The following is a 472,839-nucleotide window of genomic DNA, read 5'->3' on the forward strand; positions in this document are numbered from 1 at the left end:
AGAAGGTGTTGGGAGGAGGCCATGGGGAAGTAGCCCAGGGAGTTGTAGCTGTCACACAGCTGTTTCAGGAGGCACTCTAGACAGCTGCCTTCCACAGGGTCCTGGGCTGGAACCCGGAGTAGAGAGCGGGCCTGGGTTCCCCCCAAACCTCCCAACTCCTGGTCAGACACAGGAGGAGTTGACTTGGACTGTGGGTTCACGAAAACAGCCAAACTGAGGGCTGCCGTGAATCTCTGAGGCAAGCAAATCCACCAATAAGCGCAAGACCCACCAAGGTAGAGGAGGAACTTTGTCACACTATTTATAATTGAGTACTTTCAAAGTATTTGAAAAGAGGTTAAATGGAAACAGCCTTCTTAAAGCAAACTGAGTGCATGTACAATACAAGCAGATGAAAGAAAGTTTGGAGGGTTTATTAAATTTAAGCAACATGGCAAAGAAACAGTTGCTGCATAACAAGAAAGAAGAGTTTCACCATCTTAAATAGGCACAGAGTTAAATTTAGTTGAACTCGGAACTTCTGGCTGAGTAGCACTTATTAAAGGTCTTATCAGTTGGATCAGTGCTACATACCATTATCATTTTTTCAACTGTGTATCTTGTTTATACCTCAAGCTTTATTTTCTTTGCGTGACTATTTAAAAAAATCTTTTTAGATTAACTGGTTTTTTTCTGCAAAAAGAAAATGACAACAGCTAAAATGTAATATAACATCTGAAATGAAGAACTGGTATTAAAATGGAAATATGTCTTTTGACACCTTCACTGCTCAAAGCCCTTAAGTATTGCTGGTCAGGAGTTATTTATTCACCATGATCTGACTAACCTGCCGATGAATGGATTAAAGTAAAGATGGCTTGCAGATAGCCACATCTGCTTTCACATCCCTCAGTGTAAGGTCCTACAGTGTGTTCTAATGAGAGAAAGAATATGTTTATGACAGATAATGGATAATTAGTCTGTATATTAATCTCAACCTGGCAGTGGACGATGCCACTAATGGGTTGGCATTGACTGTGCTGCCTTCACGGCTTGCCTTGGTGAATCATATGTTGTGTCTCCATGCTCCAATTCTCATTGCAGCCTCCACTAGCTCCATTTTAACTCATGACTTCTGTGCTGACTTAGCTATGGTGGGCAAGGTTTCCTATGCCAAAACTATAGTAGCTGCTCCCATGAGCTACTCACTTGGTTCTGTGGTTTAGCACATCCACTTAGATGGCTACCTGAGACATGTTTGAGGCTGTATATTAGAATCTACACGATGCTGCTGGTGAGAGCTGCATGTGCTCTGACACCCAGGACTGCTGAGTCGTCCTTTGTGGAACGAATGTGAGGTACTCCCTCAATCATTTATTAGTAAGTCTAGCAAATCATTATTCATTGCACTAACTTGATTTTTATTTGGTATTTCTTTATCTTCATACAGAGTAAGCAACTCACAAACAAGTATCTCTTTAGAGACCATTCTGCTCCCAGAGTGTATTCTAGCAATTTCAAGAGAAATCTATTTAAGCATTAGTGACCTATTTGGGGGATTTTACAGTTAGGTAATGATCAGGTAGAGGAGTTAAAAGGTCAAGGCAAAGCCATAGGAAGTTAAATGTACTAGACTATCATTACTTAAATAACACACTCCAATGAATAGATCATTAGTGATAATATAAACTTTTCTTAATGAAAAATTAAAGGATTTACTCTTTTAATGTTGATTAGTTTGAAAGCATAATAGGGAATGTTTAGCAATTTTAGCAAATCTGCAGGCCAGATTCTCAATAATGCGATAATACAAAGATGATAATGCTTCATAAATCAAGTAAGTCGATAGTAACAGCGTTCTATTGTCAAAATACATCCTTCCAATTTAAAGCTAATATTTCCAAGACCTTTTGTTAAACCACAGCAATATTTTTATGGATTGGGATAGTTCATAAAGTGCTAGTGGTCATGTATTAGAATAATAATAGTAATTAATAGCATTTTACATTTCTATAACAGCTTTCATTCTAAAGGATCCCTGAAAGCTTTACTAACTATATATACAGGAATCTTTCAACCACCACTGAAATGTATTTAACCAGGGAATGAAATAGGACAGGTATTTAAGAGCACAGAGTAACAGTACATGACAGTTTGGGACAGGAAGCAAAGAAAAATGCCTTAATCCCTTGAAATTATACATGGAATTAAAGTAGATGGAATGTATTTATCCAAATAGGAATTTGTCCTGGAAATCAGGATCTGCACAACAAATCTTGAGAAAAGCATGACTGGAGTCTTTAATGACAGCAAGTGGTCACTATTATTGTGTTATTTTTATTTATCAATGCATGTATTTGTGTTGCAGTAATGCCTAGAGGCCTCAACCAAGATCAGGGCTCCACTATGATGTACATCCACACTGTAAAACTGCCCTTGCCTTTAAGACTTTGCAATGTACATACAAGGGTAAAAGAAATAAAGTATTGTTGTTTTGTTTTACAAATGGGGAACTGAGGCATAGAGAAATTAAATGTTCAATACCTTTGTATTACATATAATCCAAAAGAGAGATTAATATTAACGATAATATTTTAATAAAGGAAAATCAGAAAACTACTATTAAAATATTCACATATAACTGGTACAGTGGCAATAATCCGTAGAAGGATTTGGGAAACTCAGATTCAGGAAGGTGATAATATAAGGTATTCGTGTAAATAAATAGATGAATAATACTTACCTGCCTAATAGATCTGTTGTGAGAATTAAATAGTCAATATTTATACATTGTCTGAGAATGAAAGTCACTATGTAAATTTTAATTATTATTGTTATGTCACCCATGACTCAAAAATATTATTTTCAATCATAGTGAATGAGGGGGTCCTTTGGGCACTACACAATGCAAATAATAACTAGGAAGGATTAACTAAAACCTACAGAGATGAAAGAGAACCGCGGGAGTTGGGAGGGTTGGTAAGGACAATGCTTCGCTATTAAGGTAAAATATGGGGCCAGATACTCAGCTGGTGTAATTTGGCCTAGCTCAACTAAAGTCAATGGAACTAGGTTTATTTACATCAAGCCAAGATACGGTCTCTAAGCTACAATAGAGGGAGAATCCATTGAAAACCAAGTCTCTAATCCTTACAATGAGTTCTTCCCTAAACCCGCATGAAGTTATTGCTGAGATCCCTTTTTCCCACATAAGTGGTGACTGGGCCATCTTTACCTTCAGTCATTCCATAAGTTTTACAACATTTACAAAGATATATATTCACTTTCTAGAATGTGATCAGAGCAAACACCACAGGTCCTCTAAAGGTAAGTTCCAGTTTTCTCTCAACAAGTAAACATACCACATTCTTTGAAAGTCCTCATGCAGGAGAAAATAATCTAGAAAACACATTTCCTTCTGACAGTTTTTCTCAGCTCATTTGATCTCTTATCTTGGCCTATGACTTGTGTTACTTCCCCTACCTCCCTATAGTTTTCTTTACATCTGGAACTTAGGCAATTCTTCTTTAACTTCTGCCCTCATATGACAGCAAAGCAAACACAAAATTACAAGAAGCTGGGAAACTGTCTGATGTTCCTTTGTCAATATCATGAACTTTATTTTAGTGCTTGTGAAAGGTGGCAGATTGAGAGTTCTGTAGACTTCCAATCATCCATAGAAAAAGTAAAGCTGAGGCACTAGCAGGACAAATTTCTTGCCACTACTCCACCAGTGTGCTTTCACCTAGACATAAAGATACCACCTCTGCAGATCTACAAATGAAAAGTACTATTTAAATGTTACATTTTATTATTAAAGGGTTAGTTGATTTAAGCCTTGATTCAGCAAAGCACTTAAGCACATAAGTGCTTTACTGAATAGAAATGGATTCATCCATTAACTTTAAACATGTACTTAAATGTTCTGCTGAATTAGCACTTTAGACTTCATGCTAAATCAGTCATAGGCATCTCTGTTAAGTCTCAGAGTAACAGCTGTGTTAGTCTGTATGCGTGAAAAGAACAGGAGTACTTGTGGCACCTTAGAGACTAACAAATTTATTTGATCATAAGCTTTCGTGGGCTACAGCCCACTTCATTGCATGCATAGAATGGAACATATAGTAAGAAAATATAGATATATACTGAGAACATGAAAAGGTGGAGTAAGAGGTTAATTAGCCTTATCAAGTGTCTCATTGGGGAACTTGGCCAGCTCTGTTGGCAAAGGGCAGTCTCCCACTCAACCCAGGCCAGGCAGAGTTATCTCAGCCCCCTCCATCAAGCAGGGCTGGCCCCATTCCCCCATCTCCATGAGGAGAGCAATGCAGAAGGACAGTGCACCAGATGGAAGATCATACCTGAGTTCCCGTATGAATCCCAGCCAGCCCTATCCAGAGTTAGACCACCTGATTGGTGTACAATTTGGGAGCAAATGTCCACCTATAACTTTGGTCAAAATGAGGTCATAGAGTTTAAGGCCAGAAGAGACTACCAGATCAACTAGTCTGACCTTCTGTATATCAGAGGCCACCAACAGTTACCCCTGCATTGAGCCCAGTAACCTGGATTAGACTGAAGTATTGCAGCCCGGAGGAGACTAAACTATGGTGTGCAACATGCAGAGAACAGGAAGGACTCAGGAGCACCAATGCCTAAGGCCCCTGCAATGGCAGGGGATTGATTTCATGAGCTATATCCAGATGATCCTAGTAAGCAACCCATGAGGAAGAGACTGGCAAAACAAACAAAGGGCACTGCTAATCTGCTTTTAGTGAATATTCCTTCCCGACCCCACATATGGCAACCAGTTAGACACTGAGCATGTGAGCAAAATCCACCTGCCAAGCATCTAAGAAAGATAATTCTCTGTATTGCCTGAAGAGCACCGGCCCATTCCATCTGGTGTCCCCTCTACAGACACTACCATCTCTGATGCATCTGATGAAGGAAACCAAAAAATCCCATAACATTTTGAGAGGAAAAGTTTCCTTCCTTCCCCCCAAAGGTGATTGTCCGAAGCCCTGAAGCATGAGATTTAGGAACGTAAGACATAGGACCAGAAGGAACACCTTGGACCACCAAGCCAAGTGCCCCTGCCACTGAAGGTAACCTTGTCATACAATCCAACTCGTTCTCCAGGGGGCATATTCTATGGAGCTGTGCAAGAATCACAGGAACAGCTTTGTCCCATTCCCAATCTCGAAAGCATGGAAATGCCAGGACAAGAATGAAGCCATACATCTACTCCATATTGAAGCCATACAAACTGCTCCACATTGTATTTATAGCCTCAGAGAACTGGGAACAAACTGAGAGGGGTTCCATCTGACAAACATCTAAGTAAATTCCTAAAGGAGGCTTATCTTCACATTCCCATTGTACCATTCCTCCATCTTTCATCCGGGTGGCAGTTTTGTCTCCTCCCAACATTAAAAATTGCCATCTGATCTGACCAGAGGTTCCCAGGGTCTTTTCCGTGATCATGGTAATTTTCGTATTGGCTTTACATCACTTTAACTCTCCTGGGCAATTTTTGTGATCACCACTCCTTAGAGAGAAAAAGCTGAAAAGAACACATAACACTGACAGACCCTGGTCATTAGCGGGATCGAACCTGGGGCCTCTGTAGCTAAATGCATAAGCCTCTGTTGCGTTAACTAAAAGCCACAGGGCTCTTAGCCAAGGCTGTAGCACGCTCATCAATCGCTAGCTGGGCTAGGTGCCACTAGAGGGGGACAGAGCGCCACTCCAAGCTGGCCTGGGTTACAAACACAAGAGTGATACAGTTTCTAGAACCGTTGGGATTCACGCTGCACACAGACACATGGCGGCAGGAAAGTCAATCACAGGGAAGTCAATGTTATCAGTACAAGATCCCATCTCAGCAGAATGTTAACAGAAGCTGAAGAGAGCCTTAAAGCAAAATAAGTGGTACCACAGAAACAAAAATCCAGTCCTTATTGGAGCTTATTGGAAATATTGATCTCATCCACAGGCATGCCTCAGTGAATCAGAGTTCTTATAAGGCAACATCTACACTACACACCCTAGTGTACGTGGAGTTACACAGAGAAGTGAAAAGCAGGCTGTGTCTATACTGCAGTGGGTAGCTACACGTGTCAGTGAAAGGCTCTGGCAGGGGGACAGACCACAGGAAAAGCTTCAGCAGCTCCCTACTGCTGGAGCCTTCCCCTGAGGTAGTGAAGAGCTTCTGCAACAGGATGCTGGCAGCCTTTCCCTGCTGCTAGAGTCTTTCCTTGTGGCGGTGTAGGACTCCAGTAATGGGGAGCTGGCAGCCTTTCCCCACTGTCAGAGTCTTTCCTATGGCAGAGCTTTTCCCCACTACCGCCCCACTGCCAGAGCCTTTTCCTGCTGGGAGAGTCTTCTCTTGCAGAGGGGAAGGCTCCAGCATCAGGAAGGCAGTGGGACACTACAGTGCTAAAAAGAGCAGTGTAGATCAGGAGGCACTGCTTGGGTGAGTAAAGAGCATATAGGGTATGTACTCACATTCATACTCACACCCTTCAGGTGTGGCTTCACTCACCCAAGCCATGCCTCACTGGCAATGCGCCTATTTATGCCTGTGCTGGGGGGCTCTGTGTGTATGTAGTGTAGACATAGCCTAAAACCTATTCAGTAACTTCTGTTACCCCCTCCACGCAGAGCTCAAGGTCCAATTGTGAAGCCTTCCCTCAACTGGTGAGTGCAGAGAACCAGACTTTTGAAGGGATCTACCCATTATAAATCAAGTAGCATGATTCTTGTGTCTGATGCCAGCTGAGAATAATGCAGGGGGCTCATTCAAGCCCCAGGTCAATCCAAGGAATGGCTACCAGGAAGAGACACAGCAGAGCATCCACTAGCTGAAATGCAATGATTCACTGAAGTGGCAAAGCACTGTTCCTTCCATTGATAGCAGACTATTCTAATCATAACAATCAATGTGTCTGATGGGGATTTCATCACTGAACTAGGAAACACACAGTCAGCTCTCTCCCAAAGGGAGAAATCAACTTCTGTCCTGGGCTGAGCAAGTTTCTATCTCCCGAATTGGCAGGGAGACTAACACCAATACATAGAGATCAGAACTTGGATAAAGCAGAGTGGAACCTGCACTCAGAAATAACCTCACACATTTTATGTCCAGTTGGTGGGCTGGTGCTTTTAACTTCTTTGCATCAGGAAACAGCTATAAAGTGCCCTGTGGCCTCTGCATGTCTCAGGACCTGGGAGTGAGGTGGGGAATAACCTCTCACAAAGAAGGGCAATGTCTCTGATATATGCCTTCCCACCCTCATGTCTTCCCTCAGGACCATACAAAAGACAAGAGGGAAAGAGGCCTTCTGTACTGAGATTGGTTAGGCAGCTGCATAGCCATTCATACATAAATTCACCAAATTATGCACATTGATCAACCAATCTTTACCAATGCAGGATTTTTTATTTCATTTTATTTTTATTTTTTTGGCAGACAGCTTCACCATGCCTTAGGGGACAGGGGCAGATGAAGGATATATAATATCTCTTTTTGGAGCTCCATATTTAAAAAATGCTCTTACTTCCCATCCCCAGAGGCACACTGCTATGAAAATCCCATTGTAACAGATCTGTGGGCCTTAACATGATGACAAACAGGAATATTTATCTGTGCTTATCTGAACATTTCATTTTTTCAAGTAATAAGTTGCACCAATCCAGCCCATCCTGAACACAAATAGATTACCCAGAATAGGGATGGAAATTGATATCCAAAGATCTGGGTTTGGAATGAGGGAGAATTTCACATATCCTGCAGTAGAAGAAATTGTTGTGCATTTTCCTCAATGTATATTTAACAAAATCTGTCATTTAGGAAAGATTTGAATGATCATGGCTGTGGATGTTATCTCATCTGAAGGGAGTAGGGCATGCGGCTGCTGCTGGTGACTGACAGGTCTGGTTCTGCCCTCAAGCCAGCTGAAATACCCATTGTAACAGATCAGTGGGACTTACTACTTGAAGAAAAAATATTTTCAGGTAAGCACAGGTAAATTTTCTTGTTATTTATACCTCAGAGGTCAATGTTTAAAAGTACAGAATCTGCAGATAAGGATACTGGACAATCTTGCTGTCTTGTCTTGCCTCTATATTTCCCAAGGGACTGCCAAGTGTTATTTCCTCTTTGGTGTTGTCATTGTCTATTGCCTTGTACATGATATATATTTCAATTGACAATAACATACATTCCAGTCATACTGAAACTGCATTTTATTGCCAGTGTGGATGGTAGTCATAACTTGAGGATGTGTCAGTTAGTTGCTGGAGTATGAATAATTGATATTGAAAGAAATTCCTTTTTATAGTTCTTATTCATTAGAGAGAAGGCAATCAGGGAACATCATTTTCCTGTTGTTTGCCTTCAGGTATGATTGGACAGTCTGTGTGTGATTCAGAAGGGGAAATAATCATTTTTATACATGCAGCATGTGGTTAGGTTCTAAGTGAGTGAAGACTTGAACTCATAAATGTAATTGGGTATGACAAAATATTCAGTTTTGCCCATGGAAATATCAAATACAAGGTTAGCAGTGAAAATGTGTCAGCAGCATTGTGTGCTAAAATGAGTCAGCAAGTCTCAGCTGACAGCCTTTTCGTCTGTGTGTTAGAACATCAAGGGATCGGGGCCTGAACCAGAACTTGGGCTCGTACACCAGGCTGACATTTCAGTAAAAAACCTATAGGAGTTATTGTACCATTTAAAGTCTCATTCTTGAATGAGATGTCTTCCTTTCCCAGGTTCTGGAGGCTGTTCAGATGGAAGATAAAAAACACATGACAGTTTTCTAAGCACCAATATGGGAAGTGCCACATTGAATCCTCTTTTTATCTACATAATATTTGCAGTACAGGCAACAGCTGGGCCCCTCAAGTGAACCTCCTAAGCCACATTCTTGAGCTATAATCTTTTAGGGTGAAAGAGTGGTTTATTCTCCAAGCCCATTTAATCCTGGGCTTCTGCGGAGACTAATTATGATGGTGATTAATGTCTGTCATAGAGAATAGCTCAACCTTGGGGGATGCAGGGTGATAACCCCACCCTAAGCTTGTCACTGGATAGAAATCTCATAACCCTGTGCACACTGCAGGTATGTAGTCAGACCCAGCAGGAGTTACAAATCAGTTGGGTTTGCTGGCAGGTGTCCTTCATTAGCTTGTCAATTAACCCAGCAAGCTATAGCATAGGTTGAGCTGTGCTCAAGTGAACCTCACAGACACGTCCAAGACAAGAAAAAGGCAGAACTCTATGCTAAAAATATATAAATAACTAAAATAAACCGAGGGGAATGTATATGTTTAGTTGGAGTGTTTCACTGATTTCTACTATTTGTTTATAGTGACATAAAGACCTGACCTGTGGCCCTGGGTTAGGAATCTGTTTTTGTCCTTGTTTCTGTTGAATACTGAATAAATGTAAATGGTTGATGAGGGGCAGGGGAAACTGCCATTTAGTTTAACCATAACCCAGTGAGACCAGTGTCTGTTTTATGGCAAGGAAGTTTGGTCCCATTCCATACCTGAGTTCTTAGACACCAAGATAAGAGGCCCCTTAAGCTTTAGTCTTTATTGCTAAAAATTTTGTTTTTACCAGGGGGTAATTAATGCATGTTAGCTACCCACTGTAAAATCCTAGTGCAGGCATGGCAATGTAGTTTTATTATGAGTTTAGGCTCGATGAGGTCATCCATGCGTAGGGTATATAGTGTTGACCTCTCAGCTACCTTGCAGTAAAAACTAGAGGTGTCTTCTCTCCACTAGGGTTTTACAGTAAGATAACTATTGTGTTGGTTATCTTGCTTTTAAAAAAAAAAACCCACCTTTTTGGCAGTTAAGACACAGACTTAGAAATAATTAAGATTACATATGGTCACATATCCATGGGATTCATTTAATATAGGCCATTGAACAACTATTAGCTGCTAATAACTTTCAATCACTATGATCTTAGGCCCAGATTCCCTGCCATAGTCCCAGCTCCTTTCGGGTTACTGAGTAATGTGGCTAGAATCACAGCTGGCCAGTTAAGAGCTTCCCAAGCAGGGTGGAATTCTCAGATGGCATCAACCCAGCAGAGCTGGCTTTTGTTCCAGACACACTCTCTCACACACACACACACACCCTGGGGGAGGCAATGCCTCAGGAACATGTCAAGCCACAGTGAGTAGGGCTTGAGCACAACTCTACTACACCAGTTCACTAGTGGATGGGATACATACAATGTTGAGGTGGTGGTGTTTTGTAAAGGTGGGGGGTTTTTTTTGAGTAATTGTGACCACGTAGCAAGGTTTACATATCATCCCAACTATCTCTAGTCGACGGCAAGTCCAATGCAGATGTGATATGCTGGCTTCTTCCTCAAAAACTGCTTGAAACTGCATGTTAAATATACTGGAGGTGGCAGCTAGTTTTGGCAATTATGTTTGTATGTCTATATTTGAATTTCATACTTCAATGCACTCTCTCTTTACCCTGAGAGCTGCCTGTATACATCAGTGAAGCCACTTTGGCCCCAACTCTTCTTACTCACACAGGTAGGCCCATTGGCTTATTGGGATTACTTATGGGAGTAAGGTGAGCAGCATTTAGCCCATTGTTTGCCTTATTAAGATGTCTTTGTGAATGTCCTGACATGTGAACCCAATGCAAGATAACTGGATCATCCACAGAAATATTCTTTTGTGGTATTGTATCAAGGCAAGCAGAAGAAAGTATCAAACAGCTGACAGGGTGATGGATGAGACATTACAAAGAGAGCCTGACATGCTTTCCTTATCACTGAGCAGCCTGTTTGGTGGTGGGCTAGCACAAACTGCTACAATCCCCAGAGAAATGACAGCAGATACAAGCTTACTACACTGTAAAATGGTCCCTGCGCAGATTTCCTCTGTGACCTTAGGCAAGTCTCTTTGGATCAGATTTTTAAAGATATTTCAAAAAAAGAAAAGGAGTACTTGTGGCACCTTAAAGACTAACAAATGTATTAGAGCATAAGCTTTCGTGAGCTACAGCTCACTTCATCGGATGCATTTGGTGGAAAAAACAGAGGAGAGATTTATATACACACACACAGAGAACATGAAACAATGGGTTTATCATACACACTGTAAGGAGAGTGATCACTTAAGATAAGCCATCACCAACAGCGGGGGGGGGGGGAGGGGGAAGGAGGAAAACCTTTCATGGTGACAAGCAGGTAGGCTAATTCCAGCAGTTAACAAGAATATCAGAGGAACAGTGGGGGGTGGGGTGGGAGGGAGAAATACCATGGGGAAATAGAAAAGGAGTACTTGTGGCACCTTAAAGACTAACAAATTTATTAGAGCATAAGCTTTCGTGAGCTACAGCTCACTTCATCGGATGCATTTGGTGGAAAAAACAGAGGAGAGATTTATATACACACACACAGAGAACATGAAACAATGGGTTTATCATACACACTGTAAGGAGAGTGATCACTTAAGATAAGCCATCACCAACAGCAGGGGGGGGAAGGAGGAAAACCTTTCATGGTGACAAGCAGGTAGGCTAATTCCAGCAGTTAACAAGAATATCAGAGGAACAGTGGGGAGTGGGGTGGGAGGGAGAAATACCATGGGGAAATAGTTTTACTTTGTGTAATGACTCATCCATTCCCAGTCTCTATTCAAGCCTAAGTTAATTGTATCCAGTTTGCAAATTAATTCCAATTCAGCAGTCTCTCGTTGGAGTCTGTTTTTGAAGCTTTTTTGTTGAAGTATAGCCACTCTTAGGTCTGTGATCGAGTGACCAGAGAGATTGAAGTGTTCTCCAACTGGTTTTTGAATGTTATAATTCTTGACGTCTGATTTGTGTCCATTCATTCTTTTACGTAGAGACTGTCCAGTTTGGCCAATGTACATGGCAGAGGGGCATTGCTGGCACATGATGGCATATATCACATTGGTAGATGCGCAGGTGAACGAGCCTCTGATAGTGTGGCTGATGTGATTAGGCCCTATGATGGTATCCCCTGAATAGATATGTGGACAGAGTTGGCAACGGGCTTTGTTGCAAGGATAGGTTCCTGGGTTAGTGGTTCTGTTGTGTGGTGTGTGGTTGCTGGTGAGTATTTGCTTCAGATTGGGGGGCTGTCTGTAAGCAAGGACTGGTCTGTCTCCCAAGATCTGAGAGAGCGATGGCTCGTCCTTCAGGATAGGTTGTAGATCCTTGATGATGCGTTGGAGGGGTTTTAGTTGGGGGCTGAAGGTGATGGCTAGTGGCGTTCTGTTGTTTTCTTTGTTGGGCCTGTCCTGTAGTAGGTGACTTCTGGGTACTCTTCTGGCTCTGTCAATCTGTTTCTTCACTTCAGCAGGTGGGTACTGTAGTTGTAGGAATGCATGATAGAGATCTTGTAGGTGTTTGTCTCTGTCTGAGGGGTTGGAGCAAATGCGGTTATATCGTAGCGCTTGGCTGTAGACAATGGATCGAGTGGTATGATCTGGATGAAAGCTAGAGGCATGTAGGTAGGAATAGCGGTCAGTAGGTTTCCGACATAGGGTGGTGTTTATGTGACCATCGCTTATTAGCACCCTAGTGTCCAGAAAGTGGATCTCTTGTGTGGACTGGTCCAGGCTGAGGTTGATGGTGGGATGGAAATTGTTGAAATCATGGTGGAATTCCTCAAGAGCTTCTTTTCCATGGGTCCAGATGATGAAGATGTCATCAATGTAGCGCAAGTAGAGTAGGGGCATTAGGGAACGAGAGCTGAGGAAGCGTTGTTCTAAGTCAGCCATAAAAATGTTGGCATACTGTGGGGCCATGCGGGTACCCATCGCAGTGCCGCTGATTTGAAGGTATACATTGTCACCAAATGTGAAATAGTTATGGGTCAGGACAAAGTCACAAAGTTCTGCCACCAGGTTAGCCGTGACAGTATCGGGGATACTGTTCCTGACGGCTTGTAGTCCATCTTTGTGTGGAATGTTGGTGTAGAGGGCTTCTACATCCATAGTGGCTAGGATGGTGTTTTTAGGAAGATCACCAATGGACTGTAGTTTCCTCAGGAAATCGGTGGTGTCTCGAAGATAGCTGGGAGTGCTGGTAACGAAGGGCCTGAGGAGGGAGTCTACATAGCCAGACAATCCTGCTGTCAGGGTGCCAATGCCTGAGATGATGGGGCGTCCAGGATTTCCAGGTTTATGGATCTTGGGTAGCAGATAGAATACCCCAGGTCCTGGCTCCAGGGGTGTGTCTGTGCGGATTTGTTCTTGTGCTTTTTCAGGGAGTTTCTTGAGCAAATGTTGTAGTTTCTTTTGGTAACTCTCAGTGGGATCAGAGGGTAATGGCTTGTAGAAAGTGGTGTTGGAGAGCTGCCTAGTAGCCTCTTGTTCATACTCTGACCTATTCATGATGACGACAGCACCTCCTTTGTCAGCCTTTTTGATTATGATGTCAGAGTTGTTTCTGAGGCTGTGGATGGCACTGTGTTCTGCATGGCTGAGGTTATGGGGTAAGCGATGCTGCTTTTCCACAATTTCAGCTCGTGCACGTCGGCGGAAGCAGTCTATGTAGAAATCCAGGCTGCTGTTTCGACCTTCAGGAGGAGTCCACCTAGAATCCTTCTTTTTGTAGTGTTGGCAGGAAGGTCTCTGTGGGTTAATATGTTGGTCAGAGGTGTGTTGGAAATATTCCTTGAGTCTGAGACGTCGAAAATAGGATTCTAGGTCACCACAGAACTGTATCATGTTCGTGGGGGTGAAGGGGCAAAAGGAGAGGCCCCGAGATAGGACAGATTCTTCCGCTGGGCTAAGAGTATAGTTGGATAGATTAACAATATTGCTGGGTGGGTTACGGGAACCATTGTTGTGGCCCCTTGTGGCATATAGTAGTTTAGATAGCTTAGTGACCTTTTTCTTTTGTAGAGAATCAAAGTGTGTTTTGTAAATGGCTTGTCTAGTTTTTGTAAAGTCCAGCCACGAGGAAGTTTGTGTGGAAGGTTGGTTCTTTATGAGAGTATCCAGTTTTGAGAGCTCATTCTTAATCTTTCCCTGTTTGCTGTAGAGGATGTTGATCAGGTGGTTCCGCAGTTTCCTTGAGAGTGTGTGGCACAAGCTGTCAGCATAGTCTGTGTGGTATGTAGATTGTAATGGATTTTTTACCTTCAGTCCTTTCGGTATGATGTCCATCTGTTTGCATTTGGAGAGGAAGATGATGTCTGTCTGTATCTGTGCGAGTTTTTTCATGAAGTTGACAGATTTCCACTCTATACGGCTAAATTCAGTGCCTTGCATAATCACAGGTTTCAGAGTAGCAGCCGTGTTAGTCTGTATTCGCAAAAAGAAAAGGAGTACTTGTGGCACCTTAAAGACTAACAAATGTATTAGAGCATAAGCTTTCATGTTCTCTGTGTGTGTGTATATAAATCTCTCCTCTGTTTTTTCCACCAAATGCATCCGATGAAGTGAGCTGTAGCTCACGAAAGCTTATGCTCTAATACATTTGTTAGTCTTTAAGGTGCCACAAGTACTCCTTTTCTTTTTGCGAATACAGACTAACACGGCTGCTACTCTGAAACCTGTGATTATGCAAGGCACTGAATTTAGCCGTATAGAGTGGAAATCTGTCAACTTCATGAAAAAACTCGCACAGATACAGACAGACATCATCTTCCTCTCCAAATGCAAACAGATGGACATCATACCGAAAGGACTGAAGGTAAAAAATCCATTACAATCTACATACCACACAGACTATGCTGACAGCTTGTGCCACACACTCTCAAGGAAACTGCGGAACCACCTGATCAACATCCTCTACAGCAAACAGGGAAAGATTAAGAATGAGCTCTCAAAACTGGATACTCTCATAAAGAACCAACCTTCCACACAAACTTCCTCGTGGCTGGACTTTACAAAAACTAGACAAGCCATTTACAAAACACACTTTGATTCTCTACAAAAGAAAAAGGTCACTAAGCTATCTAAACTACTATATGCCACAAGGGGCCACAACAATGGTTCCCGTAACCCACCCAGCAATATTGTTAATCTATCCAACTATACTCTTAGCCCAGCGGAAGAATCTGTCCTATCTCGGGGCCTCTCCTTTTGCCCCTCCACCCCCACGAACATGATACAGTTCTGTGGTGACCTAGAATCCTATTTTCGACGTCTCAGACTCAAGGAATATTTCCAACACACCTCTGACCAACATATTAACCCACAGAGACCTTCCTGCCAACACTACAAAAAGAAGGATTCTAGGTGGACTCCTCCTGAAGGTCGAAACAGCAGCCTGGATTTCTACATAGACTGCTTCCGCCGACGTGCACGAGCTGAAATTGTGGAAAAGCAGCATCGCTTACCCCATAACCTCAGCCATGCAGAACACAGTGCCATCCACAGCCTCAGAAACAACTCTGACATCATAATCAAAAAGGCTGACAAAGGAGGTGCTGTCGTCATCATGAATAGGTCAGAGTATGAACAAGAGGCTACTAGGCAGCTCTCCAACACCACTTTCTACAAGCCATTACCCTCTGATCCCACTGAGAGTTACCAAAAGAAACTACAACATTTGCTCAAGAAACTCCCTGAAAAAGCACAAGAACAAATCCGCACAGACACACCCCTGGAGCCAGGACCTGGGGTATTCTATCTGCTACCCAAGATCCATAAACCTGGAAATCCTGGACGCCCCATCATCTCAGGCATTGGCACCCTGACAGCAGGATTGTCTGGCTATGTAGACTCCCTCCTCAGGCCCTTCGTTACCAGCACTCCCAGCTATCTTCGAGACACCACCGATTTCCTGAGGAAACTACAGTCCATTGGTGATCTTCCTAAAAACACCATCCTAGCCACTATGGATGTAGAAGCCCTCTACACCAACATTCCACACAAAGATGGACTACAAGCCGTCAGGAACAGTATCCCCGATAATGTCACGGCTAACCTGGTGGCAGAACTTTGTGACTTTGTCCTGACCCATAACTATTTCACATTTGGTGACAATGTATACCTTCAAATCAGCGGCACTGCGATGGGTACCCGCATGGCCCCACAGTATGCCAACATTTTTATGGCTGACTTAGAACAACGCTTCCTCAGCTCTCGTTCCCTAATGCCCCTACTCTACTTGCGCTACATTGATGACATCTTCATCATCTGGACCCATGGAAAAGAAGCTCTTGAGGAATTCCACCATGATTTCAACAATTTCCATCCCACCATCAACCTCAGCCTGGACCAGTCCACACAAGAGATCCACTTCCTGGACACTAGGGTGCTAATAAGCGATGGTCACATAAACACCACCCTATATCGGAAACCTACTGACCGCTATTCCTACCTACATGCCTCTAGCTTTCATCCAGATCATACCACTCGATCCATTGTCTACAGCCAAGCGCTACGATATAACCGCATTTGCTCCAACCCCTCAGACAGAGACAAACACCTACAAGATCTCTATCATGCATTCCTACAACTACAGTACCCACCTGCTGAAGTGAAGAAACAGATTGACAGAGCCAGAAGAGTACCCAGAAGTCACCTACTACAGGACAGGCCCAACAAAGAAAACAACAGAACGCCACTAGCCATCACCTTCAGCCCCCAACTAAAACCCCTCCAACGCATCATCAAGGATCTACAACCTATCCTGAAGGACGAGCCATCGCTCTCTCAGATCTTGGGAGACAGACCAGTCCTTGCTTACAGACAGCCCCCCAATCTGAAGCAAATACTCACCAGCAACCACACACCACACAACAGAACCACTAACCCAGGAACCTATCCTTGCAACAAAGCCCGTTGCCAACTCTGTCCACATATCTATTCAGGGGATACCATCATAGGGCCTAATCACATCAGCCACACTATCAGAGGCTCGTTCACCTGCGCATCTACCAATGTGATATATGCCATCATGTGCCAGCAATGCCCCTCTGCCATGTACATTGGCCAAACTGGACAGTCTCTACGTAAAAGAATGAATGGACACAAATCAGACGTCAAGAATTATAACATTCAAAAACCAGTTGGAGAACACTTCAATCTCTCTGGTCACTCGATCACAGACCTAAGAGTGGCTATACTTCAACAAAAAAGCTTCAAAAACAGACTCCAACGAGAGACTGCTGAATTGGAATTAATTTGCAAACTGGATACAATTAACTTAGGCTTGAATAGAGACTGGGAATGGATGAGTCATTACACAAAGTAAAACTATTTCCCCATGGTATTTCTCCCTCCCACCCCACTCCCCACTGTTCCTCTGATATTCTTGTTAACTGCTGGAATTAGCCTACCTGCTTGTCACCATGAAAGGTTTTCCTCCTTCCCCCCCCCCCCCGCTGTTGGTGATGGCTTATCTTAAGTGATCACTCTCCTTACAGTGTGTATGATAAACCCATTGTTTCATGTTCTCTGTGTGTGTGTATATAAATCTCTCCTCTGTTTTTTCCACCAAATGCATCCGATGAAGTGAGCTGTAGCTCACGAAAGCTTATGCTCTAATACATTTGTTAGTCTTTAAGGTGCCACAAGTACTCCTTTTCTTTTTGCGAATACAGACTAACACGGCTGCTACTCTGAAACCAAAGATATTTCAGTGTTTGATTCCTATTGATTTCAATGGGCTGAATGGAGGGGTGGCCAGGCCAAACCTGAATGGTGCTGCGAACCCATGCAATACCCTAAGTGGGGAGCCAGTACTAGCCCCACAAGACGGGACCCACTGCTGCTAGGTGAGTGCTGGGCAGGCTCACTCTCCAGCCCACCGCCAGTCACTAGTGACCCATTGTCCCCTTACACACACACACACACATGCACACACACACACACATGCCCATTTCGAAATCTGGCTCTGCCACTTGCGGGTACCTGATGAAAGACTGAGCACGGAATGCCCCTAGGCTGGGTTGCTCTCCTAGAGGGAGCGCATTGGGAAAATGTATTTGGTTAATGGAGATGGGGTCAATAGGAAAGGTATCTATATCATGGAGGGGAAGCTAGTCAAGACTGAATGTCTCAAGTTGGGTTGGGTTGGGCATCGGGAACACTATGAGGTAAGTGCATGGGAACTGGTCTCTAGATTAGGAGCAGTGAGAAATTGGTTTGCTGGGGGGAGAACAAGTTTCACACTCCCACAGCTTGTACCCCAATATTTCCTGTGAGAGGCCAGTTTATCTCACTGATGAGGCAGAGAAGGGTTATATAAACTTCTCTTTTTTCAATTTTTGTTTTACTGGCCAAACTATAAATTGCTGCCACCGACTTTCAGGAGCTGTTGATTTATTTGTTGCACAAACTAGCAATAAAACCTCTGACTAAAGACTAACAGCTCATAGACCCAATCTATTGTATGTTCCCAAGTTATCTCTGACTGTACCTAATTTTTTTTCAAATAGAAGAGACCCCCCTTAGCTGTTCATCTCAATCCTTATTATAGGGCGTTATCAGTAACCCTTCTGCCCACAAAAATGAATATTCTTTTCCATACATAAAACCCTATTAATGCTCATGGGCGGCAAGGAGGCAGGCAACTCATCACCTCCATTTAACTCAATTCAGGAGTGGGTGTGAAAAGCTCATTCTGAAAGGCCTTTCTCCTACATAAGCTTGCTACCTACATAGAGGGGGGAGGGAATCAATAGCAGCCTTTCCCTAAATATCTCTTCTGCAGCAGATCTCAATGGTACATGTCACTTCATGTGCATCTTATAATACTTTGGTACCAGTATTAAATCATGTAAAACGGCTACTTAGTTAAATTATCCCCTAGATAAAATTGGGTGGAAAAGGGAAAAAAATAGGCAAAAATGTGATATACTGCAGTTGTATTATTATTGCTCTTTGAATTTTCTGTCATAGTTGTGCAATATACGGTCCTCTGCAAAAAGATTTATGATGAACTGAAAATGAGTCTTCACTAGAGCTAGTTGATTTATTCCTAGCATACAATTTATTGAGTGGCTTCAAGCCTTTTCCTGTCTGTGATTTGTGCACAGGCATTTATTATTATTGTGCCATATCTCACTAGGCCAGATTGTACCCAGCTGCTCAGTATGGGAGGAGATGCCCTGCTTCTTGCACCCCTGGTGGACAGTTGTGGTCACTGGGCTCGTTGGAGAGTAGAGAATGCTCCCTTTGATGTAAGAGAGCCCCAGGGGTTACACATCATGGGAGACAAGAGAGTTGCTTGCAAACTGTTCACTACAAGTATTGCTTTAAGTATTTGAGTTTTGTGACTGGTCTCCTATGTCACATGGTAGTATTTCTGATTCCTGGTTGGATGGCTTATCCAATCTTTTTCTCCTAAAAACAAATTTTGTTTAGTCATTTAGTCATCAAGTTTTGTTTTATGATGAAACCAGTTTCAGCAATGGGTCCAACGTTCATTTTCCAAGCATGCTCCTGTGATTGATTGGTTGATTTTCATTTCAATGTTCATGGAAAAGTGAATAAAGTGGGAACACAGCTGAAGCAAATATCTATTTAGAGGATTTTAAAATGTTCAAGAACTTTCCTTACTTGTAGCTCAGCTCTATTTTTCCCATGACTTCAAACTGGGCTCACTAAAGCCATTATCCTGCTCAGACTATGCACATCTGTAATTTTACGCACAGTGGGAAACTGAGCATGAAGCTGTCAGCCCTCAGGAAACTCCAGCTTGTACAGAACCCTGCAGCAGATCTCAGCAACACAGGCCACCATGAGCACAGCATATTTGCCTTACGATCTCTGTTGCTGGCTTCCCATAAAATATGGAGTCAAGTTCAAGGTCTCCAATATAAATGCAGAGCAGTGGTTCCCAAACTTGTTCTGCCGCTTGTGCAGGGAAAGCCCCTGGAGGACCGGGCCAGTTTATTTACCTGCTGCATCTGCAGGTTTGGCCGATCGTGGCTCCCAGTGGCTGCAGTTCTCTGCTCCAGGCCAATGGGAGTGGCTGGAAGCGGTGGCCAGTACGTCCCTCAGCCCGTGCCACTTCCTGCAGCCCCCATTGGCCTGGAGCAGCGAACCGCGGCCACTGGGAGCCACGATCAGCTGAACCTGTAGACACGGCAGGTAAACAAACCGGCCTGGCCTGTCAGGGGCTTTCCCTGCACAAGCGGCAGAACAAGTTTTGGAACCACTGACGCAGAGCAATGTGTACATTTAAAACAAATAAACAAACAAACTCCAGACCTTACCAAAAGAAAACACTATATTACACATACTATTCTTCCTCTGGGGAGGGGGGTCAGAGAGAGAGGGAACGCACATGGCCGATGTTGGTCACTTTATGCACTAGTGGAAGGAGCTTAGATACTACTGTGTTGAGGAAGGTATAAGAATTTATACAGCACAGAATATTGGGAAGTTCCATTGAAGTCAGTGGGACTACTCACAGTGTATAATGTCAAGCACATGCATATGTGTTTGCTGAATTAGGGCCTCAAAATGGTCAAAGAACATTTGAACCGTTTGTTTGATGAAAGTTGTGATTTTTTTTGCATAAATTCTTTGAATTTTGTCATTCACCTATCTCTAGTATTTACAGCTTTACCCTTTTTTGTGTGCAATTTCTCGGATCTTTTTACAGATTAAAAAGCTTTGAAAATAAGCAATTGATTTGTTTTGGGTACCATGAATTCTTATTATAATTTCAAGTCTAATTTTTGCTGTAGAGCAGAGTAGGGATGGAATGGTTAATATCTCCTAGTTTTGAGGAAGCCTATGGAGAATAAAAACAAGGAAACTTAATAATGCATCCATAATAATCATAATGCCAATCGATGTTTTCCCTTGGGCCTGCCATAATAAGTCATATGCAGCCTTAATGCAGACAGTCATAACTGAAGATTGCCTACTAGTTCTACCTTATGCAACATAATTTCTTTATTCAGAAGCTATGCTCTATGTTCTGAGCTATGATTCAGGAGAACCTTAATCTGACATGATTTCTTTTTTTCTGTCTCCCTTATAAGTAATACTGCAGTTGCAAATGTTGGACTGACTCTCTTTATTGAAAATAGTGTATTATAAAATGATTGTCTTGTCAGAGAAAATGTTATCTATAGCTGTTATTAACTATTTTAATCTGGTTTCAGAGTAGCAGCCGTGTTAGTCTGTATTGGCAAAAAGAAAAGGAGTACTTGTGGCACCTTAGAGACTAACACATTTATTTGAGCATAAGCTTTCGTGAGCTACAGCTCACTTCATCGGATGCATTTGGTGGAAAATACAGAGGGGAGATTTATATACACACACACAGAGAACATGGAACAATGGATTTTATCATACACACTGTAAGGAGACTGATCACTTAAGATGAATACATTGGTACAGAGGAACAAGCCTCTGATACTGTGGCTGATGTGATTAGGCCCTATGATGGTGTCCCCTGAATAGATATGTGGACAGAGTTGGCGACGGGCTTTGTTGCAAGGATAGGTTCCTGGGTTAGTGGTTCTGTTGTGTGGTGTGTGGTTGCTGGTGAGTATTTGCTTCAGGTTGGGGGGGGCTCGTTCACCTGCGCATCCACCAATGTGATATATGCCATCATGTGCCAGCAATGCCCCTCTGCCATGTACATTGGTCAAACTGGACAGTCTCTGCGTAAAAGAATAAATGGACACAAATCAGACGTCAAGAATTATAACATTCAAAAACCAGTTGGAGAACACTTCAATCTCTCCGGTCACACGATTACAGACCTGAGAGTGGCTATCTTTCAACAAAAAAACTTAAAAAACAGACTCCAATGAGAGACTGCTGAATTGGAATTAATTTGCAAACTGGATACAATTAACTTAGGCTTGAATAGAGACTGGGAATGGATGAGTCATTACACAAAGTAAAACTTTCCCCGTGTTATTTCTCCCCCCCCACCCCACCCCCACCCCCCACTGTTCCTCAATTGTTCTTGTTAACTGCTGGATATAGCCTACCTTGCTTGTCACCATGAAAGGTTTTCCTCCTTCCCCCCCCCCTGCTGCTGGTGATGGCTCATCTTAAGTGATCATTCTCCTTACGGTGTGTATGATAAAATCCATTGTTTCATGTTTTCTGTGTGTGTATATAAATCTCCCCTCTGTATTTTCCACCAAATGCATCCGATGAAGTGAGCTGTAGCTCACGAAAGCTTATGCTCAAATAAATTTGTTAGTCTCTAAGGTGCCACAAGTACTCCTTTTATTTTAATCTGGTATTTTCATTCTATAACAGTAGTATTGTTTTGGAAGAGAATAGTTAAGTGTGTGTGATTTATTTTTGTTTTTATTGCAAGAGCAAACTTGCTAATTAAAAGCAGGGACAGGGTATAAAAAAATGTTTAAATAATAATTTTTAGCACTCCAGATCTGAAGCTCTCAAAGTGCTTCACCAAGCTTGGTAACTGTTAATAACCCTTTGTGTTTTATAGGTGGGAAAACTGAGGGACAGAGGTTAAGGCCCACATTTGTCAGAAGTGACCACTGACTTTTGGGTGCCCAACTGGAGGTACTCCTGGCCTGACTTTCAGAAGCACTGAGCACCTGAAACTCGGCACCTCAGGAAAAAAAAATCAGGCCAAAGGTGCCTTAAGTTGGATAGCTAATTCCCTGAGGCACCCAAAATCAGTGGCCACTTCTAAAACCTTTTTGTCTAGGTTCCTGGGCAAGGCTTGCAGCTTTTATAGGTGGTGAGCCAGTGATTTGATCAATATCTAAGCTATTTACATTGTTTTCAAAACACTAGGCATCGTTTTTCCTTCTCCATTGTCCTGTTTTCCTCTCCCTCTTCCCCTAAGGGCAAGGGTCAAAGCAGATGTTGCTCCCTCATACAGTGTCCCTAGTCATTCCTAATCAAACCTAAACTATAGCCGTAATAAACGAAACGTGAAAAGTCATCCAAAATATCATGTTTAGTTATAGAACAAGTGACATTCTCAATCACTCAAAATGGAGAACAGTTGTCAGATTTTTGCTCAGTCAAATGTGATGATATTATAAGAGCGTCTCTCCTCAGTTTCTTGCTGTCCCCTCCTCTGCCTCACTGCCTTATTAATCCATCCTCATTTTAATTTCCAAATATTTAACTCCTAACAGGATATAGCACAGGTTTGGGTTTTTCGTAAGAGTGGGTGGGTGAGATTCTGTGGCCTGCGCTGTGCAGGAGGTCGGACTAGATGATCAGAATGGTCCCTTCTGACCTTAGTATCTATGAATCTATGACTCATAGACTTTAAGGCCAGAAGGGGCCATTCTGATCATCTAGTCTGACCACCTGCAGGTAACAGGCCACTCACCCACTCACTCCTGTAATAGACACACAACCTCTGGATGATTTAAAGACTTCATGTTACAGAGAAGCCACCATTTATTCTAGTTTAAACCTGCAAGTGACCAGTGCCCCATGCTGTAGAGGAAGGTGAAAAATCCTCAGGGTGTCTGCCAACCTGACCTGGGGGAGAATTCCTTTCCAACATCAAATATGGTGATCAGTTGAACCCTGAGCACGTGGGCAAGACCCATCAGCCAGACATCTGTGAAAGAATTCTCCGCAGTAACTTAGTGTCCCATCTCCAGCCATTGGAGATATTTGTTATTATCAGTCCCAAATGGGCCACATACCAATGCAGGCAATCTTATCATACCATCCTCTCCATAAATGTATCAAGCTCAGTCTTGAAGCCAGTTAGGTTTTTTGCCCCACTGCTCTTCTTGGAAGGGTGTTCCAGAACCTCACTCCTCTGATGGCTAGAATCCTTTCTATAATTTCAAGCCTAAACTTATTGATGGCCAGTTTATATCCTTGATTCAATTCCCAGCTCTGCTACAGTTTTCAGATGTGACCTGTGCTATTGATTAAGTTCTCCAGGAAATGTAGAGATGCCACACTTCTTGGAAACTTTAGATGCAGTTTTTGGTTTCCTGGGACATTTTCTGCTGAGGAGTAGAAACAAAGAAGTGCAAGACAGGGCAGTCATAGGCTGCAGCTATCCAAAGCCGTTAAACTGGAGAAATTGTCTGAAGTAAATAAACAAAATTCAATAAGGACAAATCCAAAGTACTTCACTTAGGAAGGACCAATCATTTGCACACATACAAAATGGGAAATGAGTGCCTAGGAAGGAGTACTGCGGAAAGGGATCTGGGGGTCATAGTGGACCCCAAGCTAAATAAGAGTCAACAGTGTAACGCTGTTGCAAAAAAGCCAAACATCATTCTGGGATGTATTAGCAGGAGTGTTATAAAGCAAGACACGAGAAATAATTCTTCCACTCGTCTCCATGCTGATTACGCCTCAAATGGAGTATCCTGTCCAGTTCTGGGCCCCACATTTCAGGAAGGATGTGGACAAATTGGAGAAGTCCAGAGAAGAGTGACAAAAATGATTAAAGGTCTAGAAAACATGACCTATGAGGGAAGACTGAAAAAATTGGGTTTGTTTAGTCTGGAAAAAAGAAGACTGAGAGGGGACATGATAACAGTTTTCAAGTATGTAAAAGGTGGTTACAAGGAGGAAGAAGAAAAATTGTTTTTCTTAATCTCTGAGGATAGGACAAGAAGCCATGGGCTTAAATTGCAGCAAGGGAGGTTTAGATTGGACATTAGGAAAAACTTCCTGTCAGGGTGGTTAAGCACTGAATAAATTGCCTAGGGAGGTTGTGGAATCTCCATCATTGGAGATTTTTAAGAGCAGGTTAGACAAACACCTGTCAGGGATCATCTAGATAATACTTAGTCCTGCCATGAGTGCAGGGGACTGGACTAGATGACCTTTCAAGGTCCCCTCCAGTTCAATGATTCTATGATTCTGTGATTTAGGCTCAGTCTCTGTATGGGCCAACTTCCTCTCTGATGTTACTTCATTACAAAAGGAGTTACCCACTGTTTTAGCCCAATGACAGAATTTCATTTTCATCCCAAATGCGTTACCTTGCATTTGCTCACACTTTCTACATTAATATGTGTGCACATTCAGACTCGTCTCCTGATACATTTTTCAGTAGGTTCTGTCAGACTAGGCATTATAAATGCCAGTGTCATAGACTTAGCATCTCAGACGTTTTAGGGTTAAAATGCCAGTCAAGTTGTATACAAAGATACATATTTTTAACAAAATATGGTACAAATCAGTTAAGCCTTTAAGAGAGGCATTTCAAGTAGGTCCAAATTTGTCATCTTCATGGTTAATCTTTAAAGATTTTATTTTGACCAATAGTTTTTCTCCTTCCTTCTACTCTTTTTCTTCACTGTAATCTTTCTTTTTAATTTTTTTCCTCAAGAATCAAATTGAATTTATAATCCCAATATAAGAAGACCAAAAAGTAGAGCAGGGCAAATAATTTGTAACAAAACTGTTTTATTGGCTACATAGAGCAGATGATTTGGAACCACTCTATAATAATTTATGAATATTGTGTGTTAGTTTGGTTATTGAGATGCTTGCTGTATGCATATATTAGGTTAAATCAACTAGGTGCCTGGACAAACAGGCAGGAATGAAAAAGAATGGCTCAAAATAAGTCACTTCTCTGCAAACACTTGAGAGTTGTTAAGGCAAAATGCCAGATCTAAATGCTTTTGCCATTCCGGTTCAATCTCCTGCTGAGCCTACAAACTAGTAATGACCTGAAGGGTCACAGCTGGGGAACACAGAAGAACACAAGATCCCTGAAAGGATTAAAATGAACCTTCTCTTATGAGAAGCAGGGTAGTTTTTTGGGGAAAATCAGAATGAAACACAAGCACCCACTGAATGAAACATATGCCTACCTCAGTTACCATCATGGGATGGTAAGCCTTTAGCTAAGGTAAACATTTGTGGACTTTTTTTAAAATCCTTTTTCTCTAAATGCTTTGTTATATCTGTTAAAATAAACAATTCTCTGGTTTTTGAGAAGACTGTCTGTTCATTATATTCACCACAGGTCACAGATTTCCAAAGAGAAGAACTTCAGGTTCTGAACACAGCTGGACCTGCAAGGTAACCACTGTTGACCTGTGCCCTGTGATACAGCACCCTGTGTAAGGGGGAGAGAAGTGCACAGTTCCACACATAAGAGATAACGAGGCCTGTCACACTCGGAGAGACCAGCATGTGGACAGAAATACAGCTAACCCAGTAACCTCCATGACGCATAAGTCACATGGTGCTTGGATACATGGATTCTAAGAGCATAACTCTTAGAATCTTGTTTCCAGAATGTATGCTCCCAGTTATGAATTTGAAGTTATGGAAAGCAAATAAAATTGGCATGTGACCTGTCAAAGCAAAATTCTAAAACATTTGAATGAATATTCATGTGAATTTTTGTCAGTATTTATTCAGCTCTGCTAAAGAAACTTGTTCTGACTTCCTCATTTTCCTTGTTGAAAGAAATAGGTTTCAGTAAGGGCAGCTTGTGAGACTGGGATCTGTGATGTTTGTGTCAGTCTTTTGAATTCTAATTAAATTTTGAAGAGAAAAAGGAAACTTGATAGACAATTACATTTACTGTAGACTAATGTTGTTCAGTTTATTTGAAGAAAAATGTTCTAAGACAGCTGAGAAACTGTACTTAACTTTGAAAACCACCACTGAGTACTCCCTGGCCAACTACTCTTTGTTTTATCCTCAACAGTGAAAAATTCAGGTTTCAGAGTAGCAGCCGTGTTAGTCTGTATCTGCAAAAAGAAAAGGAGTACTTTTGGCACCTTAGAGACTAACAAATTTATTTGAGCATAAGTTTTCGTGAGCTATAGCTCACTTCATCGGATGCATCCAATGAAGTGAGCTGTAGCTCACAAAAGCTTATGCTCATATAAATTTATTAGTCTCTAAGGTGCCACAAGTCCTCCTTTTCTATTTAGTGGAAAATTAACACTACTAAAACATCAGATTTATTGCAATAACAACTAAAGATCTTACATTAATGTTCTCTCAGACATTGCAATATGACTCCTGGCTTTTGAGGGTCAATATCTTTGTTGTTTCAAACCAGCTTAGATACTAATTGGTAGGTGGCCAGCAGGCAGGTTTATCCTGAATATTGTACAAAATTGGTTAATCTGTGCTATATTTAGACAGTGGCAGCAGCTAGATTTTTCACATACTGATTTTTCAGACTCTACTAGCTTTTTGAAACAGGCATCTTTTCTTCTCTTCATACTAATTGATTCCAAAGCAGTATCTAGTCAAATTACACAAATGCACCTCCAGTGATTATTTCTACCATGGCCAGAGCAAATTAAAGAGTTACCAGTTCTTCCTCTTCCAAGAGGACAGAAGTACTTGGTGCTTTGTTGGAGTCTTCTGCCTATTCTTCCTGTATGCTCCAGACCCTCCTGTACTCCCTCAAATGAAGATTAGCAGCATTCAATAAATAAATACCACTAAAAACCTTCTAGTTACTTGAAACGCTAGTGCAACAAACTGTACAAAAAGGAATAGTTGTGTCTTGGGAAAATCTTTCTGTGCCCCATTTCAGGGTTTCTCAAACTTCATTATTGCGACCCCCTTCTGACAACAAAAATTACTTCACGACCCCCAGGAGCAGGGACCAAAGCCTGAGCTTCACTGCTCTGGGCAAGGGGGCCAAAGCTGAAGCTTAAGAGCTTCAGCCCCAGGCAGGGGGCCTGCCACCCTGAGCCCTGAAGCTCAAACTTCAGCCCTGGGCCCCAGCAAGTCTAAGCCAGCCCTGGTGACCGCATGCAAAGGGGGTCGTGACCCACTTTGGGATCCTGACCCACAATTTGAGAACTGCTGCCCTATTCCACTTCTTGGGCTTATTTCTTCATTCACTTCAACCAGTGAAAGTCAAGAATAACTCTACCGAGGTTAACAGAGCTACACTTAGGTAAGTAAGATGAGACTCAGGCTTCCCATAGTCCCACTAAACTTCATCCCTCTCTGCTGCTGCTTTATTTTTTCTTTTGCCCTACGCTTAATTTGATGAGTCAGATCCTAGGCCGATATAGCAATTAGCATCTGCTGAATGAGGATCTGCTCTCATCCCTCTTTCTGAGGTTGGGGCAGCCTCCCACTCAGCAAGCTAGAAGCCCAGTTTGTCTCCTTTTTCATATCTCTGCTACAAACCAACCTGTTCCATGACATCAGCCTGTACTAGTCTTCACACACAGCTCCACTATCCACCTCTTGTGTTAATCGTACTATTTCCTTCTAGACTAATTTCTGGTGAGATTGTACCTTATTTTCTGTCCTCACTGTATTTTTACTACTGTTCAGTGCTTTGTGCATCTAAAATGTAATATAAAAATAAAACCCTGAAATTCTGTTGAATTGGCTATTATGAATGCACAGGAGCTACTGTTCGTAACATTTGCTTAATGATTAACAGATTAAATCTTCTTCTGACAATATGATTAATACCACTGCTGCCAATGAAAGGGCCTCTTGTAACGGTTCATCTGCCTTTTGGTTATAAGCCCTGAAAGTCCATTTTTTACCCAGTTATTTAATCTCTTCACTATTTCAAATTGCGTCAGGCTGAACTTTGGAATATGACTCATCAATCTTTCTTAAAGAGAAGGTCGCCTCTCAGGAGGACAGAGGAGCACCATGGCTTTTGACTTTGTTACAATAAGAAAAGTAGACAATGAGAGACTAATTCATACTAAGACAGGGACAAAAGTCTGGACTCAGACTTCTCTACTTAATCCATTACTGCTTTGGATCTAGAAAATATAGGTATCATTAGAACAATGCATAGGCTGGCAGGCTGGCTTCTTGTAGTTTTTGATTTCTGTGTGAGATGCCTCTTATAGAATTAACATGTCTGAATTATTTTCACATAAACAAAATTTAAATCTGAGATTCTTGTAAACTGTAAAAAATGTCACCTGAAAAGGAAACAAATGTCTTGGGTGACTGCTATTCTGTACTGTAAATTAAAACAAAAGAAAAGCAAATGCCTCTCCAGAAAGCTCAGATTCCCATTCTCATGATGGTACAGATAGAGGACACAGAACACTTCAGTAGTACCTAAGGAAATTTAAACAACAAGGAGTCTGGTGACACCTTAAAGACTAACAGATTTATTTGGGCATAAGCTTTTGTGGGTAAAAATCTCATTTCTCCAGATGCATGGAGTGAAAATTACAGATGCAGGCATTATTATACTTACACATGAAGAGAAGGGAGTTACCTCAGAAGTGGAGAACCAGTGTTGACAGGGCCAATTCAATCAGGGTGGATGTAGTCCACTCCCAATAATTGATGACGAGGTGTCAATTCCAGGAGAGGGAAAGTTGCTTTTGTAGTGAGCCAGCCACTCCCAGTCCCTATTCAAGCCCAGATTAATGGTATTAAATTTGGAAATGAATTTTAGTTCTGCAATTTCGCTTTGAAGTCTGTTTCTGAAGTTTTTTTGTTCAAGTATAGCTTCTTTTAAATCTGTTATAGAATGTCCAGGAAGATTGAAGTGTTCTCCTACTGGCTTTTGTATATTACCATTCCTGATATCTGATTTGTGTCCATTTATTCTTTTACATAGAGACTGTCCGGTGTGCCATGGTTGAGCTTTGTGACTTTGTCCTCACCCACAACCATTTCAGATTTGGGGACAACATATACCTTCAAGTCAACAACACTGCTATGGGTACATTTTTATGGCTGACTTAGAACAATGCTTTTTCAGCTCTCATCCCCCAGCACCCCTCCTCTACTTGCGCTACATGATGACATCTTCATCATATGGACTCAAGGGAAGGAGACCCTTGAAGAATTCCACCTGGATTTCAACAATTTCCACCCCACCATCAGCCTCAGCCTGGACCAGTCCACACATGAGATCCACTTCCTGGACACTACAGTGCAAATAAATGACGGTCACATAAACACCATCCTATACAGGAAACCTACTGACTTCTATACTTACCTACATGCCTCCAGCTTCCATCAGGACACATCAGATGATCCATTATCTACAGCCAAGACCTAAGATACAACTGAATTTGCTCCAATCCCTCAGACAGAGACAAACACCTACAAGAATGATCAGAATGGTCCCTTCTGACCTTAGTATCTATAAGATCTTTATCAAGCATTCTTAAAACTACAATACCCACTTGGGGAAGTGAGGAAACAGACTGACAGAGTGAGACAGGTACCCAGAAGTCACCTACTACAGGACAGACCCAACAAGGAAAATAACAGAACACCACTGGCCATCACATACAGTCCCCAGCTAAAACCTCTCCAGCATATCATCAACGATCTACAACCAATCCTGGAAAACGATCCCTCACTCTCACAGACCTTGGGAGGCAGGCCAGTCCTCACTTACAGACAGCCCCCCAACCTGAAGCAAATACTCAAAAGCAACTACACACCACACCACAGAAACACTAACCCAGGAACCAATCCCTGTAACAAACCTCATTGTCTGCTGTGTCCCCATATCTACTCTAGCGACAACATCAGAGGACCCAACAACATCAGCCATACCATCAGGGATTCATTCACCTGCATATCTACTAATATGATATATGCCATCATGTGCCAGTAATACCCCTCTGCCATGTACATTGGCCAAACCAGACAGTCTCTATGTAAAAGAATATATGGACACAAATCGGACATCAGGAATGGCAACATACAAAAGCCAGTAGGAGAACACTTCTATCTTCCTTGACATTCTATAACAGATTTAAAAGTAGCCATATTTGAACAAAAAAACTTCAGAAACAGACTTCAAAGCTCTGATTGAATTGTCCCTGTCAACACTGGTTCTTCACTTGTGAGGTAACTCCCTTCTCTTCATGTGTCAGTACAATAATGCCTGCATCTGTAATTTTCACTCCATGCATCTGAAGATGTGGGCTTTTTACTCATGAAAGCTTATGCCCAAATAAATCCATTAGTCTTTAAGGTGCCACCGGACTCCTTATTTTTTTTGTGGATACAAACTAACATGGCTACCCCCGATAAGGAAATTAAATATTTCTATTTTCTTCCCTACACACTGATTCAGTAAACCCCTTCTCAGAAGCTAATCATGTTAAGTGCTTTATCTTATATTAGATGTGATAGTGGGTAGTCCCATCTAGGTCTAACAGCTGATTCATTCTCATACATCAGCTAATGATCAAAGGGTTAATTTAAATTCAGAATATAAATGTGAAATACCTCAATTTCAACACCAATTTTTTTTTAGTAAATGATATTGTAGACAGTACAGCCCCTTTTGAACCCAAAAGAGGGACCATTACCATGAGAGCTCTCCGTGTCCCAACTTCTCTAATAAAGGAAGTCAATATATTCCTCAGGATTGAGAAGCCAGGAGGAGGAGGAGTTTCTTCAGTTATTCAAAAGCCAGAGGCAGGGATATTGTATGTTGCACAAGAGGTTCTGAAATAAAGATGCTCTGATCTATATATCAGTTTGGTCATTCTCATGTCATCCTAATGGCCAGCTTTTGTGCTGGGATCATATTCTCAATTATCAAAAGAATCAATCAATATGGACCACACACTGAAGAATCTTTCTGGGCTTTAGCTACTGTTACAGTTACTACAAGTAAGGGAGGAAAGCATCTTTGGAATCATTAAATACCTTTCATGTTGATAGAAAAAGTAATTGCAGAAAGGCTCTTCAGAAGTCGTTAAAATAGCCATAGATATTTTTGAATCAGACACTTGTGTTACAAGAAGATATTTCAGAGAAGCGAGCTGGAGCCACTTTAATGCACATACTCATCAAATAAGCCCACAGTTTGTTTGATAGATATCCAGCTTTGCAAACCTAATGCCAATGAGATCAAATACCTGATAGCCTGAAATTTGATCAAGAGAGACATTCTATGTGGACAAGTATTTAAATAGGCTTATCTAGTGAAGAAATAAATCAATGTTTTGCAAACTCCACTCAAAAGTCCACATCCTATTTGTCAGATTCAGTCATAGACAGTATTTAAGTTCGTGTTTGCCACATACTAGATATGGGCTCAAAATTGAAAATTCTGGATACTCATCTAAATTTTGAACAGTGCAAAGTCAAAGTTCGGTGCATGCTGAGAATTCAAGGTTTTGATTCACCCCATTATATAGATGGGTGCCATTTGCAAAATTTGAATCCAGACCCCTGGAGTGAAATCTTGACCCTATTGTAGTTAATATGTTTTACCATTGTCTTCAATGAGGTTAGAATTTTACCTCAGATTTTGGTTTGAGGGAGTGTCCATCTCTAATGTATGTAGGTTTTGCATCTAATCAGGATCTTTTCATCTGATCACTAGGGAGCATCTCCCAAATCTGAAAGCTAACATACTAGGAGTGCCCAATGCCAGATGGCATACTGTTATGATATTTACCCAGAATGTAGCATATACTGTATCACTGGAAAACTAATACCCCACTGATCATTAACATTCTTGCATGATATGCATATAGTAACCCCACAAAGAACTTTACAGATGTGCTGGAAATATGTGACTAAAAGGTACTTAAACTAGACGTGTAAGAGGGAATTGATAAACGGGTTTTCTCCAGACAAAGGAAAGAGGACAACATCTCAAACAAGGTGTGGCCAAATTCTATGGGCTAATCATTTGCATCAGAGGTTGTTGCAGGAAGAGATCATTTGCACTGTAAAAACCACCAGCAGGGGAGGAGCCAGCTTGGTGTCTACACCAATCCATGGAAAGGAACTTTATCTGGGGACACCCTTCAGAAGCATGCATTTCAAAGATTAACTGGACTATAAAGAGAGGAGGAGAGAACCCTTAAGTTATCCTTCACCTGAGGAGTCAAGGTAACTGAGCACTTTGAGCTCTGTGAGCTCTTAGCCAGAGAGTCTGGTCAGCTGTTTTCCCTCTAAGTTATGCACCTGTACAGCCACACAACAGTCCATCAAGTGCTGTGCACTCTATTATTACAGCTGCACACCTCCTCCTCAGCGACTTGTGTTCAGTGCCCCTCTCTCCACTGCTCTGCTGCCAGGCTGCTCCTGCCCTCTGCCTTGGAGCCACCCCTGGTCAGCTGCTTCCAGGAGCCTCCTGCTTGCTGTGCAGAGAGGAGGGAGTGCTGATGTCAGGTGTCCCCCTCCTCCAACCTCTCCCCCCTCCCATGTACCCATCTCTGCAGAGCAGTGGGCAGGAGCAGGGACAGGGCTCAGGAGTGAGATGGAACTGCTGGCAGCTGTTGCTGTGTTTGAACAAGTCTTCAGACTGGTGAGTGCTGCTCTGCTTAAAGTGACAGTGCACGGTCTCCTATACACTTCCCCAAAACACACACACTCTCTCACTGTCTCTGTTTCTCACCCATACATACACTCTGCCTGTCTATCTCTCTCTCGCTCTCATATACATACATACACACACACACACACACACTGTCTCTTTCACTCTCACCTCCCAACACATATTTTGGTGGTGTGGTTGTTGTTACTTCTTGGTACTTCCTGCAATGCACATATGTTCTCTGTAATTTTATTCTTTCAGAGTGCTGTTATTTTAGTTTTTTGACTGGTCTGTCCATTTCATAATCTTATTTCTCTCTTCTACTTAAATTTAATGCTTTGACTAGTGAGTTCTAAAATGTCTAACCTGTCCTGACTGGAGTAATTATCATTATTACTTTTATTATCATATTGTGCTTTGTCATTCATTATTTAAAGTGGTACAATCAAATAATAGTATCCTTCCAGAATGTAACTTTAGCCTGTACTAACCTTAGAAGTGCCAGTTTAAAAAACATTAGTTAAATAAATAACTTTAGACACTGTGCAGATGAAAGTTGCTTATTTTCAAATTGTATTTTTAGTTATATCTGTAAAATAACTTAACATTTGCATGAAAATAAATGCAGTATATCTAGGTTTTTTGTTTCAACTGGTGGTGCACATCTGCACGTTACTTCAATATTACTGGCGCACATAGCAAAATTCATTCCGCACATGGATTAAAAAAATTAGAGGGAACATTGCCGTCAGCCATGCTGGAAAAAAGACTTGGGCAGAGCTAGTTTGTTAATTCAGGTTTTAGTCTTAGAAGTGTATTTTTACTTTTGTTTGCTTGTAACCCTTTCTATCATCACTCCTTATACTTGGCATCACTTAAACCTTTGACTTTTTGTTTAATAAACTTGTTTTACCTTTACTACAAACCAGTTCAGTGCTTTGATTAAAATAGAGTGTTTGCTAACCCCAGTTAAGGTAATAAGCTACTGAGTGCTGATTCTCTGAGGGAGGAGAGAACTTCATAACCTCCGTGTGTGCTCATAAGAGGGCTGGACACTGAGAGAGACACCTCTGAAGAACATGTGAGCTGGGTTCATTGATTGTTGCCTGCGGGGCAAGGTTTGGATGGGCAGCATCCTGAAGAGTTTGCTGGCAGAGCGGACAAGTTGGTATGTGAGGGAGCTGACACATAGCTTAGCAGCAGCAAAACTCCCAACTGCTGGGGCGAAGAGGGGTAACACAGTAACTCACAATTCTGGGAACTCCAGCAGATTGTCAAACATTATCCACTAACACTGAAAATAGAATTTGGTTACAAGTATTCATCTTAAAATCATAGAACCACAGGGTTAGAAGGGACCACAAAAGTCTTGCTCAGTTCCTGCATTTTTTTTTGTCAGGTCATTATCATCTTAACACCTTAAAATTATAAGAGGGCCGCAAATGGACTACCCCAGCAGTCAGTGACCCTTATGCCATTAAAGAAAAAAAATTAAGAGCTACATCTCTCAAGTTGCTTAAGCTACATTGATGACAAGGGAAGATTGAGACTATTAAACTGATCGTATATATCAGCTAGATAACTATCAGCATTCTCTCACTGAAGCATTTTGCAGGTGGCAGAAAGTTTCCTATGTATAAAAAACAGAGTGATCCCAGAGGGAGGTGGTGCCCCTTTGCTTTTTAGGGACTGGGTGTGTTTGCTTTGTTTATTTTCTTTGTTTATTTCTTTCTTTATTTTCTTCTCCAGGTCATGGGATAGATGAATGTTAAGCATATTGAACCTTGAGTTAAAGTATTTCTCAGATTCAACAATGTGCCCAGGATGGTCTAGGATTTGGTGTTTGTCTAATTATCTTATACTCTTTCTGCTGGTCCCACTCACTAATAAAGAGGACGGGATTCATCCAACAACAACACCTCACCTCAGTTGAGCTTTTCAAGCTGACCTCGGGACTAGAGATTCTGCCAGCCTGAGGAAGTAGCAACAACTTTGACCTGAAGTTGACAACAATCATTACCATCTAAGTGCTGTTAGGTTTTTGTTATTGTTTAGTTTTTTTTCTACCTTCTGACTCTGTTCTGTTGGGGAAATGACTTGATAAACCATCAGCTTTGGTTAGCACTTTTCTTAAAGTGATGAAAGTGTTAAGAAAGGAAAATCTAGTTAGAATTTTTACCTGGTTGTTTAAATAAATATAGAAGGTTTACATTGTGTGTGGGATTAAGAAGCTAAACCTTAAACCATGGCAGAAAATCCGAAATATTTTAGCATTAGTTCTTAGCACTAACTACTACAGGAATCTAAGTAACATCTAATGTATCCATATTATGTATGTACACGTGTAGAGATAGGAATTTTCAGTATATTGGTCATGAGGCAAAGTCTACTAAAATTCTGCAAGAATTCCATAGAGTTGAAGCCAATCTAGCCTCAGTATTTTTTTATTTGTTAGGACTTAGGCAAGTTTCTGCTTCAGGAAGCCAGAAAATTTTTGCTAAGTCTGGCTCGGTGTTGGCAATAGTTGTATTAGTAGATATCCTACTAAACAAAACTTGTTTTTCAAATTCTCTGCTATATATAAACTTTGTATGCATTAAACCTTTGCTGTTGCTTAATTAGATACACCAGTAGATTCCCCGGAGTATACAGCCAACAGTTTCTTTAGCTTGATACCTGTAGTTACTTGTGTCTCTTGGCATTTCATTCTTTTTTGTTAGGAGAAAATCTCCTCAGCATTGAAGTGAGTCACTGCTCAACTTACCTTTGACCACCTATCAAAGCCTAAATGTGGTATACAGTGTGTGGTGCAGGCCCCAAATTAAAAGGAGAGAGAAAATTATTCATGTATTAAAATGCTGTGGAATTCATTCATTTGGCATCATTAACTTTCTATAACCTCAGTTTTATGATTTTGCATTTCTAATGTAAATTATTGTCAAACATGAAAGTGAAGGGACACTGGAGTAAAGTGAAATGTAGATAATTTTGGAGTTTAAATGAGTATTGTCTCTCAAAATGTGGCACAGTTGAGAAGTATTCTTTGCATTGCTTTTTCATTTTTTTCTTGTTTTGCTTAATATCTTTGCAAAAAAAAAAGTGACAAAACTGTGGCAATCCTTATAGAAATCTTCTAAAGAACCCCTGTAACAGACACTGCCTGCTAATGGGAGCTGGGTGTACACGTCTGTGAGGAATAGATGCCTTAATCATCACCAACTTCTGCCTTATGGTTCTCTGAAGTGGTCTGTAATTCAGCCCTCTGTCTGTTAATCACATTTTATGTTTGATATAATTTCTTAATTATCCCACAAAATATGTGAGAAAACTGCTCATCTGTCTAGGGAGTGGAGATTAAAATTAAAACTGTCACAATTTTCTTCTACATTTTGTGGGTGTCAGCTTAACAACTAATATGGAGCAGACAAATATCAACAGAGATGTCAGCAAAACCAGTCATGACAACTGCTGGAATAGTAATTATTTACTTTTTTCTGTGAAAGTGTTTTCTCAGTCTGTCTGCAGGTAATAACAAATCCGTTTAAATACATTTTGAGTTCATTGCCTGACATTGACTCTGGAACGTTTAATCTCTCAATACTAAATGGTGTTTATGTTTTAAGAAGTAAGGGTGAAAAAAAATCCTATTTCCTTTAACATCAATGTTGAGGGAAACAGTGAGACCTCCCATGCATTTGTCCTTTTTGGGGTCAGTAAGACGCTCCTGTAGAAATTCAGACTTTGAATATGCTAAGAATCTGGTTATTACACGTAGGTTGTGGCACTGATTGTTTCGTTATTTATTTATCTTGTTTTGTTCACATATATTAACATTTTGCAGGTCATAGCCTGTTAATTCAAGATGAGGAGCAGATGATATTTTCCCTCCCTAGTTCAGCAGAACAGCTGTTGCATGGCAAGACTCTCTGGTTAATAAAATAAATAAATAGAAATAGGGTGATACATATAGCAGTAATTCAACCAGGAGCACTAACAAGAAATTACCCAGGCTGGTATCCATGGATTAATTGACACTGACCATCACAGATGTGCTTTCCAATTAGTCTTTGGTCAATAAGTCAATTGAATTTATTATTAGTCAATTGAATTTATTAGTCAATTAGTCAATTTCTCATCAAAATAGAAATAATAACCTAATTATAAAGACTAATTAGGGCAAATACATTATAGGTACTAGCTAGTCTTAATATAATTTACCATACAATAATCCAAACTTGTCATTGCAAAATGTCTCTAAAGTAGAGAGGAGGTGTGTGACTGCAGGGCATTTTAAGGCTATTTTATCCATGGCAACCACTCAGTTATGCTATGTCTGGAATAGCATTCAGGTATGTTTTAAATGTCTTTTGGAATCCATGAATTTTGGACATGGTTTATGTCAATGCAGGGTAAATCTTCCAGAGATTTCAAACACATACTTATCCAGTAAACCGATTTTCCTAACCGTAGTGTGGGTGGAATTGAGAGAATAGATATTAAACTGGTAATTCCTGAAAATGTGCAGGGGCAAAGAATATCTTATTAATGTTCATGTACTATGGGAGCCTGAAAATGCACATATATATGGTTGACATTGAGATGACTGTGAAGAGGGGGAAAACAGTCCACATGGAAGATGTTCTGGTTTATTGAAGCACTGTTTATACTCAATGGTTCCAGCAAGACAACGGTCCAAACTTCACTTCGTGTCACAGGTATAAATCCACAGTATCACCACTGAATTTGGCCCATTGTTGGGCTAGAATCAGCAACTGTCTTGAGAAGCCATTGGACTTTTTAAAATGCCACCTGCTTTGAGATGTCATCTGACCTGCTGGCTTTAATTTGTGCTGAGCCAATACAGCTGTCAGGTGCTTGTTGAGCTGCCTGGACTACTGCTGTTGTTGCTTTGGGATGCCTTCTGGGCTACCACTGCTGTTACTTAAAGGCAGCCTGTAAAGGTGGTCCCTGTTGTCTTTGCTTTTCCATTACTCTATTATTGTACTGCCATGGAGGTGGACAATGCTCCAGGCGTTATATTTCAGCCCTGCTAGACTGGCAGATCGCTGGTGATCACACTGTTGACCCTGGGTGGAGAATGGGTAGCTGTACTCCTGATGGAGAAGGGCATGGGTCTGAGGTATGCACTGGCCCTACAGGCTTATAGTGGTTTGCCTTGTTCTAATGCCCAGTGCTGTTGGGACAGAATTTTTTAATAGGGATACTAACTACATCTGATGCTCTTGATATATGGCTGCTCCAATGGAAAAAGCACCTACATATACTGTGGCTGAATTCCATCCATAGAGTAGAATTTAAGGGCTCCTAGTTTTTCTTGTTGGTGATGGTTTATAGTTTATCTGTAATATGCTGCATTCAACATGAATAGTGTAGAATTCAATGTGACTGGGTTTTCATTAATTTAAACTTGAGAGTGGCTTTTTTCCCAGTCATGGGTTAAAGAACTTTGCCATGTGTTTTAGTTTTCAGCCTTGTCATTAAGAGCCAACATATAAGGGATGGCTACTCCCTAAAGATAAAGCTGATATCAGTGTATTGAAGAAATGTGTTTCCTGAAATGCTTCCTCATCATGTCTAATTTTGAAACCAGAAAGGAAACACTCTGACATGCAGATATGAATGACTGTTCTGGGTAATCTAAATCTCCTGAGCAGATGCCCAAATTCAGCAAAGAACTTGAACATGTCTTTAAGTCCCATTTACTTCAATGGCACTTAAGCACATGCTTAAAGTTAAGTGTATAATCAAGTGCTTTGTTGAATTGGGGGTCTTGAGATATTTCACTTGATAGTTTCTCCCTTTTCCCTAGCCACTGAGGTTCCTGCAACTAAACTAGATGTCTACAGTCCCTGTGAAAACAAGCTTTGGGGAGGTGGAAATATTGAATTGAAGCTATTGTTACATCTTGAGGAAAATTTGGAGTTGAAAGTTTAGGGAGCAAATTCTAACCCTTTAATGGGAGTATTTATCAAAGGAAATGTCATATTACATTGAAAAGTAGAAATTACTGCAAATAATCTCAAAAGATTAAATCTCAAAGTATTAAATTTATGCAAAAGGAGGCAAGGAGGTGATCCTGGTACCAGTTTACTTGCCGTACTGGAATCTTTCCTTTGAGAGAATTTAATCTATCAGTGCAGATAACTGAAATCTTCAGAGTGCTATTCAAATCTGTGTTCTCTAAAATACCACCAAAATAGGCTTTTGCGTGCTCTTGTCATAATGTTTACCTTGTTTTGAGATAAAGACTGCATTATGTTCAATATCTGAAAACATCATGATTGTATGTCCTTTTAACAGGGAAAACCAAAATACACAACTTTTCTGATTTAGACCAAACAATACAGGCTCAGAAGAAAAGAATTACTAACATCTATATTTACTTAGGAATTAATTATACTGTTTTATTTGCTGCCAAATTTCAAATGATTAGTGATGGGGAGAGGAGGAAATATTGTTCTCTACTATAGTACTTGATTTTGAATGAGCAGAATCTAAAAGTCCTGCAGAAAGTGATAAACAAAATGTAGAGTATATGATGCTCATTATGATATATTGTTGAAATCTATAATCCCAGATTTTGAATAAATGATAGATTGGATTTTCAGAAATGATAAAGATTGCTAATTACTTGTTAATTTGCCTCTTTTTTTCACGACATGCCAATGTGTAACTTTATAACTAAAGTAATCTTTCTGCTCAATCTATTTTAACCCATTTGTTGTTTGTCGTGTTTATATGGTGTGTAACATATCCTCCCCATCAGTAGTACCTTTTTGATCTTATTCGGATGGACTCACTTTGTAATTAAAGGGGGCTGTATACTGGGAGGTGATTCTATGACTTTTTCTTAGGTATTGTAACCCTGTTCCACCCATCAGCTCTTAGATCGATACTCTGTAAATAGATAGGGGTATGCGTGTAATGCATATATTTTAAAATTGATAAGTCTTTTTAAAGTTTATTTGGACTGAATTAATATGTCTTTAAAATATACCGTAAAATATACTATAGGTCAAACCATGTTGCAGATCTTTTGGAGCTACATGTCTAGCTGGGGTCCACAGTCATACAGATCCATTCATGTCCTGCAGCTGAGAAGGGGTGGCAGAGCCTTCCCAAAAGTGGTTGGGTGAGGGCCCCCCACCCCATGCCCAAGGCCCCACTCTCACACCTCCTCTTCCCCCCAAGGCCCCATCCCCACCCTGCCCCTTCCCCCCTAAGGCCCCTCTTCTTCCCCTCAAGGCCTAGCCCTACCCCCAGAGGGGAAGTAGTCCCCTACCTGTGTCCCCACCCCCGGCCTCCTATCCAGGGCAGGTGAAGGGACCCAGGCTCCCCACAGCTGTCCGCACACCCCTTACCCAAGGGATCGGCAACGTTTGGCAAGCGGCTCGCCAAGGTAAGCACAGCATCCTGGGCTGGGTCAGACCTACTCCCAGATTTCTCCCAAGGCTGCAGGAAGCTCTGCAAACTCTCCCCACCCCCACTTCCTGCACCCATTGCTCCTTAGGTGCAGGAGGAGGGATCACTGTACGGGGAGCTGCGCCCCCATCTACCCCCTGTATCCAGACCCCCTCATACCCAGACTCTCCTGCCGAGCCTCAAATCTCCCCCCCACACCCAGAACCTGCCCTGCTGAGCCCCACACCCCATACACCTGGATCACCCTGGCGAGTCACTTGTACCCAGAGCCCCACCAGCTGCACCTGGATCCCCACCCCAGTGAGCTCCACTCCCTCAGCATCTGGACCCCCCACTGAACCCCCCACCCCAAACCCTCCACCCCCACTGAGCTCCAACCACCTTCACTGGAGCCCCTGAAGAGTCCAATATCCTTGTACTCAGAACCCCCCCCCAACAAATCTCTGTGCATCCAGATCTGCCCCCACACCCAGATCCCCCAATGAACTGCCCGCACCCAGATTGCCCCACACAGAACACTCTCAACCCACACCTGGATCCCCACACACTAAGCCCCTCCATGCTTGGATCCTGGAGGGCTGAGCCTGCACCAGGCACAGAGGAGCAAGGCCCTGGGGTGTTTCTGGAACAGGCCCAGTCCTTGCACTGTGTCAGGGTTGGGTGTGGCCTCACTGCTGAGTACATGTCCTGGGGATGGGTGGTGGGGAGGCTGCAGAATGATCTCCCACCTCTGTGCAACCACTGGCCTGTGCTCCCCAATGCCATGCTAGAGCCTCCACATTTATTTGACAAATAAAATTTGCAGAATTTTGCAGAATTTTTAAATATAGTGCGCAGAATTTTTTTTTTTTGGTTCAGAATTTTTAGGCGCAGAATTTTTAATTTTTTGGTGCAGAATGCCCTGAGGAGTATGCTACACACTGGAGGTAGTTTAATTATGTCAATGGGAGAGTTGTTTTCTGTCAGCATAGAGTGACTACACAGGAGATCTTATAGTGGCACAGCTGCATTGGTACAGCTGTGACACTGTAAGCTCTCTAGTGTAGACATGGCCTAAAATGTCTCTGGGGGCAGGCAGGAGCTAGAGGAGCTGAGAAACGATGATGAGTATGTCTACACCCTACACTGCAATGTAAGACCAGAATTAATAAAACTCAAGTAGCTGACCCTGGTTTAGAGAACCCAGGGATTGAGCCTCAACATTGATTGTTAATCTCACGTTGAGAATTTTCTAACATGGGTTTGAACCTGGGGCTCTGACGTCTGCACTGCAGCACACAGACCTGAGTCAAACTAACCATAGCCCAGCCTCCCTAGCACCCTTCCAAAATGTTGCTGCTCTAGTCCTTTGACCATGGTGCACTGTGGGTAAACTTGACTGTCCACCCTGCATGTTACAGGAAGTTGAAACAGCACACCAGCACAGCCTGACGAGCAGTTTTTTTAGCCTGTGTGCTCCCAGCTACTGGAGCCAGCACCACAGATGAAGAGCCTTTTGAAGACCTTCTCTTGCTTGCGCTTCCACTGCTGTGCCAGGAGACAGGCAGAGCTTTCGTGAGGCCCTAATGGACATTTTGGCAGTGTTTTCTGACCCACCAAATGGCAGAGCTTATGATGGAGGAAGAAGAGGGGGAGTACCCCAGCATGGCAGAGTCAAAATGACTGATGCTGCTCATGACTCGTGGTAGAGCCGCTGATGCCCCCTGCATAGACTGATGCTTCCTGCGTCACATTGTCATGCAGGCCTAGGACCCAGCAGTGGGTCCAGAACTTTCACATGAAGAAAGCTACATTTCTGGAACTTTGTGAGAAGCTTGTTCCGACCCACATGAGGGCAGCCTTTGCCAGTCCAGAAACAGGTTGCTATAACTGTCTGGAAGCTGGCTACCCAAGACTGCTACAGGTCTGTTGCCAACCAACTGGTGTTGCAAAGTTGACTGTGGGTAAAGTGGTGGCACATGTTTCTGAGCCTACCAGACATGTGGTTTACCCAAGGTGGAAGCATACTAGCTATTCCTAAAGTAATTGATGGCTTTGAGACAATGGGGTTTCCAACCGGTGCTGGGGCCATTGATGGGACTCATGCCCATAGTTTGCCCTCCTCAAAGAGTACATGAGTACATAAACCCCAAATGCTACATTGTTATGCAGTCCCTCATGGATCACAGAGGGCAATTTATGTATGTCGGTGTGGATTTCACTGGGAAAGTTCATGATGCCTGTGGTTTTTGCCAATCGGGAATCTGTATTCATGGACAGGCTGGCCCCTCCCCTCCTCGCTCCCCCCCCGACACTATGATAAAGAGAGTTACTGTCCCCACCGTTATTCTGAGAGACACTGCATACCCCCTTTTGCCTTGTCTTATGAAACCTTACCCTGATTTCAGAGCCCCTAGCAAAAGGTGCAGAATGGTTGTTGAATGTGCTTTTGGCAGTTTGAAATCCTGTTGCAGATGTCTATAGACCTGTTTGGATTCCAGTGTCATCAATGCTGCCCACAATACTGGGGCTTGCTGTGCTCTTCACAACCTTTGTGAAGCCAGAGGTAGGCTATTTCCCCGTGAATGGACCTATGACAGCGAGGGGCTGCTGAATTGGTCCCCTCAGCCAGAAAGTGCAGCTAGCACTGCTGGAGCCGGATGCACCCGGGCAACAGAAGTCAGGGAGGCTCTGTGCTCTCACATTATGGATGTTCATGGCCAATGGAGGAGGGGGAATAGTACCTCTATGAATGTATTTGTGAGCAGTGGAGATGGGGTTCATTAATTTCGGGGGGAGATGTTCAGTGCTTGGGGAGGATCGGGGCCTTGATTACCATGTAATGTACTTGTGAATGACATGACCAGGAACAACAGAACCTTCCAAAAAAAGTGCAAGAACAAGTGCAAACAGTGAAATCAGGTACAAGACAGAAACCCCCTACCATTGCATATCCCCTGACCCTTTTCCCTTCTTTCCCTGCTTGCCATGCACTTGGCACTGGGAGGGGAGGGATTGGTTTGAGCAGTGGTTTGAGCATTGAGCTAAACCCAGGGTTGTGAGTGCAATGCTTGAGGGGGGCATTTAGGGATCTAGGGCAAAAATCTGTCAGGGATGGTACTTGGTCCTGCTGTGAAGGCAGGGGACTGGACTCGATGACCTTTCAAGGTCCCTTCCAGTTCTATGAGATAGGTATATTTCCATATTTAAAAAAAAAAAGTGGGGTGAAGACAGCCACAGGGGAGGAGGTCAATATTAAGAGATTCATGGGAAAAGGTTGTCCAGTCCAGCAACTCATGGGGCCTAATTGCATGGGGCACCCAGCCGTTGACTTTTCCACAGTTTCTGGACTACATCACAAGGTACCATGCAGGGGACTCAAGCTCTGGTGTGGGTGATGTAGCAGGAGCTAATACCCTTGCGGCCATTAGTGATGTCAGGTACTCAAACAGTTATTTCTGCTCAGCTCTGTCCTCCTCCCTTAGTCACCGTTCCTGTTCCAGGAACTACAATGCAAATGTCTGCTCCTGTTGTGAGACCCTGTCCCCAAGCTGTGCAGCCAGCCTCTGCCTTTCCTCTTGCCTCTCACCATGCCGTTCCCCTAGCTGTAAGTCCCTCTCTCTGTGGTACTGGGCCTGTTTGTTGGCCCTCTCCGGAACTTCAACCATAAGTTCATCATGGAAATGCTTCCTCTTGAAATAGTATGTCAGCCCAGGCTTCTGCTGAAGTTTGGGCAAGCTGTGGAGGTACTGCAGCTAGTAGAGGTTGAGAAGCCTAGAACAAGACAAGACACAGAGGGTTATTGTCTCAAATAGCTCAGTGCAGGAGCACAGAAAAAATCCTTGTGGAATTTCAAGGACATAAAATGTTACTTTTCCAAAGTGAACTTCAGTGTATTGTCAGAGAGATGCTTTAGACCACAGAAGCTCCCTGGACACAGCCTGGTTAATCACAGTGAAAGAAGTGCAGAGACAGTGGTAAGTTAAAATTCAAAGTTGTCTTTTGTTTTCTAAAAATAGCAGAACTACTATGTTCTAAAACATTGCAGTGGATGTGCTACAGAAGCTTTTTCTATCACGTCAGGCCTTCCACATTTTGGAGGCCATAACTGTACTTGTGGTGCCCTATTGGAAAAGGGAAATGTTATTCCAAACTGCTGATGGGAAACCTGCAGTGTAAGCAGCCGAAGTAGTCAAATATAAGTGATCGAACAGCACATCTCTGAGTGGAGTGGGCTGGTCAGCTTCCCAAGTGGCCCTGGAAAATACATCCTTCCCTGAAGTGTGACTACCTATCTAGAGTTCCTGCTTCAGGAAAATGTTGCAGCTTTCAGCACCCAGGACTGGGTTAGAATTCATGAGGGACTCAGCGGGATGATGCAGTAGAACAGACTAAGCCAGTGGTGGACAACCTGGAACATGCCGGCCACCACTTTCCGCAGCTCCCATTGGCTGGGAACAGAGAACCACAGCCACTGGGAGCTGCGGGGATGGTCAACCATACCTGCGGATGGTCAACTGCGTCCGGCAACCAGATTACCCTGATGGGCCGCACATCATTCGACTAAGCCATATGGAAGCTGGCTGCAGGCAAACACGCAGAACTCCACAACCTTCCTCCTCCCCAGAAGGTTCTGGACAGAATTTCAAATCCCATTCAAATTTGGCACATATGATTTTGTCTGTTTGTTGGGGTGTACTCCCCACACTGGTTCTGAGAGGGCTGAATTAGGCCAGGTGGGCCCAATCAGCCAATTAAGCAGCAAATGAGGGAGACATAAGATGTGTGGAGGGAGCTAATTAGGAGCAAGCTCACCTGTGGAGAAACAGAAGGGGGTTTTTATAGAGCCCTGTAGCTGAGAGCAGTGAGGACTTGCAGGGAAGTAGTTTGCAGTAGGGCTTTTGGAGAAGGGATGTGTGTTTGGAGACTACAGAAGCAAGTAGCCTACAACTACTACCTAGGAGGAGGAACTGGGAGGCTGGCAAAACCAGAGAGAGAAAGGAGCCAGACAGGAAAGCCTCAGGAAAAGTAGCAGCAAGGTTCAGAAGGGGAAAGACCTTGACTGTTGATTAGAGGGTCTCTGAACTGGAATGTGGAGTAGAGAGTGGGCCCAGGTTTACCTAGAAGCTATTGGGGAAGTGGCACTGGCTCGGCAGGGAATGAGAAGACTGTCTGAGCCTGTTCCAACGAAAGGACTTTGTTATCCCAGAAAGGGAAACTGCATGGTGACCTGGCCAGATGGTTAAGTCATGAAGCCTCAGCAGCTCCTGGAGTGAGAGATGGGGTGCAAACTCAGGAAGGGGCATTGGTTCACAGAGTTAATCTCCCAGAGTGGCCAGGAGGAGGTGCCATCTAGTGGTGAGTAGAGCACCTTGTGACAATCACCTATGGTGAATAGATAATATGAATTAGTGGGGAGGGGGGAGCCAAAACACACTACAGTTGACCCAGGCCAAAAGAGCCCAACACATCTGACTGCTAATGCTGTTTAGTAAAATTAAATGTTTTGTTTTTTCAGTTCTAAAGGTGAACATAGAACTATTTGGGGCAAGTGTTTAGCCTCCAGCCCAATCATGTGAATATTTTTATACTGTTATTTTATACCTACAAATTATGTCACCAATCCTGAAAGACATAAGCATGTGAGTAGCGCCACTGAAGTAAATTGCAGGATCAGGGCCTATGGATGCAATTGCAGTCATATTTGGAGCCTATGCCTCACAGCTAGAAGTGATCAGAAACTTTTCACTGATAGTTTCTATTAGCATTTCAATATAATATGGAAGGTTTTCATGACATTTATGGTGACATTTTTCTCCTGACTAGCTAGTCACAGCTTCAAGTGTAACCCTTAGGAAACTAGCTAATACCCAAAGGGTGTTATCTGGGGACTGAGTAACTTCCATAGTTTAAGGGAGGTCACTGTGGCATGATAGGGGCCCACTTGGAATGGTGAGGAGAAGTTTGTCTCATAACATAACTCATTCTTCCTGTGAGTAACATCCATTGTTTTCCTACCATATTCTGCCTTATTCTGTTGCTGGTTCTTGATGACTACATTATAGCAGGAACAAGCATGGTTCAGCAGTTGAAACCAGGGATGAGGAAAAAAAACCCTTGGAATACAGAGCAGTACAGAACCAGGAGTATGGTGAGCTGGGGGGGAAAGCTTGAGGCTTTTTTTCCACTGGGGTACCTACCATTTTTGTCACTCTGCAAGTGGCTACACTCTGCAAGGAGAGGCAGCGCTAGGCTAAGGAGTGAGAGGTAACAAGAGAAGGTGAGGAAGCTGATTAGCTTCAAGGTGTATTTGACCCAGGTTATTTAACTTAGCCTTCCATTAATTTAAAAAAAAATTGGAATAGGGATAGAGAGAAACTTAAATTCCAGACAGAGCTGACATTTAATAGAACATTTAGGAGTGAGGGTCAGGGATACAGCAATGGGCTGGGAAACACCATCTTTAGCAGTGGTCTCGCTATATCTTCTCATTTTGGTGAGTTTGTGTGTGTGTAGTTTGTTTCTTTCACGCTGAGCGGTAGTGTTCAAGCCTGAGGAGGCAAATTTTGCCCTTTCCAGGCACAGTTGCTGGTTCAGATGCCTACATTCAATATGAAGGCACTCGGGTACATGGGACGATCCTATTTTAATAAATGTTCATTTCTAATGAAAAGTAATTACAGAATAGGAAGCAGTTTATTGATTAGCTAAACACTTTTGCAATATAGTTATTGTTCTGGGGACTCATTCTCACGGAGACAAAGTTCACTGAAAAAAGGAAATCTGTACTTTTTTGCAAAGGTTGGTTATTCATTCTTCTAAAATTATTTATCCTAATCCCAGAACAGAAACCTAATCGATTCAGAAGGAAGGTAACTTATGCTGAAACTTTGTGAAGTCCTGGAATGCATCAGAGACATTATTTGATAATGGAATAATACTTCAAGGATATTTTCAAGTTAGAGCAAGAACTAAATGGCAAGTGGTGAATTTTCTTTTCTTCCCACAGATAACAATGTTTTCATGGAATGGTATCCAGTATATCTTACTGCAGGAAGGAAGCAGACTGTTCTACAAATCTATTATAGCCCAATTACTGAAAAACATAAGAGGCATTTTGATCGCTGTAGAGTAATTTTCTCAAGTCACCTGCAAAACTTTTCAACTTTGTTCACTTTTTTCCAGCTTATGAGACTTATGATCCATGACAATCCATTTCTACTTTTTTTTTTGTCATAACCACAGTTTTCATGTTTTGTTTTTTTTTTTTTAAATTAAGGATAGTGGCTACCCTCTCCCTCTCGGGGGGGGGGGGGGACATTTTTAAAAAAAAAAAAAAAGTGGGCTGTTTTGTTATTGGGACATAACATATGCTTTTGAGCTTTTAGAGGGCCATTGAAAAAAGTTTTGCAAATCCTTGTTGTGAGGGTTCCTTCAGCTGTGGACTCTTACTGGGAAATCAAAACAGGTGATATTGGCCTCAACTGGATCTTTGGCACTATATTCAGCCATGTGAAGAGACACTTCCCCCATAATGTGGTACACCAAAGCCAAAATAACATTCAAAAGCAAAGCCCAGTGAAACATTTGCTTCATGAATTTTGATTCTTTCCCCTTTTTGCCCATGGAGCATACATGAGTAAAATGCATTTATTCAGAGATTTAATTCTTAGAATGCATTCACTTTATTTTATTCTATGGATTGAATACAAATGGTTCACTGCAAGTGACTATTACTCAGTGTTCTAAATTTAAGTAGTGTGCATTAGGGCAGGTGTACACTTGAAACTTGCTGTGTGTTTTGGGTATCCACATGTAATGTATGTCTACATAGCCCATGGCTGGCCTGTGTCAGATGATGTGAGCAAGATGTAGGTTTTTAGTTACAGTGCAGACATACCCTAAGCGATCCACGGCACAAGCAGTGCATAAATACCACATTGTTATCCCACAATTAGGTTATTCTTTTCTCTCGTTATTGTGGTCATGCAGCACAGCAGTGTTTCAAAACAAGCGCTCAGCATTCTGGTCAGACATCACATGGATCATTTCTTTATTGCATTGCAAATTGTGAGACACCTACCAGAAGGCAATGGAATTCTGGGACTTGAGGATAAACTAAACTCCCCTTGATGTCTTTCATCCCATCATTCATCTGATTTTTACAAGCCAGCATGATTTTCAAAGTGCTCTGACAGCATGGAGGAAACATTGGCAAGCATTGTAATCAATACAAATAGGCCATTGGAAGCATATCTAAACAGAACCAGGGTAATAAGAGCACCTGAGGAGGGAGAGGCTGAACTTGAGCAGACACATCTCCAAGATCTCTTTCTAGAGTGGCTTCACTCCCAGAGCACCACTTTTGAGCTCAGCCAACTAGCACTGACTGGTGGGACAGGATAGGGATGATCAGCACTGGTGAAGAACTTCAGGATGTCAAAAGCCACTTTCCTAGAAATCTGTGTAGAATTCTTGGCAGAACTACAGCAGCAGAACACCAGCATGTGTTGGTGCATGGAGAGGCATGTGGTCATCACCAATTGGAAGTTCACCACCTCCAATTGCCTCAAGTCAGTAGCCAATCCGTTTGGTGTTGGTAGAGCAACCATCAGGGCTGTTGCCATGGAGGTGTGCCATTATCGAAAAGGTACTGCTCCTCTGGATCATAAGGTGTGACAATTGACAAGAGGTTATTAATGGTTTTGCCCGGCTGCACTGAGGCCATTGAAAGGGCCTGTGCGCCTATTCTTTGCCCCCAATACCAGGCCTCAGAGTTCATCCACAGAAAGGGTCTCCACGGTGCTGCAAGGCCTGGCTGCTCACTGTCAATCAGTGTTTGCATGGGATGATCTGGAAATGTCCAGGATGTCTTGGATCTTTAGAAACTCTAGACTGTTTTAGAACTAGAAATAGAACTTTGGCTCCCATGCATTCTATGGACACAGATGGTGTTGCCATCCATGCTACCATTCTGGGGGACCCTGCATACTATCTGCATCCATGGCTTATGAAGCCTTTTCCTCGATAATAGGATGGGAGAATGGAACTGTTCGATTATACCTTGACTAGTGCTAGAATGACAGGGGAATATGCATTTGGGAGACTGAAAGGCAGAAGAAAGAATCTGGTGTCGAGGCTGGAGACTGACTAAAAGTATTTGCCTTTTATAGCTGTTTGCAGTGTTTTGCACAATCCTGGTGAAATCAAAGGGGAGAGCCTTTCAGATAGATGGGGGGAGGAGAAGGCTGGTTGACCTGCTGAATGTTTTGAAAAGCCAGAGAAGATTTCTCTAAGAAATGTTACAACTACTCAGGGCAGAGCCGTAGCGGTTCCCTGTCCACTGCAGCAGCATGGGGAGCCACTAGGTAACTCCCCTGCCACTACCGGGACTGTGTGGGGCATACCCCTTGCTGCCGGCAGCTAAGAGCTTGAGGACACTGCTGCCTCAGGCAGTGGGAATACCTCACAGCTCCCTGTCACTGCAGGAGGCTGTGAAACCCTGCAGCTCCCAGCCACTAGGGGATTAAGTCCCGGAGGTCTTTGGAAGTCACGGATTCTGTGAGTTCTGTAACCTCTGACTAAATCATAGTCTTAATTATGATTACTGCACACACATTGTGTGTGCAATGGTGCAAAGCTTTTATCATGCTTCATGTGGGGATTCTAACATGGTGCATGTATGAATCTTGTAGTGTATGTGCAGGTGGCATTTTCATGGGTTTTTTAATGGATTTGTGTACAGGACATGCATTTTCATGAATTGTTTAATGATTGTTGCATAAATTAATGCATGGAGATTGACACTCGTGAACTGTTCTAGTTGTATGACTGAAGACCTTTTCAATGAATTTTTAATAAATACACCAATTTAAACAGTGTGAGTAAAATACTATTAAATATACCTAACAAAGTGAATTAAACTCATCAAAACCCTAATAAACTTATGAAATATAGTGTGCAGTCAATTTTGGGCTTTTAAAGTCACAATTTTTTGTATGTAGGTTGCTCAGAATTGCTCTCTGCATCTTGGGATGTCAGTAGAAAGGCCTTCCCCTCAAGTTAAGGGGATCTCCCATTGTCTCTCCATTTGTTGTCCTGTGGCAAAGATTGCCTAGAAAATGACCTGTTTCTGGGCATTGTTGTAGTGAATGGTGTGTGTCCCAGTATCGGGGTAGAGGGTTGCAGGGGATTTGTAGACTGATGTAGTCCTTAACTAGAAAGCCACTGTGTTCTCTACGAGTGGTGTTTGCCTCTCCATCAACAGCTGTGTATGTGAGGACCTAGCCAGTTCCACATACTTTTCTCTCCTCGGTTGTTCTTTGGGAACACTTCTCTCCACTTCGTCTTTTTAGCCCTCTCTTGGGATGTTGATGAGTTCTTTGAACATGTCATCTCTTGAGCTCCTATTCCTCCAGTGTAGATTGGACAGACGTTCACGCAATGTTAGTACTCCTGTTTTATCACCACAGCATGTTAGTTGCTATTGGTGGGGAGGAGGGGAGAAAATGGACAATTAGTTTAATGTAGACAGTGATGTGATGTTGCTTTTTCCTCAAATGTGGAATTCCATTCCCATAGGCTCTTCCCAGTATTGGTTGAGCTGGTCATAGATTCTAAGACCGGAAGGGACCATTGCAATCATCTAGTCCAGTGGTTTTCAAACTGCAGGTCACAACCCAGTACTGGGTTGCGGAATGTAAGGCACTGGGTCATGGTGACTGTGGTCAGCATCGCCAACTGGGCTGTTAAAAGTCCTGCACCCCAATCCCACCCCAGAGCCTGGACACCCAGCCCAGAGCCCTGGCCCCCTCCTGAACCTCAACCCCCTCATCCTTGGCCCTACCCTGCAGCCCTCACCCCTGCACCCCAACCCTCTGCCTGAGCCCCTCCCACACCCCAGAACCCTAATCTCCAGATCCTTTGGGTCACAAGCATCAACAATTTTCTTCAACTGAGCCAGAAAAAAAAATTGAAAACCACTGATCTAGTCTGACCTCCTGAAGAAGATCAGACTAGAACAGACAGGCCATAGAATATCCCCATGCAATTCCTGGAGCATGTCTGTTAGAAAATCTTGACTGAAAAACTATCAGTAATGGAGAATACTCCTCAGCCCTTGGTGCTTTTTCCAATGGTTAATTCCTTTCACCGTTAAATATGTATGCCTTATTTCCAGTCTGAATTTGTCTAATTTTGACTTTCAGCCATTAGATCATGTTATACCTTTCTCTGCTAGATTGAAAAGCCCATTACGAAATATTTGTTTCCCATATAGGTACTAGTAGACTAATCAAGTCACTAGTTAACCTTCTCTTTGTTAGACTCGAGGATCTCAATCTATTTAGCCTATCACTATAAGGCATATTATCTCATTTTTTCATTCATATTCTTGGCTCTTCTCTGAACCCTTTCCAATGTATCACCATCCTTCTTGAATTGTTGGCACCAGAACTGGTCACAGTATTCCAGCAGCAGTTGCACTCATGCTAAATACAGAGATAAAATAACCTCAAGATTCCGCTGTATGCATTCCCAGGATCACATTAGCTCTTTTGTCCACAGCATCACACTGGGAGCTGTTGTTCATCCCCTACAACCCCCAAATCTTTTTCAGAGTCCTTCCTTCCCAGAGTAGAGTCCCCCAACTTGTAAATATGACCTACAGTCTCTGTTTCTAGAAGGCTAAATGCAAATGTATAAATATTAAAACACACATTGTTCACTTTCACACAGTTTACCATGTGATCCAGATGCTCTGAATCAGTGACCTGTCATCTTCATTATCTACTACTCCCCCAGTGTTTATCTTCAGACTTTATCAGTGATGATTGTTTTGTTCTTCCAGATCATTGATAAAGATGTTAAATAGTGTAGGGCCAAGAAACTAGCCCTGCAGGACACCACTGGAAACAAAATGACAAGGTGTTTTCACAGCCTCTCATAAGTATAGGACTCCTGTGGTGTGGGGTGGGGGGTGGACTGGTGGTGGCTGTTTTGCCAGCTTTGGGAAAAGGTTAGTAAACGAAAGTAGGTTGTGGGTGGTGGGGACCTATTTAAGGATTGTGCAGTAGAGGCAGTTTAGTAATTGCACCTCTGCAGGTTGCTAGTGTGGGGGAGAGGGGTTGGTGGCTGGAAGGGGTGAGGGAGAGGCAAAAAGAGGCTAATAATTGTCTGTGCACTTCAGGAGTATGTTCTCCTGAAGCATGTCCATTGTCCCCAAAAAGCAGAGAAGGATTCTATTCACAGACGCTGCAGAAAATATGCCACGTTTTGCCAGGATGGTGCCCACAAAAATGGTGTGAGAATAGAAAAAAACCACAAGCTATGTGGGCAGTGCCAAGAAATCTGTGTTGCCATGCAGTCTCCATGCTAAATTAGAGCACTATGTTTGACTTAAATTTTTCTTTTGTTATTTGCTATGAATAAGCGTATAGTTTTCTGCAAAACGTACAGAATTCTGCAGTTGCCCAGAGGGAGGTGAGATACTTAGTGCCTTATAACTTTTTAAAATATTTGTGCAGCATGACTTTGCTGATTTTCCTTATTACCTCACATGGTATAAAAGCTGAAGTCATCAATGAAACTGTGGAACAATGCTAATCAATGAGACATGGTAATACCAGAATACAAAAATATATAAGAATGACCGAGTAGAACATAAGATCAGCCATATTTGGGCAGACCAAAGGTCCATCTAGCCCAGTATCCTGTCTTCTGACAGTGGCCAATGTCAGGTGCTGAATGAACAGAACAGGTAATCCTCAAGTGATTCATCCCCTGTCACCCATTTCCATCTTCTGGTAAACAGAGGCTAGGGACATCAACCCTGTCCATCCTGCTTAATAGCCATTCATGGACCTATCCTCCATGAACGTATCTAGTTCCTTTTTGAAGCCTTAGTCTTGGCTTTCAGAACATTCTCTGGCCAGGAATTCCACAGGTTGACTGTGTTCTGTGAAGAAATACATCCTTTTGTTTGTTTTAAACCTGCTGTCTATTTATTTCCTTTGGTGTCCCCTAGTTCTTGTATTATGAGAAGGAGTAAATAACCCTTCCTCATTTACTTTCTCCACCCCAGTTATGATTTTATAGACCTCTGTCATACCCTCCCCCCACCAATAGTCTCTTATTCAAGCTGAAAAGTCGCAGTCTTATTAATCTCATATGGAAGCTGTTCCATATCCCTAATTTATTTTTGTTGCCCTTTTCTGTACCTTTTCCAATTCCAGGTTTCAGAGTAGCAGCCGTGTTAGTCTGTATTCGCAAAAAGAAAAGGAGTACTTGTGGCACCTTAGAGACTCGCTAAGGTGCCACAAGTACTCCTTTTCTTTTTTCCAATTCCAATATCTCTTTTTGGAGATGGGGTGACCAGATCTGCACACAGTATTCAAGATGTGGGCATATCATGGATTTATATAGAGGAAATATATTTTCTGTCTTACCATCTATCCTTTTCTTAATGATTGCCAACATTCTGTTCACTTTTTTGACTGACGCTGCACATTGAGTGGATGTTTACAGAGAATTATCCACAATGACTCAAAGATCTTTCTTGAGTGGTAACAGCTAATTTAGACCCCATCATTGTATGTGTATGGTTGGGATTGTTTTCATTATCAACATTGAATTTCATCTACCATTTTGTTGCCCGATCACAGAGTTTTGTGAGATCCCTTTGAAATTCTTTACAGTTGGCTTTGGATTTAACTATCTTGAGTAGTTTTGTATCATCTGCAATTTTTTTCTAGATCACTTATGAATATGTTGAATAGTATTGGTCGCAGTACAGACCTCTGGGGGACACCACTATTTACCTCTCTCCATTCTGAAAACTGACCATTTATTCTTACCCTTTATCTCCTATCTTTTAAGCAGCTACTGATCCACAAGAGGACCTTCTCTCTTATCCCATGACAGCTTACTTTGCTTAAGAGCCTTTGGTGAGGGTCCCTGTCAAAGGCTTTCTGAAAATCTAAGTACGCTATATCCACTGGATCACTTTTGTCCACATGCTTGTTGACCCCTCAAAAAATTTTAGTAGATCAGTGAGGCTGATTTCCCTTTACAAAAAACATGTTGCCTCTTTCCCAACAAATCGTGTTCATCTGTGTCCGATAATTCTGTTCTTTATTGTAGTTTCAACCAATTTGCCCAGTACTGAAGTTGGGTTTAGTGTCCTGTAATTACCAGGATAGCCTCTGGAGCTTTTTTAAAAATTGGCATCACATTAATTATCCTCGAGTCATAGAATATCAGGGTTGGAAGGGTCCTCAGGAGGTCATCTAGTCCAACCCTCTGCTCAAAGCAGGACCAATCCCCGACTAAATCATCTGATATAGAAGTTGATTTAAATTATATAGTTCTGCAATTGAACATTTGAGTTCCTTCAGAACTCTTGGGTGAATACCATCTGGTCCTGGTGACTTATTATTGCTTAGTTTATCAATTTGTTCCAAAACCACCTCTATTGACCCCTCAATCTGGGACAGTTCCTCAGATTTGTCACCCAAAAAGAATGGCTCAGATTTGGGAATATCACTCACATCCTCAACTGTGAAGACAGATGCAAGATTTCATTTATCCACAATGGCCTTATCTTCTTTGAGTGCTCCTTTAGCATCTCAATCTGGAATTAAGCCCACTTACTCCAGGAATGAACTTAAAAGTATATTTGTAGCCTTTCCAGCTCAGGAATAAAGGAGACAAAGTACTGAAATCATGAAAGCATAACAAGGGCTATAAAGAACAATTTTATTAAAGCTAGCTCCATACTCTGAGGCTGTTTAATAACTTGTTTCAGTCTTCTGCAAACCCCCTTTTCTCCTTCAATAGCTTTGATTCAATTCTGGGAAATTAATATAACTCTCCTATAATGTAACAGATAAAACAAGGGACAAGGGATTAATGTCAGTGAGCTATAAATATTTCATTTCTTAAGTCTCAGAAAACTTTTATATCTTGGCTTTAATTCAGTCTATTGATCTTTTGTGGTGTTTCTTGTGAGTTTATGAAAAGATTTTATTGTGATTTAATCTATGGTGTGATCAATGAATGTAGTTTACCTCAGCTGACTGGGTCTGAAAACAGCATTGGCCTAGTTTGAGTCTTTGAGAAGTGCTTCCTGTTTTTAATGTTTTAAGCTACTTGTGCAGTTTTAGAACCAGGTAAAAGATGCAACTGACAGCAGTATTTGACCAATTTGAGACTTTACTTGATGATTCAAAACAAAGAACCCAAACCAAGCAGTTTGCTTACCTACTGTCCAAGCCTGCACCCCTAAAGTCAATGACCAATCTCCTACTGAAATCAACAGGAACAGGGTTCTTGGGTCCAAATCCTCAAAGTTGTTTAAGAGCCTAACTGTTTCAGTGGGAGTTAGACAGGTGGCAAAGTACCTTTGAGGAACTTGGGGCCCAGTATCTTTACTGGCATCTTTAACCAGTGAAGTAAAAAATGTCCAGGCAGCACAAATATTGCTAAAGAAGTGAAGGGAAAAAAAACCTTCAAAAAAGCTTTCCGGGACAGTGCCTAGCATATGGGGGAGGAGGTATGTGAAAGCTCCTTAGTCTCAGTGCATTACTACTCATTTATCTGGGGTAAGTGTTTTTCAGCTCAAACTCTGCATTAAAGACAAAATTGGTCATTATAGATGACATGCTCTGTTTTGTTTATGGTTGTGTATTCTCTTCAGTCTTCAGCTGAAATAGTGTTCCTAGCAACTTGCAAATTAGCCTGTCATTTTTAAACATTGCATTTCCAACTCTGTAGATATAGCCCTGTAACTATTCTCCTTATGGCACTAATTCAGCAAGGTACTTAAGCCCCTGAGTAGTCCCTTTGAAACCACTGGACCTACTCCACATGCTTAAAATTAGGCATGTGTTCAATTATTTGCCAGTATGCTTAGCTAGAGATGGGTGATATGAGTTGATGGGTTGTACTCATTCTAAACATTATTAGAATTTAGAAACCTCAAATTTGATGATTACCTTCCTTTATTATGAACCTTTAAAATTAGTCTCTGCATCTGAATAATGGCACTAGAATTTCAGTACCATTTTATAAAACCTTTAGATTCCTATAAATACATCAGAGAAATCTGTCTTGTGTCTTAGAAACTAAACTTATCGAGGTCCTACACATTAGGAGTAATTCCCAAAACATACCTTTATCTAGCATGTATGTTGCACTATTTTGAATGAATTGGCAAACCTACAGCATGGCCAATGGGGTAGTGTCCTTCTGTTTTCAAGGAAAACGAGACGGTGAGAACCACCTTTTTGAAGAGACCTGGAAAATTAAGGTGACAATAATACTTTGTACACCTTTTGTACCAGAATTCCACATCATTTCTAGGCACGTTGAAAATCACTGGAATCCACAAACCCTGCATTAGGCACCTAGTCTCCATATAAAATATGCTTGGAGAAAGAGGCTTCTGAGAATATGATCCACAAAACCCAGCATGTTAGGCCAATAGGAGATGTTGATGAGATTTTGTGCCTTAAACCCCACCTTTCTCTGACTTAGGCACCTCCCTGTAGCCCAGTCTTAGGTGCTTATCTCCTCTTGGGATCCACAGCTGGGAACCCTCTCAAAGTCTGGCACCTAAGCCAGCTCTTATGGGAATGGCAGCAGTACACACTCAACTTCATACAAAATGGCTGGTGACAGCAGTGGCAGCCTCCCTCATAATTGTCACTCCAGCTGTTAGGGTACTCACCCAAAATGTGAAATTCTAATTCAATTCTCCCTCTGCCTGATAAGGATGTGAACGAGGATTTCTTACCCTCTCAGATGACTGCTCTAACCACTGGACTAAAGAATAATTCTCATTCTTTATCTGGCCCAATTAATACTTAATTATTTAATACAAAGTGGAATAGCTTCAAGAGATTGAGGGAAATATATCCCAGTGGTCAGGGCCTTCTCATGAGAGGTCTATACAAATTCCTTCTCCATACCAGCAGAGGAGGGATATTGTACTAGTGAGTACTATGATCACTGGGCTAAAGTTTAGAAGGAAGGCTAACTTTGCCTCCTGCCCTCCCTGGCTATTTTGTGTGGAGTTAGGACGGTTCAGAGCACACCTACAGATCAGGTCATGCTGATAAGAGAGGCAGGGCAACCCCTATTTTCTGCTGTGAGGGCCACACGGGGGCTTAAGCATGAGATAAGCAGCAGTGCGCATGCTCTGAGGCAGAAACTCATGATACAGTTCTGCCGTGACCTGGAACCCTACTTTCGCTGTCTCTGACTCAAGGAATATTTTTGTGTCACCACTGAACAGTACACTAACCCACAGAAACCCTCCTACCAACGCTACAAGAAGGATTATGCATGTCCTCCTGACAGTCAAAATAACAGACTGGACTTCTGCATAGAGTGCTTCCGCCAACATGCATGAGCTGAAATTGTGGAAAAGCAGCATCACTTGCCCCATAACCTCAGCTGTGCAGAACAAAACATCATCCACAGCCTCAGAAACAACTCTGACATAATCAAAAGGGTACCCAGAAGTCACCTACTACAAGACAGGCCCAACAAAGAAAGTAACAGAAGGACACTAGCCGTCACCTACAGCACCCAACTAAAAGCTCTCCAGCGCATCAAGGATCTGCAACCTATCCTGAAGAATGATCCCTTGCTTTCACAGACCTTGGGAGACAGGCCAGCCCTTACAGAGAGCCCCCCAACCTGAAGCAAATATTCATCAACAACTACACACCACACAACAAAAACACCAACCCAGGAACCAAACCCTGCAACAAACCCCAGTGCCAACTCTGTCCATATATCTATTCAAAAGACACTATCATAGGACCTAACCACATCAGTCACACCACCAGGGGCTTGTTCACCTGCACATCTATCAATGTGATATAGGCCATCATGTGCAAGCAATGCCCCTCTGCCATGTACATTGGGCAAACCGGACAGTCTCTACGCAAAAGAATAAATGGACACAAATCGGACATAAGGAATTATAACTTTTAAAAAGCAGTAGGAGAACACTTCAATCTCCCTGGTCACCCAATAACAGGCCTAAAAGTGGCAATTCTTCAACAAAAAGCTTCAAAAACAGACTCTAATGTGAAACTGTGGTACTGGAATTAACTTGCAAACTGGACACCATCAAATTAGCCCTGAATAAAGACTGGGAGTGGTTGGGTCATTACAAAACCTAATTTCCCCCATACTAACTTCCCCCTACTGTTACTCACACCTTCTTTTCAACTGTTTGAAGTTAGCCACTCTCATTACCACTACAAAAGTGATTTTTTTTTTTCCTCCCTTGGTATCCTACTATTAATTTAATTGTCTGGTTAGACCTCCCACTTGGTAAGGCAACTCCCATCTTTTCATGTGCTGTGAATTTATACCTGCTACTGTATTTTCCACTCCATGCATCTGATGAAGTGGGTTCTAGCCCATAAAAGCTTATGCCCAAATAAATTTGTTAGTCTCTAAGGTGCCACAGGGACTCGTTCTTGTTGTAATCAAAAAGGCTGACAAAGAAGTTGCTGTCGTCATCATGAATAGGTTGAAGTATGAATGAGAGGCTGCTAAGCAACTCTGACACACATTCTACAGGCCATTACCCTGTGATCCCACTGAGGGTACCAAAAGTAACTGCACCATCTGCTCAAGAAACTCCCTGAAGAAGCGCAGGAACAAATCCACATAGACGTATCCCCTAAAGCCCCAACCAGGGGTATTCTATCTGCTATCCAAGATCCATAAACCTGGGAATCCTGGATGCCCCATCATCTCAGGCATTGGTACCCTGACATCAGGCTATGTAGACACACTCCTCAGGCCCTACACTACCAGCACTCACAGCTATCTTCAAGACACCACTGACTTCCTGAAGAAACTACAATCCATTGGTGGTCTTCCAGAAAACACCATCCTGGCCACTATGGATGTAGAAGCCCTCTACACCAACATTCCACACAAAGATGGACTACAAGCAGTCAGGAACAGTATCCCCGATACTGTCACGGCAAACCTGGTGGCTGAACTTTGACTTTGTCCTTACCCACAACTATTTCAGATTTGGGGACAATTTATACCTTCAAATCAGCAGCACTGCTATGGTACCTGCATGGCCCCACAGTATGCCAACATTTTTATGGCTGACTTAGAACAACGCTTCCTCACCTCTTATCCTCTAGCACCCTTGCACTACTTGTGCTACGCTGATGACATCATCATCTGGGCCCATGGGAAGGAGGCCCTTGAGGAATTCCATCAGGATTTGAACAATGTCCACCCCACTATCAACCTCAGCCTATACCAGTCCACACAAGAGATCCACTTCCTGGACACTACAGTGCAAATAAGTGATGGTCATATAACACCACCCTATACCGGAAACCTACTGACCGCTATACTTTCATCCAGACCACATCAGACGATCCATCATCTACAGCCAAGACCTAAGATACAGCTGCATTTGCTCCAACCCCTCAGACAGAGACAAACACCTACAAGATCTCTATCATGCATTCCTACAACTACAATACCCACCTGCTGAAGTGAAGAAACAGATTGACAGAGCCAGAAGAGTACCCAGAAGTCACCTACTATAGGACAGGCCCAACAAAGAAAATAACAGAACACCACTAGCCATCACCTACAGCCCCCAACTAAATCCTCACTTACAGCCAGCCCCCCAGCCTGAAGCAAATATTCACCAGCAACTACACACCACACCACAGAAACACTAACCCAGGAACCAATCCCTGCAACAAACCCCATTGTCAACTCTGTCCATATCTATTCAAGGGACACCATCATAGGACCTAACCACATCAGCCACACCATTAGGGGCTCATTCACCTGCACATCTACCAAGATATGTGCCAGCAATGCCCCTCTGCCACATATATTGGGCAAACCAGACAGTCTCAATGCAAAAGAAAAAATGGATACAAATCTGACATCAATCTCCCTACCATTTTTGAATGTTACAATTCTTGAAGTGCTCTCCTAACACTCAATACCAGACTTAAAAGTGACCATTCTTCAACCCAAAAAAACCCTTCAAAAACGGACTCCAATGTGAAACTGCAGAACTGGAGACCATCAAATTAGACCTGAATAAAGACTGAGAGTGGCTGGGTCACTATGAAAAAATTTTCCCTCTGATAATCACCCCTTTTCGTCAACTATTAGGGTGGATGTGGCCCATTCCCAACTGAATTTGCCTTGTTAGCACTGACCCCCCCCCCCCCCACTTGGTAAGGCAACTCCCATCTTTTCATGTGCTGCATATTAATACCTGCTTACTGTATTTTTCACTCTATGCATCTGATGAAGTGAGTTATGGCCCATGAAAGCTTATGCCCAAATAAATTTGTTAGCCTCTAAGGTGCCACAAGGACTCCTTGTTTTATGTGCCTAGGTGATTCTTACAGCAAAAATGTAGGTGCCAAGTGAATTTAGGCACCTACATGTTAGGCAGTAGCTGAACAGGAGTTTTGTGGAACACAGAGGTGCCTGTTTCTGGGATTTAGGCACCTAGATCTGGGGTTTAAATGTCTAAGTCCCTTTGTGGACCTGGGTTCAAAATTTGTGCAAAACATGATAGAACAATAAAAAATAAGGAATAAGAACTTGCCACAGGATGAGATACCTTTTTAAGGGAGGTGGACCCATCTGGTCCTAATTACCTGCCTTCCCACTGATGGATTTGTATTGGTTTTAATGATATTCATAACCATTTCTTTATGAAGATAAAGACAACATAAACAGGGCAGGACAGAAAGGAACTCTAGCCCAGCTATGTACAGCCTAAGCTCAAAACACAAAGATTGAAAAAAGCAAAAACATTCATCCTGGTGTCATAGGCTGGGTTGTCCCCACCAGTGACTGACTAGCTGACAACCAGATGATGGTTCTGAGGCCAAAGATCAGGTGACTGAGGATTAGTTGAGCTGCAAGCAACCAGCTAAAAAGCCAGCAAGTAGTTCAGGTAGGGGGCAGATATATAGGCAGTAGGAAGGCATTTGGGGCAAATACCTAGAAGGGGACTTTCGACACCAGACCTGACTGGAGATAGCTGCTGCTTTGGCATAGACAGAAGTCTAATGAGGAAGAGGCTTTAGGAGGGATCAGACAGCAGGGTGTGGTTTCTCTCTCTTGATTGGTTTGGTTTTGAAACACAGGCCCACCCCTGAAGAAAAGGAATGAAATTCTGCTGCTGTTGGGAGCTCTGTCATGCAAGGGTTTTACTTGGGCAATGAAAGGGACCTGGCAATGGGAATTGGAATGATTCTGCCTTGTGGTTGTGGCCCATGTATGAACAGTGGGACAAGTGACCGTGGAGTCTGTGACCCTGCAATGTGGCTAGAGTGATGAATGACCCATAAGGAGCACTTCCAGTCCATGCATTGCATTGTTCTCTCGCATCTGTCATAGCTCTTGCATTTACAGTATGGGCAATGATGCATCTGTGCAGCATCCAGCTCCCTTATGCCTGTCATGGCTAGGGTAGTAAGGGCGGCCCCTGCCATTCTCAGATTTTCCAAGAGTTGGTCAACCCAGGGTTCCCCCCTCACCGTGATGCCACCTCTTGTCTGGCAATTCCCAGCAAGCCAACCTAAGCCTGCTGCCACAGAAGTCACCACTTCTTCTTAATGTCCTTGGGTCCCCTCCCTGGGCAACAACTGTCTCTGAGCTGCTCCCAGAGCCTTTTCTAAACAGCCGAACTCATCTCTGCAGTTCAGGCACTCATCAGGACATCTGCATGGGTGACCATGAACCCATTTATGGCTGACACTCAGCAGGTATAAAATTGGCTCTGCGCTGCCCATGCCCTCCTGGGTGCCCACTGGCTGCTCCCTCTCTCCAAGACAGTGCATGCCATGGTGATGGCCAAACTGAATCCATATTGCTGCTTTTTATCAGCTGTTCAAAATGGACACTTCCCTGTGACCTCATAGCCATATTGTGAGTGGGGACTGGGAAGGAGTTGTGGACAGAAAGACATGTCTATCAGGTAGCCACCTCAGTCCAGCTCCCTTCAGGTTTGGACAGATCCCTCTGACCCATGTGCCTTTCCAGCATGGGCTGGCCTTCATCATCCATCTCTGAGGTGAGGGGTTGGCTGCAAGCCCACCTAAGCTCAGGCCTATTGCATGGCTGCTGCTGGCAGGGTTTCCAGTTCTCCGCTAGGCTGCCCATGCCGGGCAGGGCAGGAGAGGTGGAGGATGGGGACAGTAGGAAAGCCCAGGAGTTTCAAAACAAAGGAACAGCTGTTGTGGATGCCGGGGAGCCTGCACCCGGACACAGATCCATGTCTCCCCACTTCTACTTTCCTCCTCCGCTGTGTGGTCCTCAAGGAGCACAGTGGTCCAGTCCTCAGGGGTCCTCAGACTATCTAATGGCATAAGATTTTTCCTGGGTGTCACCCCTGCTACTGGCAGAGCAGCTCTTCTGCCTCCCCTCTTTTGTGTCTCAGGTAGTGGTGAGTTGTCCTTGCAGGGCCTGGCCTCTTTTTTGATCTGTGGGAGGCAGTGCTGGGGGCGAGAGAGGGCTACAGGCACCCATGCATACTTCTGGAGGATGAGATCTTCCAGGATTAAAACCAGCCCCGGGAGAAGGTAAGTCCTGTCCCAGTTCCCAGAATAGGAAACTGCCCCCTTTCATGCATGTGTGAGGTCAGGCAATATGAGCTAGTGCATAAACCCAGGGGGTGTTTCCATCTGTTAGATTTCCGATATTCTCTAGAATATGACGTCAGGAGACTTCTTGGAGGATTTTCCTTGGGTTGGGTGTAGTGGGTCACTGAGCCTATGGTAGAGGGATCTAGCATTTGTATGTGACAGCCTGGCTCAGTTTCCCTCTCCCTTTGGCGACTCTGCCCAGCATCCTCAGTATGTGAGATCATATGTCCCTCCGCTGTTGTTACAGATGGGGGAGGGGGGGCAAGAGGGATCTTAAACTCACCATACAGTGTGTCCTCTGTGTAAAGAATCCAGGTGTCAGCTGAGCTGTGTGCCTGCTGTCCTGTGTAGAAGGCTTGGCAAGGGCAGAGGTGCACTTCTGCATCTCCCATTCAGTAGCTTAGGTGGCTGTCTGCCTAGTTGGTTGACTTGGTGGGTCATGTACTTGGATCCCCATTCATTATATAGAGGACCTTGGTTCCCTAACTGTGCTTGGTGGACAGTAATGTTCTTGTAATTGTCAAGATGCCTAAAAGTTAGGTACTAATGCTGAGCGCAACATCAATGTCTCTTCATGGATTCCAGGGTATGTGCTAAAAGAAATCCCTGTTGATCATTTCTTCTGGGCAGAGATCTTATCTTCCTGGTCATTAAAGAAAACTGTTCTGATAGTGTTGGATGCTATTTGGGGTTTAAAAAAAAAGCAGCCAAAGAGTTTTAGTTTATAAGATTAAATGTTTGTTTTTTATTGGCTGGATCACTCTATAATACAAACTCGCCCACGTGAATTCTGGAGTAAAGGGTGCAAGAAAGCTCAAGAGACTGATATGATTCCTTTAAGACAGTTGGATGGAGGGAAGCTTAACTAATAACAAAAATATTCTTTCTGGAACATTATGTCTGATAGCAGCATTTATGCTTACTATAAACTCAAATGTTCACTGATTGTGATGACTGAAAATTGAAAAAAGAAAATGAGGACTTGTGGCACCTTAGACTAACAAATGTATTTGAGCATAAGCTTTAGTTACATACAGCTCACTTCATCGGATGCATGCAGTGGAATAAATGTGTTAATCTCTAAAGTGCTACAAGTCCTCCTTTTTCTTTTTGCGAATACAGACTAACACGACTGCTACTCTGAAACCTGAAAATTGAAAGTAGATTATGCCCCTACTATGGAGTCACCAAGCTCTACAGTATTTGCTCAAGTAATAATGTTCAATCTAACTTCCTGCAATTGAACAACAAAACTGTCTCATTTTCTGAAGCCTTGATATTTTTTGGCAAGAGGAATGTAGTGGAGAGAAGGTGTGATCTTGAGAGTTCACAGGAGGCCTGTACTTCATTTGTAACGACAGAGGTGCTGGGGCTCAAGAAACTAGGTGCCAGGAGTCAGGCAATTTTTTCTTTCATAACTGATGCAGCAAGCCCAGAGATGCCGGGGCTCTTAACTGCCACTAAAGGTGCCAGGGTTCAGCCCTGGCACAAATTAAGCACTGCAGGAGGCCCAGATTAAAGAAAAGAGGGGAAAGTCTCTGGATGAAATCCTGGCTACATTGAAGTTATTGGGAGCTTTGCCATTGGCTTCATTGAAGCCAGCATTTTACCTTTTACCTGCAGGTTTTATGTTCAACCAAAAAAATCTTTAGCCACCCTCTCTAATGCAGTTAATCTGTTGTCAAACAAAACATAAGAACAGCTTTTCTGTCTACAGAGTTGCCTGTTGCAAAACATTTTTAAAATACTTTTTAAAAATTGGGGGGATTTTGATCAGTCTGCTACAGAGCTCCCCATTATGGCTTCTGGTCAGGAAACCCTCAGTCACTCGATCTCCTAATAGTAATCTGTCTTCTTAAGGGTCTTATTCCACCTAGACTAGCTATGGCTGATGATTTACCTCAGGGAGTTACTCCCATCTGGGATTTGGACAACATTTTTGGAATCTAATCCCCAAAGCACCATGCTGCTCTCTGACTATCTAATGCAGCATGGGAGGTGTCTCATTCAAAGACCACCAGTGAGTTTGAGAGGTACAGGGCTGCAGAACAAAAAAAAAAAAAATACACTACTATGAGGCATATAGGTAATCTGAGGTGAGATGTAAAAGTTGCTGACTGACAACAAGGCAAAGAATAAGGAGTTGTAAGAGAAAAAAGAAGCAATAAACAGTAAAGTGAACCTATAAGAAATAAAGATTTGTCTACACGCACACTGCAACCAAAAGAGCTAAAATAATTTTAATTATTTTAAACATTTAATTTTTGTGTGTGTGCACATGTGCTAGTATCTGCGTGGCACTATTATTTTGGAATAAGAGTGCCCATGTTTAATTTAACTAAAGTTTGTTTTACTGACCTGAAATTAAATTGAATTTGGGTGCCCTTGTTCCCAAATAAGAACTAAAGAAAGAACTAAATGTGAATTAAAACCAATTTTGTTATTTTTGGTTTGAGTTTCTGTAGACAAACCCTAGATATTTACAAAGCACAAAACATGAAAAATGATTTGAAGCAGGGAAGCACTAAGACTCGAAATATGTCTCTAGTTCTCATTTGTATTATAGATAAAGTTTACAGATGCACGTCTTATCTTCAACATGCAGTCTATTCTTCCCTCCCTCTCAATTACTTTCCTTTTCCTTTACTTGAGGTTCTCAAACATAATCCCTTATTCTGCACTCCAGTTACATCCTAAGTGTTTTTTAGAAGCTAATGGGTTAATTAATATTTATGAATGAGGCTGATGTTTGCTTTTAGAAAGATAAACTATCAACATTAACACAAGTGACTATTTTAATGTAAACATAAGTATGGGTTTCCAATTATTTTCTGTTTCCCTTTGTTTGTTCACTTGTTGCTTTATCTAATGGCTTAACAGGAACAAATACTCTGCAAATAACAATTTCATTTTACCTTAGCATACCTATAAATTTCATATTAATATACTTCTTTTCATTGATTTGAACGATACCGCTACTTTGGCATATATCCCTTACCCAGCTCCTTCCCAGACTCCCTGCTGCTGATCTGGACCTGATTCAGCATATGACACATGATGTGCTGGTGTCGCTGCACTGCTGGGTCTGTTGCCACTCCCTTCCCACCTGTTCAGGAGAGTTATGTAGCTACTCTATGGACAATCCTACCCATTATCTGCCCTACCGGGTAGCCAGTATAAGAGAGCAAGGAGATACCTTATGCCCCTAATTCCCTTTCACTGGCACACAAACTGGATATAATCTGACCCTATAAGTGTAAGTTAATGTATTTTTAAATTATTTAATGTGTACTACACAACATACCAGAAATGTACTATGACTGACTTAATCCTGGAACCTTAACATTTAAGGTCAACCTTCCTTGTGATTTTTTGTGATTTCTTGTTTGTTTTTTATTGTGCAACCCTTAATCATATCGTTGAACACTCACACAGGTAGTCCTATTGACCTCTCTCTCTGTACAGGCTCACTCACTTGGAGGCATCATGTCTGCTTTTGCCTTAAGAAGGTACAATGAGCCTACCCACTATTGTTCAGCCATTACCTCTTCTACTGTATGCTGGTTTAAGAAAGCCATAATTGTTTTTAGGGTGAACCCTACAAACACCATCAGGCATAGCACAGACTGCTCTGGAGCTCCTCTTCACAGTCAATACTGTGCTTGACAATAAGGGCTGGATCTACAAAAGGGATTTGGGCTTAGCATTTTAACACCTAATTTTAGGTGTCCTGCCACCCATGGAATCTTCATCCCCTCATTAGGCACCCAGGCTCCCTATACAATGCATGGGGACAGCTAAGCACCTAAGAATGGGATTCATAAAAACATGCATGCTAAGAAGGGAGCCCACTAAACCAGCCAGTAGGAAATGCTCTGGGTAGGGGTGGAGCTGAAGCCCCACTCTTGAAAAGGAGTTTGGTGCCTACCTCCACTCAGGATTCTTGGCTGTGAACTATCTCCTGGAGTTAGATGCCCAGGCTCTTTCATACAAAAAACTGAGGCGGGATTGGGGCCCCACCCATGCTTATAACCCATAGCCTGATGTTTAGAGCACCCAGCTGGGTTGTGGGAGACCTGGTTTCAAATTCCCACTCTGCTGGATTTGGAGTTGGGAACTTGAACCTCTGGTCCCCATATCCCACTTGAGTGTTCTGGCCACTGTGCTATGGCTCGCTTGATTGCTCCTGTTGAAGCTGTTCTTTCTATAAAACATTTACATAGTCATCAGAGCAGGACCCGGAAGCTAATGCTCCTAAGTGAGTGCCCTAACCAATGGGCCATAGAATCATTCGAATTGTCTCTGGCCTGGATTCAGCTCTGAATCCAGCAGAGTGGGCACTTGAACACGTCTCATAAAACCCAGGTAAGTGCTCTACCCATTGGCCTATTGCAAATATTGGGGGCATCTGTAGAGCAGTAAAAAATGGAGTGGGTAAAACTAAACTCCTTATTCCTCAAATGAGAAGTGGGTGAACTCTGTTTACCCTAGACTACGCTGCTGCACCTCTGTCAATGCCACGTTTTGTGCGAGGCCTGAGAAGCTCTGAGCACACCTACCAAATCAGACCACACAAGTGAGATAGGTGGGGAGATATCCTAATTTTAGAATCCCTCTGGGGCTTAGACACCAAGCAGCTCGGTATATTCAGGATTTAAGTGACTTTGCACATGCTCACAAGCAGAAATATAGGTGCCATGGGGACTTTTCTGGGGGAAATTTAGGAGCTTAAAGTCCCTACAAGGTTAGGCAGCATGTGAGATGGGGTTTTGATGAGCTAAATTTTGCACTTAAATCTCTTTTGTGGATCTAGCCCTAAACATTTGCAGGATCAGTCCTTATTTGGGAATATACCTGTCTTTAAACAATTCTTTCGCAGTTTGTAATCTTTGGGGGAAGGGGATGGAGGTTCCATTTGGGTACTATCAAATTTGTATCAATGCTTTGAACAGCCCCTATATTTTGTTTTTCTTACAAAATATATGTAGACTGAGAGTATGCCTAATAATTAGACCTGGGTTTTTTTTTTAGAGGTGTGATTTCTAAAACTGCAGCATGTAGATTCTATCCATGACCTTCTCCCAGAGTGACTATCTTCCCACACTCCTGAAAAATCATGAGCCTCCTTTGCTCTTACAGTGCTTGGATGCCTTGTGCTTTTTAGCCTTTTTAAAATACAATACTTAATTTCTCTCATCAGTTGTATTTAATGAGCCTATTCATCTCTGGTGTGACTCAATTGACCTTAATGAAGTTGCACCAGGGATGTTTGTTCCAATGACTTTCAGGGTGTATACTGTCTTCTCCGTTCTGCCCATGCCCTCTTAATCTAATTTTTAATTGTTTTTTTTTTACGCTGCATCTGTTGAAGTTGCAATATTCCTATTTTGCCTAAATGCTAGGGTGATAAATGCAATAGAAATGTATAAAGGGGTGTTTTCCTTTGTCCTATAGGGACAGTGTCTTCATGACATGTTTGCAAGAGTAACCTGGTACAATAGGGCCCTGACTGGGACCTGTAGGTAATAATGGAATGTAAATCTTCTGAATAAGACTCTTCCCAGATTTCATCAAAATAATCCTGATTGCATCCTAAGAATCAATTAGATGTTTTACTTTCTATGTTATGTCTATGAATTTAGCATTGGTGAAGGGATATACGTTGCCAGTCTAGTGGTGAAAACCTCTGTTTGTCCGTAGAATACTTTAGTGCAGCCATGCAGTATATATTTCTTTCTACACAGGGTTACATTCTGTCTGAGAAAATAGAGCTGAAAGTGCCTGAAGTCTTAGTGGAATTATTTCTAGGGATCAGAATGTAGCTCATTCTTTGTGCCCATTTAGTTCTTGGCTTCAACAGCACCAGTGCTAACCTTCTCAATTTAATGCCACTTGTGTTTGAGAGTGGATTGCAATAGGGACACCTGTCCATTGTGAAATGCACCGAGAATAACTATTTGTCACACATGCTACAAAAATTAACTATCTTTTCCTGGGAGTGGAGGTGTGAGCATTCATTCACTATTCTTTTAACCCTGTAACAGGAAGCCAGGCAAGAGGGGACTGTGGAAGAATTGAGGTGGAAGAATTGAGGTGGAAGGAGGGGGAGAGAGAGAGAGAGAGAGAGAGGTTTTAGGGACTATATGGTTTTCATTATTTTTAAGAAAGTGCCTCATTCAGTGTTGGGGTGGGGGAAGTGACATTCTGTGACCATTGTTGCATCACCGGTAGGGAGGAGCTGAAAAGAGTAAATTAATTCATGAACTTCATAAAGTTTACAAGCAAAAGGAATGAATTCAAGTCACTCGTCAATTCACTGATGAGAAATTATGAAGAATGTCAAATGTTAACTTTTTTTGTTCTTGTATATTGTCTTTTGTCTTCTCTAGAAGGAAAAGACCCACGCTAGCTCAACAGCTAACTTAAAATTAGTTTCATTCATTGAAACCTCTTTTCACAGGTATTGAATAGCTCAGGGTGAGAGCCAAAGGAGGTGTGGCCCTTGTAAATAAACCTGTACGTGCTGCTAGGCTGGAGTTCAAAACTACTACCTCCTACATAGGCACAAGGGTTCAAATTTTTAGTCTAGGAGCATAGGTGCTGGAACTAGTGGTGTGGGATGAGGGGGTGCCACACCTCCTGTCTTGAAGTGGTTTCTATTATATACAGGGTTTACAGTTTGGTTCAATGGCTCTCCGTACTCCCACTATAAAAATTGCTCCAGCACTGCTGTCTAGGAGTTAGATATGTGTCTCAATCTTTAAGATGGCTTTGAAAATTTTAGCCAGGATACTTATTCCAGCAAGTCATTCTTAGCATTCTTCAGAATGCGACTTGTAACCGAGAGAGAATGTGGTGTTATATGCAGCTATTTTGTATCTGTCCACCTAGTGGCTCATCTTTGAGGCTGGCAATGGAATGTAAAAAGAAAAGGAGTACTTGTGGCACCTTAGAGACTAACAAATTTATTAGAGCATAAGCTTTTGTGAGCTACGGCTCACTTCATCGGATGCATTTGAAGTGAGCTGTAGCTCACGAAAGCTTATGCTCTAATAAATTTGTTAGTCTCTAAGGTGCCACAAGTACTCCTTTTCTTTTTGCGAATACAGACTAACACGGCTGCTGCTCTGAAAAATGGAATGTAGTATGTTCAGATGCAAACCCTAGCACATAGATGCTGGGTAATGATGTGTTTAGAAAGGCAGGCTCAAGAATACTGCAAATATCAATTGCTTCCTCCATTTTCAAAGCTTTATTCTGGGCTCTAGAAGTAAAATTCCAACCTACAGTATATCTGAGTCATGCAGTGAAAGCTTCATGCAGTTCTTTGAGAATGTACGAGCTATGTGACAGTATGTGGCCAAAAAATACAATTTTAAAACTCACAATATTGGTTCACGCTTAGTTGTTTTATCCACATGAAAAGGAAGTTTTCAGTCATATCTCTCTGGGACAGATTCCCAGCTGGTGTAAATCAGCTAATTGCATCATCTGAGGATCTGGCTCTCTCTTCTCCCACCTTTAACTAGAAATAAGAATTATAAGCATATGCCTCAGTTTACATCAGCCATCTCACTTCCTGCACCTAACGAACTACTGTCAGTAGCCCTAAAATTACTTCTCGTCCTGTGAGACTGGCATTGTAGGAGCTGTGCTTCCCTATCCTACGTCTTTGCTTATTTACCCAAGTATTTCTTGCAAAACTTTTTTTTTTTTTTTTTTTGGTCAGCTTTTCAATGCACTGAGGGCTATGGACTATATATGAGAGATGTATGTGGCTATTTGTGAAGCTGGCAAGACATACAGATTTCAGCATCTCAAACAATATTGCAATATGAATAAACAGATGATTGCCAAATGCCTACCACACCTGCAAAGGAAAGACTATAGGACACACAATATTACTCGTTATGGACCATATGAGGATGCTGAAAATGTTTCATGTACTTGTACTTGGCAGTGGGATTCCTTCTGCTTCCGGAATATCATTTGGCCTGATGCACAGTTGGTTAACAAGGGCTTATAGGGCTTACTTGCCCCACTAAAGTCAAGGGGAATCATCTGAATAAAATTTCAAAATGAGGGGGTGGAATAGAGCTGGCTTCCCTGGAGAGGAACAGCAAGGTTTAGGATGATGTAAATTTGGCAATGCTACTTTGCCATAGATTTTAGCTTGCCTCTGGCAGAGGCATCCCATAAAAATGGGCGATCTTATAGGGAGCGATATGGCATTTGAGGGGAAAAATGAAATTTGAACAGAAGAAATGTCTCCTGGATACTCTCGGAGATTGCTATCTTCTCTTATACCTCTTCAGTGGCTAGAGACTGAGAATAGCAGTGCAAACTTCACACGCTGTCCTGCCAATATGCCTTTATCCTGACCTGGGCTGGAATGACAACTTCTGGGAATGATGAGGTAGTTCAGTCTCTATACCCATTCAGTCTGTTAGTTATTGTTACATCTGATAAGTATCAAAGTATTTTGAAATTCTGAGTGATTCTTATATTGAAATTAAAATAATTAAACAAAGATGAATGTTTCATGAAAACTTTCACAAACTACTTTCCATTTTTCAACCACTTCTAGTTGTAACTTTGCGCCTTAGATTTTTAAAATGTCAATACCATAGTCTCAGTATTTAAAAGTGAATGGTCTCTTGGAGTTGAACATAATGTAGGCTGATATAATACTATTTTAATGGCATAACCTTTGATAATTTGCATTCACATTTTGCATCCTTTGATGCAAAAAAAGTTGGAACAAAATGTAAGGGTCAATTGAACAAGCAGGCAAGGATTGGAGGGATGATGAGGGTTAAGATGTGTGGGCAGGCTATATTATAGTTATTGTTTAATTGAGAAAACAATGTAGAGAATACAATGTGTTTTATGGTTTGAATAGCTATTCATTCCCTCTACATACTATTACCATTACAAACCTATGTAGGTTAAATTAAAATAAAGCCTGGAGGCTTAACTGAAACTTAATTTTTATAGCTGCATGTTAATTAAATTGTATATTTTATCTCTAGTAATAAAATATAACTCATCACAGTTAAGCCAGTTTTACAGTTTTAAGTTCTGAAACATCTCCAGCATCATTATTCTGAGTTATTTGGTATTTGAGCCATAATATCCATTAGAGAATGTGTTTGGTCTTTGAACTTTCATTTGCAGCTAGGTAACTATCCATCTATTGTGTGAGTGGTGTAGTAAATAAGTAAGTAAAATATTCTCATGCTCTAGAATGAGATGAATGTGCATAACTGCAAATTCAAAGGAAAATTCTCCTATTAAAAGAAGATGCTTCTGTCCCTAATAGAACATTCAAGTTTGCATGGTAATTTATTTTTCTTTCTGTCTGTCTTAACAAAAAGTCTAAAAAGCTCTGAAACAATTGTATTATAAAAATGTTTGCTACATATACTGAAGGACATGCAAAGATTCCCAGTTGACCTTGGAGAAAAGAGTGAAGGACATTATGTAATTTTGCATCATGTAAAAGAAAACCTTAATTTTAACTGCAGATGTTCCTGTGGTTCTTATTTCTAGCATTTGATGTGACCATAAATAATCTTGCATGCCTTCCCACTTTATATCACACAATATAAATATTTTATCAATGGTGTAACTCTACATAAGACCTGATCTCCATTATTCACATACTTTAAGGTTATAGATTTTTGCACATCAAACTAAATCTGTCTGGTATTTTTCACACACTGAAATTAGTAAACTTGATCTAATATCTTAGACGTGTTAATAACCTATTGGACTAAGATGCATCAAAATATGGATGTACTTGTGATTAACTCAGTCTTTCCTGGTTGCCCTCAGAGTACAATAGCTTTAGTGGCTTTTGAACCATTCATCATTGCCTGTCCTACTCCAGTTAGTAAATGACTGAGTTCAATCCAGCTGCCCTTTTAATCAATGGAGAGTCAATGGGAGTTTGCTTTAATTTGGGAAATGTCAGAACTCTAAACCCACCTATTGAAATATTTTAAATGGGGTCATGGATGGGAAAAGAAAGGGATAGGAAGTTGCATGGATCAGCTGCAGAGCCCTGGAAGTAGGAGCTGTGCAAAACACTTTATGCAGAATCAGATGCACTTGTGACTTGCCTGGATCTGACTTTGTAGAGTTGGGAATGTTGTGTAAATTGTTCATATAACTCCTTTCACTCACTTTTTTTTCCCTCAGGGATTGGATGCTTTTTGTGCATCTTCTGACAGAAAAAATTGTGTGGATTTTTTTTCTCTGTATCTGAGCACTAGGGATTTTTAAACAATCACTTCCAGGAACCTACAGGAGTGATGTATCTGTGCAAGTTTCCTGGGAGCTAGTGGAAAATGCAAGAACCACTGTGGGAAGGAGGGTTACTTATTGTCCCCATGAAGACCATCCTGGACTGATGATAGTAGTGGCCAATGCTCATCAGAGGGGAAAGCAGATCATCAACCATACAAACCACTAGTTCTTCCTCCCAAAATGCAATGCTAGGTATGAGTGAAAGGGGTTGTTGGCATCTTTCTGGTGGCAAAGTATTTGTATTGAGCTGGGGGGCCACAGTTCTGGCTTCCATAGTTTCAGGTGGTAGTTTGGATAAGCATCCATAATTTGGAATTGAACTTTGATGCATTTGAGGTTTATATATAGTTCTATGCTATCTAGGCTAGTTTACTGCATATGTATACAAAGCTTTCGTGACCATTCTAGAAGCTTGATTATTATGTATGCCTCATCACTGGATGGCACTACTGGTTATTTTTGCTTTGGGTTAGTGAAAAGGTAACCTTTCATAATGTTTTTAAGATTATGAAGTCATAGTCCAGCATAGCCCTCAGCTGAATCTAAACTGTTGGTTTTATTTATTAACAAGCAATACTTTACACCAGGAGTCTCAAACTCAATTTACATTAGGGCCAATGCCAGTCCTCAGTTCCTCCCAGCGGGCCAATAATGTCACTGAAGATGGTGTTCAGAAAAGAAAACGTTTATATTGTATTTTTTATTTCAAATTTCTTAGAAATAATAACTCTCATACAACTTTATACAATTCTTCGCCTGGCAGAGTGTTTTTAGTGTTTGCCAGACACCTGGCAACGCTTCAGTTCTGTCAGTTTGTTGATGTTTGGCCTCAGTGACTGAGCGGTTGAAGCCTTCAGGATGGCAGCAAGGTGGGCATCAGAGTTGTGTTGGGTATTTTGACTTGTTTATAGTCATGGAAAAAAGTGATGCTTCCTTCTTGGCTGACTCCGCCCGGCGACTAGTGATGGTATCTCTTGTCCCTCTCCCCCAGCCAATGGGAGCTGTGGGGGGACGGTGCCTGCCACAGACGTTGCCGGCAGCGTGTCTACATGTGTGTCCTCCACGGCCTGAAGTGGGGAGGTTCTCAGGCTGCAGATGGCCCGCAGGCCGGGACTTTGAGACCCCCTGCTTTTTATATATATATACACCCCCCCCAAGAGAAATATGTTATATATCAGTGACAGGAGATTACAAGTCATTTAGTTATGTTGACGTTCATTCTTAGACTATAAAGTCTCTTCAGGGCAAAGACCTGTTCTAATATGTGCATAATGTCCTCTTGAGTACATTCTGGGCCAAAAAATTAATTCTGTGCACAATATTTTAAAATTCTGCAAATTTTATTTGTCAAATAAATGTGGAGACTCCAGCATGGCATTGGGGAGACAAGCCTTTGGCTGCACAGAGATGGGAGATCACTGTGCAGCTACCCTCCAGGGCTCGGACTCAGCAGTGAGGCTGCACCCAACCCTGACACAGCACAAGGACGTGCCAGCCCCAGAAACACCCCAGGGCCCTGCTTCTCTGTGCCAGGTGCACCAGATATGGGCAGGCAGGCTCAGCAAGGCAGGATCCAAATGTGGAGGGGCTTAGTGTGGGGGGGATCCAGGTGTGGGTAGAGAGGGTTCTGTGTGGGTCAGTCTGGGTGTGGGTGGCTCAGTCGGGGATCCAGGTGTGGGGGGATCTGGATGCACAGGGGCTTGTTGGGGGGGTTCTGAGTGCAATGGTAATGGGACTCTGCAGAGGGGGCTAGGTGAAGGTGGTTGGAGCTCAGTGGGGGGGGGAGGTTGGGTGTTGGGGGAATAAGCTTGGCAGGGGTCTGGGTGGGGGGATCAGTATAGGGGTCCAGATGCTGGGGTAGTGGTACTCAGTGGGGTATGGATCCATGTGCAGCTGGTTGGGACTCTGTAAGGTGGGGATCTGAGTGTGGGTGGCTCATAGGGGTAGTCCAGGTGCAGGGGGAGTGGGGCTTGTCAGGGTGGGTTCTAGATGCAGGGGGGAGGTTTGGCAGGGGAGGTCTGGATGCATGGGGATTTGGCAAATGGGGTAGCAGCTCCCTGTACAGTGATTCCCTCCCCCTGCAGCTGAGCAGTGATGGGCACAGGAAGTGGGGTGGGGAATGTTTGCAGACCTTCCGACAGCCAGGGGAGAAATCTGGGGGTGGGTCGGACATGGCCCAGATGCCGTGCAGGGGAAGAAGTCCTGTCCTGCCCAGCCAGGAGTAGCAGCTGAGCCCAGCACAGGGTAGAAGCTACCAGACTGGTCTTCCCCAGTCCCGCCCCTTGCACCACAGTAATTTAACGCTCTGCTGGCTGCCCTGGGCACCCAAAACATACTGCTTGGGAGGGTCACATGACAGTTTTTGTGGCTGCCCTTTGCTTCCCCATCAAAGTCCTTTTTCTGTGGGGGAAGCAAAGAAATTTGCAGGGGACATACATTCTGCTCATGCGCAGTGGCACAGAATTCCCCCAGGAGTAATAATGGAACCCTGAATCTGATTAAGGCCTTTGGGTGTTATGGTGGCAGAAGTATACAATAAAAATTAATAAAATATTGCATGCTCATTTACTGAGTCATATTGCTTCTGGGATTTGTATGTTTTTGTGGTTTCTTTCCCTCCTCAGAGAAAGAAGGCAAGAATTATTTAAAGGATAAATTTTTGTTACTTCCATTTAGGATTCACAAATGAGCAGGGAGAGAAATATGAATAGAACTAGCTCAGCTGGATGGGTGAGGAATGTTAGCTCCCGTCCTTCAGTGCATACTTAAAGCATGTATTCAATGCAGCACTTCATTACCTGTAAGAGAGAAGGTCAGGCTCAGTAATGATTTGGCAACACATTTACAATAGTGAAAAAGGCCTTCCAGTCTGGTCTTCAACTAGGATCCTATCTAAAGTTTCTGTTACTGATCCTGACTGAATTTACTATTTTATTATCCTTTGTCAATCAACACGCCTGTGAACTTACTCTCTGAGACCCTGGCAGGGGGCCAATTTTAGTGTTGCTGAAGATGCTGTTTTCTGTGTGCAGGTCTGTTTCATCTAAACTCTGTCTGTTATTTCAATCCTCCTGCTGCTTTTGTTTGTCTTTCTCTGTATCCTGCCTACCTTCTGTCTTACACATCCATATCCCTCCTGTCTAATGCAGGTAAAAATGCTGGCAGTCAATTTGTCTAATTGTGACCATAGGTGCCAACTTTTCCCAGTGCCAGTGGGAGCTCGTGCCCCTCCGCCCCAACTCCACCCCGTCCCGCTCTTGACCCGCCACCATTCCAACCCCTTCCCCCAAAGTCCCCGCCCCAACTCCGCCCCTCCCTGCTCCTATTGGACTCCTCTCCCAAATCTCTGCCCCGGCCCCACCTCTTCCCCAAGTGCGCCGCGTTCCCTCTCCTCCCCCAAAGGAAAAGTCAAGGTGAATTTAGTGTTCAAGAAAGATGCTAGATTGACAGCTCTGAAGGTCCTCTCTCCCCAGAGCAGGTACAAAGTAAGTACTTGTACTGCAAGTTTTCCCACAATACCATGCCAATGTGCCTCAACCCTGAGCTAGAATGACAACCTTGAAGGGCGAGAGGATATTTCAGTTTCCATACCATTCAAATCTCAATTTCTCCTTTCCTCCTCTCACCACCTGTCTTTATCCTCCACTTATCATCCATACCATTGTTTCTCTCTCCTCTGTTCTTCCCACATTTTCTCTATCCTCATTTTCTCTATCCTCACCATTGGTACACCTTTTCCCTTTGTCTCAACTCCAGAGTCTGTCCTTATTTCTCTGTTCCCTTCTGCCTTCCTCAATCTGTTCCTTGCTCTTATTCCATTTCACTCTATCCCCTTCCATCTCTTTTTGCCATTCAGAGGGCCAGACTATAATTCTGTCACAGGGAAAAGTGCACGTCCTATCTTTAGTATCAGTCATTTTGTCCTTGGTTGCCACAAGCAAGAAGACAGCGTTTCCAATACGCTCCTCTCCAAGTTGCAAAAGCAAGCTTTAAGAAAATGATGCAAAAAGAAGCCTTGATTCATCACACTTTGACTAACTCTTCAAGTCCAAGACTTCTCCAAGTTACTTAGAAAATAGTATCTTATAGTTACTTTTAAAATACTTGTTTCCTGCAAAAATGATTTCCTCCATTATTTATTGCCTTTCCTAGCCCATTTTAATCTTTCCCCGACCCCAACAGGGATAAGATGATGAAATCAGCTTTTGGTAGTTTTTTTTTCTAAAGCATAGATTAATATTGCCCTCTGTTTACTAAACCTTCTGTCCTTGTACAGTGCAGAAAATCAATAGGCGCCTCCCAAAGGACTGCAGTGCCGGTCCAGCACCTGACAGTGTAAAATGAACCCTCACCATGCATGCATCTTGTGTAGACTCCACGTGCTGAATAATGCCTTTTGTAAATAAAAACAAAAAATCTGAGATTGAAATCTGTAGATGCTCACTTTGTGTATGGGACTCGCTATGCTTTGAAGTCAGCCATTTATTATCATTCTAATACTGGCACAACCTATAAAACATTTATCTTCTCTGGAATACAGTGACAGGTGCAGTATGTCCATTTTTAAAGTGATTTGGTCTTAACTCGAGCATTCAAAGAGGTACACTCAACTGCAAAGTCCTGCAGCACTGGCTGTGCTGTCCCACAAACTCAAACACAGGAGTTCCAAATGCGAGAGAGCTAGGCCCTCAGCTTGCAAGGTTCTTCATGTCCTCAACTTCTGTTCATCACCATGGGAGCTGAGAAGGCTTGACACCTAGAGATTGGTGCTCAGCTCTAATACTACTAAGGTACCCACAAAGAAAAGAAAAATGACTGGTGCTTATTAAAGCTAGTCTGGTAAATTATATTGACAAATATCTTTTCTCAGGAGAGGAGTATGAATTCTGTAAGTGAATTGCAAATTTTTCATACATTTCATTGATAAATGATCAACAGTGTTATGGCCTGATTCAACGTGGGACTGAAGTACATGAGCAGTCTCATTGAGATCAATGGAACTATTCCCATGTTCAAAGTTAAGTATATGCTTGTGACTAGTTCCATTGATCTCAATGAGACTACTCAAGTGCTTTAAAATTAGGCACTTGCTTAAGTCCCTTGCTGAATTAGGCCCGTAGCTGTGAGGTAACATTCTTCAGTCATCTGTCTCTTCTATTTAACTGCATTCCTCTTTCTCACATGGTTGATTGGGTTTACACTTTAACCTGTTAGCAAGCAGTCATAAATGTCTACACAAATCTGAGGATGTCAATAGTAAATGCCAGCAACGGCAAAACAAAACCTCTCCATTAAATTTTGGGCTGGGGTGTTCATTTTTATTGACAAAACCCTACTCTATTCATCAATCACATTTGTCCACTTTGAGATTTTTTTTTTACTTTGTTTTTACCAGCACTGCAAGATGTGATTTATATCCAAATGACTGTAGGTGGTTATCTAGAAAGCAAGAAAGCTAGTAAAGGATGTCTTTGGAAATGGAATACTTAATATCTTTTAGCTCATTTCTATTCTTTTTGCTCATTTCTGTTCTTCAACTCACCTCAGCATTTGCTTAAATGTGAACTTACTCTATCCATAACTAAAAAAAAATTGCTTTAGACCACAATATCTCAGTAACTGTAAGATAATATCTTCAGTTTGCTATGCCAGCAAAAAAATGTCTAGGCCTACAAGACTGCCAAGGTTCATAAAATTCCTTTGCGTCATTACCAATTTATTGGCATAAATCTACCATAACTCACTTTGATGTTTACTGGTTTTGCCTCAACTTCACGTCAATGTTAACTTTCTTAGCTTTAACTCTCTCCCGTATGTTTTGATATGATGCAGGGCAGTTTGGATGCTCTTTTTAAAGAGGAGATTGTCTTCAAATGTGGTGGTACAGGAAAGAGAGGCTGTGTTCAGACTGATAGTTTTCTAAAGTGAGCTTAATGTGGACTTGAGCCAAAGAAAGTATGCACCAATGTTTCCTTATGTGACACACTGAAGTTTTAAATTTCATTATTTCATCTAACCTCCCCCCCCCCCCCAAAACACACAACCTTTGGTCTGAATCCACTGCTATGATGAAGCCAAGCTCTGTGCATCACAAAATGCAATCTGTCACTTCCCATAACGATATAGTGTAACAGCATGACTTCATTTCTAGCACAATTTGCTGGTTGAACATTTTGGCGGACATCTGCATGATACTAGAGCAGCCAAACTTCCACCCTTAACGGTAAGAGATTTGTGTTGTGGCGCTAACTATGGATAAGGTTCCTGATCATCTAGTAATGGGGAGTCAATGGAAGTTTTGCTTAAGAAAGAACTGATCAAAGACTCCAGGTGTGACGTTACACCCCATATTCTTCATAGAAAGATTAATATGAATATGGCATAACTAAGATATGTTTTATGCAAAATGTGTCGTGAGGTATCATTGAAAAGATTCTGATCTGCTGACTGTGTTTATCCAATTTGTATACATGTATCATTTCTGTATCTGAGGTTAGGAATATTGACTTTGTTACAATTACAACTGTGTGTGTATGGGGGGGAAACACCCCAAACACTAGGCTATTAGCCTGAATGAGCCATTTAGTATCTTCAAAGTTCTATTCTTCTTAATCTCCCACTGTCCTGAGGAGCTTCCTGGGATGTTGCTTTGATACTGCAGGGTCATCTGACATCATCTGGTACGGAGTACAACCTTGGACACCGCTGGTTTTTTTTTCCACTGGAAACAAAGGATTCCCGCCTTATGTAAATTCTATTTAAGGCTGGTAAGTAAGGCAATTTGGACTCTTCTCCATTGCCTCCCTGTCCAAGAAGATCCCTAAAAACACCTGAAGGGTTAGATGGGGCTTAGTACAGTCGTAAAGAGAAATAACTGGAACTCTAAGCTACAGAAACTCTGCAACCTGCCTAAAACAACATTTAGGGTGAGAAATTACACTTTTGTAACCTATTTCTTGAGTGTATTAAGCTTAGTTTGCGTGTTTTATTTTATTTGCTCAGTAATCTTTGTTCTGTTTGCTATCCCTTATCACTTACATTTACCTTTTGTAGTTAATAAACTTATTTCTTTATTTCAAAACCCAGTTTGTGCAATTCATATTGGGGGGAGGGGAAAGCTGTGCATATCTCTCTCCACAATGAGGGAGAGGGCAAATTTTTATGAGCTTGTGCTGTGCAGATATTTCTATACAGCGTAAGACAATATTCTGGGTTTATACCCCAAAGGAGATGCACATGTGAGAGCTAGGAGAATGGCCAGCAAAGTCCTCCCACACAGAGCTGATTTCAGTCTGTCTGCAGCTAGGTGTGGCCTTACCTGTGGGGTGTGTGTGTGTGTGTGTGTGTGTGTGTGCTGGAGAAGACTTAAGAGCCTAGCACACCAAGCGTAGGGTGGGAAAACCCAGGCTGGTAGAAAGGATGGGCTCAGTGAGACCCCAGTACATTAGGTAGCCCCACAAGAGGGGGAGCTAAACTATCACACCAGGTTTGGCCCCAGACTTGTATAGAAATGATGCTCATAATAATAAATTATATTTGTGAGCTGTAACCTGTGAAGAGGTTTATATAGCACAGGCAGCCAGACAACTGTGGTTTGTGCATTCCTGTACAGTGATGCCAGAGTTCCTAAATATATTATTGACACAGCGGAAATGGACAAAGAGTTAACTCTTCTGTTCTGTTCTATTCTTGTGCCACCTTCATCACACTAATATCTGAGCATCTTCCAGAAGTTAAGCACATCACTTAGTCCACATCTATCACATGTGGTTCATTCTTTCTCTCATCCTCTTCTTAGCGGGGGAATTGTGTGAGGAGTAAGGAGAATTGATGGGGACAATTTTTAAAATGTATATGCGACTCTGCTTGTATGAGAGAAGGCAAAGTGAGAGAAGCGGGTCCTGCCCTTGGAACAGAAAGGAGTGAGGTTTGTGAATGCCTTTAGTTCCTCAGACTGGCCTCTGAGAAAATTGTCCTGCACAGCAGAGCTTAACACTTATCATCAAAAGTGGCATTGTGCCTGAGGACCAGAGTTGCCCACCATGATCCTCATGCTTGACCATAGGTGATCTTTAAGATATGCTGGGCCCAGGCCATTGATTGCCTTGAAGCTAACAGTGAAGTCCTTGAACTTGACTAGTTGTTCTATGGGAAATCTCAAAGCACAAAGTAGATCTCAAAGCACAGATCTAATGTGTTGCAGTAGCCCATGTTGCTGAGACCACCTACCATGTTCTGTACTAACTGAAGTTCCCTAAGAGCTGATGGTTTCATGCCATGGTATATCACATTACTGTAGGTAACTTTGAGAGGCATATGGAAGGTATGGATAGGTTGTGTACTATTTTTAAGATAGATAATGGTTATCAGACTTGGTAAAGGAGATAAACAAGCAATTCTTTCAACTAACCCCTTTTCCTTCCAAATATTCTTCTGTTAGCTGATTTTATGTGGTACAATGAAGCATGTTCTTGTCATGTCATGTATCCTGGGATTCTCCTTCAGGGGGAAACCAAAGTTTCCACCAGTGAGCTGGTCAGGGAAAGCGCATGACCTGTGCATCTTTAAGAACATGAAACTGTTCAGAAAGCTGCAAACAGGGACTTTTTTTTTTGCGCTGACTGGCAAATTACCCTTGAGAATGTTGACATGCCAGTAATAATCTTGGAAGACACAGCTTATACCATACTCCCATGAAACCATACACTGGGCACTTCAACAGCACCAACAAGTGTTTCAACTATAGCCCCAGCAGGTGCAGAATGACAGTTGAATGTGTATGCCTTTGGTCATTTGAATGGTTGCTGGTGTTTACTTACAAGATTGGACATCCTTGAGAAATATCCCAATGGTTATAGCTGTCTGCTGTGTCCTGCATAATGTCTGTGACGCAAAGGGGGAAAATTTTAAACGAGGGTGGAGGTAGAGTAGCTATCTGCTGAATTTGAACAGCTAAATACAAGGGTTATTAGAGCTCAATGCACTGCTATAAGGCTCAGCGAGGCTTTGAAAGAATATTTTAATAGTGAGGCAGAGTAACGTGTATTGCTATAGAGTGTTTTATCTGGCCTTGCTCTCTTGCAGCCTAGTATGATTCTTTTAGTAATTGCTCTGCATGCAGGTCTATATTAGATTGTCCATGCACCTATTAATATTGTCACAGAACAAATAACATCATTCACAGACAAAGTGAAGTAACAGGAAATTGGTGGGTGTCAGACCTGATCAGCACTAGACAGCATATGTTGTGAACTAATAAAGATGAATGTTGTTCCCAAAAATAGAATTTTATTCTGTAACATGAACCAGGCAATTAAAAAAATTAAAACTTAATAAATTAACGGAATAAAACTTATGAAGGGGAAAGAACATTTTATTTCAGGTACACGTACACAAACCATGGCTTTCACAGGTCAGTGTATGTGAAGCTGTGAATGTCTGTCTTGTCCCCCCCCCCCCAGATGGAGTGGTAAGGGTAGTGCACTGACGCCTGATTCCATGTGGAATGTTGATGGGGGAGTATAGGGAAGTCCTAATATTGAGTTCTCTATAGCCTGCAGAGGGAGGCAAGCACAGGAACGTTGAACCTGCAGTTCTACCAGAGTCTGCAGCACCTGTGTGCTGTCTGAGAAGCACGAGCACCTTCTGCTGCACACACCTTTCTTCTCTCCACTCTTTCTCCATGCTGTCTGCAGGGTGATCCTGAAGGCCCTGTGCTCGTTCTCTGATGCAGCACTGGTTTGCAGGATCTTCTGGAACATGTCATCTGAGTCCTCTTCTTTCTCTTCCTTATTCGGCTCAGGTGTTCTGCAGGTATGGAGGGAGAGACCATGAAGGCCACAATGGCAGCAGCTGCAGATACAACACACAGAGGTACCATTTGTCAGTGTATTCACAATGGAAATCAAAACATAAGATACTGAACTCACTTCCCCTCTTCCTCAAAAGTTGTAATTTCTGCATTCTCACTTCTGCTTGGGGTTGATAGAACACGGCACCAGTCACAGCACCAGCCAGGGTGAGTATGGCCCTCGGAGGCGGGGGGAAATGGACGAGGAATAGCTGTGGCATGATTATAGTTGTATAGGGCAATGGGACTGAATACGGGCACTGTTTTCCATCAATACTGGTGATTTTAGAGGTGGTGGTAACAGAGGCAAAGAGAACATAGCTGCTGCAGGTGTCCCGATGCTGCCCAGGCCTTTATGCTGCTAGGCTGTGTTTTGCAATGGTTCCTGCTGAAGTAATCACCGACTGGCATGGGAAACTGTCCTACCATGGTGAATGTAATAAGGCTCCTATCCCAAGAAACCATCAGCAGAGGATTGCAGAATGCCTTCATGTAAGTTGTATCGAGATCTCTATGGAGGATTCATGTTCCAGTACCTCTTCTAGAACAATCTCCGCATGCCTCTTCTTCACATTGCCTATGGGAGTAGTCTTCAGAGATGGAACAGAATTACTGTAAAACTTGGGAGGAATTTGTTTCACTGAATGTGAATCAGCAGCATTCATTTTAATGGGCTTTGCTATCACAGATGTTTCTTGCGCCATAGATGTCTTCACTACAGCTATGATAGGTGGCATCCCTGGGGACCATTTTCCAATATATGAACATATTTTTGAAGGTAAAGTTAGACATGTAGGCACATACCATCACCCATTGATTGAAGTAAACATTGCCCCTCCAGGACAGACTTAGAGTTAAAGGTATCAGAAATTCAGAACGCAGGTTGCACTTGCCACAAAAAAGCCACATGTATTTTACATTAGGCTATTTTGGGGGGAAGGCCACACTTGCTACCACCAGTTCAGCTACAGCAGTTGTGGCAACAGAGTATTAGTGTAGACAAAATGTCAGAAGCTGCCAGCATTTTTACCATCATAACACTCAGACCCACTCTGAGCAGGCTTAGACAACAGGAACAGAAGTTCTGGCAGCTCCGAGAGCCTTGCCTACAATGCAGAGGAAGCTGTTGGAGCTCTGCAACAGGCCTGAGATGGCTCTTTGGAGGCTTCTGAAATCCACCCACCTATCAGCAAGACTCAGTCCTCCTAGCCCCTACCCTGCTGAGTCAAAATACAACACAAATTAGGGTCTTCAGATTCTAACAAGTCTTTTAAGCTTGTCAGAGGTCAGGAGAGACCAATGATGTATGCTAAACTTGTTTGGGGGAGGGAAAATGGCAAAGAACTGCAGATCTTCTATAAACGAGTAATGTCGTCGTCAGCTCCTGTATTTTTTTGTAATCACACTGCAATTTTCTGCAGCAAAAGGATTTGAAAATTGTTTGAATCAAATTTGCACATGTCTCACTTATCCCCCTTCTAAAAACTGACATCAAAGCTTTCTGGTCCAGAATAGACACACAAAGGTATGATGTCAGTAGGTGATCTCATGGGTTCACCGCCCATTGAAGGAGTTGTGGAAAGCCCCACATACAGTAGAATCACCTTGGATCCATTGCATGAAAACTGCAAGTGGGACACTGAACACTGGCTTGCAGTGGGATTAGGCTCAGCTGTTGCTATGCATGGGCCACCTCAGGTTGGGGTTAGGATGCAGACTGAGGAAAGCGACGGACAGGGCATCTGCTGTTAGCATAGATTCAGTGGCCACAAATCCCCATATATGAGAGGGATTGTGGCTGGCATTCCACTTCAGGAGCTGCAGTAAACAGCCTCAGTAGGGCTCCACAACTGCCCCATATGCTGCATGCAGGATGGGTATGGATTCTGCTCTCCCAGTACAAGCAGAGTCCCCCGTTCACTCAGGCTTTGGGCAGGGATGGGGGCATGAACTTCACCCATAAGCATGAAGAACTCACGATGACAGAAGTACTAACATTTATAGATCATCACCCTCCTACACACCTTGTTTTAAATATCCAGCTTAAAAAAGGATTAAAAGCTGCTTCAAAATTGGTGCATTTAATGATACAGCTGGTCTTACAGCAGTGGGGAATTATGAGTGCTGTGCAAGATATTTGAAAGATCATTCCACTCTCAAAGCATCAGCATTGAAAAAACACAGTAGTGAATAGCAGATTCTGACACCAAACTGGAGCCTAATCAATAGAAATCCATCTGAAGAGCTAACTAGTTGTGATAACTTTCTTTGAACCATTGCATCATACATTACATCAACTGAAATAAGGCTAAACTAATATCCAGTAATAGCTTGCTTAAGTCCCATTTTCAAAAGTGATTCAGGCCCTAAGACGCCTTAGGCTACGTCTACACTTAAAATACTCCAGTGACACAGCTGCAGAGCTGTAGCTATGCCGCTGTAGTGTGTCAGTGTAGATGCTCACTACTGGCATGGGAGGGGTTCTCCTGCCACTGTAGTTAATCCACCTCCCCAAAAGGTAGTAGCAAGGTTGACTGAAGAATTCTTCTGTCAACCTAGGGCTAATCTACACTAGAAGAGTTACATCAGCGAAGCTGCACTAATGCAGTTGTGCTGATGTGGTGCATCTGGTGAAGATGCTCTATGCCGAAGGGACAGAGCTCTCCCATCAGCATAATAAATCCACCTCTTAAAGAGGTGGTAGCTATGTGGGTAGGAGAAGCTCTCCCGCGGACATAGCACTTTCCACACTAGCGCTTATGTTGATGTAACTTACATCGCTCAGAGGGGTGGCTTATTCACACTCCTGAGTGATATTAAGTTATACCAAAGTTTAGCAGTGTAGACCCAGGTGGAAATTCTTATGGTAGAGACACTAAAAAAGGGTGATCATGTCATACATTATAAACAGGCAAAAGTTTCTATCATCATAAATACACAGCATATACAAGGTATGTAGTGCCTATAAAACTAAACACACTGAAAAGAATAAATAGAAATCAATATTTTAATTTGGACATGGGGATGTTCAACCTCCATAATCTCAAATAAAAGTGCATTGAAGGAAATTGAGCAGATAGATATATTTAGCAGTATTTGGCCTGATTTACTGTGTTAGGAGGATCATTTGATTTCTTACACCTTTTATATGGAATGTTATCTAACGGAAGGTATATTGTAATGCAGTTCTTACTATCAAATGATGAAATTGTGTAGTTGCATACTTTCTGATCTCTGCTTCCTCCACCTACTCTTTATTAGCACAATAATATATAAAAGCTAGTGCTTTTTATGTAGCGTGTGGTAAAACTAGGCAAATATCTAGATGAGTTGATGTAACCCCTGGAAGACCTCTGCATACTTTTGATTCAAATAATAATTTTCAAACCCTTTTGCTGCAGAAAATTGCAGTGTGACTACAAAAAAAATACAGGAGCTGAGGACGACATTACTCTTGTTTATAGCGTGATCTGCAGTTCGCCATTTTCTCTTCTGTCATTAACACTTTCATTCACTGTGAAGATCCTGCAAGCAGTGATTTATAGACTGGTCACTGAACTTTTTGTCTCTAATATTTCTAACACTTAATAAAACATGGTTACAGTTCTTCACTTAGATGGACTCGGAAATATCCCCAAGAAGTTACATTCTCTACTTACCACTGTGTATTCATTACCCTGTCTGTTGCTCTTGTGGTGTTATTCAGCTGCATCTGATTTTAGTCTTTCATCAGTTATTTCAGTATTGCTGTGAGCCTCAGTAAAAAGAAGCCATATGGAAATGTCTGGTTGCATATTGTCAGTCACCTTACCTGTGTAGCTGTATAATGTTCTACACTTCATGGCACCACTCCACAACTGAAGAATATCTGTAAATTGTCTAGGAGGATTTTGGTAAGTAATACTAACTGCCACTGGTCTTTGTCCCCACACAGTGGTAAGAGGTGAACAAGGGGAACTTGAAGGTTGGTCAGTGCTACTTCTAATCTTTGCTTTTCAATTCAGAAAGAGCTAAATTTAAGATAGTACAAAACAAAATACCTGCCATTGTATAGCTGCATGAGAAAAGGTCTGACTTTTCTGGGGACTTTTCCATTAACTTGACCAGCATGAAATAGAACTACATTAAAAGTTTATATCAGAGCTCAGCAAGGGTGGATGAATATTGCACAGGTTTCTTTTTTTTTTTTGTCAAGCCATTATCCCCTTCCATCCTGCACTTTTTCCTTTAAAAAGTAACCTGGTTCTTTATCTCGGTGATCGTGGGTAGGCAGTTTAGCAGTCTTTGTGGCATGTCACGCTGCCCTATATATCTATCCAGTGAGAAGCAGTACTCTTAATGTCAAATGAAAATAGTTCCATCTCTTTCTATTCTATTTATGTCATGAATTTCAGAGTTTGAAGTATCACACTTGAAGGGAGAGAAATATTAAACTCTAGCAAATTCTGATTAGAACAACTTTTCTTATGGAAAACAGGTCTAGGATTAACAAGGCTGATTATGTGGATTTTATACAGTAGCTGAGTGTACACTGATATCCAGTGGAGGTGGGTGACATCTGAAGACAAGAAGATAAAACTGACATACGGAGATGGATGATACTTTGTGATATCATTCTTCAATCAACAGACATTGTGAGAAGTGGAACATCTTAAAAATATCCACTAAGTTTGGAGATAAGATGAATTTCACTGTATTTTAATACACAAACTAAGTGACCACCTAAAGAACTAGCAACAACTGGATGCCTCTCAGAGCTGTTTACTAACTTTGAGTCAAGCAAAATTGTACTGGAACCTTGCGGATTTGCAACAGTGGACTTTTAAGTAGTGTGGGCTTCTCTGTGTGCTTTGACCTTTGACCTTTCAACAGCCAACGATTTGAAGAAATGAACACCTTAACAAAGGTGTTTGGCCCAGATCTGCTTATTATGTCTTTGGTTTCTTTCGGGATTGTTTTTAAATGTTTTGGCTAAACTTGATACTTATTAAAGTGAGACACTGGCAGTACTAGTTAAAAATGATAGACGTACACGAGCACAGATGTGGTGAAGAACTTCAGTATTTCCTCCGAGTAATTTTTTCTTGTTTAGTTCAAATAATCCTTTCCCTTATCAACAGACTATTAACTAACCAATCCGTATAAAATTTTAAAAGCTACACTAAATAAGTGATTAGCATTGTCATAGCAGGCCTTTTCAGGCTGATAAAGACTGATCAGGATAGTTAAGTGCTCTTCTTGTGGTGATAAAAGAATGCTATGGAGGGTCTTATCACTATTATAAGCTAAGACATTAAAGAATTTTATTTCTATTTTTCAATTCTGGGAACTCAGTGACTATGCGCTGCCATTGTTGCAATGGAGATATTGTGTTTCTCCAAGTCCATTAGTGAGGGAGGCAGAAAACAGTGACATGTTTCTTTCCCCAGGAAGACTTTCTTTGCTTCATGGTGAAAGGAACTGACTTGGGGAGGGGCTGGTAGTGGCTTGCTCCCAATTCTTATGACTTTTAGCCAGGACAGTGGCTACCCAATGCCATCTCTAAAGCCAAAATCACTAAGAGGTAGACTAATGGTGCTTTGTTCCCCTCTACAGAGGCAAAAGGTCTCCCAGTGAGGACACTGCTACTTTTCTCCTTCGCGGATGGTGCAGAAAGCAGTTTGTTTACATTTTGTTAAAATATGCAAGATTGGAACTATACCTTGACCACTCAGAACACTGCATGTAAATTCTCAGCATTCTTCCAGGTTGAAAATAATGTTGACTACAATCATCCTTGTTCGTCTATTGATCTTTATGCGAAACTCCCAATGATCTTCTTAAGAGTTTTGTGTGCAGACCTAAATACTAAATGACCTTTAAATTGTGGGATAAATTTCTGAAGTAGTACTGGAGAGATGCTCTGTGCAACAAACATCTTATTATGTAATTGCATTGAATGTGTGTTTAATTTTCTCCCGCTATGAAAAACAACTTCTCTGTGGTCATGCATGATAGATTGTCTGATATGTCTCAATCAGCACAGAGAACTTGAAGTAAATGTATTAATAATTAGTATTTATATCACATTTAGTGTGTTCAAAGCAATATACAAATTCCAGTTAATGACTGGTACTATTCTTTCTACATAAAATAATTTTTTTGCACATTTGAGCTCTCTCCTTACTTTGGGCCCCTCCGTCTTATTTCACACAACTTATTTGGTGGTCTGATCCACACTTGTGCATTCAATTACCATCTCTGTGCTGTTGAATCACAAATTTCCTTACCAATTCATTTAGTTCTGACACTGATATCTCCTCCTGGATGTCTGGCTGTTCGGTCGAGCATGACATGGCCTAATCTTTCCTCCCAGACCATCTTTACATCTGACCTTTACCCCTGTTACATCATTGACAATGCCACCATACCTGTGACCCAGCCCTTTGCCTGGCAGTAATCTTTTTGTCCCTTCTCTCTGTAGCCCATGTATCCAAGCTTTATCCAAATTCTACCATTTTTTTTTCTCCATGTTTTCAAAAGCAATTTATTTCTCTTTATCTCTACAATTAAAACTCTTGTCGAGGCCCTTCTAATCTCCCATCTTGGTGGTTATACCATCCTTCTCTCTGGCCTCTTTGACACCCACTTTACCTTTCTCTGGTCAGCATCAGTTGCTTCCAAAGCTATCTTCCTCATCCCTTGATGCATCTCCCCCCACATCAAACCCTTTCACTTGTTCCCTCTCCTCTGCCATGTAATAGTCAAGCCTCTTGACTTTGCCTTCAAGACTCAGCATAAATCTGCCTATCCTTACTTAACTATCCTTGTCTCTGTTCACAATGCCCTCTCTGTCACTGTTGCTCCAGTCAGTGCTGATAGCCTCGTCTGCTGGTTAGTCAGATTCTTAGACAGATATTTCCTTTGTGTGTCCTTACATGTCAGTCCCTGTGCTTGGAATGTCCTATCTGAGCTTATCTCCAGGCCATCATCTTCTCCACATTCAAATCCCTCCTAAAAATCTACTTCTGCTAAGACATTGAATGAAATCTGATTATTATGGCTAGGCTGTGGGGACCTGGGAACAGGAAATATATTATCTTTTTTTTTTTTCTCCAAAAGTAAAATACATTGTGTTACCAAGCATTATATTACCGTAGGCAATTACCATTATGAGCACTTTACTAATATATTGCCCATCATCTCTGTTTCTCTATTTTATTATTTGTTTAAACACCTCAAGCCTACTTTTTATGTGTGGAAAGTGCCTCGCACATTTACACTTCCAAATATATAAGTACGCAGTGGATACTACCATAAATAAATTACTAATAATTTCAACAGAGGTTCTGACTGTCTTGGCTCTTGTTACTTTCCTTTCAGACCTATCAAATTATTAACTAATGATGTATTGATTTGAAGCTTAAGTGGACCCTCTCAGCTGTAACAACATGAATTGTCAGTGTTTCTAAATGTACATAATTTATCCTGTTTCCCTGTGCTGAATTAATTTCAGGAGGTGCAGTTTTTCACAGTGCACTGTAACTAACAGCAGAATGAATGCCAGTTAAAAACTAACAATTAATTGGCATCACAACTTAAATCACCGAGACGCTGTCTCTCCAGAATTAAAAACAATCATAGGATGCCCTCAGGCATTTTGCTTTGTCTTTTGGTTGGTTGGTTGCTGGGTTGGTTTTGTTGTTAGTAGGGATGCCTCTCTACTTACACCATATAATCTTCTTGACTTTCTCTGTGTCTGTGTCAGTCTGGGTCATGAGGGAGAGAAAGAGTTGGGTAAGCACCATTCTAGATGAGGCTGACATGCTGAAGCAAGTTTGGATGGAGCAACTAGAGGATACGATAGAGCTTTTATCAATCTCTTTGATGAAAGGTAGGCAATGGATACATTTAATTCCAGTTTTACAGATCCTACATGTTTCAGAAATATTCCCTCCACTTAAAATGGGGAATAGAGCTGGAACTGGTAATACCTCTAAGACAGGTTTCAGAGTAGCAGCTGTGTTAGTCTGTATTCGCAAAAAAGAAAAGGAGTACTTGTAGCACCTTAGAGACTAACACATTTATTTGAGCATAAGCTTTCGTGAGCTACAGCTCACTTCATCGGAGTCCACCAAATGCATCTGATGAAGTGAGCTGTAGCTCACGAAAGCTTATGCTCAAATAAATTTGTTAGTCTCTAAGGTGCCACAAGTACTCCTTTTCTTTTTTACCTCTAAGACAGGAATGGACACTTGCACCCTCCATTAGCTACAAGAATTGCAACCTGGGACCTGCTTAGAGTCTCAACTGCTTTTATATGACCAAATGGCAGCAATAACCAAGAAAGCTTCTTCCTCCCACCCCCATCTGTATCTGATAAGATTCCTTGTGACCTTTCATTTCAAACAGGAACCATGTAATTCATGTCTCTGTCATCTCTAGATCATTCTACTTCAATGCATTCTATTTGGGACTACACCTTAAATCCATTCAGAAACTGAAACAGGTTTTTCAGCCTCTTTGTTAGGTGGAGTACTGTATCTTGCTGTGAACATATTCAGAAGCAGCTGGCCATTAAGGCCGGTGAGGTTAAATCCCACCTATAACACCTCAGCTATAGATACTGTGATGTCTGCAGCGTGGCTGATGTTTGTCAGGTCCAGAACCAAAAACTGCCACTGAGTGAATCTTAGTGAAGCTGGAGCTATTCCAGCACTCCTCCCAAGAGTTTATGCAGCACATGAACTTCAAGCCGCAGAGGGAGCAGGCAGAAAAGGAAGGAATACTTGCCTCTGAGATATGCTCCCTGCAACCACAGTCCTTCCCAGATATCTTTGTTCTTCATTCAGGCCCAGCAACAGCATGGTGGTTGTATTGGGGTTCTGAGCCTGGGTAGGCAAATCAAGTTAAGTGAGAAGGAAGGGAAGGAGTGAGAGGGTTGGGTACAATCAAGATGGATTTCTGAGCTGTGAGAGAGGAATGTTGGAACCAGAAGGGTTCTTAGCTGTCTGGGAAGGGGGGTAGCCTGAGCCTGCCGGTGGGAGCTTCTGAACTCAGGAGGAAGGGATGCAGAGCCTTATGTGGTCGGGGGGAAGGAAGTGGAGGCCTGAGCCTGGGAAGGCATTCATGTGGGAGGAAGCTGGATTGGAAAGAGGGAGCTAAGGAGCATTGGGGGAGGGAGAGTCTGTGCAAGGAGATATACAAGGAGTTGACGTGGTTGTGTGTGGATGGAGAGAGAGAATGAGTGAATGTGGGTGGAAGGGAGTGAAGTGCTGAATGGGGGGGGGGAGGTGTTATAGTGTGGATGATGGTGTGGGTGGATGAATGAATTGAGGAGGGAATAAGAGAGAGAATGTGACTGACTGGAAGAAAACAGTAAGGGTGTCAAGAGGGGATTATTGGAGTCTCTCAGTTTTCTCCTACCTGGCCCTTTTCTTTAAAATGCCCCAGTTTTTTAAATTGTGTAGAGGGAAGAGGAAGTTGCTTTTCTTTCCATCCCTTGTCACCCACGTCCCTCATCCACATTAACAACCTATTCCATCACATGTGCACACCCACCATAAGGTCTCAGGTTTTCCCTAGGAAAATCTTGCCATTTTACAGAGGAAAGGTAGGGGTTGGAGAGGCAGAAGCTGAGGGTATGGCCCCTGGGGACCCTTCTTGGGAATACCAGTTGAACTGGCTACCTTTTGGAATTTAAGGTGCTGATTTTGACCTGTAAAGCCCTAAACAACTTAAAATCTGCCAACTTCTGAGACTAACATTCTCCCTGTGCAATACTGGATTAGATTCATAGAATATCAGGGTCGGAAGGGACCTTAGGAGCTCATCTAATCCAATCCCCCTGTTCAAATCAGGACCAATCCCCGATTTTTGCCTCAGATCTCTAAATGGCCCCCTCAAAGATTGAACTCACAACCGTGGGTTTAGCAGACCAATGCTCAAACCACTGAGCTATCCCTCCCCACAAAAAGGATCCCCTTCAATTTAAAAGGAGGCAGCTAAGAGGGGACTCTGTGAGAGCCCATTCACTTGGAATTTACTTCCTGCACACTACCTCCCTGTTAAATTTGAAATAATCCAAATTTGTTGACTTTCCAGGCATGCTGCAAAGCCAATCTATTTGCATGGGCATTTGGGGAAGGCTAAGTTGTGTAGCGTTTTGAACAAGCAAGCTGAAGGGCAGTTTTCTGGCTGAGTGCTGTTTTGTGGTTGGTGGGATCTGCAGCTGTTTTGTTTTTATTTACATTAGTACAGATTGTGGCTGGGACTTTCAAAGAAGCCTAAAGCAATTAGGCACCCAATTTCTATTGAAATACAATGGTATCTGGGTGCCTAATGCCTTTTTACCTTTGAACATCCCAGCCTGTGTTTTTCAATCAGGTTGCCTCAAGCTTCTGATAGGCACTTCTAAGACATAACTCTAAAAGAAATAAAATAACTGCATTCATTTTTTTCTCTATATTCTGTATAGAAGCATTACCCGCTTCAGCTGAGTTCACTCAGATCCTTAAACATTTTTAATGTGTACCTCATTCCAGCTTCTTCTTTTTTTTTTCCCAATGAAGTGGTAAGTAAAGAGCCAAGACTCTGATCCAACAGCTGATTCTACAAACAGACTCCAGGGCTCAGACAGAGCCCCATTGCCTTCACTCTGTGTGGATGCAGGGATCGAGCTGCATAGAATCACTTGTAGGATTGTGACCAGAATCTGGGTCCAAGTCAATATAGAATCACCATGATTCGGCTCAGAATTCTTAATAAATCCTAGCACAATTCCTTTCTTTTATCACTGCCCCTCCCCCCCAAAAAAAGGAATTAAGGAGGAATTAGGCATCATATCTCAGGACATTAAAAACACATGCCACAAAGACAATATAAGATAGCTGGCATATTTGTATAAGTACAAATACACATATGACTTAAACATTCTCAGCAACTTATTCTAACTGTTTAAAAATAATTACTACTCCCAAAGATTCTGCATGGTGGAGAAGAGTAGCCTGCAACATCTAAGTATGTATTAATGAGTACATTACTTGTATTCTTAGCTTGTTGATACCTGAGATGGGAGGAAACGGAGCACTAGACTGTCTTTCAGTTGCAGTATTTTATTGACACAGAGATCAGTCAGCACAAGGCCTAAAACATGCAGGGAGACTCATTGCATGCAGTGAAAAGAGTGCAGTGAATGGTAGATACATTCTGCAGGGCACATTTGCATTCTGTAAGAAATGGGTAAACAAAATCACGGATGGCAAATCAGAGTCAAACAAAGCAGAAGACACATTCTGAATATCTCTTCTTTGAGATTGCATCAGCAACAATGGCCTCTACAACTCAATATGTGCAACTGGGATAGGCATGCAATAATGTTGTATTTGCATGGCATGTAGCAGTGTGCATACAAAACCACATCCTAATAACTAAGGACTTATTCTTGTACACTTCCTTATTTATCTCATCTGTATACCTTGCCTCTCTTCGAATTTAGGATTGTGTTCTCCTTATTCACTCATCTCTATCACTTTTACTGTCTACATGCTTCAGCAGATACCATGTTATCCTAACTCGGTGTTATGCAGAAGAGAGATCATTCACATATAAGCAGGTCACTATGGCTACTGGTTACCTATTATGTAAAGCAAGTCTGGGAGCCAAATATTAACGCACCCTGCAGAATTCAGGCAAATATAATCTCTTATATGGTACCTCTACCCTCAGTGAAGTCATCCCCACCCCTGGTTGCTGCTCACATTGCAAACTTCCCTGGGTTTGATCAGGTACAGTTCTCTTTTTTCTGTTTTGGAGTAAGTTTTATAGCATCTATTATCTTTGCTCATGAGGTGACTCCAAAGAGCTCATAGACCACAAGGTCAGAAGGGACCATGATGATCAACCAATATATCCAGATGTTTCTCCTCCTCTGTCACTTCCAACTGATACATCCCCAGTTTATAGCAAAAAGTCTTGTTGTTTAGTCCCTAAATGCATGAACTTGCACTTTGCACTATTACCTTTGATCCCATTTCTATGACTCCTATTTATAAAGTCATCCAGATCTTCTTGTATGATATTCCAGTTCTCCTCTGTATTGGCAATACCTCCCAACTTTGTGTCATCCACAAATTTTATTAGCACACTCCCACTTTTTGTGTGAAGGTCAGTAATAAAAATGTTAAATAAAATTAGTCCCAAGACCAATCCCTGAAGAACTCCACTAGTAACCTCCCTCCAGCCTGACAGTTCTCCTTTCTGTATGACCCGTTGTAGTCTCCCCTTTAACCAGTTCCTTATCCACCTTTCAATTCTCATATTAATCCCCATCTTCTCCAATTTAATTAACTAATTTCCCATGTGGAACTATAATAAAATGTCTTATTGAAATCCAGGTAGATTAAATCTATTGAATTTCCTTTGTATAAAAAAATCAGTTATCTTCTCAAAGAAGATCGGGTTGGTCTGGCGCGATCGATCTTTTGTAAAATCATATTGTATTTTATCCTGAGTACTGTTCACCTCTATGTTCTTAACTACTTTCTCTTTCAAATTTTTTTCCAAAACCTTGCATACAATTGAGGTCAAACTAACAGGACTGCAGTTTCCTGGATCACTTCCCCCTGCTTTCTTAAAAATAGGAACTATATGAGCAATTCTCCAGTCATAGGGTACAACCCCCCCGTTTACAGATTCATTAAAAATCCTTGCTATTAGGCTTGCAATTTCATGTGCCGGTTCCTTTAATATTCTTGGATGTAGATTATCTGGTTCCCCTACTTCCACACCTTCCTGTCCCCTACCCCAATTAGGCCCATTAAGCTGTTTGAGTTTGACTTCCATTTTATATATGGTAATTTCTACCTCCATATTCTTGTTCCCATTAGCCACTCTGGCACTACCCCTGCACTTTCTGACCTCCAAGACACTGTGTTTCTGAAAGGTAGTTACACAGTGGCAAGTAGATTAATTTATAATCATAACAGTTAAAGATCCAGCATAAATTGTATGGAATTTCAAATACAATGAATTCTGTGCTGTTAAGAAATTCTGTTGGAAGGTCTGAAATGTACTTAGAAATTTTCCCCTACATTTTTGGACCTGTGGAGAAATACTAATACAGGCTGGGACTTTCAATGAGCCTAAGGGAGTTAGGCATCCAAATCCTATTTAAATTCAATGGGATTTGGGAATTTATCTCCCTTAAATTCATTTGAAAATACTAGCTTAGTACTTAAATAGAGCATTTGTGTTAAGTGAATTACAAAGGAGGATGGGCATTATAATTCCCAGTGGAGAAAATGAGGCACACCAAAGTTAAGTGACTGTAAGGTAAGACAATGAGTCAGTGGCAGAGTCTGGACCAGAACCCAGGTCTCCTGACTTGGAGCCCTCTACTCAGCCTGAGAACAACTGAAGTCATTTCAATGAAGGTATTGGCAACATCTGCCCTATGCTTAAAGTTGACTGAAGAAGCATCTATAATGTGAATAAAATATAGTTGGGAATGGGGCTAATAGTAGCATGAGGGATAATTTTATAACAGGGGAGAGAATAAGTCACCATGATTTGCAACTGACGGTATATCAGTCAGCAAATATAAGGAAATGTTATGCACACTGCACTATTAAAGGGACCCAGCTGAAGACATCTGGAAGTACTTTAATCAAATCTATGCACAAGAGGTCTTTCTGCCTTCAAAATTCATGTATGACTCCTGCTATTATAATTCTCTGTGAGATTTTGGCAATCATCGAGGGAGAAATAGGCCTCACTGACAGTCTACAGTCTGATATTAAAACAATAGAATATTTTAAGTGTTGAGCCACTATAGTATATTTTCTAACAACCACCTTGCCTTCCTTCAGCTGTTGTTTTGTATTTTCTTTTTTCTGGGGAGCGGGAGTGGATATTTAACAATCACTTCTGTCTCCTAAGGCTGAAATAGCCTAAATCTGTTCAACTTCTGGGCACAAAGCAAAGCCTATCTGTTTTTATTTTGTTTTGTACCTGGCATTTTGTGGGAGTGAAGGTGTAGAGGGGGTAGAATGACATATTGGGTTACTTGTTTACTATTGGCTATATATGGATTTTGTTAGAGAGTGAAGCCAATTAGGATATTTTAATATACTGTACAGTATTTGTATATGATTTTAAATAATGGCAAGGCTCTGAGCTTTTTGGATAAGGGCCTTTTGTTATCTTAGAAAGTTCAATGAAAAAATGCATTTAATATTTGTTTTGTTGGGGAGGGTTGTCTATATGCAACAATATTTACATCTTAATATATTATATATTTTTACTGTAAATCCATGCCACTCAGAAAGACAATGCCCACTGTTTCAAAACAGTCAAACTATGAAGCATGGCATGTAAATAGTATATCTACAACCTGCTGGGAAAATAAAGGTGGCTAAGAAAGCAAAGCAAATTTAGCAAAATCACTTCTGAACATGTTCAGTAGTCATCTGCAAAGAATTAAGGTGCCACAAGTACTCCTTTTCTTTTTTCATTTAATCACAGCCTACTACGGCCCTTTCCACTTTGTGGTATCACCTGTGCACATTCTCCCTTGCTCAGTTGCTCAACTTTTAGTCTCTTAGCTATTGTGATGTGATAATTTCACTAGTTCCCCAGTTATCGTAGAGTTTTCTAGACTAGACCGAACCTGAATATCTATTCTAAAAAACAAATGGAGGAGAAAAAAAATCTTTCAGGCCCTCTTTATATACCACGAAGAAGAAGGAAAAAATGTGACCAATTTTTTTTCCCCTTTGCAGGTCATCTGCAAATTTTGTAGCACCTATAAACTAGTAGTACTAAATGGGCCCTCAGTTGCTATTGCCTTTCAATATTGCTAACTTTATATTTCCTTATACTATATTATAAACTAACATTGCTGGATTGAACAGGTGTGGACTGGCTGTAAATGTGAATACTACACATGTGTCATGCTTACAGGTCTAGCTGCATCTTTGATTCCTCTCTGAGTGCATCTCCTCAGGTGTTAGGGCCCTATATCAATATCCTTCTCAGGATAGAATCCTGTGTAAGCTCAAACACTTGTCTCTCTCACCAACAGAAGCTGGTCCAATAAAAGATATTACTTCACCCACCTTGTCTCTCTAATATCCTGGGACTGACATGGCTACAATCACTCTGCAAACAATGACTTACTATATGCATGTGTTGGTATATATGTTAGATGTAGCTGTTGGACACTGCAGAACTGTGTAGGATCTTATCTACTATCTACCTGCCAGAGATCACTGAAATCAGCAAGTGTGATCAGAGCAAATCCCAAAAGCCCAGTCCCTCCACGTAGTGCCTGCTCCATAGGCACCGACTTCTACTGGCACCGGTGGGTGCTCGACCCCCCCCCCCACCTCTGGCCCAACCCTGACTCCACCCAGCCCCGCCCCTTTCCCAGCTCCTTACCCAAAGTCCCCACCCCAACTCCGCCCCTCCCTGCCCCTATTCTGACTTCTTCTCCACATCCCAACCCTGACCCCGCCTCTTCCCCGCCTCCTCCCCTGAGCGTGCCATGTTCCCGCTCCTCTCCCCTCCGTCCCGGAGCTTGCTGCAGCTGTTTAGTGGCAGCAAGTGCTGGGTGGTAGGCAGAGGAGAAGGGACGTGGCGCACTCAGGGGAGGAGGCGGAGGAGGAGGTGAGGTGAGGCGGGGCGGGGAGCTTGGCTGCCAGTGGGTGCAGAGCATCCACTAATTTTTCCCCATGGGTGCTCCAGCCCTGGAGCATCCATGGAGTCGGTGCCTATGCCCTGCTCATTAGTTTGCTTGAGAAGGTTCATATTTGTTTGAGGCTAAACTGCCTTCTAAATATATGTGCTTGAATCTGAAATAAACCTGTGGAGTTAATATATTTTATTATTGTATCTATCCACTTTATAGAATGCTCCAGTTAAACCGGGGGGGGGGCAAACTTTTTGGCCTGAGGGCCGCATTGGGTTTCAGAAATTGTATGGAGGGCTGGTTAGGAGACGCTGTGCCTCCCTAAACAGCCAGGCATGGCCCAGCCCCTGCCCCCTGCTATCTGACCCCCCGCTGCTTCTTGCCCACTGACGGCCCTCCCAGGACCCCTGCCCCATCCACCCTCGCTGTTCTCTGTCCCGACTGCCCCCGGACCCCCCACTGCCCCATCCAACCCCCCTTCTCCTTCCTGACTGTCCCCTGGGGACCCCTGCTCCATCCAACCACCTCTTCTCCCTAACCACCCCCAGACCCCCCACCCCTAACTGCCCCCCACCACCCCATTCCAACCCCCCCTCCTTTCTGACCCCCCCAGAACCTCCACCCCGACTGCCTCCTGCTGCCCCATTCAACTCCTCCTCTCATTCCTGACTGCCCCCCTGGGACTCCTGCCCATTCACCCCCCCCGCTCGCTGCCCCTGGAATCCCCGCCCCTGACTGCCTCCCACCACCCCATCCAACTCCTCCTCTCCTTCCTGACTGCCCCCCACCCCAGGACTTCTGCCCCATCCAACCCCCTGTTCCCCACTCTCTGACCACCCCCCAAACTCTCCTGCCCTCTATCCAACCTGCCTTCCCCACTCCCTGCCCTCTTACTGCACTGCCTGGAGCACCGGTGGCTGGCGGCGTGGCTGCACCAGGACAGGCACCTGTGCTACCCGGCTGGAGCCAGCCACGCACTACACAGCACAGAGCACCGGGTCAGGCAGGGCTCTGCAGCTGCACTGCCCCAGGAGCTTGCCGCCCTGCTGCCCAGAGCATTGGGCCAGTGGTGCAGTGAACTGAGGCTGCAGAGGAGGGGGGACAGTAGGGGAAGGGCCGGGGGCTAACCTCCCGGGCCAGGAGCTCAAAGACTGGACAGAGTGGTCCCGCAGGCCGGATGTGGCCTGTGGGCTGTAGTTTGCCCACCTCTGAGTTAAACTCATGTGGCATATATCTGGAGGGGTGGGATGGGAGGGTGTGTGTTGTTTGGCTTGTGTAAAATAATTAATTGATAAGCAAATAATAGCTGAACCTAATGTAGCTAATCTAATACTTGTTTATCAAGATGAGAATAGAGTGTATAATATCTCCCAGAGTAAAATACAGGGACCATGTTCCATAGTTTGGAGCATAGGTACTAACGCTCATTCCTGGCTAAATTACCCCATCTTGTAGTATGGCCCAGGAAGGTGGAAAATGCCATGAGGGTCCTCTTGCAAAATCTCTGATTGTTCAATCAGTAGGTGGGCTTTGCTCTTCTAAAGGCCCACCCACAAATCTTATGGATTCACATGAATCCAAGACCAGCCACTGAGAGGCCCTGTGTCTGTGCACCAGCTCTGTGGCTCTGGCCTTGATCTTTGATAAAGATGAGGCTCTGGCAGCAGAGCTTCAGCTTTATCTCAAAAGGGGATAGATACCAACTTCAGTGTAGAAACAGCAGAAAGGACACTACAGCCCCAGGATCTATTAACATCTTTTCCATGTACTCCATTACAGGAGGTAGGGACAAATTATGTGGCTCCCTTCATTTGGCCTGGCCATTTCTCCCTCATATGTGGACTTTGGACCCATGGACTGGACTCCGGGGGGGGGGGGGCAGAGGAGAGTGGACATGGTTGCAGAGGCAGCTCCAGTCTGTGAGAAAGTGGAGATATGCAGGCAGAAGTTCTGGTATGGATTTGGGGAAGCATGGTCACACCCAGAGATTTTAAATAGCAATTTAAACAAGCTGAAACCATTGACAATTGTTAAACCCACATACCCTACGTTATGTCATACAGGGAGATCCCCAGTATTGATGGTTTACAACAATAAGAAAACTCTTGAAATGAACATGAAATTTGATAAAGATCATGATTGCACAAAACATTTGCTTCTAAATTTGAAAAACACAAAAACTATTTTTTGTAGGCTTTGAGGATAGGGGGTTTATTAAAAATAGGATTACTTTTGAATCGAAGTTAATATATTTTGGGACAGATCACTTGGTATTTTTGAAACTGTATGTGGATGAAGATAACTGTTCACAAGAAAATATGCTATTTTTCTAACTTTCACACATTTCAGTGTGAATCTATGATAAAGTTTATCCATTTAGGCTTCCTTGCAGATTTATTATAAACACGTTATATTATACAATATTAATTCTGTTGAGGCCGCAAGAAAATAGTTTTTCGTCATGTATGGGTCTTGGGCCCCAATCCTGCAAGCACTTACACCTGTACCTAGTTTTACTCATGTGAGTAGTCCCATAAATTCAAGCACAGATGCTGCAATTAGTAGTAAGCAATGGTGCCCCTTTATGGGCACAGCTATCCACCTACAAGGTATCAGTTGTAGAATTTTGGCCTTGCTCTTGTGTTTGCAGGACTGCAGTCTCGGGAATTGAACCTACGCTTACCTACAGGATCTAGCACCCTGATAAGGTCATTAGATCATGGTATAACTTATCAATGTTTAAAGAGACTAGTTTAATATGACTGCTAGCCAGTTTGTAAAAAAATTAATGAAGAGCAAAATTTCTACAAATAATCTGCAATTAACTTGTGAATGTGTATCAGAGTAGCAGCCCGGTTAGTCTGTATTCGCAAAAAAAGAAAAGGAGTACTTGTGGCACCTTAGAGACTAACAAATTTATTTGAGCATAAGCTTTCTTGAGCTACAGCTCACTTCATTGGATGCATTCGATGAAGTGAGCTGTAGCTCACGAAAGCTTAGGCTCAAATAAATTTGTTAGTCTCTAAGGTGTCACAAGTCCTCCTTTTCTTTTTTGTGAATGTGTATTTCTGGAGACTTCACAAACATTTTGGGGGTTATCTCTGCACCTATATTAAAACAGGGATGACTGATCAGTCAACAAAGTACTCCTAGGCATATGGGCATTCTGTAAAAGATATCAGCAAAAACTGCTGCAGGCAGAGAATTACAATAGCTTTCGGAGCAAGGAAAATATCAGTGATCCCAGAGCGATTAAAAAGATGTTCTAGTTACAAAGCAGGAATACAAATCCAGCATCAGTTTAATGCCTGAACTCTTGGTCCTGGGAGATGGGCTCCAGGACATCGAGAACGGCTGCCTCTCCGACATGAGCTTGGAAGCAGCTAGCAAAATGTGTCTTTTATCTGGACTGAATTTCGTGAAAATGATGCGTTGCGCCTCTCTGGCTGGGGCGCAAGCGGCGGGTCTGGCAGCAGTCTCACCGGAGGTGCCTCCAGTGCCTACGTTTTGCAACAGAAAGGCAGTTTGCCGTCCCTAAAAATAGCTCCCGCCTGCCTCGTGCGGGACATGCAGCAGGGGAGCGGGCCTGCCAGCGCTCTGGCGCACAGAGGCACCGCTCCCCTCCAGCTGGGGGAACGCAGATCGGGCGTGCACGGGGCTGTGCGGCGGCGAGCCTGGGCGGGCAGGGAGGCGGCGTGGGCCCGGCGCCGGCCGGCTGCGCTTCCCCCGCGCCGCCGCTAGGGGTCTCCCCGGGGCGTGTGCGCGGCTCTGGGTGGGCTGGGATATCAGCTGACTCGCGCGCTCGCCGGAGCTCGGCTGCTGCTGCCGCAGCTCACTCCGATCCCCCAGCAGCGGCGGCGGCGGCGGCGGGCAGCGGACGCGCGGATTTACAGCCGGAGCCCCGCCACCTCGCTGGTCCCCCGTCCCCCCCCCCCCCCTCCGAGGCGATGCTGCCCCCTTTAGCGCTCCTCCTGCTGGCCTGCTCCTGCACGGCCCGGGCTGCCGAGGTAAGGGGCGGGCGGGCGGGGGGCTGCCCACTCTCTTCCCTCCTGCTCGGCTTCCCGGAGCCTTTGTCTGGGGAGAGCCCAGAGCCGCCCCTGTCGCCGGATGGCTCGGCCACATCCAGGCGCCGCCAAGGTGGGCGAAGGGACCCGTGCCTGTCTCCCGAAAGGAGGGGCCGGGCTCCCCCAGCCCCCTCCGTGGCCAGGCTGCCTCCCACCGCTGAACAATGGGCTCCTCCGGCTGAGCAGTGCAGGGAACCCAACCCCCCCCCCATAAATAAATAAAGGGGGGAAGGAAGCTGCGAAGTGCCGCGCACCGACCGCAGCCCCTGCGCGCCTCCGGCTCGCTGCTGGGTTTCATTGTGTGCGAGCTCCCCGCCCCGGGGGTGCGGAGACCTCGCCGGGGGGGGGGGGCGGAGGCAACAGTCGTGCCCCCCCCCTGGGGCGGGGATGCCCCGCGGCGCACGGACGCCTGGGGAGCTTGGAGCAACGCCCGCTGCCTTGTTCCTGGCTAACTTCAGCGGTGCTGCCCCCTGGGCCGGGGGCAGGAGAGACCTCCCCCCTCGCGGGGCGCAGCCCCTCGGCCTGGGCTCCCCCCCCCCGCTGCGGGGCAGGCGATGAGCAGCGGGGAGCGAGCGTCCCTCGCAGGGCAGGTCCCCGGGGAGGCGCCTGCCGCTGGAGCCCGCGCGCTGCGGCGGAGCCCGGGGCGGGACACAAAGAGGTGGCGCCTCCGCCGGCCGGAGCGGCACCTTCCCCGGCCTCTGCGGGCCGGATCCCCGCGGAGAGGCGGCTTTGCTCCCGGGCGCGAGCGGGGGGCGGGGGTTTCCTGCCCCCGGGCTCTGCTCAGGTGGGCTGGGCGCGAGGGCCGTCCTCTGGGTTGGGCGGGGAGGAGGCGCCTTCTCCCGGCTTTGCGAGGGGCCGGAGCCGGGCTGCGGCGGGTTTCTCTCGGCCGGGCGGGTACAGGGCGAGCGCAGATTCAGAGCGGGAAGATGGCGCCTCTGCAGTGCAGCAAAGACAGGCTGTCATGCCAGCTGCGGCCTGGAGCAACCCTCCCGCCGCTAGGTGTTTAACAGTGCTCCCTTCCGTTCGTGCCCCTGCCCAGCGGTGCTGCGAGCAACACGGCCCTGCCTGCGAGCAGGAAAAATAGCCAGCACAATGTTGGGGGGCCGCCACTCAGTCCCCGTTAAAACTAATACCCGCCTGTACGCTCCCTTCTTAATTGTTGCCCTGTAATTCCGCGGAGGGGAGGGTTCCCTGGGGGAAAACATCCCAGCCCCATGCACAGGTTAGGACAGCTTTGCTGTTGTGCTGAGCTTTTGTAGATGCTCGAGGGTCCCGTCCCCCCCGTTAAGGGAACTGTGGATGGGTAGAAAGAAGAATTAAATATGTCCTAGCGCCTTTGGAATTGAGGAGGCTCTGAAAAGAGAGAAGGAATCATAACTTAATTTCTTAAATTGGGTCCATCGTATACACAGTGAATCTTAGTGGGCAACAAATGCAAGTGCAGCCTGGTTGCTCCCCTTCATACAAAATCAGGACAGATAGTCACCTTCTGATCTTGTTCTGTTCTTGTTTTCCAAATCTTTCCTTCAAAGGCACAGGTTCTCCCTCTCTGAATAAAGCGATTAACGCCTTGCTAGGAAGGAGGAATTTAAAGAATGGGAGTGTAAGTGAGCTGTAGCTCACGAAAGCTTATGCTCAAATAAATGTGTTAGTCTCTAAGGTGCCACAGGTACTCCTTTTCTTTTTGAGAATACAGACTAACACGGCTGCTACTCTTAAAAACAAACAGCAAGCTCAGTATAAACAGCTAAGCAAAAACCTATAAAGAAAAGGAGTACTTGTGGCACCTTAGAGACTAACACATTTATTAGAGCATAAGCTTTCATGAGCTACAGCTCACTTCATCGGATGCATTTGGTGGAAAAAACAGAGGGGAGATTGATATACACACACAGAGAACATGAAACAATGGGTTTATCAGACACACTGTAAGGAGAGTGATCACTTAAGATAAGCCAAATGCATCCGATGAAGTGAGCTGTAGCTCACGAAAGCTTATGCTCTAATAAATTTGTCTGTCTCTAAGGTGCCACAAGTACTCCTTTTCTTTTTGCGAATACAGACTAACACGGCTGCTACTCAAAAACCTATAGACTGCCATTCAGCAATGAACCACAAATCTTTATTTCCCAGGGGGGCCCTTCAGAATATCTTACTCTAGATAGATGAGATGAGGCAGGAACACATTTTTTTAAAACTTCTCCTGAAATAGTTAATAAGAAAATACATAGAACTCAAACGTTAAAATCGTTCCATGAGTTTAAAATTAAGAGGCTTTAGATTCAGGGTCTGTTCTCATAAACGCTTCCTGTGGAGTGGAGTGCTTACAACTGAGAGTGATCTGAGGGTATCTTGCAGGATTAATTTTTAAATGGTTTGGGTTCTGTCAACTTGATTCAACCCAGTATTATTTTAAATATGAATGAATCAAATCTCCACCTAGATGCTATTAGCTGAAAACTAAAATAAGGTTACATGTAGAGACAAAACAGGAGGTCGAAAAAGAGGGTAGATTTTTTACGTCTTTATTTTGCTGCAATACTGTCTTGGGTTCTGATCCTGCAAACAGTTATGCCTGTGAATAATTCTACATGAAGACGGCGAGTTAGTCCCGCTTACATGTATAAGTGCTTGTGGAATCAGGGTCTTGGATTTTTTTATCAGTTTTGTGTTTCTATGGGAAAGATTAATTGTGTCCAGTTTTAGGGGCCCTTCCCTCACCCATCCTTATAGTGCTCTCTGCTGAAGAGCGATATTCTGCATTTTCAGAATATTTGCTCCTATCTGAGAGTTTGCTGCTTGCTTTAGAGTCTTTTAAAATCTTCCTTCTAGGAATAGAAGTTTTTCTCCAGCCGTTTAAAATTGCTTTGGAATTCAGAAAGTAGCAGAAATTCCTGCAGTTGTTTAAGAAATCCTCCTTATCCCATGTTTTTGGGGTGGGGTGGGTGACCGGAAATTAGAAGTTAGGATAAGGATGAGAAATTGTTTGAAATGGTACATGGAGGAGAATACTAAGGCTTCTTGAAACATTTAAAAAAAAATGCATTCCTTATTACTAGTGCACTGACCTTATACTTGTTTAAGTAACTTTCTTGTTTTCATCCCATGTGATTGACTTTTGTTGAAGAATGGAAGATCCACTAAGCAAAAATTGTCATGAGTATGAACAAGCGATACATATAGTTAGAAAGCCATTTTTGCTTCTAATTATCGTGTTCTTGAATTGATATTTTCTATTTTATCTGTTTCCACTAATTGTGTTAATTTACTGAAATCGGACAATCAGGCACAATTAAGTTGTCTTCCTGATATTTCTTACTGAACAATCTCATTTTATTAGCTGAGATTTTCTCTTTTAATTAGAGTATTAGTGGAAATATCAAGATTTCTGTCAGCTGTTTTGAATGCTCTAGTTGTTCCAATGTTGTTTACAAGTGAGGTGGTTCTAGCATGTTAATAATACTAAAATTAAGATGTCTAAACAGGTTGTACTTTAATTCATTTGGTATGTTAGCCCTTAGAAAGTTATTGCAGTTAATGAAAATACAAAACATTTATTACCGAACAACATTCTTGACATAGTGACTTGTAGAATTTTCTCCCTGGACCGCTTATTTACTTTAAGGAAGAAGAGAGGTTTCAGAGTAGCAGCCGTGTTAGTCTGTATTCGCAAAAAGAAAAGGAGTACTTGTGGCACAAGTACTTTCGTGAGCTACAGCTTATGCTCAAATAAATTTGTTAGTCTCTAAGGTGCCACAAGTACTCCTTTTTCTTTTTAAGGAAGAAGATAGCTGTTGGGATTTTTTTTGTTAATGGTTTGTGTTTTTTAAAAAAAGAAACTCCAAAAAACCCAACCTGTTTAAAGGAAGGACATCAATTTGAAATCTAGACGGCAATTAAAACAAAACAAACATCTAAATTAGTTGCTTTACCTGCTCCTGTATCCCCTGAAACCAAAGTTTATAGTTAACAAACCTTTTGAAATTTCCTAGAAAACCAACAAACAAAAAACGTAAAGTACTTTTCTGTTACTGTCTGAGACCTACCTCAACAAGAGAAAATGATTATGCAGGGGAAACAGTGGAAATTGGTTCTACACATGATGCTGGCCATTCAAATAGTAAAAGATAACTTGTTCTCTACTCTCATTATAGTAATGTTACTAAGCAATGGGTAAAGTATATTCACACAAATATTCTTTTATGAGACAAAGAGGGTAAGGTCACTTTTTGTAGTTCACAAGCTTGTTTCTTTCACCAACAGAAGTTGGTCCAGTAAGAGATACTACTTTGCCCATCGTATCTCTCTTATTGTATCCTGGGACCAACACAGCTACAGCATCACTACAAACTACTTTTAAGAAACACACTTTCTGGAGAAAGATTATAAATTACTTCATGTTTCATAAAACAAACCAAAAGAGAGTAGAAATACAAAGTGAGATGTCAAGAATTTGAAGCAAATTCTTTGCCAGAGGCTGCTTGTGCAGTAGATCAGATGATCTTTCTTTATTCTATGCTGGCTGGCCAGCGTTTTGTGCAAGCTTTATGCCAGAGTGATACAGACTCTCATAGCATGGCTTTGTGAAGGTTTATACTGTTTGATCTTTGCATTTGTGTTTGTTAAATATTTAGTTGTGAAAGATAAACATGGGGTATATTTAGTTTGTGTGTAAGATCTTTGAAGGAGAACAAACATTTTTCCTTCTATCAGTTGTCTTCTTAGAGTATGAAGCTCCACAAAATAGTTTCATAACTTAGCAAATGTGTATAACTGATTAATTGGCAACTTCATTTTTATTGACTGATTTGTTTTCAAACATCTCTGTGAAATAATGCCCACAAGCTGTTGGTTGCAGATAGCTGGTCGACAGAACATTTGAATCACATCTAAGTTGCAGTACGTTTCAAAGGGTTGGTTTGGCTTTTTTAAGAGTTATCTTTACACTGAAATTATGTTTGTTGCTCATTTACCTACTCAATCGGTTATTTCTCCCCTTATATGATCTTACTGTAAAATTCAGAATTCCCTAATTTGCAAAACATAAGGTTACTTGCATGCATTCTTCCTGGAGATTTTTAATTCTTTACTGTTTTTCACTCCAATCCTGCTCCCCTCTCTCTCTCTCTCTCTCTCAAAACAAAACCAATCAAGAGAACAACAGCAACAAAAATTGGAATAACATTCTCCCAGTTAACATTTGAAAAATTGCTAGCACTGCATATGGGTTTTTACTAAATATTTATTAGTTAATAAGTATTTTGTTAAGTAAATTGTAAAAACATACAATGAATAGGAATAATTCTACTCGTATCAGTAGTCTATAATTGGGTTTATGTATGGTAATATGTTCATCTAGTGTGCTGTCTGTCATGCTTTTAACACTTAAGTCTGCAACTGTGTTGTTGGAGTTAAATTCTTGGGATTTTGGAGAAATCCTCTGCTATAAGAAGATTACAAGTGAAGCAAATTAAAGAATTTGTTACTGTGTTACTTTCTTTTAGCTTGGTTAGCTTTTAGAACATGTTCTTATATGATATGAGTTCACAAATTGCTGCCAATCTGAACAATGTCAACATCTGGAGAGAAAAACAAAAAATGAGAACCTAAAGCAATATTGCGTGAAAGAACCTTTTAATGGAAAAGTCAACAATGTTCTCTTATTGTTAAGTAAAAGAATATAATCAGAGTTGTATGATTCTACAATCCCAGAATTTGTGGAGGAATCTACCTTTTCCCCATACTTTGCTTCAAACTTGTTTAAATTTTAAACTTTCAAGGTTTTTAAAAATATATTTTCTAGTAGTTTGGTGGCAGTACCAAAGACGTAGAGAACTTGAACTAGCTGTGCTGATTGAGAGTTTTCAGACAGCCTGAAATAATAGCTCAATGAAGTGAACAACCCCTTACATCTTAATGTGCTGTTGATTCTGAAACCTGTGGATAGCAATTTAAGCATCAGTATTGCTAACAACTTCATTTCTGCTAGTTTAGCAAAAACATCCAGCCTAGCATCCTTATCCCATGATCCTGAACAGCTTCCGCCTTCGCTTGGTTCCAAAAAGCTCCAGTGGCATCATGTCCAGTTTCTAAAACCTCTTTCCTTTCCCCTGAGCATTTCTATGAAGTGGCTGTATTGTCAATATACAAATCTGCAATGTAAGAAAAGCGTAAACTAAATTGAAATGATAGTCCCTGCCACAGACAGCTCACAGATCAAATCTGTAGCATTCGATTAGAGAGTGGGCTGGAATTAAAAACGTATCTCTTTTGTATAAAATGTGGTCACTTCGACACTGCAGTTGTCTAAAGAATATACAGTAGAGGACACTCTGTTTTTAAAAGGTGGTAAATTCAAATCTAGTAAAAGGAAATATGTTTCCACGATTCATTGTTAAACTCTGGAACTTATTGACACGATAAAGGCCAAAGTCTTAAGAGGATTCAGAAAAGAATTATCCATTCACATGGATAACAAGAATATCCAGTTGTTAAATTAAAGTACTGAAGAGAAGTAATCCCTTTTGAAGGGACATAAATCTTCAAGTCTTGGAGCATGAGTCTCTAACTATTGGGGCTTATAAGTAAACTTAGTTTCTTGGAATTTTACAAACATGGGGCAACAGAATTATGGCCTGTAGGACTCAAGTTAAGTTTGGGGAATGTAGTTGTTCCTGGTTAAGAAACTCGCTAGCAGAAGAAGAGTTCTCTCTAGCTTGAGAGTTTATACCTTCCACCAACAAAAGTTGGTCCAATAAAAGATATTACCTCACCTACCTTGTCTCTCACTAGTATGACTATCCTTTTTTTTTTCTCCTGAGCATTTTCTCCTCTTCCATTTTCAGAAATTAGAATTAGAAGTTGGCTCAGCAACTGAATAAAGATGAGCAAGAGAAATAGGCCAACCACTGGGAATTATTTCAAAGCTCTGTGGTTACATCATCTGTGTTCCTGAAGCACATTTGCTGTTACCTTTTCAGTTGAATGGGAAACTGGAGAGGGCTGGTGCTGGAGAAGAGAGAGACTGCTTTATTCTAAAAAATAATATTAAAGAATCACAAACCTTGTAATTAAAACCTAGCCCAAGAGCATAGGCTAACCAAAGAACTCTTTTATTTTTCTCAAAAAGAAAAGGAGTACTTGTGGCACCTTAGTGACTAACAAATTTATTAGAGCATAAGCTTTCATGAGTGCTCTAATAAATTGTTTCTCTAAGGTGCCACAAGTACTCCTTTTCTTTTTGCGAATACAGACTAACATGGCTGCTACTCTGAAACCTGTCATTTTATTTTTCTGATTCTCTTTCACTTCCAGACTTGCTCTTGTTCTCAGATGCCATGGCATAGCTTTGAGACAGAAACTTTGTGGTTGATTGTGTGTTTACGGCAACAGCAAACTTCAATTATTTTTAAACTTCAGTTATAAATACCTTTTATATAACTCAGATACTACACTAAGCCTGAAATGTGGAACATTATGATAATGCAATTGCTTATTATCATATGTCTTTGCATGAATAAAAGAGATCTTGCCAAAAAAGATCCACTTGCTCCTTTCTTTTCTTAAATGGCAAAATGATTCAGTAATAATATTAGTTGTTAAAGATTTGTTAGTTTATATTTTAATCTCTTAAATTCACTTTAAATCTTAGAAAATAGTATGCTCCGGAAAGCTGCTCACACACTTTCTTTCTCTCTCTCTCAAATAAGCATACATTTATGCACAGAAATACAGCATTGTTTTCGGGGAAAGTAAACTACAGAAAAGAAATGCAGGAATAATTTGGAATGGAAAAAGAAACCTCCAATCATAATGACCGTATGTTAAGTCAGTGAGGATAAAGAAGTCAGTGGTTGTAAGATGACTCATAGTCAGGAATTAAAGAAAAACAAACCAGAATAGTTATAGGTATTATAAATGAACATGAAGTAATTTTAGTCCAGATTATGGATAAATAGTAATTGACTTAAAATATGAGATGTGAGTTAGTCCACAAAGGTTTGCAATATTTCTTAATACGTTTCATCAAGATCAGTAATAACATGCTATCCTAATACTAGATAGTTTTGAGTGTCATTTTCTGCAATTTTGCAGTTCCACTACATGTGGTGTCCCCTCCCCCACCTTTTTTAATCCAGAGCTGGTTAAAATTGCTTTTTAATGTCAGTATTTTCAATTTTCTTTAGTGTTTTGGAGCATCCACTGAGACCTTCTGATAACTTTTTCAGCTGTCTGGGCCATTGCACTATTATCCTTGAAGGGATGGTGTTTATAAAACTGTATATTGTTATCAGTAACAGACAATTAAAACTGAGAATTTTAGGTCTCCAGTTTACTTGTTATTGTTTGTTATGTCAACTCTTGGAGTTCTATCACAAGTTACTTGATCTTTCTTAAAAGTCCCAACTCCTGGGGTCATGTGATTATGTGAGATTCTCAGATTTAATTAAAAAGAGAGAGTTTCTGACCCTTGTGAGAAAAGCCTGAAAATCTGAAGCCTAAATGCTCAAAAAACCTGAAGGCATATAAAGGACCCAGTATGTATTTTTTTTTTTTTTAAAAAATGTCCTGCCTTTTTAGCCACTCTCTCAGTTTAGATAGCGAAAATCATTGGCTTGTTAATATTCAAGACTTGCAGGCAATGTTTGTTTTAACAAAACAGCTGTTTTCACTATAAAGTAATAGATTTATTTTCCCCAGAATTGTTTTGTGCTTTTAAATTGATGATCTTCCTTTCAAAATCTGGTCAGAAAGATGTCACAGCTCTTAACTGTTTTATAAAACTGTCTTAGACTAGTTATAATTAAGAGGATCTCCTTGCCATTTGAACCTACATTAAAACAAAGTTTTGCATAGGAATTGTCATATTGGATCAGACCAGAGATCATATTTTTAGGAGTTGCCGATATTGGACGCTTCACAGGAGAGTGTTAGAATGCTTATAAGTCATGCTATAGATGGAATGGTAAGGTTCTTCTATTGATCCATGCTGTTAGCAAGTGTTGGAACCATGCAGAAAGTGGCTGACTGATTCCTGCTGACTCACTGTAGCAGACATGATTCATTAACTCCACTCTGATTATAAAGAAGGTTGAAGTGAAGGAAAAGGGAGCTAAAGTCTGGGATGGAAGTATGTGCAAGGAAATATGTATGTGCTAGGAATAGCCAAGTTTGGGGGAATAACTTAGGCAGAGATACAAGGTGGAGCAATTTAAACCAAGGCAATTTACTGTGATGATTTAATGGATTTTGATATATTTTTTTAAAATAATGGATTTAAATGAGTCTGAGGCTAAAACTAATTTGAAAATTTGTGCTATTTTAGATTAACATTTATAACGATTATAAATATCACTTGGTAGGGTATACGTTTGAATTTTATAAATTGGCTATTGGCAAGGACAGACTATTCACAGTTAAGGCACTGAGCTTGCAAACACAAAAAGAATCGGGTGTGTAACTTCAATCACATGAATAGTCCTGTTGACTTCAAATTGTGTTTAAAATTAAGCATGTGCATAAATGTTCTCACCATGAAGGGCTAAAATTATATTTTTATTAAAAGCTTTTTTTCATAGAATAAAATCTGCCACTTGCAAACGAATTTATTTTTAACAATGAGAAGTCCAGATTCTATTTAAAAAACAAACAAACGTTTAAAACAGCTGTTACGCACAGGCCAAATATAAAACAAGACCTGAAATGTTAGACTCCTTAAACCCATATTTAGGGCATGTCTTCACTGGCAATGTTAAAGCATTTCTGCGGCAGCACTTTAATGTGGCTTGTGTAGTCGTGCTCTAAAAAACCCACCTCCACAAGGGGTATAGCTCCCAGCGCTGGTGCACTGTCTACTCTGGCACTTTACAGTGCTAAAACTTGCAGCGTTCAGGGGGATGTTATTTTCCCCACCCCTTCGCGAGAAAGTTGCAGTGCAATGTAGTAAAGTAAAGTGCAATGTAGGCAAGCCCAAAGTCACTTAAAGGTGGGATTTTCAGAGCCATCTGGCTTATAAGCACAAGCCCTACTGACTTCAAGCTGCAAGATTTGATGGGAGAATTGCTTGGTCCGGGCATTTCAGATTTATTGCCTTGTTGAAGTTCAATTTATCACAAGGTAGTGTTGATTGCAAATACAGCTCAGGATATTTGATGGTGATTTTGGTGTTTTGAATTTGTGGTGTTCTCTCAGTAAAGATACTAATGAAGCCTTGAACATTGCTTTTTCAGCATAGATGAGCATCTTATGTTTGAAAGTTCTTGATAGAAACAAATCTCTTATATGAAATCTGAAATTCTGCTAATTAAGGAAACAACTACAAAGCACTTTAGCAATTTAAGACTATAAAATGGGAAGCGAATCAAGAATTAGCAACATCTAAATAAAAAATAGAAATCATTTTTATACACTGATGAGGTATGTATTTGTTTTGAGTTGGAGATGAAACCAGACCCCAGGAAGAGGGTAAGTTTGTACTATATCCAGTGCCTGTGAGATTCTTTGCTGTACAGATTGGGAACTCCATCTGCTTACATCTCTTCATCTTAGGTCCATGCAGTCAGTGGTTGGCTTGTCTCTTTGAGCGTTCCTGAGAAGAATGGTTTTTTTTTTTTTTTTTGAAAATCAGTTTTTCTTTGTTTGCTGTGTTGTAGCTGTGTTGGTCCCAGGATTTTGGAGAGACAAGGTTGGTGAAGTAATATCTTTATTGATCCAACTTTGTTCTTTTTAAATAGTTTCCTTGAGTTGTTTAGATAGCTGTTGCTCTCCTGGTAAGAATATTTTGAATATATATGTTTGAATATATATATGTTGAGCTATGTATCCAAGTGGCTGCATCTGCCAAAAAATATATATATATATATATTAAGCTGAATGCTGATCATTAAGAAATATATCATATAGCTCAGAGAAGATGTTCAGGTATTTTCTTTAAGAACAATGGAGACTCATTCAAATGGTCATCTTACATTTTGGGAGTGTTACTTTTTAACCAAAATTCAGGCTAGATATTAAAGCTGAATTTCTTGAACTGTTAGTGACAAATTCCATTAAAGCAAAGTATTTAGTATTCAAGGAATGTTTTGTGTTAGGAATCATAAAGAAGTTAGCACGTAGGTTGCGAAGACCCTGTGTTACCTTTTCTTACACTAGTCCAGCTCCCATCGACTGATATAGGAATTAAGCCTGTGTTGTCAAGAGCCAAAATTGCCCCTTAGGTCTTATGAAAACTGAATTGATTGTCAGTTCCAGCATTTTAGTGGCCTGTCCATCATGATGACTACTGTATTATTTTGTTCATAACTATTGGACTTCTGACAAACTGGCTGTCTGGAGTTTCTATAAAAAAAAAAAGTTTTCATGCCCTTTGTAAAGTTTACACAAGCCTAAGGCATTTCTTCAGTTTGTAATATAGCATAAGGGGAAAGCTATATTTTTGATGGCTTGTTATGAATCTGTACATAGATATAATGTTCTGAATCATTTTAGCTATTCTTGGATATTACCCACATCTATAGTCCGATACAATCAAATAAATCTAATCTTATACAATCTCAACAATATATGTTGCAGACTTTGCACTTGAACAGTTGTTCAAGCCAAATATTGCCTGACTGCACATATTTATATGAGAAAACATGACTGGCAACATAGAGGATGAAAGTGTTGGTCATAGAGTAGGTAGTTCGGATTTCAATTTTTTTTTCGGACTTTAGCCACTTTGTGTATTAAATATCATCTATCACGTTGAATAGGACTTTTGCCATAATATATGCCATGAAATCAATAATTAGAATGGACTTATGTTCAATGGCATTAAAGTTGAGTGTCACATTTGAAGTACATATTCTGGAATATTTTTGGCTTCTGCTAAGTGATTTACTATAACTGTTTCTCTGAAATATTTTATAAATGGGTTTAAATTAATTTAGTTTTGAAATGTAGTATTAGATATATTTAGTGAATTAATAAATTAAAATTGGGGTCCCTTTAAGAATAATTTGTGTAAGTCCAGTGTTTCACACTGTCTAATAAGCCTTAATGAATATTTCTGAGCATGCTGTATATGTTCCTTATTTAGCCAAAACATTTAAATATATGCTTAAATCCATCCCTATTCAGGAGACTCAATGAGATTTAAGATAGTTCTTAAGTGTTTTTTTGGATAGAGTGGCTTTTTTAAAATTGGGGCCTATCTGCCTATAAATTTCCATTGGTGTAGAAAAGTACTAATTTTAAGGCATGTATTTAAGCTTCTACCTCTTTTTGTGACATCAAAAGGCAAAAATTATAAAAAGATATATCCTTACCAGTAGTCCATCCAACAGTGCCAACACCTATCACTGGGACTAGGAATTGATTCTAACAGTGGTCCAAAGAATGTCCTGAGACACACCTCATGCAGTGCTTTGAATTGTTTCGACAATTGAGTGGTGTCAGCCATACTGTGTTTGACCCAAAGCATTCCTAATGTTTACTGTATGGTCCATAAACTGTCTTGTCACCCTTAATACTGGATTTGTCCTCAGGCAAGTGCTCTCTTTAGCTGGCCTAGGTTGGTATTCAACCACTATATCTAGATTGAAGAGTTTGAATCCTCTCTTTAGTAAAGATTTTAGGTCTACGGCCTCTGCACCTTCTGGCAAAGCTACCACTCTTGCACTAGCTGCCTTCACTTGCCTCTCCAAGTAAGCTACAGTATACCTAATTGAATGACTGTTCTTAATTATGCTGGCAGCCAAATCCTTGGTATAGTTAAAGGTGACTTGCAAAGGGGGAGAAAAATTAAGTTTGTGGCCTTTTATGCTCGCTTATGATGTACTATGACAGCTTGAAAGGTTTGTTCAAATTTTAATCTGAAAAAACGTTATTGTGATTGGTAAACTGGTGAAATTATGATATCACAAGACAAGAGTGCAAGGTGAGAAGAAGGCATTTAGTCACCTTTAAATCACATGTTGGGTTTTTTTTTTTAAATACACATCCTTAAGTGCAATGACTAATAAAGGTTTTGGACAGAGAACATCTTTGTTTAAGGTTTGCCCTTCAATTCAGGTCTGAGAAGCTTATACTATAGGCTTCCTCCGGCAAAAGTTGGCAAGGTTAGATGTCATTATTGACATTTCTGAATTAAAAATATGAGCAAGAAAACAAAACAGTCTTCAGACAACAGCTTTCCTGGCCTCCTTTAAGGACTCAAAACCAGTTTTGAAAATTCCGTTATAGCGTACCTTTAGCATTTCAGCTCTCCATTGTCAAAGTTGCTCTGTGCTTAGCTCTTCACCCGCCTCTCTAAATTTGCTAAAACTACAAGGTGAATTTATTGGATTTTGAATTCAGTAGCTTATGTTGCTTTTGCCACCTTATTTGGGCATCAAAAATGAAATTATTTTCTGGTGTAAGAACAAGATAGAGGCTATTGGCCTATGGCTCACCTGCCCAACTTTGGTTTAAAAATAATTGGCTTGAGGTATTGCTTTTTCCTCATTTCTCTCTCTGCATTAGCCAAAGTTAGGGGATGACTTAAAACAAATATTTAAAGTACTGCAGAACTAGTCTAGGAGTATGAGTATAGTTTCATTTTGTTGTCAAAGTTCTGCTTGTTTCTTTCAAGAAACATTTGTTTGTAGCATCAGCTGATCTGCAAATCAAAATGGATAGAGCCCTTTTTGATGTCTTTAATAAAGTAAATACTAATGGAAATTGCGTGATCATGGGAGACTTTAACTTCCCAGATATAGACTGGAGGACCAGTGCTAGTAATAATAATAGGGCTCAGATTTTCCTAGATGCGATAGCTGATGGATTCCTTCAACAAGTAGTTGCTGAACCGACTAGAGGGGATGCCATTTTAGATTTAATTTTGGTGAGTAGCGAGGACCTCATAGAAGAAATGGTTGTAGGGGACAATCTTGGCTCAAGTGATCATGAGCTAATTCAGTTCAAACTAAATGGAAGGATTAACAAAAATAAATCTGCAACTAGGGTTTTTGATTTCAAAAGGGCTGACTTTCAAAAATTAAGGCAATTAGTTAGGGAAGTGGATTGGACTGAAGAACTTATGGATCTAAAGGCAGTTGAGGCCTGGGATTACTTTAAATCAAAACTGCAGAAGCTATCGGAAGCCTGTATCCCAAGAAAGGGGAAAAAATTCATAGGAAGGAGTTCTAGACCAAGCTGGATGAGCAAGCATCTTAGAGAGGTGATTATGAAGAAGCAGAAAGCATACAGGGAGTGGAAGATGGGAGGGATCAGCAAGGAAACCTACCTAATTGAGGTCAGAAGATGTAGGGATAAAGTCAGAGAGCTAAAAGTCGAGTAGAGTTGGACCTTGCAAAGGGAATTAAAACCAATAGTAAAAGGTTCTAGCCATATAAATAAGAAGAAAACTAAGAAGGAAGAAGTGGGCCGCTTAACACTGAGGATGGAGCGGAGGTTAAAGATAATCTAGGCATGGCCCAATATCTAAACAAATACTTTGCCTCAGTCTTTAATAAGGCTAAAGAGGATCTTGGGGATAATGGTAGCATGACAAATGGGAAGGAGATATAGAGGTAGATATTACCATATCAGAGGTAGAAGCGAAACTGAAACAGCTTAATGGGACTAAATCGGGGGGCCCAGATAATCTTCATCCAAGAATATTAAAGGAATTGGCACCTGAAATTGCAAGCCCATTAGCAAGAATTTTTAATGAATCTGTAAACTCAGGAATAGTACCGAATGATTGGAGAATTGCTAATATAGTTCCTATTTTTAAGAAAGGAAAAAAAAGTGAACCAGGTAACTACAGGCCAGTTAGTTTGACATCTGTAGTATGCAAGGTCCTGGAAAAAATTTTGAAGGAGAAATTAGTTAAGGACATTGAAGTCAATGGTAAATGGGACAAAATACAACAAGGTTTTACAAAAGGTAGATCGTGCCAAACCAACCTAATCTCCTTTTTTGAAAAAGTAACAGATTTTTTAGATAAAGGAAATGCAGTGGATCTAATTTACCTAGATTTCAGTAAGGCATTTGATACCGTGCCACATGGGGAATTATTAGTTAAATTGGAGAAGATGGGGATCAATATGAACATCAGAAGGTGGATAAGGAATTGGTTAAAGGGGAGACTGCAACGGGTCCTACTGAAAGGCGAACTGTCAGGTTGGAGGGAGGTTACCAGTGGAGTTCCTCAGGGATCGGTTTTGGGACCAATCTTATTTAATCTTTTTGTTACTGACCTTGGCACAAAAAGTGGGAGTGTGCTAATAAAGTTTGCAGATGATACAAAGCTGGGAGGTATTGCCAATTCGGAGAAGGATCGGGATATTATACAGGAGGATCTGGATGACCTTGTAAACTGGAGTAATAGTAATAGGATGAAATTTAATAGTGAGAAGTGTAAGGTTATGCATTTAGGGATTAATAACAAGAATTTTAGTTATAAGCTGGGGACGCATCAATTAGAAGTAACGGAAGAGGAGAAGGACCTTGGAGTATTGGTTGATCATAGGATGACTATGAGCTGCCAATGTGATATGGCTGTGAAAAAAGCTAATGCGGTTTTGGGATGCATCAGGAGAGGCATTTCCAGTAGGGATAAGGAGGTTTTAGTACCGTTATACAAGGCACTGGTGAGACCTCACCTAGAATACTGTGTGCAGTTCTGGTCTCCCATGTTTAAAAAGGATGAATTCAAACTGGAGCAGGTACAGAGAAGGGCTACTAGGATGATCCGAGGAATGGAAAACTTGTCTTATGAAAGGAGACTTAAGGAGCTTGGCTTGTTTAGCCTAACTAAAAGAAGGTTGAGGGGATATGATTGCTCTCTATAAATATCAGAGGGATAAATATAGGAGAGGGAGAGGAATTATTTAAGCTCAGCACCAATGTGGACACAAGAACAAATGGGTATAAACTGGCCACCAGGAAGTTTAGACTTGAAATCAGACGAAGGTTTTTAACCATCGAGGAGTGAAGTTTTGGAATAACCTTCCAAGGGAAGCAGTGGGGCAAAAGATCTATCTGGTTTTAAGATTCTACTCGATAAGTTTATGGAGGAGATGGTATGATGGGATAATGGGATTTTGGTAAGTAACTGATCTTTAAATATTCAGGGTAAATAGGCCAAATCCCCTGAGATGGGATATTAGATGGATGGGATCTGAGTTACTATAGAAAATTCTTTCCTGGGTATCTGGCTGGTGAATCTTGCCCATATGCTCAGGGTTTAGCTGATTGCCATATTTGGGGTCGGGAAGGAATTTTCCTCCAGGGCAGATTGGAGAGGCCCTGGAGGTTTTTCGCCTTCCTCTGTAGCATGGGGCATGGTTGACTGGAGGGAGGCTTCTCTGCTCCTTGAAGTTTTGAACCATGATTTGAGGACTTCAATAGCTCAGACATGGGTGAGGTTTTTCATAGGAGTGGTGGGTGACATTCTGTGGCCTGCGCTGTGCAGGAGGTCGGACTAGATGATCAGAGTAGTCCCTTCTGACCTTAGTATCTATGAATCTATGAAAGATGCAGTGCGTTATTAGGAGTTCTAAAACATTAGTTTAGCACCTAGCGTCCAGTTGAATTGAAATTCAGTACTCCTGGTCCAACATAAATGTCCATGTATGAGTGATGGAACCTGGGGGGTTAAAGGGGCCTTGGCCACTACACTTAAAAAAGTGGAAGGGCTATGCCCACCCACTTTTTAACATGGGTATAGTTTGGAAGATAGGGGGCCACATTGCCCCCCCACTGCAAGCCTTGGCATGCAGGGACTTTGCTTCGCGTCAGGGAGCTTATGATGAGCTCCCCTTCTGTGAAGCGCATCCTCTTCCCTGGGGGGGGAGGGGGCGTGGCTATGAGCCTTAGTGCCTCCCCTCGTCATGAGACCTGGCCCGTCTAAGTTGCCTCGCCCCTGCTCCTCCTCCTTCCCTCTTCTCCCCCCCTCCCCATACCCTGACCAGGCCAGAAGTATGAGCCAGCCAGGGAGCCTGGGCCACTGTGGGGAGACCTGGGACATGTCCAGGACTCCTCACAGCAGCCCAGGCTCCCTGGGCGGCTTTTACCATAGTCTGGCTTCTGGCCTGGTGGCGGGTGTGTGTGTGGGGGCTTTGGGCAGGAAGAAGAGGAGCAGGAGCGGGGTCTCGTGCTGCCCCCCACTTCTACTGAGGACACTGGAACGCTGAAACCATCTTTATCTTTATACCTTTATGTTCTGACTACTGTATATATTTTTTTTTTTAAAGCAAAAGAAACATAAAGTAAGTTTTAGGCCTGCATTTCCTTCAGAAGTCTGATACATTTTTTAAAAAGCAAGCCAATGTTTGTCTTAACTTGTTCCTGAAGCTGCACAGACCGATTCACCATTAGTTCACATTTGTTATTTTTAAAGTAAAGGTTGCTAATAATACCCAGATTGGAATACAGGACATGACATTAATTGGGTGTTCAGTCTGGAGCTGCTGCTAAGCATGCAGGCTGCAGTTCATCACAAGAAATTATATGATAAGCAAACAGCTTGTACAAAGACAGGTAAGAAAAGGGGATTATATGAGATATATTTCCCCCCCCCCCTTTTTTTTAAAAGAATGTAATGGTGAGTCTTTTTTCAAAAGCAACACAGGATTAGTGTTTGTTTGCAGAACACTGTAAATATGTAGTTCTACAGCTTGTATTGTTTTGGTTAGGTGTTAAAAATGCTTATAATAATTGCTGAAGATTCAGGATTTACCATAGGCTGCTGAGATTGAGTAATTTCTTGCTTTGAGTGTGAAGAGTGTTCCAATTCACTTCTGAAAAAATGAATTTTTATTCAGAGATGGCTAAAATATTAATATTAATACAGGAGAACTTGACAATGGAAATAACAGGAATGCTTTTAAGGTAGGGGTTACACCATGCCTCTTACACGTTAGTAAGTGACATTTATAATTCTGCAGTTGATTTCCCTACCAACATTTTAATGTTACATTCCTGACCAAAATGACCGGAGTATTAAGAGGCTATCTTTATTCATATATTTAATCTGTTTTATAATCACAGATACAGATTTTGCATTTAGTATTGTGTACCTGAAGGATCATCAAGACTCTGACCAGGTCTACACCAAAAAGTTAAGTCAATCCGGCTACGTTGTTCAGGGGTGTAAAAAAAAAAAATCACATCTCTGAGCAGTGTGATTAAGGTGAGCTAACCCCTGGTGTAGAGAGGGCAAGAGAATTTTTCTGTTGACCTTGCTACTGCCTCTTTGGGAGGTGGATTAACTACAGTGATAGGAGAGCCCCTCGTGTCACTGAAGAGAGTGGTTACATTGAAGTGTTACAGTGGTGCAGCTGCACCTGTGTTGCTGTAGTGGTTTAAATGTGGATATAGCCTCAGTTGGGTTTCTATGCTGAAATTGTAGGCGTTTGCAGTTTGTTTTCAGATGTCTTTTAAGGCATAATGTTAGAACACATGCAAACATTTTCACTATTTCTCCTGCAAGGGTAGGACTGGTATGTTTTGCAGCCCTTTTGCACTGGGTTTTCTCCTCTCCTAGATGTAAACTAAGTCACTATCTGAGGTTTCTATCATGGAAGGAGAGTGATTGATAAGCCCCTTTGTGAATGGGCAGAGTCTCTACTCTGCTTTCAGCACACTTGTTCTCACACACTGCGTTAGCATCTAAAACTCTCAGTCCCCTCTCCCTCAAGTTTGTGTGAGTAATTCTTCATTCTTAACTGGAAAACAGACACTAAATCAGAGCCTGAGATTTCTCCTTTGCTGGCTCTCACTAGGATTTTTCCTGGTGAGCACTCCTGCATCAGCTCGGTCTCTCTCTTGCCCTAAACTCTCTGGCTAGTGTTAAGCTAGTAGAACTCTCCAGGGTTGGAGCTAACGAGACCGACCTGATCTAGTTTCTAGGATGTCCAGGTATGGTTCCCGTGCAAAGTTCTGGAGCAGGGGTTCTCAAACTGGGGGGTTGGGACCCCTCAGGGGGTCTCAAGGTTATTTCACGGGGGTCTTGAGCTGTCAGCCTCCACCCGAAACCCCGCTTTGCCTCCAGCATTTATAATGGTGTTAAATATATAAAAATGGGTTTTTAAATTATAAGGGGGATCGCACTCACAGGCTTGCTAAGTGAAAGGGGTCACCAGTACAAAAGTTTGAGAACTACTGTGTCTGGGCCTTTATATCCTGTCACATCTACTCCTTGCTCTGCTCTAAGAGTTCTCCTTTTGTACTAGGAAACTAAGCAAGGAGTAGTGGAGCTCCCTGTGAGGTTGCACTCAATATGCTTTATGAAAATATGCTTATGAACGTGAATATGATGTAACTGGAATATGCTTTATGCAAAAGGTCTTTTGTAGGGTATCATTACAAAACTTATAATCTACTGAGTATGTTCATCATATTTGCTTGCATGTATTATTTCTATGTCTGGAGTTAGGAGAATAAGATACAAACTTGTATTACTGATGTAAACATATTAAGTGGAAGCCATTAAGGGTGCTTCAGAATCAATGAACTGTGAATGGTGCTGTTTACTTGCAAACCTTCCTGTGTACATGTCGGCAAGCCCAGGAAGAATGGAGGCTGGGGTCTCGCAGGGCATGTGACCATGTCACCTGATAATGAACTCCATCTTAAATCTGGTACTTTTCCATTTAAGAGGAGGGGTGGGGACCCAGAGAGACAAAAGTTTCCCGTGTGCCAAAGCTATAAAAGGGGGTGGAGCAGGACAAAGGAGGTGAGTCATGAGAAAACCCCTAGTTACCACCTGAGATGTCTGCTGGGACTAACAAAGACTGTACCAGGGGAAATAATTGGGCCCAGACTAGGAAGGAGTCTAGTCTGTAAAAGAAGCTTATTGGAACATCTGAGGGTGAAGTATTACCTGTAATCAGTTTCTTAATGTATTAGGCTTAGACTAGCGTGTTTTTGCTTTATTTTGTTTGGTGACTTACTTTGTTCTTCTGTTATTACTTGAAACCACTTAAATTCTACTTTTTATACTTAATAAAATCACTTTTGTTTATTAGTGAACCCAGAGTAAGTGATTAATATCTGGGGGAGAAAACAACTGTGCATATCTCTTATCAGTGACATAGAGGGTTGACAATTTATGAATTTACCCTGTATAAGCTTTATACAGAGTAAAATGGATTTATTTGGGGTTTGGATCCCATTGGGAGCTGGGTGTCTGGGTGCTGGAGATAGGTAACCTGCTGAGCAGTTGTAGTTAGTCTGCAGTTTTGGGGGTTGGACCAGACCTGGGTCTGTGTTATAGCAGGCTAGAGTGTCTGGCTCAACAAGGCAGGTTCTGGAATCCCAAGCTGGCAGGAAAACGGGCTCAGAGGTAATCTCAGCACATCAGGAGACAGTCCCAAGGGGATCTCTGTGACCGAACACATCACACTCCCACCTCGAAGATGAATTTCTACACATGTTGATTTCTAGCAGTGCCACATTCACCACATTCTAACAAGAAAAACGTTAGTGCCTCTTAAGTTAGGTGACTTAGATTACTTTCAGTCACCTTCCTTGTAACTAATTACCGCAGCACAGTGAGTTTTTGAATTGGGCGTATTGTCAAGAGAATTTTGCTAATACATATCCAGTAAAGATAGTGCAGCTATTGACTCCAAGCCAAAAAGGTAAGCTACGTTCCACTTTCTCATAAAGTTTCTCAGTCTACCTTCTGTCAAAATTCTCAGGAAGGAAGAAAAAGCTGGCACAATCTAGATAGCAGAAAAGCATTAGAATTGCACCAAGTGGATTAAGATCTGTAGAAATGCGTCTGTATCATACCAGCTTTTTGCAGGGGCGATAAAGCAAACAAAGGACAGCATAGAAAGATTGATAAAATAATTCATAGCCAAACTCTACAAAGATTTAGACTAATTCCTTCATTTGATCTGCAAGCACATTCCTCAGAGGCACAGCCATCTCCTGTGCTGAAAATGGATCAGCCTCACCAGAGGAAGTGTGTAGCACAGCCATATGATCTAGTTGACTTAGCTCCATGAAGCATCATTATGTGATTACAAATGGTTGCCATTCTACGGTTAAAGAAGTGGTACACAGAAAACAGAAGTATCTGCCTGCTAGTGTTGAGATAGCTGCCATTTTGAGTTTCAGTTCAGAAGCAAAAAATAGCGAGTGGCTGTTCTTTCCCTCCTGTCCATTTTTCCTTGATCTGAAATAAACCATCCTGACTGAAAAACATGTGCAAGAGATTGTTGTTTTCCTAAAGTTAATCACTATACTTCAGTGGATGCAGCTTTTAGGTGGATGGTGCCTCCTGTTTTCCCAGACTAGAAGTTTGAGAATTTTTAAATGAACAGGGAGGAAACTTGAATTTATATGTGTAGAATATACCTCAGTTGTTCCTAAAAATCTTTTATAGCAAAAATTGATGCCTAAAATTAGATTTCCAAGTCCTGTATTCAGGTATCTGCATGAGTGGCCTGATTTTTAAAAAATGCTGAGCACTGGGAGCTGGTATTGAAGTTGGAGGGAAATACTAAGTGGGTGGTGCTTTTGGAAATCAGGCCACTTACTCAAGTGCCGACATCTTGGGGAAAAAATGTATCTTGGCCATAGGACTGTTTTTTTTTTTCCTCCATGTTTTTTCTCTCCTTTTTTGGAGATGGCATCATTACCTGCCAGTGAGAACTGCCAGTATTTTCCGAGGAGACAAAAATTTGACTTGCTTGTGCTTTTGCTTCTTCTAGAACTTGACAAGTCTATCTCGGCATGGAGAGGGATGGAGACTGGAGGGTGGAAACGGGAGAGAAAATCTAGAATTCTTTGAAGTACAATTCCAGTCAAATCCGAGGCATATAGGATCTGAAATAGTACCCTTGATCATTGTTCCAGTTTGTGTGTGTGTGTAACCACATTAAGCAATACTTAATTTAGCTCTAAAAACCATTATCTAAGGGAAGAATGAAAGGAGCATGGCTCATTTGTATCTCTGAAATTGCCTTTGCCTGCACAAGCTGGAGGCATAAGCCTAGGGCTGACAGGCGTACGGTATTACCTGACCAAAAATAGCACTTAAGTTACATTTCCCACCTCCTCCAAAGCTCTCTTATTTCTACTCTTAAACCATGCTTGTTGATATTTAACGGTTTCTTGCTTGTACTACCTTTCGTTCAGGTTCAGGGGGAATTTTATGATGAAGAATGTGGCACAAGTGCTAGAGTCTAATAGTTGTACATATGCCTTAAGCATCAGTCATCAATAGGAGTGTGGAAATGTGCTTTTTTTTTTTTTTCTGCCCGTCTCTGTTAGCTTGGTGATGTGAGCATATTTAGTGGTAGCTTCATGGCATTTAGCAATAATGTATCATAAGATCAGATGGAGAATTTTTATGGTTGTTTTTGTTTTGTTTGTATGTACAATACTGAAAGCTCCCGTTCTTAATATAATGTAAACAAAAGCAACACTAGAAAACTAAAAATATTCCTTAAGTGGAGACTAAGCATCCCATTTTTAATATTTTTGTAAAATGTTCAAATATTGAAAGTTTCAGAGAACTTTTCTGTGCTACACATTCTCCCACTGGTAGCTCTGATGCTGTTACATTGTTTTTATTTACTGTTTCTTTGTGATCTTGTGTGTGTGTGTGTGTGTGTGTGTGTGTGTGTGTGTACACACTGATGGCTCCTATGGGCAGGTATAGAGTAGGTGGCAATACCTATATCTTTAATTGAACAAATTGTGACTTCTACCTGCAGCTGCTGCTGTAAATTGGCTGTAAATGCAACATGATATGTCAGTTTCACTAACCCACTTCAGATGTCATGCTTGAATTGTTTGTGTGTCCATGATTCTTGGTCACATCTTCATTAGAAACTTGTGGGTTTTTGTTTCTTTTTAAGGTCCACTGAATTTATGGTCCTGTATTTTGGAAAGCTGATTAAGGGTTGACAACCACACAAACAAGATGCAAGGTTATTGCTAAGCCATATGTGGTATTCTCGTCCTCAAGATGTCTTGCAAATTTTAGTCTCTAGGGAATGTTATTTTTTACTCTCCTAGGAAGAATGCCTTGCAGTAGATGTTTTCTAAATACAAAATTTTATATGCTTTATATTTTACTCTTCATGTGGTGACTTTCTTCCTATAGTAAAACTTGCTATGTACAAACTGAAATCTCTCTTCACCTTCCCGTTATGAATTTATTTTCTTCGTTTGCTTAATACTTAAAATAATTAAAGAATATAGCTTTCATAAAGTTTAATTTAATTTAGAAGATTGACTATTTTAGTGAATAATTCATTCCACTTTATCTATTTTAGGAAGAATTTTTTTAAACCTATGTGAGTCCATGTTTTATCGTATTTTGAACAAACTTTTTTGTAATCAGAAAGTTCTTGAATATGGATAGAGCAGAATTGTTCTGTACAAATTGTACTATTAAGTGACAAGTTGTGAAATAATACCAACAAAATTCACAGCCTCCCTGGAGAGTTTTGGCAGAAGTACAAGAATAACCAAGTTATCAGTTCCAAAGGGAGAGATCTTATGGTAGTGGTTGCACGTAAGTAATCATCTAGAAGATTGTCCTTCTGTCTTGAGACAGCTGATAAGGGAAATAACTAGCCCCAATTTGTTGTTTATTGGTAAATTCATTAGCGTGTTCATATTAGATTGCAGGTAGTAAAATATAAATTTGTTACCCATATTCTCTAGGACAAAGATAAGTCTTTCTCTGTAAAGATGAAATGCTATTTTAAACAACTGATCATTAAAGCGTGAATCAAGTTAGTGGGTACTGTGCAGGTATTAGTGGGAAATTTTGATAACGTAATAAAAGTAAATGATTATAAGTAATCAGAGCTGGATAAAATTTTGAAAAGTGGTGGGGGTGAGAAATACTTCGTCCTGTTGTCAGTATAATATTTCTAGAGTTGGAACACTGTCCAAAAAAGGAGAGGTGTGTGGTTTAATTTAATCTTCCTGGATATTTGTGGGAAGTGTGTGTGTGTGTGTGTGTGTGTACATAATTTTGATTGCATTCACTAATACATTTCTCCATAGCTGCTGCAGGCTTCTGCAGGAGAAGTTCTTGTTTTACAGAGAGGTAGCAAACCACTGAGACTGAGAGCGGTGCTGGTATAATGGACTCTTCTGAATGTCAAGAGCCTAGAAACCACTTAGACTTTTACAGTTCCAGTCCTGATGAATAGCAGCAACAGCCCATGTTCCTGATTGGTGGGGTTCTCACAGAGAGGAAGTGATATTTTAATAGTAAAGCAAATAGACTCTGCAGTCCTATTTTTTTTGAAGGGTTTTAATCTCATTACTTTCAAATATTCTAAAGATTATTCAATCCTGACTAAATTGCTACATTTTTGATTGGTAATTGAGGGGAGGTTCATGAGACTACTCGTAAAACCAAGCACACTGATATCCTTCAGTGGGGAGTAAATCAAAATAGTATTTGCTCTTCTTAGAGGTAAACTTCATGACTATTTGCTGTTGGGAATTGGGCTGCTGATTTTAAGCAAAACTAAGTAATCTGAAAGCAACTTCTCATCTGGTGATTGTGCCTCTATCATAAAGTTCCACAAAGCAAATTCCAACAATGTGGGAGGAATAGTGTAATACTGCGAAGATGTTACAGGAACATGCTTTGTGCTATAGAGGTGTGTATGGATACTAGTATGTAAATATATTATGAAATTGGTCTGTACACCAGTTATTTTGAAGAACACTGTGTGGTCTGGTGTGAGTTTGAATTGTGATGAAAGATCCAGAAAATCTTACTGGTATTTGTTGACCACAGAGGAAACATGACTTAATGGTTGGAATCATGAATTTAAACATTTCCAGTAGTCTAAGATGCTTGTTAGTTATGTAGTATTTTATATTTCAATAAATCATGCAAACATTAATCGTTCATGCAGTTTTAGCACTTGGGAATTACTGAGAGGTAATACCCCAAATTTTATAGATGGATAAAGTGAGACGGACAGTTTCCGTGGCTTGTACCAAGCCATATAGAGCTGTTGGCAGAGCTGGGTTTATATAGCTCAGGAGTTCTGCCTCCTAATCTCCTGTGCTCATTTCACTAGACTACACTGTCACTCAAGAAATGAAGAAGCATTCTGTCCAGCCATCAACGAGCAAATTCGTGTTCTTAGGGTAATAATGTGATCACAGACTTATTAACTTCAAACGTACAAAGTAAAAGCCACTTTATTAGCTCAGAAGCTAACAAGGAAAAGCTCTGCTATTCCTAATACCTTTCTCTCACCCCTACTCTCACCTTGAGTAATTTTATTTAAAACAGGATATAAGAGGAAATTGCCCTTAGCACCCAAATGAATTGAAAAATTGCTGTGAATAAGCTATCATTAAGATAATTAAACACAGTGCTAGAATAGCCTAAACATCAATGCCTCGTGTGAAAGAAAGACTTCTTTGTGTGAAACTTCACTTTTTTAATACATGGGAATGCTACAAGTTCAGGACACTTCTTAAATGGTAAAATTCTTGAAGTTTCTTCTAGTCAAACATCTTACACTATGAAATTGCTATCAGTCGTTCTGCTTTTTCTGCCATTAAAAAAATCCATGTAGCTGAAGTTAAAGAACTGACAAATTACCTATGTAGAATGCTGTGAGGCAATAGCCGTTCTCCACCTATGTAGCAGTACAGCATATTTGATTTCATTGTAAGGAAGACAAACAGTTTAATCACAGCTTCTTTCCTTACATATAAATTCTTTTTGAACAGTTATTTCACAAGGCTCCAGTACATAATTCTTTACATCCCTTTTTGTTTCCTGTTGTACATGAAGAGGTCTGGAATTTGTTTAAAAAAAAAAACTTTTAATTCTTGTCTATCCCAGGGAATTTCAGCCTGCACCAATGTTCCCGATACAGGGAGTTGCTAGTGTAGATGGCATTTCAGACCCGGCAGCCATTTCAGTGGTCTGAGCAAGGTTACGTTTTTGTGTAGTGGGAAGGGAGAATGGACTTGTTTTAAAAACTCTCTAGTGTCAACAGAGACTTGTTTAATCAATTCATGGGTGGCATTCATACTACTAATTCCCATAGGTATTAATAAGAGCAACAGAAGAGCATCTGAATAGCTCTCCTTAGGGTTACCTTTGTACATTGCTGTATACTGCTGGAGGAGAGGGTAATGATAAGGAAACTAGTTAAGATAAAATAACCAGACTCTAACTGAACTAATTCTTTTTTGAAGGTACACTCAGGCATGAGAGATGGAAGAAACCTAATTAGGTCTCCAAGTTCATCTCCTTGTCATAGCAGAATTGTTTTTTACGATACATTTCTGACGTGTGTTCCAGTTTGACTTAATGCTCCATGAGACCATTCCAGAGACATGTCATGACATTCCCTGTCATGAAACCTGGCATATGACTGTGTTCCCTCTTGAGTTTTTTACATCCCATCACCTCTATATGAATCCATGTACCAGCCTTGAATAATTCCTCTCTGTTCTGGGGAGGAATAGACCGATTCTCATGTCAGATTCCAAATACTCAGTCTTTGATTTAATGTCTCTGCACTTGGTGGCGCATGCTAGGACCCAAATTGCTGCCATACTGAGAGAGGTTTTTCCCAAAGCATTTCTGGCCCAAATGGAAGTGGGATGTGCTAGAAATTTTAAAGGAGTGCATGCTCTTATGAGGCTTTCACTCAGTTTTCCCAGCTCTGAACAAGGTTAGCTAAGTCTTCAGACATTTGAATGTTTATCCAAACCTTTTTGAGGTTCACCCTCCACTGTAATAGATTTATTGCTGATCTTTCTCCTCCTTGCTTCGCTTATTCTCACTACAGTATAAATCTTAACTACTTGTATGGGCCAGATGAAATATAGTGACAGCCTGACAAGGCAGTTTTATACAGAATGTTTCATTATGTTGTCTTCCCCAGTGCCCTGCTCTGAATGCTGTGCTGTGTGTGCCAACAGTTCAGGCTAGGAAGCTTACAGATTTCTCTTAATCAACTTGGCCTGTATGTGACCAGATCAAATGTTGGTCTGTGTGCGCTCATTACACTCGCATCCTGTGGCTTGTTCCAAATGTTTTGATGTCTATTTAACATGGATGAGTTCAGCAGCTGCTCTTTTCCCTTAGTTTATAATGGAAAATTTGATTGTGGCATTTTTTCACGTAGAAATATTTTCCTCTGGTATTTAGATATGAGCTTCAATTATATTTGTTTTGTTAAAAATAACCCCTTAATAATCTTATACTAGTGTAGCTCTGTCTTTTTCAGCCTGTAAATAATTTTGTGTACTGAAGGGAATTGTCACTGGAACAATTATGTATACCTGTGCAGGTAGGTACCCTATGCAAGATGGCAAAAAAATAAAAATTAAAAAAAAAATCCAGTTTCTTTTATTTCTCAGTGGGTGGCTGAGAAGTGTGATCATTAAAATAAAATGTTAGTGCTGGTCCATGAAAGTTGTGTCCTCTTTTACCCAAAAATAAAAAAAATTGCCATTTGAAAATGTCAATTGAAGTTATACCTAATTTGGACAAATTCTTTTGCTGCTTTGACAGGCTGCATTTTCTCTATGGATCTAAGAAAATAAATTTAGCTTGTATACTAAAGCCTCATGAATAACCTGGTAAAATATCCAAAATATTTTCTATGCATATTTTTAATAAATCTTAAAAATGTTTTTGTTAAAATATACAAAATAATTTTATTGATAACTTATTCAGGTGATGATACCAGGTGCATGTATAAGCTTAAACAAGAGATCCAAGAACTTGGGGAGGGACACATTTTTAAATTTGACAAGTTCTGTCTCTTGTTAGATGAGGGTATGAATTAGCTCTGAAAGACTGTAATAATGTTGGAAATGTAATATTAAGCTCTTTAACTTTAGAGTAGCAGATAAACCTGGATTTTGCTTTGGAGACATGTCTTCAGAGTTAATTACTGAGATTGGCAGTTGGCAGTCCATATTATTTTAGCACTTGCATTTTTTTGATGTTTTTAAAACTTGGCAGGCATTGAAATTCATATTAACTTTGTTGTTGCCTTGCATCAGTATGTTTGTTTATACCAAACCTTTGTCAAAATAAAACTCAATCCTTCAAGTAGATCAGTAGTAAATATTGTGTATAATGTTTTAATCTTAATTGCACTCTGCATCCTAGCTAGCAGGATTTTCTTGCTAATTCTAGCTGTAAAGCAAACCAAATGGAAGAGAGCGGAGCAGCTTTAGATGTCTGTGTACTCACTATTCCTTGAATTCTCTGTGGCTTTCAAACTTTAATCAATATGTAATGAAACAGAAGTCAAATTAGTGAGATATGTAAAGAAATGGAGGGTTTTGTTACACATTTGCTTAGCAGTAGTGCCTCTAGCTAAGTATATTGCTAACACAATTATTAGTAGCAGTTTACATTGCTACTCTTCTGGAGTCCTTTCAGTCTTTTGTCAGAAAGCCAAGACTGTAAAGAGGCTAAGAGTCTGAATGGCTTCCTTCTGGAAACAAATGGACTTATTGTTATGGACGGTATTTTGTTACAGTTAGTCCCTTTTTGATAATCAAGAGAGAAGAAACAGGGTATTGTCGTAAAATGGCTTCATTGTATATCCGTATAAGCTGCTGCTTTGTAGAGGAAGATTGGGAGACTGTCTTATGTTACCTTTAAACACACACAAACACTTGTTATATGAAAACAGCGAACTAAAGAAATTTAAAAGGCAGGTTCAAAACACGTTATGTTTGATATAAAAGCCGCTTGAATAAACTGCTATTAAATGGACCTAAATCACGTTACGATTTTTTTGGGGGGGGGGGAATTTTTTGTTTGTTTGTTTTTGGAGGGGAGCTAGATTCTTGCAAATTTAAACACTTACTTTGTTTTATTTCTTTGTATTAGGGTTGGTTCCTAGAGGCCTGAGCATTGTTTTGGTCATCACAGTACGGCCATAAAGAAGTATTTGTTTTGGTAGAATGTGGAGTAGGAATCAGATTTTTGAACTGTTCTGTGGTTTTTTTTATGGTGATAAAATGATTTTTTATGTCTGTTTGTTTATATATTAGTTTGCCTATTTAAACATCAGATAATTTTTCATAAACTTTTAATAGGTTTGTCTGAATTGTTTGTTTCTCAGTAAGCTGTTAATCCATGTCAGTTTTTTCTAATAGGCTTAATTTGTGAACATCATTAAGGGAAAATGATCCCACTTATGTAATATTAGAGTAATAAGAAATGTAAATGATTTTATTATTCGGCTGTCTGGTAAAGGCTTCTCCTATTGTGCACTTTCAAGGAGTGAAGCTGAGTAGAATAATGCTAATAATGATTAGGTTTGTAGGAATCTTCCTGTGATCCTAGAATGCTTCTGTGCACTATGACAGCTGTTGCAGACTAGACAGATAGAGCCACCATACGGGAAACACAGAGGGAGAGCAATGTCTTGCTTAAGGTTCACTGCCTATAGGTGCTTTCCTTACACATCTCTTTATTCAGGCATTCAGATATTGTCATTTTGCACGTTGTTAAATGACATTTTGCGAGCACTTTGGCATTGTCTTAAGTTTACTCAATTTCTTTAATTTAAAAACAATGTGAATTTAAGGTTAGGGGATTAGACCAATGGACATATTGGTATTGCAAGAGGATATGAATGCTACGAGATAAGCCCAGTGGACTAGAAGGAGTTCTGACGAATTGGCTTCTCCTAACATGGCAGTGACTGACTCTGAAGGCTGTCCTGTTCTTATCTGGCCAAATGACTGCTATGAAGAAAGCTCCTGAGGACAGATAGACTAATGCAGAGAAAGGAGGACTAGTTCCATTGCTTCTCATAGACTTTAGGGCCAGAAGGGATCATCATGATTATCTAGTCTGACTACCTGCACATTACAGGCCACAGAACCTCACCCACTCACTCCTGTAATAGACCCCTAATCTGTGGCTGAGTCACTGAAGTCCTCAAATCATGATTTAACGAGTGCAAGTTACAGAGAATTTACCATTTACACTAGTTTAAACCTGCAAGTGACCTATGCCCCATGCTGCAGAGGAAGGCAGTCTCCCCACCCCCAGGATCTCTGTCAGTCTAATCCTGGGGGAAAATTCCTTTCTGATCCCAAATATGGCGATAAATTAGACCCTGAGCATGTGGACGAGATCCAGTAACCAGACACCTGGGAAAGAATTCTCTGTAGTAAGTCAGAGCCCTCCTTATCTAGCGTCCCATCACCGGCTTCCCTCATTGATTAGAGGGAAGAGGGAATCCAACTGGTCAGTCCAAATTCACTTATGTTCCCCTATTTTTTTGCTTCCTGTTCCAACTGAAGCTTTTTTCGTCATATTCAATAATATTCAGTAGTATTTCAGAGACAAAGCCTAAGATTTTGAGCCCTCAAATTTGATCTAAGTTCTCTGACTGCTGATTGTCTCTTGTCTTCTAACCTTAACTCCTTAATCAATGTGAACGAAAACCAAGAAATTGAGAGGGAGTTAGAGGAGAAGCACAAATGTTTTCTTCTTTCTCTTTGTTGCGGCACTTTTGCAGCACATAACCAGGCTATTGTCATAACTTCCCTGAATCCCCTTAGTGAATTGTATTTATATCCAGTTAATCCTCTATGTTTCTGAGGCTTCCACAGTGCTATTGTAAAATAAACTATCAAGGTGCTCTCCAGAGCACCCAAGATTTAGTCAGGGGTTTAGTCAGTACAAGTTGTGGACAGGTCATGGGCCTGTGAATTTTTGTTTACTGCCTGTGACCTGTCCATTACTTTTTCTAAAAATACCCATGACTAAATCTTAGCCTTACTGATGGTTTATAATCTGTGTTGCCAACTTTCGCCATTTCTTCCTGAGTTGTGTGATTTTTGGATGAGTCTGGAGCCAATCTGGTGGTAGTGTGAGAAGCTCCTGTCTTCATGCAGAATTTCAGCTGTACCTGGGGAAACCTTCCTCCTCCCCGCCCCCGCTTTGCCTGCCTCCTGGGGCAGAGAAGCCATTCCAGAGCCAATGCCATTCTCAGGCAAGGGAAGGAAGGAGGAGAGGAGACTCCAGTAGCTCAGAGCAGCTCTGCTCCCTCCTCCTCCTCCTCCTGTGAGCAACGGGAGGGCTCTGCTGTACCACCAAGCCTAGGAAGGGTCAGAGGGGGGTGAAGAGCCACTGGAGCTGCAGGAGGAGCAGAAGTGTGACTGGAGGAGGGCTGGTTGGAGAACAGAATGAATTCCTGAGCAGGGGGCGGGCAGATGTGAGGGCGAGAGCTCCTTCAATGGGGAACTGTCTCCCCCACCCCTGGTGGGCATGTGTTCCAAAATCAAGACACAATATAACCTTAAACAATCATCATTTTAGGACAATCTCATGACTTTTTGGGGGAGTGAGGTGTGATTTATGAACCTTTGGTGTTGGCCATACTGCCGTCTAGTTTGTGGAATGTCATTGAAGCTATAGGAAATAAGATACCTTGCACTCTGAAGAAAATATTATGAAAATGGCAGTCATCATAGCGTAGATATGTGTTATACATGTCTTACATTCAAAATCATTCATCTTCTTCTAGTGGTGCGAAGCTACATTAACAAATTCTTCTATATATCTGTATTTCCAGGCAAAAGTGTCAAATCACAGTGCTTTGTATTAAAGATAAAAGGGACACTTACTAGGAGAGCTGTTGGACTGTACAGCATTCAGGCATGCTGGTGTTCTAGCAAATTTCTTGCCTGTTCTTCTAGGGCTGCTAATTAAAAACTTTAACTTAAACCCATTTAAATCAGGAATGTTGATTGGAACAGTAGATGCTGATGAGGTTTGACAAGCCCACTTTGAAAGCAAGAACATGCTATCTACTAAATCTCAAAAGGTGCAAATGAAATAATGGAAGTAATATGATTATGAACCTAATATCTTCAAACTGCAGGTGGTTAGCTGCCATGGCCGCATACACAAACATACACTGTGATCTCAGTGGGGATTGAATCCCAGACATGTAGCACCGCAAACCCAATTCTGCTAGTCAAGCTGAAGAAGAATTTCCTTATCTGTGAGAAAGGTAAATAGGTGTTTGGTTTTTGGGGCCAGCCAGTATGAGGAGGAGTTGTGATCAGATGGGCAAAGCCACTTGAATACGTATTCCTGCTGTTCTATAAACTCTTCCCTGAATCTGAGCACAGGAGATGAAATCCCAGCAAGGGTGTCATTTTTTAATGATCGGTGGCTGCCAGTACTTTTCTCCACGGTAGATATGATTTAAATTGGGAAACCTTTAAATAATCAATTTTAATTGTGTTTTGCATTATGATGTTTTTCCTAAAGAAGGGTTGATTATTGTTAGTTGGTAAATATTTAAACTTCTTGATTTGCAGCTAAACATAGCCTATGCAATAAATTTAGTGCACTTCGTTAACCAGGAGGATACACTATATCTATACACATTTATTTAGGCCACTTTATATCTTAATTTTCATTTATTCAGATTCTTAATTTTTCTATTTTTATGTTAGAAAATGGTGAATGATAAATATTTTTATTTGCGACTTGTCAGCCTTTATTTGGATGGAAACTGGAATTGAAAAGTGCGCAAAATCATTGTTTTAATTTTTTTATTAAATTAAACTACATTTAAATCTTAAATATAAGAAAAAAAGATTTTGAAAAATCTTTTGCATTTAAGACTAACTAATTTATTAAACAAAGGAAGTATGATCTGTAGTTAGTGAATTGAACTGACTGTTTTTGGTCACCCAAGGTCCTTCAAGGTTTTAGAGCTAGTAGATCTCAGCCTCTCTCACCTGATTTTTATTAGTAGATAGGAAGAGGAAAACAAGCTTTTCTGCTTCAATTCATAATTAGTTTCTTAAATTTCAGTGAACTGGTCTTTGAATTGAACTAGATGAATAAACTAAAAGGAAGAAAATACTGTATTCTCTCTGCACCATCAGAAAAGGCTGTTGCTGTCAAAAGCTGGTTTAGCACTTCAACAGACTCTGATTCCAGGTATTTAGCCAGTGACTTCCACCATTTCAGTGGTTTGGCTTTCTTTAAAATTTTGTAGGCAACATGTACTCCTTGAATATTATTTTTAGTATTTAATATAAATGATTTAAATAGATTTTAAGAAGTTTAGGCCTTAACATACATTATCAGTTTCAAATTTAACTTAAGAGGTTTATTTTTTTTCTAAATATTCTTTTTTTTTTTTTTTTTTTTTAAATCTTCTCTCTTTTATCCATCCTGCTTTGATTAGCTAGGGGATAAATCTGGCACTTCCATTACCAGAATATAAGCCCCTACCAGGTGAGATTGTGATGTCATTCCATGGTCGTATATATACAGACACCTTGGTTTAAACTGTGAAAAGTCCTCCTGTTGGTGACGATGGTGTCTTTGTTACTCCTGGGGGAATTCTGCGCCCAAAAAAAATTAAAAATTCTTTGTATAATATTTTAAAATTCTACAACAAAATGCTGCATATTTTATTTGTCAACAGTATATAATTACATCAGTTTCAATTATTTTGTAATTTGTTTCAAAATACCTAACAACTATGTCTGTAACAATACAGACAGACACACAAAAAATCCCCCGGCAGTAGACAACTCAGTTCCTGTTTCACTGCCCCCACAGCCCAGCAGGGGGCCAGAGACCCACACCCTCTCCCCTCAGAATCCAGCTTTGTCCCCCCGCCCCAGCCCAGACACTCACACCCCCTCCCCACCAGAGTCCAGGATCCAGAAGGAGAAACAGCCTGATGCTGTGTCCTAGGCTTGAGTGGAGTTTTCTGTACCCTGCCTCCTTTCTTCAGGGTGTGCTGAGAACTGCAGCAGCTGGGAACCCTCCAGCTTCCCCCGACCCCCCGCAGTGTCTTCTGTTTGCAAGCTGGGCTCTGCTGGGTCCATCAGCCCTGCAGCCCATTTCTGTGGGAGGAAAAGAAAATTGTGCACATTAATTTCTGTGAAAATTCTGCACTGCACAGTGGCATAGAATTCCCCCAGGAGTAGTTTGTGTAGGTAGCTCTGGCTTGTTACTTTAGCATCTTGGATTGTCTTTGATTGGGCTGTACCCCTGTCATATATGACACCTTGCAAAAAGGCATTTTTTATTGCTGTTCCCACTCATGTACAGAAATAGAATAAACGGAAGGGTTTGGTTAGTGAACCTGTTATTAAACTAGTTGCTATGTTAGTTATAGTGTGACTGAGGAAATGAAATACAGTTCCATGCTTTCATTTAGCTATTCTAAGCTTTGGAGGTAAGTGTATTGGGAGTGAAGTTCTTCCTTGTATGGTAGTTCTTGCATGAAATTGTTTTTAACACTAATCTGAGCAGATCTGGACCAAGAAGAGAATCTTATCTTATTTTATTTCTCTCCCCTCATTCTTTCACTACTTCCAGAAATAACATCTGTTTATTGCTGTCACTGTAAATTCTTATTCTGCTCAAGAGCCAGTGCAGAGGCTCAATTTGTTAGTGCTTGAAATATCTAATTGTATGATGTAAGTGGGCTTATGGTGCTCCAGTGTATTCAAGATCAGTTGCTTTTAACTGGTTTTTATTAAATAGCAAGATTTCAAGTTTATTTTTAAACAGGGCTAAATGAGTTTGGACAATGCATGTCTCCACAATCAAAGAGTGATCTGAAATGGAGATAAAACCAGTGGTGTGTATGTATATATGTGAAAGAGTCATTGTTTTTATAGACTTCATAATCAGATCAAGATCTTGTGACTTGGCCACTTCTGAAATCTTGCAAAACAAATGATTAAATAAAACCTGTTGTTCTGATTATAAAATTATAAGGATTGATTCTGAGGCATTTAAAAACAACCCCTCCCCGCCAACACTTAACCATTCTACCATGGAATGTGGGAAAAAGCATGTACTGTAAACTATTCAGGAGACATTACTTTGAAGAAATGCCAAGTTTGTGGATAGCATACATGAGGATGGTGCGTGTGTGGAAGCTAGATTTAGAACTAGTGGGAAAGACAAACTATTCTTTAAACAAACATGAAAACATGTTTTGGAAAAAGAGACTTCCTCAGTATGTCCTACTCTTTGTATGATTATTTGTGCAATAGATGTTTGCCAATACTAAGAGAGATACAGGGGAAAAAAATCCCCATATGGTAATTTACCAGTATTTAATGGTTTCTTAAACCTTGGATTAGCTCATTGTTGTATGTTGCTTCTGAAACACATGTTGCTTATTGTGCTGTGACACAACAGGAGTGACTCTCTTCACTTTTCAAGTAACCTTTTCTTATGTTAATGCAACTTCAGATAATTGAATGATGTCTTTATGCATTACTTTGACTTTCTTTCCCTTTCATATTATTTGAAAACACATTTTTTTAATGTAAAAGTCCACATTTTCAAATGAGTTCACCCAGAGTTTTGCAAATGCCCATCTTAGGCACTCCAGATTTCCTGATGTGTGCACATGAGGAAGTCTGTGTACTTATTAAAGTCTGTGTGTCAGAATGTTTGCCTGACTAAATTAGAAGTCCAACTTAAACCCAGGCTAAACATTATAAAATACACTTTAAATTTAGATCAACCAAAAGAAACTTTATAGTAAGTGTTTTATATCATGACTGCCATGCTCAGGATTTGTATAAAATATTAGTGTTAGATTTATTAATCATTGTAAAGTGTCTTGTTTTTTTTATTCTTGTGTCTAGCTCTCTCACTTTGAGTGAAGAAGTAAAATCTCGTTGGTTTTTCAAGTAGCCACAGTAATATAATACTTTTTTCTTCTCAATATGGTGGTAATGTTACCTTAACAGGAAAATTTATAATAAATGCTAGCATTACATTAAATTGGTAGCACCTTATATGCAGAAATCAATTTTTTTTTTTTTAAGATCACTATGCTAGGGTTCTCTTAAATGGCCAATCCACAACATAGTCAACAATTATTAACCAACCTTTATTCCTGGCGAAAGGAAGGTGTGATTCACAAGTGCTGATAAGAGAGAACACTTCATTTCTCTGCCCTAGTCACTGGCTAATGGGTCGGTTACAAAAGGTTCTGTCATCTGATGGTATATTTTCCACTGACTCCAGTAGCCTCTCTTAGGCTTGGCTTTATTGAAAGATTGTTGCAGGTTTCACACATGTATTGTGAGTTTTCTTGCCCTCTAATTGAAGTGGCCTGGCTTCAATCTCTAACAAAGAGCAACAAGTAACTTTTGTAGTGCAGATGACTCTTTGGTCCCGCTCCTCACACAAGCACAATATTCATAAAAATATATATATAGACCATGTAAGAAACTGTTAGTTATGGGAAGAACAGGACCTACAGAAATTGGGGATTGGTCCTGCTTTGAGCAGGAGGTTGGACTAGATGACCTCCTGAGGTCCCTTCCAACTCTGATATTTTATGATTCTATAGTCATGTGGATGTGACAGTCTCCATCTTGGCTAACACCAGGGATTCAGCTGAAACCCTCCAAAACTGAAAGCCATGAGGGTACACCTTGAGCTAAGAAGCCATGCTGTCAAGCTGTGAACTTTAACTGACTTCTGTTCTTACTGGATTGGGCTTAATTGGGGCCATGTAACTTGCACTGACCCGTGGGTTACACTGGTTTTATCACTGTCTTGTTTTAAACACGTCATCCAGCTTCATGATGGAAATCTATAGTAGTGTATCGAAAGGTGAGTTAAGAGATTTGAACATTAAAAACTTTCTAAAAATATCTTTCATTTTAAATGTACTGTGATTGCAGCCTTCATATTGGCTTGTCACACACAGTTATTTTAACCTTACTGAAGCTGTGTGGTATACACCCTGTATCATTGCTTATAATACTGTAAATCAGCTATTTACTTGTGCATCTTGGGCTGGGCTATGTCTAAGGGTATGCCTTCACTGCAGAGAGAGCCTGAGTGATTGGCATCCGGGAGTGAGCAGCTACACTGCAAAGCCATGCCTGAGTTACTGGGTCCTCGTTGGTGCTGCATATCCCTGTGTGTGTGTCACTAAGACTTCTTGGGGCACATCTCATGGTTCTTGGTGCTGCAGTAAGCTGAGCTGCCCCTTGATGATTCTTTCCCAGTGAATTGAGGGAGAATTTGTTTCTCCTGGGCAAAAAAGAAAAGGAGTACTTGTGGCACCTTAGAGACTAACAAATTTATTTGAGCATAAGCTTTTGTGAGCTACAGCTCACTTCATCGGATGCAAGCTCACGAAAGCTTATGCTCAAATAAATTTGTTAGTCTCTAAGGTGCCACAAGTCTTCCTTTTCTTTTTTGCGAATACAGACTAGCACGGCTGCTACTCTGAAACCTGTTTCTCCTGGGCGCACAGGGAGAAATACGGGAAGTCCTTGGAGGACTAACCACAGTTGAGTGGTTTAGTCTATATCCTCACTACAAAGTGGGCAGGTTACCAGCCCAAGTGAAAGCTGAACCTGGGTTCTAACCCATACCCCCAACTGGGCCAGCTAGCCCGGGTTGAAAGCACCACTTACCTCAGATGAGAGGTTTGTGTGTGAGAATGGGAGTGGGGGTTAGGGTTCACACCTGAGTAAAAGGCTGGCCTAACAATGCAGGGAAGACGTACCTTAATAAAGGGGTTCTCAAACTTCATTGCACTGTGACACCACCCCCCTTCTGACCAAAAAAAAAAAAAAATTACTATACAACCCTAGGAAGGGGGACCGAAGCCTGAGTCTGCCCGAGCCCTGTTGGCCTGGGGAGAAGGAAGGGGAAAGCTTGAAGCCCAATTCCCGCCTCCCCGGGCTGAAGCCCTTGCTCTTTGACCTGGGGTGTTAGGGCTTGGGCTTTGGGCTCGGGCTTTGGGCCCCAGCAAGTCTAACATCAGCCCCTATTAAAATGGGGTCATGACCCACTGAGGGGGCGGTGAAGGTGGCATTAAGTCACCTTTGCACCCTCTTAGTTTTGGGCTTCTTTGGGGGCCGGATCAGCCCTGGGATAATTTAAGGAGGGTTGCCTTTGTTATTCCTGCCTGTCTCTGCCTGCCAATGGCTAGAAGCCCCACCCAGAATTTTTGCAGCACTGCATGCTGCAGCCCTGTCCCTCCTTTCTTTCCTGCCCCTTGCCTTGTTTCTGCCATGCCCCATATGCCAGGGACGTGAGAGAGACTTCTGAAGTCAGTTTGTGGCTTTTTCCCTCATTTCCTTTGCTGATGGAAATCTCCCTTGGCTGGGGGCTTTATGCCATTCACCCCTATTGTATGCACAAGGCAGAAATTGTGAATCTCAGCCCTTATTATTCAATACACAACATTAGGCAAGAGTAAATCAATTAGAATGTGTGGTGTTGTATGTCCTAGCAGTACTAGTTCTGTTTCTTTCACCATAACTGGTGCTGAAACACAACTATCTAAACAAGTATGAAAGACTCCAAATCCTGGGTTTGAAGATGTTTTTAAAAAAAAAAAAAAAAAAAAAGCACACCAATCACTTGAGAGTAAATCACTGTCAGTTAAAGGGACATCCTGGGAATAAGGTGTTTTGAATGTTGGGTAGGTTGTGATCCAAGCGGTTCAGCAACCAGTTTACACAAGACTTTTTATCACATATTATCTAGAGCATAGTTCATGAGCTCTCTAAGAAAAGGGTTTGGGGGGAGGTAGGTCTATGACAATGTGGCCCTACTCTTCGGTTGGAGTCCCTAGGCACTACAGCGGTAGAAACAATGCATAATAAACAATCTTCTATTTTCAGGGCACACTGTCTGAAATGCGCATTGGCACCCGCAATACCTATTTTTCTATCCTCTCATAATTAATAATTAGAAATGAGGTTGCTGAACTCCCATTGTGAGACATCATTAGTGTTCTGTGGGATTCTGCACAAAGGAACTTCAGTCACCGTAACCAAGTAGAGATTTCTTCCCTCGGTGATAGCAGAACATGTGAGTGCTTTCACAATAACTGGTTCAAATTAAATCAATAAAACTGAAAAATGTGAGGTGGGGGAGGAGGAAACTGCTTCCTGTTTATGAGTTTGGCAACAGAATGCTACAGCTGATGAGTTTCACAGAGACGAGCTGTGATATTACTCATTCAGGCTACTTTGAACATGTAAATCCCCATAAACAACCACTTGGAGGTATTTAAAAAAAGAGATTTACAGTGTATCGCTCCAAAATAATTACATAAACTGAAAATTGAATTTTCATTACGAGAGAAAACTAATGATCTTTTTCACTTGATTGTCTACACCAGATTTAGTGCACTTGCAGGTAATAATGAACCTGCACTTACTTGCCCATTGTCGTGTCTTTCCATATAGGACCAGTCCTCTTGCATTGGAGAATTATAATGTTAAATGTTAACCTATTCATTAGTTTCTTCACATCTGATAATATTTGAGAGTGATATTTTTCACTTTACAGCATCTTAAGGATCTGAAAGCATTCTAAAATCCATTTTAACCTTTTCTTCATAAAATCTTGTTAAACTCAATCTTTGAAAATTTCTTGGTAGGTCCTCTCGTAAGTTATAACATTATTTACATTCCTCCCAAGCCATTCAATCACATTAGTGTGGGTGTGTTCCTTTTCCACTGTTGTCAGAAGAGGGGGGAACCACCAATTTAACACAGTGGGGTATAGCTAACCAGGGCCCTAGGGTTCCTGTCACTCCAGAAAAGAGATTTCTCTGAATTTTTTTGTTCCCTGACTTACCTCATACAATAGTAACTTTCTTTTCCCCTATACGCCACTCTAAATAAGAAATCTTTGTGCAAACAGCTGTTTACTGTAGGAGCTGTATGTGCTCTCCTAGGAAAGCAAAAGTTCTAAGATATCTCTTGTAAATTGTCCTGGGTTCCAAAGAAATCCACATTGTCCTTAGCTAATAATAGACTTGAAATGGATTAATATGCTTGTCAAGTGTCAGTAATTCTGGGCGGGATCCCAGTACTTCATTCAAATCAGTATTTATAAACTTAATGCCTACATCAACTATTCCTCAGAGATTGTGCAATTTTACCTGGAATTGACAGGATTTCAGTATAGAATTACATTAGGGTTATACCTGGCCCGTGTAGCATTGAAATTATTTGGGAGCAGGGACTGTTTGTTTTTGTTTTTTAAACATGTATGTGCATTGGGCCTAGCATAATGGGGCCTCAATACCTAATTTGGGTTTCTGGACCTGTACCACAATATAAATAATAACAGTTGTGGCAGTCCTTTGTAAGCAAAAGGACATAGATGGTGAGTATCATTTGACCTGACTGATTTAACCAGTCATTTAAAGAGAACATCCAGAGTTGTATGCAATACTTTTGGGGGCATCGGGAATGGTAGTGGAGGAGAGAAACTCCTGGAGCTGATTTATGTAAAGACTATTGCAGTCACCCAGAAGAAGGGTGAGGTTTTCCTATTAGATGCTGAGATTGTGAAATGGAAACAGTCTGGATTGCATCCTGTTACGTGACAGTTCCTTGTCCAATTTATCTGAATTGATGATCTCATGACAACATGACCAAACCCAGGGTAGAACTTTTGTCAGAAGACTTAACAGTCCTATATCCCCAGCCTTCTGCCTCATTTAAGTGTGATTTTTCTAGGGGCCAATGTGCAGAAATACTCTGAAAGGAAGTGCTGTCATGAAGCAATGAGTGTTTTACTTGTCAAAGTCTAGCCTGCTAGCATTGAGGGCTTCTGTATGCGTCATCTTGGTATGAGGAAGAGCATTGAGTAAGACACATTTTATCCCCAGAGACTGGATCTCTATATGGCAATGTTGGCTCTGTACGAGAAGAATTATCAAAACAACTACTTGCTGTTCAAAATAGTTTTCCTAGCTAGTGTCAAAGGGCAAGGTAATACAGAAGTACAAACCTCTCTTTAGTTGGGATCAGCTGGAGCTCGTCTCCAATAGGGCATTTTTTGGCCTGGGGTAAAATTACCCACTCTAGGCAGGTGCCGAGATCTTTCAAGAAACTGCTCTTACTTGGATCTCAATCAGTTACAGTTATCTGTGTGAGGATCACTGTGAGCTACTATGTGTTGTGCCACTTCTTTTATGCTCTTGGATGCATAATCTAGTTCAGTGGTTCTCAAAGCCGGTCTGCCGCTTGTTCAGGGAAAGCCCCTACTGGGGCCGGACCGGTTTGTTCACCTGCCGTGTCCGCAGGTTTGGCTGATTGTGGCTCCCACTGGCAATCGGGGCTGCGGGAAGCGGTGCAGGCCAAGGGATGTGCTGGCCGCGCTTCCCGCAGCCCCCATTGGCCTGGAGCGGTGAACCACGGCCAATAGGAGCCGTGATTGGCCAAACTTGCAGACGCGGCAGGTAAACAAACTGGTCCGGCCCACCAGGGGCTTTCCTGAACAAGCAGCAGATCAGCTTTCAGAACCACTGATCTAGTTGCTCTTGTATCGGTTATGCGAGCAATGGTGTTAATAGCTCTCTGAAATCGGGTAAAGTGAAAGGGCAGCAATGTCCTAATTTCTTTCCCAAGGTGGTGGTGGTGGCCATTCATACCATTTACACTCTTTGACCCAAGTGGTTAGCCAAATTTTGGGTGTTACAGGTTGTTCCATTAGGAGGAGAAACTGACGGTAGTATTTTCTTTGATACAATTTTGTTTATTTATAGAGATTATACATGAAGTTCTGTGTCCCTGAACACAAGGAACTGTGCAGGGAACTGTTTGTTTGCTTGTGTTCTCAGCCTGCTTTTCCAGACAGTACACTGTACCTAAAAGCTCACCTTAACTTTCTCTCAGGACCACATCACTATTACTTCTGTTGTTCTCTACTCAGCTTCCTCCTTACTTTTGTGTCTCTGTTCTGACCTATACACACAGTCTCTCACTCAATAAATACCCAGCAAAGACCCTGCCCACATAGCTCAAATTCCTGAATGGCCTTGGTTTTGCCTTAGTTTTGGCTGGACACATGGACCTGTGTTTGGGGTGGAGGACGCTTAACAGTTTGAGTCACCTGATTACAATGGTTTCTTTACATGTATTCTGAATGTGAGGTGGCTATTACGCCGGACTTGTAACAGAAAGGTTTAACCCAATTGATCACAGTACTAAATTGTGTATTCTTCCTATTTTTTATCATTAATCCTAGGGCTTGCAAGGAGGATGTAGCACTGTCTCATTATCATCATGGTCTTCAAAACATTCATCATGACACAGGCCGTGTCTTCACTAGGAGAAAAATTGTGTTCTTAATTTGAGTTAACTGAGGTGGAAAGCAAGTCAATTAGTAGCTTTCACATGAGCTAGCAGGTTGAGTTGAAGAGTATGGGGGAGATTAGTTTATGTGAAAACTACTACCTTATCTCCACCAGGATTTTACAGTGAGAGCATTGATTATTTCACTGTAGAAAAACACCACCTTTTTTCAAGTGAAGATACAGCCTTTCTGTTGCTCTTCAGAGGTTCAAACAGAAGCAATTGCAAAATGTATCTCTTAGGTATTTAAAAAAATACTATTGTCCCCTTCTTAATTAAGATGTCTCTCTCTCCATGAACTGTAACTGCTTTATGAGCCAAAAACAGGAAATCTTCTGTGGAGGAACTGTGTGAAGCAGATGTGTGAAACTATCAAAAAATACCACATGCTGGATACAGGTTTGGGATACTGGGCCTGGACATCTGCCACCCCTTAAACACTTCTTTCTAGACATTATTGCCCCTGCCTTGTCCTGTTAACTGGGATGTTTCCTCTAAGACAGTGGTTTTCAACCTGTGGCCCATGGACCCCTGGGGGTCCACAGACTATGTCTAAGAGGTCTGCGAAAGGCGACTATGAAAATGAAATTTTAGATCCCATAAAAGGCAGTCTATTTTTCTGATCATTCAAAGTATGTGAATACCCTCACCTACAAGTCAAAACCCAGAAGTGTTATCGTTACCGTAGAAGCCCACAGTTTAGCTCCCTTTCTCGCATTGTGTCAAATGCCGTGCTGAGCATGTGCAACATTTATAGTTGAATTCTGTTCAGGCAATTTTCAGTCTAAAGCTTCTATGGTAGGGGGTCCATGGGGTGAATTTCGAAAGGGGTCTGCACCTCCATTTGAAATTTTGTAGGGGTCCACAAATGAAAAAAAGTTGAAAACCACTGCTTTAAGATTTTTGTCAGGTAGATGATTAGTGCTTACTGTGTCCCTTATGGGTGGATCTTGTATTCCTCCTGCTTTCCTTCCCTTTTGTAGTGCCTGCTGGAGATTGGTACTCACATTTCATCAGTGTACATTGTGAGCAACCAGGCCACAGAAAAGATACACTTCTTATGTTTTCTCCAGCTAAATTATTTCAATCACGCTGCTCTTCAGTTTAATCTTGGTTAGGGGTTTTTCTCCAAATGTCGAGGTGGTTATGCTGCTCAGAATTGAAGTACAAGTTCTGGAAATTCTTACTTGACCTGGTGAAAAAGAGGATGGCTTAAGCCAGTTTTGTTCCAAAACAAACAAACTCACTGAACTCCTATTTATTAGTTCTTTTATATGACTGTCATTTTGGTCTCCATTGGAGTGACTGAGGTCACACAAAAAATTAGTAAAGTTATTTTCACATTAGATTTTAAAACAATATGGATCAGAATTGTTCTCCAAGTCATGGGTTGAGATTTGATACGGAGCCATTGAAATGTGTAGCTATTTGACGACCTGTGTGAAATGAGTTGGTCTCAGTCCACTTTCTTATGAACAGAAATAACATCACATGACAGAACTAACCAACACAACTGGAACTGTTACTAGCAGACATGCGAAGATTTAATGGACCTATAGACCAATCCATTTTGCAACAGGCAATGTTCTTTTAAAATAGAGTTGAAACTTCCCCTGGGTTGAGGTGATTGTGCGGGGAATTTTGTACTGCTACTGTCTATGGACACCTGTTATCTTATTTTGGGATTTTCTAATGCTAATGATCTGAGGACTAATTCATATTTTCTTTTTTCTTAAATATTTGCTGGAGTTCAGGATTTGTCAGAAGTGCTGTAATACACTATAATTACAACTTAAAATACAGTATTTAGGGTCATGAGCAAATTAATTCTTACAAATTTGGAAGGAAAAACCTTTTAGCATGTAATTTTTATAAGAACCAAACTGAAGAATTTGAAATGTTTTTGTGTTTGTAATTCAGAAATGCTTACTGAAACATGATATTTAGGCAGAGTACTTGTCAATATTTGTCTGGGCATTTCATTTAGAAAATTACCCATTGTGTATGCATAGAATCATTATTTAATAAAACATATTAATGGATTTTTGTATATAGAGGCCGTACGTTTGCAAGAGCTCCATTGACAAGAAGTTGTAATAGCTTTATTGATAAGATACTGAAATATATATGTTGTAAAACAGGATAATATGTATTATCATGGTATAGTAATACAATTGAATAGGAAACAAAATGGAATGCTGTGAATGTATTTTAGGTACAGAACAAACATGGTTTAGTTTAAACTTTGTAAACTTGCTGTTTTTTTTGTTTAAACATGACTTAATATTTAAGATTTTTTGGGGCAAAGACATGTTACTCTGTGTTAATGAGTGTTCTGTTTCATTCTTATCTTTCATTACTCAAGAGAGCTTCCAGTTATGTGGGGTTTTTTTCAGTTGTTGGAAAGGGTAAATATTGGGATGTTTGTAGACCTGCAAATATTGCTTCTAGCTCATGCATTATGGGATTTTATTTTGTCACCATTCAGTCACATTCATTCTCTGCCCTTTTTTCCTGAGGCTGTGATATACTGCAAGGATGAGTCAATCTTCTTGAACGAGAAATAGCGCTTAGAATCACATTGGTTGAAATTTGATATGTAAAACAAATGTGATTTAAAAAAAAATACAGAATGCTTGTTACTTATATGGGACTAAGATGCAAAAGGCTCTTGGGACAAATGCTTCTAAGTAAAGATAAACATATATGAAACCTTGTTCTTGAAAAGGAGGACTTGTGGCACCTTAGAGACTAACAAATTTATTTGAGCATAAGCTTTCGTGAGCTACAGCTCACTTCATCGGATGCATAAATTTGTTAGTCTCTAAGGTGCCACAAGTCCTCCTTTTCTTTTTGCAAATACAGACTAACATGGCTGCTACTCTGAAATTTGTTCTTGAAGTAAGTTTTGGTGTTGATCTAATTGAATAGGCTGCCGGATGACCTTTAAAACTATCCTTTTTTGTTGTTTTTAATATGGAATATTTATTGAACCTTTTTGTGAGCAAAGAAACGCTTTCTTTGTAAATAAGGACAAATTTAGTTTTCTCTGTCTTTGTGTTTATCTCATTTGTTTTAATAAAACCTAATAGTTTAGTATTCGCTGCAGTCATGTTCTCACTAAGAAAATCCCACTGCAAGATTAATGAAAGTAGATTTTAAGGCCAGAAGGAGCCATTACTGTCATCTGGTCTGGTCTTCTGCATAACACAGGCTTTAGAATTTTTGCTAATTGTTTCCTGCGCTCGAGGGAATTCTTTCATACAAAATGTTACATGGGGTTGGATACAATTCCATTCTCTGTAGCACCCCACTAAACATCTTATTTTCTGCAGGTGCAGGTGTAACTCACTTAGGTACCTTAAACTGTTCTTGATGAGGACAAATATCTTTGAAAAATATTGGTTAAAAATAATAAGGATGTTGTGCCTGACGTGCCTAGGACATATGGAAATAAGGTTCTACTCCAATACAGTTTGGTTTATCTTCCATAGTAAAGATGGAAAAGATGGTCAAGCTGATCCCATACAAAGTTACTTAGACAAATATTTAGTGCATTTGTGAACATGCAGCCTGTTCACTTTTGTACACAAAGGAAGCTCTCTGCAGAATCCTAGATTATTGGTTGAATGTGTAAATGCCTAAATAAGGAAATGTAGTGGCTTCCTGCATGGAATTTCTCATCTCCTATGCACTTGAACTAAACTCTTCACCATAACTTTTGATTAGTATGTTTTTTCAAATTGATTTACAAAATAGATTGTCAAGCACCTGTCAGACAAAATATGTGTCGGTCTGTAACTGATGATGTGCTCTCCAACTGTCAGTTGCCAGAGGTTTAAATTTAGTGCAGTACTGTGGGGAGCCTTTTCATTTTTGTTTTGGAGAGACTTCCTCAGTATAACTGACTTGCATAGTAATGCCTCTTATTTTATACTTAAATTGTAAACTCGTATGGCCACGGAGCCTTGTGTTTCCAGGGTGCCTGGTCTGTGGGTGAGGCTCTGAGGTGCTATTGCAATACAAATAATAAATAACAAAAGCATGAAGGGGATGGAAGGAGTGGGAGAATAAATGAATATTGATAGCTAATAGATTGTGAAAGAGCATGTTCTTCTTTGAGTAGCGTCCCTATGGGTGCTCCACTGTTGGTGTGTCTGCGTCCCTGCGCTGCTGATAGGAGAACTTGGGTAGCAGTGTCCATTCAGCCCATGCATTCGCTGCCCCGTGCTCTTCCATGAGGCTAACCAGCGTGCACGGGCGAATCCTCCTCAGTTCCTTCTCTACCACAGAATCATTGACAAGAACTCTGAAGGAGAGGGGAGGAGGGTGAGTCTTGGAGCACCCGTACAGGGACATGTCTCAAAGAACCACCAATACTGCTTCCACTTCTGCTCTTAAAACTTTGGAATAATCGCTCCTTAAACTCTGATTATTTTCTAATAGCATAGTGATCTCTTGTTTATTTCTGTTTGGTAACTGAGATCTGTTGCTGTTGTATACAAATCACATCATTTCTGAAATAGTGCATGAGATTAATTGGTAACATTTTTGCCTGAAAAGTAGGTTTCTCTAACATAGGGATGGCAACCTTTGGCACGTGGCACACCAGGGAAAGCTGCTGGTGGGCCAGGCTGGTTTGTTTACCTGCAACGTCTGCAGGTTTGGCTGATCGCAGCTCCCACTGCCTGCGGTTCACTATGCCAGGGCAATGGGGGCTGTGGGAAGCAGTGCAGGCCGAGAGATGTGCTGGCCACCCCTTCCCGCAGCTCTTATTGGCCTGGAGCGGTGAACCGCAGCCAGTGGGAGCTGCGATTGGCCGAACCTGCAGACGCTGCAGGTAAACAAACGGGCCCAGCCTGCCAGCGGCTTTCCCTAGCAGGACGCGTGCCAAAGGTTGCTGATCCCTGCTAACCTATGTTCACTAACCTGCATTTCATTAGCAAACACAATCTCCTATTTTACAGTGGTGTAGTAATAGTGGATCTTTCATTATGTTTAAGTTCTGATAGTGATCTCCTTTGTAAAGTGCTTCAAGATCTACTGATGAAAAGCACTATGTAAGAGCTAGATTTTTTTATTGTGTATTATTACATCTATTGAAGACCGTGGCAGTTTCCAAAAAAGGCCACATGCCAACATTATATATTACTATGACGAACTAAAAAGTGTGAGACTCATCACTAGTGTAATAGTAGATTTTTCTAGTAACAGATTACTCTGATGCTCAGTAATATTGTGCAGAACCACATCTAGTTGTATATTTTGTTTTACCGTGATGGATTCAAGGAATTTAGAATAACTTGGAAAACTACTGCAAAATTTTACATTCCTTTTTCTCACAATATTGCTATGGATGGGAAATATTTAAAAAGTCCAGACCTTTTTGTGGTAAAGAGTTTAACAATTAGCCTCTGGGTAATTCATTTTAATATTAGTCAAAATCTGCCTTAACACGAATGACTCTATCATGCTGCAACTTGTGTTGGACTTACATGTGTGCTTTGAAATTAATCCAAATAACTCTGTATGTCTCTTAAGCCTAGCACTGACAGATAAGTTCCCTTTTGGCTTATTCATGTCTGGTATTTGTTGGCTAAAAGAAATTGAATCTCATTTTAGACAGGTTGACATTTGTGTAGCAAAAATAATGACTCAAAAAGAATCTTACTGAAGAACTTTTTCTTGGGGCAGGTAGTGAATCCTCACCCAGCCACACATTGAATAATGTTAATGATTAAAGCAAGGGAAAGTCAGGAATTCTAATTTTCTATAAAACATTAATATGCTGTGTGGCACTAAGGAAATGTCATGCCCCATGGGTCTTGAACCCAGGTCCATGAGGGTCCTGGCAGTCATCACATTCTAATCATCCATCCTCCCAGCTCACAGACAGCTGGGCTCCCGGAAGCCCAAGTGGGGCACAAGCCCTGCCCCTGAGTGCTCCAAGGTTCTTGATGGGGCCACAGCCCCTATTTATGCCTGAGGAGGAAACTGAAAGTTGTCCTTGCCATGGGATGCCAGTCTGATATTTACCTATCCCTGCCTTCTGATCCTGACCTTCTGGTATCCTGACTTGGTCTGACTCCTGGTAACAGATTCGTTATCCCTTCCCTCTGATTTGTGTCTTGATTTTGATCTCTTGGCGTTCCAACCCAGCCTGATTCCTGGTACTTGGGGCTCGTGGATGAATTTAATTTCCCAAGCTTGTCTTTTGAAGGTGTTGTGCAGTTTTCCTTTGACAATGAGGACTGAGAAGTCCGATGTGGAGCGATGGTTTTGTGAAAAGTGTTTGCTATGGGTTCTATCGTGTTTTTTCAATCTTTTATAATTTTTCTGTGTGAGTTCATTTGACAGTGTAGTGATTATCTAGTTTCACCCATTTAGTAGTTTTTGGGGTATGTGATGCACTGGATGAGGTACACCACATGTTGTGATAGGCAGGTGTAGCACCCATGGACCCTGAAAGGTGTGTTATGGGGATGTATTGATCATCGTAGCAGTGAAGATATGTTTACATGTTTTGCATCTGTTGTTCTGGAAGGGTCCGGTGGTGCTTTGATTTGGTGTGTCCTTGTTTGTGGGCAGCTTGCTTCTGATGACGAGCTTGGTGAGATTGTGGGGGTTGTTCGAAGGCCAGAAGAAGGGGTTTGGGAAAGATTTCTTTCAGGAGGTTGTCCCCATCAAGTATGGATTGTAATTGTTCGATTATGCAGCATGTGGGTTCCGGGGTGGGGTGATAGGTATGTGGTTAGTATGCAGTCAGTTTTGTTTTGTCCATGTGTTTTTTCTCCCCCTGCTCCCCATATTTGGAACAGGTTCTCTTGGGGTATTTGGGTGCCTTGTTCCATGCTGTGATCTGCTTCTCTGGTGGAGTGTCCTTGTTTGGTGAAGGCAGTTGTAAATCTGTTAAGGAGAGTTTTCCAGACTTTCCCCTCTGGGCAGTGTAATCCCATGGAAAGGGAAGCATGAGGGGAACCCAAACATAAAATCTCTGAAATAGAAGTGAATTTTATAATTGAATTCTCTGCAGAATAACTGTAATGAGAAGCAAACTACATTGTAAAATTACTAGGTTATATTAGTCTTCTCATATGTGTTCCCTTTCAGATATATTGTGTCTTAGTCTCAGTAAAAGCTGAGGGTAGTATTGCTTATATATCTTGAGAATGAGGTAGCTGGTTCGCTCTGTGGGGTGATCCCCTCAGCGATGATCCTGACTTTTTGATGATTAAGCCAACTATGATATGTTCCTTTCTTCTCTCTTCCTCAGTACAAGAGGAATCTTTTTGTGTTTAATGTCTAGTTCAGTCAACCCCTTGAAATTGTCTGTACCTCAGCATTCAATGAGATTGTGGTTTTGTTGTTGAAAGTTTTATACTTCGCTTTTTTTCTCTCAAAGACGCAGGAATTATTCCAGTTCAAGTATCTTACTAAAAACCTAGTTAATGCTTTGGTGTATGCTTATTAATCATTACAGTATACACGCCATGTTATGAAGCTCGATAATTTTGACATAGGCTGTCTGAGGAAACTGATGAGGATAAGATGGCAAAACAAGGTTCCAGACAGTGAGGTTCTCATTTGGGCAGGTATTCCGAGCATCCATACTTGGTTGATGAAATCACTGATGAGATGTTCAGGTCATGTCACCAGAATGTCAGATGGGCAACTGCCAAAGAAGATCTCTTATGGTGAGCTAAAGGAGGGAAAGCGCTATCAGGGAGGCCAAAAGAAATGTTTCAGACTCCCTCAAGTTATCCTTGAGGCATTTCAACACTGACCCACAGTTTTGGGAAAATCTCACTCATGATCGTTCTACCTGGCGATGTCCATCCATACTGGAGCTACAGTCTATAAGCAGAGGAGAACTACTGAGAGCAGGAGTGCCAGCAGTGTAAATCTCAGAACAGCAGCATGTCTGCTGCTAATGAAGTAACCCATAGTGGCATCTCTTGTTCAGTATGCTACAGATCATTCAAAGCTCAAATTGGCCTGATCAGCCATTCACGTGATCACAGAAACCAAACCAATCAGTGATATCATGGTCATCTTTGAACTTGAAGGATGAACAACAGCAACAACTGTAGATCCAATCCTGATAAGGATATAGGTGTGTGTTTTTAAGGTAATCTGGGTCCTGATTAAAAAAATTTTTAAGGCAACACTGTGTTAACCACTATTGTCACATTTTGGTGTCGTGTGTCCTAGAGTGCATCTTTTATTAAGTTCTCAGCTGTCCTTTTTGTTTTCCCTGGGAGTTGCTGCCTGCTAAGTGTCTGAACATCTAGCCCTTTTGGGGGCTTTGGTGGAAGCTGTGCTCTTCTGACAATGAGGTTCCAATTGTGGTTGCTGAGCATTTTGGAAAATGTGTCCCTAAAATTTTTTTCATTGAGATTTGATATAAACTGAATTCATATCAGAGGACTTCCATAGATACAGGTGGTATCTGTTAGACTATTTAGAGAATAGAGTGCCGGCCATGTTTTACACAGTTTTGTTCATATCTTTTTATCAGGACCCATATTACCTAAAATCATACCCCTCTGTCCTTGCGTTGATTGGACCCAATATCTACAGTAATGATGTCAGTGGGAGCTGAGGGGCACTAAGCTCTTCTGAAAATCTGGCTTGAGTTTGAGAGAGACTATTCGGTAGTCTTTACTTTTCATGTACTGGATATAGCGGCTAGTGCTAGGTGACACTGTTGTTTTAGTGTGGCCAACTGATTTGATGGAAGTACTTTGTACCAGAATATGTTATATTCTGCATACAGGCATATTTGAATGTGTTGTGGTGTCAAACTAGATGACTCGCAGTTCATTATCTGAGCTGTAGAAGGGAGTGTCAAACTAGATGACTCGCAGTTCATTATCTGAGCTGTAGAAGGGAGTATGTGGTGTATATGTATAGGGGTAGCAAAAATATCATTTCAGTCATTTTTGGATTAAGTTGAAATACATTTTGTGTTCTTAATTTTAATTCTTCTGATAAATTACATTTTATGACACACACAACAAAGAAATTCTGTTTTTTATTAACCTCAAGTGTTCATGTAAAATTGATTATTTTATGTTGGGTGCTGCCACTATTGTTCTGCAAACAACCTTATAATGGACAAAATATTTCAAAGGAAAGTAGTTGTTCTACTGCTGGAAGTAAATTTAAAAGTAGGAGAATTCCTTGTGTTTCATTGGTTAAGGTAATGTACTGTAAGTAAAGTCATAACACTGAGTTCCTTAAGTATCCAAGTATGAGTTTCCTCAGGCCCTGCTGACTTTAATACATCTGACTTCTCTAAATATTCTTGTGACATTCTATACCTTGGGAGAGTGTTTTGTAACCTGCATATTCCTCATCTGTGTATATATAATTGTGATATTACCTTACAAGGCATGCTTTATATGAATCAGGGGAAAGGTTATGATCTGCTGAAAGTCATTTCTCTATCCATATATGTATGTCATTAATGCATATGAAGTTATGAGAATTGTGTTGAATGGTTGTCACTAAAACATGCTGTAAGTTGGGGAATCAGCCAGATATTAGCTCCCCAGAGGCAACAGCAAGGACAGTAACAAACGTCCGGGTGGGGTGTCAAACAACCCATCAACAGCCATTGTCCACCAAGGGAGTTACAATTCAGTGACTCAACCTGCATGAGGCCACACCACGGGAATTACTCAGCCTTGCCTGGAGACTCAGCAATGCTCACCAGACATGCCTGGACTTGTGTTCCCCAAGCACATGGGACTGAGGGTATAAAACAGAACACAGGGGCCACATGCTTGGCCTTTCTCCTGCCGCTACCTATGCTGCAAGCAACAAGGAGATTGAGAAGACTTGAGACTCCAACAGAGGAGACTGGCCCAGGTTTCAGTAGTGAAATCTGTGTACTATGAACTGCAGTATCCATTGGGGTGAGAAAAACTGCTTAATCTAGATGTTGCCCAGTCTAATAGGGTTGAGAGTTTAGACTGAATGCTTATATTTTCTTTTCTTTTGGTAACTAACTTTGACTTTTTGCCTATCACTTATAGTCACTTAAAATCTATCTTTTGTAGCCAATAAACTTCTTTTACTGTTTATCTTTTACCAGTGAGTTTGTAAGAAGTTTGTGGCAAAACTGGTCAGGTTTGCAAAAGCTGGTGTATATCCACTTTCCGGTGATGAGGTAGTGAACCAATTAATAAATCTGCATTGCTCGTCTTGAGAAGTGCAAGATGGTATATTCCTGAGGTGCAAGGCTGAGAGCTGGGGGGATTTGCTTGGTGCCTTTCCCTGTGTGATTCATTAGTGGCTCTGGGAGCATTCATACAGTCTAGCTGGGTGTGGGGCTCCACATGCTGTTGTGCTGAATAACAGCGCCTGGAGGGGTTTGCTGCTTGTCACTAGCAAAGCACTGAGAGAGACAGCCCAGGCTGGAGAGTTAAGGGGGTACAGTGGTCCCACAGTCCCAGGCTGCATCCTGGGGAACCTGTCACAATTCTTTAGCCTGTTCTTTCCGTATTCTGGCTTGTGTTCCTTCACCCTTGTTAATATTAATTGTGTTAAACATCTAGTCACAATTAACTGTTTTAGTGAACACTGAAGCAAAATGGGCATTAAACACCTCAGTCTTGTTGTCATCTATTATTAGCTCTCCTTTCCCTCTCAGTAGTGAACCTACACTTTCCTCTGTCTTTCTCTTGCTCCTCATATATTTATAGAACCTATTCTTATTGCCTTTTATGTTCCTTGCCAGGTGTAACTCATTTCGTGCCTTTGCTTTTCTAATTTTATTTCTGTGTCCTCGCATCTTTTGTACTCCTCCTTAGCAATTTGTCCATGTTTCCATTTTTTGTAGGATTCATTTTCATTTTCAGGTCATGAAAGAGCTTCAGATGCTGCTTTTCCTTCATGTCAGGATAGTTTGCTATTGTGCTTTTAATATTGTCTCTTTGAGAAACTGCCAGCTCTTCTGAACTCCTTTTTCCCCTTGGATTTGCTTCTCATGCAACCCTACCTACTAGTTTTTTGAGTTTGTTAAAGTCTTCTTTTTTGAAGTCCACTGTTCTTATTATCATCTTCTGACTCCTTCCTTTCCTTAGAATCATGAGGTCATTTCACAATCACTTTCACCCAAATTGCCTTACATCTTCAGATTCACAACCAATTTGTCCCTGCTAGTCAAAATCAAGTGTAAAATGTTCATCTCCATGGTTATGTCCTTCATCTTCTGAAACAAGAAGTTATTCCCAATTCCAAGTTATTCCCATTCCGTTCCAAGAACTTATTGAACATTTTGGAATAAGTCAGTCTGGAGGTGACCAGTGTATGTCTCACTGAGGCCAGAACTTCATCGGGGGTAAGCGGCAAAGTTTCCTAACAGGTAGTGTGGTCTGCCTTTTGCTTTGTTCTTTATGAACATATGGAAAGAGAACTGTGTAAAATGTATTACATGTGTACAGATTAAACAAATCATAACTAGGTCAATTCAATCTGTTTTCTCTGGAATGCTTGTCAGTGAAGGTTGTTTCACTGCAAAATTTCAGCTTCCCCCTCAGTCACTTCGGAGTGAGTTGTTCAAAGAAAAACTATGCTGCCTTTTTGTTTTGTTTTGTAGTGGGCAAAGTGAGTTCCTCTCCCTCTCTTTTCATAGTCCAAAATGGCTGTTTGCATACCCTTGCCAAAAACTGTTCACTTTCAAACAGAGACTACATTTGTAAAATTGAGTCCAAATGATGACAAGTTTTACAAGTTTTATATATTGCTGATAACAATGCTTAGTTGTAGCCAACACTGCTGCTCCTGCACTAACAATAACAACAAGATACTGGACCCTGATTCCAAATTGTTCATGTTCAGCTTAGCGAACTTTTACTCTCATACAACTTTTTAAATCTCTCGTCTGTCCCTGGAAAGAGTCTCCTGACTTTTGGCAGGCAGCCAGCCTTGTAATTTGTAAAAGAAGACGTCCAGAAACAGTAATTCAATATTCTCTATCTAATCCTTTTTACTGCTGTAATCTACAAGAGGACTCTTTTTTTTTTTTTTTTCTTCCATTACTTGCCCATATATTAGAGGGGGAGAGGCGGGGAGTTTAAATTGCATCCCTTTTTTTTCACAATTATTCTTTATATGCTTTAAAACGTTGTTTGGCATAACCAGAGTCAACCAGATTTTTATAGTCCAAATTTGACTTGATTTAAAATGAAGTCACATTTGCTCATTGTGAAGCTGGTGACCATGGTCTATGTGATTATGTATGTGGCCACTTAGAGTGGCACTTGACTGGATTGAACCATGAACCCCCTCTACTTTAAAGGTGGTCTTTGTTTATGTGCCAGAGATTATATATTGTTCAGACTATTAAGTGTTTAACACTACTCCCTTTCAGAAAGAATATGACCGCTTGGCTTCTATTGGTGGGCCAATGTGGAAAATCTAAGTCTTAAATCTTTTAATGGTTACCATTTTCTGGGTAATCTTTATCTTCTTCAGTTTCTAAATCTGAACATTTAAAAAACAAAACAAAAATCTATCCCTGAGCAATCACATCTGGGAAGATATGGTTTCTTTAGTTTTAAAATGAAGCAATCTGCATCAAATCTCTGATTTTTTTAATAGACAGAAAACTCTTAAACTTCAGTCTGAAGGCAGTCTGTGTGCATAATATTGGAAGGATGGCATAACACCGTAGGAATGGAAACTTATCCTCTGCAATATTCAGTCCTCTCCAGACCTATAATTTCAGGAAAGGGTTTAAGAACTTGCACTGAATACTGTGTAGTGGGTTCTGAAGGGTAAAAAGCTGCAGTGGCACAGCTGAACCAGTGCTGCTGGAGCGCTTCAGTGAAGATGCTACTATGCCAATGGGAGAGCTTCTCCCACCTGTGTAGTTAGTCCACCTCTCCCAAAAGCGGTAGCTATGTTGATGGGAGAAGCTGTCTAATTGACATAGCGCTGTCAACAGCAGGGGTTAGGTTGGTATAACTGCGTTGCTCAGGATGTGGATTTTTCCCACCCCTGAGCGACGTAGTTATCATAACATAAGGCTGTAGTGTCGACCTGGTCTTAGCAATGAGAGGCTGAAAGAGAGAACTTTAATCAAGTACTGTAGTTATTCACATCAAAATGAATGCATTCCTCTTATATCAAATGTAAACATGGAGCTGAATGTTGAATGTACTCTCCTTGTCGATAGCAGCTAATTAGAAACTGTGATATGAAAAGATCTGGTTTAAAGCTTATTTGCACAATAGAGGCAACCCTTTGAAGGATGTAGTGTTTGTAGGATCCGTTTCTGGAGTGGCAATGTTTGAGACAGCATTTGCAAAGTCTGCTAAAACTTGCTTTCGCCTGTTGTGGCTTTTTGTAGTTATGTTGATAGTCACAGCTATCTGGTGTTAAATTCTATAGCTTTGATTTCTCAATGAATACTTCTTGAGGTAGATACCTTCAATTACATAGGCTTTTTTGTATTCAGTTAAAGTAATGGCAAATTTACTGGATTTAGGAGTGGGGAATCAAACTCTTGTTATACTTACTGGTCATGCTAGAGCTGAGCAAATAGCTGTTTTTTGTGTGTATTTGTGTTTTGTTTTGGTGGCAGAACTGAAAAATCTGAAGAAAAATATTCAATTTGTTTTGAATTGAAACTAATTTTTTTTAAATTTTTTTTGTTTTTCCTTTCAGTGAGAGTTGAACAAAGTGTTTTGAATGTTGATTGAAATGACATTTGAAAACGAAGTGTGGATTAAGAATAGACACTTCTGAAATTCTTTTTTTTTTTTTTTAATTTTTGCTAGGATTATTTGCCAAATTTGACCCAAATTTGTGAATAGTTTTTGGTGCCCTCCAAAATGTTTTTTGACTAATTTACTATTTTCAGAAAAAATTTCACCCAGCTCTAGCTCTCACATGTTATCCTTAATCCACTGGTTTAGTGTGTTTGATACAGCTGTGCCCTCTCGCTAAAATATATGGCAGTAGTTGACCAACACTTTGAAGAAAATTGTTTGCATCAATCCTTTCTGTATTTCTTATAAACCTTAGCTGTGGGAGGGGAAAAGCTATACAGCCATTTTACAGAACTATTCTAGTCACAGACAACTTTGCATTAAAACCAAGTTTTTATTTCAAGTTGATCTCTCTTTGTAAAGTTTAGTAGGAAATATTGATTTTTGTATCTTGTTTTTAAGTTTAATTATGCTATTTTGAGATTGAAGAAATGTTCTCTGGAGTCCCCGTCTCTTCTCCCCCTCCCCCCCCAAAACCCTCTCCCCTCCAAAACAAAATATCCCAAAACAAAACACACCGTCCAAAAAAACCCCGCCTTGAGCTTGGGGTCAAGTGCCTTATTAAATAATTAAACTCTAAAGCTCTAAGCACCAAAAAGCTCTTTATAGCTGTTTCTTGTAAAACCAGGCATTCATTATTTTGATATGACTTACATTTAGGGTAGTTTGTGTTCTCAAATTTTAACTTTGACTTTGTCATGGAGGAAAGTTAGAAGAGCCTATCTTGGTAAAAAAGATGATGGCCAAGATCATTTTTAAAACAAGGCAGGGGTTACACTAAAGCTAGGTTCCTAAGCCCCTATTTATTTTAGGCAACCATTTTTTAAAAATTGTGGTCTATATACTATGCAGCAATGATTAGTCACTAGTGGATTTCTATAGTATTACAGTGAAGACTAACATAGCTATTATAATAGTGTGAATCCCTCCCACCCTAATTTGAGTAATTGTTGCATAATTGTATGCAAGAAGTCGGGCAAATAAAGTACATAACATCCCTTCTGGATTCTGTTTAAAGTGAATAGAATAATGTACAATTACTACCTGATGAATATGTTTGGTATTAGTATTTCTATATAAGTAATAAACTAGATTGCTGCTGTTAAAATGGTAATTGGTATTGTATGAGTTCATCCGTGGAAAACTAATCTGTCTGAAAGCCTTCATGATCAGTAGCGGGGAGGCTGGCACCACAGGCAAATTTTAGGAACTCACAGTGTAGCTTTATTTTAAGATGCTCAACATTACCAGTTAGAAATTGCATCTCTGTACAGGTGCAGTACTTTAGAGTTGCTTATATAATTACGTATTTAAGTACAGAAGAGGCTTCTTGGCAAGATACAGGCTTCTCATTAATGTGAATGAAACCAATAAATCATTGGATACAATGAAAATTAGCATACATAGAATTCTTCTTACAAATGTGCTTATTTTAACTTGACCTTTATTTGAAGGATCAATGCCTAATGGAACGCTTGAGGTAGATTATTATTGATTACTTGTTTGTATTTGAGCAGCACCTAGAGAGCCCGATCAGGATCTCAGGACCTGATTGTACTAGATGCTGTATAAACACACACATTTTTTGACTTAAAATACCAGCACTCAGTTTCCTAGTTCTCTGCTGTAGTGCATGCAGTGTTTAGAAATGGATGATAAGGAAGATGTCTTTAATCGTAAAAATAGGTTCTTGTGAATTTTTTTTTCAACTTTGCTAATAATGACTAACTGAATACGTGGTATTAACAAAACTTATTTGTAAGTTTTAGAGTAGCAGCCGGTTAGTCCGTATTCGCAAAAAGAAAAGGAGTACTTGTGGCACCTTAGAGACTAACAAATTTATTGAGCATAAGCTTTGTGAGTCACGAAAGCTTATACTCAAATAAATTTGTTAGTCTCTAAGGTGCCACAAGTACTCCTTTCTATTGTAAGTTGTATCTGTTACCTTTTGAAAAGACCCACTTGTGTTTGGTTAACCTCTTATTATTATCTCCATATTTATTTTATTCAAATCCCCCAAATGGTAACCATACATTATAAAATCTACTTGATCCTGATACAAGACTATTGTTTTTTCCGTTGAAAAAAGTATTTTATTTCTCCATGACACCGATGTTGGGGGATCTGTTCTTTATTTACTGGAGTCACCATTATAGTGATAGTGATCTTAATAATAATATTTCAGTAAATTTGGTGCTTCCAATCCCACTTCCAGAGTGGATCTGTAGAGTCTTCTTTTATAAGTTGTGAGAACTTTTTGCCCCCTACAAATGTAATAAAATTCTTGTCTGAATTTCTTCTAGAGTTCTTTTTAGTATCCATATTGTTACAGTCTGAAATAGAAAGTTAATTTTTGGCAATCATAAGCTAATTGATTGTTATGACTGGAATATGGCCTAGCCAAGCCAACTGTAGTTGTTTCCAGTCCAACAAATTGATTTTTAATTTTGAAATAATGGAAGGAAACTTAATTTCATATAGCTATTTGAGGTTATAAGAAATATTACTCCTATGTGGTTTTTTTTGTTTAGACTGCACAAACTCAAATGCAACTTGCAGCTGTTTAATCATCGATTCCTCCAGCCGTATATTTAGTGTTTCAGATGTAGTATAACTTATAGCCTGATATATCACCAAATTCATTAATTTCTTTAAGAATGTAAGTCATAGATTGTACTGGATCGGTAACTATTAGTATCGCAACATCAACATACAGTACACTCTTACGTTCCATTTTATTAATTTTAACCCATTATGCTATTATCTGATGTATTTTTTGTACCACAGATTTAATAAAGAAGGCAAACATCTAGGGGGATAGAGGTCAACCTTGTCTGTTTCCTCTTAGTAGTTGAAATTTTTGGAGTGTGGCCCCATTAACTTTTATCCTTTTTGTCTTATGTTATCCAAGTCTTCATATTGCCTCCCAAACCCATCTCCAATAGCAGTGTTTTTAGGAAAGGCCCTCTGCTTTTTCAAAGACCTTTTTGACATCTAAGATCTAAGTATTAGGTCTTTTTTTAGTCTCTGTTTTATGAATTACTCCTGTGAGACATTGAATGTGATCACTCAGTTATCTGTCACGTATGAAAACTGTTCGATCAGTGTATACTAACGGAGGAAGGACTGTTGCTATTCTTCTGGCAAGAGTCTTTGAAAATGTTTGTCTACGTTAAGAAGCAAGATTGGCTTCTACGAGGCCAGTTTTTAAAACTTTTTATTTCTTTTTAAATATGAGAAGTAGAGGAATAGTAATATTTAAATTTTTAATTACAAAACTCACTAAATGTGACTAGGGCAATCAGTATTTTGAAAAAGACAATGTATGTAGCTATGCCTAACTAGAATTGAAGTTATTAGGAATCCCAGTGGTTAAGAGAGGCACAATAGAATGGTGCACAAGTAAATTTTTAGCAGAATAAAATGAATTTACAAATTAATTCCATTGAATAGTTGACTTATCCAAGTGCTGTGCACTTAAGGTAACTTGGTGATACCAGTGGGTTCAATTATTTTATTGAGAAAACCTCAATAAATAAATAATTCTGTTTACTACCAGTAGATAAATCAGCACAATACAGAAAAGGTTAATACTTCACCTGATCTGGAGAACAGGCTTGCAGCTTACATTTGTACACTGTTCCAAAATCATGAGCTAAATTTTGTCCATATTTATACCTCACTTGGTTTAGAACCAGTAGAATAGTTCACAGATTTCATTGTATTACCACAAACTTTTTCTCCCTTTTCTTATATAGTTTTCTACATATTTTAAAGAGCGCACAGACATCTATACGCTTCCTTGCACTGACCAATGCTCCTCAACCTTATTCAGGAGATACCACCAGTAAGGCTGAGAGAGGAAATGCAGTCCCATTCAATCTTTCCACATGACTGAGATTGTAAGAGCCAAATGGAAGCTTTCATGAGGTAGCTTTTCTGACTCCATAGATATTTCTGAATCTCTCCTGACCCTCTGTCAGATGCTAACTATTTTTGGTCGCTACCAGCATGGGTACAGGTTAAATAATGACCTAGATCACAGAAAACTCACTTGCTTGTCACAAAATTAGCAATATTAAGATTTATATTACTTTGTTGGTTTAATGGGATTTTTTTTTTTACGGTTCCAAAATAGAAAGGAAATGCAATCTTTAAAAAAAAAAAAAAAAAAAAAACTACCTGTCCAATAAACATTAATGCTCTGTAGAAGATTTGCCTATAGTATACACCCTTCACTGTATATTTTTGTGAGCTATTTTAACCCACAGAAAGTTCGTAGAGTAAAAAACAGCCACAGTTCAGACCTTTTAGAGCTGTGGTTTTGAGCAGAACTCGCATTGTAAATCTGCTAAAATAAATTTGGTGGAAGGAGGAAGACTATGAATTGTCTTCCTGAGCATATGTAATTAAGGTGATTTTATGTATTGATGTACTTTTGTTTAGACTTGCAAATTAAATAGCCTACCGGTTGGGGTCATCAGGGCACATTACTAAAGTTAATAGAATTTAGTACGTTGCTTTTTGCAGGTAACTTTTTTTAATTCTAAATGTTTTTCAGTGCGGATTTATACAGGCCAGAAAAAAAAATCGAATAAAATAACAAAACTGTAATTCTTTGTTACTTAATCTTTTATTCCTTTGTATTATGTTCTCTCTAAATTCTGATGGTGGAAGAAGGATGCATATGAATTTGAAAGAGCACAGTATGGCGCCACAGAAAATCCTTTTATTTACTTGACAGAAAAGAGAAAATGAAATCCCTTCTGCTTTTTTAAAGGTTAAAGAAAATGACAGTTGGAAAGAATTGTGTTGCTTTGTAAAATAGGGAAATGGGAATCTGAACAGAGACCTATTTAAATGCTTTTGGAGATTATGATCTTAGTAAGCGTTCAGACACTAGTATGGACGAGTTTTGTTTACAAATACAAATTTTTGTTTATCCTTCAGCTAATTATTTGACACTTCATCTACATTGTGAAGCTGTAGGAGAGGCTTCGTATTTAATACTGTAACGGGTTCCTGTAGGAGCCCAATCTTAATCCCGCCTCTAAACATCACAATGTTTCATGATAGGTAAGCACTAGAGCCAAGATAGAAATTCTCTACCAATTTTTAAATGAATTGGACAAGAGCTTTGCGAATTATGACACCCTAAAAAAGTGTTTTCATCAGCACTCAGAAAAATCTAACTTTGTTGCTACTTTTGTAACAGAAATCAGGAAAGAAGTGGTGGTGGGAGGAGGGGAGAGCATCTCATTTACTGGATTCCCTAGCTATGATCTAGTCCGCAGGACCAAAGCTGAGTTGAGTTAGTCAAATTTAAAGAAATGAATACAAATTGAATTAGTAGTGTTACAATGGCGTGCTGACTGGTAGCTATGTTTAGCTTGCCTGGAACTCACCAGTGCAAGTCAGGGGGCAGCAGGAGTTGGCTGAGGAAGTTCTTCACTCCCCAGAAAAGCAGAATGTGGGGAATGCCCCTTTAGTATCCTACCTGTGTATCCCCTGCTCTCATTCAGTCAGTCCTCTTCCCCTTGTGGACCCACTGAAGTTTGTAGCTAGAAAGTCTTATCCTGCAGGCCTTTAGGAGATCTGTGAGGCATCTGAAGAGAGCCTGGGGATGGGGGGAGGAGATGGAGGGAATTCCTCCTCTGAAATTTCTGAAGCCCACAGAAAGTGAGAACCCTGAGTGAGCCTCCCACATTGGGCCCCCCGCCCCACAGAGCCTAAGGCTCCTCTGTTTCCCCACCCCCCCGTGTTTAGTTGAAACACCAACTAAATCATCCCAGCCAGGGCTTTGATAGCCTGGAGTTTCTCTTTCTATCACATGTGTACAGCTTTGTGGGCAAAAAGTGGAAGTCTTGACCTTTTACCATTGGGTGTAAGAGGCTAGCTTTAGAGCAGTTAATTTACGGGAAAGGTAAGTTTATGGCTGAACTTCCTCAGCAGGAAGGAGCTAAATAGGGAAATTAATTTAAAACCATAAGGCATCTTATTTAATGGGTCAGAGATGCTGACTTGTGAACTCTTTTGAATGAAGAGTTAGATGAGACACTGAGGATTTGATTTTTCTGGAAGCAGCTGCTATGCTGAATAAATGATCTGAACTAAAACATAAGGTAAGATATTTGCATGCAGTCAGTTGTTAATTCAGAATTCAGCATAGTTAGCATACTAAAAAGAAGATTACACTAGGTATATTCACATGTTAATGGTCACTTATTAGGCATGTGAGAGAGAGCATGAACAGCAAACAGGATGTTAACTAGAAGGAAGTAAAGAGAAAAATGTAGGGTTTTGATTGGTCTTACTGAACAGGAATAAACTGGAATTCAAAGTTGGTGTGCTAGATTGTTCTTAATGGAGATTTCACTTGCTCTGTGGGTCCAATTTCCCCCATCTTAAACCAAACAGTAGTATGGAACACAATGGAGGCAGTATTTTTACCAGTCTGTTAGAACTAGTGAATCCTAATTTTATTTAAATTGGAAAGCTCTTTGGTGCTCACATTACTGTTACCTTTAATTGGTAATGAGTAAGGTCCTATTTGAATCATGGGATGATTGTCAAATAATTGTGACTGAGTTGCAGACAAGACATGGAAAATCACAGAAAAGTAATAATGGACCTTTATTATTTGCGGTAATTTGGAAGAGCTGACAGTTGGAGCCCCTGCCACTGGCCCCCCGGGGCTAACAGCAAGAGCTCCTGCTGTCAAAATTGCAGGGGAAGTCTAATATTGCAGGATCAACTATTTCCGCAATATTGTAAATTCAGTAGGGCCTTAGTAATGAGGTGTGCCATTTTACTCCAGTGCAACAGAATCTGATTTGAAGCAGAATGTTTAATTTGAAGTCTTCAGAATTTTCTTGAATTCAGGTTTAGGGCATCAGTAGAAAGGTTAATGGGGAAATCTTGGTGACAGGTTTTCATTTGATATTTTAATGTATATGTGCTGCTTATTATGTATTAAAAGCACTAACAAAACCATAGAGTCAAAAGAAGTAAATGTAAACTAAGGAGAAAGTTCTGTTTAAGTATACCAGCACTACTGCTAATTAAAATAAATGATTTTTACTTTGAAGTATATATATAATAAATAAATTCCTTCATTAAATTCAGTTTTCTTACTTTGCAGTGCATTTTTTAACAATCAAGTGCCTGAAGGAAACTGCAAACTGAAATGTCACAAGAACGTAGTGCAGCAAATAGCATGATGCCGCTGCCATTGTGATTTCCGTGGCTGCTAATCTAAGAATTGGCATCCCCTTTCGCTCAAATTGTAGCTGAGGCTATACCCTTCCATTTTCTAAAGATCCATTTATAAGTCCAATTCCAGCCACTCACCTGCAAAAAAAATCTTTCCAGGACCTCCAGCAGAGAGATGTGAGGAGTTGATATGTTTTTAATATTAGAATTAGGGTTGTCAATTAATAGCAGTTAACTCACACGGTTAACTCAAAAAATTAATCACAATTAATTGTACTGTTAAACAATAGAATACCAATTGAAATTTATTAAATATTTTTGGATGTTTTTCTACATTTTCAAATATATTGATTTCTATTACAACACAGAATACAAAGTGTACAGTTCACTTATATTTTTAATTGCACTGTAAAAATGACAAAAGAAATAGCATTTTTCAATTCACCTAATACAAGTATTGTAGTGCAGTCTCTTTATTATAAAGGTGTAATTTACAAATGTGATTTTGTTTTGTTACATAACTGCACTCAAAAGCAAAACAATGTAAAACTTTAGAGCCTACAAGTCCATGCAGTCCTACTTCTTGTTCCGCCATTTGCTAAGACAACAAGTTTGTTTATATTTACAGGAGATAATGCTGCCCGTAAAGTAGAAATGCAAAGTAAGGCTGAGGAAGTTTTGAAATTTTTTTGTGTGTGTGTGTGGATTCATTGAACAGTTTTGCCAAAATCTGTGCTAAGCTTAACCTAGTGGCTTTCACACAGCATGTTTTGCTACTAATATTCTGGACACGCTGAATGAAGACAGTCGTGGTTTGCGATAACAGAAACAAGGTAATGCCATTGATTAGAAGGATAGACAAAGGATTTTGTGAAGTGAAGCAAACTGCACTTGTGCTAGAACAAAACACAGTTGTAAATTATCATAGTTACACATAAAACTAGAGAAATAATTATGTTAATACAATTCTTATTTCTTATTTTATAGTCCAAAACATGGGTCACTCCATACTGTAGTTGTAATTATGGGAAATGCAACTGGCTTGTCACTTTTCAACCTCTGTCTCTCCCAATATCTTTTATATCAGTGTTTATCAAAGTTTTGAAAGCTGAGTCTCCTTCAGGAAATTTTACTGCAGTCTTGAAAAATTTTTAAAGACCTGAAGAAGAGCTCTGAGTAAGCTCTAAAGCATGTCTCGCTCACCAACAGAAGTTGGTTCAAGGCCATCTTCCTTGTCTCTAATAACCTGGGACCAGCATGACTACAACACCACTTCAGACAAGGTTTTACTATGAGTTTTAAATTGAAGAAGGTCACCAGAAAATTCAAGAGCAAGGGAATTCTCCTACAAACTGGATGATCCATATGAAATGAAGACTAATTTTTTACAAATTTATATCATAGAAATTTTATGACAGAATGTAGAAACTAAAAGAGATTCCATTTCCTATATCTATTATAAAATAATAAACAACTGTAATGCCATAGACTGGATATGCATACATGCCAAACAGAAATAGAAAAGTGTGTGTGTGCGTGCGTGTGTGTAAAATATAAAATGTTACCTCTCCTCTTCCCTCTCCCCCTGCATTTCTCAGTTGTGCTATGGAAGTAGTCAGACTTATGGAATCCAGCAGTAAGTCCATTTTCTTTTTAAGAGAGAAATATGCAGTGGGTAATTAGAGGATTTTGTAATAATGTGGGTTACATGTTACCCACTTGGACTTGATTAGTAAAACTAGACCCCTGTTCATGAATTCTAATGTTTCAAGGATCACAGACGAGTAGGGCCGTACCAAATTTCCTGGCCATAGGATTTTAAAAAATTGTAAATTTAATGATTTCTGTTATTTCAATCTGAAATTTCACGGTGTTTGTAGTTATAGGGATTCTGACCCAAAGAGGAGTTGCGGGGGTTCTCAGGGTTATTGTAGGGGAGGTTTGTGGTACTGCTACCCTTACTTCTATGCTGCTGCTGCTGGTGGCGGTACTGCCTTCAGAGCTGGGCAGCTGGAGAGTGGGGGCTGCTGGCCAGGAGCTCGGCTTTGAAGGCTGCGCTGCTGCTGGCAGCAGCGCAGAAGTAAGGATGGCCTGGTATGTTGTTGTTACCCTTACTTTTGCACTGCTGCCTACGGAACTGGGCCTCAGTCAGCTGCTGTCACTCCGGCTGCCCACCTCTGAAGGCAGCAGCGCCGAAGTAAGGGTGGCATGGTATGGTATTGCCACCCTTACTTCTGTGCTGCTGCTGGTGGAGCGCTGCCTTCAGAGCTGGGCACTTGACTAACAGCTGCTGCTGTCCGGCCGACCAGCTCTGGAGGCAACACAGAAGTAAGGGTGGCAATACCCCACTGTAACTCCCTTTTGGGCCAGGACCTCCAATTTGAGAAACGCTAGTCTCCCCCGTGAAATCGGTATAGTATAGATGTAAAAGCGCACAAGATCAGGGGAGAAGACCAGATCTCACAGTCCGTGACGCTTTTTCATGGCCGTGAATTAGGTAGGGCCCTACAGATGAGTATATCAAATGTGACATATCTGTAACGTAAATACTGAGGCAACTATTTGTAGTTCTCCCGTGAAGAAGCCTGTGTAAAATAATCCTCCAGGTTTTCAAAGAAAATACATTTTAGTACTTTCTTCCTAAAGATTTGATACAATTTCCTTTAATCACTGATTTTTAGTAGAGATAAATAAAAATCATTCCATAGTTGGCATGGTGTATGAACTTTTATCATTTACAGAGAATCCCAGCCTTCCCAATCAACTCTTCTTGACAGATTTAGTTTTTGTTAAAATTACTCCATCTCATAAATGTGCATTAGGGAAGTTCATGATTGTTTTAGTGCCCTTATGAAGCATCATGCTTTTTTCATTTGTCTGACAAACTTGAAATTTAATATGCAGGCACATCTTTCACCTTGTCTTTGGCTTGTGGTGGGTAGGATTATTTTTACTGGCTAATCAAATTACTAAAACAAGTCATGAACATATTCTGCTTTCCGTATCTTGAACTGGCATGGCTAATTAACTCTTGACTACAATACATATGCAGTTAACACAGACATTATCAGTGTTGCTGAACTGTTCAGATCATAATCCTGAATATTTCAGATGTATAATTTTCAAAGTTAAACTCTGCTTTAACCTTAAGGAAGGGATGGATTTGTTTATTACAGTGGTTTCTGGCTGGCTAAGGGCTTGTCTAGAAGGAGCTGGCAGAGTACACTAAAGGGGTATGATATGTAAAGTGCTGTAATGTGTAGAGCTCTAATTGCACTGTGGAAAACCTGCTGGTGCTCTCTAAACAGTATTTAGCTCATGCTAACGACATGCACAGACTGGGTAGCTTTTAGAGTGCACCAACAGGGTCGTATCTGGGCTGGTAGAGTGCAGCTCCTTAGAGTGCTTTACAAATCACAACCGCTGGTGCGCTTTACAGTGCAATGTAGACAAGACCTAAGAGATGCTACTGAGCCTTTAAATTAACTTTTATGTTCTAAATATTTGGATCTGAAATAACATACTTGACCATTTCAGATCTTTGATTAAGAAACTACGTTAAACTGAGGTGGTTACCATCCATTTGCTTCCTGGTACCTTATTAACTACAAGCCTCTCATCTTTACTAGTAATTAGCAAATAGGTTTATCCTTTTGACTTTTCAATTTGATTTCAGTAAAATTTGCAGTTATACCATGAAAGCCTTTACAGGTAGCTGTTTTTCAACCAGACCGAGATTTCCTGTAGAACATGAATGGAAAACCCTTCCCTTTAAAATCGCATCCTCTAGTCTCTTAATCCAAGACTTTCTCATCTTCATCTTTTTTTTATATATGCTATGATATTCTTTTGTTTAGAACTAACTCTGCAGATAATACTATGGTGGTAACTTCTTGAAATGAAAGAAGTCTCTGGCTTTTACAGTGTTTTATACTGAAGGCTGGTATTCACTATGGGGAGATTGACACTGCTGCAATCAATGCAGAAGGGATCGATTTAGGGGGTCTAGTGAAGACACTAAATTGACAGCAAAGCGCTCTACAGTACTCCAGCTCTCCGAAAAGAGTAAGGGAAGTCAACCGGAGAGCGCCTCCTGTCAACACAGCATAATGAAGACATCAAGGTAATTCAACCTAAGCTACGTCGACTCCAGCTATGACAGGTTTCAGAGTAGCAGCCGTGTTAGTCTGTTCACATAGCTGGAGGAGCATAACTTAGGTCGACTTACCCCCATAGTGAAGACAAGCCCTAAGATGATGATCAAGAAGACTTTGAAATAATATTTTGTGTGTCTGTATGCGTGTGTGTGTGTGTGTGGTGGTGGAAGGAGGACGTGTGTGAAGTCTGTGGTTGGCTTTAGTAGTGTTAAGGAGATGTCTGCCGACTTGCTGACTTTTGAACAGAGACAATGATTGAGTGATGAAATGATCAAATCCTGGTTTTTTAACAGTTAAATTCTAGGATTGTACCCTTCTGAAGTATTCTCCTTCATTCCAGCCCCAAAATGATCATGTCATCTTTTAGGTTTTACAACTGTTTTTTTTTTTTTTCTCCTTTGAGAACATTAGAGTGAAAATACATTTTAGTATGCAGCCACTGGTGATTCATATTTTGTTAGATTCCAAGGCCAGAGGGACTATTGTGATCATCTAATGCAGTGGTTCTCACATTTTTTTTCGCGGACCACTTGAAAATTGCTGAGGCTTTCGGTGGACCACTTAATGATCTTTTCAAATGTTGTTTGTACCGTTAACTAACTGTTGTAACGTGCTTTGGATAAAAGCGCTATATAAAAAAACCCTTAATAATAATTACCTTTTTTTGTTCTACAAATAAAAGCACACAACTCGTATTTTAATATCAGTAGTCTTACCTTTCTAATGCGATCGATGTGCCTTCTCTCCCCTGCTGCGGCGGCCTCTGAGCTGGGGGCTGGGAAGGAGAGGAGGTCTCTCCCCTGCCATAGCAGCCACAGAGCTGAGGCTGAGAAAGAGGGCCATCTCTCCCCAACAGCTGCAGCTCTGGAGCTGGGGAAAGTTGTCTATTTATCTGGCCGTCGCAGCCCTGCACGTCCCAAATTCCCCCCCCACCCTCTCTCCTCACCCCACTGCTCTCTCCCACCAACCCCCTATTCTTCACATGGCCACCACCTCACCTTACATGTGCATCTTTTCCAGGGTCCTGGCTCCACTAATTAGGTGGGTGGCCCTTCATTCTCTTGTGTGCGGCCACCCAGGTGCACACCTTAGAGGGAACTATCCGTGGACCACCTGAATGAAGCTCACGGACCACTGGTCATCCATGGACTACGTTTTTGAGAATCTCTGATCTAGTCTGAGCTCCAGTATAACACACGCCATAGAACTTCCCCACAATAATTCCTAGAGCAGATCTTTTAGAAAAACATCCAAACTTGATTTAAAAATTATAAGTGATGAGAATCCACTGTGACTCCTGATAATTTGTTCCAATGGTTACTTACCCCTACCATTAAAAATGTGTACCTTATTTCCATTTTGTTTGTCTATCTTTGACTTCCAGCCATTGGATCGTATTACATCTTTCTCTGCTCGATTGAATAGCCCATTATTAAGTATTTGTTCCCCACTGAGAGATTTGTACTCAAATCACCCTTTAACCTTCTCTTTGTTAAGATAATTAGAGTGAGCTCCTTGAGTCTGTCACTGTAAGGCATATGTTCTAATGCCGTCACCATTTTCGTAGCTCTTTGAACCCTCTCCAATTTATCAACATCCTTCTTGAATTGTGGGCATCTGAACCGGACTTAGTCTTTCAGCTGTGGTCTCACCAGTGTCAAACACAGAGGTAAAATAACCTCACTCTTCCTACTTGAGATTCCCCTGTTTTATGCATCTCAGGGTCACGTTAGCTCTTTTGGCCACAGCGTCACTTTGGGAACTCATATTCAGCTGACTGTCCACCACAGTCTCCAAATCTTTTTCTGAGACATTCTTTCCCAGAATAGAGTCCTCTATTCTGTAGATATGGCCTACGTTCTTTGTGCCTAGATACATACATTTCCACTTAGTTGTATTAAAATGCATATTGTTTGCTTGTGCTCTGTTTACCAAATGATGTAGATCGCTCTGAATCAGTGACCTGTCCTTTTCATTATTTAACCACTCCTCCAATTTTTGTCTTATCTGCAAATTTGTCAGTAATGATTTTATGTTGTCTTAGGTTTCATAGTAGCAGCCGTGTTAGTCTGTATTCCCAAAAAGAAAAGGAGTACTTGTGGCACCTTAGAGACTAACAAATTTATTAGAGCATAAGCTTTCGTGAGCTACTGCTCACTTCATCGGATGCATTTGGTGGATGAAGTGAGCTGTAGCTCACGAAAGCTTATGCTCTAATAAATTTGTTAGTCTCTAAGGTGCCACAAGTACTCCTTTTCTTTTTATGTTGTCTTAAAGATCATTGATCAATATGTAAAATTGTGTAAGGCCCAAAAGCAACCCTGTGGGACCCCACTGGAAACGCACCTATTCAGTATGATACCCTGAGTAGAAAGTACATTTTGAGACCTATCAGTTTAGCCAGTTTTTAATCTATTTATTTAATTGTGGCCTTGTTAATTTAATATCATTCTAGTTTTTAATCAAAATGTCGTATGTGTAACCAGTCAAATGCCTTATTCATGTCTAAGAACATTAATCAGCACTATTACCTTTATCAACCAAACTGTGTTGTCACAACTAGAAAAATATCAAAGTTGAGTTTTACAAGATCTATTTTCATAAACCCATGTTGAGTTGCTTAATTATGTTACTCTCCTTTAATAATCAAGGCCCATATTAGCTCCTCCATGTCTTGTCAGGGATCGCTATCAGGCTAACAGACCTGTAATTACTCTGGTCATCCCGTTTACCTTTTTTAAAAATTGGAACGTTAGCTTTCTTGCAATTTTCTGGATCTTACCAAGTGCCCCAAGACTTATTGAAAATCAGCATTAATGCTCCAATGAGCTACTCAGCCAGCTCTTTTAAAAACTCTTGGATGCAAGTTATCAGGTTGTTGCGTCACTTTCATTTTACTGCTGCTTAAAAAGTTTTTGCCTTACCATGGCACTTTGCTGGCAAGGAAAGGTAATCTATTAATAGGGACCTAAATAACAGGAAAGTGAAATACACAAGATACTGATCAATTTCAGTGATGTTCAGAAATTGTTGTACACACTGAAGGCAGCATGGTCTAGCAAATAGCACACTAATCTGGGACTTGGAACCCCTAGGTTCTATTCTTTTCTCTGCCACTCACCTACTGGGAGATCTCTCTGTGACTCAGTTCCCCATCTGTAAAATGGGATGAATGATACTGAATTCCTTTGTAAAACACTTTGAAGATCGAGTAATGAAAAGCACTATGTGAGAGCTAGGTATTGTTGTTTGTTAACTTTTGGGGCCTCAGTTATAAGAATCTTGTCAATTCACCCTGCTTGGATAAACTATGTGAAACACAAAAACACCAAAGTGATTGGAGGGAGACTCAAAATGGTAAGGGGATGCAGTGGTGGGGAGAGTATTTGGAAATCTCTTCCTTCTTCCTAAAGCAAAAAGTTGGATCATAAAAGCTACTACTGTAGCACTTTAGAGCAGTTTTCCCAACCTTGTTCGGAGCTGCTTGTTAGGGAAAGCTCCTGGCAGGCTGGCCCGGTTTGTTACCTGCCGCGTCCGCAGCTTCTGCCGATCGCAGCTCCACTGGCTGCGGTTTGCTTGCATCCAGGCCAATGGAGCTGCGGGAAGCAAGCAGCTGGTACGTCCCTCAGCCCGTGCCGCTTCCCGCAGTCCCCCTTTGCCTGCAGCGGCGAACCGCAGCCAGTGGGAGCTGCAATTGGGCCGAACCGGTGGACACGGCAGGTAAAAAACCAGCCGGACCGTCAGGGGCTTTCCCTGCATCTACACTGGCTTAGAGGATCACATAGGTCTGTTTTCCTAACAGCCAGGTTTTTTTACTTTCCTGTACTGCTCCACAGAATAGAAATGACCATGTGATGCAAGTTATACCTTTTTATGTGAATGCAAGTGAGCTTGAGGGCAATGAAAACCTCCATTTGTATTTGTATATGAAAAACTTGGTTGCCTGAATCATAGCAACTGCAATATCATGAGTACATGAGTCTACCCCTAAATGTGAGGGCTGCGTGGGGGTGGGGGGCGAGAATCATGCATGCCTGATAGTGCAAATGTCTGATGTGATTCATAGATATTAAGGTCAGAAGGGACCATTTTGATCATCTAGTCTGACTTCCTGCATAATGCAGGCCACAGAATCTCACCCACCCACTCCTACGGTAAACCTCTCACCTATGTGATGTGATGGAAAGGACAGTGTGAGGGGCAGAAGGAAGGCTATCTTTGGCTTTTGCTACCGTGCTGGCCCAGAACTTTCATGGGAGATCTTTCTTCCATTTTGGGCTCAACCACTTGGTGTGTCTGGTTAATTTTTCAACCTCCTAATATTTAGAGTGCTGCTCAACACAGATGCTTAGATCCATCCGTATTCCTGCTGGAAGGTAATACCCTCTGATGCTGATGTTCAACATCTGTTTCCATTGCATTCTTGCCAGAGTTTGCTTTCAGTTAGTACATTGTGGTTAATGTATCTGCTGATTCTTTCATTTCAGACAACTGATTTATCTCCTGTCACATGGTTTCACTGCACAATCAGCATCTTGAGGGTGATTTCAGCTTTGAAGAAGTTCAATATTCAGTTACTTAAGGAGACAAGTTCTAGACAGAAGGATGTTTATAGAACATATGGCAGTCTCTGAAAGCACCGGTTTATAAGGCATTTAGAAATTCTTGGGGGTTCAAATGATATCTGAATGTAAGATGCATATATATAAATGGCCAAACAGAAACTTTCAGATTTTAAAGTTTTATGTAAATAGCCTATTAATATAATAATGACATTCATTACAGGAAAAATCATTTAAAAATGAGGGAATTTCTAAATAAAGCTCCACAGACCATCTTAAGTGTGCCCCAGTGAATTGTTATGGTATAACAACTTAAGGTTTTTGTTGTGGGTGTTTGTGTGTGTATCAAATAGAGGTCTACACATTACACATGTGACTCCCTTCAGCAATTACACAGGTATTTGGGGGGGTGGGTGTTATTAATTGTTGTTCGTCGTTTGTACTCTATTAACACCTAGATGCTTCAAGTAGATGGGGGGGGCCCATGGTACCATGCATTGTAAAGACATATTGGGCTTGCCCACAATAGGATAAAAAATGTATTTTTAAAATGTGTTAGGTAACACAGTTTTAAGTGTCTTGTGTAGTCCAGGTAAACTGTATTTTAGAAACTTCGGTGGGGAGTTGGGGTTCACATTGTATCGTACCAGCTAACACACATTTAAAATACGCCTTATCCTGTCTACAGAAGTGTTTAAAAAGTGTTAATTTAAATAGAGCTGGTTGAAAATTTCAGGTTGTTTTTGGGTTTTTTTAAATGAAAAAGGGGCCAAAGTTTTATGAAAACTTTCCCCATTTTTGATGAGCTGAAGTTAAAACATTGTGTTAACTACATATGTCTTTTATCCTAGTCTAGACAAGCTTATAGTGAATGTCAATGCCTGCCCCAAAGAGTTTTCAATTTAAAACCTCTCATGTCTTGAGTTTGTGTGTTGAATTACTCAAGAGATTTTTGTTTTAATCTCCCAAATCTCTGTGCATAGATTAGCAGAAATTGTTGATTCCAGTTCATTTGAACTGTTACCCACCTTGGATTGAAATTTCAATAATTAATAACAATGTTCTCCTCCTATTCCAGGTGCCTACTGATGGAAATGCTGGCTTGTTGGCAGAGCCCCAAATTGCCATGTTTTGTGGCAAACTCAATATGCATATGAATGTTCAGAATGGAAAATGGGAATCTGACCCCTCAGGGACCAAGACCTGCATTGGAACAAAAGAAGGAATTCTGCAGTATTGCCAGGAAGTAAGTTCCTAGTTTAACAGATAATTTAATGGTTTTTTTTCAGACACGTAAATAGAACTTTTGCTTAAGGGTTGAATCCACTAGGATCTTACTCTTCTCTCTTCCATTGCCTTGCCCTTTCATCCAGTTTTCATCTCTCCAAAGCCTGTCAACCCTGCTCCAAGCAGTGGCTGAAGAGGCTATTTGAGAGTAATGTAAGTCAATCCTCCTCCTGTTGCTAAGTGCATTCTCTGTTCAATGAACTAATTGTTTGCAAAGCTCTTTGAAGATTAAAATGCAGAAGAAGTGCTGTTTGTTAATATTAATATCTGAGTTCCTGCTAGGCATGTTTTGAGGGATTGAGTTCTGATAACCTTAATGACGTTGGAGCACTCCACAAATATACATCAGGTCAACCCACAGCTATTGATTTCTGTGGCACAATGAATCATTTGAGGATTTTTAGTAGAAAGCTTGCACTGCAAATGAGGTCACAACAATGATTTGGTGTATGAGAGCAGAAAACTTATTGTCCACTTGCTCAAGTCCTGTGAACAGATTGTGTATCTAATTTTGTTTTGTCCCCATGCTGTGATAATATGATAACCTTGCACCAGTGTGTGACAAGTGGAAGAGAAAATGTGGTTTCATGTCATGAAAGAAAAGATCACAGCTTGAGCTGTTGTTTTAATCCCTCTGCCTTCTCATCCAGACTTCCTTTTTTTAAACACAGGCCACTGCCTTCCAAAAAGAAAATATTTCAGAGCTGCTGTCTTACCCCCTAAATGTCACTCTCATTCTTGCAAAAATCCCTCTCTAAAAGCAAAATATTTCAGTATTGAATTGTCTTCAGTGCCCTGATCCATATCTACCGAACCAGTCAGGTGTCCTTTCTACTCCTTGCAGTGATTTTTCTTGGCATGTATTTTTTTTTATTCTGGCTTTTGGGTCACATATATAATTCTGCAAGGTGTTTTGGGTTTGGGATGTTTTTTTCTTGCAAATGTAATGCCATGGCAACAACGTTGATTTTTCTCTCTTAGTGCTCTCTTCTGTACCAAAATCAGTATTAAAATGATTCATGAAATTTGTTTAGATAACCTAACTATCCTCTATCAAGGCACCATGAATGATTTGGCTTTGAAAAGCATGAGCTTCGTATCTGTATTTTCAAAAGGCATCTTGTAGTCTTTTGTTGGCTTCCTTGGGACGTGTATATATCCAGTTTCTATATATAATGAAACTAGGAAAAGAAATTTAAAAAAACGAAAAAGGAAACAAAAGTCAGACAATGGAACTACATCAGATATTGCCCATTGGGATAAAAGTCAGTGGAAGTATTAAGACTTAAAAAAAAAAAATTAAAAAAAAAACCATAACTTTTTTAAAGCAGATAACAGAAGTAATACAATTAGGAAATTTCAAGGCATAACCCTGTAGTGGCCTGATGTTCTAGTTACCCATGCTAAAAGAGCTAATGAAAGGATTAAAAATAAAAAAATGGAAAGTGTAAGATAATAGGAATGAAAATAAACTGAATTTTGATGTCCAGCATGATAAAATATGTCCAAGGAAACTTTTAATTTAAAAACAACTGGAAGACAAACTTAAAGGGGGAAAAAATTATCCAGAAATGCATATTTCTCCTGGAGAACAGAATTACTCCAGACAGTAATGGATAACAAAATGTAGCCTTGTGCTTAGTGTCTGGAGAAACAGGGGGCCACGCTATACTGTATGTTTCAGAATCCTGTGTGTATTACTTGCTACACCTATCACATGCCCTATAAGAGGTAAATTTAAATCCAGAGTGCCCTCATGGCTAGCATTCTGGTCCCAGGGACTAGGTAATTGGACTGTAAGAACTCGGCTCTCAGGAGTAGTGGGGATACCAACTAGAAAATTTGCATCCTGAATGTGTGTGTAGAGATCCCATGGCAGAGCAGTGCCTGGACCCTGTTCAGACTCTGGAGGCTTAATTAAGTGTTTGGATCCTCTAACAGCAGTCTGGTGAGTGTCTAAAAGTGCGGGTTCAACTAGTTCTAAGACAAGGCCATACATTAAACACCAGGCTTCTGTTGGATACTAAGTAACACTTCAGTACTTTAATTTCTAGATCGTATTTCATGTCTATGACACTGTCCAAACTTGCCTGTGAATGTTTTGGGAGGGTATCCTATCATGACCAGGAGTAGGCTGAATTGGAAGCGGTTTCTCTGCTGAGAATCTCAATTGTGGGTGGGGGAAGAGAAAGGTAAAGTGACTTGCCCAGGTTGTTGCAGCAGATCAGTAGGTTAGCCAAGAATAGAACCCTGGTCTCCTTAGCTCCAGACTGGTGTCTTATCCCGGGACTATGTTACCTCCTATCCTAATCCCAAATCCCCTCTAGCTCCAGCAGTGGTAGACTGGTTATGGGAGGCAGCTGGTGGTTCCCTTGCCTCATATGAGCATGGTGATGGTAGGGATAATAAATGCTGACACTTGAGAAAATAGTGGAGGGGAATATAAGCCTTGCCTTCTTCAAAAGTGGGGCAAGTTAGGCTTTCCATTTGCCTCCGAGAAGTCATCTGCTGGCTGTTCCACCCCGTTCCACTTCTTTCCTTATAAAGTGGCAGACTATTACTTGGTAGTGGAGGAAGGATGAGCAAGGGAGAAGGAAAAGCACCAGGCCGAGTCACTGAGATACTGTCCATGACCTAGATGTGCAACAGAGAGGAAGGTTTCATATAGCTCCTGCTACCTCAGTGTTGTATACTACCCTGGTAGCTGACAGGTGCATGGGTGCAAATCTTGGAGTGGGAGGCCAACGTATTCTTTACAATTTTAGAGCTGGTCCAAAGTTTTAAATACTTTTTAATTAAAGTGTAGCTACTTTTTTAAAAAAAAAATCTTGACAAATATAATGAAAATTTTTTAAAAAATAATGAAATTTATCACCTGTTCTCAACATTTTTATTAAAACAATTGAGCAAATGATTATAGTTGATAAAATGGAAACTAACAGTTTACTAGAAAACCAACTCAGTCTAGTGAAAAGAGAAATGGGAAGCTCAGATAAAAAGAATTGATATAACAGAGAAATCTGAAGAGACGTGATAGTAAATATAGAAATGTAAGCTAGACTCACTGTTCATCTCCTGTCTAGAAGCCTTTATTTCCTGACACTCCAATGTTCATTGTTTCCCTGAGGAGGAGACTTATAGGTGAGATTCTCTTTCTTTTGTCCCTTTTTCCTTCTGCTGATTAAATAGCAAGGCACTACTGCAAATCAGACATGGGAACTGGCACACTTTCAGTTTTCCTGTTAGCAGGGAAGCAATAAAGCATCAAGGCTGAGATGTGGTACATTTTACATATGAACTGTGCTCCAACTAATAATATCATCTCCGTTCAGAGTCCTTTTGCCAAATGAAACCTTCTCCTTTTTTCTCTCTGTTGCCCATGCTTCTCTCCTACCTAATGAACTGATGCACTTTTGTGGTGTGTCTTCCACCAGTGTAGATGGAGATTAATTCTATCTTCTTTGTCAATCACACTGGTGGTAACCAGTCTTGGATATACTGTTTGTGGTCAGTTCCATCTTCTCTTGGCATACAGGCAGCTTCCCCAGATGTTCTCCTGCCTCATTATGAGTAGCTGATCCTGGTACCTCTCTGCTGAGGCACCATCTTTCTTCCAGGTCTCAAGAGAGATTTGGAGTGACATAATGCAGATGAGGGCAAAGGAAATTTCCTATGGAAAAAGCTGTCCCTCAGGTGCTGCTCCCCTGAAGTCTTCAGAAGCAGGTCTGTTCTGCCCATGCTCCCTCTTCCTTTCTGCTCATGCTGTGATCTTGCTGTGGTAGCTCCATGCCAGGCCCAAGCATGAATGTGAGTGGCTAAAATCTAGATGAACACGCTCTACTAAAGTAGGTCACCAAAGGTTCAGTGGAACAGCTTACAAGTCCTTCTAGATACCCAAGAAGGTGACTTACAAAGAGAACCTCGGTGTCAGGCAGGAGTTTGCAAGATACATGTTGAAGTAGGGCTCCCTCCTCTCCTTGTCTCCTCATCTAGGAGTGGCAGCTGGGATCAAGGGGGCCTGTGTGCCTTCCTATTTTCCTTCATAAAGGAATCTTTGATTTCTCCTCCAAAAGAACTTCTCAAAAGCTCTCCCCCTCCTCAGCGAGTGGCTTCTTGGCCCCATCTTTCATTGTCTTCTCTGACCCAGGAGCAGGAAAAAAAATCTCATCCTTCATTTCCCTCCTGTTAGATACGGAGTGCCCTGGAGAGGGTGAGTTAGTGGGTTGGTCCAGATAAGAGTATGTCTTGGGTCCCTTCTGCTACCTATTTTCTATTCTTGACACAACTCGAGGGAGGATCACCCCAGAACAATGTTACTGTGTTCTCCCACATAACAAAATCTCTTCTCTCTCAGGTAGAACAGAGTCTTCAAGGATGAGATGGGGAGATAGCTGATTTTGCCTAGGAGGCAACTAGTGATCTGTTTGTTGGGCAGATGGGGACAATGAGCTGTGCCTGTCCTTTCTCAGTACCCACCTTGCCCAAAACCTCTTCAGGCTCTGCAGCTGTACTCCAGCATCCATAGTTTCTAGCTGTGCAATCCAAAAATGGGCTGGGGGCTTCCCATTTTAATCTCCCAGACCTCCCTCTGAAGACTGATTTTGTTCTTTCATGACCATCTGGATGGGAAGGTGGAAGGGGCTGTTAATTGCCCATTTGAACTGCGGAACACTCAGCTTGCTCCTTGCCTCCTACACCTCTTAAGCAACCGTCTAGTAGTTCACAGGACCAAGAAGACACAGCTGCCTGTATTTCCATACGAAGGAACCACTTGGAACGCCACATGGCTGTCAGTGAAAGAAGATGTGTGGGCAGGAAGCATCTTAAAAACCCCCAAAGGACTCAAGAATAGAGAGGACACTGGGGAAGGGAATTGCATTCAGGGGTGTGTTTGTTTTCTCCATAGATTTGTAATTCTGGTATGCTTTTTAAGAGTAAAGTAAGGTGTGGTTACACGTGTGTTTTAAGAAATTTCTTTGTGAGCCTTGTGTACTTTGTTTAAACAGAATCTCGAGTGCCCATGAGGGTCGACCTCTAGAGAGGGCTTGCCTTAATTACGAGGGGGGCTGGAAAGGTCAGCACTGGTGTCAGGGATGAAAGAAGTTGGACTTGCAGGGTCCTACATCCCAAGGAAGGGGTCTCAGACAGGGAATCTGAAACCTGAAGCTTGCCTGAAAGGCCAGAATGAGAGAGAGTATAGATTGCTAACACTGTGCAGAACCAGGTGGCTTGAGCGCCTGTGGGATCGCAAGACTGGTAATCCTCTACTAGAGGAGACTCAGCAAGGGTTGTAACCAGATGCCCTAAGTTTGGCGGGGGGTGCATCATGGCAGGAATGACAGTTTGGTTGACTTTGGCATCTAACATAAAGGTGGCAGGAGGGAAAAGGGTGAGGGTTGCAGAGGCAGAAAGAGGAATTAAAACAACAAGGAAGTGTACACCTCTTTCTAAATATGTTGATTTTTCTGTCTTATCTTTTTAGAGTGTGAGCTTTTAGGGACCGTTGGGGTTGTTTTATATTTGGGCAGCACTTACAGTTCGGTAACACCTTAAACGTGCTAATTCCTATTTATGAGGAAATGGAAGATGCTTGGATGATAAGTAAAGTCAATTAAACTGTGTGTGTTAATTTTTCTATGTCATTTCAACACAGAACTACAGTACATTGTGCAGGTTTGAGAGTGGAGAGAGATGTCGTTCTCTCATCTCTTTTGGGGCAGTGTAGCATAACCACATTTCTTTGAGAGTTAGCAGAGGAAGCTGGTTTCAGAGTAGCAGCCGTGTTAGTCTGTATTCGCAAAAAGAAAAGGAGTACTTGTGGCACCTTAGAGACTAACAAATTTATTAGAGCATAAGCTTTCGTGAGCTACGGCTCACTTCATCGGATGCATTTGGAGAAAGCTGGTTACTCTTCCCGTATCAATGATTTATTGCAAAGTTTTTAATTTTCTTGCATCTTAGTGGAATGAGACACATTTGCAGAAGTGTAAATAATCAGTTACATCTGTTATCAGTAAACAATTTATCTACTACAAATAATTTCCTCACTGCCATATAACAGCACCCTTATTGGGTATGGGCTTCATCTGCAGTTAATCTGCAATCAGAGTGCTATAAGCAGTAGAACTGTACTGTATCAAAATGAATTAATGTAAGATGGATGGTAATACCTGTACAAGTGCCAGAATAGTTAATGTTGTGGACATAGAAACTGCCATATTAGATTGGCTGTTAGTTCCTCTAGTTCTGTCTCTGACACCATGTAGGACCAGTAGCTTCATAGGAATGCTCAAAAAAATCCTGCAGTAGATAGTTATGGAATAACCTGTCCACAGGTTAAGCTTCTTCCTAAACTCCATTAATTAAAGTTTTGGCTTGAAGCATGAAGAGACAGCTGCTCCTTCATTGTGGAGTCAATTTAATGTCCCCATGTACAGATGCTGAAGATGGCAGCTGCCAGAACCTCTGAACTGGCAAATTGTTTTGTTGAAGAAGCTATGTTTTAATACTCATGTTCAAAGCTAGTTGGCTGCAATCTTGAAAGTGTTTTAGGACTTTGAGAATCCTTGCAAAATTCTGCCTTTAGGAAGATATGTATATATTCACAAAGGGAGAGTTAATTTTGAGTGGGTTCTGTTCCTATGAAAAAGGATTTACTAGAAAAAGGATCCAGGCAGAACATTCATTTTACTTTACTAACAATATTGAAAATAGCCTCTGTGTGCTGCATCTTATTTCCAGTAATTGCAATACATTATAAATATAGCTCATAGGACTGAATTAATTTTGCTTTTTGTACTGAACTTGTTCATACTGTATTGTAAAGATGACATGCAGGGATGGTAACAGATAAATCCAGTTTTCAGAGTAGCAGCAATGTTAGTCTGTATTTGCAAAAAAAGAAAAGGAGTACTTGTGGCACCTTAGAGACTAACAAATTTATTTGAGCATAAGCTTTCGTGAGCTACAGCTCACTTCATCGGATGCATTTGGTGGAAATACAATGGGGAGATTTATATACACACACAGAGAACATAAACCAATGGATTTTATCATATACACTGTAAGGAGAGTGATCACTTAAGATGAGCTATTACCAGCAGGAAGGACTAATAGTTCTTACTTGAAGAATGATGAGCCATTAACTGACATCTGTAGTCTTTAGGCTAGTATACATATCCAATCACTCACACAGAAACAGTGCTTCCATACCACCTTTTCCTTTGGTAAGGAACTAAAAGGATCATCAAACGTTTGCTCACCCTTCCCCTTGCTATTTATCTACCATACCGAGGTAATCCTGCTGTGCTCATCGCTGTGGTAGCTAACATCTTCCAAAATTATATAAATGAATATTAGTGGCCTCTTCGTTGTCCTCTCTTTTACACTCCCTATCCAGGGACAGATAGAAGTTGTATTCAAAATAGCCATTCAGTTAAGAGGCAGCAGACATTCTTTTTTTGCTAAGTGTGAAACTGTGCACGTTTAAAGGAGGCAAAACTATACCTCAGATTTTTGCTGAGGAAAGCCACAATCAACTGGAAAGTTAAGAGTAAACCTCTCATCCCTAGGTTTTTGGTAATGCCAAACGTCCATTTTAACAAATACCAATTTTAAAGACACATAACGTGTGAATTATTCCACAGGATATGCATAGTGCTTTTAAATTTTGGAGTTTCGCATCTTAACAATCTCTTTGCATTTAAGGTTGATCTTAATCATTCTGTATATAACTTACAGTAGAAAAGTGTGCATCTTTTGTCCCTATATAGTCGCTGGTTCACACAGGAAGTTAATCAATCTGCTGCAGCTGCTAGTAAGGGGACATAGGCTATGCCTACACTATAAGCGCTAAAGGTGCACAGCTGTAGTTGTAATGTGCACACTTGCTAACGTGACAGAAGTTTTTCCTGTCACTGTAGTAAATCCATCCCCTCAAGAGGCAGTAGGTAGGTTGATGGAAGAATTCTTCTGTTGACCTAGCAGTGTCTATACCAGGGCTTAGGTCACAGCTGTGAGCGATGTAGTTAGGTTGACCTAAGTTTTAGAGGTAGATCAGGCCTGAATCCTTTAGTTCAAGCAGTTGAAGCTTATTCTTTCAGTTTTGAAGGTCTTGGGTTCAAACTCTGATCTGGTGATATATTTATCCTAAGGCAACGAAGAGACAATACCTTAGAAACCTTACTGCTTTAACAGTACTATTCTAAACTAAGTCACACTCTTCTAGCCCAAAGGAACCTCAACATGTTCATGTTTCAGTGTGTGGTAACCCATAATTTATACAGTTTCCAAACTGAGCAACTGACATAGCTCAGAAGGTACATTCAAAAAAAATCTTTGCTTTTTAAATAATAGCAGAACACTTTTGTGTTTGCTTTTCACATGCTTTCAATATTCCAACACTGTATTTCTCATTATAACTGTTTTGACAATTGATGTAAGGGACTCATTTATGCAGAAGGTTAGACCGGAGATGATCACTGTAGTCCCTTCTGGACATAAAAATCTCTGGTACGCTTTCTGGAGGAGTAGTCGCTAGTGTTTATAGCCAATTAAACTGAATGTATGATTGTGTCCCCAGTGGAATTGGTAGGGCTGGGAAATGACAGAACACACACAAGAACTGGGAGCAGTGAAGGTTCCGACTCTTTTGGGTAAGCACAGCTGGCAGGAAGAACTGAGCAGAGAGAAATAATGTAATACCTAGTGCTGTGTGCTAAGGAAAGTGGGATTGAAATGTACTCTGATACTCAATGATCACCACTATTTCAAACTGAAAGGCCGCTTTTATTGAAGTGTTATTGACTGTATTTTCTCCAGAGAGCGATTGTTACTGAAATAAACACAAATATTTTTCCAAGGATAAGTGTTGGATTGATCTTCTAAATTCATCTCCATTTGTCTCAGAAGTAGAGAGACATAAAGTACCTGACTTATGTTTTTAAATGTTTGTTGGGTATATAGGAAGACTGAAACTTTCACTAATGCTCTGCTCATTGGGTGAAATAAAGGCATTGTGGAGGAATCAGACCTGTAATTTCTCTGTTGGAAATGTTAAAACTCAGCCATTTGAAATTCTTTCAAAGGCAGTCCTAGTGCATGAGAGGAACAAAGGACTAAAACAAAAATATTTTTTTAAAGAAACAAGAGCTGTGCATTTGCACATCTTTTGGCAGTTCAATCAAATGGATTCTAGTTCTGGACAGTTAAGAAACACAATATAGTATTCTAACAGGGCTGACCTAAGTGCTGCATGTAGTGGTTAGAGTCCTATAAAAGACTGTTCATCAGTATCTTCCTTTGATGTACAAGGCCTAACTATGTTTAGAGGAGATGTTCCCTAGTACATAGATGAATAAGTTATGGGACTCATAACTTTAGGATACACTCGTATGCAGTTGGAAGTCTGAAGAGAGTTTATTGTATTAGTTCCTATGGCTGGGCATCTCTAGAGGCAAAAAAACGGGAATTCTGAAAGCATGAGCTACACTGAAAACTAGAAATTGGGATGCGGGATACATATTAGACAGGCCAAGTCAATATAATGATCTTGTTTAGGAACTTCAGTTCTCACAATGCTGTGCCTAGCTTATTGGAGTACTGCAGACTTCTTCTGCGAGTGGAGAGCTCACCATGTTACAATGCCTAGGAAACAAATCTGGACTTCTCCCCACAAAGTCATCTTTCCTGAGACAATAGGGCCAGAAGAGACCAATTGGATTAATCCTAACATGATCCTCTGCATTTTGCAAGATTATGCATTTAGAGTTTTACATCCTTATCCTCCAGGCATTTTACTTAATGACATTATTCCCGTTAATACATTTAATTTAACCTCCTCTTGAACATTTGTAGTGATTGTGCTTTGACCACCTCCTATTTTGTTGTTTTCCTATTGAATGTCCAGCCTAAACTTTTCTCTCCCTCAGACTATTTGGTATTTTGTCCTAAATTCTTCTGGGACAATGAATAATCCCCCTCCATTTAGATTGCTACTTGAAAGATATTTATAGTGTGGATCATGTTCTCTCTCCCCCAGTCATCTTTCTTAGTCTACATAAGTGCTATTTTCTCAAGTTATTCTCATCATATCTCTTATCTTACAACCCTTATACCACTTTTATTGCTTTATTAATTTTCCTCTATCCTGAACTGAGTACCATGATGGTTGGGTGGCATTATTACCTTTTCTGGTTTATATGGGATCTTACCAAATACATTAGTCATTGGACCAAATGGATCGTGGGACTTAATGAGTAACCAATGACTCACTGAATAAAACAAGCAAAAGATCAAAAGAATTACAACTCTTTACTGGAAGAGAATATTTATCATACATTAACTGCCAATGAAGTATGGTTCTGTGTGTCTATGCCTCGCTGTATGCCAGTTGAGGCTCAAGTGTCCTTTAAGATTTATATCACTTTAACTCCACTTGCTAGTGACACATACCAAACTAAATATGAGTTTCCCTCTTTGTATGGTGCGAACATGGCTGAGAGTTCAGAGTGCACAACTAGGAATCTGAAGGACCTGGGTTCCATTCCCATCACAGTGATCATGGGCAACTCATTTAACTGCTCCATCTTGGTGTCTCGCTCGGTAAAAATGGGGGGAATGATTGACCTTTGTTAATTTTAAAGTGCTTTTTGATCTATTTGATGAAAGACCAAAACCTGATCCATGAAGCAAAGGTCTAATAAAACCTTGCCTGTGAGAAGCATGTAAAAGTTGGGGACAATTTTTCCCTGTCTTTCTTTCCACCATCCCGGAAAATGTACACCAACCCTGGCAAATAGGGCCTGCAGCTAATACTGCAGACTATAGGGAGAAGTTACAGACACAATCAAGTGCTTCCCTTTCAAGCAATTTTGAGGGAGAAAGGTTGTAGAGACATGCTAACTGCATTCTCTGAACTCTTGTGAACCAAACCAGCACCATGCTCTGCAGCCTTCAGGAAGCTGTGAAATTCCTTTGAGCAGGTTTGGTGATGCTTGTCCTCACTTTGTGGCAGAAATGGTGTTTTTGCTGTGTTTTGGACACTCCACACAATGGCACAGGTTGGAATATATTTGTATAAGAAGATTCCAGGATTATCACCTGACTGTGTGTCATTTTGAAGCCTGGAGTGTCTATGGAGTCAGTGTGAAGTGATGGAAACAGCTGAAAGCAAGGCTGAAAGCACTTTCTGTTCAGAATATCACCAGTTTCAGTCATCACTGGAATTCCCAATCTGTTGTAGTCCAATTTTTAAATTCTCAGCCATTTGACTTTATGAATTATACCTGTGTGGTGTACAGATACAGTAAGGCATGTATCTGTTATGCCAAGAGTGCTTGACCATTCTGATATCAGAGATGACTCAACCAATCTTTACCCTTACTCTGCAACTAATTTGAATGCAACAGTTTCATTGGTTGTATGAGGGAGACTGCACAGACTGTGGATTGCTTGGCCCAACTGCCACAGTTCTTCAAAGCCACCCACGCAACAACACAGTCAGCACATTCAATAAACCCAAACACACATGGCCCCTCACGATAACAAACCTCCCTCATTCACCACCCCCACAAATCAACACAAGATCTTTCAGCACAACACATATATTCGCCCACCCTCAATCAGACATGCTATAAAACCATAAGGTTGAGCAGCAAAGCTGTGGGTCATCACTAATAATAAATACATTGTAAATAATGTTCAAAATAACAAACTTGGATCTTTCTAGTCTCTGTCCTGACTGGAATGGATCCTGCTGCATTGTCACAATTCCAGTAATCCTTTCATTTAATTTCATTATTCATTTTTTTTTTTCGTATCCAGAACTACATACTGTATTTCTCTTATTGGGGTCTTTTTTTCTTCCTTGGAGGATTTTACATCCCCATCTTCTGTGTCAAGATGACATGTAGATGGACGATTAGAAATGAGGCCTTCCACATACTAATATTACAAGCAGAAGAGTTATATTGGTCACATTAGTGGAAGGTCAAGAAAAGCTCCATAAATTGTAGCACTGCCTCTGTTGCATTATCACCTTTCCTTTTCAGGAGGGGAGAAGTTAATGTCCTTGCTGCTCTACCCTTTTCCCAGCTTCTTAGCTCTTGTGAGGGAGTGTACATCTGTAATATGCTAGATGATGTGTACGGTCATACCTCCCTCTAGTGACTGGCATCAGTAAGGGTACTGACAGCTTAGTTAATCTGGAAGGTTTCAGAGTAGTAGCCGTGTTAGTCTGTATTGGCAAAAAGAAAAGGAGTACTTGTGGCACCTTAGAGACTAACAAATTTATTAGAGCATAAGCTTTCGTGAGCTACAGCTCACTTCATCGGATGCATTCGGTGGAAAATACAGTGGGGAGATTTATATACACACACAGAGAACATGAAACAATGGGTTTTATCATACACACTGTAAGGAGAGTGATCACTTAAGATGAGCTATTACCAGCGGGGGGGAGGGGGAGGAAAACCTTTTGTGGTGATAATCAAGGTGGGCCATTTCCAGCAGTTAACAAGAACGTCTGAGGAACAGTGGGGGTGGGGTGGGGGGGAGAAATAACATGGGGAAATAGTTTTACTTTGTGTAATGACTCATCCATTCCCAGTCTCTAGTCAAGCCTAAATTAATTGTATCCAGTTTGCAAATTAATTCCAATTCAGCAGTCTCTCGTTGGAGTCTGTTTTTGAAGTTTTTTTGTTGAAGGATAGCCACTCTTAGGTCTGTAATCGAGTGACCGGAGAGATTGAAGTGTACGGTCAAACAGATCTGTGAGAGAGGCAGATATGCATCTTGAGAGGTTATGCCTGACAGGAGGTATTAGGAATGAAGAAGAAAGAAAATATTGGGGGGGTTGAGGAGAGAGAGGCAACCTCTGTCAGATGTTCATTAAGCCTAGTACAAAATTACAGAGGGTGAGTGGGATTTAGATATAGTGCTAAGCATCCTTCCCCTCTCCACCCAGCTCCCAAGCTGTTAGGAAGATGGAGCGTGTTGGGTTTTTTACCAGAGCAGAGCCACTGGTCCCTCTGGGATTGGGAGGGAAAGGACTTCTGTCTTTCCTGTTGGCCTGACAGTCAGATGCCAAACTTTCTAACTGGTAGAGTTGGGTAGATTTTCAAGCCATTTCATTGTGTATTGTTCCCACTTGGTTTTATACCATCATTTTGTAATCTGTGCCATGACAGTTTCATCTTGTTGGCATTTATCCAGTTTCTTAAGTAGCTCTATATTGAATGCCTTCCTGAAATCCAGATGCACTATATCTTTGTCCCCTTTATCTTTATAGTCAAGAATTACATTGATGATCTTCTAACATATATTTTAATAAACCTGGCAATATTCTTTTCGATATATTTGTATTTATACCATCATTGTGCTAATTTATGTACCCAGAGATGTCAGAATATGTGCCCAAATAATTTTCTTCTTTTTCTGTCTGCTGTTAAAATAGGTTTCATGTTTCCTTCTTTTTAAAGTCTGAGGTAAAATTCTAGCCCGCTGGAATTTTTGCTGTTGGTTTTAATGAGGCCAGGTTTTCGCATATGGAGTATGTTTCTTTGCTCGTGACATACTGAAGATTCTTGTTAGAGATTCTTCCTTCAGTTCTTCTAAAACTCTTGGCCGCTGTTAGTGCCACTGCTCTGTTTCCAGTTAGTTCGTCACCGTGGCTCCAAAATTATTGTTATAAAGCATGGAATGGTATTGGCCTTCGAATGAATTTTGTCTAGAAAAAAATAATTAGTTTCCCTTCCCTGAGCTAAAATGGATAAGGACTTTAATATGCGCTTCTCTAGATGTACCAGATACTGTGACAAATACCGCACACTGTTAAAATTTAGCTTTTTTCTTTTGCAGACCTTGACAATTGTTGCCTGTATTGACATTTATATAGCAAATGTGTTCTGCAAGAAAAGGTTCAGTAAAAATAGCAATGGTGTGACAGTGAAAATAGCTTAAAACCACATACTTGTTCTGGGCCAGAAGAAAAAGTCTCAAAAGAATCTCTTTTAAATCTCAAAAGAATTAACTCTGATTGTCAAGAAATACAAAGAAATATAAATTGTAATACTGTTTTCTTGCCATCAGTTTCTGTCTTTCAATAAATCTCCTCTTGGTCAGGAAGGAATAGACCCCATTTTTGTCCTCTCCTGAATCTCTGACAACTTAACACTACTGAAGATGCTCAATCTGTTTTTCTTAAGGAGTGCACTGTGGTGTTAAAATTGTATTATAGTCTCAATGTATCATCTAGTGAAATGAAACTTGATTTAATCATTTTGGTTCACATCCTGGGTCATATCACCAGACTTTCAGTAAGACACACAATTAATCATTTACAGCGCCAGATGACTTTCTTCATTCACTGCATGCTTCTGTCTTTTAAACATCTTTGATTGCAGAGAGTAAGAGTAAAGTGATCAGTAAATGGCCCGTTTACCCTGACATGAGAGTGCAAGTTGTTTATCAGGTTTCCCAGCTTTCTAAACTAGACTTGAGAGGTAAGGTAATATCTTTTATTGGCCCCACTTCTATTAGTGGAAGGGATAAGCTTTCAAGCTACACACATTTCTTCTGGTCTGGGGGAAGAAATCAGAGTGTCTGAGTTAAACACAAGTTGGGACAGGTGGTTAAGCATAAGGGGTAACATGTTGTAGGAGGTCACAGAGATGAGTGTGCTGTAAGGATTAGATGGTCATGCAAAAGGGGTTAGAAATGGGCCATTAAGGGTTAGCAGGCAGTTGTATGTTACAGATTGTTGTACTGATCCATGAAACCAGTGTCCCTGTTTAGTTCATGGTTTTTAGTGTCTAGCAGCATTATGAATTTAAGTTCCTAGGCTCACCTTTTGAAGGTGTTATGTAGGTTTTCTTTGAGGACGAGTATTGAAAGATCAATTCTGGAGTGATCGTTTTGTGAAAAAAGTGTTCACCCATGGGTGATATGGTATTTTTGTCTTCTATAATTTTTCTGTGCGAGTTCATTTGAGAGTGTAGTGATTGTCTGGTTTCATCCACATAATTGTTGTCCCGGCATTCGATGCACTGTATAAGGAACAGCACTAGGAGTTGGTGTGTCCTGGTGTGTGGGCAGCTTGCTTCTGCTGATGAGCTCGGGGTGAGGCTAGGGGTTATTTGAAGGCTAGAAGAGGGGGTTCAAAATGATTTGAGGATGTGGTCTCCTACAAGCCTTCGTTGTAATTGTTTGATACCCCCATATGAGTTCCAGTGTGGGATGGTAGATGACAACTAGGGGTGTGGGGCCAGTGGGTTTTTTTTCTTCCTGTTTTGAAGTAGGATCTGTTGGTGTTTTTTGGAGGCCCTTTCCACAATGTGCTCTACTGCTTTGTTGGAGTGTCCTTATTTAGGGAAGAGAGTTATAAATGTGTATCCTGGACACACTCTCTTTGGAACAAATTCTGTGGTATTTGAGTACCTGGCAGATAACAACAGATTATGTGGGCGTGTTTGGGGTGGTTGCTGGATCTATGAAAATAAGTAGGGTGATCTTGGGTTTCTTGCATATAGTTTTGGTTCCCATCATTAAATTCCTATATAAATTGTGTATGTTGGGTGGTCTTTTAGTTCTTTATAGTAGATGGTGTCAGAGAGTTCTCTGTTGTTCTCTCTGGTGTAATCATTGCAGTTAAGGATTATGATAAACCGCCCTTTGTCTGCAATAAACTATACTTCTCAGGTGGGTGGGGAATCTGTAGTATCTGGCTGGTGAATCTTGCCTATATGCTCAGGGTTTAGCTGATCGCCATATTTGGGATCGGGAAGGAATTTTCCTCCAGTGCAGAGGAAGAGGCCCTGGAGGTTTTTTGCCTTCGTCTGTAGCATGGGGCATGGGCCACTTGATGGAGGAGTCTCTGCTCCTTGGAGCCTTTAAACCACGATTTGAGGACTTCAGTAGCTCATACGTAGGTGAGGTTTTTCACAGGAGTGGCCTGCGTTGTGCAGGAGGTCGGACTAGATGATCAGAATGGTTCCTTCTGACCTTAGTATCTATGAATCATTCTCTTGGTATTGTATCAAGAGCTATTATTGCTAATTATCCTACTGTGTTTTGACTTAAGATGAATTTTCAACAATTGCAAATACCGTTTTGGTTTTGATTAATTTAAAAAAAAAAAAAAAAGTACAAAGCACTGCAATTAGCATATTTTTGTCCAGCTTGCCACTCACCCACAGATTCGTCTGGCCCATCTAAGATAAAGGGTAAGTTTACTCTGCTTTAGAAGTGTGTCTACTAAGGAAACAAATGACATTCATGCCTCAAATCTGAGACCCGTCTGCTCCTAGGTGGAGGTGTGGCTAGGCGCATCTGCATGCTGCCTCTGCCTGTAGATGCTGCCCCCACAGCTCTCATTGGCCACGTTTCCTGGCCAATAGGAGCTGCAGAGCCAGCATTCGGGGCAGGGCTGGGACAGAGCGCAGAACCACTTGCTGTGCCTCCACCTAGGAGCAGCCGGGACACATTGTTGCTTGTGGGGAGCCCCTTGAGGTGAGCGCCCCCTGGATCTGGCACACCGCACCCTCTCTTGTGCCCTATTCCTCTGCCCTGAGCCCCGTCCCACACCCAAACTCCCTCCCTCTTAGTTAACCAACATTTTTTTCACTTACCGGCACCCCCCATTCCTCCAACATGCTGGATAAAAAAGCTTTTACTGTATTATCTGTAGTTAGTGAATTGAACTGATTGCTTCTGGTCACCATATCCTTCAAGATTTGAGAACTAGCAGATCTCGTCCTTTCACTCCCTTTTTATTCATAGATTGGAAGAAGAAAACAAGCTTTCCTGCTTTTTAAACTCCATGTCATTTCTAAACTTTGAATGAACGAGTCATTGAACTGAACTATTTTTGAATAAACTGAAATGAAGAAATTATTCTCTCTGCACTTGCAGAAGAGGCTACTACTGTCAAAAACTGGTTTAGCACTTAAACTCTGGTTCCAGGTGCTTTTAGCCAGTGACTTCCTCCAGTTCAGTGGTTTGACTTCCTTTGCATATGTCTACATGATAGGCTCCCCTGTGCAGAGCTTCTATCTAAGCTAGCTTGGATCCAACTAGCACAGGTAACAACAGTGATGAAGACCGCACAGGTTTCTGTGCAGATAGCATAAACCCGGCATGGACCCTGGGTATGTACTCAGCCCACTAACCAGCCCTGAAGTCCGTGCTAGGCTGTCTTTGCTGCTGCTGTTACCTGGACTAGCTGGATTCAGGCTAGCTTGGGTAGGCTAGCCCATGCACAGCTTTTCCTATGTAGACATACCCTTAAATAGTGGCAGCAAACATGTACTGCTTGAATTATATTTCTTTATTTTATTTTAATTATTTTAATAGATTATAGCATGTTTAGGTCTTAATTTAGGTTGTCATAATGTCTAATCTTTTTAAATAGGTTTATTTTTTAAAAGAAAAATGTGTTTAATTTAAATAAAAACCCCAGTGTAAAGTCTGATTTATGTTTTTTTAAAAATCATTAATTTTATGAACCCTTAATATAATCCTGCAGATAAGATTATTTAAAGCTTTGAACTGACTTTTTTCTTTCTAAAGGTCCTAACAGAAGGACACACTCACTTCTGCACACAATCCTATATGACCATAAATAATTATTGATTCCAGTATCTGCTGAAACAATATATGTTTCTATTAGATTTTCAGCTTGGAAAAAATTTTCATCAAGGAATCCATGACTGAAAAGGCTGACTTTGATATCTTTTTTCCAGTGAAATTCTGTAAATTTAGTTATTGCTGGGGGAGAAAGGGAATCAGAAATACAGGTTTTAATAAGAAGCATCCAAATATGGTATACTATTCTGAACATGAAACATAAAAGTATATTGGCAAATTATCATTTTTGCCATAGGTTTTAACTTCCCCTTTGATCTTCGGGAAGTCTCAGGTTTTATGGTGCATGCAAACTAAGTATGATCTAATTCTGTTAGTGACTTCATTTTTAAAGATGGGATTGCCTTTAATCTCTCTTGGTGAATGTACTGGGATGTGACGTGATTAAACTGAAGAATGCACATGCCCGTGTTTTTCATTTCTTTCCCTTTTTGAAAGGTGATAAAGGCTTTCCACTATTATTCAAGCGGCTGATTTGTCAAATACTATTGCAAAAAACAATTGATATTTGAGAGCAACTGAAGATAAACATTAATGTTTCTGATGTTTTTTGAGTTAGCACACTGCTTTTGTTAAAATTATATTTGAAGTAATTACTTTATAACTCTCTTACTAGTCCTTCCTACGTAGGGTGTTCTTTGTTGGGACTTTTGTAAAGAGCTGTTTGAATGAGATGCACCAAGAGCTTATTTTGTTGTGTGGAAAATGTGACTGTTTTGCGATATTGTGTATTAATTGGTTGCTTGAAGCAAACTGTTTCATTAGGGAATTGTCACACGGGGAGGGGAGAGGAAAGAAATCATAGCAAACTTTAAATGTTAGTAGAATTCTGAGTACATGTTATCATAGCCCCTTAAAGTATTCCCTGCTCCTGTTTCCTTGTCTCGAAAAAATCTTAGGTTGTACATCATCCTAAAGTTTATTTCTTCCTACCTGTAGCAGGAGAAGAGGGAGAAACTGAAGATCTTTCGAACATCAATTCTGCTGTGCAGGAGGCTCTATCCGAAGCAACTGTTCTTTCTCCATAGACAAAATAGTGCTTCCCAAATTAGAATTGAACAACTGTTCATATGAGGTGTGGCACTGCACATCAGACCTGTCCTGTGCTCTCTGCACTGGCGTCTCATAGAATATTGAGTCGAATTCAAGGTCTCGGTCCTTATCTTTGAAGTATTCAATTGTATGGCCTAGGATATATATATATAATACCACCTAAAGCACAAGGATGAAGTCCATCAGACTTAATTTTTACATGTCTTCAGCTGTAACGCAGAGTCCCAACCTTAAATTCTAGGGCCCTAACCCAGTGGTGGGCTACCTGCAGCCTGCACGCAGCCCATCAGGGTAATCCGCAGGCGGGCTTCAAGACAGTGTTTACATTGATTGTCTGCAGGCATGGCCTCCCACAGCTCGCAGTGGCTGCGGTTTGCTGTTCCCTGCCAATGGGAGCTGCAGGAGGTGGCGGCCAGCACGTCCCTGTGGCCCGCGCCGCTTCCCACAGCTCCCATTGGCTGGGAACGGTGAACCACGGCCACTGGGAGCTGTGTGCAGCCATGCCTGTGGACAGTCAATGTAAAAACTGTCTTGCGGTCCATCAGGGTAATCTGCTGGTGGGCTGCATGCGGCCCGGGGACTGCAAGTTGCCCACCACTAACTTAACCCCTTTTGTACTTGATAATCAGCTTTAAAGACTTGGATAATGGACCTTTCTCTGTGTATGCAATATTGTAATGTAGACTGTGGTAGCTGACAAAGTGCATGTAACACAGTCTAACTAGGGAAATAGACTAAGCCAGATGGACTGGCTGTGTTAACAAAATAGCAAAGGAAAATTTACTGTGTAGTCATGGATTTTCACGCATGAAGACGCACATCAAAAGATAGATAGCAGGATTATAGTATGATTAATGAAAGCACAAAGAGAACTGCCATAACCCAGGGTCTTGCAATCACCAAGGGTCTGAAATAAATATAAATTTACAATCTGCAAATGTTGATACCCAACAGATATATTTAATGTGGAGTATTTATTAAAAGCTCTTTGATGATGTTCTGGGGTTAAAAAGAACGGGAAGACATCATCATTCCAAGCTTTACTGAATTTCGAATTGACGTATATGGAAGCCTTTAGCAGTAGTATACATTTAACTCCTGGTTAGTGAGAGACAGGATTTGCAGATCCTGCATTAATAAAAATCACATAAGCACTTAACGGCAATGGGAATTTTTGGCTGTCCATTTGCTTGAATTAAGACGTGCAATTAAGTGAACAATACACATATTTTAAGGCTGATGCCTGAAACGTCATGTTAAAAGATAAATTTATGAAGTAATGAACAAGAAACTACACTGATTGGTCACTCACTCCAGGAAGTTTAAAATGTAGTCTTGGAAAGGAATATAAGTAGGGTTATGTACTTTCTTGTTGTATGTTGTGGCAAGCACACCTGAAATGATTTATTTAAAAAAAAAAAGGCTTATTTTTGTTTAATATTAAGAAATTCAGATTTCCTCTACGTTTGAACTAGTGAAAAGACTACACAGCCAAGTATTAGTAGTTGCAGCAATTGAAAGGGAAAGTGATTTTACATCATGGTTTTAAAACTTTTTTTTTAAATTATTTATTAGTAAATATAATAAATTGATACAAAAACATTTTTATAATTCTAACTTTACAATTCCACAAAGAATAGGTTTGGTGTACATACAAGTTCTGATATATAAAATGGCCTTCAGAAATTTGTATTCTGTTTTTTTAAACAGTGATTTATTGTTTAACTTCAGTAAATAACGTTTGGAAAAGGATATCTTTGTTAAAGGTGTGAGACCTGATTATATAAATCTTCTGAGATATCTAGTACGTTCTCCAGCAAAACCAGGGAAGATCAGAATTGGGATTCCTGATGTGTAATGAGGAATTGAAAGCCATTTGCTTAGGTATTATCCACATGGAGACTTAGTGAGGGGCAAGCCGGAGTATAAATTTACACCTCACTAGCCTTCTGCACACTAATGTGGATCAAAGGGAACAATATCCAGGTCAACACAGACTTTTAGCATGCAGCATGTTAGTGTGCTCTAGATTTACACCAATGGTTGTTGAGCCCTTAGAAACCTCGTAAAGCACCAAAACCAGGCACAAGTCATTTAAAAACAAATTATTTTTTAGAAGGGTGTGTACATGTGTGTGAGTGATTGTGGGGTAAGGGGAGGGAGGTGGGGGGAGAACTCGTGTACACATTTGTATTGTAGGTACTGAATCCTCCAAACTAGAGCTGTTCAAAAGTTTGAAATTACAAAAAGATGAAAAACTTAAAATCATGTGTCCCCCCAATTTCTGGTTGAAATGTCTCCAATTTTGAAGAATTTTTTAAATTTAAAAAAGAGGGAACTTTGCAAAGTTTTCTTCCTGTGTTTTCATGTCCAACTTGCTCTTCTCCAAATAACCCTGACTAATGTAATTTCAGTATTTTGGTAAGACTTTCCTACAAATTTATTATTCAAGGGCTGAAATTTAGCTATAATTAGCTATCTTTTTTGATGTATAGTCAGCACCTGCTAATACTTCAGTTTTTTAGTCTGCCAGTGTTGAATATTCTTGATATCAAAACTAGTCTCTCTGGAGTCTTTAATTGATTAAAGCTTTTTTTAAAAAAAACATATTTGTAATAAAAGTTTGAATCCTTGAGACATTGGGTTAGTCAGTCAGAACAATTGATAACACAACCATCATTCAGAGCCTCTTAATGTTCAGAACAAAGATTGTTTCTTTCACTGATTGAAATGATACTACTACTTACAATAGACCATCTCCAAATTGAGCTTGATGGCAATATTCAATATTTTTAAAAAGAAGAGATTAGACTCAAAATTACAGAGAAAGTTGCTATGATGGGTCTTGGGCTATACCTGTAGAGAAATGCTAGACCTGCAAGTAGTCTTTTCGGAAAACTTTTTGCTGGTCCATTAGTGTGAGAGCTGCTGTAAAGAAACATACTAGCTCAAAGCCTTATGACCAAAAAATTAACGGACCATAAAATGTCTTCTTTTAAATATGTACTTTCTAAAGATTTAAAGTTATGGCCTATGTGATCTAGATTTGTGAATATAAATCAAGTGTGGATGTTGGTAGACTTCTAAAAACTTATACAGATAGCTACAACTTATCAGTGGATGGCATGAGAGAATGGTAAATTCAGTGAGTGTGTCTGTGGAATATTAAATGCTCACCTCTGAACATTTGAGGGAAAATGGTTGAGAAGCAGAGTCTTACAGTTTAAGGCCAGAAGGGACCACCAGATCATCCAGTCTGACCTCCTGTATATCACAGACCACCTCACTACCCAGTCACTTTGCAACCTAGAACAGAATTTGAAAGAGGGAGGGTATAAATATTGTCACTTAACATTGTAAACCAATGTAAGAGGGATAAGGATTGGGAAGGATCTTAGGAAATAAGTGGTGTTATATTATTCCCAAAAGCCTAATCAGACTATGAAGATGGAAGATGGTCTTAAAATGTTTGCATGAATCTCTTGCAGGGACATGGACTATGAAAAGTTAATATGTCAATTTCCATATACCTTTCTAAGTGAGAGCTAACTTGGAGTCATTAATTTTTATGATCTGTAATCTTAGGTTTGGTGATATTGTTTAGAAAATCCTAAAGAAATTACATTTACAAAAAACTATCTCGGCAGAATGTTACGGTTGAACAAACTTTTTGATGAGTCATAATCTTTTAAACTCTAAAGAAGTGTATTAAATATTACATTGTACATCCCTAACTTCCCTTTCCTACCCATACATCAAACAAACTCCCTAATGATATGCTTTGGGAGTGCCAGAAAAAGCCATATTACCTTACATCATCTCCTCTCTTATGCATGCTGCAAGGCCCAAGTTTGCTCTTGCTGGCTCTGACTTAGCTTATTTATAAATAAGCTAATAGACATTAATTGCTATCAAGGATGTATGTTGTGTGTGTTTTGTCTTTTACATTTTATCGACAAAATGTCAAGATAAGGGAGTGATTTAAATGCCACTATACATTTTTTTTTTTTTTTTTGTCTTATGTGGCATGGATGGCTTAGGATGTTAAGGGGACACATCTTGATCTATTAAACAGGAACAACGGACAAGACACACAATCCCAGTGAGTCCCCATGATGGAATTTCAAAAGAAGTAAAGGGCAAGATGAGCAAACAAAGAGAACCACTCTCCACCCCCAATGGTGCCTCGAAATTAAGGTTATACATGTAGTGCCTCTGGGTAGGCAGTAATTGACTATATAGAGCTCTCAATCTAGCACTTCTTTGGAGCACTGAATTCATTTACTGTTTTTAAATAGAACGTGTAACCTTAATGTTCACATTCAACCTGAGTCAATTATAAAAACAGTCTCCAGCCCTCCACCCCTCCATCAATTTCTCCTTTTCTCTCTCTCTCCCATTACTAATTGAAACGGAAGACAGGATAACTATGTGGGGAGAACTGTGAAACTGACTGCACAAAGTGCAATGAAAAGTACTAAGTAAACAAGCTAGAAGAATGATTAAGGCAAAAATATTTTTCTTTCTATTCTATTAACCTTAGATGGAGCTTATAACAGTTGGTGAAACTTTTTCATAGAGGAATGTGAATATTTTTTAAGATGACTGTGTGCCTTTACAGTATCTGATAGGATGGAAAATACTAGATATGTTGTATTCCAATTCAGCTAAAAGATAAATGCTATTGTAGCAATCTCAGGGTAATTACACCAGAAATCATGCATTTTACAGACCAATCCCAAGAACTTAATCTCTACATTTTAAATGCAAGTTACTATAACTTCAGCAAATAAGTAGCAGATTTGAATATCTTCTGCAGATATATTTTAGGTGTCTTTGTCCCTCATGTTTAACTTTTCATAGGTAAAAATAGCAAAGCTAATCAATATATTCAGTTAGGATATCTCTTTTGTTGCATGTTTCCTAGATCTTACTCTATTTCTTTAATTTAGTATTAAGCCATGTTCGATGCATGCTGTAGTGCATTTTGAATTACTTGGAGCACAATCACCTTTTCAAAGTTTAAGCATATGATACTATATTACTGTTTTATATTTTTGAAGTTAAACCTTGAAGTGAGTTTCATTTAAAAAATGAAATCACAGCTGTATTTGTCTCTTGGGATATGCAAAAAGCTGAATCTAGGTTCTTAGATTAGCAATTACCCTTTGGTTAGTTCCGTAGTAAACTCAAGAATGCATAAATTAATTAATTATGAAAAAATGAGTTCCCAGGCCTGTTAGTTTGTGACAGCTCACACAAGGCCCTGAGAGAACACTGACATAAAGTAGGTCATTTCATAAAGTGATGAAACTTGGAACAGCTGAATAGAGAAAACAAGTAATGTTTTAAAAGGCATTTCCATAGAATGTATGCTACCATTTAGAAATATAATGCTGTGATCTAATTAATAACCATAACTGTAGCTCATTCATATACACACCTGTCCCATTCTGTCAGAAAGATGCAATTAGAGATTTTGTAGCTGAAACTTGTGAAACTGACTCAGTAGCTATACGATCATTTTAAATATGAAATCTAGTTTACTAATACCGAGGAGCTCTCAAACATGCTGTCATTAGTCAGGACAACCAAACTATAATCCCACATGGCTTGAGTGTTTCCCCAGAATTAATTCTCAGACAGATTGCTAGTTTTGTGTTAAAAAGCTTGTTCTATCCTTAGGCATACATTTCTGGGGAAAGACACACAAAGAGGGGACAAAAAATAACGAAGCCTGGCATACTCTTGCAATCTGTGTCAAAAGATTGTGACATTTCATCTTCTTCTTTATGAGACCAACCATACATGAGGGTCAAGTGTTTTAATTGCTATAAAGAGGACCTTAAAAGAAACATACAGTCCTCCTAAGGCTACCTAAGAAGTACAGCAGCTGCCACAGCACAAGCAGCTGAAATCTCTGTTACAGTCTCCTGGCCCTGCAAGGAGTACTGTAGCAAAGGCAGCTTTGTTTAAGCATCCTCCTTGGCACATGTTAGTACAGAGGCAGAACAGGCTGTGATATAGGGCAGCACAAGATTTCAATGACTGTGTGAGGTGAGAGTGGTTGCTAGTTGTGAAAGAAAAGATACCTTCTACTGTGCGAAAAACAAAAGATCCCTTAAAAGCACTGCTGCTTGTTGCCCTATGCCTAAGGCTATGATTTTGTCATGCATATTTTTAGTAAAAGTCATGGACAGGTCTCGGGCAATGAACAAAAATTTATGGAAACCGTGACCTGTCCTTGACTTTTACTAAAAACATCTCTGACCAAATGAGGAGGGAAGAGGGTCCAGCACCCTGTCCTGCTGCATGAAGTGTCAGGGAGCTGCAGCCCCTCGCTCCTGCCCCAGTGGCTGGAAGCTGTGGAGGTCTGCCCAGTGGCCGGGATCTGGGGAGGGGGAATCCTCCCCCCCCCCCGCCCCACTGCTGCAGAGGCAGCTGTGAGGGGGTTATTCCCTCTGCCACCAGCGGAGGTGGCTGTGGAGCTGGAGGGTACTCTTCCCTGGCTGCCTGAGAGGGCTAGGGAGCTGCAGGGTGGGGGAGAGGGGGCAACTGGGAGCTGTGGGGGTCCCCCACTGCCGCAGCAGCTGGGCTGCTGCGGGGCCCCAATGCCACGGAGGAATCCAGAAGGAATCCATGAAGGAAGGAATCCATGACCTCCGTGACATACTCATACCCTTTCCTATGATACCAAAGGAAACCCCTACTTGCTGCTGAAAAGAGAGTTAATTTACTAGCTTTGAGAGAATTAAATATGCTGTTTTTAAATTGTAGTTTAAAATGTTCATCCATCTCATTGCTTTAGTATTTCATCATGTTTCTGTGATACACAGGATCAATGCAGCAGTTCAGTCAATGCCTGTGCAAGCAGGCTAAAGGGTTCTAAGGATTTGCCAGGAAAGAAGAAGAGTACGAACTCTGTTGCTTTTATCCCTACCTGATTATCAGTGTGGATCTCTTGATGGGTCTAAGCATTTATTGAAACAGAACCTTGCCTGCAAGGTTTGGAATATGTTTCTGTTGAAGAAGTTGCTGCATCTATGTACAGAGGAAGAGAAGAGCTGCTGAATTTGAACAAACATATTGAGTGTAGGCAGGTTTACAGGAGGTGATGCATATAGTCATGTTTAGAATGCAGTCTTGGCACAAGAGAAGTTGAGCGTCAGCTGTAATTGCACTGCATAGATGCAGAGGCCTGGTGTCTGCATGTCTCTTAAGAGGTAAACCAAATTTGACGTGAGGGAGCTGACATTTTGTTTTGTTTTCTTATTGGTAATTTTTTGGTATGTTTAGGTTGCTACCTTCAGCGTCTTGTTCTTTTAGTGCCAGATCTCCTCTGCTCTGACAATGAATAGCGGAGAATATAGCCAAGTATTTGGTTTGGAAACTGTTTCTGAACTTGCTCTGGTGCCTATGTTATCCATGTTCCCCATCACCTTCCCTGTCCAACTGGGATATATTTTGCAGAGAACACACAAAGAATGACACATAACATTGGGATTCTGCTGTCACATAGACATTTTTACATGGGTTGTTTCTATTTTTGGGGAGGATGTGGAGGGTAGCTAATGAAGTGTAGGGCTAACATGGAGTTACAATGGTGCTGTAGAGAAGAGGGGGATTAAGGAGGAACTGATTGTTGAAATAAGCAAAGGGGGGATTTTCTATTTGACTTTGAAATGGAGAATGTTGCCTGTTTTTTGACTCCTCTCACAAGGTGGTGGTATTCTGCAGAGTTGGTGTCAATACCTACTTCCTTACCAGTTGATTGGATTAATCTCTTGTTGAATCTGGCCAATCGCTTGTTGAATCTTTTCACTGACACTGCAGAATTGTGGGATTTAGGGACTACACAGTGTGAGCTTTAGCAGCATGAGTAGAAAGGTGAGGGACAGCATTGTGTGATATCAATTAGTGCTGTTATTGCTTGGAAAGCAGTTGGTATTAACCAACAGATGTTTCTGGGTTTATTTTTCTCTTACTGTTTGGAAAGAAGTTGGTATTACACAAACAGATGTTTCTAGGTTCATTTTTGGTGGGAGTGGTTAAACTGTTTTTTGTTCAGATAGGAGGAGGATGAGGCAAATCATCTCTTCATATGCAGGTCAGTCCTAGCCTGCTGTCTTTTCAGGGACCAATAGAAAATGACATTGAAGAACTGAATTTTGAGGATAATAGGGATGGCTAATCGGGTGTAGGGAATATAACTGCATAATCAGTAAATATCTCTACTAACTTTGCTTTCACCTTCATTTGCTTCTGCACATGGGGGGGTGTGTTTGGGGGGGGGAAGAGAGAGAGAGAGAGAGAGAGGTTTGAGGAAAAGGGTGTTGCCTTTGGATAGGTATAATATAGAACAGTTGAACTGGAATAGATTTGACAGAAAATCAAATGCTGTAATGTTGACTCATGTAGAAGTGTAGTGAACTGGGAAAGTGAGACCTCTCGCTCCATTTGCCTGACATGCACTTCATAGGAGAGTGGAAGCAGTATCTTTTATGGAACCCTTGCAAAAATAATCACGCCCCCCCCAACACACAAAATTGGATACTTTTGCAAAAACATAAAACCATAGTGTTAGCTGTTCTGAGCTGAGAACAATCCCTTTTCACTCTCCATTGAGAAGAATGAAATACCCATTCATATTTTTTACCGCAGACAGGTGAACACAAAAGAGCAGCATGCACCCTATATATCTCTTTGGTGAGGGGTAAAAGGCTACAGAGGGTATGTTTGGTGGTTTTGCTTCTTTCATTTCCTATCTGTCTCTTATGCAGATACTCCTTTTGTAAGACACTGAAAATGCTCTTCAGAGATTTTTAGGGCTAGAAGAGACCATTATGATCATCACGTTCTGTATAATATAGGCTCCTTTAAGCATCACTTTGTGCATTCTGTTTTACTGAACACTTTTTAAAAAACATGTATAGCCTCTGTTCTTTTTCTGTTTACAAATTTAGTCCTGAGAGACTTCCAGATGTCCACCTGCCCAGTATCCACGTTTTCTTTAGGCTAGGCAAGACATCCCTATGATCCTAAAAGAGGTGATGTGCTACTGTTTTTCTCTGCCTTCCCCCAGATGATGATTAATGCTATTGGATTATTTGTGTTAAGGTAGAACTCTAGAGCCCTGATAAAGATCAGAGTCCCAATGCAACAAGTGTACCAAACAACAGGAGAGTTGAAGGGAGGGAGAATGAGGGAAATGGTAGTAAGTTGGTTACACAGATGAATAGTATGCCCAAATTAAAGTCTCTGAATCATGTGAACGTGTGGTTCCCTCCCACCCTCCATTTATAGATAGTGTCCACTTTCTGCAGCTGTCATTTGACCTAGCTGTGAGTAGGGGGCCAATTTCATGTAGGCATCATGGCATTTAGACATTAAGAACACATACTTCATGAGTCTGAACTGAGGCTTAAATCTTGCTGCAGGGATGTAAAATTCTTACCCCTCAAGACTCTCTAGAAATATGTGAAAAGGAGCTGTAAAAGAGGGCAATATTGGTTGACATATTTTGATCTCCCGACACCACCCAATGGCTTGAATTCACATACAATTGACCATGTTGCAAGTGTCTTGGCACTTCTTAGCCTGTTTTTAGTGTTTAGCTCAGGTTTGGCTGGGCCAGTGCAATCTGTGGTTAGGACCAGATGCCACAAGCATTGCAGGTGTGCTAGTTCCTCTGGGGCATCTATCTCCATCCTTCAATGCCCAAGAGTCCCTGCTCCCAGCAACAGTGGTGCTTTAAGAATCCCAGAATGGTGATGTGTGTGGGAACATCAAAACAGCTGTTAGAAGCTGTTTCTGCTGGGTAGCCACGCTAAACTATTTCAGAGAAAAGGGATGCAATATCCCTACAAAGGTTTCCTCGGTGTTACTGTATTTCAAAGGTCTAGCTACTCTGTCTGGAAGGAAAATGACTTATTTTTCCTTTTCACCTTGTTGAGTCATCAGCTCTGCCTTCTGGCAACCTTGATAAAAGAATTTTTTGAACTCTTAAAATCTGGTTGAAGGAACAAAAACTTCCTATCAACTTCTAATGTGGCATAGGGGAAACCTGTGATTGAAGATATTTTCCATTTTCAGAACATAGTTATAATCTTTTTCAGAAATCCTCACTCTAAATCTTCAAGAACACTATTTTCCATAATCAATTATACAACAGCCACTTTCCTGAAGATTGAATGTACGGATTCCTTTGAAATGTGCTCCTAAAATGTTGTCTGCCAGATATTTCATTTAGATGATCAAAAGACTTTCCTGACTCTGTTTGAAGCTTGAGGATATATTTTTACCTATTGTATGTATGTCCATTAAAGTTTCCACAGCTCTTTTAAAATCAGTTCTTCTAAGACTTCAGCGAATATTTTGTGGGAATTAATGCAACCGTGGCATTTCAATAAATGGCATATTAAAAAGTATGAAACAGTTAAGCTGAAAAATTTTTTTTTATTTATCCACAGAGAACAAAGATTTCAAATGTGGCTACCTTGCCACAAAATTTGGTGGTCTCAGTTTTGGGGCCATGGCTTCTTTTGTCAAACAAATTAAAATTTCGTTGCTTGATGTGATTTCCTCTGCATTCTCCTTGTTCTGTCTTGGACTGTTGTGCCAAGGCTTTCCAGGCTTATGCTTTTTTCAGTGCGTCTGTCCTTCACTTGGTTTTGTGTGTTTGGTTTTGTCCTTGTTGTAATGTAAATAAAGATGCCACTGCCGCCACCAGCACCTGGAGGACAACAACCTGGGGACTGAGTCAGATCTGAGACATCAAGATACTAGGAAAAAATCTCTTCTCAGATTTGAGATGTGATTGATCATACAAAATAACACCAGTCCTGGACTAGTGCTACCTCCTGCTGTTGATGAGTATGTGTTGTGACTGTCCACTTTTTGTTCCTCTACAGACTGTCTGCTTTTGTTCTCTCCGTCTGTAGAGAATAGAGAATTTTTATAATTTTGTAATACAGTTGATTTTAGCAAACCCAAACAGAATCAGATCCCCCATTTTGCCAGGCCCTGCCCTGAATAATTTGATATAATTTAAAACCAGACCTAGCAAGTGGGATGCAGCAGACTTTTGGAAGAAACATGGGAGGATGGATGAGGGGAAGCAGTAAGAAGAACATACAGTTACTCATGACTGTCATTCAGAGTTGGGTAGACCCAATCTCTCGCTTTGCTGCTCAGCATAGACTTCTGATTAGAGCACAACAGACAGCCCATTCAAATTGAGATGGGAAATACATAGGGTTTTTCCCCTCAAGTATTTCAGCCTAAATTGAGAGTTGATTAGGTGTGTTCATTTAGTGTGTTCATTTTGTGTATTCATTTTAAACAGCTCAAGTTTGCCTATTGCCAAATGTTCAAGCCAAATGGTGTAGGTGCAGGCTAGTTTCATCTAGTCTGGTACCTCCATGAAATGCCTGTCTTCTGTAGTCCAAGGTAAAGGTTATCCAGGCATTATAGCAGCACCATGACTATATCTTTATTCTTCTAGCTATGAGCTTTAGTCCCATTTAACTATCTGTATTTTTCATCAGCAAAATAGCTCTTAATTATTCCATCATGGTAAAACACCTTTTAAATTTATTTTTAAGTATCAGGGTCTTCATTCTGGATGTACAGAAAAACCTACTTCAGTTCTTCAAACTGAGAGAGATAAAAATGATTAGACATAAAGTATTTTTATTCAAAGTACAAATATGCTTACAGTGCATATTATCTATCTCAGGTGAACTAAACTGTATACATTAGGGCTGTACATTAATTACATCAAGCAATTAAAAAAATTAATCACAATTAATTTCACTGTTAATAATGGAATGCCATTTATTTAAATATTTTGGATGTTTTCTACATTTTCAAATATATTGATCAATTATTATTATTATTGTAATTGATCAATTACAGCACAGAATACAAAGTGTACAGTGCTCACTTTCTGTTTATTTTTGAATACAAATATTTACACTAAAAAAACAAAAGAAATTGTATATTTCAATTCACCTAATACATGTACTGTAGTGTAATCTCTTTATCATGAAAGTTGAACTTACAAATGTGGAATTAGGTACAAAAAATAACTACATTCAAAAATAAAACAATATAAAACTTTAGAGCCTACAAGTCCACTCAGTCCTACTTCAGCCAGTTGCTCAGACAAACAAGTTTGGTTATATTTGCAGGAGGTAGTAATGCCCGCTTCTTGTTTACAATGTCACCTGAAAATGAGAACAGGCATTCACCTACCACTATTGTAACCGGCGTCACAAGATATTTGCTTGCCAGATGTGCTAAAAATTCATATGTCCCTTCATGCTTCAATCACCATTCCAGAGGATATGCATCCATGCTGATGACAGGTTCGCTCGATAATGATCCAAAGGAGAATGGACTGATGCATGTTCATTTTCATCATCTGAGTCAGATGCCACCAGCAGAAAGTTGTTTGTTGGTTTGTTTTGTTTTTTGTGGTTCAGGTGCTGTAGTTTCTGCATTGGAAAGTTGCTCTTTTAAGACTTCCGAAAGCATACTCCACACCTCATCTCTCTCAGATTTTGGACGGCACTTCAGATTCTTAAACCTTGGCTCGAGTGCTGTAGCTATTTTTAGAAATCTCACATTGGTACCTTTGCATTTTGTAACATCTGCTGTGACAGTGTTGTAAATCAAACAACGTGCTGGGTCATCATGTGAGACTGCTAAAACATGAAATATATGGCAGAATGTGGGTAAAACAGAGCAGGGTATATACAGTTCTCCCCCAAAGAATTCATTCACAAATTGAATTATCGCACTTTTTTTTTTTTAACGATCATCATCAGCATGGAAGCATGTCTTCCGAAATGGTGGCTGAAGCATGAAGCGGCATATGAATATTTAGCATATCAGGCACTTAAATACCTTGCAATGCCGGCTACAAGTGTGCCATGCGAATGCCTGTTTTCACTATCAGGTGACATTTTAAATAAGAAGCAGGCAGCAGTATCTCCTGTAAACCTAAACAAACATGTTTGTCTTAGCAATTGGCTGCACAAGAAATAGGACTGAGTGGACTTGTAGGCTCTGAAGTTTTACATTGTTTTGTTTTTGAGTACAGTTATGTAACAAAAAAAACTACATTTGTAAGTTTACACTTTCACAGTAGAGATGGCACTACAGTACTTGTATGAGGTGAATTAAAAAATACTGTTTTGTTTATAATTTTTACAGTGCAAATATTTGTAATAAAAATAATATAAAGTGAGCACTGTACACTTTGTATTCTATGTTGGAATAGAAATCAATACAATTGAAAATGTAGAAAAACATCCAAAATATTTAATAAGTTGCAATTGGTAGTCTGTTTAACAGTGCAGTTAATCACGATTATTTTTTTCAATCACAGTTAATTTTTTTGAGTTAATCACGAGTTAACTGTGATTACTCGACAGCCCTAATATTAATATATAGTTTGATTCACTAGTACAGAATAGTTTTTGTTTAAATGTTTACAGACAAATACCAGTCAACTCAAAAATTTTCATGGAATAGTTGAGTTGAACATATAAATATTATAAACCTCTTGGGGAAACAACAAACATCGTGATGCAAGAAATGATATAATGAACAAGCAGAGGCTGCTGTATTAAAAACATACAGGGCTGGGCTATTTGATGAAGGAAATACAGTGCTTTATTTTGGAATTCACAGAAGATATCAGAAACAACTACTTGTCTAAAATAATATTTTACAGTCTTTTGCTTGAACCTTATACAGAGCACAATGAATTATGTCAGTACATGTGATTAGTAGTGAAGAATCCTTCTAGCAATCTCTAATAGATTTTAGTGTGATTGTAATTAGGACATGTCATCTTTGTAGATGTAGTTCTGTTAGGTTCACAGATTTTAAGGCCATCAGGTACCATTGTGATCATTTAATCTGACCTCTTGTACCACACAGGCCATGGGAATTCCCTGAATTAATTCGTGCTTGAGGTCCAATAGCTGTAGTTGAACTACAGCATATCTCTTAGAAAAACATCCAATCTTGATTTAAAAATTTCCACTGTTGGAGTATCCACCACAATCCTTGTTAAGTTTTTCCAGTGGTTAATTACTCTCACTGTCAAAAATTTGCACCTGAGAGTAGCACCTCAGAGTTACGAACACCTCAGGAATGGAGGTTGTTCGCAACTCTGAACAAAACGTTATGATGGTTCTTTCAAAAGTTTACAACTGAAGATTGAGTTAATACTGCTTTGAAACTTTACTATGCAGAAGAATAATGCTGCTTTCCCTTTATTATTTTTTTTAAAGTTTACGTTTAACACAGTACTGTACTGTATTTGTATTTATATATTTATTTTTGGCGCTGCTGCTGCCTGATTGTGTACTTCCAGTTCCAAATGAGGTGTGTAGTTAACTAGTCAGTTCATAACTCTGGTGTTCATAACTCTGAGGTTTACTGTATTTCCAATCTGAATTTGCTTGGGTTTGTCTTCACTATGGGCTAAATCACTGCTGCTATGATCGGTGCAGCAGGCATAGATTTAGCTGGTCTAATGAAGATGCAGTAAGTCGATGGGAGAATTCGCAATGAGAGGCGGAAGCTATGTTGAGGGAGAGTGTCTCCTGTTGACATAGCGCAGTGTAGACACTGCTGTAAGTCAATGTAAGTTACATCAACTGAAGTTACCTAACTTAACTAGCATAACTGAAATCGACTTATAGGGTTAGTGTCGACAAGGCCTTAGTTTCGACTTTGAACCACTAGATCTTGGTACACTTTTTTCTCTGGTAGATTGAAGAGTCTATCAAATTTCCGTTCCCCATCTAGGTACTAACAGACTGCAATCATGCCTTAATCTTCTCTTTGCTAAGCTAAATAGATTGAGCTCCTGGAGGCATAGTTTATCATTCTCATAGCTTTTTTCTGAACCCTCTCCAAGTCATCAATATCTTTCTTGAATTGTGGATATTAGAACTGAACTCAGTATTCCAGCAGTAGTATTTCCAATGCCAAATATAGAGATAATATAACCTCTCTACTCCTGCTCAATATGTCCATATTTATACATCCAAGGATTGCATTAGCCCTTTTGAACCAAAGCATTGCCTTGGGTGCGTTCATGTTCAGCTACTTATCCACTATGACCTTTCCAGTCTCTTTCAGAGTCACTGCTTCCCAGAGTAGAGTCCTCCATCCTGTAAGTGTGGCCTGATTTTTTGTTCCTAGATGTAGAACTTTATATTAGGCTGTATTGAAATGCATATTGTTTGCTTGCCTCCAGTTTACCAAGTGATCCAGATAGTTCTGTATCCATGACCCATCCTTTTCATTATTTAGCCACCTTGTGTCATCGGCAAACTTTCGGTGATGATTTTGTTTTCTTCCACATTGATTAAAAAAAATGAATACATACTATGCTATGAAGTGCCACAAATTTGATTAGGGTAATGTAGCACAAATAGGTGAACAAGAGATAGGGGAGAAATCATGCTTACAATAGTCCTGTAAGTAATACAGATTTTTGGTTTAAAAAAAAAATTTTGGTTTTCAGGAAAAAAAAAAATTTTGCAAATCAAATATTTTTATCAAAAACAGTTCACAAAAAAACAAAAATTTTCCAGTTTCAGTATTTTGTTAAAAAAACTGGAAGTTTTTATAGGGAAATTTAGGAGAAAAATCCTTTTAAATGTGTTTTCTTATAAACTTCCCCCTGAATAGTTCTGCTGAAACCACTGAGAATTACTTGTGTGGCATGTGCAGGATTTGTTCCTGTGTACAAAACAGGCATGCATTTATTTGTTTTATGCTGGCCCCAATTGTTTGAAATCTATGCAATTATTCTCAGCAATAACGTTAAACACAAGCATAAGTTTTTGCCGGATTGGGGCCTATATGATCAAATGTCACCAGGGCTTATATTATTTACAGCTAAATTTAACTGGATACAAATTGCATTAAATAGAATGAAATTTTTAAAATAAACATACGTTTCCTGGCAGATTTCGTTAGCCTCAGAGGCTCACTGTGACCCTCCACAAAACCCTTCTTTCTCTAGAGACAAGGGTCACAGTCTACTGAGCCATTTTCATCAGAAGCCAGCGAGGGAGGTGAGGAGAAGTTACCCTTCCTTGCACAATCTCTATTGTCTCCCAATCTCGGTGATTAATCAGGGGGCAAAGGTGGCCGGGGGGAGCCCGGGCCCACCCTCTATTCTGGGCTCCAGCCCAGGGACCCTAATAGTATCAGCTATGGTAGCTGACCTTTTAGAAATATGACATGTACAATTCCCTGGGCTACTTACCGCGCCGCAGCCCTCATTTCCTCAAGCTCCACTTCACCCTTGCCTCAGGGCCTCCTTCCTTGTGCCTGATATGGTGTGTACTACTCAGCCTCTCCAACAGCGCAACTTCCTCACACAGCTCCTGACATGCACACCCACCTGACTGACTGGGAGGCTTTTAACTAGTTTCAGCCAGCCCCTGATTGGCTTCAGGTGTCCCAATCAACCTAGCCTTCTCCCTGCCTTCTGGAAAGTTCTTATTTGGCCCCAGGTGTCTTAATTGACCTGGAGCAGTTTCCATTTCCCTTAACCTGGTACCAGGGATTTGTTTCGCCTGGAGCTAATATATCTATCTCCCACTACTTTTCTATAGCCATCTGGCCTTACCCCGTCACAATATATAAAGATTAAAAAAACCTTATACATGGACTGTTTAGAGTTCGTCACCTTTTGATTGCCTAAATGTCTTTTTTATATTTTTGCTTAACTTTTATTCTTAGTGTATTTAAATATTGTTTTGCTGTACAGTAATTCAGAGAATTGAGAGTATTTATGCAGAAGAGAGAGCTCTAATTTTCTAAAAAGTTAATAATTTTGACCATCTAGAAGTAACTGGCTCCTCAGGGATACCACAAATAAACATGAATATGATTTTCCTCTGGCCCTGAGTAGATCCCACTTCAATTCAGATCAAATATCTCATGTAAGTCAAGTTATGGGAGCTGTTGCTTCAGTAAGTTCGTGTTACCAGTATTTGATTAATTAGTGAAATCAAAGTCTAATTTTGGTTGTGCAAGTAGGCAAGGCTTCGTTTATGTGAGCTGTCAAAAGAAATTAGGAATCTAGTAACTAATGTAAAATACAACAGAAGACTTTTTTGTATTGGTGCTTTTATGTGGCTAAATAGTATGTGTCAAAAGCAGACTAGTCCATGGTATTTGGTTCAGTAAAAAGTATGTTGCCAACAACTTAAACATGCCATATCCGTGCTGAAACTAGTTCAAATGTTTTTCCTCTTATTCATGAGGTCCATGGATCCATGACTCTGGGTACTCTGCTCTATGCAGCCTTGGAGGCAGATCCTACTGTCAGTCAGAGACAGGGGAGGGGAGGCTCCAGTTCTAAGAAACTGTCAGCTTTCATCTGCCTCTCCAGCTGCAGGCAGACAACAGCTCCTCTCTGCTGCAGAGCAAATTTGAAGAAGGCTTAAAATCTCCAGGCTGTCAGGGTCTGCCTTTATTGGCAGAGAGGATTCCCTTTCTCCTTAGCCTCCGGGACTGTCTGTACCCTGCTCATCAGAGCGCTGTGTGGCAGAGCCAGCTAAGGCTACATCTGCACTGTGAGCTAGGGGTGTGATTCCCAGCTCATATATACATACTCATGCTAGCTCTCATGTGAGCTGCGGTAGCATGGGTAGCAGTGGCACATGCTAATGGCCCAGAGTACATACCCACGAGGTTTGGGTGGGTTTGTACTCAGTGTGGCTAGCGCAGTGCTGCTGCTGCCTATGCTACTGCAGCTACTACTATTTTTAATGTGCTAGCTCAGATGAGAGCTAGCACGAGTGTGTTTACACAAGCTGGGAATCACACCCCTAGCTTATAGTGTCAGTGTAGCCTAAGAGAGGGAAAGCCAGTGCTCAGGCATGGACAGGGTTTCCAGCAGCCTGCCTCCCCAAGCAGGAGAGCTTCCAGGGAGCATTGGCAGTACCTTAGCAGCAAAATTCCCTAGGCCTGGTACATGCTATGGCAGCAGCTCCAGGAGTAGCAAGTGATGGCTCCCTACTCACACCTAACTCCCTCATACATACGGGGTAAGTGTAGGTTGAAGCACAATATCAAAGGGTCAGGGAAACTTCCCACCTTGCCAATGGAGCCTTGGCTCACAATCACGACTGTTGGCTGTGAAGCATCTGCCCAGCCCCTCTCCTGTATTTCTTCAGTGTCAGGGAGCCAGTGACAGGGATCCAGAGATGGAACAAGGAGGGAAGCCTGGTAAGGGGCCATTGGGCCCATCCCCTCCCTCCACTGTACAGCCAGCCCCCTTTCGGCCCTGCAATGATCCAGTGCTACATCCTACCAGTAATGTCAGCCCAGCACTGTTTCTCAGTGCAGCAAACAGGCCAAGGACTCGCCTTTGAATGTCCATATTTGGAGCCTTGTTCCCCTGGGGTGGAGGTGACTATCTCCAGGCAAGGTCCAGGGATTTCCCTTAAAGCAAGGGATGCAGGGGAGCCCCCTTCTGGAGCCATTCCAGCAGAAATCTCCAGTCTGAACCTCCTCTTTTTCAGGGCCAGAAACCTGATCAAAAGAATAACCAACCACATGGTTCTCTCCCCCAGCCCTCCTGCACTGCCATTCTGAAATTCCTCTCTCCTGAGCAGGAAGATCCAAGGGAGGCATAAGAAAAGAAGTCCCAACATAACAAAAAAATAAAAGCTCTCAGCTCCCTTCATTTTCTGAAGAGTCTGATTCAAGGGATTCCCCTTGGAGGTGCTCAAAAAGGCACAGAGTGAAATCTGTTTCCCTCAAGCTGCATAAAACTGCAGAGTACAGCAGGGCAGATATCCACAGCACCCAGTTCCCCTGCTCATCTTCGTGGAGTGCAGCATGGGGGATAATCCATCAGCACCTATGTCCTGTGGTTACCTTCATGGAGTGCAGCATGTGAAATCAATGCTGGAAAGACCAGGCCACAGACAAGTGTTGTTTCCTCTCGACATGCATACACAATCTCACAAAAGAAATTCTCTGTGCTTAGAGGAGGAAACAGACAGTCCAAATCATAGCTAAAGACTCACATAATAACATATTTTTAAAAAGAGAGAAAACCCAAAAAATAGATTTTAAGGCAAAAGAGTACTAAGCATTCTGCAGATGCCTTAGACAACTTGTAGCTATACTCCTCATAAATCCTGTGAGTGTGTAATAGCATGATAAGGATTTTTCTGCCACACCTAAAAGACTCTGAAAGTATTGGGACTGTCCTCAGCTGCCACTGTGGGTCGCCATACAATAACTATTGAGCTGTCATTCCCAATTCTCCTAATCCCCCACCCCGGTTACTTTCAGATGCAATGCTAGCATGGATGAACAGTATTGTGAGAATGGTCTCTTTCAGCCTGTAAATAAATAAATTTTTGTGTGGCCTAAGGAATTCTGCCTAAGGAAGAGTTAGGGTATGCAGACTACCCATCTCATCCTAGATCTATGAATTAGAACAACTGAACCTGTCTCACCCCTTCAGACAAAACAAGGCCACAGAGCAGCTCTTGACATTATCTCAACAGATCCATGAAGAAATCAGAATTCAAGATGGAGATCTTGTAATTCACACTAGCTGCCATGAACAAAGGGACTGCAGGACATCAGTAGATTTGAAGGACACCTATCTTCATATTCTAATTTGACAGTCTCATAGTTGTGTCTTAAGCTGTGCTTTGAGAGCCCAATGTTACCCATACAAGGCCTTTCCCTTTATCAACAGCACTGCAAGAGTTTATGGAAATGCTGGCAGTGTTAGTAGCAACTCAGGAAGGAGTCTGTGTCTACTGTATTTTGGTGACTTCCGTATCCAAGCCTCATCCACAGTCAGTCGTAGATTGTTCCACCAAAGCAGTAACTATGCTGCGGAGCCACAGTTTTGTGAAAGAGTTGTTTAAAAGTCTCAATGTATTCCCAGTGTCATGTTCTCTACCCAGCATCTTATTGCAAGAAAGTCAGGAGAAGCTAAGAAGTCTTATCAAAACAGTCAACCTGTTCGTGCACTTCTTTCTTCTGGTTTCAGTGGTCTCCCATGTGGATAGTCTTATGCCTTGACAGTTTTGTCAGCACAAGACAAGAACTCAGGGCAGTCCAATATGATCTCAAGGCTTTGCTTCTGTATTTGCCTCATACTGATCATGACTGACAACACTTCAGCCATGTCATACATGAGAAGAAAAAGGGGACCATGGTTTACAGTTTTTTCAAAGAGAAGCTGACCTCCTGATGACTTGGGCAAAGGAGACACTGCAGACAAGTCGCTCCCTTCACATCAAAGGGAAAATTGAATGTTGCGGCTAACTAGTTCAGCAGGCAAAAGTTAGATCATCCAGAATGGGAACTACACCCAGTGGTGTTTCATTCCTGATAAAAGATGGATCTGTTTGCCTCCCACCTGAATTACAAAGTGTCAGTCTCCTCCTCTTGCTGGTGGAATCACAAAGCCAAGGCGACCAAGCCTGATGCAAAGATGGACAGAAAGGACTTTTCTATGCCTCCCTTCCCTTCCCTTTACACATGAGGATGCTACGAAAGATCAGAGGAGAAGCAGCACTGGTAGTTCTGGAAGCCCTGTTCTAGTCAGGAGTCCTTGGTTCTCTGAGCTCCTTGACATTGTACAAAGACCTCCCATCAACTGTCTGTCCAGAAGGAGTATGATGATACAAGGGCCAATTATGCATCAGAAACCAGACAATATGAGCCTAGCTGCCTGGTTCTTGACTAGAGCCTCTTAAGCCAAGTTTATTCAGAGAGGTAATATCCGCAATTTTAGTTACCAGAAATAAATCTACTCGCTCAGTGTATTCAGGGGCCTGGTTGAATTTTAACAAGGGTCTCAACCCCCACATGTGTTTCAGTACCACAGAGTCTCAAATTTCTTTAAGGTAGACTCAGGCTATGCCTGACATCTTTTTTTAAGGAGAGCAGCATCTCTTCTATATCCTCCTTTAAAGCATCAAGTTCTTTTATGTGATCTTACCTAGTTCTAATTGCCATTACAGGTCCTTCATTTGAACTAGTCATGAAGGTGCCTCATTACTTCCTAATAATTAAAGTGGTGTTTTTGATAGTAATCTTGTCTGTTCTCAGGATGTCTGAGTTGTGAGCTCTTTTCCTGGAACTGCATTATTGCATGTTTCGTAAAGCCAAAGTGGTAGTCAGAACTGATCATACTAAAAGATTAACTGCAGACTCCATAAAGCACAGGAGATTGTTCTTCCATCCTCCTGTCCAGTTCCATTGTGCTGCAAAGAGAAATTGTGGCATACTTTGGATGTCTGCAGAGCTCTCCAAGTATATATTTACCACACAGCTCAGGTCAGAAAGACGCATGCTTTGTGCTTTATTATGCAGTGTCAAAGGGAAAGAAGGCTTCAAAATCCGCCGCTTCCAGGTGTCCAAGTTATTTTATCTCAGAAGCACACAAATTAAAAACTAACTCAATCTTCCGGAATCGAAGCTCACTCCGTTTGAACTGTGGCAACTTCATGGGCAGAAAGATCATATGCCTCACACAAGAAAATCACACAAGAAGCTCTACGATATAACCGCATTTGCTCCAACCCCTCAGACAGAGACAAGATCTCTATCATGCATTCCTACAACTACAATACCCACCTGCTGAAGTGAAGAAACAGATTGACAGAGCCAGAAGCGTACCCAGAAGTCACCTACTACAGGACAGGCCCAACAAAGAAAATAACAGAACGCCACTAGCCATCACCTTCAGCCCTCAACTAAAACCTCTCCAACGCATCATCAAGGATCTACAACCTATCCTGAAGGACGACCCATCACTCTCACAGATCTTGGGAGACAGGCCAGTCCTTGCTTACAGACAGCCCCCCAATCTGAAGCAAATACTCACCAGCAACCACACACCACACAACAGAACCACTAACCCAGGAACCTATCCTTGCAACAAAGCCTGTTGCCAACTCTGTCCACATATCTATTCAGGGGATACCATCATAGGGCCTAATCACATCAGCCACACTATCAGAGGCTCGTTCACCTGCGCATCTACCAATGTGATATATGCCATCATGTGCCAGCAATGCCCCTCTGCCATGTACATTGGTGAAACTGGACAGTCTCTACGTAAAAGAATGAATGGACACAAATCAGACCTCAAGAATTATAACATTCAAAAACCAGTTGGAGAACACTTCAATCTCTCTGGTCACTCGATTACAGACCTAAGAGTGGCTATCCTTCAACAAAAAAGCTTCAAAAACAGACTCAATGAGAGACTGCTGAATTGGAATTAATTTGCAAACTGGATACAATTAATTTAGGCTTGAATAGAGACTGGGAATGGATGAGTCATTACACAAAGTAAAACTATTTCCCCATGGTATTTCTCCCCCCCACCCCACCCCCCACTGTTCCTCTGATATTCTTGTTAACTGCTGGAATTAGCCTACCTTGCTTGTCACAATGAAAGGTTTTCCTCCTTTCCCCCCCTGCTGCTGGTGATGGCTTATCTTAAGTGATCACTCTCCTTACAGTGTGTATGATAAACCCATTGTTTCATGTTCTCTGTGTGTGTGTATATAAATCTCTCCTCTGTTTTTTCCACCAAATGCATCTGATGAAGTGAGCTGTAGCTCACGAAAGCTTATGCTCTAATAAATTTGTTAGTCTCTAAGGTGCCACAAGTACTCCTTTTCTTTTTACAAGAAAATCTGTAAAGCAGCTACCTGATTATCTGTTCGTACCACCTTCAAATTCTACAAGCTGGACATCAAGCATCTGGCGCTGCCTTTAGTAGGTGGGTGCTCCTTGGTATAGTATCCCAGTAACTCTTAATAAAGGGTTATCCTCTTTTGCATCTGTAAATAACTCTAAATAGTTTTTGCCTCGAGTGGATGCTGGTATAAAAATCCTGATGTCCTGGATCTGTGGACCTCATTATGAATAAGAATAGGAAAATTTATCGAGGGCTCACCTGGAAATTTCCTTTCTTGGAGTAATGCGGTCCACAGATCTAACCCACCTGAATGGGCTGTCAGTTGGGAAAAGATATTGAATTCTTAATTAGCACTTAAAGTTTTTTGTTAGATGAATACCTTGCTCTGCAGGAAGATTATTCTATTTAATCTTACTAAAGTTTCAGGTTTCAGAGTAGCAGCTGTGTTAGTCTGTATTCGCAAAAAGAAAAGAAAAACCACCCAGTTTAGATACTTCCTAGGAAAAACTAAGCACTCTATCAATAAGGAAACTTAAGTAAAAAGAAAAAGAGTACTTGTGGCACCTTAGAGACTAACAAATTTATTTGAGCATAAGCTTTCGTGAGCTACAGCTCACTTCATCGGATGCATTTGGTGGAAAAAACAGAGGGGAGATTGATATATACACACACAGAGAACATGAAACAATGGGTTTATCATACACACTGTAAGGAGAGTGATCACTTAAGATAAGCCATCACCAGCAGCGGGGGGGGGGGGGGAAAGGAGGAAAACCTTTCATGGTGACAAGCAAGGTAGGCTATTTCCAGCAGTTAACAAGAATATCTGAGGAACAGTGTTCAAGGATAGGTTCCTGGGTTGGTGGTTCTGTTGTGTGGTGTGTGGTTGCTGGTGAGTATTTGCTTCAGATTGGGGGGCTGTCTGTAAGCAAGGACTGGCCTGTCTCCCAAGATCTGTGAGAGTGATGGGTCGTCCTTCAGGATAGGTTGAAAAAACTCGTACAGATACAGACAGACATCATCTTCCTCTCCAAATGCAAACAGATGGACATCATACCAAAAGGACTGAAGGTAAAAAATCCATCACAATCTACATACCACCCAGACTATGCTGACAGCTTGTGCCGCACACTCTCAAAGAAACTGCGGAACCACATGATCAACATCCTCTACAGCAAACAGGGAAAGATTAAGAATGAGCTCTCAAAACTGGATACTCTCATAAAGAAGAAAAGGAGTACTTGTGGCACCTTAGAGACTAAAAAATTTATTAGAGCATAAGCTTTCGTGAGCTACAGCTCACTTCATCGGATGCATCCGATGAAGTGAGCTGTAGCTCACGAAAGCTTATGCTCTAATAAATTTGTTAGTCTCTAAGGTGCCACAAGTACTCCTTTTCTTTTTGCGAATACAGACTAACACGGCTGCTACTCTGAAACCTGTCTCATAAAGAACCAACCTTCCACACAAACTTCCTCGTGACTGGACTTTACAAAAACTAGACAAACCATTTACAACACACACTTTGCTTCTCTACAAAAGAAAAAGGACACTAAGCTATCTGAACTACTACATGCCACAAGGGGCCACAACAGTGGTTCCCGTAACCCACCCAGCAATATTGTTAATCTATCCAACTATACTCTTAGCCCAGCAGAAGAATCTGTCCTATCTCAGGGCCTCTCCTTTTGCCCCTCCACCCCCACGAATATGATACAGTTCTGTGGTTACCTAGAATCCTATTTTCGATGTCTCCGACTCAAGGAATATTTCCAATACGCCTCTGACCAACATATTAACCCACAGAGACCTTCCTACCAACACTACAAAAAGGAGGATTCCTCCTGAAGGTCGAAACAGCAGCCTGGACTTCTACATAGAGTGCTTCCGCCGACGTGCACGAGCTGAAATTGTGGAAAAGCAGCATCGCTTGCCCCATAACCTCAGCCATGCAGAACACAATGCCATCCACAGCCTCAGAAATAACTCTGACATCATAATCAAAAAGGCTGACAAAGGAGGTGCTGTCGTCATCATGAATAGGTCGGAGTATGAACAAGAGGCTACTAGGCAGCTCTCCAACACCACTTTCTACAAGCCATTACCCTCTGATCCCACTGAGAGTTACCAAAAGAAACTACAGCATTTGCTCAGGAAACTCCCTGAAAAAGCACAAGAACAAATCCGCACAGACACACCCCTAGAACCCCAACCTGGGGTATTCTATCTGCTACCCAAGATCCATAAAGGTGGAAATCCTGGATGCCCCATCATCTCAGGCATTGGCACCCTGACAGCAGGATTGTCTGGCTATGTAGACTCCCTCCTCAGGTCCTACGTTACCAGCACTCCCAGCTATCTTCGAGACACCACTGACTTCCTGAGGAAACTACAGTCCATTGGTGATCTTCCTAAAAACACCATCCTAGCCACTATGGATGTAGAAGCGCTCTACACCAACATTCCACACAAAGATGGGCTACAAGCCGTCAGGAACAGTATCCCCGATTAATGTCACGGCTAACCTGGTGGCTGAACTTTGTGACTTTGTCCTCACCCATAACTATTTCACATTTGGGGACAATGTATACCTTCAAATCAGCGGCACTGCGATGGGTGCCCGCATGGCCCCACAGTATGCCAACATTTTTATGGCTGACTTAGAACAACGCTTCCTCAGCTCTCGTCTCCTAATGCCCCTACTCTACTTGCGCTACATTGATGACATCTTCATCATCTGGACCCATGGAAAAGAAGCCCTTGAGGAATTCCACCATGATTTCAACAATTTCCATCCCACCATCAACCTCTGCCTGGACCAGTCCACACAAGAGATCCACTTCCTGGACACTACGGTACTAATAAGCGATGGTCACATAAACACCACCCTATATCGGAAAGCTACTGACCGCTATTCCTACCTACATGCCAGTAGCTTTCATCCAGATCATACCACACGATCCATTGTCTACAGCCAAGCTCTACGATATAACCGCATTTGCTCCAACCCCTCAGACAGAGACAAACACCTACAAGATCTCGATCATGCATTCCTACAACTACAATACCCACCTGGTGAAGTGAAGAAACAGATTGACAGAGCCAGAAGAGTACCCAGAAGTCACCTACTACAGGACAGGCCCAACAAAGAAAATAACAGAACGCCACTAGCCATCACCTTCAGCCCCCACCTAAAACCTCTCCAACGCATCATCAAGGATCTACAACCTATCCTGAAGGACGACCCATCACTCTCACAGATCTTGGGAGACAGGCCAGTCCTTGCTTACAGACAGCCCCCCAATCTGAAGCAAATACTCACCAGCAACCGCACACCACACAACAGAACCACCAACCCAGGAACCTATCCTTGCAACAAAGCCCGTTGCCAACTGTGTCCACATATCTATTCAGGGGACACCATCATAGGGCCTAATCGCATCAGCCACACTATCAGAGGCTCGTTCACCTGCGCATTTACCAATGTTATATATGCCATCATGTGCCAGCAATGCCCCTCTGCCATGTACATTGGTGAAACTGGACAGTCTCTACTTAAAGGAATGAATGGACACAAATCAGATGTCAAGAATTATAACATTCAAAAACCAGTTGGAGAACACTTCAATCTCTCTGGTCACTCGATTACAGACCTAAGAGTGGCTATCTTCAACAAAAAAGCTTCAAAAACAGACTCCAACGAGAGACTGCTGAATTGGAATTAATTTGCAAACTGGATACAATTAACTTAGGCTTGAATAGAGACTGGGAATGGATGAGTCATTACACAAAGTAAAACTATTTCCCCATGGTATTTCTCCTCCCCCCCCCCACCGTTCCTCAGATATTCTTGTTAACTGCTGGAAATAGCCTACCTTGCTTGTCACCATGAAAGGTTTTCCTGCTTTCCCCCCCCCTGCTGCTGGTGATGGCTTATCTTAAGTGATCACTCTCCTTACAGTGTGTATGATAAACCCATTGTTTCATGTTCTTTGTGTGTGTATATCAATCTCCCCTCTGTTTTTTCCACCAAATGCATCTGATGAAGTGAGCTGTAGCTCACGAAAGCTTATGCTCGAATAAATTTGTTAGTCTCTAAGGTGCCACAAGTACTCCTTTTCTTTTTACTTAAGTTTCCTTATTGATAGAGTGCTTAGTTTTTCCTAGGAAGTATCTGAACTGGGTGGTTGGCGCCGCACCTTGCCTGCTTCTGATTGACTGACAGGTTTGGTTTGCCTCCAAGGCTTGCATAGAGTAGAATACCCAGTGTCATGGGTCTGTGGACCTCCATTTATTTCACTGAAGGAAATTTTCAGGTAAAACATGGATAAATTATCCTATTTTGCCTTAATCTTTGTCTTGCTACTACTGTTTTAACAAGACCTAAGATCAATAGTTAATTTTAATCATCAGGAAGGCACCTTAGCATGTGATTAACTTTAACCAGGTGCTTAAGTGTTGTCCTGAATAGGAAAGATTTTCTGAATTGGAGTCCTGAAGTCTGCATATACTTTTCAGGATCTTTCTTTCTTTCTCTTCCAACAAAAACACTTTAAAACTTGATATTTTGTACAGGTTAGATTTTTTTTTAAATGTACTTACGTACAGTAATTGTATTTCCATTATGGGTTTGACGTATTCAGTGAACTATGTCAGAAAAATTCTGCAGTGAGAACATTTCAGTGACATTGCATCATATCTCAGTTTTATGACCCAAGGTATTGTTAATGACGGCATCTGAAATTCAGTTTAAGGTGTCTATATTTGGAGTGGTAAACTTTTTGTCCTCTCAAATATTGCCTGTAGTCTACACAGCGAACCAAATCCTTCTGTTCCTCTCCCATGGCTCCCGAAACAGCCTGTGTGCTTTTGGGTAGTGGTGTTTACACAGCAGTGGCAGCTTGAAACTTAACAGCTTCATGGAATCCTAATTAATTCATTTTGGTACTGCTGTGACAGAGAACAGGAACATAAGCATGATTGCATACTTACCTGTCAGGAAAGGGAATGAGGAGCATTTAAAGGGAAGAGACACCAGGTTTCAGGGGGTGAAAAGTTTTTATTTCGTTCATAATATTGTCAACTTGATTAAAATTCAGTAGTTGCACACTTAAGGAGAATAGAGCAGAAGATTCTGTTGGATTCACTTTATGCAGATGTTTAATGACTGAATATGGAAATTTGGGGCATTTACAATGTAAATAGTGAATACTTAAATATATCTGCTACAGAACAGACACAAATAAGTGGAACAGAGCAAGTCCATGGTCTCACAAATACAGAAATATTGGTAGTAAACTCCACAGCAACCTTATCCGTATAGACTCATATTCTTTGGATTTCTTGCTTTGCCTCAAATAATGGTCCTAGAAGCTAGAGTCAAAAATCCCAAATTCTGTCGCTTTTACTATTCAGAGAAATATATCTGATCCAATGTAAAAGAGAAACTGTTCCATATAACATTGGAAGTACAGTAGTTTAGTCATGGAGATAATACGATATCATGGATTTTTTTCTCTTCCCTTTCTGTAGTAGTAATTAATGCAATGCCATGTGATATATCAGATGGTATTCACCCTGTCAGTTATGAACATTCAGCATAACCTGCTAATCTTTCAGCCTTGAATAACTCTCTCCTTCCATAATTGATCATTTTCCATAGCAAGAGAACATAATTGTCCTGAGCTTACATGTAACAAATTATTTAAATGTAATTTATAATGTGTTTTAAACATACAGTCCAAGGTGTGGCTGTACGGTATTTCAATTACAATCGCCTTCAATTGACCATTAGGAGAGAACTGCCCATTCCCATAATCGTATGTTTGATGTTTATACTGCATCCTACCCCTCCCCTCCATTATACATGTACTACCCCTATGCTGCCTGAATTCAAGTAGTGTTAATCTCAGAGCAGCATAAAAGAGCACAAAAATGTATTGCTACTTATCATTGCCATTTAAATGTTATGCTTTTAAATTTCAACTTTAATTAAAGATACAGTCCTGACTTTGCTGCACCCACTTGTTTCATTTTATCTTAATTAGATTGTAAACTCTTTGGAAGGGATCATCTTTTACTCTGTTTGTACAGTACTGACCAGGATGGGGCCTTTCTCTTGATCGGGTCTCTGCGTGCTACCAGAATGCAAGTTAATAAAAATGATAATTTAACTTAATTATAATCAAGTGTCTTTAAAACTCCACCTGTTATGCAAAGGGTTTCCTACTCCGCAAGGTATATTCCATTCAACAACACTGAGTTCCCAACTACAGAAAAAAACAAACAAAAACCTCCCTTTATGGAAGGCAGAATTCTAAGGCTCCAGAACTGTATGCTCTTTCAAGTATCTTAATGCACAGCAGTTACAATGAGTTGAGGATAGCTTGGAATAGTTGATGAGATGAGAAATAAAGGCAAGTTAGTACCACAGTAAGTTCCATGTGAGGACCTGGTTGACGGATTACTGATTGTAGGCAGCATTAGAGATGAGTTCTCACTTTCTTTCAAAAGAAGGGATGAAGAAACTAGATTATTGGGAGGTGAGAAGACTGTTCCATATAGCTGGTTAGCAGCAAAGAATTGACCCCTGACAAGGGAGAGCAGACAGGGCCAGAAATGAGAGAGGAAGAGTGTATGTAGGATTGAGGGAGAAATGAGATCGCAGATGGGGATGGATTGGGATCATGGCAATGATTGTAACTGAGTAGTTCCTTTCAGGGCTGGAACGACATGACTGTCAGCGCATGTGTGGGTGCAGTAGTATACTGCAGTGTTTGGAACAGACTGGATTTTGAGATGAGCAATTTAGGAGAGTCAGAAAGAAGGGAACAGCAATAATCTAAGCATGCAAATGAATAGCTGATTCAGCAAACTGTCAGTGTGGAGGCAGATGAGGGCTGTATTGGGAAAGTGATAGCTGACATTCAGAAATAGACTTTCTGAATGCAACAATGTTAGGGGAAAGGCGGGCTCTGAGTTTAGGATGAGTCCATGGTTTGACTTGGGAAAAGAGGGGAAGTTCAGTCTTGAGAGGAGATCGATGGACTGGTCATGCAGTAGGGGATACTGTAGCTAAATAAAAAGATGTCCCTTTTGATGACACTCAGCTGAGGAAAATTAAGACGAACAGGGAATATGTTCAGTTCAGATGGACATGAAGTTGAGGGGGAGGAGAGGAGAGTCATGTAAGGTTTTAAAAGAGACAGTTGGGTGTCACCACATTCACAATCATAGTTGATAATTACTGGTTATTGTTTTCTTAAATGAATATAGTTTCTACTTGGGTGAATCATATAACAATATAAATTCATTGTATGAAATGGAACTGATGAATGATAGTTACATAATATACAACAGATAGGGGAAGGCGTGATATTGAACATCACTCTGATGTCGGTGTCAACACTATTTAATAACGCAGTAAATATGCCTTTGATTGATTACATTTGTTCTCTTTGTATTTTAAACATTAGGTTTATCCTGAATTGCAAATTACCAACGTTGTGGAAGCCAACCAGCCTGTGACAATCCAAAACTGGTGCAAGAGGGGACGGAAGCAGTGCAAGAGTCACCCTCACATTGTGGTTCCCTACAGGTGCTTGGGTGAGTTGTGTAGATTTTTAAATCTGCAGTTCTGTTTTCTCTCCATTTATCTATTCATTTAAAACTCTCTCCTCATTGGGAAATGGGGACGACTATGTAATATTTTCACATCTTCATATTTCTCCTGGCAAATATTGTCCATTTCAACAGTCCTTTAGACCAGGGGTTCTCACCCTTTTTCTTACTGAGGCCTCCTTCAACATGCTAAAAAACTCCAGGGCCCAGTGGGACTTGGGGCTCTGTGCCTGGGGGTGGGGGAGAAGGGGAGAAGCCTTAGGCATAGGCATAGTTTGACTTCTGTTCCTGCATGGCTCCCTGTTTCAGCGGGGGGGCTCCCCACTCCAGCCCTGGGCAGCTCCCGGCTTTGGGGGGTGTCCAGCTTCAGCCCCCCGCTGCTTCCAGCTTCGGGGGGGGAGGTGCCAGCTTCAGCCTCGCGGGGGGCACCAGGGCTCTTGGCTTTAACTTCATAGGGGGCACTGAGGCATCGGGTTGAAGCCGCGGGGCCCTGTTAACCCCCTGAAAGGGCTTGGCGTCCGTGGACCCCCAGTTGAGAACCACTGCTTAGACAATTGGGATATATGGGGCTATATATAGATAGATACATACTTACTTGGAGATACGGTTCTTTCCTTACAAATGTATCCATCTTCTGATTTGATGTACTTGTATGATTTTTCCTGTATATCTATACAGGTTATAGCTTTATTTCTTTAGTGCTAGATTTTGAACCACTGACGCTGATAATGTTTTATCATGGGGAGCAAGAGAAAGGTCATACATGCTTAGACTTTAAGATTCTAGAGTCCTGTGTTCCTTTACCCACCAGTAAATCAGAGCTCCAACATTTCCACAAGATTCTTTTTCCTTTCTGTGACCTTCCTGCATTGAAACAGCATATTGGCTGGAAGTGATGCTGAGATAAGTGATCACTATGAATAAGTTTTTTTTACAAAAGAGGGATAGGGAGAAACAAATCCATGCTGATTTTTGGGGCATCCGGTTCTAATTTTTCAGAAATTCCTCACATTTCCTGCTGTAAAATAAAAAGGGTTTGAAATAATATCAGGTTAACTATCATGTTAAGGACTATGGTAATTTGGGTTGAGTTTCTTCTAAGCTACATACAACTTCCAGTTGAAGTTTGCCTTTGTATAAAGACAGTGCAGCTAAAAACTAGTGTATGAACCTTAATCTCCTCAAAAGCAACTATGAGCAACTGAAGTTTGACCAATTGTTCAATGAAGGGAATGATGGCAGAAGGACTGTAGTCCTGCAATCCTTTGTTTTTTGTGTCAGGAGGTGGAAGAGGAACTGTAGGTGGAACTTCACTATTTCTTCCTGATGTCCAGGTAGTGACCCTACTGATCAATGTCAAAATAAGGATTTTGGCATCATAGTATGTAACTGTTCACTCATTCCTTGTCTGGAAACCTACTCTTCCTATGTGGTGCCGATTTGGGGGAGGGCAAGGGCGAGTTTTGTTCTGGTTGACCAGGGTTTAGCTGAAGATATTTTTACACTTTAAACTGCAGTCGTGCTTTTCAGACCAAAGGAGTATAGAGTAATTTTAACTATAGCCCCTACCACAAATAACACTGGCTCTGATTAAGGAGTATGGAGCTGGGAGCCAGAAAAATTTGTGAAACAATAGTTAGGAGCCATGCAAAATGATGGGATCTAAATTAGCTGGTGCCGCTCAAGAAAGAGATCTTGGAGTTATCATGGATACTTTATTGAAAACATTTGCTTAATGTGCAGCAGCAGTCCAAAACGCTAACAATGTTAGGAACCATTAGGAAAAAAGAGAGATAATGAGACAGAAAATATCATAATGCCACTACTTAAATCCATGATACCCCCACACCTTGAATACAGCATATCGTTCTGGTCTTCCAATCTCAAAAAAGAAAGAAAGAAAGATATATTAGAATTGGAAAAGGTACAGAGAAGGGCAATAAAAATGATTAGGGGTATGGAACAGTTTTCATAGGAGGAAAGATTTAAAAGACTGGGACTGTTCAGCTTAGAAAAGAGAAACTAAGAATGTGAGAGAGAGGTCTATAAAATCAAGAATGGTGTGGAAAAAGCAAATAAGGAAGTGTTTATTTAACACAGTCAACCTGTGGAACTAGTTGCCAGAGGATGTTGTGAAGGCCAAAAGTATAACTGGGTTCAAAAAAGAATTAGATAAGTTCCTGGAGGATAGGTCCATCAATGGCCATTATCCAAGATGGTCAGGGATCCAGCCCCATGCTCGGGGTGTCCCTAAACTTCTGATTGCGAGAAGCTGGGACTGGACGACGGGGTGCATCACTCAATAATTCCCCTGTTCTGTTCATTCCCTCTGAAGCATCTGGCCCCAGCCACTGTCGGAAGACAGGATCCTGCGCTGGATGGACCATTGGTCCTATGCAATATGGCCACCCTTATGTTTTGATATTTTTCTATGTGTTTGAACAGTGCCTTCCATTGTTACAATAAATAAATTTTGGGTGGTAAAGGAAACATCTTGGCTTTAGTCCCAGCTTTTGGATCCTGTTTTTTTTCCTCTGCGGTTTCCGTTTTTCAGAGATGAAACATGTAAATTAAGAGAATAGGCTGTTTAATTCTAATTAAGAATATGTTCAGTTCTTCTTTGAGTCCTTGTTCATGTCCATTCCATTGTACGTGTGTGTGTGCTCGCCACATGCACCGGTGCTGGAAGTTTTTCCTTCAGTGGTATCCATAGGGGACTGGTTCTGGTGCCCTCTGGAGTGGCATGAGTATACGCCAATATAAGGGGTTGCTGCCTGGTCCCCCCTCCCTCAGTTCCTTCTTACTGCCAATGATTGTGCTGGAACATCTCCTTGCCTCGGCAAGCTTTCCTTCTCAACTGTGCCTAGTTGAGAATTCTCTTGTGTATAGTTCTTAGAAAGTTTGTGTAGTGTATTAGTTCCCTTAGTGTATAAGTTAGAAATAGTTAACCCCCTGCGGGACTTAGTCTAAGGATGGGCTTTAAGCCTTGTGACCCCTGGGCTTTAAGCCTTGTGATCTCTGCAGAAAACATATGCCAGTCAGTAATCCCCATCAAAGCTGTCTAAAGTGTTTGGGGAAGATCTACCTGAGCGAAAAGTGTCACATTTGTAAGATTTCAGAGTAGCAGCCATGTTAGTCTGTATTCGCAAAAAGAAAAGGAGTACTTGTGGCACCTTAGAGACTAACAAATTTATTAGAGCATAAGCTTTCGTGAGCTACAGCTCACTTCATCGGATGCATTTGGTGGAAAAAAACTTTTTTTTTTTCTCATGAAAAGCTTATGCTCTAATAAATTTGTTAGTCTCTAAGGTGCCACAAGTACATTTGTAAGAGTTTCAAGCCGCGAACCGAAAAGGAGCGGGACATTTGGCTAAGACTGCTCCTTATGTTGTCGGCCCTTGCACCACAGCTTTGATGCGGATCACACGGCCAACACCGGTCAGAGGCTAAAAAGCAGAGCAAGGCCGGGAGAGGGTGTTCTCCTACGTCCCATAAAGGGAAAAATTTAACCTGATGAAGAAAAACGAGGGGGAACTAAGACCCATGCAAGGCCACTCTTCCCCTCTAGACAGTGGCCAGGCTTCAGCACCTGTTGAGCTGTCGAGCTCCCTTTGTGACCTGCCTGCCACCTCGGGAAGTGGCAGAGGCATTCGGAAATGGCAGTGCCATCCACGCCAAAGGCCTTTCAGGCCACTAAGGACATATGGTCTCTTCCGGTGCCGCCCAAGCCAGCCAATGACATGCCCCGTTCAGGCAGTGAACCCGCTTTTGGACCTTTCCAGCAGTCCCCATCGGTGCGGCACCTTTCCCCGACACAGGGGGTGCCCCACCAGCGCTCCCCAGAGCAGTGCCACCGGCTTACCTGTCAGAGTTCCTAGCGTCGTTCTCCAGACTCTAGACAGCGTTCCCCGGGATCCTGGTGTCGTTCGCTGGCTCTCTGGCGCAGAACTGTGGATATGCGTGGCCAGTCCTTGGAGTCCCAGCACCAGTCCTTGGAGCGGTGGGGTCCATCTCCAAGCTTGCAGCACCATTCCGGAGAGTCCAGATGCCGGTCCCCAGAGTCCTGTCACTGGTTTACAGTTTGCCAGTACCGATCCCTGTGGGCAAGGACATTGATCCTCTTGCTCCCAATCCATGGAGTGGCACCGCTCTCAAAGTGTGAGGCGTTGATTGCCAATATACCATCACCGATCCTCTGAACGATGATGCCAGTCACCGGAGGCATGGCACTGGGAGACTTCATCCCAGTACAGGTCACTGGTGGAGACCCACGGAGTGGGCAGACGGTATTGCGGTAGACAGGCAGCATCGGTACTGTCCTGGTCCCCCAGACCAGTCTCTCCCTCCTTAAACTAAGTGAGTGAGGAGGAAGATCTATCAGCAGGCCAGGGCCACCCACTGGGGGCACTGACATTCCTATCGGGACCACCAGTGGCTGCATGGCCCCAGGGTCAATAGCCGGCTCCCTGGCAGCTATGGAACCCTTGAGGGTTTCCCCAACCATCGCAGGGGCACTGATCGGTCTTAGGGGCCTCTGAGAAACGGTCAGCAACAATCTCTCGCCCACCCCCAGACTGGGAAGCAGAGTCAGACCAATGTCCCCAGAGTCAGCCAGCCCTGGCTGGGGCTCCTCTGTCAGAGGGCCACGGAGTTGGCAGACCTGTTGTTACCCGCCTCCTCATTCTCTTCACTTGATGAGGTGAAAGAGGGACCTTCATACATGGTCCCTCAGGATGATATAAAAGCCCACCAGGAGCTTTTTAAGAGGGTGGCTTTGAACTTGGGCTTAGAGGCCGAGGATTTGGCAGAACCCTCCAACTCCCTATTTGGGGTTCTAAGCGCAGCAGCCCCCTCCAGGGTGGCATTACCCATCCACGGAGGAGTGGCAAAGCTGATCAAAGCCCTGTGGCAAACTCCTTCTTCCTCTCCTCCCGCTTGGAAATGGGGGGCAGGGAAATATTACAGTATCTCCCTGCTAAGGGATTTGAATATCTATATACACACACACCACCCCTAGCTCACTGGTGGTATCGGCAGCCAATGAGTGCGATAGGCAGGGCCAACCAGTATTGACCCCTAAGAATAAAGAGGCGAAAAGGCTCAATCTCTTTGGCAGAAAAAATTATTCTATGGCCAACCTCCAGTTAAGAGTGGCCAACCATCAGGCCCTACTTGGCTACTATGATTTTAACATTTGGCAGTCCATGGCCAAGTTCTGACCATGATCCAAAGTGCCTCGAAGTTCAGGGAACTTGAAATCCGAGGATTTGGTTTCAGCTCTTCTTAAAATCCTGCACTACATGAAGTTGCATATGTTCTGTGTGCTCTGTGTCAGGCTGCAAAGTTATACTTTAGCAACTGAGTACAGATACTACTGTATAATGTAAACAGTCACTGTATGACTTTCTGTTTTGGATCACTTTATCCTGACTTACAACCATGTTGTCTTAGTTGAGTTCAGGTTAAAAATAAACTGATTTTTTTTAAAAAAAATCACTTTCTAAGGAAATGAATTTTCTCTAAAAGCTATTAGTGTAATTTTAAAAAGTTAAATCAACTTTCTATATGTACATTGGGTATCTTGTGCATCCGCTGCTCTGCCTGGCTGCATGTGTGTCAGCTGCTAAAAATGCAGCATCAGCATTGTGACCATTCTGTACTGTTATCTAAGACCCTGGTCCTTCAATGAGCTGCACATACACAGACCCCTGAAGAGAGAGAGAGAGAGACCCACTGAAGCCATTGGGACTCCAGACAGCTACAGGAGTCTGCCTGTAAGAATTCATTGCTGGATAGTACCCTAAATATATCCAGAGAAAACAATACTTTGAACAGAAGCTTTAAATGCTCCCACTTAAGGATCTGTTAAAACGTACACCATCATAACATACTAAAGTGGTTCTTCAAGAACTATTGTATAGACTTTTTATTTTATTTTCAGTAAGAGAGACACTTGGAGTACACTGAGTCAGTGCGTAGTCTATTTTCGTTTGGGATTTATTTCTCCATGGGTTGAGAAACATTGTTTGAGTGGCAGAAATATGTTTGCTTTCATGACAAAACATCTTCACTATTCATTTGCATGCCTGTCTTTTAGTTACGAACTTCTGGGATATGAGGATGAAGCAAATCACTTTAGCACTTGGCTGCGTCCTTAGCCTCATTCATGTGAAACTATACTATATTGCAGTTATGCAGATTGCTTGTAGCAAAGTGTTCTAATAATATTGATCAAATTGATTAGATTACGTAGTTCATATTTCCTTTCCTTGAGTTCATGTGACTAAAAGAAATAAACAATAAATAATTAAAATGCAATCAAAGTCCATTATCTGAGAAAGCTACACATGTGACTACTTAAATTTTTGCCATGGGGGAAATAAGATTTAACCTGATGAAGAAAAATGTTATCACTTTTGCTTACATTCAGATGTGAAGCAACGCCTTTGTGCTGGGTTTCCCACAGTGTTTTTAAAATTGCATCACACAAATTTGAGTGGTCTCATGCAACAAATGCATTTCACTTTCAAGAATCTAATTTTATCATGTGTCTAGTGTGTGTGTGCCTTCTTGGGTTCATGGGATTATTTTAGGCATTTCAGGTTGTGGAGAAAGGGAAGCTTTTAATTAAAGGAAAGATTGTCAGGATCCAGTGAGTGAAGTTTTACTTGTCTTAGCAAAATATTGTCTTCTGTTTTCTTCTCATTGTTGGATAATGTGTTTCAGAGCCTCTTAATTATTAAAGTTCAGAGCTTCTCTATTTACACTATGCAGCAGAAATATGGGTTTACATTTAGATAGCCAAAAAACATTCTGAGATTTTTTTAGATCTGTTCTTTAATAAGGACCTGGCTGCTGCTGCTGTTTGTATAATACAGAAGTAATATCCATCATGGATCTTTAAGAGATTAAAGGGATAAATTATCCTGTATAAGAGAAAAAGAGGGCTGTTCGAGTAGCAGTGTCAGGAGGCACAATGCCTCCTTTGTGCTTGGTGGAGGATAGTGACCAGCACGAGTTGCTAGAGTGACTGATGATGATGATGGGTGTAGCCAGTGCTTTTCCAGAACTCTCCTAGCATCACTTACCGGTACAAGTGCCACCCCCAGACATGAAACCCCTTCATGGATTTTAATGTCAGAAGGCAACATTATAATCACCTAGCCTGATCTGCATAACACAGGCCAAAAATTTTCATTCAGTGATTCTTGCACCAAGTCCATAACTTCTCGTTGAGTTAAATATCTCTTTTTAAAAATAATATCCAGGATGAAATTTTGACCCTCTTGGAGTAAAGGGCAAAACTCCCTGTTGACTTAAATAGGGACCAGGGTTTTCACCCTGAAAGCAGTGAGTACTACAGGTAATTCGAGGTCTTGCACTTTCCAGTACCTGTAATCAGATTATGCAAATTATAGCTGCCTTTTGTGTTTACACACTAAGTGGAAAGGGGTAGCAGTCTTTCTTGCACCCTCTTCTCCTTCTCTACAGGGTCAGGCATATTTTGTCCCCCTAAACTGACTGCATATCAGATCCCTGGATAAAAATGCTCATGTCTCTATTTTCTATATGTATAGAAGAAATTTTATTTACCAGTAATGAAGTATAGAATGGCCACTCATTATGTACCACAGCCTTGGGGAGAATGGGAAGAGCTAAAGACCAAGTTATATGAAAACTAAATTTGCATGAGAAAGTGTAGAGAATCACCTTATATTATTTGTAAATGGATGGATTCTGACAGTGTGCGCTTTTAACTTTGATTGCTGTATTCAAATAACCTTTTTTTGAAATACCAGTATGTACTGCAAGATCACCCGTTTCTAACAGACAGCAGAAAAGTACACATTTTACTTTAGGATGTCCAATAGCTTATTCATATGTAAACAAATTAGATTACATAGTAAATATTCTTCTACTGTTCAGCATTGCAGAAAAAAGCCTGACTTCAGATTTGATTTTTGTTTAACAAAAATTGCTTTGGTAGTAAATATTTATTAATTTGCCATTCTTATTTCTATGGTTTTTTTTAAATAATTAATTGTGACCCCAAAAAGCGCATCATATTTAATTAAAGCTTTTATGTACGTGCTCATAAAATTGTAAGGCATGTGCTTGATGATGCATTTAAACATAGATGTACAGAATATACTGAACTCTTGTGGTTTATTTTGTCACCCATTTGCAAATTTAAGTTTTTTAAATACACAGAATATGTAAAGTCTACACAATTTTATGTCACTGTTTAAGCTTCCATTTTATTTTTCTTTGTTAGCTCAATTTCCACCCAAAAAACACTCCACCCCCATCCACTCACACCCACACATAAGCCTCCCTTCCAAACAGTTAGATGTATTTACAGTAGGGTCATCTACTTGATCAGTCAGACTAGATTAACTAAGCTATATAGTTCTTCTAACTTGCTTCAGTCTCCACTCAGCTGTGTGATTGATGCGGACAAACCTCATGCTGCTTTGTTTTCCTTAAATAAAGAATACACTAAGCTTCAACCTACCCATCTATACAATGTTTAGGTTTTCCTACAAGACTGGTTGACAGGAGCGAAGAGGAGAGGAGAAGAAAGGGATGGCAATTTGAATATTTTAGTGAGGATGCTAAGAATAGAAATGCCCCAGATTCTGTGAAAGATGCTACCATTCGTTACAGTAGTTTTGTGAAAGGAACCCTTTCACTATATTATTTTCTTCATAAAGGGGAGTATTCCTGCCTGATGCTGATATTAACATTTTTGCTAAGCTATTGGCAGACATATTAAAAACAGTTCTGCCTGAATAAACCAGACACAGCTTTTTTGTAAAATGTGCAAACCTTACACTGAAAATAAGGTCTCCTTAGATTAGTCTGGGGGAATTCTATGCCAAAAATTTAAAAATTCTGTGTACAATATATTAAATTTCTGCAAAATTCTGCATATTTTATTTGTTAAAATAACACAGTATAATCACTCCAGTTTCAGTTATTTTGGTAATTAATTTCAAAATACCCATCAACAAGTATGTCAATAATACATACAAAAACAAAAAAGATTCTACTCCTAGGAGTAGAGAGTTAAAGAAGCCCCTATGGCAACCCAGTTCCAGTTGAGGGATGCTGGATGGGGCTGCATGGGCCCCCTAGAGCCCAGACACCTGCACTCCTTTCCTCGCCGAGCCCAGCCACCTGCACCCCCTCCCCCCAGAGCCCAGCTACGGGGCACCACGTAACCCAAACACCTGAAGCCCCAGATGCTTTACTCCCCACAACTTCTTTACTGTCCCGCCAGGGGACATGGTATGGTGCAGCCCTGCCCTTCCTCACCCTTAGCCAGAGCTGGATCTCCCGGGCGTACTCCTGTCCCTGGGAGAATGAAGACCAAACCAGGCAGCCAAAGCATGCAGAGCCTCCATCCTTGCCGGGCTGGGCACTCCCCTCACTGTGAGCCAGTGGCTCCTAGTGACGGCCAGCAGCTCTGCAGCTCCAATTTGTCAGGGAGTGTGGAATTCTGCACAAATTCTGCATTGTGCAATGGCACAGAATTCTTCCAGGAGTATTACATTTAGGAGTCTCTTGCTTCAGCAGTGTCTTTTGAAACTATCTTCGTATGCCAAATGTTAAAAATGTTTCAGTTCTGAGGGATCTTTTCCTGACTCTCAATCCAGAACTGCACTGATTGACTCATTGGATTGGATATTTTTCCAGCACCTTGCAACCAGTTTCCAATATCTGTGTTCTCTCTACTGAATCATTTGCAATGAGCTTTTATGGCTTCAGTTCAGCAAGTATGTGCTTAGGTGCATTCCTGTTCAGCAAAATACTTAAGCACATGCTTTAATCACGTGCTTAAAGCTAAGCATGTGTTTACATACTTTGCTGAAGTGTTGTGTGTAGCCTCTGTCGGAGAGAAATAAATGGTAATTGACAGGTAAATGTACATTCATGTATGATTTAGAATAAATAGAAACTTTATTAAATGTGTATATAATGGAAATACAAAGGAGGAAAAAGAGATGTATATGGGATTTATAGTTGGTATGTAAATGAGTGTGATGATACACATGCCTCTTTTGATACCGAGTCAGCTGGTATCTGTAGTAAGATTTACATCACCGCCAAATATTGCAAAACAAGTCACAACCCACAAAACATTCAGATATCTTGATCCCAGTAGTTGTGAAAATGTGCCGTGAGATACTAAAAGAAATCCTCCAAGTAAATGTTGAAAACTGGATGTAGTCCATAGTTATGGCATTGAAATTTGAAAGGGAAAGGATATAATTTATATGCTTGAAGAATAATTGATTAGAGGCTTTCATGGATGTATGGGAATCCAGTTAATGATTTTTTTAACTAAATTGGATTATGTCAATATGAATTGCGTAATTATAAGTTTGTGTTGTAGTTTATAGACACACAGCTTATTCAAATATATAAAAGCTATGTGATGATAACTTAAATCTGTTAGTAGGACCAATATTTAGTTGGGATGAATTCTTCCAGTGCCTCAGAATGACTTTCATAGAAATTCTAATTACCATGTCTGAAGGTTTTTGTAAAAAGAAAAGGAGTACTTGTGGCACCTTAGAGACTAACAAATTTATTAGAGCATAAGCTTTCGTGAGCTACAGCTCACTTCATCGAATGCATCCGATGAAGTGAGCTGTAGCTCACGAAAGCTTATGGTCTAATAAATTTGTTAGTCTCTAAGGTGCCACAAGTACTCCTTTTCTTTTTGCGAATATAGACTAACACGGCTGCTACTCTGAAACCTGAAGGTTTTTGTGTGTGCTTGCTTTTCTACAGTCCTCAATGTAGATATTACTTACTTACAACTCTCCCTCCCCCAAACCTATATTAAGAGAACGTTAAGGTTGCAAAGTCCAGTGCTCAAAATTAAGAAATGCCAGTATTTGAGTAGCAGCCGTGTTAGTCTGTATCCACAAAAAGAAAAGGAGTACTTGTGGCACCTTATAGACTAACAAATTTATTAGAGCATAAGCTTTTGTGAGCTACAGCTCACTTCATCGGATGCATACCGATGAAGTGAGCTGTAGCTCACAAAAACTTATGCTCTAATTAATAAATTTTAGTCTCTAAGGTGCCACAAGTACTCCTTTGCTTTTTGAGAATTGAGAATGTCTGTGTAAACTTCATTTGGCCCCGTCATACATATATATTATGATCACATACTATTTTTCCGTGTCCTTCGTCAGATGTGTTTTCCATAATGCATAATTATAATGTCAGAGGGCTTTTTCTTGCACAGTGTGCCAAAAAAAAATTTCACCCATTTCCACTTCAGGTGGAATCATGAGGTTTTTTTATTCAGGCTTTAATTTCCCTTTTCCACTGAAAAATAGTTTGGAATCCTCCTCATGTTCCTAAAGTTAATACTTTTGCTGCTGTATTCCCTGTGACGGGCAAACTCATTATTACAACGGCCCCCTCTGAAGGAATGGCTACATCCTTCAGGAGCAAATAACCTTTTTCCCCCCATTGTTTCTGCCCTATGTAGTCTTTGACATTGGTGCAGCTAAAAATTATATCACATCTTTTCTTGTGCTGATTTTGAAATCATTATCTTACAATCAAGACAAAAAGCACTTCCACCGTTCTTCCTGTGCATGAAATCCTATATTACAATTCATTAAAAAAACAAAATAAAAATCGGAGCCAGAATGGTAATACTTCTTGCAGAGAAAATTAACAAGTAGATGGAAGCTATGGTAATCACTTCATTACACCCAAAATCATGGATAGATTCATACCAGTATTTCATAGTTGTGCAGAAAATGATGAAGTGCTGATTCATAGTCATCACCAGTAAACAACTCGAACAACATATTGTAATGTTCAGTGGGGTGTGCTTAAGAACTGGAGTTTTGAAAGCTCAAGAAAAATTATTGTTTAGGAGCAATAGATGGAATTTAAGTCTGAGCCTCTTGTTCACAATTGAATGCTATTAAGATTGTATTTCTATAGGCTTGTAGGAAGACTTGTATGTTACTCTCTATTTTTAAAGCTGTGGCATGTGAATAGAAATGTGCTTTCCTCTATTAAATCTAGCCGTGAAATAAGAGTTTTTGTTTGTTTAACTTTGGGACTATTTAACATTTAACTATTTATTATTTGATCACCACTGAAAGAGAGTATCATTTGGAGTTTGTATGTGGGAGGGAAACAGAAAATGAACTCTCTTTTTTTTGGGGGGTGGGGTATGAGTGTCAGGGCCAGGCTTTGGGCAGCTGGCTTGCCCTAGTCAGCTGCTAAGTTGTGATCTGAAGACGAACAGTGGGGTCAGGAGGGAGCTGGATCAGAATGCCAGAAAGTCAGGTTGGGCACCAAGTTGTAGGCAGCAGGAGATAGCAGGGTTGGAGTCAAACCATGTCAGGATACCAGGAAGTCGGGCACCAGGTTATAGACAGCAATTGAATAGCAAAGTCAAGGACAAACTTGGGTCAGAAACCAGAGTTTGAGGTCTGTCACAAGCAGGGTCTGGAGAAGAAGCAGGCAATCTATGGTGTTGCTCAGACTGTTCCTCAGATGGCTTCCTTGTTTAAATACTGGCATCAGCCAATCAGTGGACTGTGAGGGAGCGCCATTTAGGCCTTGCTGGGTGGTACTTTTTGTCAAGGCTAGCTTCACAGGGTCCTCCTGGGGGACCTCAGGCTATGCCTCAAGTGGCGATGCCACTTGACATCAGCAGCCCAGAACCCCTATGGTCCCAGATTCTAATCCTGCAAGTTCTTACATCGAGGTTCGTTCATTAAGATGCAGAAGTTGCAGGTTTGATCCCTACTGCCCAGGACCCACCCAGGGGTGTCAGTGTTACACATCAAATAATTGATTGCTCACTTCCTTGCGCAGGGAGCCCGTTATGTTTACTTCTCCAATGTGTCTAAGCCTCATTGGTGTAAATTTAAAAATTCATGTGCTTTCCAGACCTGGGATTCTTCCATGCAGCAATACTTCCATCCACTTACCAGGCTGACTTTTCACTTAGAATACATTTAATCTCCAACCAATACTTACAGTAAAATGGTGTTTAATTTACCATATTTGAGATCAAACGTAAACAAAAAACCTAGTGCCTAATACAGCCCACACTATATATTGGTTTTTCATTTTCAAAGAACTGTACACGCACAAACTAACTAATCTTTCCATTGCCTCTTTAAGGTACGTAGACAAAGATATCCCTGTCTGTAAAATGGTGGTAATAGTGCAGAGAGATCGCCGCCTTCAAAGTACACAGTATCATGATATTGTTGTTTTGACCTTGACCATGCACAGAAACATGATGTCCTGAATTTCACCCTTGGCACATAAAAGAGAACAGGAGATTTCCTTTCTTGTGTGAGCATGTACCCAAGTAGATTTAGGGCCTTACCTTTTCAGTGGACAGTAGTTTTTTGCAATGCTTGTTTCCAAGAAGTCATCTGTCCTCCTGCAATCACATTGCCAAGTTAACTCTGTGTATGTAAGAGAGAGCCCAGTTAATTTTCTGTATGGAAAGGGATTTCTTATTAAGCCCATGTTGCCCTTCATGAAAAAGGTCTTATAAAACCAGTACTTAGTGATGTGACAGCACAAAGTGACAGAATTTATTTGTTGTCTGGATGAACTGCCCATAACTAGCAAAGACAGACATAGCAGTACTGCCTGGTTGTTCCCTACAGAAGTAATGGAAGGCATTCAGCTATAAAACACATTCAACTTTTGTGATCAGCAAGTCCTGTCGTTGAAAGCACCAGAACAACAGGAAGGTATGGAGCTATGTCCAATATGATAAACTAGGAAGTATTCCAGTTACACAAAATGACACATCTTATAATGCAACTATTCTAGGCTGATTTCCATAAAACTGTATTATGATGGCACCTGCCATCTCACCACTGAACTGATCGCTATGCTCTGAATTTGTCCCTAGGGAAACTTACAGCACTTCACGATTATATAAACAAGATCTTTGCAGGAGGAATATGTTGACATTTGAAGGTTAAACCTGTTACAACACTTCTCCCCTTATTTTCTTTTTCCTTCTTTCTCCCCCTCCCATTTTAGGCACAAAACCAATTCTATTTGAAGGAAGAAATTGTTTTGGGTTTTTAAATAACTGTTAGTACAAGCTTTCTCATGGAAAAAGTAGTGTAAAATAAAACATCTGTGTATCAGGAGACATTTTGTGTTCAACATAGTGTTTGGATTTTATTTTTTGTATGTTTTTAATTCTTACTCCCAATAAATTTACAGAATGAATAATATAAATTGAAAATTGTATGTCCTGAATTCCCTGTGGTGCTGCTTTGCACTTTCCTAAGGCTCAGGGGTGATGCCAGCCTCTACCCAGTAGCTGGCTGAGGTGAGCCTTAGTTTCTCCCCCACCACCATGAGGCCGTGCATGTGTCCTGCTTTTGCTTTTGAAAAGATTGTCACCTTATAGCAGCTGCATGTAATATAGAAGTGCTGATCTTTGAATCACTGTAAATACAAGCTTTCATGTGAAATAGATATTCCAAAAAAAAAAGTGTTGGCTTTATTTTCTCTTGTAAATGTTGGTCTCGTGACAAAGAAAGGAGAACTTTAACTTGTGTGCTTTTTCATTTTCACTGTAAGCCAAAATTTTCTGAACCATGATTTTTTTCAATGAAATTTTTCATCAGAAATTAAAATAAACCCTGCAAAGAATTTTGACAGATATTTTAAACTTCTCCCCACATCTCACATGTTTTCCACCAGCAACAGAGCGGGCTGCAATTATATAAAGTGCAAAACTTTTTTAAAAAAAGTTTAACCCCCTCAACTGTAGCTATAACTCTTAGGCTGAAATGTACATCAAATTAGTGTTATCACCTGTTTATCCCTTTGGGATAATGACAGTGGAACTTCCTTACTTACTTACACTAGTTACGGACAGAAGAAGAAAAATGTTAGTTTACAGTACTCATTTCAAAAAATTAGTTGTGCTGTTGATGGCAAATTGGTTGTTGGGTGTTGCATCTTTTTAAGATGTCATATTTATGCTGTACATGACAATACTAACTAACCTATGTAGTAAAAATCAGTATCTTCATACCTTGGAGATTTTTTTTCAATTCAGATCAAACATAAAATTAATCTTTCCGCATGTGTTAATGAATGTGAGCTTGGTATCACATTTACATTTCAGTTTTATTTTGCTATAGAGTTAAAATGGAACAGACTTTAAATTCTTGGACTTGTTTACAGACCTCCAAGCTTATTTATAATAAATAATGGTTTAAACTTCTTAGTTGGGAGGAAAACCTCTATGATTTAGAAGTCTTTTCTAATGACTGACCTAAGGGACAAAATTATGGTATAAATCAGTGGTACTCTGAACTCAGTGGTTCAGGAGCCAAATTAACAATCAGCATTACCCAAAAGAGCCACAGTAGTATGAATTCATTGTTTCATTTACTCTTTATATATATCATTGTTTCATTTACACTCTCTCTCTCAAAATAGTAAACTAAACAATATATACGTTCCCACAGCAAAATGACTGATCAACTACATTTGGTTAATAACATAGTAAAAGCATCCTGATTGGTTAATAACTAAATCACACCGTGTTTTCATATCACGTGCTACAAAGAGTAGCAGGAGACATACTAAGGAGCCCCTTGCAATTCGCGAGCCTCAGTCTGAGTATCACTGGTATAAAATAAAATTTGCTCAAGGAAAATAGGTGGACCTAGAAGATTTAAAGCTAAGATTAATGTAAACTATTTCAATTTTGATTAACACCTTAAAATATGCAGAAACAAATTGTCTGCTTAATCTGCTCAAGTTTTATGGTTTACTTTGCTCAAGTATTTTTTCATTGTGTGTCTGATTATTTATTTATTTATTTATTCACTGAATTATGTGTACAGGTCTGGGCTTCTAGGTCTAGTCCTTTACTCATTGTGGAACTCCTGAGTTGACAATTCAAAAATAGTTCCTGGGTGGGTGGTTGGATGGACGGATATATATGTGTATATATATATATATATGTATATGTGCAGACACACGGCAGCAAAAATTATTTGGTAATGGTTGAAGATGAAGATTTCTGGGGACCATTCCCTTCTTACACTAATATCTTGCATGATATAGTAGTTCCTGTAGGGTCTAACATTAAATTAGTTCTTGCTGTGCAAAATATTTAAATCTAGCCTAATTGTGATTAGATCATTGTATTTAGGTCAAAAGAAAATTGAGTCATACCAATTTATTAAGAGTTTATCTGGGCAAATTAATCTGACCTATTCAATAATGACAGGTTTTTTTTGGGACGAGGGGCAGTTTCTATGCAGAAGGTGGAAAAATAGATCAAGTCAAATATATGAATAGCGCATACTTTTTGTCTGTTGTCTGATCTTGCATTCTTTGCAGGAAATATTTTTTTCTTTCACTTTAATGGTTCAATATGTTTTTTTTAAAATAGTTCTTACATATATTTTCTCTTTATAATGAAATGGAGTCTTCAAGCTACCACTTACAGTGACTTATTTTATACTACAGAAGAACACAAACTCCCTACCTACCAAAATACCTGCCATAGAATCTCTACCTCAGTTTCATATGTCCCATAACCACAAGCCAGTGCTGGGGTTCTCAGTACTGATTTCAAGTCCCCCTGTACATTAGCTTTTGCAGTAGGTTCACCTAGTTATAGTTAATATGTAAAAGGTAGTGTTTTAAAAGAAAAGCTTTATTTTCCTGTTTTAAATTTGAGACGATTAGAGCAAATCTAAAAAGCATATGTGATTCATTGTCACCCCCGGGGTGCAGTCCCGGAGCTGTGGAAACCGCAGCGCCCCTCTCTGACACACAGCTGGGTTGGGGACACAGCCAGCCTCACCCAGACCCTGTTATCACCCAGTACTCACCCAGACTGGGTTACTTGAATGCCAACAGCAGACACCAACCACTTTCCCAGCTCCCCAGGCACCCTTCATCTCCCTTCCCCCCCCGCCCCTGAGTATAAACCCAAAATTATACTGTCTTGCACTGCACAGGGATCTGTACAATGTAAGCACATTAATAAGTTCGCTCCTCCCTCAATGTGGAGAGGAATATGCACCATATTCTTGTGTTAAATCAAGCTGAGATTTTCCCCCAACACTTTCAAATTCACATTGAGTTAGATTAACACATAAACAAGTTTATTAACTACAAAAAGATAGATTTTAAGTGATTATAAATGTTAGCAAACGGATCAAAGCAGATTACCTAGTAAATAAACAAAATCGCAAACTAAGCCTAAACTACTAGAAAGATAGGATATGAATTGCAAATTCTTACCCTGGCTGATGATACAAGCAGGCTTGCAGATTTTTAAGGGCCAAGCTACATTTGCTTTGCAGTTTGGGATCCCCACCCCAGTTGCCAGTCCCTTTTTTCAGAGCTTCTCTCAGGTGTTGAGTTGTGGGGGAGTGAAGAACAACAGATGATGTCACTCCCTGCCTTTATATAGCTTTAGTGTATGGTGGGAACCCTTTGTTCCAAACTCAGTTCCCAGCCCAGGTCGTGGAAAAATACAGGTACCCAAAATGGAGTCCAGAGTCCTGGGGGCTGTTCACATGCCCTGGCAGCCATTATTTACAGACTGGAGGAAGTGTCCACAGGGAGACTCACCAGGTGGGGGATAAGCTTCTCCTAAGGTCTATTGTTTTCCCTAATGGTCCATTACCCTGAATGGGCCTGTGGAAGTAGATAAAGGGAATTTGGATGCAGGCCTGAAATGAGTAGGAGTCAGGCTAACTCTAGCTTTAATAACGCGAGATTTGTAGAAGTGGGGATAGTGCGAAGCGAGTGGAAAACAACTATGAAAGAGGCTGTTGTGACCTTTCATTAGATAAGAATAGAATGCAGTCTATAAGAGAAATGGTAAGAAAAATAAGATATCTTGAAGGAATATGTATAAACAATATGCAGTTGTTGCTTATTATTGTTTGTAATAAAGGTATAAATACTTGCTCAAATTGTTTATCTGGGAGAGACCTGCCTAGGTGGGGGAAACCCTGTGTCCTAGTGCACTCCCTCCCTCTGTGCAATTGCTTGAGGTAATAAAGTGTATCTGATTTGCTGCACCCAACCTGAGAGTGAGAACCATGTTTTCCTCCGACAGGTCCTTCACAACCAATTATTTAGACTGGAAGCATCTTGCCTAGGAGGTGTCATCCGGGTGCGACAACATGTGAAATACAGATACAGAGTCAATATTCATAACTTCAGCTACAAAAATGATACATGCCTACAAACAGGATAATCGTGTTCAGCAAATCCTAACTTTTCCAATGACACCATCATCTTGTGAAAAATGCATCATAATCATGCCATAATAATATAAATAGTACCACTGTGAAGAATATGGGGTGCTGTGTCACCGCATGTTTCCTGTCTTCTACATGATTTTTTTTACACAGGCAAACCTTTACACGGCAGCCGAATTAAGGATGTCACTTAAGCAAATGAACTTCATTATGCTTGCCACTCACTTATTAACTCTTAATTACCAGTTTGTCACAGTGTTCATGTTCTGCTCTTACTGAAATCAATTAGAGTTTTGTTACTGATTTCATCTGAAACAAGAGCTGGTCTTTGACAGGGGCTTTAGAAAAATCACTCTTAAAAGGTGACCAACAAGTGGCCATGCAGTGCCCTTGTCTGTCTGAATTAGGCTTGTGGAGAATTGTAAAATTGAGTATTTCAATGCAGGCATTATATGGAAGCCTGGATTTTGTGCTTTCCCAAACTCAAGTGCCACATGCATATGACGTGTCATTTTCTTTTAGTAATACGGTATCTTTTATACTGAAATGTGCATCTAAAAATGGCTACTCAGTTCATAGCGCCATACACCATTAAAAGCTAATACAGTCTTTGGCTGTTACTCTTGGATAACTATTTTGTTCAGTAGCTTATGCTGATTGAGATCGCCCACAATTTAAAAGACATGGTATGTTGCATAGAGAGGGGGGAGACTGGCGGGAGGCCACCAATTCCAGTGGGGCAGCAACACAACAATATCTTCAGAGATTTGGAAAGAACCAACACTTGCTAGGGGGCAGCAGAATGTACTACACCCTGCCTACCTGGAGCACTTGCACTGTTGCATGGGAAGGGATGATGAATGGACATGCAGGTATTATGGTGATGCAGTATTTTGTTTGTTAGGGCACCTGGTCAGTTGGTTAATGGTAGCTAGTTAGCCGGCTGGAATGCTGGGTTTGATGTTCCAGAGGTTTACAGTGTAATACGTACTTTCAAATGCTGGTTCTAAAATCTTCATTCTTGACCCTCATTCGTTCAATTAATTCATTACCATGTCACTTCTCATATTGTCGGCTTCACCAGGCTGTGTATAATTCCGTTAAACTTACTGTTTTGTTCTGCGTCCGAATACTACACAGACTATCTTTGCCAGTCTGTCTGTCTGAATTGGTTATCTTCTTTTTGTGATGGATCAGACTCATTGCCATTTGTTTCAACTGTGCAGTAGAGCATGCCCCAGGCAGACTCTCCTTTATAGTGGCTGGGTATGCTGTGGCACTGTACCTGAGAGAAAGGGAGATTCTTTCTTGTAGTTTCAGTGCTGGCACTCAGACAGAATGGAGAAGGAGGAAACAACCCTGGCTGAAACACAGAGAGGTGAGGAGTGCGGGGAGAAGGGATAGAGGCAGGAACTTGGGGACAAGATCGGTGGTGGCAGGGTGAGTGGGGAGGTTTGGTTTAGTGCAGAGGTGACCAAACTATGGCCTGCTTGGGGAGTCACAGCCTTCCCTACCCGGCCCTCCATATAGTTTTGCAACCCCGATGTGGCCCTTGGGCCAAAAAGTTTGCCCACCCCTGGTTTAGTGAGATATCGGCACAAACGAACTCTGTGGCAGTGGTTGGGTTAGTAACCAGTTTTTCACGGTGACATTCAACTACCTTAATAGCTAGATGCTCTTTTCTTTTCCTGCAATCTCCTGACTCGTTCATCGAACAGGGCGAATGAGAGGATGCCTGTTGGCTGTAGGACCCCTGCCTCACTTGTTGCTGACGTGGGAAGAGGTGTAGTGAATGAGGAGGGGGACTTCAGAAAGAAAAACCTTAGTTCTGACATTTCCTAATTCTGGAGTGGTTGACGTTGCAACCAGATTTGCATGTCTCATGTATCATGTTTGAGAGGCCACATCTTGATTTGTGGTGCAGCATTTTTTCACCACTACAAGAAAATATGATTATCACAACAGTTATGCCCTGGAGAGTCTAAACTAAATGGAAGGTTTTCAAGTAGCCTTGCTCTGATGACCTGGAACATGAGGTTGGGGTAATGGACATTGTTAATAAGTGAGAGGGAGAAAGGAGGGCATTTAATCCCGGGTCAGATATAAGATGCAGTTTTTCTTTAAAGAAGGGGGGAAAAAAACCTAGAAAAGCAAATGTATTTAAAGCCTGAATGAACCCCGGTTAGATGCTCCAGTGCTTTAAAATGACTTTTAACTGATGCATCTGTAAAAGTGCCAGACCTTGTAATGAAGCATATATAAATGGTTTTGCATCTAAACAAATGCACTCTCTATTTGCGTGGTGTGTAAAATCTGAATGACACTTGCATTCTGTCTGAAAAGAGAGAACAGACGTTTTCATTATAAAATGTAGTCAAGCAGAAAAGTAGCAAAGTGAGCTGAAATTCTCTTTACAGCTATGATTGAAGCATTACTTGGAGGAAAAAAAGGGCCAAGGTTTGAGAATAGCCCAGTTTTATACAGTTATGTAACAGGATATTTTATGACTAGAAAGGATTGTTGGACACTTTTTTTTTTTTTTTTGGCAGCATCCCTTGAGTACACAAGGCTTAAAGCTCACTTGCACCCATTGTAGACTAAGTGAGCTATTGGTGGTTTTATACCACTTCATTAGTTTTTGTTTATCTTTTCTGTCTTAAGTACACATTATACACTTTCTATAGTTCATTATTTCATTGAGGCAGATGTTGCCCCTTTGATTATGCATTAAAATTTATCACATTTTTATTTTTAGACCTTTGTCTCCATAATTTAGTTTCAGATGTTGGGGCTTCTCAAAAAGATGAACAATCATTATTTATTTACAGAAGAACACAGAGCGCTGGGTCAAAATTGGGTTGTGTTGTGCTAGACCCTCTACTGACATAGAGGCAGACATAATCCTTGCCCCAAAGAGTTTATAATCTGTTTCCTTTTACTTCCTGAGGGTGTAACTCACCTTATCTCTTGTGTGTCCCATGCACAGACCAAGCTATGCTCATGCATCTTGTACCATCATAGGATGCATGGAAAATGGTACTGTTTAATGTCTGTGATTTGCAAAATTATGTTGGAGGAATCTAGTGATTAAGAACGACAATACAATTAGAGTCAGCATTTAAGGTAAATCAATTTTATATCCAATCAAGAGAAATTTGTTAATTGAAGCCTATAATTTTCTGTACTCTTGACACTGTGGACCAACCTCGCTCCTTGTGTAAGTTTTTTGACTTTAGGGGAGTTACACAAAGGGTGAATTTGGTCATATGTGAATGATAAAATGTTAAAAAAAACCTCATTCTTCTTGGATTTTTATTTAAATATAACTTTATAAAAATGTCCTTTATCTCTTCAGACTTTTACTATAGCAGGGGCAGGGAGTATGTCTTAATCCTTTTTTATAAGGTACTGTGTAAACTTATGTCCTTTCCTGATGCCAGAGCATTTCTCCCTACCAGCATTGCCCTGAGTTAGTGGTCCAACAGCTGTTCTTTGTAGTGCAGCTTTCAGGAATCCAAAGTGCAGTGAACAGCATAGTATTCAACCTCAGAAGATGTAACCCATACCTTTATTTAGATGGTAGCATACTGCTAATTCAGCCACTGATAAACAGGTGAAACGTAGTTCTAAAGTGTACCAACCTGCATCATCTTCAGTGCTTAAACTAAGAAAGCCTCTGTGGGTTAGGGATGTGATTAGTGAAAATCACACCTCTGTAGTCCAGTTCTTTGCCTCTCAGTTGTAGAAGTGCCATTGTTGCCTTGCTTGATTTGGCCAATGATGAGTCTTAAGAAAAAGACGAATTGATTATCAATTACACAATGGGAAATGACTGCCTAGGAAGAAGTTCTGCAGAAAAGGATCTGGGGGTTATAGTGAATCACAAACTAAATATGCGTCAACAATGGTATACTGTAGCAAAAAAAGTGGACACCATTCTGAGGTGTATTTGCAGGAGTGTTGTAAGCAAAACACAAGAAGTAATTCTTCCGCTTTACTCAGCACTGATAAGACCTCTGCTGAAATATTGTGTCCAGTTCTGGGCACCACACTTCAGGAAGGATGTGGACAAATTGGAAAAAGGCCACAGGAGAGTAACAAAAATGCTTTAAAGTCTAAAAAATTAGGAAAGATTGGAAAAAATGGGTTTGTTTTGTTTGGAGATAAGACTCGGGAGGACATGATGATAGTGTTCAAGCACGTAAAAGTTGTTATAAAGAGGAGAGGGTGATAAATTGTCCACTGAGGACAGGACAAAGTAATGAATAGGTCAGACAAACACCTGTTAGGGATGGTCAAAATAATCCTTAGTCCTTCCCAGGGTCGGCTCTAGGTTGTTGCCATCCCAAGCAAAGAAATGTTTGGCTGTCCCCCACCCCAGCCCTGGGCTCTCACTTCTCCCCACCAGTGCCCTCCCTACCCGCACCCCTGCCGCCCCAGCCCCACCAGTGCTGACTCCGCCCGCTCCCCCTTCACCTCCAGCCGGTCTGGCGCTGGCAGGATCGGGGTAAGCAGCGGGGCTCCCAGGCCGTGCTTAAGGCCAGGGTGCTGCCAGGACCTGGGAGGGCAGAGCTGGGGGACAGCTAGGGCAGGGCAGCCCCAGAGGGAGCGGAGCCCTGGAGAGCGGGACGCGGGACCCACATTGCAGCACCCCGTCCTCTATGGCCCTGCTGCTGCTTCTAGCCACCCTACTGCAGTCCCTGGGTGGCTCGGACCGCTTTGCCCAGCCCCGGCTGCGGCGCTTGGGTGTGCAGGTACAAGGAAGGAGGCCCTAATACCTTATATCCCTGTGGGTTTTCTGTTGTTGTTGTGAATAAGTTGCAATCATTATGGTGTGGCACACTGGGTTGATAAAATCCATTCTCCCCCAGAAATTTGCTGACTTTGGCTTTTAATGACTTAAAATCACTAACATCGAATACAGGAGAAAAAATCAGTTGGACTACAAATATTGGAATACAAGTCATTGGCAAATGGAGGCACACACCTTGAAGTGTGATATTGAAAAACTTTCCCTGTTAGTTAATTTTAAAGCAGATTTTTTTTAAGTAATAAGTAATTCTCAAGAGCCAGCACATAGTCAGTAGCCAGCACGTTTCCTTGCCTATAATAAACATAATTACTTCACTATGACTCATTTAACCATTATTTCAACACGTAACCACTGGACCATTTTGGTTCATTCATTTAAAATGTGAGTACTTTAATTTTCTTGGATGTTGCTAGAAGCAAGTATGGTTCAGGGAGCAGATAAACACATGCCACTTGAATCATGTAATCTTCTTTGAGTGCTGGTCCCTATTTGTATTCCACTGTGGGTACACATGCACTTCATGCACCAGAGCTGGAGAATTTTGAAAGCCGTGTCTGTTGGTCCGCACATGCTTCCTTGTCATCTTTTTGCCCCGACTGAGGATATAAAGGTTGGAATGGGTGACCACCTCTCCAGTTCCTTCTCACCATCACATAGTCTGGGCCACAACCTCTAATGTCCAGAGCTTCATCTTTATTCCTTTATCTACACACACGCACACACACTCATATATATATCTATATTGTGACAGGGCAAGGCCAGATGGCTGTGGGAGATAGATATATTAGCTCCAGGCTTAACAAATCCCTGGTACCAGGATAAGTGAAATGTCAGCTGCTTCAGGTCAATTAAGACACCTGGGGCCAATTAAGAACTTTCCAGAAGGCAGGGAGAAGGCTAAGTTGATTGGGACACCTGAAGCCAATCAGGGGCTGGCTGAAACTAGTTAAAAGCCTCCCAGTCAGTCAGGTGGGTGTGCATGTCAGGAGCTGTGGGAAGAAGTTGTGCGGTTGGAGAGGTTGAGTAGTACACGCCATATCAGGTACAAGGAAGGAGGCCCTGAGGTAAGGGTGAAGTGGAGCTTGAGGAAGTGAGGGCTGCTGTGGGGGAAGTAGCTCAAGGAATTGTACATGTCAGGTTTCTAAAAGGTCAGCTACCATAGCTGATACTATTAGGGTCCCTGGGCTGGAGCCCGGAATAGAGGATGGGCCCGGGCTCCCCCCCCCCCAACCTTTGCCCCTGATTAATCACTGAGACTGGGAGACAACAGAGACTGTGCAAGGAAGGATAACTTCTCCTCACCTCCCTCGCTGGCTTATGATGAAAATGGTTCAGTAGACTGTGACCCTTGTCCCTAGAGAAAGAATGGTTACGTGGAGGGTCACAGTGAGCCTCTGAGGCTAGTGAAATCCTCCAGGAAGTGCGGGACCCACGGAGGCAAGGACAGAGCTTTGTCACAATATATATATGAAATGTATCTGTAAATAGATTTTAGAAGATGGTAGGATTTAGAGTTTTATATAATAGTTTTAAATTTTTTATAGTTGGTTAGCCTCCCTGACCTGGGTATCCCCCCAGACCCTGTTTCAGGTACAGTACTATGCTTAACACTCTTCAAAATTTGTGCCTGCGCTACTTCTCAGTCAATGACAACCATCAGTACTGCTTGTACTGCCTTGGAGAAGCTCACATCGCAGCAAAGTGTAGAATATGCCAATCGTTCCTAAGAGGGATGGAAACTTTACCTCAGAAAGCATCCAATGGAAAAGGCGATGAGGCCGCAGTTGGACTTTGGAAATGATGCAACTCATCTCCTACTTGAGGGGGAGCATAAACTCCATCTCCACCCCGACGCAGATTTAGCCTTCATCAGGGCATCCTTAAATTCAATCACAGCAAGGCCTTACCTGCCAATGAATAGATTCCAGGCACTGAACGATCTCATAGAGTAAATCATAAGAAACCCATGAGCACTTCTCAAGATTTGTCTTTTTCCTGGCTCATATGGTTCCATGCACTTACATCACACCATGCGTCAAGCTCCATCTCGGTTGCCTGCAAGCATGGCTTCAAAGAGTATATTCACCAAACCAGCAGTCCATGAGCACCATGGTAGCTATTTTGCCAAAGTACTATCATCTCTGATGTGGTAGAAGAATCTTCACCATGTATGCGTGGGGATTCCCTTCCTTGCTACCCCATCGGATAGGACAGCTGTTACAATCACTTCCCTGTTGGACAGGGAAACTCACATGGGCAACAATACAGTGCAGGGCACCTGGACATTTCAAGAGTCCAGAATACTGTCCAGTATTTTGGAATTGCAAGCAGTTCAAAGGGTTTGCAAAGCCTTTCTCCTTTTATTCAGGATTGCAGTGCCCTCATGATGTCAGACAATATCATAACCATCTTTTACATCAACAAACAGGGAGGAAGGAGATGCATCTCACAGTGTGCAGAAGCAATCTGTGGAACCAGTAATCACCTCATTCTATCAGCAGACTACCTTCTAGAGAGCCAGAATGTACCAACGGACATTTTGCTGTTGACCACAAAACCAATCAAAAAGGTTTCCTAGACTATTCGTTGCCATAGCAGAAAGAGTTTGGAGTCAAGCTATATCCTCCCAAAGAATCTCTAAGTGGATCTCAGGCTGTATTTTGCTCTGCTATCAGCAAACACTAACTTGATGATATCAGCTGTCTGATCTTCCTCCCCCATCTCATGGGGTAAGGGCCCATTCCACAAGTGCTCAAGCAACATCTATTGCATTGCTTCAAGAAGTATCTCTACTTGATATCAGCAAAGCAGCTTGCATGGAGTTCCGTCCACATGTTTGCGAGGCATTAAGATTTAGTTCAGCTCTCCTCTGCTGAGGCATCCTTTGGAATGGTTGTCCTTCGTTTGGCTCTGTCATCTTCATCCTTGCACCCCTTCTCCTACTTGGTTATTGCTTGTCAGTCACCTATAGTGAAATACATATAGGGACCAGCACTGAAAGAAGAAATTAATCACCTTTATACTTGGAAGTTCTTTGAGATATTCGGTCTCTATCTGTATTCCACTTCCTGCACTCCTTCCCCTCTGCTTCAGTTTAACTTTTGGATTCTCAGTAAGGAAGGAACTGGAGAGGCAAGTGCACTGCCTCACCCTTTATCACCTTAGTCAGAGGCACAAGAGGCCGAGGGTGCATGTACAGACCAACAGACACTGCTTTCAAAATTCTCCAGCTCTAGGCACATGGTGTGCAGGTGTACCCACATTGGAATGCAGATGGGGTGACGCACCTCAAAGAATCTCCAGATACCAAGGTAGGTAACTACTTCTTCCTACTGTCCAGACACATCCATACAATAGAGTACGTCAGTTCTCTGACAGATTCCTGCTTGTTATTTTGTCCAGTATCTCCACCTTTGTAATTTAAAAAAAAAACACAACAACCTGCAATGCCAGAATTGCTACAGAATTACAATGATTGCAGTGCAATATATCATGTTGATCATCATATTTCCCCCATAATTGTAAACACCAGCACTGTAGACATTTATTCCCGGGTGTGTTTTTCAACACTTTTTAATTGTACAGCAGGTAGATCCCTCCTGACTAATTAAAGTATAGTGCTCAAGAGAGAGGTAGTGATCACACATTAACTTGATATACAGAGCTGACAATCGGATGATCTCAGTGTCTTATGATGATGTTTCAGAGTACCATTAACCTTCACCTGCTGGTGAAACTGGCTTAAGCTGAAAAGGGACTAAAATACTAATTTTTTTTTAAAAGCTACACAATAACAATGCCCTGGTAATCCTGTCATTTACTAAAATACTTTAGAATGATTTGGAATGGTGATTTGGTGTCAAATTTGTTCTGGGTGTAAAGAATGTAAACATGTTCAAATATTTTTCAGATTCATGTTTTAATGTTTGTCAGATAGCAAGCAAACACTAACTTAATGGTAAAGGCCATTGAAGTCTTCGGTCCTGGAGATGTTGTATTAGGAACATAGGAATTGCCACACTGGGTTAGACCAGAGAGTATCCCGACTCTCTGAAAGGGGCTGGTACCACATTCTTCATTAGAAAGTTAAAAAATCCTTATAGTGGGAAATTATCGAGTAATCTGTCTGTCAGGGAAACTTTCTTGCTAGCCTCTATTAGTTGGAGGTTGACTTATTCACTGTTAAGTTTTAAAAACAAAAATTCGGAGACTGAAATCATGAGTGAAATAAAAACTTCATATTGTTTTCTTCCAGTTGGTGAGTTCGTGAGTGATGCCCTTCTGGTGCCAGATAAGTGCAAGTTCCTCCACCAGGAAAGGATGGATATATGTGAAACTCACCTGCACTGGCACACTGTTGCTAAAGAGGTACAGTGTATAATTTATCTTGAAATTTCTAGTCATCTTTCTTTCAATTTGTATCACTTTCTTGGGAATGCATCTAATTACAACAGTGTTATAGAGCAAATGGTGAGGACACATTGTATTTGTAAATATTTATTGATGGGTGGTGAATTGGTGCTTTTAATGAGGAGAAAAACAGGAAAAGTTCTGTTAAGTTTATTTTGTTTCATAAGCAGTATTATTTTGTAACTTGATGTGTCATGTAGAGTTGACGTTTGAATTTTCATATTGTTGTTTTATACCATATTCTCACATTTGAACACTCTTCTGATTTTTTTTATGCAAATTCCAGTGTTTGTGCATTGTTTCTCCCTAGTGGGGAGGCTTAAGGCATCAGACTCTGGTCCTGTGTTGTCTTCTTATGGTTGTGTCAAGTAATTCAAAGGGGGAATCATGAGGATGGTACTGCTAGCATATAAAGAAACTCTTTTTACCTTTTTAAATTGTTGCATTCCCATCACCAGCTTCTTCTCCCCAGCTTTTAGCTTCCCTTGTAGCACATACCTATAGTTACATTCTTTCATTAAAAGCTGCTGTGTTATCAAGTTGACTTAACATTGCTCTTCCGTTGGAGAACTACATCTGTAATGTCACTACTCTGTGCTTGGAAAATAAGAACATCTAACTCACTTCCCATAAACTTTTGTCCCACATGGTACATGGCAATATTAAGCTGCATAATTAACAGTTTTCGAATATGGCTAGAAGGTACCATACTGTACGAGGAATCAAACCTCAATGTATCAAGTGTTTTAGGTGTTGATCTCCTCTTCAATAGCACTGTTACATAGGCAGGGCAAACTACCACTCTGTCTCCCGTGATTATTTGTGCACAGCAAAAGCAAGCCCTCAAAGGAGTTCTAGGTAAGAGGATGTAGAATTTGTCAGGTGTATGTGAGGGGATGAAATCTTTTGGCAAGGAGAAGAATTGAGGAGAAGGAAAAGCTTGTTGCCTAAAATAACTAGACTGTGGGTTGGGTGCCCATATTCCCACACTGAATGAATTTATCAGTCACAATAGTTGAGAGGTCAATTAACAAGCTAACTCTAATTTTCTGAGGCTGTACACAGACTTTGATTATTTTCTTAACATCTATGCCAACTTTTCCTTGGCCAGCTCACTGTGTAACAATGTTGTCACTGTTCTCTTTATTTTTGTAGTCCTGTAGTGAAAAGAGTATGAATCTGCATGATTACGGTATGCTGCTGCCCTGTGGAATTGACAAGTTCCGTGGTGTGGAGTTTGTTTGCTGTCCATTAGCAGATGAAAGTGACAATGTTGATTCAGCTGACGCTGAGGAAGATGATTCGGATGTCTGGTGGGGAGGTGCGGATGCAGATTATGCAGATGGAAGGTAAGAGTGGTGTTTCCCCTTCCTGGTTTACTGAAAATTGTCAGAAGTTTGTCTGGAAAGACTAAAAGTTAGTAGCAGAGTTTTTGATATGAGTAAACTTGATGGATCTCCACATTGTTTGAAACATTTGAAGTCACCCAAAATGTCTGGGTTTTAATAGATTTTTGATTTTTATAGAACCCTAAGGCTTATAACATTTTTTTTTTAAATGCAATGAAAAATATCTTGTTGGGCTGTAAACATTCCCTTGCAGTATTTGAACCCAACACTATATTATGCCTGCATATGACAACCAAAAATTGAAACAGGCTGCCTGGGATGCTTACTTTCATTGGCAAGCTGAGTGAACTACAAAAAATGCACACCCAACCCAATTAGTGATAAGTGAGGTGTTTTAAAACCCCCTTTTTAGTTTTACTAACATAGGTGTTAGTGGCACAGTAAGAAGACTTTCAAGCTGGCAGCGTTCCTTTTAATTATGCATTGAAAGGTATTTTCAAAAATCTATTTAAATGGCCACACATTGACAAGATGTATTCTTCTTTACTAGACACTGCCTGTGCTACAGTTGCAACTATGTTAGGAAAGTCACTTTGCAAGACAATCGTGCAGTGACGGTGTTTCAACATGGACTGGCTTTGCCTGTGTACATGGGGAAAGAACATGGCTCTACCTTGGTTCCTTTAACAATTTAGCATCATCTAAACATACAAAAGGGGTGCTGGATTAAGCTTGGCGTATGATCATACTGTAACTGGGTATCCCAGGTTGATACGGCCTTTTTCATGGTAGCCTACTAACTGCATTAGGGTTATACAGGTGTAAGTGAGAACTGAGTACAGTTCTATTCAAATCTTAAATCTCTGGTGAATGAATTTTAAAATACTATGAAAATTACTCTCCTTTACTAAACTAAAATCCAGGGTCATTATTCTGTATTTGACCAAACATCACAGCATGCTAGATTAAGTCAGGAAGTGCAAAGTTCAGATGTTAGTAGTGTCAATTTTTAGAAAGGGGAAACCAAATCCAGATCTCAGAAATTGGCTGATGAATCCCTTTGCATTTAATTTCATCTTCTGCATTTATTTCACAGCACCTTAGAACCAGGATGAGCCTGGCAGATTGGAGGGAGTTCAGAGAAAAACAACGAAAATGATTAGGGACAGGATGGATACATTTATATGGCAAGATTAAAAATGCTAAATGTATATAGTTTGCCTTAGCAATGACTAAAATGGGAACATTAGCCTAAGTGTTTAGGGATATAAAGATGAAGGATGGAGATAAATGACTCACTAGGAGCAATGGGCTAATATGGGCAATTGAATGACATTAGGACAAGGAAAAATTAGACTGACTGTCAGGGAAATCTTTAACAAGGAGATGTATTCAATGTAGACATGTCTTTTGGGGAAGGAGTAGAAGCCATATCATGGTGAACGCTTAACACTAGGTTGGACAACGCACTAAAAAAAGCAGGGAATAGTTCTTTAATGGCAAGGGCATGATTAGATGAATGACATTAAGGTCTTTTCTCTGATTCTTTGTCACAAAAGACTAATATCAAGGCCCCTGCTTTTGGCCCCATGTAGGGAGGGAGACATTTTCAGTCTTGGAGTATTTGATTTTTCTTGATGAGTACAAAGTGTAGCAATAGAACTACTTTCAAGGAGGTTTATAGGTCAGATCCAACAGCATCATAATGTAATTTCTGTGTATTTGGTTTATGCATTGCTGATTGGGTTTCAAGTGGTTGAAAATGTGGGATAAGAATGAAAAATGTTTGCAACCCTCAAATTAATTTTTTCCTATATAAAGAGGGAGAAATTTGCAAAAATGAAATATTCTCCCTTAATATGTCTGGTCAAAGATGTCTAAAAATATGAAATAAAAATGTTCTCATAATGGTGCATGTTACAGCAATTAACAGCAATTATGAGGGATGTATATAAAGCAGTCTGAATTATCCATTTGTTTCAATTGTTCATGTTTGTCACTGGGGAAGCAAACATTATCTACTCAAAAGCAATTCAAGTTCTAAATTGAGCAGGTCAAGGATGACTTCAGAAAACTAATATCCTATTAGAGCATCAACTGGAGTTACGTTTGAATCCAATTCTGAAATTCCCAGTGAATAGTAAAACCTTTTTTCATCTAGAAATACCTACAGCAAATCTGGAAAGGCTTTCATGAAGTAGTTGAACTTTAATTAAGATGAAGAGCTCAACAATTTCCAGTTCTTATAAACTAATTCATTAGTTTCATTTGCTAGCTCTTCAGTCCTCAAGCTGCATCCAGTCCATCCTCTGCCTTGAAGCCAAAAATATACTCATGAAAATGATTGAGTCCTTTTGCATCAAAATTAGAGATTCCTTGATATCAAGTTTCAAAAATAGGTTTTCCCACTTTGAACATGAGTAAGTTTAAATGTTGTATGTTTGATAGAATAACAAACATGAATCATATAATATATTATGCTACAGTATCTGACTACGAATATTTGACGTTAGAAATTATGATCAAATTTTGGATTTCTGTATCTTTGTTTTAAGATCAATAGGGAGGAATGCTGATATTGCTTGCTCTACCACTAAACTAATGTTTTTATATCACTAAAGCAGTTTTCTTTGTTTGGAATATTTACTTAGCTCCATGTAGTTTCACCATAAGTCAGTAACCTTACATTTAGTGTTCCTTTCATCATGAAGCCTTCCAAAAAGCTTAAAATATCTTCCTGTATGTGTTGTGACAAAGCTCTGTCCTTGCCTCTGTGGGTCCCGCATTTCCTGGCGGATTTCACTAGCCTCAGAGGCTCATAGTGACCCTCTACGTAACCCTCCTTTCTCTAGAGACAAGGGTCACAGTCTACTGAGCCATTTTCATCATAAGCCAGTGAGGGAGGTGAGGAGAAGTTATCCTTCCTTGCACAGTCTCTGTTGTCTCCCAGTCTCAGTGATTAAACAGGGGGCAAAGGTGGGGGGGGAACCCAGGCCCATCCTCTACTCCGGGCTCCAACCCAGGACCCTAATAGTATCAGCTATGGTAGCTGACCTTTTAGAAACCTGACATGTACAATTCCCTGGGCTACTTGCCCGACAGCAGCCCTCACTTCCTCAACCTCCATTTCACCCTTACCTCAGGGCCTCCTTCCTTGTACCTGATATGGCGTGTACTACTCAGCCTCTCCAACCGCGCAACCTCTTCCCACAGCTCCTGACATGCACACCCACCTGACTGACTGGGAGGCTTTTAACTAGTTTCAGCCAGCCCCTGATTGGCTTCAGGTGTCCCAATCAACTTAGCCTTCTCCCTGCCTTCTGGAAAGTTCTTAATTGGCCCCAGGTGTCTTAATTGACCTGGAGCAGCTTCCATTTCCCTTAACCTGGTACCAGGGATTTCTTTAGCCTGGAGCGAATCTCTCTCTCTCTCTCTCCCCCACGACTCTTCCATAGCCTTCTAGCTTGGAGGAAGGCGGGAAGTCGCTACTCCTGCTGCTAGGCCCTAAGCTCTCGCTCCTGCTCCAGCTGCTCCCATGGCTCGGTCAGCCACCCCCCATTCTCTGCTACCTGGTTGCTGGACCTCCCCACTCTCGGGTGCTGCTACTGCTGCAACTGCAGCCCCGGGGGGAGGGGGGCTGCTAGCCCACTCCTCAGAGAGGAGGAGTGAGGGACCCCAGCCACTGCTGTTGTGGACACCACCACCCATCACCACCACCTGAGAGGGATCCTTTCTGCCTGCCTGGACTACCACCTGGAGTTCCTGGAGCTGCTGCTGCTGCAGAGGCCGCTGCCTGGAGCTGCTGAAGCCCGAGGAGGAGAAGAAGAGGATCATCTGCCAGTGGGGCAGCACCTAGAGACTTTGCAGACCACCGTGGAGGGGGCCCTAAGACTGAGTAATTTTCAAACTGTGCTCTTTTGGTGGGGGTCTTGACTGTGTTTCCAGGGACACGGGGTGTGGTGTGGAGCTGCCCCCCAATCCATCTATGTGTCCTCCCAACCCCCACCACTACTGCCACCACCGCTGCCCCCTGCACCACCCCCACTGGCTGTATACCATCTGCCTCAGCTCCTGCCTCTGGACTCAGCTGCTTGTTTGGCTTACCACGCCCTATTTCCACCCTTTGGGCCAGAAGCAGCAGCCAGCTAAAAAAGACTTGTGCAAGTGCACATGGGCACATGTCGTCCCCCCCCCCCCCCCGGAGTGCCTACCCCCCAGCTTTGCCCTTTACTACCTGTCCCATTTGCCACTTGCTTTGCCTCCTCTTTTGCCCCAGTCCCCCTTACTAGCTTCAGTTTGTTTGCTTGTCCCGCCCATTTCCCTCTGCAGCCTTTGTTTGTTTGCCCTGCCCCAGCCTCTGCAGCTTGCCCCTTGGTTTCCCTGCCCTAACTCCAGACCGCTTAGCCCCTCGCTCTGTGTGCCCATGCCCCCTTCCCATGCGCGTGTGCAATTCCCCATTTCAGTTACAACCCTCTTCACTGCACCCCCAATGTTGTATCCCCCCCTCCCCTAGTGCACCAAGAGGAGCCAGAATTCCACCTTGTGTCGGTGACTGACCCCAACCCCTGATTGCCCCCTGTCCAGCCCACCCCTTTTGGCGCCCTCCTCCCCTGCCTGCAGCCTAGCGGGGAGGAGTGGTCGACCTGCTTCCCCTCTCTCCTTCTCCTTTTGGTGTCCCCCCTTTCCTCCTTGCTCATGATGGCGGGGGATGAGACGGGTGGGACCCCTCCAGCAGCCCGAGCTCCCGCTCCCCCGCCTACCCCTCCGTCACCCCCCCAAGCTTCTACCTCCGCTGCCGAACCATCTGCCACCGCCCCCGCTGGGGCACCAGCAGCGACGGGCACCAGGGTGACCACTGCTGCCACGTCTCTCACCCCCTCAGATTTGGGGGGAGTCCCCCCAGCCGGCGGGAAGGGCCAGGGGAAGAAGAAGGCGGGGAAGGGCCCTGCTAAAAAGACCAGGCCCTCCATGGCAGGGACTGCCCCCAATGCCCCGGCCCCATCTCCAGCCGGGGCGCCCCTCCCCGCTGTTCCCTCCACCAGCTCTGCAGGTGTCCCTCTCCTGGCCCCCAGAGCATATGCCCAGATGGCGACAGCCCCCCGGCCTACCGCTACATCATTTCTCCAGCCCACCTCCTCCGCTACCATCTATAGCGGCTGGGGCCCCTTTCCCACCATGACCAGGAAGCACGGCGTCCGTTGCCTCCTGGTGCCTGCCTCGCCCCACGTGGAGACGTATGTGCGGGCGTTGGCGAGGGTGGTGGGGCCCATGGCCATTGTGGCGGCCTCCAAAATATATGGCAAGGTCATCGTCTTATTAGCATCGGAGGCCGCCGCCCAGGAGGCGGTGGAGAAGGGCTTAGCAGTTGGGGGCGTGTTCGTCCCCTTAGAGCCGCTAGAGGACCTGGGCGTCCGCCTGGTCCTGACCTCCGTCCCTCCCTTTCTCCCCAATGCCGCCCTGTTACCCGCCCTTTCTACCTTGGGGAAGCCCATCTCTATCATCAGCCCTGTCCCGTTGGGCTGCAAAGACCCCGCCCTCCGTCACGTCCTCTCGTTCCGCCGGCAAGTGCAGTTTCAACTGCCGCCGGCGGCACGTGACGGAGAGGTGCTGGAGGGGTCCTTCCTAGTCCCCTGCCAGGGGGCCCATTACCGGGTGCATTATTGCACGGGGGAGGCCCGGTGCTACCTCTGCCGGGCGATGGGGCACGTCCGGAGGGACTGCCCCTTAGCCCGGTAAGGAGGGGCATCCGGGATCCCCGAGCCCCGGCAGGGCACCGGCCCCGTCATCGCCGAAACCCCTGGCTGCCCGGCGCCCGAAACCACCCCTCCTCCTTTCCATTCCACCATTGCTCCCGCTCAGGCCCAAGGGGCACCTCCCCAACTATGCCCAGACGAGCAGGAGAGCCCCGCCCCCGCTGCTTGCAATCTGGCGAGGCCTGTGGAGGAGGGTGCGGCAGGGACACTGCCGGGCATGGGAGAGGGCCCGCCCCAAGGGGAATCTTCCCTCCCTTGTGCTGCCGCACCGTTACCCCCTCGAGTCCCTGAACCATCGCCTCTGCCCCCTGACACAACCCCTGCTAGCCAGCCCCCAGATGATGCCATGGAGGGCTGGGCCCTAGTCCAGGGGAAGCGGGGCAAGCGGAAGGCTCGAGCTCCGCTTCTACATCTGACGCCGAGGCCCCCCGGAAGACCAGGAAGGGGGGCACCGATGCCGAGCCTTCCGCTCTACCCACGGGTGTGTTCCATCCACCAGAGCCGGCTGGGGAAGACGTGGCAGCACTGGAAGGCAGTATCTCCCCTCCGCGGGAGTCCCTCCTCTCCAAGACCCCCGAGGCACCATCTGAAACCCCAGTGTGCCCCGAGTAACCGTCGCGTCAGGTGCCGGCACGGAGAATCCCGGGGTAGCGGAAAACAATTTCCCGTCTATATATGAGGAGATCGAGGCCCTGGGTCTGACTCCGGTTACCCAGGGGGAGGACAATCCTATGCCAGCGGGCCTCGATCTGGGCGACTTCACTCCAGCCCCCCTTTTCCCATGTTCCCTCCCCCTAACCGTTGCTTCTGCTCCCACCTCCGAGGAGCCCCTGGACTCCTCCATCAACCCGGCTGCAGAGGGCACCCCGCTGAGAGCCGCCGAGCTAGTTGAGGAACGCGGCTGGAACCTGAGCCACCAGGGGCATGCCTAGCTGGTTAGGAGCATTCGACCTCCTTCCCGGGAGAGGACCCTAGAGAAAAAGTCCACCTCCTGATGCTGTGGCTGCCAAATCCACCAGAGAGCTTGCGCCCAGCATCAGTGAGAGCCCTCTCCCGACCCTCACCTCTACCCCTGCCCCTGCCCTTATTCCGCCCACCTCCCGAGATATTATTGCCACCCCTGGACTGTCTCCTTCTCCTTTCCAACAGATGACTCCCAGGGAGTGGCCTTTGTGTTTACCCGTCCCGACCCAACAGGGGCTGCTATCCTCCCTCCGCCGCCCCCTATCGCCCCAGCATTCAGGTCAACCCATCAAGAGCCCCGTCGGGGGTCCGCACCGTCTGCCCGTCTCGGTGGGCCACAGGGCTGTACCAAAGGCCCCGTCGGGGAGTAACCAGACCATAACCCCAGCCCCCCATGCGCTGTGAGAGGAGTTGCGGGAGTTTCTAGAAGACGTCCGTGGCTCCTGCAACAAAGTCCAGCTTGCCTTCCAGCGATGGGGGGACTTTTTAATCAAATCCTCCGGGCCGCAAGGGCCCTCATGGGGGAGAGTAAAAGGACTGGGAGGCAGGGCGCCGCGGCCTACCAGCGGGTCTGCCACTTCTGTGACTCCTTACTCACCTACAGGGTGGGTCACGGACTGCTGCGCGGCCCGCCGGGAGCCGCAAGCGTCCCTACTGGCGAGGATCCCCCCCAGCCCTCCTCATGGCACCCTTTACCATCGCAACATTGAACACCCGTGGCTGTACGATGGATCTCCGCAGGTCCCAGGTGCTCTCCTTCCTTCGGGAGGGGAGGTACTCTGTGGTGTTCCTGCAGGAGACCCATACGGATCCGACCGCCGAAGACAGCTGGCGGCTGGACTGGGGGGACAGGGTCTACTTTAGCCACCTCACAGTTCGTACGGCTGGAGTGGCGACCCTGTTCTCCCCTGACCTATGGCCCGAGGTGCTGGGGGTCACCGAGGCTGTGCCGGGTCGCCTGCTGCACCTCCGGGTCCGCATGGAGGGGCTCGTAGTCAACCTCGTCAACATCTATGCCCCAGCAGCGAGCCCGGAGCGGCTGCAATTCTATCAGCAGGCGTCCGCCTTCCTCGGCACCTTGGATCTTCATGAGTGCCTGGTCCTGGGAGGAGACTTTAACATCACCCTTGAGGAGCTGGACCGCTCGGGGACCGAGCAGAGCCCGGCCGCCGTTGCCGTCCTCCAGGAGATAGTCAAACACCACTCTCTGGTGGACGTCTGGCGCGACCACCACCCGGATGACACTTCCACGTTCACCTTTGTCCAGGTGGAGGCCCGTCGGTTGCGCCACTCCCAGTTGGACCGCATTTATTTATCACGCTTTCATCTTTCACGAGCCCACTCCTCCAGCATCCGGCTGGCCCCATTTTCTGACCATCATATAGCCACCGTGACAGCCTCCCTCTGCGCGGAGAGGCCGGGGCCGGCCTATTGGCATTTTAACAACAGCTTGCTGGAGGATGCGGGCTTCGTGGCGTCCTTCCGGGAGTTCTGGCTGGCCTGGCGAGGGCAGCGGCGTGCCTTTCCCTTGGCGCAGCGGTGGTGGGACTTAGGGAAGTTGCGTGCCCGGCTCTTCTGCCGTGACTAGACCCGGGGCGCCAGCCGATGGAGGGATGCGGCGATAGAGCAGTTGGAACGGGAGGTCTTAGAGCTGGAGAGGCGTCTGGCCGCCAGCCCCGAGGATCCACCCCTCTGCGGAACGTGCCGGGAGAAGCGGGAGGAGTTCCGGACTCTCGAGGATCATAGGGCCCAGGGTGCCTTTGTTCGATCCCGCATCCGTCTCCTTCGGGAGATGGATTGCGGCTCCCGCTTCTTCTACGCCCTGGAGAAAAAGAGGGGGGCAGATGACAAACATGTCATCTCCCTTCTTGCAGAAGATGGCACCCCCCTCACAGATCCGGTGGAGATGTGCGGGAGGGCGAGAGCCTTCTACGCAAGCCTTTTCTCCACAGATCTAACTGATCCTAATGCTTGCAGAGTACTCTTGGAGGAGCTCCCGACAGTCAACGCGGGCGACCGAGACCGGCTAGAGCTGCCTCTCACTCTGGCCGAGTTCTCGGAAGCCCTCCGTCGCATGCCCACCAATAAATGTCCGGGCATGGACTGGCTGACCGTGGAGTTGTACCGCGTGTTCTGGGACTTTCTCGGCCCAGAACCTAGTCACCGTCTGGGCTGAGTCTTTGCAGAGTGGGGTCCACCCTCTTTCCTGCAGGCGAGCCGTGCTCGCCTTATTGCCGAAGAAGGGGAGACTTCCGCGATTCATGGAATTGGCGTCCCGTCTCACTCCTCAGCACGGACTACAAAGTCGTGGCAAAAGCAATCTCGCTCTGGCTAGGGTCTGTGCTGGCGGACGTGGTCCACCCGGACCAGACCTACACCGTCCTGGGCCGCACCATCTTTGACAACCTGTATCTGGTTCGGGACCTTTTGGAACTCAGGTGTAGGGATAGTACGTCGTTCGTTCTCCTGTCCTTAGATCAGGAGAAGGCGTTCGACAGGGTGGATCACGGGTATCTTCTGAGCACTCTGCAAGCGTTTGGCTTCGGACCGCAGTTGGTGGGTTTTCTCCGGGCGTTGTACGCCTCTCAGAGTGTCTGGTCAGGCTCAACTGGACCCTGACCGAACCGGTCAGCTTCGGGCGAGGAGTACGGCAAGGGTACCCCTTCTCGGGCCAGCTGTATGCTCTGGCGATCGAGCCCTTCCTCTGTCTCCTCCGAAGGAGGTTGACAGGGTTGGTGCTGCAGGAGCCGGAGCTGCGGCTGGTCCTGTCGGCGTACGCTGATGACGTGCTCCAGGACCCGGGCGACTTGGCGCGGGTAGAGGCTTGCCAGGCCATCTATTCGGCAGCCTCCTCCGCGCGGGTCAACTGGGTCAAGAGCTCTGGCTTGGTGGTAGGGGACTGGTGGCAGGCGAGCTCCCTCCCACCCACTCTTCAGGCCATCTGGTGGAGCACGGGTCCACTGCTCTATCTCGGCATTTACCTTTCTGCCACGCATCCCTCTCTGCCGGAGAACTGGCTGAATTTAGAGGGCGGGGTGACAGAGCGGCTCCAGTAATGGACAGGACTACTCCGGTGTCTCTCCCTGTGAGGGAGAGCGCTGGTGCTTAATCAACTAGTCCTGTCCATACTCTGGTACCGGCTCAACACCCTGGTCCCGGCCCCGGGTTTCCTGGCCAACCTCCGGACATGGATTCTGGAGTTCTTTTGGTCAGGACTGCACTGGGTCCCTGCAGGGGTTCTCCATCTACCTCTAGAGGAAGGAGGGCAGGGCCTGAAGTGTCTGCTTACTCAGGTCCATGTCTTCCGCCTCCAGGCCCTGCAAAGCCTCCTTTATGGTGCAGGTAGTCCGGCATGGAGCATACTGGCGCACGCCTTCCTGTGCCACTTCCGAGGGCTCCGATACGACCGGCAGCTCCTTTATCTCCATCTGAGAGGTCTTCTGCGATACCTCTCTGGGGTGCCGGTCTTCTACCAAGACCTCCTCCGGACCTGGAAACTCTTTTCAACGACAGGTCCGTGGCGGCCACCGAGGGAGCAGATCTCCTCGCGGAGCCCCTGCTACACAACCCCGAGCTCTGTGTGCAAGTGGCGGAGTCCCGCTCGGTGCGCCAGAGGTTGGTCCTGGCGGATGTCACAAGAGTCAGAGACCTCTTGGACTATGACCGAGGAGACTGGCTGGATCACCTGACGCTCGCTCAGCGCATGGGTCTCTCCAGACCTTGTACTCCCCGGCGCATACTTCAGGAGGTGAATGCCCCTTTGCCGCCCGCTGCTCAGGTTTATCTCAACCGGGTCCTGCACAAGGGCACGCCCCACCCACCCACTACCCCAGGCCCGCCGGACCTTTTAATTGGACCCCTGCCCCGTGGACCCAACCGACCCCCTCACCTCTTCACTGGAAGCCGGCTGCACAAGATGCAGCCGGTCTGCTTTCAAACTGCACCAAGAAAACATCTATACACGCTCGTGTTCCACACCCTTCACGCCCTCACCCTCGTGTCCTGCCCCGATACAAAATGGTGGGATCTCCTGCCACCTTTGGAGGGTGAGGAGCCCTGGTGGGCCAGTCTATATTCCACCTTAGTCCGAAGGCCCACCGGGGATGTCAGTTGGCGGCTCCTTCACGGAGCCGTTAGCATGGGCGTGTACTTGGCGCAGTTCACTTCAATCCCAGACACCTGCCCCTTTTGCGGCGTGAAGGAAACCCTGGCACATATATACGTGGAGTGTGCCAGTCTGCAGCCCCTATTCCGGCTCATCCCCAATATTTTATTACGCTTTTGGTTGCACTTTTCCCCTCATCTTCTTATCTATGTACTCCCTGTCCGTGGCCCCACAAAGTCACGGGATCTCCTGGTCAGCCTTCTCCTGGCCCTAGCTAAAATGGCCATCAATAAAACCAGAGTGAGGAGGTTGGCCGATGGAGTCTCCTGTGACTGTGGGACCTATTTTCTATCCTCGGTCAGTTCATGTATCTGGGCAGAGTTCCTCTGGGCGGCGTCCTCTGTCTCCCTTGACGCCTTTGAGAAGCAGTGGGCGCTGTCTGGGGTCCTTCGTTTGACCCTTTGACCACACTCCTGTCCCTGTTGTTTCATTAGTTGTCCCCCAAAATTAATTGGAATCTAGATGCTGTGGATCCCCCTTCTAGGCTGGGGGGGATCCTTTAGCAGTGGACGGGCTTCGCCCATCCACTTCCCAGATCCCAAAAGGACTACACTTCCATAGCCATCTGGCCTTGCCCCGTCACAATGTATATTATTTGATACTGTATTAAAAAGTACAGAAGGTGCTGATAACTCCTGCATTAATTAAGCTTCTGTTTCTATTCCTCTTTTTTCAATAGCTTTTAATTTGATAAAACAAAGTCTTCTTGGAGACACCCCAAAGGAGACGTTCTTTCTGGGGGAGGTGGTAAAGCTTTATCAAAATCAGTTGAGTTATGTGTTATTTTCCCCATAACTGGTGATGAAAAAACAACTGAAGTAGGAACCTTCAGACGTGGCTTTTGTAGCTTTTTCAGCAATCAGATTAAGAGGAAAGACAAGTTCAGTTTTGGAGACAGCAAATTTTAGACAGCAGAGCAGGAGGGTGCAAACTTTTTGGCCCGAGGGCCACATCGGGGTTTTGAAACTGTACGGAGGGCCAGGTAGGGAAGGTTGTACCTCTCCAAACAGCCTGGCCCCTGCCCCCATCCGCCCCTCCTGCTTCCCACCCCCTGACTGCTCCCTTCAGAACCCCCAAACCATCCAACTCCCTCTGCTCCTTGTCCCCTGACCACCCCCTCCTTGGACCCCCGCCTCTAACTGCCTCCCAGGATCCTACCCCCTTATTAACCCCCCCGCTCCCTGTTCCCTGACTGCCCCCCCCAGCCTCTGTCCACACCCCCACCCTCTGACAGGCCCCCCCGGGACTCCACTCCCAACCCTCCCTGTTCCCCATCCCCTGACTGCCCTCCCAGAACCTCCACCCCATCCAACCGCTCCCTGACTGCCCCCGCCCCCTTACCATATTGTTCAGAGGAGCAAGAGCTCGAAGCCCCACTGCGCAGCTGGAGCTAGAGTGGACCAGAGCACTGGCAGCGTGGCAACATGGTTGCGGCGGGGGGGGCGGAAACAGCAAGGGAGGGACTGGGGGCTGGCCTCCCCGGCAACAAGCTCAGGGGCTGGGCAGGGTGATCCTGCAGGCTGGATGTGGCCCGTGGGCCATAGTTTTCCCACCTCTGCAGCAGAGCAAGCTCAACTAAGAAGAGCAAGAAGACAGATAATGAGAGGTAAAATTTGCAAGTAATCCACATAAAAGTGAAGGTGGAAACCTTAGTGGAAGTGCAGGTGGAGAAGAGGAAAGGAGCAATGACAGAACGTCGAGGAATGTCTACCAGGCAGAGAAAGGAGGATAAGAATTCAATAAAAGGGTTTTAATTTAATTATTGTACATTTCAATTTAAAATAAACAGCTAATCTGTATTTGTTTTATTGTAAAGTGCCTAGGGTATTTTGGTATCTCTGCTCTATAGGCTTTACAATCAGAGGGCTTGTCTACACTACCCGCTGGATCAGCAGGCAGCGATCGATCCAGCAGGGGTTGATCGACAGCCGAGCGCTCTCCCGTCGACTCCGGAACTCCACGAGAATGAGGAGTGCAAGCGAGGAGTAGACAGGAGAGCGTCAGCTGTCGACTTACCGCAGTAAGTAGATCTAAGTATGTCGACTTCAGCTACACTATTCACCAAGCTGAAGTTGCGTGTCTTAGATTGACCCCATGCGATGTATAGACAAGCCCTAAATAGTAAGACTGAAAATGTAAAGAGAAACAAATGCACAGAGAGGTAAGGTGACTTGCTCAAGGTCACACAACAGGTTAGTTACACAGCTGAGAATTGAACCTAGGTTTCCTGAATCCCAATCTAGTACCCTGTCCACTAGAACCTGGCTTTTTGGGAGAAGAATTTATTTGAAATCGTGCAGCTGTAACAGAAGACTGTGTTTTTTTTTTCTTTTATTACTTTTAATTTTTGTATTGACTTTTACTTTCATTTCTCTCAATTATAATTTAGTTAGTTAGCTTTGTGTCTCCTTTGTGCAATGATCTTGTCAAGAGCTGGAGTTTATAGCATACTTGGACTGAATTTTTTCTTAGCCTTTCAAGAAAAATAGAGTGAATGTAATTTAGTGACCCATACCGATGTCGATAAATTTGTATTCCTATTTGTAGTAGATTATCTGAGTCTTTTAAACTGACTGTCACACACACAATGCAGCATTAGTTTCTAGTGACAGCTTTTAACATCTTCATTGCACTGTAAGGAATTTGCCTTTGGAATAGGATTTCAGAGATATAATAAAGAAAGAAGTGCAGTCCTTGAACCTGCAGTAATTATTAGTGAAATTGCTTTATCATGCACTTAGCTGTCATTTACTGTGAAACATTTCTGTTCATACAAAGATAAGTAAAGTTAGATTTTATTTTAAACATACTTCATTATTTTATGCTATGACTTTAGCATCAGTCTAATTTAAGAATTCTTTAGCAAGTGTGTTGCAGTTGTATTATTTTGATATTTTTGTGCAGTGCTTTTGCAAAAGTGCAAAACCGCTGATTAGATTTATTGCAAAGTGAATTTTGTATTTAAATAATGCAGACTAACTGAATATTTAAATAATTATAATGTGTTTTTCTGTATTCTTTTTTATTAAATGCTGATCAATCTTGTCTTGTGTTTTTAGCCCTATTGTGCAAATAGGAGCTGTTAGCAGGTTTTATGAGATCTGACTCTTCTTTAATTTTCATGCAGTAGCTAGCTATGTCGATAATGTTATCAAATACTCCTCCTTAGAACCTAGTCCAGACCCACTCTCTGGACAGATCCATGTCTTTTGTGAGTGACTGAACTTCTAGATCCCAATGTTTCTGAGTCCTGGATAGTGATTGGTCACTGTCCCTACCTCTGGATCTCAAAGGCACGCTCCCAGGGCTCACCCTTTGTATGAGACCCTTCCTGGACATTGGAACCCTGCAGTCCAGCTGCCCTAGACTCCAAAACCAGTCCCTCGGCCCTTTTCGGGACCCTCCAGTTGTTTAGACATATTCCCCTCAGAGTCCACCCGCTGTGGGAGCTCTGGTTCCTAATTAAACCCTTGAGGGACAATGTGGCAGAAAAGCAAGGTCTTAACAAAGGAATTTTTTTTTAACTCTATATAAGCTCTTTACTCTTGTAAGCGCTTTGAGAGTTACAGATCTGTGAAAAACAACAAACACAGTCACCCTTATTCTGATCTCACCCCTTCTCTGAGTCCTAGGTTTGGTCAGTGTCCTTAGACTAGGCTGAGTTTCTCCTCCTCCTCTTTCTCCTGCCTTTTTTCTGGTATGTGCCAATGGGCGCGTCTGGCTTAATGAAGCCACCCCCTTTTGCTCATGTGCTTCTGCTGAAGGAGTTACAGGCTCGATTCCCCTCCCCATCTCCGGGTTTCTGTGTAGAGAGTAATTCAAACTCATTGGCCCTACCAGTAGACAACCCGTTTCTCCAGAAGGAGGAGAGTCACTCAGCACTGATTCAGATAGTCTTTCCACTTGGTGCCAAGCCCCTGTTACAAAAAAAAAGATGTTCTAATCCATAAACAAGATTGCAAGAAGGGATGGTCATAATCCAAAGTGAAAGTCACAGTACAAAAGTGGAGTTCCTGAAACAGAATGGGGTTCACAAAACAAAATGGAGTTCACAGTTTGAAACAGATGAATCCCCACTTTGCCACATTCCTAGCTGCTCTCACTGTTCACAGGCTGCTTCCTACCTGTCACGGTGCTTTAATTCTTCTGCTGCTGAATTGATGCTGCGCCTGCTGTGTGCATTGTGTTTGTTTGGATGTACTTTGTATGTTCCACTGCGGGTGGGTTTTATCTGGACTGGTCATCAGTGGTGGTTGATGGTTCCTCATCAGTTGTACCTGGTTTTGCATTTTTTTTTCTTTTTTTGGTATAGTCTACTTGGACAGCAAGTCCCCAGTGTGCCTTGTTCAGGTGTCTATTATGTGCTGCTTACATAACAGGCTTTTCTTGTTTTACCCCCTCCATTGATTACTTGTGGTTGAAGGAAAAAACCCGATTCTTATGTATATTTATGCTGCAAAAGTATTTGAAGCCTACATAAAATGTAAGTTGGCAGTGAGGCAGTGCACATGCAAATAACACTGAGATTTTTAGTGCTGGTTCTGGATGGAGGAGTGGGTGGGGCCGCTGCACAGGATCCCCAGACCTGCTGCATCTTCCTTGCTGCCGCCTCTCTCCTTGCCTGGCTCCTGTGTGAGAGCCAGGGCACAGGTGAGTAGGGTAGCTCAGCCAGCTTCCCAAGGGAATAGGGGAGGCACCACAGCACATTATAACACTCCCCATGCTGGAAGTGGGCATTGCAGAGCCAAGGTTACCTCATTATCTCACAGGGATGCTTTGCTCCTGCACTGTGTGCTGCCGCCGGGGTGCGGGAGCCCTGAAGGGAGGTGCCTGGCAGTGCTAAGGCAGATAAGAGGGTGGGGAGGGGGCTCCCTAAGTACACCCTTGCAAGCCAAACCTGACAGGACCCGACTACAAGGGTCACATTGGGTATGAAAACAACTTGGTGGTCTCAGGCTCAGGTCAGGTTTGGATTGGCTGTGATCTAGTCAGTTCCGGTTGGGATATAAAATTAGGGCTAACCAGATTCTACTAAGCAGGACAGTGCGTCTTGTCAAAATCCCCATTCAGTGTGTATTTTGGATCCATCATTGCTTCAGAATTTGTAAATATTTTACCGTTGCTGGCCTGTACGGCTGACGAAAAGGTTGCAACCTTTATTCTCAAATGTGGCACTGGTAACAGTCATCCACAGCTTCACTCCCTCCACCTACCCTACCCTAATGAACTTTACCCTTGAAGACTGCCTCAGAGGCAAGCAGTGAAACAGCTGCCCTCCTTCTGCACAGCTGCATTGCTCTGGGTTGACTCTGTCCGCTTCCGGGTGCAACTCAAGAATGGTGCAGTTCAGAATGGTGGACTGTATTCTGTTATAGAGGCTCCACTTCATACTGAAACTTTCATTTTAGAGTGTGAGCATGCAGTGTTCCAGCTTTTTTGTGGATTACAGCATCCTTTTTGTATCAGGCGTTTGAAAGACTGACTGAAAAGCAAGGACAGAGCCTTGAAAGATGGGGCAATCAATGTGGAATGACTCTCCCCATCTGCAACAATGGGCGTTCTACTGGTAGGGCTTTGAATTACTTTGTACACAGAAGCTTTTGTGAATATCTTACAAGCCTTGACTGTTCTTGTATCCAGAGCTTAGCTACCTCCCACCTTGTATCTCCAGATGGCAGCTAAGATATGGATGTCCTTGCTAGGACTGATCTTTTCTAGGATCAGCAATAGAGTTTTTAACTGAAGGCCTTCTTTAGAATTTTATCAATCTAGATATGAGAGACACAGGGTGGGTGAGGTTATATCTTTTATTGGACCTACTCAGGGGTAGTCAATAGGTGGACCGTGGGCCAAATCTGGACTGCCAGATGCTTTTGAATGGACCATAAAATCTATTTTTTTTACTTATTATTATCATCATTGGGGGTGGGAGGCAGCGCTATTATTTCCTCTGGAGTCTAGACCTTGACCAAGAAATTTGGACCTGACAAAAAATAATTGACCACCCTGGCTTTGTTAGTGAAAGAGGCAACAGTGAAGCTATTACCTCATCCACCTTGTCTCTCTCATATCCTGGGACCATTTTAAAAAGGTACATTTTTGTTGTATTATGCATTTTTATTGAAATTGTTCATATAGTTTGAATCACCGAGAGAAACGGCACTCTGTGGCAGTGTGGTGAAAGCCACTGGGCAGCACCAAAATTAGTCTTAAAAGATAGCACTCAAAGCTGTAAAGAGCAATGAACTTAGAACCCCAGAAAACTGTTCCATATTGAAATGAATTTTTGAGGGGTAATAAACATATTTTCTTTCTCATGTCTGTTTAGTTTTATATATAATATGTACAGGTAAACCTCAATTATCTAATTAGCTTGTAAGACATCCATAACTTGGTAAATCTGCATTTTGGAAAAGTTACATTCCAAGCGGGAGGAGAATGGTTTAGTGTTGTGTTTTTTGTTTTGTTTTGGTTGGGGTTTTTTTATGTTTGTTTTTTGGGTGGGAAAAGGGAAATAAGTGTTTGAATTTCAGATAACAGGGTTTCAGACAATCCCAAGTTCATAGCTTTTTGAGGTTTTGTGACAAATCATAGTTATGAGAATTATACTAGAAATAGAGATGAAACATCATACTCATGTATGTTATTGAAAGTGTATTCGGTCTTTTTTAACATCCATGTTCTTTAGATGCACAATTTCCCAAGGAAGATCTGTGCTCTATATGTTTTATAATACATATCTGTATAAACATTTTTTAAGATTAAAACACTGGACTTTAACTTTTTTTTTTTTTTTTTTAGCTGTGGTACCTATGGCTGTTAAATCTATTGTATTAATTACGGACATCATAATATTCCTGCATATGTTTTGCATCTCTTGGAATAATACGTTACACATTTTAGATTAAAAACTTACTTGATGAAAATTTTAAATAGTAGAATTTGTTAATTTCTTGTATTTGTCTCCTTGCAAGTTGCAATATTTAGATTTGAAGACATTTTTGGTGCATAATAGTTTTAATAACTAATCTTTCTTTTCATGGAAGCTATTGAAATAAACAAAGCACAGAAAGCTTTGGGGCATGTGAGCATTAGAGAGTCCAGAAAGACAAATATAATGTTGAATCTCTGCAAATTGATGAGTAGAGGAAGAATGGAACTGATGAAGCAGCTTATTGTTTTGAGAGGTAATTGCTATAGTACTGCAGAGGCAATTCCAAGCACCATTTGAGTATAAAATGTTAGCTCTAGTGATGGACGAGCTCTTGTGCAGAAACAATTAATCTAATCTGGGAAACGATGAATAGGAAGTAGCTGAGCTTTCTTGATTCCTTGAAGGCTGAGTTTGTCAACCATGAGATCTCCTATTTGACTTCAGTGAACTTTCAGCATCTTGCAGGAGGTTAATACTACACTTCTGCATTTAACTGACCAAAGTTAACTTGGATGGAAGGGTTATGACATTATGACTTAAAGAACCAGAGCTATATATTGCAAAACATGATGTAGGCCTTAAATAATAACTGACTCGGGATGAAAGCTTTATGATAAGTTAAGGTTATAAACTATCATTACAAAGTTGTAATTATGCAAACTATTGGAATTTTGTAACTATATATACTACTTACAGTATCTGAAAAAGAAATTTGGACATGAAAAATTCACAGTTGAGTTTCCACAAACAGCTTCTGACTCTGTATCCCTGCCCCCATCCCATCCACCTACCTTATTATGTGGTATCAGATTTATATAAGGATATTATTGTCTGACTCAACAGTGGTGACAGAGGCAATGTTGTTTCAGTACTGAACTGGCTGTTTATGGAGGCATAACAAGTGAGACTTTTTTTTTGTGCATAGAAAGCTGAAGCAGATGAGAATCTTCATTCTGCTTGACAGCCATCTTCAGGGTGTGACAAGGGAGATGAGAGGTTGGAGTTATGCACTTTTGGCCTTGTTGATTTTTTCCAGTATGAACTAGAGCCGAAAATTGTCTCTCTCCAAGAGATGTTTTCAGTAGTTTTGAATTGTTTACATCTTTACTAGATTCGTGGTCCGATCCTTAAGGGTTTGTGGTCCCTAATGGAAATGTGGAAGTAGTATTGTGGTTAGGTGACTGGTGATGTGAGATAAAATAATTTAATTCCCAGTCTTTCAAATTTCTTTCATAACAACACCATTATAATGTTTTATTCTAAAGGTTATCTGTTTATAACATTAACTTCTTCATCTTAATGGAGCCTTGTCTGGAGATTTTCTGAATTTCTTTAGAAAGTATTTTAAACTTCGATATGGGAAAAATAGTAGATTGTTTTGTTTCTTTCTGTTAAAGGATATAAATTGTTATAATTGTAAAGGTGGTCTAAAGATGGTACATGATGGTGTGTGAAATACAATGCAATGTACTAGATCAATCGTATGTTCTGCCAAACGAATCTATAATCTCCTTCAACCCAAGTTGTTTAGCTAACATAGTTTTACAACGTACTCATGAACTCCATTGGATCCTGATAAAGCAGTCCAAAATTCTAAAATCTGCACTGAATAATCCTTATAGTCTTTTTGATGGTAAGTGAAGCTTTTCTTAAAATTTACCACCACTGGACCATCACCAGGGGCCAGCAAGGGAGAGCTTTGTTGTAGACAAAGCGCTGGTGGCTACCTGCATTCTTACCCCTGTGCCTTTTCAATTTCCCTTGAGCAGGGTTAGATCACATGGTAGTAGAAATACCAGTGACTAGCGCTCCCACTATTGGCTGCCCTTAGCAGAGCTGATTGATGCTGATGAAATTGTGGGAAACTTAAATAAAAGCTCTGTGTAGATGCAGACTGTAACTCTCCCATTATATATGTTAATTGAAGAGGATGGTTCTGTTGATGTGGTATGAGTCAGAACTAATGACCTTAGATTAGCACTCTGTTGTACAGCACTGAAAAAGCTCCCCCTGCCCCAAAAAAAATTAACTGCCCCTTTTTATGGTAGTAGAAAACAAATTAAAAAGCTCTCCTGGGAAAAAAAGGAATTACACTGGCAATTCTGTTCTTTATTCACCCTAGTGCATTATGAGAAATGCATACTTACGGCAGAATAATACTGAAGTACAGATAATGCGAAAGGTGATCACATAATACATTAGACAGGGGAGGGTGATTCATAATTCAGTTGACCTTAACACATTGCAGTGTCAAGGGCGATATAGTTTGCTTTTCCCATTGACATAAGTGGGATTTGGATCAGTCCATCACTTTAACATATAAACTCTCAAAATTTCAGTCCTGCTTGGAAATATGTCACTTAATCCTTTGAGGACTTGGACAAGTATCAGAGTAAAAGAATTGCTTTTAGATACAAGCAATATAAAAAGACACTTGCAAATTAATTTTCCCAAAAGTTACTCCTAGCAAATAGGAGAGACAGAGGTATATGATTGAAAATGTTGTATCCATAGTCAATAAAATACCAAATTGGGGCTACTCATGCGTACTGAGGGTTGTGGCAAAACCACTTATCTTCCTATTTGAGGTTCATCATTATGTCACAATAGCCACCATTTAACTTTATAATTGCACCCATTATTGGTTTTGTTATAGGCAGCACAACCAGCAACATCTGTAATTAAGGTTCCGCAACATTGTTGATTTATAAAACTGTTTTTGATTGCCTATAACTTAATAGAAGCTCTACTCATTTAGGCTGAAATTTTCCATACTTGGTGTCTGCTCCAGGCTGAACTTTTTGGAAAACTTCAGCAAAAACAGATCAGCTATTTTGCAGAATAGGTTTAGAGGAAAAGGTGCTTTCCCCATGTTAAAAATTCTTACAACCGTTTGGTTGAAAAGCTCTAGTGCTTCTGTGCTTGGGAGCAGACACAGGGACTATGGTCGGTAGGCTACCCTGGGGCTAGGGATGTGCCTTAGACATACAAAACTGCCCAGATTTGACCAATTTACAACACTTTGGAAAAATCTCAATTCACGCTTCCTCAGTAGAGACTAGTTAGAATTTGGCAGCTAAATTCTCAGAAGAATCTGTCCACAATGAGCATCCTTCAGCCCAGAGGTGAGGAGGCTGAGAAGGACTTTTCATGCAGTTACTGCTAGAGGCCCTGTGACACCAGGCACCAGAACACAAAATAAAGAGACATTATCTTCTGTGCTCTCAACAGACCCCTTGCTTGCACCTGGGCAGCCAAGAGGAGGAGGAGGAGGAAGTAGCCTTACAGAAATGCAGATGGAGAGGGCTTGTAGAGTAGACTGGTACAACAGGCCATTGGAATAGGAAAAGGACAAGTAGGTAACAGTTTTAAAATGAATTAACTCTTCCTAGGAATCATAAACGGGCAATTGGGATGGGGAGCCAAGGAAAACTGATGGAAAACTGGAACCAGAGGATGTGGGGAGACTGGAACTGGGACAAAGACAGGCTGAATAAGCCCAGAAACAGAAGGGATCAGGCTTGTGGGGAGTTGGGCATAAAGGTTTGAAACCAGCGGAGAAGACTTAGGACCTGGAACAGAATCAAGGCTCTTGAGTCTCAAGATTCCTCTGCTGCTAGCGAATAGCTGTGAAACCCATTGGCAAAATATGTGCCACATCTCCCGCTAGTGGCTGGCTGTACTAACGCTTTCAGTTATTGTTAGCTCCAGTGACAGAGGCCTGTGCTGTGAACCTAAACTTTCTGATCCTTCCAATGAGCCATGTGGGAGTTGATGCTGTTTCCACATGATGGGCTTTGTTTTTTTTTTGTTTGTTTGTTTTTGTTTTGTTTTTTTAGTTTGTTTCTTTAAAAACTCAGGAAATTACATGCAAAATATTACATTCAAAGAATGTTGAAGTTGCAAAGCAAACACCCAAAGGCTAGAAAATGCCAGACAGTTGCCTATGTGTATGCATTATGATATAGTCCTTAGCTGCATGATCAAATGATATTTTTCCCACAAGATCCCTGCCTCATTTGCTTCAAAATTTGGAAGGGGTGTTTAGTGAACAAGGTTGGAGGGCGGGGCGGGGCGGGAGGAAGAAGAAGAGGAGTGTTGCAAGAAGATTGAAGGGATGTTCTCAAGGTTTAGGCAACTGCATGTCACCCAGGAGGATTGGATTCTATCCCTGTCTCTGGCACTGAGACCCTGTGTGATGCTGGGCAAGTCACCTAAACCAAACTTTTCACAGGTGGTCACTAATCAAGTAGTCATCATTTTCTGCGTGCACAATTTGAGACACCTGGGGTTTGATTTGAAGAGTTGAGCACTTTCAACTGCAACTAAAGTCATTGGGAGCTGTGATCTGAACAAATAAAATGCTATGTTCTCTGAAAACTCATCATAAGCTTCTAAAACTGAACACCCAAAATTAATGGATACTCTTTATATTGTGTGTCTGCCTTTTCTACGGGTTCACATATCAGATTTGTTTAGAATTCTATACTAAAAAACACAATTGAGTTTTAGGGACTGCAAATATAACAACACAATGTTGTGAATTCACATGGCAAAATGAATTGCTCTTATATAGTTAAACAGAGCTGGATCTTGGATGTGTACAAGTAAATTGTTTCTATAGTGCTTTTCCCTGCGCCTTCTTAAATTGGCTTTCCTTTGTTCGTTCCAGTACTGTTTGTTTATTCAGAACCCTACAATCAGAAACCATAGAAGCCTTACTTTCAGCATTCTTAGGGAAAATGTCAGTGGGTGTCCAAGACTAGGGGTCTCTCAACCTGGATGTCACAAACAGGTGACAGAGGGTCATGACCACCCTGCTCTCCCTGTGTTGCTAAATGGATGGGTTGTCCCAGTGTGGGAAGAAGGTCACAGTATGTAATAGGTGAGACCCATTACCCAAGACACACTATAGCGTTGCAAACACCTTAGCTTGCCTTGTGCTTAAACAAGAGGGTCTATTGTGGTTGTGATTCAGACACGCTTGTTTGTCCCACCTGAGTACCAAAGTGAATTAAACTAAACTGAATAAAGGCCACTTTTATTCTGAATAACATCATCCACACTAGGATTTAATGGTATTTAATTAATCCACTTCAAATTCACACCTTTTTTCAATTTGGATTAATTTTCCAGGATGCTCCTGTGTAGACAAAGCCCTTAGTTCCAATGGCTTATGATTTTGTCTCATATCTTCATATGTGTTTGAACAGCGCCTAGCACATAATGGGAGCTACCAGGATACAAATAATAATAGTATGTGAGTTTGAGTAAGTTGATTATTATCAGTCATTGATGTCATTTTCTGATGATGATAATTACTCATTATGATCTGGGGTGTGTAAGTGTTTAAGAAAGTATCACTTAGTGCTGAAAGCATATGGCCATCAGCTTCATTCATCTGTTTGAACCCACCTCAGTCATTTTACAGAATTCCAGTGCAGCATAAAACATGCACACCCAAGACATTAATCAGTTGGCACAATCTGGTATGGTTAATAAAGGGCCTTTCCCCTTTCAGTGCATGGAGAGGGGCTTCATACTGGTGGCATCCTGCTATGCTAGCAGCAGAACATAATCCATATTTATTTCTTGTTACTGTTTCATTTTCAGTATATGCATTAAATCTCACTGCATTGCTCTCCAGAGTACCAGGTTCTTACTTTTTGAGAGGGGGCTTCCTGGTCACACTTCCACGAGGTTCTGAATAAGCTGTTTGATTTCTCATCTAGTAGGTGTTTCATTGCTGACTCAACAAAATCTGTTGATTCTTTCAGTGATGACAAGGTGGTAGAAGAGCAGCCAGAGGAAGAGGAGGAAGTAACAGACGTGGAGGACGAAGATGTCGATGATGATGATGATGATGGTGATGAGGCTGAAGAAGAGGCAGAGGAACAGTATGAAGAGGCCACGGAAGGAACTACCAGCATTGCTACCACAACCACCACTACTACCGAATCGGTAGAAGAGGTTGTTAGAGGTAAATTAATGTTTGTTTAGTTTGCGGTCTGCGGAATTGATCTTACTGGTGTGTATTTGCCCTTTACTACTAAAAATGTTCCAAACAGCAAAATATCCTAAGTTGCTACATCATTATGCTTTGTCTTTATATGATTTGCAAGTTTTTTCCCTTTTATATCTAATCTTAGGATACATAGATAGTGATTGTCACATATTTCATTGAGATTATTTTCACAAACAGCGTAGTAAACTACATGAGAAGAAACAGTGTTATATGCTGGTAAAGCAATTAGTGTGAAAGAAAAGGGAATGTTGATATCAAGTGGAAAACGTGTGTTAGAAAGCACTATTAGGTAGGACATTGTCTTACATTAACATTTTCTGGTTAGCTATTTTATTCAGATTCTTGGATTTTTTTACACCCAGCATCTCTCAGTAGTAAGCAAATAATGAAATTTTAAAAATCCTGTAGTTGGCCTAGTGTATAGGTTACAGATTAAAATAATTATAAACAAAATTATAATATATGGTGGTTGTCTATGGGGGGGGAAGAAACAAATAACATAAATGAGGTAAAATAGATTTTAAAATATGCTCCATTTGTATACTCTTCTATATGGTGTCATTAAAGCAATTTAAATTTTTAATAAATTTGAATATTAGCCTACCCATAGGCAATTTGACAATCCAAATCATGGTAGAATTTTTATTTCTGTTCCTCTTCCCTTTTACAATTTATTCTTTAAAGGAGCTCTTCCTAGAAATCTATATGGTGTAATATTTATATAATCTAGTTATTGGTTTTCTATATTGTTTGTCCCCCTGGTAGCATTGTACTTATCAAATGTCTTTATGATATTCTTCTACCTCCTAAGAAACGAGACACAGGTAAAAGTCAGGAGAAAACATAAAATGAGCTAAGTTCCTATGAGTTAAAATGAAAGGAGTTTCAACTTAAAACATTCAGAGACAAAATGACCATGAAATGGCTGTAGTAGAACTAACGCAGACATTTCAGTCCTGGTTCCCTTAGTCCATACCTGCTGCTATTGGAATTGAGGGACACAGACCCTTGCAACTTAAAAATGTACACAAACCCACACAGACCTTCCTATCCTTCCTTGTGGCAGGGTTGTTCTGCCCTGTTGGCTGATGTTTATGTTGTTTGGTGGTAGGGAGGACAGCACAGGATCGATCTTAGCTATGATTTTAATTCCATGATGAAATATGGATATAAATGAATGGAATTAAGTAGCTAACCTGCAAAGTGTACTCTTCCTTTATTAACATTTCCTGTCCTTCCTCATTTTTTTCTCCCTGTTTCAGGTGAGTGCTATGATCAAATTAATTGATGTTTGAGTAAAATGATTTGCAAGGGCTTCCTTCTTAGGCAGAAAAAGCTCTTATTTATCCAAACTCTGTCTCTTGAGTCTTTGATTCAGTCACTAGAGAACTAGTAAAAAAAGAAAAGGAGTACTTGTGGCACCTTAGAGACTAACAAATGTATTAGTTTGCTGTAGCTCATGAAAGCTTATGCTCAAATAAATTTTAGTCTCAAAGGTGCCACAAGTACTCCTTTTCTTTTTTCGCGGATACAGACTAACGCAGCTGCTATTCTGAAACCTGTAATTATGGAGAACCAGTGTGAGATGAAAGTAAAAATCCCAGTTTAAATCTTTAAACTGCTTAACTGTATTTCCATATGTGAGCTCTTACTGCCCAGGGATGAAACACCCTATCCTCACTGGTAAATTAATATTAAAAAAGATACACTTCAATTTAATGGGATTTGAGATGAGTGGAAATGAGAACAAATTAGGTACAGTATGTCTTTTACTGAAGCTGAAATTTCAAAGAGGTTAAGATGTTCAGTCTTCAGGCAACTAGGATGTTTAATGTGAAAGTAAACTACAAAAAAGGTGAAGCAACGCATTGAATTTATATAAAAATAGACTGCCACATATAAACATCGACATTTAATGGTGCTGGTTTTAAGAGCCTAAAGATAATCATCTTTAGTTTTTGCATGTAAAATTGGTAAATTGCATGCGTCATGAAGGCAAGATTTTGACTGCAGACAAGTCTAGTGTAATCAGCTCAATGCCAGATTCCCTGTGCAGCAATCTTGAGGCACGTCAGCCCATCTGACCTTCAGTATCTTCATCTCTCTTTAAGTATGAGGCCTCTCTTGATGGGACTGTTACTTGTACCAATTATTTGCATGGTGTTGGTGCTGTAGATGGCTACCCCTGGTTATTTTGTTGAGATGACTAAACTTTCATCGTCAGATTGTGCCACAGCTGCTTCTGCAGCGCTGATGACAGAGTTGTCCTCCTGGAGCAAAATGCTAATAGACTGGTCTGCAGACCAATAACTGGTGGTCTGCAGAGAACTGGCTTTTCTCATGGTATAGGTTCATCTCCTTGTTCCCAGTGGTAAAATGCATTGAAAGAAGCTAAAAATACATTAGGAAATTAAGCAGTTACTGTAAGATGTTGACGGTTGACACAGGGATGTTATGCTGTCACACATGGGAGGAGAGTTGATCTCCATGACTGCAAATAAGGGAGGGTCTGTGAGACTTTCTCTATTAAGATGTGGTTCACGCTAACGTTTGAGAACCTTGTAGAGAGGGCTTCTTTGCCATGGGTGGCTGACTAGCTTTAATCCATTTGGATTACAAGTAAAACTAAGGTCACTTTTCCAGAGGGTTAGGGCAATGAAGTTTATACCATGTATTTACTTCTGGGGGAAATCTGCACCAAAAAATTCTGTGACAAATAATAAAAAACTGTGCACACAATATTTTAAAATTCTGCATATCTTATTTGTCAAAATAACACAATATAATAACACCAGTTTCAGGGTTTTTTGGTAATTTATTTCAAAATACCTGTCAGTATGTTTGTCTGTAACAATACAGGGCAGGCTGGAAAGCGGCTTCTGCCCCCTCCCTATATGCAGCTGGCTGCTCCAGCCCTGAGCCGGCTTCCCTGTCTTCTGGTGCCCTAGCAGCCCTGGTAGGCGAAAGGTGTAATTGCAGCATCTCCCTGGCAGAATGTATTATTCTGCGGGGTGGGAGTGGGGGGGATCTGCAGGGGACATGAATTCTGCACGTATGCCATGGTGCAGAATTTTCACAGGAGTAAATACTGTCCCTGCTGATTGCACATACAATTTTTTCCTCATACTTGCTGGAGGCATAATCGTTATTAGATCCATGAGCATTAAAGAATGTGGTCAGAAGTTCTTCATATTTTATAGGCGTTATCTTTCGTATGTGAAATCAGTGGAAGCTTGTTTTCTTCTCAAACCATAAATTAAACTCTTCTGATAATGGGTGATGCGAAGCCCAGCCAAGTAAATGGACTGACTCCCATTAATGCCAATGGGCATTGGATCAAACCATAAATAAATAAAGCATGTACGGAAACTGAAGCTATATGATGGAAGACATTCATGCTGTTGGCTGTAGTTTCAACATGTGATGCTGTTTCTTATTCCTAAACATGTTTTAACTAGTAGTGACCAAAATACCCATAGCAAAACAGCTCACAACTATATTTCCAACAATCAGGAGCAGAACAATTTTAGACTTTTCTGGAAAATGCCAGAGAGCATGAAAGTTCTCTTGAGCCAATGGCTCATCGAGCTGACATAGTCAAGGTATGTCAGTTTCCTAGCCAGCCAGCAGTACACAAGGGAGTGATGTGGCCAGCATGATGTCCGCCGGCCTATGACTGCCCAAACGCAATGGATCAGGTATCCATTTTGCATCTGGGTGAACTAGAAGTGGCCTTTCAGGGAGAAATTGAGTAAGAATCAAACCCATGGCCATCAGGATTGTCATCAGATGCCTAAACCACTCAGCCACTGCACCTTGACAGATGGCAACCTGTTATTCCATGTCCTGTGGCAAACGTTTTTTAAAGCTGTTGTGTTTTTTAGCAGTTTTTTCTTTATTAAAGAGACTATAGAAAGGATGGATTTGGTGAATTCCTTTCCATTATCCTAGCACAATACTTAGCAATATGCGTATGCCTTTGTCTGACAAGGGCATTTATGCTGTAAGTTTTCAGATAGATTGAACACAGGAATCAGGAGTCCAGGATTCTGTATATCTGTGTGCCACTAACTGGTTATCAGTTTGTAAGTCTGACCGAGGAAGCTGTGTACCTTGACTGGTGGGCTTGAGGTTACGGGCTCTAGGGAACCCAGAAGCCAGCCCTTCTCAGTTCTCTGTTACCCACCCCCATCTGCTGGGAGGTGTTATTCCCGAATTTGTATTCTTAAAGCTACGTGACTGATTTCTGCAGAGTGCAGGAGTGCAGGCACTTCACCCAACCTACATACCAAACAAGGGAAGTCACTTTGAAGACCAGTCAGAACTAGCAGATCAGCTATGGTTCGGCTGAGATCACTGCCTTAATAAACTATAAATTGTTTCAGAACCAGAAAATGATACTGAGATATCGAGATCCCAGAGAGGTTTTGCTAGGATTAACTGAATCATGACGAAACTCTGTTCTCCCATGATGTGTAATTGTTTGTGATTCCATTTCTCCTTCAGCATGGTTGTTGGTAAGCAACATTGTTCCTCTCTTAACTTACATCAAAGAAAAAGCAATTAGATCTTGTTTTTAGTTTAATGCTTCCTGTCAACATATCGGTTAATTAGAGCTTATTTAAAGGCAAGCAGCAGGTTCAACGTAGCAACCTGATGAACATTTGGCAGCTTGCACACATACCATTCAGCAGATGTGGGAGATTCAGCAAAGGCTTGACCACCTGGTTTCCGTAGTCATGCCAGTTAGCAATGATTCACCATCCCTTAATTCAAACAGATTTGTTTAAATATTTAGGAAAGAATTGAAGTGGTGCTGCTTGATGTGGCATTTTGAATGTGTTTCTAACCTGCAGTTGCACATGGGAATCTCTGAGCCAACTTTCTAGCAAAAGAGAAGTGACATGCATTAAGGATGGCAGATGTTAGCCTTATTACTTTACTGTATCTTGTTTGCTATTCCCTGAAACATTTCATTGGATTCTTTAAATCCATTCAGTGACAGTTACTACCTATTACAAGGCAAGTTATTTAGCTTATTACCGGGAAGTGCTGGTGCTATCTATTGCAGGCTTTGATATAGTATAAGAGTATTAATGCCTTGTTCAAAATTAGTTCTGCTTTAGCCCACACTGACTTAATTGCTTTTCCTCCTTTTCTTCTGTGAAAGGTTATTATCTTGGTTTAAGCGTCAGAACATTTTATGTTTTTCTTCACCTAATTTAGGGTGAATTTGATTGGTCGCCTGATTGGGTAAAAGAGTTTGAAAGGGGATAATAGATGCTCATATTGCATTTTAAGAAAATACCTAGACATTTGTACAATAGTGTCCAATGTTATAACTATCTTTCTGTCCATTGACAAAACGCATGTGTGATTTTTTTCCTTACTCTTATGAATGTTAATATGCTTAGTCTAGCCTCGGTTATAGAGAACCATGTATTGGTATATTTTGATTAGTACAACTATGAATTTAATTGGATGTTTTGATTTAAAATTCAGTTGTCTCTCCATAAAAGGATATCTTTAAGTTGTCTTATATCAAATGAAACCTTTTTCACTGTTAATCAGAGCTGCTGAATCGTAAAAGAACATGTTTTTTAATTAAAATTCTGGGCCAAGAACAAACATATTGCAATACTTTATAGAGCAGTTCTGCTGTTTTACATAAGGATGAAAATTTCATTATGATCTATGCTATACTTATTGAATTCTGTCCTCTGCTCATCTGATTCGTCAACAGAAAATATCATTTTAATGTACTGAAACTGTAATGATCTAAAGCTTTGGTTTTATTTACTAATCTGTTTAATATTATCCTACATTATCATCATCTGTGGGGATAAGTCTTTTGGATGAGTGAAATGCATTTCTGTGTTAACCTTCTCAATCAATATGTCTGCTATGTTAGTAAAATCATAGTGTTACGGGAAAGCTGCATCTCTTCTAAAACATACATAAAATGTGAAATTTCATTGATTTAGTCTTACATTCAAGCTGTCTTTTCTTTGTCACTTGACATCTTGATTCTGAGCGAAGTCACTCTTCGCACAAATAAAATGAAAATATGTTTTATACATTTGTTTTACATTGGAATTGGAAGGTTTTGTATTTTAGGCACAGTATACAACTATATTTTATTTATGCCCCGATTATTCCCTGTGAGTAGGCTCCAAATCAGCATTAGAGAGAGAAATTCAATCTTAACTGGCAATTACAATTTTAAGGTATTTAACTGTTTTAAAGAATTGTTCTTTGGCATTGTATTTATAACTAATCGTTCAGCCTTTTTATTTATTTATTTATTTATTTATTTATTTATTTATTTATTTATTAAAACTTTCTCTCTAGAAAGTATCAAAGCTGTTGTGTAGCTAATGCATGGGCTTTATTCCCAGAGCTGGTGCCAGCTCCACAGCTGCGTCCTGCTGAATTCCAAAAACCTCTTAGGTAATTAGTTTTTGTCTTTGAACGTTCAAATTAAAATTTGGCTGCTGGTTTCAGGCATATATTCAGAATGAATAGTTTCTTCTTTAAATATTCCCTTGGGAATAATCCACATAGCAGAACAGTAGCATAGCTTTTTGACAAAGGAAAGTGTAAATACAAACAAAATCAACAAAGGAGTAAACTTTATTTAAAACATAGTTCTATATCTCTGAAGTAGTTACATACTGGAGAGTAATGCTCCTGATGTATATGTAAGTACATCCATAGAGGTTTACAAATGACCCAAATTAAGGGAATAGCAAAAGTACTGTTTGGAACCCTCAATTTTAGTACCTAATGATGTTGAGCAGACACTTTGATGATGTTACATTTGCTAGGGTGTTATGATTCTTTTGCCCACTTTGTTACATTAATCATCTACACTGCAGTTTTTTAGTGGAATATAGATTATAAAATATACTTTATTTTACACCTTATAAAAATACAAAAAAGGGTCCCAGCTCATCAAACACATGCTTAAGTAAATCCCTACTCACCAAAGTGCTTAAGCATGTGTTTAATTTTAAACCCTTTCTAAAGAGTTTTGCTGAATCTGGGTCTACATGAATACAGCATAAAGTTAGCACAGATAGTCTCATAATATTTAAACTGCTTGTATTTCAGTGGCTACCTGCAGTAACTTGTCTTTATCACACACTGTGGCATATTTTATTGTATACACTTTCCATTTTATGACATAAATAGTAATATGAAGCTGCACATTCAGAGGATAGTCTTGGAGATAAAGCATAGTATTGGGAATCAGGAAATTTGGATTTTGTTCCCTTTCTCTGCCAAAGACTTCCTGGGTGTAAGTCACCTAACTTCACTATGAAACTGGGACTTGGCTGCATCAGAGGGCTGTTGTTAGGGTGAATGTTACGCATTTCTAAAGAAGGGCTTTGGGATTCTCAGATGGAAGGGTGCTGTAGAAGGTCAAAGTGTTGATGTTATAAAATGACATCATGACGAAATGACATTATGAGGAAAACTATTGGAAAATGCTGGATAATTACAATAGAGCAAAGTTATGGAATCTTGACTTTTGCTTTTCCTGATTGTTGATTGATTTTAACTGTATGGATCTTTGAGATTTTCAAAGGCACTAAGTGGAGTTAGAAGCTTAGCTCCCCTGGAAGCCATTTGGTTGTCTAATTCCCATTTTTGTCTTTGAAAATATCCACTGTATTTCTTTAGATTTCATTTCCTAGATTTTTTAAAGAGTGAAACAGACTACACCCACATTTCAGTGTGCTCAGATCCTGTTAAGTCATCTTTAAAATGTTTAAGGTGGAATAGGTCTTTAAGGTGACAAAATAAGAACTGGTCAGAAAAGTGAATGTTTTCCTATGAGAAATTTCATTTGAAATTTTTCGGTTGAAACATTTTGGTTTTCCCACAGAAAGTTTCAAGCCAATATGAAAAAAGAAAACCGGAAACATTTGTTTCAAATTGACATTTTGAAATGAAGCAAAAATGTTCATTATATTTCAACTTAAAAATGTAACTCAAAATTTCAGTAAAGTAAGCAAAATCATACTTATTTCCTTTGTAATAAAGCTAGGTATCACTATTAACTGTTAAGTGCTAGGTATTATTTTGTGTCATTTTTCAGTATCAAAAAACAAAAATGAAACAACCTTTTAAGTTAAAATGCAACAAACATATTTCATTTCAAAATGTCAATTCAAATGGTCAAAACAGAAATTGTCGTTTCCTGTGGGAAAATTGTAATTTTGAAACATTTTTCATAGGAAAATATAATATGAAAATTTTTTCATATGAAAAGCAGAGAGATTAAAATTATCTTTAAGCCTGCAAACTTTTCCCGCAAAATTTACAACTACCTCTATTAATGACACACTGATCAATGAGCACTTGTGAAATAGCTTGGTGTAAGCAGCTGTAAATCCAAAAGTCCAAATGTTTGAAAAGTGTTATGCTTCTAAATTTGACCACTCAAAATGTTTTACTGTAGCTTCTTTTCAATCAATAACTTCATTATCTAGTCATTTCAAAACCTGTTATGGAGATGTCCCTTCGTGAGAGAGATATTTACTGGCTATATTAAAAGTTCAGCTGTTTTTTAGTTACTTGTGTGGGAAAAGTATGGCAATTTTGTCAAATCATTTCTGACGATTAGAACTCAAAAATTTGAGCTGTAAACATTTAGCATAAATTTTCTGGACAGGCTAGCAACAGGAAACCCTCATTCCTGGGCAAGGACAATGCACTGGAAATTCTGAGTACCAAAAGTGAATTGTTTGAGAAAGTCTGAGCATGTGAAAACAGCAGGTTAGAACTTGAACTATTCAGAAATATTAGCTATAACAAGCACTACAGAAAAGCTCGCTCTCTTTAATTTGCCTTGCTTTCTTGCAGCCAAAGGCAAAGAATTGCTTCAGTTCTTAATCAGTTCTCAGAAACAAGATTAAAAAATGAAAGTTAACATTTTGCCACAGTGTAATTTAATTTTTCTAGTTATCACGGATAATTTGTTCCCAGTGTGGCCTTACTAGTGAGCCTTCCTTTATATTTTTTGGGGGAAAATTAAATGCAAAGAATGTTTTTAATTCTAAATGACATGATTGTGCAATATGTACTCTCTGCTGCTAACTGTAAGTGTACCATTGCGCTCAGATGATGGGCCAGTACAGATGACAAGGGCAAGCGGAGGGGAGACCAGGAGAGATATTGACTCTGAATTACAGTCTGCTGCCTTAATCAAGGCCAGTCATAAAGTGACAGTCCAGCCCCATGTTTGTATCCTGTTGTTAATCTCTAGGTGTTCAATGCTCCTCTCATCCCCACACAGCAGATCTATGTTTTGATATTCCAGTCTCCTGGCAATGAAACACCATCCATACAAGGTGTCAAGACCTACAATGTAGATCTGAGCGGAGGATTTTGCCCTGTGGTAGCACCGGCTTCCTCCTGGGGAGGGAAAAGGAAGGCATGTCTCTAGCCCTGCATTAAGTTCAAGGAGGGAGTCTAATTTCATTTCATGATTGAGTGGTCACTCTTTAAAGGGCTATATTTTCCATTTTCATGCAAACAGATTGTAGTAGTTCTACTGCAAGGTTCATATTAAACTCAATGGCATTTTTCTGACTGCCAGTCAAATGAATTCTTAATATGTATAAATGTCTGTAGTGCCCCAAGAGTTGATTCCTGATTATCAACTCATCAGTGAAATAATGGCAATATCATCTTCATTTTTTTTCACATTATGTAGGTAGCAAAAATATACAGGGTACTAAAAGTCATTGCTTTATTGTTCCTATGTGTGAGACATGTAGAGATTGTCCCCACTTACTGGTGAGGGCAGGTCTACACTATGGGGCTAAGTTGACCTAAGTTACGCAACTCCAGCTACATACCTTAGGTCAACTTACTGTGGTATCTACACCACACTTGGTCGACGGGAGAGCGATCAGCGGTCGATTTAGCGGGTCTTCACTAGACCCACTAAATTGAGCCCCGGTGGATCGATCGCCACGCATCAATCCCCCAGTAAGTGGAATCAAGCCCACAGATTAAAAAGGAAATATCAAAGTGAGTCTTTGGAACTTTCACATACTGATAAGAGTGTGTGAAATATAAAATGATAAAATAACTTACGCTTCATAACAAAATTTAGATGTATCAGGGGAATCCTGGAAGGCATTTACTTCTTTATATATTGAGGTTGATTGACAGTTGCATTAACTGAATTATTGTTTAAAAGACCAAGAAATGTAAGGTCCTGTGTTCTTGAAATTTGGTATTCTTTCAGCAAAACTGTTCTTGATTATACCTGTCTCTTTCATGTCAATCACTCTACTAGTGATTAATTTTTAAAATGAAATTTGTGGGGTTCCTCCATGTATTCAAAGCCAGGGAAAGTTACTTTGTGTGTAGACTATATAACTATGTTGTGTAAAAATCAAGCAAGAGTAACTGGTATGGAAAACACTGTGTACTGTAAATCATACCTGTCCTGGTTTTTAAAAGTAAGACGCTAACTCTCCCCTACCATAACTTATTTCATTCATTTCTACATACTAAACAGTGTAAGTGCCTAATACACTGTTGATATGTCTGTGTAAAGCTTTGTGTTGGATCAATCATAAATGCTTTACAGTAAGTTATTATTGATATAAATATACATGTGTGTTGATTACCTGCAGAAATTTGATATAAAATGCACACTGCTGAAAGGAGGTGGGAAGGGTTGTATGCTAAACAGAGATGAACCAAACAGCCTAGAAGAAAAGAGGCTGTGAAGCAGCCAATGAAACTCTCCAAATCTGGGCTAATTCCAGTGAGAGCCTCTCAGGGGTGAAGAGCATGGGGAGATTTCCAATGCTACATACACGAGCAGGTGTTGAGGTGACCAAGGGGAAGACCCAATTTCAATAGTAAGGAGTCAGCCTTCCACAAAATTAAGACTTGTGAAGTAATGTCAAACATTTGTAGATAAGTTACCAGTTGTCTGCCATTATTTTGAACCCATGTCTGATGAAAGCATAGAGGGGGAAGTACTGGTATTTATATTCTACAATTTTGCAAATGATATACAGCATGCTGAATGTGAACGCTGTTTTTCCTGTTTGGAACATTACTGGTAAAGGGTTATATATGTATCCACGTGATGGGCTGAATTCCAATTTAAGGACAGAGTTCCTGCATACACTTTTTATTCTTTGATCTTAATTTGTACAGCTCAGTTCCCCACAGATTTCCTGTTGAGTTTCAGTGCAAATGCAGTGACTGTTCTAGCTCCCAGTGAAAACTGAGAAACACAAATCATGATGTACGTTCAAAGCAGATTTCGTACTGTCATACGATATGTTAAGTAAGGAGGAGAATCAGCCCTATTCACAAAGCCGGTGCACCATTTAAATCTTATTTTGAGGGCTTTTGTGGATTTAAATGATAGATAAGCCTTGCACTGAGTTTCTACACATGAGGGAGTTTCAACCAAAATGATTGTGTTTGTGTATGGAAGGAATTTTATTCCCTGCATCATTTATATAGTCTTTTTACAAGCCATGAAATCTCAGTATTTTAGATGTATTTTTTAATAGTTTGATGTGTAGATGTTTCCTGCTATCAAGAGTTTCTCCAAAGACAATTATTCAAACTTCCTCATGGGCAAAACTCCAATTAAGGGCTTGTCCACACACACAGGTTATACTGTTTTAACCGTACCAGTATACTTATAGTGATATCCACCCTCGTGTGGATACTGGTATAGCGACTCCCATAAGAGATAGGGATCTAAAAGACATCTTTATCCAGTATAACTATGTCCACACTAGGGGCTATACCAGTATAACTATTTCAGCAAATGATCATGCCACTAACTATCTATAATAGATATACAAGTACAAAAATTGTATGTAGAGCAGGAGGGATTTAGTTGTGTTAATCCAGATGAGAATACATTGTTTTAGAGACTAGATAGTGAGTTAAAGTGTAGTAGTTGAATTGGTTTGTGAAAGATATAGATGCTTCCTTGATGCATCCATTTTGTAGCTAATATGCAAGAGTTAGAACATGTAAGTAAACTTGTGTAGATGAAAAGCAAGACAATACCATTTTCATGCTAAATGTAGTTCCTCCACATCTCCTATAATTAGAGGTGTGCTCTGAACAAGCTGAGACTGGTCCTTGCCGAGCAATGATCTCCCGCTGGTACTTTGATGTGACTGAAGGAAAGTGTGCACCATTCTTTTACGGCGGATGTGGTGGGAACCGAAACAACTTTGACTCTGAGGAATACTGCATGGCAGTCTGTGGCAGCGTCAGTAAGTGGACCTCTCAAGCCTGTAGCAGTCTTTCTCTCTCTTGCCACTGACTCTGCTGTTTGTAACAGATGTTTTTTCTGATTCTTGGGATGGGCCTGTGCTACCACTAACCATATTTCTGTCAAGATGTTATAATTGCCCATGTTCTATAGAGTGTGTTCACTCATTAATATCTGTCTTTCTAATCCAGCATGACAGTGGATGACTTCTTTAATCTATGTTATAGATGCAAGGGTCTTGCAACTTGGGAATGAACATTTTGTCCTCTTACATTTCTATCAACAGGACAGTTTACAGCTATGGTGTCTCATATAGGTCTTTCTGTAAAAGTGTATTAACATTTCTGTGTCTCTGTGTTTGTGTTCATACATGTATTATGCATGTGCAAAAAAACCCTCAAAACCAAATTTATACCCAGTTGTTAGTGAAGCTTTAAGTGAGTTAAAATAGTTTTAGAATCTCATGAAAATGCTGTTTTATATTGTATTTCTTTATTTAGGTTCCTGTTTTTATCAAAGCAACACAAACACATCAAAATGTCATGATATTTATTTCCACACTTAAATATTAAGCATTCACTTCTTCCTTTTGGAAGCTGGTTGTTAGTGTGTGTGTGTGCGCATGTGTGTAAATAAGTAACTTGGAAATATATATTTTTTACACGAAAAGAAGAAATATATTTGCCATTTGAGGTTTAGGTCTTCAAGTGTGATGATACACATTAATATGAATTACTTGCTGCCTATTTTATGTTTAATACACCATATATTTTAATGGTTAACTTTCATGGAGAAGAAATACTCGCTCTTGAGTCTTCAGTTTGTGAAGCATTGCTGTCCCCCACTGGGGAATACTGAAGCTGATAAAACAAAGATTAAATTTAATCTGGATGTATTTTGACTTGTGAGCCTCTTGTACTGTCCCTTTTCCTTTGCGTGGAGGCTGTCCATAAATTATGGAACATATGTTTTGGTAGTTTTCAAGGCCCACCCACCCTTTGTAACACTGAAACAAACATCCAAAATCAAGGAGTCATTCCCCCAACATGTTCCATAATTTATGAACAGCCCGTGTCTGCTTTATTCATAGGAATTATAGCCTCTTTTTACAAATGAAATGTACTGAGGCAGTTCCCTCTCCTGTGTGGATTGCCTGCCGCTTCTGACTTCTGTTTCTGTGGCACAGGAAACAGACAGGACACGTGTCTTGATGAAGTTGATGCCAGTTTTAGCAAGATGAGACTCAGGGACAATCACAGGAATGAAGGTCTCTGTTATAATTATTTGAGATTTGTCCTCCAATGAATCTTATCTATACATTTATTTTTATGTATATTAGCTTCCGTGGCTGTTTAGTCACAGCTGACTTATTGAGTATAAGTAATCAGCATACATGGGACAAGGCACTTTAAACTATGACAAAGTAAGTTGGGTTCATGGCTTGTCCTTGGTCCATATATGGAATGAGCATAGGGTATGAAACTTCACTTTAAAATGGATTCGGATTTTTTGACTTTAGAATGCATAATGGATGGATTAGTATTCACAATAGCAACAATACAAAGAAGTGAACATGCATAAGATTATGGCAAGAGTTTGATCAGATGGTAGATTCAGAAGTTAGTGATTTTAACAACATCCTTTACAACTTACAGGAATTGGCTTTGGCCAAGTTTCAGGGCTAGAACAAAGAGAAGCTTCTCAGATGCTGATCAGTAATTTAGTTTGCCTGGGAATTTTCTACAAATAAGAATTTATTTTTCTGTATTAGAGATCAAAGATATTTTTGCAGGGGCTTGTCCATCATTTATCACTTTGGCAGGAGGTAAATGCTTGAAGTGCTTCTGCATCCTTCACTTCTTAGTAGTAATCTCAAGGCACTTAACACAAGTGAGGAAGGATTTTGTATTTTACCATTTTTTCCCTAAATTGGGGCAGTTTTTCTTTCCTTAATTCCCTTCCCAGTATAGTCACTATGTAATATTTTTTTATTAATTATTATTATTATTATTATTATTACTATTTATTATTATTTGTAGTACTTTAGTGCCTAGGAGTCCTAGTCCTGGCCAGAGCCTGTGGCGCAGAGGCCCATTGGAGCTAACTGGCAAAGGGTTCATTGTTCTCTATAAGCAACTCTGTCTCAGCCCTGACAAACTCACTGCACCTAATACACTGTTTTCATTATATTTATCCATAAAGGGTAGCTAGTGAGGTCTCTACTGAAAGCTTGTAACCTATCAGTGCTCATAATCATTGCGAGATGTGTGTACTGGTAGTATTTAAGAATTAATGTAACTACTGAGAATTATGCCTTTATGGTCTTGGAGTAAAATTTAGTCACCAGGTAACCATGTGTCTTGGTCATGACCCATTCAAGTGGGAGGGAGTGGTCACCCCACCTTGGCTGACTGATTATCCAATGTATTATTCAATTGCCTACCCTTGCCCCATCCCAGAACTAGGATTACCCTCTGGCTGGTATTTGACAGGCCTGGTCAGAATTTTTATAGATTTTTCCAGTTGCCAGAAAAATAATTTAATCTGTCGGGATTTTTTTTATGTGGATCTAAAGATTTGCATTATCATCACAATACATGGGGATGTCTAATGTTAAAAGATTCTGTGTCCAGCTAAAGATGCTGCAGTGTTCCCACTTCTGCAGTTTAAGTAAGAAGATTGATAACATCATTTTATCTCTGTGTTATCTCTCTCGATAGTGTACAAGTAGCTGTTGAAGGGTGCAGGTGTTGCGGAGTTGCATTGTGGTTGGGGGCAAGGGTTGTGGTGGGCTTGCCTTGTGAAGGGGAGTGCCTGTTTTTTTGCATTTCAAAGGTGGTAACTCTACCCAGAACAGTCAATGAAAAACCATCAGAGACAATTGTAAATAATCAAAACCACATGTAGGTAAAAAGGAACACCATAACAGACAGAGATCACCTTGTCTGTGAATAAAGGCAAAAGACTGATTCAGTATATGACAGGGCAGACAAAGACACTCTGCATCCATTCACTGAGGAGGAATCTTGTTGAGCAAGAGTGTTTTCCATGAAAGATTGGATCCTGGTTCCTGTGAAGCCTGCAACAGACTGACCTGTGCCGGGGGGAAAACTACTTTATTAGATAGGAAAGGTAACTATTAATAAGTATAGGCCTTAGTTAATGTTTTGTAATTTTGTTTTAAATTGTAACCATTTGCTTCCATCATGCTCTCTTGTTTCAAAATAAGATTTATTTAAGTTTTATTATAAGTGCTCACAAGTGCTGTGCATTACGCAGGAGCAGTGATTTAAGATAAAACTGTTAAAATGGGGTACATGCCACTGGGAGCAGATAGAGTTGCCAGGCGTCCGGTTTTCAACTGGAATGCCCTGTCAAAAAGGGACCCCGGCGGCTTTGGTCAGCAGTGCTGATGGGGCCATTATAAGTCCGGTCGGCGGGGCTAAGGCAAGCTCCCTGCCTGCCCTGGCTCTGCGCAGTTCCCAGAAGAGGCCAGTAAATCCCTGGGTGCCCCATTGGCCAAGAACCACGGCCAATGGGAGCTACAGGAACGGTGCCTATGGGCAAGGGCAGCCCTCGGAGCCCCCTGGCTGCCCCTGCACCCAGAGGCTGCAGGGACATGCTGGCCACTTCCAGGAGCCACCTGAGGTCAGCGCCTCCTGGAGCCCGCACCCCTGCCCCATGCTTGAGCCACCTCCCGGAGCCCACACCCCTACCCCACACCCTGCACTTGAGCCCCCTCCTGGACCCCACACCCTGCATCCTGAACCCCCTCCCGGAGCCCACACCCTGCACCCCAACCCCCAGCCCAGTGAAAATGAGTGAGTGAGGGTAGGGGAGAATTGGCAATGGAGGGAGGGGGGTGGAGGAGGCTGGGCCTTGGGAAAGGGATGGTGCAGGTGGGTGAGGCCTCAGGGAAGGGTGGGGCAAGTGCGTTCAGTTTTGTGCAATTAGAAAGTTGGCAACCTTGGGAGCAGAGGATCTGTAATTTCTGTAAGTAGCCTTGTCAGGGGCTGGATATCACAGGGGAATACTTCAAGGGGACTTGGGAACTGGGGTACATTTTTTTTTAACCTGCAAGGCAAAGACAGGGCTGGCGTAGCCCACAAGAGGGCTTGTGGCTGAAAAGCTGTAGCTATTAGGGACCTAACACCCAGTCAGAACATGCAAGACCCCCTCTTGTTAAAAGCAGGGGGTAACAAAGTGACTTTCAATCCAGAGTACCCCAAAAACCATCACAGGGCCCCATTGTACTGAGACAGTATTGCTCAGCATGAACCACAAGGAGTCTGGTGGCACCTCAGACAACAAGGAGTCTGGTGGCACTTGTTAGTCTTTAAGGTGCCACTAGACTCCTTGTTGTTTTTATGGATACAGACTAACACAGCTACCCCCTGATACTTGTTCAGCAGCCTAAATGTTATCAAGGTTATTTTTTGCATCATGTCAAAGGAGAGTTTTTGAGGAGGGATTTGAAAGTGGATAACGAGGTAGCTTTGCAGATGTTTATGGGGAGCTCCTCCCAAACATGAGGGGCAACTTGGGAGAAAGCATGAAGGGGCTTCTTTGAAAATGTAACACATGGGTGATGGTGGCTGGTATCATGAGGTGAGAGACAACATTTCAGTAATGTGTGAGAGGTAGTAGGTAGGGTGGACATAGCCGATGAACAGCCTTGAAAGTGAAGACAAGCAGCTTATGTTTGATGTGATAGAGAATGGGGAGTGAGTGAACGGATGCAAAGAGAGGGGTGACGTGGTCAAAGCAACTGTTTAAGAAAGTGATCTTTGCAACAGCATTCTGAATGGATAGGAGTACGATAAAATTGCATTTGTCAAAGCCCTAGAAAAGAATATTGTAGTAATCAAGGTGCAAGATGATGAGAGCCCGAATGACGGTTTTAGCTGTGTTGTGTGGATGAATAGGAAAGGTTGCATCTTAGAGATGTTACATGGAAAGTTAGCTTTGTGCTAACTAGAAGAGAGTATCAATGCCAGTACAGGCACTGGGTGGTGAATAGTGTAGGAAAGGTAAACTTCCTTCCCCAAAAATGGCTTATCTCAGAATTATAGTGAACTTTCTCTCAAATGCATTTTCTTTGGATGTTCTGCCTTGCTGTGATGTACACCAATGGTATGTAACTGTTGCATTTAAAAGGCTGATAGGCTGAGAATTATGTAACAGTAAGTTTGAAAGCTTTACATAGTAAGTTTGAAAGCAAATATAATTTCCAAAACATTAAATATGAAGTAATTTTCCATTCCTGCACTGTTAATAATGTTTCTGTCCAAATAATTAGAAGTTCGTAGAATAAGATGTGTAATTAAGTTGTAGATTACTTAATTCAATAAATATGAGAGAATCAGTATGCAGACTTTTGAGCCAGGACAGGAGGTAAGGTAATAAAAACAGAAGAAAAACGATGATTAATAGAAAGGACTTCCAGGGAGCAACGGATGTGTAACTCCATTAAACTGTACTTGTAAGTCATTGTAGTTAAACTCATGAATGTCCTAAAACAAAACCCATGAAAAGCATAAATTTGAAAAGGGAAGAGATGTGGGATATTTCAGTCACAAAGGCCTCACTTCTTTTTTGTAATGTGGAAATTATGACTATTGTGTGCCATTCTAACCTTTTTCAGACACCTTTGCCTAATTCAGTGACATTTTGTTGTTTTCTTAGAAGTACAGCAACATTTTGAAGTTGGAGATGGAGAGGAACTAAAAGTTTGGTCTCATAATGGGACCTAGCCATGACTCCTTTTAATGTGTAATTTATGAATCCCCATGCATATGATCAATTCTAATGCAAGTGGCACTTTTTCTGAAAATCTGACCTCAAGAAACAATGGCTATTTTTCCGATAGAAAATACATTAGCCTGGGTGTCCTAGCCTAGTTTTAATTTGGGTGATTCCTGTGTCCCTTAAATTCCATATCAATATGGCAGCCCATTGGATTGAGTATTGGAAATTTGTTTTGATCTTTTGTGATAATGCCAAACGCGGATATTGATCATGATATCCACTGTCACAGGAATAGTACATAGCCCTGAACTCAGGTTTCAACAGATGTTGTTTGAGTTCTTCAATAAACACACTTTAAAAGATGTTCCCTAGCTCCAGAAGTCGGATCTGTAATTCTCCAAAGTTTGGCATGGGTTTGGAGCAATGCCGCAGTTCAGGCCCAACCAATGTTTATTAAGTCTACCCATGGTTATGGAGCTTTGATTATGGAGCTTTGAATTCATGGCCTGAAGCTCCAAGAGTGGGACAGTGGGTTCCAGGGCTCAACCAGGATCCAGGGCAGTTGGGAGGGATGTGATTTTTTTTTATTTTTTTTTTTTAAGTATTTTGAGAATGCATTTGCAGATTAAAAAGAAAATGTTCCTTATGCTTAAATCCAAATACAGAATACTTAAAATACATAAGGTACAAAAAAAAATACTTAAGTATGCACTTAAGTACATGGGAACACTCTCTCTCACACACATGTATAGCAACTCTCTCATCCACAAGATGACTATATTTCATTGGAGCAGTATATAATTTGTGAATAGTAGTGTATATATACATAATATTCAGTGAATGAATAGATTACTTCTGAAATGCAATATATTTAACTATATCATCAGTGTAAGATTTAGGTCAAAGCTTTTTAGTCACTGACTAAACAAATTCAGATACTTACAGCATTTAACATAAGCTTTCATTAATTCATCCTTTCCCACATCCTCCACTAAGTTTATTTATGGAATGTCTTGGGAAGATGGGTTTTCAATATTCTCATTGCTAATTTAGGAGAGACACTGTTTTACGTGACAGTAATACAGTTCTTATTTGGACAAATTACTAAAGCTAGGTAGTTCAGCCTGTGTATTACTGTCCTATAAAAAAAAGTCCAGAAAGCAAGCAAACAAAACTATGACTGTAAAACTGTAGTGTTTTTGTTTTTTTATTTTTAAGAAATTTACTAGTTGAGAGATGGAACAAGATTAAAGGAAGAGAAAGGGAGGCATATTGGTCCATGGTAAGAAGCCATAACTTTATATTTAGGAGAAAGCAAGGATGTACAGAAAGTGCTGGGATATCACTACAGGACGATCACCAGGTAATAAGAGGTTTACACAGTTTTACAGTTAATCTTATTTAATTAGCCAGCCATGAACCAGCACATACTGGATTATTTCACGATAGTGTGAGTCTCAAAAGAGAGTGCCAGCAATACAATTATAAATTGACTAGTCCTGAAAATGCTAAGGAAGACTATGCTTAGGTTTCTAAGATGAAGGACAAAAGCAGCGAAAACTCCCCTACTTTCCCAACCCAGACTCCCTCCTCCAGCACCACTTTACATCCTCACACATCACGAGAAATAAAGCCTAGTCCTCTAGTCCTGATCTAAAACCCAAAGGGGCGGCAACAGTGTCTTCCCTTCCGTAGAGAAAAGAAAAGGAGTACTTGTGGCACCTTAGAGACTAACAAATTTATTAGAGCATAAGCTTTTGTGAGCTACAGCTCACTTCATCGGATGCATTTGGTGCATCCAATGAAGTGAGCTGTAGCTCACGAAAGCTTATGCTCTAATAAATTCGTTAGTCTCTAAGGTGCCACAAGTACTTCCTTTTTTTTTTTTGAGAATACAGACTAACACGGCTGCTACTCTGAAACCTTCCATAGAGAGGAACACTTAAGGATGATATGGCCATGAAAACCAGGAACATTACAATGTTCAGGACCTTTTCCTTGTTTCCAGTTAGTTTTTACAGACAAACAGTGTTTTGTCCTGATTTTTGGCACTCCCTGCAAATTAGCTTCATGAAAGAGCAGCCAGCAAATAAAGCTGGTGAAATTGACAGCAGGCTGTCTTTGTGCAGTGACCCTGAGGGATCACACCCACCCAGAGGCCTTTCATGTGTTGCCACTCTCTTCTTTTCTACTCCACTCACTTCCCAGGAAGCTTCCAATTCCTGCACAAAATCTTGAGCTAGCCTTCCTCCCCACTGAGTGGGAGGGATAGTTCAATGGTTTGAGCATTGGCCTGCTAAACCGAGGGTTGTGAGTTCAATCCTTGAGGGGACCATTTAGGGAGCTGGAGAAAAATTGGGGATTGGTTCTGCAGGTGGTTGGACTAGATGACCTCCTCAGGTCCCTTCCAACCCTGATATTCTATGATTTCAAATCTACAGGATGACAGGGGAGGAGACTGAGGTGGGTAGCTTACCTGAGGAGAGCGACAGGGCAGCTGTTCTGGAACAGTTTTTATAGTGGAGGTGCTGAGAGTCATTCGACCAAATTGTAAACCTTGTATACAGTGAAAACCACTTCAAGCCAGGGTGTGCGGCAGCACCTCTAGTTCCAGCACCTTTGCGACAGGGAGCAGTATGATTTATTTATATTACTGTAATGCCAGAGGCACCATCATGGACCAGGACCCCACTGGGCAAAGTACTACACAAACACAAAATGAAGAGACTGTACCTGCCCCAAGGAGTTTGCAGTCTAAGTATAAGAAAACTGATGGATACAGACAGACAAATGAGGGTGTGCCAGGAAACAAAGACTCTATACTGGTCAGCAGGATCAGCAGTGGTCATTGCCCACCAGTGGCCTAACTGGTATCAAGTTTTTCTGATAAGCATCCCGGAAAAGGAGAACTGTAAGGAAGGATTTGAAAGAGGATGATGCGTTAGTTTTGCAAATGTATCCAAGGAGTTCCTCCCAAGTGTGAGGGGTGGCATGGAAGCACTAAAATCTTAACCTTAGGCCCATTTCCCCTGAAAACAGAGGCCTTTCTGTCAACTTTGAAAATCTTGTGACTCTACACCACCCACATTCTTCCCCCCACTGGCCAGTTTCTGGGCAGCCTCAGACTCCAAGCCCATTCTGTCCTCCCCCAGCACACATCGCAGCATGAGTCTAGAGCATCATCAGCAGTAGGGTAGAGGAAGAAAAAGGTTGTAAGCCTCCCAAGTCAAGTTGGATGAAAAGTTTCTGACTGGAGAGGGAGGAAAGAAAGAAGAAGGAGGTTGCCATGTCTCTTCTCCCCTTAGCCAATATCATATAGTTCTTTCAGTGAAATATTTTATTCTTAAGGTGATCTGCAAAGGAATTTTTACAAATGTGCCTTTATTATTTCTCTATGACATATGAAGGCCATCTGAATGAGGGTTGTCTTTGTATATGTTTGCGCGCACATGATTTTAGAGGCAACTTGCTTTTTTTCCCTGACCACTCTAAGGTATGTCAAGTCTGGTCTTCCCTGTTTTGCTGGAGGAATTTTATGGGTCTCAGGGATGTTTACTATGAGCTTTTGTACCGTAATTAAAAAGGGATCTTTAACAAAGACATTCGTACTCCAGAGTGTTCAGTTAGAGTTAAATATATGTTCAAAATGCTCTTTAAACGTGTGACTCAAAACCCTTCTCACTCCCCCTCTTCCATCTGCTCAGCTTTCAGCATCTTGACTCTTCTGATTTCATCATTTAATTAGTTCTCCACTTACCACAGAAACTTCCAGACTAGACAAGCCCTGAATTTCTAACAAAAAACAGGGAAAAATTCCCCAGGAAACCTATTCCTTATTTTAGTCTTTTCCATATATTTTCAAAGTCTCTCTCGCTCTCTTTCCCCCTTCCTTCCATTTGAGGTCATCTTCAAGGAAGTAGCTCTCTAGGGTTATGTCTACACTACAAAATTAGGTCGATTTTTATAAAGTCAATTTTTGGAACCCGATTTTATACAGTCAATTGTATATGACCACACTAAGCGCATTAAGTCAGCAGAGTACATCCTCACTACCGTGGATAGCATCGACTTATAGAGCGGTGCACTGTAGGTAGCTATCCCACAGTTCCTGCAGTCTCCGCAGGAATTCTGGGTTAAACTCCCAATGCCTGATGGGGCAAAAACAATTGTCGCGGGTGGTTTTGGGTACATGTCGTTAGGCCTCCTTTCCTCCGTGAAAGCAACGGCAGACAATCATTTCACACCTTTTTTCCTGGGTTACCAGTGCAGACGCCATACCATGGCAAGCATGGAGCCCGCTTAGGTCACCGTCACCATACGTCTCCTCGGTGCTGCTGGAAGACGTGGTACTGCATTGCTACACAGAGCAGCTCCTTGCCTTTGCAGCAGATGGTGCAGTAGGACTGATAGCCGTCCTACGTCTCCTGGGTGCTCCTGGCAGACCTCGTTGAGGTCAATCAGGGGCACCTGGACAGATGTGAGTATCCTCTTCTTAGAGCACTGAATGGGAGCCAGATACTCCAGGTCATTCTCTTCTTTTTCTTCTCATGGAGATTCAGTCCTGCCTGGAATATCATGCGAACTGGAGGCTTCTGCTCTCAGGCTTCTGCCTCAGGTTGCCTGCCAGCAATACCACGTGATCGCATCTACCCTAGCCTACCCCTTGCTCCCATGGTTCATGAAGCCTGAACAATAGTAAGGAGCAGTTCAGCTATAGGCTGAGCAAGTGCAGAATGGTGGTAGAATGTGCCTTTGGACGTTTAAAAGCTTGCTGGCACTATTTGCTCACTAGGTCAGACCTCAGCGCAGCCAACATTCCCATTGTTATTGCTGCTTGCTGTGTGCTCCATAATATCTGTGAGAGTAAGGGGGAGACATTTATGGCAGGGTGGGAGGTTGAGTCAAATCACCTGGCGTCTGATTTTGAGAAGCCAGACACCAAGACCATTAGAAGAGCACAGCAAGACACGCTGTACATCAGAGAGGCTTTGAAAACCAGTTTCATGACTGGCCAGGCTTTGGTGTGACAGTTGTGTGTGTTTCTCCTTGATGCAAACCCGCCCCGTTGGTTGATTTTAATTCCCTGTAAGCCAGCCACCCTCCCCACTTCGAAATTGTTTTGAAACCATGCATTCTTTCTTTATTAATTAAAAAAAAAAATGAGATAACAGACAAGGTAGCCCAGGTGGGGTGGGGTGCGGGAGGAGGGAAGGACAAGGCCACATTGCTTATTGTAGCCACACTAAAAATCAAACTGTTTGAATGACAGCCTTCTGTTGCTTGGGCCATCCTCTGGAGTGGAGTGGCTGGGTGCCCCTCCCCCCCCCCGCATTCTTGGGCGTCTGGGTGTGGAGGCTATGGAACATGGAGAGGAGGGTAGGTGGTTATCCAGTGGATGCAGCAGGGGTCTGTGCTCTTGTTGGCTTTCCTGCAGCTCCAACAGATGCTTCATCATGTCCATTTGCTCCCCCATTAGCCTCAACATCACGTCCTGCCTCCGCTCTTTGTGCTCACTTAATTCTTTCCTGGGTTCTGTCACTGAATGCCTCCATGCATTAAACTGTGTCCTATCGATTCAGGAGGACTTCATGAGCTCCGAAAACATGTCATCGTGAGTGTGTTTTTTCGCCTTCTAATCTGCGATAACCTCAGGGACAGAGATGATAGGGGGAGCATAGAAACATTCTATGCTCTACGATTCTGTGGGGAACTGCATGGTCACCTGTGCTGCGGAGCTCTCCACGCTAACCAAACAGGAAATGAAATTCAAAAGTTCCCAGAGCTTTACCTGTGTACCTGGCTAGTGCATCAGAATTCAAAGTGCTGTCCAGAGCAGTCACAATGGAGCATTCTGGGATAGGTCCCGGAGGCCAATACCGTCGATTTGCGTCCTCATTAGACCAAATTTGACCCAGCAAGGTCGATTTTAGCGCTACTCCCCTCATTGGGGAGGAGTAAAAAAGTCGATTTTAAGAGCCCTTTAGGTCGACGAAATGGGGTTGGTTGTGTGGATGCACTTATTTTTAAATCGACATAGCACAGCTAAATTCGACCTAACCCAATAGTGTAGACCAGGCCTAGGGGGGAAATCCTTTTCTTTGGTTATGAGAATCTCCTGTCTTCAACTCCAGACATGTCCGCAATCTCATTTTTACCCAGATGTGTCAACACCCTTCCTTACAAGGGGAGTTGCAGGCGAGGGAAAGATAACCAGAGGGCTATTAGATTTTCACTCAGAGGGAGCATTAAAAGGCTTGGATAAGAGCCTCTGGATACTTATGGGAACTTATTGAGTCTAGCCCATCACTAGTCTCATTAATTATCCAGTGCAGATACTGATATTTTTTAAAATTAAGTTCTGAGGTTCAGAAGATCTGAGATGTGACTAATCTGCACATTTCCCTGCATAGAAGTTAAGTTCGGAGCTCTAAATTGTGCTGATTATACACAGTTTGAAATTCCTGTCCTCGTTAGAACCTTTTACTACAGCTGCCCATTTTATAATGTATAATATCCTGAACTCCCATTAAGACATTCGTTGATGTTAATGCCCAGTTCTTCATCCATTTCATCTACATTTTTAGCAACTAGGGTGAATATGAAATGAGGTTGTTTATATATTTTGTCCTTTACATACTTTTTTTTTTTTTTTTACAGTTGGGAATTTTTAAAGAGGAGTGGATGTTTTTACAGCAAACTTTTGTTCACGGAACGCAAAGCTTCTTAGCTTCTTAATCTTATGTGGATAATATAGTTAAATATATTGCATTTCAGAAGTAATCTATTCATTCACTGAATATTATATTATGTTCAAATCACTTCACAAATTATATACAGCTCCAATGAAATCTAGTTATCTTGTGCATGAGAGAGTTGCTATACATGTGTGTGAGAAACAGTGTTCCCATGGGCTTCAGTGCATACCTTAGTATTTTGAAGTACTCTACATACTTGTACTTATGTATTTTACGTATTCTGTGTTTGTATTTAAATACATTTTAAAGGTACCTAAAGCATAAGTAACTTTTTTTTAATCTGCTTTTTCAAAATATTTTATATATTTGAAAAAAAAAATTACATCCCTCCCAATTGCCCTGGATTCTGGTTGGGCCCTGGCAGACACATACCTCTCCATGCCCTGCATTGAAAGAATGAGCTCAATATGCACATCTTTTACTTTCTCTTCCACTATGTGCTTATATTATTTAAGTAGTCATCCATGTATTGACCAGACAGTTGCAGGAAATGCAGAAGTTGAAAGTACATGCGCTTATATTTGTGTTTATAAATACCTAAGTGCTGTTTCCATGGCATACTGTACTTATAAGCAGTGCTTAATTTGTAATGAGAGACGTGCCAGGGCTCAAGCAATTTTCTTTACTTTCATAACTGATGCTGTAAGCCCAGAGGTGCCAGGACTATGAACTGCCAAGCCTAGAGGTACCCGGGCTCAGCCCTGGAACAAATTAAGCACAGCTTATAAGTCCTTCTGTAATGGTGTGTTTGGCACAGATACGCAAGTCCTTTTTATCAGCACTTTCGGAAACACTTTTGGAAGATGGGAAATTTTCATCGAATCATAGGGTTAGAAGGGACCGCAAGGGTCATCTAGTCTAACTCCCAAGGGCACTCTTTATTTAAAGAGTGTGGGGGCATCTTTTTTTATCCTATTTGAAAGAGTCCGTAAACTGCAAAAGGCCAGGGGCACAGTTGGCCCTGTTGAGATTTAAACCTATGTTTCCAGGAAGCTTAGATTATTATTTTATTTTATTTTATTATGTTAAACCTGATGCTTATATCCTCTATGCCACCTGTCCAGGAATCTATAAAGAATCCCATAGGAATTATTTATGAAGAAAAGAGCCTTATGAATAGGGAAAAGCCCTTTTCTCCCCTCCCCTCCAGCAAGTTTGCACTTTTTTTTTTCTGTCAGGTTTCACATAGTAGCTATTGCATACTCAATATACCTAATTTAACTGATGGAACACCAAGTATAGAAAATTGAGGCTTCCATTTATTTATTAGTCTCTTCATAAAGTGAGAACAGATTGCAAAAAAATGAATATTTAAGGTATTCTTCCACGTTGTTGTCTATGCCTACCCAAGAACATTTGATGTTGGTGCTGGGGGGAGGGGGCGAGGAGTCTGTGTTACACCTCTGTCATTTAATGTCCCCAAATTATTCAAATGAAAATTAAAACTTGCGTGAAAGGGAGCAATGAAGGATTTTTAACAAATACTTCTGCTTATGTAAGAGTAGAGCGGTCCTGTTGTAGTTGTTTCTTCTTCGTCGTGTTTTTTTTCTGTCAATTGTTTTAAGTCAGGAATCTTTAAACTGCTATTAGTCCAACTCTGTGGGTTTTGATATTCTTTGAGAGATATTTTGGGACTTGGTGAATGCACAAAATAAATAAATTGCGTGGTGACCTTGATTTTTAAGCAGACCTCTGTTTTTTAAAGAAAGCTTTTACTAGTCTCTTATGCCAGATTGACTGGTGTTCTGCCTGTTATTTTTAAATTATCTTATTCATCCACTGACAGTGCAGGATTGTTCCCTACAGGCAAGTGAGTGCTAATTTTAAATGACACAAGCAAGAAAACTTTTCCCTTTTCAACTGAGAGACTATTCCACATTCTAATAAACCTCACTGTTGTTAATATTCTGTTCTAATAGGCACTCTAAACTTTTCCTTTGATCCACTTAATTCCTTCACTCTTAATTAAACTTTCTGTACAATCTTAAATAATTCCTCTCTGTCCTTGTTGTTTGTACGCTTCAGATATTTGTACGTGGTCATGTTAAGCTCAGCAGACTCCTAGTGCACCTGTAACATACACCCATCCACACAATATTTCTATCAGTGGTGCCAAGCCACCACTGGGATTCTATTTGGACTGGTGCTGGACTAGTGTTGACAGCAAGCACTGATGTCTCAGCTTTATCATTTCATTTGATATTCCCATTTGACTCCCACAGTGCTCCTGCCCACTCTTCAGTGATGCCTTTGACAGCTCAGAGCACTGGATGGGTCACTGGTCTAATGGCTATATGCAGACTTTCGGTGTTCTCATCTCTCTCCGGCCCGTTTGTCACTGTCCATGTATGCCACAGGGGTTCCACTGCATTAGGTAGGTGAGGAGGAATGTGCTGGGCCATGTGGAAGCTTCTGGAGGTGCGGCCTCGCTCCAGTCCCTGACCTAGATCACTTCTGCTTCTGTCTCCCAGGAAGAGAGCTTGAGAAAGAGAAGGAATCTGTTATTTCATCTGGAAAATAAAATAGGAGGGACCAGAGCTAAAACTTAAAAATTGAAGACAAAAAAGATAAAATCGGGCTCCTTAACTCCTCAGGCAGAGGGACCCAAAGGTGGCAGTGCTTGTCTTAATAGATACCAGGCCACATGTTGTCTGACATTGGGTCTAGAGCAGGGGTGGCCAACCTGAGCCTGAGAAGGAGCCAGAATTTACCAATGTACATTGCCAAAGACCCTCAGTAATACATCAGGAGTCCCCCATCAGCTCTCCCCCAGCACCCAGCGCCTCCTGTCCACCGGCAGCCTCGCTGATCAGCATCTCCCCCTCCCTCCCTGCACCTCCTGATCAGCTGTTTCGTGGCATACAGGAGGCTCTGGGGGGAGGGAGAGGAGCGAGGGCACTGCAGGCTCGGGGAGGGGGTGGGAAGGTATGGGATAGAGGCAGGACCTGTGGCAGAGCCAGGGGTTGAGCAGTGAGCACCCCCTGGCCCATTGGAAAGTTGGCACCTGTAGCTCCATCCCCGGAGTTGGTGCCTATACAAGGAGCCACGTATTAACTTCTGAAGAGCTGCATGTGGCTCTGGAGCCACAGGTTGGTCACTCCTGGTCTAGAAGTTGCTGTTGATTCTTTTATCCTGGTTGCAAGTGTTGCAAGCACGACATAGGCTCTGCCCTTTGAAATGCGCACATAGCTCTCGGGCAGGACAGAACCGTTCAAAGCAAGCAATGGAACAAACCAAAAATGAGAACAGTTGCCAATGGACGTATATTACAGACATCATGCCAGCTGCTTACGAGAGTACTCTGGGATAACTGCAGTATTCCTGATGTTTCAGTGGTTTCAGGGATGCTTATGCCCTGTGTGTGTGGTGCATTGTGTGTGACAGCAGTAAGGTGTTTGGTGTTGGATGTTCTGCATTGTTGCAGTTCCACAGTTCTGTTAGCAACTGCAGATAAAATTAATAGAGTAAGTCCATTGCATAAAACAGGCCATGAACCTCATCCCTCCCTTGTGACTGAGCTGTAGCTTGTCTTTTAGAAAGACATCGAGTCTTGATTTAAAGATTCAAGTAAAGGAGAATCCACCATGTCCCTGGGTACATTTCCCCCCCCCAGCTTAATTATACTCACTGTTAAAAATATGCACCTTATTTCTAGTCTGAATTTATATAACTTGGGCTTCCATCCATTAGACCTTATGCCTTTTTCTGCTAAATTAAAGAACAGTCTGCTATCAGAAATCTCTTCCCTATATAGGTTCTTGTGATTGTTATGGTTTAATCTTTTCTTGGATAAACTAAACAGACTGAGCTTCTTAAGTCCCTTGCTATAAGACGTGTTTTCTGGACCTCAAATCATTTTTGTGGCTCTCCTAAACCCTTGTTCATTTTTCGACATCCGTTGGACTCCAGAGCTGGATAAAGTATACTAGTAATGGTCTCACTAATGCCATATACAGAGGTAATACCTCCCCCTTAGTCCTTCTTGATATTCCTGTGCTTATACATTTAAGGATAGCTTTATCCCTCTTAGCTACAGCATCTCACTGGGAGCAGTTGTTCAACTGTGTACCCTGATGACACCTATGTCCTTTTCAGTGTAACTCTATTTCAGGATACAGTCCCCCAATCTTGTAAGTTTGATCTACATTGTTTGTTAGATGCAGTGACATTGGCTGTGTCTCTACTAGCAAACTTCGTAGCCGTTAGTCTCCACCAGTGGTACCTGCTCTGAGCAGGGTTAGGTGATACGTTGGTAAAAAATCTGAGCTGTTTCTTAGCTACAACTTCCACAGTTACTACCATGTGTGGAGTAGCATCAGTGAAGAATCACATGTGAATTTTGTAAGGGTACACAATTAGTGGCCAGATTTTTTTTTTTAAGTGCTCAGCACACACAATTGGGTCCAGATTTTCAAAACAGCTCAGTACCCAATATGCTGAGCTCTTTGGAAAATCTGACCATAAGTATCCCACTGAAAACTGGGTATTGAACACTTCTGAAAATCTGCTCCTTATTTAGATAACTACATGGAAGAAGAGCTCTTGAAAATCTGTCCCTAAATGTATACATGGCTTGATTGATTTTCTATTATTCCAAATGCCTGTGATCTTTTTTGTGTGCAATAAATTAAAGATTAAATTTGCATACATATTTATTGCACAATTATTTCATTCAATCACTTTTTTCCACTTTAAAACTTTTCTTAGTGATGCATATTTTAATTTTTCATTTTTAATAAGTTTTATTAACTGTAGTTTCAGAAAAGAGAATACATGGAGGAAATCAAATAGATTCGACATGTGACAAATATTAACCACAAAGGTAGAAAATTGCATTTTTGAATTACTTTAAGAACAACACAAAACGTTTTCTCTTCACTCAATTCAAGTTTCAAATGATCATAGTTAGAATTCATCAATGCTAATAAATTTTTCCAACAGACATCACTGTACCATAGCAGGAATGTCTTAATCTGAAAAAAATTATTTGCCTTATCTTTCATTTGTAGCATCTTGTAAATTTAAGACGCTCTATAAAAGTTTTGTGATTAAAAACAGCATGAGCGTCCGGCACAAACCATGTAAGTTGTATGTTTGTGGGTGAAATTTATGTTTAGTGGTGTGACAGATGGAGGCAGATTGGTCTGATGAGCATAGCAAAGAATCAAGACTTTCCTGAGTTCTAATCTTGACTTTGAAACTGTCCGATTACATGTTATTAGGCAAGTAAGTGAACCTTTGTGTCTGTTTCCTTATCTGTAAAATGGGAATAACTCCTTACTTTTCTCACAGGATTGTTGTAAGAACTATTGTACACTACATATGTACAAAATATTATGATTAATAAATATATGTTGGCTACTAGCCATGTGGGTGAATATGTGTAGGTGACTGAATTATAGGGCTATATTTACATTACATTATAATTACATAATGACTCCAAGAGTAGAAAATATAGCTTTTGCATTTCATGACTCTTTGGCATTGTAATTGTATAATTTAACATTCCATTCACATTGGGGTTTCTGGCAAGGAACAGGAGAGTTTAAAATAAAAATAGTAAAAAGAAATTGTCAGTACTTAGTAGAAAAATATTAGGCCAATCAGGCTTTAAAGACTACATATAAAGGTAGTAGAGAAGGGTCCAACTTTTTGCAGCTTGTGTTTGCCTGGAGGGTTGTATTTGTTTCTCTTGTCTTCATGTCTGTATCTTTTCAGTAGAAAGAAAAGGAGTACTTGTGGCACCTTAGAGACTAACAAATTTATTAGAGCATAAGCTTTCGTGAGCTACAGCTGTAGCTCACGAAAGCTTATGCTCTAATAAATTTGTTAGTCTCTAAGGTGCCACAAGTACTCCTTTTCTTTTTGCGAATACAGACTAACACGGCTGCTACTCTGAAACCTGTGATCTTTTCAGTAGGTGTTTTTTCTTTAAATGAAATCTTAAAATGTTCAAAATATGGTAGAGTGCAATAAAGAATTATGGAATAACTGAAAAATTACAGTATAGGAGATGGTTGTGGAGTCCATGATTTTCAGTAAATCTCTACTAGAAAATGTTTTCCCTTGTTACTTAGTAAGTGATGGTTGCTACTGAATCACAGAAGAATAGGCTGATTATCTCATAGGAGTTACTTTTAAAAAACAAACAAACAAGTATTCTTGTTAACCCTCCAATGCACTGATCAATTTTAGCATAGGGTTTTTTAATCCATGTTATTGTGAACAAAGCACATCTTTGAAGACAGAATGCCAGTGAGAGGGATTTTGAATAGAATGTCCTTGGACTGCAGTATGGTTGTGGTTTATATCGTCTCTGTAGATGCTTTAAAGTGTGTTTGTTTTGTTGTATGTTTGTTTTTAATCTTTATAAATAAATAAAGCATGTGGTTTTGAAAAAACGTGTCTTCTGTCAGTTTATGTACCTTAGGTAGTGCCAAGTATGTTTGCTCTTTGCATGTTTCCTTTGCCAATAGCTCATAATCTGTTAAGTAACATTGTATTGAGTGGAAGAGTTTTTCCTGAGTTATAAACAAAGAGTGAAATCTTTCTCCTATGCCACCATTTTTTATATATATGATATAGAAGTTTTATAAAGCTAGTCTCCTGACTGAAGTTACTTGGATGGCTTCATTTTACTGGAAAAAGAACGATGTTCGTTCCTGTGTTCAAATAAACTTTATTTATACTAAACTTAAATTGTGCTTTTTTTCCCTTTCTCCTATAAAACTCCTACCCTAGTCCCCACCACAGCTGCCAGCACTCCAGATGCTGTTGACAAATACTTGGAGACACCTGGTGATGAGAATGAGCATGCCCATTTCCAGAAAGCCAAGGAGAGACTCGAAGCCAAGCACCGTGAAAGAATGTCTCAGGTAAGTCATGCTGGTTGTCCATAATTAAGGCTGGTGTCTTGTCAGATGGGTCACAGGATTAATGAATTTCTTGACTTTCTGTATTTTGGGGAAACTCGCGTGGCTTTTACCTGCTGCTCTTCCAATCTGCAGCGGAGTAAAGAGACCAACTGTTCCCTATCTTCAAATATATGTCACTGTGCATGCTCGATCATAGGATATGCACATGCCTGTGAACTCTCGACTGGAGAATTCAAAGTAGTGTCCACAGGCCTGCGCCTGCTCAAAGCAGCACCTTATGCCTCCAAACAAGAGCATATGGGGAAGCGTGGGCCTGTTGCCACTTAGTTCCTTTTCTCTCAATGGAACAATTGCATGTCTGTTTATTCTCAGCTTCCTTCCTTTCTTAGTTTATCATTCTAGAATTTTTTCCCTTATTTTTGTAGTTATTTTTATTTCTTCAGTCTTATACAGTTGTGTTTAGAAGAGGGTTCCCCTTCCTTTTTTTCCTGTTTTCTCTCATTCTTTCTTTGATCCACTACCTCTTGGGTTATGACAAAGATCCGGGTGTTTAAGCCTTGTGTGACGGGGTGGGTTGCGCGCTGCTAGGATGGTGCCACCTCCTGGTCACTCTAGGGCAGTGGTTCTTAACCTAGGGTGCACACATCCTCTGGGGGTGCGAGATGCCATTTCTGGGGGTGCAAGACATGCCAGATTTTTTTAGAAGGTAAATCATCGAAAACAAATTAAGCACAGGCGCATAAATACAACTACTTTGTTTCATCAAACCTATGTATGTATTAACGTACATTTTTTAAAGATTACTGTAATATACAAACAAAAAATATATCTAGGTTTAAAGAACTGGTCTACTTCAATTATTTTTGATAATGGGTGCGAGAACATATTTTGAGAGCCAAAGGGGTGCAGGCTGCAGTAAAGGTTAAGAACCACTGCTCTAGAGAATAGTTCACAAGGTCAATGCCCCTTCCCACAATTGCACGCCATCCTCCACCTCTCTTTCTGGGTCTGCAGCCCCTCTCTCACTCCACGAGTTTCTGCAGCCTCTTTGTGACTTGGCCCTCCAGCCAGGTTACCTAATGTTTTCCCCTTCTGAGGTTGGAAAGTCTCTTCCCGCAAACAGGCTCAGGCAGTCTTCCTACTCACTGCTCCCCAGTGCCACTTCCGCATTGGCTGGTTGGGGAACCCAGACCCACCTTCTACCTCAGATTCTGGCTCAGGGACCTTCTAGTAAGCAGTCACGGTCTGTTCCACCCTGGACCTCGCCATGTTTCTCTGAGTCCTTTCCTAATCTTGTGGCTCTCCTTTCCTTCTCTGGGTCTGCCATCTTCACCACTCCCTCCTCCCAGGGAGCAACTACAGGCTACGTCTCTGCAGCCTCCAGACACTCCTCCTAGAGAGTGACTACAGGCTTTCCCAGCAGCCCCCTCAGCTGCCAGTTTCCTGTCAATAAATCTAGCCCAGCTCATTCCTTCCCATCTAGGCTCCCTCACTCGGTCTGGGGAATACTTAGCCACGTAATTCCTCTCCTCTCAGCTGTGTCCGGCTGGGTTAATTAGACCCCTTCTTAGTCTTCATTAACCCTTTCAGGGCAAGTGTGGTGTGAAAACTTCATCACACCCTGCCAGACCTGCCACAGGTCTTTTCCCCATAGTGACAGACATTCAAGCTGTCTCTGCTCCCTCAGAGACACCAACTTCCAATTTAAGTTGAAGGTCTTTACAGGTCTTTAGAGCTGTTACAGCTGCTCGCCCAGTCTCCATGACAATGATACTGAGGTGGCTTGTGGGTTTTTTCTTTTGTTCGCTAAATGTCTCTAGATTGCCCAAAGAGCTACAGACTTCCAATTTGAAGGGCCAAACCCTTTGTGGAGAAGACAGATTTTCTCTCCACATCCTGAAGGATTCTCGGACCGCACTACACTCCTTAGGAATCTATACTGTGGAACAGAAGAGAAGATATACCTCTCAGTCACACCACAGATCACAATCTTCTCAATACTCACCATCTCTGTGCTGTTATGAGCCACAGTGTAAGAGGCCCAGGGCTCAAAAGTGAGAACAGTCTGCACCCCAGTCCATGATGTCTCAAACTGCCTCTTATAAGCACTTTAATGAGCTGGTCGGGGGCCTGAACAATGATACCTTACAGCGTCAGCTGCCATCTATACACCTGTCACACGACTCAGATGTCAACTTACCTTACTTCACAGCAGTTAGGACCAGCTCTAGAGCAAAGAGATTGATTTCTAGCCCTGAACTTACAGGGTGCCTACTTCCATATCTCAATACAACCATCGTACAGGAGATTTCTTGCTGCTTACCTTTGAGGCAGGATCATTATAGGAACAGACTGCTCTACACAGGGTAGTCTCCAAGGTTCACTTCATTGTAGTGGCATACTAACCCTGGTACAGTGACTGGACTTTATCAGCACCGACCTGATGCAGTACAAGCGAGAGCGCTCCTCTCACTATCCACATTCATCACCCTGGGACATATGTCTCCCTAATATTCTAGGGAGATCACTACATAACAACAAGGTTCAGGACGAAATGACCTTCCATATCACTCTTTTGGGACTAGGATCTGTCAGGAGTACCTGTGCCCAAATTCTGCCTTTCATCAAAAACAACACACAAAGGTTACGATGGACTTAATGTGACCTGTATGTTGAGTATAAACTGCCAAGGAGCTGCCAGATCTCCCTCCATCTGCAAGACAGCATTCAAACTTTGGAATTGATGAACCCATCACAATGTGCTCATCTCAGCTGTCTGTCTACAAGGGATACAGAACGGGAGATAACCAACAGTCTCAGTTGGAATTTTCTCACGACAGTGAGTTTATACTGAATTCACAGGTGCTTCAAGATGTAGCCACCCTTTGGGGAAACATTCACTGGCAGTTGCCCTCATCTTCCCAGCGGACAGGGCCCACTTGTATGTCTTTTCCCAGTTTCCTACCCTATCCAAGATTCTGTTGAAAATTCAACGAAACAAAGCGAGAGTTATTGTGATTGCCCATCTTGACTATGACAAGTCTGGCTCCCTTACCTGACACAGATGGCAATATGCCCTCCTGTTCCTCTGACATAAGCCCATTTCTCACTCCTCTCTCAAAACAATGGGCTGACCCTTCACCCCAACCCATGGGTCCTCCGCCTCCAGGCTTGAATCTTTCTTTGTTCCAAGGCTTAGAAGCAGAATGCTCTGACAAGCTGAAATACATGTTGCAACACAACCACAAATTGACCACTCCACATACCTATCTAGAAAATGAAACAACTCCAAGTTTGTACCATTTCAAATAGACAGACCCAACCTCATCTTTCCTCCGTCTGATTTTGCACTACGTTTTAAACTCTCACTCAGCTCCCTTAAGGTACATCTCATGCTGAAAATGGCTTCCTACTTCGAGTTTGCTCAACCACTAATGCGTAGACTCTTTAAGGGCATTGGGACTCTTTCCCCATATGACACCACCCTCTCCAGCCTGGGACTTTAATCTAGTTCTCAGGGCTTGGACTAGACCTCCCTCCGAGTCCAGGGCAACTTGTTCTCTCTTACACCTGTCCATGACGACAGCATTTCTAATTGCCATCACCTCAGCTAGGCACATAGGAGAAATAGCAGCCCTGATGCCACACCCATCATTCACAGCCTTTGTCTTTATAAAAAAAAAATAACTCTAAGGCCATATCCCCAGTTTCTCCCTACTTTTTCTGCACTTTCCATATGAATCAACAGATCCATCTCCCTATTTTTTCCCAAAACCACATTGTGACAACTGGGAGACAATTGTGCATATGCTAGATATTAGAAGGACATTAACATTCTACTTGGACAGGACTAAGGACTTCAAGAAATCCCCTAAACTCTTCCTTTCATCCACAGAAAGATCCAAAAACTCTGTGATATCTCCTCAAAGACTATGCAAATGGGTCTCTAGTTGCGTTAATCACTTAGCTAGAGCACAACTTGCTTCCGTCCATACGCACTCCGTGAGATCAGTTCCTACCTCAGTCACATTCCATAGGGATACCCCTATCTCCCCAATCTATAGAGCAACGATTGGGACCTCTGCCAATACTTTCGCATAACATTATGTGATCCCTGAAGGTTTGGCCGCTGACACCATGTTTGACTCCACAGTACTCTCTGTAGTAAAAGATTCCACTCTGAAGTCCCAGCCTCCAGTGGTGGGTACTGCTCCGGAGTCACCTAAAGTGGAGCACCCATAGGGACACTACTCGAAGAAGAAGAGGAAGTTCCTCACCTTGTGCAGTAACAATGGTTCTTCGAGATGTGTGTCCCTATGGGTGCTCCACAACCCACCCTCCTCCCCTCTACTTCGGAGTTCTCTATAGGAAGTGAGGGGGGTTTCCCCATGCAGTGCTAAATAGCCTCGAGGCAGACCATGCGAGAGGGAGAGCACATGCTCTCAACGGGACACTGCTACCAAAAATCTCCAATTAGAGGTGCAGGGGCACACAGACACCTAAAGTGGAGCACCCTTAGGGACACACATCTCGAAGAACCATCGTTAGTGCACAAGGTGAGTAACTTCCTCTTCTGCAGGCACAACTTCTAGATTCTGAGCCATGACCGTGGTTAAGCAGAGAGTATCCTGGTTCCAGGCTTCCAGCCTCCTGAGGGAGGTGCAGAGTACAGCTGAAGACCTTCCTTTGAAGGACCCAAGTTCTTCAGCTCTGATACGGACTTCTCCCTCCACACTGACAGACTTGAGAGCTGCCTTATGGTCTCTGGGGAATTTACATTCCTGCAACAAAGAGACAGTTTATTAGGTCTCACATCACAGCAATCTAGGCCTTTCCATTACCCTCAACAAGTGTTTCCCAGACCATAGGACTTTCAGCGGAGGAGATCTAGAGCTCTGAAAAAGGATCCTCCCCCTTCTTTAGCAAGATTATCTTCACCTCTGTGTAAGAAACAGTTTTGCCATCTCGATAGAGGGCCTTGAGCAATCTACGTTCCCAGATCTTGTGCTGAATGGTTCCATCTAGTTCCCCTTTGGAGATCAGCTATCCCACTTCCTTCCTGCCTTGGAATTAATTACCTCAGAGGGATAGATTTTTGGAAGTGATCGATTTGGGATACTCCATCTGCTTCCACACTATTCCCCGTTCTTCATCACGCTTCAGGGACCCCCTCACAAAGATCTCTTGAAACAAAAGGTCCAGTCTCTCCTACTCTTGGGACTGATCGAGCCACTTCCCCCAAAGTTCATCAGTTCTATTCCAACTATTTTGTAGTTCCCAAGAGAGGCAGAGGATAGAGACTGATCCTCGACATCAGAAATCTGAACACTTATCCTTTCCCAGCACTTCAGGATGGTTACGTTGGCCACTATCATTCCATCGTTAGATCCAGAAGAATGATTTTTCACCTTCAGCCTTCAGGATGCCTACTTTCATGTAGCTATACACCCATCCCACAAACACTTCCTGTGCTTCAAACTAGACTGAGGATACTACCAGTACCGAATCCTTCCTTTCAGGCTCTCCACAGTCCTGAAGGTCTTTACAAAGCTTCATTCAGTGGTGGCAGCCCATTTACATCAGTGGAGCAGAGTAGTATTCCCTTACCTGGATGGTTGGTTCATCAGGAGTCGATCAACTTTAAAGGTCCAGTCAGCAACTTCCAGGGCTCTAGCCTTATTTCAGTCTCTGGGCATTTGCATCAATTGAAAGAAACCTACATTGACCCTAGTCTAAAGAAGAGACTTCACTGGAGCCTCTCTAGTCTCCCTAACCACCAGAGCCTATCTCCCAAGAAAAGATTCTCCACTGTCCAGTCTAATCTTGACAACCACCACAGAGCCCACAAACAACTGCAAGGAACTGCCTACAACTCGTGGGCCACATATTGGCCTGCACATTCATGGCTAAGGTTTGTGTACAGACCAAAGAGTCTCTCCAAATGAGTCCCAGTACCTCAGAAGGTTCTGGACTCTCTCTGATGGTAGAAGGACACACTGAAGATCTCCATGGAAACCCCATTCTCACATTCCCCAACCCTCAAAAGATCCTCACAACTGGTGCTTCTCTTCTGAGATGGGGGCCATCTCCTAACGTGCCATGACCCAGGGCAGGTGGTCCACACAAGAGGTCACACTCCACATCAACATTCTGGAGCTGAGAGCAGTTTCTTATGCTTGCCATCGCTTCCTTCACACCATACAAGGCCACTCCATCAGATAATGCTAGACAATAGGGCTGCAATGTCTTACTTCAACTGACAGGGATGGAGCAAAATCCCAATCCTTATGTGCAGGGCCTCTAAGGTTGTGGAACTGGTGCCTTTCGTGTCAGATAGAAGTTGCAGCTATCTGTCTTCCAGGTCTTCAGAATACAACTGCAGGTTCCCAGAGCAGTCGCTTTCTTCACGATCACAAGTGGGAGCTCAACAGTTCTGTCTTCCTCAGCATTTACCAGATCTGGGGTTCCCCAGAAGCAGACTTCTTTGCCATCCTGAACAATGCAAAATGCCATCTTTTCTGCTCCATAGGAGGATGTGGGAGATGCCCTGTTAACACTGTGGTCGCATATCATGCTGTATGTTTACCCGCCTCTACCTCTAATCCTTTACTCAAGTTGTGTGAGGAAAGCACAATAGTTATTCTCATAGTGCTCTCCTGGTCAAGATGAGTGTGGTACTTGAACCTCTTTTACATATCTGTGATAATGCCTGTTCTACTTCCTTTCAGGAAAGATCTCCTGTCCCAGAACTCAGGAATCCTGATCCATCCCAACCTCTCCTCCTTGAAGTTGAAATCATGGTTGCTAGATGGTTCTTGAGCATGGAGCTAACCTGTTCAGAGACGGTCCAGTCAGTTCTCCTACCTAATACTTGCAAGACTTACATTCAGAAGTGGAAATGCTACCATTCCTAATTTGCTCTTCACTCTTCCCAAGCCTCAGTGATTCTGCATTGCAAAATCCTGGACTACCTTTTGGATTTAAGAATGCAAGATCTATCTATAAGATCAGTCAGAGTATATCTGGCCACCATCACCGCCTTCCACTCACCCATCAGAGGCTTCACAGTCTTTGCCAGTCTACTGCAGCTAGGTTCCTCAGGGGCTTATGCAATCTGTTTCTGCATGTACAGAACCCAGTCCCCCAACAGGACTTAAATTTGGGTCATAATGCCCAGAGGAAGCCTCCCTTTGAACTGGTGGCTACCAGTTCTCTCCACCTCTCCCTCAAGACTTCGTTCCTCATAGCCATCATTTCAGCTAGTCAAATGAAAGAGCTTAGAGTTCTCATGGCTGATTGTCTGTATACTTCGTTCTGTAATGACAAGGTTGCACTGCGTCCCCATCCTCACTTCCTCCCAAAGGTCTCTTTGGAATACCACATTAATCAAGAGATTCGCCTACCAGCGTTCTACCCAAAAGCTCACATCTCCAGAGAGGAGACCAGCTAGACATCAGACGGGCCCTTGCCTTCTACCTTGACAACAGGACTAAGTCCTTCTGGGCCTCTCCTAGGCTATTTGTATCACTTGTGGAGAAAATGAAGGACCAGCCTACTTCCACACAAAAAGACTAAGGGGGTTCAGGTTACATCATAATCTGCTATGCATTGGCTTGTATATAGCCTCTTCATAGTGACAACACATCCCACATCCTTGGCTCTATTGAGGGACTTTCCTAAAACAGACATTTGTAGGTCTGCTACTTGGTCTTCTATCCATACCTTTGCCAAGCATTACACCATCTTACCTGCTTCCAGAGATACTATCTTTCTTGACACAGTCCTCCGAACTGTCCTAAACTTGCCTTCTCAGCACCCACCTCCTTGCTGAGTTACTGCTTCAGAGTCTTCTACAGTGGAGCAGCTGTAGAGACATAAGCTCAAAGAAGAAGGAGCAGTTACTTATCTTACAATAACTTCAGTTCTGCAAGAAGTTTTGTCTTTATCAGTAGTCTACCTCCCGCACTCCTTCCCCTCAACTGTAGGGGCTCCGCTTCACAATTGAGAAAGAACTGAGTGGGGTCAGGTCTGTGCCTCCCTATATGCCTTAATTTGGAGGCACAAGGCAGCCAAGAGCACATAGACTCATAGATTTTAAGGTCAGAAGGGACCATTGTGATCTTCTAGTCTGACCTCTTGTACATTGCAGGCTACCTCACCCACCCACTCCTGAAATAAACTCCTAACCTCTGGCTGAGTTACTAAAATCCTCAAATCATGGTTTAAAGACTTCAAGTTACAGAGAATTCACCATTTACACTAGTTTAAACTTGCAAATGATCCATGATCCATGCCCCGTGCTGCAAAGGAAAGTGAAAAACCTCCAGAGTTACAGCCAATCTGACCTGGGGGGAAATTCTTTCCCAACCCCAAATGTGGTGATCAGTTAGACCCTAAGCATGTAGGCAAGACCCACCAGACAGCTACCTGGGAAAGAATGCTCTTTAGTAACGCGGAGCACTCCCCCATCCAATGTCCTGTCTCCACATGTTGGCTATTTTTGCCACATGCCATTGTAAGCAGTACCATTGTACCATCCCCTCCATAAACTTATCTAGATCAGTCTTGAAGCTACTTAGGATTTTTGCCCCCATCTCTCCCCTTGGAAGGCTGTTCCAGAACTTCACTCTGATAGTTAGAAACCTTTGTCTAATTTTGAGCCTAAACTTGTTGATGGCCAGTTTATAGCCATTTGTTCTTGTGTCCGCACTGGCAGTTTACTTAAATAACTCATCCCCCTCCATGGTATTTATCCCTCTGATGTATTTATAGAGAACAATCATATCTGCCCTCAGCCTTCTTTTGATTAAGCTAAGCCAAGCTCTTTGTCTCTTCTCATAAAGTAGGTTTTCCATTCCTTGGATCATCCTAGAAGCCCTTCTCTGCACCTGTTCCAGTTTGAATTCATCTTTCTTAAACATGGGAGACCAGAATTGCACACACTATTTCAGATGAGGTCTCTGCAGTGCTTTTCATAATGGTACTAACACTTCCCTATCTCTACTGGAAATACCTCGTCTGATGCATCCTAGGACTGCATTAGCCTTTAATGGCTGCATCACATTGATGGCTCATAGTCATCCTGTGATCAACAAACATACCCACGTCTTTTTCCTCCTCTGTCGCTTCCAACTGATAAGTCCCCAGCATTTAGCAAAAATTTTTGTTAGTCCCTAAATGCATGACTTTGCACTAGTACATTTCATTCTATTTCTAATACTCCAGTTTACAGGGTCATCCAGATCTTCTTGTATGGTATTTTGGTTTTTCTCTGTATTGGCAATACCTCCCAACATTGTGTCGTCCGCAAATTTTATTAGCAAATACTCACTTTTTGTGCCAAAGTCAGTAATAAAAATGTTAAATAAGATTGGTCTGAAGACTGATCCCTGAGGAATTCCACTAGTAACGTTCCTCCAGCCTGAGAGTTCACTTGTCAGTAAAACCCACTGTAGTCACCCCTTTAACCATTTCCATCAATTCTCCTATTAATCCCCATCTTCTCCAATTTAATTAATAATTTCCCATGTGAAATTGTATCTTATCAAATGTCTTATTGACATCCAGATATATTAGATCTACTGCATTTCCTTTGTCTAAAAAAAAAATCAGTTACCTTCTCAAAGAAGGAGATCAGATTGATCTGACTGGCATCCATGCATCCTACAATGGAGCACATCTAGGGACCAAATGTCTTGAAAACTCAAGTTACTGTCAGGTAAGTAACCTCTCCTTTCTGACTCTCTGCAGAAGGTGAAAGGGTACTGCTGCCTAGGACATGAGCCAGGACAGAAAGTTTTGCTACTTACAAATGGATCACATATCTGTGATTTGATCATAATTTGCCATAGCTTATCTGCGGTGATGTGCAAAACTATTTCTATGGAAAAACAAAATATAAAGTAGTTCCAAACCAAAGTGCTGAATTCTGTTATTCATCCTACAGTGTAACTTTGAACAATTGGGTTGCATATGTGAGAGGTGAGACTTAAACTTCTAGAATACCAGCAGATGATGGTTCTGCCTCTAGGCTGTTCAGAAGCTAATTCCCTCATATTGCTGTGGGGGGCCAGGCTTTTTGTGTCATGGGAAGATGTTGCTATGATCTTTTATGGGTTTTTTAGATCTATATTATATAGTATAGGACAGCTTTCCTTCCTGAGATGGTGGCTCAGAGGGCATCAACTCTCCAGTGTCCCATGCAGTGACACCCATAAAGCACACAATTCAGATGGGCTGCTGCTACTCCCTGTACCAGACATTCATGGTCCATGTCCCCCTCATCAGCCAGGCTCGGAGCAGTAGTCTTGGTAGGCCCATCCCTGCTGCCCACCACCAGTGTGAAAACCCAGCTTCTGCTGGCAATTCAGCACCACACTGGAGCAGCAGTCAATACCAGCTATGGGATAGATGGGTCAGCAAATATGGTTCACAGCCTGACTTTTTTTGTATTCCCCACACTCGGTGGGTAGGCTCTAGTGCTGCTGTCAGGATATGATGCGCTATTGGGACCCCCACACACATTCACAGTGGCATTTGTGGCTTTCTAATGCCAATCTATAAAAAGAGAAGTAAGGACAAAGTGGGGAAATACAGACAAGTCAATACCCGAAAGACAATGGAACAAATCATTAAGCAATCAATTTGCAAACACGTAGAGGATAATAAGGTGATAAGTAATAGCATGGATTTGTTAAGAACAAATCATGTCAGATCAACCTAATGGTGCCTAACAGTAATAAGCCTTGTGGATAGGGGGAAGCGGTAGACATGGTATATCTTGACTTTAGTAAGGCTTTAATACTGTCTCGCATGACCTTCTCATAAACGAACTAGGGAAATACAACTTAGATGGAGCTACTATAAGGTAGATGCATAACTGGTCGGAAAGCCGTTACCAGAAAGTAGTTACCAGTGTTTCACAGTCAAGCTGGAAAAGCAAATTAAGAGGGGTCCCCCTGGTCCAGTTCTGTTCAATAGCTTCATAAATTATTTTAGATAACAGCATAGAGAGTGCACTTACAAAGTTTGCAGACGATACCAAACTGGGAGGGCTTTCAAGTGATTTGTAGGATAGGATTAAAATTCAAAATGATCTGGACAAACTGGAGAAATGATCTGAAGTAAACAGAATGAAATTCAATAAGGACAAATGCAACACACTCCATGTAGGAAGGAACAAACAATTGCACACATACAAAATAGGAAGTGACTGCCTAGGAAGGAGTACTGCGGAAAGGGATCTGGAAGTCATAGTGGACCACAAGCTAAATATGAGTCAACAATGTAACACTGTTGCAAAAAAAGCAAACATCATTCTGGGATGTATTAGCAGGAGTGCTGTAAGCAAGACTCGAGAAGTAATTCTTCCGCTCTACTCCACGCTGATTAGGCCTCAGCTGGAGTATTGTGTCCAGTTCTGGGAACCACATTTCAGGAAAGATGTGGACAAATTGGAGAAAGTCCAGAGAAGAGCAACAGTAACAATTAAAGGTCTAGAAAACATGATCTCTGGGGAAAGATTGAAAAAATTGGGTTTTAGTATGGAGAAGAGGAGACTGAGAGGGGACATAACAGTTTTCAAGTACATAAAAGGTTGTTACAAGGAAGAGGGAGAAAAAAATTTCTCACTAACCTGTGAGGATAGGACAAGAAGCAATGGGCTTAAATTGTAGCAAGGGAGGTTTAGGTTGGACATTAGGAAAAAACTTCCTAACTGTCAGGGTGGCTAAGCTCTGTAATAAATCCCCTAGGGAGGTTGTGGAATCTCCATCATTAGATGAACAGGTTAGACTAACATCTGTAAGGGATGGTCTAGATCAGTAATTCTCAAAGCCAGTCCGCCGCTTGTTCAGGGAAAGCCCCTGGCGGGACGGACTGGTTTGTTTACCTGCCGCGTCCGCAGGTTCGGCCGATCGCAGCTCCCATTGGCCGCGGTTCGCCACTCCAGGCCAATGGGGACTGCGGGAAGTGGCGCAGGCCCAGGGACGTGCTGGCCGCCTTTCCCGCAGCCCCCATTGGCCTGGAGCGGCAAACCGCAGCCAGTGGGAGTCGTGATTGGCCAAACCTGTGACTGTGACAGGTAAACAAACCGGTTCGGCCCGCCAGGGGCTTTCCCTGAACAAGCGGTGGACCGGCTTTGAGACCCACTGGTCTAGATAATACTTAGTCCTGACATGAGTGCAGGGGACTGGACGGGATGACCTCTCGAGGTCCTTTCCAGTCCTAAGATTCTATGATTCTCCCCACCATAGCCCATAGGACGTGCTGTCTCCTCTCACCCAGAGTCTGTGTGATCCTGCTCCATGTGAGGAATCATTTTCAACTCCAAGTCTGGTTAATGCTTTTTCAGTAGTATCAGTGCTTCCTTAGCGACTGAGCCACAGTTCTTTGGGCATTGTTGAGGTTACCCCCGTAGTAGTTCCAGAGGAAGCCAGAACCTCAGAGTTTAGGAAGAAAGCCCTCGACAGATATTCACCATGGTGTCATGATTTTGCATTCTGAATAAAACCTTTTCCTGAGATAGGTATCTGTACTAGCATGATTGATTTTACACCAATTAGCATATATACCCTCTGTGTAGGTAGGCCTACCATGCACTAGAAAATATAGCCAGAATAAATTCCTCTGGTCAAAGTATAATGGGATTTGGGTGATTAGCGTTTGTCTTAATAATAAATAACATTTTTGTTACTCCCTTTTCCCCTTGTATTCCTCTTGCCCTCCTATCCCCCCAAAAAGTATAGCATGCAGTGTGTCCTGAACTCTGACGACTGTTTGACTTGGAAATGCCTTGCATCTTAAATCTCAACCTAGATGATGTCATTTTCCCGGCATGAAACAGCCAAGTCTTTGAAGTGCCGTAAATCTGTATAGCCTTGATAGCTTTGTTCTTACTATGAAGGAGAATAGCTTTATAAGCACATATGAGACAACTTCATGGTCCTGAGGCAGCCTTTTTCTGCAAATGTATGTCTTCAGAATGATTTTTCTTGTTGCAGTTGTTCGTTCTCATACAGATGCTAACAGTTTTTGGTTGGAGTTTCATAATTTCTCTAAACCTATGACCTAAAAAAAATAGAAGTTTTCTTTGGGTTGTGGAGTTGATGCATACGGATGGCTGCTGGCAAAAAAAAAAAAGATGAGTTTTTCTGATCAACTAGTGTAAATAGAGGCTTTGGGCACTTTAAATTTGATTGCAAAAATCCAACCTCTAAAATACTGCTTGTGCAAATACTATAGTGAATGTTGTTTCTAAAGATAATCATGCTATTCTACTTTTTCACAAGCCATTCATTCTCACTACACCAGAGTTGAACTCCGGATCCCAGAATTATCATCTCCTCAACCTGGCTGTGTGAGCTGTCACTGTATAATCTCACTTCCTGTACCCTGAATGGTTTAGGGAAATGATAACAGGCTGTGAAACCTGGTCTAGCCAAATATGTCCTTATCACATTGCCTACAATGCTTGTTTTTATCATATGGATTAGCAAAATGGCTTTGACATTAAATTTCAAAGTTAGTTTTGAGGACAAAAACCAATTGTTTGGCAAAGAAATGTTGTTTTCAAAAACTTCTAACTGCAAATTCAGAGTGAAAAGGACTATCAAAGAGAGGTTAAAGGTCTGATTTAAAGCCACAAAAGGGAAAAAAAAGATCATACAGAGTTGCTAATCTAGGCTGAGGCTCAAGACTTAACATGTACCATGGTGTTTTAGAAAGGCACAGTGACTTGAATTAATGCTGTAGTTTCCATGTTCTCTCATAACTTGCAGCATTCATGATAATTCAGTCTTCTAAACAGAAACTGCCTCTATGGTCTGGGCAAGGTTTTAAGGCCACCAAAATCATGACCTAAAGCGATGAGTGCTTAATATGCACTTAATGCATTGTACCACCCTGTACACTAATAGATGTATTTCTAAATACACCACACTGTTCGATTCACAGACCAATGGTTTGATGGTCTCTATACCTCTCCTTGTTTCACCATTATGATTAGGCTTGGAAGGATTAGCTTTTTAAAAAGTAAATCTCAGTTAATGTCAATTTCACCACAATACAAACCCACGAAAAATATTTTTATTGATAATAATCTAAATTTACTGATAGGCAAAATAAGAAAAATGCTGCCTGAGAACTTATTAGAGTTTGTTATGAGCATGTTTACTTTGTATGTTTTGACATGTGATGTTGACTGTTTGTATTTTAACAGTTCTAGAACTGTAACTTTTACACTTGAGTATCAATGCTCTTGCAACAAAAAGAAAATACCACAGGTCACAGATGACTCAACAATCTCACCCACAACACTGGCTGAACTGTCCAGGAAGAAGCCCAGATACCCTAAGAAGTGGTCGTCCTCCTCAGCAACCTCCCAGCCAGCGACATCTTCAAAATGCCTGTTTTGACCCAGTGGTTGAGGGTCACAAACTATCTGCCGTTCCTGATCCTACGTAGCACCTATTCCCCTCCCACCATTAGGGTGAATATCTGTCCCATTTCCTGCCTTCCTGGGATCCTATCAGCTCAGGTGGATGGATCCTGGAGGTGATTTCTCCAGTTCAGCTCGTTACCACCCTCCTGCCCTGTTCCTCTTCAGGGACACCTCTCACAAAGACTCCTTAAGGTAGGAAGTACAATCCCTCCTAGCTCTGGGGGCAGTCAAACTTGTCCCATTGGACTTCATCGGGGAAAGGGTTCTATTCTTGGTACTTCCTCGTCCTGAAGAAAAGAGGGGGATGGAGATCCATCCTGGACCTCGGGACTTTAAATACCTTTGTCCACTCCCAATGATTCAGAATGGTGACTCTAACAACAGTAATCTCTCTCTGGATCCAGGAGATTGGTTTGTTTCCCTCACCTTTAGGATGTTTATTTTCCTGTAATCATTTATCCCTCGCACAAACTATTCCTACATTTTATGGTAGACAGGGATCGCTATCAGTATTACATCCTACTCTTCAGCCTCTCTGCCACCCCAAAGGTATTTACCAAAGTTCTGTCAGCAGCAGCAGCCCATCTTCACTAGAAAGGCATCATAGTCTTTCCCTACCTGGACGATTGGCTCCTAAAGGGTCCCTCAGTTCTCAAATCACAGACAGCAACCAGCAAGGTCCTGTCTCTGTTTCACTCTCTGGGTCTCAACTTCAACTTGGAGAAGTCTGACCTAACACCACACAACATATAGACTTCATCGGAGCCACTCTGGACTCCTCTTCTGCCAGAGCATATTGAACCAGGGACTGATTCACCACAATAGCCAACCTTGTCTCAACAATACAAGAGGGTCCATAAAACACTGCAGGAGTGTGCCGACAACTTCTGGACTATGTAGCAGCCTGCACATTTGTGATTCCCTTAGCAAGACTTCACTCTCAGTGTCCTCAAGCATGGTTGAGAACTATCTACACCCCCAACAGACACAATCTATCCAAGCAGGTGTCCAGACGTCAGAAGGTCCTTAATTCTATGAACTGGTGGAAGGGCCCTCAAAAGATGTGCATGGGAATTCCATTGGTACTGCCCCTCCCACAAGGATTATCACTCACTATGTCTCCCTCATAGTTTGGGGTGTATACTTCCATGACAGCATTTCACCCTCTGTAGAGGATTCTCAGTCTTTTCCCACCCCACTATTGCAAAAGCCTATTCAACCTCTTCCTTCCCATCAAGGAAACAGTTCCACCAGGGGACATCGCCTTAGTTTTCAGTGCCCTTAGGAAAGCCGCATTTGGACCTCTGGAGAGTTGTTTCTTCCCTCATTTGTCCCTAAAGATCTCATTCACTGTCGCCATTACTTCCACCTGGAGGGTGGGGGAACTTCAGTCCTTAAAGACGAACTCACCAAATATGATGTTCTACCAAGATAAGATGAGACTGTATCCACTCTTTCTTCCTTCCTAAACTCTTCTGAATTCCATGTTAATGAAGAAGTTCAGCTACTTGTATTTTACCCCAAGACTCACTTTTCAAGAGAAGAAGGGAGCCTCTACACACTGGACATTAAAAAAGCTTTTGGCTTGACGGAATTAGGCCCTTTCAGGCATCCGCTAAATTCTTCATCCCTTTTTCAGAACAAATGAAAGGACATCCGATCTCTATCCAAAGACTGTCCAAATGGATTGCAGATTCTGTAATGCAACAAAGCATTGGGGGTGGCTCTCTGAGAGCTATTGCTCATTCCACCTGGGCACAGTATACCTCTGTAGCCTGTCTCAAAAATGTACCAATTCCAGACATCTGTAGGGCAGCCACCTGGTCTTCGCCTCATACATTTTACCAGCATTATGTTCTCATGCCTGTTTCCAGGACTGACGCAGCTTTCCTAGGGTCTGTACTGTATCTGATTCCTTGGCACCCTTCTCCGTGATAGAGGTACTTCTTGGGAGTCTCCTGATGGGAGCACTAGGAGTCTCCTACTTGAAGGAGAGGTTATTTATTTTGCACAATAACGTGCATTCTTTCAGATATCTATCCCTGTGGGTGCTCCACTACCTGCCCTCCTTCCTCTCTGCTTTGGAGTCTCTTTCTTGGGACTTGCAAATTTGAGAAGGAACAGATGTGGTGGTGGTTTGATCTTTCCCTATATGCTTCTGTATTGGGGCATGAGGATGACTAGGGCTCAGATGCAGACCTGCAGATGCTGCTGACAAAAAATCTCCAATCAAGAGCACACGTATGCTGATGTGGAGCACCCATTGGGATACACATCTCGTAGAACTCAAATTACTGTACAAGATAAGTAACTTCTCCATCTTTCTTGTTCCACGTTTCTGGGGCTAGCCAAAATAGGATAGTTAGTTTTCCAGTTAAAAGACCCTGTAAATTGATGGGACATGTTTATACTATCACCTCATATCTGTTCTTAGGGCTTCTGATTACAACTGATAGATGCTAGTAGAAGTTTATTGAGGTCTAGGCCATGACTTACAAGTTAAATAATGTCAGATCTATTTGTTTTAAAATATTTTTCAGTTACAGTATGACATCTGAGCTTCTAACCATTATCTAAATACCAGCCACCCTGCTCCTAATCAGTTCAAAAACAATATGCGTCTGAAGTCCAGAAGCAGGCAGTCCAAAACTTGCTTACTTTAGGATTCGCAGCATCACACTGGCTACTAAAATACATTCCACTACTTTTTGGCCAGTCATTGTTGAAGACCAGAAACACCCCTATATAAAACAAAATAGTCTAATTTGAAAGAAGTCCTCTCATTTTCAGGAGGAACAGTGTGCATTGCTTTCTTCAAATTAATGTCTTTCCATCCTAGAGATGCATTATAACAAAATTGCAGTTCAACCTTAAAGTGTATTAGAAATGCATATAAGGTGAATCTTTTTCCTTTCTTTCTAAATAGCATGTGTAGCTGTGAACCTTATATTTTTCCTCCTGTGATACTCTACCTCAAAGCAGCACCCTGGAACCACCATATTCACCATGGTGATATGATTGATATGTTTTGTACAAAAAGAAAAGGAGAACTTGTGGCACCTTAGAGACTAACAAATGTATTTGAGCATAAGCTTTCGTGAGCTACAGCTCACTTCATCGGATGCATAAATTTGTTAGTCTCTAAGGTGCCACACGTACTCCTTTTCTTTTTATGTGTTATCACTGTATGTGAAGTTATTAAGTATTACTATGTGTGTGTTACTGAAATACGTTGTGAGGTTGGGAACACCCACAACCAGCCTTTCAGTTACAACCATTGAGTAGCCATCCATAGCCATACAGTATTAATGGCTCATCAACACCCATCAAGAATCCACTATCCCAGAGACTCCTTAAAGAAGACACATATGCAGTTAGAGACTGCTTGACCAGTGGGGACTGCCTGAACCCCTCATCAGAGCAAGGAACTTTCCAGCAAGCTGAAAGAAAGTATAAAAGAGGGGAAGTGACATCATTACTTGGAGCGTCGCGCGCTCTCTCTCTCTCTCTCTTCTCCCCCCATCTCAACACCTGGAAGAAGGTCTGGAGGAAGAAGACTTTCATCTGGGGAAGATTGGTCCCAGACTGGAAGGTTAGCCCGGCCTGTGTAAGGAAGAACTGTAGCCTACTTGTACCATCTGTCAGGGTGCAACATTGTTGGATTCAGCTCTGGCTTAGACTAAAAGTTTAGGATTTAAAATGTGTGTTTCTATTTTTATTTCTTAAGGTAATTGTCTCTGACCTTTATGCCTATCACTTAGAATCCCTTAACCTTTTCTCTTTCTGTAGTTAATAAATCTGTTTTATATTTTACCTAAAACCAGTGTGTTGTGGCTGAAGGGCTTGGGGAATCTCTGCTCAGGTTAACAAGGGCTGTTGCACATGCACTTATTTATTTACAATACTGCAAACAAATGTGTTATTTGCACATGCAGTGTTCAGTGGAAGAAGTTCTACTAATGCACAGAAAGTGCTGTCTTCAAAGATTGCTGCCTAGGAATGAAAATGGGGACATTCATGAGCAAGATCAAGTTTTTGATAACAATTTACAGTGATTTCAAATGGCACGTATAGAACACACAGTCAGAGAAGGAAACAGCAGTTACCCCCCTTTGCAAGAGAATATTGCTTTTCATTCTCCGTGGCTGGTGACCTTTCAGATTGTTCAAAATAGGCCCACTGCAAGTTTTCCTTTATCGTTCTTCTGCCAGTATTGTACTTGGGACATAAGTAAGCTCAGTTCTTTGTGTTCAGCATGCATACAGAACAAACTAGCAGAAATTGCACATAGTCTTGACCTGTTCTGATCAAAAGCCAGCTGATGTACTCCATCAAAAACTAGAAAAGTTTGTGATGTGAATGCATTCCTTTTAGAATCAGTTGAAATTTATTCATTTTAACTGAGGACATAAACTAGATTTAAATCTCTTGTTTTTCTCTGAGATGAAAAGGTCAATATGTTAACCCATCTAGTAACTCTACTTCCTCTGCTGATGCTGGAGGGTCTGTTAAACATCTACAGTTAATGCATTGCTTCACTTCTAGCAACCTCAAGTTAAGAGAACTTGGATGATGTTCAGACAGGGTGATCCATTTCTTGTTTTTAAATAGGCAACAAGACTCTGTTAAATGTTGCAGCTATTTTTTATAAGGGGAGCAAAAGAGATGATTATCTGCACTATGTTATTTGACTGTTCTAAATCCCAAACCATGAGAGGAAAACTCAAAAGTTATGCTCCATGTTTTGTTGCTGTGTAGGTCATGAGGGAATGGGAAGAAGCGGAACGCCAAGCAAAGAACTTGCCAAAGGCTGATAAGAAGGCTGTTATCCAGGTAAAGAAAAACACAATTGCAAGCAGACCAATTGGGGTTGCAAATAAAATATGAACCACACTAATTATGGTATAATTTGGAAGCATATTTGTGTTGGGGAATTATTATTTTCTGCTTTTACTGTTGCTCTTTTAGCTGTCAGATATCAGTCTGTGCTTTTATAGTTAGCAGTTGAATTGCAGTGGAGAGCTTCACAATGTACAGTGTTACCACTGTAGGGGAAAGTTTTCAATGAGATTAAGATAGATCTTCAAAAGGAGTTAGGAACCCCATTCCCTTAGGCTACTTTGACCATCCCAGATGTAGTGAGTAGTTACACCAGAATTGTAACAGTATAAACTTCTGATGCTGTATATCTTGGTTCCATGTAGAAATGGGCAAATAGGTTTTGGGAGGTTAGAATAGGAACCAACCTCACTCAAAACAAACCTTCAACCAAACTGGAAATTATCTATTTTTCTTCCTGAAATATTGGGAATGTTTGGAGGGCCTGCATCAGGGCAGAGGGTTCACCAAATTTATCTGAATATGCTAATAGAAAGAAAGGTCAGCATTCCCCCTCCACACACATCCAGATAGCACACAAACCACACACAAAAACCTAGTCCAAGTAGAGCTGGCTATAATCCAAAGAGCCAGAGACTCCTTTGGGTCCACTGGGGCCACTTGAATTAATGTGGAAGGCATTCATATACTTCCAGGTTGGTTTCAGTGCAGCATCACAAGACAGATACAAATCAAGAACCAGAATATTATTTATTAAATCCTGCAGTCTCGCTCAGTGTCTTTTGTCCATTCAGACTTTTTCCAGCTCGTGGTCATTTTTTGTTTTCTAAGTGACCAATGTTAAGTAAATTTCTGAGGTTTCATTCTGTTGAAGGTGGAATTATTTTTCCCCCATATATATATGTTCAGGATAGTCAGAAGAGCCTGAGAACCTCCGAGGGCAAGGTGCCTACTAAAATCAAATGCTTTCCTGCACTGAATCTTATCACCTTGAACAGGATCCTAAGACTTGCATGAAGGATTCATGTATTGTCATGCTGAAGTAGACAAAAATATTTGATTGGTTAATATGGCCAGATGATCAGACATGGTGAGCACCTAAGCTCCCATTTTAAGCCAGTGTGGGAAGGGTTCAGAAATTGTACAGATCAACACACTTGACTGTAGTAAAAGGCAGGTCACTTCCATCATTTGTAGAGAAGGATTTTAATGCTTTGTGCAAAAGGTACTTACCCTTGCTCTGCCGAGCTCTTTAACCATTGTTCTACTATTGTTCTTTAAACATGCAGCATTTCCAGGAGAAAGTGGAATCACTGGAACAAGAAGCAGCGAATGAGAGACAGCAGCTAGTGGAGACTCACATGGCCAGAGTGGAAGCCATGCTGAATGACCGTCGCCGCATTGCTCTGGAGAACTATATCACAGCTCTGCAAGCCATCCCTCCCAGAGTAAGCAGAATACTACAGACTTCACCTGCTATGTAGAAATCACATTAGATATCCTAGAGAGAGGAACACACCAAAGTACAATTCCCCTCTATAAAGGCAAAGAATAACATTTTCTTTTCCTTCATGAGAGATTTACTAAGGATGTTGCCCAACATTTTCAAACCTGGATCTCTAAAGTTATGCTCCTTAAACTGTATTTAGGCACCTGATACTAAAAGTGACCTGAGCTTCAGAAGTTGAAAGTACCCACAAATCCCAACAAAGTAATAGTTAAGTGCTACAGTGTGGTGTGCAAATAGTAAGACGTAAGATGCTTTTCCATCTCAGAGTTTTGTGATTTTTGTGTGCTTAAATATTGGGATGCTGGGGGATAGAGTTCTTTTGTGAGAGGATTGTTGGGCATTCAGCTCCAGAACAGAATCTTAAATATAGCAGATGTGCTAAATATTGTTGTTGTTAATTGTGATATAAACACCAGTTTCAAGATGTGGATTGGATGGAATTTTTAATTAATCCATATTTGTAATGACTAAATGTAGTCCAAAAATTGTAGGTCTTGTGACGGGGTCAGGCCAGATGGCTACAAAAGAGTGCTCAAAGGTAGATACATTCGTTCCAGGTTAAGCAGGTCCCTTTTCCCTGGGTAAAATAACAGGGACTATTCCAGAACACTCAGGAACTTTCTAGAACTAATTAAGGCAGGCAGGCTAATTAGAACACCTGTAGCCAATTGGGAAGCTGCTAGAATTAAGGCTAATAAAGACACCTGGTTTAAAAAGGCTCTCACTTCAGTTAGCGAGGTGTGCGCAAGGAGCTGAGAGTGAGAGGGAGTGCTGCTGGAGGACTGAGGAGTACAAATGCTATCTGGCATCAGGAGGAAGGTCCTGTGGTGAGGATACAGAAGGTGTTGGGAGGAGGCTATGGGGAAGTAGCGCAGGGAGTTGTAGCTGTCACACAGGTGTTAGACAAAACACTATAGACAGCTGTGATCCACAGGGCCCTGGGCTGGAACCCGGAGAAGAGGACGAGCCCGGGTTCCCCCCATCCCCACAATTCCCTATTGGATACAGGAGGAGTGGACTTGGACTGTGGGTCCCACCAGAGGGGAAGGTCCCTGGCCTGTCTAGACCCACTAGGTGGACCAGCAGAGACTGTGGGGATTGTTCTTCCTTTTCCCCAGGCTGGCCAGTGATGAGGTTATCTGAGTGAAAGGCAGATTTAAGCCAAGAAAGTGGCCAAACTGAGGGCTACTGTGAATCTCTGAGGCGAGCAAAATCCGCCAATAAGCGCAGGACCAACCAAAGTAGAGGAGGAACTTTGCCACAGTCTGTATTTCCCAGAGAAAAATGAGCCCACTCAGAGTTTGTGGAAAACAGTCAGTCATTTTATATTTTACTGACACTAGATGGAAAAACCACTGACAAGATTTTAAGTCAATTGTACATGTAGAGTTAGAAGAGACATATTCAGCAACTTTCCACTTTTTGGAACGTGATGCAAATGATAAATTTGGAAATGCATCCAAAGCATTCATTAATCTGCCAGAGCAGGAAAAAAAAAAGACAATCGGAAATATATGGCTACTGAGATTTTGAAATAAACGTTCCTCTACCACCACACGTTCTTGTGGTTAAAAGTCGTCTAAACAATTTGATGTGCTAGAATGTTGGTGATGATGACCAGGTATTGGGCTTATGTAAGAGGTTTAACCTCTCTTATTTGTCAGAATAGACTATGTCAGAGAACCTCTCCCTGATGTCACTTGAGTAGGATGGTTTCCTTTATGGAAAAAAATCCACTTTGCTGGGGAAAATTCCCCTTTGGAAGGAAAACTGCTTGTCAGCTGGATTGTGTGAGAGACTGTCACTACTTAACCACAGTGGTAGGAAAGATTTAAAAGCTGGGCTTCCACGTTCCAAGATTGTGCGTTGTACAACACAAGACAGAAAACAAAAATTGCTGCAAACAAGTCTTTCAGATAGATGATTAATGTGCAACAGCATTGTAGTTATAACAATAAATATTTTTAAAATGAGGAATACTGGGTTACAGGTGAAAACACAAATCACAGAATTTGAAGATGCTAGGGTTTGGGTTTTTTTGGTTGGTTGGTTTTGTTTTTAATTAACCAGTTAATATTTCATCATCAGCTTTAACTCAGCCCCTCTATTCCAAAATCCTGGTACGCTTGTTTATCCTACAGATACAGTTGTAGAACCCTATTCCCTGGCACTTAAAGGAAACTGAAATCTTCCCAGTTACATATATAAATGATGATGATGAAACTTGAGCACACATTTTTATCCTGTATCAATTAAAAGGGGAATCTCAGGCCTTTCTTATATAGGCTTGTAGTGTATATCCTGTATATTTGGGGTGAATGTGGAAAAGTTTGATTCCTGGTGTATGTTTTGGAGCATGGGATCTCTGATTAATTTTGACTGGATGAAAAGACGTGCAGTCTGTGGTGGATGGTGCAGGGTGTTGTGCAACCATATGTTAAGAGTAAGATGTGACATGTTGTGGCCTCTGACTCGTATCATAAGGATAGTGAAGAGCCTGGTCTCCAGCCCTTAATTAGTGGGTAGGTTAGCAATTTATAGATCAACACACAGTTTCTTTTGGGACAGTGTGGTCAGTAGCTCACCGCTGAAAGTTACATGGGGGTAGAGCTTGAGATAAATCTAATCATAGCTTTTCTACTGATTTATTGCATGGCCCTGGGCAGATCACTTAACATCACTGAGTTTAAGTTTTCCTCTCGGTAAAACGTGGATAGCATATCTGTCTTACAAAGAGGATTGTGAGGAATAAATAAACTTCTAAAGTATTGGAGAGCCTCCAGTGAAAGGAGTATAAAGGAGTAAATATTTTAGTCTAGGTTTTAGGAGCAAAGTAACTAATGTGCAGATTTGGGCTCAGCTCCATGTCAAAAAGAGCTAAATCTTTTCCTACTTTAAAAAAAAAAAAAAAACTATTGGGACTGACAACCTGTGTCATCCTTTGGACTGATGTGTTGAGTAATGTGGATTTACACATCACTCCATGGAAATGGGGATTTAATGGCATCTTAAAGTGCCTCTGAACTAGTCACAGCAAAAATCCCACAGTACAAAAATTGATGTGTTTAAAGAGAGTCGGCCCTGCAAGACAAAGCTGTTGCCTCCTGGAGATGTTACTGTACAGAGCCTCACCATGATCAACTGGAGGCTGTGAGGGATGAACAGCAGCTCTGAGGTTTTTAATAGTTCACCTGCCAGTTTTGTTAATGGTGCTATACTTGCCTCCACCTTTTTTTCCCCCCCTCATTTTCGTTACATTCTGTTGCCAATATCAGCTGAGATGTGTGGTTCACAAAGTGCAGCAAACAAATGTTGACTACAGTAGCAGGGCCTGTTTTGTTTTGTTGGACAGTGGCTGAGAGCTGAGGGATAGTTAGTTATGTGTGAACAGTCTGTCAGATGAATTTGGCCATGTGAGTATTTGGATGATCTTCTGATTCATGAACAGCAATACCATCAGAATCCAAATATCAGTCCTCTTGCACTCCCTGAGGGCTTTGTCACTAGCAAACTGAAAGGAGTTTGGGCCTGAGAAAATCAAACCTTCTTTGTTTACTGCTAAACAATCCTTGCCTAGAGGGAATTCCCCTCCGATAACACCTTTCAATAAGTCAAGCACTGTGCTATTTTGTTAATATACTCACTACAGAAATAAAGTGTAAATATTTCCAGCAGCTTAATAAGTTAGTTTGCCAAGTGAGGTAGCCAGATTCTCTGAGAGAAGGTATGAGAGAGCATTTGTGTTTAAATTGGAAAACAAATGGCTGTGTTTCATTGCAGTTCCTCCACAGAAGAATGTGCATCCCTGGTGCACTGGCTAAGGGGTGAGCTTTTTGGGAATGCTTACTGTTAAGATAGGTTTCAGAGTAGCAGCCGCAGCATATCACTGTCTTGAGAGAGAAGCAACTTCGGGTTTGTAATAAAGCTGTTTTGAGCTTTTTTTTGCAGGGTAATTTTCTTTAGGCCTGTGCATCGTCTTTCTCAGATGGATGAGAGGGTCACAAGCATTACATGTTGTTGATATTGCTTTTATATAATATCATAAATGCACTTTCTGCTGCAAAAAGACTTTCAAAGAGAAGATAATCTAGTGAGGAGGGGCAGTGAACTGGGTCTCAGCAGATCTGGGTTCAGCTCCTGGCTTTCCCCAGTCTTCCTAGTGCACTGGGAAAGTTTGCTGTGTCTCAGTCCCCCTTATGAAAAATTAGGATAATGCTACTCTCATACCTCACAGCAAAGCCATTAATAAATGGTGGGGTGCTGTGATACTACAGATAAACACCTAGCAAGGCATTAGACCAGAGGTGGGCAAACTACAGATGTGGCCTGCGGGACCGTCCTGCCCAGCCCCTGATCCCCCAGCCCCTCCCCTGCTGTTCCCCCCCCACACCCCCCACAGGCTCAGCACGCCACACTGCGAGCACTCTGGCCCACCACTCCTGCTGGTCAGCGCAGGCAGTATGGCTGGCTCTGACAGGGCTGCAAGCTCATGCTGCTCTGAGCAGCATGGTAAGGGGGTGGGGCGGGGGGCATTGGATAAGGGACAAAGGGTCCCAGGGGCAGGGAGCAGGGGCTGGTTGGATGGGGCGGAGGTTCTGGGGGGGACAGTCAGGGAACGGGGGGCATTGGATAGGCGTGGGAATCCCGGGGGGGAGGGGGGCTGTCAGGGGGCGGCGGTGTGGATAGTGGTCAGGGCAGTGAGGGGACAGGGAGCAGGGGGTGGTTGGATGGGGCGGAGGTTCTGGGGTTGGGTTAGGGGATGGGGAATGGGGGGGTTGGATAGGCGTGGGAATCCCGGAGGGCTGGGCGGGGGGCGGGGCAGTCAGGAGACAGGGAGCAGGGGGCGTTGGAGAGGGGCTGAGGGTCCCAGAAGGGAGCGGTCAGGGGAAAAGGAGCCGGGGGGGGGTTGGATGGGTCGCAGGTTCTGAGGGGGGCAGGAAGTGGGAGGGGGCAGATAGGGGGCAGGAGCCAGGCTATTTGGGGAGGCACAGCCTTCCCTGCCCGGCCCTCCACACCATTTCTCAACGTCGATGTGGCCCTCAAGCCAAAAAGTTTGCCCACCCCTGCATTAGACATTCCCAGCACAAGGCCGAATAAGGAAAAGAGTGACAACACCCGGACCAGGGTGTGGGGGGAGAAGGTTAAAATTAAAACAAAAAATGGGAAGAAGGAAGTAAAGAGATTATAAAACAGGAGAGAACAGTTTGGATGCTGTCAGACAATCACAGTACAGTTTTTTATGTGCACACGTGCATACATCCAGACACACACGTTCCATGCTATTGTCCTCCTTGGACAGGGGCACCCTAGCTGGTTTTGGCATCTTGCACATCAGTGCTGAGGAACTGGAATTCAGTAATGGTTTTATTTTGTACAGGACAGATTGGTATAACTGCAATATTTTTGAAGTAATTCTATACCCCAATACAGTCTGAGCTACATAGACGTTCTGCATGGTGACCCAGCATTCAGGAAAACAGAGAAAGTACAAAATGGAGTCACATAGCTCAAGGCTTATTTAAGAACAAAACTAAGCAGAAAATTGAGCAAGATAGTGCAATTGAAAGCAACATCGTGCAAGCTGTCCAAAACCTCAGAGCTGATCCTTGTCTCTGATTCTTTGTGCAGCTGAGCTGTTCTGTATTTTGTTGCCTTTGGAAATGGAATGCAGCTGTTCAGTCTCCAACCTCAAAATGTTGTACTGGTTTGCACTGCTCAGTGGTATTACTACAGAAAGGAGGATTAATGTCAGGTGGTGTTAATATGTAACTACAGCTTAGATAACCAGTCATTTTGTTCTTCATTTTGCAAATAAAAAAACCCAAGGGAATACATAGTCATAATTCTCTCTGAGTAGGTTAGCTCAAATATTTGTTCATGTTTTATTTTTCACATGTACATCGAGTTTAATAGGCTTCCCCTCCTTTTCCCCCCACCCTCCCCCTCACTTTTCCATTTGATCTTAACCTTTGGCTTCCTATGTAAAAACTTGTTTTTCCCCTCAAGTTCACAGTGGTAAAAGAAAGGAAATATAAGGAAAAAGTTCTGAGGCTCATTTTCCCACTGGCTTGTACACTGTGCGCAGAGGGTTTAAAATGCTACCGTTCTGATTTGGAAACACTTGGCACAAGTGTAAATCATGGTCCATGGAATAAGGCCCTGAATGTCTGTCTGAGTTTCAGCTGCCATGTTGTTTTTGTTCAGTTGCTTTAAGAAGACTATAGTTTGTGCTTTTAGGGCAACACGGCTCACTTGAAGGTGGTAGTGCCTCTGCACAATGGGGTAGAGTTTTGGCCATCATGGTGGGAGAGAAGGGCATGTGAAGAGGCCTTTCCCTGAGCGCTGCAGGTCTTTGCTGAACCCAGTTAGACTGCTGTGGGAGTGGTCCAAAGGGGGAGGATCTTTTGTATCTGCAGTTGCACTGATCCAATGATCAAAATACCTGGAGTCAGGAAAGAGGGGCAGCAGCCACTATTCCAGCCCATAGACCCACCCACCTAACCCCACAGATGTGGAGTTTTTTGCACAAAGCCCTATTATGGGATTTGTGCCAGGAGGAGTAGGTTTCAGCTTTTCTTTTAAACTGGGTCAAACTTTGAAAATGCTTTTGTGTGAATAAAAACAGATTCCCTTGCTTCCTAGATGGTTTGCTTGGTCACATAGTGTAGTCATAATCCTCAGTTTGCCAGCAGGAGAAGATGGGTTTTCTAGGAGCAAACTAGTGATGAAACAAAATGGACCGTGTGGTAGGTTTTAAATAACTTTGCCAGGTCCCATTTTATCTAAAATCCCAGATTTCAGAGGGAAAGTTTTTTTTTCTAATACATGTTTCTGGCTTTGCTCCATCTCAATCTCAAGTAAGAGCAAAATTTGCAGGTGTTTTTAATTTTGTAAATCATTGTGAGTTAGGGTTCCGAAAAGCAAAACCACAGTTGGTCCAAATCTTGGTCCCATTTTATTCTTCTCTCCAAAAGTCAAGGGAGGTGTAAAGCTGGGAAGATTGGATATAAATTGTGGCATTTTGCCCATGTGTAGCTTAAATAACAATTTTTTTTTTTGTAAACTAGCAAAATTTGCAGATGGAGACCTCATTAAAACCATGTGAAAGGAAACTGCATCCAGGTTTAATTATGTTTGAAATGTTATTTCAGTATGAAAGTCTCTTTAAATATTTGTAGCTCACCCTTCAGTGGAGTCTTTCTTGAACACTCCCATGATAATCTGCTTTTTCTGCACCAGACCAGTCCCATTAATTTTATAGTCATCCAGCAAGTTAATCATCCTTATAGGCTAATAAAAAGAAGTAATTGTTGGGCATGCCTCTTGTTTTTAAGTGTGAGAAAAGTTTTTGATCAAAATGGTAAGGCTGCTCAGAGTTTTGCATGGAAGTTTCCCTAGAAGCTGTTTTTCAAATACACAAAATTGCTTTAATTGGGTTTTGTTGGTGCTGTTTTTCAGTGGTCAGTATTCTGCCCAGTATTCTGGGCTAGCGAAATGGGAGTCAACTTGTTGTCTGTATCAATCTAGACTAAATGTGATAAACCTCCATTTTCAATAAACGCAGTGAAATTGTTGTTTCAAAACACATTACACACGAGTCGCTGAGATTGAAATGCTCGTTCAATAGCGTAGGAAGATAATATGTTTAATGGTTGTATAATATTTCTCACCTGCTTGCAACTGTTGTATCAGAGCTCAAATTTCTGATAATGTCTTGTTTCTGGGTCAGGAAAGAGACCAGTGGGACACTTTTCATTGTAATTGCCTCCTGAAAAGAAAATATAAGAGTTTTCATGTGCTAACTTGGTGGATATAAATAAAGCCAGACTTCGACCAGTTTAATCATTTCCACAGGTCTCCAGTGTAGGGGAATCCTTTGGGTACTAAAGCTGAAAGCTGGAATAAATGAAAAAATAAAGGGGGGGGACTAAACCTCAGGATATAAATTAATAAAATTCCCTTTATAGACAAATGGCAAGGAACTGTCAACATTGACTAGAGTAAAATCAAACTAAGGCCTGCTTGGTATGGTGAAGATTAGTTTAAAATGGAGATAAAGAACTTTTTCTATTTAGGATGTTATAGGAACAGCTTCTGTTAGGCTATACTTTGCAGCCTTCTGTTTGCTTCATGAAAGTATTTCATAAATGAATGCCTATAACCATGAATTCACTTTTATGGGGGTGAGTGTTCTCTCAGAGTACCTTATATTTATAAAGCTGTATCATCAAGAAGGGTTTCAAAATGCTTTTTTGGCCTTAGATGTAAGGATCACTTCTCCCACCATTGAAGTGCAGCCATTTCTGGAATGAAAATTCAGCAGCTATTGTGCATCAGGAAGATATCAAGAAAAATTTGAATAAGTAAAATTACAGGAGGGATTTAGACAGACGGATTCTAATTACCTGAGTTTGGAATTTGTCCAAGACATTAGAGTTAACAATTCACTCTTGGAAGTGGAAAAAGTTGTCTGAATATTCATGGATTGTTTATGGTCATGAAACCTTTATTTTGCCTCTCATCCAAATGATGGCACTGGCAGTAGCACATCTCCCACAACTCCAACTTACGGCATAGATTCAATACTACTATAACTAAGAGGAACAGATGCCATCTGCCAATTTGTCTTCAGAGTTCCCTGCTTCATCTGGATTTTCATTGTCTCTCAATTTCCAGACTGTTTGTTTTGGAAATTTTAAGACTGCATGATTAAGCACACTTCAGTCAGGAAATTACAGTCACAGTCACATTTGCAACTTTAACTCTGTCCTATGTATACATTTTCACAGTATGTAAAAAGACTGTTTCCCAAATAACAGAGTATAGACGCTTTTTCCTACAACCTTAGGCACAAATGCACTACCTTGTAATAATGTGTATGTAGGATGAGCTGTACGGAAGACATTCACAAACTAACTATGAAAACTACAGATAACCATCATTACACAGCTAAGTCGGCAATAATAAGTCTAATAGTTAAAATTGACTGGTCTGTAATAAATTTGTAGCTGAATTACATTGTAGTTAACTGTCTCATCATCTGAATTGGACCAAGAAAGACAGTGCTGCTGAGTTGGTGGAAAAATATATAGTATTTGGGTGCTAACAGAAGGAGTTAAAAAAAGAATTTATCTTAGTCTTAGAACTTATCAGAGAGAAAACTTGTCCGTAAAAGTATATGCTAAGCCATTCTGGCAATTAATTTAAGTATAAAAGATTATAAATATGATTGTAGAAAATAATGCAGTATATATTCTATTATATTGGAGAAATAATATGTGATCATGTAATTAGGCTGTACCATACGGAATACACAGAAGGGGACTAAGTTTTGTTTGTTTCTAAAAAGGCAGGTGTTTGAATCTGCTGAAAGGTTCAAGATAGAAGATGGGCTACTGGGTAGGATGCAGGTGAAGTAGTCAAGAGTGCTTGATGAGCACAAGTTATCATACCACTCCACAATTTATTACATAGATAACCTCAGTTTGTTTGAGTCTGCACACACATGCACACTGTTCTTCTTAACATATAGAAAATGTGAGCATGTCCTTGCTTGTAAGAAAGTTAGTCTCTGTGCCAACCAATCGGATTTTCCAGTGTTCTGAAATCAGAATTATACAATATTCATAATGAAATAAGATGTGTTCAGAATGTTGAGGAATTCAGGATGCTGCTTCTTAGGAGGTAATTTAACATTCTTGTTACTGGATTAATAAGAGTAGCCGAAAGGACCAGTCAAGATAAATATAAGCATGTGGATGAGGAAAGTCAATTTGCAAAATTCAGTTTGCTTTCTGATAAAGTTAAATGAGATCATTAAAAAAATAAGATTTTGTCAATTATTCTCACTGGACTGTAATGAAAAATTATTCTATAGGGCTCAGACAACCCCTGCTAGCTGCCTTAAGTAGTTTATTAGCTGTTTGGCATATTGTCCTCCAGCAGGGTTTTTTTTAGTAGTAGTAGAGCTACAAATGTATAAAAAGAATTCTTAAAAATAGGGAGCAGAATTTTCAATTGATAAATACTATGCCCAGTGTTTTTTTCAATAATTATCAACCCTGCAGATTAAATATTAAATACAAGACATGTGGGACTGACTCAGTGGTCTAGCAGCAGAGCAGTCTTACGCAGAGGGGATCAGAGTTCAGACCTTGAGATTTAAATGATCAGATAATATCAACATTTTCATTTATGCTTTAATTTGAAGGTCCCTTCCCCCTCCTCCCTCTCCAGATCTAGTAATCCATGCCCCAACATTACAATAATCTGTCCAGCTGTAGGAACTGGTCCTGCATCCCTTCAAAATGGGTAATTCTCAGTGAAGAGAATGGGAGTTCTGCATGTGATAGGATTGCAAGGATTTGGCCCGTGCTGCAGACTTAGTTTTTGTGGGGTGGATTCAAGATCACTTTAATCCCTCCTTAAAACTCAACTCTGCCAAGACGCCTACAAGACGCTATCTGTTGAGAGCAGCTAGGCAGGAAGTGAGCCATAACTAATGTTCATTTTGCTAAGACATGCTTCTTTCCCTGTCACCTCATTCTCTACCTCCTCACCTTCCCCTTGTTTGCTGCATCCACCTAGATTATAAACTCTTTGGGGTAGGTGCTGTCTTTTACTATGTCTTTGCCCAGTTCCTAGCATGATGAGTTCCTGATCTCAGTCGGGGCCTCTAGTTACTATTGAAATACAAATAACATTGAACTGATCTTTAGAGTAGTTAGATAATCAAGAGACAAGTACCACCACCCCATTATTTTATATGCACATCTCCAGCACCAGCAGTTACCAATTTATTATATTCTGTTTCCATTAGCATCCTTGAAAAGTAATTTTTACTTTTCCATGACCAAAATTTTATTTATAAAACACACAGGTTATTTATGGTCCCAGGCACACCCAAACAGGCAAAGCTGCTACTGTGCTTTCATTGCTCCTTACTAAATTTGACAGCTTTGTCTAGGGTTAAGTTTCTTAAATTTCTGGCATCAGACTGTGGAGGGGAGGAAGTAGTGACCTCTCCCAGAAAAGGCACAAGTATGATTATTCTTTTTTGGACAACTGAAGACTCTGGAAAAGCAGAACCATCTGCTATACATTGGATGTTCAATAGACAATATCTCATTTGTTTTGGAGTAGTAGCCGTGTTAGTCTGTATTCGCAAAAAGAAAAGGAGTACTTGTGGCACCTTAGAGACTAACAAATTTATTAGAGCATAAGCTTTCGTGAGCTACAGCTCACTTATGAAAGCTTATGCTCTAATAAATTTGTTAGTCTCTAAGGTGCCACAAGTACTCCTTTTCATTTGTTTTGTTGAGCCCAAAGTAGAAATGACCTCACATACTTCATTTTAGCCAGGGAAGCTTGTAGATTATTTGCTCACAGTTATGCACAGGGAGTTGGTGGCAGTGACAGAAATATAACCCACATCTCCTGACTCAGTCTCTGGTAATAACTACTGGACATCAGGCAAGCCTGAATAGTTTATTACATATTGTAAATAAGATGGCCACCTGCCATGTGCTCAGGGTGCTTCTGCGTTGCCCTGCCCTTTGTTCTCCCTCTTCCAGTCCCTTTTACAGAGATTCCACACGCTTGCTCGTCCAGACATCACCCTGAGTGGGACCTGGGTTTATTCAGACAATAACTCAAAAGTAAAACTCAAAGTTCCAAAAATCTGTCCCCAAAGCATGGCTCTTACCTCAGAGCCGTGGGAAGCGAAAGGTTCATAAAGTTCTTTCTTTTGAGTTATTAGGGGTGACCCGCCATGTGATTCAGCTTGCAACTGTCCTGCTCAGAGCTGACTTCCATGTAGACTTCCTAGAGTCAGCTCTCCCAAACAGCTGCTTCTCTTCTCTTATACGGAACCATCTGCTTGAGGCTCCCTCCCTGCACCAGGTTCTCTTGTTAGCTCATGTAACAAGCCTGATCCAGGCTTCAAATCTCCTGCAAGCAGCTCCCTCTCACCCCCTTTGCTCTCTCACATGTACTTATGGGGATGAACGTTGTGGCAGCATTCAAAAAATCCTGTTTTATAGATAGATGCAATCCAGCTCTTCCAGTGATGGCTCTGTTCACAAGCTCCTAGCTATTGGCAAATGAACTTTATGAATCAGTGTGAGACAACAGAATGTTTCACAGCATGAAAAACTCACCTTAGCTTTAAATCACACTTCTTCAGAGTCCTGATTTCCTAACCTTCATTGTGCTGTTTGATAAATAGGTAGACCATTTGTTACTGTCCTGGTCTTACCTTGGGTCAGTATAGTTAAAAACAAACCTGCAGGCTTGTTTGAGCACATGCAGACTGTCTAGTGCTTTTTTTTTCCTCCATTGGAAAGAAACTAAGATGTCACTACTGTACGAAAACCCGTACATTTAATAGTTCATTTGAGGTCTTGTGCTTTTAATTAAGTTTCATGTGCAAACATCCAAGTCATTTCTTGGCAAATGATGCTCTAGGCTCTCATGATTTATCTGTTGTATCTTCCCCTGTTAGTAGTAAGTTTTGGGCTTTCCTCAGTTCTTTAAATAATTACACTTAAAGTATGCTGCCATGTTATGCAGATGGGGCTAGCAGAATAAGTGATCCTTAAGAGGGATTTATTATTGCTATAGCAGTAAGACCTCTCTTAGTATAGTTGTATAATGTAAATCTTCCTGGATCTTACCATCACAGTAGACAAAAATATGTTGAAGGAAAACAAGAAATGTGTCCCATGGCATTAAACATGAAACTTAAATGGAGAGTCTCTTCAAGAAATAGAAATTAATCTGTTTGTCTTCTCTACCCTAACCTATTTTATTTTTATATATATTTCTTGAGGCAAAGAGGACTGAAATGTCAACAAAGATAATCTCACTTCCTTTCTTTGAAGTTCCACCATTGTTTTAAGTCCCCGGTGCTTCCTTCTTCTCTAGGCTCTGTTTCTGTAATCCTTTGATAGTTGTTGTTTCAGTTCACGTTGTCCTTTACTGCAGCACTCATAAGGTTATTTACTTCTAGGGACTTTATCCATAGCAGGAGTCTGCTAGCAGTTTGTTTCCAAGACTCTGTACCACTAATAAATTTCAGTCCTAAAGCTAATAAAGCTTCATTTGACTCTGGAAACAATTTTGCATTTTTTTTATCTCTAGGCTAGAAATTTCCTTAGAAGAGATTTTCTTTTTCTTTTCTTTTCTAAAGATTTTTGAAAACTAAAGAGATCCTTAACTCTTTGAACATTGTATATCAGTGTACACATCCTGAGTAAATTTCAACAGGCTTTATCCCTATAAATGAGCACCTGTCCCAGTCTTCTTCACACCTTCTGAACCCATTCTTGATTCACTCCCAGTAGTGATTCTCACTACTTCTCCAGGGTGGAGGTGGGAATATGGGGGCCTGGAGGTGGGGAAGGAAAAATGGGGACCTAGGAGGGGAGGGATCTGTATTATGAGGAGGGAGAGGATAGAGATGAGGGAACATAGAGACCCTGGCTTGGGAGGGCATTGGGGGAAAGGGGAATGGGAGTGAATACAGAAATCCTGGCAGGGGGGAAAGGGGAAAATGGGGAGCATTGGGGGGGAGTAGGGAATGGGAGGGCACGCAGAGCCTCTCCCATGGGGAGGGTCAGTGGTATGGATACAAATCCCCTTGACATGAGGGACAGGATGAGAAGAGTTGCATGGAGTCCATGAAATGGAGGGAGATGGGAGGGTAGCACACAGGGAGCTACTGAGAGGGAAGTGAAGGAATGCAGAGAGTCCCTGGTGGGTGCAGTGTGTTTGGCCTAGACAAGCTGTGGAAATGTGTGAACTCCTAGTTTCAGGTAGGCCTAGATTAGCATGTTAACTAGGCAGTTCAGAGTGATTACTTATTGCTGACACCAACAGTAAAACAGTTACTGGGTTCATCTACACTGCAGTTACACACCTACAGCTGGCCTGTGCCAACTGGCTCGGGCTCGGGTTGTGGGACTGTTTAACTGCAGTGTAGATTTACAGACAGGAGGCCGGGCTCTCTGACCCTGCAAGGTGGGAGGGTCCCAAAGCTCAGGCTGCAGCCTGAGTCTGGAAGCATATACTGCAGTTAAACAGCTTTGCAGCCCGAGCCCCATGAGCCCAAGTCAGCTGGTGCTGGCCCGCTGCGGTTTTTAATTGCAGTGTAGACATACCCACGGAGAGAAATGTAACAGATGGAATTTAAACCGGGCCAAGCTGGACACTCCCAACACACTCTAGCTGTCATATCAATCTGCGGCCATTGCCCAGCTGCATAACCTGCGATATACTGATCAAGTGACTGGATGTTCTTCCCAGTAGTTGCACCTTCTTCAGTGGACAGGTGTTGCAAGCAATGACTGTTTTAGTGCTTTGTCTCAGGAGCAGCCTCTGATCTAAGATATCTGAATGCTCAGATATGCAGAAAAGTGTGTTGAATTCAGAATTTTCTCCTGCTTTTCCTCCATAGCCTCGCCATGTGTTCAATATGCTGAAGAAATACGTGCGTGCAGAGCAGAAAGACAGACAGCATACCCTCAAACACTTTGAACATGTCCGCATGGTGGATCCAAAGAAAGCTGCCCAAATCAGATCTCAGGTAATAACCAGTAAATAAGGCAAGCAGCGTTTTGAACTATTGCAAATCTAGTATCAGCAAATTTAAATTAACTTCTGTCTCCTGAATATACACTGTAAACTGTGATACTATCTGCTAAATATTTGACTCCCTCTTTTACAATTTTCAATACAATAGAGTCTTAAACATTCTGATCAGGATTTCTGTAGCCAGTTGTAAGGGTACTTTGTTTTGCCCATAAATATAAATTGTGCATTTTGTTTGTGTCTAACACACTTTTCAGCTGAGATCACCGTATTTCATGGAACATCGACTGCTGAATGTTTGTGCAACCCTTGATACATTTGTTTTGGAACAGCTTTCATATTTTCCTTGCAAATTACATAGAACAAAAAAGAAGCCAACGGAGATGTAGCTGACTTTCAAGATGCCAATTAAACTTGTAGACACAGTGGCTGAGTTTGAAAATCTGTAGAATCTGCTTTTTCTTTACCGATACCATGTAATTGGAAACTCTGCCCCAGCTGTGATTCTTGAACTGATCAGGCATTGCTAGCAGCCAAATTACACCCTTTGTTTGACCCCTCCTTAGTTTGAACTTCTGTGCCAGATTTGGAAGTTGAGATCATATTGTTTTTAAATCACTGGAATCTGAAATGTTCATCTCTAACTAGCACCTGAAAAAACCTTTTAAAAAAATCCCTTTTTTTTTAACCTTTAATATGACCATTTATTTTAAAATTTGGATTACTTTAACACTTCAGCCTGTGTGCAGCTGAAATTTGCAGCATACAGGCTTTCTGGTCAAATTACATCATCCCTGATGCACCATGGTCTAGCTTCTTGGTGGTGGGAGATGGTGCATCATGGGAGAGAAAGGCCAGCTGGGAAGCCCAGCTCATAGAGAATGAGGACATGAGGTAACAGAACAGCTACTCCAGCTGCATTTCTGAATTGAATAATTTTGACTTTTGGATGAAATCATTTTGGTTTTGAAACATTCCGTTTTTCAACAAAAAAAAATGAAAATTTTACACAGAAAGCAAACACTTTCTGTGAAAATGTTTGTTTAGTCAAAAACCCAATTTTCCATCAAAAAGCAGATTCAACCACAAAAATTTGACCACCTTCATTGACACCCTTGTCTCATTCAGTCCTTATTCACATGTTAGGTATGCACAAGGATGCTAGGAGAAGATGTAAGCTCAGATGCAGGGACACAAGAAGGGGCCAGACAGCAGAACCATTGCCAGAAAGACTGTGTCTTTGTCAGCTGCTGGAGAGAGCTGAAATGTGCAATAGATTTCATGACTGGAGACTTGCAGAATCCATGAGGCATGCTTCAGTGTGTTTATACCTACTTCCTCTGAAAACTGTCATGCTCTGTAATATATAAATCTGCAATGATGACTATAGGTAAAATGCTAATGATTTCCCCCCAAAATGGATCTTCTATTTCTGTAGGTTATGACACACCTACGTGTGATATATGAGCGCATGAACCAGTCTCTTTCCCTTCTCTACAACGTACCAGCGGTTGCTGAGGAGATTCAAGATGAAGTGGGTAAGTTAACTGTTTGTTTTTTGTATAAGAATCATAATGATCTAGAAAGGAATTGGGTCTTAATCTTCAAATAGAAAAAGAGTTAAGATACACTGCTTCCTTTTGTCTATAGTGAAGATAGCTAGCAAATAAGAGGACAAATCTGTCAATGTTTTAAAACTATAAATGGGGACATTTTGGGAGGTGTAAAATATGGACGTATCTTTTAACTTGATTGATGTACTCTGGACTATGATGAACTTTCTAGAGGGACTGAATGGAAAAAGATTATTCATATTTTGCTTTCATAATGGCCTCTCCTGCCTACATTATGTTTCTCTGAAGTGGCTATATTTTTATATAGGACTTTAAATCTCACAGAACATATGCAACAATGTCTTCATAATTTTTGTCTGAGTGTAGTAATTTACACTTCGCACCCACACACTGTAATGTCTCTTGTCATCACTAGATTTCGGAGGATAACTGATGGAGATCAAATCATATTTCTTCTTTTTGGATATTTAATTCAATGTGATAAATCTAATTTGGGGGAGGACCCCAAGCAAAATATTAACTTGCCAGGACTTAAGCATCTTTTCTTTGACTGATCAATAAAATGCTTCCAAGCTGGCATATTTCCAGTTAAATTTCAGCAATTCCATGTCACTCATTTATATGACATGGGAAATTTGAGAATGCCAATGAGTCACACCACTGTAGAGTAGATGGAAGTTAAATGGCCTAGAGGAGCCATGTATCCAAGTCCTCCATGAGAGTTTTCATTGTGCTAGGTTAAAACTGATGATTCTTCTTAGAGTGATGGTACCTATTGTATTTCACTCTGGGTTACGCATGTGCACCATGTGCCTGGAGTCAGAGAATTTGAAAGTGTCTGTTGGTCCACGCATACATCCTGGATCCCCGTGTGCTTCCATCTGAGGCGATAAAGGGCTGGGTAGACCAACCGCATCTACAGTTCCTTCTCACCGCCACATTGTCCAGATCAGAACCTTCAATGTCCTAGTCTCTGACACAGTTCTAATAATTATAATTATATAATTTTATCAGATTTAGTCATTGTTTTAATAGTTTAGAATGGATAGAGCTCAGGGGTCTTGACCCACCCCAGTACACCATTCGGGTACCGGACTATGCCCAGTATTCCAGGCTTCAAACCATGTCTCCTCCCTGTGATCCTTGTCGGTCAGTGACAACCACCAACGCTGCCTCTACTGCCTGAGAGAAGTTCACATCACGACTAGGCGCAGTATTTGTCAGTCTTTCCCCAGCCACACCCAAGAAGAATGAGCACTTGGTTTCCAGAAGTATCTCTGGAGATGGTCATGAGACCACAATTGCACCCAGGCCATGGAACCGCCCCCATACATCAGCCTGAATCAGAGGAGCATGCCTCCTACTGCTCTTAAGTCCGACTCTGATATCAGAGGAGCCATTCCCACAGACCCCACAGCAGGGCGTAATCAGGAAGTTAGGAAGCACACTCATAAGCATGGGACTAAGTCTTCCTCCAAGTCCACCTCAAAAAAATTGGACATTCCTTCCACCAACTTGGCCCAAGGGGACATAATATGTACTAAGTCTCACAGAAGAAGATTCTTAAACAGTGGGATCCACTGGTTCCATGCCAGCAGTCCATCAGTACCACTGTTTCCAGCGCCTCATAAAACCCGAGACCCCCCCAGCACTAGCAAAGATTTCATTGAGATCCAGATCCCTGGCTGCTCCTCAAGATATCTTTGCTCTTTCTTCCCTCATCTCTGGGCAAAACTGTCATCACTGACATGTCCCCGTGAGGCTGGGGAGCCCATATGGACAACCGCATGACACAAGGAACAAAGACACCTGGAGAATCCAGAATGCAGATCAGTATTCTGGAACTTCTTGCGTGCCTTCCTTACTGCTTATTCTTTCTTCCACTCATTCGCTCCCATCATGTCCTGATAATGTCAGACAATACCACCACTATTTTCTGCATCAACAAACAGGGGCGGAGGTTTGAAATCCACAACCCTGTGTGCAGAAGTGGTCAATCTCTGGAACTGATGCATCAGCAATCAGATCACCCTATCCCCAGCCTACCTTCCAGAGCAGAACGTGCTTGCGGACTCACTCAGCAGACACTTTGCAATTGACCACGAGTGGGAATTTCACGATAGAGTATTACACAACGTCTTCATGCAGTGGGGAACTCCAACCAGAGACACATTCGCTTTTCAGGCCAACCGACAAGTGTGCCACATATTGCTCCAGGGGAGCCCTCTGTTACCACTCTCAGGGTGATGCTCTCCTTCTTTCCTGGTCAGACCAGTACAACTGTGCCTTCCCCCCACTATTGCTCATACCTCAGGTGCTACACAAACTCTGACGAGACAAGGCGACAGTCATCACGATCGCCTCCTTCTGACCCAGACAGTTCTGGTTCCCCAACCTGCTGTACATGTCATCCCGTCCGCCAATTATCATTCCGAATTTCCCCAACCTTCTGACTCAGTGTAGCATCAGCATCAGGATCAAGCATCCCAATTTATGACTGCTTCACCTCAGACCATGGTATTTGGATGGGCATCAACCCTAGAATGGGCGTGTTCCTTGGCAGGACATTCTCTCTAACAGCAGGAAAGAATCCACTAGGCAATGTTACTGGGCTAAATAGAAATGCTTTTCCTCTTGGGCACAGCAAAAAAACTGTTAGACCAGAAGCTGTGGAGATTTCCCTTATCCTGGATTACATTCTATCTTTGAAGACTTTGGGTCTTGCCCTCAGCTCCTTGCAGGTCCACCTTGAGGCGATTAGCACGTCCCATCCTCCTACAGAGGGTTACTCCATTTTTTTACACCCACTAACTGCTAGATGTTTGGAAAGGTCTCCTAAGAGCCTTCCCACCTCTCCAAAATATTACACCCTAATGGGATTTGAATCTAGTACTCACAAAATCCCCTTTGAGCCACTGGCAACCTGCTCCATGTCCCTCCTTTCCAGGAAGGCTGCCTTCCTTTTACTTACTTCACTTCAGCTAGAAGGGTAGATGAACTCAGAGCTATAATAGCAGATCCTCCATTTATGGTATTTCACAAGGATAAGGTTTCCTTACGCATATAACCAACATTTTTACCAAAGGTGGTCTCACAATTTCATCTTAACCAATCCATTCACTTACCTGTTTTCTTCCCAAAACCGCACTCATCAGCAGAAGAATGTAGACACCATTTCCTTGATGTTTGATGAGCCTTGGCCTTTTATCTGCAGAGAACAAAGACAGTTGTGAAGTCCCCAAGACCTGGTTGTTGCAGTAGCAACTATCAGATTCTCTCAGGGAACATGCCATCTCCACCCAGAGATCACCCAGAGCCAGAAGAGTACCCAGAAGTCACCTACTACAGGACAGGCCCAACAAAGAAAACAACAGAACGCCACTAGCCATCACCTTCAGCCCCCAACTAAAACCTCTCCAACACATCATCAAGGATCTACAACCTATCCTGAAGGACGACCCATCACTCTCACAGATCTTGGGAGACAGGCCAGTCCTTGCTTACAGACAGCCCCCCAATCTGAAGCAAATACTCACCAGCAACCACACACCACACAACAGAACCACTAACCCAGGAACCTATCCTTGCAACAAAGCCCGTTGCCAACTCTGTCCACATATCTATTCAGGGGATACCATCATAGGGCCTAATCACATCAGCCACACTATCAGAGGCTCGTTCACCTGCGCATCTACCAATGGGATATATGCCATCATGTGCCAGCAATGCCCCTCTGCCATGTACATTGGCCAAACTGGACAGTCTCTACGTAAAAGAATGAATGGACACAAATCAGACGTCAAGAATTATAACATTCAAAAACCAGTTGGAGAACACTTCAATCTCTCTGGTCGCTCGATCACAGACCTAAGAGTGGCTATACTTCAACAAAAAAGCTTCAAAAACAGACTCCGACGAGAGACTGCTGAATTGGAATTAATTTGCAAACTGGATACAATTAACTTAGGCTTGAATAGAGACTGGGAATGGATGAGTCATTACACAAAGTAAAACTATTTCCCCATGGTATTTCTCCCTCCCACCCCACCCCCCACTGTTCCTCTGATATTCTTGTTAACTGCTGGAATTAGCCTACCTTGCTTGTCACCATGAAAGGTTTTCCTCCTTTCCCCCCCCTGCTGCTGGTGATGGCTTATCTTAAGTGATCACTCTCCTTACAGTGTGTATGATAAACCCATTGTTTCATGTTCTGTGTGTGTGTGTGTGTGTGTGTAAATCTCTCCTCTGTTTTTTCCACCAAATGCATCCGATGAAGTGAGCTGTAGCTCACGAAAGCTTATGCTCTAATAAATTTGTTAGTCTCTAAGGTGCCACAAGTACTCCTTTTCTTTTTGGAATACTATAGTGACCATCACTCAAAGAAGAAGAGGTTACTCACAAGTAACTGACGGTTCTTTGAGATGGCGTGGTCCCTATCTGTATTCCACTGCCCGCCCTCCTTCCCCTCTGCTTCGGATCTGTCAGATTCACAGGGAGAAGGAACTGGAGACATAATTGGTCCGTCAATCTCCTTTATTACTTCGGAAGGAAGCATGAGGTGAGTCAGGGTGCATGCATGGACCAACAGAAACTACTTGCAAATTCTCCAACTCCAGGCATAATTCATGGGGAAATACAGATAGGGACCACATATCTTGAAGGTCCTCCAGGTACAGGGAGGTTGAAGTCTATTGAGCTTATTCCTGATACTAAAGAACTCAGAATCCTTCTGATTTTGAGTACAGATCAGCTTTAAACCTGTACTGTGTCAAGTCTGTATTGTGAAATGATTCGTAATTCTTTTCCTAAATCCATGCAAAAAGAATTCTAGGGTATGTAGAGAAGTAAAATATTAATAAAACTTTATTGTTACACTCTAACTGTTCCAAGGCCAGAAATACTGAAGTTCCCATTAAAAAGACAAAGGTTTAATGAAATATCTTTTGTAAGAAAGAATTGGCTTAGAAAGTCTGTCAATGAAAAAGCTTTATAATGTCCAGATCTGAACTTATTCACACATATAGTCTATTTTAATAATAAATTGCCAGCAGTAGCGTGTTTGAAAATAATTCTTCTCTGCAGCTGGAAAATTGGCTTGGGTGCAATGTTCTCTCTAACTTTTCCCATCCATGTGTGGAATGAATTTTGTTAGGTGCACAATGATTTGCAGTGGGGGTGGGGTGAGGATTCAGGGCTGGGGCAGAGGGTTGGGGTGCAGGGTGGTGAGGGCTCTGGCTGGGGGTGCGAGCTCTGGGGTGGGGATGGGGATGAAGGGTTCAGGGTGCAGGATGGGGCTCAGGCCTGGGGCAAAGGGTTGGGGTGCAGGGGGGTGAGGGCTCTGGCTGGGGATGTGCAGTTCAGAGTGGGGGGGGGTCGGGGTCAGGGCTGGGGTAGAGGATTGAGGTGTGAGGGGATGAGGGCTCTGGGGTGGGGCCAGGGATGAGGGATTTGGGGTGCTGGCTGCCCCAGGACCACAACGGGGAGAGAGGACTGCCCCCAGCCCTCTCTCCCCACCGGGGCTGGGTATTGGGGAGAGGCGCCTCTCCCCAGCTGCAGCAGTTCCGGGGCCGGGGCCTGGGGAGAGGCGCCTCTTCCCACCGTGGCCCTTGAAATGCTGCTGCATGGCTGTGCTGCCACGCAGCTCAGAGGGAACTTAGCTTGGGTGGTTGATTTTTTTTTTTATTTTAATTCTCTGCATGATTATTTGTCTCCTGTTTCCAGAGCTACAGTTTACTGCAGAGCTCCTCGTGAGCCATTTGTGCCTTGAGGAATTAACACCCCATCTTTTTTTATTAAGAGACCTAGCCCTGTTTAACATAGTTTTTCAATAAATTAAGAAACAAATGCAAGCCTTCCCCAGCCCTTGAGACTCCTGACTGCGTGCCCAGTAGAAAAGGTTTATCAGTGGAAACCAGATGTCCTTTTTTTCATGAACACACAAGAATATGTATGTAGCAATAAGGTTCATCAGGGAGCTCTGCCCTTAACCTGGAAATCCCTTAGTATGCTTATACTGAACCAAGAATTCTAGAATAGTTCTATTGGGAATCCTGTATTGTGCCTGGGATACTGGCAGATGCACAGAGAATCTTCTGTTTAACAGTATGTATAGAGCCCTGCAAATTTGTGGATCAGATGTGGATACAAATTTTTGTATCCACGCTGGGCTCTAAGTACGTAGACCCTTGCAGAGACTCTTGCATTGAGATAGAGAATCCAGCAAGTTCACAGTGTATTCTCTGTTAAAACCAAAATTCCTGAAATGGATTGTGGGAAATCAGGAGATTTTGAAGATGCTCATGTTGAAAAATGTATGGATGGAAGGTGATTTTAGGTCCCTGAGAGAGAAATACAGGAATCTGTCTTGTCCCACCCCTTTGTTGTGTGTGCACTGCTTTGACTGCATTGGTTGACTTCCCTGGAAGAGAATTATATGGTTGAGAAATCCAAAATAACAAATCCATTTCTCAAGCAAAAGCAACCCAGTGTTCTGCACATGGCAATTTGTCAATAATACAGGCAGTGAAGAAGGTAGCGGGAACTTAGTTATGGTACAGTTCATATCAATTGCAGTCACTGCCTGCGGTGGTTTCTGACTAGTTGGTAAGCATAGTTGTTTTTAAAAAAATTAAAATAAAAAAATCCTTGCATGTATAGATATGTAAAAAGACCTGTGCAACACCGGGGAAGAAAGAAAACGAGCAGCCTTCTGGATCCTTTCGCTTCTTAGTACTTTTGTTGAATATTTGTATATCAGAGTAATAGGTGCCTTAGATACTTACTTTCTCTAGTTAGCTAGACACGTGCTATAAAAGTCAATCTCAACAATAATGGCAAGAGCAGTGCTAGTATTGATGCTGGCTGAGTACTTGCCCTTGGTGTTGGGAAAATCAGTCTGTCTCAGAAACACAATACTAGTGAGGACTAGAATCCAACTGTGTGTGTCTTGTGACAATGCTGGGAGACACATAGACAAGTTATTTGCCCGGAAAATACGTCTGCCTCCTTGGATGTTAGTGGTCTCTTAAAGAATAATGAGACAACACATGCTACAGTTCATACCAGGTCGCAGTCTGTGACTGACACCGCCCACAGCGTTGAGCACTGCTATTCAGAGATGGAAATACATTCCTTGGATGTATGAGTGGCCTTGAGAGTCTGATGAGAACAGTACTATTACACCCACAACACACAGGAGCATAAACTATCTGATTAGGTTAGAATTTGTATTCTCCTGACCCGATACATTCCGTGTAACATGCAGTTTGTATAAGACATCAGGCAGAGCAGTGGTGGGGTGTAGAGAGGAGACAGCAAAGCCGTTTTGACATACCTACTTTAAATCCTCATCTGATTTAGAGTATTTACCAGTGTATGGAAGGAAGCAACTTATTGCCAGGAATGGCGCAGCAGGCACAGATTCTGAATCTTATAATGGTGACATTAGAACTCTGTTTATCAGTCAAATATGCCAAGGCCAGGCAGAATGTTGTTACTACTTCTGCTGTGCTCAGTTCTCAAAGCAGTGTCTCTGGTTCCCAACTGTTGCCCTCCAGTGGAGCCAAGAGCATGAGATGCACCCCAGCCTGCTAAGGCAGTGCAAGAGGAAGGAGTAGGTAAATCTGATGCAAACTGTAATCCTGTCCCTTTTCTGCTGTGAACTCCTTGTCTTGAGCAACATGTGGCAGGTTACAGCAAGCTGATGGCAGGGGCCAGACGGAAAGTATTTCTGAACGAAAGCACTCTCAGAATTGAACGCACAGCTCAGTGGTTTGAGCTCTGGCCTGCTAAACCCAGGGTTGTGAGTTCAATCCTTGAGGGGGCCATTTAGGGATTGGGGACAAAAATTGGGGATTGGTCCTGCTTTGAGCAGCGGGTTGGACTAAATGACCTCTTGAGGGCCCTTCCAACCCTGAGATTCTAGGATTCTATGACTAAGCGTTTTGCAAGATCTGAGGAACCAGAGCTATTTCATGTGTTTGGCGGCTCAGCTGTCTGCTGCTGAAGTATCTTTTTGGTTGGGGAAGAAAGAAAAAGATCTTAAGAAAGGTTTCTTCCCTCACACACTGATAGATGCTTCCTGTTTTTGAGTTACTCTTGTCTTCTATCTAGATTACTAGTTCACCATAGGAAAGCTGGTAGAGAATGCTAGGTGATCAAAAAAAGTATTGGTACCCTCTGTTCAGATTGGTGCCCTCAAGTATTTGTTATTGTACTATGTCCTCCCCATCTTTTGTAGCTACATGATGTATTCTGCCTTGCTACTACCACTAATGTTCTTCAGCAAAGATGCTAATCCCGATTTTTCCATGCACAAACTCTTTCTTTTAAACTTAATCTCATAAATATTGACATGACTTTAGGTAACAAAAGAAACTCTGGAATTTGCAGACACACTGAAAGGGATGAATGGCTTTACGTTTTAAAAGAAAATTTACAAATCTGGAAAATATGAAGCATTCTGCTTTTTAATTTTCAGAGTTGATCAGAATAGAAAGGTCTCCCTCATGAGGTTTATTTTGGAATATTTTTCCCCTGGCTTAAAAGAGAGCATCTGAAAATCTGTTTTATTTTAGTTTTTTCCTTTGAAGAGACATGGTCTAGTGGTTCAAACACTGGACTGGAGACCGGGAACTCCTGGGTTTTAATGCTGACTATAGACTTGGATGAGGCACTACCTCTCAAACTCAGCGATTTAAATTCTCTGCCTCAGTTTCCTCACTTTGAGAATAGGAGAATTCTGGGAGAATTAATTGGGTAATATTTGTAAAGTGTTTGCTAAACTAAGTGCTTATTATGATCAAAAGCCACTAATTAGAATACTAGCCAAAAGAATAAAACTAAGGACAGGCAAAGCTGTAAGGGTGGACATAGAGTTTAAGAAAACAAGCTCCAGTTTCAAGCAAGATACTCTGGACCAAATTTCTGAATTAAGGAGATGAAATTGTGTGCATATATTTGCATATGGCTATCTTCCATTCTTAAACACAGAGGAGCCCAAGTCTTGACTGGGGTCCCTGGGCTCCCAGTATAAGTAAATAAATAAGGAATTGTCAGTGTGTATTCACAAACCAGACTAGATATGATCACTTAGACCAGGGATCGACAACCTTTGGCACGCGGCCTGCCAGGGTAAGCCCCCTGGCGGGCCGGGCCAGTTTGTTTACCTGCTGCATCCACAGGTTTCGGCCAATTGCAGCTTCCACTGGCCGCGGTTCGCCGTCCGGGGCCAATAGGGGCTGCAAGAAGCGGCACGGGCCAAGGGATGTGTTGGCTATCACTTCCCGCAGCCCCGATTGGCCTGGAGCAGCGAACGGCCAAACCTGTGGACGTGGCAGGTAAACAAACCAGCGTGGCCCGCCAAGAGGCATACCCTGGTGGGCAGCATGCCAAAGGTTGCCGATCCCTGACTTAGACTAACTGATGTGTGTGCACAAACACCTAGAATTTACACTTGTATATCTGGTATTTGTGTACATAAATTACACATACAAATATGCACACACTTAAATTTGAAAATGTAGCCTTTTTTGTGTGAATACCATATCCTTCATCCCAAAAGCCATTCTATCTTTGAAATTTCCACTTTGCCAGTTGTCTTCTTAAACCACCTGAATTTCAGAGCTGCTTCAGGATATGCTTAGAAGCTTCTAATCTGGTGAAGGTCTTTCAATGAAAAATTTGACACTCACAATGTTGACATCCCATTCTATCCCCAAAAAAATCAATTAATATAAAAAAATAAAATAAAAAACCATACCCAAGCAGAGTTTTACCTCAAAAAGGAAGATGTGCTAGAGACTCCATTAATGTCGTTAGGGACTTTGCTATTCCTATTGACTTAACATGGAAGGCACTCAAATACTATGGTGATGGACAGCTGTATCAAACGCTGAGAGAGAAGGAGAGAGAGATTGTGTTTGAGATTTCAATAGCCATAGTCCATCAGAGTCTTTTAAAATCAAGCATACTCTAGCCCCTGGTGGAATATTGTCAGAGATAAGCAGATTGTTAACAGACAGTACAATGGACTTGTTGAGAAAGGAAATTAAGGGTTTGATCCTGCCTTATCTAGGAAAGCATTTAAGCATCAGACTGATCACATGCTGAAAGCTGAGGACAGGCTGAAGGGCTTTGCTATTTGGAACTAGAGTGCTCAGCCTTCGCATGATCAAGCACTAAATGGAGGCTTATTGAAGTTACGATTAGTTTGTGGACAGGGTGATCTCAAAAGGTTAAGATCAGAATCCAGAGCTTTCGGGACGGGGGTTAACCAGGCTTCCAGTTAGAGTTTTTGACCTTGCTAAGTAAAGGTCTGTTTTCTAAACTAAACATATATTCCAATGTGAAGCTCTCCCACCTAAATACTTCTGTCTATCTCACTGCTTATATGGACTTCACCATTGTAGTTTCTGAATGACCAAAAGTCATTAATAGACTTTATCCTCACAACACTCCTGTAAAGTAAGGAAGTATTATTCCCATTTTACAGATGGAGAACTGAGGCACAGGGAAGATTTAAGTGAGCTGGTCATGGTCACACAGGAAGTCTGTGGCTGAGTCAGGACTTGAACCTGTGTCCATAGCCATCCCAGTGCTATGCACTATCAACTAGACCATCCTTCGTGCCGGTTAAAGTCATAGATTTGTACAAGAATGTAGTTTTGAATTTTTTTGCTCTACGACATTCTGGGCATATAAGTAATGGTAAGCAAAGATGAGAACTGAAGAGATACAATACTTGTTGGTTATTAGGATACAATAATAATACAGGATATTAGTCCTTCCCTTACAGAACATTACATTGGTGCTATCTTTAGATGTGAATTTATTGTTCTACTAAGAAAGGTGGCTTTTGTCCTCTTTCCGTTTCACACCTCTTCTTAAAAATTGCTTCTGCCAGTTTACTTAAGGGAATTGAGCAGGTAATACATCTTGCACTGAACTTAAAATGTCGTTCTTTTACTGGAGAACAAAAGTATGAAATTGAATCTTGAAGCTGTCTAGATTGCACATATCAGTTTAGAAATTTTAACTGTGATGAGACAGACTTTGCAAATATATGGCTTTCAATCAAAAAGTGGCACTGGTTCAGTGAAGCATGGTCTCTCTTATAGAAATGGCATTGCTCCTTATTATAGAAAAATATTTGTACTGAATATATGCATAGAATGTGTTTAAAAAACCACAGCTGTATTAAACATGCTTAAGATACATTTGAAACGGTGTCCATTTGTGGAGTCAATATGGAGGATCCCCTGCTGCGCCAAAGGAGTATTTGTGCTCTGTGATCACCTCTTCCCACTTGCGCCAGGTATCACTGATAGCTGAGGTAGACTGACACATCCAAGCCACACACTTCATTTTTCCCCCAGCCAAGCCTCTTTATGCCAGCATCCACGAGTAGTAGACAACTAAGGCAGCTCTGTGCCACCTGAGATCCTCAGTGGTCCAGGTTTAGAGCCACTTTGTGCCAGCAGAGCACCACAGACCTGCCAGAGCATGGGCTCTGTAACTGATGCTTCTAGTTCACACCTGCTACTGCATGACATCTAATTGCTTCCTGAAAAAGAAAACATTTGCATCATTCTGCATAAGTCAGCCCTAGGTTATTGTTTAATGTGCCACCTCAATCTCTAAGATGAATGAATGAATCACCTCCAGAGGTTCTGGATAAATTTTCCTTCAATAGCAAATAGTTACTATTTACAGAGCATTTGAGATAACTGTCCACAACAGTTATCTACATCTACTACAATACTCTATTTATGCTGCTAATATTCCAATCACTGTTGCAGACAGTGAGTGTCTAGAATTCTTATCTAAGGATTTTTAACACTGCGGCCTGTCATGCATATCCAGTATAAAAGTATCCTGGTTAGGATAGCATATGCCACTCTAACTAATGACATACAAAGTTAGGTTTTTCTCTGACATAATTCTCTGTTCAAATGTGCTCAGTGGAAAGCACAGATATACATTGTGTTCATGAGTAGTTGAACAGGATGATTCTAGCTAAACGTGATCTTACTTAAAAAGAAATAGAAAAAGGATGATGGAAGCCATTTAATGTTACACAATAGATGTACTGAAGATTGTATTGAATGTATTGAATGTTGCAGTATTCTCCTAATAGTGGGCTCCCATGCAACTAGAACATTAGAACACAAGAACGTAACAAAGGCCCTACTGAGTCAGACCAATGGTACATCTAGCCCAGTATCCTGTCTTCTGACAGTAGCCAATGCCAGGTGCTTGAGAGGGAATGAACAGAACAGGCAGTCATTGAGTGCCCTGTTGTTCACTCTCAGCATCTGGCAAAGAGAGGGTAGGGACACTCAGAGCATGGTGTTGCATCCTTGCCCATCCCAGCTAATAGCCATTGATGGACCTATCTTCCAGGAACCTACACAGTTCTTTTTTGAATCCTGTTATAGTTTTGGCCTTCACAACATCCCCTGGCAAGGAGTTCCATAGGTTGATTGTGCATTGTGTTAAGAAGTACTTCCTTTTATTTGTTTTAAACAAACGAGTCAAGATTTTACAGACCTTAAAGGGATTGGAAATGGAGTCATTTTTCAGCAAGATAGTATCTACCAACAAGGGACTCTCAAATGCCCAATTTAATTTCCCAGAATGACATCTTCTGGGTAGGTCTCCAGTGTACAGCTGTGGTTTCTTGTCATTATCCTGGTCTCTGCTAGAGAACCAGCTATATTGTATTGTAAAATGTATTGTAAAAACTACTGAAATAAGACATACTGCATTTATCTGTATTTTGGTATATGTGGCCAGGATACTCATCTCAAGAATATGAGAGTATCCAGATTTTGCTTATAAACGCAGTATATGCAGAACTATGAATAAGTATGTAAGACATTATGTAACAAGGTAATAGACTAAAGGTGCCCGGTTAAGATGTGTAGAATTCCGACGCTTTGTTTTAAATTGGTGCCTTTTAAGTAGATGGAGTGTATCAGGTGTGACAAAGTTCCTCCTCTACCTTGGTGGGTCTTGCACTTATTGGCGGATTTGCTCATCTTGGAGCTTCACGGCAGCCCTCAGTTTGGCCGTTTTCATGAACCCACAGTCCAGGTCAACTCCTCCTGTGTCTGACCAGGAATTGGGAGGTTTGGGAGCAACACAGGCCCACTCTCTACTCCGGGTTCCAGCCCAGGGTCCTGTGGAAGGCAGCTGTCTAGAGTGCCTCCTGAAACAGCTGTGCGACAGCTACAAGTCCCTGGGCTACTTCCTCATGGCCTCCTCCCAACACCTTCTTTATCCTCACCATAGGACCTTCCTCCTGGTGTCTGATAATGCTTGTATTCCTCAGTCCTCTAAGAGTCCACGTTCTTACTCTCAGGTCCTAGTGCCTCTTGCTCCCAGCTCCTCACACGCGCACCACAAACTGAAGTGAGCTCCTTTTTAAACCAAGATCTCACAGGATTGCTTTGCTATGGTCATAGAATCAGAGGAACCCAGAGTGATCAATTAAAAGTTCTGAACTGTTAACGTTTATATCTACCTTTAATTTCTGTAAATCCTCCTTTGAGCCCCACTGCCAGAGAAGTCAATGGGAGTCAATGATTTCTGTGGGATTTGGACTGGGTCCTTAAGTATTGTCATCTTATATAGACCAGCTGATGCCTGGCTTTCTATTTCTATTTCTATTAAAGGCTGTGAGGATTTGGGGAATGTGTCCATACAATTTATTAATTCTGTATGATATTATGAACTCTCTCTATATCTTTACCAAGCTGCAGATTCCATTTTGAGGGTGCAGCTTTTTGCCTTCTCTGTTGAACTGAAATTTCAAAGGTAGAAGGCAAAGGGGCTACCAAAAGAGGGTTGTTGACTCAAGTGATTGACAGTTGAAAGTAGTTGCTCTAGACAAGAAGCTGGATGCTTCTCAGAGGAACTGATTTAGCAGGGGAGAGGTCACCTAGCAGCAAAATCCCCAGTACTGTAGGACTCTGTCAGCCTCAACAGGAAACCAGGGAATAACCTAAGAGAGTGGAGCATTATAAAGGACAGAGTTTCCTGTATTTGCTCTCACTCTGGCCATTTGTCACTAGCTTAAGATGAGAGAAGCTGCTGCAGGATCCAGATGAGTTGGTGGCTGGGAATAAGTCTGCCTACCTACCTGAACAGAAATGGGCCCCACAAGGACTCCCAAGGAGGGGTGAGCTAGAGTGAGGGGAAATGTATGTAGGGTCTATTAATTTTGTATGGATCTGTGTATTTCTCATGTGACCAAGTAAAGAGCAATAACATGTTATATGTCTGCATGTGCTATATGACGCACCTACTACATGGCTTTGGAAAGTTAAATGTAACCTAAAAGGCTCACACCTATGAGTGGCATTCTGGAAGAGGTTGTTGTTTAACCTGTAAGGGGAATCTTAGATGTTAGCACTGGTTTCAGGGACTAGGCACCTAGGCCACATGGATGCAGCTCTCAAGAGGGGTGCTAGACAGATGGTCTGCACTCTGTGTGCCTAGGGACCTCCAAAGCTCTGAAAGTCTGTACCTGGGGATCCATAGGTTGGATTCCTCTCACAGGAGTCCCGTGGGCCACAGGCAGTGGCAGTCTGATCAGATCTATGACATAGAAATAGTTGTTTTCTATTTGAACTTTGCTGTGTAGTTAGAGGATTTTCAGATGCTTATATCAATGCAGAAAATTTGATAACTTTCTATAGAAATGTTTTATTTAAAGGCTTTTTCATAGGATAATTTTAATTGTACATCATCTTTACATTTTGCAAGTGAGCTGTAGCTCACGAAAGCTTATGCTCTAATAAATTTGTTAGTCTCTAAGGTGCCACGGGTACTCCTCATCTTTACATTATAACTCACTTATTTGGGATGTCTAGTTTTTTTAGATTGCTCCCAGATAACCACTTTAGAGTAGTGTGATAGAGAAGAGTAACAACTGCTGATTAATCACTATAGAATTGGCAAAAGTTCTGCCTTTGTTCTGTATTCAACCAGTTCCAAGACATTAAATGGTTTTAACCAGGAGTTTAAGTGTTGAATTTTAAACTTCAGGATTTTAACATGCATAGTGCCAAGTCAAAGTTAATATACTGAAATGTAGTGAATGTTATTGAACCTAGTATTGTATTTCAATTAGGTTTTTTCAGAACTTTTCTAATGGCCTCTTTGATTAATTGGGCTGAGAGGCTGACCACCGGAGTGTCCCAAGAGAATCTTACTGTATTGAAGAAAATATACTCTTAATTTGTGGATTGCATTAGCCAGACTCTTTTTACATTTTGGAGTCTTTTTCTATATCATAAATAGAAAGAAAATGACCGAGTCCACTCTGGTAAGAGACTTTCTTTATTCCACGCATCTCAGCAGAAAAAATTACAAGGATTTTTTTGGTAATCTTTCAGGTTAACCTAATAAATAATGTGGATGGCATGGCTTTTGCTAGCCTTGTTTTTTGAGTATTTGGGGTACAGATAGGTTTTCCTTTGCATAACAGGTATGTTATGCAAGGAAAAACATTAAGGCCCCCATCTCTACACTAAGAGACAAATGGTGCTGGATATGTTTTGGATATGTTTTGAAACGTAGTTCTTCCCTGAAAGCCATACCACATCATGTGCAAACTAGAACTTAGTACAGAAGGTCAGAGAAAGTTAGTACGAGCTTCATGGAGGGGAGTGACATGCTTCAAGTTGCAGATAGGGAAGATGGTTATAACAAAGGTTTTCTGAATGCATTGGAGATAAAAAGGCAAGGAAAGGAGATTGCAGTGGTCAATGAGAAAGATGACCCAGGTATTGATAAGAGTTTGAACCACAGGACTGAAACTGAAAAGAACAGAATTTAGTATTTATATTAATCAAATCAATTTGAGTACTTTTGACTCCTTAAATATTGTTGACTGTGTCCCTTTATGAAGGTATCTTAAAATATTTGTTCTAAAATTATGTAAATACTATTTATTTTAATATCTGTCTCCACAATTTTCAGTGTGCTAAGGAGAAACAAGAAGTGGAGTTTATAGTGTTAAGCACCTGGGATCCATGCCCATCAGCTGTAAGTGGGCAGTAGTGGCACCTCTGACTTATCTGTCTGGGTTTTTTTTCAGCTCCAATTATATACTTTTGCACTGGTTATATCTTTCTTAATTACATGTTGTGGTTTGCTTCTTTTTAGGTTTTTACTATTAACACTTTGAGGGAGGCATAAGGGAGATTTCTTTAAGGATGCTGGAACTCTAGGATTGCCATATTGAAATATTTGGACTTGGAAAATAAAAAACTGCCTTCCATTCAGAATTTATAAGAAGGCGATGATTAACAGCAGCATGCATTAGGTTTAAGTGACAGTAGCTGCTCTAAGATACTTGACTTATGGGTATAATGGCACATTTTCTGCTTCAGAAGGAAACTGCAATGTAGTAATGTACAAGACAGAAAATTATATCTGATTACAAAGAAGAGTTGATTACAGATGAGTAAAATATGTCTTAAATATTTTTATTTTAATCATCTGCTATCTAGAAGATAGTCTCATGTATTTGTAGAGTGGGATTTTATTGGGGTTTGAATGCCTGTAAAATCAAGGGCTTTTGAAGCTGTGTAAGATAAGTTCTGTTTTTTAAAAATATATATATATACTGTTAAATTATCCAAATTTAATAAAATAAATAAACAGTGGAACTTGATGAAGGGGCCTGAGTCACGAAATTGAGCTCTGGAGCCAAACTTTGAAGTATGTTAAGGACAGAGCAGAGTCATTCATTTTAGTTTTTCCATCCACAGCCACAAACCTCAGGTTTTAGATTCTTGTTTTTATTCTACAAGCCAACTGCAATACTCTTGGACTTAACTAACGGAAAACTCAGTAAATAATTTTTCCCCAGAGAGTTGAATATTAACTAAATGCTATACTTGTATTCGTACATCTATGTATATGTATTTTGATGGTCTATATGTATATGTAGATTCATACACCGTGATACAATAGTTAATAGGTTGCTCACTAAGGGATAATAATTAATAAGTGCAGTTTTCCTTTATTTAAGGCAAGAGTAATAAATATATAGAAGACTTCTAGAATTAGACAGGAGTCCAAAACCTGAAGTTTGTGGCAGTCTCTGAAAAAAATGGAGACAAATGACTCTGGTATTCTCATAACAAAATGTGTCTCTGAAACTGATAAATCTTTGCCTTAGACTTAAAAAACTTGAGCATGTGTTTAACTTTAACCATGTGTTGAAATCTGTCTTTATTCAGAAGGGACATAAGCACAAGCTTAATTTCAAGCACATACTTAAGTTGCATTGAAATCATAAAGTTAAATATGCACTTGTGCTTTGTTAATTGTGCCCTTAATATTGTATACTACTAAGTGAGATCGTTATAACTTGATCAAACACTACAAAAAACAGAAATATACAATTATCCTCTGTTCGGGGTTGAAATAGTCCTTTTTATAGCATAAGTCAAGTTCTAATCTGCAGGGCATGGCCAACCAGAATTTTATTAAATGTGACCCACCTCTTGCAAGGAGCAAAAATGACTTTTTGTCTGTGCAGTTGGATGGTAAGAGGTAACAGAATCCAGTACATAAAGAAGAATAACAAGCCCCGGGAAATGAGTGGTGATGCTGGTGAGGATAAAGGTGTGATGTTTTGGACAATTACTGTATAGTCTTGGAAATGGGCCCAGCCTGCAATGTTCAGAATGTTCATATTGAAACAAAAAGAAAAGCAGTACTTGTGGCACCTTAAAGACTAACAAATTTATTAGAGCATAAGCTTTCGTGAGCTACAGCTCACTTCATCGGATGCATTTGGATGCATATTGAAACAGAAGCTTTGTTACCTTATTAGAGTAGAAGATTTCTTATTCATATAGTTAGCTTTGGCAATTATCCAACAGATCATCTCATTTGAAATCTTTTACTGATGCAGTATGCAAGTCTTCTTAGTGAGGAACTGAGACCCTTAAAAAGCAACCAAGATCTGTGGAAAATAGTCTTTCACAACTCTTGAGTTTGGCTTCTTTCAAGATTATACATCGGCACTGATGCAAATAAGAGTATAAGTAGTAGCACAGTAGCTTTGCAGACTCCTCTGGAAGATTTCTCTGTTATAATCATCAAGCTTCTGTTCTAATAAGGTGGCAAAGCTTCTGTTTTCAGGATTTCTAGAATAAAACAAGTGAGTTTACTGAAGGAAGTCATTTAAGACAATGTAAATAACTCTTTGCCAGCCGAAAAGGATTAAAAACAAAACAAAACACTGTTTTATATGGTAATGGACCTGAGCCAAAACTCAGGAGACCAATACCCCTGAATTTTTGAGAAGTTTTTAAATGGATCTGAACATTACAAGTTGGGCCCATTTCCAACATTACACAAAACATCACACCTTTATAGTCATCTTCATTTCTCTTTTATTTCCTGGTGCTTATTCTCCTTCCTCATGTACTGGATTTCAATACCTGTTACCATCAAAGCACTCGGGCAAAACAGCCATTCTTGCTCCCTCCAGTAGGCAGATCACATGTAATGAAGCTCTGGTCAGCTTTGCGCAGGTTAAAGCTTGACTCTGACTATAAAACAGAATTAGTTCAACCCTGAACAGAGCATAGTTAAGTCTCTGGTTTTTGTAGTGTTTCATAATGGTGTAATGATCACACTTAATAGTATATAATATTAAGGGCACAGTGAATCTTAAAGAACCCAATTAAGCAAATACAAGTGCATATTTAACTTTGATTTCAATGCAACTCATGTATGTGGTTGAAATTAAGATTGTGCTTAAGTGCTTTCAGAATAAGGATGGACTTCAACACATGGGTAAAGTTAAGCACTTGCTTAAGGTTTTTTTTGCTGAACTGGGTTCAGAATGCAGAGTTTGTTACAAATCTCTGGTATAGTTTTTGTGTTACTGATGTAACCATTTTTACTTAGCACAGTGTGGTTATTCACTATATGAAAGACATTAGATACGAAATCAGAGGTTGAGTTGATTTATTTAACTGGGCCTTGGAAAAGTTGGATGAATCATGCCAGACCTCGGGTAGATGGGGTTTTGCCTGGTTTCACCTGCCTGGATATGTACTAGGAAACAGACCGAGTTCAATATGAAATGAAATGGAGACAGTTCAGGAGCTATTAACAATAGAGAAAATGCTCAATCTCAAATAAAACACGTCTAACTGCAACTTTACTATTTAGGCTTCTGTCATCAGATATGCAGAGCACATTTTGGTCCAAAAACCTAAGTCCTCCTAATTTCAAATTTTTCTCCGTACTGATAAAATTCTACAGTTCATAATTTGGAAGTCTGTACTCAAGTGTCTATTTATATCTCAAGTAAATTCTACTGAGAAACATTATAAGGTGCATATAATGTAAGTGTGAAATGCATCTGGGCATGTGCATCGCATTTGTTAATGTGATACACTTTTGTTTACTGAGCAGTTTGAAATTAAGACAAACAGATTTCTATTAAAGGCCAAGTCTACACTGAAAAAATTTGCTAGCATAGCGGTGTATTGTTTTGTTTTAACAACATAGCTATGCCAGCAAAATCCCCAGTGTACACACAATTAAACTGGCAAAGAGGAGCTCTCAAACCACAACACGGGCCTTCCTGCATATGCTAGGCCACGTGGCAGCCTGCATGTTCATTACACCCCATGCCAGACTGCATTCGAGTTATCTCCAGGCCTGGCTCAGGACCACCTACACAGCTTGAGCAAGAGGGTATCTATTCCACAGAATGTTCTCGACTCCCTAAATTGGTGGAAGGCCTATGTGAGGACCCCATTCACATGCCACCCACTGCAACACAAAAAGAAGAACCATCACCATAGATGTCTCATTGCTCTCTTGGGGCTCTGCTGGGTTCATTGCCCAACCCACAGGCTGTAACAGTCCTGTGTGGACCCTGCTGAATTACGTTAACTCATCCTTGGAACCTAGAGCAGGCCAGCACAATCTTCCTAGGAAAGAGGTCCCGCCAAGGTAATTAAGAGCCCTAGGTGTCATAGAAGGGCAGCTCTTCCCTTTCTCCATATTTGGGTCTGGCTGCCAGGGTCTAAAGGGAACACGCAGACACCCCTCCTCCCTGGCCATAAACAGGGAGGGGAAGAGAAAGGGGAGAGGTCTTGGTTCCTCAGGGCAGAGGTGTGGAGAGAATGTTCCAAGCAAACTCCCTAATTTCTCTCTCATTTTTTTTCATAAAAATCCCTAAAAGTCTCAGAGCAAGGTTGGCATCTCTGCACTAGCGTAGAATCCCTTATGCCAGTGGAAGATTGGCATAATGAAGCACTCTTCCCTAATGTCCATTACCAAAGCAGGAGGTTGGATGGATCAGGAGCCAACTGTTCCATATTTACACTGGCAGGTAGTTCCCTTCCACAGGGTGAATTCTCCCCTGGTGAATTATGGACAGACTTGAGCCCCTTTGGCACCCTCGGAGTGACTTAAAGGGGCTGGCAGCATAGCAGAGATTTCTGACTTTCTGTAACTTCACAAAATTCAAATGTAAGTGTATAGCTACAAAAATTAAGTAGCTTGTATTGACAAGGGAATGAAGAGACCATCCTTAATGAGAGTTATTGTATCACCAGTTGTCTTTTTTCTCTGAGCGTAACCTTTACAGTCACTTGTGTCTGAAAAAAGTATGTGTTTTCAAAACAACGCTATTAATTAGCTGCCACTTTATTGGCAATTCTTAACAAGTTTCCTTCTTGGCAGCTGTTTGTTAAAATGCCCAAAAGTATGCCAGGCTCCTCAAAATGCAGGTACATTTCACATGGGCCATACCCAAAGACTTTGCAATCAGATTTGATGCATGATGCAAGAGAATGAATCCTAAACAGTCAGTGGAATGGGAGATGAGAGAATGGGAGTGTGACAGAGTCATTCAGGCCATCTCAGCCTCTTACTGGAGGCATTGGTGTCCTGACACTTCCTGCTTAAGAAAAATTTATTTTGGCCAGCGAGATATAGTCCTCCAGAGGCGCAGAAAGGCGAGAAGGTATACGGGCCAACAGGGAGATGATAGGACAGTTAAGAAGACTTGCTGCTCCTGCTGAGCGTAGAGCTGGGTGAGACTGGGACAGAAGAGGAGTGCTTTGATGTTAACCCAGAACGCCAAGGCCAGGTAAATCCCTTGGCTTAAAGTGCTGCAACCAAGCACCTGTCTTTTGTGTATGTGGATATGTTTGTTTGTTTAAAGCACAGAGAGCCAGAGTCTGAGTTAGTTGTTATTTAACTATTGGAAGGCTATATGCTGAGTTTATGGCATGGGCCACCGTCCTCCTCCACATCTTGTAAAGTGAGGCAGGGCGCATCTGCTCACCCTGAGGCAACGGGACACAACAGTGTTTACAAGGAATTATTGTGATGAGACATGAAAGGTCATGTGTTGTTATCCAGCTAATTTTTAGCATCTTGGGAAGCAAAACAGCTAAAATATGGCTCTAAAATATGGGACTATGAAGTGCTTTGTTCCTCTCTTTTCCTAATTTTTTCAAATCCAAAAACAATAGGTACTATTTACAAATATGTATCTGGCTAATTAATGATGATGATATCTCTGCAGAGGATTGAGTGTACTGTATTATTCATATATTTTCTTCATTTTTGGCCATAAGTTTATATTCAATATGTTTTATAGAACCTTCTATAGGTTCACACTATAGGATGATGATGTAGGTATCTACTACTTTGAGATTGTTGAGATTATAATTATATTGCAGTAGTTTGGATAAAGTATCCACATTGTATTAAAGAAATAGCTATTTCCTTAAGTTGGTTTAGTGTCCCAGTAGATCCAGGGTTATTCAATAAGTGATATTGGGGCTGTAGATTAGTGGGCAGAGAGAGATCAAGAGCATTGCAGAGATAACGATGTGCTGCGACTGGGAGAGGAAAGAACAAAGCTATTCCTTCATAGTTTCCACCCACCTGAACACATGACAACTGACATGAATTAAATTTTCCCAAATGTGGACAAAACAATTAAGTTCATCAAAAGGAATGAGATGCCCCAGAATGAAGGGATATTGACCCATGCTTTGATGCTCTGGGTAGGGAAACTGGGTATCAAATGTTTCTTGTAGACATTTGGAAAACGTTTCACCGAGCAGCATGAAAAATGTTAACCATGCCAAACTTTTACTTTTATTTTTCTTTCTTAAAACTTCTTACAAAAAATAAAAGCTGCTATTATAAATGCCTATCGGAGGAAAATTGAAATAGAGTCCTCATATATTGACAACATATTTTTTGTTTGTTTGTTTTCAGATGAACTGCTTCAGAAAGAGCAAAACTACTCCGATGATGTCTTGGCCAATATGATCAGCGAGCCCAGGATCAGCTATGGAAATGATGCCCTCATGCCTTCATTGACTGAAACTAAAACCACGGTTGAACTTCTTCCAGTTGATGGAGAATTCAGCCTAGATGACCTTCAGCCATGGCATCCTTTTGGTGTTGATTCTGTCCCAGCCAACACTGAAAATGAAGGTAATGTAGAATCACTGAGAGAAGGCCCCACCCAGAGTGTTTTGAAGTGAGTTGGTGTGTGATGATTGATTCATGCCCTAAAAATCTGGGCCTTTCTCACTTAATTAGGAAATTATACATTTTGATTGTGGGAAATGGTCTGCCACACCTGCCTGGCTTCCTTAATGGGACAGAGAATCCTGACTACATCATAAATCTCAATGTTGAATTTCATCTACTCCCCTTATTATAAAAAAGCAACATTTAAGTGATATTCTGTACATTAATGTATTAGAAGTATGTGCATTTTAAAATCACTTAAACAGCAGCTTTTAATATCTAGCATCAAAATGAATAAGCACACAACCCTAGAGTCATACTAAAAATAAAACGTTGTGGTATAAGTATACAAGTGATTTTACGGATGAGAATATTTTCCAGTATTTATTGCCAGTGCATTCTGCATGCGCTCAGCATTTTGTAACTGAACAGTGAAAGCTTCCAAAGGAGTACTTTGTGTAGCTCATGGAATAAGCAGTTGAGACAATCCTATGCTTTTCATGTTTTTAATTTTAAATAATTTCTATCTAATTATTAAATTTAAAAATAATTGGGCATTTTACTGCCAGGGCCGTAGAAAGGCCAAGTTGTGTCGAGGTGCCTGAACCACATTAATCAGAAATCTAGAAAACTCTTACTTGTTCACTTCCCTTAAGTTTCTTCTTATGTAAGTGTTGAGATGAATTAACAAAGGGAAACAAACTCCACCAATTTAGTGAGAGAAACTCAGTCAAGGTTAATTGAAACAGAAAAATGAGCATTTATGAAAGAACAGTAGATTCTACTTTAAGATGACACTGTTGCTTCCCTGGGCAGATAAATTGCATCTAGATGTGTGGTTCTTATTTCTTTTAATAAGTTCCTAATAAAGATGCACAAACAACTCTGCTTTGACTAATACTGTTTAATTTTGGATTATTGGGCATTTTAATACGTGCTACATTCATCTGTTGTGGCACTTTCAGTGTTTACTTTGTAAATCTTTTATAGCCATTCAAGGAGTATTGAAGGGTCTTTATAGACAAGAATATTCGTATTGTTGTTGTTGCTTCACAAATAATTAATCATAGTACATGTGGGATTAAATATACCCCCGTAGAGAGATTTAAGATACACTATAATGAATAGTTGATATAATAGGAGTAGCCGTTAGATGCGAGATGCTGAGCCCACCCAGGAATGACCCTTAGAGGAGATTCTCGGTCTCTGGATAATGTGGCACATGGCTTATCTAACAATTTTAACTTGGGTGTTTTGGTAATTTGATCATTGTTTAATGACTAGCCAGTCTACAGATGCTAATACTGCTTTGTTTTAGCTGGAAGTAAATCTAATTTTTGAAATTCTGGTGATCAGAAATTCTGCGTGTTAGTCATTTGGCCTGGGAGCGTTAACTCCCTAAATGCAAACATTAACACAAATGCAATGCTATTCCTTTGTGGCATTGATAGACAACATACTTCACTATTATCCAAAGCAGCCCTTACAATGTGTTGGGTAAACCAGTTTAGATTTAACGTGCACATCAGAATACAAATTTTTTGAACAGACACTGATATCTGTCAGGTAAATTAAATATGTATTTATGTGGCAGACTGATTCTAAATGAACTGTTACATCGTGTTTTTCTCAACGTTGTCACAGCTGCATGAGATGTTTTTAATCATTGAAAAAGGAATTCATGAAGTTGAGTGATGGTAAGAAAGAACAAGTGAAAGCAAATCCAGCATTAAGGTCATAATTAGGTATTTCAATCTAGCACCTCCCCCTTCTGGAGGTGTGTTTAAGCGATCATCAGGATATAGTATATGCAAAACTGTTGTCTATCCCGACATCCTTTTATCTTGCTGGTGTGATGGGGGATGATTTAAGTGTGAGACTTCTTACTTGCATTCTGAATTTCCCTGTGGATTGCATATTTGTGTAAAAGAATAAGTGTTATTTTAGCAGTTTCTCTCTATTTAGAATTGCTTTCCATCTGCAATTGTTTGCAGACCTTGGTTAGAAGTTAAGGAGCCAGTGAAAAATTGATTTCTCTGCAGTCTAAGTTTAAGCCTGCTACGATCCAGCAAATCCCCTCAGACTTCTGAAAGTCCCCCGCTCTCCCTGCGTATACACTAAGTTGATTCCCCAATAAATATCCAATGTAAATTATATTCAGGGATGAATATAAACCTATATGAACTCTTAAATCTTTGATCATGTGAGTTATCTTCCAGTTACTGTGAAATATTGACAGGTTTACAAAATCTGTTCCTTTCTAGTTTTAAAAAAGATAATTTAAGTCCACGTAATAAGACCAAGAAATGAGGCATATTGTATTTAAAAAACTTGGAAAAGAGAATTTCACAGGTACTCTTATTTTAACAATGAATTATAATACAAATTAACATATTTCTATCTTAGTTAGTAATGCATAGCCATCACATTTGCCAGTGTCTAGCTCAGCTCAGCTTAGCTAGATATACTTCCCCTAACACTTCTGAAGAAACTGAGTGAAATCCCTGCCCCACTGAAGTCAAATAAGAGTTTTTGCCAGTGTTTTCACCCTATGGGTTTTCCCCCGACAGACACAGTTGTCCTCAGTGAGGAATAGACTTTTTTCTAAAATTATATTTTTGTTAACATAACTTTACGCTATCGTGATGTGGCCAATCACCACTTCTGCCTCTCTTGATTCCATGGAAAATTGTACCACTACCCCTGCCAGTTGGTCTATCTTGGATTTTGAGTTCTTTGGGGAAGGACTGCTCCTGCTTTTTCTTTTGGAAAGAAAAGCACATTGTGCTTTTTCTTTTGGAAAGAAAAGCACATTATGGGTGTTTCCAGATTAAATAAAAGTTACCTATATAAGTGCTAGAAATGCTCATATTCCCCTCAGATATCTTAATATTAGATGTAAAGTAAAGCAAGGGCACACTGAATGAAACCTGCATAGTCATCCCATCATGCAAAAAAGTAGGTACAATAATTAACTTCCTGGAGCCAAGCTTTTATGGAAAATAGCATTGGGCTCTGATTTTGTGCACTTGCTGATCTGTGCCTAAAATTACCATATTTGCATGTGAAAATGAGGTCAGTATATATACAGAAAGTTTTGGTGCATGCAGAATTAGTGTACTACTTGAAAACTTGGACTGCAGTGTACCATGTGTCGTCTTAGTACTGTGGTTATCATATCTTTGCACATAGTCATCCTGTACATTACAGACTTATCTACCACTTCACATCTTCCTCTGGCACCCCCCCTTTCTTCAAAGAACATATCTAAGTCAGTGCTCTCCCTTATGCACACCTCATGACCTGAAATATGCCCACCTGCTGTTGCCCATGTGAGGAAACCCTACCTGGGGATTGTTTTGCAGACATGTGCATTGTGGTTGTTCTACTCTGTTTCCAGCTGCCCTGGCTCTTCTTCCCTAAGCATACGAACAGTCATCATTGCAGACAATACCCTTATGTTGCCAAGTAACTGACAGCACTAAAGCTGCTAGCACAGAATTGCAAGGCCTACTTTGCACAGGAAGGATGTCTACATGCTATAATAGGAAGGCAACATAGTACAGCCAGGGCAGGGGATTAGGAGTCAGGAGTGCCAGGCCAAAAATTTCAGAAGTGACTAATGATTTTTGAGTGCCTGAATATTGGGTGTCCAGTTAGAAAAACTTTAAAAGGGGCCTGATTTTCAGAAGGTAGATGCTCAGCACTTTCTGAAAATCAGGCCCCATTAAGGTGTCTCATATTGGGCACCTAGAAATGGAAGATTCCAAAATCACTAGTTACTTTTGCAGATCTTGAGGTTTTGTTCCCAGCTTTAGCCTTCCTATGTGACCTTGGGCAAGTCACTTCCCTGTGTGTGTCAATTTAACCATCTGTAAAATGGGGGGAAATGATACTTGCCTTCCTTTCATAAAGCACTTTGAGAACTATGGGTGATAAGAACTGTAGAAGTATTATTATTATTTCCCCCATCCCCAGAAGTATTGGGCCAGCCAAATGTAGCCACACCAATTTACAGCAATCAGTTCCCTTCTCCTCTTCCCCATTCAGCTGCCACCATTTTTCCTGCCAGTTCTCCTAATTTTTCAGTGACTGACATAATTTTACTCGTCCATTCAGCTATCACTTCTGCAGTGTCTATATATCCTTTGCAAGAACATATTCAGTCCCTGCTTTGAAGTACCAAGTATAACAGCATACAGGTGCCAGATGAGCAGGGGGGGAAATGTTCAGCGAATACGGGAACTGGGCGAGGAGAAGAAATATAATGACAACAGGGGAGGAAATAAGGGTAATGTTTCTGCAGCAGCAAGATATTTCAATCCTTCAGCACCAATCCTTTTCACTGAAAAATGCTGCTGCCCTGGAGGGCTGTAACCCACAATTTGAGAAACCTAGCAAAAGGCTTAGATGAGAAAACATTTAGTGGCTGTACTTTTATTTAGCATTGTACAAAAAGCAGTTTCTAGTATATCTTGTGAAGGCAATCACATAGGCTACTGATGGTGCTCTGAATTTCCAGGAAGATGACTTGATAACTGATCCATCTTTACTTCCCCGTATAGATAAGCATGGAGTGTTCTAAGAAAACAATGCAATCCCCTTGAGAAAAGCCCCTTTCAGCACTCAGTAGCAGAGCTGGTTGGGAATATTCCATCTGACTGATTTCCTGTCAGAAAATGCACTTTCCACAAAACATTATTTTGTCTCAGTTCAACCCAAACCAGCATATTTTGTTTTTAACTGATCCAGTCTGTTTTGTTTCTAATCAGTTCAACAAAACATTAAATTACATTTCCCTATCAGCACATTGCCTTTTGAGAGTTGTAATTTGGGACCCTCCTTTTTTTCCCTTCAAGCCAGGTTCCCTGGAGGACATCTTTTATAATGCAATGTGGATTTCCCTCTCATTGAGCAGTGTGGTGCATCAAGGCACTTACATGACTGGGAATAAATTATGGGAAATGTTGTCCAGTCAGGGAGCCTGGCCCATGGGAGAGAATGGGGCCATCAGGCCTCTGAACTACACCTCCCATGAGGCAATTCACCACTTTGGGAAAATGTATTTTAATATTGAACTGGCTCAAAACTAAGCAGCTCAGGTCAGTAAACAAACAATACATTTTAATTTTGTGAATATCACTGTGGTTTATATTCAGAAATTCCATTCCACAAAAAAATTTGAAATTTAAACTTTGTCCCAATTCAGGATAAAAGCAAATGTTGAAATGTCAGAATTTCCTATAAGACAGAAATTCCCATTTTCACCCTGCTGTTCAGTAGCAACTCCTTTGTCTTATTTCGGCTTCACCATCACTAATCAGAAAGTTCAGATAACCATCCCAAAATTCAAATGCATAACAGAACCCTGTCTAAATACCGTGGTTCTGGAAAACCAGGCTGTGACTTTCACAAGCCATCTGGTACTTTGTACCCTATTTCCAGAGGAACCAAAAGCAGAAACCAAGTTTTTTGTGCCATTTTGGCACTTCCCATGCCAACTGGAACAAAGAAGCACAAAGTAGCATAAAATAAGAAAAATGATGATGATGGAGGGGAGGAATAACACCAATTTTTTTTTAAACTTCCCCAACAGGTTCAAGTTTGGATTTAGCTAAGATTATAGGTGAAGGGTCAGGTTATTCACTTTCCTATTTACTATTAGTGCTGATGGCCTCCAAAAAGTATTACGCCAGTCTTCAGCCATGTATGGCCTCTGTGTGAGAATATAAAGTATTTAAAGATGTGAATGAGGGGCACAGAAAATATGGTTGTTCTTAAAGTCCCTTTCCACTGTTAAAATGGAAGATAATCTAATTAGATGGACAATTTTACTGCATACAAACCAAAATATACTAGGAACTACATTATTATATATTTCTCTAATGCCTGTAACTGTTGCCTTCAAAAGTTGTTAATCTGGAAAATAAACTAAGATTTAGTGGGTGTGTAGAAATTAGCAATGATTAAAACTAGCTACAAGGACTCATGTCAATTCCTGTTCCCAAGTATAATCAAAAGTCAGGAAGATGTTTCTAAGCATATAATGTATAAAGCCTTACCCTACTCACTGTAAAATTCTTTGATCTTGATAGTTTCTAATTTGAGCAGTATCCAGAATATAAAGCGCTGGATGAACATGTCAGCAATAAAATACACTATTGAAGTTTTTCCCATCGCCTTCCTTTTATTTCCAGGATTAATTTAAGGCAAATCTTTTCCAGCTGCTGCTGTTATAACTTTGTTTATGGCATATGTCTCTCCTGCACTATCCCAACAAAAGAGCAGTTGACTTATCATTTTGGGTTTTTTGTTTGCTTTTATTTTTTTTGCACATGCCCAGTTGAGCCAGTTGATGCCCGCCCAGCTGCAGACAGAGGACTGACCACAAGACCAGGTATATAACTTGCATGGCTTTTACCTAACCTATGTTTTTCCCAGCATTTCTGTGACCTGCTATGATCACCTTTTCTTTGTTATTACCCCCTGATAAACTGTAGTGTCATGTAATGAACCAGTATAGATGGGGAATTGCAGCCAGAATTTTAAAAGGGGCTCTCACAAATCTTCCCCCCAAGCCTCTGAGTACTCTCTCTATATCAGTATGTGCTTGCAAAAAGGACGGGGGAGAAGACTGGAGGAACTGTCCATTTTTTTTCTTCCCATGTAGCAAAAGTAGTTGTTTTTTTTTGTTTGTTTGTTTTATAAACAAGAGGGAAGCAGCACTGCTGCGCATATAGACAACCCTTTGGAAGTATATGTATACTTTGTTCCTGAAAAATAGATGTTTTTTTTGTAAATTGAAAATAGTGCAGGGTTCAGCTTCTACAGTTTGGAAATTGATGGGGCCATTAAAACTTTTTAGGGGGTTCAGGGGGCAGGACTTACTTTTTTAAATACCAGCCACTTGATGCAATTTCCAAAGGCGAAGTTGCTTTTTCAGATATCTTTTTACAAGCTTAGTCTCTTAGCCTGCAGAAGAGAAGAATGAGGGGGGATTTGATAGCTGCTTTCAACTACCTAAAATGGGGTAGCAGATGAAAGAACAAGGAGTAATAGTCTCAAGTTGCAGTGGGGGAGGTTTAGGTCGGATATTAGGGAGAACTTTTTCACTAGGAGGGTGGTGAAGCACTGGAATGACAGACCTGTCTGAGATAATTTAGTTGGTGTTGGTCCTGGTCCTGTTTTGAGCAGGGGGTCGGACTAGGTGACCTCCTGAGGTCCCTTCCAACCCTGATATTCTATGAAGCTCAGGAAGAAGTCCTTTCTAGTAGTAGTCTCTCTCCAGGTCTGACTCCATTGAAGGCAGAGCAATTGCTCCAACCTTCCCTTCATGGCAGAATTTAGATTTCCCTCCAGCACATCAGTGATATTAGATTAATCAATTCTTGGATCAGAATTTCAGCACTTCAACAACACAATTTTTAAAAGCAAGTGTAACATTTACCATCCCATCCCCCCGCCAAAAAAAATCAATCTTTCTCTCTCCCCTTCCAAATTTCTGATACTGAATAAGTAACACTTGTGTGTGTAAATCTTTTAGCTAAAATGACTAGTATTTACTACCTTCAGAAGATGTTGTAATAATAAAAACCCACATCTTCCAAAGCAAGTTGAAGTACAGTTCACAAGATTCAGCCTGGTAACGTGATTGTACCATCATTCTAACTGACTGACTCTTTTTAGTTTTGTGCAGAGCCCCAATTTATTCTATTTAGGATAAGTGGGCCAGGAATTCCATTAGTTACAAATCTAGACATATGCTATTCTAAACATATTGGGATCAGCGAATATCCTCATAGCACCTAAGTATTTTTGTCTTCTTGGATATATATCTTCCTAAAGAAGGGTAGAAATATCATAGTGTATGCAGCATTTTGCATATGAATATTTTATTTTCATTCTCCCTCACCCACAAAATATACTCATTCTTTAATCCTAACCTTGTAACCTGTCTGCTTTACAAGGATTTTTCTTCTCATAGTTCTTTTCCTTCATAATGTCTTATTCACTCATGTATGCTTGTTATCTTGTTGATATGCATAATCAAAAGCCTGCTGCTAAGAGACCCATGTTCCTTGTTAAATATTTTTCACAAATGATGGGTGAAAAGTCTGGTGGGTGTTGTTATGAGAAGACATTCTCTTGCTCCAGTTTGCCACATTCAGGCTTCATCTCATTAAGTGATAGCTATCATTAAACCCTTGATAATGGGGTTCGTTCTTTCTTCTTGTACATTCCTTTGGCTGGCAGTGGTATTGTACCAAGAGTACTGGTGCCGGTGTAGTTAATGATCTATCCAAGGTTGTATGTTAGATTTCTGAGAGGGGCTGTGATATTTTGAAAGGTGATTTTTTTTTTATAGCTTCAAATTTCCAAAAGTGAAAGAAGGCAGTTTTACTGCTCATAAGTTATATTGAGTATTTCTTTAACTCTTCACTGCTTGAGTTTTAGGTGACATTCACTCAAGTGCAAATGGGGCATTGTGCAACAGCCTCTTCAACACTTAAGCCTTTAACATGGAGTTTGAGTGCTGGGGAGGTCCCATTGTAGTCACTTAATTTATCCTTTGCCTCAGTGCCCTGCTTTCTTATAGTCCCCTTGAGTAAATGTTACCCTTGTGAATATCGCCATTCCATGTAAGTGCAAACTTATCAATAAAGGAGCACAATTACTCTGGCAGGCCAACTAAAATCTAATGCTGGAACTAATGTCTGTGCCTGCACCCTGAGGTTGTTGGCATAAACCAACTTCTGTGGTTCAGTTAGAAGAAGATGGGGAAAGTGGCTACCTTGTGTTATTATTTTTTTGCACTAACTGAAAATAGCATATCCCTTTTACATTACCTGGAAAAGCTTCTTAACATCTATGCTTCCAGATATTTTTTGTCTTTAGAAAAACCTAATGGATTTTTAGCCAATTAACCTTTTTTAAAACATTAGCAGATTCCATTAAATAAAACTGCCAAGTTCCCTTTGCGTTTGTGTGGTTAAGTACTCACGTCAGGAATTGTCCAAGTTAATAGGGTGATCTAGTAGGTAAAGTATTGACTTGGACTCAGGAGACCTGACATTCATCTACAAGTTTCCTATATGACCTTGGGTGAGTCGCTTAACTTACCCTTTGCCTCACTTCCCTGTCAGTAAAACAGTGATAAAGCTTTCCTAACTCGGATGCTGTAATAAAAAAAAAAATCCATTTTAGGCAACAAGGAAAAGCTTTATACAAGTAATTACTGAAAATAGAGGATTATACTGGAAATATTTATGCATTCTTAGCTAGATTGGATTTACTCTCTGCTTCAAGTACAGCATTCCAAGATGCCTTGTACAACATATTATAATATACTATATACATAAGAGACAACATAGTATCCTTCACCACTCTGTCTCTGCACAACAAGTAAGAGAGAAGGCTTTCACGGAACTCAGAGGTCTCTGTGTTGACTTCATGAGGAAGTCTTGAGGGCATTGCTAATACCCATCTGATGTTAGGATGAGCCAAACAATTATGCATTAGGGTCAAACAACCTTTTTTGCCAGGTTTTTAATTAAATAACATTCACTTAAGCTCTGATCTCAGCAACAAAAGGAGTCATAGTAAATGGAGCCACTGCATATTATCAGTGGACACACTGAATTCTTAAAAATCTGAGCAAACACCATAGTGAAACTTTCTGCCAGTCTGCCCAAAGTGTGAGTGTCTAGCAACAAATACCCACCTGATTTTCCGTCACACATTGAAGTTGTAATTTTAAAATACTTCTGAAGCATTCAGAGCTTATACATTAGTCACGTTCCAGAATTCCAACTAAAGTAGATAATCAAACTCAAAGTATTAAATACAAAAGGAATGCTGTAAGCTTTAAAATTACCCTTCTGTCTGAATTTTTAAAGCACTTATTACAAGTAAAACCAATGTATAATAGCTGAAAAAGGAAACTATTTTTCTTTGTATATAGTTGGTTTCACTGAATTTTTTGTATAGAGATCAGCTTTCAAGTGTTCTTTCAGCTGTTCTTTCATACATCAGTAGAGGAGAGAAAAACATTGTGAAATAGGAGGGTGTGTTTGAAGAACCACAAATATTAGCAGAGGGACTCAAAGGCAGGTGAAATACCTGACACTACTTTAAACAATTTTTTAAAAATGGTAGTGATTCCAACTGGTTTCCCTTTAAAGGGTCCTCATGTCACCATCTTGACTCTTCAGTTTCTGCTTCTGCAGGGTGAAAATATCGATGTCTGTCATCCATAATCAGGCTTTCCTTGTGGTCTTGGAAACAAATGAACATCTTGACTCAAATATATTGTCATGAGCTAACTTGTTAGACTTGCCAGTGGGTGCTCAGAACCTTAAAAAAAAAACCCAAACAGATATTTAATGCCTCCACATGTACACAAAAAAAAAGCTGATATATTGGCAAGTACAGTAACAACTCACTTAAGGTTGTAGTTATGTTTCTGAAAAATGTGACTAAGTGAAACTATGTTAAGCGAATCCAATTTTCCCCATAAGAATTAATGTAAATGGGGGGGGGGTTAGGTTCCAGGGAAATTTTTTTTGCCAGACAAAAGGCGTTATATACACTTTAGACAAGCAATTTAATAAAGGTATAAGTTTTAAACAATTTTAAATAAACCATTTAATATTACAGTCATCACTGCTGAGTGTGAAGCTTGGTGGGGGGATAGTGTGCAGATGCTGTGTGTTTACAAACATACTGTACATATAGTACAGTATTATAGTTGTGAGGTGCCCGTCCTTACCCCACACAGGCACAGTGCACTGGCACTGGAGACAATGAGGTAGGCTTTTGAAATGAAGCTTAATGCTTCAGCTCACTCTGCTTCCTATATGTCATTCACAAAAGATGGAACAGAGGTAGAATTGTGCCTAAATACATTCACTACCCCCCGCCCCTGAAAAGGAAGTAAGCTAAGAGAGTAAAGAGGTTTGTGGGAAGATAAAGGTACGGAGGTATTCAAAACCTCATATGCTGAGCAGTCAGCCATGAGCTGTATTTTCTTTTCAATTTAATTTTATAAATAATTATGTATTTATTACCTTACAAAAACTGTTCCATACAATGAGAACTTTATAGTGTATAGTATAGCCCAGAACAAAATGTATTGCCAAGTTTTGAAAACCCCTCTTATAGAAAGGATTTGTAATGAAAAGAGTAACACCTCTTAGCTGATAGCTGCACTGTAAGTGCTGCTTTAATAATATGTTTTCTTTCCAGAGGTCATGTGTGCATTGTTTAATTTCTTAAAGCTGAATTCTTAGTGCATGTGCCAGAGTAAATTTTTATTGTTAATATCACCATGAAAATACACAAATGAGCCCATTACATCTCAGGTTTCAGAGTAGCAACCATGTTAGTCTGTATTCGCAAAAAGAAAAAGGAGTACTCATGGCACCTTAGAGACTAACAAATTTATTTGAGCATAAGCTTTTGTGAGTTACAGCTAACTTCATTGGATGCATTCAGTAACTCCACATTAACTTGGCAGCCCTGGTCTAGGAAAGTGAAGGCAAAATTAGAAAGCTAGCCTATTTATTCAATACTGACAGAATTTCCAACGCTCAGTACAAATAAAAATGCTAGTGTTGCCTTCATATTAGGTCAGATTCTTATTTGTCAGTACCCTTGCTAAATCCAGATACCACCATCTGACAATGGGTCTTTATGGGCCAGGGTGCACAGATATTATAGCATCACTTCTTCCTACTCGTATTGAAGTAGTATTGAAATTCTTATTGAATGTGAAAACACTGGTTTTCAAATTACTTGGCCTTTTAGGATTTTCCCAACATAGCTGTCAGGCTTTTATTTAAATATTTATCTAATAATTTTGTGGGGACTGTGCTCATAAAACCTTTTCTATTTCCTCTTTTCATCCTGTCCCCCTACTGCTGTAGCAAATTCAGTAACCTGTCGTCCTTGCTTCTGTTATATTATAGCGGGCTTAGGTAGTACTAGCCAATATATGTAAAGACTCCCTAAAAGACCATTTGTGTTGTAGTATTATTAAAACATCTGTGATGTTCTATCGGAAGTGTGGGCAGACAGTACACACGTGAATTATTGATGATTTTTGTACCATGAATAATCGCTCTTCTCTTCTAGTGAAATTTAATTCAGTTGTTTTAACCAAAGCAAAAAGAAAAAGGATACCCCAGCAACACCTCACCATGTGACTCTGTTTTGTACTTTACTTTTATAAGGGGCTGGGGGGGGGGGGAGCCGAGTTACTTTTACTTGGCCGTAAGACACTTTCTCTGATGAAACCTGGCAAATAAATTCTTGGGTTAGGAGCAAAGCAATTTTTTTAAAAAAAGTTTAGAAATCTATTTCCTGAAGTTGGCTGAAACTGTGATCTTCTATATATTTTCAGACACTTTTTATACTTCTGAATCCAAAAATCATTTGCAGGTTTTTTTCCAAATAGGAAATTTTCAAATCATTAGTTTATAAATAACATCCTAGTTATTTCTGTGCATGCACAGGGGTATTTTTAAAAATAATTTCCATGAGAATTTACAGTGCATTTGCACAACAGCTGCATTGACTCATGCCAGGGAGAGGCCTGCCAAATTTGATTCATTTTGGGTTTTTTGCATTAATTTAAAAGCAAGTTTTAAAATGAAGGATTTTATACTGAGTTTCAGGGAGATTTTAAAAATCTTCTTTGAATTTGCTCACTATGGTTCTCATAGAGAGCCCTGCAGTAATGCATGGAGTAAGAAGAGTTAACAAAACATAGATTTTATCAACTCCTAAGGAGCATCTGCAAAATTATTAATTCCCTGCAGTTACACAGCAGTTTTCACCCAGAGATCTCTCATACATCTTTACAGACGTACATCACCTTCATTTTACGGCTGAGGAAAACGAGGCACAGAAAGCTTAAATGCCTTGCCCAAGATCAGGCAGCAAATAAGTTGCAGTGTGTGGAGTAAGAGCTACAGTCACCTGCTTCCCAGTCACTTAATCAGACCACTAGGTCATAGCTCCCTTTCCATGCAGATTTTCCCTTGGAAAAATATATAACGCACAATCTGTTACAGAGGGAATGTCAGTCAGAGCACACACAAAAATAAATAGCTATCACATTTCCCAGAGTACTAAAATAGTAATTGGGGAACGCAGGATAGGGGACAATGGAAAAGGAGATCAGGATAAATAAAAGACAAAAAACAAAACTACATAAATTCTGTTGGTCCCAAATATAGAGCCAGTACAAACCGCCTTGTGTTCCCTCCCAGCACCTCCTTAGGCAAATAGCAAGTTGAGATGGGTGAAGTCAGAGGCCAACTTAAAACAAAATAACAATATAAACGAATACAGGTGTTCTTACAAAGTAGCCACCCCAAGGAGGGAAAGATCATCCTTACATTGCTCTGGTCTAGATTTCAGTGTGCAGTTAGGCTGGCTCTTGGTGGTAGGATTGCCAGTTTAGTTGGATGTATTCCTGGAGGTTTCATCACACAACATAATCTTTAATTCCAGGAGACTCCAGGACAGTCCTGGAGGGTTGGCAACCCTACATAGTAGCCTGACTGACTCTCTTCAGCCTCCTGGATTTCTGCTCTATGCTGAGATGTACTGTTCAGTTTCCCAGAAATCCTAAAAGGACTCAGTCTTCCCTTGAGTAGGAATGTGGAGAGTCAGAAGAGTCCTCCCTGCCTTTGATGCTTCCCTTCCTGCTACACTCTAAACACAACCAACCAGAGTAAAACCAAAGCCTTTGGGTCGTCTGTATGTACAGAGCTGCAGCGGCACAGCTGTATCGATACAGCATGTCTGGTGAAGACACACTCTTGTCAGCAGTAAAAAACAACCACCACCACCACGCACCTCCCCGAACAGCAAAAGCCTCCCGCCGACATAGTGCTGTGCACACAACAGTTTATGCTGGCATAACTTCGGTTGCTCAGAGGTGAGGTTTATTCACGCCGCTGAGCAACATCAATGATGCCGGCATAAGCTGGTCTCTGGTTCTGGTAGTGGTTACTAGCCAGTTCTATCTCCACTCTGGACTCTAGGCAATCTGGGAAACAGTCCTGAATCTCAGTCATCAGTGCTGCTGTAGTCCAGGGGCAAGTCCCCCTTGACGCTCAGTCTGATATTTCAGGGGCACCCCGTCCAAAGGAGCTACACAGGAATGAAGATTGGTGTGGAACCCTGCAAACCAAAACCACCGAGTCCTGCACAGCTGTTTAACCAGTAGATGAAGCAATTACAAACTATGAAGTAAATGATCTTACAACTGGGTAGTTACCCAACGGAATTCATTCTCTCTCTTTTTAAAGGCCTCAACACATATTTACATAAACATGTATGTTGTTTATTTAGGACAGGAACAATCCCCACAGCAGCTGTTTTACTCTCTCAAGTAATTTAATATGAAATTTTAAAATTTCAATTGGTTTTTCTCTTAAGATAATAGGGCAAACTGTATTTTAAAACAGTTTAAAGAAATACATTTTAAAAAAAATAAGGCTGCTAAACAGTTACATATCACCTCATTTAATAAATCTAAATACTTAAAAGCAAGGCAAAACATATTTAAGTTTCATGTTTTTAGTTGCACATATAAGAAGAAAACGTTATTCTTATCAAGTATAAAGAAAAACATTTAATGAAAATCTAAAATTTCATTCATGGAAGTTTTATTTTTATCTATCCTCCCTCTGGTATCAAAGTATTTTCAGTTAAGGGATAATGTTAGAGGGGAAATATCAGTTAACAGTAAGAGTTTTAAATTAAAATACATAGAATTGCTGCATAAATGTATGTAATTTATAGTAAATATTTTTTCCTTTTGAACTTGCACTGAAGCTATTTGTCACTAATGTTTTCGTGTATTTTTTTCCACAGGTTTTATATTGTGTTTTTTATTTTGTACTTGCTAATGAAAGGACAGCATTTATTTTGTATCAGAGTTAAGGTTGTTTTTATGATGCAATTTATATTTCTGTATGCTTGATAAGAATAATGTATTTATTATGTGGACAGTGTAAGATTAACAATGTCCTTAACTATTTCTTGTTATATTACATTTGGCAAGACACTTAAATTCTGTTCTTCAGTTACTGCCTCTGGAAAAGGGTCATTACTTTTGCACATTCCCTCTAAACCAAGTGTGTATTTTGTGGGGCATGCAGGAGAGAGTGTCACTTAACCAGATCCAGGAGTTTCCTTTCACTTGGAAAATTAGTATTAGTCTGGTTTGGAGCTAGAAAGAAAATATTCTGTCACCTTTTTTATTTATTTAACCTCCCTCAGTTTCCTTGACTAAAGCATGATGTGTAGTTTTCAAATTGCAATTCCCTAAACATTTTACTATTCTTCCCCTTAGAAATTGCCTCTTGCAATGAGAAAAATGTCAAAATTCACTGTTTTAAATTTAATGGTGTAATGTGATCTTGTTAAAAAGCAGACACCTTGCCCTTTTTTAAAAATGTTAAGCATTTTAACATCAATAAGTAGTTAACTTAATAAATCAAACATGCCAGAACACAGTCTAAATGCCTAGAAGAGTGTCCTGAAAGTGAGAATTTTTTTATTTAATGTTTATAAGAGGGATCGAAATCATCCCTAAAATGGGATCATTTGTATAGTCTAAAGAAGATAGTTTGGGAGCTTCTGTTCTGCTTGTCTCATAACACAAGGACAAGAGGACGTTCAATGAAACTGAAAGGTGGCAAATTCAAAACAGATAAAAATAAATACTTTTACTCAACGTTAGATCAGACTGTGCAACTAATTGCCACAGGATGTCACTGAGGCTAAGAATTTAGCAAGATTTAAGAGGGATTATGCAGATAACAAGACTATCCAGAGTGGTTATAAAAGAAGAAATTTGGAAGAGATGTAAAATCACTTAACACTTAAGGATTAGGATTGAGACCAGGAGGGGGAGGGGCTCACTGGTTACTGGACTAGATAACATGAGCCTGATCCGGTATGGCAGTTCCTATGTTCTTACCATAGTAACCATGGAGGGGTGATAGTTTCTAATGAACAACACATGCCTACAGTGCTTGGACTAGAATCCTTGTTTTGTGCCGCTAAATTCAGATCACTTGAGTTTTGGGGGTTTTTTTAAATTCAGCTACAGAAATACCCAGAGCTTACAAAAGTCAAAATTTGAAATCAGGATAATTTTTAATGACTTGCACTACAGAAACAGAGTTCTGTAAACTTCATAGAAACATCATCATTTACCTTCAGAGTAAGTGTCCCAAATCAATTTTCCGAGCTCAAGTGTAAAGTAGTGCTTTATAGTGAAAGCTGGTTTCAGCCTCGACTATGAAAAGTCTACTGCCTCACCATAATTTTAAAAACATGCTTAAAATAAGATACAAACTCACAGAAAGCAAAGTAAGATGCAGTTCACAGCAGTGGGAGTTAAAAAGGGAAAGTTCAGCCTTAATATCAATTTTCCTTAATGTCAAACCATCTCAACTCTTCCATCCTGTGGGCCACTTCATGAGACCACTACCTTACATCCTCACTACTTGATTCTCAGTGTTTCATACTGCAAATCTTTGGTGCATTCACCACCACAGCTGTAGTGGATTGAGAAACACTTACATAGAGGAGAAAGTCTACTGGCTCATTGTCAGTGGGAATGCAAAATTGGATACACTTCATTGCTTCCCCAGCTCAGTTTTCACATTACATTACACTTCATTTATGTGAGTGTCACCATTGCCTTTTGCTGTCAACTTTTGCTAGCTAATTATTTAAGTGGTGGATTTAATAAATTATTTCATTGTGGTCAATGCAGGTTCTGGGTTGACCAATGTTAAAACAGAAGAGATCTCTGAAGTAAAAATGGATGCAGAGTTCCGACATGATTCAGGATATGAAGTGCATCATCAAAAATTGGTGAGTGAACATCTAGAGCTTTAAATTTGTTTTGAATCACTGTGGCTTATAACGTCCTTACCTACAGGGACATTATGGCCCACATTTTTTTAGTTGCGTGGTTGGAAAAAATATCTACACACAATTTTCACACACAGACGGATTCTCCTCCCTCTTAGATGGGTATAAATTGGGAGCAATTCTATCGGAGTTAGTGAACTTACACCGGTGTAAGACTAGTATGAGAGGAAAACACACACCATATTTGTGAATCAGTTACCAACCTATATGGTAATTTATGCCTGTAGCACGTACGCTCAATGCCCATGATCCAAAAAAGTAAGAAAACAAACACTGAACGGGGAACATCATTAGACACGGTAAAAATACTTCTGGAACCCCAGTGTTGTCCCAAGATATTAGAGATACAAGGTGGGTGAAGTAATAGCTTCAACTTCTGTTGGTGAGAGAGACAAGCTTTTAAGTGACACAGGTCTCTTCATCAGGGCTGGGAAAGGTGTCTAAGGTAGAGTTTCTCAACCTTTTTGATACCAGGAACTGGCTTGCTGCCTTTCTAAACAGTGTCAGGGAGATCTCAAGGACCGGTTGTTGAGAAACACTACTCTAACGGACCATTCACCTTGAATAGTTCCTTAAACTATGTTCTAACTACTTATGCTAAACTATCAGTTCAGTTTTGTGTTTAGCTGCCACACTCTGGGTATGTCTACACGGCAAGTAAAAACCCATGGCTGGCCCAGGCCAGCTGACTCTGCCTAAGGGGCTATCTAATTGCAGTGCAGACATTTCAGCGGGGAGTCATCTAGGCTAGCTAATAGGAAATGCCAAGGAAAGGGTTGTGGCCTAAGCTCTTCCTCAAAGGGAGTTGGTGCCTCCCTCCAAAATGGAGTTCAGCAACTGTCTCCACTCCCAGGGTTGGTCACCATTTTTGCAAAAAATTGAGCAGCAGAGAGGCAGCAGCAGTGATGGCAGCCCCCTTGTAACCTTTAGCCCAGTGGTTAGGGCACTCAGCCAACATATGGTAGACCTGGGTTCAGTTTTCAGGTCTCTTACTTCTCTGGTGCATGCCCCTACCACTGGGCTGTGAGACGGTGTGGTGTGGGTCTCCCTCAAACTCTTCTATGGGAGCTGTTGCATGGTCTATAAATAATTAAATATTCATTGAGCAAAAGTGAGACTGACTGGCTCTCTAGCCCAGTGGTTAGGGCACTATGATGGGGTGTGACTCACCACTGCGGCATCTCCTGCTGGCAGTCTTTGGAATTAGCTCTGCACCTTCTTCTGGTGGTGTCTTGCCCACTGTCACCTCTGTTCCTGGACCTATGTCACTCCCAGGACCACAGCATCCTCTGCAGTGACACTGCCTTTGACTGTGCCACATTCTACATTTCCCCGCTTCCAGAGGAACCTGCAATCTACTGTCCAGCCACTCCCTTCAGTGGTAAACTGCAGCCTCTTTGCCCTTGCATCATGGCCTTAGGCTGCAGATCCCTACGGTCTGCCAAGAGCTGCCTTTAGCTCCCTAAATCTCTGCCTGCAGCACTGCTCTGCCCAGGGTGCTTGCTGCCCTCCACCTACAGCCAGTCCTCCTCCCGTCTCAAACTCCTGGGAGTAACTGATCCTGCTTTGTTCTGCAGCCCTTCTTATATGGGCCGTCCAGCCCTGATTGCCTACTCCTATAAGCCCTTCTGTGATTGGCTGCTTCATGTGCAGCCTCCCTAGGTATGTTTTTAACCCCTTTTCTGCCAGTGTGGGGCCGATGCCCCATCACAGCCACGCATCTGAGAGGTGGGAGACCCAAGTTCAAATCCCTTCTGCGTATCAGGCAGAGGAAGTAATTGAACCTGGGTCTCTCACATCACTTGTGAGTACCCTAACCACTGTTAGGTTATAAAGGGTCTGCCAGCTCCTCCCCTTTCCTGTCTCACTCACTTTCAAAGGAGAAGATTCTCCACTAGATTTAAATTTTCAACTGTAGTTACTTGTATCTTTATTTTGTTTGATATTTTTGTATAGTGAGCAATATATTACACAGTGAGGTAGGCAGGAGAAAGACCCTGCTTAACAGTGCATTGTGACTCTTATGAATACAAAGATATCCAAATGACAGAACACGTCTTCTAACAGGGACATATCCAAAGCCCGTTCAGAAAGATTCCCCCTGACTCCAGGAATCAGGACCATTTTGAGCAGGACCATTAGGAGTAATGTAGTGGAAGATTCTCACAGCAATGTTGCAATACTACAAGCAAATAGTTAAATCAGTTTTCTTGCTTCCTAAGGAATAATACATGGTGGAATTTCATATCTTAGATTTCTAAAATCCTAATAATAAACTTGAAAGGTTTCTTTTTAAAATATATTCTTAAACCTAAGTAGTGCTGAAAAATTAAAATTAATATGGGACTCAAATTTGCATTTGAACTAGGTAATGACTGTAAAAAGATACTCAGCTCTTTGATGCTGAGAATTGAGAATTCCCAGGGTGACAAGCTAATCCAAAATGCATTAGCACTAATTTGGGAAATTCTGCCACACCTCACTCAGGAGGGTTAAATATTATGATGATAAGTCAGAGAAAGGTTATTGGGAAGAGGAAACCTGGCACTAGTGCATTTTAATGTACTTATTTTCATTTTATTGCCTCTATGTCACACACAGTCAATTATAGTAACTTAAAAAGTGACAGTGGCAGGTATCAGTGCAAGCAATTAGGAGCTGCAGCTCCCTCTACTGTGCTAGTGGAAAAGATAATGTATTGTATTTGGTAAAGGGAATATTGTATCTCTTTAAAAATACCTGATTTTAAATTGTGTTATCCTGTGTTATCTACTTATAGCCAGAACCATTACTTAGTATTAATTAGGAAGTCATCATCTTCATATATCACATCATTTTAGTTTTTATTGAAGGCACATACTGGGGTAGTATTCCCATATTGTTTCAAATGTACTGTGACTGAAAATACATGACAAATTTCTTATTACCATACACAGTGTTACCATCTTAGTCAGACTTCTTACTGGAAAGACACATTAATGTTGTTGTTCTAAATCAGTAAGTATTCCTAAGTAATATTTTCTCTTTCCCCTGACTGGAGTTATTTTTGAGTTCTGTCTTTGAGATTGTCACCTGATTAGGTGTATTTGAAAGCAGTAGGTATAGACATGCTTTTAGATTTTTTTTTTCTCATCTGGAAGATTTTTAAAGAGAAAATCCCTTTGGAATACTTACTGAGATGCTCAGAATTCATATGTAAAACATAATGCAGGGCTGCAATTAATAATTGACCTGAAGTTGCAGTTATTTTTCTGTTGATAGGTATTTGTGTTTTAGTTGTATCATACATTGTTTTTCGTAACTGAAAATCCTTCAGGCCTTACTCTTTTGCTAACCTGTATGAAGCAAACAGAAATTATCTAAATTTAAAATAAGTATATTTGCATGTTTTTGTGTACATGCATGTAAAATTGTCAGGAGGCATTAACACTGTCAGTACATCAAATTATGCAAACTCTGTACATTTTATGTTTGTTCCATTGCATTTTTAACACTGCTTAAACATTTCTTGCTGACAACAATGGAACAGCATATTTAATTTGTATGTTTTAATATCTTTACATGGAAGATTGTTTTCTTTAAAAAATGTGATACAGCTCTTTGATTATTAGACAAGAATTTGAAAAGGAGGAAGAAGCAGGAAATCAGCTAAATATTATGCTCTTAATTTGCCCTGGAGGGTAAATGAAGATACAAGAAAGAGCAAATAATTTTTCCTCTATTTAATCCACATATATATATATATATATATATATATATATATATATATATATATATATATATATATATATAGCGCTTGTCTACAAGACCTTACTCTGATGATAAACAAGAATGTTCATCATTGATAAGCAGACAGTTATTTTTAATTTATTTTTATATAATTAAAATATTTTCTCCTCACTCTGGAAAGGCTTGATTTGCCTTACTAGGCACCTTAAAATAGTTTAGCAAATGGGAAAATAAACATACTATCTCTTTGCTGCTAGACAAATCACCTTGCTTTCTTGAACTTTCTCCCCTTAACCCAGCTGGTTACATTGAGGCTTCATTGTTATCCTGTAGGTTTAAAATAAGCCTTTATATCAGACAAGCACATCATGCTTACCCAAACCAATCTTGACTATATGTAAATTCATGAAACATTTAATGCTTTAGCATCTCAAAGGTAGATGTACGTTCTCCCAATATTTTTCCTCAATCCTCGCCAATCACCCTCGGGTTTGTGTAGCCATCCCCTAAACTAACCTGAGCAGCAATTACAAGTCATATTTCAAGTGCCTCTAAAACAGATGGGCAGTGCTGGTTTAGCAGCCCATGGAGAGAAGTCCTCCATGGATCCACAGAACTGGTACACTACAGGCAGTAGCCATTAAAACTTGCCACACTGCCCGTGTACCTTTTCTATGACAGGGAGAGCTTAGTGCTACAGTGACCTGGTTGCTGCACTCCTGAAGAGATTGGAACATCGGGGTCATGAACTAACATAAAAGTCCACTTGGACTTTTTGTAAGTTGCATAGAAGACTGTACAACTTAGCTAAATAGCAGAGGGGATTTCATTACTTATCTGCTTTATTTTTGTTTCCTAGGTATTCTTTGCTGAAGATGTCGGTTCAAACAAAGGTGCTATCATTGGACTAATGGTGGGAGGTGTCGTCATAGCAACAGTCATTGTCATTACTTTGGTGATGCTGAAGAAAAAACAGTACACATCCATTCATCATGGTGTAGTGGAGGTGGGTAAAGGTTACCAAGCAAAGCTGCGCTTACGTGAATGGAGATGGCAACAGTGTGCTGTGAACAACCATGTAAATCCATGTGTTTACAAATGGACTAAGAAAATGAGCTCCTTGATTAACTAGTGATTGAAAGTAGTGTGGCTGTCTTGTTAAACTAATAGTATTATTCAGCAGGATGTAACTGAATGATCTGAACACGTAAATATAAGCACAGCAATCCATAGGATATGCCACATCTAATTAAATCTCAAACTGCAAAAATCTGTCCAGGAATTATCCATGACCTATGACATTTAACATAGACATTAATTTCCCTTTAGAATTTAACAGTAGCTGCAAAGAGAATATTGTATGGGTTGAAAAATCTGAGTTATTACTATTGTCATTGGGAATTCACATGTAAGGACTTTTTTTTAATTGGTTTCTAAAAGGTTAACTAAACAGTTAGCTAAAATTTTTGGATTTTACTGTGTACAGTAGCAAATGCAGATTTGCCCTACACAGGTGCTGTATTACTTTTTCTTCTACCAACAGGATTAATTCTTTCCAGCCAATAGCCTTTGATTTACAGCTAATATTAAACTTATAGATTTGAAAACCACATATAAAACTTGCAAGATCTTTTCTCGGAATGAAAACTGCTTCGTATCCCAAAGTGTCAAGTAAATCCATCACATACTCACAATACATTTAAAGTAGTACTGCTGCTACCACCTGCTGTGATTTAACGGAACTTCACTATAAATAAAAAGCACAATGAACTTTAAAAAAAAAAAAAAAAAAAAAAAAAAACAACCTCCTCCTTTGGTACTGATACCCAGAACATTCACTGAAGATATCTATTCATTTTGCATTAGTGCATCGTATCAGGCAATCCTCAAGAGATTCAGATCTTTTCTTTCCAGAAACTGTCAGCTAAACATTTTCAGTTTTAAATTAAACTAAATTTTGCTAATTTCTTTAGGTACATTTGTCTTGGCAGCAATTTAATTCGTATGAGTGACACTTCAGGCCCTACAGGATACATAGGAGGGATGATTCTTAAACACACGCAGTACATTATTCAGTGCAGAAGAGATTTAAAATTTTGGGGACTCTGTTTTATTTTTGTGACGTATTTATTTAGTATTTTTATAGCCCAGACAAAATTAAACAGATGGCCATTGTGACTGATTGGTCCTGTGCCGTAGGAACTCTTAAGCTTTTAATTTAAAAAAAAAAATAGGTTTGGATAAAAATGGAGAGGATTATCTTAGATCTGTGTGAATTTTCTGTAACAAAAATCAAATCAGATGTTTTAGCCTAACTCTTGAAAATACAGTAGTAGCTTATGTACAGCTGAGCAGGGTATCAATGGCAGCGTAACTGACTGGTGAATAAATAATAATAGCTAGTGCTTACAGAGGACTTTTAAATCTAGCATGAATACCTAATCAATTAGCAGTACAGAAATTAAGGCAGTACTGTCTGGTGGTTTGTTTGGGAATGGGCTCCAAGATTCTTGATTGTGGCCTTGGTTTGTGGCCTTAGTCAAATCACTTAACCTCTCTGCCTTAGTTACTCACCTGCAAAATTGGGATAATACTTATTATTTCCCAGGGATGCTGAGGATTAATTAATAAATGTTTTTACAGCACTTTGAAAAATGTAAAACTCTGTAGGCAGTAAATTCTTCTTAACAAAATGTCTTTGAAGTAAGGATATTCCAGTCCAAAGAGTCCAGTCCAAAATTTATCTGGCAAAGTTATGCACTAAAGGCATAACATTTAAAATATAAATAACTTAGCATCTGGTCTACATTAGATGTATTTTGACAAACTAATTTTGGATCCCATCTGTTTACCTTGTGTCGGAAACTACTATGACAATTTAAATTTATGTTAATAGATGTAAGTTTACAAAACAGTTTCCATTACAACATATTCCTAGCTTTCTGAAAATTCTCTACTGTTAAAATTCTTAATATTTGTTCTCTAGTGTGATTTGCGGGGGGGAATACTATAGCCATTAGAAAGGTGTTGCAATATTTTTTTTAAAAACAGATTTTTAAAACTGACTCAATTTTGATGGTTAAAATTTTCCATGTAAATTGTCCTCATTGAGAGGAGGACAACCACAAACAATTCTGAGGGGGGGGACAAATTGTTAACTGATGTGAATGATTGCAAACAAACAGTTAAAAATGGGGTACAGACATTGTGCATCATCGCCTTAAAATAAAATCCCAAACCCTAAACATCTTTGCTTACAATATACTTGTGGGCTCTAGGAAATATTGCCTGCTATTCCAGCTCTAAAGTTAGCATAAACACTTCTTGAGAACCAGCTCCTGAAGTCACATGAGGATTAGCTGCATAGAAAATCTGTACATGAGAGCAAAAGGGTCTGTACAGACAAAAGAAAAGGCTATTTACGTAAAGGAGAAAAATGGTAGTGAAATAATGCCCAGGCTTATACTAAGAAGTATTCTCTCTCAGAAAAGAGAAGTGCTGTCATTGTTATGCTCTCTAGAGCTTCAGCATGTCCATACCTGGAATATTGCATTCAGCTCTGAGTGACTCAGATTGGACAATATGGAAACTGCTAAGAGAAGAACAAAAAAATGGTTATGGTTGATGGGGCTGACTGACAAGGAAAGCATAAGAGTTAAATGTATAGATTGGCAGAACAGAAAGTAAGATGAGACATAAGTCTACAAATACTTGAGATGTGTAACTATCGAGAAGGGAGGAAAAATATTTAGCATCATAAAATAGGTAAAGAAAGCAGCAGAGAAGGGAAATGGAGGCTGCAAAGTGGGGTTGACAATGAGATCAGAGAGTCTGGGGTATAATCACCGCCAGAGAAGCAGAAGAATTATCACTTGACACTTCTAAAACAAAATGGGGGGGAAAATTACAAGAAAATTTACAGTAGTGTAAACTGACTAGGAGAGAAACTAGATGTCCTAATAAGTCTTTTCTATCTATAGATTCCATGATTTGGTGATGATAGGGAATGTGTTATAAATTAGCTTATCAAATGTAGGTTTTGCCTTAATATGGAATGTTCTATTCAACTTTGCCATGTTTTCATAGACACACATTGCTGTTGCCCTTGCAATACAATTATTTATGATGCTCCTGCTTATCTCTTCAGTTTCTTATCTGTTCTTTAGTCTCATCTGTTTCTGCATCTGATTAAATAAATAAAAAGAAGAACAGAGAGTAATCTCCTCATCCTGTCTCACATCTCGGCTAGATTGTACTGTGTGCTCCTCCTCCCCTCTGATTCTGAACAAAGGAATCACACTGGGAGCTCAAAGCTAAAACAACAGATGGAGTTCAGTACAATATTGTCTAAAGCTTCAGTAAGAAGAGTACAGCACAGCCATAGCCCAGTCCTGTAGCCCAGATACTCTTCGCCCAGGGCAGTCTAGTGGCAAGGACTAGCCATTTAGCACCAAGTATTGGAGGGGTAGTGGTGTTTGTCTGAATCCACAAAAACAACGAAGAGTCCGGTGGCACCTTAAAGACAAACAGATTTATTTGGGCATAAGCTTTTGTGGGTAAAATACCTACTTCAACTTTACCTTTACAGGTACTGTTATTAATTATTTGTATTACATTACTGTGTAGGGCTCCACTCATGGCCTAGGACCGCCACTGCTCTAAGCACTGTATAAGCGCAGAACAAAAAGATGGCCTCCGCCCCAGTGATCTTACACTTTATCCTGATTGGCTCTACTGGGCAGAACTAAAATATTAATATTTCATCATTCTAATTAAAAATGTTTTTGTTCAGAATCCTGATGGTGGAACATAGTCCTGGCCAGATATTAACTCACTGAATTGTGTTAAATGCAATATAGCCATGTATAGGGCAAGTGGTAACCTGTGAAGAGAGGGTATTTTAACAGCAGGAGCCAGTCAACTAGTCTGGAGATAATTGCCGAGACACTCTTGTGGACAGAGCCTGCAACGCTGTCACTATCTCCTACGAAGCCCCGCTAATGCCAGGGCTGCTATCACTGTGGGAAATAGTAATGAGGACTCTCCAGGAGAGGTAGGATAGAAAGGAGAGAACACTGGCAGGCACAGAGAGCGTCATTAAAATGTAAGGGCAGGATTGTACGCTAGCTGCTGAGCAAGTCATTGTACCTGAAGTCTCTTGGGGATTTGAGGGCAGAGGTTGAAGAGGAGACAGGATGTGAAGTTCCCAAGGGCTCCCCTGCCCTTGATAAATTGGAACAATTGTTGACAGCTAAGCTGAGCACTCATCCGCTGATTGCACCAGTTGAAAGAAACAGTAATATTCTGGCACTATACAAATGTTTTTTTCTTTTGAAAATGAAAGGTTTGTTCCTACTCCCAAAAGCTAGGGAAATGTAAAAGAGCGTGCCTCCTCTCTAGCCAGCAGCTGGTTTGTACAAAGCCATGTGCTGTGTCAGCTTGACGGAAGACAAACACTTTTCAGGTTTGTTCCAAGTCAGTTTGTATATATTTTTACATCTAACAACATTGCTCATTGCAGGCTCAGCTTTAAAAATCTAGCACCCTTTAATGACAATATTTTAACAAGAGAAGGGTCCAGTTACATTCCAGAATAGGGACCATAGGAAGTGCCAAGTCAGACCAGACTAGTGATCCATCCCATTTAATATCCTGTTGCCAATAATGGCCATGAGAGAGGGCAAGAAATCCCGCTATAGCCAGTTATGGAACGACCTGCCTGTGGCAGCAGGGTCCGACCCTTATAGTTAGTGATCTTGCTTGACAGAGAAGGGAAAGGATTATTGTCACATACAGATTTTTTAAGGCGATTTACAGTCGGTTGAAATTGGAACAAAGGTGGGGAGAGAAGATTTTAGAATGGATGCTAAAATAGGGCTGATTTTGATGCAGCAAGTCACCTGATGTATTTTTACATGTGACACTTTTCTTCTTTAGTCAGTGGGATAACATGAAATAGGAAATGGTTCTGATGGGAAGATACTGTGAGATGCAAGGGGTTAATCTAAGTCACAGTCCATGCAGACAAGGCCATAGAAATAGGTAGATTAGCTTGCATTTTCCCTGAGTGTGGAACAACATATCCCTTATTTTCCTCTGGAGCTTCAGGTAACATAACTTTTAAAGGGGGACAGTCTCGTCCTCCCCACGCTAAAATATTTCCAGCATTGGAGATCATATTTCAAGAAAATCAGGCATCAGGTTTGTTTAGACTGGAGAAGATAAACTGGGGGAGACATAATTTTTAAGTACATAAAAGACTGTTGCAAGGAGAAGGGAGAAAAATTGTTTTCTTTAACCTCTGAGGATAGGACAAGAAGCAATGGGCTTAAATTGCACCAAAGGCAGTTTAGGTTGGACATTAGGAAAAACTTCCTAACTGTCAGGGTGGTTATGCACTGGAATAAAATTGCCTAGGGAGGTTGTAGAATCTCCATCATTGGAGATTTTAAGAGCAGGTTAGACAAACACCTTCCAGGGATGGTATAATACTTAGTCCTGTCATGAGTGCAAGGGACTGGACCAGATTACCTCTCAAGGTCTCTTCCAGACCTACAATTCTATAAGCACTTCTCCTTTACTTATTCATCCAAAGGTAAGACTAAACTAGCCTGCTGCATAAAATTTCTTGAGAGAATACATTTTTCATTATTGAAAAGGTTATTTTATGCTAAAAATAAAGGTTATTTTTACTAAAGGTCATTACATACAGAAATTCACATTAAAATTTTCATAGCTAATATTTTAGAGTAGTTTAGAATACTCTGTGCCCTTCCTGCTTTTAAGTCTTCTGACAAAGTAGATTTATTTTTTTTAAAAAAAGGAAGATGGCAAACAGTAGAGGTAAAGGATAGCAAATAGAATAGCTATGGGGGGCGGGTCCCCCTTAGCTCTGTTTTAAGAGGTAATTAGGAAGATAGGCAGGAGATGGTAGGTTTTGAATACACAACAGTTATGTGTTCACACATTAACATTTTTTTAACATTTAGAGACTGGTCTCACCACCTGTAATGTGGTATAGTTTCACATTACTGTAATGTTCAGTGAAGGAAACTAATATATAGAGCAGCGGTTACTCAGAAATGATTGTTCTTATCTGCTAAGAAATTAAGTCACTTTTAGTTGAGTAGAAAATATTTAACTAGGTCAGAAACAAAGCGCTGATATTGGGGACCAAATTCAACCCTGGAGTAAGAGGACATGTTCCCCATTAAATGCTATGGGATTGTTGATTGTGGGCCCTCATCAGTATCCTTAATTTTTATTAGCAAATTTGAAAGGTCCCAGTTGGGAACTATAGACAGTGTCTAATAGGGTCCAGCACAAGCCACCTCCTACTGTTACACGCCCTCTGTGCCAGGCTCTCTGCAAGCACAGGAAGAGTGTCCTAAGCATTTGCGACCTGGAAGACAGCCAGTAGATGAAGGAGGTAGGGAAACGAGATGCAAACTGTCTCCCTTTTCCCCATTTTTGTCTGTCAGGTTGCAAATTCTTTAAAGCAGGGACAAGCAGTCGTGGTAAGCGCACTGCAGAAAGAAGCTGGTCTCTCTCTCAGCTGGTTGCCAGATCCTCGAGCAAACGTAACCTCTTCTGATGACTAGTTCTTGTCCTGCAGGTTACAGCAGCAGAGGCCAGCCATTGCTGTCTAGGTCAAGAGGGAGGTTCCTTCGGGCCAAGGCAGTAGGAGCAGGGCTGAGCTTACCTGCCTGCAAGTTACTCTTCAGAGAAGCTTCTAGTTAATAATTCCCAGGTGCTACTCCAGGTGTTGAGCCATAACGCCCTTCATGGTTTGGGTCCTGGATATCTTTGAGAGGAGAGTCAGCCTCTTTCTTTAAGCTGGTTGTTGAGCACTAATAGACCTTAGTGTTGTGGTGCCCTGTTCACTGGAGAACCATCCCATCAAGAATTTGGTCCATCAGGGCCAGAGTCTGTTGACCAGGGCAAGCTCCAAGACTTACCTCCCTACTTAGGCTTTTCCTGTGAGGGTAGGGTTGAGGAGTGAGCCCTTTGCTTGCTTTTCTTTCTTATGGGGTTGGAGCTTTCACAGATGTGTTTAAATGCACTGATAAGAGCTCAGAATATAAAAGGGAGGAATAAGTAAACCTGAGCCATTGTGTGGATCAGAGGAAACCTGACCATGGCCCGTTTTCTCCCCACTCTAGGTGGATGCTGCAGTGACACCAGAGGAACGCCATCTTTCCAAGATGCAACAAAATGGCTATGAAAATCCAACCTACAAGTTCTTTGAACAGATGCAGAACTAGAACACCACAACAGCCTCATGAGTTGGACAGCAAAATGATTGCTTCACTGCCCATCGGTGTTCGATTATAGAATAACGTGGAAAGAAACAAAAACACACTGTTTTATTATTTACTCATTATCGCCTTTTGACAGCTGTGCTGTAACACAAGTAGATGCCTGAACTTGAAATAATAAAAATCAGTAATGTATTTTCTCTCTCTTTACATTTCGGTCTTTACACTACATTATTAATGAATGTTTTTTGTGTACTGTAAAGAGTTTAGCTGTATTTAACTAGTGCATGGATAGATTCTCTTTCCCAATTATTTATCATGTGGCCCCTTAGCCCACTGTATATTATTCTTGTGATTTGTGGCAAAAATTAAGTCCTTCTTGACATATGCTTTAAAGAATTGATGGGGGATGCTTCCTGTGTCTTAGCTGCTTCTCTTTGCTGAGATTTGTTTTCTGATCAGTAGACATTTTAAAGTAAAACTACTTCTTTTTAAAGTATTCCAGATGAGTTATTTTCTTCTGCAGTTGCATTTTATTGTACAGATGGTTGCTTCTGCTGTATTAGTAATGTAGGAATCATGGGAATACACATTTGTTTCTTTGTGCCTGTTTTATGTGCACACCTTAGGCATTGGAAGGTAAACTTATTTTCTTTTCCATGTACCTTTTTGATCTTTTAATAAAAATTAAAAATTAAAAAGAATCCCTGTTAATTGTGAGCACTTCCATAAGGAAAAAGTGCCTGCTGGTTGAAAATTAATGGGGATCCTACAAATGTTTCTGCAGGATGATTGTACAGAATCATTGCTTATGAATTGATAGCTTTCTACACTGTGTTACATAAATAAATTAAGAAAAAAACCTTTGGACAAGAGTTTTCTTTGGAGGCAGGAACAGGTATGTTGAAAGTAATCAATAATCGTCAAGCATTCATAGAGCTGGAGGGAAGGGGTGTTTTCCTGCAAGTGGATATGGACCAGAACATCCACAGTTTGAATATAGAGGAACAAAATGGCACTGTGGGGAGGGGGCATGGCCTTTGGCACCCCTTCCCCCTAACGTGTCATTTTTTCACTTTGTATGATAGTGTTTTAATGTAAATAAATACATTCCTGGAGGAGTTCCATTGTAGTGGTGTGATTATGTAATTACCAACCTCCCTCCCTCCCTCCCAATAGCTTGTCTAAACATGTGCAGGCTGATGTACACAAAGTCAACACCCACAATACAGGAATGATTCACTGGAAGGTTGTTCTCTCATTACTACTGTTCCTCCACTGGTCATGCTGTGCCAGTTGCATTCTCGTGGTGTTCCATTTAAATCAATGTAATGTTGAGCTGTATGCAATCAGCTAGCAGTCCTGAAATCTGCAACAAAGCGTAACTGCTACGCAGCTCTTCTTTTTCCACAACACCAATGTGTGGTTTGCAAAGGCTAAAGACAAAATTGCTTTCCCTGGACCCGCCTGAAGAGAATGAATCGCATGATAATGACAAGGTAATATACAGCTGTTGTACCTTTCTCTCTCTTTGTGATCCATGAAGCAGGGTAAGATTGGTGTTCATCTGCCTATCTCACCTACAGTGCTGGAGCTGGTAGGCATGCTCAGAGGCCGGCTACTGGATCAGGTCCTCTTCGGAATCTGTCCAGAGGTGGTGGTGGTGGTGGTGCTGCTGCTGCCCACCTTAAGTTTTAGCCCAGTGGTTAGAATACACCCCGGCACATGGGAGACCTAGGTTCAATCCACCTCTCTCCTGATAGAGCGGGGAGATTCTTGTTCAGAATCCTAAGGAGAGCGTGCTTACCACTGACGTGAGGTCCCTCAGTCTCTCCTGTGAAAGCCGTTCCGCTGTGGATAAATACTTAAACAGGAGAGTCCGAGGGATCCTATAGCCTAGTGGTTAGAGCACCCTTCTGCAACATGAGATTCAAGTTCATATCCTTTCTCCACCTCAGGCAGAGGAGGGGCATTACACCAGGGCCCCCCCCCCCATCTCAGGTGAGTGTGCAGACACCTGACAGGAGAGTTACAAGAGGGGCCCTTTCTTCTCCAGCCAGGTTTTGAATGGGGCTGGGGCCAGGGCCAGAGCCAGCAGACATACTCTGAACTCAGGCACTGCAGGCAGGGGAATGTCTATCTTCCCCTCGTTTGAGGATCACATCAGGATGTAAGCTGAAGACAGGCATCCAAAAACCCAGAGTGAGGCAGAAACGCACATGCCACGGGCACTTTTTACAGTGCAAATGTAGGTATTTTAGCCGGTAGTTAAACGTGGGTGTTGTGGTTCACAATCATGCCTAACACTTGAATACCTAAACCACAGATTTAGGCACCAATGTTCCTTTGTGGATCTGGATCCTAAGCCCCGCTGCACTTCACTGCTAGCTCACTTAGGTGTCTCTTGTGGTCCCACCCTTAGGCACCTCCCTCTCTGCATTGTAGAGGGAGTCTGGGCACCTAACTGGAGGTTGTGAATTCCACTAGTTGGCAGGGTGTCTAGGAGTCAGGTGTTGCAGCAACCAAGACCTGTGAATCAACCCCTTGCTGCCCTGATTCGTGACACTTGCTTATTTTAGTAAGGGAGTAAAGTGAAGACAAGTTTCTTACTACTCCATATTGTACAAGTTTCAGAGTAGCAGCCGTGTTAGTCTGTATTTGCAAAAAGAAAAGGAGTACTTGTGGCACCTGAGAGACTAACAAATTTATTAGAGCATAAGCTTTCGTGAGCTACAGCTCACTTCATCGGATTTGCATCCGATGAAGTGAGCTGTAGCTCACGAAAGCTTATGCTCTAATAAATTTGTTAGTCTCTCAGGTGCCATATTGTACAAGTTATCACAAATGGATTGTGAACAGTTCCATGCAGCAAAGGTGCTTCCTGAATCACTTGTTGCCCTCAGTAATTCTCTCTCTCCAGCTTTTAGGGAACCTAGAAAGGCATGGAAAAGTATTTAAAGTTTAATGTGGGATAATTGCATTAGCCACCTGCCTAAACACCATTGCAAGGCACTGAGAATCCATTGATACTGCTCCATTGCAGGATAAGAGACTGAAGTTCTCAGTAGCATGGAAAAGTTTGGATCTTATTTTCATATGCTACCAAGAAGCTACCTTGACAACTCCTACATGGGGAGTTCAGTCAGTATAACTGCATCGCTCAGGTACATGGATTTTCCACACCCCTGAGCAACATAGCCATACTAACATAAGTTTTTAGTGTAGACCAGGGTCAGGAGCCAGGATTCCGCTTCCCTCCCCAGTCTGTTAGTATCTGAAACCAGCTGGACCATACTATAGCTTAAGGTAGGAAACCAACTTTCTAAAGCTTGCTTCCTGGTAAGTCCAGCTTCTCAAGGGGCTTGGAGTTGTTTGCTTTTATCTTTATTTCCCTGTGACAATTTACTCTGCCACAGACATAACACTCTTCCTATTGCCCTCCTAGCTTCATGACCTGATTTACACCTGGAAAGAAGCACCATATACAGTTATTAAAGCAAGTGAGCAGTCAGACTTTTAGACCACTTAAATCTGATGTTAGCTGAGTAGTTCTATATTTGACTACAAATTATACTAACAATAGCATCACTTCAAAAAAAAATGTGAATAAAGCATCTCTTCTTCCCCTCCCCTGCAGACAGATGGTTTAAGCCATTTGTCTGAAACAGTGTTGTGTTTTCTGGTTCCAGCCTGGGGTATGTATACATGTGTTATAAATAAAGTAACTTGAGTAAGAGAGCAAACATGAAGTGTGTCAGTTCGCAGGTGCCCCTTTCTGTCCATTGCATCTACCAGATAGGGTCTAGGTGTGCAGTGGCCACCCTATGAGAGCTGGCACCCAACTTTCATAGGCCCCTTTGGAAATATCAGCTTTAAACCACTTCCAAAGAGACTGCAAAGCCTTTGGGAACACTGCAAATTCTATACAAAATACTGTTACTGCATAGGACTAAGACAATGATCACCTAAGAGTCAGGAAACGGTGTCAGTTCCCTCTAACCCCTTGCAGGAGTGGCTTTAAGGCCTGTAGGAGCCCACCATTTCTGGCTAAGAACAGTCAGTCAGCTGGCTTATCAGAGTCCTGGCACCACTTTCTAACAGCAGTGGTGATGGGTCATGGAAGAAGCTGAATTCACTTAACTGTCCTCCCAACTGCTATAGTTTCATTACTGGCTTCTGGCCCATCTGGGAGAGGTCAGGAAAGCCACAGATGCAAAATGGGGAAAAGTCACAGGCAATGCCAAGGGATACTAGACACACTCTGGAGATGTAGTCAGGAAAGGCAGGCAGCTGGATGGGACCTTGCCCCCGTTACTTTGTACTGGGTTCCACAAACACCAGGACTGGGCCTGTTCCCTAGCTCACATTACATTAGGTCTAAGCACATATTTCCATGCCACCTACAGGCATACAAAAAGCTTTCCTGTGTGCATCCATACTAGACTACAGGAAAGGGTATGGCTTCAATATAAACAGGATCTAATTCAATGAATAGCAGGGTCATTAAAGGAGCATTATCAAAATTCCCTTTAAGAGCAGAGTAACCACTAATGATATATGTGCATCTATAGTTAGAGACAATCCCAGTCATTCAGTACAATCCCAATTACAGAAAATGTAGTTGCTTTGAATAACAATTCCCAAATCAGACTGCACACTGCACAGTGGGAGGTATTCATATAATGAGACACTCTCATAATACGGATGCACAAAGGAGCAACATTAAGGGGGAAGGGGGCTGGGTAGGAATGTGTCCATATTACTATCTTGGTTAAAGTCAGTGGTTCTTAACCTGGGGTGTGAGATATACCAGATTTTTTTAGAAGGTAAATCATTGAAAACACAAATTAAGCACAGGCATGTAAGTACAACTACTTTGTTTCATCAAACCTATGTATTTATTAACATTATACATTTAACAATTACTGCAATATACAAACAAAATATATCTAGGTTTAAAGAACTGACCTCTTCAATTATTTTTGATAAGGGGTGCAATATTTTGAGAACCAAAGGGGTGCAGGCTGCAGTAAAGGTTAAGAACCGTTGGTTTAAGTTATACAAGACATACCACTTTTAATTAAAAGGTAAGATTTTATAAATAAAAGAATTGTCCAACACATGAAAGTTATCTAGTCTTAATGCAAACCCTATTGCTATCCGCACAACAGGACCCTAGCATTTACAGAGTTTAATGCTTTTATCTCAGCTCTTACTAATAACAGCAGCATTCTGACTGTCCCTTACCACCTCCACAAGCCTATTAGTGTGTAAAGACAACATTAAAATGAATAAACCCAGCTAATCAATGAACTGGAACAAGTACGCATAAAAAGAGCAAAAGATAATGAGACCAGCAGGAGACACAGGAAAGCTTTAAATGCAGGATCCCTTGGTTGGGAGGCATCTGTCCAGCCAGATAAGAAGTTGAACAGTTCAAAAGCAGCAGAGCTACCAGAGTTCCAGTTCCAGACTTTGAGCAATGGTGGCTGGTAAAAGCCCCTTTCTGGCTATTAAGTTAGAGGAGGTAAAGCCAGTGCTATCCCCTTCGGGCATCCACCACTGCCCCTGAAGTCAAAATGTTATAGTATGTGGCTTACACAGCTCATTATTTGAGTTTGTTAAACTCTATACACATAGAAATAACAAAAAGAAAAGGATACAGACTAACACGGCTGCTACTCTGAAACCTGATAGAAATAAGTGTGCAGCACTTCCATACAATTCTGAAGGGTGCTATAGAACAGTGGCTCTCACCCTTTCCAGACTACTGTACCCCTTTCAGGAGTCTGATTTGTCTTGCATACCATGAGTTTCTCCTCACTAAAACACTACTTGCTTATGAAATCAGACATAAAAATACAAAAAAGTGTCACAGCTCATTGTTACTGAAACATTGCTGACTTTCTCATTTTTATCATGTAATTATAAATATTGTACTTCCATTTCAGTGTATAGTATATAGAGCAGCCTAAACAAGTCATTGTGTGTATGAAATTTTAGTTTGTAACGACTTTGCTGATGCTTTTTATGCAGCCCGTTGTAAAACTAGGCCAATATCTAGAAGAGTTGATGTACCTCCTGGAAGACCTCTGTACCCCTGGCTTAGACCCACTGTTATAGAATAACCTACAAATATCCCAGTGACAAAGAGGGAGGGTTCTTATTACAGCAAGGTTACTGAGCAGCGATCATCCTAGGACAGGTAACTAACTCACAGGCCAAGGACTTTTAAAAATGGGTGCTTAGAGTTCAACGTCTAAATCCATATTCAGACACTTCAATATGTAGCTTGATTTCCAAAGGTGCTTCCTCTCAAAAGCACCCACTGACTTCAGAGAGGGGAGTTACCTTCATTTAATCCTCATATCTTGCACCTCCCCAACATGCCTGCATTGCTTTTCCACCTACCTGTAACTGGAAAGGTGCAAGTGTCTTCTCACCAAGCTTTTCCCAATCTAACCAGTTTCCAATGCGCGGTCCCTTCCCCAAACCCACCCAATGCAATGTCCCTTCTCAGGGCAAGGCAGGAGAAAGTGAAATGGCTGCAGCTGCGGTCGCACACAGCTGTAGCTCCGGCGCCAAGTTACTGGTGCGCTGGGAAGATCTTGCATGGGTCAAAGTGTTTTCACCTGTAGCTTCTGGGTTGCCTAAGTCTAGCTTTTGATTCGGTGAAACAACATAGGGGGAGTTATGCTTTTCCTCGAGAACTGATCATGCTGTGGGATATGAGGAAGGGTAAAAATACACTTCTGCTGCAGTTAAGTCGAAATATCAAGTTTTAAAAGTAATTTACAAGAATCTGGTAAGTTTCACAGCTGCTATTTTGAGCCCTGCATGCTGCAGGGAAAACAGCAAGGATCCTCTCGGTTTCACACTGTTGTCTGGAGAAAGCGATGAGCAGAGGCAGAAGCTGCAGTTACTCATGGAGGAGCAGACTGCTTCTCCCTTCCCTCGCACCGCCAAAAGAAGGGAGACTGGAGAAAGGAGAAGTAGAATAGCGAACTCTTCTTTTCCTCCCTTTAAGACAGCCAGGAGTCTTTGGGAGAGGGTGGACTGGTACAGACTTAGATCTGAATGCACAAAAGGAGTTGGAGTATGGGGACTAAAAAAAGAAAAGGAGGACTTGTGGCATCTTAGAGACTAACGCATTTATTTGAGCATAAGCTTTCGTGAGCTACAGCTCACTTCATCGGATGCAAGCTGACGAAAGCTTATGCTCAAATAAATGCGTTAGTCTCTAAGGTGCCACAAGTCCTCCTTTTCTTTTTTGCGAATACAGACTAACACGGCTGCTACTCTGAGACCTGTTAGCATGGGGACTGGACCCCGAGTTTCCCGCCTCCCAAGTGAGTGCACTAATCACCAAAAGAAAAGGAGGACTTGTGGCACATTAGAGACTAACAAATTTATTAGAGCATAAGCTTTCGTGAGCTACAGCTCACTTCATCGGATGCAACTAATCACCAAACACACCCACCCATCCACTTCTTGCTGCTGAGTTTAGCTCTCCAGTTAGCAGGTGGTCTGGGAAGCGTTCCAAGCCCCCTGGTGGACAGCAGAGGAAGAGCTGATGTATATTCCGTTCTCTTCAGCTGCCATCCCCACGTCTGCGTTTACCGAGGCAATTTCAGAGCAAGCGCCCAACTCCTCAATGTTATTGTTTAATGGATTTTGTGGGGGGGTAAGTTGCCGTTAAAATGCTTCTAGTCAGAAAAATTAAACTAGCCAAATGGTAGATAAGAATGGATTGCAATTAATAGTACCTGCAGCCCCTTGGCGCTGGCAGCTTGAAATCTAGTAAATAATAAAACATTGTTTTCTAATCCTGTGCAATTGATTTTGCCAGAAACACGGGTTGGGTTTTTTCTTTTTCTTTTCCATTCTGCACGCACACACACACGCAACTGTATAGTAAATCTTTCCCGGTTACTTTGCACAGCTCTGGGGTACTCTTTTGGTTGGCTACACAAGAAACTCTACTTAATTTCCAGTTGTAGGGCTGGGATTTATTTAAAAGAAATCAAGTATTCTTAATCTATTGGGATTCTTAATTAAAACATCCGAATTTAGAGACCCAGGAGGAAGATTCTTCATAGGTATTTTTCTCTCTATTAATCGCCCATTTTCTTTTCCATGGCTCAGCTGGAGAAGACTATTATCCTTTTTGATCTGACTGACTCTAACCAATACACTATATATAAAATGTTCCACTTTAAAAAAGCAAGCGAGGGAGAATGAATTTGGCAGAAAGCACTTGCCTCGTTAAGGATTGAATTTGACCCTTTGCTACCAAGCATTGAATCCTGGCAGAAGTGGCTCACAAGCTGCAGCTGTTCTAAAAGGTAATGAGGTAATTATGGCAGACCTGAGCCAGGGATAGCGAGGGAGCCGTTTTAGATTTCTTCTAACTATGCCAATGAGGGCACAGAGCAGTGACACTGGGGAGGATTTCAGAGAGCTTTTGCCTATAACTACCCCACCCCTCAAAATTGCATTTAACCACTGCAACCTTCTCTTTACACCCTTATTTAATAAGGGCCCTGGTACTCCTTGCACAGGGCTAGGCCAAACTCCCATCAAATGGGAGGGAGTTTACCCCTTAGCCTGAAAAGAGCCAAGAGATGAATAGAGCTACAAATTCTTCTCTTGCTTTCAAGAGCACTTCAGAAAAATTCCAGAACAAGTAGATGCTGAGGAAGTTGTTTTTATTTTACCTTTAAGGAGTTCTATACTGAACTAGCTTTCTGAAAATCAGAGAAGATGGGCCAACACTTGAGTCTAAAGCAGAAGTCTCCAAACTGTGGAGTGTCCCCTAACATTTGGGCTGGCACCTGGGCCAGCCCCATTCAGGGGTGGGAAGAGAGCATCACCCTGCTCCTCTACTGGCCCTGGCTGCCAACCCCATGCCCAGGGCCCATTCCTGGCCCTGCCTCCCTCCAGCTGTGGCCTCATCTCCCTTACCTCTGTTCATACTGGAGCCATAGCCTTGCTCCCTGCCGAGTGGGGGGGGGGGGCACGGACAAGGATGGAGGGGGTGAGGTAAGAAGTTTGTGGACCACTGGTCTAAAGAATCTTACAAGCAGATGGGTAAGAGCAACATCCTCCGCTGAGAACATGCCATGAACCCCCAATGGATTTCATTTGTAATCTACTGTGAAGGAGGCCCCAGAGACATCCAGCCCATTTACTGATTGCCATAGGGATCAAGCCAACTCATTTTTATTATGTTAAGTAATATTAAGACTGCAGTGCCACTAGTTAGTTGCTCAAATGGAAGAGACACCCTTGATGAGGCACCCAACTGTGATAAAATGACTACATTGCTACACCAAGACACCCCAATGAGAGGCTGCCTACTGGGGGAGTTTAAAACTGTATTTCAAACTGTGATATAGTTACACTTGAATGCCTGGTTGCACTGCAAAATATGAGCATCATTCATTTGGTGAAATTTAATGGGCCAGATCTTCAGCTGATATAAATCAGCATACCTCTGTTTAATTCTGTGATGCACCAGTTTTACATCAGCTGAAGCTGTAGCCCAAAATCTTCAAAAAAGTTTAGCATTTCAGTCTTCTGTAAGCCATAACAGATACAGGTATTGCATTTGATCTCTACATGTGTGCTACTCAGGGGATTGCATCAAGCAAGACTACTTACTGGCTATTTAAGAGAGACACCTAATGAAGATTGGTATTTAGGAAAGCTTAGCTAGAAACAAATACAGTAAAATGTATATAGTATTTGTGCAATAATGTAACAGTACCAGTCAAGATCCAGTGAAAATACTCTTTGTTTGTTACCATGAAACTAGCAAAAGATTAGTTACCTAGCAGAAATAGTCTTTAGCTGAAGGTCAAATTATACTGGAAACATTCTGGATACTTAATCACCTAAAGTAGGGGGCTGTCCATTGAAGACAAACATGAAGGCATCATTCACTACATACAAAACTTGAGAGATTTATTCCTGCATCAGGAAGGCATTCTGCTGGCACTGGTTTTTGGCTTGCTAGAAGTAGAGTCCACAGAGTCTCTGCTGACTGCCAGAATTCATGAGATTGAATAAATACATTCATGATGGAGCCGAGCCCAGGTATCACATTAAGATGTCCAAATCACCTACAGTTAATAGAAGTCACTTGACACAGCTTGAACAGAATAAAAATGCATGCTTTTTTAAGCAAGGATACACTTAATTTCGACCAACCACCACCAGTTTGACTGGAAGATGAAACTGTCATTCTAGACATGATTTGGAGGGATCTTAAACAAGAACAGACTGGAATTATAGTTTTGATCATGAAGGTCAGCTGTATATTGCCCAGGTTAAAAAATACTGCATATTCTGATCCGGGGTCTGGGGGGGATGGGGAGAAGGAGCTTCCTCCTTCCTACATTTCTCTGGCTCCTTGTCTTCTCCAGGCTTTTACCAGTTGTTAAGGAATGATGTTTAAATATGGTTCCAGCTAAAACTGACTCTGACCTCATCTGACTGATAGATATGGAGAGGGGTCAACAAACTACAGTATATTCATAGACTTTAAGGTCAGAAGGGACCAAATGTGATCATCTAGTCTGACCTCCTGCACACTGCAGGGCACAGAACCTCACCCACCCACTCCTGCAATAGACCCTAACCTCTGGCTGAGTAACTGAAGTCCTCAGTTCATGATTTAAAGACTGCAAGTTACAGAGAATTCACCATTTACACCTGCAAGTGACCCATGCCCCATGCTGCAGAGGAAGGCAAAAACAAACAAAACCCCAGGGTCTCTGCCAATCTGACCTGAGGGAAAATTCCTTCCTGACCCCAAATATGGTGATCAGTTAGGCCCTGCATGTGGGCAAGATGCACCAGGCAGATATCTGGGAAATAATTCTCTGTAGTAACTCAGAGCCCTCCACATCTAGTGTCCCGTCTCCAGCTGTTAGGGATTTTTGCTACTAGCAGTCACCATTGTAGGCAATCTCATCAGACCATCCCCTCCACCAAACTTATCAAGCTCAGACTTGAAGCCAGTTAGGGTTTTTGTCCCCACTGATTCCCTTGGAAGGCTGTTCCAGAACTTTGCTCCTTTGATGGTTAGAAACCTTTGCCTAATTTAGAGCCTAAACTTATTGATAGACGGTTTATATCCATTTGTTCTTGTGTCCAATTTGGTGCTTAACTTAAATAACTTCTCTCCCTCCATGCTATTTATCCATGCTGTTGTATTTATATAGAGCAATCATATCTCCCCTCAGCCTTCTTTTGGTTAGGCTAAACAAATCAAACTCTTTGATTCACCTCTCCTAAGGTAGGTTTTCCATTCCTTGGATGGAATCATCATAAGTCTCTGCACTTATTCCAGTTTGAATTCGTCTTTCTTAAACACGGGAGACCAGAATTGCAGAGTATTTCAGATGAGGTCTCACCAGTGCCTTGTATAATGGCAATAACACTTCCTTATCTCTACTGGAAATATTTTACCTGCTGCATCTTAGGGTTGCATAAGCCCTTTTAATGGCTGCATCTTTCAGTGCCAACGTCAGTAATAAAAATGTTAAATAACATTGGCCCCAAGACAGATCCCTGAGGAACTCCACTAGTAACCTTCCTCCTGCCTGACAGTTCACTTTTCAATATGACTTGTTGTAGTCACCCCTTTAACTAGTTCCTTATCCACCTTTTAATTCTCATATTAATCCCCACATTCTCCAATTTAACTAATCATTCCCATGTATTTTACTGACATCCAGATTAGATCTACTGCATTTCCTTTGTCTAAAAAAAAAAAAAATCAGTTATCTTCTCAAAGAAGAAGTGTTAGGCCATGCCTAGATAATCTTTAATCTAGATCTACTGCATTTCCTTTGTCTAAAAAAAAAAAAAAATCAGTTAACCTCCATGTTTAGCGGTCCCATTCCTTCTTTCCTTGTTTTCTTATATATATGGCTATGAACCTTTTACTACCGGTTTTAATTCCCTTTGCAAAGTCCAACTCTGCTTGGTTTTTGGAAGTTCTCAGTTTATCCCTACACTTTCTGACCTCCCAGAAGTAGCTTTGCTTGATGATTCCTCCCACCTTCCATTCCTTGTAGCTCTCTCTTAATCACCTGTTTGAGATGCTTGCTCATCCAATTTGGTCTGCAACCTTTCCCTACAAATGTTTTCCTCTTGCTTGGGATGCAGGCTTCAGGTAGTTTCTGCAATTTTGACTGAAAGTAATTCCAAACCTCCTTCACATTCAGATCCTCGAGTTCTTCAGTCTAGTCCACTCCCCTAACTAATTCCCTTAATTTTTTTTAAGTTTTCCCTTTTGAAATCTGCAAATCTAGTTGCAGATCTATTTTTGTTTATCTTTCCATTTAGTTTAAACTGAATTAGCTCATGATCACGCCAACCATGGATGTCCCCTACAACCAGTTCTTTTATGAGGTCCTCACTATTCACCAATACCAAATCTAAAGTGGCACCACTTCTTGTTGGTTCAGTCAGTGACTATTTGGTGAAGAAATCTGTCAGCTATCACATCCAAGAAAATCTATTAGTAGTAGCCCTTGTCCTCCAATCTATATCTGGGAACAGGGCCATCCCTACCCATACGTAAACTATGCAGCTGCGTAAGGCACCAGGAAATTTGGGGCACCAAATTGCCCCAGATTTCCTGGTGCCCTATGCAGCTGCATGCTGCATCCAGCTCCAGCAGCCAGCCCATTCCCCCGGATGGCTGAGCTGGCCCGTCATGGGCTGTGCACAGCAGGGCCCAGGAAAGCTGCCTCTATCCCTGCCCCCACTCCACTCCTTCCCCCACAAACCCCATCCCCAAGCTATGCGTCCCTGGGGACTGCAGCAGGGGTCGGAGTTGGGCCACTCACCAGGCGGTGGAAAGTGGAGTGAACTGGCCCCAGCCCTCTTCGCAGGCTAGGGCTGGGTCGCTCCACTTCCTGCCACACCCATGAGTGTGGGAGTGGGCCCGATCCCTGCTGCCTTCCTGCACTGGCTGCTCCTACCTCCCAAAACCCTTGGACACATTCCACCTCCCCACCCCTTGCAGAGGCCTGGGATGCCCCCCTAGAGGCCTGGGGCCATTCTCCCCTCCCCCCCCCCCGCAGAGAGGCTGTATAGGTCACCACAATCTCTAGGGATGGCACTGTGTGGGAAGTTAAAGTCTTTCATAATCACACAGTTCCCAGTAGTATTTATTTAATTAAAAATATTTAAGAGGTCTCTATCCATATCCACATTGGATCCTGGGGGTCCATAGCACGCCCCAAGCATTATTACAGGGAAACCTCTAGTAGCTTTCTTTCCCAAAGAAACAGACTCTGCCTTATCCATTCCATCACTTCTAATTTCTTTACAGTCTACCTCATCATTAATTATACAATGCTACTCAGCCACCTTTACCTTTATTTCAGTTTTTCCTGAGCAGCACATATCCTTCAGTACCTGTGCTCCAGTCATGAACTGCTATTCCACCATGTTTCTCTTATCCTTATAATATCTGGTTTCATTTCCTGCACCAGTAGTTCTAGTTCCTCCATTTTGTTCCTTCCTTTCGTCTTTGCATTGGTGTGTCACAGTTTTGGTGGAGAACTGAGGAGTAGGGAAGCCCTGAGGTGCGCTCCAACTGTTTTGCCCTTGGTATTTCATGTTAGCTCTGCCCAGCACGGTTGGTATTTCATGTTGGGGATTTTATAATTACAGGTGTGCCCCACCCTCAGTCATAGCATGACTGAGAACCGGAGAGGGGTTTAGCATTCCTCTCTCCACCTCAGTCGGCAGGGAAAGGGTGCAGGTGGGTCAACCCCTGGTCGTAGGAGTGCCGGGCAATAGGAGGTGAGCTTAGAGACTTTTGTTCCATGCGACAGGTATCCTCAGTGCATACGCCCTCAGTCATAGTATGGCTGAACTGAAGAGGAAAAAATAGGGTGTCTCGCTCTGCCCGGGAAGGGTTTTTGGTGTATGGACCTTCGGTGGGATTGGACTGAGTAATACCGAGGGAGGCTTAGCATCTCTCCCTCTGGCCCCAAAGAGGGGGTAAGCAGTGTAAGCCCTGATGCCAGCGTAGGCTACATGAAATCTCAAGTGATTAAAAGATCTTAAGAGTTGCACTAAGGGACTGTGACAACATGTTCAGGAAACAGAAGGATACAGCTGTGGACTTTGGAGTCCCACAGTCATGGGCGATGGCATCAATGATGGGTTCAAGGCCGGACGTACGGGCATTAGGGAGAGAGGATATGGTAGTCTGGCTGCCCAGTCAGCTGGCATCATGGGAGGCAGGTGGACCTGATGCCAGAGCCATGGGGGAGGCAGCAAAGAGGGAAGGGACCCTGCTGCATCTTTTGAAGGGGGGTGAGGAACTCTCCCAGCTGGAGAGGGTTCTCACCAAAGTGGGATACCATCCCTGGGGTTCCGTGGTGGACCTTCAGAGGGGCATGCATACTTAGCAGGATTTACTAGACTTGTATGTCAAGTATGAAAAGCAAAAGGGAAAAAACCTGGGGGCAGCTGTGGGATTAATTTAGACTGCAGCAGCCATGTGGTATCAAATATTCTCGGGACAGAAAGAGGAGTTGGGGAAAAGGGAAGAGGTGTGTACCCAACTGCTGGTGGAAATTGAGCAACAAAAGGCACAAATCACTAATCAGGTAGCAACCCAAGTCTACATCCAAGAAAAGTTGAAAGCCTTGAGACAAGACTTCCAGGTGGAAAAAGCAGAATGCACCCACCTGGAAGTACTGGCTAAGCAAGTACCAGTCCTTCAAGGAATTGTCAAAGATTTGACCATTCTTGTTCAGCATACACTGCAACAGCAGTGTGCCCGCCCTGAAAAGGAAATTAAACAGTTAAAACATGTATTGGCTGTGCGTTAAGTCCAAGTGGCGAGCCTTATGGGGAATGAATTGGGTGACCCTTGTGAGGGCTTTGATCTCTCCCTTTGTGAGTATCCTCAATTTTGGGCAGAACCTTGTTGCACCCCTATAGCAGCTCTCATTAAGACCGAGGAGAGGTCCAGCGGGTGAAGGGGGAGAAGGTCGTATGTATGGCACCCCCAACTATGAGGAGAGCACCCCATGGTGTGATTATAAAGAGGAAAGGAACCAGGAGGGGTGGGGGCTAATTAAGGAGCCCACCTTCCTTGATAAATTGGTAGTGGAACAAAGCTTGTGCCCATAGAAAGGGACGGTGCAGTGAGAAAAAAAGGATTGGGCCCAGACAAGCAGGCAAGCAGCAGATAAAGAAATTGGAAAACAGGTTGGAAGCCCTAAGGGCATAGTGGCAGGAGTAAGGGAAGCAGTAAGTATAGGCCTGGGAAATTCAGATCCCTGAAATAGTACCTGGAATGTTAAAATCTGCATTGATGAAGGTATTTGAGCATCCAATGAAGTTAGCTGTAGTTCACAAAAGCTTATGCTCAAATAAATTTGTTAGTCTCTAAGGTGCCACAAGTACTCCTTTTCTTTTTTGTGAATACAGACTAACACGGCTGCTACTCTGAAACCTGTTATTGATGAAGGTGTCATTTTGGGAGATAAGCAAGTGATTTAAGGAAAGAGAGTGAGAAGTTAACTCTGCAGAGGCTGGAGGGAATTAAGCAGTTAAACACTGTAACAGTGTTACAAAGGAAAAGTGTTATAGAAAGAAAATTCTTGGTTTCTTTGCAGCCATTCTGAAGGAAAAATGGGCCCTTTTCTGAAGGAATTTCTGCAAATAATCCAGGCAAAAGAGACTATCTAACTGAAATCATTTGACTATGGACAATTTAGTCAAATTTGCTAAAAGAATATAAGGGGGTTCTATTGGATCTTAACTGCCCCAAATGTATAAAGGGAATGTAATTTATATACAGCTATGTAAAAACAAAGCAGTGTATATTGTAAATGGGGTAAAAGAAATGCAAACATACCATGCTACTTAATTAAAATCCTATTAGGGTTCCAAAGGGAGCCACAATAGGTTATGTTTTCTTGTTCTAATTTTTGTATGTTTTAAAAGCAGGAGTGGAAAGTGAACAGTAATCAGAACTCTGATGAAAGTTGATTGTGTCCCCTTTAAGACAGAGTCTCTGAGCTGCTAATGGCTTTGAATCTGTGTTAATGCAAATTACCAAACTGATAAAGGTAGAAGCCATTGAAACCTGGCCTGCCTATAGAACAAATACAGGGAAATATGGGGGTAATTCCTCTGTTTTGCCTGCAACCAGCAAGGGTATTTGTAAAAGAAAGAAATATTTTAAGCAATAATCTGCTACCCCCAAAGGGGTTGAAATATGTTTTTCTTGTCTTTTAGAACAACAGGAAAAGCTGATGCCAGCTGAAAAGCAACTCAGAATACCATGAATTTACTGTCACAATAGAAATTGTGTTTTGTGTTCTATGTTTTGTCTTGTGTTGTTTGTCTTGTTGCTAACACTGTTGTGTACCAAATGCTGCAGGGAAACCTCCTCAGGTAGCAGACACCATATTAGGAGACATTGGTTTTGGAGCAGGGATTATAAATACTATAGACCTGGAGGTGATTAAGAATAAATTAAACTCTCTGTTCCAGCTACAGGACAGCCTAATATAGAAACAAATGGAAATAAAAAAACATACTACTATAACTATGGGATGTACCGAAATGCAGACACTTGCTTTGTTCACTTTGGAACACAACATGTTTTGGGTAGTATCAGGAAACACTAAGGTGTTGATACACTTGCTAAAGCAAAGAAAGAGATCACTGTTTGATACTTATCAATACGAATGGATACAGTATGTTTCTAGCATAGTAAGGCCAGACCTTTTAATTTAGGAAATTGTTGTTAAAAATGCACACCAACAAGCTCTGTAAGCAAGGCTATGGAAAGTTAGCCCACTTCTCATATGGCACATGGAATCGGTCTGGCTACCCCAGACCTCGAGCCAGGGGGCTGGGGAGGGAGGGAAGTTATTGGACACCAGGAGTTGTACTGAGTAGACTCCTCAAAAGTAGACGTGTGCTTGTCCTTGCCTGTTGCTCCAGAGCCCTGTAGTGAAGATATTTTACTAGGATCCTGTATGTAGGATGAATTGGATAATGAGACCAAAGTACTGTATAATGGGAAATGTGTACGTGTTAATTCCTGGGAAGAGGTGTTTTGGGAGGATGGAAGTGTTAGCAACCTGCTAATAGAAAAATGTAAATGTAATGTAAGTACTGTGTTTACCAATAATCACATTTACTATTTGCCACAACCAAAAAAGCCTCAGCTTTGCCCCGTTGAGGAAGGAACTATGTGAAAACCCACGAAGCCATAGAGGCCACTTTAGATAAAGAAAAGGCCAAGTGTAAGGGAATCATTGTTAAAGATATTTAGGGATGGCAAATGGAGAGAAGGTAATGTTACAAAAGCTGGGGAAAGGAGCCCCACCCTGGACATTAAATGTGTGGGTCCATACTCCATCATGAACTGCATTTCCCTGGTAGTGTACCAACTTCAGCTACCAGGCAAATTAAAATGGGCACATGCCAATCAGCTCAAAACATATCCTTCTCCCTAGGTTCTGGTCATGGCGTCATGAGCCTTGGCTGTGGACCAGCCACCTGCCTGGACCAACCGAGTTGCCAGCTGTCCATAGGATTATCTGGATAATCATAATTAGGAAGAGGAAAAATACCTCCAAAGGCTCTCCCTAACTTGAGCGGCAGAAGGGGCGAGAGCCATAGCGTGGTGGAGGGTGGGAGAGGAGGCACCTTGGAGACAGGGCATAGTCCGGACAGATGCAGCAAGGCCACAGCAACATACCTGGTGGGTGGCCCTGAACCTCCCCTGGTCATATGGGGACAAACCCTGTTCCTCCTGTGGTGGTCTGGAGTGGAAGTGGAATGGGAAGCTCTTTGGCAAGCAATAGCAATTACTGATCTCAGGATAAAAAGAAAAGGAGTGCTTGTGGCACCTTAGAGACTAACAAATTTATTTGAGCATAAGCTTTCGTGAGCTACAGCTTACGTCATCGGATGCATTCGGGATGTAATGTTGTTGTTTGCTTGGTTTAGGAGGTTACAACAGCTATGATGAAAGCCAGGGAGTGCTGTAACAGGACAACTAATAATTTAGGGAGATTTTCATCCATGCCTCAGTTTCCCCAATAGGTGCATTTGTGGTGTTCTCTTTCTTTCCCTCTTGCTTTGTTAACAGGACAAGGCAGTAATAGCAAGAGCCCACGGACACCCCAAACAGGAGTGGTGGGACCACTCTTGCTGTTTCAAGCCTGCAAAATTAGTCAGAGCAAAACAATGTATGTATGGTGGTATTTTTCTATGGGAATCCTCAGGTGTCTGATGCTTTTGTCCTCCTTTGTTAATTTTACCACTGTTCAGAATTGGCCATGGTGGAAGAAAAGATCAATTACCCATTGGCGGGGGGTTGGGGGAGGGCAATTGTGGCTTAGCATCCTGGGAATGTGGCATCATGTATTATCTGGGATTGGGAGGTCCATCACAACATGTGGGAGGTGGCTCCCCCCAATGACATGGCTAAGCGGTATGTGCGGACTACATCTTCTGACTATCAGCACATATGGATTCCAGAGGGCAACACTTGGCAGCTGTGGCCTATGGAGCCCCCTCAAAGGATGTGTAAGAAAAAAGGCAATCCCAGGCCGCTTTTCTGAGGTGGGTCAACACATCTGCTGGGAAGGGGAGGCATCAGAATATGCCCCCATTAAGGCCCATGTGTTTACTAATACCTCTGCGTGTGTTTGGAGGACCACCTACCCCAGGGTACCCCTTGATTTGCTTTTACGGTCTCAGGCGCAAAAATTTTCAGTGCATTGGCCCGCCGTTCTGCAACAGACTGTTAATGTTTCTAACAATGTTGTGTTTAATTTTTCATGGATAACACCCAATGTGTTTCTCCCGTTGGTGCATACCCGAGAGCAATGTTCCATATTCCAGACAGATGCATCCTCCTTCATGGTGTTACAACACACATTTAATCTGGAGAAAGCTGCCTTTACCACCGCCATTAGAGTGGGGCATCTATGACAACACCGGGACGTGACATGGTATGTTACTAATGAAGCCAAAAGCCACTACTGGCTAGTGTATGCAATTGTTGAGGTCCTAACAATTTTGTGCATGCTGTATTGCTGTTTATGCAGGAGACCAAAAATAACCCTTGCCACCACATCAGAGGGAGGGTGGAAACCTAAGTAGTGGCCCCTCACAACAAAATGTTGATTCGGGGTCAAGAGGGGGGAATGTCACCCCCCACGGCCCCGCCCTCAGGGGGTTCCCTTGGAAGGCAGATCAGCACTGTATGTTGCTAACGCTGTTCTAGGCATTGCAAAGTATTCTGGGAAGGGTTAAAAGTATGAGTGTGGGTGAAAGATTCCTTTGCAGGTTGCAAAAGGCCAAAGAGGGAGGGAGAGAGCAGAGAGCGAGTTAACTCAACACTTTGGCTAGCTCGGTCCGAAGATAAGACGTTGACTCCAGCTCAAGGCCACAGCACACAACCAACGCTCAGCGGCCTGCCAAGAAAGATGGCGGGGGGCTGGATTCCAACTCCAACCAGCCGCTAGAAAAGAAGATTCAACTGCATAAACCTGCAGCGGCTGCAAAACTGAACAAGACAGTGAAGGCCAACGAGGGGGAAAACAACTGATGTAGCGTGCCTAAAGCCAGGATGTTTTGGAAAAACCGAAGAAGCCACGAAAGGCTGGCTTGGACCAGTACAAAAAGCACGGCGGGGTGGGGGAGCGGTAGAAGTCCCGGACCGAGACACCCCCAAAGGACCCTAAGGTTTAAAACCCTCCCAAGAGCTGAAGCAAATTGGAGATTGGCAATGGACCCTGGACAACCTGTGCACACAGGACAGAACTCCCGTTCACCCCTCCCCCTCTTCTTCTTACATTATACCCAGGGCTGGCCAGCCTCAGGTAGTGAGTGTGTGAGTATGAAAGTGGGTTAGGGCTTGGGGCACTAATGCTTTCTTCCTTCCTCTGAGTACCATCACTCTCCGCTGTTATTTTATTATTTTATTAATAAAGCTTTAAAATGTAGACACTTGGTGTGTTCCATCATCTCCCTTAACAATCCTGTGGCCTCAGCCTGACCACCTGACACCTTAGGCAGATTGGAAACAGAAGTCTGTCACATTCTCCACCAAAACTGTGATAGATTTTTGTTACCAATCTGCCTGATGCGTCAGGTGATCAGGCTGAGGCCACTGCTCTTGGGAGGGTTTTAAACCTTAGGGTCCTTTGGGGGCGTCTTGGTCCGGGACTTCTGCCCCCACGTACCCTTTGCATCAGTCCAAGCCAGCCTTTCATGGCTTCTTCGGTTTTCCGAAAACATCCTAGCTTTAGGGACACTACATCAGTTGTTTTCCCCCTCCTCGGCCTTCACTGTGTTGCTCAGTTTTGCAGCCACTGCAGGTTTATGCAGTTGAATCTTCTTTTCTTGCAACTGGGTCGGAGTTGGAATCCAGGCCCTCTCCCTCCCGTTTTTCTTGGCAGGTTGCTGAGCGTCGGTTGTGTGCTGTGGCCTTGAGCTGGAGTCATCGTCTTATCTTCGGACCGAGCTAGCCAAAGTGTTGAGTTAACTCGTTCTCTGCTCTCTCCCTCCCTCTTTGGCCTTTTGCAACCTGCAAAGGAATCTTTCACCCACACTCACACCTTTAACTCTTCCCAGTATACTTTGCAGTGCCTACAACAGTGTTAGCAACATACAGTGCTGATCTGCCTTCCAAGGGAACCCCCTGAGGGGGGGAGGGCATGGGGGTGTGACAGGTGTACAGACATCTTAACTGTTGCTGCTTGGCTTTGCCTACATTCTTCACCAATTAGGTTCAGTCATTCTACTCCCAGCATTGCCTATCTGTCTGGTATCAGCACTATCCTTCCTCTTAATGTCCATTCTTCTATTCACTCCTCTTCCTTTCTCTATTGCTGTAGCCTTTCTTAGTTGATTTTCGTCCCTCTCAATGTTAAAAGCAGGAGTTACGATTTCATGAGCTGAATTACATTACATTATATTACTCTTCTGAAGATGGACTTGAACTGACAAGTTTGAATCCCGATACAAAAGTTCCTAAACGTTTATGGATGGTTTGGATCTAACGTTTTGGGTCAGGCTCAAAGCTGTGTTTAGAAAAGTTGTTTTAGATTTGCAGTAGGTCAAGTACATCTGGATCATTTGCTTTCCCAATTCGTGTAACTGTGTATATATATTTGTCTAAACATATTAACACTAATTTCTCTGAAAGAGAACAGCAGCAACCATGGAACTAACTTCTTTCAGATGTAAATGTGGCACTTCCCTTCCCCCTCAACAACTTCTTTCTCAGTTTTCTTCACACTCATAGCCAATAACATAACACAGACACAACTAATAAGCTAATCAAGCTATTTCTCCTACACGCTGGGAAGGAAGAGAGATTGCTATTATTATTATTTCTATTTTTAAACAATTGTAGGATATGTGCATCCACAATGGAGACATTAAATGTCTCACTAATAGTAAATTATATACACTAGGGCTGTCGATTAATTGCAGTTAACTCACGCAATTAACTCAAAAAAATTAATTGTAATCACAAAAATGTATTGCGATTCATCGCAGTTTAATTGCACTGTTAAACAATAGAATACCAATTGAAATTTATTAAATATTGGATGTTTTTCTACATTTTCAAATATATTGATTTAACTTACAACACAGAATACAAAGTGTACAGTGCTCACTTTATATTATTTTTATTATAAATATTTGGACTGTAAAAATGATAAAAGAAATAGTATTTTTCAATTCACCTCATACAAGTATTGTAGTGCAATCTCTTTACCGCGAAAGCAGAACTTACAAATGTAGATTTTTTTGTTACATAACTGCACTCAAAAACAAAACAATGTAAAAGTTTAGAGCCTACAAGTCCACTCAGTCCTACTTCTTGTGCAACCAATCACTAAGAGAAACAAGTTTGTTTACATTTACAGGAGATAATGCTGCTCTTTTCTTATTTACAATGTTACCTGAAAGTGAGAACAGACATTCACGTGGCATTTTTGTAGACGGCATTGCAAGGTATTTACAACCAGATATAGATATGCTAAACATTCGTATGCCCCTTCATGCTTTGGCCACCATTCCAGAGGACATACTTCCATGCTGATGATGCTTGTTACAAAAATAATGCGTTTATTAAATTTGTGACTGAACTCCTTGGGGAAGAATTGTATGTCTCCGGCTCTGTGTTTTACCTGCAATCTTGCATATATGTCATGCCATAGCAGTCTCAGATGATGAGCCAGCATGTTGTTCATTTTAAGAATACTTTCACTGCAGATTTGACAAAAAACGCAAAGAAAGTACCAACGTGAGATTTCTAAAGACAGTGACAGCACTTGACCCAAGATTTAAGAATCAAAGCGCCTTCCAAAATCTGAGAGGGTCGAGGTGTGGAGCATGCTTTTAAAAGTCTTAAAAGAGCAACACTCTGATGTGGAAACTACAAAACCTGAACCCCCAAAAAAGAAAATCAACCTTCTGCTGGTGGCATCTGACTCAGATGATGAAAATGAACATGTGTTGGTTTGCACTACTTAGTATCATTATCGAGAAGAAACCGTCACCAGCATGGACACGTCACCTGGAATGGTGGTTGAAGCATGAAGGGACATATGAATCTGTTGGGGACACCGGGCATGGCCACTAGGTAAGTCAAGGGGATGGAAGACCACGAGTGCCAATGAAGCCCCCTCGCTCTAGGCCCAGATGGCCCCCCCTTCACTTTTCTGCCTGGAGATACTCACAGCCTTCAGGCTGAGAAATTTGCAACAGTGTATTGCAGGCACAGACTGGCTGGAGCAAGATTAGGTCAAGCAGGACAGGAATGTTAGATAGTGCTGAACAAACAACTCCATATATGGGGGAATAGATGATAAGAGGAAAAAGAGGAACTGGCCGGTATACCGGATTGGCTATATGGATACTTAGGACAGCTTGCTGTTGGATAAGCATGCTAAAGAATGAATGTATAAAATATGTGTAACTGCTTGCACTGGTGTGCAGGATTTGAGATTGTTGTCTCCCTGTACCGCTTGAAGCTTCAAATAAACTTTTCTACTTCTCCACCCCGTTGTGATTATTGGGCAATGCACACCGGGCAATGAATCCAGCTGTTGCCTCCTCGGGCATTTTGTGCCAGCAACAGTTTTTGGTGTCCGTGGGTGGGCTAGAGGCTACAACACAAGCCTTGCCCGAATCCCTGGCAGGGACCGGCGGGTGAGGACTCCGACCGACGCCCAGTGCACACCAGTGTGATTCCCGGGGGCCTCGGAGGGGCATAGCCCAACCGGCCCCATAGGGCACAACGGTTCAACGTGCCTGATAAGTGGTGAAGTGCTGCGGGCGACGGTGGGGAACCGGTCCTTCGGATAAGGTAGGAACCTTTTGAAATCCGGATTGTCTGCTCTGTTTTGAACCTGGGGACGCCCAGAGTTACCCTGTAGGCATGGGACAGGGACAGAGCTCGGGAGGGAGGGCACAGTGTACGCCCCTAGAGTGTATCCTAGCAAATTGGAAGGTATTTGGATCGGATCCGATGACTAAGAATAAATTAAAACGATACTGTACAGTTGACTGGCCTCAATATCAACTAGAGGATCAGGAGCGGTGGCCACCAGGAGGGTCAATTAATTACAATACGATCCTCCAGTTACTTTTGTTCCGTCAGCGAACGGGGAAATGGAATGAACATCTGTATGCGCATTTGTTTTTGGCTTTGTGTAATCGATCAGATGTCTTACAGTGACGTAATTTGACTCCGACTGGTTCGGTAGTGGCTAATGTTAGTCCCCAGACCCCCACCCCAACTGTGATGGCAGGTCCGGTGTCCCCTTCGGCCCCCATGCCCCCATCTGATAGGGCCCCTACAGTGGGCTTATATCCTTTACTTACTGAAACTAAGATCTCCCGTGGGTGAGCCTCCGGCCATGACTATGCAGGTCTATACCCATGTGCCCTTTAACTCTATGGATTTGGCTGCTTTCAAAGTACAGGCAGGGGGAGCGTCAGCTTTCCAATGAGAGGATCCATATCCGACAGAACCCCGCCATGCCCAGGAAGGTTCTGAGGCGTTTACAATTAATGGGAACACAGTTGTTGGGAGCATGGAAACGTCCCGTGGCCTATTTCTCTAAGCAGCTGGATCAAGTGGCAAAGGGATGGCCAGTGTGCCTGCGGGCAGTTGCAGCCACAGCCCTGACGCTGGCTAAAGCTGAGAAACTAACTTTGGGAGGGACAATACAGATATATACCCCTCATATGGTCCGAGCTTTATTGGATGCAAAGGGAGGCCTTTGGTTCACCCAGGCTCGGATGGCTAAGTACCAGGCTAAACTTCTGGAGAACTCTGAAGTCACCTTACAGTCTTGCCCCTTCCTTAACCCCGCCACCCTCTTACCGGAGACTGAGGAACAGGAACATGATTGTTTAGAGATCATAGATGCCCAATACTCTAGCCGCCCGGACTTAAAAGATATACCCCTCCTAAATGCAGATCATGAGTAGTATACTAATGGTAGCAGCACTGTGATAAATGGGCAAAGGAGGGTGGGCTATGCTATTGTAACCCTCCATGACACTGTGGAAGCCAAGGGTTTGCCCACTGGGACCTCTGCCCAGCTGGCTGAACTAGTCGCCCTCACCCGTGCACTTGAACTGTCAAAAGGAAAGCGGGTCAATGTTTTTACCAATTCAAAATATGCCTTTGGAGTGCTACATGCTCATGCTGGCAAAGGGGAATGCTGACAGCTCAAGGCTCCCCAGTCAAGTACGGGCCCCAAATCCTCCGGCTCCTAGAAGCCGTACAACTCCCCTCAGAAGTGGCGGTGGTACACTGTAAAGCCCATCAAAGGGAAGATCAAGATGTGGCCAGGGGTAATGCCCGGGCAGATAGAGAGGCTAAGCATGCTGCCACCCTGATATCCCCTCAGACTGAGAATGCCCATATGCATGCCCTTATCCCATCCGTGGGGGAGCTTCCAACCCTCCAGTAATCTGGAGAGGAGAGACAGCTAATCGACAAACTCGGTCTCCAGGAAAAGGAGGGATGGCTCCATTCCCCGGAAGGGAAGGTCCTTCTACCAAAGGGCCTGATCCAGCCAGTGTTACAGAAATTACATCAAACCACTCATGCTGGCAGGGAAGCACTTATCCAACTGATGGGAAAATACTTTATACCTTCTGGACTCCGACCCCTGGCTACCCAGGTACAGGCGGACTGCTTAGTCTGTCAAAAGAATAATCCCCGACCAGGACATCCAGGTCCACCCGCTGCTCTGGAACCCACTCCGGGCCCCGGGTGGGTGTGGCAAATAGATTTTACTGAGTTTCCTCGGACCCAAGGGTACAAATATCTCCTTGTCTTAGTGGATCGATTCAGCGGATGGCCAGAAGCCTTCCCATGCCGCAATTGGACTGCCAGGACAGTGACCCTTAAGTTTGTTAATGAGGTCATTCCTCGCTTTAGACTTCCCCAGTGGATGGAATCTGACAATGGGACACACTTCACATCAAAGATCGTCCAAAGCATCTTGAATGCCTTGCAGATCCCCTGAAAACTCCATACGCCCTGGAGACCACAAGCCAGCGGCGTAGTAGAGCGTACCAATCAGACCCTTAAATGACATCTTTCAAAAGTGTGCCAAAAAGCCTACCTGCGATGGCCTGATGCCTTACCCCTCGTCCTGCTCTGCCTCCACGCTCTCCCAAAGGGTAGATTAGGGCTTAGTTCCTTTGAAATTATGTTTGGGAGGGTATGGCCTATGAATGGCACACCGGTTTTGTCAGGGGAGTGGGAGTTGGGTAATGGTTTTTTGTCTCAGTATATGTGTTCCCTGTCTGCTGTTCTCTTGCCTCTTCACAGGTATACTAAAGACTCCCAGCCTCTTCCCTTGGACTCTCCCGTCCACTCCTTACAGCCCGGCGACTCTGTGCTTGTTCGCACCTGGAAAGATGAGCCTCTCCAGGAAAAGTGGAAAGGACCCTACATCATCCTGCTGATCTCCCATATGGTGGCAAAGGTCGAGGGACACAAGAACTGGATCCATCACTCGTATCTGAAGGCAGTACCCACCTCTTCATCAGCAGAGCAGTGGATCATCCACCCCATTGACTCCTCATCTAGTGACGATCTCGGGCTAAAGTTACTGTTTAAGAGACACAAACAGCGGGCACCTTAACGCCAAAATGGGCCCACTCAAAAACTGGAAACCCTGGACCGGGAGGACCCCGGTAATAATTAATCGTGTAATCCTGTTATTTTCTATGCTGTTATTTCTAAACTGTGCATATTGGGAAAATAATTCCTTTGTTTTACTTGCGCACCATGTTGCTACTTTAACAAACCAAACTGATTGCTGGGTGTGTGCTCCGACTCCACTTTCCCCCAGAAAAGGAGTGCCCCTTGTCATGCTGCCCTTGGTAGCAGAATTAGCCGCTACCAAAGAGCAGGAAAGTAGAAATCAAATGGACTCACCGTTCTGGGATAAGATCTCTTTGCAGCAAGCTACCTACGAGGATCAGGAGTATTCAGTTGCAGTGCTCACTGATGGAGTGTTTTGTTTTACCCAAAACCAGTCTGATCACTATAGGCATCCTGTGGGAAGGAGCTCCTGTGTTATTACACAGTGGGCTGATAGATATTGGATAAAAACCGAGAGGGGAGGTCAATTGTGTGGATGTAATGGTTCCTCCCCTTTTGGGGAAACTCTTACGAATGATCCTTCCACAAAAGGAGGGTCAAGAAATATAAATTGCCATTCAGTTAATATTTCCACTATTGCAGGCCAATGGTGGGTTTGCAGCGGTCCTTATGGTGAGTGCAATTTGAACGGCACAATTAGGAATACCCCCCCTTGTACCCACTCGGGAGGATGGGAAGCCCCCCTGGTAGCATATGAATTGTTTGGAAAAGCGGCCTTAAATATCCCAGGAATCCCTCTAAGAAACAGTCCTTACTGGGCCCTACAGGGCCACTATTTTGTATGTGGCCGAAAGGCTTACAAGGTATTGTCAGCCAGTTGGACAGGTAGCAGTTATATAGCTTATGGAGTTCCTCATCTTTCAATAACCACCACACTGCCCAAAGGAAAGATTAGGAATACCCGAGATACCTCTGTTGAGTCATGAGAAGAGACCCTGCGGTGACTCAACGCGGCCTTGGAGGGCAATGCTAAGAATCCCCTCACAACTGAAAAGCTTACAGGGTGCTCCATACTGGGAATTGTGCCACTGATTACGGGACCAGCCATAGCATGCATAGGCCGCTATATTGTAAGGCTTCAAATGGTGCTTGAAAAAGTAGCCTTAGAATTAGAGGACTCGATTCGTGATTTAGGGTCAGCAGTAGTAACATTAAATAAGGAGGTACAGCAGCTCAGAACGTATTCCCTTCAAAACAGGCTGGCCTTGGACTACCTTTTGGCATCCCAAGGGGGTGTTTGTGCCCTTGTCGGGTCCCGATGTTGTGTATATGTAAATGACAGCAGTTATGAGATTTATGATAAGGTGGTACAGGCTGAGGCCCATGCCCGAGCCGGAGCACAGGCTGCTTACACTGCCCCCGAGGGTGATTGGTTGCAAACCTTGTTTTCAGGCTGGGGTTTGTCATCTTGGCTTGGTGGTTTATTTAGTCTGTTGTTGAAAAGTTTTCTTCCTGTCTTAATCGTACTGATGGTGTTATGTTGTGCAATATTGTGTGTCAGAGCCCTTGTAAAAAAACATGGTAATGCATTCCCTGCAGGGCTACCACAAAGTGCTTATGCAAAGTCCCCTTATAAAAAGATAAGACCTCAAGTGAGAAAACTCAGAGACAAGGCTGTTGAGTATTCTCAAAGGAGGGAGTTGTTGGGGACACCGGGCATGGCCACTAGGTAACTCAAGGGGATGGAAGATCACAAGTGTCGATGAAGCCCCCTTGCTCTAGGCCCAGATGGCCCCCCCTTCACTTTTCTGCCTGGAGATACTCACAGCCTTCAGGCTGAGAAATTTGCAACAGTGTATTGCAGGCACAGACTGGCTGGAGCAAGATTAGGTCAAGCAGGACAGGAATGTTAGATAGTGCTGAACAAACAACTCCATATATGGGGGAATAGATGATAAGAGGAAAAAGAGGAACTGGCCGGTATACCGGATTGGCTATATGGATACTTAGGACAGCTTGCTATTGGATAAGCATGCTAAAGAATGAATGGTTTCAGAGTAGCAGCCGTGTTAGTCTGTATTTGCAAAAAGAAAAGGAGTACTTGTGGCACCTTAGAGACTAACAAATTTATTAGAGCATAATCTTTCGTGAGCTACAGCTCACTTCATCGGATGCATTTGGTGGAAAAAACAGAGGGGAGATTGATATACACACACAGAGAACATGAAACAATGGGTTTATCATACACACTGTAAGGAGAAAGAAAAGGAGAACTTGTGGCACCTTAGAGACTAACAAATTTATTAGAGCATAAGCTTTCGTGAGCTACAGCTCACTTCATCGGATGCTGCTCTAATAAATTTGTTAGTCTCTAAGGTGCCACAAGTACTCCTTTTCTTTTTGCGAATACAGACTAACACGGCTGCTACTCAGAGAGATTGAAGTGTTCTCCAACTGGTTTTTGAATGTTATAATTCTTGACGTCTGATTTGTGTCCATTCATTCTTTTACATAGAGACTGTCCAGTTTGACCAATGTACATGGCAAAGGGGCATTGCTGGCACATGATGGCATATATCACATTGGTAGATGCGCAGGTAAACGAGCTCTGATAGTGTGGCTGATGTGATTAGGCCCTATGATGGTGTCCCCTGAATAGATATGTGGATAGAGTTGGCAACGGGCTTTGTTGTAAGGATAGGTTCCTGGGTTAGTGGTTCTGTTGTGTGGTGTGTGGTTGCTGGTGAGTATTTGCTTCAGATTGGGGGGCTGTCTGTAAGCAAGGACTGGCCTGTCTCCCAAGATCTGTGAGAGTGATGGGTCGTCCTTCAGGATAGGTTGTAGATCCTTGATGATGTGTTGGAGAGGTTTTAGTTGGGGGCTGAAGGTGATGGCTAGTGGTGTTCTGTTCTTTTCTTTGTTGGGCCTGTCCTGTAGTAGGTGACTTCTGGGTACTCTTCTGGCTCTGTCAATCTGTTTCTTCACTTCAGCAGGTGGGTACTGTAGTTGTAGGAATGCATGATAGAGATCTTGTAGGTATTTGTCTCTGTCTGAGGGGTTGGAGCAAATGCGGTTATATCGTAGAGCTTGGCTGTAGACAATGGATCGTGTGGTATGATCTGGATGAAAGCTAGAGGCATGTAGGTAGGAATAACGGTCAGTAGGTTTCCGATATGGGGGGGAGGGTTATGTGACCTTCGCTTATTAGCACCGTAGTGTCCAGGAAGTGGATCTCTTGTGTGGACTGGTCCAGGCTGAGGTTGATGGTGGGATGGAAATTGTTGAAATCATGGTGGAATTCCTCAAGGGCTTCTTTTCCATGGATCCAGAAGCTGAATTGGAATTAATTTGCAAACTGGATACAATTAACTTAGACTTGAATAGAGACTGGGAATGGATGAGTCATTACACAAAGTAAAACTATTTCCCCATGTTATTTCTCCCCCCCACCCCACCCCACCCCACCCCCCACTGTTCCTCAGATATTCTTGTTAACTGCTGAAAATAGCCTACCTTGCTCGTCACCATGAAAGATTTTCCTCCCCCCCCCCCCCCCCGCCGCTGCTGCTGCTGGCTTATCTTAAATGATCACTCTCCTTACAGTGAGTATGATAAACCCATTGTTTCATGTTCTCTGTGTGTGTATATCAATCTCCCCTCTGTTTTTTCCACCAAATGCATCCGATGAAGTGAGCTGTAGCTCACGAAAGCTTATGCTCTAATAAAATTTGTTAGTCTCTAAGATGCCACAAGTACTCCTTTTTCTTTTTTTAAAGAATGAATGTATAAAATATGTGTAACTGCTTGCACTGGTGTGCAGGATTTGAGATTTTTGTCTCCCTGTACCACTTGAAGCTTCAAATAAACTTTTCTACTTCTCCACCCCGTTGTGATTATTGGGCAATGCACACCGGGCAATGAATCCAGCTGTTGCCTCCTCGGGCATTTTGTGCCAGCAACAAATCTTTAGTGCATCTGACACGTAAATTCCTTGCAACGCCAGCTACAACAGTGCCATGAGAATGCCCGATCTCACTTTCAGGTGACATTGTAAACAAAAAGTGGGCAGCATTATCTCCTTCAAATGTAAACAAACTTGGTTGTCTGAGCGATTGGCTGAACAGGAAGTAGGACTGATTGGATTTGTAGGCTCTGAAGTTTTACATTGGTTTGGTTTTGAATGTAGTTATTTTTTGTACATAACTCTTCTTTTGTAAGTTCAAGTTTCATAATCAAGAGACTGCACTACAGTACTTGTATTGTGAATTGAAAAATACTATTTCTTTTATTTTTACAGTGAAAATACTTGTAATCAAAAATAAATATGAAGTGGGCACTGTATACTTTGTATTCTGTGTGGTAACTGAAATCAATATATTTGAAAATGAGGAAAAGATCCAAAAACATTTATATAAATGGCATTCTATTATTAACAGTGAGATTAATCGTGATTAATTTTTTAAATCACTTGACAGCCCTAATATACACATAATGTAGGGCAAGCCAAAGTAACATTAATATATAATGTTATATATAATATAATATATCAGAACTATTACTTTGATACTTGAGTGTCGTAAGGGTCTGACCCAACTCCCACTGAAGGCAACAGGAATTTTCCATTGACTTCAGTGGGAGTTGAATCTGGTTCTATCTTTACAACATTACCAGTGCATTAGCAGCTTTTTTTCTATTTAGTTGCTAATGGAGAAAAAGGGAGAGGGAAGAAAAGTCTAATCATAGCTATGTAACATGGGGCAGTTGACTCACGTTTTAAATGACTCCATGTGTTTTAAACTCAGCTATTTACTTTGTAAATATACACAATACTAGCTAGGTTTCAGAGTAGCAGCCATGTTAGTCTGTATTCGCAAAAAAGAAAAGGAGTACTCGGGGCACCTTAGAGACTAACAAATTTATTTGAGCATAAGCTTTCGTGAGCTACAGCTCACTTCATCGGATGCATTCGGTGGAAAATACAGTGGGGAGATTTATATACACACACACAGAGAACATGAAACAATGGGTTTTATCATACACACTGTAAGGAGAGTGATCACTTAAGATAAGCTATTACCAGCAGGAAGGAGGGGGGGAAAGGAGGAAAACCTTTTGTGGTGATAATCAAGGTGGACCATTTCCAGCAGTTAACAAGAACATCTGAGGAACAGTAGGGAGTGGGGTGAGGGGAGAAATAACTTGGGGAAATAGTTTTACTTTATGTAATGACTCATCCACTCCCAGTCTCTAGTCAAGCCTAAATTAATTGTATCCAGTTTGCAAATTAATTCCAATTCAGCAGTCTCTCATTGGAGTCTGTTTTTGAAGTTTTTTTGTTGAAGGATAGCCACTCTTAGGTCTGTAATTGTATGACCGGAGAGATTGAAGTGTTCTCCAACTGGTTTTTGAATGTTATAATTCTTGACGTCTGATTTGTGTCCATTTTTTCTTTTACATAGAGACTGTCCAGTTTGACCAATGTACATGGCAGAGGGGCATTCCTGGCACATGATGGCACATATCACATTGGTAGATGCGCAGGTGAACGAGCCTCTGATAGTGTGGCTGATGTGATTAGACCCTATGATGATGTCCCCTGAATAGATATGTGGACAGAGTTGGCAACGGGCATTGTTGCAAGGATAGGTTCCTGGGTTAGTGGTTCTGTTGTGTGGTTTGTGGTTGTTGGTGAGTATTTGCTTCAGATTGGGGGGCTGTCTGTAAGCAAGGACTGGCCTGTCTCCCAAGATCTGTGAGAGTGATGGGTCATCCTTCAGGATAGGTTGTAGATCCTTGATGTTGCGTTGGAGAGGTTTTAGTTGGGGGCTGAAGGTGATGGCTAGTGGCGTTCTGTTATTTTCTTTGTTGGGCCTGTCCTGTAGTAGGTGACTTCTGGGTACTCTACCGAATGCATCCGATGAAGTGAGCTGTAGCTCACGAAAGCTTATGCTCAAATAAATTTGTTAGTCTCTAAGGTGCCACGAGTACTCCTTTTTCTTTTTTGCAAATACTAGCTAGGGTGCTATCATAGAATTGCAAGGCTGAAAGGGACCTCAAGACATCATCTAGTCCAGCCCCTTCTGTCAGTTGCGCAGTGTTTTGTGCAATTCCATAGTGATGCCACTCATTATACAACTTAATCTCAACGACTTTTCTGATTTCAAAACAACATCAAATGTTTAGTTTTTATAAAACTTTATTTTTGTAGTTTTTCCTTCCAGACATACCTGGAGACTACTTAGACTGTAAGCTCTTTAGGGCAGGGACAGTCTTCCGATGAAGTGAGCTGTAGCTCACGAAAGCTTATGCTCAAATAAATTTGTTAGTCTCTAAGGTGCCACAAGTACTCCTTTTCTTTTTGCGAATACAGACTAACACGGCTGCTACTCTGAAATCTTTCTGTTCTGTGTCTGGACAGCATCTAGCACAGTGGGGTCCTGGTCCACGGCTAGTGTTCTTAGCTGCTATTGCAATACAGTTAACAACACTCACTAAGAATCTCTTTTACTTGTTTGAAAAAGTCTTGGTAGCTTTTGAAACAGACAAGGTATTTCCATTGTATACGTGTAACTCAAAAAGCACTAAATGGAATTGGCATTTTAAGTCATTTTTTGATTGAGACCTAGCATAGGAAGTTTCAGTTGAAAAGAAACAGCAGAGTAAGTTTGAGTGAGTTTTAAGGAGCCATTTCTAAGGGAAGTTTAGAACACAGGCAAGTGTATGTGTAGCATTCATCACTGCACACACTAATGTGAAAATGTAACATTCTTCCCCACATGGAATTGGGCACAGACTCATTAGATAAATGGAGGAGGAAGGTGCAGGTTCCTCAAACTGTGAAAGATGTCTCACTACAAAATGAATCCTGAAATATCCAGGAAGTTCTCTTGTAAAATGAAAACAGTTTACTCATCATTTAACTTTTGTTTTCATTGAGCAGGGAGCTTCTGTTTGCACAGTTTGAACACGGTTTCAGACAGGTGTGAGCCATCTCTTCACTTTGAAAGAGGAAACTGTAGTGAGCGAATTAACCTCATTAGTGCCAACAGAAACTTTCCAAGTGTCAAGCCATTCCAAGCAATTCTGCATGGATGCATTTTAAACTGGAGCAGCATTTGTGACTAAAGTTAATCCAGCAGAAATTTAGATTTTGGAGTCCAGATAATTATAGTTTTCTCCAGTTTAGTAAAAGGGTTGAGTCAGGCCCCAAAATCACAAGCAAAAAATCACGAGACTTAAAAAATAAATGTGGAGTTTTTTTTATTTGCCTTTTGAAACTTTAGGGTACAAGTTGCTTCACATTTTCAGTTGCAGGTTCTATCATTTCATCTTCTTACCAGTGTCCTGGTCAGATGACTCTAGGCTTTGAGCTATGCAGTGACTCACCATTTTGGAATAGACCGGGCATCTCAGAAAATTATTGCCTCAGTCTAAATTGGAGAAACTATCATTTTCTGGGCTCCAGAAATCTATGTACATTTACTGATTAACATCATATGGCAAGGACTCACAAGCACTTGAATAGGGTTTCCCATTTAGAATATAGCCTTATGAACCAGAGGTGCCAGATACACTTGTGAGCTTTATAAGACAATGATAAATGTATTACCAATTTGTATCACAAACATAGGAACAGCCATATTGGGTCAGATCTAAGCTTCATCTAGCCCAGTATCCTGTCGTCCGACAGTGGCCAATGCCAGGTGCCCCAGAGGGAATGAACAGAACAGGTAATCGTCAAGTAATCCACCCTCTGTTGCCCATTCCCAGCTTCTGGCAAACAGAGGCTAGGGACACCATCCCTGCCCATCCTAGCTAGTAGCCATTCATCTATCCTCCATGAATTTATCTAGTTCTTTTTTGAACCCTGTTATAGTCTTAGCCTTCACAACATCCTCTGGCAAAGAGTTCCACAGGTTGACTGTGTGCTGTGTGAAGAAGTACTTCCTTTTGTTTGTTTTAAACCCTCTGCCTATTAATCACCCAGGCAAAGAATCTCAGTAGTTTTAATTACTGACCATGGACACCAATTCTTATGTAAAAATGGCTAGGAATTGTAAACATGCCAGTCTGAGCCTTTCGCCCAAAATACCCAGAGAATAAAAAGATGGCCAAGACCTATGCAGACTGTAAAAAATCTCTCAGAAAGCCATTCATGATAATAAAGATCCTATCTCTATTGATGAACAAAGGCACCACTTCGTCCTCTTTCAGATCCCTCCTTAAAACTCACTTCTAACTTGCTGCCTACGAAACATTCAGCAATGATTAGCAACGGGTGTGCTGTAACTGCTGCTTATCACATTGGTCATTAAAGAGGATGCGTCTACACTACAGACCTTTCAGCGGCTCAGCTGTGCAGCTGCAGCTGCACTGCTGTACAGTCTCCCATGTAGCCATTCTATGCCGTCAGGAGAGAGCTCTCCCTTTGGCATAATTAAACCACCCCCAGTGAGCGCTGTCCACACTCGTGCTTTTGTTGGTAAAACTTCTGTCAGTTAGGGGTGGTTTTTTCACACCCCTAACTGACAAAAGTTTTGCTGACAAAAGTGTTAGTGTGGACAAAGCCAGAGTCTCATTGTTACCTTGTGCTCTCCAAACCTCACTCCCCATCTTTTTGTTTCAGAGTAGCAGACGTGTTAGTCTGTATTCACAAAAAGAAAAGGAGTACTTGTGGCACCTTAGAGACTAACAAATTTATTAGAGCATAAGCTTTCGTGAGCTACAGCTCACTTCATCGGATGCTTGTTGAAACTGCTTGTTGTCTCCCTCATGTAGTTAGATGGTAAACTTTCCAGGACAGGGACTGCCTATTTCGTTATGTGTTTGTATTGTTAATTCAGAAGGGGGCTGGGGCCTCTACCAGTGAATGCCAGACAAACTGCAGTGACTGAATCTTAGAAGTGTGACAATTTGGGAGTATGTCTGTCCAGTTTATGAATTCTGTGTGAGATTTTGGATCCTGTGTCAGGCTGCTCACATTTTGAATATGCAGTCTTTTGCCTTCTCTGTGGCCTGTTTGCCTTCATGATGGGTTGAGATTCCAAAAGCTGGTGGCAAAAGAATATCAATAAAGGGAAGTTGACTATTTCCCAATTGTTGGAAAACCATTCCCTCTAGACAAGAGACTGTCCCTGCCCAGAAGAACTGGTTTAGCATGATGGAAGTCACCTTGCCATCAAGTCGCCTGGCAGAGGTTTGTGCTCAAGTGGGGAAGCTGACAAGGGTATCACTGGACACAGGAGGCTGAAGATTTTAAAGAGGGTCGTCCTGATGAGTGGTCAGGACGGGGCACTTGCTAGAATCTGTGATGTACAGCAATGGAAGGCTTGGCATCTCCAGTAGACTCTAAAGGTATGTTTACACTAGGACCCTGAGAGAGGGGAGGGTCCCAGAGCTCAGGCTCCAGGCTGAGCCTGAATGTTGACACTGCAATTAAAAAGGCAAAAAGATACAAAAATGAAAATCCATCGTTCAACTGACAACCAGTCCACCAGAGAACAGACAACAACAGTTGGAAACTAGCAAGTGTTCATTATCTCCTCCTCTAGAATTGCCTTGATCATATTTTTGTGAAAATGGACAGAGAGATGTACTGAAGGAGTCACTGAGATTAACTAGAAATACACAAGGTATCTCAAATTCCTGACGATTCAGTATAATTTTTTCTTGTGCTTTCCCCTGCTGATACTAACTTCTGAATCAGACAGAGACAGACACCAGACCAGACAATATGTTATGGGGGGGCGGGAATTGTGTTTCATCTGAACAAATCAAAACACAGCTTGGAAAAAAACTATCAGACTTTCCACGTTCTACTGTCTTTTTCATTAAAGGAACATTTTCAAACTGATGCACCATTACACAGCATTAACATAGTAACTGAATCAGTGATAAAGCAGACACACATGGCAACGTAAGAAAACTGAGCAAAGAAACCAGCCAATAAATAAATACTGTAATCTGTGCTTTTTAGTCATCTGTAATACAAGATTTACTTGCAACTGTCAAAAAAGAAATCGTATATGCCACACACAGGTCCTGAAATCCTCTCAATGATAATGTGGCAATGACTTTTCCCATCATATGGAATGGAGAGATTTTGCTAATTTGTTACTGAAAACAGCCAACCAGTTGATTGGGAGAAGTACTGGATAAGAGGCAAAGAAACCTTAATAGCTCCCAGGAATTTCCCAGGTGCAGCCCATATGATTAACTGGCTACATAATACAATTAACCCCTTGATCCCATGTTCCCACTATAGCCATGCAGTGGTGGTGATTAGCTGGAAGCTGACATTTCAAAATTAACATACAGGGGACAGCAATGGAGCAGAAGGGTCATTTTGCTACCCTGATCAATGTGCATGAGACAGTGCACAAGTGGTTAAAAACTAAAGCAACTCTGGGGCAGGAATAGTTATTGAAATAGGAGAGTAAAACTGCAGTGCTGACATAGCTGTAAAGTTGGCAAGGGAGATGTTAGACGCATGGTCAGTGGTCCCTTACAGTGATCAGATTGAAATGAAACACTCAGGCAGAGTAATTGAAATAAAGGAAACATAACTAACACTGCAATAGGGATTTTTAAAATTAGTTTTAAAGGTTGCTGAGATAATAGTATTGCTTTTCACAGTTATGTAAGAGACCTGGGTTTGATTCCCAGTCTTCCACTATTGCTGCATCTGCTGGGAAGGGCACTGATCTTTAAATATTCAGGGTAAATAGGCCAAATCCCCTGAGATGGGATATTAGATGGATGGGATCTGAGTTACTATAGAAAATTCTTTCCTGGGTATCTGGCTGGTGAATCTTGCCAATATGCTCAGGGTTTAGCTGATTGCCATATTTGGGGTTGGGAAGGAATTTTCCTCCAGGGCAGATTGGAGAGGCCCTGGAGGTTTTTCGCTTTCCTCTGTAGCATGGGGCATGGTTGACTTGAGGGAGGGTTCTCTGCTCCTTGAAGTCTTTGAACCATGATTTAAGGACTTCAATAGCTCAGACATGGGTGAGGTTTTTCATAGGAGTGGGTGGGTGAGATTCTGTGGCCTGCGCTGTGCAGGAGGTCGGACTAGATGATCAGAATGGTCCCTTCTGACCTTAGTATCTATGAATCTATGAATCTATGAAACTGATAGGCTCCAATGGTAGGTCCATCATAGCAACAATGCGGATTTCTAAAGGGGAAGGAAGTTCAGGGCTCTGACAATGAGCCAGAGGATCCCTGGAAGCAAAATGTAATTCAAATGGGGTCATGCAGAAAGGATGATTGGTTTCAGATGCTTAATGCCACCAGTGGACACAGTTTTGCAATGCTAAAATTTCAAACTGAGACAAACCAATTTTCAGACTGGACACTGGGGACCTGGCAATGGAGGAATAGCCCTCTGGCCCTGGCTGGAATGCAGCTTCCTCTGAGAACTCTGATCACTGGGACTACTTACTGATGCAACATACCTGTTGCTACTGTCAGTGGCGGATTAGCCACTGGGCCAACGGGGCCCATGCCCGGGGCCCCGGCCAATTGGAAGGAGAACCAGGCCGGACAGGGCAGGGCCAGTGTCCCTTCCCCATTTCCTGGGCAGAAGTGCTGGGGGTGGGGCAGGGGGAGGTCTGCAGGCAGAAGAAGTGGGGAGAGCCCCCCAAACCCTTAATCCTCCTCTGGCTACTGTGACCCTGTCCTTCACACCCATTCGTTCAGTCATCCATTGTGTCTTATCACAATCATAGACTGAGGGATCTCTAGGGCTGAGGCTGGCTTGGTTTTAATCGTTTGTATAGTGCCTAGCACACAGCACCCTGATTCCTAATTAGGGTCTCTAGGCACTACTAGAATATAAACTATAATATTAATAAAGCAGATTTTCAAATAGGAAGACAGAGGAAACTTGTTACTTTCCAGGCCTTTTTGTTTGGCATTTCCTAAGATGATACTAGGATGCTATAGCTGCAATCTTTAGTATGGAGTTACTAGGCAAACCGCAAAATGTGGTGTTATCTTTTGGACTTGACTTTGGGTATGTCTACCTGCAATAAAAGACCTGCAGCACAGCTACAGCTGGCTCATGTCAGCTGACTTGGGATTACAGGGCTCGGGCTCCAGGGCTATATAATTGCTGCGTAGTTGTTTGGGCTCAGACTGGAGACCAGGCTCTGGGCCCCTCAAAAGTCTGAAAGCCCAGGCACCAGCCCCTGAAACCCGGCAAGGGAGGGTCTTAGAGCCCAGGCCAAGCCTGAACATCTACACTGCAGTTTTATAGACCCACAGCTCTAGCCCCACAAGCCTGAGTCAGCTGTCCCAGGCCAACCACATGTCTTTTACTGCAGTGTAGATGTACTCTTTGTGACCCTACAAGCTAAGGGGATCACCATGAGCCAGAAATGGCAATGCTCACTAAACCTACACAAAATGGATTCTGCACAATTCTTCCAAATGTGTCACTCTTTATTGGCTCACTTATAGTATTGAAGGTGTCCTGACATTTGTCATTTTAAGGCTTTGAAGAAACAGACCCTATTGTACTCTCAAGCATTACAAGCTCTTTTGATCTGGTCAGGACTGTCTCTTGTGCATAATTATGAGGTTTTTTTTTGAAACAAGAGCTAATATAGCTAACCAAACTTTTTAAAAGGTTAAAAACAATTAGCAATCCTGTAACTGAAATCCTTCCTCTGAACTCATTTATTTTCCCTCCTGTTTGGGGAGAGGAAAGAATTTGTTTGTCTTTTCCAGCCTTTGGTGGGAGAGTTTTTGTGCTAATATCATAAAGCCCTGAAAGTGGGGCTTGAAAGGCATCATTAATGTCATGCTGGATTTAAATTAGGGCAAAAACAGACCAACCTCAACACCTGCATCTTGGTTGGGATACTACTCAGAGATACATCAGTGTGTCTGCCTGCTTAGCTTGGAATTATCAATGCTACACACACGCTCTCTGGGGCATTTATCAAGGTACTTGTGATGCATGATCTGTCTATCTCAGATTAGAATCCAGCATTTCTTTTTAATATAGTCTGTTTTGCTCAGACTTTGTGCTCATTATGTACTTGAACAAATGGGTGACTGCTTATGCTTCTATAACTTCATAGCATCGGAAAATAGAAAACTTTCCTCACATCAGCCCACTCGATAGTCAAAACTGTGGTATGACAATGAGTGTACATGTCTGTAGTGCCTCTCCTCTCAAAGGCTCCCAAACTATTTCACAAATATTATGAGACTTACTTTGCCCACCAGGTGAAAGTCAGAAATTTTAATACCCATTACACCTAGGTGGAGGGCAAAGGGGACTCTTAAATGCGGGGAGACACCAAAGGCTGTTCTGGCTGAAATGGAGCAGCATTGGAGTGATCCCAACTGCTGTGCAGGGAAGAAAAGGTGCCCTTAAAGGGGCAGGCATCTCAGAGAAAGCTGTCATGGCAAGGGTGGGGAACGGTCAGGCTGAAGCCATTGTTAAAGTCCTGGCTCAAGTGGTTTCATGTACCACATGCTGGATAAATAAATTAAAGGACTCCATGGTTGTAAAAATTAAACTGGCTCTTCACTAAGAGAACTATTTATAGCGGTGCTGCAATTACAGATAGCATTTTAGCCATGTGCACACAGATTCCTTGATGCCTTCCCCAAACTCTTCCCTCCTGCAACCTGTGCTGCTCCCTCCAAGTTCTATGCAGTTTACTAGGGCACCATCGCTTAGGCAAGGGTGGTGTTCTTCTTTTGCTATTTAAACCATCATTAGGTCTTACACTTTATACACCATTTAGAGGAAAGGGGACAGTTAACACTTCTCAGCACTTCTCAGTTGTGCCAGCCCGTCCTCTGCTGTAAATCGCCATAGCTTTATCTGAGCAATTGCTGCAGGCGCTCTACAGTTAATTTTTTTTTAAAACATTAAAACATATGAGGAATTTTCTTTCACAGCGTAATGCTTCACTCATCCATGTACTCCAATTACATGAATGTGTATGCACATGGTGTTGCAGAAATAGAAATATCCATCATGCTCTCTATTATTTTCTTCAGTTAGCAAGATAGGGTTTTTTCCCTTTGGACCAAACCCCCCACCCCCCACATATTTTGTTTTAAAAAACTGAACAGCTATGAGTTCACGTTGTTCACCCCCAGGAGCTTCTGGCAATTACTGCATCCCCATTTTCTGCTTAAAGCAAGGTAGTAAGTCAAGGCAAGAGCGTGGGCTGAAGTTTGTGATATCTTTCACTGATCCGAACACCAGGCTGACTCATTAAGAGACAGTTTGACGACAGGTTTCAGAGTAGCAGCCGTGTTAGTCTGTATTCACAAAAAGAAAAGGAGTACTTGTGGCACCTTAGAGACTAACAAATTTATTAGAGCATAAGCTTTCGTGAGCTACAGCTCACTTGAGGGCTAATAAATCTATGAGCAAGCCAAGTGAGCCTGTAGATGAAGTTTTCATTAAGCTTTTTCGAAGCGTCAACACAATGCCCTGGATTACTTGCACACACGCACAGCACAGAGGAATGAATCATGCTGACTGTTAAAGTGACAGCCCTGTTTCCATACCATGGAGTCCTGGGAAGGTGAGATGAAATAGAAAACTACAATTATAAGGATATGTGACAGGGCTGCGTGACTTCCTTATCCCTTCAGAGAACTCTGTGTTCAGTTTTCTGCCAAAGTACCACAAACAACCTTCTTGTAGTATTCCCAAGCCAATTGAATCCGCAAAGAACTGATGATCTCCTGGAGATTTCCAGCTGCAGCATGATGAGTACTTCTCACTTCTAAGAAAAAAACATCTTGATGATTGTGGCTTGTCAGTGGTTTGGACCATATCATCACAGCAAGGCTGCTGGGCAGCCTGAAAATGGGCAGGGTGGGTAAGTGTTAGTGTCTTACATAAATTCCTTATAAGGAAGTATCCTGCTGCTTGGGTGATTCAAACACCAGCCCCACAAGCTCCTGGATGATTTATTCCTGTTTTATTCTTGTTCTGATTCTTTTTCCCTGTCCATTCTGCATCCCTGCTTTGTAGGGATGACTAAAGAGAAGATATTGTGTACAAGTTGGGATACTTGCTGTTGACCCAAGGAGAACCTAAGTGACATAAGGCCAGGATGGAACAAAAAAACTATTCTGAATTTCTTCCTCTTGGAGGAACAGATTCAGAGCGTGCTAGTCTAACCTCACCCCTTCATTTTGTGGAAGCATGATGTGTCTGGGAAAATGCAGATGACAAATAGGATGACCAGATTCTCTGATTTTATAGAGACAGACCTGATATTTGGGGCTTTGTCTTATTTAGGCACCTGTTATCCCCCACCAAGTCCTGATTTTCACACTTGCTAGCTGGTCACGCTAATGACAAATCCCAGGTGGAAATGCATGGAAGCTGGGGAAAAGTATTTTCAACTCAGGGGAACAAACTTTAATCAACAAATCAACCAGCCCACCAAAAACCCAAACCAAGCATCACAAAACAAAAATACCCCAACCAGAAGTTCTACCCTGAAAATGAAATGCCAGAAACGCCATGAAATTCACTAAAGATTTCGCTATTGCTATTCATTTTACACAGAATTCACTTAGATATTATGGTAATAGGCAGGTGTATAAAACCCTAAGATACATACGATAGAGTCTCCATCACAAGGTTTACAAGGGGTGGCAAGTTGCATGGCATTGGAGGACTTATTGGCTATGCTTACTGCCTATACGATTTTAATCATTTACTGGATATTGGTGGAGCAGCAAATGCAAACAAGAGGTAGTAGCCAAAAAGGCCTTGGACATCTGGGCCATGCACACACTAGAATTTTTCTTAATTGGTATTTTCAGTGGTGGCACAACTGGAAATACTGCGGTTGACTAGGTTGAGGTGTTCTTACCACCGACCGTGCCCTGAACAGCAGTAAACAGCCTGCATCCATATTAGTGTTTCCACTGGTAGAGTGTGTTATTCATTGGGAATAAATGGTAAGAAAAATTATAGTGCGAACAAGACCTTGGTAAAGTAACAGATCAATGTGGGTAGCAAACTAAAAGCCCTGGAAAAATTTGCCTGGACCAAAAATCTCAAAATATTAGGAGTCACTGAAAATGCGAAAGCTACCATATTAATTGACTAAGTAATGCACAATGTCAGATGTATATGAATCTAGAAGATGAAACTGAGTTCTGCATACCAAGCAAGAAGAATTGCATATATCAGAAATGCAATTGTGATAGTAATCGTGACACATGCACTTGCTAAAAGATGATTCTGGTAACGGCAATGGAAAAAAATAATATAGAAGTAGATGTGTGACTAGGAAAAATAGATGGCTTTGTTTTTTGTGTTTTGCATCTTTAAATTTTTAAGAAATCTGCTAATGTGCACAGAGAAGTAACATTTTGTGTTCATGGTTGCTGAAACCTGTGCATAGAACACAAATATACATTGTGCTCTTTCACTCGGGCTTTTGTTGTTGTCACTGGCTCCGGGGTGATCTTTTGAGGAGCCCTTTTTAGTGTGTCCTTGGTTTGGGTACTTCTTGGACCCTCATCTCTAATTAAATCTAGCAGTCCACTTCAGTCTCTTGGCTGTGTTTGTGGAGGCAGGGATATCACCCCCTTTGCTATCCCAGGTAGGGTTGCCAACTTTCTGATAGCAGAAAACGAAACACACTTGCCCTGCCTCTTACCCCACCCCTTCCACGAGACCCTGCCCTACCCCTCTCTGAGGCCCCGCCCCCACTCACTCCAGCCCCCCATCCCTCTGTCGCTTGCTCTCCCCACCCTCACTCACTTGTTCATTTTCACCGGGCTGGGGCAGGGAGTTGGGGTGCAGGCTCCAGGAGGGAGTTTGGAAGTTTTGAGTGTGGGGAGGGCTCAAGGCTGGGTGGGGCAAGGGGTTGGGGTGCGGGAGAGAGTTCAGGGTGTGAGCTCTGGGCATCGCTTACCTCAGGCAGCTCCAGGAAGGGGCCAACATGTTCCTCTGGCCCCTACATGGAGGCACAGCCAGACAACTCCACAGGCTGCCCTGTCCGCAGGTGCTGCCCCCGCAGCTCAGAGACCCCCAGCTGCCTTTGTGCCTAGGAGCGGGAGGGACATGCCAGCCACTTCTGGAAGCCACACGGAGCCAGGGCAGGCAGGCTGGTCAAGCTGCTTGCCTGTAAACAGGCGAGGCTCTCCTCCCCCTTCTGTCTATGCTCAGTATGGGCTTTGTAGAACGCATTACAGTTCTTTCCTGTTGTTTTCCCTACTTTAAAATAAAAATCATGCATAGAAAAAACATGTGTTTTTTCCTTGCACAAGGACAATAACAGAGTAGAAATTAGCTCTTGACATTTCTGAGTCCCAGCCCAATTGCAGAAATTGAGGAGAAACAAACCTACAGTGATTAAACCAGCTTTTATCAGGAGAGAAACTAACATTGCACTCTTATACCTTACAAAGCTTCAGGGAAGCCATAACAAATGCTTTTATTTTCTAGGATCCAGCACCAACACCAAAACTTTCAGAAAACATTAAAAGCAACATGATGGCAAAAGGCTGGACTCTAGTAATGGATGAGACTTGAGATAGTGTGTTTGGTTAGTTTAACCGTGCATGGTAGAAGGAAGTCAGGTACATTTTAAAATATACTACAGTGTTCTAGAATTGTACTGCTGTAGGTTATTCCCTAATATTTAACAGAATGGTTTGTCTTAGCAGAAAATAGATTCCTATTCCTCTGCCAATGTGCATTTCATAATTTCTGGTTGAAAAGTCTACCTTCACTGGACACAGAAATGCATGCTTCTCCCTGGCTGCTCCAGTGAAGACACCACTTACTCTCTCCTGACCCCTAAGACAGGGGATCCGCCATCCATTTCCCATTACAATCTTGACCCAGCAGCAATACATCTCTGTCTCCTATTGCCCAGGGGCCTTCTCTACCTGGGAGCTAGCAGCACCACTTCTCTGTTTCCCCTTCTCCGTTGCCCTGGGAATTCTCCTCTGCCTGGGTCCAGCAGCACCATTTCCCCAGTTCCCCCCTTCCCACTGCCCTAGGACCCTCTCTCTCGGCTCTATGCCATATATGAAAGCAGGACTTGGGGTGGGGCAGGTCTGTGTCCTCAGCACCAATGCTCTGCCTGCATGCCCAGCCCCAGGAGCAGGCACCAGAATCCCCTGGCTTGCAATCAAGTCATGGGAGTTGACAATGCTACATACTGTCCTCCCCTGGCTGCTCAGAGGGGATGCCCCTAACCCTCCATCATATCCAGGCTGGGGGCATTGCCTCCTGAACCCTCCATCTCACACCCATTACTATCCTCTATCCGCACCCTCAGCTTCCCTCCTCATTCTCCCCCACCCACCTTTCACAGGGTCTCTGCAGCTGCTGAGTCCCTGTGTCCTGCCCAGCCCCCTGAACCACAGAATGGAAGCCAGTTTGCCTGGCTTCAGTCTCCCTGGGAAGTGGCAGCCAACTTTTATTATGGGTACTTCCACATGCAAATCAACTGCAGTGACATGGTAGCTATCTTGCTGGTATCAGCCCATTGGCAGAAGATCCCTTTGAGGATCTGGGCCTCAGAGCCAGTGTGGAGAGAGGACTGACAGGGAGGGAGCTGAGCCAGCTATAGATGGCAGCCTCCAGTCTGTCTGTCCAGAGCACAGCCCCCAGTGGCAGGGTGTTGTAACTGCCACTGCATCCTTCTTGAGCCTCAGGGGAGAGGCAGGGAGACTCGCTCTTTCCTTGATACCTCCCTTCATGCCAGGTGGTGGAATTGGAGAAACACACTGCAGTCCCACACTGACTCATGGAGGAGAGGAAAGGTGTTCCCCCGTCCCTCTCAACCAAAGTTACACCCATGCACTCAAACCCAGCTAGACACCTTAAGTGCTCTGCCCAAGGCTCCCATTCATTTGAGCTGCAACAGCGGCACTTCCCTACTCCTCACCCACATTCTTTACCAGTGCAGCACTCAAACATTCAGCATCCTCCGTCTTTAAAGTAATTTTTTTTCCTCATCTATTTTCTGCATCTCCATCAGGGTCTTTCTTTTACTAGGTGATGATTGCTATGTGTCTTCTCCCTTCTGCACTTCCCAATATTGCACATTCTTTACGCCTAGGAGAAACAAATACAGTTCAAAACAGAGGGCATGCTAACATAAGCTGTGTCTTTTATACCCTCACTACTGGGGGCTAGCGGCAAAGAGACCAAGACATCTTTCAATTCTTACTACTGACTAGGGTTGCCAACCCTCCAGGATTGTCTTGGAATCTCCAAGAATTAAAGATTACATCATGTGATGAAACCTCCAGGAATATATCCAACCAAAATTGGCAACCCTACTATGGACTAGAACAGAGATGGGCAAACTACGGCCCGCAGGACCATCCTGCCTGGCCCCTGAGCTCCCGGCTGGAGAGGCTAGCCCCGGGCCCCTCCCCTATTGGCCCCTCTCCCCTGCAGCTACGCTGCTGCGCAGGCAGCATGGCTTGTGCCCACCCATCTCCCAGGCTTTCCAATAAGCCTGTCCTGCCGCTCTGAGTGGCGTGGTAAGGGGGCAGGGGGGGGGTTGGATAAGGGGCAGAAGGTCCCAGGGGACAGGCAGCAGTTGAATGGGACGGAAGCAGTCAGGAGTCAGGGAACGGGGGGGTTGGATGGGGTGGGATCCTGGGGGGGGTTAGGGATGGGGGTCCAGGGAGGGGGGTGGTTAGGGGACAAGGAGTGGGGAGGGTTGGATGGGTCGGGGATCCTGGGGGTCCTGTCAGGGGTGGGGGTGTGAATAGGGGTTAGGGCAGTCTGGGGACAGGGAGTGGGGGGGTGAATAGTGGGTAGGGTCCCGGGGGGGCAGTTGGGGCAGGGGTCCCAGGAGGGGGAAGTCAGGGGACAAGGAGCAGGGGGGGTTGGATGGGTCGGGGTTCTAACGGGAGCAGCAGGGGGTGGAAAGTGGGAGGGGGCGGATAAGGGGCAGGGGCCAGGCTGTTTGCGGAGGCATAGCCTTCCCTACCTGGCCCTCCATACCATTTTGCAACCCCGATGTGGCCCTTGGGCCAAAAACTTTGCCCACCCTGGACTAGAGCCAGAAGAAGACTGTGTCATCCGCCTTTCAAACTGAAAAATTTGACTTTTTGTCAAAAACCATGGTTTTCAGCTGAATTTTTTTTGTTTCTCAGTTTTTCAGTTTTGGGCCAAAAAACATTCAGCAAAAAAATCTGTTTTTCTGCAGAAAGCACCTTCTTTTTTTTTTTTTTTTTTAAATTCACTTTGCTGAATTCCCCCCCCCCCACACACAAAAAGTTGACAGAAATTTTTTGACCAGCCCTACTACTGACTTAGAAGAGACTCCTGCCTGAACCCTTCCCTGCACAGTGCCGTAAGAATTTTATGCACTTCAGCATGGGCTTGGGCTCCAAAGGCCTGGACACATTTAGATAAACAGCTGTACAAATGAGCTTTATCAAACCTTTTACATTTGAAATGTTCCCTATGACTAGTATGTGTGTGAAATCTATCAATGTCACAGGAAGTACATAACACCCATGTGAAATTAAAATACATAGATTTTTAGAACAAAGTGCATGCCCTCTTAATAATATGCGTGACTTTGAAAATCATGAAAGCAAGGGATACATTGGATGTGCTAGTGTCAAGTATTCTTTCATGCAGGCACTACCCTATCAACTGCTCTACACTGCTCTGCCAATTCATGTCATTGCCACAACACAGCTGCTGCTTTTCTTGTCTTGAATGGGCCTCTTCTGAACAGGAATGATCAGTTATGACAAATTGTGTTGTGGTTTTATTATTCAAACAAACACCCACTAAAGACCAAGCATTTTCACCAGTAACTTGCTAAAAGCATAGCAAAACACCTAACGCTACAACAACTGAGATTAAAATGAGGCATTCAAGGAAGAAATTTGGCTGAAGGGCTGGCTTATGCAGTATCAGTGCCAACCATGTGGCTGTCAAGTGTCACAGCAGGGAGAAGGAGAGAGAAAAAAAAATAGCCAACATAAACTGCCGAAGTCATCCACAAATCTCTTTGGAGCAATGAAGTAGGTAGATTCTTGACTAAGCACTCTATTTACAAAAACATTGATTTCTTGTACAGTGCATGTAATAACTGGTAGATAGAGACGCTGCTTCCAGTATGAATGGGAGATGCATACATGGATGTGAACAATCTTTCAAGACAGCGCACAGATTTATTGGTATGATTAACCAATATGGCAGCCTAGAAGCATCCAGGATTTCCTAAAAATCAAAATCTCTCCTATTGTGGAGAGTCACTTTGTCTAGATCTCAAAGGGCTGGGAAATTCTGAGTTACTGATAATATGTGTTGTTTGTTTGCTGATAGAATGTTACACAGCAATATGGTTTCAGTCTGTCTGTTTAATAATGAGAGCATTTCAGGTTACTCCTTTTGAAGTCAAAGAAATGGTTTTAGGAATAATACTTATGACAGTGTATATTTATTATGTCATTTTAACATCCATCTGCCCCCAACCCTGTTTCTATTTCCATCAGCTCAAAGACTCTTCCACTTTACTTAGTCTCTGCTTAATTGATCTTCACTTTAATTTGTCAAAAACCTCTATATCCTAATTTTTTGTATTTTTTAAATATTTTTAAAAATATGCAATAATATAAAAATCTCAATCAAGGTATTTCAACATAAGCATATTATAGTACAGAGGTAAATCAATTGACCACAGCAATAGGTATTTGCATTACATATCTAATGTATCACAACCCCAGATTAACTCTTTTGACACCATTCCAGTTACAAAAGCAATGTGTGTAAGGGGGCAGGCGGAAGGTCCCGACAGACCCAGAAAAGAGAATCCTTAGAATTATGGTACATTCTGAGGTGTGTTGGTCTATAATGCAAGTCCCGCAATGGCGTGAGATGGAAATGGGCAGCCCACACTCTGAAAAGATTTTCTCCTTGCTCTTGTGTGCAGGAACAAGTTTATTTTTCCAGTTCTTTCTTCCCTCAAAGACAGAAGAGGAGGAGATCAGTTTGGCCAGCCACCCTTTAAAAAGTGTCAAGAGTAGGGATACAGCTGGCCAGCCACCTCCTAGAGCTACCAAAAGAGCAGGAGGGTAACAGGAATCCATTAGCAAGCAAAAGGCAAGGAACAGTCCAAGGCTTCTGGAAGATGATGTGCTGACTATTGGCTTTGAGTAGAGCCCATACGAAACTTTAGGTTTACCTGGCTTTCAAGCAATACCACACAACCACGAGATGGTGCAATTGGCCGAGTTTTGCTTTCATTTTTTTGGGAATACATTTAGAGTTGGCCCTAGACCAAATGGCTTCCCAGGTGAGGAGCGTCTTCGGCGCCTTTCCCCTCCATTTGTTAAACTTTTGAATACTTTATTTTTTATTGCATTTGTAGCTCATTTCTCAACTTTGATGCACAATTTGCACATATGATATATCCTTGTCATATAAGATGATAAATTTGCATGCTAAGATCTGTAAATCTATATTTATTCACGCTAACAACAAAAACAGCACCCCAAGATCAGCACCATAGGTGGTCACATGGGTCACCTGCCCCTAAATCCGGCTCTGGATACATTTGTACCTGAAACTCAATGGGGTATGAACCCATGGAACCAAAAGGGATAGCGATGGTTTATCAACCCCTTGTAAACCAATGCTGCAGAGTTTCACATATCTTGGCTGCTTAGGCAGCTGCCTAGATTCAGTCACAACTGAAAGAAAAGCTAAAGTTGCTGACAAAAATAGCTCAGGTCTTCACAGATAGCTGTGAAGAGCTATCCCAGAACCTACTATCTTGTCCCAGCTGCCTTCATGAGTACCCCTGTGTGTTTGTGTCACTTCACAATGGAGTCAGAAGAACACTGTTGACGGAAGTAGTACAGTAATGAGTTGAGTAGCACTCAGTTATCATTTTACTGTTATTTGTACTGATTGCATGGAGGGAGATTTCTTGAAAATCCAAGATGTGCCATCACTGTGTTCGGAGTGGCTGCTAGCGGCGATACAAAGTGTTGAAAATAATAGACATGGCAGACCTAATTGAAAGTGGGGCTTCTACCCCTTTAAATTGTGATGTTTACAAATTGTGAAGTTCCAGTGTCTCTAAATTACTGCTTACCACATAAATTAGTGCTTTACTGGTTCACTTAATCTCTGTAAATACTACCCCATTCTAGCTTCCCTAGGCATCCATTAAACCAGCTTCCTGTTCCAGTTTTGAATGCAAGGAGTGGCTGCTAATGAATTATAGGCTCTGCCAGCTTCAGACAAATGCTTGCTGACAGCTAAAAATTCACTTTTAAGAAAAGGGAGAAGTGTGTTTGTGTGGAGAGAAAGATATTATTTCTTCCAGTTACTTTATGTTGGACTGCAATGCAAGGGGCCCTTCAAGATGACAGGTACTTGGCCTATTGCTACACAAATACTGGCATCCCATACTAATCTAGTACATGAAAAAGAAGTAGCAATGCCATCTTGATGGATCTGGACAGCTGGGTAGGCCAGTCTGATCCTTCAGTTACCTGAGCCCAACCGCAAATTTATCAGACTAGAAGGAAATGGCATGTACTGTTCAGGAGACATAGGCAGAGGTATACAACAGGGCTGGCTGGAAAACAACATTTCTGTTTTGCCAAAAATTGAGTTTTCAGAATTTATTTTCATCCCCATTTCAGAATGAAATGAGACCTTTAGAAAAATTTTTTTTTTTGCAAAAGTGTCACCCCGCCCCCAAAGAAGCCAATAGCCTAGTGGCAAGGGCATTCCCGGGGGTTGTGGAAGATCCAGGTGCCCGTCTCTGCTCTAGAGTAAGGACTCAGACTTCATACTCCCCTGTGGCAGTGAGTGCCTGAACCACTAAGTTATAGTGTCTCTCTCTTGCTGGCCAAAAGAATAGTTCATTATTTATACCAAGTGGAACAGCTCCAACAGGAAAGATTAACTTAAAGCCAGGTGGTTAGGACACTTACCTGAGATGTGGGACGTTTAAGTGTTAAGCTCTGTGTGATTCAGAGCAGGGCTCTCTCACGCCCCCCCCCAGTTTCCCCCACCCACATTTCCATGAAAAGTTTTGGTTTCAGTCCAAAAAGTTTTGTCAAAAAAATTCTGAGAGCTCTAGTATAGAGCCAATAGGAAAAATGAAATAAACATGGTAGGGTTACAATTAACACATGTGTATGCTTCTCTAAGCTGCAGTTCTGTTAAAAAACTAAGACTTGGTCTCCACTTAATAGTTAGACTGCCATAGCTTTGTCAGTTAGGGGTATGAAATAAAATCACACTCCAGCGTACAGAAGCACCCCCAGCTAGGACTACCCCCAGCATAAACTCAGCTGTCAGTGGAAGAATACTTCCACCAATGTAGCTAACTTCGTCCAGGGAGGTGCATCAGCATAGGCTGCATCTATACAATGGGATTATGGAGGCATAGCCATGTCCATGTACCAGTGCCATTATAGTCTCCTTGGAGAAGACACTAGCCTAAGGAAAACCTTGAATATCACGCTGCTTTGTTTGCTGAAAACCAGTGTTGCCAAAGCTGAAGACCACCTCACCAAAAGCATGGGATCTGAAATACTCACAGAGCTGTATTATCCCAACTCTTAACATTAATAACAAACACTTTGCAGTTACAAACCCCTTATATTCTGAGGATCAGAGCCATTTACAGACATTAATGATGTGCCACAGCTTCTTTGCAGTGTAAGTGCTGTCCTCATTTTAGGAATGGGGGAAAGAGACACAGAGCAGCTAAATGACTTGCCCAAGATGGCATGGCGAGTTAGGAAAGGGAAACAACTAGATTAGGGTCAAAGAGTCAAGGTTCTTCTCCATGCTTCACAAGACTGATTTCCCTATGTTTCTTATGGGTTCTATTTTCTTAACATTAAAATACTAACTAGTGTGGCAGCATAATGAAGGTTATTCTTTTCAAACCTGTTTTTGAAGCCTGTGGTAAAAGGACAGTATGTCTTTTAAAATAGCCCAGTTAGGGGATTGGTAGTAAGCACGAGCAAAAAGGCATTTTACAACTGACATTTTAATGTTTTTATCCAAGTTATTGACACTGCCATTTTCTTTTTAATCTTCTTTGGATTTATACTTTCCTTAAGAATAAACACTCCCAGACACATAGGATTTCTATTTGTATCTAGCAGAGCTATTAGAGAAAAGACTATGTGGGAAAAGTAAGTGTCTATCTGGTAAATAGAAGGAGGTAAAGATTTGTAACAGATAGTGCACACAGATACTATAGTTTTCTATATTTTTCTGTATTGCTTCAGCTGAAGTGCTTCCAGCACAGCACGGAAAATATTACAGCAAATCAATATCACCAAAAGAAGAGCGTTGTTGATGTGACTCCGTATGACACATGAAAAGATGGAAAGTACTTCTAACTGTCCTCTACTGATACTTTCTGCCTGCATTAATGCAGCTGTTTTCTGCTCCCTATTAGGAACCAGAGAAGTGTCAGTGTTTTAATCTTACTCATGTAACCACCCTTGCCCTAAGCCTGCTCATACCACAGAAACCATTACCAAACATTTTAGGCACTGGATGTAGTAGACTAGTGCAGTCTGTTTGGAGACAGGTAAGAAAGAAAAGTAATTCTCATATACTTGTGAGGGAGATGGGGGAGTGGGCCTGGCCCTAGAATGATACAGACATGCTTAATTGAGTCATACCATCATAGTCATCACTGTCACACACTTTCTGTATGACTTTGGGCATGTCAGGCCCAACAGCCACTGAAGTTAATGGATGTCTCTCTACTCAATAGACATTGAGTCTGGTCCTTAATCTCTGGACCTCAGTTCTCCATTTGTAAAATGGGGATGATTCTTTTCTAGGGGAAATGCCAGGGTAACCATGAGACATTCCTGGTGCATGAGGACTGCTTGTGAAAGTTCAGAGGCTGAAGTGAGGAGTAGCATAGAAAAGCCTATACTATACATACATAAATAAAGGAGTGAAGATGATGGATGATGTCAAGGTTGATGCTGATTACACATTCCTTTTATAAGTAAGTGTTGAGCAGCAGTGGTATGATGCAAGGAAATGGTCTCTACCCATTCCCAGGTTACAATGTGTGTTACAACCAGAGAATGCTCTAGATCACAACATAGTAATTGTTAACAATAATAAAAAAAAATGACACTACACAATGGAAGTTTCCAGTGTCATGACTCCATCCCTGCTTAGGGTGGTACTAGCAAGCATAGGAGAGCAGACTGGTCAGGGCCTACCACCTTTCCTCACTAACCTCGCTGTCCCACTACTTTGTTTCTAGGTGGAATGGATTAACAAGAGAGAACATGCAGGCTTCACTCATCCAAGCTTAAGACTCTGTTGCAGAGGTGGGTTGGTAAGGCTAGGTCCAAAAAGCCATGATGGAATGACAGTAGCAAGAGCCCTTTGCTTGAGTTCTGGCTCCCAAACTATTAAGTTCCAGTATTAACAACCCAATAAACTGAACAGGGCAATTCACAATGCTCAGAATTATTGTTTCAGGCTGTCTGCAGACTCAGACCTGTTACACTCAACATGTTCAAGGTGTTCTGCACATCCATGAAGACTCAGAAGCCCAGAGTTAATCTACCCAAGCATCTCTGTCATGCCACAATTGAAAAAAATGTCCCTTTAACAGAGAATTTTGCCAATTAGCTAGTTAAATTCTCATCCCATTAATGTCCATGGAATTTTTACCAGTGAGTTCACCTGGTCTTTTTCTTGACATCCTGCTTCTTTTTTGCTTTTCTTATATTATGTTATGATTAAGCAGTTTACATGCTGAAGCTAAGGATTTTAATCTCCTTACTTTTGACTTGTCAGGTTTTTTCCACTAGTTTCCCCTTTAAAAAAAATCTCCTTTGGGAATTTTAATGTCACAATACTAGTTTAGCTTCTCTGAATGTGATATATCAACAGTTTATATGTAGATATTTGAACTTACCCATTATTACTACTTTATTAGTTTTCTGTGATCCCCTCTTAACAGTATGCAGCCATTTCTTGATTGAAAGGCCAGTAGTATAACCCTGCTAGTATATTTGTGTTCTTAGGTCTTGGGTTATGACCTATTGGTTTCAGTGTAGCCCTCTCTTTCTATGTACAATGTATCACCTCTGTTTGACCAATCTATAAATTCTGTTACTGTGCTTATCCTTGCCCTACAGCATGAGCAGACCATCTTTTTATGTGGTTGACCCAATTCTAGTGCAATGCAAAATTTGCCCAGCAAACATCAATCTGAACATACAGCTGAGATGTCCCTCTTTGAAGAGGAAGCACATCATTCTCCAATAAGTGCTGTACATATGCACCATACATTCACAGATGCAAGACTTTAGAATCTATATTTAGAAGAAAGGCTCTTTCATGTCAGTGCACTGCTCTGCAGATGAATTTAAGGAAAGAGTTATAAATCCAGACCACATGACATTATCTCCCCCATGCTTCACCCTCTACCCTTCACAGACAAACCCTTTCATCAGCTATGTCAATTTGTAGTTGATATTATAGAGCTAGGTTCCAAAACTTACCATCCTTTGCTGAATTGCTTTATGCAAACTAATCACATTGCCTCTGTTTCAGAGTCATAAAAGCTACTTTCTCCTTGTTACTGGTTTCAGCTGGTGTAAACTGGGATAGAGCCCTACATGTCAACAGAGCTACATTGAATTCCATCAGCTGCAGATCAGGTCTTCAGGTTTACACACTTACCAGTAGGATCATACGCTTACATTCTTTTACAATTTCCCACCCTCCTGTTTCATTCAACGGAGTTCTCTTCCCTCTACTACTGTCAGACTTCCATAAAGCCTGTTTTATTATAATGACAAAGACCTACAGATCTGTTGAGGTTTTATGTGTATGTAGCTTTGATTTAAATGGCATCATACTAGTGAGGTCAGAGCTCAGTTCTTTCCACTCAGCCTTGGTGACCTGATGCTCCGTTTTCTTGTTTAAAGAATATAACACACTGTTAAAGAGTTTGTTAATACCAGGTTGTCTCAATGACAGCTGCAAAGTATCAGATTCACCTGCCATAAAAAGTTTCAAAATGGGTAAACTCTTTGAACTTTAAAATCTGGTGCCCACTGAAAAGATTTTTTAAAGAATACTGTTCCATTTAAACAGTTAATTGAAAGTAATATGGAAGTCAGAGATGGAAATGACCTATTAGACTATATCATTGTCACCATCAGACCTTCATTTGCAGGTCTAATGCCTGCAATAGATTTTCTAGTGTTCTGCCTGGTCTTGTTTTAAAAGTTCCCTCAGCAGACTATTCCACAACCTGATACATTGTAAAGTCTTTTCATACACAACACCTGATACCTGTAAGTAACATACAGTTACTCCTGGAGGAATTCTGCACCACTGCATGTGCCCAGAATGTATGTTCCCCACAGATTTCTTTGCTTCCCTGCAGAAAAATGACTTTCTGATGGGGAACCAAAGGGAAGCCACAAGAGCAGTCATGCAACCGTCCCCAGTAGTATGTTTCAGGTGCCCAGGGCAGCCAGCAGAGAGGTAAACCACTGTGGGGCAGGAGGCGGGACTGGGGAAGACCAGGCTGGTGGTTTCTACCCTGTGCAGAGCTCAGCTGGTAGTCCGGGCTGGGCTGGGGAGGACGGGACTTCCTCTTCCCCTGCATGGCATCTGGGGCTGGGTTATACCCACCCTGAGATTTTTCCCCCAGCTTCAGGAAGCTCTGCAAACTCCCCTCCACCCTGCTTCCTGCACCCATCACTCCTCAATTGCAGGGGGAGGGATCCCTGTACAGGGAGCTGCTCCCCAATCCACCCAACCACTGTGCATCCAGACCCCCTCATACCCAGACCTTCCCACTGAACTTCACACACCCCTGCACTCAGACCCCCCTATGAGCCCCACTGCCCCTGCAACTGGACACCCCAACAAGCCACCTGCACCCAAATCCCCACCCAACTGAGCCCTAACCAGTTACACCTGGATCCCCACCCCACTGAGCCCCTCACACCCAGACCCCCTTGCCGAGCTCTACCCCCCACATCCAGACCCCCCCACTGCTGAGCCCCAACCACTTTCACCTGGACCCTCCTGCAGAATCCCATTGCCCCTGCACCTGGAACCCCTTAACAAGCTCTTGTGCATCCAGATTGCCCCACACAGAATCCTCTCAACCCACACCTGGATCCCCCCACACTAAGCCCCTCCACATTTTGATCCTGCCTTGCTAAGCCTGTCTTCCACACCTGGCACACCTGCCATGGAGGAGCAGGGCTGTGGGGTGTTTCTAGGGCAGGCCTGATCCTTGCACTGTGTCAAGTTTGGGTGCAGCCTCATCTCTGAGTCCATGTCCTGCGGCATGGGGGAGCTGCACAGTGATCTCCCACCTCTGTGCAGCCAGTGGCCTGTGCTCCCCAATGCCATGCTGGAGCCTCCACATTTATTTGACAAATACATTTTGCAGAATTTTGCAGAATTTTAAAATATTGTGTGAAGAATTTTTATTTTTTGGTGCAGAATTTTTAATTTTTGGCTCAGAATGCTCTCAGGAGTAACATACAACAATATAGCATGTGGAGATAATCAAGTGCAACAGCACATTTTCCATTTTCAGCCTATTCACTGTAAACTTTTAGGACAACGGCATAGGGAACTTTGTTGCTCTCATTAGTAATATCTTCCTTGCTTTTGGCATCTTAGTTATCATAAGTCATGATGTCTTCCTAGGAGAATCAGCTATTCCAGTCTATTACCTGATACTTGGCTTTTCAGAAACAGTTTTGGTATTTTGTAGAATATCAAGTCAGGAGAAATTGCTGTGATATATAACTGCAAATGCAGTTCAGAAGATTTACCCCCAAATGTCATCATATGAATGCATGCAGCACTTCCATATCCTCTAGAGCAGGGATCGGCAACGTTTGGCATTCAGCCCGCCAGGGTAAGCCCCCTGGCGGGCCAGGCCGGTTTGTTTACCTGCCGCGTGTACAAGTTCAGCCAATCGCAGCTTCCAGTGACCGCAGTTCGCCGCTCCAGACCAATGGGGGCTGCGGGAAGCGGCACGGGCTGAGGGATGTGCTGGCTGCTCCTTCCCACAGTCCTGCTTATCCTGGCGGGCTGCGTGCCAAACATTGCCGATCCCTGTTTTAGAGTCATTCCACCATTTCTGCTGACTCATAAAGATCTGATCAATGAAGGTGTTCTGTTTATCCAGCCATTGACACCCAAGTTGAGTCTTTAGTTCTGAAATTAATACTAATAAATTTCCCTCCTGACCTCAGAAGATGGGTTTCCTCTCTATTTAAGAACATGATTAAATTTATATCAGGATTTTTGCTTTTCTACCTTAACCCAGACGTCTTTGATTCCATTGCCAAAGTGACGTCAGGTGGAAAAAATAGAAACTGGAACAACTGAAGACTTTATCAGTATTTATGTTTCTCCCCTTACCACAAAGAAGATTAATCCCAGTTCTGATGAAATCCCAAATATCTACTAAAAGATTGCAACTTTCTGGGATCCCAACCCAGATCCCAACCCAATCCTCAATGACTTCAAAAGAGCTACACTGATTTACGTTTGACCTAATTTTTCAGAACTGTAAATTGTTTAAACATAAAATTTATAAAAGAACGTCAGAAAGCTACAATAAAAGTTCAGTTTTAGGATATCCTTTCCAAGAAAGAGTAGAACATAGTGAGCCTAATTCTGATCTCACTTAATTACATAGGTGTAAATTAAGAGCAAGTCCACTGTAATTGTAAAGGTTAGACACAGGTGTAAACTTGGAGTGAGGTCACAGCCAACATGATGGTGGTTGGCCATTGGATATTCTTTTTGGTCCTCCTGGAGGCCACCTATTACAATTCTATGTTAGAAAAGCAAGGGCTTTTGTTAGGAATTGCTGTCGGCCAATCTCAGCCTGGGATTGGCCATAGTGTCTTCTAGTCTCTTGCCCCTGACTCTTTTATGGGAACCCCCACTCCTGGGCAAGTTTCCTGAGCTCACTCCGAAGGTCCTTTCTGGGTCTAATTACCTGCAGTTCCTGGCACTGCTCCTCAGGTCCAGCTACAGAGCACTGACAGACAGCAGCCATCCAGAGCCCTTGTCAGGACTGCAGTGTCTGTGTGCCCTAAACAAGAGGGGTGGGGGGAAGGAAAGGCTAGTCACTGCCTCAGGCTGAGCTCCCCTAGCTACTGGGCTCCCTAGCAGCCTCTCCTTTTGGGCAAACTTCCTGCCCTAATCTGTGGCCATCTTCACCTTTTTAAGATCCCCTTCTCCAGGTACAGCATGCTCTGCATGTAGACCTAATTGGCATTGCCTGAGAGCAGGAATGCTGGTTAGATTTGCTATTAGCGGGATGGGGGCATGCACCAAGACTGCTGCTGCAGAATTTACTAGGTGATTCAACACATTTATATAATCATTTCTGTTTCTAGTTACCGATATATCTATTCTCATACAAGAACATAACGTACTGTACATGATCATGGCACAAATCAGGATTATATTTCTTTCTGGAAGATACTGCTACAAAGTGAATGACCTTGGACAATTTTGAAATGTGCAGATAAGCAGAAATATCTCATATTAAATTGCTCTTTGGAGAGAAAGTGTATTCACTTCATTTCTGAATATGTGCAAAGAGACTGAAGAAATCCTTCTCCAAGTGGAGGATAGGTAAAATAATCCTAGGAGACTTAAATCAGCATGAAAAAAAATCCATTTTTCTCAGGACAAGGAAGGCTTTCAGTAATGCTTATGGAAATTTTAATATGAAAATCTTGTTAGGTGCAGTTGAGCTTGCCTTTCGGGAAAAGAAGCTGTACAAGCTCTTAACTAATGCCTCTGATGTTTGCTACTCTCTAATCTATAATTGATTTGTTGAACAGACATGGTTTTGACAGAAGAATCTGTAATTAGGAGTGAGGTCTGATCTACATTACTATATCGGTATAACAATGTCACTCGTGTGAAAAATCCAGACATCTGAGCAACATAGTTACACCAATCTAATTCCCTATGTAGACAGTGCTATGTCAGCAGGAGAGCTTCTCCCACAAACATAGCTACCGCCTTTCAGGGAGGTGGATTAACTATGCTGATGGGGCAGCTCTCTCCTGTCAGCTTAGAGTGTCTTCATTAAAGAGCTACAGTAGCACAGCTGCATTGGTGCAGCTGCATCGATGCAGCATTTTAAGTGTAGATTTGCCCTCAGTTTGGCAACTAGAGTGTTGTATTCTCAGGGAATGGCAAACATTTGGAATCTCTCAGTGACTATGGGTATATCTACACTGCAGCTGGAGCTATAGCTCAGCTTGCTAGCTATGCATGCTAGCACTGATTGTGCTAGAATGCTAAAAATAGAAGTGTAGCTGCAGCAGCATGAGGGGGACTAGCCCAGGACCTTGGGTGAGTATTCAGGTGGCTAGCCCCTGCCACCACACCCATTGCCATTGCCACACCCATTGCCTTCTCTCTTTAGTGTGCTACCTTGGTCAGAGGTAATGCGGGTATGTCTAGCTGTGCTGGAAATTACACCTCCAGATCCAGTAAAGACATATCTGTTGGAGTTCCCTGAGACCTCTTCCCCAAGAATTCAGTACAACCCCAGCCTTGTCACTCAGGTTCCTTTATCTGGCATACAGTAAAGCTATGCTGAGTTGATCAGACTCAAGCAGAGAGGGTGGGTACAAGGTATAACACACATCCAAAGATACATAGCCAAGCTCTTCCTTTGTATGCATTTACACATCACATATTTTGGGATTGCCTTGGTTACTTTGCCTAAAGCACTCCTTGTACAGCATGCTCTGCCCATTCACTATCCATGTCTGACTTACTCTTTACCTCCTCTTTAGGTTCCGTACTTATCTTATCCATTGTAATTGGTTCCCTGAGTGTTCCCCCTTTTCTTAATTAGTACAGACATTCTGTCTCTTCACTTACTGCCCCATTTATCTATTTTAATTAGCACAGATTTTCAGCTGTTGATCTATTTACTACCCTAATCCTATCTCCCAAGAAATGAGGCCTCCCTTTACGCCCAATTACTCAGATCAAGCCAGACCTACAATATCCTACGGTAAATTTTGTGAAATGTTCTGTCATCTCTACAGGTCGGCATCATCAGTATCCAGGGTTTAAAAAATAAATTTTATTTACATGACATCTGAAAACAGTTATTTTTTTTTGGGTACTTACTGTGAGTACATGAAACATAGCATCATCTCCTATCTTTTTTTTAATTACAAAGTATGTTGGTGCGTGGTTATTATTGATGGTTAGGGTTATAATATGCTGAGAAGCCTAAATCAGAATTGTGATCCCATTGTGCTAAATGCTGTACATACAAAAAGATCCAGTCACCTCCCAAGACTCTGGTCCTGCGGAAGTTTGTGTACAGATTTAACTTAAAGCACTTGAATTCAAAGGTCTATTCACATGCATATGTGTTTGCAGGATCCAATCTTAAGACAAGTTATGTACCACAAGTAGGGGGGGAGAGAGAGAAAATTTGCTCCATATGGTCACTTCATGCTTTTTGTGTATTAATTGTTATCTAGATCAGACTAAGAAAGTCGCTCAGCTTCTTGGGTCAGGAAAACATTATAGATTGCATGCTATGCAGGATGAATCCCACTGTTGGTACTCAACTAGTAATAGTCAACCATAGCCAGTAAAGCCAGTGTCTGCATGGGGAACAAATATTTAATAATGGGCTCTTCAATCTAGCGAAGAAACATATAACAATCCAATAGGTGGAGGGTAAAGCTAGACAAATTCAGATTGGAAATAAGGTGTAAATTTTTAATGATGAGAGTAATTAACCATCGGAACAATTTACCAAGTGTCGTGGTGGACTCTCCATCACTAGCAATTTTTAAATCAAGATTGGATGTTTTTCTAAAAGAGATGCTCTAGGAATTATTTTGGGGAAGTTCTGTGGCTGTGAGGTCAGACTAGATTATCAGAATGGTCAATTCTGGACTTTGAACCTATGGCTCTTGAAAACAGGATGCAAGAAGTTGTCATGTGGTAAGGAATTGTTAGGAGAGCATCTGCTTTAGGTCCCAGACATAAATGTCTTGATTGTGTAAAAATGAGTAAAAGCAGATCCTTGCATATGTCATGAGAATGTTTAAATATAATTCATGGCAATGAGTTAATTATAGCAGTGGGAAAATAGTCTCAGAAGTGGATAGCAGCTGGGACAAATGTATAATCTTTATCCTAATAACTCTCTGCCTACATACAAAAAGCTGTTTTTAGCATCTCTTAGCAATGCTAATTTTTGTTATATATTTGGCCACCTAAAATCACTTGGGCCTAAATCCAGATATGTCCCGTGTTCCTTACAAACTACATCAATTACACTGATTTTACATTTGGAAGTTTTCTTCACAACCATATGGGCTGGTAATTTACTTATTTTTAAACATGAAAGCTTACAATCTGCAGAAGTTGTTAGCACTCACCCAGCAATCTTCTTACTCTCCACAGATCGGGCAAGCATTGAAACCTTGGACATACTTGTTAAGTGTTAGATTGTCTCTGAAATGGATCTGCCACTGAGAATGGGAGCCCAAGGGAGAGAGATACTAAACTTTAATAAAGAAGAGTATTCTAGTTTTATGAAAACTCTTCACTGAAGCCCTGAGGAGACAGAAGAGAAACAAACTGCTGGGTGTATGTTGCTGGGCTGGTCTCTTCCCTCCTACATTTATATGATCAGAGAGACAGGCATTCCTATCTCAGAGGAGTATTTTTCCCCATTCTGGGTTTCTTCTGAAGGCAGGAGAAACCTAAAATATTTGCTTGTGGGCACCATCTTTGATTATGCATGGAAGTTGGGTTGCACTTGTAAGTCCTGCTTATTTAGAGCCCTGCATAGTGCCACAGCGTGGCAGGAATGCAGTATGGCAGTTTCCCATTGAGGTGAATAAGAAAACAGCAAAATACTTGTCTCTTGTTTGTTGTCTTTTTGTCTTGCCTAGATGGCTGATGCTAGTGGCCCCATACTTCCTCCTCAACTGGAGTGGCCAAAATTTTATCTGAAAGCACATGCGTAAGGGCTTCCCTGAATGGAGGCCTGTAGCTACAGGGCAACACTCCCTCATACCTTTTGTGTGTGTGTGTGTGTGTGTGTGTGTGTATGTGAATATAAATATAGCCAAGGTGGACAATCCCTATTAAAACTTATTCCCTTTTCACTTGGACTCATGATCTCATATTTCTGCCCAAAACACTTTCCCCAAAAACAATGTATTGACCTGAAGTTTTAAGAGAAATAATCTCTATGCCACTCAGTGAAACAAAAATAAGGGTACAGCTTCCACCTAGTGGAGGTGTAGCACTTTTCTGCTAACCTCTGTCTATACAGTGCTCTTGGGAGCAGGCAGTATAATGGAGTTTACAAGAATTATGTTCCCAGCAATGCTCAGAGAGCAATGTGCTTGTAAAATTTCCAGTCTGATCCAAAGCATTTCATAAATTGCTCTCCCAGTAGGATGTGGATATGAGATGTGATATAAAGACCATGAACAGCCAGGTTAGACAGTGGCCAGGTGGATTACATGGTCACATTAAAATCGTTAGGGATAATGTATTATTTACTGACTGATAGAGAGCTACTGTCATACATCATGGCTCTTTTTCAGGATTTTTAAAAAATTATTGTAAACAACAAAAACAGAGAGGGAAGCCTTCAATTTATATTGATAACAATTAATAGTCTGAGCTAAATTACTGTCCCACTGCAGACTGTCCCATCAAAGGCTGAGCAACAGTATGATACAACACAAAATAAAGATATATTATAGTGGAAGCCACAGCCACCATTCTAGATATAGACTGAAAGCACTTTTTAATTCTCACTCCTTGCATTCAGTTGCTTTAACTCACCTTCTAGATGGAAATTTTCACATGTATGTGGCTTATTATTACTAAAACGTACAATACAAATGAGGAAACTATCAACATTTTGGATCAGAATTTTGCTTTCAAAAAGTGTCAAGAATTTGTTACATTAGAAGTATCCATGGATAACTACTTGATGCTATGCAGAATAAAAAAAAATTGGGATCCAAGTAGTGGGAAGGTGGATCATGAGAGGGTCTCTTAGAATGAAAATGCAGAAGAACTCAGAAAAAGTTCAGTGACTGATACATAGGGGAAAATAAGTTAATTGAAATTTTGCATTCAAAAGTACAGCTTGAACTGGATTAGAGTTCACTGCCTTAAAAATACAAGACTGAAGTTATACTACAGCAAACAGTGCTGGTTATAATCCATAAAACAAGCTTAAATCAAAAAACTTAAATCTTTTTAAAAGCTTAAATCATTGCCAGACCTTGCCAGGGTATTATGTGATTCAGCTTAGACAACAAGTGAACAGCACTTAATGGAAATAAGTTTTTGTTTGGTTCTCTTCACCTCGGATGTTCAAATAACTAAACCTTGCTATCTGTCTACTGCTCTGGGGACCACTGTTCCCTCTAAGCTGGGTGCATGTGCGCACACACACAGATCCTAAACCCTGTGCACACAGCGAAACACTGCACACACAAAAATTTGCACAGAAGCACAACAATTTGCACAGAAGAAATTTTTTGCACACATGGCCTGTCAAAAATTAGAGGGAACATTGCTGGGGACATTCAGCTTTGAGTCTAATTTGTGTATCCTTTGAGTACTACATGTAGAATGAAAATAAGGTTACTAAATGCTAATTCCTGTTCAATTTAGGTTGAAATTCATGTTGGGGAGGCAAGAAGAATATATAAATGACATAAGATATGATAGAACTTGTACTGGTAGTGCTACTTAGAAAAAAATATGGAGACTATCAAATCATATTCAGCCCAAATTTAGATTGTTGTTCAAAACAATAAGCAAAACATCTGTATCACTGATGCAGACCAAGTGAAATGTTTCTATGAGTTTTAAATATCCACTAAAGTTTGTTTTAAAGAAACATACCTCTGCAGTTTTTACAACCCAAACATTTCAACACTGGAAACCTGAAGTTGAAAAGGCTATAAACAAAAGTTAAACTGACTTTTAGTTAATTTCCATTGTCCAAGCTGAGACAAATGCAAAATGTAAACTACATTTACCACCCCCCATCCATGTTAGTCATCCAAGATGTTATTACAAACATAGGTAAAGAATTATTTACAGTAAGATTTAAATTGTCTCTTTAATGTAGATTAAACAGCTGTTACTGGCTAGAATCTCCCCTTTCAACTGCCTTAATTTCTACTAAGCAATTGAATTAATTAGTTGCTTACGGTTATGATCAATAATTCATTATCTTCGTTTGGTGTTATTTTCATATCATAGCTTGTTACTGTGATACCACTTACAAAAATAACATGCTTGGATGTTAATTGTGTCATGAACTACAGATGCAACCATCAATTTCCTTGTTAACCGAGATAACTGAGAAAGTGACTGTTAGTCAGGTGACAGATATATCTTCAGATGTTATTGCCATCAGCAATATTTATTTTTGGTTTCAGGAGGACCAATTCTGCAGAGAAGGAGAAAATATTAATTAAAGGCAGACATTCAATATTTGTTTCTCCCCCTCAGCATTTTTTAACCTTTGATTCAAATTATTAATGGCTAAATCATCAATACTCTAAATTAGATGCTGTTAAAACTTTAGTTTGGTATCTGGTCAGATACTGTGGGCTCTAATTCCAGAATGTACTCAGCCACATTTAGTGTTTTAACTCTTCTATAGATCTATTTTTAATTCTAGAACATAGCCTAACAGCTTTATAAGATTTTGCCGAGGTTTTTTTCCCCAGCTATAATTAAGGGCCTAAGTAATAGAGCAGAAGGGGGATCAACTGGGTAGGACTGTATTTTAGGACTTGGGAGACCAGTGTTCAAGTCCTGGCTTTGCCACAGACTTCCTTGGTGACCTTGGGCAAAACTTAGACCCAGTGTGACCCAGGAACCTCTTTGTGCTAACTGATAGGGAGTATATAGACTTTTACAGGGAACCCTAGGGTCAGACATATGCCTAATAATTCATTAAAGGGTGGCATGTGATCTCATTCTGTTTATCCTTTTAAAATATTGGCATAATGTCAGCTTTCTTTTAGTCTTCTGGAACATCCCAAGACTTATTGAAAAACAACATTAATGGTCCAGAATGCTTCTCAGCCAGCTCTTTAAAAATTCTTGGATGCTACTGAGCAATTTGAGTAGCTGCTGTTTAACATCCTTCTGAGTTAACATTGGAATTGAAAGTATTTCATGATCATATGGTCTGAGTACACCATTTGGGTTTTTCCCCAAATCTACAACAGAAATATTTATTAAACACTTCTGCCTTTTCTGCATTATTATTGACAATTCTACTATTTCCATCTAGAAACAGACCAATGCCATTATTAGGATTCTTTTTGTTCCTAATATACTTAAAAACAATATTGTCCTTAACTCTGCTGGCCATAGGTTTATCCTTGTGTCCCTTTCTGCTTCCATTATCAATTTTCTACAATTCCTAGTTTCTAGTGTATATTTATGTAAATATCCGAGACAGCTAATACATATTAATGGAAACAACATAATCATAATTACCCAAACTTATGTGCTAGCTGGCAAGGTTTTCTTGTGCACAGCTTCTTATGAGAAGCCAGGAAAGACCAGGAACTCTATTTATCCATTAGGTAAATACCTACAAGAAGAGATTAATTTTGCACCATTCCCTAAAAGATTACTATTCTTAATCACCATGGCAGCTTTATATGAAAGCTTCATTCAAGGATCCTGAAAATTGTATCATAGGCTCTCAGCCAAAATGTCTCAATACAGTGCTGCTGCTTTTTCTGGGAAAAACAGAGAGGTGCATTTTCCTGATAGAACTGGATTGTGGTCCATTTAGGCCTTCCTAGGGTATGTCTAAACTACGAAATTAGGTCGAATTTATAGAAGTCAGTTTTGTAGAAAGCGTTTTTATACAGTCGAGTGTGTGTGTCCCCACACAAATGCTCTAAGTGCATGTAGTCAGCGGACTGTGTCCACAGTACCGAGGCAACAGTTGACTTCTGGAGCTTTGCACTGTGGGTAGCTATCCCACAGTTCTCACAGTCTCCACCATCCATTTGAATTCTGGGTAGAAATCCCAGTGCCTGATGGGGCTAAAACATTGTCGTGGGTGGTTCTGGGTACATATCGTCAGGCCCCCGTTCCCTCCCTCCCTCCGTAAAAGCAAGGGCAGACAATCGTTTTGCACCTTTTTTCTTGAGTTACCTGTGCAGACACCACACCACGGCAAGCATGGAGCCTGCTCAGCTAACTGTCACCGTATGTCTCCTGGGTGCTGGCAGACGCGGTACTGCATTGCTACACAGCAACAGTTTATTGCCTTTGCGCAGCAGACAGTGCAGTATGACTGGTAGCTGTCGTCGACGTAGTCCTGGGTGCTCTTTTAATCGGGCGCCTGGGCAAACATGGGAGTGACTCATCCAGGTAATTTCCCTTGTTTTGTCTCATGGCGATTGAGTCCTATCGGCAGTGTACTGTCTTTTAATCTGCAGCTAGCAAAAGACGATGGCCAGTAGTCATACTGCACCGTCTTCTGCCGAGCACCCAGGAGGTGACGATGGCTAGTGGTCGTACTGCACAGTCAGCTGCCAGCATGATGTATAAAGATAGATGAAGTGTCTCAAAACAAGAAATAGACCAGATTTGTTTTGTATTCATTTTCTCCTCCCTTCCTCTGTGAAATCGACGGCCTGCTAAACCCAGTTTTGAGTTCTATCCTTGAGGCGGCCATTCAGTTTCTCACAAAGCCACCCCCTTTGTTGATTTTAACTTCCTGTAAGCCAACCCTGTAAGCCATGTCGTCAGTTGCTCCTTCCTCTGTCAGAGCAACAGCAGACAATCGTTCCGCACCTTTTTTCTGTGCAGACGCCATACCATGGCAAGCATGGAGCCCACTCAGATCACTTTGGCAATTAGGAGCACATTAAACACCGCACGCATTATCCAGCGGTATATGCAGCACCAGAACCTGGCGAAGCAAAACCGGCCGAGTAGACAACATCAGCGCGGTGACGAGAGTGATGAGTACATGGACACAGACTTCTCTCAAAGCACGGGCCCTGCCAATGTGGGCATCATGGTGCTAACGGGGCAGGTTCATGCGGTGGAACGCCAATTCTGGGCTCAGGAAACAAGCACAGACTGGTGGGACTGCATAGTGTTGCGGGTCTGGGACGATTCCCAGTGGCTGCAAAACTTTCGCGTGCATAAGGGCACTTTCATGGAACTTTGTGATTTGCTTTCCCCTGCCCTGAAGTGCCAGAATATCAAGATGAGAGCAGCCCTCACAGTTGAGAAACAAGTGGCAATAGCCCTGTGGAAGCTTGCAACGCCAAACAGCTACCGGTCAGTCAGGAATCAATTTGGAGTGGGCAAATCTATTGTGGGGGCTGCTGTGATGCAAGTAGCCAACGCAATCAAAGATCTGCTGATATCAAGGGTAGTGACCCTGGGAAATGTGCAGGTCATAGTGGATGGCTTTGCTGCAATGGGATTCCCTAACTGTGGTGGGGCCATAGACGGAACCCATATCCCTATCTTGGCACCGGAGCACCAAGCCAGTGAGTACATAAACCGCAAGGGGTACTTTTCAATAGTGCTGCAAGCACTGGTGGATCACAAGGGACGTTTCACCAACATCAATGTGGGATGGCCAGAAAAGGTACATGATACTCGCATCTTCAGGAACTCTGGTCTGTTTCAAAAGCTGCAGGAAGGGACTTTCTTCCCAGACCAGAAAATAACCATTGGGGATGTTGAAATGCCTATAATTATCCTTGGGGACCCAGCCTACCCCTTAATGCCATGGCTCATGAAGCCATACATAGGCAGCCTGGAGAGTAGAAGGTCAGGAGCTGTTCAACTACAGGCTGAGCAAGTGCAGAATGGTGGTAGAATGTGCATTTGGACATTTAAAAGCGCGGTGGTGCAGTTTACTGACTCGGTTAGACCTCCAATATTCCAATATTCCCACTATTATTACTGTTTGCTGTGCGCTCCACAATATCTGTGAGAGTAAGGGGGACACATTTATGGTGGGGTGGGAGGTTGAGGCAAATCGCCTGGCTGCTGGTTATGCACAGCCAGACACCAGGACGGTTAGAAGAGCACAGGAGGGTGCTGTGCACATCAGAGAAGCTTTGAAAACCAGTTTCATGACTGGCCAGGCTACGGTGTGAAAGTTCTGTTTGTTTCTCCTTGATGAAATCCCCCGCCCCTTGGTTCACTCTACTTCCCTGTAAGCTAACCACCTTCCCCACCTCCCTTCGATCACCGCTTGCAGAGGCAATAAAGTCATTGTTGCTTCACATTCATGCATTCTTTATTAATTCATCACACAAATAGGGGGACAATTACCAAGGTAGCCCAGGAGGGGTGGTGGAGGAGGGAAGGACAAGGCCACACAGCACTTTAAAAGTTTAAAACTTATTGAATGCCAGCCTTCTGTTACTTGGGCAATCCTCTGGGGTGAAGTGGCTGGGTGGCTGGAGGCCCCCCCACCGCATTCTTGGGCGTCTGGGTGAGGAGGCTATGGAACTTTGGGAGGAGGGTGGTTGGTTACACAGGGGCTGTAGCGGTGGTCTGTGCTCCTGCTGCCTTTCCTGCAACTCAACCATATGCTGGAGCATATTAATTTGATCCTCCAGCAGCCTTAGCATTGAATCCTGCCTCCTCTCATCACGCTGCTGCCACCTTTCAGCTTCAGCCCTCTCTTCAGCCCACCACTTACTCTCTTCAGCCTGCCACCTCTCCTTCCGGTCATTTTGTGCTTTTCTGCACCCTGACATTGTCTGCCTCCATGCATTCATCTGTGTTCTGTCAGTGTGGGAGGACAGCATGAGCTCAGAGAACATTTCATCGCGAGTGCGTTTTTTTTGCATTCTAATCTTCGCTAGCCTCTGGGAAGGAGAAGATCCTGTGATCCTTGAAACACATGCAGCTGGTGGAGAAAAAAAAGGGACAGTGGTATTTGAAAAGACACATTTTATAGAACAATGGGTACACTCTTTCACAGTAAACCTTGCTGTTAACATTACATACATAGCACATGTGCTTTCGTTACAAGGTTGCATTTTGCCTCCCCCCACCGCGTGCTTAACAGCGGGGAACATTTCTGTTCAGCCATAGGCAAACAGCCCAGCAGGAACGGGCACCTCTGAATGTCCCCTTAAGAAAAGCACCCTATTTCAACCAGGTGACCATGAATGAGATCACTCTCCTGAGGATAATACAGAGAGATAAAGAACGGATGTTGTTTGAACACCAGCAAACATACACTGCAATGCTTTGTTCTACAATGATTCCGGAGTACGTACTACTGGCCTGGAGGGGTAAAGTGTCCTACCATGGTGGATGGAATAAGGCTGCCCTCCCCAGAAACCTTTTGCAAAGGCTTTGGGAGTATATCCAGGAGAGCCACGAATGCCAGGACAAATTAATCATTAAACATGCTGGCTTTTAAACCTTGTATAGTATTTTAAAAGGTACACTCACCTGAGGTCCCTTCTCCACCTGGTGGGTCCGGAAGGCAGCCTTGGGTGGGTTCGGGGGGTACTGGCTCCAGGTCCAGGGTGAGAAACAGTTCCTGGCTGTCGGGAAAACCGGTTTCTCTGCTTGTTTGCTGTGAGCTATCTACAGCCTCCTCATGATCGTCTTCCTCGTCCCCAAAACCTGCTTCGTGTTGCCTCCATCTCCATTGAAGGAGTCAAACAACACGGCTGGGGTAGTGGTGGCTGAACCCCCTAAAATGCACGCAGCTCATCATAGAAGCAGCATGTTTGGGGCTCTGACCCGGAGCGGCCGTTCGCCTGTCTGGTTTTCTGGTAGGCTTGCCTCAGCTCCTTAAGTTTCACACGGCACTGCTTCGGGTCCCTGTTATGGCCTCTGTCCTTCATGCCCTGGGAGATTTTCACAAATGTTTTGGCATTTCGAAAACTGGAACGTAGTTCTGATAGCACCGATTCCTCTCCCCATACAGCGATCAGATCCCGTACCTCCCATTCGGTCCATGCTGGAGCCCTTTTGTGATTCTGGGACTCCCTCATGGTCACCTCTGCTGATGAGCTCTGCATGGTCACCTGCAGCTTGCCACATTGGCCAAACAGGAAATTGAAATTCAAAAGTTCGCGGGCCTTTTCCTGTCTACCTGGTCAGTGCATCTGAGTTGAGAGTGTTGTCCAGAGCAGTCACAATGGAGCACTCTGGGATAGCTCCCAGAGACCAATACCATCTATTTGCGTCCACAGTACCCCAAATTCGACCCAGCAAAACTGATTTCAGCGCTAATCCCCTTGTTGTGGGTGGAGTAAGGAAATCGATTTTAAGAGCCCTTTAAGTTGAAAAAAAGGGATTCGTCATGTGGATGGGTGCAGGGTTACATCGATTTAACGCTGCTAAATTTGACCTCAATGCCTAGTATAGACCAGGGCTTAGAGGAAGACCTGTTACTGGACAGGAAAAAATGTAGAGCACAAAGCATAGATTCATAGATTCCAAGACCAGATCATTTAGTATGACTTCCTGTAGAATGCGACAAAATAATTTCTTTTGAACTAGAGCGTATATTTTTCAAAAAACATCTTGATTTTAAAATTGCCTGTGATGGAGAATCCTCTCCCCACCCACTGATCTTGGTAAATTGTTCCAATGGTTAATTATTCAATTTAATTACTCTCTTTGTTAAGAATGTGCCCCTTATTTCCAGTCCGAATTAATTACTCTCTTTGTTAAGAATGTGCCCCTTATTTCCAGTCCGAATTTATCTAGCTTTACATCAATCCAGAATCATATAACATCTTTGTTTGCTAGATTGAAGGGCCCCTTATTTTCAAATATTTGTTCCCCATGCATGTACTTATAGAGTGTGATCCAGTCATACACATATTCAATGCTGATTTTCTGTCAGATGTCAAAACTTTCAACTGCCATGTATTCAAGGAGATCCGATACTATATGGATAGGTACCAATAAAGGAAAGACAGGTAGATCAAGGGTAAAACTAGCTACGTCCTAGCTGGTAGTTCTAAAGCAATGCTACCATCATGGTAGGTAATGAAGCCACTTCACTAGTTCTGCCAATAGAGGGAGCATAGCGTATATGGTCCAGGAGAAAAGAGCAAAACACAATCTCAAGTTCTTGAGTACATACTCTCCCCTCTGTCCAGCATCCTCTGCCTTAGCATAGGGAGTCAGGACAGAAATTCACAGACATTCACACCAACAGCACAGCAACTGAAATAATCTGTAGCAGCATGCAAATACCATAATTGTCAGCTAAATGCATACACACAGCATCCAAGATTAAGAGTCACTTTGTGCCAGATACATATGCCATTACAAAAAGAAAAGGAGTACTTGTGGCACCTTAGAGACTAACAAATTTATTTGAGCATAAGCTTTCGTGAGCTACAGCTCACTTCATCTGATGCATTTTTTTTAGTACTTGGTGAGCTAATAAATCTGTTTAGTTTACCAAGCATTTGAGTCAGAATTCATGACATATATAACAAATAAACATGTGAATATAAGCCCTATGGCCAGAAGTTCTAGAGGGAAAAAGTTCTCTCTATTCCCTCTATTGGTGAGGATGGAAAAGTGGTGCCATAGAAAGTGTTATTTGCATCAGTCATCTACTCACAGTTTACTGCTGGGGGGAATTCTGCACTGTACAGCTTTGTTACTGTCCACACAGCGGATGCAGTGTGGCCCCACCCTTTATCATCCTTTGTGAGAACAGGGTCTCCCATGCCTGCTTCTGTCCCTAGGCAGATGAAGATCAGGTCTGGCAGCCACAGCATGCAGAGCCTCATTCCCTGCCAGGCTGGGTGCTCTGCTCACTGCAGGGACACAGCCCAAGATGTGCCAGGAACTGCAGCTCTTGGGAATCCACCAGCTTTCCCTCACTGCCTTCCATCCTCTATTTGTGAGCCAGGGAGCCAGACTCTGCGGGATCCAGCGGCCCCTATTGGTGGCCAGCAGCTTTGCAATGCCAAATCTGCAAGTAAATGAAATTCTGCACAGAACATTAATTCTATGCAAATCTGGCATTGCATAGTGGCGCAGAATTCCCCCAAGAGTAAGTGTTGTTCTAGTGACATTTAGAAAGTCATCATAATTATTGGGGAACTTGGATTTGGGTGGGTAGCGGGCTCCTGGAGAGGGAAAAGAACTCGTACTATGTGGCAAAGAGCTCATTTTTAAGCAGCCAGGACTCTGCTCAAGAGTTCTAAACATTCTTGGATCCGCTTCCAGAGGGATTTTGTGGCAAGAGACAGTACAGAGGATAGCAGCACAGCTACGTGGATTCTGGTGAGGGCCCCGTTATAATAACTGGTCCTACAAATTTACCCTCATTGAAAGCGCCACTTTGAGGCGTGAAAATTTATAAAATGTCACAGTAAACTACAATAATAAGCAGTGATGGGAAAAGGTGCAAAAAGGAGACACAGACTAGGGTAGTTCAAACAAAAAAGGCCTATAGCTATAACTCAAGGACTGTGTTATAACCATGCCTGGTAAACAAGAGAAGTGTGGGACTGGACATCAATGGACCAAAATTGACATGTCAGATATTAAGTCTAAATGGTGAACAAAATAATGAGAGGATGGTCTTTTATGCCCATCACACCCTTTTGGGGTCCTGAAAAAAAGCTTTGGGGGGAGGGAGTATTAGCAGATGCTAGCTGACTGAAAGACGGGTAACAGGAAGGAGCAAGCTTTGCCATCATGGCTGCCACCTTCACAGTTTACCAGAACTCCAGAATCCACTGTGACACTGTTGGGCCTTCCATCATCCTAATCCCAAGGGAGGTCCTGACCAGACCCAGGTCAGAGAGAGGGACCCAGATGACATTTCCACGAGCTTCATGTGAATCCCAAATACCACCTGGGATGTGACACTTTTTTACCACCAACACTGTGTGTTCTTTCCCCTACCACATTACCCCTTTTCTTTCGCCATTTGTTTAATAAGGCTTTGAATACACTGGCACCACTACTGCTACTCCTTGGGGCTGGAAATTTGTCAGCAGGAGAGCTCTCTCCTGCTAATAAACAGCAGCTCACTGCATGCCTTTTTAGTGGTACAGTGTAGCAGCACAGCCATGTTGCTAAAGCTGCGTAGTGTGGACATTGCTAAAGAGGGTGTGGCTTAGCCAGCTAAGACTGTTTATCTTGCAACAATACTGTGAGCCCATGACCAAAGAGGCAATTAAAAGCCATGTCCTAAACAGCCTGATGCTCGTACAAGTTTGCCAGGTCTCAAAGTGGCTAGATAGATTGTGTGCCATGCTTGTGTTTCTCCAGAAGTGAGGCTGCAAGAGAAAGTCAACATCATAGACAAAAGCTGCATTTTCTATCTTTGCTGTTATTCTCTTTCCCCTTTTGTGTGTGGGGTTGTCTTGTTTGGTCTTCTAGAAAATGGGACAGTATTTTAACAGCTCCAGCCCATCTCAACTAACTTCTCTTTTTCCCCAAAGGAAAAGTTCCTTCAAAGTAACATCTTTAATACCTTCTAAGAGACGGTCAGACTGGGGCTGGCTTTTTCCTAGAACTTTCTACAGCTAAAAGGAACAAGGACTATTGTGAAAATGAAAATCCGTTTCAAATGCTGTGTTTTTCCATATTTTTCTGTATCTTAAATAAAAGGTTGAAAGTACCATGGCAAACATCAGTACAAATCTATTTACCACTGTTTAATGTTGTACTGTAACACAGTCACCTTTAACTCTTTGGGCCCATATATTCCATTAAAATTAGCACTCTCCCCTGTCAATTTAATAAAGCTGAATTAGTAAACTGGCTTAAGCAGCGGTGTCAGTTCCTTAGGACTGGAGACAGACCTGGAAAGAGACACTTGGATTACTGCTACTTGCTGATCCCAACTGTGAGTAGGGTTTGGTGGAAGGGTGCCGTGGTGCAGTCACAGAACTATCACCTGTGGGACATTTTCACTCACAGGTGAGAAGGGAGTTAGATGCACTACTGCCAGTTACTGAAAGGGGTGGGTGGGTATTTTACATTCTATTTGCATATATTCTGTTGCTGCATTCTCCCATTATGGGAGATTATGGCTGTGTTCCCTTTCCCCTAAAAATAATTTCCTTGTCTGTACACAGTCTTGGAGTGCTTGTAAGAGAGGCAGTTTTGCCTGTTAAGGATGACCAGGGAGGGTACATTTAGTTTTCTCGGGTTTCATGGTGGTGGCTTCAGCTGGTTTAGTTGTTTATCAAGAGAGACCCTAGATATATTGAACCCATTAATCAGCTGGCATAAAGGTTACATGTATATGATCAGCCAACACCAGGAATGATCACACGTGTATATGGCCATAGATCATTAAAAACGTTTTCTAAGCTTGGATTTATGTTTGCTTTGTTTCTTACAATACCACTAGTGTCTACTTACAGAGCATCTAGAAAATGGAAACATGCAAATTGACACTCATTACAGACGACCCTTTGACTCACTTTCCTTAGCTAAGTCTCACTATAACTGTACTCCACTTCATGTCAAGGGAGAGGTTCCCTTCCCGCTGCGCCTTAGTAGTAGGCTGATAGACCAGCCCCTCAAGCGTGCATGCGCACACACAACCAAATATCTTATCAGGATACCCAGGGTCTTCTGGGCCCCAAGACACAATCCAACAGAAAAGACTTAAAACAAAACAGCCTCACGTACTGCCAAGTCCTGGCTGTCTCCATTTCCTCAAGCATGATACTTCCCAATCTCTGAGTCAGGAGCACGCTCCCCGGACTCCTCTCCAACCTGAGAGAATTTACTGGGCTGTTCTGGTTTCTGTACAACCTTTTTTGGCCACCCTCACTAGAACCTTCTTCTGCCAGACCTGCCTCACACAATCCCCTTTCAGTTGTCACTGCCTAGGCAGCCTTCCCCCTCCCAGCCAGAGGGGCCTGTAAAACTCTTCTCCCTAAGCATTCCTCCTTCTCTTGACCAACAGTCCCAGCCCATCCCAGCTGCAACTAGTAATGACCTAACGAGTCACAGATGTCTCTCACCAGGCTGAATCAAGCCCCTGACATGGGCAGACTGGGGATTTAGTCCTTTCCTCTAAAGCAGTGGTTCTCAATTGGGGGTCCAGGGGACCTCCAGCCAGTTTCAGGGGGTCTGTGAGCCTAGAGACCATGGGCAGAGTTGGAAGGGGACACAAGGGGCATTGCCCCCCACAATCTGCAGTGCCTTAAGCAGAGCGGGGCAGTCCCAGGAGCAGCTTCACCCCTCTTTCACCAAGGTCCCGCCCTGGTCAGAGACTGGAAGCCAGAGCCAGGCAGTGTGGGTGCTGCTCTGGCTAGTACCATGGAGCGGTCAGCCACAGCGCTACCTTGTGTGCTGCTGGTGCTCAGGGCTGCAGCTGCTCCTCAGCTCCCAGCCCCCTTTGACTGCTCGCAAAGCCAGTAAAAGGTGGGGGAGACCTGTCTCCCTCCAGGAGCTGTGACCACAGGGGGGCCCTCCCCCAGAACACAGCTCCCAGTTACCCCCCTCGCCGCACCCTGAGCTACCTGCACACAGCCTCTAGCTATGCCCCACCCCCAACCCAGACAGGCTGGGTGGCATGCTGAT

At 41.7% G+C, this 472,839-nt stretch overlaps 1 protein-coding gene and 2 long non-coding RNA genes across 7 annotated transcripts; all 3 read left to right on the plus strand.

Annotated features, from left to right (window-relative positions):
• The first annotated feature begins 45,411 nt into the window (after nucleotides 1-45,411).
• On the plus strand, nucleotides 45,412-50,421 carry LOC119842805. Its single transcript, XR_005288805.1, has 2 exons — nucleotides 45,412-45,903; nucleotides 47,555-50,421. It is a non-coding gene; the product is annotated as an uncharacterized LOC119842805 (long non-coding RNA).
• A 52,124-nt stretch (nucleotides 50,422-102,545) lies between these two features.
• Nucleotides 102,546-399,186, plus strand: LOC119850223 (amyloid beta precursor protein). 5 transcript variants are annotated; one of them, XM_038388150.2, is made up of 17 exons: nucleotides 102,546-103,056; nucleotides 176,012-176,179; nucleotides 225,124-225,253; nucleotides 252,615-252,727; nucleotides 253,925-254,118; nucleotides 277,711-277,913; nucleotides 290,072-290,239; nucleotides 309,483-309,616; nucleotides 328,815-328,889; nucleotides 330,185-330,343; nucleotides 344,861-344,989; nucleotides 346,433-346,532; nucleotides 368,856-369,077; nucleotides 375,460-375,513; nucleotides 385,918-386,018; nucleotides 390,667-390,813; nucleotides 397,970-399,186. In XM_038388150.2, the coding sequence occupies exons 1-17, from the start codon at nucleotides 102,997-102,999 to the stop codon at nucleotides 398,069-398,071; spliced, it is 2,259 nt and encodes a 752-aa protein (XP_038244078.1). In that variant the 5' UTR covers nucleotides 102,546-102,996; the 3' UTR covers nucleotides 398,072-399,186. The 5 variants fall into 5 exon arrangements, with proteins under 5 accessions (XP_038244078.1, XP_038244079.1, XP_038244081.1 ...); XM_038388152.2 differs by lacking the exon at nucleotides 102,546-103,056 and adding an exon at nucleotides 103,722-103,897; XM_038388151.2 differs by lacking the exon at nucleotides 375,460-375,513.
• Nucleotides 379,441-382,301, plus strand: LOC122458957. Its single transcript, XR_006279330.1, has 2 exons — nucleotides 379,441-380,476; nucleotides 380,610-382,301. It is a non-coding gene; the product is annotated as an uncharacterized LOC122458957 (long non-coding RNA).
• Nucleotides 399,187-472,839: the final 73,653 nt, after the last annotated feature.

The sequence above is a fragment of the Dermochelys coriacea genome, chromosome 1, assembly GCF_009764565.3.
Source record: "Dermochelys coriacea isolate rDerCor1 chromosome 1, rDerCor1.pri.v4, whole genome shotgun sequence".
NCBI lineage: Eukaryota > Metazoa > Chordata > Testudines > Dermochelyidae > Dermochelys > Dermochelys coriacea.

What these genes read in the sequence shown, in the direction of transcription:
- LOC119850223 (XM_038388150.2), top strand. Translation starts at nt 102,997, where the DNA reads ATGCTGCCCCCTTTAGCGCTCCTCCTGCTGGCCTGCTCCTGCACGGCC. An exon ending in GCACGGCCCGGGCTGCCGAG is followed by an intron (nt 103,057 to 176,011) that starts GTAAGGGGCGGG and finishes CTCCTATTCCAG; the next exon opens with GTGCCTACTGATGGAAATGC. An exon ending in AGCCAACACTGAAAATGAAG is followed by an intron (nt 369,078 to 375,459) that starts GTAATGTAGAAT and finishes GCACATGCCCAG; the next exon opens with TTGAGCCAGTTGATGCCCGC.